This window comes from Bubalus bubalis, chromosome 3, assembly GCF_019923935.1.
Source record: "Bubalus bubalis isolate 160015118507 breed Murrah chromosome 3, NDDB_SH_1, whole genome shotgun sequence".
In the NCBI taxonomy this organism is placed as follows: domain Eukaryota; kingdom Metazoa; phylum Chordata; class Mammalia; order Artiodactyla; family Bovidae; genus Bubalus; species Bubalus bubalis.
In genome coordinates this window covers 13,616,110-14,192,825 of record NC_059159.1, presented here as the reverse complement: position 1 = coordinate 14,192,825, position 576,716 = coordinate 13,616,110, and the positions used below count along the sequence as shown (strand labels likewise).

General features: G+C 42.0%; 6 protein-coding genes, 3 non-coding genes and 2 pseudogenes across 28 annotated transcripts; 5 read left to right on the top strand and 6 right to left on the bottom strand.

The window, feature by feature from the left end:
• Nucleotides 1-34,235: 34,235 nt before the first annotated feature.
• Nucleotides 34,236-44,067, bottom strand: KPNA2 (karyopherin subunit alpha 2). The gene is made up of 11 exons (XM_006049447.4): nt 43,910-44,067; nt 42,206-42,303; nt 41,930-42,067; nt 40,190-40,278; nt 38,783-39,051; nt 38,525-38,619; nt 38,165-38,428; nt 37,743-37,976; nt 37,324-37,506; nt 36,069-36,218; nt 34,236-34,587 (listed from the first exon to the last, which is right to left on the bottom strand). The coding sequence occupies exons 2-11, from the start codon at nt 42,278-42,280 to the stop codon at nt 34,495-34,497; spliced, it is 1,590 nt and encodes a 529-aa protein (XP_006049509.1). The 5' UTR covers nt 42,281-42,303; nt 43,910-44,067; the 3' UTR covers nt 34,236-34,494.
• Nucleotides 44,068-50,109: 6,042 nt separating this feature from the next.
• On the top strand, nt 50,110-50,182 carry TRNAR-CCG. The gene has a single exon. It is a non-coding gene; the product is annotated as a tRNA-Arg (tRNA).
• A 20,820-nt stretch (nt 50,183-71,002) lies between these two features.
• C3H17orf58 (chromosome 3 C17orf58 homolog) lies at nt 71,003-76,212 on the top strand. Its single transcript, XM_006049448.4, has 4 exons — nt 71,003-71,157; nt 73,449-73,985; nt 74,218-74,409; nt 75,075-76,212. The coding sequence occupies exons 1-4, from the start codon at nt 71,082-71,084 to the stop codon at nt 75,263-75,265; spliced, it is 996 nt and encodes a 331-aa protein (XP_006049510.2). The 5' UTR covers nt 71,003-71,081; the 3' UTR covers nt 75,266-76,212.
• Nucleotides 76,213-78,192: 1,980 nt separating this feature from the next.
• On the bottom strand, nt 78,193-213,925 carry BPTF (bromodomain PHD finger transcription factor). 16 transcript variants are annotated; one of them, XM_025279801.3, is made up of 32 exons: nt 213,097-213,923; nt 171,835-172,657; nt 156,969-157,192; nt 150,869-151,078; nt 150,123-150,311; nt 143,586-143,774; nt 139,911-140,098; nt 137,570-137,925; nt 136,297-136,428; nt 128,146-128,275; nt 127,598-127,736; nt 125,687-125,866; nt 122,321-124,631; nt 117,853-117,977; nt 116,971-117,099; nt 114,679-114,829; nt 113,596-113,719; nt 110,168-110,414; nt 109,645-109,806; nt 109,276-109,427; nt 108,290-108,398; nt 103,882-104,099; nt 100,857-101,079; nt 99,191-100,128; nt 97,505-97,587; nt 96,958-97,183; nt 94,423-94,745; nt 91,417-91,590; nt 90,449-90,641; nt 89,426-89,510; nt 86,262-86,448; nt 78,193-81,122 (listed from the first exon to the last, which is right to left on the bottom strand). In XM_025279801.3, the coding sequence occupies exons 1-32, from the start codon at nt 213,713-213,715 to the stop codon at nt 81,086-81,088; spliced, it is 9,576 nt and encodes a 3,191-aa protein (XP_025135586.3). In that variant the 5' UTR covers nt 213,716-213,923; the 3' UTR covers nt 78,193-81,085. The 16 variants fall into 16 exon arrangements, with proteins under 16 accessions (XP_025135586.3, XP_025135587.3, XP_025135590.3 ...); XM_025279802.3 differs by having other exon boundaries at nt 143,586-143,771; XM_025279805.3 differs by having other exon boundaries at nt 113,677-113,719; nt 213,097-213,922.
• Nucleotides 137,882-138,672, bottom strand: LOC102391499 (40S ribosomal protein S15a-like). The gene has a single exon (XM_044938757.1). The coding sequence runs from the start codon at nt 138,629-138,631 to the stop codon at nt 138,239-138,241; it is 393 nt and encodes a 130-aa protein (XP_044794692.1). The 5' UTR covers nt 138,632-138,672; the 3' UTR covers nt 137,882-138,238.
• TRNAE-UUC lies at nt 202,288-202,360 on the top strand. Its single transcript has one exon. It is a non-coding gene; the product is annotated as a tRNA-Glu (tRNA).
• A 47,586-nt stretch (nt 213,926-261,511) lies between the features above and the next one.
• On the bottom strand, nt 261,512-280,125 carry NOL11 (nucleolar protein 11). 3 transcript variants are annotated; one of them, XM_025279799.3, is made up of 19 exons: nt 279,894-280,125; nt 275,677-275,790; nt 275,507-275,563; nt 274,217-274,365; nt 272,486-272,543; nt 272,028-272,172; nt 270,492-270,680; nt 269,063-269,139; nt 267,755-267,878; nt 267,165-267,253; nt 266,615-266,689; nt 265,984-266,168; nt 265,742-265,867; nt 265,249-265,458; nt 264,718-264,799; nt 263,873-263,965; nt 262,151-262,258; nt 261,974-262,006; nt 261,512-261,867 (listed from the first exon to the last, which is right to left on the bottom strand). In XM_025279799.3, the coding sequence occupies exons 1-19, from the start codon at nt 280,032-280,034 to the stop codon at nt 261,802-261,804; spliced, it is 2,121 nt and encodes a 706-aa protein (XP_025135584.2). In that variant the 5' UTR covers nt 280,035-280,125; the 3' UTR covers nt 261,512-261,801. The 3 variants fall into 3 exon arrangements, with proteins under 3 accessions (XP_025135584.2, XP_025135583.2, XP_006043587.2); XM_025279798.3 differs by having other exon boundaries at nt 261,512-262,006; nt 279,894-280,120; XM_006043525.4 differs by having other exon boundaries at nt 261,512-262,006; nt 264,718-264,796; nt 279,894-280,115.
• Nucleotides 280,126-280,842: 717 nt separating this feature from the next.
• TRNAS-AGA lies at nt 280,843-280,924 on the bottom strand. Its single transcript has one exon. It is a non-coding gene; the product is annotated as a tRNA-Ser (tRNA).
• Nucleotides 280,925-302,144: 21,220 nt separating this feature from the next.
• On the bottom strand, nt 302,145-568,400 carry PITPNC1 (phosphatidylinositol transfer protein cytoplasmic 1). 3 transcript variants are annotated; one of them, XM_045164777.1, is made up of 10 exons: nt 567,472-568,386; nt 435,943-436,091; nt 418,042-418,130; nt 416,987-416,994; nt 390,611-390,682; nt 346,765-346,860; nt 323,240-323,395; nt 319,922-319,985; nt 310,407-310,525; nt 306,622-306,764 (listed from the first exon to the last, which is right to left on the bottom strand). In XM_045164777.1, the coding sequence occupies exons 1-10, from the start codon at nt 567,517-567,519 to the stop codon at nt 306,759-306,761; spliced, it is 807 nt and encodes a 268-aa protein (XP_045020712.1). In that variant the 5' UTR covers nt 567,520-568,386; the 3' UTR covers nt 306,622-306,758. The 3 variants fall into 3 exon arrangements, with proteins under 3 accessions (XP_044794689.1, XP_006043588.1, XP_045020712.1); XM_044938754.2 differs by lacking the exon at nt 310,407-310,525 and having other exon boundaries at nt 302,145-306,764; nt 435,943-436,086; nt 567,472-568,400; XM_006043526.4 differs by lacking the exon at nt 310,407-310,525 and having other exon boundaries at nt 302,145-306,764.
• On the top strand, nt 474,538-475,080 carry LOC102395562 (annotated as a pseudogene).
• On the top strand, nt 542,570-542,687 carry LOC112584111 (annotated as a pseudogene).
• Nucleotides 568,401-576,716: the final 8,316 nt, after the last annotated feature.

The following is a 576,716-nucleotide window of genomic DNA, read 5'->3' as shown; positions in this document are numbered from 1 at the left end:
TCTGGAAATGGATAAGTGGTAATGGTTGTACATGTTGTGAATGCAGTTAATGCCAATGAATTGAACGCTTAAAAGTGGTGAAGATGGTCTAAGTGTCATGTTATGCACATTCTACTGCAATTTAAAAAATCTGGGGCTCCCTGGTGGCTCAGTGGTAAAGAATCTGCCTGCCAGTGCAGGAGACATGGGTTTAATCCCTAATCCAGGAAGATCCCACAGGCCACAGAGTAATTGAGCCCATGAACAGCTATTAAGCCCTGTGCTCTCAGAGCCCGGGAGCCACAACTACTGAGCCCAGGGGTGCAAGTATGGAAGCCTGCACTCCCTAGAGCCCGTGCTCCTCAATGGAAGAAGCCGGTGTTCTACAGCTAGAGAGCAGCCCTCGCTCTCCACCATGAGAGAAAAGCCCACACAGCAGCAAAGATCCTGCACAGCCAAAAATAAATACATTTTAAAAATACAAAATCTGAACCCAAAGAAAGAGGATAACCATTCAGGAGCGGTTTGGAGACAAACCCCCTTCCCCCCACATTTATCAAAGACGAGTGACCTTCAAGACGGTGAGGAAAAATCTTCATAAATGCTGTCCAGAAAGCAGACACTGGGGATGAATACGCTTTTACAAGATAATGACATCATATGTCTAAAACTCTCCTCTATTAAGAAAAAATGCCTGTGATGTGGTCTAGAGCAGCACTGTCCAGTAGAAGTACAATGTGAGACATGTGTAATCTTACATTTCTAACAATCATGTTAAAAAAAAAAACTGGGGGGAGGACTTATTTTTTACAAAATATCTGTGTAACCCAGCATATACAAAATACCATCTCAGCTTGTAAATAATATAAAAAATCAGTAATTACATATTGTACTTTCATTACTTTTTCACACTAAGTCAAGAGCTGATGTGTATTTTGCTCTTGCCACGCATCTCAGTGAGAACAAGCCACATTTCAAGGTTCAAGGGCCATGTGTAGAGCTCCAGGCTTCAGTGTGAGGGGCACAATTCTGAACCAGCCCTGAGTCCCTGGTTTCTTGCTCCACCACTAACAATGGGACCTATGGAAAGAGCCTTGTGTGCTAAGTTGCTTCAGTCGTGTATGACTCTTTTCGACCCCATGGACTGTAGCCCGCCAGGCTCCTCTGTCCACAGAATTCTCCAGGCAAGAATACTGGAGTGGGTTGCCATACCCTGCTCCAGGGGATCTTCCTGACCCAGGGACTGAACTTGCATCTCTTATGTCTCCTGCATTGGCAGGTAGGTTCTTTATCACTAGCGCTACCTAGAAACCCCAAGTGCCTGAATAGCTGTGAATCTCAGTCCTGAAAAGTGGAAAGTGTCAGTCGCTCAGTTGTGTCCATCTTTTTTCAACCCCATGAACTTGTAGCCCTCCTGGTTCCTCTGTCCATGGAATTTTCCTGGCTAGAATACTGGAATGGGTTGCCATGCCTTCCTCTAGGGGATCTTCCTGACCCAGGGATGGAACCCCAGGTCTCCTGCACTGGGAACAGATTCTTTACCATCTGAACCACCAGGGAAGCCAGAATTGCAGTCCTAGTCTTGAGAAATTCCTAATAAAATGGAGTTGAGTTGACCTGTCTAGGCCATATGGTTATTGGAAGCCTCCATCAAGACAATACATGACTATAAAGGTTCATACAGCTGTGATGTCTGATTGAATGTATCAATACCAAAATGCAATATCTTAAAATTATAGCCTAAGACTATCATAACCACATGCAAGAGAAATACTTCTGGACAAAAATTCCCTGATGGTCCAGTGGTTGGGACTCTGCTTCCACTGCAGGGGGCACAGGTTCAATTCCTGGTCAGGGAACTAGGATCCCACATGCTGCAGGGTGCAGCCAAAAATAAATAAATAAAATAAAATACTTCTGGACAAATGAACTCAGGGGGAGGCATGCAGGGAGGGTAGCAGGGAGAAGTTCATGGTACCAAGCGTCTGTAGACAACTCCAGACTAGTCTTCTCCAGGAAAAGAAGCCCCAAAGCCACAGTCACTGATTTGTGAATGTATGGCGCCTGAGAGACACATGGTCATAGCTGTTCTGCAAGTGGATTTTCTTCCCGGCTATAAGATGCTATTTCTCAAAGGAAGGAGCTCAGCGCTTCCTTGTTTATGAATTTATTTTTCAGGGGTGGAGTGATTTAAAGAGCTGGGGCTGTTTCCTGACAGTGTACACTGAGCCCGCCTGGAAGCCTCAGGCCCCAGCCAGGCTGACCACGAGCCAGACCCAGAGTAAGCTTCGTCCCACGCTTCCTGTCGGGTCCGGCAGCCTGAGTTTCCTGGTGACCCTTTCCTGCACCCAGCTGATTCAAAGGCCTGGCAAGACCTGGTGCCAGCCAAGAAAATCTGAGGCAGCCAGGTTTGTTATTTCAAATCTCTAACCCAGCAGACCTCTGTGCTTGGCTAGTAAACAGAAAGTTTAAAACAAGGATGCATGTGATAGCTGCGATGTATAAGACAAGTGGGCAAAAATCCTTGCGTGGCCAGCCTTCAAAATGTCAGCCCATTTCAAACTGAACGAATTTAACTAGTGTCATAAAATAATAAAAATGATGAACAGGGGGAAGGTAAAAATGGTAAGGCCATTCTAGGAAATGCTTTGGCAGTTTCTTATAAAGTTAAATATACACTTACCATGAGATTCAGCAATAGCACTCCTGGGAATTTATCCCCGAGAAAGGAAAATGTGTGCTCATACAAAGTCCTCTATACCAATGTTTACAGCAGTTTTATTTGTAATAGTCCTGTATTAGTCAGAATTCTTCAGAGAACCAGAACCAGTAGAGAGAGAGGTTGAGAGAGAGGTTAGGGGAGAGGGAGATTTCTCATAAGGAATTGGCTCACATGATCATGGAGGCTGACAAGGTCAAAGTTTCGGAGTCGGCGACCTGGAGATGGAAGAAAACCAATGATGTAGTTCCTCTGAGTCCGAAGGCCTGAAACCCAGAAAGAGCTTATGTTTCAATTTGAGTGTAAAGGGAAGAAAAACCGATATCTCAGCTCAAGGCAGTCAGGCAGGAGGATTCCCTTTATTTGGGGGAAAATCAGTCTTTTTGTTCTGTTCAGGCCTTCAGCTGATTGAATGAGGACCACCCACACTAAGAAGAGCAATCTGCTTCATTGAGTCTACCAGTTTAATTGTTAAACTCATCTAAAACACCCTCCCGAAACAATCAGAATCAAATTTGACCAAATAGCTGAGCACCATGTGATCCAGTCAAGTTGATACATAAAATTAACCATCACATACACACACAAAATTAACCATCACAAATCAAAAACTGGATACAAGCAAATGTCCTTCAACAGGTGAATGGATAAACAAGTTGTGGGCCAGTTATAGGATGGAATACTGCTCAGCAATCAAAAGGAATGAGCTACTGATACATGAAACCACTTGAGGGCATCTTAGGGCTTTGTGCTGACTGAAAAAAAGCCCATCTCCAAAGTGTACATACTGGAGATGTACAATGCTGGAGATGGCTGTTACGGTTGTCTTGATTGCAGTACTCATAGCGCCTACATATATCACATCATCACAGGCACACCTTAAATACACACAATTGTAATTTGTCGATAATACTTCAATAAAGTTGGAAAAAGAAAAAAGATTAAGCCCTGCCCTTAAGGCTGGCTTTGCTCCTTTTTGCCTGTTATAGATTTATATTCTAAAATAGCTCTTTTCAGGAATTCCCTGGCGGTCCAGTGGTCAGGACTCCACACTTCCACTCCAGGAAGGCACAGGTTTGATCCCTGGTTGGGGAACTAAGATCCTGCAAGCCGTGCAGCATGGCCCCCCACCCCCAAAAAAAAAAAAGTAAGATTGCTGTTTTTAAAGTGTTCATTTCAAAAAAGTTACATATTCTTTGATTCTTGAAGTGGCAAAATTATCGTGACAGGGAATAAATAGATCAGTGGTTGCCAGGGGTTAGGGCTGGGGGGAGGTGTGACCACTAAGGAATAACATGAAAAAGTTTCTTATTAGTGATGGAATAGCTCTGTATTCAGATCTTGATGATAGTTACTTGAATCTGCACAGAAAATGTCATAGAATTATACACTCTCCAAAAAAGGAACGTATGTTTTTTTCCTAAAGATGATGAGTACCCATTCAGCATCATATTCACAGCACTGCTCTTGCAACTTTACATACACTCTGTGCGTGTATGCCTGTGTGTGCGTGCTCAGTCATGCACAGCTCTTTGAGACCCTATAGACTGTAGCCCACAAGGATCCATTGTCCATGAGATTTCCCAGGCAAGAATACTGGAGTGGGTTGCCATTTCCTTCTCCAGAGGATCTTCCCAACCCAGAGTTCGAAGTCACGTCTCCTGTATTGGCAGGAGGATTCTTTACCGCTGAGCAACTTGGGAATCCCTTCCATACATTGAAATGATATTGACAGTAACTTTATGAATAAACACTATTGGTCCATTTTAGACAGGAAGAAACAGATGCTCAGAGAGTGTCAGTAACCACACATAATCACACAGTAGGGAAGTGGCAAAACCAGGGCTTAAACCAAATCTGTCTGACTCCAAGACTTTTGCCCTTTTCCCTGCCTGCCTCAAGTAACCTCCTAATCCATAAAAAACTCCAAAGAAAAGAGCCTCAGTCATTCACACAATAGATCATTCCAGCTCTGATGTCATCTCGCACCACAGCTGAGCATTCTACACGTCCTTCTCACGTGCTCGGAACCCCGCTGAGCTGCAGCCGGGTTCCTAAGGTAAATGCAGAAAATCCTACTCTATAAAGAGGTGATGAGAATTGGGAATTCCCTGGTGGTCCAGTGATTAGGATGCGGTACTCTCACTGCTGGGGCCCAGGTTCAATCCCTGGTTGGGGTACTAAGAGCTCACAAGCCATGGGGTGTGACCAAAAAAGAGAGAAAGAACTAGCAGAGAGATGAAGCCATTGAAGAGTAAGCTACATGACAAGTCCAGATAGGCAGGTGGCTCAGACTAGCTTCAGGGGTCCCAGAGTAAAAGGGGCAGCTTTCCTCCATAAACCTCACTTAGAAAGTGACTGGCTCTTTAAAGGTATGTGTGTCTCCTGCAGTATGCCTCATCAGTTCCCTCCGGGCTGAGTAGGAGCCCCCGCTTCAAAGCTCTCATCAGCAGGGTTTATTGGGGGAGACTAACCATAGCGTTCCAGAATCAGTGTGTGTGCTGATGATCCGGGAGCCTCCAGCAGAACCTGGCCTGAGTAGGAGTAGGAGCTCAGGGAGTATTTGTTGAGTGAATAATTGAACTGTAAGGGGTTGTGGGCTCAAATGTCTTCAGAAGTCAGGCAGGATGGACCTAGAGATTGTCGTACTGAGTGAAGTAAGTCAGACAGAGAAAGACAAATATAGTATGATGTCGCTTATATGTGGAATTTTAAAAAACAATACATGGGTTTCCCTAGTGCTCCAGTGGTCTGCTTCCATGGCAGGGGGCACAGGTGTGATCCCCGGTTGGGGATGTTCACATGTCAGGAGGTACAACCAAAATAAAAGTATAAAAACAGTACAAATGAACCTATTTACAAATCAGAAATAGTCACAGATGTAGAAGACAAACTTATGGTTGCCAAGGGGAAACCAGGGTAGGAGAATAAACTGGGAGACTGGTATTGACATATACGTGAAAGTGAAAGTCGATCAGTTGTGTCTGACTCTTTGCGATACCATTGACTATACAGCCCATGGAATTCTCCAGACCAGAATACTGGAGTGGGTAGCCTTTCCCTTCTCCAGGGGATCTTCCCAACCCAGGGATCGAACCAGGGTCTCCTGCATTGCAGGTGGATTCTTTACCAACTGAGCTATTATATATATAACAGGTAATTAATAAGGACCTACTGTATTTCACAAGGAACTCTATTCAACACTCTGCAATGACCTATATAGGAACAGAAGCTAAAACACATATATGTATAAGTGATTCACGTTGCTGTAGAGTAGAAACTAGAGCAACAGTGTAAACCAACTATAAAATCCAGGCAAATACAAGTACTGAGGTTGAGGGTTGTGAGCAGCAGGGAGTGGTGAGGAGTAGAGTGAAATGGAGTGCGTGCACCACGCTCAGCTCCAGCCACTTGCTGCCAGGGAAGAATGTAGACCGTTTATTGCCTCATCTGATTTTTCAGGAGAAGCCAAAATCCAGACTTTTATGATGAACTCCTGATTTTTTTCATGTTGTGAACTAATTTTAAACTTCTTAAATTAAGTGAGGACCAAACAAAACACATATGCTGGTTGACCACTGCCCAGCAGACATGTTTAGAGCTTCTACTCTGAAACTTCAGATGTTCTGGAGTTTCTGATGCAGTGATAGTGACTTTGGTGATAACTGATAGGCAAAGAGGTCAAGAGTGGGCAAAGGAGAGCCTCCTCTGTAGGCATCCCACAGGGAAAGGCCCAGAGTGCAGGCAGGAAATTTGAAGGGGAACAGAGAGCCTTGTGACTATTAGCTGGTTCGGTTATAGGATTCTTGCATCACTTGAATCCTCATGGAAAATGCATCTTTCTTGAATTATCAGATTATCTGTGCTTCTAGTGCCAGGATGAAAAGACCAGACAGCCTCATTTAATGGGCATGCGACGATCTTGCCATATCTATTTAAAGAGGAGCCCTCATTGCCTCTTGCACCGGACACAGGAAATTTAAGACAAGACTGGACAGGGCTGTGAGGCAGAGACCATGGGTGGTGAATCACCCTGGCTGACGGACCTAATATGGACATGAGGTCTCCCCACATCCCACCCTTCACTTCAACGCTAGAGGCCTCTTTTTATCTCTCTCACTGGCCAGTTCTTCCTCCCCAACAAAGGAAGTGGCACAAAGTTCAGAATGGCTCAGTTTCAAATCCTCCCTCCACCATTTGTTGGCTGTGTGACTTTAGGCAAGAGACAGCTTTGGAATCTCCATCTTTAAAATGATAACTAAAGGGACTTCCCTGGCAGTCCAGTGGTTAAGACTGCTTTCCAATGCAGGGGGTGTGGGTTCAATCTCTGATTGGCAAGCTAAGATCCTATGTCTTGTGGCCAAAGAGCCAAAACATAAAACTGAAGCAATATCGTAACAAATTCAATAAAGACTTAAAAAATAGTCCATATTAAAAAAAAAAAAAAACTTCAAAAAAATGTAACTAGTACAGGTGGATATCACACATCCCAGGATAAGCTATAATCAGAAGGGCACACCACCTCGTAGGTGTTCTTTCCCAAAATCTACATCGCCAATCTTAATCATGAGAAAACATCTAATGAGCCCAAATTGAAGGCAGGAGGATATGGGGATGACAGAGGATGAGATGGCATCACCGACTCGATGGACATGAGTCTGAGCCAGCTCCAGGAGTTGGTGATGGACAGGGAAGCCTGGCATGCTGCAGTCCATGGAGCTTCAAAGAGTCAGACACAACTGAGCGACTGAACTGAACTCCTACAAAATGTCTGAGTGGACTCTTTGAAAGTGTCGAAGACAATGGAAAAGGATAAACTGAGAAACCATCACAAATTGGAGGAGACCAAAATCACAGCAGATGGTGATTGCAGCCATGAAATTAAAAGACGCTTACTCCTTGGAAGGAAAGTTATGACCAACCTAGATAGCATATTCAAAAGCAGAGACATTACTTTGCCAACAAAGGTCCGCCTAGTCAAGGCTATGGTTTTTCCAATGGTCATGTATGGATGTGAGAGTTGGACTGTGAAGAAAGCTGAGCACTGAAGAATTGATGCTTTTGAACTGTGGTGTTGGAGAAGACTCTTGAGAGTCCCTTGGACTGCAAGGAGATCCAACCAGTCCATCCTAAAGGAGATGAGTCCTGGGTGTTCTTTGGAAGGAATGATGCTAAAGCTGAAACTCCAGTACTTTGGCCACCTCATGCGAAGAGTTGACTCATTGGAAAAGACTCTGATGCTGGGAGGGATTGGGGGCAGGAGGAGAGGGGGACGACAGAGGATGAGATGGCTGGATGGCATCACTGACTCGATGGACGTGAGTCTGGGTGAACTCCGGGAGTTGGTGATGGACAGGGAGGCCTGGCGTGCTGTGATTCATGGGGTCGCAAAGAGTCAGACATGACTGAGCGACTGAACTGACCTGAATGAAAGGAGACTTGACAACTCAGGGCAACGTGGTACCTGGTTAGATGCTGGGATGAAAAAAGGCTGTGAGTAGAACTCACAAGACCTGAATAAAGTCTGTAGGTTCGTTTTTAAATCATGGGACTAATAATTCTTCCTCTTCAAATCCCTTTTTCCTTCCTCTTCCTTTCCCAAACAATTCAGTTCTAAAACTTAGTTGGGACAGAGCAAGGTGGGCATCCACCCTGGAAAGAGGTAGGGAGTCATGGTGACTCAGAGTGCATGCCCACATAGGAGGGAATGTGACATATGGAATCAGAGCCCAAGCAGGGTGGGAAGAGTGTCCACCCCAAGTGGCCTGGAATGAGGGGTCAGAGGTCAACAGTGAGAGGAAAGTATGGCTGTTGAAGACAGCGACAACATGGAAGGGAGAAGGCTAGGATGAACCCTGTGATGGTGAATGAGAATCAGACACATCAGGGTGAGCTCATGGCTTTTAGTATATACAGACAGATACACAAATCATTATAGAGATGAGTATTTAATAGGTCGAGTTTCAGTTTTGCAAGATGTGGATGTACGATGGTGATGGTTGGACAACAATGTGAACATACTTTCTTGTTGGTGTTCAGTCACTACGTCGTGTCCAGCTCTTTTGCGACCCCATGGGCTGTAGTCTGCCAGGCTCCTCTGTCCATGAGATTTCCTGGGCAAGAATACTAGAGTGGGTTGCCATTTCCTTCTCCAAGGGCTCTTTCCCACCCAGAGGTCAAACCCAACTCTCCTGCTTGGCAGGCAAATTCTTTACCACTGAGCCACCTGGAAATCCCATGAACGTACTTAGGGCTGCCAAACGGCACCCTTAAAAATGGCTAAGATGGGGACTTCCCTGATGGCCCAGTGTTAGGAGTTCACCCTCCATTGCAGGATAGGATTCAATCCCTGGCTGGGAAACTAAGATCCCACTGCCTCATGGCCAAAAAACCTACGCATAAAACAGAAACTATTCTAACAAACTCAATAAAGACTTTTAAAAAAATAAAATTTATGGAAAAATGGGTAAGATGATAAATGTTATGTTACACGGACTTTACAGGTTTTTTAAAATAATAAATAAATAAAGATACAAATGATTCTCTGTGTATCACATTGTATGTGTGTTCGTACCTACATTCCCTCCCTCTCTCTGCTGAGAGGGACTGGGAGGTCTTGCCCTGGTAGCAGTGAGCACACTCGGCATCCAGATCTTGACTTCTAAATACCATTTCCACTAAAATCAACCACGTTCCTTGGAGAAATAGCTGATTCCAGGGTTGAGACAGGAAAATACAAGATGAGCCTAGTACATCTTGTGCTAGAAAGCTCAAATAACAGGTCATGGCCAAAAGGACATGGTGACTAGCTTGAAAGGGCTCCCACCAGTCAAATCAGGAATGACTTGATTATCAAAATAATTAATGAGAGTCACAAACTGTAACACACTGAATCCACAAGTCCATGTAGACATAAATAAATTACTTGCCCAAGACCATGAGCAGGTAAGGAAGCTCTCAGGCTAGAAGGACACTCAATTTCTTTTCTTGTTTCATTTTTCCTATTAAAAAAAAAAAAATAGCTTTGAGTGGAAAGGATATGACACATAGAGCAAACTAGAGGCCCAGAAAATTCCTAGAGAGACGGTCCAGGACATATGGACTTCTGAGATCTGTCCAATGTCATTTCCTGTTGGTGGGGAGGGAAGATGCAGGGGGTGCCAGGGTAAGGCCTGGGATGTGTGAGTGAGGGGAGCTGGGGAGAGGGGCCGGGGCTGGGTGGCCAGCTGCTCCTTCTGATATGCCCCCTCCCCAGGTGCTGAGGGGTCCCTGGAGTGGCTTCTGCCCTTCAGTGTGAGGAACTCCACATCTGGTTCACATTGAAGGGGAAAAGCAAATGGGTTTCTGAGCTGGAGGAAGCCCAGCGGACTTGGCCGAACCTGGAGCTTGGACACGAGGGCACAGCATCACCTCTTCCGCGGGGCACCGGGCCTGGCCAGCTCCCCAGGGCCTGCTGAGGGGCCGTGGTTGGAATGAGGCTGTCTTCTTCACTTAGAACCCCATTATCCAGGTCCAGCTTTGCCTAATGTACAAAACAGCCTCGTTGTGTGTCCAGAGGGGCTGGTTCTATGACTTGCCGATGACTCATTTCGGGCCCGGAGTGAGGCTGGAGCTGCGCACACACCAAATGTAATCACCTCCACCCACAGGGCTTGTCTCTGCTTCCCAAGGTGCCTCCCTTGGCTGGGAAGGCACAACTGCTTGCCCTGGAATCTTGAGCCCCAGTTAACCTCTCTGAGCCCCAGTTTCCCCATCTGGAAAATGGGAACAATTTTCCTCCTCACCAGGTCACAGTAAGCCTACTAGAGTCTCTGGTTATAAGGCACAGTCAGCCCCAGGAAGCTCTGCATCAGTGTCTATCATTCCTATTGGTCATCTGGTTACCAGTCTTCTCTATTGGATAATAAAATTCTTAGTGGTGGGTGGGGGAGTGGGGAAAGGACTTTCTGTCTCTGGCTTCGTACCCCAGCAATCAGTACCATTCCTGAGAGTATGAGGAGTAGGAAATGGCAACCCGCTCCAGTATTCTTGCCTGGAAAACTCTATGGACAGAGGAGCCTGGCAGGCTACAGTCCATGGGGTCGTAAAGAGTTGGACACGACTGAGCACATGTACACGCACACACCATACGGGACAGAGGACAAAAGACACTTCACTTTCCAGTTTTACTATTCGTTAGCTGCGTGACTCTATGAAGCTTCCCTAACCTTTCTGAGCTTCAGTTTCTTCCTCTGTAAAGGGGGAATCCTTGTCCCTGTGACCCACGTGGTTGCGAGAATTGAGAGAGACCACGCCTGTCAGGGTATAGGTGCTATTTTCCCTCCTAGACTTCTGTTAAAGACTCAAAGAATAGCTGTTGAGCTGAAGAAACGCACATCAGGAGAACATCTCTTAAAACATCCAGTTTTGGCCCTTTCTCTGCCCAGCATTAGTTCTTTCCTCTTCAAAAATTGGCAGCTGCCAGAAGAGAGCTGATTCATTCTGAGGCCCGCATCCCGGCCAGTGCTCTGCGGAGGTCTCAGCTTCCGAGCCTGGTCTCGCCTCCCACGCTGTTGACCTCAGACATATAGAAAGGACATCACCTCTTTTCTGGATGCAATCAGCTTCTCTGGTTGCCCTCCTGGGTGTTCCCTGGGAGCCACTCAGCCTTGATGGGACCCTCATCTGTGGCTAAGAGCTCCGGCCAGGAACCAGGTCTGCAGAGCAAAAGGGTTTCAGTTCTGGGATACCACCTTCCTTGGTCCTCTGGAGAAGAAGGTGAAGCCAGAGAAGCTGCTTACACCTTCACAAACAATTTGCCCACCTTGTGCCTCAGTTCTCGTTCTTGTTGAAAGGGCTCATAGACACTCCCCACCTTACAGAGTGCGGTGAGGCTCCCCGAGAGGTTCCAGCATGTAAAGGGTGTACTTAGTATAGTACCTGGCCCATGGTTGAAGTGCTCACTCAGTGCTTTGATGAGTGTTAGCGCTCATGGAAACCTCTCCAGCCCTAAATAATTCCTCCTGCAGCTCAGAAATTGCAGGGTTCAAGCTCAGCTCTGCTTTACCAAGGAGACTAGGGGAGAGAGAGGCAGTCACTCACTTGGTTTCTCTCTCCCTTTCACAGGTGAGGAATACAGGGGATTCCCTGGTGCTCCAGCGGTTAGGACTCTATGTTTCCACTTCAGGGGGCACAGGTTCAATCCTTGGTTGGGGAACTAAGACCCCATATGCTGAGAGGCATGGCCAACCCCCCTGCCCCGTCCCCCACATACACAGGCACAGAAACAAACAAGTGAGGAATCTGATATTCCATCAACAACTAATCCACTCCTATATATAATCCACTCCAGCCGGACAATCTACAGATGAAACCATAATTCAATCAGGTGATTAAATCTAAATTCAATATACCCACTTAACCCCTCTCCTTCAAAAACTGTACAAGTCTCTCAAACCATCACCCACTTAACGACCAGCCATGATTTAATCACTCCCCTGAAACTTGGACACAGCTCAGTGTCATTAACACACAACATTGAAATCTTTTCCTTTGAGCACTTTCTTCGAAAGCTTGAAACAAGAAAAAGAGCAGAAGAAAGCAGCCTTCCCCCTCTCTGTGAAACCCTAAATTTTAAAAAAAGTTAATAATAAAAACCAAAGATACATTTTACACATAATTTCTAAATATAATAATATACTCCATTCCATAATACAATTGTTATATACTAAGAAAGTAATTCTAGAATATGTATCATTTCGGTGTGTGTGTGTATACACTCAACCAAAGGCTAAGGGAAAGCCTGTCACACTCAAAAGTGAAATGGAACCAATTACACAGCCTCTGCATGACAAGAAAGAGCTAGAAGAATAACACTTGGAGGGCCAAGGTTTCTTTGAAGAAGCTGTTTAAATTTGCCTCATGATTAAAACGGGATGTTATTGTAGGTGAGGATGGGACTAGGCCTTTGAGAAACTGTTTAGATGATTCTGGGGGGGGGTTTCCTTGGTGGCTCAGATGATAATGAATCCACCTGCAATGCAGGAGACCTGGGTTCAATCCCTAGGTTGGAAAGATTCCCCTGGAGAAGGGAATGGCTACCCACCCCAATATTCTTGCCTGGAGAATTCCATGGACAGAGGAGCCTGGTGGGCTACAGTCCATGGGGTCACAAAGAGTCAGACAGACTGAGTGACTAACACTTTCATTTTAGACCATTTTGCACAGCCTTAAATATATTGTGCTCTCAAAAAAAAAAAAAAAAAAAAACAACCTACCTATTCATTTATCTATTTGAAGCTTGCCTCCCTCAACTCCTGTATTTTTAAACAGTAATCAAGAGCTTACTTATTGAGCTGTTTGTCTATTCACTCTTAAAACATCCCTAGGAGTTTGATAGTAGCTTCACCCCCGTTTGGCTGAGTTGGACAGTGAGGCACAGAGCAGGTGAGGAACTCTCTGGAGGTCACACAGCTGCGGCGTCTGCCTGACTTCCGGAGCCCACACTCTTAACCACTAGGCTCTACTGCCTCCCTGTGGTGGCTTCTCCAGTTGGGAGGAAACGACCAGCTTCCATCCCTACCTGGTAACACACAGGACTCAGTGTCTCCCGTGTTGCTTTTCATAACAAACCCCACACCTTGTGTTTACATTTTCAACATGCATAAAATATTAATCCACCAGGAGAAAAAAATACGTTGGTTTGAGGGATTTTTTTAACCAATAACTTCCACTCTCTCTGACTCTAGACCATCATAAGGAAAGCATTTTTTTCTCACCTTCCTACATCAAACCAAAAGAATCTGTCAGCTCTAGATCTGGGGTAGGTTCCACCTCCAGAGTTTTAGGAACGTTTTGTTCTTCACATCGGTGATTCAGATACCTTTGCCTGGTGGAGAGGCAGGTTTATTTTCTTCCTGTTAAAACTTTAAAAATTTACAGTAAAAGTTGTCAGCCACAGAGGCTGGTTTCGTGCTGCCATGGGTGAGGCATGGGGTGACTGGGGAGGAGGGTCCTGGTGGGTGGGGCAGTTTTGATGTATCTGGTGGGATAAGCAGCCCCTTTAATTAGAAGATTAGAACAGAACTGATGGGGTCTGGGTGGGATGGATTGAATTAAAGCTTGACTAGGCATTTGATTCCTTGTTGTTGTTCAGTTGCCAAGTCGTGTCTGACTCTGCGACTCAATGGACCGCAGCCCACTAGGCCTCCTGTCCCTCACCATCTTCCAGAGTTTGCCCAAGTTCTTGTCCATTGAATTGGCAATGCTGTTTGGTTCCTTACTATTTACCAGGTATGTGGAGGGTGACAAAAAAGGAACCCAAGGGCAAATATTAGCCCTGGGGGTCCAGTGGCTAAGACTCCGTGCTCCCAATGCAGGGGGCTCAGATTCAGTCCCTGGTTGGGTAGCTAGATCCCTTATTCCACAACTAAAAAATGATCCTGCATGCCAAAACAAGGATCGAAGACCCTGTAGCACCAGAACTAAGACCCAGCACAAACAAATAGGTCAAATTTTTTTTTTTTTAAGAACAGGGCAAAGAAACGACCCACTGTGGGAGAAATGATCCACTGATGGTCTGATGTGTGAGGCCAAGGGGACGTGAACTTGCAAATAAGTGAAATAAAATATTTAAAAGAATGAAGGTGCTGTGTTTCCTTTGTCTTTTCCAAACCTTCCTGCCTCAGTTAAAGCTCTCAGTGTGAAGTTGGCTGAGAACACGTGGCTGCCCTGGATGGCCAAGGCCACGTCCACTGATGATCACAGCTGAGTCTACTGAGCCCTTAACAATGTGTCACCCCAGTCACTTTACCTGCATTAGGCGATTTAACCTTCACAACAACCCCAAAAGGTGGGGACTATTTTCCACATTAATAGATAAGGAGGGTGAGTTACAAAGAGGTTAAGTAATTTACTCAAGATCACAGTAAGGGACTTCCCTGGTGGTCCAGTAGCTAAGACTCTGTTCTCTCAATGCAGGGGGCTGGGGTGCCATCCCTGGTCAGGGAATTAGATCCCACATGCTGCTAAGAGTTCTCATGCCACAGTGAAGATGCAAGATCCTGCATGCCACAAGTAAGACCCAGCACAGACAGATAAGTAAAAATAAACATTAGGCTCCAAAATCACTGCAGATGGTGACTGCAGCCATGAAATTAAAAGACGCTTACTCCTTGGAAGGAAAGTTATGACCAACCTAGATAGCATATTCAAAAGCAGAGACATTGCTTTGCCAACAAAGGTCCGTCTAGTCAAGGCTATGGTTTTTCCAGTGGTCATATATGGATGTGAGAGTTGGACTGTGAAGAAGGCTGAGCGCCGAAGAATTGATGCTTTTGAACTGTGGTGTTGGAGAAGACTCTTGAGAGTCCCTTGGACTGCAAGGAGATCCAACCAGTCCATTCTGAAGGAGATCAGCCCTGGGATTTCTTTGGAAGTAATGATGCTAAAGCTGAAACTCCAGTACTTTAGCCACCTCATGTGAAGAGCTGACTCATTGGAAAAGACTCTGATGCTGGGAGGGATTGGGGGCAGGAGAAGGGGACGACAGAGGATGAGATGGCTGGATGGCATCACCGACTCGATGGACGTGAGTTTGAGTGAACTCCAGGAGATGGTGATGGACAGGGAGGCCCAGCGTGCTGCGATTCATGGGGTCGCAAAGAGTCAGACACGACTGAGCAACTGGACTGAACTGAACTGAAACACTAAAAAAAAAAAGTAAAAGGATAGTGATTCAGGAAATGGGTGATGTCAGGAAGGCTTTAGGAAGAGGTACCATCTGAGGCAAAACCTAAGATTCCATGCTCCCAATGCAGGGGGCTCAGATTCAATCCCTGGTTGGATAGCTATGTATGTGGGGAGATTACCACAGAAAGAGGGAACAGCACCAGCAAAGGTCCTGCGGCAGCTACAGGGTTAGAGTCTGAGGACTAGAGGGAAGGCCAGGCTAGCTGGCACACAGTGAGCTCAGGAAAGCATAAGAGGCAGACACCGGGGGAGCCAGTTCACAGGCCTTGCAGGCTATAGTGAGTTTCATTCTAAGTGTGATGTGAAGCCACTGGAGACCATGAAGCAGAGGACTGATACACTGTGATTTGTGTTTTCAAAAGACCCCTCTGTGGTCGAAGTCACACTAGTGGTTGTCTCTGGCAGCTGGGGAGTGGGGATGGCGGCTAAGGTTGCAGAGCAGGTGGAGGCGGGGGGGAGATTAGTAGGTGATTGACTAGAGAGGGACCTTAAGGAAACTTCTGGGGTCCTGGAAATGTCCCATACCTTGATCCAGCAATCTTGTGTCCATAGGTAAAAATGCATTGAGTAATATGCTTAAGATTAGAGCATTTACACACATCACTGTGGGTATACTTACCTCAATAAAATCAAATAGGGACAAATGAAGCAACATAAGTGTCCATCGACAGATGAATGGATAAAGAAGATATAGTATGTATATATATACATACTATATACTAGTGTATATATATATACACACAATGGAATACTACATGGCCATAAAAAAAAGAATGAAATAATGCTATTTGCGGCAACATCAACCCTGAATATTCATTGAAAGGACTGATGAAGCTGAAGCTCCAATACTTTGAGTACCTGATGCAAAGAGCCGACTCATTGGAAAAGACCCTGATGCTGGGAAAGATTGAAGGCAGGAAGAGAAGGGACGAGATGGTTGGATGGCATCACCGACTCAGTGGACATGAGTCTGAGCCAGCTCCAGGAGATGGTGAAGGACAGGGAAGCCTAGCATGCTGCAGTCCACGGGGTCACAAAGAGTCGGACACGACTGAGTGACTCAACAACAAGCAGCAACATGGATGAACCCAGAGATTGTCGGACTAAGTGAACGAGGTCAGACAAAGACAAATATGATATCACTTATATGTGGAATCTAAAAAAATGATACAAGGACTTCCCTGGCAGTCCCCAGTGGTTAAGACTCCACACTTCAACTGCAAAGGGTACAAATTTAATCTCTGGTCAGAAAGCTAAAATCCCACATGCCACATGTACAGCCAAAAAAAAAAAATCTTTTAAAATTATACAAATGAACTTATTTATAAAACAGAATCACAGACTCAAGGACAAACTTGCAGTTACCAAAGGGAAAAGTCAGTGAGGGGAGGGATAAATTAAGATGTTGGGATTAACATACACACTACCACATATAAAACAGATAATCAACAAGGACCTACTGTATAGGGAACTCTACTCAATATTCTATAATCACCTACATGAAAGGAGAATCTGAGAAAGAATGGATGTGCGTGTAACTGTGCATCTGAAACTAATGCACCATCTCAAATCAACTACACTCCAATATGAAATAGAAGTCAAAGTTAAAAAAGACAAACGAAAAGGAGCAATCTTGGGGAAACCGTTTTAAGAATGAGCAAGGTTCACCAAAAAATAAACCCCTCTGGCTTCGGCATAGACTGGAGGGGGACTTGCTGCCCTAGTGTTACTCTCTGTTAGGGGGACGGCGGAGAAGGCGATGGCACCCCACTCCAGTACTCTTGCCTGGAGAATCCCATGGACGGGGGATCCTGGTGGGCTGCAGTCCATGGGGTCGCAAAGAGTCGGACACGACTGAAGCGACTTAGCAGCAGCAGCAGCAGCAGGGGGACGGGGAAAAGAAAGGGAGGCATGTTCTTTTTATTGGCACCGGCTTGAGTTTTATCCTTTAAAGACAAATTGGTTTCATGTTTTTCTGTTTCCCAGATTCATCCTCTACTTTCTGCATCCTGGTCCATTGCCTCCCGGCACTACCACCGCCTGCCTCTGTCTAGCAACACAGCATCATCCAACCAGGAGGCCAGATTCAAATGTTTCCAATGGCCTCAATAATCCCTTTAATGTAAATTTCCCCCAGTTAAGGATCCAATCCCAGATGAGGGACAGCATTTAGTTTTGTTATGGGTTGACTTATTTCACACCCCCCAAAAAATGATGTGTTGAAGTTCTAACCCCCAGGACCTCAAAATGTGATTTTATTTGGAAATATGGTCTTATACATAATGCTTCATGGACCATGGCTTTGTCGTGGCAAAGGGGCTTACATAACTCAATGAAGCTATGAGCCAAGTCATGCAGGGCCACCCAAGACGGATGGGTCATAGTCAAGAGTTCTAACAAAACATGGTTCACTGGAGGAGGGAATGGCAAGCCACTCAAGTATGCTTGCCACGAGAACCACATGAAGAGTATAAAAAGGCAAAAAGATATGACACCGGAAGATGAGCCCCGCAGGACAGAAGGTGTCCAGTATGCTACTGGGAAAGAGTGGAGGGCAATTACTAATAGCTCCAGAAAGAATGAAGAGGCAGGGACATAGTGGAAATGATGTTCAGTTGTGAATGTGTCTGATGGTGAAAGTAAAGTCCAATACTGTAAAGAACAATATTGCACAGGAACCTGGAATGTTACGTCATGAATCAAGGTAACCTGGACATGGTCAAACAGGAGATGGCAAGAGTAAACATCGACATCTCAGAATTAGTGAACTAAAATGGGCAGGAATGGGTGAATTTAATTCAGATGACCATCACATCTACTACTGTGGGCAAGAATCCCTTAGAAGAAATGGAGTAGCCCTTTTAGTCAATAAAAGAATCCGAAATGCAGTACTTGGGTGCAATCTCAAACACAACAATGATCTAAGTTTGTTTCCAAGGCAAACCATTCAATATCACAGTAATCCAAGTCTATGCCTCAACCACTAATGCTAAAAGAAGCTGAAGTTGACCAGTTTTATGAAGACCTACAAGATCTTCTAGAACAAACACCAAGAAAGGATATCCTTTTGATCATAGGGAATTGAAATGCAAAAGTAGGAAGTCAAGAGACACCTGGAGAGACAGGCAAGTTTGGCCTTGGAGTACAAAATGAAGCAGGGCAAAGGCTAACAGAGTTTTGTCAAGAGAACACACTGGTCATAGCAAACACCCTCTTCCAACAACACAAGAGAAGACTCTAACATGTGAATATCAACAGATGGTCAATATACAAAATCAGATTGATTGTATTCTTTGCAGTCAAAGATGAAGAAACACAATACAGTCAGCAAAAACAAGACCTGGGGCTGACTGTGGCTCAGATTATGAGCTCCTTATTGCAAAATTCAGGCGTAAATGAAAGAAAACAGGAAAACCACTAGGCCGTTTAGGTATAACCTAAATCAAATCCTTTATACTTACACAGTAGAGATGATGAATAGATTCAAGAGATTAGATATGGTAGACAGGGTGCCTGAAGAACTATGGATGGACATTCACAGTATTATACAGGACGCAGTTACCAAAATCATCCCAAACAAAAAGAAATGGAAGAAGGCAAAGTGGTTGTCTGAGGAGGCTTTACAAATAGCTGAGAAAAGAAGAGAAGCAAAAGGCAAGGTAGAAATGGAAAGATATACCAACTAACCGCAAAGTTCCAGGATAACAAGCAGAGATAAAACCTTCTTAAGTGAACAATGCAGAGAAATAGAGGAAAGCAATAGAATAGGAAAGACTAGAAATCTCTTCAAGAAAATTGGAGATATCAAGGGAATATTTCATGCAAGGATGGGCACGATAAAGGACAGAAATGGCCAGAGACCTAACAGAAGCAGAAGAGATTAAAAAGAGATGGCAAGAATACACAGAAAAACTATACAAGAAAGGTCTCAATGACCTAGATAACCACAATAGTGTGGTCACTCACCTGGAGCCAGACATCCTGGAGGGTGAAGCCAAGTATGCGTTAGGAAGCATTACTACAAACAAAGCTAATGGTGATGATGGAATTCCAGCTGAACTATTTCAAATCCCAAAAGATGATGCTGTGAAAGTGCTGCACTCAATATGCCAGCAAATTTGGAAAACTCAGCAGTGGCCACAGGACTGGAAAAGGTGTTTTCATTCCAATCCCAAAGAAGGGCAATGCCAAAGAATGTTCAAACTACCACACAGTTGCACTCAATTCACATGGTAGCAAGTTTATACTCAAAATCTTTCAAGCTAGGCTTCAGCAGTACACGAACCGAGAACTTCCAGATGTAAAAGCTGGATTTAGAAAAGGCAGAGGAACCAAAGATTAAATTTTCAACATTCGTTGGATCATAGAGAAAGCAAAGGAATTCCAGAGAAGCATCTACTTCTGCTTCATTGGCTATGTTAATGCCTTTGACTGTGTGGATAACAACAAACTGGAAAATTCTTAAAGAGATGGGAATACTAGAGCATCTTATCTGTCTCCTGAGAAACCTGTATGTAAGCGAAGAAATAAAAATTAGAACCAGACATAGAACAATGAACTGGTTGAAAATTGGGAGAGGAGTATGACAAGGCTGTATACTGTTACCCTACTTATTTAACTTATATGCAAAGTACATCAGGGGAAATGTTGGGCTGGATAAATCACAAGCTGGAATGAAGATTGCCGGGAGAAATATCAACAACCTCAGATATGCAGATGATACTACTCTAATGGCAGAATGTGAAGAGGAAAGAAAAAGCTTCTTGATGAGGGTAAAAGAGGAGAGTGAAAAAGCTGACTTAAAACTCAACATTCAAAAAACTAAGATCGTGGCATCCAGTCCCATCATAACATGGCGAATAGAAGGGGAACAAGTGGAAACAGTGACAGATTTTATTTCCTTGGGCTCCAAAATCACTGTGGATGGTGACTGCAGCCATGAAATTAAAAGACACCTTGGAAGGAAAGCAATGACAAAACTAGACAGCGTATTGAAAAGCCGAGATATCGCTTTGCCAACAAAGATCTGTATGTGCTGTGTGCTAAGTCACCTCAGTCGTGTCCAACTCTTGCGACCCTATGGACTATAGCCCTCAAGGCTCCTCTGTTCATCGGATTCTCCATGCAAGAATACTGGAGGGGTTGCCAGGCCCTCCTCTAGGGGATCTTCCCAACCCAGGGATTGAACCCCTGTCTCATTATGTCTCCTGCATTGGCAGGTGGGTTCTTTCCACTAGCGCCACCTGGGAAGCCTGATGATTTTTCCAGTAGTCATGTTTGGATATGAGAGTTGGACCATAAAGAAGGCTGAGCACAGAAAATTGATGCTTTTGAATTGTGGTGCTGGAGAAGACTCTTGACAGTTCTTTGGACTACAGGGAGATCAAACCAGTCAGTTCTAAAGGAAATCTATCTTAAATATTCATTGGAAGGACTGATGCTGAAACTGAAGCTCCTTGGCCACCTGATGCAAAGAGCCTACTCATTGGAAAAGACCCTGATACTGGGAAAGATTGAAGGCAAAAGGAGGAAAGGATGGCAGAGGATGAGATGGTTGGATGGCATCACAACTCAATGGACATGAATCTGAGCAAACTCTGGGAGATGGTGAAGGACAGGGAAGCCTGGCATTCTGCAGTCCATGGGGCCACAAAGATTCAGACACAACTTAGCAACTGGAACAACAACAACAATGGTCTTTACAGAGATAATCAGGTTAAACTGAGGTCATTAAAGTGGGAACTAATCCAATATGAATAGAGTCCTTTTGTTTTTATTGTTATTGTTTATTTATTTTGATCGTACCACGAAGCTTGTGGGATCTTAGTTCCCTAGCCAGGAATTGAACCCAGGCACTTAGCAGTGAAAGCACAGAAACCTAACCACAGGACTACTGGGGGATTCCTGAATGGAGTCCTTTAAAATGGGAAAGTTTGGACCCAGAGACAGACATGCATGGAGGGATGATGACGTGAAGTGACGCAGGCAGAAGATGACCATCCATCTATACTCGAAGGACAGAGGTTTGGTACAGCTCCTTCCCTCACAGTCCTCAGAAGTAACTAACCCACTGACACCTTGACCTCAGACTTGTGGCCATCAGAACTTAAGACAATAAATCTATGTTCTTTAAGTCCCCCAGTTTGTGGTATTTCTTAACCACAGTCCTAGGAAACAGGAAATTAAGACAATTATCAGGTCAGTTCAGTCAGTTCAGTTGCTCAGTCATATCTGACTATTTGCGACCCCATGGACTGCAGCACGCCAGGCCTCCCTGTCCATCACCAACTCTTGGAGTTTACTCAAACTCATGTCCATTGAGTCAGTGATGCCATCCAAACATCTCAATCTCATCCTCTGTCATCCCCTTCTCTTCCCACCTTCAGTCTTTCCCAGCATCAGGGTCTTTCCCAATAAGTCAGTTCTTCCAATCAGGTGGCCAAAGTATTGGAGTTTCAGCTTCAGCATCAGTCCTTCCAATGAATATTCAAGACTGATTTCCTTTAGGATGGACTGGTTGGATCTCCTTGCAGTCCAAGCAACTCTCAAGAGTCTTCCCACCACCACAGTTCAAAAGCATCAATTCTTTGGTGCTCAGCTTTCTATATAGTCCAACCCTCACATCCATACATGACTACTGGAAAAACCATAGCCTTGACTAGATGGACCTTTGTTGACAAAGTAATGTCTCTGCTTTTTAATATGCTGTCTAGGTTGGTCATAACTTTTCTTCCAAGGAGCAAGCGTCTTTTAATTTCACAGCTGCAGTCACCATCTGCAGTGATTTTGGAGCCCCCCAAAATTAAGTCTGTCACTGTTTCCATTGTTTCCCCATCTATTTTCTATGAAGTGAATGGCAATGGGTGAATTTACCTCAGATGACCATCATTTCTACTGCTGTGGGCAAGAATCCCTTAGAAGAAATCGAGTAGCCATCATAGTCATCAAAAGAGTCCAAAATGCAGTACTTGGATGCAATCTCAAAAATGACAGAATGATCTCTGTTTGTTTCCGAGGCAAACCATTCAATATCATGGAAATGCAAGTCTATGCCCCGACCAGTAATGCTGAAGAAGCTGAACAGTTCTATGAAGACCTACAAGACCTTCTAGGATTAACACCCAAAAAAGATGTCCTTTTCATTATAGGGGACTGGAAGGTAAAAGTAGGAAGTCAAGAAATACTGGAGTAACAGGCAAATTTGGCCTTGGAGTATAGAATGAAGCAGGGCAAAGGCTAATAGAGTTTTGCCAAGATAACACACTGGTCATAGCAAATACCCTCCTCCAACAACACAAGAGAAGACTCTACATGGACATCACCAGATGGTCAATATCAAAATCAAATTGATTATATTCTTGGCAGCCAAAGATAGAGAAGCTCTATACAGTCAGCAAAAACAAGACTGGGAGCTGACTGTGGCTCAGATCATGAACTCCTTATTGCCAAATTCAGACTTAAATTGAAGAAAGTAGAGAAAACCACTAGACCATTCAGGTTATCAGGTCAGGTCACTTTTAAAAGCCCTTCTGACCCACCTGACAAAGAGCAGGGCTCACCACGGCCCCTGAAGCCATAGGCTGCCTGGCTTTTGGAGCAAGTGTTCGGACATCCATAGCACCTGATGCTGGGAAAGATCCAAGGCAGGAGGAGAAGGTGGCGACTGAGGATGAAAAGGCTGTTTGGCATCACCCACTCAATGGATGTGAGTTTGGGCAAACTTTGGGAGACAGTGGAGGACAGGGAACCCTGGCATGCTGCAGCCCATGGGGTCAAAAAGACTCGGACGTGACTTAACCTCTGAACAACAACATAGCCCCTATTGTGAGATCTGAGCTGAATCATTAAATGTCTACCTGGAGCTTGGGTGGGCCAGTGTCCAGGACTGGGCCCTAGGGGAACCCAGGGGGCACCACAACTTGGATGCTGCCCTTGGGCTGCCCATGGTAGCAGGATGGAGGACATCTATTCCCCAAGCAATGAGGGAGACACAGCTTGGTGAAGGTATCATCAGGAGGAGGCCAAAGGGGGTGGCAGAGAGGAGGAAGGGATCCCGTGGGGATGTCTAGGGGGGCTCCCTGGGTGAGAGGAACATTTCCAAGGTTTTCTCCATGAAGGAGAGTTTTTAAGTTCTTATTATTGTTTTTAGTTGCCTGACCAGGAATCGAACCCATGCCCTCAGCAGTGAAAATGCAGAGTCCTTACCACTGGACTGCCAGGGAATTCCCAGTTCTTAAGTTTGCAAAAAGAAAGACTGAGGTAAAATTCCCCTTGTCTCTGGCTATTGGCCGAACTTCCCTGTGGTTGTCTCTTGCAGGCCAGACAAACAGCGACAGCCTGGGGCTCCCTGGCAGCTGGGCCTTGAGGAAAGAGAAAAGAAATAGCTGCTTGCTGAATAGGCCCTGTCGGAGAAACAGAATGGCTTATTCACTGCAAGAAAAACAGGACCTCGAAGCCCTGGGGCTCAATCAGAAGTGCAAAAAAAAAAAAAAAAAAGGGGGGGTCCCTTTTCCACAAGGATCGCTTACAAGATTCACAAGGTACCTGATTCCCAGGGTGTGTCTTCAACACCCTATGTTTGGGAGATTGTCATCACTGGCAGGACCAGCCCAGGAATCCAGGATGCTCCCAGAAGCTTAGATCCTAGATCTGAATGGGCTGAAAGGTCCCCACCGTTAAGATGTGGGACTTAACAGAGGACACAAGCCAACACTGAGTCACTTTGAACCTTTAGACTAGGCTTTTAAAACCTCAGCACTACTGACATTTTGGGCAAGATCATTCTTTATTGTGGGAGTCTATTCTGTGAGTTACATACAGTATGTTCACTCGGATCCTAGACCTCTACCTACTTAGTTGCCCATAGCATCCCTCTCCCCAAGAAGTGACACCCCAAATGTTCCATTGGGGTTTGCAAAATCACCTTCGATCCAGCACCATTGCTTTAGATAAAAATGCAACTGGTTAAAAAAATTTTTTTCTCAGTTACCTGAAATCACATTCAAAAGTCTAAATGACACAATTTCAACACCAATACCTGAACCCCACTGAATGCAGCAGAAAGCAAATCAAAGCGGCAATTCATTATGTGCTGCCTCACTCGCTGCTTCCTTGCAGTTTCAGTTGCGTTAGGCGGTTGGCTTTCCGCCCTCTCCACTGTTTGAATTGTTGCTGTGCAGGGCAAACACAGCGGCAGCTCCACCTCAGACAGAGCTGGCCGCATTTCAACAACGGCTGGGAGGACTCTCGTGGGGGCTTTCCAAGCTTAATTAGTTCATATTTGTCAAGTTCCTTAGGAAGCACAGGCCAGGATGCTATGGGAAGTCCAAGTTACTAGGATTCTCGCCACACTCTTTTAAAAAAGAACATTCCCGCATAAAAAGACCAGGGAAGCCAGAAAAGAGCTCCTAGGAGCATGTGTGTGTGAATAGTGAAGGAGTCCCTGGGAAGTGCCTTTGTGACCGTAAAGAAAGAGAGTAATACTTTCCAACTTTCTGGCTCTCCTCCTAGTCTCTAGAGCAGGAAATTATTTAAAGTATTTCCTGAACAGCTGAAGTATGTTAGAAACCTGCTAGCATTCTCTGCGTTATCTCCAGGAAATAGACGCCGAAGAATTTTTCTTCGCCACCAGAAACTATTTGGGCTCTGTTGCTCATTTCCACCTGAATGGGATGAATACTCTCATTCTGGGAATTGGAAATGACAATCTTGTTAGATCATTTTGATGTCATACGAAGTGTCCGAAAGAACGTGCCCTCAAAGAGAACTCTCTTAGCGTGTGTGTGTGTGTGTGTGTGTGTATGTGGAGAGAGAGACAGAGAGAACAACTTTCTTTGCCAGGTAATTTAGCATTGTCAGTAATAACTTGCTAGTTATCTAGTTCTCCCCACTTAATCTTCGGGTGGGATAAGAATGAGGTCAGCCTCTTCTGTGTTGGGCAGAATTCTAGAACACGCAACAAAAGGCAACTGAGTGGCCCCAGCCCACCTCTAGAGATTTGCTCCCTCCAAGGCCTGAGCCCATAAATCTCTCAGGGTGGGGGTCCGCAGGCATCCTGCCCCGCTCGCTGAGTTTAAGCCTCCTGAGCAAATCAATGTTGGGATGTTCATGGGGTCATGGGATGGAGAGCCATCTGGGAGCCAGCTGTCTGACTTTGGCTAGCAAATTCCCCCAACCTCCTAGGAGAAGGGCAGGCATGATGACCACAGCAGAAATACCAGGGGGAAATGGCAGTTGTTAGCTCCAAAGCAAAGCACAAGGCCTAGAAACAATGCCAATTTCTAAAGAGAATGACAGTTCTGATGAAGCTGGTGAAGGCCAGGCGAATTCCCTGCTTCCTTGAAAACAGTTAGGAGCCATCCCTGGCGGTCGAGCCCGGGGATCCAACACTGGGAAGTGTCTGATTTGCCTCTCAGAGACCTGGCTGTCAGCAAGAGGATGGGGAGCCAAACAGTACTTTGTTACCGCCCACCCTCTGGGGCCTGCAGAGAAGCCGAACTTGGGGCCAAAGAGAGAAATGCAAACCCCTGCCATCTTGTCTTTCAGGGGACAAAGGCACCACATTCTTCCTGTGCTTCATCACACTTTTGGAATGAATGTCCTCCAAATGCCATCTTTCAGGGACAGCAGTTAAAACTCCCATTCAACTTGAGTTCTTTAGTCAAATTACAGCTGAATTCTTGGCCTGAGGTCTTAAACAACTGCGTGAAGCTGGCTCCAATGACATTAAAAAAATAAAGTGCACCTCAGCTGTGTAGAAAATAAATTGGAGAGAACTACACCTGAAGTGTGTAATGTTTTGAGGGTGGCTACGCCTTTAAGAACCCAGTTTTCATCAACAGATGAGCCCCTTTCTCAGAAAAGCTCATATTCCTGTATTTAACAGTAAATTTTGCATACAATTTCAGGGGTTCATGGGCCTCTAAAGGCCTATCCTGTATCTCAGGTTATTCCGATTAAAACTTTCTATCTCTACAAAGTATTAATACTATGTATAAAATAAAGAAGTAACAAGATTATGTTGTACAGTACAGGGAATATAGCCAATATTTTATAATAACTATAAATGGAGTATAATCTATAAAAATCTTCAATCACTACTGTACCATTAGTTGTAGAGCTGAAACTAATTTCATAAATCAAAAAAAAATCCAAACTGTTCCTGTGTTTAATCATGCACATGTTACTACTAAGTAAACATCTTGTGGTCATATTTTTCCATATATTCTTTTCTAATAAAATTAAAACTAACTTGAAAAAGAATTCCTATCTATGAAAAAATATACAATCTAATGGTGAGATTTTAGGCTATTTTAATCTTTGTGGTGGTGGGTTTTTAAAATTTTCCAAAATTAGGATTACCTCTGTAATAAGAAAAGGTTATTTTACAAAGTTACCAAGAAGAAACAAGTTTCACATTCACTAAGTTAATGTTTCCTCGATGTGACAGAGAAATTGTTTGAAAAGATGTACAAAAATTGAGAGTGGGGATAGTCACTGGTCATCTAAAAATTTGATTTAAGCCAGTTTTTTATTTTTTTTTTTAATTTTATTTTTAAACTTTACAAATTGTATTAGTTTTGCCAAATACCAAAATGACTCCGCCACAGGTATACATACACGTGTTCCCCATCCTGAACCCTCCTCCCCCTCCCTCCCTAAGCCAGTTTTTAAAGGTCTTCTCATTTCTATGTTTTTCCACATTTCTCCTGTAATCCAACAGTTTTGCTAAAAAATCATGTCTTTCATAACTACAGTTGGAACAGCCTACTAATATTTATGTATTTATATTATCCTTTTTCATTCATTTTGAATGATTCAAAGTTTTCTGAGTCATCCAATTCTTTCTCAAATTCCTTTGTTTTTATGACTAAGCTTCCAATATCTCTCCCTGAGGGCTTCCCTGGTGACTCAGATGGTAAAGAATCTGCCTGCAATGCAGAAGACCTGGGTTCAATCCCTGGGTTGGGAAGATCCCCTGCAGAAGGGAATGGCAACCTACTCCAGTACTCTTGCCTGGAGAATTTCATGGACAGAGGAGCCCGATGGGCTACAGTCCACCGGGTTGCAAGAGTCGGACATGACTGGGAAACTCACACACATACATCCCTACCTGAATCTGTTCAACTTCTAAACATTCAACCTCATTCAGAGTAGAAAACACAGCTTTGTTTGATTGTTTCTCGGTAAAATGTTTGCTCACTTAAGCAGCTTCATATCACAAGTAAAGGCCTATATGTTGTCAGATTTTATTTTCTTGGGCTCCAAAATCACTGCAGATGGTGACTGAAGCCATGAAATTAAAAGACGCTTGCTCCTTGGAAGAAAAGCTACAACCAACCTAGACAGCATATTAAAAAGCTGAGATACCACTTTGTCAGCAAAGGTCCATACAGTTAAAGTCATGGATTTTCCAGTAGTCATGTACAGATGTGAGAGTTGGACCATAAAGAAGGCTGAGTGCCAAAGAACTGATGCTTTTCATCTACTGTGCTGAAGAAGACTCTTGAGAGTCCCTGGACGGCAAGGAAATCAACCCTTAAAATTCATTAGTAGGATTGATGCTGAAGCTGAAGCTCCACTGGTTGGCCACTTGATATGAAGAGCCAACTCACTAGCAAAGACCCTTGATGCTTGGAAAGACTGAAGGCAGGAGAAGGGGATGACAGAGGATGAGATGGTAGGATGACATCACCAACTCAGTGGACATGAGTTTGAGCAAACTCTGGGAGACAGTGAAGCCTAGTGTGCTGCTGTCCATGGGGTTGCAAACAGTCAGACACAACTTAGCAACTGAACAACAGTGGGTTGGCTATACTGACAAGCTTCCAAGCAAACCATCACCAGGTTGGCTTGGGTGGGGCTGTTCTCAGGGCCAGTGAGACGTTAGATGAGAAAGGTGCCCTAAGTAAACTTTCCAATAGAATGAAGAGAAAGGAGAATAAGGGCAGGGTACAGGAACTCGAAGCCCTAACAGGTTTAACTGCAAAGGCCATCCCTGGAAAAACTGGTGGTCCTTGGGCCAGTTTCACTGTTTGGAAAGCTCTGGTAAGCCTGTAACAGGCCTAAAGACCAAGAGAACATCCAACTTTGGAATAGAATCCTACCACTGAGAACAGAAACAAGCCATGTGATATCTTATGATGATGTATAATGGAGACTGATAAGAAAAAAAAAAGTGAGAGTAATAATAAACTTAGCTAGGAGGCGGAAAGTGAAGAGGAACTAAAAAGCCTTTTGATGAAAGTGAAAGAGGAGAGTGAAAAAATTGGCTTAAAGCTCAACATTCAGAAAACTAAGATCATGGCATCTGGTCCCATCACTTCACGGCAAATAGATGGGGAAATAGTGGACTTGGGCTCCAAAATCACTGCAGATGGTGACTGCAGCCATGAAATTAAAAGACGCTTACTCCTTGGAAGCAAAGTTATGACCAACCTAGAAAGCATATTCAAAAGCAGAGACATTACTTTGCCAACAAAGGTCCATCTAGTCAAGGCTATGGTTTTTCCAGTGGTCATGTATGGATGTGAAAGTTGGACTGTGAAGAAAGCTGAGTGCCAAAGAATTGATGCTTTTGAACTGTGGTGTTGGAGAAGACTCTTGAGAGTCCCTTGGACTGCAAGGAGATCCAATCAGTCCATTCTGAAGGAGATGAGTCCTGGGTGTTCTTTGGAAGGAATGATGCTAAAGCTGAAATTCCAGTACTTTGGCCACCTCATGTGAAGAGCTGACTCATTGGAAAAGACCCTGATGCTGGGATGGATTGGGGGCAGGAGGAGAAGGGGACGACAGAGGATGAGATGGCTGGATGGCATCACCGACTTGATGGACATGAGTCTGAGTGAACTCCGGTAGTTGGTGAAGGACAGGGAGGCCTGGCGTGCTGCGATTCATGGGGTTGCAAAGAGTCAGACACGACTGAGACTGAACTGAACTGAGGAGGTAAATATCAAAATAGAGGTCTGTGGAAGAACAGCAAAGAAACCTTTGTTGTTAAAGGTTAGGAATAGGGACTTCGCTGGTAATCCAGTGGTTAAGACTCCATGCTTCTAATGCAGGCAGTGTGGGTTCCATCCCTGGTGAAGGAACCAAGAACCCACATGCTGTGTGGTGCAGCCAAAACAGAAAATTATTACATAAAAAAAAAAGTGGGGAATAGCTGTTCTATGACTACAATATTTACCTAGCATACTGATATTATATGGTAATCAGATATTATATGGTAACCTATTGCAGGGTACAGCCCACCAGGGATTGTGGGCTACACAGACAACCCAAAGGACACTCACTAAAATACAGTAGAGACAGATTTTAACTTAGGCTGATCTGGCTCCTAATTAATAGTCCATTCCATTGCACCACTCTAGGAACTAGGATAGGGAAAGACATTTTTTATTGTGAAAAGCCTGAGAGGAATGCACAAACTGATCAATTTAAGAGGGTTTGCTGTGTACAACTCCTACACAGTGTTATGAAACTGTCCCAAATATTTAGGAGGAACTGGGCGTTTATAGACACCAGAATTCTGCTTTCAAACGATGCCAACAACATGCCATTTAACATACAAATGCTCAAAATTAAATTGCTCTTCTGTCCTCAAAAAATCCTACTTGATAGCTGGAGTGTTTTCTATCATCTTTATTAGCTGAGGTTATTTAAATCGGTGATGTTGCTAAACACTTTTCACGAACACTTTCCCTGCGGGGAGGGGAGCACGGCGTGATTTGGCCAGGTTTTGTTCATCACAAATTAGGTCAACAGCCCAATCTCAAAAGCAAGCACCATTAATGACATATTTCAAGGGCTTTGCAAAATCAGCCAGCTGGGTCTTGGCAAGCTTCAGCAAGGGTGGAGGGAGGGAAGGAGCAGCCAGCTACACTTCCCTCAATGGCCTTCTGAACTTGGGGTCCTGTGGCTCACAAGGTTCCCAACTGCCCATACTAACAAAAACTGCTAGTTAGAATGGAAAGGAACATGCCACTTTGATGAGCACAATTTTGGTTTTAATTGACTTGGTTCTGCAAAGTGCAAAATAAGTAAGAGCTACTGAAGACGCCTAATGCCGAAGCAAAAATCCTATTTAACAAGGATGTACTGTAACAAGAAATTATCCAGAATTTCTTTTCAGGGATGAGGCAGTCACAGAAAGGTTGAGGATGAGGAGAAGAAAAAAACAGCCTTGAGAAAACAAATGTTTATTTCCTCAGTTCAGTTGCTCAGTTGTGTCCAACTGTTTGCAACTCCATGGACTGGGGCACGCCAGGCCTCCCTGTCAATCACGAACCCCCCGAGTTTACGCAAACTCACGTGCATTGAGTTGATGATGTCATCCAACCATCTCATCCTCTGTCATCCCCTTCTCCTCCTGCCTTCAATCTTTCCCAGCATCAGGGTTTTTACAAATGAGTCAGCTCTTTGCATCAGGTGGCCAAAGTTTGTTTCAGCTTCAACATCAGTCCTTCCAGTGAATACTCAGGACTGATTTCCTTTAGGATGGACTGGCTGGATCTCCTTGCAGTCCAAGGGACTCTCAAGAGTCTTCTCCAACACCACAGTTCAAAAGCATCAATTCTTTGTACTCAGCTTTCTTTATAGTCCAAGTCTCACATCCATACGTGACTACTGAAAAAACCATAGCTTTGACTAGACGGACCTTTGTCCGCAAAGTAATGTCTCTGTTTTTTAATATGCTGTCTAGGTTGGTTGTAGCTTTTCTTCCAAGGAGCAAGCGTCTTCTAATTTCATGGCTCCAGTCACCATCTGCGGTGATTCTGGAGCCCCTAAAGTCCATCAGTTTCCACTGTTTCCCCATCTATTTGCCATGAAGTGATAGGACCAGATGCCATGATCTTCGTTTTCTGAATGTTGAATTTTAAGCCAACTTTTTTACTCTCCTCTTTCATTAAGAGGCTCTTTAGTTCTTCTTTGCTTTCAGCCGTAAGGATGGTGTCATGTGCATATCTGAGGTTATTGATATTCCTCCCTGCAATCTTGATTCCAGTTTGTGCTTCATCCAGCCTAGTGTTAATTATGTACTCTGCATATAAGATAAATAAGCAGGGTCACAATATACAGCCTTGATGTACTCCTTTCCCTATTTGGAACCAGTCTGTTGTTCCATGTCCAGTTCTAACTGTTGTTTCCTGACCTGCATACAGATTTCTTAGGAGGCAGGTCAGGTGGTCTAGTATTTTCCACAGTTTGTGGTGATCCACACAATCAAAGGCTTTGGCATAGCCAATAAAGCAGAAATCACATGTTTTTCTGGAACTCTTGCTTTTTCGATGATCCAGAGGATGTTGGCAATTTGATCTCTGGTTCCTCTGCCTTTTCTAAAACCAGCTTGAACATCTGGAAGTTCACGGTTCACGTATTGTTGAAGCCTGGCTTGGAGAATTCTGAGCATTATTTTACTCGCGTGTGAGATAAGAGCAATTTTGTGGTAGTTGAGCATTCTTTGGCATTGCCTTTCTTTGGGATTGGAATGAAAACTGACCTTTTCCAGTCCTGTGGCCACTGTTCAGTTTTCCAAATTTGCTGGCATATTGAGCGCAGCACTTTCACAGCATCATCTCTTGGGATTTGAAATAGCTCAACTGCAGTTCCACCACCTCCACTAGCTTTGCTCGTAGTTTATTTCCTAACTTATTCTAAAAATAGTCAAGTTGCTTGATAGGATTTTAAAGCCAAGATACATTGGCAATTTAAAGAATCAATACTCCAGGAAGTATAGCAGAAACGAACACAACATTGTAAAGCAGCTATACTACAATAAAAAACTAATTTAAAAAACACTCAGGAAATACTTAGCACCGATGTTCAATCTTTTCCTCATGTTAACTTTTTAAAGATTTTCCAACAAGCAAAGTAAGTATCAGCAGTTTACTTTGATATTTGAAATTTTGCTTTCCCATCTTCCTTATGACAATACAAAAATGAAGTCATCATAGGCAGTGATGGTTTATTAAAATCTTAAATGAGATTTAAAACTGCTAGCAGCTTAAAAATGCAGTGTATTAATGCAATTTATACATGCATGCTCACTCAGGTGTGTCCAACCCTGCGACCCCATGGACTGTAGTCCATCAAACACGTCTGCCCATACAGTTTCCCAGGCAAGAATACTGGAGTTGGTTGCCATTTCCCACTCCAGGGTATCTTCCTGACCCAGGGATTGAATGGAGTCTCCTTCATTGGCAGGTGGATTCTTTACCACGGAGCCACCTGGGAAGCCCATAATTTAGAAATTATCATTTAATGCAGGAGGGAAAATTTGGGGGCTGTTTTGTCACTTCTTAAAATCAAGCTGAATATAAAAACTCAAAAGGCGTTCGATTTTATTTAGTTAAGTTCAATAAAAACATACAAATGCCTCTCTGGATTTTCAAGGAAACTAGTATGTTAGGAATTTTATCTAAAACATGAAAATGTATTTTTGGAAAGCAGCTGTCTCCTGTCCATTACTTCACCAAGTCATGCCTTCACGCTAACAAATCCGGGCCTTAGGCTCCTATCCAAGGGTGTTACACTAGCGCCTTTAAAACCGTAAAGCTCCACCTACCTTCCAGTGAAAGCCTTGGCTGTGCAGGCTCACTTCCACATTTTCTCAGGCTAAAGACTTTCGGATGCAGCAACTAAGAAGGGATTCACGTTGGGGGAAGGGGAGGGAAAAGGGGAGTGGAGCAAGACTTAGGCAGGGAAGGGAGGACAGAGCTCCAGTCTGGTTACTTCTGTCCTCCTGCCTGGAAGACTGCACAGAGAAAGCTGAGAAAACACCAGAGCTCCAAACAAGGTGCCCTGCACTTAAGAGGAACACCTGTAACAGGTTTCATGTTCCATGTTAAGAATTCGGCTGTTGGAGGTGCTTTAAATACACATCAGCAGAAGCATTTCTGCTCCCCAACAAGATGACCACCTTTGAGAAGAGAACTTTAAAAAACCCTGTTATCTACAAAAGGCAAAACGTATTAATGTGTATGTCGAACAGGGGAAGGGCTTGGACCCACTGAGAAGTAAATGGCAATTCCTTGCATTATACGACCGACTCGAAGAACTATCTTGTCTTACTGAATACGGTAGCCCTTACTGAACACAGTAGGTCATAAATTGTGCTCAACTTGAGTCTTCCGCTCCATGCCCGCCATCATAGCTTTTATCTTCATGAAGCATTTGCTCATTGTTCCAATAATCCAAAAAGTGGAAACTGACAGTAGTATATTAAAGATGCCTTTTGTTTTCCTAAGACTTCTGGGATATTATAGTTAAAACTCTGCCGGACCCCTTCCTTTTCTGCTAACGTAGTGGCTTTCACAACCCAGACTGCACCTGGGAATTAAAAGGACAAGACTCAATACGTGGACCCCACCCCTTACCAATCAAATTTTCCCAGGTGCAGCCTTGAAATCACTTTCAGCCTTGAATGTTGGGAGGAATGAATTCCACTTGTGACTCCGGGAGAAATTTAAGATTAAATTTAAGATTTTTATCCCAGTGGCCAGTATGACTTAAGAAGACACTGGCTGAGGGATTCTGGGAAATTTTATTTGTTCTTTGGTGAAAAACTTGTCCAGTGAAAAATGTCCCATGACATTCCAAGGGCCATTTCTCACCAACCAAGTGGGGAAGCAGCCTAGAGCAAAGCCAGAATTCAGAAGCAGACAGGAAGCTATCAATTCTGTATCCTTGATGACATGACAGACCTTACATCAAGTGCTGCCTGTCACCAGATACACCCCAGTGCAGTCACATGGGTTCAGTTCAACTCCCTTTCGTTCGCAGCCTGTGAGAAAGTAACACATTGGCATGGTGAAGTAAAGAAAAGGGTGGAATTTAATCTTTATTTACAGGACACTGCAAGATATGAAATTCCACATAGAAACAAGAAACCCATTGAGAGGAGAAGCTTCATACAGTATGTACAGTTTGGAACTGTTCAAGTATAGTTTTGTTGTAAAAAGTGCTACAATAACAAACCACATTTAAAAAGAGTTCTTAGTAGAGAAACAGTGAGACAAACTTATACCAAACATAGTGCACAACGAACAGTGTTAACCTCGGATGCGCATCTAAAAGCTGAAGGTCCCAGCAGAGCCGTCCTGCACTTGGAATGTGTAGCCTTCAGAGGTAGTTTCTGGCACAACGTTTTGGTCTTCCTCTTCCTGCAAGTATTTAAAAACAAAACAATATAATCCCATAAATTTGGCACATTTCTAAGAGGTAGCTGCCTAACAATCTATATTTACACTTTACTCTTTTATCTCAATGTATTTAAGCTGAAAACAAAAACAAAAAAACAGTTTACTCATTTCTCCCACCCTCAACCTCTGGCAACCACCCATCTGTTCTATGAGCTGACGTGTTGTTTTCCCCCCCTCAAACATCCCACATACAGGAGAAATCTTATGGTATGTGTCTTACTCTGTCTGACTCATTTCACTTAGCACAACACCTGTAAGAATTCACTCTTAAGGTCTTCATTTGCATACTTCACTTTTAATCTTGAACCATATTTTAATAACTCAAATAGTGGAGGGAGGGCTACTGAAGTTTGCCTGAGAGGGGAAGGTTCTGATTCGGTTAAGAAATGCTACTGTAACAGGGATGCAACTCGAGGTTATCAAACTAAGTGAAAGAAGTCAGAGCGACATATCACTTATATGTGGAATCTAAAATATAACACAATTGAACCTATCTACCAAACAGAAACATAGTCATGGACATAGAAAACAGACGGGTGGTTGCCAAGTGGGAGGAGATTGGGGGAAGAGATGGCGTAGCAGCTCGAGGTTAGCAATTGTAAATTTTTATATATAGAATGGATTAACAACAAGGTCCTACTGTATAGCAGAGAATTATATTCAATATCCTATGATAAACCATAATGGAAAAGAATATATGTATGTGTAACTGAATCACTTCACTGTATAGCAGTAATTAAACACATTATAAATCAACTATCTTCAATAAAAAATTATGGGACTTCCCTGGTGGTCCAGTGGTTAAGAATCTGCCTGCTAATGCAAGGGACATGGGTTCGATCCCTGGTCGGAGAAGACCCCACGTGCTGTGGGGCAACTAAGCCCATGAGCCACAACTACTGAAGCCCTCAAGGCCTGGAGCCTGTGCTCCCCAACAGGAGGCCACCGCAATGAGAAGCCCGCACACCGCAACTAGAGAGTAGCTTCCTCTCGCTACAACTAGAGAAACTCTTGCATAGCAACAAAGACCCATCACAGACAAAAATAAGTTACTTTTTTAAATGCTACTACAATAACAGAAAAAGAGATTTCCTTAACCTGTCACTTTTCAGTAGTCAAGAGGAAAACAGCCTATTATTAGGCCAGAGGATGGCTGTGGGTTTGGCCCACTTCTCCAACTCCTACACAAACTGACTCTCAAGATATTCTAAGATTCGTGAGGCTATTCATTCCAAAGTAAACTGGTGACTTTTTAATATTTCAAGTTAAAAGATGGTATTATTATCAAGCAAAACATTAGAGGAACAAATATGTATGTTATATGCAATAGCATACTTATGCTGATATTTTACTATGTTTATCAAGACTCATTAAGAAAGTATGAGGAAAAAATATCTTAGGGGCTTAACCTTCCCAGCTATTAATATCACCAGTTTACTCACCTCTACAGAGAAATACTTCTCAATCAAGTTTAATGACGCTTTGTACACAGACTCGTTTTCATGGTTTTGCAGAGCTTCGATTTTGTCCAAACCTCCACATTCTTCAATCATTATACCAAGTTTCTCAGTCTCACCTAGTTTCTCAGCAGCCTGAAAAAAAGTCCATGTTTAGAAGACTCAACTTTGAATGAACTCTTTTAATGAAGAAAACAATGTCTATGTTTGACTATCAATATGTATCAGACAGAAATAAACACTTAGCAGTTCCTTCACAACCCTATGAGATAAAACTCAACTTCACATTTTTTAACAATTCAAAGGAATCAGATCTGTACTCGCTCTTCGCAGCTACTTCTGTAGCTTTCAGCCATGAAGATATTACTATAGTTCTCAACCTTTCCTGTGTATCAAAATCACTCGGGTAACTTAAAAAATAACACTATATCCAGGCCCTCTGGTCTGTGATGGGAATAGAAAATTACTGGTATAAAAGCACCCCAGATAATCCCAAGGTGTATGGAAATCAAGCAAGAGAACCACTGTTCAAGGGTAATAACCTAAGGTATATAAAAAGAAATTCCCCTAACTGGATTATTTGTTGATATCAAGAATCTATTAGGTAGATACACCAATGATTATCATGGCTAGCTATGTTTTAAAGTCCTCAGCTTTCAGGAGAGACATAAATATTTAAAAATGAAATAACTGACTTGCTTCAAAATAAAATAAAAGGGTGAGGAGAAAGAGAGGCCAAATGTTGACAAATTATTTAAGCTAGGTGATATATACATTAGGGATCATTACTATAAACTCAACTTTGATATGTAAAAATTTCCATACTCAGAAGTTTAAAGTTGTTCAGCGGGACCTACCAACCATTAAACATTACGTTCAAGTGCCATGTGCTATCACACTTTGATAACTGGGAATGGAACCAAAAGAAAAATATAATTAACCAGGTCATTCAAATTTAATTTCACCAAAGTTTAGTATGAAATTAGGGGAATTAACGCTTGACAAAATAAATGTGTATGAACAGCGTTCATCTATGTACCTGGCCTCAATTCAGGTCACATCATGCATCTGTCATCTCCTTTCTCTCATAATCCTTTGCCACATCTTTTATCAAGAGTGTGGCCTAAATAAACAGGTTTTCTGATTCTGTGGTGAACTGAGTTCACTCCACTCCATCATCTAAATGGTAAACCAATTATCGAGTCCAAATTCAAACAAATGCCGTCTCGTTAAGCCTTACCCGAAAGATATTTGAAACGGCATCCAGAATAACCAGAACAATTTTGGTATCTTTTGCAGTGAGGAGGTTCATCAACGGCTCTATTATGCCGCAATGAACAAGGTACACGATCTGCTCAACAGTTCCGCCACTTGTATAGTTGTTCACAGCCCATGCGGCTTCCTTTTGTGTCTTAAAGTCTGCCTAATTAACATAAAGAAACAGGTTTATTTCAGAATGGCCATAAAAATAAGATTCCAAAACCACTGTTTTTGAAGAAAGTGATTAAGACTTCCAATTGGTTCTATCCACGCTAAAGTAAAAAGATTACTATTATCTAGCAAAGGACTGTTAAATAGAACCTAGCATTAGTACATTAAGAATCTTAAGAAGTACCACTCTACCAAGTGCCTGCCCATTAAGTCCTAAGGCTATAGTACCTTTGAGAGAAGGCCAACAAGGAATGGGACTAATCCATGATTCACAACTTGTTGTATCTGGTCCTGGCGGCCAGCTGTGATGTTTGACATTGTCCACGTAGCTTCCTTCTGAATATTAGTTTTGGAGTTTGTCAGCAGGCTGGGAAACACGGCAAGCGCTCCTGCATCTATTACAACCTGTGTTTGTTCATCTGTCCCAGTGACAATATTTCCTATGGCTCTGAGCGCAGGAGTCTGAAAGGAAAAAAAAGTTGACGCTGGCAGTTATCTTTTATCTATTCCAGCATTACTCAACATCTCTACACCCTAAAAGTTTTGACAGGTAAGAGGCTCATTATGGCCTAAAATATACAATATGTCAATATTGATATCAACTGATTGTGCTCCTTATACTTTATATTCTCATTTGAAAATCAACTTACCACAATTGGCAATTCAGTAGCTCCTAACAGCTTCACAAGTTGGGGTACAACACCAGTTTTCACAACCATTTCAATCCGTTCATTTGGACCATCAGTAAGGTAGGAAATAGCCCAGCAGGTATCAGCTAATACTTCTGGATCATCGTGATGCAGGAGACGAACTAAAGTAGGAAGAATCTGCTCAATAGCCTCTAAGGGGGGTGCAGGATTCTTGTTGCGACAAAGATTTGAAAGCGTCCAGGTAAGATTACGTAAGTAACCACACTGGGGGGAAAGAAAAACGCAATGAAGTGCTGTTTTTTAAGGGGGGTAGAAAAATGAGAATCAATGAGAAACGCTGACTTATGGTAAGTAACTTACTGCTAGAGATGACATATCAGGGACAGCCAGAAGTGCCAGTAGCGGATCAACTGCACCATACTTGATAACCAAGTCTCGGAAAACTGAACCATCACCTTAAAAAAAAAAGAAGCCGGCTAAGTTAACCATGACTACCTGTCTAGCGCCATTAATTTCAGTTACTGAGTATACCAGTGTCTTGACGCAACAAATACACTAAGACACTTCTGCCAACCCCAGTATGATTGGAGACATTCAGTCAATTTCAAATCCAAGTACCTGCAATGTTTCCTAGAGCCCATACAGCTTGTTCACTGATGTGAGCATGGGGAGATGCCAACAGAGAAATGAATGCTGGGATAGCGCCTCCGTCTACCACAGCCTTGGTCTGTTCTGATGTCCCAGAAGCAATGTTAGTGAGGGCCCAAGCAGATTCGAACTGAATGGGACTACAATCAGTTCTTCCCAAGAAGGACACAAATTTTGGAATCAAACCAGCCCGGATTATGTTGTCAATAGGGGGCTGCTTTTCCCTAGAAAGCAGTTTCCTATGGGTAAGCAAAAAGAGAAACAAAAGTTGAAGGTGATTAACCAAACAAGTTCATATGGGGGAAAAAAAAAACAAACACAACAATTTAAAATGCCAACTCGAGACCAAACAAGTTCATATAAAAAACACAATTTAAAATGCATCTTAATCCAAGAGCTTAGAACTTTAAGTAACCTTTTACAGTGAAGACTAAATGCTGAGATATCCTGGAATTTAAGAGAAACCGAGCAGGCTGTTTGCACGGTGCTACCACAGGTAGTGTCTTAAACTACTTTTTCCAAAACTGAAATATTACCAATGATGCAGAACCCTTCTCTCTGCAGAAATCTATTTTAGATCTTGCCACTTCTTAAACACTTGGCCAGTACGACAGCATCACAGTCCATTAACCTGCATTACTCTGGCCAGCAGTGGGGACACACGTTTCCCTGATCTTCTGCCAATGGGACCTGCTTCTCCCCGCTGTGAGGCTGCAGAGATCATCAACCCTTATATTATGGATGTCACAGATAGTTATGTATGGCGGGTGGGAAGAGTCTAATAAATAGAAGATATTTATTTCCTAAATGGATGAACCATTCTAAATGAGTGTGCTAATCCCCCTTTCCTGACACTGACTTGAAATGCCAGTGACAAAAAAACATTTCTTAAGTACGTCAAAAAGTTATCACTGGAGGTCGATGTAATTTTAGGCAACTACAGAAAATTTTAGATTAGGAAAGATTATAATGAAAACTGGCCTGCTGCTGCTGCTAAGTCGCTTCAGTCATGTCCGACTCTGTGTGACCCCATAGACGGCAGCCCACCAGGCTCCCCCGTCTCTGGGATTCTCCAGGCAAGAACACTGGAGTGGGTTGCCATTTCCTTCTCCGATGCATGAAAGTGAAAAGTGAAAGTGAAGTCGCTCCATCCTGTCCGACTCTTTGCGACCCCATGGACTGCAGCCTACAAGGCTCCTCCATCCATGGGACTTTCCAGGCAAAAGTATTGGAGGGGGGTGCCATTGCCTTCTCCGGAAAATTCGCCTAGGCCTGACTTAACCTTTACTCTATGCACCACCTGCCATTGCTTTCCCATCAAAAAATGTAAAAAGGCTGATTTCTTAGTTTACTCGTGCTACAGAAGACAAGACTTACCTAGCAGCTTGAGTAGCTTGGAGCTGGCTTTCCAAATTGTTGCTATTTATGCCTTTGACAATATCATCAACAGACCAATTTACAGTGCCCTACAAGAACAGGGAAATTAATTTTCAAATTATCATTTTTAAGATTAAATACAATGCAATCCAAACATGAAGACATTTCTATGTTTATAATCAGTTACTAAAAGTTTAGTCCCACATTTAAATTCGACTGTTAAATATTCATTATTTAATATATAGAACAATCCTCAAATTTGGTGTCATGACTAAATGATGTCTTAAGCGATAAAGTATCCCAGCATCTAGTCACTAAAAAAAGTAGCTGTGAATAGGTTAAAAAAATGGACTAGAGCACTGTGAAGGTTATTCCTACATTAGTCTCAATCACTTGTATTCAGGTATGCTTTTAGGGGAAAAGGGATCGAGTCAGAGGCAATGTGCGGGGAATCTGCGGAGCTAAGGCTGTTATCCGTGCATCTCCCCGGTGGTGTAGCACACATAAACATAACAGGCAGTGACTACAGGTTGGAGGTAACTGTCGCGTTTGTCTGAGAACCAAGCTACAGTTAACTCAAAAAGACAGTATCACATTCTCCCTAAAACCTTACAACAAGGAAAATGTAAAATCTAAACAACCATAGAACAAATGATTATATATATAAAACACTGTATACAGCATTATACAGAATTTACTCTCCATTTGTGGTGCAGAACGGGGTGCTACAGGAATTCTGGGAAGGGAGCATTTTTCCTGTTAGGATGACCTAGAAGTGCTATAAAGACAAGATGGAATTTGAGTATAAAACTTGAAAAACAGAACACAGGTGGAATTCAGTGAGGGGAAAAAAAGAACACTGATAAAATGAGGAGAACTGAAGGAAAACATAATGTGGGGGAAAAAAAGCAGGAAATTGCCCAATATTTTTAAAAGATGAAAGATAAATTTAAACATCTAGGATGGGGTTTCCCTGGTGGCTCAGCTGGTAAAGAATCCACCTGCAACGTGGGAGACCTGGGTTCAAACCCTGGGTTGGGAAGATCCCGGGAGAAGAGCATGACTACCGACTTGAGTATTCTGGCTTCCATGGACTGTATAGTCCATGGGGTCGCAAAGAGTTGGACGCGACTGAGTGACTTTCACTCAATCATTCACTCTGATAAAATCATGAAGTCTCCATGAGTAGAACTCTAGGATGGGTCTAATTTCCAAAAAAACCTTTAAAAAAGGATTTAAAATCATAAAGTTTCTAAGATGTTTTAAGCAGTATTTTAAGAAAACTTTTAGGTAAACAGTATGTAGCACAGAAAGAAAATCAAGAGGCAGCTGAGGAAAAAGACCTGAAAAAGGCTGATGACAAGTACAAAAAGAGAGGGAGGGAGGAAGGGAAAGGGAGAAAAAAAAGACAGGGAAAAAAAAAAAGTTGGTTCTGGACATACTAACTTTCACTGAACACTTGAATGGCCAACTCAAAGTAAAAGCTGGCAACTGGAAAAGCAGGGACACTTGAAGGGTAGATCAGAGCTAAAGACAACCTTGGAATCAGCTTCCATAGATTACAGAGGATGGCGGGGGAAAGATAACCCATCAGAATTACTGACCAGGAGCACACAAAAACAGATCTTCACATTTGACACTTAAAACCCACAAAGCTAAGACATGTTATTTACATATCTCAGAAAGGCCTCATTTTGATTTTCTGGGTTTACCATAATTTATAAGCTAAAATTTCCTCACCTGGTTGTTGCGGTTTTCCTGCAGTGGAGAAGTAGCATCATCAGGAAAAGAGCTGACATTTCTCCTTTTCAGCATCTGGTCATCCTTCTTAGCTTTCCTTAGCTCCACATTAACTTCTATTCGGCGCCGCCTCATTTCCTTGAGAAAAGATAACGTATCATCTCACCTATTACATCAGTGTTAAGTTGCCAAGCGAAGACAATTTTTCAAATTCACTCAAAGTTTTGACGCCCTTCCCATTTAAAAAATACTAGGAAAACAACAGAAGTTACTCACTGTACTGTCTTTCCCCTTGTTCTTGAATCTGTTAAGGCGGGGAGCTGGTGAATTAGCATTCTCATTGGTGGACATGATTATGAGACAAAGGGAGAAAGCTGCAAGATGAGGGAGAGAAAAAAATTTCCTTGTTATCACTTTGTTTGGCAATAACATAAACATTAAGGGAATTACCAAATACACGTTCAACTCGTATTTCCATACTCGAGGAGGAGCTTCCTTTTTCAGCACTATGGAAAAGGAGTTTTGGCCAAACTATATTTGGCCCCTCCCCTCTGAAGGGCTGAGGCTTCCAGGAGCAGTACTGTCCACCAGAAATATAATGCAAACTGTATAAATTTAAGCTTCCTAGTAGCCACGATTGTTAAAAGCAAAAAGGAACAAATGAAATTAACTTCAATAATATATTTTATTTACTCCAATATCTATTTCTCATTTCAACACATTACATCAAAAAATTACTGAACTATTTTGCATTCTTTTTTCATACTAATTCTTTGAGATCTTGCAGGTACTTTAAGCTTACAGCATTAACTCAGTTTAGACCAGCCACATGCGTTTGGTGACTACCACACTGCACAGCGTGGCTCTAGACTCTATATAGGTTCCATGAATAGTTAACTGAAGACAACGTAGGGGAAATAAGGTTACAGTTAAAATCTATGTCGTACGGGCCACAAATTCAGATCTTCTGGAGCCTCTGCTGCTGCTGCTGCTAAATCACTTCAGTGGTGTCCTACTCTATGCGACACCACAGACGGCAGCCCACCAGGCTCCCCGATCCCTGGGATTCTCCAGGCAAGAACACTGGAGTGGGTTGCCATTACCTTTTTCAATGCATAAAAGTGAAAGTGAAGTCGCCCAGTCCTGTCCGACTCTTAGCGACCCCATGGACTGCAGCCCACCAGGCTCCTCGGTCCATGGGATTTTCCAGGCAGGAGTACTGGAGTGGGGTGCCATTGCCTTCTCCGAGGCTCTACTGGCTTTAAATGGCCAAAACAGATACATTCTGCACGTTTGAAAATTTTTAAAAATCTGATTCGTCGTTAACATTGTATAAACTTACATAAAATTTCCTGCCCACCCTGAACACCTGCGATGCAGTTCAGCATCTCGCACATTTTCATTTCCAGAAATTCTGAGTGAATGCACTAAATTAGGCTGTATCAGCTGCGTTCCACTCAAACTCACCTACTTAAGAGCAATCTCCCAAAATATCACAAAAGTCCTCCTTCAAAGTGGCTATCTTTAATTCCATTCTGTTCTTTTACGAAATTGTGACACAGCCAACCCAGGGCTTACAAATTAAGAGACTGCACTTCCAACTGCCACCTCCATCTCCAGTCCCCTCCCCTACCCCATTCCCCACCCCCATTTCGGGGAAGCAGCAGCGGGAACCCGCGGAGGAGGAGCCAGAGGCGCCAGGCCCCCTACCGAGGCTTTCGTCCTCGGGCCTGACTCTAATTCTTTCTCAAAGGCGATTGCAGCGGTTCGCAAGGCCTCGGGCACTGAAGCCCATGCACTCGCATCCACAGTGAAACACCCGTTTTGTCAACGAACTACGCCTCCGAAGCCTCATCGACCAGAGAGGCCAAAGCGTGGCCGGGCGTCTACCCCGAGACTCCCCTCCCGCCTCCAGCAATCCGAGAGCGGCCTACAGACAAGCCTTTGCAGCTCCAGCTGCACTGCGACCTCAGTTCGTACCTACACAGCAGGCTCAAGCGTCCACCGGAGGCGGTGCGCGGCGCACAAGCTGCGGGATCTGCTGCCTCTAAACGTCCACCACGGTCAGCCCGAGGACGGTGTGGCTCGTGCAGCCGGCCGGCGCGATTTAAATTTCCCGGTGGCTCCGCATTCCGATTGGCTGGTTCGAGCTTACGCTATACGCCCATTGGTGGATTTGAAAAACACGTTAGCTGGGGAGGGGGTCAGAGGACCCAGAAGAAGATAGGATAGCATCGCGAGATAAGGGAGCGGCCGCGCGATCCCCGAGAGCCTTGCAGTGCGGAGAAGAAAAACTCCAGATCCCGGCATGCAGCGCGCAGGGCCGGTTCCCTGTCCATCTTGGTCGGAGGGTTAGCTCTTTGCATGGGTTTACCGCTGTGTGGTGGCTGGTCGTTTTCCTGAGTGTTTGCCTTAACTGAGTACCACAAATGATTCCCAAAATAATTTTCTTCAAAAATCTTAATAAAGAAATATATTGCTATGCATTTTTCCCGATAGGACTCAGAACTTGGCCGGGGTCTCTGGCCATCATGGAGGGGAGGGGTAAGGCAGATATGTGTTGCATTTTTTAGTTGTTACTGTTATTAACTTGTGTCATAAAAGACTGCATAGAAGGCAGAACTATGTTAACAAAAGATTAATGCCTGCTTCTCCAGTCTTATTTTTAATCATTTCAAATACAAAAGAACTGCAAATCTTTATCCATATTTGTTAAATGTTAATTTATTATTTTGATGTGTATACACATATATGTATATGTATACACACGCGCGCGTGTACCTCTATTTATATATACATGGCTTTTACATATTACTTTTTGAACCATTTGAGAGTAAGTTTGAGAAATCATGTCCGTTTACCCCTAAATATTTCAGCTTGTATTTTAAGAATAAGGACATTCTGTTATATTACCACACCATAATGATCAAATTCAAGACAATTGAGCTTATATGCGATTATTTATTTATAGTCTGTGTTCAAATCATCAATTGTTATAGTTATGATGTATGCTATATTTTATATATTTCAAATAAAATGTTTGCATTTTCTTGTAATTTAAAAAAAGCATCAGTGATAGTTATCAGAACCTCAGGATTATGGTACTTTCTTTTAGCAGCTTTTCTGTATTCTGAGAAGGGTATTTTTAAGAAAAGCTGTATTGGCTTTTTCTTTTTTACTATGAATTCAAACAATGAACTTTGTCCCTCCTGCAGGCATTTTTGCCAGCCTCACTCATTGTGTAGCAGTAATGGCAGTCATGGAGGTTCATTCTACGCCCACATAACCAATCAGCATAATCTTACCCCACTAAATGCACAAGGTGGTAGGATTTCACCTCTAAACCAGTCTCTACAGGGCATTCTCTGGGCTACTGTGAATGGCTCAGGGGCAGTCATGTGACCTAAATTCATCCAGTTGGGAAGCCTATGCCTTTTGTTTAATGATGAGAGGTAGGAAAGCAGGCTCTGTTCTCAACTGAGAGATGCGAATCCTAGAAATCCAGTAAGGCAATTGGAGAGAAATCATGAAAACTTTGATCAATACCCTGCCTTACCTCAAAAGGCTGCAATTATATGACTTTGCAAATACATCATCCAGTACACTTCCTTTGTTGTTTAAGCTAGTTATAGTGGGTCTTCTTTTGCTTACAAATAAATATTGGGTACCATGTGCCCAGAAGTGTTCTAAGTTTTTTATCTTTATAAATACATTTAATCTTCACAACTCTGTGAGGTAGCATTAGTATCTGTTCCATTTCACAGAAGAGAAGAGTGGGTGGTTAAGTAACTTGTCCACATTCACACAGGAAGAAATGGCAGAGACAGGACTCAAACTCAGGCCCTGTCCTTCCAGGATCCATGCTCTCTGACCACTATTCTGTACTTGAACTTGAAAACAACCTGAAAGAGAAGTAAAATGTCAAGTTGCCTTTGACAGATACCTTGCCCTGGGAAAGCATAGACCCCACCCCCTCAAATCTTCCTGTTGTAGTTGGGATGGAGATTCAGGAGAGGGCCTAGTGTGGCCTAAACCAATCCCATTCCATCCCCCAGACACAGGAATTGGTTTGCTGATGAAGATGTAACAGAATACAGTAAAATATTTACTGAGACTTTTGTGAGATATCCCCTCTCTTCCAATGGACTGTGTGCTATAATGATGTGAGCCTGAGAATGACACTGAACCAGAGAAGCAAACTCAAGTGTGGCCAAGTCTGAATAATCATAGTCCGTCAGTCATTCTTTCAAGTAAGAACTGTGTTCCATCGAAAAGGCAACTAGTTTAGCCCGCAACTCAAACACCGCACAAAATGTTTCCTCAAGAGACACTCACTGAATTTTGGTTATCTGGTAGAAGAGATTTATGCATAATTCCCATTTTGTCACATAAAATATTAAAAACATGTATTCAAGGGTTGGGATTTAAATTAATAATTCTTATAGTGTCACCTCTTCCAACAACACAAGAGAAGACTCTACACATGGACATCACCAGATGGTCAACACCAAAATCAGACTGATTATATTCTTTGCAGACAAAGATGGAGAAGCTCTATACAGTCAGCAAAAACAAGACCAGGAGCTGACTGTGGCTCAGATCATGAACTCCTTATTGCCAACTGCTACTACTAAGTCACTTCAGTCATGTCTGACTTTGCGCGACCCTATAGACAGAAGCCCACCAGGCTCCCCCGTCCCTGGGATTCTCCAGGCAAGAACACTGGAGTGGGTTGCCATTTCCTTCTCCAATGCATGAAAGTGAAAAGTGAAAGGGAAGTCGTTCAGTCGTGTCCGACTCTTAGTGACCCCATGGACTACAGCCCACCAGGCTCCTCCGTCCATGGGATTTTCCAGGCAAGAGTACTGGAGTGGGGTGCCATTGCCTTCTCCGCCTTATTGCCAAATTCAGACTTAAATTGAAGAAAGTAGGGAAAACCACTAGACCATTCAGGTATGACCTAAATCAAATCCCTTACAATTGTACAGTGGAAGTGAGAAATAGATTCAGGGGATTAGATCTGATAGGGGATTAAATTAGATCTTCAGAGATTAGCCTGAAGAACTATGGACGAAGGTTCGTGACATTGTACAGAAGGCAGGGATAAAGACCATCCCTAAGAAAAAGAAATGCAAAAAGGCAAAATGGTTGTTTGAGGAGGCCTTACAAATAGCTGTGAAAAGAAGAGAAGCTAAAGGCAAAGGAGAAAAGGAGAGATATACCCATTCGAATACAGAGTTCCAAAGAATAGCAAGGAGAGATAAGAAAGCCTTCCTCAATGATCAGTGTAAAGAAATAGAGGAAAACAATAGAATGGGAAAGACTAGAGATCTGTTCAAGAAAATCAGAGATACCAAGGGAACATTACATGCAAAGATGGGCACAATAAAGGACAGAAATAGTATGGACCTAACAGAAGCAGAAGATATTAAGAAGAGGTGGCAAGAATACACAGAAGAACTATACAAAAAAGATCTTCATGACCCAGATAACCACAATGGTGTGATCACTCACCTAAAGCCAGATACCCTGGAATGTGAAGTCAAGTGGGCCTTAGGAAGCATCACTACGAACAAAGCTAGTGGAGGTGGTGGAACTCCAGTTGAGCTATTTCAAATCCTGAAAGATGATGCTGTGAAAGTGCTGCAAATTTGGAAAACTCAGCAGTGACCACAGGACTGGAAAAGGTCAGTTTTCATTCCAATACCAAAGAATGATCAAATTACCACACAACTGTACTCATCTCACATGCTAGTAAAGTAATGCTCAGAATTCTCCAAGCCAGGCTTCAACAGTACGTGAACCGTGAACTTCCAGATGTTCAAGCTGGATTTAGAAAAGGCAGAGGAACCAGAGATTAAATTGCCAACATCCGTTGGATCATCACAAAAGCAAGAGTTCCAGAAAAACATCTACTTCTGTTTTACTGACTATGCCAAAGCCTTTGACTGTGTGGATCACCACAAATTGTGGAAAATTCTTAAAGAGATGGCAATACCAGACCACCTGACCTGCCTCTTGAGAAATCTGTATGCAGGTCAGGAAGCAACAGTTAGAACTGGACATGGAACAACAGACTGGTACAAAATAGGGAAAGGAGTACAACAAGGCTGTATATTGTCACCATGCTTATTTAACTTACATGCAGAGTACATCATGAGAAACACTGGGCTGGATGAAGCACAAGCTGGAATCAACATTGGTGGGAGAAATATCAAAAACCTCAGGTATCAGATGACACCACTCTTAAGGCAGAAAGCAAGGAAGAACTAAAGAGTCTCTTGATGAAAGTGAAAGAGGAGAGTGAAAAAGTTGGTTTAAAACTCAACATTCAGAAAACTAAGATCATGGCATCTGGTCCCATCACTTCATGGCTGATAGATGGGGAAACAGTAGAAACAGTGACAGACTTTATTTTCTTGGACTTCAAATCACCGCAGATGGTGACTGCAGCCATGAAACTAAAAGACCCTTGCTCCTTGCAAGAAAAGTTATAACCAACCTAGACAACATATTAAAAAGCAGAGACATTACTTTGCCAACAAAGGTCTGTCTAGTCAAAGCTGTTTTTTTCAGTGGTCATGTATGGGTGTGAGAGTTGTGGACTATAAAGAAAGCTGAGCGCAGAAGAATTGATTGTTTTGAACTGTGGTGTTGGAGAAGACTCTTGAGAGTCCCTTGGACTGCAAGGAGATCCAACCAGTCCATTCTAAAGGAAATCAGTCCTGAATGTTCATTGGAAGTACTGATGTTGAAGCTGAAACTCCAATACTTTGGCCACCTGATGAGAAGAACTGACTCATTATAAAAGACCCTGATGCTGGGAAAGATTGAAGGCAGGAGAGGGGGACAACAGAGGAGGAGAAGGTTGGATGGCATCACCGACTCAATGGACATGAGTTTGAGTGACGGACAGGGAGGCTTGGCATTTTGCAGTCCATGGGGTCGCAAAAAGTCACACATGATTGAGCGACTGAACTAAACTGAACTGTCAAGGATGTTCTTAAGTGAAGCTGGCCAACAACCACGCCCCCTCCACTGCACAAAGGTGAAGCATAACTATTATTACTAGCTTAGTCTGACTGCCTGGACTCAATAACGTGGCAGTTCTACTTAGCATCGCGTCTGCACCATCGTTGCTGTGTGATTAGTTATTATTCACAGATAATGTCCTAGTGTCTGTGAAAAGTATTTCCTGGATGACTCAGGATCCACAGGTAGTAAAACTGACATGATACACAGACCCATAAAATTGGAAAAAAACACACCAAAATGTTAACAGTGGTTGACTAGAATTATAGTCAGTTTAAATTTTCTTTGTTTGGCTCACCCCTATTTAAACAATTTTACAGTGAACAGGTATTATGTATCTAAAAAGAAAAAAGTGTATAAAAAAAAGAAAAGCACATTTACGTGCAACAAGCAAAAAGGTATTATGCATGGAACCATAAAATCTCTAAATCTTTATCCAAGATCTAGTTTTAAGATAAAAACAAAATTCGCATTATTTTGTATGTAAGAACCTTGTTGTTTATTTCCTCTTTAATCTGGAGGGATAGAAGAGATGGGGAGAAATATGGATGTAGGTGAGTAGGGGAGCGGGGCAGATTTAAAGAAAAGCCTGTTCACCTTGGAAACCCCCGACAGTTCCCAGCACATAAAAAGTTATCCAATTAACATATATAGAATAAACGCGGCAAAGGAGAAGGGGGAGACTGTTAGGGACGGGAAGGCTGTGGGGACCTCACGCTAGAGGAAGGCAGCAGACATGCCGAAATGCAGAGGCCTGGGCCTGCCCGGGTAAACAGTTAGAACGGGGGTGTGGGAGGCCATGCATTGGAATTTTCTTTAAAGTTCCCCCCAAGGGCGTCTAGTATGCAGTCAAGACTGAGACCCTTCCCGAAAAGAACCTAACGAAAAGTACGCCCCTCCCACAGATACCCAGACCCGCCTGCGTGCCTGCCGAGCAGTACCAGGACAGCGCGGCGAGCCGAGGTAGCTCACGCGCATGCGCCTAGAGGCTAGGGCGGCGGGCCAGGCAGAAGGCGCAGGCGCGTGCTGCAGCCACTGGCGGCTATTCCCAAATCGCATGCAGCCTGACGTGAGGCCACAAAGCGCGGGGGCGGGGCACGATGATGGCATCACGTAAGAGGACGGTGTGAGAACCCGGATCCTGTGGTGACCCAGTGGCCTAATGGATAAGGCATCAGCCTCCGGAGCTGGGGATTGTGGGTTCGAGTCCCATCTGGGTCGCACCAAGATTAGTTTTGGTGGAGAGAAAAGCAATGATGGGCACAAAAGTAGATTTTGAAACGTCGTGATTTCGCTTTCTCTGCCGCGATCTCCACGGCTGTTGTATTTACAAATCGGAAATGCATTCTCCGCTGTAGTGCAATTGAGACCTTGCAAGAGAAAACTAAGATGTGACCCAAAAGAGAAGCATTTACTCTTGCCTAGTTTATATTTATCTTTTAAAGAAAAAAGCCTTAGGAAACACCAAATGCTAGCTGGATAGATGGCATCATCTCTTTTTCTGTCTTTTAAAAATGCATTTCATCATGGGCAGGCACACATGGAAAACTGCCTCCCCATCCTTATCCCAAGGGGTGTGTGAGCAGATCCAATTGTGCTGGCTGCAAACATTTCTAGAACTAAGGAGAATTTATCAGAAATTGTTAAAACATACAAATATAATAAATATAATTTATGCTTTTTGTCCTTAAAGTACAATGAACAGCAACCTGTGGTTGAAACGTAAGGTTTGTGTGTATGTGTATTTGATTTGCAAATTAGTGTAATAAAAGAAATGCAATCAGAGTTTAAGCTTTCCAGACTGGTTCAGCTGACGAACTTGAAAAGTTCAAACTCTTCTTGTAAAACTTGTACAAGAGAAATAGCACAGAGTTAAGTCCTACTTTTGAAAAAACAAATACTAAATGCTATGTGGGGATCCTGGGTTTGAGCCTGAGACAGATAAAGGACGGTAGGGGGAAAACCAGTGGAATCTGAGTACATTCTGCAATTTAGCTACACACAATTATCAGTTCAGTTCAGTCATGTCTGACTCTTTTCGACCCCATGGACTGCAGCACACCAGGCTTCCCTGTCCATCACCAACTCCTGGAGTTTGCTCAAACTCATGTCCATTGAGACAGTAATGCCATCCAACCATCTCATCTTCTGTCGTCCCCTTTTCCTCCTGCCTTCTGTCTTGCCCAGCATCAGGGTCTTTTCTAATGAGTCAGTTCTTCTCATCAGGTGGCCAAAGTATTGGCGCTCCAGTCTCAGCATCAGTCCTTCCAATGAATATTCAGAGTTGATTTCCTTTAGGATGGACTGGTTTGATCTCCTTGCAGTCTAAGGGACTCTCAAGAGTCTTCTCCAACACCACAGTTCAAAAGCATCAATTCTTCAGTGCTCAGCTTTCTTTATAGTCCAACTCTCAGATCCATATGTGACTACTGAAAAACCATAGCTTTGACTAGATGGACCTTTGTTTGCAAAGTAATGTCTCTGCTTTTTAATGTGCTGTCTAGGTTTGTCATAGCTTTTCTTCCAAGGAGCAAGTGTCTTAATTTCATGGCTGTAGTCACCATCTGCAGTGATTTATACCAATGTTGATTTCTTAATTGTGACAAAGGTACATGGTAATATAAAATGGTAGCATTAGGGGAAACTGACTGAAGGGTATATGGGAGCCCTCTTTGCAAGCTTTATGAAATTATTAACATTAAATCTGAAATTATTCCAAAATTAAACATTTATTCAAGAAAAAAAGCTAAACAATCAATGGGAAAATTTAGCTGATACCTTTACCACCACCACCCCCCCACCCCCTTTTAAGATTAGCAAGATGGTGCTAAATTTAAAAGCCAGAACAGACTAACAAATGAATAAGCCCGGGGCATGATTTCCAGCTCCATTCCTGGTGCCTCAGAGTTGGTGGCCACATTAGGTCCTTGCTACAGTAGGTGCTTAAAAAATTAGAATTGCCTTGTCTCCACTTTCCACCTGTGGGCAGCATCTGGGGACAACGGACAGCGACATTGTCTCCCTGGTCCCAAGGCAAGATTGCTCTGATACACAACCCTCAGCCTGAGGGCTGGGCAAGACTAACTCCTCACAGGCTCTCCATGCTTTGGGCTTCTGACTGGCCTGCTCAGGCCTCCAGCGAGCTCACCCGACTCCCCCACCTCCTCCAACCTCTCGTCTCAGCCCCGGGCCTTCTCTCTGGCAGGTGTTTTTGTGACTCACTCATCATAGTTCATCCCAGCTAAAGTCAATGCCTACTGAACACCCTGGATTCAAGTCATTCAATGCAAGTTCCACATTTTTGCCTTCCCTCACCTCCACCATCTACCCCATTTCTTCCCTTTTTTGTCTCACATGGAGAGTATGTTCCTCCTCCAGTCCCAAGCCATTCCTTCCCTCTGATTTTGCTTTGAACCCCCCTCTCCTCAGGAAACTTGTCTGATACTAGAGTGAAAAAAACAAAGCGTGAGTGGGGTCCAAGTCTTTGCGACCCCCATGGACTGTATAGCCCGCCAGGCTCCTCTGTCCACGGAATTCTCCAGGCAAGAGTATTGGTGATGTGAAAATGAAAGTCGCTCAGTTGTGTCCGACTCTTTGCAACCCCATGGACTATACAGTCCATGGAATTCTCCAGGCCAGAGTACTGGAGTGGGTAGCCGTTCCCTTCTCCAGGGGATCTTCCCAACCCAGGTTCAATCCCTGGGTCCCCTGCATGACAAGCAGATTCTTTACCGTCTGAACCACCACACTTAGTAAACATTTAAAAGGTGTAAGCCCATTAAGTTCCACCACCCCCCACCTTGTCTATAACTTTAGTTTCCTTCTTCTGGCTTTCCTTTGAGCCCCCGAACATTCTACAGTTTCTCTATTCCTTAAAAGCTCACCCTTGGTCCTGGGCACCTGGCAGACAGGTGGCACCATGGCACCTCCCTCCACGCAGCCAAGCTGCCTCAGGGCAGCTCCTGCACACCCAGGGTTTCCTTCCTTCCACCTGGCAGGTACTCCTTGCTCCCCTGTCGCTGGACACACTCCTCCCAGATACTGACCTCCGAATTGGCAAGTTTAAGAGATACCTTTCACTCCTTCTCTTGCTTGACTTTGCCCTGAGGTTTGAAACTCTTGGCCAGTTCCTTCCTGAAACAAACCGTTTTTTCACAGGCTTCCAGAAAAATCTTTTCCTCAGTTGTCCAATCAGCTTCTCAGTCTCCTTTGCTAATTCCCTCTTGTTTCTAACAATGAAAACAAACCAGCCCAACGTGAGCAAAGCAAAAGAGAACTCATTGGAAAGCCATGGGGAAGGGGGGTGCTTACTAAACGGGGGTGGGAAAAACTGGAGGACCAGTTGTGGGGGCCAGCAAGAATCAAAGGACACACCAAAGGCCCCCCAAAAGAAAAAGCTGGAAGCACAGTGACTCCCAGGGCCAGCCACCTGCCAAGAGGCCACCACTGCTGCCATCTTGCCACTTGCCATGCAGCTAGACTTGCAAAAGGTGCCTCTGATGGCTTTCATCATCCCAGGGTCACTTGCTCCAGAATCAAGCTTCCCGGGAAAAGCTTACAAGTGGCCCAACTTTCTCCTGTTGATTCATGGGGCCACAGAGGAATCACCCTCCCACCAATTCTTCCCATTAAGGGGAAGAGGTAATTTCTTAAAAAGAGGCTTGCATACCAACTAGCCACACAAAACATCGGCACCTTTCCTCAGCACAAACAATGTACATTTTATTTTGAGTTTTCCATAGTCCATGGTCACTGTTGATTTTAGGTGATGAAGACTGTTGGTGGTTGTTTTTTTTTTTTTTTTTTTCCTCTCATTGAATTTGGTTTTAATGAGTCTCAAAATTCTCTGACAGATTTTTGGTCCAGTTGTTGCCATTTAAAAGATTTTAAGAACTAATAACTTAAAACTGCCACACACAGATACCCAAAAACAAATGGTCCACAAAACACTCTCCTTTCTACCTGAAAGTTTTACGATGCATTGCTTATCATCAACCAGTCTCATTCTATCAAACATAAATGGCCAATTGAGACAGTTCTGAGATGGTTTTTCCATCACTGACTAAGACTGGGGTGGCAGGTATTAGAGCTAATACTCACCTAGCCTTCTGAGGTTCCTTGGCAGACATGGTGACCTTGCCATCTTACAGCACACAGGACAGCCCCATAACAAAGAATGAGCTGGCTCCTCATCTAGGAATTGCCTTAGAGGCTTGACAAAGAGGGACGGTATGACTATATTATTGATATACCTCATGAAAAACATATTAGGGCCTTTCTAATTGTCCCCATTTTAATCATTTTTTTCTTTGTCCCCAAGCAATCTCAGGGGCAAGGGCTTCCCAGGTGGCTCAATGGTAAAGAATCCACCTGTCAATGCAGTAGACACAAGAGATGCAGGTTTGATCCCTGGGTAGGGAAGATTCCCTGGAGTAGGAAATGGCAACCCACTCCGGTAGTCTTGCCTGGAAAACTCTATGGACAGAGGAGCCTGGCGGGCTGCAGTCCATGGGGTCCCAAAGAGTTGGACACAGCTGAGCATTCATGCACACAATTTCAGGCAAAGTGAGGAGTGGGTCAAGCGGTAAATATTAGTATTATATCCAGCCAAATTTTCCAAACTCATATAAGAATGTCAGAAAGTACACCAGGATTAATATTAAAATACAATCCAATAATATTAACATTCGGAATTGTCATATTTTAAAATTTTACCAGATTACAGTACGGTTGCCACTTTTCTCCACTTCTCTCAGAAATCCTACAAAAGCACAAGGGGGATGAGAAACGGAACCACAAACACCTCCATCAGTGAAACCAGGAAGCATCTCAACTCCTCAAATAAAAGGAGAAAGGTTCCTCAAATAAAAGCGTAAGGAACCAAGACTGATAGATGCCAATTACAAGAGGATGCCCGTGGCCGCAGATCTTAGGAAAGGCCAGCAGAGGGCGCTTCTTCAAGGGGAGGGTCGCATCCTGAGAGGCAAAACAATAATCTCTTGTTTGCAGTGAGTCTGGGATGTGCGGACAGCAGCCGGTCCTCACAGGGACAGACACGTGTTCTGGGTCTGGATTTGCCTTCCTTGCCTGCAGGGCTTCTGCTAGCACCACCATTCCTGGACTTAGACATTGCCAGAATGCGCCGGTCCAGGAACTAAGGAGAGGAGGTAGGGGTGGCTTCTCCCACTATGACCGCTAATGATTCACTGGAAGATTTATTTCATTTTTTTTTGCTTTCCTTGCCAGAGGCTCAGTGGGTCCAGAGGTCCTAGTGACCAGTGGAGAGACGTTTAGGCCAGGAGACACTATTATGGCTCCATTCAACTGGAGATGAGGCTGCCCCTTGACCATCTGGGACCCCCAGGCTGCTGAATCAACAGGCGGAGAAGGGGAGGGGGTGTCACTTTTATGAACTGAATATTTATGTTACCCCCAAATCAACTGGTGAAAGTCACAGTGTTACCCTATGGGGAGGTGAGGCTTTCAGATGAGGTCATGAGGGTGGAGCCCCGTGATGGATTAGTGTCCTTATGAGAAGGAGAAGTGTCTGGCGCCCTTTCTACGTCTCTGTTGCGCGCTCTGTCTCGTGTGAGAATACAGCAAGAAGGCAGCCATCTGTGAGCCAGGAAGAGAGCTCTCACCAGAATCCAGCCACACTGACACCCTGATCTCAGAGTTCCAGCCCCAGGACTGTGAGAAACAAATGTTTGTTGTGTAAGCCACTCGGGCTGTGGTACTTGGTTACAGCAGCCCCAGCTTTGACAGTCCCGTGAATGATGTGATTACCAAGGGGCAAATGGCTCTGCTACTTAGTGGAGGAAAGACGAATCCAAGGACTCACGGGAGGTACATCTTAGTGTGCTCTTGTCCCAAAGACTCAGTTAATGGAAAAGTACAGCAATCCAATAATGACAGGACTGCCGAGAACGCAAGTCTTACAGGAATAAAGTTTTGAGTCTCCCTACCAAGCACTGAGCCCTGCCCAACAGAGGGTAGAAGAAGCAGAGAATAAATGATGGAAGAAGGCAGTTATGATGATCCACTTAGACCTCATGGTCATTTGCAGAGGAGGCCTCTAACAGCTGCGTTTATGTTAATTGTATCTTTCCCCTTCTTTTTAATTTCTATGGACTGATAGTAGCTAATGGTTTTGGTATCCATTGATTATTAGCTGTATAACCCCGGGCAGGGTACTTAACTTTTCTCTTATCCCTAATCTGGGATAATAAAAGTAAAAGCTCATATGTTTGTACAAAGACTTATAAAAAATATTTTATACAAAGATTTAATATTTGGAACAGTGTTCAGTAGGTGCAAGCTATTATTAACAATAGATTTTCTTTTACGTTTCATTATAACATTAGACTAGGCAATTCCCACATTAAAAAAGGAAAAGTTCCCCAACTTTATTATCATTCATTTCAGAGATCATTTATTGAACTGCTGCTGCTGCTGCTAAGTCGCTTCAGTCATGTCCAACTCTGTGCGATCCCATAGATGGCAGCCCACCAGGCTCCCCCATCCCTGGGATTCTCCAGGCAAGAACACTGGAGTAGGTTGCCATTTTCTTCTCCAATGCATGAAAGTGAAAAAATAAAGTAAAGTCATTCAGTCGTGTCCGACTCCTAGCGAGTTCATGGACTGCAGCCCACCAGGCTCCTCCATCCATGGGATTTTCCAGGCAAGAGTACTGGAGTGGGTTGCCATTGCCTTCTCCGTTATTGAACTATAAGTGCGTATTTTATGGAATGTAGCAAAACTTAGAATTATAATTTTTTAAACTCCTCAACATTAATTGATGATATCTTTTTACAGTGGCAGCTAACACAGTCATAATAGGAAAAACATTCAGGAGAATGGTAGACACCCCCAGTTCAGCATAAAGATTATCTCTGGAAAGGAAAAGAAATTGGATTAGGGAGGAGCCTAAGGGGCCTTCAACCCTGTATTAGTTACCTACTACTGCAAAATGAATTACCCCAGAATTTAGCAGCTTAAAACAATTAACACTTATTACTCATACTTCCTCTGCCCCAGGAATCTGGGACTGGTTTACCAGATGGTTCAGGTCCCTCAGGAGGAGACCAGTCAAGCTCTGGGCTGGGGCTGCAGTCTTATCTGGAGGCTCAACTGGGAGAGGATCTGACTTCATGTTCACTTACCAGCTGTTGGCAGACCTCAGCTTCTCACTGGCTGTTGGCTGAGGACTTCAGTGGCTTCCTGGCCACGGGCCTCTTTGGACTGTCTGATGACATTACAGCAGCTGGCTTCCCTCAGGGGAAATGATCTAAAAGAAGGGATGAGATTTTGAGAGCGAAGAAGGAGGGGCATGCTAAGAAGAAATAAAATTATGTAATGAAAACAGAAAGAGGTGAGAGTTCAGTCTTTTTGTAACCTAGACTTGGAAGTGTTTATTATCACTTCTTCCATATGCTATGGGCCACTCAGACCAGTCCCAGTACATCTACAGGGGACGTGCAGTGCAGGGGGACTACACAAGGTGTGAACACAGAGAAGCAGGGATCACTAGAGGCCAGTCATCCAGGACACTGGCCACCACCAATGATATCTGTAATTTTTAAGCATTGAAAAAGAAGCAAATATGGAAAAATTATTAAGGTTTGATAAAACTGGGCCATGCTTATGCAGGTATTCATTATATTATTCTCAATAGCTTTCTTTTGGACTTCCCTGGTGGCACAGAGGATGGGAATCTGCTTGCCAATGCAGGGAACACCGCTTCTATCGATGGTCCAAAAGGATTCCACGTGCCGCCTGTGGAGCAACTAACCCTCAGCACTACAACCACAGAGCCCCTACCCTAGAGTCCACAAGCCGCAACTACTGAAGCCCACCTGCCTACAGCCCGTGCGCCCCAGTAAGCGAGGCTTCTGCAATGAGAAGCCTGCACACTGTCATCGAGTAGCACCCGCTTGTCACAACTAGAGAAAGGCTATGTAAAGCAATGAAGACCCAGTGTAGCCAAGAACAAATAAATACATTAAAATTATATATATATAAAAAGAATGGAATGCATTTATTTTTAAAAAATAGCTTTCTTTTTTCTTTCTTTTTTTGGCTGTGCTGCATGGCTTGCAGGATCCTAGTTCCTTAATCAGGGATTAAACCTGGGTCCTGGCAGTGAAAGTGCTGGAATCTGTGGACCAGCAGGGAACTAACTCCTTCTATTAAATTCCCCCTTAAAAATGCTCAGAGGAAGATATACCTCAAATAATGATGACAAAGAATCCCAAAGACAATTTCAAGGAACAGATATTTTTCAAAAAAGTACAAGAAGCAATTGTTCTTGTGAATCAGGAAATTACAAGCAGGGAGTAGACTGGGCTGAAAGAACAACAGGGTGAACAACAGAAAAAGAACCAACTAGGGGACTTCCCTGGCAGTCCAGTATGTAAGACTCTGTGCTTCCACAGCAGGGGGCATGGGTTCGATCCCTAGTCAGAGAACTAAGAAATCATACATTCGAGGCACAGCCAAACATATAGTTGATGTTACTGAAAATGAAATCAGAATGAAAAGGAAAAAGATAAAGAGATAAGGTAAAGTACGTGGAAGACACAATCAGATCAGTAGTATTAAGACAGCAATAAAAGAAGAGGGGTGTCTGTCAGATTTCCAAGCTGAAATAGTGTGGACATCCCTGAACTAACATGAAATTTTATTCATTCGAAAGTGAAATACTTGAGGTGTTCCCTGAAAATGAGAACTACTTATAATGCAAAGATGATGACTATGATTGAGATTATTTAATAGCTTGTGAAGTTCTCATCACTGGTCCCATCACTTCATGGGAAATAGATGGGGAAACAGTGGAAACAGTGTCAGACTTTATTTTTCTGGGCTCCAAAATCACTGCAGATGGTGACTGCAGCCATGAAAATAAAAGATGCTTACTCCTTGGAAGGAAAGTTATGACCAACCTAGAGAGCATGTTCAAAAGCAGAGACATTACTTTGCCAACTAAGGTCCATCTAGTCGAGGCTATGGTTTTTCCAGTGGTCATGTATGGATGTGAGAGTTGGACTGTGAAGAAGGCTGAGCGCCGAAGAATTGATGCTTTTGAACTGTGGTGCTGGAGAAGACTCTTGAGAGTCCCTTGGACTGCAAGGAGATCCAACCAGTCCATTCTGAAGGAGATCAGCCCTGGGATTTCTTTGGAAGGAATGATGTTAAAGCTGAAACTCCAGTACTTTGGCCACCTCATGCGAAGAGTTGACTCATTGGAAAAGACTCTGATGCTGGGAGGGATTGGGAGCAGGAGGAGAAGGGGACGACAGAGGATGAGATGGCTGGATGGCATCACTGACTCAATGGACATGAGTCTGAGTGAACTCCGGGAGTTGGTGATGGACAGGGAGGCCTGGCGTGCTGCGATTCATGGGGTCGCAAAGAGTCAGACATGACTGAGCGACTGAACTGAACTGAACTGAAGTTCTCATCAATGCAATATTAAAGTTTTACAAATATTTGTGAGGAAGAGGCAAAATACCACTACTTCAAAATTTTACAGTTTTCTCCTGAGAAAACCCAAGGGAATCTATGGCAAACAGTTTGAAATATTTTTGTATATATACAAATTGGGACATATGCAATAAATATCAATATATATCAATATATATATATATATATATGATCAGGTATAATCAGTACCCTTTCTATACACCTACCAAAACCAAATTAGAAAATATAAAAAAATATAAAAAACCAAGTTAGAAAATATAAAAGAAAAAAGATCTTTTTATATTACCCAGGAGATGGTTAGCGCTTAGGTGAAGAAAATGATAATATTCTAACAGAGGGAAGAGGTTAAAAAATGAGGAGATATTCGATTTTCATGGCTACAAAGATAATACATGACAGTTGCCAATTCCTTTACAAATCTATGTATTTAGTGGAATTTTAATTTAATGCAAATTGTGTTGGTTATTTTTTTTTTTTGGCCACACTGTGAGTCATGTAGAATCTTAGTTCCCAGATTAGGGATCAAACCTGTGACCTCTGCAGTAGAAACATGGGGTCTTAACTGTTGGATTGCCAGAGAAATCCCAGGGTCATTTTTTTTTTTTCAATTTAGCAGAATAACCTTGAAGTTCACTTGGGAAAAAGAAAAACTATAATAGTCAAAACAATTTTTGAAAATAGAGCTATATTATAAGATCATTATAATAATGTCCCATTGTAGGCACCAAAATAAACAGATGAAATAACAGAGAAGAAAGTCCAGAAAGAGACCTACATTGATTAGAAGGTAATGATCTTTATATGCTGCACTCAATATACCAGCAAATTTGGAAAACTCAGCAGTGACCACAGGACTGGAAAAGGTCAGTTTTCATTCCAACCCCAAAGAAAGGCAAGGCCAAAGAATGTTCAAACCACCACACAATTGCACTCATTTCACACTCTAACAAAGTAATACTCGAAATTCTCCAAGCCAGGCTTCGACAGTATGTGAACCGTGAACTTCCAGATGTTCAAGCTGGTTTTAGAAAAGGCAGAGGAACCAGAAGTCAAATGCCAACATCCATTGGATCATCAAAAAAGCAAGAGAGTTCCAGAAAAACTTTTTCTTTATTGACTATGTCAAAGCCTTTGACTGTGTGGGTCACAACAAGCTGTTAAAAAATTCTTAAAGAGATGGGAATACCAGAGCACCTTACCTGCCTCTTGAGAAATCTATATTCAGGTCAAGAAGCAATGGTTAGAACCTCAATGGACTGGTTTCAAGTCGGGAAAGGAGTACGTCAAAGCTGTATATTGTCACTCTGTTTATTTAACTTTTATGCAGAGTATATCATGCGAAATGCCGGGCTGGATGAAGCACAAGCTGGAATCAAGATTGCCGGGAGAAATATCAATAACCTCAGATATGCAGATGACACCACCCTTATGGCATAAAGCAAAGAACTAAAGAGCCTCTTGGTGAAAGTGAAAGAGAGTGAAAAAGTTGGCTTAAAGTTCAACATTCAGAAAACAAAGATCATGGCATCCAGTCCTATCATTTCATGGCAAATAGATGGGGAAACAATGGAAACAGTGACAGGCTTTATTTTCTTAGGCTCCAAAAATCACTGCAGATGGGGACTGCAGCCATGAAATTAAAAGACACTTGCTCCTTGGAAGAAAAGCTATGACCAACCTAGACCTTATATTAAAAAGCAGAGACATTACTTTGCCGACAAAGGTCCATCTAGAAAAGATCTTCATGACCCAAATACTCACAATGGTGTGATCACTCACCTAGAACCAGACATCCTGGAATGCGAAGTCAAGTCGGCCTTAGGAAGCATCATGATGAACAAAGCTAGTGGACGTGATGGAGTTCCAGTTGAGTTATTTCAAATCCTAAAAGACAATGCTGTGAAAGTGCTGCACTCAATATGCCAGCAAATTTGGAAAACTCAGCAGTGACCATGGGACTGGAAAAGGTCAGTTTTCATTCCAACCCCAAAGAAAGGCAATGCCAAACAATGCTCAAACTACCACACAATCGCACTCATCTCACACACTAGCAAAGTAATGCTCAAAATTCTCCAAGCCAGGCTTCAACAATACGTGAACTGTGAACTTCCAGATGCTCAAGCTGGTTTTAGAAAAGGCAGAGGAACCAGAGATCAAATTGCCAACATCTGCTGGATCACTGGAAAAGCAAGAGAGTTACAGAAAAACATCTACTTTTTCTTTATTGACTATGTCAAAGCCTTTGACTGTGTGGATCACAACAGACTGTGGAAAATTCCTCAAGAGATGGGAATACCAGACCACCTGACCTGCCTCCTGAGAAATCTGTTTGCAGGTCAAGAAGCAACAGTTAGAACTGGACATGGAAAGACAGACTGGTACAAAATAGGGAAAGGAGTATGTCAAGACTGTATACTGTCACCGTGCTTATTTAACTTATATGCAGAGTACATCATGAGAAACGCTGCGCTGGTTGAAGCACAAGCTGGAATCAAGATTGCTGGGAGTAATATCAATAACCTCAGATATGCAGATGACACTTTCGGCCTTATGGCAGAAAGTGAAGAAGAACTAAAGAGTCTCTTGATGAAAGTGAAAGAGAGTGAAGTTGGCTTGAAACTCAACATGCACAAAAGGAAGATCATGGCATCTGGTCCCAATCACTTCATGGCAAATAGATGGGGAAACAGTGGAAACAGTGACAGACTTTATATTTTGGGGCTCCAAAATCACTGCAGATGGTGACTGCAGCCATGAAAGTAAAAGACGCTTACTCCTTGGAAGGAAAGTTGTAACCAACCTAGACAGCATATTAAAAAGCAGAGATATTACTTTGCCGACAAAGTTCCATCTAGTCAAAGCTATGGTTTTTCCAGTAGTCAGGTATGGATGTGAGAGTTGGACTATAAAGAAAGCTGAGTGCCGAAGAATTGATAGTTTTGAACTGTGGTGTTGGAGAAGACTCTTGAGAGCCCCTTGGACTGCAAGGAGATCCAACCAGTCCATCCTAAAGGAAATCAGTCCTATTGGAAGGACTGATGTTGAAGCTGAAACTCCAATACTTTGACCACGTGATGCGAAGAGCTGACTCATTTGTAAAAACCCTGATGCTGGGAAAGATTGAAGGCAGGAGGAGAAGGGGATGACAAAGGATGAGATGGTTGGATGGCATCACTGACTCAATGAACATCAGTTTGAGTAAACTCCAGGGGTTAGTGATCGACACGGAAGCCTGGTGTGCTGCAGTCCATGGGGTCGCAAAGCGTTGGACACGGCTGAGTGACTGAACTGAACTGAACTGAACTAAAATATATATATAATTTTGATTTAAAGAAAGCCTTTCTGAGCAAGATCCAAAAAGACACCAGGGAAATTTAAACAAAAGATTGATGGATTTTACTACAGAAAATTTAAAAGTTCTATGGTAAAAAAAATCAGTGAAAAGCTTAAAATCAAACAAAATTGTGTGAGGAGATATTTACAATATATATAATGAACAAAGGGTTAAAATTCTGAAGCTATGAACAGTTCTTTAAATCATAAATAAAAGTCTGATCATTCCAATACATAGACAAAGAATATGAACAGGTCATTAACAAAAGAAATCCAAATAGCGAATAAATCTATGAAAAAAAATATGCAATATCACTAACAAAAAAAATTGTAAACTTTTTTAAAAAGAGAAATCTTAACAAACTGTTCAGAACAGCAAAGATATCAAATAATGATGATTTGGTAAAAAATAATGATAACTGGATATCTCCAATGTGGAGAAATATTATTACAGAGCTACACTGTGGATGGTGAGTGTAAACTGATACATATCTGGGGAATAATTCAGCAATATGTAGCAAAAATATTGAAATTATCATAATTTTTGACTCAGCAATATAATAGTCTAGGAATTCAGTCATTAAAAATGATCATGGAGGGACAGCTCAGGTCATCCAATAAATAAGACCCTGAGCTTCCAATTTAGGAGGTTCGGGTTTGATCCTTGATTGGGGAACAAGATCCCACATGCCTTGGGGCATGGCTAAGGAAAAATAAAATAAATGATTATGGAATCTTATATTTATTGAAATGAAAAGACCTTACCATATCATTAAAAAATTTTAAATCATGTCATAAAATATATACATACCATGACCCCATTTTTATAGAAAGAAATCTTTACATGTGCACATATATGTAGGAAAAACATCTGGAAATTGACCCATAAAAATATTTAAAAGAAAAAATATATATATTTAGAGTAGTTTTTTCTAGGCAACAGGACTATAGTTGATTTTTTCTCTTTTTATCTGTTATAGCTATTCTGCTATGAATATGTACTAATCATATACAATAACCTCAGACATGCAGATGACATAATCCTTATGGCAGAAAGCGAAGAGGAACTAAAGAGCTTCTTGATGAAAGTGAAAGAGGAGAGTGAAAAAGCTGGCTTAAAACTCAACATGCACAAAACGAAGATCATGGCATCTGGTCCCATCACTTCATGGCAAATAGATGGGGAAACAATAGAAACAGTGATAGGCTTTATTTTCTTGGGCTCCAAAATCACTAGAGATGATGACAGCAGCCATGAAACTAAAAGACGCTTGCTCCTTGGAAGAAAAGCTATGACCTACCTAGACAGCATATTTAAAGCAGAGACATTACTTAGCCAACAAATGTCCGTCTAGTCAAGGCTATGGTTTTTCCAGTAGTCATGTATGGATGTGATAGCTGGACTATAAAGAAAGCTGAGTGCCTGAGTGCCGAAGAATTGATGCTTTTGAACTGTGGTGCTGGAGAAGACTCTTGAGAGTCCCTTGGACTGCAAGGAGATCCAACCAGTCCATCCTAAAGGAAATCAGTCCTGAATATTCATTGGAAGGACTGATGCTGAAGCTGAAGCCCCAATACTTTGGCCACGTGATGCAAAAAGCCAACTCATTGGAAAAGACCCTGATTTCTGGGAAACATTGAAGGCAGGAGGAGAAGGGAATGACAGAGGATAAGAAGGTTGGATGGCATCACCAACTCGATAGACATGAGTCTGAGCAAGCTCTGGGAGATGGTGAAGGACAGGGAAGCCTGACATACTGCAGTCCACGGGATCGCAAAGAGTTGGACACGACTGAGTGACTGAACAGCAATAATATAGATTTTAAAGACTTTTATAAAGGGATGGAAGGCATAACAAAAAAATAACCAATAGATTCTACTATACAAACAGTAATATTTGTCATTTAAGATATGAGAAATTAATAGATAAAACTTCAACACCAAAGAATTCATCCCCTCACCCACTCAGATATTCTTTCTAGTCATTACCTATCCCCAGGATAAGCACAGCCTGACTTTTAACACCATAAATGAACTTTGTCTATTTGTGAGTGTAGAGAAATTAAATGAAATTACACCATAAAGAGGTTTTTTTTTGGCCATGCATCTTGGCATGTAGCATCTCAGTTCCCCAATCAGAGATGAAACCCAAGCCCCCTGCACTGGAAGCATAGAGTCTCCACCACTGGGCCACCAGGGAAGTCCTTAGCATATAGCCTTTTGTGTCAGACTCCTTTTATATGATACCACGTTTATGAGATTCATCTATATTTTGCTTTTGTAGTTGTAGCTCATTTATTTTCATTGCTGTCTAGCACTGAATATGGTTTACAATTCTGTCTCCAAGAGACATCTGGCAATGTCTGGAGACAGTTTAGGTTGTCACAACTGGAGGTTGGGGGGCACTATTGATATTCAGTAGATAAAGCCAGAGATATTGGCGAAGAATGTACAACAAAGAATTATCTTGCTCAATATGTCAAAAGTGGCAGGTGGAGAAATGCTGCTCTACAGTATTTCAGTGGAGAAGGCAATGGCACCCCACTCCAGTACTTTTGCCTAGAAAATCCCATGGACGGAGGAGCCTGGTGGGCTGCTGTCTATGGGGTCCCACAGAGTCGGACATGCCTGAAGCGACTTAGCAGCAGCAGTAGCAGCAGCAGTATTTCAGTATGTCTCAATACATTCATTCCTTTGTTAATGGGGCATGGAACGTTTTACAACAGCAAAAATTAAAAACAGTCTAAAATGTACAAGTGATGATTTGCCTAAGTGAGAACATATTATGCATTGAGGAGATTTCAAATCTACAAAGAGTGTGTAATATATTTTAATTTGTAAAAAAAACATATCTGGTTATGCTGTGCATGTGAGATCTTAGTACCCCAACCTGGGATCAAACTTACAGCCTCCGTCTTGGAAGGGCCAGTCTTAACCACTGGACCACCAGGGAAGTCCCAATAATATTTTAATTTTCATCAGATAAAAGCTAAATACAAAGTTGTATACACAACAGGTGAAATAGGAACGTGCCCTTGTCATGGTGTCATGTGAACAACATAGGATCCAAAATAGTGTTCGTCCACTGAAGGCATCTGTGTGAAAACGGTATCTGAGAAAGAGCCTGGAAGGAAAACATGGGATTATTGCAGTGGTTGTTGAGGGTGATGGTAGTAATTCTTGTGTCTACTCTTTATTTTCCAAATTTTTCATTACAATAATGGACAGTGATAGGAAAACAAAATAAAGATTTAAAAGCAGCTATTTAGGGAATTCCCTGGCGGTCCAGTGGATAGGACTGGGTGCTTTCACTGCCATAGCCCAGGTTCGATCCCTGGTCAGGGAACTAAGATCCCACGTGCACAGCAGCAGCCAAAAACTAAAATTAAATACATAAAGCAGCTAGTTACCATTGTCTGAGGAATGTTCATCTATAGTCATCAAGATTCTCAACAACGTCCCCCATCAGGGCTCCCTCCTAAGAAGCTGCCATGCTTTGGGGCCTGGGTAGACTCACATGCCGGAGAAGGTAATGGCAACCCACTCCAGTACTCTTGCCTGGAAAATCCCATGGGCAGAGGAGCCTGGTAGGCTGCAGTCCATGGGCTCGCTAAGAGTTGGACACGACTGAGTGACTTCACTTTCACTTTTCACTTTCATGCATTGGAGAAGGAAATGGCAGCCCACTCCAGTGTTCTTGCCTGGAGAATCCCAGGGACGGCAGAGCCTGGTGGGCTGCCGTCTATGGGGTCACACAGAGTCGGACACGACTGAAGTGACTTAGCAGCAGCAGCAGCAGACTCACATGCTCTCTTGTACCCCCATGCCTTTACTTGTGCTGTGGTTTCAGCCTGCAATGCCTGCCCTCCTGGATCTATCTGGTGAAAAGTGTTAGGTGCTCATTATGTCTCTTTTTGACCACATGGCTCCTTTGTCCATGAGGATTCTCCAGGAAGGAATACTGGAGTGGGTTGCCATTCCCTTCTCCAGGGGATCTTCCCAACCCAGGGATCAAATCCAGGTCACCGGCATTGCAGGCAGATTCTGAGCCACCAGGGAAGCCCTTACCAAATGGGAACCAAAGCAATAGTACTATATTCTTTTTGAAAAATGATGATGGTGGTGGGTATTTCTGGCTTCTAAAACGCCTGGAACATAGTGGGTTTTTTTTTCTTGGCCGTGCCATAAGGCTTGGGGGTTCTCAGCTCCCCAACCAGGGATTGAACCTGGCTCCCAGCAGTGAAAGCACCAAATCCTAACCAATGGATGGCCAGGGAATTCCCGTGGCACACGGTGTTTGAAAACCAAGTGGTGGGCTGCCATTCAGGTCTGACAGAAACCATCCAGAGTTAGTGCAGACCTCATTAGTTAAAGGGCAGATGATCCAGAACAAAACTGCCCTTATTTCAGACAGATGGGTACAAACCTAGGGGGTTCCCATGATTCCTCTCAGATTTGATAATTCTCTATAATAACTCAGGAAAGTGCTATAACTTATGATCAGTTTCATTAGAGAGAATACAGAGCAGTACCAATCAAATGAAGAGACACATAGGGCAAGATCTAGGAGGGTCCCAAATGCATAGCTTTGGGGTTGCCTCTCCATGGTGCAGACTGTGCTGCTCCCTAGCACGTCAGCGTGGTCATTGACCAAGAAGCCCCACTGAGTTGTCACTGCATTCAGCAGGCATGATGGATTAAAACACTGACCATCCGATTGAACCCAATCTCCAGCCTCTGCTCCCTGGAGGTCAGGCTGGCTTAAAGTCCCAACCCTCTAATTGCATGGTTGGTGTTTCTGATGGCCAGATTCCAGCCCTAAGTTATCAAGGGGCCCTTCAAGAGTCCACTCATTAGCATAAACTCAGGTGTGATCCAGGAAGCTCATGGATAAAGACGTTTCCTTCACTTGGGAAATTCCAAGAGTTAGAAGTCCCATACCAGGAACCTGGCACAAATTCTTTATTATTCAACACACAGTAGATGCTCAACAAATATTTGCAAAGTGGAAAGATACACTCAAAATGCCAGAGATTGGCAGGGGAGAGGAAGGCAATTAGGGTTTTAGATTCTTTCATCTGACACATGGAAGATGGGCATGGAGAGATGGACATTATACACTGTGAGAAACCAATACCTTTAAACATTCCAATCATATAACGAAATCCTTGTACCCTGGTTTATATTACCAACCACCCTGATGATAATTGGGCTTCCCAGGTGACTTGTTTATAGAAAGAGAATGCTAGCCAGGCTGACACGAGACTGCAGGTCTGCCTGAGTCATCTTAATAAAGTGGCATTCTGGCTTACATAGTTCGGTCTCTTGGAGCTCTTTGCGCTTTCCACCATGAATATGGCTTCTGTGCCTGCAAGTGGTATGCTGCCCAAGACCCAGCTTTGGACCCTGGCAAGTTCTTCCAGGCTGGTGCCACCCCAGGAGCCTCCAGGAGACTTCTGGTCAGCTCTCTGCCTCTACATTTCAGGGTGTGGGCTTCAGGGCATTCATTCACAACATTCCTGAAACAGAAGAGTTTCGGGAACACCCCAAATTGGATCTGGGTGACTTGAACATAATCTCAGGCAACTATGTCTGAGATGTGGTTGTAACTGAGAAAGCTTAAGCCTAATTAATTTTATTCCACTTAACTTAAAGAAAGAGTGTGTGGAAGAAAGAAATCTAATGACATCTATAAATTATAACCCCCAGGAACTTCTCTGGTGGTCCAGTGGCTAAGACTCCAAGCTCCAAATTCAGGGGACTTGGGTTCAATCCCTGGTTGGGAACTAGAGCCCAGATGCTGCAACTAGATATCACACATGCAACTAAAAGATTCCAGATGCCACAATGAAGATGGGAGATTCCGCACGCTACAACTAAGACCTGGGGCACCTGCCCCCTCCCCACCCCCAAAATTGCAAACCCAAAGCACAAAGTTCACAGTGTTTTTTTGATCTTGGCCAGAATCTGGAGACACTGACTCTGATGTACATAAGACTTGTAGTAATTGAAGAGATATACTCTTTTGGAGGAAACAGAGAATTTGCTCCTCTAAAAACTTGAATGAGGAAAGATGAGCCCATCTTCAACTGCAGTTTGATTTAGTTCTCAACAGGGAAACTTCTGATTAATAATTAGACCTCTGACTCACCTTTGCTATATCCTCCCTATTACAAAACAATAAGCGATATTCTGGTTTATACATCTGCTTTTTATGAGTTTGGTTAACATGAGTTGGTTCCACAAATCTGATCTGTTGACAAAAGTGAGTTTCAAACTGAGGAAATTTGAGGACCAGTCTTCAGATACAGTGACCCCCTCCAACACATTGTCAGCCTGTGACCAGACAGGCAACTCCTCCCTAGAGCTCATTTATCTACTCTACCCCTCAATCCACAACACACCTAATCTAGGAACCTGTTCTACAGTATCCCTGAATCATGTTCTCTTTGGACATCCCCAGTGGCCAGGACCTCATTGTTAAAACCCTTGAAAGCAGCCCTTTATTGGAGATCTCAGTTGTTAGAATATTCTTTCTTAAACTGAAATTAAACCTGTCACTTCATAACTTCTACCTACTAGTTCTTTCCCCAAATATAAAAAGTGTTTTTGTTTGCCTACCCTGCCTATCCTCAGTTCTTCCCAAAGAACTTGACCATGATGGAGTCCAGCCCTCTTAGCACCCTACTGTTTCCCTTCTAGCTGTCCATGTCTTTCTTGAAAACATGATATCCACCCCACCCTGCACCAGTGAATCTGACATTCATTAGCACTATTATTTTTGAGACATAAGATATTAATGCAGCAAAACTTTTTAAGCAGCTGCATCTCACTGTTGGCTCACGTGCTTAAGATAAAAATGCCTTCATCTCAACATACTTCCCCTTCCTCTTGGATGTGAAGCTGTTGAAATGAGATACACATCGGGAAAGTTGTGGGTTTACTACAGTGAGCTTACTTCCCTCTTTAGTGAATGCTGTTTCAGTTCAATCTGAGGGATAGGGTTCTTAGCTCAGGATGAATTTACAGAGCCATTCAAGAATTCAGACCCAATGGGACTTCCCTGGTGGTCCAGTAGCTAGGACTCTGAGCTCCCAATACAGGGGCCCCAGGTTCCATTCCTGGTCGGGAAACTAGATCCCACATGCCTCAACTCAAAGAGAACCCGCATGTCACAACGAAGATCAAAAGATCCTGTATGCTGCAACTAGATTCAGTGTAGCTAAATAAATATTAAAAAAAAAAAAAGAAAGAATTCAGACCAAGTAGTGAGTGAGTTTTTCTTAGAAAGAAAAAAACACAAAACCCACCTTTCTTGAGGAGGTGAGCCATCATCAGAGAGCTGGGGAGGATTTTTCACTGTCCCTGGTGGCTGAGAGGTAAAGACTCCACCTGCAATGCAGGAGACATGGATTTGAGATGCGGGTTCCATCCCTGGGTTGGGAACACCCCCTGAAGAAGGAAATGGCAACCCACTCCAACCCACTCCAGTATTCTTGCCTGGGAAATCCCATGGACACAGGAGCCTGGTGGGCTATATAGTCCATGGGGTTGCAAGAGTCAGGCACGACTTAGTGACTAAACCACCACCAACACCATCCTCTAGCACCTGGTGGCTAAAAGACTCGATGACTCTAGCCAACTAGATACCAATTTCAATTAGGGGAAGGAGGAGAGAGAGAGAAGAAAAGCTATTAATATTTTATGAGGACGTTTGGGCCTTTCTGATTCTAGAATATAAATATTACATATATAATGTAATCAAACCCAGGATGTAGTGACTTAGTTCATCTCAGAATCCATGACACATTCTGGGATGAATTTTCTGTCACCTGGAATCTCCTCCCTTCCACAAGTCCAAACTGTCTTAGGCTCCAATTTGCCTATTTGTTGTTGGCTTAATCTAGAAAAATCTCCTTATCACTCATTCTCCCACACCCAGTCCCTCAGTCCCTCAACACCCTTTTTTGGTGTTGCCGCCCTACACGCTCCTCCACCCAGCCCCAGCCCGCAAGCCCACACGGGTTTAAAGTGTCGGATTTGATGTTCTCATTGCCCGCAGATCGCAGGACAGACGTTCCCAGGGACAACTTTGAGAGGCCACGTGCTCTTCCCCCTTAGGAGGTGGGAGAAATCCTTGCAGCTCGGTTTTGTTCCAATGGTCTGTTCAGTGAGTGATTCCCGTTTCCCCAAAGGCTGCCCCTCATTAGCATGAACGGGGGTGGGGGTGTGGAGAAGGGGTGGGGGGAGAGAAAGAGCAAAAGCCCAGGCTCAGTTTTAGAGCCTGGGAACCGTGTCTACAAACATGACAGCTAGAGCTTTCTGGCTCCTCTGTTTGATCGTTGGATCTTCTCCCGAAGCCCCAGTGGCGGAGAGAAAAGGTAAGATCGATGAAACGCTGAGCCCTGGGAGAGGGGCTGGAATCCGGGGGCGAGGTGCGGAGAGCGCGCGACGAAGGGAGGGACGAGAAAGGGGTCAGGGCTGACCAGAGACTCCAGGTCCGTGTTCGTGTTTGAAAGGAGCAAAATGTGTCCCCAAGATTGTGTGTGTCTTGGCAGCCTTTTCGGAATGAAGCCAGTTGTTCAGCTACTGAAATGATCTCGAGCGAGCCTGGCAGGCTGGAGAAAACTTTGCATGTTAAGTAGTTGCTCCATCACAGAGGAGAGAAAGTGTCAAAAGGGGTCGTGGCGCGCCTTTCGGAAGCCTTGCGGGCCGGGCTCGCGGGACGCGGCGGGCGGCGGGCGCCCCAGGAGCTCGGGGTCCGCCCTGCGCCCGGGTCCGCGTCCCGCCGGCGATCGCAGGCGCTGGGTGCGCCCCGCCGCGGCTGGGGGCGGAGGGAGCCGAAATCGGACCTCTCTTCCCTCTCCTTGCAGCCCCAACCAATTGCCTTGGGACACCTGAGTCTTTAAAACACACAAAACATATACACACAGTTTCATGCATGAGATGGAAAATTCTGAGAATGAAGAAACAAGAGGTTCTCTGCGGAGAGGTGTTTTTGTTTGGCTTTTATTTAGATGTTCTGTTCCATTCACTATCTCCGGGAAAAATAGCTTCCGCACCTCGCAGGGCAATTTACTTTGGGTTATTTTTCCACATGGAAATTGAATTACTTCAGTGGCATTTAACCCAAATATCAGACAATCTTTCCCATGACAACAGATGGTGATATCAATGGGGAAGCAGTTGTGAGGTCAACAGTTGACAGTCAGGAATTGGATATCCACCAGAACTTTATTCAGCTGTGTATGGGCAACGTTGAACATAATGAGTCAGAATCAACCTCTCTGCAAAAACATGAACTGTAACCGGCGATTATTGCTGGCTGAAAGCTGATTTTAAGGGAGATTGTCAATTTGGCAAGATAAATCACTTGAAATGAAGATTGTCAATTTGGCAAGATAAATCACTTTAAATCAAGTGTTGCAAGAACTGCAAAGGGGGCAGGCCAAGCATTTCGATGCCAGAGGAGAGAAATACTGAAAACCAGCCGTTAAAACAATAGAAAAAATAAAGACAGGCTCTTGTGCCCGCTTGGAGGGCACTGGGACCCAGGCAAAAGGGGGAGGTGATATTGTGTAACTGGGCATGGAAAGTTGCCCAGCTTCTAAGCTGGCTGAAGTTTGCTCACCAACCTGCCTGCAGAGCTGGGGAAAAATCACTAATAATTTCAAAAATTTGTTTTCATGCCATGCCATTTAGGAGCTTTTTCTCTACCACGAAAATGATGCGGGGCGGGGGGAGGGGGGCATGTAAGGGATGTGTGTCACACTTAACCGGGGGCTTCTGCCTCCCAGCCACGCTTTAAACGTCTTTCTAAGCTGTGGTTTACTAATAAGTGGTGTCCAAGAAGCCAGATAAAAATCCACTCACAAATGCTCGATTCTGCGGAGACCAAGATGACAGTGTAAACACGGATGGGAAAACCAAATAGTTCTGTTGTCAGGGGCGCTTAAACAATTAGGAGAACCTGTAATATGAGACCTTTCCCCCTGGGGTTTGCTCTCGGTACTTTCTCAACAAACTGTACATAGCAGAAAGGCGGATGTTTATATATATATTAAAGAAAGGGCAAAAAGAGTTTGTTATTTAACCAGAGTTGTCAGTTGTGTTTAGTCCTAGAACAAATAGGTTGTTGTAATTTTAAAAGCTATTGATTTAGACAGGGTCCTTAACAAAATGAAATTTTCCCATGTGGTGAAAAAAATGTTCTTAGTTGTCCTCATTCTCACAGGGCGAGACCCTCATCTGGGTCTTCCTGTGAGGCCTAGGAAACCCGTGCTCATCAGAAGCTGGGGCGTCTTTCCTCTCCTAATTGGGGGGCGCCTTCCTCTCCCCCTCCGGTTCTCTTCGCTTCATTTCCAGGTCCCCGCTCGCAGGTGTATGGCTCTGTTAACACTGTCCATCTCCTCCCTCCCCCGCCCCACGTCAGCCTCTCCTCCGCAGCCTCATCTCCTTCCTCAGTCTCCCCGGCCTCACCTCGCTTCCCCTCCTCTCGGCCTCTCTCCCTTCTTCTCGGCCTCTCCCCTTCCCTCCTCCCCTTCCCTCCCCTCACAGTCTCCTCTTTGCCCCCCTCCTCTCGACCAGCCCCCTCCACTGCCCTCTCCTCTCAGCCTCCCCGGCCTCTCCTCCTCTAATGGCCTCCCCGGCCTCTCCTCTTCTCTCCCTACAGCCTCGCCGCCACACAGCCGGAAGCCCGACCCCGGCGGAGGCCCGAGTGCGGAGATGCCTGGGCCCCGGGCGCTGCCAGTCCCCGAGGCCCCGCGGCGGCCGCGCACGGCCGAAGCCGCTCCCCGTGCCTGGTCAGACCTGAGGCGCCGGAAGCCCCCGCCGCCCGCGGAGAACCGGGCGGGCTTCCGGGAAGCCGCGCGCGCACCCGCCGGCCCGCCGAGCCCGCGCCTGGCGCAAGCGGAGAACCGCGCGTCACCGCGCCGCCAGCCGGCACTGGGGGATTCCCCGCGGCGCGCGCGCGCCCGGGCCCCGCGCCTCCCGGCAGTGCGGCCTTCCGCGCGCGCCGCCGAGATCCCCGCCGGCCCCGCCCACCCCAACCGGCCGCGCGCCGCCGCGCCGCCCCCGGAACCCGCGCCCGCGCCGCCGCCGCACCTCGGCGCGCTGCAGGGGGAGGACGCCGAGCCCGGCGCCGAGCCCTGTGCGCGCGCCTGCAGGGCGGACTTGGACGAGCGCGAGTCCTACTGCGCCAGCGAGTTCGGTGAGTCCCGCTCGCAGCTCCTCCCGGGCCCGGGCGACCGAGCTCAGGCCACGGGGCGAGCCTTTCCGAGCCGAGAGCGCCGGGCTGTGGCCCGGGGCCCCTAAACCAAACCCTAGAGAAACCCACCCACTCGGTCTTTCAAGACCCAGAGATTTGTAAAAAACGCACTGGGGGGAGAGAAGAGGATGTGAGCGCTATGCATTTCTCCAAACTCTTTGTTTTTTGAAAGCAGCATTGAACGGAATCGTGCATGATGTAGACGTCCTCGGCACAGGGATCCGGCTGGTGACTCTCCTGGTGGACCGAGACGGGCTGTACAAGATGAACCGCCTGTACATCACTCCGGACGGGTTTTTCTTCCGAGTCCACATACTAGCCCTAGACTCCTCTAGTTGCAATAAGCCATGTCCAGAGTTTAAGCCAGGTATTGAAACTGACCGAAGGGACCATTTTGAATATGCACTTTATGCCACTTTGTAACTTGTATATGCCACAGTTCGGTCCCTATCGGTCATCTCAGTACCATTTTTTGGGGTGGGGGGGGAAGGGTATTCTAAAATGAATAGAATTTAGACAAGTATCACTTCGGCCACTCTGTGATTTAAATTCCATCAGCGAACACCCCCTCCCGGCTCCTCTGGTTAAGGATGGGAACTGCGCGCGTTGGCACAAAGCAAGTCACTATTTGTTGACAAGTGGAGTGAATGATCGAACACAGTTGCCAGAAGGCATGCCTAAGGGGCTGTTTAAACTGTTTATAGTCGTCTTTGCGGGGGCGGGGGGCGAGTAATGCCTACTCCTACGTCTTTCTAGAAACGTGCTCTGTAAAATCTTGCTGGTACTGTTGTGATTAGAACCTTTGTTCCTAGTGTTGGCTACTAACAGCCTGAGAATCTGATTGTAAAGGTCACTCAGCTGTTTCCACCTGTTGTCTGAGATCTGAATGTCTGAGATTCAGCAAGTGCAGCAAGATCGTAGATTCAAGCTATAGGCATGTCTTAAAGGTGTTACGTTTTCTTATTGTTACATGGCACTTGAAAGATAACTATACCTTTATATTTTGGCTTTTTTTTTTTTTTTTCCCTTCAGGCAGCAGATATATTGTGATGGGCCACATCTACCATAAGAGAAGGCAGCTTCCTACAGCTCTGCTTCAGATCCTGAGAGGGCGCCTTCGCCCAGGAGATGGACTACTCAGGAGCAGCAGCAGCTACGTGAAAAGATTTAACCGAAAAAGGGATGGACAGGTGCAAGGGGCAATTCACGCCCAGTGCATCTGAAACACACCAGCTGGGCATTTCTGGATCTGAAATTTAAATTCTGCAACAAGACAGGAAAGGCCTTATCATCATATAATGGGATTTTCCTTTAGAAAGGGCACATAGTCCCTTTAGGAACTATTTGAAAGTCCCAACTCTCATCTTGAAGTCACTGTCTTATTTACAAAAGGCTTCTTAAATGGTTATGCTTCTGAGCTCCATGGCGGGGTTATTCAACGGGTGTGCCAGTTCTTCACACAAGCTCAGCTCACTGACCTGTCCAGTTAACAGATCACTGCTTCATGTTGTTTATTTTTAATTATTTTAATTTAAATACATTCTTCAGTAGAAATAGTTCACAAAAACATTTGCTTGATCTTAAATATACAATTCCAAGTAGTTTATATCATGTATCAAACCAGATTTTATACTAAAACCGTCACATTTTAAATTCTGTACATAACAGTAAGTGCACTAGTCAGACGTATGAAATGTCATTTAGATCACATTTAGATCAAACACTAAAGTTGGAGCCCAAGACAAGTATTGAAGTTTTCCACTTAAGAGTACCGAAGGTCTTATGTCAAGCAAACAGGTGTTCCTGATGTACCAAAATACAAGATACAGTTTATTTTCACGCCTCCCAGGTTCTAAAATCCTGTGTTTTGTGCCATACTGGCAGCTATCCCAATGCCAAACATATTCTGGGTGTATCTGATGTCATTTTTCTATTAAGACCAAGTATCATGTTTGTGTTTGTAAAGCAGTAAATCTTGCTGTGAAATCAGATCTTGGATGCACCTGGTTTTTTTAGCCTCACTGAGCCCCAGAAGGTTTGGGAAAAAAGCATTTCTCAAACTCACTCTTACTCCCCAAACCCTGGAACCAGTATTTAATGATGGCTTGCAAGCATGTGAATCTTAAACGTTTTCCAGCTAGCTTGAAAAATAATCACGAACTGAATTTATTATTGATTTTATATCTGAGCCCACAAAGACATTAACTGTTTGTTTTTTCCCCCAGAAGACCAAGCTGTGCTTTAGTTAATCTGAAATTGTGAACAGAGACACTGATAATCCTTGAAGGTGACTGCCTTAAGAAAAGTAACTGCACTGAAGAGAAAAACAGCACATTTGGTTTCCAAGGAGATGCACTGGAGTTCAAGCTCTGTCAGTTTGTAATGGCCTCAAAGCAGCATCATGTACACACAGGATGTCAGGACAGCACAGTGACTATACAGCCTAAAACATCTCTGCCTGTGATAAGATACTGTTACCTTATTTGTCCCAAATGAGGCAAAAAGTCAAGAGGCTCTGACTATTCTGTGGTAAAGCATTAACTAAAGGATTTTTAGAGAGTTTGCTGAGAATGAGTTTTGCCCAAGCTTATTAAAAATTATCCTAGAATTGCCTCTTGGGAATCCACTGCATTATTACATGAACCATTGACAGATTATAGTATGCAGTGAATGAAGAGCTTCTGGATTAGTTTTCTTTAGGACAGAAATTAAGACAGAAGTAGCACCAGTCACAAAAACCAAAGCTAAACTTGTAAATGTCAAATGGCTAAGTGGTGATCCCAAGTAACATGGTGGGGAAGATTACAATGTGACCAAATAAATGATTAGTTGGATGGTCAGATGTTAGAGTATAAAGGGAAGTATTATAAATAGCTCTGGTTTAAAAGAGAGGTGGAAAAAATCACTTTTATGTAAGACTGAGGGTTAGGGTTTGATTAGATTGTTAATAGTTTGAGGCGTTTTGAAATCACACACCAGTCACTTAGAGGTCACATGGTTAATGTGGCAAACACAAGCATGTCAACTTTTTAGAAACTGCCTTGTTAAAACTAAGGCAATCATTCAAGACCAAGTTTGCAGTGAAAGACAAGTGAGGCTCAGGTGAGGTCAAAAAGTGGTCTGTGTGGGGATATGAACGGGAGGCAGTGAAGAACAGACTGGTAATTCCAGGTTAGGCAAAAAAGTTTACAAAGAATCTCAATATCAGTCAGTACTTTGGACACAATCTTTGAATTTTATGGAAAATTTTAACTTGCAAATTTACTGTAGTTCTGAACCCTTCTGTCCTGTTGATAAGATTTTTCTTAGTATATTGGTTTGTGCTCCAGAGACTAAAGGATCTTGGGCACCATACTCTGTTGCCTTCAAGAGGAACTCAAAACATTCCTCCTTCAATTAAACTGTTGGAGCTCAAGCAGAAAAAAAGTGTTTTGATAGCGAAAGGTTCATAAAACATAACACACTTTAGTACTAGCTTTTAACTCTTAAAGACATCACTTGGTACTATTTATGTTTTTCTCAAAATAATTTTTAAGGTTCATCAAACACAGGTATTTGCAAACACCTAAAAACTGACCTGGCCCTTCCCAGGTGGCTCAGTGGTAAAGAATCCACCTGCCAAGCAGACGTGGGTTCAATCCCTGGGTTGGGAAGATTCCCTGGAGAAGGAAATGGCAACCCCTCCTAGGATTCTTGCCTAAGATATCCCATGGACAGGGGAGCATGGGCAGGCATGGGTTCCATGGGGTTGCAAAGTGGTGGACAACCACCACTACCAAAACCTGACTCACTGCCTACAATGGTAACTTCAATTTCAGGTGGACTTTATCATTTTAAAACTATAGCCCTTATTTCTTTAGTTGAATCTGGTCCAAATCGGATCAAGAGGGGTGTGATCTAAGAAATGTCTTGTGGTCTCTTATTCCAAGTATCCAAAAGTACTTTGTGTTCATTTCACTAAAAACCTTTCCCCAAGTACTTGTAAGATGTTACTTTGTTCCTGAGAGGCCACCATTTTCATTTTAAGGATGAAATCTGACCCTCATGGGTAATGGCCTCAGTCATGAGGCTAAGTGTGTAGATTTAAGAGGTCATCACACTGGCTCTGTAGTATCAGAAACACAAAGATGTAGGGAGTTTGCCTAACAAATGAACAGAAACAGGGAAAGAACTTTTTATTTGCAGATTCCAGGAAGGTAGATTACAAACAGCAGCAAATTTCAGCATCTCTTCAATAACACTCTAGGCCACTTGAAATATAAAAAATTGTTTTACTTTAGAAAATATCTCTGAAAGTTCACTTTTTAACTACCACAGGACATTAACTAAAATACAAATCCTGCAGAGTTTGGGTAGGAGAAAAAAAAACCTTACCAATATTATGAAAATACTTTTTATGAAATGGTTTCAAGGATTGTGAACTTGGCAGATGAAATATAACAAGCATTGAAAATACTTCTAGCCAAGGAAATTGTTGATGCAAAGTAAACATATGTCTATATGTATATACACACACAAGTCCAAAGGCTGGGTAGAAAAACCCTAACAGTATAACAAATGTGCATTCTAGCACTTGGATTATTGAAAGCAAAATAGTTGTATTATGTATACTTTATTGAGTAGCAGAAGCTTATCAAATACTCATAGAAAAGCAGCTTTTGAAACTCATTATGTGTATATAAGAAGGCGTGTTTTCCCAAAAATTACTTTTCAAAGACTAAAGCTCTGTAGTTGATAAAACTATAAAATGTCTATGTATTTATATGGTGATAGAAATCACAAGAGGCTTTATACTATTAAATACACTTATGAAATTAACATCTTCCTGGTCCAAGGATTCCCACAAAATTTACCATTTTTGTACAATTTGGCAATGTCAACATCTACAGAAAATATATTAACCAACCAACCAACCACTGTTTCATTAGGAACTGCACCAAATCCAACGTCAAAAACATTACTTTATTTTTCTAGGATGAAATGTCCTATTACGTACAAAAAGAATTGCCGTTTAAATTTGCCACAATCTGTTAAAAACATAGCAATCTATTGCCTACAGATAGGAAAGTTCTTGCCGCAACGTTTTAAGTGATTAAGCCCATATATATCTATATATATATGAATAAATAGTACAGAAATACTGTGACGTGATGAGATGCAAAATAATTTCATAATTCATTAAAATGTAGGATTCTTGCATCAGCACAGTGCATACAATATGTAACATTTTTTTGAAAAGCAAAAGGACAAAATAACCTATGTTTGACTACTTCCATGTTAATATTTTAAGCAAAAACTTTGTTTCCATGTTTTCAATGTTGAACAATTAGTCTCTTTAGTTTGTAAGTAAAAGTGACATTTTTATGTACAAAAAGGAATGGGCTTCATTAGATAACATTAACCCAGAATAACTTGTACACCTGAGCCTGTAATAAGAAATAATTGGGAACTGTAGTAACGTCTTTCTTTTAAGAAACTAAGGTCTGGGAAGGTTTTGCATAGCAGGGTGATATTAAACAGAGGAAACTTAAAAAACAACAATTAGATAAAATTCCAGAACCTGGTAGGACAAAGCTAATATGAATTAGTGCAAAATCTAGTAAAATTTTTGCAAAGCTGCATAAACCAACTATGGCAGATCTCACAGAAGCGATTTTGACAATGTAGAAATACGACATGTAAGATTAAAACACAAAGGAAAAACATGCAAACTACACCTTCCTCTGAGGTTTCCCTTTTCCCCCTACTGCTTACACTACTTTTTCTTACGTGGGAAAAAACCCCAAACAACTCAACCAACCAACAAATACAGAGAGGATGAAGTCATTAAAAAAAAAAATGCCCTTCATAAAGTATCAGTAGCAGTCTTGTAAAGGGTAATCTGCCTGGTATCGTAAAACGTACAGACGAAGGCAACATGTATTTTGTCACATTATCTTTTTTTTTTAATCAGTCTGATCAATTGATGCAACAGGATTAGCACCGTTGAATATTTTTCTTTGACATGATGACAGTGGGCTGGGAATTGTAAAATTTAGGAGCACTACTGCCCTGGAGAAATCCAGGTACAATCAGATCCTTCGGCCTTTTTATTTTTCTACCTTGTAGCCCTCCCTTTCCCCTCAAAAGGCTTACGGAGAATCATTAGCGCACATTCAAAGACACCATCTGTGGGAGAAAAATGATCTCCATTTATTTTGTTTCATATACATCCATAGTTGAATTTTAATACAAAAAGAAAAAAAATTAGAATCTGACAAATGTTTACAAACAAGATACCTTCAAATAGATTTTACTCATTTTAGCCTGGTGCAGAGTAAATGACAAATTGTTCTGTTATATTCAAGGCAACAGAGTCTGTAGTCCAGGACCACTTAGCCCAACCTTTATGCAAGCTTAATTTTTATCTACTATGAACAATAAACTCATTGTTGATTCCCAGTTGTGTGTGTGTGTGTGTGCACATGTGTACATAGCAGCTCCTTTCATAGAAAGAAAAGACATCTAGAGGTCGTCTTGTACTTTTACCTACAGGAATCATGATAAGATACAGAATGGATTACATGTAACCGGGGCTGGATTTTATAAGAAAAAATAATTAGCTGACAAATGAGGGCAGCAATAAAAAAGCGTCTTTTTTGCAACAATAAATAAATACAGTTGAAAGTTTTCTGCGAGACTCTAAACCAGCTTCTTCACTGAAGAGCAGACGTGGCATTTCCATGGAGTTACACTTGACCCCATATTATCTTTTTTTTTTTTCTTGCTTTCTTTTTTTTCAATAAACAAAGTTTTCCCGCTTCTGCCACAATAGTAAAACCATTTGATCTTGACAAGATAATGGTGTCGTTGACTTTGCTTTTCCCTTGTCCGTTGGACAAAATTGGCCAAGAATATAATTGGACTGTTATGACCAATAAAAACGAAGTTTAGGTCAAGTCTTGTCAGGATAACCTGACTAAAAACATCTGGCTCCTTAATTTTAAAATAGTTCAGACAACCAGATTCTTGCTGTGTTTTATGTTAGGTTAACACGCTGAACTTTAAGAAGCTGTAGACTGCAGTTTGTTGTTATGAGACCTACAGAATACAGAAAAAAGGGAACAATTAAGCACCCTTCATTTTTTAAAACAATGATGCTTTATGTGGATGCCAAGGTCAGTCTGTCTGGGGAAAGCAGCCATGTTCTTTCATTCACCCTTGGCAAGCAAATATATGAAAACAAGTAAGAAATTAAACAAGTAACCTATAATATTAAAATTTTTCATGGTACACTAAACATGATAATTCACTGGAAAAAGCCAATATTTTTGAAAAAGGAATATATATATAATATATGTATATATTTGTCCAATACAACATTTTTAGCCAAAGGGACAAATAGAAACATTTACAAAAGCATTACCATTGTGGTAAAAGATGTGGATACCTACGTGTGTGTGTGCTTATTTACATTGAGTTGGGAAGTATGAAGGAAAATAATACTAAAAGGAGAGAAATAACAGTATTAAAATCACAGTTTTTTCTATTAAAGTTCAGAAAGTCTCCTTTCTAGTTTCACAGTTTTATTAACAACTTCTGTTAGTAAACCAAATTACTGCACAGTTATCAAGTATGTACTACTGCGATAGTGTATATAAATACAGTCTTCCAGGAGTTTACAATTCTTAAATACATTGTTCAACATGGCTGCTAGAATAAAGTGTTTACTACTATACATCTTTTTTTTTTTAAACATTAAAAAATTATATTAACTAATCTGAACTCTGGGGGGCAATTTTGAATTAGGTAATCACATGGTACAATAAAAGAAAGAGTGACCCCAACATCCAGTTCTGATTCCAGTTAAAAATTCAGACTAAAGATATCACAATCTGTAAGAAAAGAAAGAACACGGATGATAAAAATGATGAATTGTAACAGAGAACAGTTACGAAAATAATGCTGGAGATTGCAAATTAAAAATGGGGAAAATATGGCAAAGGAAACACTGGAAATCCATAAATATATAAAATTTCAAAGATTGGCTACATATATGTTTCATTCTGCCCTAAACTCAACAAAAGTTCCCTAATATCACTTCACATTTTTTTTTTTAACATAAGCAAGACTTGGGCAGAGTCCTCAGTTGACTTCTGTGTTCTTCAATAAAGATCATATAAGCTAGAATATAATTAAATAGCTATAGAAAGTACTCGGGGGCAAGCTCTCCTGAGTGGTCCCTTCACTGTGAAGACCCAGCCTTTATGTCTCCTTTCCTTCCCCCAATTCTCTACTTTTGTAGCAGGCCCACCTCAGCAGCAGCTGCTGCCACCCCTACTCGGCTGGGATTCAAATCCCCCAGCTTCCACCAAAGGGTAAACTAAATAAAGCCTTTTCAATTAAAAAAAAAAAAAAAAAGCAGTTTCAGAAATTCAGCTGGAGTATAAACTACCTAAGGTAGGAAGCACAAAGCACAGAGGGCTTATAGTAAGTTTCAACCTAAAGTCTGGGCTGCCTGAGAATTCCTTGGAACTTTCAGTTCTTGGGTAGGGAGATTTCTTACACTGCTATTTCTTACTTTATCAACTTTGCATTGTTTAAATTGTTATGGCAAATGGGAACTGGGCTTATGTAACCATTTTCCCTTCTCCCTTCTTGAGTACAAGTTTTATTTCTCAGTAATTTAAATCTTTCCATGCTTTGTCTGCAGACTGATTATAAAAGTTGAAAATCAATGTGCCATTTACATTATTGTGACTATATAAATATTTTTCTCTGTAGCACCTACTCTTTCCCTAAGAGGGCATTCTTAGTAACCTATACAACTTTTTTCCTTTCATGGAGTTTCTGATTGCCTTTCATCACCCCCCACCCCACTTACATTCTTAAGTTATCTAATGTATGAATCATTTTTTCCCTCCAGACACATCCCTCCTTGGGAGTGCTCCATTCTCCTGCTTCAATTTGCAGTGCCAGCTGCATGGGCCTGCTGTACAAATGCCACTCTGGGTCAGAGTCATTCTCTTAGCTTTCCTGAAATCCAAGGTCTTTCGTTTTTTTGATTTGCTTCTTCTTTTTTTGTTAATGCACATCTTAAAATAACTTGCTAAGAAAGGATGCAAGGGAAAGAAGCTCTTTCTGAGTCCTTATATGACCTGAAAACATACTTATTCCGCCTCCACGTGTGACTGTTTGGCTGGACACAGGTTTCATTTTCCCTCAAACTTTTTGATTATATTCTTCCATTTCTCTCTAGAGTTCTGTGTTGTTAGAGAAAAGTCTGATACCAGTCTAATTGCTATTACTTTACAGGAATTTTAACCTCTTTAGAAGCTTTCAGATAGAGCTTCTTCTATCCCTGGCGTCTGGAGATTTCAGTTATGGGTATGTGTGGAATGGACTAGTTACGGAAACGTGGAATGGACCTTTCCCCACTTGTCTGGCTGGCTTACACGTTTACCAGCCATTCTCATCCCTCCACAGCTCCCACCCAGCTGCACCTCCCTGCCCCACAGAACAGGAGCTCCATGGCAAGCCGCCATATTCAACATCTGATGCACAGCAGTGGCTCAACAGCCACTCGCTGAACGAACGGTTCTGCTTACATACAAAGCTGTCTGCATCTCACCAGCTCAGGGAATTTTTCTTAGTAGTCCTCTGGTAATTTCCTCTCCTCTGTCTTCTCTGTTATTTCTGAAATTTCCATTAAGTGAATACTGGATATTCCATAACACTTTTTTCTTCATATTTTTCACCTCCTTGTCTTTTTGTTCTTTACATTGAGAGTGTCTTGATTCAATGTGTGCAGTAAGTTTGTAAAATTTCTAGTTACTGTTTTTTCTTTCAGATTATTCTTTATTTCTAATATCCTGTTCACCATTTTACAGATGCAGTATCTTCTAAAATTTCGCTTGGGACATGATTTAGAGGCTTGCTTTGTTTTTTAAGGTTCTCCTTTGACTTCTCTGGAATCTTTTTTTTTTGTTGTTACACCCTAACCTTTCACCTTGGCACTGCAGGCTTTCCTCACATATCTGGCTATCCGTAACTGTCTGTTCCCGCTTAAGAGTAAGTTCACAAACTTGATGGGTGCCTGGAGAACCCTGTGCATATGTATGCAGCTTACTAACTGGCGGGCTTTGCTTTAGATCAGAGTTTTCAATCTCAACACCACTGACATTCTGGAGCTGGGTAATTCTTTGCTGTAAAGGCTGCAATGTCCGGTCCAAGTGTGGGATGTTCAGTAGCATCTCCAGCCTCTACCTATTAGATGTCAGCACCACTTACCACCTCCAAGTGTGACAAACAGCAGTGTCTCTAGGTATTGCTAACTATCCCTTGTAGGCTGAGGGTGAGCAAATTACCCTGTTGAGAGCCCCAGTGTTAGAATAAGGGGAGCCAATCCTTCAGGGATCAGGGGATTTTACTCTGGGTCCCATTCTCTTCTGTCTACTCTAGCTCTCTGCCGATGGTTTATTCTGTTTCTTTGGAGAAAAATCCAGTGTTCTTCCAGTTTTTCAGGCCTCCTACAAGGTCTGCACACAGGGGTCAATGAGGGTGACTAGCCTGGATACATTGGAGAAGGAAATGGCAACCCGCTCCAGTGTTCTTGCCTGGAGAATCCCAGGGACAGGGGAGCCTGGTGGGCTGCCGTCTATGGGGTCACACAGGGTCAGACATGACTGAAGTGACTTAGCAACAGCAGCAGCAGCCTGGATACAGATCTTCAGCTAACGCTTCTCTCTTCCTACTCTCTCGCCTTCGATCCTGTTTCAGACTCTGTGTGTTGAAGGCTGCTGGGGTCCTACCAGTCAGCAGGCTGTCGCGTCTGCCGAGGAGCCTGCTGCAGGAGTCTGGCTGTGGCCTGCTTGCCTCCATCAGTCAGTGGCCTTCTGTCTGCTGTATTTCATGATTTGCTGAAATCTCATCAGCTGACTGACTTCTCCCATACTCTTTTCACCACTCTGAATTTATCTCTTTTTCTTCCTTTATTATTATTTTCCTGGGGACTCTGTCATATTCAGTAAGTCCTCTTCCACTTAAGTTTTCCAGCTAATGGGTTCACAGGCAACAGTAAAAGCGGGAAGGTTTTAGAGATTCTGTAACTCTCTTGGTTCATGGTCCACAAAGCCTCCCTACTGCTTTCCATCCTGCCTTGCCTAAAGTTTGTGAGTCTTTTGTTGAGAAGGTGACTGGGTTGTGCCTATCCTTAACTTTAAATAGATTGACTAAAGTACAGGTCTCAATCTACCTTGTTACAGGAGAAGGAGAGAAACAAAACACCCAGAAGATTCTCCTAAGAGAAAAATGACTAGAGATTCTTACACTTGGGTATGCAGAGTCCCTTGGAGTTCACTAGATAATACAGGTGCCCAGGCCCAGCCTAGCCAAGAGTTACCCAGGGAAGGTAGATTCTCTGACTACTTAGGAAGGATCAAACTAGTGGGCTGGTGGATGGGAGACAGTGAACAATGAATCCCAGGACTAGACTGGTGGCCGCTCTCAAAGAAAAGGAAAATGGGCCTCTGTTGGGAAGAAGAAAGTCATGGGCTTGGAAGGAGCAGGTACTGAAGGTCAGAAACAGAAGGCATGAGGTCAAAGCACCTGAATACCATACGAAGCTGTTCAATGCTTTTTATATGTTACTATAGATTCAAAGGGGCTTTCCTGGTGGCTCGGCTGGTAAAGAATGACCTGCAGTGTGGGAGACCTGGATTCGATCTCTGGGTTGGGAAGACCCCCTGGAGAAGGGAACAGCTACCCACTCCAGTATTCTGGTCTGGAGAATTCCATGGACTGTATAATCCATGGGGTTGCAAAGCGTCGTTGGACATGACTGAGCGACTTTCACAGGTTCGAAGAAAAAGTCTGTGGAATTAAAGTCTAGTTTTGCCCAAGGAAAAAAAATCCAGAAAAATAAAATTATTCATGATTTCAAAGACATCACAAACATAAATTAAGGAGAATGTGCTAAGATCCCCTCTTTATGGTCTTCCTCTTACTCTATCCTACAGAACAGTTATTTTTATACTTCTGTAAACTTAGTGAGAGCAAGAACTCTTACTGCTATCTTTGTATGTGGCCCGTGGCATTTAAGACATCTTACATTCTTTAAGCATTTGAAAAATGTTTTTTGAATTTTAGAAAGTGGCTCTAATTTTAAGTAGATCATACACAAATCTAGCCATTTCTCATTAGGAGTTGAATTGATTCAGAGCACTGAACACCCCTGCTTACCTGCTAGCCTTGAATCCTTTCAATTTCTGTACAAAGAATGATTCAAGAACTTCTGCACACTGGTAAAAAGGAGAGTCACTTGGATTGTAGTAACGACAATTATCAAAAATTTTGGTCATATCTGCTACAAATTCCGTCAGCTTTTCATAATATCTTCTTTGTACTCTTTCTTCCATGGTGGCAAGGTCTTAAAAACACAAAATGTAAAAGATTTTCAAAACCTTAAGGTCATTCCAATGTGAATACTGCCTGCAGTTCTGACAGACAAGAATAGGACTGACAGATAAACACAATTTCAAAACTAAATCTCAATAATTATTTCAGAATTGAGAAAATAATTTTGAAGTTCATTCAAAAAATAAAAGCTCAAGAGTATCTAAGAAATATTTGAACAATAAAAGTAATGGGAGAAGACAATCTATGAGAATTTAAAAAATCATAAAACTGTGATAATGAAAAGTGTGGCACTGTCCAAGATGATACAAACATTAATGGAACTGAATTTGAAACAGGAACAGACCTGACTGTATTCAGCATATGAATTTTACATATGCTGAGGATGTCATTTCAAGTAAGCAGAGAAAGGAAGAATTCATTAATAAATTGGGTTGGAGCAACTGCCTACCTATATTTGAAGAAAAATTCTATCTCATACTATATGCCAAAGTAACCTAGGTGGATTAAAATTTAAGGACAAAAATGAATGTAGTCAATCACTGAAGCATGCATATAAAAGTAGTTAAAATGGCAAGTTTACATTATACATATATTTTAATACACACACATACACATCTTTGATAGTTTAGGCGTATGCAGGTAGGGGAAAAAGTATAAACAGGAACAACTGTAAAAAAGGAGCCAGTCTGATAAAATTCCAAACAAAATTTGGGCACATCATTTTGTGCAGGTTATGTAAGCTAAACAGGAAGAGTGAATGCTTAACACAGCCCCCAGGACAGCGCCACAGTCCGAGTGCTTTAGAGTTCCAGGCAATCACTGATGGAGCAGCTGTAACAAAGTATGTGAGTAGGGTTTGGACATTTTATGATTTCATTTAATTTGATATTCCTTTAAAAAAGTATTGGGATAATATATAGGTAAGTCTTTACATATCTGGGGTAGGGGAAAAGGCTGAAAATACAACTCTAAAAGTAGAATTCATAATGATTAATAGATTTGAATTAAAAAATGTTAAAAACTATCTATGACCAAAAATTACCATAAAACTTTAAATATCCTTACAATATAACTACCCCTTAAATAACACTGACAAGAGTATGAATATCTCCAGAACAAAATGGCAAAATATATAAATAGGAAGCTCACAGAGAAAAAGTTCAAACAGTAAGAACATCACTAGTTACTGAAGACAGGCAAAAACAGAGAGTCCTTCTTTCGTCCAAATTAGCAGAAACTAAAAGTCATAATATCAGACTATTAACACAGGCTACGTTTAAAGGAGGATGAGAGTGGTGGTAATTTACATTTCACTCCCTACATTTCTGTAACATCTGCGTTTGCACCTCAAACCTATCATTTTGAAATAAATATATGCAAAGAAAAAATGTTCTCAAGAGTGATAATGCTCAGTGTCTTCAGGGGTGCAGAGAAAAGGATACAGATATATGCCATCAGTGGAAAATGGTTCAACCTGCTGAGGCATAATTTGAACACACTTATCAGAAGCCTAAAAAGTATACATACCCTCTGACAGAGAAATTCTGATTCTAGAAATTTTTACCAAGAAAGCAAACAAGAACAGCACAGATGCACAAAGATGTTTTACAGAAGTGTCATTTATAATAGCAAAAATTGCATACAACCAAAAAAAAATCCATTTTGGGGGAGGTGATTAAATAAATTATCTTAACTTCATACAATTAAAAACAATCTGGGGTCTATACCACAGCTGATGTGACAAAGCTACTGACTGACAAGTTTATAAAGTATGTTATAAAACATGATGATCCATATATATAACTCCATTTAAGAAAATAAAAGCTGCTGACCTTGTTGGCTCCTTCATACCCCTAGAAGAAACTATTTTCAAATTAGTCAATGTTTGTCCAGACATTTTCTATGCACCTTTAAATACATGTACATATCCTGAGAAAACACACTTGCTTACGGCTTAAAACCTAGCAATTACTCTGTAACTTTCATTTTTCTTTCAACAGTATATTTGGGAGACCTGTATTATCTTTATGTACGTACCTACATAAAATGCTATTTATCTGGCTGGCATGAAAAAAAAGGAAAACGTTCTAGCTCTTCAAGAGAAGAACTGTGGTTAAATAAGTTAAGGCATAATCAATTTACAGACTATATAAAGCCATTAAAATTGTTACTGAAGATTAATGAAGATATATGAAGATTAATGACAGGAAGATGAATGCCAGACACATTTACTACATGATCTCAATTTTTTCCTTTTAAATATATATGATTTCAATTTACACACACACACACACAAAGAACATACCAAAATGTGAGAAAAAAGTGCATGCATCGAAAAGGCTTAGCTGCTATTGGAATATTTTCATCAGCTAGAATGAATCTTTTGGCAGTTCTGGAAGCTTTTATGTATGTTCTAACTTCTATAACTTCTTTTGCAGATAAACTATTTTTAATATAATCATCACCTGTAGCTGTTCATCTTAATACAGTCACTTGCAGCTGTTCCTTATTACTATTTTCATTTTCTGGGCAATGAAGCCATATTTTCTTGGATTTCTATCTTTGTTCTCCTTCAGGAAAAGATGAGGAAGAGGAGACAGGAAAGATGAGAGGTTCAAAAAGACCTCAATCTATTCAAGGATTTCACTCCTTATACAGCTACAGAGTATTCTGCTCATCCTTTAATTTGGCTACTCCTCTCCTGATGGTCATTTATTTCATTTTCAGTACTTTTGCAATTATAAACACTGCTGGGATGAACAACATGTGTGCATATATAAATCCTAAGGGATGAAACTGCTGGGTCCAAAGCTATATAGCCTTGAACTATAACATGTACTCCCCATTTATCCTACTACTGACTATACCAGTTTAGACTCCCACCAGTCCTGCTCAACACAGCCTCATGATGTATCGGTTGCATGGATGAAAAATGAAATAGCTGCTCAGACTTCTGAAAAAACTTCAAGTTCAACTCAAGCACTTACCCATAGGTTCCTTAATAACACCGTAATAATCTGGTGCGTCGTTAGGATCCACTGGTTCAAGGAAAGGCCAGGCCATCTTATGGGCCTATATTGATGAGAAAAAAGGCATCATTACTGTCAGGTAGAAATAAAAATCTCACCTAAGCTTCCCATCTGAGTTACTGTATCAGTCAGCCTTTAAACTTGGAGAGTCAGTTTTAAACTTGATGGATGAAATTACTTATACTTGGGACGACTTTTGCTCCAGTTACAAATGATCTCAGATGAACATGCTCTGTAATAATGGTGCTCAGAGGCCTGGGACCTTGCCCTGAGGGGGGCTGGTGGAGCACCAGCTTAGAAGTCAAGGAATCTGCCCTCTGGTCCCTACCTGATGACCTGCCCACTCAGCGATGCTGCCACTGCGATCACATCTGTTAAGTGGAGTGGGAGGGGTTCTAAGTGGGGAATGGTTACCTCTGCGGGCGAAGGATGTGGCAGAGGGATGAAGTTAAATAAGACGCAACCACATGATGAGACTACTGTTGCTTCAGTTCTTTCAATGTTTCTGATTATAACAACACAGGAGACAGTGTTGATCTAGCACTATGTCTGGAATACATCTCTAACACTTGCCAATTGTATAAGGCACCCCCACCTCCTTTTTATTTTTAATAAGAGAGGGCAGGCTTTGCCTCAAAGCTTTAGATAAGCATTTATATCTCACTAGAATTTAATCAAACTGCTTTTCAATCGATGGTATTAACAGTAAGGTAGTTTTCTTTAAAAATAAAATTTAGGCTAAAAAAAAAAAATCAGTCATTTTAAACATGAGCATTAGCTAAACAACAGCTGAGCTAGCCTGTGGATCTGGTAAACCTCATGACAATGGCATGTGGAGGACTGAGTTCTGTGGAGCACTTCAGTGGGGAGTTGGTACATAATTAGGTCCTTGAAGATTGGAAAGGTCAAACCCCAGAAGTGTTTCCTAGGTCATGCTGGTTGACTTCATCTTTAAATGCTGCACAGAGAGTGGCTTCTCACCTGCAAAGAACGCAGCACCCTCTTCAGGCCCTCATAATCTTTCTCTGTGAGCGGCGTGAGCACCGTCATGGCATCCTCCGTTGACTGGCACTGTGGACAGACGTACTCGTCAATGAGCTCTGCCTCACTCTGCAAGATGCCAACGCAGCGCCCATGGTACCAATTCTGACACCGGTCACAGCCGATATAAAATCTGCAAGATCCGAAATGGAAATGTGAGTTCAAAACAGATGGGATGACATGACTTATAATTTACTTAAAAAAAATAATAATAAAACATGCATCTGAAAATATTCTAACCCTGGGATATAAAATAGTTTCAGTATTATAATTATTTTAATACTTTTGAAGATTGACATTCCAATGTGTTAATTTAGTATTTCCAATGTTAAGAACAAGCATTAAAGGTTTAAGAACACTGTCAAAATTGGAGAACCAATATGATAAAAAAAAAAAAAAAAAGTAGAACATTTAATTGACTTTAAAGCTCAAAACAAAATAAAGACAAAAATCTTTCAACTAATACCGTATCAAATGGGAAGCTGGTACTGGCCACCCAACTGGGAGTTCAAAATCCTAAAAGCTAATAACAGAGTCTCAGAGCTTATTCCCAAATTAGTGTTTTACTAACCTGCAATAAAGCACCATTTCAAAACACTGATAAAAGTCCAAACAAGTCAGGCTATTTTAATCTCATTAATTTCTGCGTTACATATTGAAGAATCAAGTCTACCGTTAAACCACATTTTCCCCAATGCATCTCAAACATTCACTATGAAGCAGCATAAAGTTTGAAGGGGAGGTAAAGAGGGAAGAAGAGAAAAAAAAAATTGGAAAGGAATTTGTAATGTAAGTGTATCATATATGCAGAAAAGTATCTTGCTTTTTATTTTAAAATAAAATAAGTAACCAGTCAGAGCAGTTTGGCTTCCTAAATTATTAAATATGATGCTCTTATCAGAACTCACTGTGACTCATCATAAGGTGTTCTGCAGATACAGTACAATTCCTCACTGTTGCCCTCTTGTGCCCGTTTACAATCATTACAGATGTACACATCCATTTTCTTAGCCTCCTTTTCTGTGATGCCAACACATTCTCCATGATACCAGTTAGTACAAAGATCACAGCCAATATAGAACCTAAAAGCATTCACAATGAAAATGACAATGTAGTTGTCATTTTGAGCTGCATGGTACGTAAATCTGTCTTCCCTGTCCTGATTCACGTTCTTACAGGGTAACTTTCTGCAATGAGTCAGCTAAACATCCTGAATCCAGCCATTCTAACCCTGACAAACTGCAGCATTTGACGCTGTATCAAGTGTGGAAACATAAAAGTCGCTCACATCCATTTCAACAAATACACTGTTGAGTGAAATGCGGGTCTTTAAAAAAAACACACTGGGATTTGAAAAAATAAACAACACACCGATGGTGATGTCTCCCTCTTAATGAACGTGTGTAAAACCGTCACAGGCACAAAAACCAAAGCCAAAGAATCAAAGACTTACATCTGTCAAACCTATGCCACAGAAGCCATTTCAAAGTCAGGGCTATTTCTTAGATAGGTTTGAAAATGTATCTCACGATTTAAATTTGAAAACAAAGCAAAGCGCAAACACCGAGGAGAAGGTACACTACAAGGAACATGCAGGAGTTCAGCCAGGGGCAGAAGATAAAATGGTCAAAATGTGATATGAAGAAGAAAATTAAAAAAAGGTACATGTAGGAAGTCTACCAAGTTTTCTAAATAAATATTGGAATTTATCTGTAGTAAGATTATGACATGGGCCAGTTTTTCAGTTAGTAGAATGTGTGTGACAATGTGGAGAGCAGCCAGGTTAATTAGCTGGTGAGAAACTACTTCAGTTCAAAACCAGGGATACGCTGTGTGGAGAGTGATATACGGACTGTTAATCTAAAAACAAAAGGGTCTACAAGATGGGGCCATATGAGTGTGTCACCGTGGGTAACCACAGTTAGTCAACCTCGAGGCCTTTGTCGTGTAAGATCCCAAACAGCATAGTGGAGACTATCTCTATGACAAACACAGTGTATCTTCAGTGCTGACGGGTGCTCTGGAGGAATGCCTGGTCAGAGTCACGGCAAGGATGAGTGTGAACTGCAGGGAATGAGACTGGCCTTGCTGATACCCCTGGTTCTACCCAATGTATTTCTTGGCAGATTCACCTAGAGGAATCGAAATAGTCCTCAAGCTTCCAACGAACCTGCTTTAGAACATCAGGGAGTAATAGACAGTTGTGTGGTGGCTCCTCTTACCACCACCTTTTTCCTTCTGAATTACAACCCTCGCATGACTTTCACTGCCGCAGGTGGAGGCCCTGGGGTGCTTCTGTATGCTGCCTTCACCAGGCGGTGTGCTGCGTGTTCTGGAAGTAAGCTCAGGACTTGAATTTCAGGTTTTAGTCTTTCTCACTAGATTCCCAAACCAGTCTAGTTTGGTATAAGAGCTCACAGAATACTCCTTAAAAAACTCTCCCCAGCTAGAACAGGGAATGAATGAACCTGGTATGCTGAAATGTTAATAATGAAAGAAAGTAAAAAATATGAAATATCCACAAAATAACGATTTCAATACAATGAACATATGTACGTGTGCCGCATTTTATGCAGTTTAAAAGTTGTGTGTGAAATGAATTTCTATGATCTGATTATTTCAAATAGGCCAAAGTGTCTTGTTATTTAAGGAAAATCCATAAGCAGAGCTTTTTGTAAAGAAACTAAATCATGTTGTTTTGTTCTATAAATCATTTAGTATAATTTGCCTAAAGGGAGGCACAACGTGTATTGAACCATGGGGAAAATCAGTTAATAGGGTTCTACTTTTTATATCACATCTAATTTCTCATAAAGTAAGACAATGAAAAGTGAAGATGCCTATACTGATTTGCGTTTAATTCAACACACAGCTAAAGTTACCAACAAAAAGTTTTGATTTAGCACTTCCAAACAGATTATAATTTAAACAGCATCACTAAAATAGTTCCACTGTTACAACTTAAACATCACTAAAGAGACAATTTTATTTTATAAATGGATTAGGCACCTACTTACTGTAGACATTAAGCATTCCTAATTCTAAATGATCACACTTTTTAGCATAATCAAACTTTTGGGTGTTATAAAATTAATACTGCTGTTAATTTTGGTTTTAAAACGTTGGCCTGCATATGAATGTTGAAAATGGAAGCTAAATACCTAGTTGAGTGATAAAAATGATAGGAAAAAAAAGTGTAATCACATTTATGAATTAATGTCTCTAAAATCTTGTATATATAACCAAATACAAGTCACAACTATCAAAAACAGCTTCCAGTTGCCGTGCTTATCAAATTTTTGAGTGTCATACTTGAGGAATGAGTGAAAGAACTCCTTTTTGTATTTTTCTGACTTCTGTCCCCAGTAAGAAAGTGGGAACTTGGACAAAAATATTAGGTTACAGTATTCTATTGCAAAAAGATAGAATTACTTGCAATTAAATGATAAAAATCCCAAACCATTCCAACTCAAAGCCCTTTCCACCATTTGAATCTAGGTTGTCTCTAGGGTTGGATGTAATCATGGGGTTGTGAAGATTCCAGAAAGGATGATGTCAACTTTGGGCGGTGATAGTAACACACTCTTTCTTCAGACAGCATTACTGACTGATCTGGAATTGATCCAGAGAGAAAAGGAGACAGCAAAGGAGCAACAGAAAGCTTATTTTTGACAGAAAAGAATATGATGAAGGACAAACATGAATCATGAACACGTGGGGGAAAAAAAACCCATAAAATTTTATTCTAGTGTCAAGGTTAAGAATATCAGATGCAAGACCACAAATGAAGTATCATTACCCTTATGTTTAACTATTTTCATTTACACTGCTACTGATATCCTCATTTTCTTCAAAACTGGACACTTAGCTACACTTTTAAGAGAATAAACTAGAGCTCAGAAAGATCTACTCACTTAGATTCATCGTAAGGCGTTTTACAGATACAGTAAAGCTTTGTGTCCTTCTTAGTTTCCTTTGAGGTAGTAGAGATCATTTTCTTCTTCTTGGACTTGGAGCTGGAGTCTCTCTCCTCTTCCCGCTTCCTTTTCTGGGAAGCCACAGGCAGCGTGGTCGTGGCCGTGGCCAGAGGGCCCGGGTGCTGTGGGGGAGGCGGAGGTGGAGGCGAAGGCGGAGGGGCTGGAGGTGCGGGCGGCGCTGCAGGGCAGGTGGCAGCTACTGCTGTGGCCTGCACCATGTCTTTTTCCTTCTTAATTTTCAGGTCCCTCTTGAGCTCTTCCTGTCGTCAATTAAAGAAAATACCAGACCATCAACCGATTTACATAACGCCCTGGCCAGAGGACCTTACTTCCCCTCCCTTGTCCGAGGAGTTCCCTAGTTCAGTCTAAGGCGAGGGAGTCTTGCTAACTCCAGACAAGAGGGTTCTTACTTTACCTTAAACCCAAAAGACAGCTAGAAACAGAAAATGATAATTACACAACAATTAGAAAGCTGCGAGTTATCTTCAAAAGAGGTTGGACAGGAAGATGAGCATGTGTATAAAAGAACGGTCCTTCTGACACGCCAGGGTCCTGCCCTGGTCGCTGCAGTCGTTGCTCAGGACGCGGTTTCAAGTGTCCACACACGCTGGCTGCTTTCTCGGCTGGTCTCCTTCCGTCCCCTTAGAGTGAGACCGGACATACTGGACATGAACGGGATGTGACCCTCCAGACGTGGCCTGACCAGCAGAGTATGAGACACATGCGCCTTATGTACTGTGCTTCTATGTCTAGAATTTAAGACTTGAAGGAGAGCTATTTTCTCAAAAGAAATTTTGCATAAATTACAATCTTCACTTTTTCCCATGTGAAATATTTTATAGACACACCTGTGGTATACTAAGCACTACAACTTCTTAGAAATGATGATTAAAAAAGTTTCATTTTCCTAAATAATATGACGTGTTTATAACATAACGTTTATAAACATAATTTTAGGAAAATTAAGATTGTCAAGACAGTATAAAGGGTACTCACTTTGACCACCCCTTCAAGAACATTCCTATGACAGCATTAACATATGAGAAGTGTCTGCTTTCTGCATAGTTTCTATGTAAATTTAAAACTGTTCTTAAAAATGAAGTCTATTTGTTTCAAAGAAGGCAATCATAAATGATATAAGAACAGGTAGATATAAAGGACCAACTGCATATCTTCACAATAAGAATAACAGCCTAAAAATAATTTTTAAAATATACTAGTACACATAAATTTGAAAGCTGTTCTTCAAAGGAAACCATCCTAGCAATAAATTCTGTTAGTTAAAATAATGCTGAATATTTTAAGTACAATTTTTCTCCCTCATTAGATTAGCAATACACTGTCAGAAACAACACCATAACTGTACCCTAGGGTATGTGCAGTAGAAACAGCATTTTTAAATGGCGGCATAGTATGGAGAACGCAGGAAAATGTTCAGTATATGCTGTTTACAGTGTGATTCTGATTAAAATGGGTTTTATGTAAACACCTATATTACAAATAATATATATAAGATATATCCTAAAATTATTTTAAAATGGTAATCTTTGAGGGGGGATCACCACAGATTATTGGCTCTTTTATTCTTGTTTCCTCTGACAATGGTTGTGACACCTGAATATTCATCTAGTAGTGACTGCCTTACTGAACTCGCTCTTCAATTCTAATAATTCTTCTTTGGGGTTTCAATATAATCATACCATACACAATAACAAATTTTATCTTCTGTTTTGCCTTTTTTTTTTTTTTGCTTAACATGTTAGCTAGAATTTCCAGAGGTGCTGAGTAATGATGGTGATTCTGGGAATTACCACCAGTTTCTGACTCAGTGCAAAGATCTCTAATGTCTCAGAGTTACGTGCAATGCTCATTAGTAGGATGACCTACTAATTTAATACATTTAATATTTCTCACTTTTCAAAATGTACAAGACATTTTTAGAGATGCTTTAGATAGCCTACTTCTCTTTTAAAAAACTGTTTAAATATGTATGAGTAATCTTTCATTTTTCAACAAATTCTCTAAGTATACAGAGGACTAGCCATGCCTGCAGGATCAGTTACAAGTCAAGGAAGAAATCTGGCCTTATTTAATGAACACACTTAATTTTTCCTCTAACATTATTTCACCGTTTCTCTGTCTACTCTTCTCATGAAACCTGGCAACTTTTGGCAAGACTATGTTGCAGACAATAAGAACTACAGCCAAGAGGATCCTCAAATGTTTTTATCAAAAGTCTAATCAAACCTCTCCAAGTGTCTAGTTTAGAGATTACAATATACATGTATACATAAACATCTATCTTATTTTAAAAGACATATGTTCCACTGATTACTACTTATTCTAGGAACAAAAATGTAAATTCTAGAAAACAAACTCAGATTTTAAGTTTAATCACAATTTCAAAGGGAAAAAAAGAGTAAAATCTGATGCTGAACACTGGACACAGGAGGATAGAAAATACTTTCTTACCTGCACTTCAATTTGTAGATCTTTGTCGAGCAGTGCTCTCTTTTTCAGTATTTCAGCTTTGAGTTGCTCTTTGTGCTTGAAGAGCAGTGCAGAGAGCTTGCTGGCATTCTGTTTGCTACGTTTCTGTTCCACACTCTCTTCTCGCTTCCGTTTTTTTGCTGCTTGTTTTTCTTCTTTATCTATCTTATCCAAAATATACTTCATCACCTGGTTACAGACAATCATTCTAGAGAGAAATACACAACCTATGTAATCCTGGGCATTTTATTCTGAAAGGCTTAAGACATAATTTTTCTATGTCTCTATAGTTGATACTAACTTTCTGGGACTGGAGAGCTTCAAAGAGTGCTTCAAACCAGTCACAAGAATCTATTAGTACTGAGTGTTCTGATTTAATAAACTCCAATCAGGATAAAACACAAACTCAGAACTCCCGTGCATGTGTGTGTGTGTGTGTGTGTGTGTGTTCGTTCATGAGCACACTTTGAGAGAAGAGACTGATGTACAGTGAGAGCCCGTGTAATGGGTTATAAACATTTCTCCCTACCTTTGATTCTCTTCTCTTTCTGCTGGAGTCATGGTCTTTTTCTGTTTTAAATGTTCTATTACAGCATTATGCTTCATCACCACCTTCAGGACAGAATAAAATCCAAAAATGCGTATTTTATAATGACTACAAGTTAGCTACTACAAGGGGTAACAACAGTAGAAATCTGAGCGTGTATATGTGTTTCCCAAAGAAACTAAGAATTTTATATCATAGTCCAAATAAAATTAGAGCTACAGTATGCCCCAGGTGCTTACCATGTACTGGTACTGCACTGAGAGAAGCACTTGCCATTACCTCGTTCATTCACTGTAACAATGCCGAATGGTAGGGACATTTTTATAAATGAGATACTGAGATACAAAGAATTTACTAACTTGTCTGAGAGTAAAGAATGAATACAGTTGTAATTTTAACCCAGCTATCATCCTCCAATGATCATGTTTTGAATGTTATGTTCTCCTTCCCAGGCATTAAAGATCACCCCATTCCAGCCCATCCCCACCTTATACAGAAGTTAGCGTAAAGAGAGACATTATAATTCTCAGTTCATGGCCCATACACTACTGAAAGCTGGAAAATAATGCACTTTAAAATACTGCAGATGACATTAATTTTATAAGAATATTACCATACATCTTCAAAATCCCTCTGCTGCTTAACGAGAGCTTCTAACAACAGTATTACAATCATCAAAGTTGCTAAGAGACTAGATCTTAAATTATTCCAATCACCAAAAAGAAATGAAATTATGACATGACAGAGGAGTTAATTATTGCCATGATGACAATCATAAGATACAATCTGTGTCAAATAAGTGACACACCTTAAATTTATACAATGCTACATGTCAAATATATTTTAATAAAAAATAAAAAGTGCTTCTACATACATGACCTAGTTTAATCATTACAATAGCCTTGCATGGCTGGAAAGGGAGTTTTAAGGAGGATAAAGCTCAGGGAAGGTGAGTGAGCTTCATGGACTGTAAATGGGAGACCCAGGAACTGGGTTCTCATGAGTTGGGAACATTTGAAATCCACACAAACTCCTGAAAAGTGCAGAGTACTGCAAGCTGTAGATGCAAAGAAAGCTTTCTCCAGTAATGTTGGATATTATTTATTATACATGAAACTTCATTTCAAGTAGAATAACTCTAATTCATCTAAATTGCCTTACTTCACTACGAGGCTACTGCACAAGGTTGCTTTTTATTTCTGCTATGGAGTAATGGGACTTAACACTTCTTTTTTTAAAACAAAGGTATGACTGCAAATACAAATGAGTTTAATCTGTCTGTAAAATCTGCTTAGTCTACACACAAACTAAGGAAGGACAACTGCGAATACCTTCAAACAAATCGCCATGATGCCTCAAGTGGCTTCAAAACTTAGTCAAACCTTCAAGTTTCAAAGATACTTAAACTTCCTATGTCCATTCTTCCCATCTTAGTTCTCCCAAAATACAGGTAGTTTTCACCGGTAAGTACTGGCTGTTTATACACAACAGAGTTCCAAACCGTAAGTCATGTGATACGTTTTGGTCAATGCAGTGCTGCTTCTAACTTGAAGCGACAATGACTTCCGTGTCTCGTTCACAGAAAGCTAACACAACCAAACACTACGTCTAATGCACAGCACAATCATTCAAGCTACTGAACATGCTGCTTTTACTTAGTAACTTTACCTGTTTCTGAATGATTTCACTTTGATTAGAAGCTTGGAGGGTGTGTTCCCGCTTAATTTCTATCTGTTGCTGCTTCTTCTTTTGCTGCTGATCCCTGAGTTGCTGAACCCTCTGCAACTGCTCTTGCACACTGGCTGCCTGCACTGCAACCACATTCTGAATGTGGTGAGTCTGCACAGGGCTGCTCTGCTGAATCTGAACGGGTAACTGGAGTTTGATCTGCTGGGGCACACCACCTTGCTGAGCCTGTATCTGAGCCACAACCTGCGGCTGGATCTGGGAGAGAACCTGGACTTGTGGCGGCAGCTGCGGCACAGCCAGGACTTGGGGCTGAGGCTGCGGTACTTGGAGCGGAGGACGGGGCGGGGATGAAACAGTAACTTGACTTAACGCTTGTCCTGGTGAAAGAGTTTGAGTTGAAGACTGTACCTGGGGTTGTGACTGTGGCTGGCCCTGGGAAGGTGTCGGAAGAGATGTATGTGGCTGGATTGGAATCGGTTGGGAGGCTGGAGTCTGACCCTGGGCCTGCTGTCCGGGAGACACTTGGGATGGCGTCGATGGACGTACTCGAGTCTGTGGTGGGCTCTGGACGCGAGCAGGAGACTGTCCTTGGACATTACTCTGAGGCGGACACTGTCCTGCAACCTGGGGTTTGGAGGACTGTGCTTGGGTGGGCTGTGCTTCAGGAGGGACATGGGAGGCCACGGTTGTTTGGGTCTGAACTTCAGGCTGAGTCTGAGTTTCAGGCTGAGCTGGGGATGGGGGCTGGGTTTGGGGCTGGGGCTGAGCTGAAGGCTGAGCAGAAGGCTGAGCGGGCTGCGCAGGCTGAGGCTGGGCTTCTGGAGGACTCACGCTCGACGGCGGAGCTGGAGGCAGGCTTTTGGCTGGCTGCACCTGTGTCGGGGATGATAATTTACTCTGTCTTTGTTCACTTGTACCTGTGAAAAGGCAAGAGCAAATACTTATGACTCTAGAACGTAAGACTGTGGTTTAAGAAGAATTTGAAGGGGATTTTCTAAAGGTGAGAATTCTGTATTTCAGGATGGAGGACTGAGGCTTAGAAATGCTCCATCCAGAAATACTTTGGTCAGGACTCGCCTAAATCGAGGAACCCTCCCCATGTTCACGGCTGCCCACCACACATTTTGCGAAATCTCCAGAGGGCTGGCTTCCAAAGCAAAGCGCAGTCTCTGGACATCAGTCCGGTCTTGTGGCCCAGACTAAGCTACCCATATCCCTCTTCTATGGCATGGGGTCAGTGAATGACAGCAGCTTGCAGGGGAGGCTCACAGAGTGCTCTGGTTTTGGAGCTCTCAGTCCTAGCTTATGAGCTGGACAGACCATCTGCCTGGCGAGCACGTCCGTGATTCACTCAGCAACTACAGGTCTGGGGCAGAGCAGGAGGGGGAACAGTCACCACGGCACGTTACTACTGTGCGCCACCCCCTGCTTTCCTCATTTCCTAAAGGGGTGGAGGGGTGGCGACAGGGAGTCTGTCCGGGCAAGAGATCTGGTCGAGCTCTTGTGAGGCTGACCAGTCAGCTGTGGACGCTCATCGGCTTGGGGCACATCCTCCCAAGGTAAAGCCCCCGTCCTCTTGCCTCCTTTGTCACCCGGCAACTTGTGACACCAACGAGCAGCACTCCTGACAACTCCCAGGTTCTACCTGCTGCTGTAGTAGAGACGGTGGTGGTGGTGCTGCTGGTGGTGGCAGCTGTGGTTGCCAGTGGGGTGAAGAGGAATCGCTGAACGGTACCATTTGGCATTGCAGCTTGCATCAGCTGCTGTCCTGGGCCTGGAAGTACAGTCACCCCTTGAGGAATCAACTGCAGCTGCCCAGTAGTCTGGCCTTGTCCTTGAATCACCACTGTCAAACCCTGATTGCCGCCCTGCAGAGAAAACACCTAACATGTAAAGAGCGTTCACAAAGCGTCAATCTGGAAGTATGCTGTTTTTATGTTGAAAAGATCCTTTAAAATAATGAAATTATGTATTTGAATGTCTATGGAACAGTACCAAGATAAATACAGGTAAGCTAAAAGAACAGTATTTATTTTAAAAGACTGGTGGTGATTAGTGGAAAAAACATGAATTAACAGTCCAGAGTTCCAGTCCGAGTTCTACACATGGACAGCCAGGAATTTGTCTATGAGTAACACCACTTACCTGGATCTAAGTCTCCCAGTCTCTAAAATAAGAGCATTGAAGTGACTAAGGTCTCCACAAAATTCTGAGTTTAAATAACCTTATTTATATTCATATTATTTTATAACGTTCAAAGCATCTTCATACGTACTTTAGACATGCCTCACTTGATTCTCACAATAGACTTGTGACTTTGTGGAGTAAGGAGAGAAAATATTACTACACCCTTCCTACCAATTAGGAAACTCAAGTTAGTAAGTTCAAGTCCCTTGCCTACAATTAGAGAGCAAGTCCAAGGTGAGACACAGTGAGAAGCCCAGGTCTCCTAGTTTCAGTTTTTACACTATGTACCAAACGATCTATGGAGTGTGTGTGTGCTGAAGCACAGAGAGCTTAGGGTTCTACACATGGGATGCAAACACCACGTGAGGAAGGTCACTAATGTCCGAGTTATCACCAAAATGGGGACCAGGAACTAAAAACTCCATGTGTACTGCCACTTCTGTCCAGAACTTAGTAATCCTCAACCACCAGGAGCATAAAGGAGAATTAGAAAGCAAACGTGTTGACCAATCCACCCCAAATCTCCCAGTCAAAACTGACACTACAAAGTTCACTTATTAAGCTCCATGCACTTTTACTCAGGAGCCCCGTACTCACTCTTGCTTTTCTAAAATACTTTTGTGTGCACAGTCAAAACTACATAAAACACAAAGCATAAACATAAAGCATAGTTTAAAGAATTATGAAGTGAAGATCTATAAACCCAGCATTCAGGTCATCATCGCCAGTACCCAAGAAGCTCTGCATGGGACCTGCTTTGATCTTAATCTCCTTCCTTTTGCCCTAGAGGGAAGCACTGACTTCACGGATACATTATCTGCATTTCATCGTGTTGTGACCACTGAGGTGCAGACAGATACGGGGGCCACAGGCTCATGACTTCAGCAGCACCATTATTTACAAAGAATATGAAGGGTGCCCTTTGGTGCCCCTCCAGGAAGGCAATGCAGCAGCCCCCTAACTCTGCACAATGTAGCTAGTTTTGCCTGTTTCTGAATCTTAGGTAAGTAGATCATAATGTATGTTTGTTTGTTACTTGCTTCTTTATTTAGCTCAACAATGTAGTTCTACATTGCCATAGTTTGTTCATTTCAGCTGCTGTAGGAAGGCATCACCACTTTACTGATCTAATCGATGGCTGCTGTGTATATTCATGTCCATTATTCTGGAGCTCAGATGAACAAGAACTTTTCGAGAGAACATACCTAGGAGGGCACCTACTGTGACCTGGGGCATGCTGAGTCTTCAACTTTGCGAGAAAGTATTAAGGAGTTTTCCAAGGTGGCCAAACCAATTTACATTATTATCAGTTGTATAATGAGAGTTCATTCTACTCCATGTTTTTGCTTTTCTTGATTTTGTCTGACATTTTACTTTATACCAATCTCTTAATATATGGTTTTAATACACATTTCCCTCATTACTAACAAAGTTCAGCAGTTTTTGGGATTGGTGGACTTTTAAGAGTTCCTCTATTCTCATCAAGTGTGTCTATATTCTTATTTTTTACTAAGTTATCTGGATCTTTTCCCATCTTAATCTGTAGTAGTAACTCTTCATTTCTGGAGAACAATCCTTGGCTGGCTATATGTATACCTTCCCCTCACTCTTTTCACTCTTTCATGTTTGATGGACTCAAGTTCTTACTTCTAATGTTGTTGAATTTATAAATCTTTTCCTTTATGGTGAGTATTTTCTGTCTTTAAGAAAGCCTTTCCTACCTTCTGAAAAGTACTAGAGTCTTATCTTTCACAGCTAAGACTTTAATCTTCCTGCGGCTGAGTTTATGAGTGAGGTTGTGGTCCAAGCCAGGACCTTTTATTGAAAAGTCTGTCCTTTTAATGATTCACACTGCCATCCAGGTCATATATCAAGTGTCCACATATACATTTGGGTCCTCTTCCACTGTTCTGTACCAACTGATCTACCTATCCTTGTGTCTGAACCTTACTGTATTAATTAGTGAAGGACTATAATTTAAAGTCTTTATATCAGGTTACTACATAGGGCAAATCCTCCTTTTCTTCAAAAGTATTAGAGTTATTCTGGATCCTTTGAACTTCCATATAAATTTTTTAAAAATCAGCTTGTCAAACTTTAAAACCTCTCTCTTAGGATTTTGATGGCAACCACATTCACTCTATGGATCACTATTGGAAGAACTGATAGTAACACTAGGTGTTGCAAGAAAACGGCTTAATGTACTCAAATTTTATTTTTCCCAAGCAAATTAGTTAACTAATAAATTTTGGTGGTTCAATGTGTTATCCACCTTGCTATTATAGAACACAATCTCAGCATTCTGGACAGTTGAGGGGTATCGCATCCTGCCTTTAAGAAGTTCTTTTCTTTGACTTTAGGAAGCAGCCATTTCTTAAAACAAGTACATTTTTAAACCTCTGAAAATAAGTCCATGTTTTAAAACCTACAGCAGATGTAAATAACATCACTTCTAAAGTGAAAAGGGAAGTCATATTACTTACGTGGCCCTGTGTTAACTGAGTGAGCTGAGCCATGGTAAGTTTCACCTGTCCTTGCTGGGGACGAGGGGGCTGTGAGGTTGAAGGCTGCAGATTCGCAGTGGATGTTCCTGAAGGCAACCCTTTCTGTGCAGGTGTGGAGGAAACGGTACTAGGGGCAGAGATCGCAGTGGAGACCGGCTGCCCTCTGATGATCTGTGTCACCACCTGCTGAGGAGCACCTATGTAAACAGGGAAACATTAGAGTGCTTTTGTGCCCGGAGTGGTCCTCTGAGATGAGATTTATCTTTCAACACTTCGCATGAATGTATTTTCTCAATTTTCAAAAAGACTTATGGGATGCCGACAGACAGATACCTTTAGTCATATACCCATACCCAAAGGACCCACCCGGTTGTCAATGAGTCTGTTTTCACTCAGCTCACTGACAACCTCTCTCCCATTCCTGCTCTCCATAGAAGAGTTCAAAAAACAAACAAGCAAACAAACAATGCTCTTCCTGTGACTCTAAAGCCAAAATGATAATAGGGAAGATGGAGGAGAATATGTAAAAAATGCCATTAGGCAGTCTTTCCTTAGGAATACAAATTAAAAATAACAACACATAACTAATGTAATTTTTAAATAAAACACATATAATCTGGAATATTCTGGGCCAGTTATATTTATAAATGAGCTTTTCTTACATCTATCTGCCAGTTTGGGAGAACCAAGAGGGCAAGGACCCCTATATCCTCAATATTAGAGCAATGTGCTTAACTAATGCTTTCATATTTACTGTTCAATAACTATCTATAGAATGAATGGAGTTTAATTGAAATAGCTCTATCATCTTCTTTAAAAACTGTTTCTCGTTTAACCTGATAAAACTGGGAAAAAAAATCAGATAGTAATTATTTGGTAGCTAGTTTTATACTTACAAAGTCTGAATTCATTATTCATTAGTAAATAACATCATATTTCTGAAGTTTTATGTTCGCATCCTGTTTGTCCTTTTGTGTCTACATATATATTTCTGTGTATATTTCTTTTAATGACTTGTGGTTAATATTACTGCATTATATATAAAATTAAATCTATTTTGACCCTTAGAACACTTTCCCCTTTTCTTTTTTTAAATAACACCATGGTGAAATCCCTGCTTATACATTTTTTTGTGTTTCTAATTATTTCCTTAGAATGAACTCCTCCCAAAGATTCTGTGTTCACAGTATGCACACAATACTAAATTGAATTTTAGAAAGGTTATACTCACTCATACTCCCCCCACCACTGGGTACTCATTTCACTGAACCATTGCCAGCCCCGTCACTACAGTGACATATTCCAGCCATCAGAAACAGTATGACAGCATCGCAGTGCCTGCGATTCTTCAGCTGGGCTAGTTTTCTCTGGTAGCATGCTCCTGAATTCTGGTGGCTTGTAAATATGCTTTAAAAATTGGCAGGATAAGTTTTCTTTCTTTTCTGTTTCTTCTAAACTGTTCTTGGTTACTGTCATCCATTTATTCATAAAGATGAACTGAAAAATAGTATAGTGTATGTAGACAAGTGCCTGAATTTACGAACTTCTGGACCCCAACACTATGTTCTTGTTCTGAAGTTCAAGGAACAGTTCATGGAAAGTTACTTCATCATCTTGTATTGGTACAATGTCGTCATAATCACAGATGAATAAAAGGGTTCGGACTGACTGGTTATATGATGTAATTCAGATGATCCCCAATATGTACATGCTAATTTATTTTTAGATTATCATCGAAATGCAAATTCAAAAATTAAAACACTTTTTATTCCATCTTGGGAATGTACGACTTTGGGAAAGGCTAGCGAGCGTGGTGGTAGAATAGGGATACGCTGACCAGTACACAGTCAGACACAGACACACACACACTGCACACATCCACTCTCCCTCCATCTCCCTGACCACAGGGATATGCCGACCTGCACATACTCAGACACACACACACAACACACATCCACTCTCCCTCCATCTCTCTGACCACAACTCCAAAGAGTCTTCACTGGGCCCCCAGGCCCACTAGCCACCTTGCTTTTCAAACAACACACCAGACACACTCATATATATTCACATATGCAAGTCTATTATCACTTATCATCTATAAACTTTTCTTCTTCTTTACATATGAGTTTTATGATCCCTTTAAGTTAACTGCCTGACAGCTATTTTTAAACACAAATAGATATTAAATTTCATCAATTGTCATTGTAGTATTAACTGAAATAACAAACCATACTTTCTTCTCGGGGATAAATTTTGCTTAAGCATTAGGGGATTGCTGTTTCAAAAAAATACCAAGCCATGTTTTATACTACAATTATGCTAAATCTGTAAAATGAATGGGGAAAAAAAACAATCAATCCCACCCCCTGCTCTTATGCCCTGAAACTATGTCTTATAAGAAAGACATTGTTTTCCAACCATTTCAGAGCATTTTACCTATAAACCCATGAGGTCTAGAATTCTTTTTTGTAGGTAATAGTATGGCAACTTTTTAAATTTCTTTCCTTGATATGAGTCATTAAGACTTGAAATTTAGGGGACTTCCCTGGTGGTCCAGTGGCTTCCAATGCTTCCACTGCAGGAAGGCGTGGGTTTGATCCCTGGTCAGGAGACTAAGATCCCACATACCATGTGGCATGGCCAAAACAATTTTTTAAAAAAGACTAGGAATTTATAAACATAGTATATAACTATGCCTTGTTATTCAAAAAGATTTAGTTCACCCTATTGTTACGGCACTTTCTCATTCCTACTTTTAGTAAACGAGCATTTTGTTTCCTTTTGTCAAGATCAGACTTGCAAAGGAAAAGAGTTTAATATTTGCCTCTTTGCCTTATAATCATTATTACTTGTATTTATTTTACTTCCTATTTTCCTTTTAGACTTGTTTAATATCTTTTTCTAACTTCTGATTAAGATTTAATATGGGTTTTTGAGTCTGTTTTGTTTACCAACATGTTTCAACTGCCTAGAGTAGGTGCTCAAATATTTGTTGAATGAATGAATTTGCAGCCTGGCTTAATTGCTATTTGATAATCTGTTTGTTGGAGAAGGCAATGGCACCCCACTCCAGTACTCTTGCCTGGAAAATCCCATGGACGGAGGAGCCTGGTGGGCTGCAGTCCATGGGGTCGCTAGGAGTCGGACACAACTGAGCGACTTCACGTTCACTTTTCACTTTCATGCATTGGAGAAGGAAATGGCTAACCCACTCCAGTATTCTTGCCTGGAGAATCCCAGGGACGGGGGAGCCTGGTGGGCTGCCGTCTATGGGGTCGCACAGAGTCGGACACGACTGAAGCGACTTAGCAGCAGTAGCAGCAGCAATCTGTTTGTAATGACACATTTTCTTTAACATAAAAGTTCCTTTTGAAAACATATGTTTTTAAATTCCAAGTAAATAAAAGTTATTAGTATAATACCTTAGTATTAATTTCTAGATTCACTACAAAAAATGTAGCCTATACATATTCTACTTTTCATCAAGGTTTTACCTATGGCTCATTTTAAGACCATTTTCATAGGAACAGCTCATAAATATTTGCAACTAATGAGTATTCCTAAAGGTACAAAATTGATATAGTCTGGTTCTGGTCTACTATGCTTCTGCTAATCCTTCCTTGATTTCAAATAGCTTTTGCTTTATATACTTCAATGACATCTTATTTAAAGATACAAGATTACATCTTCACTGCAATCTTTAGCTTTAAGCCAAAATAAAGAAAATAACCCTCTGTGTCCTGGTTGTTTTTTTTTTTTTTAAATTTTGAATTTGACTTTGTTCAGTATTAATAGGATTATCGATGTCTTCTCTCTACCCCTTGTTTTTTTTTGTTTTTTTTTTTTGTCCTTTATTTCATGTATCCTTAACCATCTTTTTTTTTTTTTAAACCTTTTGTGGTAATCTGCTTTTAGGTACATTCTCATAAAGGTTTTTCCACTAAGTCTTTATTGGCTTCAACTTTTAATATGGGAGCTTTAACATTTACATTAAAAACAGCAGGGATTGCCTTTGTAATTTTGTCTCATGCTTTCCATTTAAATGCTTCTTAGCCACTTCCTTGATTTTACCTATCCTTTACCACACAGACTGATTTCTTTGCTCATTCTCTTTACGCCAGTGATTTCAATGTATATATCCAATTAACTAGAGGTCTGAAGAACATTTTAACCAAGCAATACTTGAATCTGCTTTTCTCTTATTGACAATGCCAGAAATGAAATAAAATCGATGGGGACATCCCATGATAAATCAGAAATTTAGTATGCTTTGAAATCTTAATTCATATTGGTATTTTCTAATATGTGGAATGCCAAATATAGAATATTATAGATTTCCTACACTGGCTATTTAGATGCAAATGATAATGCTGGGGTGGATGAATACCTGGCTGTACCATCACAGGTGCTCGAATAATTGCCTTTCCTAGTGTTGACTGCTGGAGTGGAGTTCTAATCACCGTCATACCAGGGCGGATCTGAGGCCCTGTGATGACCTACAAATGACACAAAGGACAAGGAATTAAATGTTTTTAAAAGACTAGAGCATGACGGACTCAGGAACAGAGATCTTTAAACGTTCTATATTGATAAACATGTCTATAGAAATGACAGAGACTCTTGGACATTACATACTAAATTCTATGAAGCATCAGAATACAGACAGACTTTTGAGGGGAGAAAATAGAATTCAAATCAGATCATACAACACTCCTCATCACTGATACCAAGAACAGCCTACAGACTAAAAGAAAAGAACAAGACCCAGGAAAGCTTGCTCTAAAACCACCACAGTTGGTCATAGGAAAATGAGGAGTCCTATTTTTCCTGAGCTCCAATCTTTATCTGTAACCCAGAGAACACAGGAGCAAGATTGGAAGCCAAAAGCTCTTTCATACGGAGCATATTACTTTCAGTGTTAGGTTTAGAACATTCTCAAGTCTGCAAAACATTAAGCCTTTTTCATAATACTAGTGCCAAAGAAATGATGTATCTAATATGTGTGTGTCTCAGCTGATAGACTAGTTTCAGGGCTGTGGAGTGTCTTTTTCACTCTACTTCTTAGTTGTACTGAACATTCTCCTTGGGTGATCCAGTGTTCCCCACTGTTTTCAATTAAGAAATATTTTTGTAAAATCCTGGAAAAGCAATCTTTATGATTCATAAACTGTTCTAATGTGGTATTAACAAAATGTTAAAAATGAACAATTCACTAGAAATATAACTAACAGATTTTTTAAAAAACCAATACTTTGTCACAGATAAAGTAAAAGGCAAAGAACAATTAGGAGCTGGATTAATCCCAGAGGAGGCCATTCTAAACTCCAACCAATGTGGTTATTAACAGCAAATCAACCTGTAAAGGACTCTTACCTGGGAAGTGGTTGTGCTTCCTCCAGAGCCTGAGGTATTGGGCCTAATGGTGACTGTCGCTGTCCTGGGCTGGAATGAAGTAAAGGTTTGCTGACTTGTACCTGTACTCGATGGAATGATACCCAAGACTTTCTGCTGTACTTGAACAACGCCTTGAAAAAAGAGATGAAGAAGTCATTAACAACTGCTTCTTTAGTAACACCTCAGGTACTGCTTGGTTTTTGAGGAGAAACTAGGTGTGGCGGGGGGTTTTAGTGGGCTACATAAAATGTGAGAGCCGAAGACTGAAATCAGTGAAAAGGAAATGAAAAATAATGGCAACAGTATGATCTGGCAAATGTGAATTAAAACTCTCCACATTTCCCTTACCTCCTTGTGTTGCTGGCACATTTACAGCGACAATCTTGCTGTTTGCAGGAAGTGGAAGTTTGGTAATTACTTTTCCTGCCATAGTGACTGGATTGCCTGTAATTTGGAACGTCTGACCTGTGCTGGCAATGGTTGTAGCAGATGTGGCAGCTGTGCTGGTGGCTAATGGGGCATAAGACATTCGATAAGCTTCAGATTTAAAATAACCAGCAACGCAGCGACTTCTAGGAAGGCACCAATGCATGAGATGTGGCTCATTTTTGTATTTTTAAGAAAAGCATTCCACTCCACTCAAAGTAAGTGAACCATGTAAATGTTGAAAGTGAAATAATGTAAGAGAGGAGTTTCGCTAATGTAATATTAGGAACATTATCTGTAACAAACCTACTGTTACAGTTGGTTTGCTCAACCGGCTGCAGAAGAAAAAGAATTTTCTAAAGAAAAGTTTCATTTCAGTAGGTAAAGGACGGATATTTCTTTTTCTTGAATGAAAGCAATCTTTTATTTAATCACAGGTGTGTACCTGAATTTGACTGGCCTTGCTTAACCCAGGTGGCAAAGGTTTGATGAAAGTTCTTGTTCTGCTGGAATGTTACTGTAGCGGGAGACCCGACTTTAGTAGTTAGTACCATTTTGGTTCCAGTTGTAACCGGGCCACTGATGGGGGCCACCATGACTTTCTGTGCTGGAGAGATGGTACTAGTCGTGCTGTTTGTCGGGGAAGTAGTAGAAGCTGCAATCACTGTAGGCTTCTGTTGTTCCAATCGTTTCTAGAAAAGTCAGGGAGAGAAATCATGAACAAAAGTCATTTCAAATAAAAACGCCATTCTGTAAAAAGTCCAGTCACAATTCCTTCTAATCTAAGAAACTGCACCAAACTTCTAAAAATATTCTACTTCTAAAAATGGGCTCATATAAACTCACACCTGAATTTAATTTGTTGAGGAAGGCAATACTTTTATAACTCTAAATTACATATACTTTATTAAAAGTAGCTTTTCACAACAAAAATTTGAAATGATCATGTTTTCCCAGTCTGTGCAAAGGTCCAAGCTTTCAGACTGAAAACACAAGAGACATGAGTGATCTTACTAGACACAAGGATATCGTGCGACTCAGTGGTGGAGTTTAGAATAGACAGCAAATGATGGGCCTGTAAAAGGATTTAATTTCATCATGATGATCATTTATCCAATAATAAAGAATGAGTCAATTTTTTTGGGGGGGTGGGGGGGCTTTTCCATGTGACATGCAGAATCTTAATTCCCTGACCAGGGATCAAACCCAAGTCCCCTGCAGTGGAAGAGTGGAGTCTTAAACACTGAACCATTAGGGAAGTCCCCAAGAACAGGTCAATATTTAAATATCACTATTCAAGTTGGCAAACCTGTAATCAAGCAAGCTGAAAATTATAAATGATTTTTCTAGACTTATAATCTTCAGTTCAAGTATTTTTACATAAAAATCCTTAAGGGTATTTTATACAGAATGGTATAATCTGATCTTTCAGACTATAGGGTTATCAAAGACAATGTTTCTTTCCCCATAGATTGCTGCCTTTTCCTGACAGCATACTGACATGACAGCTTATGTTTACACATGTGAAAACTACAGATAGCATGGACTACAAACCTGGTGGGAGACCCTTTACCTTCATTACCCTATTTAATGCCTGGATCTTTAAATTATGATTTAAAGATGAGGAAACTGAGACTCAGTTCGTAAAACTAGTCTAAGGTCACAGAGCTAGTACATGGTGGAGCTCACTTGCATGCAAAGATCAAATTTCAATGAAGTATTTCCTGCCATCAAAAACAGCTCAGCAAAGATAGTGCACCCAGTCTTTTTACTGTTACTTTTGCACATGTCCTGTATGCCTGAAAATAAAGGGAGGTATTTTATATAATTTCTCATTTCTCAGAAGAAAAGGAGTTTAGTTTTGGATTCCGGGAAATCTCATCTGACTAAATTAGTTTTTTGTTTTTTTTTTAAAAAGGAGACCAAACACCTCCCCCTAAACACATAGCTATTTTCTGGGTCTATGCCTTTAAATATTGGAAATGTACACTCTGGGAAATATAGCCAATATTTTGTAATAACTGTAAATGAAGTATAACCTTTTAAAATTACATAAAAAATTACAAGGGTAAAAGAAATCATAGATTTGATATGTCCACAGAATCTGCTGGGTTTGTACACATATTCAAAAAGGCAAGTCTGTCATTAAATTCTAGTTGTCATTATTGCCTAAATTTTGCATGAAAGAAAAAAAGTTAAGATCATCTTCACTGCTAAATTTGAAAAGCATATTAAAATGAGGACTGGCCTGTTTCAAGAAAGATTCTGAATAAGGATTTTGAAGTAGTGTATAAATTAATTATATCCTGCTCTGTTCAACTAAGCTATATCCAGGATGTATGTCCATCACCTCAGAAGCTGACACACATGGGAAAAACAGAGACAACAATGTTCCTGGGGGACTTACAGGGGAAATAAATCAAGTTCAGGTTCTGACTTTCAATTGCCAGAGAAAAGTTCATTATCAAATGATAGAAATTGACTCCCTGCCCACCCCCACCACCAAAGCAAAACCTCAGGTTACATTGTAGAGATGACAAAAGACATCCATAAAAGGGAAAACAAAACAGTTAGCCTGTCTTTCCATAAGTGGACAGACAGACATGACAAGATCCATGTGTTGTTATCTCAAACTGTGATCTAAGTAAAGATGACCCATAGTAAGCCACAGTAAAAGATATATAAGAACTTGAAAAATGTTATATAAAATATGAGGGACAAGGTAAAATGTAAGGAAATGAAGAATCTGATTTTGTATGTAATTTTTAACTTAGTTTTGTGTCACTAAGTTAATGGTATGTATTTTATCTATATCTTGAAAATTTATATATTCAAGTTTGGCTAAAAGCTTTATAGTATCTTCTTAACAATAATTCAGAGAAGGCAGTGGCACTCCACTCCAGTACTCTTGCCTGGAAAATCCCATGGACGGAGGAGCCTGGTGGGCTGCAATCCATGGTGTCGCTAAGAGTCGGACACGACTGAGAGACTTCACTTTCACTTTTCACTTTCATGCATTGGAGAAGGAAATGACAACCCACTCCACTATTCTTGCCTGGAGAATCCCAGAGATGGCGGAGCCTGGTGGGCTGCCGTCTATGGGGTCTGACACAGAGTCGGACACGACTGAAGTGACTTAGCAGTAGCAGTAGTAACAATAATTATCAACAATAATTAACAACAATCTTCCTAACAGTAATTATCTTTTACACGGGTCCCTAAGTTGTCAGGCACAATTTGCTTTTTCATAGGCTACAGAGATTTTATAGATCAAAATTTTGCAGGGAAAAATTGTCCTTAGAAGCTACTCATCAGGACTTTTCTAATGGTCCAGTGGTTAAGGCTCTGTGCTTCCACATGGAACTCTGCTCAATGTTATGTGGCAGCCTGGATGGGAGAGGGATTTGGGGGAGAATGGAAACCTGTATATGTACAGCTGAGTCCCTTCGATGTTCACCTGAAACTACCACAAAATTGTTTGTCAATCGGGCATACCCCAATACAAAATAAAAAGTTAAAAAAAAAAAAAAAGACTCTGCTTCCACTGAAAGAGGTGAGGGTTCAACCCCTGGTTGGAAAACTAAGATCCTGTCACATGACACGACACAGCCAGGAAAAAAAAAAAGAAACTACTCATTGAAATATAACAAAGAAGAGCTTAGACTTCAGTGTTCTTCAAATATGTACACTTTTTGCAAAAGCACAGCTTGGTATATCCACAGAATTACTTTCAAGTACTGAAATTAAGATACATGTGTGAGATACACGTAAAAACAAAACCACACAAACATATAATTACTGTGCTTTTAGCGTGCATGAATTTGGCTAAAAATGTCAATTCGTTGCCAGGTGGGACAGTACCAACTCCCCCACCTGCTGGGCAGCCAATCGCTGCTGTTTGAGGTGAGCCTCCATTTGGGCCTTGAAGTCCTCTGCCTTCTTCTGTTCACTAACCTTAGCCTGTTGCTCAACTGCTTGTGCCTTTTCTTTCTCCACTCTGCAGGGAAAGAAAGGAGGAATTTGTCAGAAACTACAGGCATACCTCAGAGATATTGTGGGTTTGGTTCCAGACCACCGCAATTACATAAATATAGCAGTAAAGTGAATCACATGAATTTTTTTGATTTCCCAGTGCATATAAGTGATACTTACACTATTACTGTAGCCTCTTAAGTGTGCAAAAGCATTATGTCTAAAAAAATGTACATACCTTAATTTAAAAAATACTTTGTTGTTAAAAAATACTAATAATCACCTGAGCCTTCGTTGAGTACAGTGGTAACATCCAAGATCACTGATGGGGAGTGGGGACAGGGGTGGGAGTCAGGCTCAGGAGAGGGGAAATGTATGTATGCTTATGGCTGATTCGTGCTGTGGTAGGGCAGAAACCAACACAACGCTGTAAAGCAATTATCCTTCAATTAAAAATAAAGATCACCGATCACAGATTATTATAAGAAATCATATAATAGTAAAAAATTTCGAAATATTGTTAAGAATTACCAAAATGTGACACAGAGACACAAAGTAAACAAATGGTGTCAGGGAAATGGTGCCAACAGACCTGCTCAAGGGAGGGTGGCTACAAACCTTCAGTATGTAAAAATAAAAAACAAACAAAAAAAGCAGTTATCTGCAAAGTGCAAGAAAATGAGCAAGCCTGTATCCTATCAGGCATCTGGAATCTAATATTAGGTGAAACCTGGCTAAATGTCATAAAAGTATAAAATTATCTCAATTTAAAAATAAAACATTAAATCAAGGTAATTTGCAACTGACAAGTGGATGGTAACTCATAAAAACCAGGAAGAGGCCCTTAATAAACTACACACAGCTAGAGAATCAAAATGTGGATCAAAATTAGGACATACTGAATAAACTATTTAAGAAGTAATTCTTGAATTCTGAAGTGACAGAAATCTTCAATATCTGATCACATGTAAGCCATTTCCTTACCTTTCAGCAAATGCCCTGATCTCCCATAATTCCAACTCTTCCTCTGCCACCCAGGTTTCGATAATAACAGGGCCAGTTTGCTTGGGCGTTTCTGGTCTCTTTGGCCGCAGCGCACTTGATCGAAGGCCTTTCCTCTGAGGTGTAGGTGTTTCTTTGGAAAAGAAACCAGAGTATTCTAAGCAATATAGCTTCTAAAATTATAGTACTTCTGGCATCTTCTCTTATATGAAAAGCAAGGATTGGCAAAGTTTTCTTAAAGGGACAGATGGTAAATACTTTAGACTATGCAGGCCAGATGGTCTCTGTTACAACTTCTCAATACTGCCTTTGTATCATAAAAAGAGCCAAAAACAACATACATGTAAGTGAGTAAGTGTGGCTGTGTTCCAATCAAACTTTACTAACAAAAGCAGATGGTGGGTCAAAGCTTATGGGCCGTCGTTTGCTGGCCGCTGATATAAAAGTCCTATGAGCCTTTACCCAGCCTGTTCCCTCTGCCTGGACACTATTCCTAGCTCCCTTCATCCTCCTTTGACTGCTGCTTAATCATCCTTCAGACCACAGCATGGATACCAACTTCCTTCAAGAAGCATGGCATTCTCCTCCCAGGTGGGCTGTGGGGGTCTCTGACATGTGCAGCCCTGGCAATCTGTATTTCCCTATCACGGCACCGAGAAGAGGGACTGGAGAGTTGCTAATGGAAAGGAGGGATTGGAAACTATTAAGAACAGATATAATTTCCAATGATAAAGATTTTAAAAATAAAAAGTAAGGACAGACAAGCACTGAACTGTCCCATATGTTCAGGAAAAAGAGAAGCAGCAGAATCACAGGCAAGCAACAGAAGGAAACTGAAACAGCAGCAGGAGCTGGGCTGTAGGAAGTGATAAAGAAGAGTGATCTCAGAAGACTGGCAGTGGTTTGCGTGGACGGCTGAGGTCGAGACTGGCCAGGAGCACGTTCTTCCATCTGTGTACCTCTGCCCATCAGTGCTCCAGGACAGCCCTGCTTTAATTCTACTAGTATTCCATCATCTTCTAGGACAGGAACCCTTCTTGTTGGTACTCTTTTCAAAAAAGTCATTCCTATTTATTCCCTAAGATGAGCTTTTGAGTTAATTCAATCAAGCTTCAAAAAATTAAATTTATACATTTGGGGACAATTAACTTCTATAAAATAGTAAGCTTCTATCTACAGACAGCATTTTCTTTTTACACATTTCTTAACAGATTTTTCCCTAAGCACTTTTACTATATATATAAAATAAAATTATTGACTTTTGTCTAATTATAGATCTTGAATCTGGACACCTTACTGCACTCTTTTTAGTATTAATAGTTTTGATTTTCAAGTATAGTACTATCATACCTTTTGCTTCCTTGAGAATAGGGCTGGATCCCATTCTTCTATATAATTGCCACCTAGTACCTATCATGTAGCTGTCCGTGTTTCTTTAGTAACTCTTTACGCCTGTTAGGTTATTTCTATACTGAGCACTTACGTATGACACAAGAGCTTGAACCCTTGAGTCAACACATCTTCACTGATCACTTACATGTCAGATCCTGCAGCAGGCTTCAGGACTACAACCAGACAGACTCGAAGGCCTGAGTCTTGGAGCTGATGGTCTGGTGTCAACCACTGCCCCACATCTTAATTGTTAAGAGCTATTTGTACCTTCCTCTGCTGGGCACTGTTGATTGTGGGCATCACAGTGCCCAGGGGAATCTTGCTATGTTTATTACTTAAACATCTTTTTAAAAATGAAACTGTCCGTGATGAAAAAGTATTGCTTTCAAAAGTTGAATGAAGAGTTAAACCGACACTGCAGGGCAGAAACGGAGACTCTGACATAGAGAACAGAATTATGGACACAGTTGGGGACGGAGAGGGTGGGATGAACTGAGAGAGTTGCACTGAAATATTTACACTATCATGTGTAAAACAGACAGCTAATGGCAAGTTGCTGTGTAGCACAGGGAGCTCAGCCTGATGCTTTGTGATAACCTAGAGGGGTGAGATGGAGTGGGAAGGAGGGTCAAGAGGGAGGGGATGTGTGTATACCTATGTCTGATTCATGCTGACATACAGCAGAAACCAACACAACACTGTAAAGCAATCATTCTCCAACTAAAAATAAATTTTTGTTAAAAAGGCATTTTAAGGTGCCTCCCACAAGTACCTACGGACGATGAACTATTAAACAGTTAAAGAAATAATTATAATCAAATTTCAATTCATAAAAGGTAAGGATAACAGGTGAATAATAATAGAATTCTTTCTACTCCTTACCTTTTGGTGCTTCTGGAACTCCAATGGGGCAAATGATTTTCCTGATACAATATTCAGATCGAATGCCATAAGGACCAACATCTCGCCTCTTAATTATTTCTGTCGTTGTGATTTCAGTTTCTGATGTTTCTATGGCAATTTGATTCACACAGTATTAATAACCACCCAAAATATTCAAAGAATAAAAAAGTACAACATCTGGTGCTTTAAAAAAGACACACATGGACTAAACCTCTGGAAACATTTGCTTAATGAAGAGCTGCAGCGCCATCACCAGAGTGTCCTCCTCAATGAAAATTTCTAAACTGAGCAAAATGCTGTTTGGGGACAGCTTCGTTCCTGGAGGTAAAATTCAGCCAAGATAATAAAAACCCTAGGAAAGCAGCAGCAAGCACAGGGTTCCAGGTGTCCCAGTGTATGGTATAAGAAATAACTTCTAAAACTTCACAATGGTTCACACATTAGTGATTCATCTTATAATCCAAACCCTTCCCCTACCCCCAAGATTTTATAGCATATGCTGCCAAACTTTACCAAAGCTGTGTTTTTAAAATGGGCTTCCCAGGTGGCTCAGGGGTAAAGTGCTGGCCAATGCAAGAGATGCAGGCTTGATCCCTGGGTTGGGAATATACCCTAGAGAAGGAAATGGCAACCCACTCCAGTATTCTTGCCTGGGAAATCCCATGGAGAGGGGAGCCTTGTGGGCTATCGTCCATGGGGTCACAAAGAGCTGGACACTGAGCAAACTGAGCACATTTTTAAAATACTAGCACTATCTTTTAATAAATAACAGATACGCTTACAAGGAACTATCAAGCGATTTTCTCTTTTAAACTAGATTTTCTCTTTTAAACTTAAGTTAGAAAATAAAAAACCCCTTACCTGTCCGTGTGGTCCCTCCTCCTGGAGGAGCCTTAGCTGCCATGTCATCCCATCTCAGACTTGCCCACAGTAACCGCAACATAAGACTCACTCCAGCTAAGGACTTCACAGTCTGAAGTCTATACCTGAAAGAAAAACCCAGAAAAACCATGTATGTATATAAACACACACACACATACACACACTGTATTAAACTGAAGGACTGCTTTTTGTCCTCATTGTGACTTCAATATTTATAATATGGCTTTGTAAATGCTTTGGTTATTATGTGTCCCTTAAGAAAAGAACTTTTTTATTCCCAGGCATAGCACGCATCTAACAATTTAAAAAGGGGCTGCAGTCACCTTAGATGCCATATAAATTTGTAAAACAAGAACATTTCATTGTAAGATTGATATGGAAATAATTTATACAGATTTTATAAATTTAGCCTAGTTCTAAAATATGTGTTAGAAAAATTATGAGAGAAAATAAATATGAAGAAATAAATAATGTCAACAGTGTGATAAGTGATCTGAAGGATAAAATCTTAACTGATTTTTGCTGAAACAAATATGAAAATGTTTAATTTTCTCAAAAAGCAAAACAAAAACAAAAAAGACATCATAAATTCAACAAGAGCTTTCCAGATGGACCAAAATTTTGTATTCAAATGGTGGTTCTTCAAAACATGGAACTACTGAATGGTAAATACTGCTAAAACTAATATCACTTTAGCAACATTGGTATAGTTTTGGAATTCTTTGATACAATGAATAATAAAAAAAAGGACATTACTGTATTAATTACTAGTCAGGAGACAAGGGAATCTCTGTGTTCAGGTTTCTCCTAAGCACTATATACAAAGTTATCAAACATTTTAGATATTATTTTAAAAATAATATTAAAAATGCATTCCAGAATGAATTCACAACTGCAATGAGTATCATGTCTTAAAAATAGTACATTTTAAAGCAGCTCTATCAAAATGAATCCGCCACAGGTATAAAAAAAAATAAAAAAAAAAAAAAAAAAATAAAGCAGCTCTAGGCTGTCAATTCCCTATTAGCGGTTTTGTATCATTAAGTATTTAACTGACATTTCCATATACTGAAATGAATACACTGATTGTACTGTAGAGAAGAACTATGACACGAAATTAATTTCCTCCTCTAATGGAGGTACAGGTAAATCTTAAAACAATTTGTATTTGAAAAGCAATGCTTTCCATTCTTAATGTTAAGTTAGAAAAATGAACAATGTGAGGAAAAAAAGCTCTAGCCAAAGAGTTGCTGCCACTTCTTAACTTCCCTTTTCCACCTATACTACTATTATTTTCTTCCCTGTACTACCAGCGTGTGAACCCTCTGACTTGTACAGACAGTTCTTAAATTAGAGGGCAAATGTTAAGTTGCACAGGGTAGGCGAGGGGGAGTGTGTCACTTTCAGACCACACCCCCTACAGAGATGCCTAGGGAACTTCGGACTCATGGGAGCAATCAAATATTTATTTGGAGGTTTTTCTCTTTCTCTCTCTTCTTCCTCCGCTCACTCGCAACAAACAACTTGAAAGTATCTCTGGTTTTACAATGGCAACACTACCAGGTGGGGAACACATCCATGCATTAGAGCCTGTTCATTCATTTATTCATCCAAACAGCACTTGAGTGTCATCTATGTGTTCAACTAAGTAAAAGGAGCTGGGGACACAGATGAATTTTAATCTCTTCCTACATCCTCAGGAGCTGTTAACAGAGGAAAGCACAAGGAAGCGGTTATCGGATTTGGTTCAGGGATGGGGATGAGAGCTTTGCTAGAGTCTCAAAGACAAGGGTGTGAGGGCAGCTGACCAAAGGCAAGGGGGCACACACGTGCTTAGGAGGAAGGTGCATGAGGGCTCACACTTCTTCCTAGAAACCACATCTGGTGTGCTAGGACTGGAGGGAAGGGGTGTGGAGGTGTAGCAAGAGATGGAGCTGGCATGAGAGAAGAAGGAGGAAGCCAGAATGTGCTACACCAAACAGAAGAATTAAAGGACATCAGAGACCATCTATAAGGAGATCTCTAAAACGTACACAGCTCTGCACAGGTGGTAAAAGGGAGTACAGGTGACACACACTCTCCCCTCCCAGCCCTGCAGTAGTTAACACGTCCTCTTGATTTTTATTTTAAAAGCTTTTTGGCCGCACTGTGCAGCATGTGGGATCTTAGTTCCCTGACCAGGGATGGAACCGGTGTCCCCTGCACTGCAAATGAGGAGTCTTAACCACTGACCCACCAGGAAGTCCCAATACACCTGCCTGCTCAGCTTAGTCAGAATAATCACAGGATAGATCTGTATTTTAGAAGGATCCTTCTAATAGCACTATGAGTTCAAAGTGATCATGATACACAGAATCAGGGCTTGGGGAAAAGAGAGTACGGGAATGGACAGTGTAGAGGGAAAAAAAAAGGCCCTTATGAGTCAATGAGACAAGTTTCACTTTTTGAATATTGCTCAGCCTTAACATTAAATTTAATAAAGACCAAACATGTGTGCCTTTGGCATTCTTAGCTCCTACTCTAAGCATCAGACATATTTTTATTCAAGTGTGAGTAGAAAAATGCGTTTCACATACATGGCTTTTATAGCAATATATATATTTTTTTAAATGCATTCTGAAGTCAAAAATAATTACATTTTTACCCATGCCTCTGTTAGGTAGAGGGGATTATGGTTCTCTCAACCTCAGCAAATTAAGACATTAGCATATATCTGAAGGCAATACCTGTTTCAAATGTATAGGAAGGTATTTCCATCTCATTTCTCATTGAAAAATGAGAAATGAACTAAACAGATACAAACTGTGCCCCCAGTGCATATTAAAACATAACAGTACAAGGCTTCTGACACCCAGCCGTGCCCAGAGAAGGGCCCTGGGCAACATGGGAGCAGAACTGGCTCAGAGAACAGTGCTTCCCAGTCAAGCCTACCTTCCATTTCAGAATAGAAAGGAGCAGAAAGGTCGGCCTCCACAAGTGCCAGGTCACTTTAATTAAAGTATTTTACACAGTAACTTTTCCAGTGGGAAAGAAGTTACCTGCAGGACAGTCAAGGATACATTTGGGGACCGCTCTCAATGAAGAAAGCAGAAAAGTGCAGAGTAATCCTACAAATCCATGAACTGTAATGAAGAGTTCCTTGATTCCCTGCAGGATTCTGCAAATCCTTCATTGCAGGCCCTGCAGAGAAATTGTACTTTTCAGCTGTCTCTATTGAATGTGTAATGGAGTGATATTTAATTCAAATCAAAAGATGAGTTATTAAAAAACTTGGTCAAACCAACTATGGTCATATTAATTCCTTCATACTGAGTATTCATTACAGTCTTTTTTTTTTAATGCTAACTGTAATATAAAGAAAACCGAAAAAGTATGATTTCAACTTAAAGAAACCATATTAAAGACACAAAGACATGAAGCCTAAAGTGAAATGGCGTCTGCTCAGGAACTTGCTGACGTCATGAACTTCAGGATCTCAGGCGAAAACTAACTGCAAATAAGGCCGTTCCTGGCTTCTGCGCCTGTCCCACAGAACTCCTTGTTTTTAATGTTCATGTTCCATCCTTTTCAGATGTACAGGTGAAGAGATAAAAAGACGAGGCCATGGAAAAGGACAAAGCAAGGGGCAAATATGTGAAATGCGATACAGCAGATAAAGGACTGGACTGAGATTCAGGAAAACCAGGCACTGCTCCTAACTTCCCCTGTGGCCAGAGGCAAGTTACTATGCGCTGAAAAAAGATAACGAATTTCTAAGCTCCTTCCCCAATTTAAAACTACATGATTTTACAACTGCCAACTCTTTGTACTTATGACTCATCCCCAAAGCTTAATGCCCAGAAAATTTTAAATTAAGACTATTTCTGGGTTTAAAGAAACTCTCTAAGGAATCTCAGATTACCTTTCCTCACAAAAATAACAGAGAACTCCAAAACAAATGTTTACATTGCAAATAAGTTACATTCAGGAAGATTTCTACATTATGATGAACCTTGTGTGAGTCATAGGCATGTCTCCTATGTCTTCTGTTTTTATGAATTATCTAATAGAAATATTCAATAAAATACAAACATTCCAGAAGGTTGATGAGTATCTAATTCTGTGATTACTTCATTCCCAAAGCAAACACATGGCAATATCTGGAAGGTCAGACCACAAAAACAACTATGTTTGACACATTTCTTGTGTCTTATGACAAGTGAAGTTGAGTTTCATGTTAAAAGATTCCCTTACATTTTCAGTCTTTCAACATTTTGTTTTCCCTAAGCAAGCTTTAGTACCTACCAGCTGGCCGAGTTAAAAACTCTGTATCTTATTTCCATTACTAACATGCCTATTAAATATATATTTCCCTGTTTTGTTTCTATTATCTCATAAATGAGATATTCTTATTAGACAATTTTTCAAAAACTTTCTCCCTCCCTCAAATGCATTTGAAAGTACATACCTCCAAGTGATACCAAAGGTTGGTCTAGGAGAAGGATATGGCCATATATCCAACGCAGGTTTTGCATTGTAATTAAAATAAGGGACTTCTCGGATTCCTCCTTTTCTGGCCAATTTTTTTAGGTCATCATTGGGCAAAACAAATATGCTCTTCTTGCTGCTCTTGGTGATAAACTTTCTGTACGATGGCAGAGCTGTACCTGAACGAGTCTTTTTAGGTCTTGAAAACTTCATGAGTTTCACTTTGTCTCTTGTGGAATATTCTTTGCTCACGGTCATAGATGTTACCAGAGTGCCTCCTGCGGTGGTCAGCGAGTCTGTCACTGTCGTGGTGACCACGGTTTTGCTCTGCTCCTTCACAGAGATGATGTCCACGTCACTGCCTGCAGAGGGCGTGGAAAGCTTGGTTACTGTTGTAGTGGTGGTTGTGACAGTGGACTTGGCACAATTTTCCGTGGAAGAGACCACGGTCTGCTTATCGCCCTTTGCTACCTTAATTACGGTTTTTGATTCTGTGGCCACTGTGGATGTCATAGTGGTGACTTCTGTGATGACTGTTTTTCTTTTAGGTTCTCCATTGACATTTTCATCTTTGTTGGTGGGCAGGCCATTTTCATCAATAAAATCATTACTGAGGTTAGATTCCTCTCCAGAAGTAACAGGGGACGAAGTAACTTTCTTAACTTTGGAGGTGTCAACTTCCATATCTTCTACCTGATCGGATGAACTGCCTTCTGGACAAGACGGCAGAGGCATGGCGGCCTGGGCACTCTCAGACTCTTTGGTTGATGGCAGTGTCTCCAGGCTATCATGGTAGTCACCTTCAGCATCCGAAGACCTCAGTAAACATGATTTTGTTTCCAAGCTGTTTTTTTCATTAAAATCTTCCATGATGACATCACCATTCATGAATGGCTTTACAGTAGATTCTTTAACAGTCAAAGGCTTGATATCATTTTCAGGAATAATTTTATTTATATTATTAACCTTTGGTTCAATGTCACCACTTCCTATTTTACTCTCAGAGATGTCTCTCAAGCATTCACCTTTCAAATATACTTTAGCTTTATTATCTTTTCCATTTATTTGAAAGGTACTTGCTTTCTGTCCTTTCTTTTCAGACTCTCGGTTTTCATTATTCTTTTTATCGGTGACACTTTTCAGACTGTTTTGATCGATACATTTATTAAGTGGTCTCTCCTCTAGTTTCTGATCTTGACTTGGCTTTCTACCATTTGCATCATTTACCTTACCCTGCAGCCTGTCATCACAGCTTCCAGTAGTCTTATCTGAAACAAATGCACGTTTCAGCGGTTCAAAGCCTTCACTACCTTGTTCTTGAGTTATTAACTGTTCAGAAATACTTTCATTGCTATTTTGAACAATCATATCTTCTTCACTGCTGTCCTGAACAGACATAGTATCAGAACTATTTTCCAAAGTGCTATTGTATTCAGAGTCACATCCCAGTTTTCCTTCAAAGTCTATTGCTTTTGACAGAGACGGGATATCTCTATCATCAGTACTTTTAGGTACTGACGGAAGCAAAGGGCTCTGGGAGGGACACACAGAGGTGTCATTATCTTCCTGTATGAATGGTTTTCTGTTCTTATAGATCAAAGTGCCAATTTCATCTGCGCTGGCTAGTTTAGGGTCATCAATGAGAAAATCAGCTCCTTTTGTTTTCATCTTACTGGGCTCCTGGCCTTCACCGGCAGGGTCAGAGAGACCCTCGTCCATGTCATTTCGAACAGAATTTCGTTTTTGACAGTGTGTCTCTGCACTCTGAATGGAGACATCCTCTAACATTTGATCTTTTGAATAAAGTTTGTTTGCTGTATGATCAGGGTCAGTGATTCCAAGAATTGAGGAATCACTCTGTGAACATCCCCGAGTTGAATCTTCGGATTTATCGTTACTTGTGTTAGAGCTCTGTTCTTGTGTAAGCAAGTCACTCTGACATCCTTCTTTTACTTTCGTTATGACTGGTGACTCAGACAGACTTTTCACAGAACTTGTAGGGGTCTTTCCCGAACCTTTAATCCCACCCTCCAACTTCATTTTTTCGTGGCGTTGTTTTTCTTCCAGTGTAAACTGTTTAATTCTCCTTTCCAGAAGTCCATCTAGTTTGGATGATTTGATTTTCTTTTTATAACTAGTCCTTAGATGAAAACCCTCACTGACATTGACCACATCTACTTGAGAGCTTTCCTGACAATTTACATGGGACTCTGTTTTCACATCATCATCTATTTCCATCGGTTCTTCTTTAAAGGATTTATCATTGTCAGAATCTAAAACTTCTTTTACATCTGTGAAACAAAGACATTGATATAAATGTAGCTTTTAGTTTGAAATGTGGAATTCATGATAATATTTTTATTTAAAAAAAATACCAGTTTTTCTTACTTTTATTCAAAATCTTAACTATAAATAGCTATATATTTAAAAGTTCCTGATATGATTAAAATAGGTCAATGGACAGGGCTAAACTTTATAAAAGGTTAAAAACCACATACATACCAAATATTTAAATATTCTGATTCTCAGTATCTAAAAATGATGGAATGTCACAATAAAAAATTAGTACATGATATCTATTGCATACACCAGTACCTTCACGTAAGATTTCATTTATTTTAGGCTTATAAAACATCTTAAGGCTTATGCATTATCTAACTCATTTAGTTTTTAAAAAACAATTGTTCACAAAAGACAAGTTCCTCAAAAGGCTGAACACAGAGTTATCTTTGATTCAGCATTCCATCCCTACATATTTACCCAAGAGAAATGAAAACATTTGTCCACATAAGAACTTCTATACAAATGTTCTTATTACCATTATTCTTAACAGCCAAAAAGAAACAACCCAGATGTTCATCAACTGATGAATGGATAAACAAAACATGATGTATTCATACAATAGAATATTAGGTGTAAATAAAAAGGAACGAACTACTGATATTAATATATGCCACAACATGGAAGAACTCTGAAAATATGCAAAGTGAAAGAAGCCAGACACAAAGGACCACATGCTACCTGATTCCATTTATACGGAATGTCCAAAACAGGCAAATCCATAAAGACAGAAAGTAGATTGGGATTTAGGGGAAGATAGAGGACCAACTGCTAGTGGATATGAGGTTTTTGTTTGGGGTGATGAGAACGCTCTAAATTGAGCGTGGTGACTGCCGAACAATTCTGTGAACTGTACACTCTAAGCGGATGAATTATATGGCATATGAATCATGTTTCAATAATGCTGTTATCAAAAAGAGACAAAGCAGTACCTTTCCTGCTGTGCCAACTAGATCCAGTGCTTTCTTATCACCCCCAGGTGCCCTCCACACTTGACTCTCCTTACCTTGATCCTTCTTCTCAGTAACCTTTGAAATGTCCATTTCACTTTGGTCTGCTCCTTTTGCAGCATCAGAGTCTTTTACCTCGCCTTTCTCAGAATCAGGCTCTGTTTTTATCTTTTTTGGGCTTCGTGGACTTTTCCTTCTATCCGATTCATCCATATTTTCATCCATGTTATTTTTAACTAAAAAGAACCAAGTACATAGTAATTACAAGTATGTCAAATATTAGCAATTTACTTTAATGCACCTAGTTTAGTGGAAATTATGAAGTATAGTCCAGCAATTTATACCTTATTTTTAATTGACAAAATGAAAATTGAATATACTACATACTTTCTTATATGCTCAGCTGACTTAAACCATAGAAGTAAAGACTACACTTTAGATGCACTTCAGGAATCTTCACACAGGACACTATTTCACCCTCTTCACTGACCCCAGAAAGTCTGCATCAGTGGTTTCTAACATAGTTTGTATTACAGAACCATATTAGAACTGGATAAAGCTATGATTCCCTATCTAGGAAAAAAGTACATACAGAAGCTTTTGTTAATAAATTTCAATGGATTCTTAGATAGAATTGAAGTTTATCTATGGACTCCCAGGTTAAGAATATTTAAGTCTGTGTCACTGAAAAGAGAAAAAACCAAATGCAAAGTGTGGCCTTGTTTGGATCTGATTTACTACAAGTTTTTTCCCCTGCTGACAACTGATTAGGGAGGAAAAGACTCAAAAGATGCTCCAAGACCAATGTGGCACCTGCCGGATAAAGGCCCACCATTAAGACAATAGAAAACCCCATGCTAAGGAAATTGGATACAAAATAAATTTGCAAAAGCCTAAATTTTTTGTATATCAATAATCTGGATTTTATTACATAGGACAAGGCAGGTCAGACACAATTAAAAGCTCTCCATAATTCTAAGTGCTACACAGTAACTAGAGCAATGAAATGATAATAAAAAATCTTTTGGAATTTATTATAATGGACATTTAACGTGAATATAATCAGATAAGTAAGTGAATACTTAATATTTCTATTTAGCAAATAGTTATTGAGCATCTACTAAAGGTAGTTCAATGACAACTTTAATAGTTTCAAAAATCTACCAGTCTAGGTTTCACAAGAACCATTCACAAATAAGCCAAATCAGTTAGCTAAGTGTGTACTTATTTGGCCTACAACACAGGTTTCCCAACAAAGACCATACCACACCATAAATCAGCAAATTGTACTTCAGAGTGAACAGAACTGCTTTTGAAAATCACTTAGGTAACAAAGGAGACTTGACAAGGTAGAGTGCAGAAAGGGGAACGGAAGCCAGGAGACACAGGTTTTAGCCAGGATTCGATTACTCTTCATCTGTGTGAGCGTCAGTACGTCCCTTAACATCTTCATGAAATAATTTGTTCATGTAACATGAGTTTCAAAATACATGGTCTCCTGAAAGGACAGTTTACCTCTAGAGTTCTGTGATTCTAAATTCTGAAGTCATCAGCCAGTGGCATAAACTGAATTAATATCTCCTTTACGTGACAGTGTTATGGAAGCCTCTACTGCTTTCTTTCTGGTTTGGTTCTATGTTACAATGCTGAAGTCACCAGATATTTGATTCCTCAAGAAGTTAAGTAGTATTGAATTTAAGATTTTAGAAAGACAATTAAGTAGCTGAGGTCTTCTTTCTTTCAACAAGTTCTATTCTCTCACCTTTTTAAGCTAGAATCCTAAGTATCAAAATCCTGTGAATAAAGGTAATTTTAAAAATGAGAGCTTGTTAAACTACATTAGTAATTTTACACATTCTAGAAAGAATTTCAGAAAAATTTTTATCCAAAATATTGTCAATATACTACAAATCTGTAAGAATATGGATCAGAAACAATTATGCAGGAAAACAGCTTCAGTTACTTACCTCCTTCTACTGACTTTCTGTAATGCACATTGGTATTGCCTGGCAATTTAGGAACAAACCTATAAACATGAGTTTTACTAATCCAGCTCCAACCACCGTATCCTGTTACTCGGTATTCCTCTCCTTTTTGTTTCCAAACCTGGTGTAAATAAAAACATGCTGATTAAACAAGAATGAAAATGTTTTATAAAGCACATGTGGTTTTACATATTTTTACCAAATAAAATCAACAGTCAGGCAAATTAATTTGCCATTTTATTTTCACCCAGAATCAAAGATTTCTGAAGAAACTTAAATATTCCTGTCTGATACAAAAAAATGTAAAAAACAATTTTACATTTTATAACAATTTCTACAAATTGGTCTGATGACTCACATATATTTTACTAAGAAAAACCTATGCTTATGAAATTGCTAGAAAGATTTACTTCATTCAAACTATGTTAGAGTGTATCAAAAGTAAAATAAAATTACTAAGTATTCAAAGTTGCAGAATCAAAGTCTCAGAAATGGCTAACACTTTTAAATAAGATCATACTAAAAATTACCTGATGTTTAACTGGAAATGTGTATTTTACCCATGTAGCTTGTTGCATTGTTTCTTCCTCTTCTTGTTTTTTCTCCTTTTTTTTGACTTTCTCCTTTTCTTCTCTTTCAATTGATGTCATTCTATGTAACCTAAGAATATATGAATAGAAAGATAAAATTACATTTAAAAAGTAAAAAGATAAAAATACAGTACTGAAGATTAGGAAGGTAAAAGCAAAGAATGATTAACTATAATTCCACAACCCAGAAAACTGAAAAGTCACAAAAATAAGCAGATATACAATTATGTAATAGTAGAAAATCAAACAGTACAAAAAGGCAAAAATAAGACTTACTGTCCTTCCCATATGCCTCTCCATAAGAAATAACTCATTTATGACTTATTTCATGCATATACCAACATTATAATCACACAAAGGATGTTATATCACAAATACAATTACACAGTTTTTAATCAATGGAAAACTGCACTAGATCTTTCCAAACCCTAAGATACATTATCTTCTTGCCTCCCCCCAAAAAGATCAACAAGCCCCAAAACTTTTATCAACCAACATTTCTATTTAGCATTTGGGGCTGTAGCACCTTCACAGAGTCCACTAACATAGAATTTAGGCTTCCTACTAGCAGAGAGACAGTGACCCTGCTTTTGGGTGACTGGAAGGGTTGGGCAGGAAGGACCACATTAATCAGGCAATAATCATTAGGCATACAGCATAGACCAAGCTCTTTTTTTCAGGCAGGAAATCAGATACCACTGCACCTATCTGTAAGGAGATGGATGAGTCTGTGGTGAGGTTTTAAGTTGATTACACTAGATTTCTGTGAATGGGAGTATTTCCCATAAAAAAGAACATTAACCAAAATCTACAAAGGAGCTCCTGTCTCTAAAAGCCCTAGTGGTAGAAGAATTGCTTTTATCATACCCTACCCAGAAGTAGATAATTTCAAATGCACAACTATATGGAAAGAAGAAAGAGCTCTTTTGTTAACTGGGGGAGCAGTAGGTGCTACAAAGATGTGAGAGGGGATTTAATTCTTTTTTATTTCTCCATCCTTCCACCAAAACCCTTCTATCTCCACTTTGAAACAAGTTTCATGTCCCTATAACTACAGGACCCTAGAATCTGTTAACTGCACACAACTAGTATATCAAAGGTTCTTCATTCTCTCACAAATGACAGGAGAAAAGGAAAGGGAGGAAATTCTCACCATGGACTAACTTAGTCTCAAATACCATAGATTTGCAGCCACTCCTGGAACCAGGGAGTGGGGCAAGCTCTGTAGGCACAGCTTGGTGGAAAACCAGACAGCCTCAGCTCTCCAGACTACAGGAGTGACTGAGCCACAAGCAAGCAGCATTTCTCAACTGGGATTTTGTGGGCTCAGCTTTAAACTCCTGTGAAAGACCAGGTCTGGCACAGCAACTGAGCCATCTTCACGGATGGCGGCCAAAGAGGAAGCACTGTGTGGGAGAACACCGGCGCACTACCACTCTGGGAGCACGCAGCTAAGCCCGGCACTCAGCCTGTGGTCTTGGTGTTCATGCGAGGAACAGGTCCATCTTCATCACCAAACACAAACGCTTTTCTTTGCTGGGGATGCCAGGCCAGTGAGGTAGTGTTGTAGCTAACCTCCTATTTCCCTCTACCAGAGCAGATTCTATTGTTCTCAACACCTCTGAGACAATCCTTATGGGAAAAAGCAGCAAGAAAGGTGAGCTATGAAGGGGTTCACTTCCGCGTGGCTGGGCAGAAATCCTGGCTACCTGCTGGCAGCCTGGTGGCCCCAGGAATCAAACTCCTGGAGGCTGGTAGTCTGAGCCTCCACAGGCTGCTCCACACTGGAGGGCACAATGGGGACAGGGGCTTCCTCCATACGTCCTCGGTTCACAGAGACCCCGGCCCACCAAGTGCAGAATGAGCCTCCACTCTATTCCCCGTGTCCATGGGGCTTTGCTGTGTCTGTCTTCCTATTTCTTAGTAAACACGTTTCCCACTGGTAGGGTGGCTGAGTCCAAAGAGCATTGTATTTAAAATGCTGACAGTGACCAATTGCTCTGCAGAATTACACACTTCACATCGCCATCAACTCTAGTCACCCTGCTTTCCCATACCTTCACTCAAGTCAGCACCAAATTTCTAAATTATTAGCCCAATGGAGAGAGAAGAAATCCTGTCCCATTGTTTTTTATTTACATTTAATTATGAGAGAAGTAACTGCTTTTTTTTAAAATGTTTACTGGCCTTTCATATTTATTTTGCTGCCAAATGCCTGTTCAAATCCTATGTCTTGTCGGTAATGGATATTTCATTTATAAAAAAGGTCTTTTTCATTTTAAAGGAAAGTTTCCATTTGTGGTGCAAATATTTTTCCTCAGTGTCTCAGCTGTCTTTTGAGTTTGATTATATTATTTTTCCACTGAGAATTTTAAATACATATATCCACTTTTCTCATCTATGGCATCTGGGTTTTATATCTGTTTGAAAAGAAAGTATCACAACAAAAATACAAATTAATCCATGCTCTCTTTTTAAGCTTTCTGTTACTGTTTTTAACAGTATGTTGTTTTTCTTTTTAATCCTCATTTGTCTGATGAATGTTTTTGCTGAAGCAGGAATTTGGATGATATTTTCCCCACACACGCCCTCCTTCCTTGTCTGACAGGAAAAGTTATCACAGTAGATTTCCATGTGTGTTTCGGTTTATTTTTGGATTCTCTGTTTGATTCCATTGCTCTACTTTTTCTCTAGGACAAAGTATTTTGACTATTGTAGCTTCAAAACACATTCTAAATATCTAATCCCTTTTCTGTAACACCTGTTTTCCTTTTCTTACACATTAAGTTTTCTAGAGGAAATACTAGTATCATTTTGGTCAAGTCTCCCTCACCCTTCAAAAGGAAAACTATTCACATTGCAAATGAAAATTAATTTTGATAGATTAAATTGGCATAATTAGCATACTGCATGGAAGCATATGATGTTTCTTTCCATTTACTCAAATTATATCCTTTATATCTTTTCTTTCTGGCAGGGGAGGCGCTGAGGGGAGGGGGTGCTGCCGCTGTGTGGCATGTGGATCCCAGTTCCCAACCAGGGACTGAACCCACCATGGAAGTGTGAAGTCCTAACTGCTGGACTGCTGAGGAAGTCCCAAGGTAGCCTATATATATATATATATATAAATGATTTCTTCACATGCCCTGAATTAAATTTATTCCTGGTTTGAGGTATTGTGTTATTGCTGGATATTTTCTTCATTATAATCTTTAAAAACACGGAAACTGTAACCAGGTTAAGAAACATACCCTTGTCAACAACAACTACATCCTAAGCTAGAATGTCCTACCCCAGGCAGGCATTATGCTGACTTCTGTGCTGTGCTATCATTTCCTTGTTTTTCTTCATAGTTTCACAAGTACCTACATGTGTATCCTGAAAACCCAGTAGCAAGAATAAAACCAGCTGCATGAGCAAGAGCAATATTTTCACTATTTAAAAAAGCACCCCAGGAAAAAATAATCTTGTCTCTGGGTCACACTTCACAAGTTAAGAGCTTCTTGTGGTGCAATCACAGGGTGGGGCCATCAGCAAGGGCTAGAAGACTCTCCACACTCAGGGAACCCGGCAGGACCGGGTATAAACAGCTGCACTGCCCAGAAAGAATCCCAGATTGCTCTGCACTTGCTGCTTCTGTGCCTTTCAAGGGTTCTGTGGTGTGACTGGTGAAAATTCTCAGTTCTCCCCCACTGACTTGGGATCTGCCTTTCTTGGTTAGGGTACCCCTTGTTCACCTGCAATATTGCTTCCACAGCTACACGGCACTGCATTCTCTGTGGTTTCCCTTGTCCCTACTGATTTATGCTTTGAAAAAAAATCCCTTTGCCATAGCTATGGTGGAGTTCAGTAGGCAACAAAACTAAATGTACTTTTTAATTTGTTATTTTAACTCAGAACTCCCACTGTATTTTTCTCATGGTTACTATTCGTATATATAAATCCTATTGTACAGTATAGGGGCCACCTTATTTAATTTTCATATTGTTTTACAGTTTTTCAGTCAATTAGGTATATAATTAAACCAACTTAAATAACTATCCCTACATTTACCTATATATGTTTTACTTCTCTTGGCAAACTGCATTAACTAATACTTTTAGGAAAAGTTAACAGTAACAGTGGGGATTCTCTTGTTTTGTTCCACCTAAATATTAATGGGAAAACTTCAAGAGTTCCATAAAAAAACATGATGGTTTGGTTTGAAATGTATCTTTACAACAAAGCAGGGTGGGTGGGGGTAATTACTCATCTATTTCTATTTACTTGAGTATTTTTTAATACTTAACACAAGAATTAATAATGAACACATATCTTCTTAATAAACAAGTACCCTCCTGACATCTAAAGAGAAAATAAAAGTTTTCTCTGACTTCTTAAGATAGCATGGTATTAATAATCTCCTAAAAACAGACAAACATTCCATGCCTACAGGAAGTCAATTTTGTCATGATTTATTATTCTTTTAATTTACTCCTGAGTATATTTCCTAATGCTTTAAGATTTCCTGCATATACTTCTATTTGCTATTAATTATTAATCAATGGTAAATATTAATAAATGAGACAGGATCTTACTTTTCCATTTAACTATTTGCCTATTTATCAAGTTATAATACTGACAGAACTAATGCACAAGATTTCCTTTTTTCCATATGGAACAATTTAAATAGAATTACCTGTTTTCTTAAAATCTGAAAAACTTTCTTATGAAATCATCTGGTCCTGCCCAAATCCTTACTCTGATAGGCACAGTGATATCCCTCAAACTGAACCAGAAATTCTTTTCGTGCCTAAAAGCATGGCCTCTGCCCTACGTCCAATGGCTGAGACCTGTGGGACTCCTCCTTTCCAACCCTTTTCCCACCCAAAACAAGGCGTTCAACAGGATGCTTTCTCTACAGGTGTAGGAAGCCTGAGTGCTATGTCAGTGGACTCTGAAGGTTTGAAATCACCAGTATCAGCGACAGAGAATCAGAAATATTCTTGATATTGGTTATTTGTCCTTTGACCTCTCCCTTTTTTTTTTATTCCTGATAATCTCATAGAGATTAGTAAACTGTAATAGTATCTAAGTTATTTTTAATCCTAGGAAGAATTTAAGTCCATTCCATTTGTGTAAGCTTACATCAGGAGCAGCAATTACTTTCAAAATAGGAGGGAGAAAGGAGAGAGGGAAAAAAGTATCCGTAAGATTATAGGTTGGCGGGGGAGGAGTGGGGAAGACTACAGAAAACTTACAGCAACCTTTGACAGATAAAAAATATTTAGCAGGCATACTTACTTTTCTTTAAAATTTTTCATTATAAGGGAAAACACAGCTGTAAAAAGCAACACAAAATATATTTTTTTTAAAGTATAGCATTATACCTTTGGAGTGGGCCCAAAGGGGCAGGGAAGGCAGGAGGAGTCTTTAGTTCAGTCAGTGGTGTCTCTCTGTGACCCCATGGACTGGAGCATGCCAGGCTTCCCTGTCCATTACCAACTCCCAGAGATTGCTCAAACTCATGTCCATCGAGTCGGTGATGCCATCCAACCAACTCATCCTCTCTCATCCCCTTCTCCTCCCGCCTTCAATCTTTCCCAGCATCAGGGTCTTTTCCAATGAGTCAGTTCTTCGCATCAAGTGGCCAAAGTATTGGAGCTCCAGCTCCAGCATCAGTCCATCAGTGAATATTCAGGACTGATTGCCTTTAGGATGGACGGGTTGGATTGCCTTGCAGTCCAGGAGACTCTTCAAGAGTCTTCTCCAACACCACAGCTGAAAAGTATCAATTCTTCGTACTCAGCTTTCTTTATAGTTCAACTCTCACATCCATACATGACTACTGGAAAAATCACACCTTTGACTAGATGGACCTTTGTTGGCAAAGTAATGTCTCTGCTTTTTAATATGCTGTCTAGGTTGGTTATAACTTTTCCTCTAAGGATCAAGCGTCTTTTAATTTCATGGCTGCAGTCACCATCTGCAGTGATTTTGGAGCCAAGAAAATAAAATCTGTCACTGTTTCCCCATCTATTTGCCATGAAGTGATGGGACCAGAGGCCATGATCTTAGTTTTCTGAATGTTGAGTTTTAAACCAACTTTTTAACTGTCCTCTCTTACTTTCATTAAGAGGCTCTTTAATTCTTCCTCGCTTTCTGCTATAAGGGTGGTGTCATCTGCATATCTGAGGTTATTGATATCTCTTCCAGCAATCTTGATTCCAGCTTGTGCTTCATCCAGTCTGGCATTTCTCATGATGTACTCTGTATATAAGTTAAATAAGCAGGGTGACAATATAGCCTTGACGTACTCCTTTCTCAATTTGGAACCAGTCTGTTCTTCCATGTCTAGTTCTAACTGTTGCTTCCTGACTTGCATACAGATTTCTCAGGAGCCAGGTAAGGTGGTCTGGTATTCCCATCTCTTGAGGAATTTTCCACAGTTTATTGTGATCCACACAGTCAAAGGCTTTGACATAGTCAACAAAGCAGAAATAGATGTTTTTCTGGAACTCTCTTGCTTTTTCCATGATCCAGCGGATGTTGGCAATTTGATCTCTGGTTCCTCTGCCTTTTCTAAAACCAGCTTGAACATACGGAAGTTCACGGTTCACGTATTGCTGAAGCCTGGCTTGGAGAATTTTAAGCATTACTTTGCTAGCGTGTGAGATGAGTGCAATTGTGCGGTAGTTTGAGCATTCTTTGGCATTGCCTTTCTTTGGGATTGGAATGAAAACTGACCTTTTCCAGTCCTGTGGCCACTGCTGAGTTCTCCAGATTTGCTAGCATACTGAGTGCAGCACTTTCACAGCATCATCTTTCAGGATTTGAAATAGCTCAACTGGAATTTCATCACCTCCATTAGCTTTGTTCGTAGTGATGCTTCCTAAGGCCCACGTGACTTCACATTCCAGGATGTCTGGCTTTAGGTGAGTGATCACACCATCATGGTTATCTGAGTCATTAAGATCTCTTTTGTATAGTTCTTCTGTGTATTCTTGCCATCTCTTCTTAATATCTTCTGCTTCTGTTAAATCCATACCATTTCTGTACTTTATTGTGTCCATCTGGGCATGAAATGTTCCCTTGGTATCCCTAATTTTCTTGAAGAGATCTCTAGTCTTTCCCATTCTATTGTTTTACTCTATTTCTTTGCACTGATCCATGAGGAAGGCTTTCTCATCTCTCCTTGCTATTCTTTGGAACTCTGCATTCAAATGGGTTTATCTTTCCTTTTCTCCTTTGCCTTTCAATTCTCTTCTTCTCACAGCTATTTGTAAAGCCTCCTCAGACAACCATTTTGCCCTTTTGCATTTCTTTTTCTTTGGGATGGTCTTGATTAGTGACTCCTGTACAATGTCACGAACCTCTATCCATAGTTCTTCAGAAGGAGTCTTACTTATCACATTAAATAATAATTTATGGTTTTCACTGTAAGCTTATATTATTTTTATAAGAACTTTAAAAAATTAAAGTTATAAAATAAATCCATTCGAGCTAAAAAGTAGAGTCACGTCACAATAGTTATTCTTTTTGTTAACCAGGTGCTAAAGTCACGTAACTCTTGGACTACTTAGGAGCTACATCATGTTGGGCCAGATACTCGTTTCTAAATATATCAGATCTCCAGCACATTCCAGAATAAATATTCAAAAAACATAAGCACTCTTCCTATTCAATAAAAATGCTTTCACTTGATGTTGCTTTTTTAGTTTCTTTTTTGTTTTGGCCGTGCCTTACAGTATGCAGGATCTTAATTCCCTGCAGGGGAAGCACAGTCTTAAACCACTGGCCCACCAGGAAAGTCCCTAAAGATTTTTTTTTTACTTTAGAAAATATTTTTCATTTGTATATACCTGATCTCTTCTGATCTTCATTACAATCCTATATCATAAATAAGAACTAATATTCATTCAGGGTTATACCTTAGAGAGGAGGAAAATGAGGTCAAGGTTGTTCAGTCACTCAGTTGTGTTCGACTCTTTGCGGTCAAGATTAGTTAAATCTTTCATATGGCTTTTTAAAGACATTAACTTTCATTATTAATAGACTAATACTCCAAAAGGGGGTCTAACACATTATTCATAAGGCTCAGGATTCACTTACCTGGTATGTCCTAAAGATTCCCGCCATATTGGCAGCATCACAACTGGCTTAACTGCACACTCCAAAATAGCTAAAGCCAATGCAAATTCTCTGGGTTTGCTACACATCTGAACAGCCTTGATCCAATTTGCCCTATATTTCATAAGTGGGGTAAAAAAAGGAAAAAACAAAATTTCATCTTGTTGATCTTAAATTAAAAGCACCAGAGCTGTAATTTATGACAACTTTATCTTATAAGGCATGTCAAAGTGTTAGTCGCTCAGTCATGTCCAAGTCTTTGTGACTCCATGGACTGTAGCCTTCCAGGCTCCTTTGTCCATGGGCTTATCCAGGGGAGCCCCTGGTGGCTCAGCCAGTAAACAATCTGCCTGCAATGCAGGAGACTTGGGTTCAATGCCTGGTTGGGAAGATCCTCTGGAGAAGGGAGTGACTAACCCTCCAGTATTTTCGCCTGGGAAATCCCATGGACAGAGAAGACTGGCAGACTACAGTCCATGGGGCCGCAGAGAGTCAGACATGACTGAGTGACTAAGCACATATATGAGGCGTATGTCTCTAGGCTAATCAAGTACAAAACACACTGCTATCGGAGTTTCTACCTCACAGAATCACAGATTTTGAACACTGGAGGAATCTCAGAGGCCAATTAGTCCTCTGAATCCTTATACCTTCTATGATGTCCCAACTTTGTTGGGACTCCATTTGGTTCCAGGAATAAAGACTGCTTTCCAGAAATCTTCCAAATGTCAGTGTTGGTTCATTAACTTTATATTTTAAATTAATCAATCAATTAATCAATTTATTGGTCATACCGCACAGCATGCAGGATAGATCCCTGACCAGGGACTGAACCCATGCCCTTAGAAGCATGGAGTCTTAACCAGTGGACTGCCAGGGAAGTCTCGGTTCAGTAACTATAGAAGTACACTCATATTCCTAACATCCTCAGTGTTTTGCTGACTAAACTGATGTCATTCAATTCACTAATACTGACAGTTTAGGGATTTCCCTAGTGGTCCAGCAGCCAAGACTCTATGCTCGCAATCCAAGGGGCCTGAGTTCCATCTCTGGTCAGGGAACTAGACCCTACATGCCACGACTAAAGATGCTGCATGCCGCAGTAAAGACCTGGAGCAGCCAAATTTTTTAATATTTATTTTAAATTTTAATATAAACATATTTTAAAATGACAGTTTAAAGTGTGCAACTGCAATAATCATTTTATAAATACTTACTATATTCACAGCAATAAACAAACCTTAGTTTCCTTTACCTGTGCGAAGCCCAATTGGGATGAAGAAAGGAGGAAGGGATATTGTTTTCCAACTGGGTGATAGTCAGTCTCAGAGTAGATATAGTAAGAACTTTGGACCCATGGACAGAACCATTCCATTTGAACTCTCCAGCTGGAGTCAGGCAGAATTTATGTGCAAGATGTCTTCTCTTATCATGGTCTTCTCTGTGCTGATGCTTATTCAAAGCAAATGAATTGGTGGAGTACTGATTGTGGTAGACGCGATACTTCCCCTCTTGACCCAACTTAAAATAATTGTTGATGTTTCCCTTCATGACCACTTCCTTTTTGGTGCTCAACCGTGAAATTTCTCCTTGAGAGTTAACTACCAGTACCTGGCCAAGAAAATAAAAAAAGACTCCATTATTTGTGTCTAATGTATAATAAATCTGATCAATTGTCTTTCAACAGTTTTTAATTTATCATTCAAAGTAAGTTAAAATACATCTTATGACTGCACTTTTGAAGTTCAAAGCTCAGTTATAAGCTAAAGCTAATTATTTATCATTAAACAACCAAGATGTGCCTGCAAAAAGAAAAAAAATTAAGCTTTATTAAAGTGCCTGTTATATGTTGGACATTAGTAAGTGCTTTTATTTATTTATTTATTTTCCCCTCTGAGGCATTTTATTTGTATGTATTACATCCCTAGAGAAAGAATCCAAGGATTTTCGCTCCCATATGTTTTCGTCTTGCTTCTTCATGGTCCATGATGCCAGCTGAGGTTGTCAGTACAATGAAACCAAACTGACGGGATGGGAGCAGGTTATTCTGCCATTTTTCTAGATCTTTGAGTTGAACATCAAATCTAGGGCTGATCACTCCACACTTATTTAGCCTGCCTGTGAGGTTCACATCAATTTTCCCAGCCCTGTGATCATCAATGATTTCAAATTCGCCAATGTAACCATGCTTCATCATCACTGTTAGAAACCTGACGATGACTTTGGAGCACGGCCTAATAAGGACCTGGCGTCTGCCTCTCTTTTCGGCATTGTTGATACTCTTGAGAGCATCAGCCAGGACATTCATGCGCACCATTCTGGCGGCACTGAAAGATGGCGGAAAGAGTAAGTGCTTTTATATATCTCAAATATACACCTGAAACCCAATGTGTGATATAGAAATCATTCAACAGTCATTATCTCAAGCTTACAATATACAGGGGTTAGGCTTAAGCATGAGGGCATTACATGTACTATTCCCCTCCAAAATACACTCCTAAAAATGTATTTATTCTGTTCCTTTTATCATTCCAGCTTTAGATAAGAGCCCATAGATATATGAAAACAGTGTTTCAAATAGTTGATTCCAATCCTTTAGTGGCCTGTGAAATCAATAGTGGGCCTTATCCAGCTTTAAAAAAAATGAACTATAATACAATAGACTAGAAAAGAAAATACTAGAGCGCTTCCCACACAGTAAGGTAAAATACTATTTCAGGAAACTTTTAAATATATGTACTGGGTTGCTAAGGGCTTCCCCAGTGGCTCAGCGGTAAAGAACCTACCTGCAATGCAGGAGACACAGGTTCAATCCCTAAAGGAGGAGGAAATGGCAACCCACTCTAGTATTCTTCCCAGAACAAACCCACTGATAGAGGGGCCTGGTGGGCTACAGTCCATGGTGTCGTAAAGAGCTGGACACAACTGAGCATGTACGTGCACACTGGGCTATGAAAAATGTCCTACTGAGGGTCAGAGTGAAAAAGTAGCCTGAAAACCTCTGCTTTAAAGCCTTCTCTATGATGTTAAAAACACTGCATATTCTTGCAAATATCTACCCTGCAAATAATTCTCAAATCTGAAAGACACAACTGTGACCCTTATTCAATCACCATGGCTGGCTGGGGGACAGAAATACTGAGTCTTAGCTCCAATTTTTTTATTCAAAATCAGGGTTAAGATGATGTTCTACACACTACTGTCTGCTGTCAAGAGGTTAAGTCCCATCCTTTAGTGGCAGGTTCACCTAAAGTGACTCCAGTCAGATCTGAGCATCAGACCTTTAATAAAGCCCACACAAGAGCCTACTTGTTCCCACATGTGAAAAAGAAGCCTCTATCTCTTTAGAATTGCACACAATAAAACTAACCATATATAAGAAAGTATACTATCCATGTCCAGCATTTTTAGGCATGGATTGAAACTGTGGTGTACATTTATCATAATATAAACCTAACACTTTTAATCTTCCTACACACTACACTCTCAAAGTGAGGAAAATACAGTTCAAAAATATATGTCTACAAACATCCTGCTTCTATTTTAATAATTATTTCACATTTCAGAGATGTTTGTTTTAAGCAGAAAGAACACACCTCTTTCCCCTCCTTAAATAATTTATTTGCTTCATGGGCTGCAGCGGCCACCTGTTGGCTCTTCAGCTGACTCAGTTTGCTGTCTGGGTTCCGTAACCTGGTGATAATCCGAGTTGAACCAGATGCTCCTCTTCCTCCTCCAGGAGACTCACTTATTTCCCCATTAGACTTCTCTGATTTGAAATCACCTGTTATCAAACAAAAAGCCCAAAGTAATTGCTAATAGTAAGTAGACTATATGTAACAAGTAATAATACTTTACTAATCCAAATATTCTATCTGGTAGACAACTAAGATCCAGAAAACAAACAGAAAAAGTCCTTGAATACCCAAAGCAAATGGATTAGTTCTTCAAAGTTTTACTCCAAAGAAAGTATGTCAGAACTTCACTGTGAGTCATTATTTTACAGAAAATTCAAATATGCCAGGTCATCTGTTGTAAAGGTCATCTACCAGAAAAGGGGAAGGGCTGCTACAGGTTAACAAGGAACAAACATAACTCGAAATGCAAACTGATAAAATATTGCCTTATATATTCAACGTGGATTTCTGTATTAAAAGGATATAACTAATTTTAGAAAGATTTCCACTGAAAGTCTGTTCAAATACCTAACCGTTTAAAGCTTATAAACATAAAGTGCATGTTCTCCTAAGGAATCTAGGTAATTATCTGTGTTTGCAGACAATGTACATGTGAAAATCAACTGCATTAATTTTTTTTTAATATAGTAAAGGCCTCTCATATTTTCATAACATCAATTTTTTAAAGTAATGGATTTAACTGCCAAGGAGCAACTTCTGCTTTTCCATGAATCTCACTTCAGCTGAAAATTCCTATATATTCTAAAACTATTGCATCACTATCCAATTTCCATTGGCCAGACAGTTAAACAAGACCTCATTTTCCTTTTTCAGTTTTTAAAAACGAAGTGTGGCAATTGCAAATGAAAAACCAAGCAGACAATAATGCCACTGACTAAATCAAGACGCGGTCATGTTGAGCTCTAGAGGCTACTTCTTGGGACCATCACTGAAGTTCTCCAATAAAGACATTTTAAACTTCACTTAATCAAGCCCAGACTTCCTAAAAGCAGAAAGGGAACAGCGTGGCACTTTTTAAACTGAAGCCACTCAATTTACATCCAAGGATCCAATAGGCAAGAGTCCATTTGTTGCAACTTGCTAAATTTAGTGCAAATAAGGGCAAGGAGGCAGAAAATTCACCCCTGGGGGAAACACTTGAAGGAACAGAGAAAGGGAACAAGGCTAAGAGTGGAGGTCATTATCTACTACGCCCTGCAAAAAGGTGTATTCTCCCTGTTACAAAGGAGGGAATCACAGTGATGCAGCCTGCAGGCAGAGTCCAGAGCTGCTGGACCCTAGTCTCCCTAACTCCTTGTTTAATGATGTCAAGAGGCAGGAGCTATACAGACTTTGCTCACCTGAGGGCTAGGGCAGACAAACTGGGTAAGTAGAGGGGGTTCACCTTCAGGTACCCCGAGCCAAGTTTCTGGGCGTTAGGCACGAGCTGGGGGTCCAAGCAATCTACAAGGGGTACAACTGCCAGAAAAAACTCCAAACCTGTCAAACAGGATGTATAATTATTCAAACCTACAGCAATTTCCAGCAGGCCATCCCTGACAGGTGGACCTAGGCTGGTAAAGCAGGATGGCCTCCAGCAGGGGGATCTTGCCATGTTCTTCTCACATCTTGTCCATATCCATCCTCCCGGAGAATGTCCCAGAAAATGCCAGCCAGGTTTATCGGAGAATACCGTTCACCATCAGGATAATGAGTGTTACAGGTAGTTAAAACTCATAACCTGGCTCATGGATTGTAAGATCAAGGTAAGCCACGTCCAGATGTAATCAAAATAGTACACACAATACACAGAAATCCTAGATACAACGTTATCAGATGTAATTTGGGGAGAGAAGTTTTTGAAACAATTTTCAGTTGTGGGTGAGACCTTTGCATTATGTTAGGCAGAAGCGCTTCTGAGTTTGGATACACACGCTTGTCCTGAGCTAGGGTGGAACTGTGGATATTTACTGTTTCCTGACTTCACATCTCTCTTTATTTGGAAAACCATTCCTACCCCACTCCAATCATATACTTTTGCTGGAGCCATCAATCATAATACCTTGCCTGCCCTGGCCACAGGGGTGGGAACAATATGTCCAATAGGCCACTCAAATTCCTTCCTCAAGCACTTTTGATTTGGAGCAGAAGTAGGGGCCTTGCCTTTGGGTCACAGACCATGGAAACTTATGAATACAAACCGCTGAGGCCATCTTCCCTGCCACTTGGGAAAAGCCTGTCTGTATTAGGAGAGAACGAGGTTAACACACAAACATATGCAGATCCAAAAAGTTGAGACAGAAAGAGGAAAAGGGAAAGAGTTTTGATACCTGGGGGTCCAGTTATGCCTGATGATGGCTTGGACTTCCCAATTACATGAGCTAATTAAATTCCCTTTTCACTTAAGCTAGTTTAAGCTGGTTTGGTCACTTGCAATTGAAAAGGTTTTAATTAAAATAGATTTCCATCTCATACACAAAATTACACACCAGCAGGATTAAAGACAAAGTTATAAAGTATTAGGCGAAATTACTGTAAAATATATGTATGTTCTTGGGATAGAGATGGTCTTCCTTACTTAGCAAGACACAAAATCCAGAGAAATCCTAAAGAAAAAGATAGATTTAAATGCATAAAAAAACGTAAAAACTTTCTGTACAAAACAAGCAATGCCTATTTAAGTATAGAGGTAAAATAAAAAATTAATACCCAAAATACATAAAGCGTTCCTAAAACTCATTGGGGAATATCAAAAGTCAAGAGGAAAAACTGAGCAAAAGACATGAATAAGCAATTCACAGAAAGTTCAGCAAACACATGAAAAGAAATTCAACCACATTAGTAAGCAGAGATATGCAAATTTTTTCATGAAATACCACTGGCCAAAATGTAAAAGGTGAAAATGTGAAGAAATACATATATATGTAAATTATTAGTATACATTTCTTTTAATGTACAATTAAGCAATAGCCATCACTATTTTAAAAATGTACCTACCATATGATCCAGCAATTCCACTTACTGTATCTACACTGTCAGAAATACTTACATAAGTAGACAAAGATACATGTTGAGGATGTTAAAAAGCACCACTAGTTGTAATAAGGAGAAAACTGTTAACAGCCTAGATGTCCATTAATAGAGAAACAGTAAATGAATTATGGTTCATCTGTACTGTGGCATATCATGCAGCAGTTAAAAAGAATAAATTCAATTTATTACATGAAAAGAACCCCTACATGTATTACTGAGTGAAAAAAGCAAGATGCAGACAATACGTGCAGAATGATTCCGCTTATCTATTAAAAAAAGTGTTTTTTCTAAGCATACATACATAAATGTAACTACATGGAGAAAGATACAATTCCAATTAATGGTGGTTACCTTTGGGGAGGGGGTGTGAAATAGATGAATTTTTTTCCCTATATGTTTGTTTTTTAAAAACAAAAGCACTGAGTCCAAGTGTTACTTATGCTTTAAAAAAAAAAAAAAGAAAGAAAATCCAAATCTTCCCACCCCCATCAAACTTGTATTTTAAAAAATTAAAAATTAAAAAAAAAAAAGTTCCTTTCGCTGTATGAAGTGTATCCTTACCTATCTCTTCCTGAATAGAGACAGGTGTATGGGACTCTCTCTCTCCATTTTCAGGGTCATCGGCTGCCTTGGCAGGCTCGCTCTGGGAAGAGCTGAGCTCACTGCTGCTGTGACTGTGCTCCAGGTTAGGCTGGATGGAGGCAGTGGTGGCACTAGGGTTACTGCTGTCACATGTCTTGTTAGGTTCTTCTAGAAAAATAGAATATCTGATTTTTAAATTGGAAATCACATCAAAAATAACTAATTGTCAGAAAAGACATTTAATTGTTTTAGGGTTGCATTACAAAGCCAGATTTTAAAAAGAAAAAGCTGCTCATGTATGAATAATGCAATGTATGAAAAGAAATTTGTAAATAACACCCTGTGAACTGTCTTTTAAGTCTCTCAGCATTAACTCAATACACAGTACAAAGACCATCTGTCAGAGTCAAGTGATATAACTATCTCACAGAATTTATGTTATGATGTGCCAGATACTGCAGAAGTAATTTAGTGGAGAAAATCCCTTAAAATCAGAAATTTATATTCTTACTTTTCAAAAAGCCTTCAAACAGTATTCTAAATGGAATTAAACAGGATTACTTATCTCTAAGGTTTTCCTGCCTGAATTCTATACCCCCAAATTTAACTACAAGGTGATACTTAAGTGATTGTTAATTTTAAGAATCTAACAGTATCAGTAAGAGTATAGTTGCTGAAAGACCAAAATGAACACTACCATGAACTGAAAGCCTTGAACTCAAATGTCGTTTTCCCTGGTAGTTCAAAAATCTAGAGCCTCCTTGTGTATTTCATTTTGCCACTATTAAGGTAGCTTTTATATCAATCACCTAAATTAAAAGTGATTGACAGCGTATCACAAAGACTATCTGTAATATATTATGAATTCCTAAACTTTGTCTTGAAGGAAAAAACCAACAACCTAATAGAAAAATGGGAAAACTATATGAACAGTGACAAAAGAAATGAAAACGGCCTTTAAACATGGAAATAGGCTCATTTAATTAAAACTAAAAGAAATGCAAAATAAAACTGTATGGAGAAACTACCTCCCAGCTACCAGATGGGCCAAAAATCCAAGTTTCATGCTATTCTCAGGTAGAGAGGCAGGAGCTTAAGAGGTACTGCCACACACTGCTGTGGGAGTGGCAAAAGGGTGCCAAGTGGATAGAAGGGAACTGACGATACCCAGAAAAATTATAGTTGCAACTACTCTTAACTTAGCAATCCCACGTCTATAAATCTATCCCAAAATTCACGGGCAGAAATACTACACTGCTTATTTGCAGAGGTATTCACTGTAGCACTATAATAGCCAAAGACCAGAAAAAGAAAATGCCCATCAAAACGGTACTGGCTGAATAAAAGATGGAACATACAGTAAAATACCATGTACCATAACAAGAACTGAGGGGATCATTATATCCACATACAAACTGATCTCAAGATTAAATGTATAAAGAAATATGCAGAAGAGCACTTAGAGTATGTCAACATTATGTAAGAAAAGGAGAAAAATATGAATTTATGGATATATTATTCCTTTCTATACCAAAAAAAAAATCACTAACGAAAAATTAAAAAAAATGGCTACCTATAAGGGAAAGGAAGGACATGGTTACCTACAGAGCGAAGGGATGAAAGTGAAAATTCTCTGAACAGATATAGTTACACACAGCTGGACTTTGGAATCGCGTAAATGTTTTGTATTTAGTTAGAAATGCACCCCCTAAAAAGTGAAAACCAATGGGAACAAAAAAAAGTCTAACTGCGCATCAAGTTGTTGGCATAACTGCACAGAGAAAAAAATTATTTCAAGTGACTTTGGAACACAGAATTTTGACTATACAGTCTTACTGGAAATATGGTACAAAGATGAAAAGCTGAAAAAACCTTAAATGCCATTAGGACATCTTACTGTGAGCAGTAACATTGGTATTATAAAATTCTATGCTGTTTAAAACATTTCTTTGTATTACTGTTATAAATGCATATCAGTATATTGATAATTATAATGTAATAATAATATATAATTATTAATTAACATCTGAATCAGGATAAAGCAAATATATAATTAAGCTACTGTTGTTAGGAACTAAGCCATTCAGTATAAAGAAAAAGATACAAATGTTAAAAAAAAAAAAAACTATGCAATCGTCAATCTGAATTTGAAATGTCAACATGAATTGGTCTTTTTCTTTTCTGAAATATGTGTTTCCTAACACTACCCACCAAAAAATCCTACAGAGAGTGTACATCATAAAAGAATAGGCAATCAATCCTATCCCCAGATATTTTGATCCTGAAAAGACTGAGCTCAGAATTTATCTGTTTAAACTTTCAAGGTGCTAATGAGCTGAGGATTCCTGTAACTCATAACACACAGCATTTTTGTTAACTTGTCCCAAGTTAATTTGCCTTAGGCTCTCCTCCATTTCAGTTTAGAATTCTGACTTTGTTTTTCAATTGTTCTAGAACTCTTGACCACTTTACTTCATTAGGCTATAAGATTAAAGAAATCTCAAGCATTTGCTTTAAAACACCACAAAGAAGGTTTATTACCCACCAATTGTCCTCTCAGTTCAACCACACTAGAAACTAAAACCAAACATAAAAAAAAAAAAAAAAAGAAACAAAAGAGTAACATTTTGCTGCAGAACCTCCAAAAGCTATTATTAATCAACTCAAGGAGTAAACCCGTAATACATAAGTTCAGCATCCAGTATCAGCAGCCTCTTCTATCCACTAATTTCCTGATAATAAAATGAAAACCTAAAGCAAAGTACTATCTTTATCCCAAAAGTTAAGAAACAGATTAAATAAAATGTTATTATTATTCAACTTTATAGTTGGTAGGTTTCCAATATGTCTATGGAAACATTTTCAAAGCAGCTTAAATAGTTATGGATATAAAGCCAGTTTTATCTATTGCTACTATCTTTTTAGTCCCAGGCATTAAATCTAGAGGCATAACTTAAATAAAAACAAATGCTGTCTGCATTATAGGTTTGAATACAAATTCTCTGTAGTACATTTGAGGTTAAGATACTAGAAAGACATGCCCCCCTCTTCTCTTATAAACTGAAAAAATTGACACTCTGGTATAAAAAGTTTCTAATCTAAAATCCAGAACAAAAGTATAACTCTGAAATTGAGCTTTTTGTTAACTACAAAGGAGTTATGCTGAATAATAAACAGTATACTTGCTATAAGGCATCATTTTTGGCAACATAACCATTTTCATGAGCTGAAGTGAAGTGTTTGGAGTAGAGATGCAGGGCGGAGGGTGGGGGCAGGGTGGTGGTGGGAGGATCTGAGGAATAGATATTCAGAGACTAACTTTTTAAAGTGATGTCTACAAACCTCTCTCAAAATACAGCCCAAACCTCAGATTAAACTTCAGTCTCAGCTACATAAAATCTTTCTAATCACTGATCATACCCAACTTGAAATCATGAAATCTGTCCATTTTTCTTATGTTTTCATTCCTTTAGAATTTTAGATCACAGATTTGTAATTCTTCCTTTGCATAATGTCATCCAGCGTAAGACAATGACAGTGCTGTCTGACAAGACTTGGCAAAATACAGCTTGAAATAAATAAATATACATACGCATATATGTATATGTTTATGTGTATGTATATATTTCTAAAAAATTCTAAAGTAGATGTATTTAAAAAGAGTTTCTCAGGTTATTTTTAAGTATCTTTCTATTCTAGAAAAGATATCCAATACAAATGCTAATCAAAAGAAAGCTACTGTATTTAGTAACATTATTAACAATAAAGGGTATTTCACAAAGATAAAGTTAATTCAACAATAAAAATTATGTGCACCTAATAACACAGGCTCAAACTATATAATGCAAAACTAAAAACATTTGAAAGATAAAAAGGCAACACATTAAAAAAAGTAACTTACAAGTATCTTGCAGAGAGGGAGGGAAATAGCAAAAACATAGACATGAACAACACAATTGAAAACCCTGACCTAACTGTTCTGTACAGTACCCCAAAACTAAAAATATATGTCTCAAGTGCATATTGGAGGAGGAAATGGCAACCCGCTCCAGCATTCTTGCCTGGAGAACCGTGGACAGAGGAGCCTGGCGGGCTACAGTCCAGGGTGTTGCAAAGAGCCTGAGTGACACGACCGCGTGTCTAACACCTGACTAAGTGATTAACACTTTCTTTCAAGTGTATATGAGATAGTTTATCAATATTAACCAAATGTCGGGAGACAAAACAAGCCTCAGCAAATCTTAAATCATGCACAGAATGTTCTCTGACGCCGGTTTGTCAAACCAGACATCAATGACAAAAATATACCTAGCAAATCTCTAAATGTTTGGGTGCTAAACAACAGATTTCTAAATAAGCAATGGATTAAAAATATATATATAACAGAAATCAGAAAGTATTTTAAACTGAATAATAAAGACAAAATAACATATTAAAGTTAGTGAAGTGAAGCTACAGCAGTATACAGAGGAAAATGTATAGCCTTGATGACAGCAAGTTATGAAAGCATCCATTAAGTGAGAAGAAGAAATTTTAATAGAGTGTATGAGAAACTTTTGGAGGTGACAGATGTTTATGCCACAGGTTACAGTGATGGTTTCACAGGTACATCTTTATCTCCAAACTCATCAAGTTGTATATGTTAAATATGTACAGCTTTTTGTGTATCAATTATAACTCAATAGAGTGGTTAAGGGGGAAAAGAGGCAGGGAGGAATAACTCACAAGAATGAAAAGAAATTAAAAGGAATCCCAAAGTTATTTTTTTAAAAGACTCATAAAAATTAATAGTCTCATGAAATGATTTAACCAATGTCTGGATTGAAAAAAGGGAACATCACTACAGATGCTATAGACACTTAAAAACAGTTATCATGTCAGTAAAATTTAAAATTTAAATGAAATGGTATATTCTTAGAAAAATAAAACTTAAGAAAATTGACACAAGAAATCAACAGAAAACATGAATACTTCACTATCTGCCAAAGAAATGAAATCTACAATAACTTTCCCACAATGAAAACTCCAGGACCAAAAGACTTTAGCAAACATTTAAGGAATAAACAACACCCACCCACAGAAACTCTTGCAGACAAAAGGAAAAGTGGGAAATTGTAAAATAAAAACTCATTTTATAAGCCCAACGTAATCTAGGCATCAAATCCTGACACAGACATTATCAGAAAAGGAGAAAGTGAAAGTGAAAGAGAAGTCGCTCAGTCGTGTCTGACTCTTAGCGACCCCATGGACTGCAGCCTACCAGGCTCCTCCATCCATGGGATTTTCCAGGCAAGAGTACTGGAGTGGGGTGCCATTGCCTTCAGTTCAGAGAAGGAGAACTACATGTCAATTTCATTCATGAAAGCTGATGCAAAAATTCTAAAATAGTAAAAATGGAATGCAACAATATTTAAGAACAAAAATATGTCACAACAAAGTTGTATTTATTCCAGGAATATGAGATTGGGTTAACATTATTTAAAAAATCAATGCAGAAACTTTTGCTTCCAGTCAGGATAGAGAAGAGGGACTGAACCTAGCCCAGTCTATGCAACAACCAGACAAAAAAAGAAATCACGTAATAGAAAATGAACAAAAGAACTGACAGGCACTTCAAAACAGAAGGTATCCAAATGACACACACACACAGAAGCACGTGTGCACACAGTCGCACGTACATGCACACACACACTAAAGGTGTTCAACATCCTTAGTCACCAGGGAACTGCAAGTTCAAATCACAATAAGCTATCCCTACATTTCTACCAGAAGGACTAAAAAAGAACTCTTTCAGGGTTTCCATCACAGTATTAACTACAATTACTGACCTTCCATAGGATCACCAGTATTTTCTTATTTTGCTTATCTAATTTTCTAATTTGCCTTCTTAAAAAAATACATTAAAAAAAATACATCAAGCTCCTATGATAAAATTTTTTCTTTTTTAAAAAAGGCAAAAGGAAAGGCATAACAACATTCTTGATGTGATATAACTTACTCTGAGTATTAATTTTAATAAGCTTAAAGTATTACTGGTTAACTCACATTTTCATATCAAAATGCATGACAATGGTTTTCTATTACAGTATTATGGTTTGAAATGTTGTTAAAAAGGAACTTACATGACCACATGCAAACATAAAATTAATCTGTTAGTACGTACAGAACTGGAACGGTCAAATCATTCAACACTGAGCCATTAGCACGTGAGTACTTAAAACCAAAATATCTGCCACTATGGTCTGGTGATAAAATATACAAATAAGTCTATTAAACAAAAACAGCTAAATGAACTTTAAAAAAGCATGAAGATTATGATGAGTTTCAAGCACTAAATGCAGGAACATCTGTCAAACTCCCAATGTTAGGTGACAATTTAGCGGTCAGGGATGGCACTGATGTAAGCAAGCAGCATGATGAACACATACTTTAAGGTTTTAGGTGACATTCAGCTCTCACTACTCAAGGGAAGGACTTCCCCCCATTACAGAGGCATTGATACACTGCCCTCTGTACCTGGCACGTCCTGGGGGAGCTCAGATGCCACCTTCTTCTCTGCCATGTTGCTGCTATCGTGGGTTTCTGAGACACACCCCATGGGACTCCTCCCTTCAGAGGGAACAGTCTCTTCGGAAGAAGCATTTGTTGTGTTGTCGCCAAGATTTGCTGACACAGAGTTACCTTTATCCCCAACTTCTGTTGGCTCTACAGTAAAATGCACAACAAAACTTTAACGATACCCTTTAAAATTGCTAGAGGACAAATGGCCACATTCAGTCATCTACTGAAAATGAATGAGCACCAAAAAACCTGGCTTCTATTCAATGGCCATACTGAAGCAATTAGATTCTGGGATATTTTTGCAGCAGGTAATCCAAAGGGTATTTAAGAATATTTGGTATTATTAAGAATGTTTAAGTAGTCAACATAAGAAGGAACATTTTTTATCACCCAAAAGTGTATATTCTGATAGAAAAACAGTGATTTTTCACCAACAAATCTCATAGGGAAATCGTACCTTATTAAGAAGTATAGAGATATGGATATAAAATCATAGCAAATCCACCAATATATAAAACTCATTACAATGGTTATACATAAGGAGGAAAGATACACTAATCTCTTTAGAAATGTAAAATTAAATAGTTGTTTGTAATAAAAAAAAAAAAAACAAAAACCTCATTTTCATTTTGCAAGTAAAATTGGAGATTTCCTAAATAAAACTGATGAAATATTTCTTTTTAACCAAGTAATGTCTTTACCCTCAGATCTTCCTTGCTCGGGATCGACGTCATCTGGTGTTTTGTCATCACTGTCTTTTTCAACAATCTGGTCTTCAAACTCCTCTCTGCTTTTCTCAGCATCTTTGGAGTTACTAGTCTCAGTCTCATTCTTGTCCTTGTCTATTTCTTCTGGGCTTTTAACAATATCAATGTCTCCCTTTTTGGCTCTTATGGATTCCAAAATTTCTTCTATAATAAAACAAATAAAAAATTGTGTTTCCATATTACCAAGTATAAGGTACTACAAGTGTTACCTAAGAGTTTCAATACAAGCTATTAAAAGATAAATTTGTTAAACGCATTAAGAACTCTGAAACAAGGATCAAGATTACCAGTAACAGTTTGATACCTAAGAGAACTTGACCAATTTGGTTATCTTCACAGCTAGAAAACAGTCTTTTAAAATTGAGATTGCTACAGATAACTGTAATATCCTCTGCCATATAAGAAAAACTGTAAGCTGACACAGACCCACAGTCTGCGCAGTGTGGTACAGTGACAAAAACCTAGAGACCCATGACCTAGTACAGATCTGCCTTAACTGTGTGAGCTGGGCAGGCTACTTAACCTTTGGTCCTCCACCGTAAAATAAGAAAATGAAAGCCCATTAAACATTTCTATCTGAAATCCCATAGCTTTCTGAAAGTCACTAACGTCTAATGGCTCTAATTTCCTCTCAACCTCGGTGCAGTGAGACCATAACATGGGTGCAGACCACAAGGTACAGCAACACAGATCCCTGGATACTGACGTTCTTTACATCATAATACAATACTATCGTGTTTTACTTTGTTGCTCAAACTGGTCCAGCTTTTGGCCACTGGGAGCTTTTCCAGGGGAGTCCTGTATCCTTTAAACACACTTCCCCTCCCTCCTTCCTTACTTTCCAACACTACAAGATGCTCCAGGCTCACCTTGGGTGTTCTCTGCCCCAGCCCTAGAATATACCATCTCTCAAGGAATCTTAACTTTTTTTTTAATTGGAGAAAGAGATTTAGAAGTCGTGATCTAGGCATTATGTGTTCTTCTTACTAGTGGGGTGTCACTGCTTCTCTCATCACCACAGACCCAGGGAATGTATATACGTATATTAACCTACGTATCTATACATCTTTATTATTTCTGTATCTATCTGTGTTTGTGTAGCGGGGAGTAGGTGTGTGGTTCATTCAAGCATGGCTCTGTTGTTTTTTTGTAAGTTCACTGTCTGACAGAAGTCGCTTTCATTACAATGTATCTATTTATTTGGTTAACCCTATTATTCACAGTAAACCAGTTTCAGAATTGCTAAACTGTACTCCCATAAGAAAGTGTTTGTGAACAAGAAGAAACATTAACGCCAAAGCTGGGCACCCATGGTACCTCTTTTGGGATTTTTTAATTTCTTTGTTTACATTTCCTTTCTTTAAATGTTCTCTACCCTCATTTTCATCAGTGTTTCCTAAATTGTAGGTTTCCTAGGATTAGAAAAACCTTGTCAAGTCATCAGTGAAAAACACTGACCTCTCTGCTTAAAAGATTATCTTTGAGATGGCTGGAGTTAATTCCTTACTTTCTTTCTCTCACCTTAGCTGCTCCTAAATCCTATAAGAATTCTAAGTCAGTGATTATAGAAACATCTAAGTCAGCTATAGGACAATTTCAAACAGAAGGAATTCTAATACATATATTTTCTGTCTTCACCATCACCCCAGGATCCTTTTTTTACATCATTTCCTTATATCCTTTTACCTATCTATACATCTACACTGCTTTCAGTTCCTATTAACCCTAATGCATTTACTCTTGCTATATACACTAAATCAATGGAAGTATCTCAATTACTGTGAAAAGAATTTTTTATTTGGAAAAAGAAAATTTATTCACCAATTACCTGCTTTTCTTAGAGCCATATTATTTCTTACTTTAAAATATAGCTCCATCCTGATCAAAGTGTTACACATTCAACCAACTTCCACCCTGCCACATAATGAGGATAGAGTTAAAAAAAAAACAACTATAAATCAGATCACCTAAATTAGGTAGAAAGCACAGGTAGGATGACCAAAGGTCTCTGATTTTCTATAAAGGTTCTAATTTTAATAGTCTATCCTGTTATCCACTCTATCAAGTATACAAATAATTATCAGTGTATATGTCTGTATTTTCAGCTCAAGACCTACAGTACTCACAGCCTTAAGAGAAACACACCAAAAAAGTGGGAGGGGAAAAAAAAAACATTAAGGGGGTGACAGAAGAAATAATTGGTCTAGGTTGTATCTGATCTGTAATAAATATGCATCCTCTATAAACATGTATAGTAGTCTATACTTTGCAGGAATATTTCAAAATTAAATAGAATTAACCTACCAAATATTAAAAATCATCTCCTCTCAGAAAAAAAATTTATTCCAAAAATAAACTTCTTTCAAACAAGCAGAATAAAGCATTACAAAACACAATCACCAAAAGGGTATATGATAAAAAAAACTATTTACAGTTACAAATATATAATAAATTTTAGAATCTAGATGGTAGGCTTATGTACTGGGTAATTCTTTTAACTTTCTGTATATTTGACAATTTCAAAAATATTAGGGGAAAAAAACAGAAAAAATATTCAGAAAAAAAAAAAAAAAACCCACCAAAAAAATGAATTAAACTCTCCTGAAGTGGACATATATGTATATAACAACCAGAGAGCTGAAAATGTGAAAGTATTTATGCTATTTGTGAGGTTAAAAAAGAAAAGTCATAAGGATAAGCTGGGATTCTGAGATCATTAATAAGATACTGTAAATTATTCTTGGCTATTTCAGGAGCCCAGTAGTCTGTTTTTTTTAATCTCATAAAACCCCCAATTAAAGAACACCACTAGATATTATTTTAGGTATTTACCTGGACTGGATGCTCCTAAACTATTATAGCCAAGATTTTGGTTCCCAGAGAGAGCAAATAAAGATAATGGTGGCAGACCGCTGTTTTAATAGGAAATTCTTCTATCTGAATGTTTAATTCATTGCCAATACATTCCTTAGAAAGTTGCTGAGAGGATTAAAGGCTTGTGTAACATCTAGATGAACACCTGGCCCACAGTAGGTACTCAAAAATGTTAGTTTCCCCTTCTCTTCCCCATCAATTTTCAATTCTTGTGAATCCCTCCACCTTTAGTACCAGGTTGGTTGTACCTTAGCAAAAAAAAGGGGAAGGGGGGAGAAAAAAGAGAAGAAAAATGTCACTTGTTGTCTAGATCTCACCAATAAATTCAAGGTACACTTTACCTTATTTAAATTAACTTCAGTTGTACTAAGAGGGTAGCTGTCCACAGGCTGTGGCCACATATCTCTAAGAATATATTGCGCCCTAATGCTCAAAGCTCTATTTCTGATTATTACAAAAGGTTTAACTAATTTTTAAAAGTACATCACAGGCTGAATTACATGAAATATAACATGCTTATTGTAGGAAATTTGAAAAATATAAAACAGAAAGTAACTATAATCCTACTATGCTAATTAGTTATTTTTTAGTGATAAAAACTGATTATTCACCCAGTTGATTATTCAGAGGAAGAGAATTTAAGTACCTCAATAACCCAGGTACTGTTTTGGCATGGTACCTCATGCATTCTCCAATGTGTAGTGCTCCATCACACGGTAATTCAAATGAAATTAACCAATGCCTCCACAAATTCATTTTCAGTTTGACATTCCCCCCAGTCAGACCACTAAACATTTTAATTATCCATTTCTATACTGGCTTTGTTCTTTACTTAAGATGATGAAGTGTTACTTGCTCAGTCGTGTCCGACTCTTTGCGACCCTGTGGACTGCAGCTGCCAGGCTCCTCTGTCCATGGAATTCTCCAGGCAAGAATACTGGAGTGGGTAGCTATTCCCTTCTCCAGGGGATTCTTCCTGACCCAGGGATTGAACCTGGGTCTCCTGCACTGCAGGAGTATTCTTCACCGACTGAGCCACCAGGGAAGCCCATGATTAAGATGATACTACTATATATATAATTTTGTACACAGATGAGTTCACTCTAGAAAATATTTCTAATTCAACACCTGATAAAAACACATTCTACATTGCTTTTTAGGGGACAGCATGGCTCATTATTACTATACTAAAAGCTGAGACTGCAAGAGAGTAAAAAGGGATTTGTCAATTGCAATGCTGGGATCCATAAAAGGAAATTAAGAGGGGAAGTAATCCTCTTAATTATATTAGTACAATTATCAACCTCCCCAAAGAATTCTGATGAGTAAAACTTATCTGATGGAAAAAAATACACATTAAAAAAACCCAGATCTAATGATAAAAGATACTTTCAACTACCAGATATGAATAAATATAACTCTTGTTAACTAAATCTACTAGTTTTTGAAGAAGTACAGGGAAGTCCGTTTACTATTTACTTTTTTAAAATGTCATATAATTCATTATTTGTTACAAAGCAGGGAATAAAAATAAAAACACTAAGCAGCAAAATAAATAAGGTAGTAATCAAAATAGGAGAAGGCAATGGCATCCCACTCCAGTACTCTTGCCTGGAAATCCCATGGATGGAGGAGCCTGGTAGGCTGCAGTCCATGGGGTTGCAAAGAGTCGGACACGACTGAGTGACTTCACCTTCACTTTTCACTTTCATGCATTGGAGAAGGAAAAGGCAACCCACTCCAGTGTTCTTGCCTGGAGAATCCCAGGGACGAGGGAGCCTGGTGGGCTGCCGTCTCTGGGGTCGCACAGAGTCAGAAATGACTGAAGCGACTTAGCAGCAGCAGCAGCAGTAATCAAAATATAACGCAAAGTGTAAAATATATATCCATGAGTCCTGATATACATGACTGAATAAATAAATAAGAATACACAGATCTGTGCAGGAATCCAAATAACGTATGTAGATCAATGCTCCCTCAAGGAGGTGGACTGTGACTCCCGATGGCCTAAGCGGGCTATGCACAGTGACTCTCTCCCCCAAACCATAGTATGGGTGGGAGGAGTAATTTTACAATAGACAAACCAGACAAATACTGCCTCAATCAGATGACCCAAGTTAACATCACTGGTGATAAATCATGCTGATGGCAGGTACTCTGGATAAGATGACGAGGAGGGCACTTCATCTTTGTGGTCTTCCTCCCCAAAATCCACAACACAAGGCTAACTCGAAGAAGAACACGAGACAAATCCATGTTGAGGGCGTTCTTTTAAGTCCCTGGCCAGCAATCCTCAAAACCTGTCCAGGTCATCAATAATAAGGAAAATCTGAAAACCTGTGACATCCTAGAGAGACAGGATGACTAAATAGAGTGTGGTGTCCCGGAAGGGATCATGAGACAGAAAAAGGACATTAGATAAGAACTGAGGAAATCTGAATGAAGTATAGATATAAGTTATTAAATATATCAAGACTGGTTCATTAGTGATGACAAACACACCACACTAATGTGAAAGTCGCTCAGTCGTGTCTGACTCTTTGCGATCCCGTGACCTATATATATAGTCCATGGAATTTCCCAGGCCAGAATACTGGAGTGGGTAGCCTTTCCCTTCTCCAGGGGATCTTCCCAACCCAGGGATCAAACCCAGGTCTCCTGCATCGCAGGCAGATTCTTTACCAGCTGAGCCAGGATGTAAGACGCTGATAATAAGGGAAGTCTACTGCAGGGTATGCAAAAAACCCTCCATGCTATCTTAGCAACTTTTCTGTAACTCTAAAATTATTCTAAAATAGAAAGTAAAAAAAAAAAAAAAAGAAGGCAAAGAGTAAATTTTAAAGGAACACCATTTCTCATAATTAAAAACAGGACTCCCTAAAAGGTTTATTAATAAAATTTGTGAATTAAAAAACAAATATAATTTGTGGAATATCAGTAACGAGTACGACAAGGTACCAAACACTAAAATGTATAGGGTCCCTAATTTAAATTAGGATGAACAAGGTTCTATTGGGAAAATATTATAAAGAATTAAAGTAAAATAGTCATACTTGAAAATTTTAATACATTTTTAAATTTTGTAGTTATTTCACACCTACAGTTTATCTCAAAAAGTAAAATCTAAGAAAAAGTAAAATGAGAAGAATTTCCCACTCACCATTAGCTGCCGCCAGAAAGGATTTGTTACTGCCCCGAGCTTTATTGGTCAGGTCTTCAGTTATGTCCATGTGCCGGTGGATTTCTTCACGCATTTCTTCTAGAATTTTGCAGAGTTCTGCCTCCCAGTAATCTTTGTCTAGACAGTCAATTAATTCTGCAAGTTGGACCTTTGTGCTGTAGTACCAAATTTTCTTTTCATTTTCATTTTCTGTATCTTCTTCTCTGTTTAAGAAAAAGCACAAAAACACTTTATATGTTAGACATAATGGCACTTATCTGACAATTTTATCTATCCAGTGAAAGTTAAAATACATAACACAAAGACTGCACACTAAAGTTCAATTTATTAACACTTATTCACAAGAGATCGTCAAGTTTCATTCAAATTCAAGGTACTCATTTTACTTGAACTTCTATTTTGATTTCCTAGCCCAACATAGACAGCATATTAAAAAGCAGAGACACTCCTTTGCCAACAAAGGTCCATTTAGTCAAAGGTATGGTTTTTTCAGTGGTCATGTATGGATGTGACAGTTGGACTATAAAGAAAGCCGAGCACCGAAGAATTGATGCTTTTGAACTGTGGTGTTGGAGAACTCTTTTGAGAGTCCCCTGGACTGCAAGGAGATCCAATCAGCCCATCCTAAAGGAAATCGGTCCTGAATATTCATTGGAAGGACTGATGCTGAAGCTGAAGCTCCAATACTTTGGCCACCTGATGTGAAGAACTGACTCACTGGAAAAGACCCTGATGCTGGGAGGGATTGGGGGCAGGAGGAGAAGGGGACGACAAAGGATGAGACGGCTGGATGGCATCACCGACTCAATGGACATGAGTTTGAGTAAATTCCGGGAGCTGGTGATGGACAGGGAGGTCCATGGGGTCACAAAGAGTTGGACATGATTGACCAACTGAACTGAACTGAACCGAACCTAGCCCACAACAGCTTAGGATAAAATATAGTAAATGTAGATAAATGTAGCTTGTCATAGTGGGAAGAGAAGAAGAGAGCAACAAAGAAAGATTTCTAAAAACATGACACTCAGAAATAGGACCTTAAAACTCGGAGTGTGTGAGTACTTGGTGGAGGATGGTCTTGGTGACACTTCAGTCAACATTAAGACCACCACTGTAACAACAGCATGCACAGAACTTTAGCCAGAAATATTTAAACTCTGTTCAGTACCTGACAGGTACAGAGCAGGGTCATGTTATACTACAGTTTAGAAACATTTCCACCAAAATGGTGCAAATGCTTTGTTAAATTTTGGTCCTTGAAGGAATCATCTTAATTGAGTGACAATATCTCATCGTTTTCCTTGCCTGTGGACAATCCAAGCCCAAACTGGAAAAGAGCAGAGCAGCTTCCTGTCCTGCTTACATCTTTCTAAAGATGCCATTCACTTGCAATGGAGGCAGACACTTGCACATGAATAGTCACTGATTAAAACCACAAGGCAAATTAATGTCTAGCGCCAGACTTTAAGAAACACATGTGATGGTAGTTCTTCTCTCATTCAAAAGAATTCAGGATTCCATAGGCATGCATTAATATACAATACTTGTCTTTCTCTTTCTGACTTATTTACTCTGTATAATAGGCTCTAGGTTCATCCACCTCATTAGGACTGACTCAAATGTGCTCCTTTTTTATAGCTGAGCAATATTCCATTGTATATACGTACCACAATTTCTGTATAAGTTCATGGAGGGTGGGACGAATTGAGAGAATAGCATGGAAACACGTAATTACCATATGCAAAACAGACAGCAAGTGGGAATCTGCTGTGTCACACAGGGAGCTCAACTCAGTGCTGTGACAGCCTACAGGGGTGGGATGGAGAGGGAGATGGGAGCGGGGTTCAGGAGGGAGGGGACACGTACACTCGTGGCTGATTCACGTTGATGTACGCAGAAACCAACACAATACTGTAAAGCAATCATGCTTCAATTAAAAAAAATTTTTTTTTAATCAGGAATATGTATGAAGTAGCTGACAAGAACAAGTCTAACTTTCCTACTTGCTCAAAGGCAAACTGATGGAGCTGAAAGAAGAGGACTTGAAGAAAGATCTGGCTTTAAATGGGCTCAGTCGCTTATGATATGTGAACGTGGACAAGACACAACCTCTCTGAGTGTCTGAGCTGTTTTATTCACCTCACTGGCACATGGGGATAACAGGACCTGTCTTGAGGGTCACTGTGAGATATTATAAAGCAAATAAAGGTATTCTGATAAGGCATCTTATTAGAGTTAAGTGTTATAGTGCCTGGAACATCATTGACAAGTGCAAAGTGTTAGTGGCTCAGTCGTGTCCGACTCTTTGCAACCCCATGGACTGTACACCGCCAGGCTCCTCCATCCATGGGATTTTCCAGGCAAGAATACTTGAGTAGATTGCCATTTCCTACTTCAGGGGATCTTCCCGACCCAGGAATCAAATCCAAGTCTCTTGTGTCTTCTGCACTGCAGACAGATTCTTTATTGTCTGAGCCATAATGACCAATAAATAGAAAATATTATTGTTACTAGTAAGGTAGTAAATAAATTAAAATGTAGAACTCCAGGAATGAGACATTCAATAATTTTGAAGAAAGGATATATTAAATCATGGATAAATAAAAGGATATCAAACTTAACAAAAATTTTTAAGAAAAAAGGTTTAATAAAGGGTCCCCATCATCTAGCTTTGCTTTTTCAAATAGGCATCTCCCGACATAGGATCTATATCTCTGATAGAGGCTTTTCACAAAAATTTATGAAAATCATTTTTTTAAGCTACTCTGGATTTTACTTTACAATAGGTATTTTTACTGACTTCTTATGGCTGAATGACAACAATGGTCTACAGCAATTTAAAATGCTAAAGATGTCAGAATCCTCTAATGAAAAGATTAACAGGGAATGCCCTGGCGGTCCAGTCACTAGGACCCTCTGCTTCCACTGCTGAGGACCCAGGCTGAATCCCTGGCTGGGGAACTAAGTGCACACAAGCCATGGGACGTAGCCAAAAATAAATAAATAAAAAGCTTTCCAAAGGCAATACCATAACAAAAACATTCTCAGGGGGCTCAGTGGTAAGAATTCACCTGCCAAAGCAGGAGACACAGGAGATGCAGGAGACACAGGTGATGCAGGTTCAATCCCTGGGTCAGGAAGAGCCTGTGGAGTAGGAAATGGTTACCTCCTGCTCCAGTATTTTTGCCTGGGAAATCCCATGGACAGAGGAGCCTAGTGGCTTACAGTCCATGGGGTTGCAGAGAGTCAGACTTGAATGAGTGACTTAGCACGCACACACATCAAATCAGGAAGGACACAGTGAGCTCTGACCAAGCACAAGCGTGACAGGACAACCTAATCATTTTCTAAGATACCTACCGATCTTAAGGAGTTTTCCTCTGTTATAAATTTTATTTCTCTGTTATCAAATTTTTTTCTTACCTGTTTGCTTTTTTCTCGATACAGAAATATCTACAAATTTCAATGGAACAAGAAAAATAGTCTACATAAAAACATTTTGGGGGTAGAAATACAATTTACGAGCATAAGAATGAGACGTTAAGAGAGCAAACTTAAGCAACTCACAAGCTACTCAAAGGGTCCCTATCAGATGACTAAATTAGCCCATGCCGGCATTTGCAGAATTTCCATCTTAACAGAGAAGACTTAATTTTCATCTTAAGAGAAAATTCACAACTTCATAACAGTGGCAGTCCATTCTAGATTGAAACTGCTCTATTAGTTTTTACCCTTTTAAGAGAAGATACACATACCTAGTATTTCCATCAATCCATCCTGCTAGAATTCTCTGAAATGAATCTAACACCTCCTCCACACAGTCCTTCAACTCTTTCACATCTATAATTTTACCACTTTTTTCTTTTCTTTGTATCTTAAATGATAAAATACTTTAATCATTTCTCACACAGCACGTTTTCCAGTTTTCACTACACTGATATTCTTCCCCTAAATGTACAGTTTGTCAATGTCCTGCTAAAAATAGCCCTATTTTTTATTCTGCTCATCAAAGATAATACTCAACACTATTTTTTTTCTTCTTGAGGCTGTAGGGAGGATAAATTCATCAAAAGCATCAAGTAGTAAAACTGAGTGAACAATAATGGCAAATGCTTTCAAAGAAAAGTTGTTTTAATACTGATGTACTTGGGCACATTTACACAATTTAAATAACCAAGATTATTTCTTCTAATTGTAAAGGTGACAACAGCTTTCCTGTAGGAATATACATCAATTTGTAGGTGTATCTGTTTATGGGGTTATAATCTGTTTTCTACAGAAGCTCTGTCTCTGCAGTGCTCCTTCTGCACCCCTAAACTGGCCCAGCTTCCGTGAAGTCACTGATCAGCTCAAGGAGCTCACAGGCTGGCGGGGAAGGACAGGCTGGAATGAAAATATTTGCCAAAAACGCAATTAAGCGCAAGTTTCCAGATTCTATGCCTATGTTTTAAAGTCTGTTTGGCTTCTACTTAGGCAAGATAAGAAGTTAATGACTAACAGTTAAATTTTGAGTTTCATTTCTAAACAAACCCACAGAAACTAAGAGTAAGGAACGCTAGCGTGGTGGGTTGACTAGTACCCCACAGAAATGCATGTCCACCTGAGACCACAGAACGTGACCTTATTTGGAAATACAGTCTTTGCACCTGTAATTATCTAGAGATCTTGAGATGAAATCATTCTGGATTTGGGTGAGCCCTAAATCAAATGACTGCTATCCTTGTAAGAGGAGAAGATTCGAAGAGACACATGGAGAAGGTGATGTGAAGACAGAGGCAGAAATCTGAGTGATGTGCCAGTCTGTAAGCTGGGAAATGCCAAGGGCAGCCAGCAACCACCCAGAAGCTAGGAGAGAGGCGAAAGAAACAATCCTGCTGATGTGGATTTCAAACTCTCAGCCCCAGAATCATGACAGAATAAATTCCTGTTGCTTTAAACAACTGAACTTATGTCAATAGGTTACGGTAGCCCTAGGGAACCAAAACAGATCTGGATACTGGGAAATCAAAGTCCTGCTGTAACAAATACCTAAAAATGTGGAAGCAGCTTAGGAACTGGGTAATGGGAAAAGGCTGGAAGAATCTTGGGCCACTTGACAGAAAAAGCCTATCTTAAAAACGCAGAGGTTGGCAGAAACTGGAATTGTGCTACCATAAGCCAAGGAACACCTCAGGTACCAGAAGATGGAAAAGGCAAACAAAGGATTCCTTCCTAGCGCCTCTGGAGGGAGCACAGCCCCACAGACACCTTGATTTTAGGCTTCTAGCCTCCACAACGATTAGAATGTGGATTTCTCACTATACTTTGTTACAGCAGTCCGAGCAAACTAATGCAGCTCAAGATTCAGAGACCAAAGGCGGCCCAAGCAGGTGAAGAGCACACATTCTGGGTTAGAATGCCTGGGACTGAATTCTGATTCTGCCACTTGCTAGAAGTATCATACCGGATAAATTTTAATTTTAATTAAATTTTAATTTAATAAATCATAATAATCAAATCAAATAATCAATATAATATCAATAAATAAATCAATAAAAATCAATAAATAAATCAATAAAAATCAATAATAAATCAAAAATAATAATCATTTTAATACTGATGTACTTGGGCACATTTACACAATTTAAATAACCAAGATTATTTCTTCTAATTGTAAAGGTGACAACAGCTTTCCTGTAGGAATATACATCAATTTGTAGGTGTATCTGTTTATGGGGTTATAATCTGTTTTCTACAGAAGCTCTGTCTCTGCAATGCTCCTTCTGCACCCCTAAACTGGCCCAGCTTCCGTGAAGTCACTGACCTTGCGATGCCTCAACTTCTCCATCTGTAAAATGGGAGTGATAGTATTTATATATCAAAATGCTGCTGTGAGGATTAAACAAATTAAAAATGTAAAGTGCTTCAAACACTGACAGCATATAGGAGGCGCAGTATGCAGGGTTGCTACTATTTTGCTCATCTTATCAAGTATATGATACTACCTTAAAATAAATAATCAAAGTGGAGTGTGGGTTTTTTTGTTGGTTTTTTTTTTTAAGTTGTCTCAGGGTGGAAGTGGGAGAGAATTTCAGGGGGAAAGCTCTAGGAAATGGCATATATAGGCTGACCTGAAAGATAAGTTAGTAGAAAGGCTTTGAGTTTTTTTTGTTTCCCTAGGTGCTTTTATTTATTTTGTTTTGGGTGGTGGGAAGCAAGAGAATAGGGCTTCCCTGGTGGCTCACTGGTAAAGAATCTGCAATGTAGGAGGTGCAGGTTCAATCCCTGGGTCAGAAGATTCCCTACAGAAGGAAATGGGAACCCACTCCAGTATTCTTGCCTGGAGAATTCCATGAACAGAGGAGCCTGGCGGGAAGCAGCCCATGGGGTCGCAAGAGAGTCAGACAGGACTTAGTGACTGAACAAAAAGAAAGTTAGAGAATACACAAAAGTAGAGATCTACAAACTTTTTGTTAAGGGCAAATGAAAGCATGTAATTGAAAAGTTTTTCAACTTGGGGGTAAAGGAGACCTGACCAGAGGGGCTGTTTTAAAAACAGTCCAACTATGGAACACAAAACGCAACTGGGAAATGGGGAGTCACACATGGACCGGTTTGGAGACAACTCAACTAATGTAATTGAGATGATGTTGACAGTGAGAATGCAGAGAAAGAGATCCAATATTGAAGAGATAATTACAAGGTATAAAAAAACAACACAAGACAGGAAACCATTTCCAGGTTTCTAGCTTGAGCAGCAGGCAGGATGGTGATCCATCACTAAGACTGTAACACTGAGTGAAAGGCAGCTAATGCGGGCAAGTGATGCATCAGCTTCAGACATGGTGCATCTGAGGCGCCTGCTATGTGGACTTTTCCAGGAGGCTGCTGGATACGCAGAACTGGACATGGGCAGAAGGGTTACACGTGTTAGGTCTGATGGCAACTGAGTCAGCCGGTAAATAGGCAGCTTATGGCTGGAATGGGGAGGTACAGGTAGAAAGCTGTACAGGTTAAAAAGGATAAATTAGTTCTGGAAAGTGAAAAAATGCAGAGCTTTAAAATGCTATGTTCAAGGTAATTTTATCCAGAACAGACAGTGAGAGGAAAAGGTGCTAATCTAATCTGGTACTTCCTGCTTTATTAAAAGCCTCAATTTCAGAGCAAAGGATTGGTAGAATGAAAACAATATTTAAGAAAGATTGGCCCTCTTAAATATCAGACTGGAACTGATCTCTAAATTGTTTGCTCAATATCTTGGTTCTTCAAGTAGACTATAAACTCATGTGTAAGAACTTTTATTCACTAACCTATCCAAAGAACATTTTAAATGACTATTAAATAAAAGCAATAATAGGAAAACTTAATGCCTATAAAATACTAGCATTACAATAAAAAAGTGTTCACTGGGACTTCCTTGGTGGTCCAGAGGTTAAGACTGTGCTTCCACTGCAGGGGGCAAGGGTTCACTTCAGGGTGGGGAAACTGAGATCCCGCAAGCCTCAGCCAAAAAAAAAAACAAAAAAGTGATTACTGCCCCAGACTTTGTTTCAGACATAACCCCTTGGACAACAGGTTCACTGATTCATCATTTTAAGCTTCTGGACTTTCCCAGAAAGCATACACCAAATCTCTACATAACCTGAGCAATTTACATTGTTTCAAAACTTTTCATCAGGAGTCCACATATAATCTACCACAAGGGGGCGCTTAAATGGAAATTGTTTTGATCTAATTTTGAAAAAGATGTAAAATCTTTCACATTTACTCAAATTATTGACAAAGAATGACTCTCATTAACAATGATATTGAGATCTTTGTATCAGACTTTACAAAGAAAATAGTCAAAATGTCATAACACATGAAAAAAGATACTATCCTAATTCATCTGAAATCGTCCATTAAATTTTGTGTACTTTATTATCATTAAGAAAGGAAATTTGAGAGACTATGATTAAAGCTTTTAAAACAAATAAATGTAAGTGAATAGTTTCAATGCCAAATATGTAATTATTAATTTATTATTATTACATATTACACTGGGACTTCCCTGGTGGTCAGGTAGTTAATAATCTGCCTTCCAATGCAGGGTACGAGGGTTTGATCACTCTTTAGGGAACTAGATCCCACATGCTGCAGGGAAACTAAGTCCATGCACCAAAGCTAGAGAGAAACCCTCAAGCCGCACAATAAAGAGCCTGCAGCTAAGACCCAATGCAGCCAAACATACATATGGAAGAATTTTACTGTCCAATTTAGAAAAGCAGGTTATTTCATCTCATTGACATATCACAAATCCACCCACAGGAACCTTCTTGAGTCCTTTGACTCCTGTAATTTCAAAGGTTTGCAATTTAACCACATTCAATGAGTCTTCTCTTCTCCTTGTCTGAGTGTTGCTGGTGGCTCAGAGAATAGAGAGAGCAATGTAGGAGACCCGGGTTCGATCTCTGGGTTGGGAAGATCCCCTGGAAAAGGAAATGGCAACCCACTCCAGTATTCTCGTCTGGAGAATCCCATAGACAGAGGAGCCTGGCGGGCTACAGTCCAAGGGGCCGCAAAGAGTTGGACACGACTGAGCAACTTCACTTCACTTCACTTTACATATAGATGCTGATTTATCAAGAAACAACTTTTTTGGAACACCACTTAGCTTATGTTATATTTTCTAAAAATGCTTTTGTTTCAAATTTATAAGATCTCAGAAAAATCCAGTCTCAACAGAGCCAAAACCATTACACAATTTTTCTTTAAGCACCGCTTTTAACAACTAAAACAATGCAAGTTGCAGACTTCTCAAGATGAGGGCTTAGAAACTAGACTGCAGTATAAAGTTAGTTATTGAAAATATTCTTGGGAGTTCCCTGGCGGTCCAGTGGTTAGGATTCTCACTGCCATAGCCCGGATTCAATCCCTGGTCAGGGAATTAAGATCCTGCAAACCACATGGTATGGCCAAAAAAAAAAAAAAAAAAAAGAAACAAGAAAAAAGACGATTCTTAAAAATAGGTCCTGGAAAAAAAAAAATTTTTTTTTAAGGTCCTACTTCCTAATAGCCACAGAGTCTTGGGCAAGTCCAAGAGCAACTTACTTCACTTCTCTTGAGTTTTAGTTTTTCATCTATGAAATGCAGACAAGAACAGTACCTACATTATTGGATTGTTGTGAGGATTAATTTTAAAAATGTATTTGTAAAATGCTTATTAGAAAACTGAACGCACACATTCTTCTAAGTGGAAGAACTGAGAAGAAAAACATCATTATATATTTTTTATATGAAATGTTCAGAAAAGGCGAATTTATACAAACAGCAGAGGAGTGATTTTCTTAAGGCTGAGGATGGGCGTGAGATTAACTGTAGACAGATACAAGAAAACTTTCATTCAAGATGACTGAAATGTAGAGTGACCAACCACGTGGATTTGTCTCAGAAGGAAATGTTTCCTGGGATGTGTGGCTTTCAGTGTTAATTAACTAAAATTATTGAATTGTACAGCTATACCAACAGAATTTTATAATATATAAATTAATAACCAGCCCAGGGAATCCCCTGCTGGTCCAATGGTTAGGATTCCGAGCTTCTGCTGTAAGGCGCAAGGGTTCCCCCTGGGTCAGAAAACTAAAATCCCACATGCCACGTGGAGTGACGGAAACAAACAACAAGGGCAGGATGGGCAAGACAACAGAGGAACGGGAGAAGACGAGCACAGGAGAAGCACCCCTTACTTCCTTCCTGACTTGCTCACAGCACTCCTGAGGACCCTGAGCCCTATGGGAAGGCACAGGAGACTGGGGGAATGGGGCCCGTTAACTGCTGTGCTGCCTGCTGTCTAGAGGGTACAAGCACCAGGCTCCCTGAAAGGCACTCACTGACTCTCCATTTAGAGTGAAAGACCGCATTAAACCTCACACCAGAATGTGGTTACAGTTACTTCTCCATGTGTAATGACCTCGCCGACACAAGCTTCCATGCTACCATTTCCATAGCATAATGTGAGAAAGATGGAACAATAAACACCACAACCAGATACGTGGGAGGTACGGGGGCAAAAAAATAAAATTATGTAAAAATTTAATATAACTGATAGAACCCAAAAAACACAAAATAACATTTAAAAACATAATACACTGTGTCTCACATCAGTGTCTGGATTAAGGGACAGACTGAATCCGCAGGTCTCATCCTCTGTGCCTTGAAACCCTCTTGCTGTGTGCTGTGCTAAGCCGCTCGGTCGTGTCTCTTTGTGACCCCATGGACTGTAGTCCACCAGGCGCCTTGGTCCAAGGGATTCTCCAGGCAAGAACACTGGAGGGGGTTGCCATGCTGAGCTCCAGGGGATCTTCCCAACCCAGGGATTGAACCCAGGTCTCCTGCGTTGCAGGCAGATTCTTACCATCTGAGCCACCAGGGAAGGCCCTTGAAACCCTCTTAAAACTGCTAAAGAAATATTTTTAAAGACGTACACTTAGAGTACTTCCCTGGTGGCTCAGTGTAAAGAACTGGCTTGCTAGTGTAGGAGACACAGGTTCGATCCTTGGTCCAGGAGGATCTTACATGCCTCAAAGTAACTAAATGCATGGGCCACAATGATTGAGCCTGTGATCTAGAGCCTGGGAACAGCAGCTACTGAAGCCCATGCACTCACAACAAAAGAAGCCACCGCAATGAGAAGCCCGCACACGGCAACTAGAGAGTAACCCCTGCTTGCTGCACCTAGAGAAAAGCCCATACCACCAACGAAGACCCAGCACAGCCAAATAAATAAATAAAATTATAAAGTATGTCTGCATTTTTTAAAAAAGATCTAAACATAAAAGAATAAAGAAACTAGATAATCATAATTCAAAAAGATACATGCACCCTCGTGTTCACCGCAGCACTAAACTGCCAGGACAAAAGAAGTAATCTAGATGCCCATTCACAGAAGAATGGATACAGAAGATGTGGTACATACATACAGTGGAATATTACTCAGCCATTAAAAAAAAAAAAATGAAGTAAGGACTTCCCTGGTGGTCCAGTGGTTAAGAATCTCTCTTGCAATGCAGAGGATGTGGGTTCAATCCCTGGTCAGGGAACTAAAATCCCACATGCCTCAGAGCTACTGAGCCTATGGGCCACAACAAAAGACCCCACGTGATGTAATGAAGATCCCAACTGCTGCAACTAAGACCTGACACAACCAAATAAATAAATATTTTTCTAAAAAGAACGAAATATGCCATTTTGCAGCAACATGGATGCAACTAGAGACTCTTAAACTAAGTGAAGTAAGTCAGAGAACAACATACACCATGATATCGCTTACATATGGAATCTAAATAAAGGGTACAAATGAACTGGTCTATGAAACAGAAACAGCATTACAGATGGAGAAAACAAATGCATGGCTACCAGAGGGTAACAGTGAGGAGGGACAAACTGGGAGACTGGGACTGACATATATACACTACTATACACAGCAGATAATGAAGAAGGACCCACGGTATAGCAAAGGGAACTCAACTCAATACTCTGTAATGGCATATATGGGAAATGAATTTTTAAAAAAGTAGGTATCTGTATGCGTGTAACTGATTCACTTTGTGGTACACCTGAAACTAACATAAAATTGTTAATCAACTATACTCCAAAAAAAATTTTTAAAACAAAAGATTAGAGAAAATAAAAATAACAACAACAAAAACTGGAAGCAGGAAAGCAAATGGACAAGTGATAACTGCCTTTAACAGAGCCAAGAAAGTGCAACCTGAAATATAAAGGGTGGAGCTGAGACCCAGCAATCATAATCCTCAGAAGACACTGAAATGTGGAGTATCGACAGCAGAGAAGGGCTTGACAGTTGCTTCAGGAGCAGATCTAGAGACCACTTACCTACCCACTTTAAGCCACTAAAGGTTTAATTACTACAGGAGGTAAAAGTTAGGTTCTCCGGACCGGGGGACACCGGGAACAAAGATACCATACAGAAAACCAAGGAACCAAGTGGCTGTGCACACAGTATGGAGAAGTCCCTTGGGAGTCCCTTGAGAGTCCCTTGGGCTGCAAGGAGATCCAACCAGTCAATCCTAAAGGAAATCAACCTGGAATATTCATTGGAAGGACTGATGCTAAAGCTCCAATACTTTGGCCACCTGATGCAAAGAGCCAACTCACTGGAAAAAGACCCTGATGCTGGGAATGATTGAGGGCAGGAGGAAAAGGGGGCAACAGAGGATGATGGTTGGATGGCATCATCAACTTAATGGACATGAGTCTGAGCAAACTCCAGGAGACAGTGAAGGACAGGGACGCCTGGCATGCTGCAGTCCACGGGGTCGCAAAGAATCAGACACAGCTGAGCGGCTGAACAAAAAGCAAAGCACACAGTAAAAGTGCCGTGCGTGGTAAATGCAGCCCATGTCTCCACCCGCCAGCCAGACCCTCACGCTCCACTCCACGCAGGACACACGCAAAGGCCCCTCTGGGCCACCTGACAAGCTGTGCCGTGCATGGTAAATGCAGCCCACGTCTCCACCCAGCCAGCCAGACCCTCACGCTCCACTCCACGCAGGACACATGCAAAGGCCCCTCTGGGCCACCTGACAAGCTGTGCAGTGTGTGGTAAATGCAGCCCATGTCTCCACCCGCCAGCCAGACCCTCACGCTCCACTCCACGCAGGACACACGCAAAGGCCCCTCTGGGCCACCTGACAAGCTGTGCCGTGCATGGTAAATGCAGCCCACGTCTCCACCCAGCCAGCCAGACCCTCACGCTCCACTCCACGCAGGATACGCGAAAAGGCCCCTCTGGGCCACCTGACAAGCTCAAGAGGAGGGCTAAAGATAGTGAGTGACACTGGGGATCACCAAGAACAAAGATTAAGAAAAATCACCTAAAGGTTAAGCTCAAAATTGACATAGCCTACCCACTTGCTCAGAACTTCTAATCAGCTGTAGAATCCCACAATGTTAATCAATCAAGAGCAAAAAACTAAAGATTAACAGACATCTAAGGATAGAAGAAACAAACAAACAAACAGCAGGGAGAAGCAGACTAGAAGAAACAGAGACCACACACAGAGTGGAAAAATATATGAAGAACGACCAAAAATATCTTCAAAAGTAAAAGAAATTTTTATTTCCAGAAAATAAAAGACCAGGATTTTATGTTATTTTAAAAAACGAGGATGATTTTAAGAACAAAAGAGCTCTTAAGAAATAAAAATGATAGGAAAGGAAAAATAAATACTAGGGCTTGAAGACCAATCTTCAGAAAAATCTTCCAGAAAAACTGAGCAACACATACGCACACCGAGCAACACGCATGCGTACACACACACACACACACACACACACACACACACTGCAAAGAAGACAAAGAGGAAAACTGGAGAGAAAAGATAAAATCAGAAGACCAAAACAGGAAGTCCAACATTCAATAAAACAACAGTTCAAGAAAAATGAAACAGGGAATAGGAGAGGAGGAAGTCCTCAAGGGAAGCTCTCTGAACTGACTCCACCGTCAGCCTGAAAGTGCCCACCACACACAATGGACAAAAACAGACCCACATGAGGCCGCGTCACTCTGCAACTGCAGGAGACACCAAGGCAAAGAGAAGGGTCATTAAGCTTCCAGGTAAGTCCAAACTGGTTAGATACAAAGAATCAATGAATGGGTTCAGATTTCTCAGCAGCAACACCGCAAGACAACAACGGCACAGAACTCTGAAATTCGCTCTTTACTCTGCACCGCTTTTAAAAACTAAGGGTGGGCCTGGCTAAGCTCCTCCTTTCTACCTGGCCCGGTCTGGCCGTATGCTGATGAAGTTTCCTCTCTCCTCTCCTCTCTTTCATTTCATCCCACGACAAATTTTCTGCTTTGACCTAGTTCTGAGAGCTTGAAGAAGGCTCTGAAAACTTTAGAAGCTGAAACTACAAAGCAGCCCACTCTCCCTGACCATACCTCTACAGGCTGTCCAAAACCAAGTCCACACTGCAACCCTGTCCATCACCCTCACTGAGCTCAACCCTCTGCTTCCCCAGACTTTCTCCCACTCTTCCCCCCGCCCTGCCTGGAAGCAATCTCTTGAAAACCCTCGGGAAAGCACAAGCCAAGACTATGAGCATGAGTTTGCTGGGTTTATCTTCTGGGAGGTTGCAATCAGTGTGTCAGCACCGATCTTTCCTGAGACAGCCGGTTTGTTCTTGCTGCTCCATTTCATGTACAGATACAGCAAAACTAAAAAGAGAAGCAAGAAAATCCTAACACCAAAGTGAGGATGGAGCCTATCCCGGGGGGCGGTGCAGGGAATCCCCCACTGTGGGGGAAGGGCCCACAGTGGCATGTGGCCTTCCACCTAGTAATTAATGTCTTTAAGTAATTTTAAGTAACTAATTTTTCCATCCTAGGTATTGAATACAATGGTGTACACTTTGCTTTTTCTCATCTACCCTTCTGTCCTTACAATTGTAAAAACTTGTTTTAATGCACATATTGCTTCAAGTTAGTAGTTATTAAACTATACAACTCACTGGGCTTCCCAGATGGTGCTAGTGGTAAAGAATCAACCTGCCAATACAGGAGACGCAGGACACACAGGTTTGATCCCTGGGTGGAGAAGATCCCCTGGAGAAGGACATGGCAATCCACTCCAGTATTCTTGCCTGGAGAATCCCATGGACAGAGGATCCTGGCAGGCTACAGTCCACTGGGTTGCAAAAATAGGACAACACTGAAGCGACTTAGCACACACGCATACAACTCCTTATTAAATCACAAAACTCTGTATCACGTCGGCAGCACAGCTCTGCTACATCAATCATGAAGGAAGCTGGCTTAATTTTAAATACACACACAAAAAAATCTAAGACCAGATTTACTCACATTATGAGTCTCCGGTTTAAGAACCAGTATTTCCTCCGACTTCTGTCATATCCGATAGGTTCATGTCGAATATAGGGTTTGTTTTTTTGGATTTCAGCAACGCAGTCAGTCACACCAGGCACCTTATGTGCTACACAGACTTCACACTGCCACTCATCCTCCGGCACCTCCTCGAGCGGCGGCTTCACGCATTCCAAATGGTACACCGCCGAGCAGGTCTCGCAGCAAAGCAAATCCCCGAGTTTGTGACAGACCCGACAGTGGTCGTCGTACTGGATCACCCCTTCAGACATCAACTCCTCACGGGCGATGTTTGTGGTGAGAAACTGATCGACTAAGAACTGCAGAACTTTGATTTTGTTCTCTACTGGTCCGTAAGGGTAGTCCTCTGCTTCTTGGTAAGGAAGAACGTGATGGTACTCCTTGTCACTCTCACAGTACACCCGCAGCACCTCTGGCCACGTCATGCCATCAATGAAATACAGCGTGGAATTCACGCTGTCTTTCAGATCGGCGGGTCCAAAGGTAGTATTGGAAGTGTCTTCTTCACGCAAGACTGCTTTCAAAAGCACGACGTGCATCTCTGCCATAAGCGTGCACTGCTCTTGACTCACCAGAGCCGCACAGAAGTCCTCGAAGCGAAACGGAGACAACCTCAGAACCGTGCCAAAGTTCCGCAGTACCTCATAAATGGCGATAACATTCATTATATGCTCGTTAGGCACCATTAAATCCTCAGAGGACTTGGGAAATTCAAGGGGCGGGATGTCTTTTTCTTCCAATATTGGAGAACGAGGCCGATGTACTCTTGGTTTTCGCCTACCTGTAAAGAAAGAAATGGTATAGTTACAAATCAATACCTCAACCTCTACCAACTACGGGTTTTCCCGTTTTTCCTGTTTGGATGTACATCCCCGAAAAGAGATATGTCATACTTCTATTTTTCTAATAACTGCCAAGTTCAAAGAACACCAAGATGCAATGATTTAGCTCTGATCTTTAAGTCTGTGGAATTTCTAAATGCAAAGTTTTCCCATTATATCCCAAACTAGAAGTACAAAAATATATTGCAATTATATTCAGTTCTCAATTACCTAGAGGGGTTAACTGGTTTACAAGCAACCATGATAAAAAAAAGTTAACAGTGTATTTGTGAAAGACCTGACGAGAATATAAGTGAAAAAAAGATATCTCCAAGAGAACAGGCGCAACACGGTGCCCCACTGCACTAAGAAACGGCTCTCAGCAACCAGACAGGAAGTCCACTGGTGCCGCAGCCCTTTCCTTGGCCAGAAGTTCTTTCTGAGTGCCACAGTGATGCTCAAGGTTAGGGCTGAGACAGAAAGAAGAAGGAAGAGAGAAGACAAGCAAGGTTCCAATACTGGGAGAAAATGAGGTCGGGGGTTCTCCTAAGAAACAGACAACAGACTCTAATTTTTCAGCATAAATTCATCAACAGCAGGTGCCTGTTTGCCAACTGATGAGCTGCAAGGTCCAGCCTAGGAATACTCATGGATGTAAATAAATATACCGATATATATCATTTGGGAGCTTAGTTTATAACAAGCATGCATATTTATTCAATCCTCTGAAAAAGTCTATGAAGTATTTTAATAAGAAAATTTGTGGGAAGAAACAAGTTTCTCTTAAAATGCTATGCCTGCATTACTATTATTACACTTTCCAATGATGTTTACAGAACAAGAAATGTATTTTTAAATATAAGGATTAATTTTATCAAGATCAGTTAACACTGAATTCATTTTTCACAATTAAGCTTTATGGTAACCATGGCTTTGGGTTGCTGGTCACCTCTTGATTGCCTCTTCTGTCCCCCATTTCTAAGCTCTCCTCAGGTCCAGCTAACTCTCATTAGGTACAAACTAAAAGGGCACAGGACACCAGGAGAAGAAAGTACACTAAAGGATATAAAAGGTCAAGAGCTTTTATACAAAGCACTACTCCCCATATTCATTCACTGGAAAGATTTTCCAAATAAGACTATATCCATTACTTTCTGTAGAAAAAGGTTCAAGGGATCATCACCCTAGGCCAGACTTCACAGGTGAGCCTACATAGTAAGGGGTTTCCCTGGTGGCTCAGTGGTAAAGAATCCACCTGCAAAGTAGAAGATGCAGGTTCGATCCCTGGGTCGGGAAGATCCCCTGGAGGAGGAAATGGCAACCCACTCCAGTATTCTTGCCTGGGAAATCCCATGGACAGAGGAGCCTGACAGGCTACAGTTCACGGGGTCGCAAAGAGTTAGACACAACTTTTAGTGACTGAGCACCCACCCTACGTAGTAAGGAAAGAAACCTCCTTCATCTCAGCAAATTTTCATCTACTACAAAGATGCAATTTTCACAGATTCAACTAAATCACAGAATCATCATATTAGTGATAAGCATCATGATGGTAATCCAGTCCATTTCACTGTCTTCTGGAAATTATTTGGTTCTCAGCTGCATAAGTATAAATAAGAGAAAGCCGAAAGGGATTAAAGCGAAGACTGAGCCTAGAGGAATCCCTCAAATCCAAGAGAAGAAACACAAGTCAAACCTGCTTACAGAGATAGTGCCTGTGTTCCTCTCAGCTGTTTATGCAAAATGCTGTCAAACAGAGTCCAAGCAAAGGATTGCAGAAGCAAAGGTTGGAAAAGTAGTTCAAGGACCAGAACACAGGGATCCTTAAATGTTAGGTGTAGGCATTTGCACAGCACTTTATTCGGGCAGTAATGAAGGTTGTTACAGGCTTTCTGAGCAGGTCAGGGACATGAGAAGAGTGTTCTAGAAAGTCTTCTCTGGCTTCAGTGTGTACAATGAAAAGGACAAGGGGAACAGATCAGAGACAGGGCATCTGCAACTACCGAGAAAATAAAGACTTGGATTCAGAGTCTGGCTGTGAGAACAAAGAAAAAGATGGATAAAAGTGACCTTATGAAGCAAGAAATCAAGTGGTGTGGAATATAACATGGCAACCGTAACATTTGACTCTGGTACCATTTCCTGCAAAAGACTAATTCCCCCAAACTCTTCTGAATTCTTGTCGCCTTCTCTGAGCCGTTTGTTACCTTATAATTTACCTGTTCATGGTATCTATTCCACCTCTGCAGCTGAACACCCACCTCTTAGACCTAAGAAAGATTTGGCATGCTTCTTTTACTGGCAGCGTTTGCCAGCATCACTCTCTTTAGAGAATTACCTCCCCCTACACCACCTGATTCTGATGGGGTCCCCACACACAGTATTCCATCTCCCGGTTGTTGGCACTGTGGGCCAGCTCGAGTCCTGCCTGAAGTTTTATATTCAGATGCTGAGTGAGAAGTGCTCTGAAGCTCATTCTTTCCAAGATGGTGGCCAGAGGTGGTCTGGGGCCAACCCACCTTTACCTCCCTTGTGGAAGAAGGGAATAAAGACAAGAAAACAGAAGAAACAGGAGTGGGAGAAAAGTACCGGCAGAAGCTGTCATTCAAATTTCCCAGTCACACAAACTAAGTGTGACTTGAAGCAAGTCGCTTGCTTAAAGTGAACATGTTGGTTTTCTGTCACTTGCAAAAAAAAGGCAACTGATTAAAACAGTATTTAACACAGTATATCAATCTTTTATAATGAGAAACTCAGAAAATTGCTATTTAAAGACTATCAATGAGAGCAGTTAATGTTTTTTCCTAAAAAAGACTGTTGATAGTACTCTTCTGTAGTAAATTAGACAGTAACAGAAACACTGTCCAACATCTAATTTTGAGGGATCAGCTTTCACAGATTCTACAAGATTTTGGATAACCACTGTATTCTGATTTAACAGTTCATTTAGCTTTATCTTAAGCTAAAGTATGTCTGCTTTCTATTAGGTTTAGAGGTAAGAGGAAGAAAGGCAAAAAAAGGCTCACAAATTCTACACTCCAGTATCTAGCTAGAAACCACAAAATAGGGTCTATTCAAACTACGACTATATACATACTGAACAATGTGAGCACTTTTCAAAGTTAACATTAAATACTGGTCAGTTCATTCTGAAGTATTATTGGGACAGTTTAAATAAGTTCAATTGTTAAGAAGGCAATTTGGCAAAAATCTATCTGAAGGCATAGCCCTTTGACCCAGCAATTCTACCTCCTACAAGTTATTCTACAGATAAACAGACACATGCACTTAAGTAATTACAAAATACTTAACGCAACAGTTTGTGTGTATTTTGTGGGTTTTTTCGTTTAACCTAAATATACATCAATAGTTAAATCATAAATTACAATGCATGTAGATAATAGCATCCAATATAGCAGTTGAAAAGAATAAGGTAATATTCATATGGGTTGAAATAAAAAATCTTGAAGATATGTTATTAAGTAGAAGAAAAAGCCAGCTACAAAATAATGAGAGAATGTCATTTGAGAAAAGAAATTAGAAACAAACAAAAAAAGGGAGGGAAGAGCAATATAGTATATCCATCCAAGAGGTCATATAAGGCTCTTTTTCATAGTTGCTCCTGGGGAGGAGAAATGGAGAAAAGGAAGGAAGAAAGGCCAGTTTTTTTTATCCTTTTATAGTCTTCAACATCACATGCATATATTTTTACTATAATATTTTAAGAAAAATACTGGACAGGTATCTATGCAACTATATAAAAATATTAATATTCAAATCAATAAAACGATGCTAATAATAATGGCTACTGATGGTCTTGTATGAATACAAATATAAGGTCATTATGCCAAATTCAAAGATTCAGGTTTAAGCATAGAATATAGTGTATTAAGAGAAAACTCGTAAAATTAAACCACTTACGCACCTCAACTGTCAATCACTAGTTTTAGCAAGTCAAGTCATTTCCACTCTTCAGGGAAATGTATTTATAATATACCACTGAAGATTATCCTCATTACCATTGCAACACTGATATAATATCTAGCAGATAAATTATATTAATTTTCCGGTATTAAAGAAAAAAGTGATTAACGTCAACCTCACTAGCTATCTGGAAAAGGCAGAGTAAAACCACAATGGGATACTGTTTCATACTTATCAACAGACAAAAATTTTAAAGTCCATCCAAACAAACTTTTGAGAAGAACAGGCAACAACAGAAACACTGATAGATCATCTTCAGGACCCTAAAGTGGCACCACCACTTTGGGGAGCAAGTCAGTACCAGTCAGGTTAAGGTTATACACATAACCTTGAGAGGGCAGTCTGCAAACTTTTTGTCCATGACCCAAAGTAAGAATACATTTTATATCTCAATCTAGTATATAGCCCAAAAGTAAAGTCTTTTAAGCACTACTCTTAGCTTTCCTCAAAGCTCAGATGGTAAAGGATCCACCTGCAATGCAGGAGACCCTGGTTTGATTCCTGGGTCAGGAAGATCCACTGGAGAAGGGATAGGCTACCCACTCCAGTATTCTTGGGCTTCCCTTGTGGCTCAACTGGTAAAGAATCCACTTGAAATGTGGGAGACCTGGGTTCAATATCTGGGTTGGGAAGATCCCCTGGAGAAGGGAACAGCTACCCACTCCAACATTCTGGCCTGGAGAATTCCATGGACTGTACAGTCCATGGGGTCACAAAGAGTTGGACATGACTGAGTGACTTTCACTTTCTTTCACTTTCTCTTAGACTAATATCTTCTCTTCCATCCCATTTTAATACCTTCTATTCCATTCTTTTCTGCTTTTAAAACATGCTGCATGCAGCCCACAATCTGAAAAACACTTCTCAGGAATTTCCTGGCATCCAGTGGTTAGGACTCTGCACTTCCACGGAGTGGGGCACTGGTTCCATCCCTAGTTGGATCCTGCCAGCCTCACAGGGGCTTCCCTGGTGGCTCAGTGGTAAAGAATCCACCTGCCAAGACAGGAGACGCAGGAGATGTGGATTCAATCCCTAGGTCAGGAAGATCTCCTGGAGGAGGAAATGGCAACCAACTCCAGTATTCTTGCCTGAGAAATCCCATGGATAGAGGACCTGGCAGCCTACAGTCCCCAGCCACAAAGACTCTGACACAACTGAGCACAGCACAGCATGCTGTCCAGAGTGGCCAAAATATAAAGTTTGAGATGCTGCCTTGAAACTATCCATCCTAAAACTAGAAGTGCAGCAAAATCACATGGTACACTGTTAAAGAAAGCACAGGAGAACTGTACAAAAAAGATCTTAAAGACCCAGATAACCATGACAGTGTGATCACTCACCTAGAGCCAGACATCCTGGAGTGCGAAATCAAGTGGGCCTTAGGAAGCATGACTTTGAATGAAACTAGAAGAGGTGATGGAATTCCAGTTGAGCTGTTTCAAATTCTAAAAGATGATGCTGCGAAAGTGCTGCACTCAATATGCCAGCAAATTCGGAAAACTCGGCAGTGGTCACAGGACTGGAAAAGGTCAGTTTTCATTCCAATCCCAAAGAAAGGCAATGCCAAAGAATATTCAAACTATTGCACAATTGCACTCATCTCACACGCTAGCAAAGTAATGCTCAAAATTCTCCAAGCTAGGTTTCAATAGTACTGAGTGAACTGAGCGAGAACTTCCAGATATTCAAGCTAGATTTAGAAAAGGCAGACGAACCAGAGATCAAATTGCCAACATCCGCTGGATCATCAAAAAAGCAAGCGAGTTCCAGAAAAACATCTACTTCTGCTTCATTGACTATGCCAAAGCCTTTGACTGTGTGGACCACAACAAACTGTGGAAAATTCTGAAAGAGATGGGAATACCAGACCACCTTACCTGGCTCCTGAGAAATCTGTATGCAAGTCAGGAAGCAACAGTTAGAATCAGACATGGAACAACGGACTGGTTCCAAACTGGGATAAGAGTACGTCAAGGCTGTATATTGTCACCTTGCTTACTTAACTTCTATGCAGAGTACATCATGCAAAATGCTAGGCTGGATGAAGCACAAGCTGGAATCAAGATTGCTGGGAGAAATACCAACAACCTCAGATATGCAGATGACCCCATCCTTGTGGCAGAAAGCGAAGAGGAACTAAAGAGCCTCTTGATGAAAGTGAAAGAAGAGGGTGAAAAAGCTGGCTTAAAACTAAACATTCAAAAAACTAAGATCATGGCATCCAGTCCCATCACTTCATGGCAAATAGATGGGGAAACAATGGAAACAGTGACAGACTTTATTTTGGGGGACTCCAAAATCACTGCAGAGGGTGCTGCAGCCACAAAATTAAAAGACACTTGCTCCTTGGAAGAAAAGCTATGACAAACCTAGGCAGCATATTTAAAAGCGGAGATATTACTTTAACAACAAAGTCCTTATAGTCAAAGCTATGGTTTTTCCAGTGAGGTGAAGGTGAAGGTGAAGTCGCTCAGTCGTGTCCGACTCTTTGCGAAGGTGACTCTTATGGTTTTTCCAGTAGTCATGTACAGATGTGAGTGTTGGACCATATAGAAAGCTGAGTGCCGAAGAATTGATGCTTTTGAACTGCGGTGTTGGAGAAGACTCTTGAGAGTCCGTTGGACTGCAAGGAGATCAAACCAGTCAATCCTAAAGGAAATCAGTCCTGAATATTCATCGGAAGGACTGATACTTAAAGTTCCAATACTCTGGCCCCCTGAAGAGAAGAACTGACTCATTGGAAAAGACCCTGATGCTGGGAAAGACTGAAGGCAGGAGAAGGGAATGACAGAGGATGAGAAGGTTGGATGGCCTCACCAAATTGACGGACAAGAGTTTGAGCAAACTCTGGGAGTTGGTGATGGGCAGGGAAGCCTGGTGTGCTGCCAGCCATGGGGTCGCAAAGAGTTGCACACAACTGAGTGAATGAACGGAACTGAACCGAAACTGTTAAAAGTAGAGTATCAAAATGCAACTCAAATTTACAGAACCCCAGGTGAAGCTCAGTAATCTGTAGTTTTAATCTTTCTCCCCAGATAATTCCCATGTGCAGTAAAGTTGGAAAATTAGGGCTTTACTGAAATTGGATATTCCCCCTACCAAACAAAAAGTAGAGCTTTGGTGGAAACTCAAGGTAAGAAAGCTAAGAGGCCGCCTCAAGGCACGATTAGAAGAGGACTGGTGTGAAAGGAAACTGAAGCCTAATCAAAGACATTAATAAGACCACAAAGAGAATATGCTAAGGATGGAAAGTGGTCTGCATGGGGAGTCGGGGTGGAGTGGGGAGGGGAACCAAAGACCAGAAATTTGCCAATGTATTTCCAACACAGACTGGCTTAAGGGAGAGTTTCTTGACTGAACAACAAGGATTCTGGCCCATGTGACAGATTATTACCTTAACAGAAGAATTATGTTTTTATGTACACTATTTAAATAACCTGGCAGTTGCTGAGGCAACACTTTCCACTCCTCTGAATTCCATAATAGAAGTTTACTTAATAGGGTCTATGGGGACACCTCTTCTCTGAGCTCTCTGGAAGAACTGGTCAATAACACTAAGTGTTAACTGTTGCTTGGGGTCCTTTTCTACACGCCTGGGTTTTTTAAATATACACTTTTGGCACAATCTGTATTTGTTAATTTCCTATTGTTTTCATTTAAAAACTTGTCTATACATTTTAAGTAGATATTGCCTTCATTTGCTGAAGCTGCGAGAAATCCTAGACCTTTTTCAAGGCCCTGATAAGATGTTACCTTTCCGTCTTCTTCTGGGCCTCTGGGCCCGGTGCTTCTCTGACACTTTGTACAGCTCTCTGTTATAGCGTGAGCACGTTTATACTACAGGCAATTACTCATGGGTCCTCAGCTCATCTGTTAACTTCTTGAGAGCACAGACCATGTTTTACTGTAATAACTAAAATTAAAAAAGTGTTCAACAAATGATACCCAGAAGCAAAACTACCTACAAAGGGCAGAGATCCAGGGGTGCAGTCAGGCCAAGATTAAAATCCAGATGCCACTGCAGATGTTTCAGTTTGGCTTACACATTTTTACTGTTTTAATACTAAGAAGGATATTTACAGTATTTTCAGACTTTTCGACCCTATAACTCTATATATATGTGTTTCTATGGAAAAAAATGTTAATATTGTCTCCCTATTTCTAACTGCTATCTGAGGGAAGAAAGTATTGGTGTACAGGGTGAGTGAAGTTTGTTTCCAACAGAAGTTAATATTCAGTATCTAATCAAGTCTCATTCTTTAATCTAATGTTACACATAAACCATGAATGGCATAACAAAATAAATCATCTGTAATATGTTTACTGGGCTTCCCAGGTGGCTCAGTGGTAGATAAGTCACCAGCCAATACAGGAGACTGGGGTTCAGTCCCTGGGTCAGGAAAATTCCCTGGAGAAGGAAACTGCAACTCACTCCAGTATTCTTGCCTGGGAAATCCCATGGACAGAGGAGCCTGGTGGGCTATATATAGCCCATGAGGTCGCAAAGAGTCAGACACAACTTAGCAACTGAACAACAATCTATTTACTAGTCATCTTCTTAAAATTGGGCTCCCGTGGTGGCTCAGGCAGTAAAGAATCTTGCCTGCAATGCAGGAGACCCAGGTTCAATCTCTGGGTCGGTAAGATCCCCTGGAGAAGGTAATGGCTAATCACTCCAGTATTTGTGCCTGGAGAACTCCATCAACAGAGGAGCTTGGCAGGTTACTGTCCATGGGGTTGCGAAGAGTTAGATGCCACTGAGCAACTAACACACACTGTTTTTTAAATTATGAAACTAATTTGTCCAAAGTAACAAGGATATCTCCCTTTGATCTGGAAGAGTGTCCCAATCTAGCTTTAAGGTTATTACTCACAAGTTTGTGCTCTTCCGGTGAATCTCCTTTGTCTCCATTCCCTATCCTCCCATTTTAGTAATAACAGGAAAAATAGTAGCAGCTAGCTTTCACAAGGGCTTCCTATACGCCAGAGAGAGGAACTGTGCTAATAAACACATTTAAATGCATTATCTCCACATCAACTCCATGAACTAGGTATTATTATTATCATCTCCTTTTAAAGATGCATGTAGAAAGGCTGAATGACTGGTCCAAGGTAACAGTCAGTGCCACTAAGAGTTACAGTAAAGGAGAAGTCCACCTGTCTCGTAAGCTTATGCTCTTTACTGCATTAGACTTTCTCCCCTATTGTTAAAAAACCACTGGAGTCAACCTCTCAGGTAAAAGGGATTTGAGAAATAAGAAGAGTCCTTTGTGCAGGTGGCAGAAATAGCAGCTAAAGGAGATCAATGACACAGTTAGAAAGTTTGGACATCTAAAGCAAAAATTTTAACGAGGCATCATTTCAAGTGCTTAATGGCCATGTATGGTTAGTGGCTTACCAGACTGGACAGTACATATACAGAACATTTCCATCACCACAGAAAGTTCTTTGGAGAACCCTGGTCTAGAAATGTATCTAGGGACTACTCCACAACCCTAGCCCCCTGGGTTAACAACACAAGGCTAAAATGCATTTCAGTAGTCTCTCCCTTTAAAACAACTGCAAAATACAAAAAGCATTCTCTGTGAAATTCCAGCAAAATAAGGAGTCTATCAAAACTGAAATAAAGATGTAAGCCTCAGATAAAGAAACCCATATAAATATATACACCTACATACAGATTTAAGAATTGATAAGAGTACACAATACGCGCTCTAAAGAAGCACCCCCAAAATTGGAAATAACCTAAATGTTTATCAGGAGGAAATGGATAAATATAATGGAATACTACATAGTATTTAAAAACAAATGAACTAGGTGTATCAACACGAACAATGAATACTTTTTAAAAAGTGAAACAAGCAAGTTAATTAAACACCCAAAGACCATCTACGTAAAAATTTTAAACATAAAACAATAATGGCATACAAACATATGTAAGTGAAAGTGAAAGTTGCTCAGTCGTGTCCGACTGTTCGCAACCCCATGGACTGTAAACTGCCAGGCTCCCCTGTCCATGGAATTCTCCAGGCAAGAATACTGGAGTTCCTTCTCCAGGGGATCTTCCCAACCCAGGGATCAAACCCAGGTCTCCCGCATTGAAGGCAGACTCTTTACCGTCTGAGCCACCAGGGAAGTCCATAAACATATATAGGACAAGTATAAAACACACCAACTTCAGGAGAATAAATACCTCTGGAGGAGCAAGGAAGGGAAAAGGAGAGAGAATGTTAACCTCTAATATTCTCTTAAAATAGACAGAACTGGAACAAATACGGAGAAAATGTCAGTATTTACTAAATCTAGCTAGGGTGTTAAAGAGTGTACATTATCTTATTTTTCAAACTTTTTTGAATGCCTGAAATATTTTCTAGTTATTTTCAGAGGAAAGTTTCTTTCTTTTTTTTTTTTAAATACAAAGTTTTTCTTTTATTTTGAACAATCATATGCATTTTTATGAAATTAAGAGGGAAAACTAGCCTTATGTTTATTTAACATCATTACCATTTCCAGTCTTCTCCATTTTATGCATTTTCATACCTGTTACATTTCCCTTCATCCTGCTGCTGCTAAGTCGCTTCAGTCGTGTCCGACTCTGTGCGACCCCATAGACGGCAGCTCACCAGGCTCCCCCGTCCCTGGGATTCTCAAGGCAAGAATACTGGAGTGGGTTGCCATTTCCTTCTCCAATGCATGAAAGTGAAAAGTGAAAGTGAAGTCGCTCAGTCGTGTCCGACTCTTAGCAACCCCATGGACTGCAGCCTACCAGGCTCCTCCATCCATGGGATTTTCCAGGCAAGAGTACTGGAGTGGGGTGCCACTGCCTTCTCCCGAAAGTTTCTTATATTTGACAAGTTTACTTCCATAGTACGCTTAATTGTTGTGTCCAGCTCTTTGTGACTCCATGGATAGTAGCCCACCAGGCTCCTCTGTCCATGGGATTCTCCAGACAAGAATATTGGAGTGGGCAGCCATTCTCTTCTCCAGGGGATCTCACCCACCCAGGGATCTAACCCAGGTCTCTGCATTGCAGGCGGATTCTGTACCATCTGAGCCACCAAGGAAGCCCCTGAAAATTAGCACCACTATGAGCTCAGTTGGGTCCAACTCTGCAACCCCATGGACTGTAGCCCACCAGGCTCCTCTGCCCATGGATACTGGAGTGGGACTTACCACTGAACTCAATGGTTCTTCAACCATTTCTGAATATGCTACTTTCTGTATAGTCAAGAAATTTCACTATAGTAGAAAAGGTGAAATTCTGGCTTCAACAAAAGTTGAAGAATTCATTTACTAATTTCTTTTAGCCTTTGAAAAATAAAAATTTTACATAGTATTATACCTCTTTAGTTTCTTCTCCAAATAAAACGTTTCTAGAACAGTTTAGAAACATTGTAAGTAACATTACCAAAGAATCTTGCTTCTTAAATATCTGGCACAAAAACTATTACGACATAAAAATCTCTTAAGTTTTCACAATGAATTAAAAAAGAATCTATCAGTCCACAGTAACACTCAAAAGGAAGGAAGGGAGAGCTCTTCAAATGCTAATATATGAAAGAATGAAAAATCAGAAAAAAATCATTATGCAATCACGAGTGTAATAACCGATTCAGGCAAGGCCTGAATGAATGCTAAAACCACTGGGTGAGAGCCTGATGGGCAATGGGATATTCTCACCATAATATCACCTCATAAATTACCTATTCCTAAAAGGCAGACTCAACCTTTACAAAGTGATCAAACTTATTGTCAATAATGGGACAAACTGATGCCATGCCTTCTGCTGAGATGCGCAAAGGAAGACACAACATCTCTTACACAGAATTCCCACCAAAAACATCTAAACTGAGTCTATAAAGAGCAATCAGATAAACCCAAACAGTGAGACGCTCTGAAGACAACTGGCCTAGACAATTAAGAAATGTCATTGTTGGGGATTCCCCAGTGACCCAGTGGTTAGGACTCCATGCTTCCACTGCTGAGCGGCTGGGTTTGATTCCTGGTCAGGGAACTAAGATCCTACAAGCTGAACGATGTGGCCAAAAAAAACAAAAAGTCATTGTCACAAAAGAACCTTTCCCTCTCCAAAAGTGACAGGACAGCTCTAGATTAAAGGAACAAAAGAAATGTCAGCTAAAAGCAACACATGACCCTTGAATGAATCCTGGATAAACAAAAAGACAAAACAGCAGTAAAGAGCAATTAGAAAAATTTGAAATGGAATATTATATTATATCTGTGTTAAATTAAATGTCTTGAGTATGCTGCAGAATCTAGAAGTGAAATGTCATGATGCCTGCAATTTACTGTCAAACAGTTCAGCAAAAAGAAAAATTTAAAAGACTGAGAAAGTAAATATAGCGAAAATGTTTTTTAAAAAATTGGTGAATTCAAGAGAAAGGTATACTGGGTGTTCACTGTACTATTCTTTCAGCTTTTCTGCATATTTGAAATTATGTAGTGTTTAGAAAATATGTTCTACAGTTTCTTACTTTTAACTGCTTCAATGATTTGTTTTAATTTTTTCAATATATAAGCTAACAGGAAGTATCATGTTATAGTCTAAATATAGACTAAGATTAAATAAGATTATTAAATTAACTGCAAACTCAACATCAACTGATAGGTGAGACAGAAAGTGCTACAACGTTATCACCTGTTTTATCCAGCCTGTCTCTGAAAACATCTGACATATTTGGCCACAACACCCTTCTAAACTTCCTTCTGCCAAACGACTCATTCTCCCTGACTGGTGTTCCTCTGCCATACATCTCTCTTAATTCCCCAAAGTTTAGTCCTAAACAGATTCTCCTGCTTTCCCTTAATTATCAGTGGACTCGATTACCACCCAAATATCAATGACTTCTAAATGCATTTCTCTACCCAGACCTCTCTTCATAACCCCAGAGACATTATTTCCAACCAACCCCCACTAGCTATTTTCAACAGGATGCCCCAGGTAGGAAATGAAAACAAAAAGGGTTCATAAAAGTTTCAGGTCAGTTCAGTCGCTCAGTCGTGTCCGACTCTTCGAGACCCCATGAATCACAGCACGCCAGGCCTCCCTGTCCATCACCAACTCCCGGAGTTCACCTAGACTCACGTCCATCGAGTCAGTGACGCCATCCAGCCACCTCATCCTCTGTCGTCCCCTTCTCCTCCTGCCCCCAATCCCTCCCAGCATCAGCCGTTTCCAATGAGTCAACTCTTTGCATGAGGTAGCCAAAGTACTGGAGTTTCAGCTTTAGCATCATTCCTTCCAAAGAACACCCAGGACTGATCTCCTTTAGAATGGACTAGCTGGATCTCCTTGCAGTCCAAGGGACTCTCAAGAGTCTTCTCCAACACCACAGTTCAAAAGCATCAATTCTTTGGCACTCAGCTTTCTTCACAGTCCAACTCTCACATCCATACGTGACTACTGGAAAAACCATAGCCTTGACTAGACAGACCTTTGTTGGCAAAGTCTCTGCTTTTGAATATGCTATCTAGGTTGGTCATAACTTTCCTTCCAAGGAGTAAGCGTCTTTTAATTTCATGGCTGCAATCACCATCTGCAGTGATTTTGGAGCCCAAAAATATAAAGTCTGACACTGTTTCCACTCTTTCCCCATCTATTTCCCATGAAGTGATGGGACCAGATGCCATGATCTTTGTTTTCTGAATGTTGAGCTTTTGGCCAACTTTTCCACTCTCCTCTTTCACTTTCATCAAGAGGCTTTTGAGTTCCTCTTCACTTTCTGCCATAAGGGTGGTGTCATCTGCATATCTGAGGTTATTGATACTTCTCCCAGCAATCTTGATTCCAGCTTGTGCTTCTTCCAGTCCAGCCTTTCTCATGATGTACTCTGCATAGAAGTTAAATAAGCAGAGTGACAATATACAGCCTTGGCGTACTCCTTTTCCTATTTGGAACCAGTCTGTTGTCCCATGTCCAGCTCTAACTGTTGCTTCCTGACCTGCATATAGGTTTCTCAAGAGGCAGGTCAGGTGGTCTGGTATTCCCATCTCTTTCAGAATTTTCCACAGTTTATTGTGATCCACACAATCAAAGGCTTTGGCATAGTCAATAAAGCAGAAATAGATGTTCTTTTGGAACTCTCTTGCTTTTTCCATGATCCAGCGGATGTTTACAATTTGATCTCTGGTTCCTCTGCCTTTTCTAAAACCTGCTTGAACATCTGGAAGTTCACGGTTCACGTATTGCTGAAGCATGGTTTGGAGAATTTTGAGCATTACTTTACAAGCGTGTGAGATGAGGGCAATTGTGGGATAGTTTGAGCATTCTTTGGCATTGCCTTTCTTTGGGATTGGAATGAAAACTGACCTTTTCCAGTCCTGTGGCCACTGCTGAGTTTTCCAAATTTGCTGGCAAATTGAGCGCAGCACTTTTATAGCATCATCTTTCAGGATTTGAAATAGCTCAACTGGAATTCCATCACCTCCACTAGCTTTGTTCATAGTAAGCAAATTTTTAAATCCCTAAATTAAACAAACATTTTGTAATGATAAAGAATGCAGTCTACAATGAAGATACAGAAGTTATGAACAACTTAATAAAAAGCAAATATGACTGGACTGTGTCAGTCCTCAACTTTCAGCCTTTCAGTGGTCCCCACCGTACTTGGATTACAATCCAAACTCCTTCCTGAGACCCACAAGGACCCCCGTGAGGTGGGCCCTGCCGACTGCTCCAACCTCAGCCACCCTCCCTTCCTTTCTGCTTCAGTAACACTGGACTCCTGGACCTCGCAAAGCTTTCTGCCTCCCCACAGCTGTTCTCTCTGTCTAGGATACTCCCTCCCACTCCTTCAAGCAGCCAGTTCCTCATTCATTCAAATCTTTTCGCTCATAGTATTTTATCACATTTTCAACTCTTAAGAGTTTCATTCAATTAACATATGCCTCCACTAGACTGAAACCTCCACAATGGCCAGGACAATTTTTGTTGGACTTGTCAGGCCTAGTACTTATGACAGTGCTTGGCCCGTGGTAGATTCCTGAATTAGCTGCTGCATGAATTAATAAACAAATAAACTGGCATCACACAATCAAACAACATAAAGCACAACTATAAAAACTTCAAGGAGAACCGGACAGAAACAGAGTAGTAGCAAGAGCCTTTAAGACACTTCTTTTTTGAACCTTAACGGATGTAGGAGACTGAAAGGTGAACGCAGGTCATAAATTCAAGTGTCCATAAAGAGGAAGTGGAACAGTGAAGTGAACAGTCAGAGGCAATCTACAGGGCCCAACCAGAACTAACCTCATCAAAAAACGGTGGGAACTATGACCCAGCAATCCCACTACTGGGCATATACCTGAGAAAACCATAACTGGAAAAGACACGTGCGCCAGTGTTCACAGCAGCACGCTTCCAACAGCAGGACATGGAGGCAACCTGGATGCGCATCAACAGGTGAACGGACAGGGAAGATATGCTACATACGTACAGGGGAACACTGCTCGGTCATAACAAAGAACGAACAATCTGAGTCAGTTCTAGTGAGGCGGATGAATTTAGAGCCTCTTATACAGAGTGAAGTAAGTCAGAAAGAGAAAAATAAACACAGTATACTAACACATATACATGGAACCTAGAAAAGTGGTATTGATGAGCCTAAATGCAGGGAAGGAACGGAGATGCAGATAGAGCGAATGGACTTCTGGACACAGTGAGGGAAGAAAAGAGCGGGACGAAAGAAGAAGGTAGCATAAATACACCACCCTGTGTAAAACAGATGGCTGGTGAGACGGTATGGGACTACGCAGGGAGCCCAGCCTGGTGCTCTGTGATGACAACCTAGAGTCGTGGGGTGGGAGGAAGGGAGGGAGGGGATGTATGTATAATCATGGCCGATCTGTGTCATTGTACGGCAGAAACCAACACATTTAAAGCAATTTTCTTCCAATTAAAAAAATTTTTTAAAGGTGGGACTGAGTACAATAAATAAAATTGGTGATGATATATGAGAACCACCACAGGTACAGAAGCTATTAAAATAATGCTAATGAAGTCTAAACCCTGAGTGCAAGGACAACTGTTAAAGAATTACTGAACACCAAAACTAAATGAAAAATAGGGAAAAAAAAATAAACAAAACAAAACAGAAAACAAACCAATAATGATAGGAGAAACTGAGGAAGATGTCAGTGGGCTCTTATCCGTAGAACAGCTCAGATGGTTTTCAATATATTTCAGAGGGCAGAAAAGGAAAATATTTTAAAAGTCCTTTTTAAAAAAGCCAGGATAACAGTGTCACCAAAACCTAACAAAGAGAAGCACCTTCCCTTCCACAAAAGAAATGATGGGCCAATCATAGTTATTAAACTAAAATTTAAAATACATTTTAAAAATGGCAAATAAGGTCTTCCCTGATGGTCCAGTGGTTAAGAATCCACCTTACAATGCAGGGGACACTGGTTCAATCCCTGGTCCAGGAAGATCCCACATTCCGTGGAGCAACTAAGCCCCCTGGGCCACAACTCCTGAGCCCACACGTCGCAACTACTGAAGACCCCACACCTACAGCCTGTGCTCTGCAACAACAGAGGCCACCACTATGAGACACCCACACGCTGCAATGAAGAGAAGCCCCCCACGCACTGCAACAAAGAGAAGCCCCCCACTCACTGCAACTAGAGAAAGCTCATGAGCATCAGCAAAGACCCAGTGCAGCTAAAAATGAAAATATATCCTTTTTTAAAATGGCAAATAAAATCCAGAAGCATACTATGTTTAAGTACCTATGAAAAATTACAGAATAATACATACTTTTTAATCCAGCAATTCCCTTTCTAAGAATTCACCATATAACATATGCACATATACATTCATTTTGGTACTGTTTGCAACAGCCAGAAGCTGTAAATAATTTAAACATCCACCAATAAGGAACTGACTAAAATAAAAAGACTATTATATTGTACTTCCGCACAAGGGAAAACCATGCAGCTCCTAAGAAGAATGTGGCCCAAAGCCAAGTCAAGATGGCGTAAGCTCACTCGAGCCAAGGGCTCCACCAAGCTGCAACTAAAACCTCTGGACAGAGTACAGAAGAAGCAACCAGCAAAGCACTGGGGGGCTGGGGGTGGGGTGGGGGGTGGCAAAAGCACAAGGACTGGCTAGGAGAGTCGAAACTTAGAGGAAGCAACAACCAACAACAAGCAGAGGCTTGTTTCCCTATTTTTTCTCCTGGAATAGAAGAAGCTCACAGTGGATCTGTGGCAAGAAACATGAACAGAAAAAAACGCAGAGAAACCCTGTCTTTCAGGCAGAAGACTGACGAAAGGGTCCCCTGGAGCTGAAGAGTACGAGGGAAATACCAGGTTTGTGATTTTACTCCCTCCACCCTTTCTGGCCCCTGCCTCAAGGGAGGCTCCAATTACAGAAACCACAAGGAAATCACATCTTTCTGGACAGTAGATAAAGCAAAGGGGGCCCCTGCAAGCCAGAGTATGGAAGGATCCCAGAACATACAGCTGAGGGAAAACCTACAAACAGCAATAGAAAACAACAATACTCACGAGAGAACAATAATTCAAATAACTGCAAAGGGTGGAAAGCCTTAAAGTGCTTACAGAAGTATCAACCCAGAATTCTATAACCTTCAAAAATACCCTTCAACAATTCAGGAAAAATTAAAACATTTCAGATGAAGAAAAACTACAAGAATTTGATGCCTGAAATCCTGCTTTAAAACAAATGGTAAAAATAGTAAAATAAACAGAAATAATACCAGAGTGAAAACTGGACTTTCAGGAACAAAGGAAGAGCAACAAATTAAAGAACAAACAAAAAAAGGCAGCTTCAACTCTTAAGCAATTTGAAATACGTATAATGGTTGAGAGCGAAAAATTGTCACAACGTCCAATGGGGCTTTCAGTGTAAATAGAGGTTGATACAGAAGGCCAACTGTACTGCGCCACTTTATCAGGGGACTTGACATCTGGAGATGCTGATTACCTGCAGGGGTCCTGGGAATCAGTCCCCCATAAATAAAAAGGGACAACTATAGACATATATGTGACAGCATTGGGGAGGGGACTAGGATAAGTGAACCTTTATGGTTCTGACACTTTAAAATTTTACCTAAAGAAATAAAAAACTAAGTAGGTAAGTATTTTGCAATTCCTAGAGGAACCACTAAAAAAGTAGCACAGATATAACCAAAAAGCTAATAAATTAAAATAGGACAATATTCAACTAATGCAAAAAGCAGGCAGGAAAGAGAGGAAACAGAGGAACCAAAAGAAAAAGAAAAAAGATGGGAATTCCCTGGAGGGCCACAGTCCAATGGTTAGGACTACAGCCCTTTCACTGCCGAGGGCCAGTGTTCAATTCCTGGTTGGGGAACTAAGATCCCATAAGCCTTGCAGTGCAGCCAAAAAGAAAAAAATAAATACATTTAATGTAAATAACCTAAATTCACTGTCATAAGACTGGATTAAAAAACAAACAAGGAACCCCTTTAAAATATGACATAGTAAGTAGACTTAAAAGTACAAGGGTGGAAAAAGGTATACCATGCTAATTCTCTACTCAAAAAGAGAGAAACTGAATTTGTTATATTAATATCAAACAGTAGATTTTAAGCAAAGACTATTACCGGAGTAAAGAAGGTCATTTCATAATGATAAAGAGGTCAAATAATCAAGAAGGCAAACCACCATAAATGTTTATGAATCTAATAACAGAATCACAAAATACATGAAGTATAAACATACAAAACTGAAAGGAGACAGAGAACAAATCTGTGACAATGCTTGTAAATTTCAACACTCCTCTCTTAGTAATCAACAGAACAAGTAGATGGAAAATCCACAAGGATATAGAAGACTTTAACAACAGTATCAACACACTTGACCTAACTGACATTTAAGGAACACTCTACCCAACAGCAGCAGAATCTTCCTTCCTTGTACATATGGAACAGTCACCTAAACAGACAATATTCTGAGTCATAAAACAAATCTCAAATGATTTCATTTTTTAAACATTTAGTCATACTCTGACATATGAAGTTAAATAGAAGCCAATTTTTATAGTAGCAAAGACTTAAGCAACTTAAACGGCCACCAAGAGATGAATGGATAAAGATGTGGTAATATATACACAACAGAGTATTCTTACTCAGCCATTAAAAAAAAAGAAAAGAAACAATGCCATTTGAAGCAACATAGATGAACCTAGAGATTTATCAGACTAAGTGAAATAAGTCAGACAAAGACAAATATTATAAAACACCACTTCTATGTGGAATCTAAAAAAATAATACAAATTAACTTGTTTACCAAACAGAAACAGACTAACAGACATACAAAACAAACGTAAGCTGACCAAAGGGGAAAGGGGGCAGAGATAAATGGGAGAATGGGATTAACAGATACACACCATCATACAGAAAATAAACAAGGAAAAGGGGAAAGGGGGCAGAGACAAATGGGAGTATGGGATTAACAGATACACACCATCATACAGAAAATAAACAAGGATTTACTGTATAGCAGAGGGAACTGCATTCAATATCTTGTAATAAACTATAATGGAAAAGAATAAAAAAGAAAAGAAATAGATATACTGAATATACTGGTATACTGAATCACTTTGCTACACACCTGAAACTAACACAATATTGTACATCAATTATACTTCAATTAAAAAAAAGAAAATTCAGCTTGGAAAAGGAGACATAAAACCATCTCTATTTGCCAGACAACATGATTACCTATGTAGAAAATCCCAAGAAAACCGCCACCCCGGCAAAAATCTACCAGACTAGCAATTGAGTTTAACAAGGTCACAAAGATCAATACACAAAAATCAATTATATTTTTATTATAACAATTAATAACTGGAAATTCAAATTCTTTTTCTTCTGGTCGTACCATGAGGCATGTGGCATCTTAGTTTTCCAATCAGGGATCAAATCCTGCCCTCTGCATTGGACTGGACGCACAGAGTCCTAACTACTGAACCACCAGGGAAGTCCCCAAGTTCAAATTAAAAAAAAATAAGTACCAGATATAATAGCACCAAAAATCATGAAAGATTTAGGTACAACGTAATAATATGAACAGGACCAGTATGATTAAAACAACAACAACAACAAAAAACAGTGATGAAAGAGAACAAAGACTTGAATTAATGGAGAGACAAAATGTGCTCATGGATTAGACAGTTAAAAGAAAGAAACACCAGCCACAGACCAGAAGAAACTGCAAGCACATTACACAAGCAACAATGCACTTAAATTCAAAACCAAAATGAAATATCCCTATATGCTTACTAGGACAGCAAAAGACAAAAAAGTCATAGCACAACAATTAGTGAAATATTAGCATCAGTCTCATTGAATTTAGAAAGAACACGAAGATGCTTCTCATTTCAACTAGTATTTAACATCGCTTTGGAGATGGTAGGTAATGCAATTTGAAAAGAAAAAAAAAAAGGAGAAATAAACATAAGAATAGCAGATGTATGCACATGATTCACGTTTGAAAATGATGCCACTTTATTCCTGGAAAATCCAACCCAACAAATAAGCTATTAGAAACAATCAGAAAAGAGAAGAGGTGGCTAAATACAAAACTGATCTTTAAAATCCATGACTCCATGAGAGCAGACATTTTCATAGACACATTATTTAAAGACATACTAAGATCTCATGGGATAAGGGAAAAGATTTACAAAACTAATTATGCATTATCTAATTTTTTTAAAAAAAAGGTACATTTCCATGCACAAATAAGTATTCCTCATATAAATACACACACATCCACACAAAGCTGGTTATGTAAGGAGTGACCAAACTATTAATGCTATCTTCTGAGTTTTCTAAGTTTTCTGTAGTTCTTTCCTGATAAAGAGAAAAGTGAAAGTGAAAGTGAAGTCGCTCAGTAGTGTCCGACTCTTTGCGACCCCATGGACTGTAGCCTATCAGGCTCTTCCGTCCATGGGATTTTCCAGGCAAGAGTGCTAGAGTGAATTGCCATTTCCTTCTCCAGGGGATCTTCCCAACCCAGGAATCGAACCCGGGTCTCCCGCATTGCAGGCAGACGCTTTACCGTCTGAGCCACCAGGGAAGCCCCATAATATAAAGAGAAAAAGTAAAAATTAAAAACTGAAGTTCTTACTAGACTTTTAAGTGGTATTTTAAAAATTCAAAGGTCTTTTCCTAACCTAGTTATCCAAATCACAGATGAATGAAGCTCAAGAGCTCAGAAAGGGGTTGGCAAACTGGCCAGCCAAAGGCTGTTTTTATAAATAAAGTTTTATTCAAACACAGCCATGCTCGTCTTTACCTGTTGTCTCCAGTTGGTATCATGCTACAATGGCAGAGTTGAGTAGTTACAGCAGAGACAGTCTAGCCCACAAAGACCACAATATTTACTATCCAGCACTTTATAAGAGAAAGTTTGCCAATTCCTTGCCCACTAGGATCATCTAGTCACAGAGGAATGGCTTCTACAAGGTCAAATTCAAGCTAAGGAGCAATAAAGAATTTCATTCCCACTTGGTCAGATAACCGTCAGAGACATAGTTCAGGAGCTAAACCTCAGGCTTTCATATTACAAGTAAGTATATTTACCAATAAATTGATGAGGAAAGGACTTTGGGCCTAGTCTATATCCAAGAACACCTGCTAAAGATCTGAGTAAACGTCTGTAAGTTCCAGAAAAAATCCATTTAAAAGCCACATAAACACAGATTGGGGAAGGTCTAAAAACAAATAGGTAATAAGAGTATAACCTGGTTCAGCCTATTAAATGCAGCCCAACAATCTTATCTTAGGAATCTACCTTATAGAAACACCAGTCTGGGTGACTAAAGATACATCTCTAGCACATTTAGAACAGCACTGTCTGTAAAAGCAAAAAGGGACTAAAATTCCAATAGGGCTAGCTTTTCAAGGCAAATAAACTTTAACACCAATTGTAAATTGGTGTTAAATTGCAATTATGTACTATTAGTAAAGGGGAAAAAAAGGCCACCTCACATCTTTAATTCACTTGGACTCTGCAGTATTCAAGTTTGTGACCCCTGCCATACACAATCTCCCATGGTTAGGTTTCTCCTAAAACGCAGGGAGGATTTATAACTCAAGTTATTTATAATTAAGGACAATAATATATCTGGATAAAGGCAATCTTCCAAGTTTACAGAGAATCAGAAATCTGAGGAATTTCACCCAGATAATTCAAACTAAAAAGCTCAAATATGTATCTGAAATTACAGTAAAATCATTTTTTAATTTTTTTATTATTTGAATAATACTTTGAAAGCAGATTATGGTCTTAAGTTGGAGAAAAGGGTAATTTATTAAGACTTCAAGGAGTGTGTGAAAGAATTCTGATGTCTAGAAGAACAGGGAAAACTGCACTGATAGGAAAGTTTAACATTTTATTAGCTATTTTAAATGCTAGACTATTTCCTCAGACAAGTCTTGATATAGCTATGTAAGGATTAGAAGGCAAAAGGACAAGATGAGAAATTCCTCACAGATTAATGTGTGCATTTCTGAAATGCTTTTTAAGTTCCATAAATAGGATATACTATAAACAGACCTCAAAGGGGGCAATGTTAGCATACTGAAATCAAGGAGGAAGCCATGACAGTAAAATGTAGAAAGTGCACCTACTGAACACAGTCATTCAGCATGAATCACTCGGCCAGGCAGTCTCCCAAGTGAATGAAATCTAGAACACATCCATGAGGAGAGAAGAGTCTAAGCATCAGGTTTCTTGGCAAATGTGCTGAGGCTCCATATTGCAATTTAACATCACTTTAATAACAAAAGAATCCCACCCCAAAAGTGATGTCTTTTCCTTGAAAACTATTAAAGTAGTTAAGTCATTTGTCCAGAGACTCCTGAGAAAGAGGTTTTATACAGAATTCAGACAACTGAAGGCAATGGCACCCTACTCCAGCACTCTTGCCTGGAAAATCCCATGGACGGAGCCTGGTGGCCTGCAGTCCATGGGGTCGCTAAGAGTCGGACATGACTGAAGCGACTTAGCAGCAGCAGCAGACAACTGAGATGACCTATCGGTACCTATCGGTACTCATTTCACAAACCAACTTTCAGACTTTTACAATACGGAATTCTCTTAGTTGTCAAACTAAATGTCTCATCTAAAAATCTCTGAAGAATTTTAATTCTTTTTTCCCTTCTGTCTTACATCTATGACTTCACTTAATTTTCTCAGGACCATGACAGATTTTTTTTAAAACTAAAGGTTAGCTGACTGCCTCTCCTCTTTCCCTACCAGAAAGAACAACAAATGATGCCATCTTCCCAAAGATGAGTCCAAATCTCACTCCAGAAATTCAACACCATCACATCGACAAATAATGCTTTGCTGACAGGCTTAACAGAGAAGAACCACAGTCAGAGTGCGGGGGCTAATGCAGGATTCAGAGCAAATACAAAGCCAGAGGAAAAGGGATAAACTCCCACAGTCTAGCAGAAGCAGACCGACTACAACAAACCACTCGGCCCAAGGGAACTTTCTGTGATGATAAGAAATGACCCAAATGTTCTACATCCCGTGCTCCTGGGCACGGGAAATGTAGCTAGTGCCAATGAAGAACTGAAGTCTGAATTTTACTTAATTTAAATAGCCCCACATGGCTAGTGGCTGCCATACTGGACAGGGCAAAACTAAGAGTGAAAAGAATCTAGGTTTGTTTTTTTTTTTAACACGCAATTCAACAATTACTGGTGCTGCCTACTGCATACTAGAGATAGAGGCGGCGCTAAGAGGCAAGAGATGAATGAGAACCTCCCTGCTCTAAGGCAGGTTCTAACCAAGGAGACAGCCACATAATTACAGTCCATTTCAGCAGAACGTCTTAACAAATATAGATAAAATGATGGGGACTTCCCTGGTCATCCAGTGGCTAAGCTCTGTGCTCCTAATGCAGGGGGCCTGGGTTCAATCCCTGTCAGGAAACTGGATCCCACATGTCCCAACTAAGAGTTGTCATGCTGCAACTAAGACCTCGTGTAGCCAAATAAATAAATACTTAAAAAAAAAGAAGATATAATGATGAAGGGATTGAATAATCCTCCCTAAATGTTTATGGACTTAATAACAGAACCTCAAACTATTAATACGTGAAAACTTAACAGAATTCCAGAGAGAAATAGGCAAATCTGTGACAGTAATTGTAGACTTCAACATTCCTCTCTTGATAATCAACAGAACAGACCGGTGGAAAACTAGCAAGGATGCAGAAGACCTTTACACTGCAACCAACCTAACCTGACTCTTCAGGAACACTCTACCAACCAGCAGAAGAATGCACCTTCTTTCTAAGTACACTTGGAACATTCACCTAGACAAACAACATTTGGGGGCACAAAACAAACCTTTAAAGATGCTTTACAAAATTACAGACATATGAACACAATGAAATTAAGTTAGAAATAAGTAACAGAAAGACATCTTTGAAAACCCTCAAATATTTGGAAACAACAATATATAAATGCATACAGTCCTGGGGGGCTAGGGGAGAGATAAAAGAACTTAGTTTCGCCTAAGGACAAGGGAATGGTGACTAGAGAAGGCAAGCTGGACAGGATACGGATGGCTGACTAGGAGTGAATCATCACAGCAGTGAGTAACTGGAAGGTGTGTGAGGGGAGGGTTTCCTGGGTGGTGCAATGGTAAAGAATCGGCCTGCTAATGCAGAAGACACAAGAGATGAGAGTTCAATTCCCAGGTCAGGAAGATCCCCTGGAGTAGGAAATGGCAATCCACTCCAGTATTCTTGCCTGGAAAATTCCACAGACTGAGGAGCCTGGTGGGCTACAGTCCACGGGGTCACAAAGAGTCAGACATACTGAGCAACTGAGCACAGCACAGAAGCACAGCGTGAGGGGAACTTTTACAGAGAAATTCAGTACTGCTTGACAGTCAAATTTAAGGTGAAGAGAAATAAGTTGTGAACAAAAAAACAAAGGAGATTTAGAAGTCAAGTCAACTTTGACCATACCCCACGTCTATCACTGAGATGTGTCATTCTAAGTCCTAAATTACCAGGTTGGCCAAAAAGTTCGTCTGGGTCTTTCTGTACGATGTTATGAAAAAAACCAAATGAACTTTTTGGCCAACCGAGTATTTTTTTAATATTTCTCTTCAAGGTACAAAATCTATCACCTGCTTTATTTCAGCTGCCTAATTTCCTTGATTAATTCTTACCCCACTCCAATTCATCCTCTAGCCTATAGCCAGAGGTGGGGAAAAAAAACAACACTCATCTGATCACATCACTCTGATCCTTCATGGTTTTCCCTCCAGTCTATTTCATGCAATGATCGTATGGCCTAGAGTCCTCTTTCCCTTCCCCTACCCCAGCTGCTTCAATTCTGAACTCAACTGTCACCTCTTTAAGGAGGCTTTTTGTGACAGCCCCCCATACACACACACCACAAAGTCACTGTTACTCGCCCCCTCTGGAAGCACTTCTCTCACTGATACACTGGCTACCTTCCCCTGTGGATTCAGGGCAGGGGCCACATCTGCTTTGTTTGCGGCTTTATCTCACAGAATGCTTGGAACACAGCAGGTTCTCAACAGGTATTTTTTAAATAAATGAACAATTCAGCAAAGCAACAGAACATGAGGCCGGCAGAGGAAGCAAAAGTCAAGTCAGAACTATCCACATACACTAACACACATACTCATTTTCCCACAGAAGATTTATAAGAAAGGGGATAACATGGTCAGCTTTGTCTCAGAGCAGAGCAGTATGTACATGGAAGATGGAAACAAGAGATGAATGGAAAAAAGGAGACCAGGCAGGCAGGCTGGTTCCTCGAGAGACCAAGTACAGGATAAAGAAGGCCTGATTCAGGTTACCATTAGCATGGATGGACAAGAGAACTGAAAGATATTTAAAAGAGACATAAGATGTAAACTGAACAAGACCTGGTGACAAGCCTGCAAATGGAGGGTGAGGCACAGGGAGGAATCTGTCACTTCCTCACTTCTGACTTGGGCAATTCAGTGGGCAGTGCCATTATTAACTGAGAAGGAAATGGGAGGTCGGGAGCGGTCATTAAAGCATGAACTCTATTTGGAACATGTGGAATTAGATGTGCCTATAGGACTTCCAAGAGGGGTTCAAGAAGGAGTCACTCATCCATGAGTTAAAACACAGGAAGGAAACCATGACTTCAGAGATGTGGGTGTTAGAGGCCACGGAGGTATTAGATTTTATGAGTAATCTAAAAAAAAAAAAATGCAAATGAGAGCTTTTAACCCACTGAATGCAAAGCTGGTTTATAAATAACCAGTGCTGGTGAAATAGACACTTTCATACACTGCCAGTGAAAATGCATTTTTTTATTATAAAGTATCTATATATGTTATATATAAATGAGGCTTCCCAGGTGGCTTAGTGGTAAAGAACCTGCCTGAATAATGCAGGAGACGCGGAATCAATCCCCGGGTCGGAAAGATCCCTTGGAGTAGGAAATGGCAACCCACTCCAGTACTTCTGCCTGGAAAATTCCATGATCAGAGGAGTCTGGTGGGCTACAGTCCATGGGACTGCAAAGAATCGGACATGACTGAGCGACTGAGCACGCACGCATGTTATATAATATTTATAATACATCAGGAATACATAGTAAAGCCTTAAAAAAAAATCAGGAATGTGAACTAAGATTAGTCTAAAGGTTTAGTCACTACAAGTAATCACAGCAAACACACTCAACCCTCCATATCCAGGAGTTCGGCATCGGAGGACTGGAGTCTTGGGCACCAGCAGACTTCAGTATCATGGTGAGGGGTCAGTCCTAGAGCCGACCACCCACAGATACTAAGGAATGACTGTACAGTAGAGCTTAACTATTTGGTAAAGCCTTAGGACAGAACCTTATTTTATATCAGCCCCCTCCTGTTCCCCAAAAATTTTATACACCAAAGCCAGATTACTTTTTCAAAAAGCTCAGCTTTATCATGACACATCCCAGCTTTAAAACATTCAATGACTCCCCACTGCCTACTAAGTACAATTTCCTCAAACTGGCATTTATTGAAGTTGGACCAAAATATAAACTCCACTTATCTGCAGTCTTGTCTGAATGTGCACATTCCTCTCATCTGGTACCTTTCAGCTCCCTTTTCTCTTCCTGTTCCATCTCCACCTGGAGAAATCCTACCCAACTTTCGAGACACATCTCAAATTTAACCTTGCTCTTGACCCCATTTCTGACCTCCCAAATAGAATATGACTTCTCTCCCTAATTTGTTTTTCTTACAGCATTTACCATGGCCTGCCCTATGTTATTTTATATTTATGTACTGTGTTATTATTCACTCTTGAGAACTCCTGGGAATAGGGACCGATTTATCCATCAATGGGTGTCATGAAGGTTTTTAACACACTACCTTGCACTCTGAGTAAGTATTAGGTTAAGCTATTTTTAAACTTTTTTGTAGAGAAATACTTAATGTGACTTCACTTTACACACAATTAATATGTAACATGAACTAATATCCTTTTCTTCTCAACACTTGGTAAATTGACAACAAAGAAGTACAAAAGATAAAAACATACCAGAACAAAGAGAAAAGAACCACAGCGAGACATCACCTCACACCTGTCGTTATGGCTATTATCAAAAAGATAAGAAGTAACAAGTGTTGGTAAGGATGTGGTAAAAAGGAAACCCTTGTCCACTGCTGGTGGGAATATAACTTGGTGAGGCCACTATGGAAAACAGTATGAAAGTTCCTCAAAAAATTAAAAGTAAAATTACCATATGATCCAGCAGTTCCACTTCTGAGTATACATCCCAAGAAAAAGAAATCACTGTCTCAAAAAGATATCTACACCTCCATGTTCACTGCAACACTATTCATTAGCTATAAGTAAACGTTTACAGCAGTTTTATTTATAATCAAGACATGAAATAGCTTTTATGTCCATTGATGGATGGACACAGAAAATGTGGTGTACACACACACAATATGGAATATTATTCAGGCATAAAAAAGAAGGAAATCCTGCCATTTGTGACAACATGGACAGACCCTGAAGACATTATGCTACGTGAAATGAGTGAGACAGAAAAAGACAAATACAGTATGATCTCACTTATATGTGGAAACTAAAAAACAAGCCAACAAACAAGCTCATAGATACAGAGAACAGACTGATGGTTACCAGAGGCAGGGGATAGTGGGTGGGCAAAATGGGTGAAGATGAGTCAAAAGACACAAGCTTGCAGTTACAAATAAGTCACAGACGTGTATGGTACAACGTGGTAACTATGCTTAAGAAAGCATATGTATCGTATGTATTGTATATTTAAAAGCTGCTAACAGAGTAGATAGGAGAAGGCAATGGCACCCCACTCCAGTACTCTTGCCTGGAAAATCCCATGGGTGGAGGAGCCTAGTAGGCTGCAGTCCATGGGGTCGCTAAGAGTCGGACTCGACTGAGCGACTTCACTTTCACTTTTCACTTTCATGCATTGCAGAAGGAAATGGCAACCCACTCCAGTGTTCTTGCCTGGAGAATCCCAGGGACAGGGGAGCCTGGTGGGCTGCCGTCTATGGGGTCGCACAGAGTTGGACACGACTGAAGTGACTTAGCAGCAGCAGCAACAGAGTAGATCTCAAAATTTCTCATCACAAGAGAAAAACATGTTTTGTAACTATGTATTGATATGTTGACAGATGTTAACTAGACTTACTGTGGCGATCATTTGGCAATATATAGAAATACCAAATCATTACATTGTATACCTGCAACTAAAATTAAGTTATATATCAATTATGGGCATGTGTATGCTCAGTCCACCAGGCTCCTCTGCCCATGGAATGTTTCAGGCAACTGGAGTGGGTTGCCACTTCCTACTCCAGGGGATCTTCCTGACCTAGGGACCCAACCTGCATCTCCTGCATTGGCAGGCAGATTCTTTACCACTGTACCACTTGGGAAGCCCTTATATCAATTATACCACAATTTAAACAAAAGATTGCTCAGGTTTTTAACAGGGAAATTTAGTGAAGGGTGCCTACTCTAACCGTGAACTCTAGCCACCTGACCCCCAGCTTCACAGGGTACTTGGCACTCACCCTCGGACCCCTACTTCCAGATCCCAGTAAAACATGGAAGAAACCTTCCCTTAAGAAACCAAATAGAGGACTTTGCTTGCAATCCAGTTGTTAAAACTCGTCGCTTCCAATGCAGGGGGCACAGGCTCGATCCCTGTTCAGGGAACTAGGATCATACATGCTTCGTAACACAGGCAAAAAAGGAAAAAAAAGAAAAAAAAAAAACAAACAGATTCATATGAGAATAACAGAAGTGTGAAAGAGAAAACAAATACACAAAAACAAAAACATTGATATCTGGGATCCCAGCGCCCCATTACTTCACAGTGAAACCCACCAACTGTCAAGCCATGGGCACCCACCAAGTGTGTACCCAGCGCTTCACTCCTAAATGTGAACAGCTGAGGGTCAAGAGGCTTTTGAAAAGAAGCCTCCAATGTCAAAGAGGAAAAAACTAAAACATAAGAACGGAGTCTGATGAAACAAAAGAAACAAAGTGGAAAAAAAAAATCCTATAATAGAGAATTCCCTGGTGGTCCAGGGGTTAAGACTTGGCACTTTCACTGCCACAGGCCCAGGTTCGATCCCTGGTTGGGAAACTAATACCCTACAACTCACGAAGTGCAGTTGACCTCCACCCAACACAAAAAAAAACTATAATAAATGTCCTTAGTTGCATCCACGAAGAAAATGCTCTGAAAAAAGGAACAGAGCTTCGGGAAACTATATAGCATAAGTAATTATTATGTTAGCTGAACTTTCAAAATTTAGTAACAAGAAAACCACTTAGTGAAAAACGGCAAAATATTTCAGCAGACACTTCACCAATGATTTTCTTCACAGCAAAGAAGCACATGAAAAGATGCTCAGCATTACCATTAGGGAAATGCAAATTAAAACCATAATGAAATATAACTCTGTGACCCCATGGACTGTAGCCCATCAGGCTCCTCTGTCCATGGGGATTTTCCAGGCAAGAATACTGAAGTGGGTTGCCATGCCCTCCTCCAGCGGATCTTCACAACCAAGGGATTTAACTCAGGTCTCCCGCACTGCAGGCGGATTCTTTACCGTCTGAGCCACCAGGGAAGCCCTGAAACGTACCACTATACACCTATTAGAATGGCTAGAACCCTCATCCATTGCTGGTGAGGATGCAAAATGTTTAACTGGAAATGCTTAACTAGAAAAGAGTTTGGGGCTTCCCTGGTAGCTAAGTGGTCAAGAGTCTGCCTGCCATTGCTGGGGACATGGGTTCAATTCCTGACCTGGGAGGATCCCACATGCCACAGGGCAGCTAGGTCTACGCACCACAACTTCCTGAGCCTGCGCTCTAGACTTCAAGAGCTGCAGCTACTGAGCCCGAGTGCCGCAACGACTGAAGTCTGAGCTAGAGCCTATGCTCCAGCCCACTCACCGCGACTGGAGGAAAAGCTAGAGCAGTAACGAAGGCCCAGCACTGTCAAAAATAAATAAATAAAAATTATTTTTAAAAAAAGAAAACAGTTTGGCAGTTTCTTAGGAAGTTAAAATATGCTTAGCATACAACCCTGTGTTTCCACTCCTCTTTACCTGTGAAAAAGGAAACCTTAACGTTTACACAAAAACCTCTACGTGAATGTTTAGAGCAGTTTTATTTATAATCTCCAAAACCTAAAAACAACTCAGTTCAGTTCAGTCGCTCAGTCGTGTCCGACTCTCTGCGACCCCATGAATCGCAGCACGCCAGGCCTCCCTGTCCATCACCATCTCCCAGAGTTTACTCAGACTCACATCCATCAAGTCGGTGATGCCATCCAGCCATCTCATCCTCTGTCGTCCCCTTCTCCTCCTGCCCCCAATCCCTCCCAGCATCAGAGTCTTTTCCAATGAGTCAACTCTTCACATGAGGTGGCCAAAGTACTGGAGTTTCAGCTTTAGCATCAGTCCTTCCAAAGAACACCCAGGGCTGATCTCCTTTAACAACTCAAATGTTCTTAAATGGGTGAATGGATAAACCAACTGTGGTATATTCATATAATGAAATACCTAGTTGGCAACAAAAAGGAATGACCAAGACACAAGCCGTATCTTGGATAAATCTCAAATGCATTATACTCGGTAAAAGAAGCCAGACTCAGAAAGCTACATAGGTCGTAATCCCATTTATATGATATTCAGGGAAAGGCAAAACTGCAGGGACAGAAAATAGATCAGTGTGGCCTGGGGTGAGGGAGAGGAGTTGACTACTGGAGCATAGTTTAGGTGAGGTGATGGAACTGTTCTGTACTTCATGGTAGTGGTGGTTACATGACTGTATGTATTTGCTAAAACCTAAAGAGTCAAAACTGTACACTAAAAACGGTGAATTTACCATATATAAGTTGCACTTTAGTATTTTTTTTAAATTATCAATAATGAGAAACAAAAGATACTGTGTAAACAAACAGGATGCAAAGGAACACAGAACACAGTTTTTAGAAATTAAACATCTGACAGCTGAAATAAAAACTGATTTAATAGAAAGCTCGGAAGAGAAAATCTCCCAGAAAGCAGACCAAATTGACAACCAGATAAAAAGAATTGAAAAAGATAAGAAATTTTACATGAACAGTCTAAAATTCCTAACATCTAACTAAAGAGAAGTTCAACAAAAGAACAGATCAAATTTTGGGGAAAATTAGCAAATAATAAAGACATTTTCTCAGAACTAAAGAGTATGAGTCTGCAGATTAAAAGGGCCCACCAAGTACCCGGGCAGAATGAGTGAAAAAGAGCCACATCAAGGGATATGCAGTCCCTTTAAAACTTCAGAGTACTGGGGACCATGAAAAGAGCCTAAAAGCTTTGTTGCTGTTCGGTCACTTAAGTTTTGTCTGACTCTTTGCAACCCCACAGACTGCAGCACGCCAGGCTTCCCTGTCCTTCACTATCTCCTGGAGTTTGCTCAAACTCGTATCTATTGAGTTGGTGATGCCATCCAACCATCTCATCCTGTCGCCCCCTTCTCCTCCTGCCTTCAATCTTTCCCAGCATCAGGGTCTTTTCAAATGAGTCAGCTCACCGCATCAGGTGGCCAAAGTATTGGAGCTTCAGCTCCAGCATCAGTACTTCCAATGAGTATTCAGGGTCGATTTCCTTTAGGATTGACTGGTTTGATCTCCTTGCTGTCCAAGGGACTCTCAAGAGTCTTCTCCAGCACCACAATTCAAAAGTATTAATTCTTCAGTGCTCAGCCTTCTTTATGGTCCAACTCTTATATCCGTACATAAACTACTGAAAAAATCATAGCTTTGACTATACAGAACTCGGTCGGCAAAGTGATGTCTCTGCTTTTTAATACACTGTCTACGTCTGTCATAACTTTTCTTCCAAGGAGCAAGCGTCTTTTAATTTTGTGGCTCCAGTCACCGTCCACAGTGATTTTGGAGGGATAAAAACAGGTCAGACATGAGGTAATCAGGATGGCCCTTCACCTCACAACAGCAATCCTCGATGCTGGAGCACACCAAAGCAAACCTTTCAGTGAAAGTGCTTTTTTAAATTTAGAACCCTACCCCCTGCCAAATTCTCTACCAAGGATTACAACTGAAAAGGGCATTTTCAAACACATAATGATTAAAAAAAAAAAAAACAAGTTTATTTATCATGCACCCACTCCTAGGAAGCAACTAGAGATTGTGCTGAAACAGACAAGTAAACCAAGGGGGCGGTAGGACCCAAGAAACAGAATCAACAGAGAAAGCAGCACAAAGAAGTTTCAGGAAACTCCCCGGCAGTGCAGCAGGCTAGTGTTCACTGCTGGGACCAGGTCCATTCCCTAGTCAGGGACTATGATCCCACAGACTGACTGTGTGGCATGGCTAAAAAGAAAAAAAGAAACCAAGATATGGGAAAAGTCTGCTGTATATCAAGGGAAAACAATCAGTTTATTTCATCTTAGTCATAACTTCTAAAAAATATTACTAAGAACATGTTGCAGTAAATGGAATTAAACATGCACACACACACGTCCAATGGGTATCTTTGGTGGTGGGATTATAGATAATTTTCATTTTCATCTTTATATTATGTTTTTTTCCCAAAGGAGTAAAACTGCACTGTTTTTCAATTTTTCACTGCAATTTTTAAAAACAACTTGAGAACAGATGAGATCTCAGGGGAAGGAGGGACATAGTGAGAGGGCCAGGGGCTGGTTTGAAAACCTAGAAAACTGGGGTTTAAGGAAAAGGCAGAGGAAGATGTCTTGGAGAAGGAACTACCAGAGAGCTGATATTATCAAGAGCACTTTTTCTATTTTAACGGTAAATAACAGAAGCCAATGTATTTTTTATTATAGTTCTAGAATAAATCAGATGTTAGGTAAACTAAATGTTCTGAATGGGGAAGTTAAACATTTAATAACCTTTTTAAAGGAGGGGGGGAATAAAGCTCTAGTTTAATGTGCACTTTTACTTAAATGTGGTCTTCAAAATATTTTCCTAAAAAAAAAAAAAAAAAAAAAATTTTTCTACCCTGTGAGTCAACTGACAGTTTTCCTACAGAATAAAATACTACCTTGCTACATTGTAGGTAAGGTTCCTATATTTTCACAGAATCTCAGCTTACAGTTCAGGAACAAATCAACAGACAAGAATAGCTACTATTTATTGAATCTTTACCCAGTACCAGGCACCGTTCTAGGCGTTTCACACACATTAAGCCATTCGGCCCTCACAACACACTGAATCCAGTACTACGATATTTTACAAAAGAGGAAAGTGAGGTACAAAGACTTGAGCAAAATGCCCATCATCACAGAGCCCGGATTCATAGATTCATTCATTCATCCATGAGGACGGGTTCCAGGTCCTTCATGCTTTAATCTCTATGCTACATGCTACCCCTCTAGATCCTTGACATTCATAAAAGATTTACCTAGAATCCTGAGATTCTCATGTATCATGATAGCCTAAGACTTCGTAGTGAGTTTATTTACACACGTGGGTGCCTCCAGAGCCTGCCACACGTGCTCACACTGACTGTGTGAAAATATGACTCCATTTACACTGCTCCTTCTCTGACAAACCTGGAATAAATTCTCCAAGCTGACCAAAAGCAATGCAAAAATCATAGATATTTTGGAAGACTTGCAAACTAGCTCTCATTCATCCTAAGAGAACTGTTTCAAAACAATTCCAAACAAAAAAAGTAAGTCTGGTTAAAGTGATTCTATTAAAATTGTATTTGTATTAAAAAAAAGTATTTGTAATTAATCCAGCTATAACATTCCTAGGATATACCCAAGAGAAATGAACACATCTTGTCCAGACAAAAACCTATACATGAACATTAGCAGCAGTGTTACTCACTATAGCCAAAAAGTGGAAACAATTCAGATGCCCATGGAGTGATGAATGGATGAACAAAAAGTGGTATATCCATATAAAGGCATATTATTTAAATATAGTACTGTTACATGCGCCAAGATCCATGCACCTTGAAACCATTAATCTAAATGAAAGAAGTTATATATTGTATGATTTTTTTTTTTTTCATAAGAAATTTCCATGAGAGACAAACCAACAGAAAATGAAAGTAGTGGCTGCCAGGAGATGGAGCAGGGGAGGCAGAGAACAAGGACTGACTGCTGTGACTGTCACTGTTTCTTGCTGGGGTGATAAAAATATTCTGGAATTAGGTAGGGGTGATACATTCACAACTCCGTGAACACATTAAAAACCACTGAATAATACCTTTTTTTTAAAGGGTGAATTTTATGCTATGTATTCTGTATCTCAATACAACTGCTATTTTAAAAATGCAACTTTTAGGGATTCCCCTGGTGGTCCAGTGGTTAAGAGTCTGCCTTGGAATGCAGGAGAGAGAGGTTCAATCCCTGATCAGGGGTCCAAGATCAAACATGCCTTGGAGCGACTAAGCCACAGCCACAGAAGTCTATATGCTGCAGCTAAGACTCGTGGCAGCCAAATGAAGAAAATCAAAATTAAAAAAATAAAAGTGCAACTTTTAAAATGTTTTTGTATTTTTAAATGCAACCTTTATTCAATATGACTTGAAAATAATTCAGCAATTCAGATGTCCAATAAATGTTAGCTCTTACTGTTACTATTTTTAAAAACCATTCAGCAATCAAAAAATATTTGAGTAATGTAACTTAGTATCTAGAAAAATACATGAAAGAATTTGACATATACCAGTAGACAAAACAATTAAAACATTATATTTAGCTATATGCACTTTAATTCCATCTGTATGATTTTACTTTCAATCTTTTCAAGTGCATTCTGTAAGTTTTTTCCTTTTAAGAAATGTTCTAAAAAAAAAAAAAAGAAAAAAAATGTTCTACCTCCTGAGGGTTATCATTTTAAAGGACTGAAAGCATGAAAAAAAAAAAAGAAAAATAAGGGTCAGTGCTAAGCTAGTGCTAAATTATGAAGATGAGGCTCTAAGTGCCACAAGCAGGCATTCAAAGAGGAGAGAGATCAAGGTGATCATCAGTACTCTGGCAGGACTTCTAGGAAGAGATCCTCAGAGTGCGCTAAGGAGCAGGGAATGAGGGATCTACCCAGTGCAAAGACGGTATCTGCTAGGATCTGCTCCTGTCTTTGTTACCCAGACTACTGGTCTCCCATCACCCCCACCACCTTCTCACCCCCCTACATCCCCACTCCAAGAATCTGCAGTCACAGGGAGGACGCAGTGTGCTGAAGAGGAAGAAAAGGTGGACCTGAGGAAAGAAACCAGAGCTCCTGGCCTTAGTATCCCCAGTCCTGTTGCACACACACATTTCAATACCCAGCTGCACTTCCACTCATACCCCAGCAGAGTTCTGGGCCTGGGTGGTACACAAGACCATCTATCCCTGCATACCTTGGACATACCTCTCTACCACTCACAGATCACGTCGTCCAACTTTGTAATAACTCTCTGGGGCCCTCATTTTCTTTAATTCTCATGTTTAACCTCTTCAAGTACTGATACCTGAAAACAGATATTATTAATTCCTCTTATAATCCTGAATACCTGTTGCTATTGAAAACGCTGCCATTCTTACAGAGGCCTATCTGACGAAGTCCTCTGTCTACACTTCTGATGCTGTCCAGGATTGGAGAATTCTGAAGTACCTCCTGGACTGATGTTTCCATCCAGGGCTATAAAACCCATCCACATCCCCACCAGTTATCTGTCTTCTTTCAATCAGAACGGAAGCAACGCTAAATTTCCTGACGTCCCACTGAAATCATATCCACTTGTTTCCAGATCTTCTGACTGATCCCCAATACCCACAAGTGAAATAGATCTGAAATAGACTGGAGAGAAAGGAAAGGGCTTCAGATGTCACCTCTCCATTAATTTTCTCAATTTGCAGAGGGGGAAGAGCTGGCTAAATCAGCGATTTAATAGTATCCGTGATTTAATGTGCTTTTGTTTCACGCTCCTTGCATAGTGCTGATAGGAATATAGCACATCCCTCGGGTGGTCCAGAAATGAAAAATGACTGAGGACCACTGATCTAGCCCGATCCTTACCCAACAGATGAGGGAGAGAGGAAAAATGCTGTAGCCTGGTTCTCTAACTACCGCCCAACAGTTTCTTATTCATATACTCAGGTTCTTGCTAGAGGAGGTTACTTAAGACTGCCCACACTTGAAAGTCAGTGCCCTGGTTTATGCTACTCCCTCCCTGCCTCTGTCCATCCTCACTAGCTACATGTCCATCCACGCTGGCCACATCCCCATCCACACTAGCCACATGCCCATCCCGGAAGCAGACATCCGTACCAGCTCCCCCATATAGCTTATGAGCCCGCCCTCCTTTAACTCTTCACAGTACTTTGTATCTATCTCACTTGTAGCAATCAGGAATCCCAAGCATACTGAAAAGATATTTGCTTGAAACTGGTGGGAATAAATATTGTCAAACGAGTAACAAATTCTTCTTCAGATAAATCGACAGTGCATTCATGGCACCTGTGCCACCCATCTCAACTGTCACAATCTTAGAGGACATAAATCACTAATTCTCCCAGGACAACACCAGGGCTTCTATTTTCCGAAGTCACCAGAAGTTCCGAATTTCAAAATAACAGCTAAGTATTCTCATAAGTCCCGCACAAGTTAAATGCAAGAATGGCTCTGTTTTAAAGTCTGACTTAACTTTTTTGAATTAGCAAACACTTGATTTCAAGGTGCTGTCAGAATTTTACCAAATGCCTATGCAAAACATTTTCTATACAATTCTTCTCAATGTACCTCAAAAGTATGTCATAAAACCTACTGTCTGAAATAATTCTAACTTTTAACAATAAAAATACTAAAAGCCTTATGCAACCAAATGCTTTGAACTTAAGCAAAACTAGATGATTTCAAATTTTTATTAACAAGTTGCCATCCCTATAGTAATATCTGTCATGTGAGGACCTTACATACCCATTTAAATTTTTTCTTCATTAAGAAGAAAACATCTCACCACCACTGAAAACTTTTTTAAATCTATGGTTTTAGAAAACTAATCTAGCAACATCAACCAATGTCCTTGCATCAACAGGTATATTACCTACGAAGTACTCAATATACGAACAGATGAATGAGTAATTTCTTATACTAAGTATATATCAAGTATAATTTCTTATTCTTATGTTAGTACTTAAGCCAACATTCTAGTTTACAAGACTTAATCAACTTATTCTAAATTACCAGGGAAGTATATTCCTCTTCTGAGTCTTGACAACATAGGTGGATTCTAATCCACCAAATGTATTTATTTATGAACTTCTGGGATATCTTAAACCAGTTCTAGACCATTTTTCCTTCCAAAGCATATACACATATATACACATTTATCTGGAAGTACACCCAACAAAACAAATGAAACAAGGGCTTAGCCTAAACAACTCACAACCATGAATTGTTATTCCAGGCAAGTGGACATATTCTGAAAGTTCAGGATGTAAAATGTATCATCTCTTTCACCATAGTCTTGAGAAATAATGTTTCAAAAGTTAAACATCTAACAAGTTAACACCACATCTAATAAAGAAAGGAAAATGCCTGGCAAGCAATATGAAACAGCGGCTCAAAACACACTAACTCTGCTACTATAAACTGGTCAAACTATCAAAATCTAATTAGGCCAATTTTTTAGCTTCCCACATCCAAAATATTTAGGAATTATGGTACCCACTGGAGAATCAGCACAACTTCATCTATTACAAGTTCTCACCTGCTAACAATCATTTGTCCAACCAACCTTCGATGAGCACCTGTAGTGTGCTCGAGGCACTGCACTAGGGACTACAGGGGCTGTAAGATTAGTATAAGGATATATAACCCTTAATTTCACACCAAGGTGAAGCATACACAAGGTAGACTATGAATGTCATTGGAAAAAACAAAATATCATGGAAGTACTTAAAGATATAAGGATCTTTTTAAAAAAGGAAACCTAACCACAAAATTGTAATTTAGCAGCATTTACACCGCTCTCAACCCTAAATATTACTTGCTAAGCCTTCAAAGAGGAGTTAAAGTTAGCTGAACCACCCTGCCAAAACGCCTTAGCTCTGTCTAATCTGAGAAAACTTCCTCCAATAGTATAATTTACTCTCCGCAAGTCTTTCAGTTCTGGGCTCCTGGTAGAAAAGACCACATGTGATTTCGTAAGGTAGAAATCATTACTATAAAAGATGCACTAAAAGTAAGTTGGCAAGAATGGTGTATAGTCCTTTCCACATACAAGACATACACACTTGACATTTGATTCATTCTCTTCATTCTCCTGCCAGCTCTCCCTCACTCCACCCCAAAGACAGGCAGATATTACTGTCAGGCAAAAGAAATTACCTTTTTCCTTTGCTGGGAGGACAAGCTAAATGGGCTTACATCTGACTTAATACTCATACTCCTCCAATGAGTATTTAAGCATTTATTAAAAAAAAAAAAAAAAAAAGGCACATTTACATTTAACCACTTCTCCTATTCCAGTCTCTCTCTCTCTTTTGTTTTTTTTTGTCTTCATTGTAGAAGTTTTTATTTGAGGGCTGGTCCAGTCTCTTTTAAAAACAAGTGACACATCTTAATCACTGTAAGGCTCTATTCCTTCATGAACTTTAATTCGGAAATGCTCTGAAAACTGGATTCTAATTTAGTTCAGATTAAAAAAAATACAAAGGAAAAGATCTTGTAGGTTACTGCTATAAATTATGATTTTTTTTTCACAATTCAGTAAACTGCAACTACGAATTTAAAACACAGCAGCCATTGTGTATATGTGTGTTTTTTAAATAAACAAAATGTATCTCAGCACCAGCCTAGAGAAGCTCTCTGAGAAAACAGGAGTCACCATGGAGAAGTTCATTGTAGATCAGGCAGGACTTATTACCCTCAGAAACAGAATGAAAAGAAAAAGTCATTTTGCATTAAATTTCCCTATACTTCTGTTGTGTGACTTGGAAGTTGGTCCAAAAGTTCATCTTCAGCAATTACGTCTGCATGATCAACCATACGTCTCTGCAACAGGTGACAGGAAACTGCATTTCTCAGGCAAAGGGATCATATTAGTTAAGACGCAAGTTCCTGCGGTCTCTTATTTTGCATTTTACCAAAATGATATTGGAATCAGATAAAATAGCAAATTTGTTTTGGTTTTCTTTGGTTTTTCTTCTTTGCTTTTTAATCAGACATTCACCAGCAACTGTTGCACGAGCCCATCAGCACTCAAGAATAAAAACACACACACAGGACCAGATAAGGCTCCCCTACTAACCCAACTGATCCATTTCCTTAAGACAGTTTTAAAACCACACAGCTCGGGGTGTGAAGAGAAGCATGTTGTGTGTGTGTGTGTTTGTATGGCACAATCTGTCTGAATCCTCCATTCCCTTTTTTTAGGAACCGATTATAGACGAAAAACCTAAAAGAAACCACATTAGAAATGCAAAGAGGTTTGCAAAACAAGAAGCTTCTTTCATTCCAAAAAACCAAACCAAAACAAGGGGAGAAAAATGAATGCAATGGATATGTGTGTGCCAAAGTTTCAACTATGCCCGGTGGAGACACTGCACTGGCACACATTTTTAAGAGGAAAAAGAGGGGGTTGAGGGGAGAGAGCGAGCAAGAGAGCGAGCGAGCGTGTGGCCTGAGAACTGCAACAATGCAATCTCCATTTTGAACAATGCGCCTCTTTCCTCTTGTAAATCTAGTTTTTTGCCACTTGATGGGCCGTCGCATTTCCCCTCCGTTTGGGGGCTGGGGGGAGGTGGGGGTGGGGGGAGACCAGAGAGGGAGTGAGCCACGGAGGAGGGAGGGGGGAGGAGGTGGGGAAGAAGTCTGCAGCAACCGGGCTGGGTGGGTACCTGGAGTGCTGCTATAGGTGCTATGGCTCCTGAAGCTGCTTTCCGTGCAGTAACTGGCGTCGTCGTCGTCGTCGTCTTCCATCTCCTCCGGATAGTCGGAGTCATCGTCGTCCTCCTCCATCTCATCCTCCTCCTCGTCCTCGGAATCCTGGGTCTCCTCGGCGTCGCCGTCCTCCTCCTCCTCCTCCTCCTCCTCCGAGACCATGTCCTCCTCCTCCTCCTCCTCTTCGCTCTCGTGGTCATCGTACACCACTTTGTTGACGGCCCTCCGGGCCGGGGTGGTCCGGGCCAGGTGGCCGCCGCCGCCCCCGCCCCCTGTCCTGCCGCCCCCGCCTCCTCGCCCCCCCCGGCCCGGGGCGCTGGTGCTGGGGGGGGCCGGCGGCGGCGGCGGCGGCGGCTTCCTCCGGCTACTGCTGCCCCCCCTGGGCGAGCTCAGCCGCGTCTTGGGCGCCACCTCAGCCTGGGCGGCGGCCCACCTGCCCCGGCTGCTGCCGCGGTGCCGCGAGCGGAGCCCCCCGATGGGTCCGGACGTGGGCGGCGGCGGCGGCGGGGCCGGGGCGCAGCGCTCCGCAGCGGGAGCCGCGGGCTGCTTGGGCGGCCTGCCCCGCCGGCCCCTCATGTCGGAGCTGAGGCGGGGGGGAGAAGGGAAAGCGGAGGGGGGAGGGGCGGGCGGAGGGGTGGCGGTGGGGGGCGCCGGGGCCGGGTGGGGAGGCCCGCGGGGCCGGGCGGGAGGGGCCCGGCCGGCGGAAGCGGGTGGAGGGAGAAGGCTCAATCCGAATTGCTGGGGCCCCACTCCGGATCGCCTTCAGCCGCCATCTTGTTTCTTCCCTCTCGCTCGGTGACTGGGGGAACCGACAGCGGCCGCAGGCCCGGAGCGCGGTCACGTGAGCTGCGCCGCCGACGAGCCTGGGACGGAGCGAGGCCGCGCGGCGGCCGCTAGGGGGAGTGCGGGAGCGCCGGGTCGGGGGCGGAGAGCCCGGGGCGCCTCCGCGCGGCTTGGCTAGACCGCGGCCGCCGGCGGCTGTGAGGAGAGGGCGCTCCCTGGCGAAGTGCCCCGTGTCGAAGGCCCCGGGAGTCTAAACTCACGGGGCCTCCTTCCCGTGTGTCCTCTTTCCCGGCTAGGAGACGAGGGCAGGGAAGCCCCCAAATTTGTCCCCGTCTTGTCCCCTTGGGGAAAATGATGCTAAGAGAGCCGGAGGGTATCGCGCCGCGGCGGGGCGGGGCGAGGGGCTGTGCAACTCCAGCGACAGAAGGGACAAGGTGAGCGCCAGCAACGGAGGGAAGTTACCTGGGGACTGTGAGACGAGCCCCCAGAACTGTGAAACCCCGAACGCTTGGCTTGTGAGGGTCCAGGAATTGATTCCAATGACAGCTGCTGGGATTGGGAGGGGTTGGAGGGGGCGCTGTGCTAGAAGCCCCGCCCTAAGCTGCCAGACCCTGAGGGAGGGTCGCTCTGAGACTCGGGATAAAATCCCCTCCCAAAAAGCCTTCGATAAACTTCAGAAAGCAACTATATTCCAGCCTCCTCCACCTTTGCCAGTGTCCCAGCTAGAAACTCGACCACCTCAGAAAGAGCTTTCTAATTTCTTCCTTGCTGTAGAAAGGATAACTTCTGTCCTTATACCTACTTTAAAATGTTGGATGTTTGAGTTATAGAGAGATAATTTTAATCTCTACCTGACAAGTAACAAAGTCTCGGCTAAACCCAGGGGACGAATCATGAGGATGAAATTTTAGGCATCCCGGGACCAAGCTGGGCTTCTCTCGTAGCTCCGTTGGTAAAGACGGCCCACAATGCAGGAGACCCGGGTTTGATCCCTGTGTCGGGAAGACTCCCCTGGAGAAGGAAATGGCAACCCACTCCAGTATTCTTGCCTGGAGAAACCCATGGACAGAGGAGCCGGGCAGGCTACAGGCCATGGGCTCACAAAGAGCCTGACACGACTTAGCGACTAAAACCACCAACCACCAAGGACCAAAACAGGGAGACAACTCGCAGTGGTCTGGGGCTAAGACCCAGACTGTATTTTATAATGTATTAATATTTATTGAAACATGTGACCACAAAGAAGTGATTTGTGTTAACAGGATTTGTGTTAACAGTTAACAGGATTTTGTCCACCAAGTGAATTATTAAAGTGGAGTTAGAAGGATAGAATGCATACGTGAAATGAAAATGAACATACAAACATTAATGGCCAAATTCACTTATTCAATATATTAATAGTTCCATTGAGCGACAAGGGTGGCAAACTTATATGCCTTCAGGAACCAGGTAATTAATGAAAGTAAATCAAGTAAGCAAGGTGTGGACTTTTCACAGATGGAAGTGCCTTTGTTTGAAGAGGGCAGCTTTGGGAATGTGGCCTGAAATGGTCAGATCTTCAGATTTTTTTAAGAGAAGCTACACATGTGCATTGCACATGAATCTTTTGGTTTTTAAATGTTGGCAACTGTCAATGAAAAAAATATACTTCAGATTAATCAAAATGAATGCAGTTCATCTATAGCCCAGAACCTACAAGTCTGCAACCTGTATCCTGCACTATTTAAAGTACAGTGCTAGGACTAGAGAAACCCCACAGGAAAGCAAGGAAGATTCAGCACAATCAAAAATAAAGACTACATTTGTAAAATAAATAAGTACAGTGCTAGGGACTTTCCCGGTGGTACAGTGGATAAGAATCCCCCTGCTAATGCAGAGGACATGGGTTCAATCCCTGGTCTAGGAAGATTCTAGAAGCCACGGTACAGCTAAGCCCATGCACCAAAACTGCTGAGCCCACATGCTGCAATTAATGAAGCCCCTCTGCCTAGCTCCACAAGAGAAGCCACTGTAATGAGAAGCCTGTGAGCTGAAATGAAGAGTAGCCCCCACTTACCGCAGCTAGAGAATGCCAAAATAAATTATTTAAAAAAAAATGCAGGGGACACAGTTCTATGGCTGGTCCAGGAAGATATGCCTTGGGGCTCCTAAGCCCATGCACCACAACTACTGAAGGCCGGGCACCCTAGGGCCCGTGCTCTGCAACAAGAGAAGTCACCACGATGAGAAGCCCACACACCACAACTGGAGAGAAGCCCCCGCTCTTACAGCAACCAAGACCCAGCACAGCCAAAAATAAATATTTTTTTAAGTACAATGCTAGGTACTTAAATACAAAGATATTTAAAATGGTGACAGCCTTCAGAGTCTACAATGTAATTGCAGAGGAAACCTATTTTAAAATAGATTCTCATTATTATAAGTGATCTAGAGATGATGTAAAGTATATGGGAGAAGGTGTGTCAGTTATATGAAATACTGTGCCATTTTATATAAAGACTTGAGCATGCTTGGATTTTGTTATTTGGGGGTGGGAGGGTGTGGGAAGAGCTGTCCTAGAACCAATTCCCTGAGGATACCCAGGGACTATTGTAAATAGAATCCTAGCTCTCAGACTCTTAGCTTCCAGCTGGTTCAGTAGGCATGCATTCTCTGTCATTCCACTGTTTCCTAAAGTCAGATGCTTCTGGTTGTTGGGGTTCATAGTGGGGTCAGTGAATCTGATCAGACAGCCAGTTTCTTACTTCACTGTAAAGTTAGTTCCTTAGTCAGATGCTGTTATGGACTAAATGTCTGTGTCTCCACAAAATTCGCAAGGTGAAATCCTCCCCGCGAGTGTGATATATTAGGATATGGTGTCTTTGAGAGGTAATTGGGATTAGGCGAGACTGTGAGGGTGGAGCCTTCATGAATGGGAATATTGCCCTCATAAGATTATGAGAGAGCCTGCTTCCCATCTCTGCTCTGTGTGTGAGCAGAGCATCTCACACACCATCTCTGCGTGTGAGGATATAATGAGAAACAGGTAGTCTGCAGATTGGAAGGGGGCTCTCGCTAGAACCCAAACACACTGGCATCCTGATCCCAGACTTCCTGCTTCCAGATAGTGAGAAATAGATTTCTGTGGTTAATAAGCCACCCAGCCTATGGTAATTTGTGATAACAGTCTGAACTAAGACAGATGCCATAATGTATAAGATACCATGGTGGTGAATAAGGTATTCAGTAAACCCATTTAAGACGAGGATGGTAAAAGCATAGCTGGTAGGGGGGAATAAAAGAAATTCAGTGTAGACCCCTTTCCGATGAGGTTGATTCACTGTACCTACCATGATAGAATTAATACATGATAGTGATTCCTTCTATTAATAAAACGGGCATTCTGCAGTGGCAACAGTCAGATACTCCTTGTCGAGGAGAAGCATGTGATGAGCTCGTGACTCCAATAAGCAGGCTAGGGTTGACTAGGAAAGAGCTTCATCCACCTGATCAGTCATCTTGTTCACTAATTTATTAAGGCTTCTTTAGCAGTGGAGACATTTTGATAAATATTCATATAGGATGCAATTACTCTCACTTCCTAAGTCTATTTTGAAAGGTTCATCTATGTCTATATCCTCTCTCCCAGACTGCCTTGTCACCAGCCTAAGTCCCAACCAACCAGGCCCATGAATTGGTGTAGTCTTTCTCAAGGGAAAGAGAACCCAAGAGTACAGCTCACAGCTTATGCCACTTCCAGGACCATTTTCAAGACCACCTCCAACTGCAGCTAGAACACTTTAGCAGTCCACTCCAAGCTGATACCATCTGTTACACCAAGTTCAAATGTCTTGCTTAGTCACCTAGTCACGGGAGTTTCCATAAAGCCATGGATGTGACTTGAGAGAGGAGCCGTGGTAAAATGGGAATAAACAGACAGGAATATCTCATTTTATCATGCTTCGCTTTACCATGCTTTGCAGTATAGATACTGTTTTTACAAATTGAAGGCCAATGTGGCAAGTAGCTGGTATGTCAGCTCCCACAAAGTTGAGGGCTGATTCGATCTGAGAGGGACTGTAGGTTGCATGAGATACGACACAGAGAGAGAAGTGAACGTGCTTTAACTTGGACTTGGGTAACTTGGAGAATGATGTATTACAGACCTGCAGTTAAGACTCAGAAAGTCAGCCCAGGAGCTGATTTAGGAAGGAAGAGATTAGCTCTGTGACCTTAGACAAGTCACCCTGACTGGGCCCCAGTTTCCTCATATACAAGTTAAGGGAGCTGGATTAGATCTGTACTTTACAACCCTTTCACATTACAGCACCCACTGAAAATTAGAGGGGCTTAATGAGTGTGATAAAATATTATAATGAAAATTGAAAATATAGCATTAACAAGTGAAAGTCGCTCAGTTGTGTCCGACTCTTTTCGACCCCATTTACTATACAGTCCATGGAATTCTCCAGGCCAGAATACTGGAGTGGGGAGCCTTTCCCTTCTCCAGGGGATCTTCCCAACCCAGGGATCAAACCCAAGTCTCCCGCATTGCAGGTGGATTCTTTACAAGCTACGCCACAAGGGAAGCCCAAGAATACTGGAGAAAACAATAAATAGAGAATTTGTTAACACTTTACAAAAAAATATTTTTGTTAAATGAGAAGCTTGAATCCTGGTATCTAATTTCATATTCTCAGCTTTGTGTTTTAAATAGCTCATTCCTGGTTGAGACTCTTGAACAGTGATCTCATTAAATGACAAGAAATTGCAGCAGTAGGTGATACAAAGAAATTTAAACCATCTCTATAACCACTCATTTCCAACAGTAGAAATTATATTGAAGTTATGTTTAATGCTCTCCCTTTTCTTTCATTGACAAACGTGCTTATAAAATTTCTTGTGGATTTTCGATCCAATCAGACTTGTTCATTTCAAGTATTTCAAAACAACGATGAAGCCCCCACTTACAGGACACAGACACTTTTACAATAGTCACTTCACAGTTTGGACATCATTTGTGGCACATCAGCCACAAATAGACAAAATTATCCAACATTAAAGTATGCGAAGATGGAGTTTCTGAGCTGTGAGCACCAGAATCCCCACCACACACACTCACTTATTCACAACTTCCTACCTGCCAGATTGCTTCTTGGGGACCTGGGACACGAACTCCTCCAGCATCTCTATCTAGGTAATGATGTGCCCTGCATCTGGCCGTCAATGATGACCTCTTGCTCAGTCTCAGAAACAACCCCCACCCCCACCCACCAGCCCCATGTAACACCATCAGAGGATGAGGCTGTAGTGAACAGGAGTCCAGAGGCTCCAGTCACTGTAGGGACTGGGAGGATGAACATCCCCATCCCCCACCATCCAGACCTCATTCACTGCGCACTGGTGTGTGTCATAGCTCCCTGGTTCAGCAGGTCTGGATTAGACTGTCTCTATGGTTCTTTCCAATGCTAGCATCTATGATTATGATCCTGTGATGCTTCTTATTTAGGAGGCTGGATTTGGCTTACTGGTGGGAAAATGAGGTGGAAATATCTCGGAGACAGTTTGAAATGTGGACCCAAGCTCTCGCAAGGTTAAAACTGGAGGTATAATTTGGGAGCCAGCCTCACTGAGATGAAAACAGCTGCCCCAAGGATAAATTAAACTATGAAAGACAGGGCAGAAAAAAAAAAAGAACACCTCATATAGACCTTGGAAAATCATTTGCATTTCAGAGATGGAAGAGAAGTCTATTCGATGATGTAGCAAATGTTCAGTCAATACCAGCTTTGGAGTGAGGCATAGCCAAATGGAAGCTAAGTGCTGATTGAGGACTGTGTCCCAGACCTGCAAACCTCAAATCTAACTTTTACTTGACCGCATTGACCACTCTCCTCGGTTTCTTTTGTGGACTCATCTCCCTCCACCTCCTGGCTCCAGTGGCATTATCCTCAGGCTTCTGTCCTACTTACACATTGCCTGGACACTCTCTCCGACTTCTGTGACTTCAGTCGCCACCCAAGAAGCTCATGTTTTCCAAGCCATCATCTCTTGTCCAAACTTGTGCTCTGATCACCTCAAGCAATCATTTGATTAGTTTACTTACTTCCCTAGTACCAGAGATAAAAATCCTCTGAATTTAAACACAAATATTCTGCTCACCATCAGTCCTCATTTAGGGAGGAACGCAGCCTGGCTCCAGCTGAGAAAACAAATGTCATTTGGGCACCTAAATAAAATGCTTGCACCTTTAGAAGTATTCTGGGCATTGAGTTGGGGTCACCAAAGTGGGATTACCAACAAGATGGGGTCACAAACTTATCCCAATTTGCCAAGGACTTTCCCAAGTTTAACACTTAAGAGTCTTGCATCCCAGGAAATCTCTCAGGTCCAGGCAAACCTGGTGGTTGGTACCCCCACCCCACCATGGAGGTATGCCCACTGTAAACAGAGAAGGTCTGGAAAGAATGACTGGGTCTATAAGTATAGACGTCTTATGAATACTGGAGTGGCTGGGGAAAGCAGACCTGGTCTAGCTACTCCCTAGGGCCCCTAGAACATTTGCAAAGGTCTGCAGGAGCAGGTGGGGGCAATGAGGCAGAGAAATTTGGGTACGAGTTAAACCCACAAGTTGGAGATGCCAGGGGACTTTTGGAATATAATTACATAGCCAAGATGACACCACATACACAATTTTGTCTTTTTTTTTTTTTTTTTTTTTTGCCATGCAACTTGTGGGATCTTGGCTCCCTGACCAAGGGATCAAACCTGTGCCCCCTGAAGGGGAGGCACAGAGTTTTAACCACTGGGCCTCCAGGGAAGTCCCTGTCTAGGGCTTTTGTATCTGTAATTCTACAGTACACTCTCACAGTTTAATGGCTTCGTAATAGTCCAAGAGGATTCTGAATTTTCTTCAATTTTTTTCCTATTACAAATAACACTTCATGAATGTCTTTGTGCTAAAAGAGTTTTCTGTATTAAAATGTTTTTCAATAGTAACAAAATTATCATTGATGGAGCATATACATTTTGAGATAATTGTCTCATTTAATCCTCTATATTAAAGCACCTCTGTGGAGCAGATATTATTTTCCTTAGGTAGAAACTGGAGCCCAGAGGCTATGTCATTTGCCCACAGCCAGTGCATGACGAAGCCAGGACGCGAAGCCAGCACCACTCTACATCTTTTTAAATATGCTGATAATGAATTTTGATTAGTTCAGGGCCACACTGTTGCTTGCCTAGGTATGCTGCACTGAGCCTCCTGAGCCTTGCGTATTTATCTCTTTATTTCTGGTTGTATGCATTGCCCAAGTCATCACGTGTGTCTCTCCTTTGCATTTCTCCCACTGTGTTGATTTAATATTTACTTGTTTACACATTTGTTCCACCTGCAAGTGGGGGAAGCACACCCCGAGGGTAGAAATGCACTTATGTATCTCCTCCCAACATACCCAAGCAGAATGGAGTAGAGACAAGAGATTTGTTGTTGAATGTGCAGAAGGAGAATCAGTTGTAGTTTAAGTGAAGGATTATTACAGGATTGAAGGGACTGGAACATCTTAATGGGTGAGGACTGGTGGTCTTGTTTGTGCTCAGAGAAGGTGACGTCTCAGGGGCTGGGAGGGAGGGAGGAAGGATTTGATCCAGACAGACTAGCTAACTGGACTCCGGGAACAAGGAAAGCAAATCTAGGGATGTGAGAAGGTCCATGGATGCCTTAACTTAGTATTTACAGAGCACCTACTGTATGCCTGAAGTATACGCAGTACTACTTTGGGTGGGGTGGAAAAGGCTCCTGTGGGGAGGCAACATTTTAGTTCTAATCTGAACACTAAAGAAGCCATCTGCTGAAGATCCGAAGAATGTTCTGGACAGAGTCTACCCAGCATGTTGGAGAAACAGTAACAAGACTAAGTGTGTAGGGGCAACTCTGTAATCTGGGGCAGGTTTCTTGACCTCTATTTGTCATAGGTAAAATGGGGATGATAACCCCACTGTACCCATCTCAGGGTGGTTATGAGTATTAAATAAAAGAATGCACACGAGGAGCCCAGTACAGTGCCTACAACTCAGCAAACAATGAAGCTTAGGAATAATAGTAATCGTTATGATCCTACAATTATTTATTATTCTATTAATAGAAGAACACTGAGAAGTGCATGCAAAGTCACGCAGAATCGTCCAGTGTTAATACTCAGGAGTCTGTCGGGCCTGGATTCAGCCCTGGGGCCACGATATAACAGTGTAATTTGCATTTTCTTTTACTTCTCTAAGCTGTAGTTTTCTCAGCTGTGAAACAAAAGTAAAAATAGTACTTATTGCATAGGATGGTTTAAGGACCAAATTAAAAAAATACACACAAAGCATTTAATACAGGGCCTGGTCACATGAGTTCCCAGAAAGTCTGTTTTTGATTATTATCATTGAAGTACACGGAGGTTGACTCTCTACCATCCCATCGTCTCCCAAGGAAGAACTGTAGTTTACATCAGCCCTGAGCCCTTCTCTGACTTTTAGCTAAGTGAATAATCTCCTGTTTGCAGTAACAATGCCTTAGATAGGTTTTGTTCTTTACATTCAATGCACTTATTTTGTTAAATAGTTATTTTATTAGCTATACAAGAAAAGAATTAATATGTTCTGATCAAATCAGCAATCCTAAAGAAATCAACCCTGAATATTCATTGGAAGGACTGTTGCTGAAGCTGAAGCTCTAGTACTTTGACCACCTGATGCAAAGAGCTGACTCATTAGAAAAGACCCTGATGCTGGGAAAAGATAGAAGGCAGGAGGAGAAGTGGGTGGCAGAGGATGAGATGGTTAGATAGTATCACCAACTCAGTGGACATGAATCTGAGCAAACACTGGGAGATGGTAGAGGACAGAGGAGCCCGGTGGGTACAGTCCATGGGGCTGCAGGGTCAGGCACGACTTAGCGACTGAACAACCACAACACAACCTGATTTAAACAAAACATTATAAAATTCAAATCTAAATCACAATGAGATCCACTAGGATAGCTGAAATTTTTATTTAAAAAAAAAGGAAAACAACAAGTATTGGTGGATGTGGGAAAATTAGAACCCTTATATATTGTTGGTGAGAGTGTAAAAAGGTGCAGCCTTGTGAAAAGACATTGGCAGCTCCTCAGAAGGTTAAACGTGAATTGCCATATGACCCGGCAATTTGACCCCTAGGTATATAGCCAAGAGAACTGAAAACATGTTCATGCAAAAACTTGTACACAGATGTTTGTAGTCAAACATAATTGTCCAAAAGTAAAAATAACCCAATGTCCATCGGCTAACGAATGGATATATCCATACAATGGAACATTAGTCAGTCTTTTAAAGGAAGGAAATGCTGACAAATGCTGCAACATGGATGAACTTTGAAGACGTGCCAAGTGAAATAAGCCAGACACAAAAGGATAACTGCTATTCAGTTCTCTAGAACAGTCGGATCCGTAGAGACAGAAAGTGGTATGGTGATTGTCAGGGGCTATAGGAGGAGGAAAATTGAGAGTTAGTGTCTCCTGGGGACAGAACCCCAGTTTGTAACGATAATAAAGCTCTAGAGAGAGACGGGGATGATGATCGCACACTGTGTGAATGTACTTAATGCCAATGAACTCCTCACTTGAAAGATGGTTAAAATGGTTGGGGACTTCCCTGGTAATCCAGTGGCTAAGACTCTATGCTCCCAATGCCGGGGGCCCAGGTTCAATCTCTGGTTGGAGATTAAGATCCCACATGCTGCATAATTCAGCCAAAAAAAATTAAAAAAAAAATTTTTTTTTAATGATTTATTTTTGGCTCTGCTGGGTCTTAGTTGCTGCAAGGGTTTTTCTCGAGTCGCAGCGAGCAGGGGCTACTCTCTAGTTGCGGTGCATGGGCTTCTCATTGAGGTGGCTTCTCTTGTTGTGGAGCACGGGCCCTAGGGTGCGTGGGCTTCAGAAGCTGCGGCTCCCCGGCTCTAGAGCACAGGCTCAGTAGTTGTGGCTCGTGGGCTTAGCTGCTCTGAGGCGTGTGGGATCTGCCTGAATCAGGGATCAAACCTGTGTCTCAGGCACTGGCATGCAGATTCCTTCCCACTGAGCCACCAGGGAAGCCTCTGTAAATTTTTTTAAAGTAAATAATTGGTACAAGGAATGGGAAAAAATATGTATAGATAATGCTTTGTCTTCTTTAATTAGCTCTCCTTACCCTTTCAGCAACAAAGTTACTCTCAATGGATACTATTATTATCAATTAGTAAGGTTTCTAGTCCCTTTTCTAACATTTACCTATGTACAGCTCCAGAGAAAATATGCAAGGTTAATTTTTATACTCTTTAAATTTTTTCTTTTAGTGTGTCTGTGGTTCCACAACTTCCTTTTTTCCCTCCCCTCTATGGACTTTCCTTCTGCCTCATTTGGACTCTGCTTAAATTGACCTAGTTTCCTCTTTAATCAAATCTTCAGGAACCAATTCATTACCATTAAAAATGATCTAACAAGCTTTATTTCGATCATTGCTAAAAATTCTTTTTTATTTTTGGATAACGCAATCACAAAGAATGTTACTTGACCAGTAAAAGACAACGCTTCTGAATAAAATTTGAAAAACATATGCCAGCAGGCTTACCTGATGATAAAGATGATTGCAGCTGAAAGCTGCATCTGCCAGACAATGGTTTTAGATTTTCCGTGCTCCCTGAAAGCCGTGAAAAATGTATCACCCGGCCTCTTGATAAAGAAATCAATTACCTACCTCATTCTGAAGGAAGAGAAAGAGAGGATTAAAAAACAACAACAACCCAAAATGGTAAGAATAAAACAAACTGGGAAGAGACATATGTTTCAAGGTAGCATTGCATTTCCTGAAAATAGCTTTTATGCATTCAGACATTCAGGGTGATTTTTATTCCTTTATTCCTGAGTCCTCGGAAGTCACTGGAAACATTTATCCTCGAAGCAGCTAGCTACCAACCTTCAACCACACCCAATGTCATTTTTCTTAGCTTGTCAGGACAGTTACCCAGAGTTGCCTCTGCCCTTCCCCACCACAGGCATCCCATTCAAGAATTCACAGCCCCTGCTGGCCTGGCAGTAGAAAATGAATTTAGTTTGCAGGAGAAAGCTACACATGATTTTTTTTTTTTTCCTGAACTGGGTTTCTATCATAGGAGTTACTCCTTTTGCCCCTCACTGCTCCCTGAACAGCCCTGGTAAATAGAAAGTGAAAAAAAAGCACAGATTTTTCAAAGCTCCATTTAGTCTTCTTAACAGGTCATTTTCAGCAAGCAACACAGGGATGGAAAATTTTTATTTCCTGATCAATTACAAGTTACCCTCAGTAATTTCAGCCATTTCATTATCTTCTCGCCCTCACAAATGCCGCCTTCCCGGCCAGGAGGCTATAAAGCCAATGTCTTCGGAGATTCAGAATTTTATTAAACATTTATTTGCTTTACTCAAAAGTGAATGTATGTTAGCTTGATCGTAAAACAAATTACCTTTTTTGGGGGGCGGGAAGGAACGTGGTAAATGAAACATGGGACTCATTTGCCAGCTGATGCTGAGGGCATGAAATAAATAAGAGGCTGGTGGTGGGGAAGCCTCTCACACCTTGGCTAGGAGAGTGCATCCATGGATTGAGAACTGAGGCTGGAAGGAGAGGATTTGCTTTGCCCTGCTCTGGGAAAACACACACACACACACACACACACACACACACACACACTAACTGGATTGATCTCAAGGGTAGCCATGGCCAGAATGCACCTAATTTCAGAGGCTCTGCCCTCAGCCAGGGCTACTGTAGTTTTAAAGTTGCCGCCATCCAGGACAGAACCTTGCTTTACTGATTCTCTACCTTCTACCATGTTTAGAAAACTAGACCCAGGTCACAGAAGGAGAGAATAAAAGCTAGTCTTACAGACATGCCTCAACTCATTTGTATAGACTGAGTCCCCTGACTAGGACTGTGGCCCCAAAATGAATGAACAGAACCTGGAATGTAGCAAGGGGTCTCAAACCACCTGTATTTCTGTCTTCTACCTGATCCCTCCACTGGGGGACTGGTAATAGTAGCAGTGTTAGTTGCTCGGCTGTGTCTGACTCTTTGCAACCCTGTGGACTATAGTCTGCCAGGTTCCTCTGTACATGGAATTCTCCAGGCAAGAATACTGGAGTGGGTAGCCATGCCCTTCTCCAGGGGGTCTTCTTGACCCTGGGATTAAACCTGGGTCTCCTGCATTGCAGGCATACTCTCCACAATCTGAGCCACAAGGGGACTGGGGCTCAACATAACTGAGGAGGGGGCTAGCCAGGCTCCTGGGCACGGGGTGACCAAAGTACCACTGGCTACTCAACCTGGTCCCACTTGCAACGCTTCCCTTAGTAGAGGTCAGATGTGTCTTTGCCCTGGAAACACCTAAAACGCATTTTGACCAGAAGAATGTTTCAGATGTGTCATGGAAGGATTTGAGGGAAAGCTACGTTCAAACGTTTATGAAGAAACTGGAGTGTAGTACTTAAAGTCTATATCATTCTGGATTTGAGGGAATGGGAGTTAGATTTCAAGCTAAGTCTTGAGCAGTTTGAAGACACGGCAGTGGACTTAGGCTTGGGCAATGCCCCTGCTCTCTTCAGGAGGTGATGAAAAGGTCCAGCCTAGGTTTCTGGGCATCCTCTTCTGTTGCGTGGCATCCTCATTCTTTTTTTTTTTTTTTTTTAGCTGCACTGAGTAGCATATGAAATCTTACTTCTCCAACCAGGGATCGAACCTATACGCCCTACAGTGGAAGCTCAAACTCCTAACCACTGGACCACCAGGGAATTCCTGACATCATCCTTTGGCCAGACCTGCAGAAGCCTTGGTCCAGCAGTTCCAGACCAACAGCAAGGGCGCCACCTCCAGGCCAATCTCCAGAACTGAGGTGCTGTGACTCGGACTGATATTCCGGGTCACGTTCATTCTGGGCAGTGTATCCTGGGCAAAGGATCCCGGCTTCTGGGTTGGGGACATCCTCCCCCATACAGTTCTAGAATCTAGGGTTTCTTGGGACTCAAGAATCTAAGTGGTTCATCCATACTTTGCCACCTTGTTTGACCTCTAAAAAGAGAGGAGTTTCCTCAGGTACCAGCCTCGCTGTGTATTTGGTTTCAAGGATTAACAACTTTTTGTTTTTAACTTTACTTTGGCCTTCCTGAAATTACCCTGGCCTGACATCCTCAAAGCCAACCATTCTGGCCTGTTTCAAGGACTCCCCAGCCCAAGTGACTTCCTCCCTTGTGACCCCATGTCAAGAAATCCATGATGGCTAACATCAGTGACCTTGTGGGGAAGATGGAACTGCTAGGCAACCATGTGGCCTCCAAGGAGGGGTGTCCTTCACCTGACAGCCAGGCGTGCCTGAGACACACTCGGCTCTTCTCACGCCTCATCACAGTCTTCAAAGGCTTGGATTCTCACATTGGCCAGCTGAATAAAACTGTTTAGCAGATATCCTGTCGCAAGAGCTGGGGAAGGCAGGGAAGTCCCATGCCCACAGCCCCACGGCCTGAGAACTTTGCAGCCACTCCAGGTTTGCTGCTGGTGGTCTAAACAATTCTGTAAGACCACCACACAGCCGGCTGAGATCCTAGTCTCCCCAAAGGTAAGGCAAGAGATGCACAGGGTCCTCTTCCACTTGAATCGCCATCAGTGCCCAGGCAGCCGGAACCTGCTGGGATCAGATGCGACACTACTCAGCATGCCGCTGATGGTCATTCACAATCCTGCACATGGTCCAGAAGAGCTTTTGGTGGGGCTTCCCTGGTGGCTCAGAGATAGCGTCCGCCTGCAGTGCAGGAGACACGGGCTCGATCCCTGATCCGGGAGGATCCCACATGCCTCGGACAACTGACCCCATGTGCCACAACTACTGAGCCTGTGCTCTAGAGCCGGGAGCCACAACAAGGGAAACCACTGCAATGAGAAGCCCAAGCACTGCAACTAGAGAAAAGCCCGCATGCACAGCAACAAAGACCCAGCACAGCCTAAATAAATAAATAAAATTAATTTTTTAAAAAAGGAGTTGGTTTAAAAGAAAAAAAAGAACTTTTGGTGGCCCTGCGGTCTGGAAACTGTCCCTGAAACCCTGAACTCTTGAGGTCACAGGTACTGTGGCTAGGGATAGATAGCAACGGTCCTGAGGGCTAATATACCCTCTGCAGGCCCTTTAATGCCCATGGGCATCACATCGTCGTGGTGGACGAAGGGGATACCCTGACTACGTGGGTGACTTCGCCCTCTACATTGGACCCTTCTTCTGGATTTATGGTGGAATACATCAGTCAAGCTCTAGAGAACTCTCCCTGCTCCCTGCCCACAGGGAAACATGACTGTACCACCCACCTTCACTGTAAAATCTGCAGACAGTTCAGCACATTCTTAGGTCCAGAGTACACAGGCACACACCTACCATGGCTTCCATTTCTTGAACCTTCTAAATAACCAATCATCTCACCAGCAAATGCTTAGGACCCCAAGGGCTTGCACCCTAGGGATGTATGTCAGAGTCACCGGAAAAGCTTTAGAAAAAAACAGAATTCCTGCCACAAATAGACATGTATGTGGTTATTTGATTTTCAACAAAAACACCAAAACAATCCTGTGGGGAAATGAAAATGTTTCCAACAAATGTTACTGGAAAACTGGACATCCATTCCAGGTGAGAAAACAAGCAAACCACTACCCCTTATCTCGTGTGGATATAGTCGCTCAGTTGTGTTTGACTATCCTGCAACCCTATGGACTGTAGCCCGTCAGGCTCCTCTGTCCATGGGATTTCCCAGGCAAGGATACTGGGGTGGGTTACCATTTCCTACTCCCAGGGATCTTCCCAACCCAGGGATTGAACCCACGTCTCTTGAGTCTCCTGCATTGGCAAGCAATTCTTTACCATTGAGCCACCTGGGAAGCAACCCCCCCACCACCTGCTCCCCACCACTTACCTCACTCCATACACAAAAATCACTCAAGAAGAACCCTAAACTTAAATATGAAAGCTAAAACTATAAAGCTTCTAGAAGAAAACAGGAAAATATTTTCATCAATTGAGTGTAGGCAAAAGTTTCTTAGGACACAGAAAGCAATAACCATAAAAGAGAGACAAATTAGACTGATCCAAATTTAAAACTTTTGCTCATCAAAATACATCAATAAGAAAATGAATAGATGAGCCACAGACTGAGTGAAAATTATTCTCAAAATATATATCTGACAGAGGAAGTATCTTGAACATTCAAAGAACTCTTAAAACTCAATAATAGGGCTTCCCTGGTGGCTCACTAGTGAGAAAAAAAATCTGTCTGCCAATTCAGGAGACATGGGTTTGGCATGCCCTGGAGCAATTAAGCTGGTGCGGCACAACTATCGAGCCTGTGTTCTAGAGCCCGGGATCTGCACCCACTGAGCCCACATACCTCAGCTACTGAAACCTGAGAGCCCTAGAGCCTGTACTACACAAGAGAAGCCACCACGATGAGAAGCCTTTGCACTGTAACTGGAGAGTAGCCCCCACTTGCCACAACTAGAGAAAAGCCCACACAGTGATGAAGACCCAGCACAGCCAAAAATAAATAAATTATATATTTTTTAATTCAATTTTTAAAATAGGCAAAGGATTTTAAAAGACATTCAACAGAGGAAAACATATGAATGGCCCAAACGTACATGAAAAAGTACTCTCCAACATTTAGTCATCTGGGAAATACATGTTAAAATCACAATGAGATACATCTATACTCCCACCAGAATGGCTAAAATTCAAGACTGAAAACACCAAATGTTGAAGAAGTTAGTAGAGTAACCAGAGCTCTCATACATTTTTTTTTCCCTCCAGTATATTTTTGGTGAGAGTTTAAAACAGCGCAACGATGTTGGGGAAATGTGTGACAGATTCTCGTAAGATTAAACACATACCTGACCTCAAACCCAGAGAATTTATTCCTATGTATTTACCCAAGACAAGTGAAAACACGTGACCACACACAGACAGACAGTTGTACAAAAACATTTATGGAAGCTTTCATTGCAATAGCCAAAAACTGAAAATATTAATAGTTCAGGTGTCCAGGAGACTGACTTTAAAAAACTGGTGGATTTTCTTGTTTAGTAATCCAAACAATGGATTACTATTTACAGTAAAAAGGGACAACTGCTGATCCATGTAACAATATAAACAAATCCCCAAAATATTAAGTTAAGCAAAGGAAACCAGATACAAAAGACACGCCATTTCACTGAAATTTTGTTAAGTTCTAGGGCAGATAAATCTATGGTAAGAAAAAATAATCACAATAGATTTTTACCTCTGGGGAGATAAGGAAGGGACTGAATGGAAAAGGGACTGAGTGGTGATATTCTGCATTTCCAGAGCAGTTTGGGTTATATGGGTACATGCTTTGTTAAGCTCATCAAAGGGTATATTTAATATTCATGCATTCTACTGTGTATGTTTGAGCTAAAATTTTAAATGTAAAATTCATAAGCAAACACACGACATATATGATGAAGTATATGGATGTTTGTAACACTTGACATGCATAAAAAATAAGATGGGTTGATGAATGAATAGACAGGTGGGGAGATGGATAGATACGTGATCAGACAGATATAGAATCTTAGGTATATTGGTAATTATTGCACATTTTTTTTTCAATTTGGGAGGGGTGGTAGGAACGATAAACTGAATATGGTGATTTCTGTTTCTTCAGTGGTAAATGTACATGGGGGCTTCCCTGGTGGCTCAGCTGGTAAAGAATCCACCTGCAATGCAGGAGACTGGGGTTTGATCGCTGGGTTGGGAAGATCCCCTGGAGAAGGGAACGGCTACCCACTCCAGTATGTGCATGGCTGTTTGTTAGACTTTTGTCATATTTTTGTTCTCAGAATGTTCCATAATTACAAATTAACAAACACATACATTAGAGTTACCATGTGGTTCTGACACTCACTCCTGGCTGGGAACCGCTGTGCTCTGAGCACACAGAGGTCTTTGTGTGCAATGTGCTGAGGAGCCACACAGCACTCTCCTGGGGGGAAGAGATGAACTTCCTATTGCTGCAGCAACACCATAGATTCGATGGCTTAAAACAAATTTATTGGGAATTCCTTGGTGATCCAGTGGTTAGGATGCCTCTTTTCACTGCTGGGACCTGAGTTCGATCCCGGTTTGGGGACCTAAGATCCTGAAAGCTATGCAGCCAAAAAGAAAGCAACCCCAAAATTCTGCAATAAACATTCTTATTTAAATTACTTTAGTTTGCTCTTGGATTTCTAGGGACAAATTCCCAAATGTGAGATAACTGGGTTGAGGTGCTCATCTATTCCTGTTTTTGTCTGACATTCCTCCTTCTCCACCGGGAGCATGCCCTCCTCCACTCTATAGTTGTTGTGTGCTTTTAAGCAAAAGTCCCCACCTGTCCTGTCCCAGGGGTGGGTGTTTGAGCCAATTTGCTCATAGAAGATTGGTAACAACAAAACACAAATCTCAAGTGGTTTAGCACAGTCAGCTTTTATTTTTTGGTGATAGAACTCTAATGGCAGAAAGTGAAGAGAAATTAAAGATCTTTTGATGTGGGTGAAAGAAGACAGTGAAAAAGCTGGCTTAAAACTCAACATTCAAAAAACGAAGATTATGGCATCTGGTCCCATCACTTCATGACAAATAGAAGTGGAAAAATGAACGAAGTCATGGATTTTATGCTCTTGGGCTCCAAAATCACTGTGGACAGTGACTACAGCCATGAAATTAAAAGCTGCTTGTTTCTTGGAAGGAAAGCTATGATAAACCTGGACAGTGTATTAAAAAGCAGAGACATCACTTTGCCAACAAAGGTCTATATCATCAAAGCTATGGATTTTCCAATAGTCATATACAGATGTTAGTCACATACAGATGTGAAAGTTGGACCATGAAGAAAGAAGGCTGAGCACTAAAGAATTGATGCTTTCAAACTGTGGTGCTGGAGAAGATTCTTGAGAGTCCCTTGGACTGCAAGGAGATCAAACAGTCAATCCTAAAGGAAATCAGTCCTGAATATTCATTGGAAGGACTGATGCTGAAGCTAAAGCTCCAATACTCTGGCCACCTCATACAAAGAGCTGATTCATTGGAAAAGACTCTGATGCTGGGAAAAATTGAAGTCAAAGCAGAAGGGGTCAGCCGAGAATGAGATGGCTAGGTAGCATTACCAACTCAACGGACATGAATTTGAGCAAACTCTGGAAGATAGTGAAAGAGAAATGTAGTCTTCTCCTGTGTCTGAGAAGAAATGAACCAGTCCGGTCACCACATAACATGCTGCTGCTGCTGCTGCTAAGTCGCTTCAGTCGTGTCCGACTCTGTGCGACCCCAGAGAGGGCAGCCCACCAGGCTCCCCCGTCCCTGGGATTCTCCAGGCAAGAACACTGGAGTGGGTTGCCATTTCCTTCTCCAATGCATGAAAGTGAAAAGTGAACGTGAAGTCGCTCAGTTGTGTCCGACTCTGAGCGACCCCATGGATTGCAGCCCACCAGGCTCCTCCGCACACGGGATTTTCCAGGCAAGAGTACTGGAGTGGGGTGCCATTGCCTTCTCCACCACATAGCATAGTTTTTGTCAATTAGAATATCCCAAACCTGAACGTATGTTCACGGATGGACTGACGCTGAAGCTCCAATATTTGGCTATCTGACGCAAAGAGCCAACTCATTGGCAATGACCCTGATGCTGGGAAAGATTGAGGGCAGGAGGAGAAGGGGGCGGTAGAGGATGAGATGGTTGGATGGCATCACGGACTCAATGGACATGAGTTTGAGCAAACTCCAGGAGATAGTGAAGGATAGGGAACTCTGGCATGCTGCACTTCATTGGGTCTCAAAGAGTTGGACACGACCTAGCAACTGAACAATACCCGAACGTTAGGCTTCTCAGCGATGGGCATATGACCTAGGCAGACTGATTAGTGTCCTTCTAGGGAATTGTTGTGGATAATGGGAGTCTCGTAGGACTAGAGATATGCATAGCACTGGCAAGGCTTCTCCAGGAGAGGGAAGGGAGGAAGGCTACCAGAGAACAAAGGCAGAGTCAGGGACGGTCAAGGAGCTCAGATCCCTAGGGCCCTGCTTTGAACTTCTGGATCCAGAATCAGCTCCTTTGGATAAATTCCTTTTGCTTCAGCCAGTCTGTGTTGGATTTCTGTCACTGGCCACTAAAGAAGTCCTGACTGATAATGCATAGCCCAAGGGATAAAAAGTTTTACTAAAAGTGTTTGAAACATCTTTTCTAGATTGCTCTCTAAAATAACCTAGTCGTGTAGGGCATTTCTATTTTCCCAATTAAAAAAAAAATTATTGTTTTTGGCTGCACCTCACAACTTGCCGGATCTCAGTTCCCCAACCAGGGGTTTGAACCCAGGCCGTGGCACTGAAAGCACCGAGTCCTAACCACTGGATCACCGGAGAACTCCTTGTTGTCCCAGCCTTTGTTTTTCATAACTTATATGTACTTCTTTCTTCTCAATTCCTATGTATTTTACTTTTCCTTCTTAGAAAATTGTGGCAAGTGTTTCTACTATAGCGAGCACTAAATTAAGTTACATTAATTAAACTATACTATGTTAGGACATTTTCGTTTTACACTTTAAGAAATTTCAACATGTTTGAAAATTCTAAGCTTGCAGATAAAAGTGAAGTGAAAAGTAAAATCTTTCCTCCTTACCACCTCCCCCTCTCCCAAAAGGCAAACAGCTTTTTGGGCTTTCGTCCAGAAAAAAAACAATAATTGTATATGCAAGAATGTGATTAATGTATGTGTGTGTATGTGTGTGTGTTTGCAAGCTCTTGATTATATATCTTTTTATAGCGGTTTTTAGGTATGATGATTCTAAGTGAAGATTCCAGGTGTGAGAGGCAATCCTTAAGCCCTTAAGCCATGAACAGATGGGAGAGAATGCATTCACTCCTCCAGAAGAGAGGCAGGGTGCAGGGGGTGGGCCTGGGGGTATCTCCCAGGAGGAGCCCTGCTTGAGAGTTGAGCAGAAGGACATTTTAATGGATTGACACCACTGATTCACGGTTATTTTGCAAGAATTCTGCTTTCTTTGCAGCCCATTATCCCTGAGTTAGGAAGATTCCCTAGAGGAGAGCATGGGCACCCTACACCAGTATTCTTGCCTGAGAAATCCCATGGATAGAGGAGCCTGGTGGGGTACTGTCGATGCGGTTACAAAGAGTCGGACACGACTGAAGCGACCAGCTGTGCACAGCATGCTGGTTTTAGGTCCTCCTTAGCATTTGCCATTTTGTCATAAACTGCTTTCTCGATGGTTGCATAGCCCCTCTTATCACCATTATTTCTTCTCTGATTAAAAATACGTATTGGCAGGACTTCCCTGGTGGTCCTGTGGTTAGGACTCCATGCTGCCAATGCGGAGAACCCTGGTTTACTCCCTTGTCGGGGAACTAGATCCTACATGCCACAACTAAGACCCAACACAGTTGAATAAATATAGAAACTTAAAAAAAAAAAAAAACAGCTTATTGGCTAAGGGACTTCCCTACTGGTTCAGTGGCTAAGACTTGGAGTTCTCGTTACAGGGGACTTCTATTCAATTCCTGGCCAGGAAACTAGATCCCACACGCCACAATTAAGAGTTCAGAGGCTGCAACTACAGACCCCGCCTGCCGCAACTAAGACCCAGCCAAACAAATAAATATTTACAGAAAAACTCATTGGCTAACACGTGTTCTGGAGAAGGCAATGGCACCCCATTCCAGTACTTTTGCCTAGAAAATCCCATGGACGGAGGAGCCTGGTAGGCTGCAGTCCATGGGGTCGCTCAGAGTCGGACACGACTGAGCGACTTCACTTTCACTTTTCACTTTCATGCATTGGAGAAGGAAATGGCAACCCACTCCAGTGTTCTTGCCTGGAGAATCCCAGGGATGGAGGAGCCTGGTGGGCTGCCATCTTTGGGGTCGCACAGAGTCGGACATGACTGAAGCGACTTAGCAGCAGCAGCAGCAGCAACGCTTGTTCACAAGTCTTGCCTTTTCTGTTATATTTTCATTTGGAGTTCCTTTCCAGCTTTCTTTCCCCTTTGTGGTGGGTGCCCTGGGAGCTTGGAATGCAGGGATGCCAGGGCGTGTACATCTGCCTGGAGTCTCATTGCCGGAGTTATCTCCTGGGAAAGAATGACTCCTGGAGGACAACAGCTTCAGGCAGACAAACCTGGCACCTGAATGAGCTTCAGGTGGTAGGGTGTGTCGGTGATGCTTGTCACACTTACCCGTGTAGTCCCTGACCAAGCCACCTGGAACCCAGAATCCCTGGCTTGAACTGTCTCAGTCTTTAGGCTCCATATGAAGAAATCTAGCAGAGCTTTTTCCAGTACAAAGTGTATAAGACATAGGACCGGATGCAATCATGTTCCTTCTCATCATGTCCATGTGACAAAGCATGTTGGTGAAGTATGGAGAGTGGCCTTGCTCCCCACGTCTGTGTGCACTTATCATGGAAGACAGCATGCTTCGGCCTGCTGAATTTGTCAGAGAACATGAGGTAGCTTTGGCCTTCTGCTCATCAATGGTGGTGGTATTCATTGTTGTCGTTTGGTTGCTCAGTTGTGTCTGACTTTGCCATCTCACGGACTGTAGCCCCACCAGGCTCCTCTGTCCATGGGATTTCCCAGGCAAAAATACTGGAGTGGGTTGCCATTTCCTTCTGCAGGGGATCTTCCTGATCCAGGGATTGAACCTGAGTCTCCTGTGCTGCAGGCAGATTCTTGACCGCTGAGCCACTGGGAAGTCCTGGTGGTATTCTTGCATGATGGTTATTTCCACCTATCATCCTGGCTAAGCTGTAGTACCCAGTTATTTAGTCAAACACTCATCTAGGTGCTCCTGTAAAGGTATTTTGTAGATGTGATTATTGAGTTTAAGTAATTGAGATTATCCTTGATTATCTGGGTGGGCCGCATTTAATCAGTTGAAAGCCCCTAAGGACAGAAACTTGTCTGTGGATTGTAACAGCAGCTCCTGCTCCTTAGCAGAGCTAAGCTGATTCCTGGCAGTAGATTTCTTTATACACCTTTCCTACTGGTTCTGCTTCTCTGGTAGAAACCCGATAGGTATACCATGGGAGGGGTGGTGCCAAGGGGAGGCTGTGGTTGGGGCATTTTGTGGAGTTGGAGGGGCCCATCTTGACTGTGGGTATCAGACAGCATGGCAAGAAGAGACTCCACACCTTTATCACTGGGGGTGGGTGTCAGTAAAAACAGGGTGGAGAAAAGAGCAGACTCCTTGAGGAAGCAGATAGCACTTGCTGCTGAGCGTGGGCGCACACACACACAGTCTGGGGGTGCTCGGAAAGACCCCCGTGAGACGGAAACGGCTGGAGGCCCTTCCTCCTCAGCAGTGGTAAATGCGGAACCCAAACGAATGTTAATCTTCTTGTGACCCCATTTGTAGCTTGAGGATGGGGTGGTGCCAAGAAACACAGTGCTTGAGAGTACAGGAAGCAGGTGGCACGCTCAAATTAGCACCGTGCAAGAAGGTCTGACAAACTGTCTACTCGAGGCTGGGCGGGATGTAGGGATACCACGAGCAGCAGCCCAGTACTCCCGGCCTGGAAAGAGTCCAGCTGTTACTTCCTCTGGGCTGATGGGAGGAGATGAAAGATGCCCGGAAGCTGGAAGCACAATTGTGTACAGAAAGTTGTCCTGTGAGGAACCTTCCCTGGAGGGACAGCCAGAGCAAGGCAAGCTCTTAGGGAGGGAGCCGAGGAAATAAATGACTCTGATCTTCCTATTTCTGGGTCTTCACTGGCTGTCCAGTGGTTAAGACTCTGAGCTTCCACTGCCGGGGGCAAAGGTCAATCCCTGGTAGGGGAACTAAAATCCCACATACCTTGCAGTGTGGCTGAAAAAAGAAGAAAAACAACAAAAAAGACGACCTTAATCTTTTTCCTCCCCTGGTCTCTTGTCCAGGGCTCTCCCGACCAGTAGCCAGGGTCCTAGAAGCCCATCTGTTTGGTCCATGTAGGTCAGCCTCGAGGCAGAGAGCAGGATGGAGAATGATGAAGAATGATCTGGAAGGGCAGAGAAATGCTGTCTGGCCCACACAAATTACCCTGGAATACTGAACCTGAGGGGATCTTTCCTGCCTTGGGAAAGGTGTTTTTTTTTTTTTTAAACATTATGTTACATTTATAGTTTCTCTTTGTTCTGGTGATTCTCAAGCAGGGACGGCAGGGCTCCCCTGGAGGGTAATGGAAAGGTGTGTGGGCAGTTTCTTTTTTCTCTGCTTGTCTCAATGACTTGGGGGCACAGTTGGCATTTTCTGGGTGGAGGCCAGGAACACTAAGTGCTTTGCTGTGCTAAGGGAGAGTCCTGAAGAATGAAGAACTTGTTGAAAGCCCTGGAGAATAGGTTGGGCTCAACCAGGGGAAGGAACCAGAAAGCATGGTGGCTTGAACTGGAGCATCCAAAAGAAAGCTGGCTATGCCTAAGGGTAAGATCTTGGGTGACTTATAGCTACATGGGCAGCTGGAGGCGCCGCCATGTATGAAAGAGATAGGTTGGAGGTCAGGAGCTGGGACTGACTCACACTGCCCAATGGAGACAAGATCCATGGGTTCAACAAGCAAGACACTGGGAGCCTAGAGTCAGGCTAGTAGATGCATCAGGGACATCTGTGGGCAGGGTTGGCCTGTGGGTTTATACCATAACGCGAAGGTCAAATCCAGAGTAAGGAGGGCACTCTAGGTCCATATGGTGCCAGCATGGATGGATGCTGTCCTGGGCTCAGATGGAGACGGGCTTCCCTGGTGGCTCAGATGGTAAAGAATCTGCCCGCAACATGGGAGACCTAGGTTTGATCCCTGGGTGGGGGAGATCCCCTGGAGAAGAAAATGGCAACCGACTCCAGTATTCTTGCCTGGAGAATTCCATGGACAAGAAGAGCCTGGCGGGCTATAGTCCAGGGGGTCGCAAAGAGTCAGACGCGATTGAGCGACTAACACACACACAGATGCGGACACCAGCTGTTTGTCTTCTCTGCCGTCCCCGTGGGGTTGTCTCCTTCTCGTCAGGTGGGTTCAGGTAAGATGAGCTTTAGAATCTGACAAGACGGGAGGTGACAAGGAGGGTCAGGGGCTGGAGATCCCGCCCCCTTTATTTCTGTGTCCTTGAGTTGGGGACAGAGCGGTGGCTCTAGAAACGGAGGCAGCGTGAAATATGCAGGTGGAGGCAGCAGGGGGCGCTACTGGGCCTTCTAGAGGTGGGAAATTGGCGAAGTCAAAAGGGTTGGTTTTATATAAAGTATATTGAGTATAAGATACATCTCAACTTCAGAGATAATATAAGAAAAAAAGAATGTCTTAGAATTGACAAAATACACAGTCCTTTTACTTGATTCTCTCGGTAACCTTAAGAAATGAACAGGGGAAGCCTGGAGTGCTGCAGTCCATGGCGTCACAAAGAGTGGGACATAACTGAGTGAACTGAAATGGATATCTCCATTTTATCAATGGAAAAACTGACGGTCAGAGAGAGTGGGTAACTCCCCAGGTATAGGGCTTTAGTCCAACAGGAACTTATGTCTCCTAGAATCCCTGGAGCCAGTGACGCTCTGAAATTTCTATTTAGCAGGGATGTGGGCACAGCAAGTGGGTTGGAAGGAGCCGGGAGCCAGCTTGTCTTGAGAGCTACCTGGGAAAAATTACACTTCTTGCGTGGCTTTTTGGAGGACAAATGGACATTATGGTTGTTGTTCTGTCGGTCAGTCGTGTCTGACTCTTTGTGACCCCATGGACTGCAGCACGTCAGGCTCTGGCGTCCTTCACTATCTCCCAGTGTTGGCTCAAACTCATGTCCATTGAGTCGATGATGCCATCCAGCCATCTCATCCTCTGTCGCCCCCTTTTCCTCCTGCCCTCAGTCTTTCCCAGCATCAGGGTCTTTTCCAGAGAGTCGGCTCACTGGAGATTATGGTGAGCATGCAAATCCCCCAAGCCACTCCCTCCAGCTGTCAGTGCTTAGAGCTGTGAGCAGTACTGCCAAGGTTTGTCTTGTCTCTAGACACCATCAGCCGTGGATGGGGACTTGCCCCTTACCTGACCCTCGCAGCGGACCCCAGCTTGTCTGATGCCACTGTGCCCCCCAGCTTCACTGGAACCAGGTCCCAGATACCTCAGGGCTGTCTCGGAAATGCTGAGGGCTTGTGAGGACGCCACAGAACCCACACAGCCCAGCCAGTGCCTGCTCTCTGCCTGGGGCCACTCAGAGATCCCGGGCAGGCCCCACGCCTCCACGAGGCCACTCAGTCTCCTCTGTAGCCGAGTTTAAAGTGTCTAAGTCAAGAAGCCAGGACCCTGGGCCTGGTCCCCACAGGCCCCAGTATGTCTGCTCAGAAGGAATTAGAGCTCCAGGCTCTGTTCTTTTGTCTTTAAGCTTTTTTTTTTTTTTTTTTTTTTAAATGTGGGCCATTTTTAAAGTTTTCTTGAATTTGTTACAGTACTGCTTCTGTTTGACATTTTGGTTTTGTGCCCATAAGGCGTGTGGGATCTTAGTTTCCTGACCAGGAAACGAACCCTCACCCCCCGCATTGGAAGGCGAAGTATTAGCCGCTGGACCTCCAGGGATGTCCCAGGCTTTTGTTCTGGCCTCGTGTGTCACAGAAGTGTCTGCTTGGATAGATAGATCTGAGAGAAAATCAAGGTCCAAGCAGGTCTCTCAACACAGATGCCTGTGCTTCTGACAAGGCTGCATGGGGCATCTTTTTCTTGTACAAAGAAAGTGTTTAGCCTCCATGGCTTATTTCCAGCTAAGAATCTAATTTAATCTAGTTTCAGAGACTAACATTTATTTAAAAAATATTTTTAAAATTTACTTATTTCTTAGGTTGTGCCCAGTCTTAGTTTCTGCATCCGGGCTCTTCACTCTTGTTGTGGCCTGTGGTATCTTTAGTTGCAGCATGCGAACTCTTAGTTGAGGCAGGCAGAATCTAGGGAATTCAGGGAATGAACCTGGGCCTTCTGCATTGGGAGCACAGAGTTTTAGCCACTGGACCACCAGAGAAGTCCCTCAGAGACTAATATTTAAGGAGACCTAATAAATTGGCCACCTAAACCATAAACTCCTAGGTCCGTGCTAAGTCGCTTCAGTCATGTCCAACTCTTTGCCACCCCATGGACTGTAGCCCACCAGGCTTTTCTGCCCATGGGATTCTCCAGGCAAGAATACTGGAGTGGGTTGCCATGTTTTCCTCTAGAGGATCATCTCGACCCAAGGATCAAACCCTCAAACACATGCATTTATGGTTTAGGTTTCTTTATGGTTTTGGAGGAGAAGGCAATGGCACCCCACTCCAGTACTCTTGCCTGGAAAATCCCATGGGCAAAGGAGCCTGGTAGGCTGCAGTCCATGGGGTCAAGAAGAGTTGGATACAACTGAGCGACGTAACTTTCACTTTTCACTTTCATGCATTGGAGAAGGAAATGGCAACCCACTCCAGTGTTCTTGCCTGGAGAATCCCTATGGGGTCACACAGAGTCGGACACGACTGAAGCGACTTAGCAGCAGCAGTAGCAGCAGCAGCGGAAGGGCTGGCCACCTTGCCAGTTCATCTGGACCATAAAGAAGGCAGAGCACTGAAGAATTGATGCTTTCAAATTGCGGTGCTGAAGAAGGCTCTTCAGAGTCCCTTGGACAGCAAATAGATCAAACCAGTTAATCTTAAAGGAAATCAACCCTGAATACTTGTTGGAAGGACAGATGCTGAAGCTAAAGCTCCAATACTTTGGCCACCTGATGTGAACAGCCTACTCATTGGAAAAGACCCTGATGTGGGGAAGGATTGAGGGAAGGAGGAGAAGAGGACAACAGAGGATGAGATGGCTGGATGGCAACACCGATTCAATGGACATGAATTTGGGAAAACTCTGGGAGATGGTGAGGGACAGGGAAGCCTGGCATGTTGCAGTCCATGGAGTTGCAAAGAGTCAGACACGACTTGGTAACTGAACAACAAAAACAAAGCTCCCAAAGGCAACCTGAGGTTAGAGGAAGCCCAGTGGGCTTGGGTCTGGCACTGGAGAAAAGACCTGGAGCCCTGTGAGGGTCCTGATTAACAGCAAACATCTGTTGAATTACTGGTGTTCAAGATAGGCAGCCAGAGTCAGGTCTGAGTTTTAAGAGAAACTATTCCCTGATAGGTCTGGAGGCCAGAAATGTAAAATCAAGGTGTTGGCAGGCCTGTGCTGAAAAGCTCTAGGGGAGGACCCTTCCATGCCTCTTTCAGCATCTAGAGGTTGCTGGCAATCCTAGACATTGCTTGGCTTGTAGACGCACCACTCCATACACACCTAATCTTCACACGGCCTCCTCCATGCGTATCTGTGTCTCTTCTTGTATGGACACTTGTGATTGAATTTAGGGCCCATCCAGTATGACCTCACCTTAACCTCATATACCTACAAAGACTTGTATTCCAAATCATGTTCAGGGTACTAGAGGTTAAGGTGTCAACAAGTCAGCCCCCAACATGACAGTATCCAAACAATGTCAGGAAATTGACAACCATCCAAAGGAAACATGTTCTCATTTTCTTTTGTTTCCCAGGTCAATGGAATAGTTTTCCTTGTCATACATTGTACTCCTTCCCTTTGCCTTTATTTTTTTTTAAAGAGAATAGTGCTTTTCTTCATTATTCGGTTGGCCAAAAAGTTTGTTCGTGTTTTTCCATCGCATCTTATGGCAGGCCATAACTGTTCATTGCAGAATATTTAGAAAACAGAAGCGCACAAAGATAATCCTTAATTGGGAAAAGAATCTAAAAAAGAGTGGATTAAAAAAAACAGAGTGGAGATAGATATATATATATACACACACACATATAACTGATTCACCTTGCTGTATGACAGAAACTAATACAACACTGTGAATCAACTATACTCCAATAAAAGTTTAAAATAAAAAAACAAAAGAGAGATAATCAAGTATTTTTCCATGTATAGTTTTTCTTTGGATAAACAGTATCACATTACATAAATTGTTTTGAAGCCTGTTTATTTTTACTCAATGTATCGTATGTATTTTCCTAGCCAAATAGGAAAATATTTGGATATTATACAACATGATTTTTAATGGGTCCATAGAATGTCTTCTTATGAATTATTACTCCATTATTGGCTGTTAGCTTGTGTGTGTGTGTGTGTGTGTGTGTGTGTGTGTGTTTTGCTACTGTAAGTAACGCTATGATGACCATCCTTTTCACATAGGTCTTTGTACATGTATCTGATAAGTTCTTAGAAATGCAACTGTTAAAGATCTCCACAGGTTAAGGTTTTGGGTGCATATTGATAAACCATCCTCCAGAGAGATCATACAACAACAGCATATGAAAACGCCAATGTTAAATCACATAGGGTCTCCCTGAAGAAACCTGTCCACTATATTTTGAGAGTCTTGTTAAAAATGCAGATTCTGAGTCTGAATACAGGTCAGGAGAGAAGTGAGGACTACAGTTCTCCATTTCCAACTCCCTAGGGGTGCTGCCACTGACAACCTGCTGACTATGCCTTGAACAGGATTTAGAGGACTTCCAAATCATACAAGTAGATTAAATGAGAAATGGCCTCTCAGTGCCAGCAGATCCCGGGAATTCCTTGGTGGTCCTGCAGTTAAGACGCTGCGCTTTCACTGCCAAGGGCCCAGGTTCGATCCATCATGGGAGAGCTAAGATCCTGCAAGCCCAAGAAGAAAACTCTCTTAAAAAAACACCAGAAGATTCCAATCAACAGGCACTTGACTTCTTCACCTGAATAGAAGACAGGTAAGGCACCAAGGTTCTCAAGGCAAGAATACTGAAGTGGTTTGCCATTCCCTTTTCCAGTGGACCACATTTTGTCAGAACTCTCCATGACCCGTCCATCTTGGGTGGCCCTACATGGTGGCTCATAGTTTCATTGAGTTAGACAAGCCTGTGGTCCGTGTGATCAGTTTGGTTAGTTTTCTGTGACTGTGGTTTTCATTTGTCTGTCCTCTGATGGAAAAGGACAAGAGGCTTATGGAAGCTTCCTGATGGGAAGGACTGACTGGGGGAAACTGGGTCTTGTTCTGATGGGTGGGGCCATGCACAGTAAATCTTTAATCCAATTTTCCATTGATGGGAGGGGCTGTGCCTGTTGTTTGGCCTGAGGCCAAATTGACCCACTTAGACTCCTGGACATTCACTGGCAAGTCCGGCTCAGTCTCCCACTAGCCTCCAGTCAAGTTCCCTGGAGGGTTCTCTGTCTGCTGGATCCCCAGGTTGGGAAATCTGTTGTGGGTCCTAGAACTTTCTTAACAATGCGAGAATTTCTTTGGTATAATTGTTCTGCAGTTTGTGGGTCGTCTGCTCAGCGGCTCTATGGTGGGGCAACCTCCTCTAAGAGGGCTTATGCCACACACTGGGTGACCCAGGTCTGCTGCAGCCAGAGCCCCTGTCCCCATGACAGGCCACTGCTGACCCGTGCTCCCGCAGGAGACACTCAAACACTCAAAGGCAGGTCTGGCTCAGTCTGAAGCTGAAGTTGAACAGTTCTAGGATGACCTACAAGACCTTCTAGAACTAACACCAAAAAAAGATGTCCTTTTCATCATAGGGGACTGGAATGCAAAAGTAGGAAGTCAAGAGATACCTGGAGTAATAGGCAAGTTTGGCCTTGGAGTACAGAATGAAGCAGGACAAAGGCTAACAGAGTTTTGCCAAGAGAATGCACTGGTCATAGCAAACACTCTCTTCCAACAACACAAGAGAAGACTCTACACATGGACATCACCAGATGGTCAACACTGAAATCAGATTGACTATGTTCTTTGTAGCTGAAGATGGAGAAGTGCTATACTGTCAGCAAAAACAAGACTGGGAGCTGACTGTGGCTCAGATCAGTTCAGTTTAGTTCAGTCAGTTACTCAGTCATGTCCAACTCCTTGCAACCTCATGAATCACAGCACTCCAGGCCTCCCTGTCCATCACCAACTTCCAGAGTTTATGAACTCCTTATTGCCAAATTCAAACTTAAACTGAAGAAAGTAGGGAAAACCACTAGACCATTCAGGTATGACCTAAATCAAATCCCTTACGATTATACAGTGGAAGTGAAAAATAGATTCAAGGGATTAGATCTGATAGAGTGCCTGAAGAACTATGGAGGGAGGTTCCTGACATTGTACAGGAGGCAGTGATCAAGACCATCCCCAAGAAAAAGAAATGCAAAAGGCAAAATGGTTGTCTGAGGAGGCCTTACAAATAGCTGAGAAAAGAAGAGAAGCTAAAGGCAAAGGAGAAAAGAAAAGATATACCCATCTGAATGCAGAGTTTCGAAGAACAGAAAGGAGAGATAAGAAAGCCTTCCTCAGTGATCAATGCAAAGAAGTCAGTTCAGTTCAGTCACTCAGTCATGTCTGACTCTTTGAGACCCCAGGGACTGCAGCATGCCAGGCTTCCCTGTCCATCACCAACTCCCGGACCTTACTCAAACTCATGTCCATCAAGTTGATGATGCCATCCAACGATCTCATCCTCTGTCGTCCCCTTCTCCTCCTGCCTTCAATCTTGACCAGCATCAGGGTCTTTTCCAATGAGTCAGTTCTTTGCATCAGGTGGTCAAAGTATTAGAATTTCAGCTTCAGCATCAGTCCTTCCAATGAATATTCAGCACTGATTTCCTTTAGGATTGACTGGTTTGATCTCCTTGCAGTCCAAGAGACTCTCAAGAGTCTTCTCCAACACCATAGTTCAAAAGCATCAATTCTTTGGCGCTCAGCTTTCTCTATAGTCCAACTCTCAAATCCATACATGACCACTGAAAAAACCATAGCTTTAACTAGATGGACTTTTGTTGGCAAAGTAATGTCTCTGATTTTTAATATGCTGTCTATGTTGGTCATAGCATTGTAGGATATCTGGCTCCAGGTGAGTGATCACACCATCGTGGTTATCTGGGCCATTAAGATCTTTTTTGTATAGTTCTTCTATGTATTCTTGCCAGCTCTTTTTAATATCTTCTGCTTCTGTTAGGTCCATACCGTTTCTGTTCTTTATTGTCCCCATTTTTCATGAAATGTTCCCTTGGTATCTCTAAGGTTCTTGAAGAGCTCTCTAGTCCTTCCCATTCTATTGTTTTCCTCTATTTCTTTGCATTCCAAATCAGGAATTTCTTTGGTTCCAAATCAGGAAAGGAGAGTATTAAGGCTGTATATTATCACTCTGCTTATTTAACTTATATGCAGAGTACATCATGAGAAATGCCAGGCTGGATGAAGCAGAAGCTGGAATCAAGACTGCCGGGAGAAATATCAATAACGTCAGATATCAGATGCTGCTGCTAAGTCGCTTCAGTCGTGTACGACTCTGTGTGACCCCATAGACGGCAGCCCACTAGGCTCCTCTGTCCCTGGGATTCTCCAGGCAAGAATACTGGAGTGGGTTGCCATTTCCTTCTCCAATAGATATCAGATGACACCACCCTTATGGCAGAAAGCGAAGAAGAACTAAAGAGCCTCTTGATGAAAGTCAAAGAATAGAGTGAAAAAGCTGGCTTAAAAGTCAATATTCAAATAACTAAGATCATGGCATCTGGTCCCATCACTTTATGACTAATAGATGAGGAAACAATGGAAACAGTGAGAGACTTTATTTTCTTGGGCTCCCAAATCACTGCAGATGGTGACTGCAGCCATGAAATTAAAAGACGCTTGCTCCTTGGAAGAAAAGCTATGACCAACCTAGACAGCATATTAAAAAGCAGAGACATTACTTTGCCAACAAAGGTCCGTCTAGTCAAAGTATAGTTTTTTCAGTAGTCATGTATGGATGTGAGAGTTGACTATAAAGAAAGCTAAGCGCCAAAGAATTGATGCTTTTGAACTATGGTGTTGGAGAAGACTCTTGAGAGTCTCTTGGACTGCAAGGAGATCAAACCAGTCAATCCTAAAGGAAATCAGTGCTGAATATTCATTGGAAGGACTGATGCTGAAGCTGAAACTCCAATACTTTGACCACCTGATGCAAAGAACTGACGCATTGGAAAAGACCCTAATGCTGGTCAAGATTGAAGGCAGGAGGAGAAGGGGATGACAGAGGATGAGATGGTTGGATGGCATCATCAACTTGATGGACATGAGTTTGAGCAAGCTCCAGGAGTTGGTGATGGACAGAGAAGCATGGCGTGGTGCAGTCCATGGGGTCTCAAAAATCAGACACGGCTAAGTGATTGAACTGAACTGAAGGCACCAGGGGAGACATCGTAAGGTGAAGATGGTGGAGTAATCCCAGATCCATTCGTACTTTTGATGCAATTTATCTTCTGTGGTTCCTTCTTTCTTGCAGCTAACTCCACATTAGTCCTCACCTCCAACACCTAGGCCAGTTCCCTGGTATCAGTCACAAACTCCATGAACACAAAACTGTTTCTTCCTAATGGAGTCACAATGGTCTTGATCCCATTTCTGTTGAGCCCTTGGCCCAGCCCAGCACCCTCATGTCGGGGTCCTCAGAGCATCTATCCTGGACCTGCCTTTATTGCATCAGCAATGCCTGTAGGTTCTCTCCCCTGGCCCAACCTCCAGCTATTCCTAGCTCAGTGAGAAGGAAATTTGTTGGCAATGAAAGAAAAAGGTACTCCTATGAGAAAAGGAATTTCAGCAAAGAAATTCACAGCTTGAAGCCTTTGAGTTTCCTCTATCTGTGTTCCATGACTCCTTCCAGCCTAAGGGCCTGGGGTGAATGCCCACTGGAAGAGTCCTCCATGCAGAACACCTTGGAACCATTTGATCCTCAGTCCCACCAGCAGTTTGCCAAGGCTGTCCTTGGTGAATTCAGAGAGGGCCTGTAGCATTAAGGTGGGCACCCCTAGGGCACTGCGGCACAGATGACCCCTTTGTGACAAAGCTGAAACCATTTATGACATTGCCAATCATCCTCTGAATCCTGCCGATGGCAGGAATGACGCCTAGCAAAGTTCCAAGGACAGTCCTATTCCAGTGATGTTCCAAAGACATACTGAGCACAGTGGTTCAAGGGACCAGAGCTGTCTCTTAACCCTGGAAACCTGTGAGATGTGGCTTGATCGTCACCCTACAGATACATTCTTTTGCTGACATTTACTTCATTCTCTCAGAGTCCCCTCTGAGACTCTGAGAGCTTCAGTCTCTCAGAGTACCCGTCTCATGGGGTGGGCTCCATGGAGGCAGCCCGGCCCCATGCAGCCCTGGAGTTGGGTTAGTTACCCTGGACAAGTCACTTGACTCATCCTGCGTGCTTCTTCATTGAGTTTTTTAGTGTCTACATTCCTCAAGGTGATAGGGACAGAGTAGGTGCTTAAACAGTTAATACCACTAGGGGATTATAAGTAGAAAAAGTACAGGAGACTCCTGTAAGTTAATGATTACTTAAGAAAGCAGGTTTGCTTAACCATAAAACCAACAGGCTTGCTTAGCAACAAAACCATACAGCAGAAATGTGAAACAGACCCCCAAACGATAAAAGAATGCTGGGATGAGACCCACATCCTGCAGAATGAGCTCGGTAAGTTTATGATCTTTAGCACATGTGATCCCTAGGACACATCAATGAAGACCATTGCAGCCAAGAATAAAAAAAAAAATTTAAAAATTTAAAAAGTAAGTCCTTTTATTTTTAAGTATCGAATCAGAAATCAACCTTCTGTTTCATAACGTCATATATTGTCTAGGTTTGTTTGTTTAAATTGATACACCTTTTATGTCTCTCAGTTTATAGGTTACACTTCCCTCTATTATTTTTAATTTTTTAAAATATTTATTTCTATTTATTTATTTGGCTGTGCCGGGTCTTAATGGAGGCATGTGGGATCTAGTTCCCCAACCAGGAAACGAATCCAGGTCCCCTGCGCTGGGAGTGTGAAGTCTTAGGCATTGGACCACCAGGGAAGTGCCCCCCTCTTTATTACACCCTTGCAATGTATTTGGTAGTGAAAACCTAAATTATATTTTTAAACATGCTGAATTAAAATTATCTTGAGATCGTATGTTGGTCTTAAAGCAAAACAGTATCAGTCAGGAGGGGGCAATCATCCATACTTTCACTCACTTTTGTAATTAAACACTGATTCCTTTACAAGGGAATATTCAGTAAGAAGACAGTGTTACGTTGTAAATTCAGGTGCATGATGGGAATACCTCTTGAAAATTTAAAAAATTTTGTGAACCAGTTTTTAAGCAATCTAAACGCTACAGAGTTACTCTCTTCACTGGAGATTTCCAAAGGGAAAAATAAAATCACTGAGTCCATTTTCTGTGAAAGAACAGGGTACACAGTAACTGCGAGGAGCAGCACCCAGGGCACAGGGCAGAGAGTGTTCTGCAGGGATAAGAGCATGCAAGTGCATAAAGATCAGCTGCTCTTTATTAAGCGGCTCAAGGCTTTGGGGAACATGAAAGTTTATAAAGATACCTGGTTGTTGTGGCTGCACAAGGTAGAGAACAGAGACAATTCTCATTCACCTACAATGAGGAGGAGGGTTTGAGGGGCTGCTTACATCTCCAGAATTGCTTTAATTTTCCATTATCGTTGCAGTTTCCGTCTCCAGCCTTGGCTGAAGTTCTGAGGTCCCAGGGGCTCATCTTGAGGGGCAGGGGGTGGGGGCGTGGGGGGGCCAGGGAGAGGGCTTTCTTTTTTCCTCTCTTCTCTGGGCCCTTTCACCCCCTGCCCTTTGAGTCTTGCCAAGACACACCCTGCCCTGAGAGAGGGTGGTTCCTGGAGAAGAGCTGAGCGGCCGGGTGGTTGGTCAGAGGTGACTGGGTGTGGACTCTGGTGTGGATGACACCCGGGACCTTCTGGCCCTGGGAACGGAGCCAACCTGAATTAGTTTTCTGGCTATTGCGGGTCTCAGTATACATTCCCTTCTCTAGTCCAAGTTGAAAATTCCGTTGTACTGAGCATGTGTATGTGTGTGAGCACGCGTGTGGTATGAAGAGCATGTAAGGAGAGGCTGGAAGGACCCGTGTTCGTGGCTTCCACGTAGATGGGATACCAGCCCTCATCTCCAGGGGCCAGGTCTCCGGACTTTCAGGAAAATTGGCTGTAGAGCAGAGAGAAGGGGCCCTCACTCCCCTCCAGGCCACCTGGAAAGGGCAGTATCATCTGACATTAAGTGGAAAAAATCACAATGATAGCAAACCTGATTAAAGGCTTATGACCATAGCTGGGCATTTTCTATGCATTAATCATTTCATTTAATTTGCACAGCAATCCCACAGGTAGATGGGATTGGATTGGAACAAAGCAAGCAAAGGGAGCTTCGTGAGGCTGAATAACTTGCTCTAAGTTAAACAGAGTATGAAGATGTTTGGCTTAGTGCTTCAGCTAAGCTGCGACTCTAGGCCAAGTCATCTGGCCTCTCTGAATCTCAGTTTCCTCATCTGCAAAGTGGGAACACCCACCTGGGGAAGTTAATTAAAAGGAAAAATGAGCTAATGCATGGAAAACCACAGGGTGAACTAGAGCATAATGTGAAGATATGGTAAGAATGTGAGAAAGCTGCTTGCTCAGCACAGACCCAGTTGTTTTCCTAGCAATAAGGCACACTTTCTTTGATGAAATTCTTCTAGTTAATAAACTAGGTTACCTCATTGTAAGAATATCTTGTCTCCTCATAGCATTCAGTACAGCTCATGTCATCTAGACTGAGAGCAGAAAAAAATGAAGCCTGTAAACACTTGTATTTTTCCTGAATAAGCCTTTGTGCTGAACGAGGGGAGCTCGCTGCTGAAGTGGTGCACTCCTCAGAGGCAGGCCAAGTTTTACATTCTGTCACTAGCAGCTTTTAGCCAAGTCCTAAACACAAGTTAGTCTCCTGAGAAACACCTGCTTGACGTGTACATACTTTCTCCAGCTCCTGCCCATATGACCTTACGTAGGTAGTATGCACGTTTTCCTCTATTACAAAGTTCAAAGAGAGGGTCCTGTATTCTTAACATTCAGAGCTTCATTCATTCATTTATTCTACACTCAAAATTTAGTTGCTGTTTTTTTTTTTTTCACTCATTCTGTAATTTTTGAGATTGCAGTAACCAGGCGCTGTGTAGATTCTGGAAATACAGGACAGACTTGGTCCTGTTCTCATGAACTCACATAGTTTAATGGGGGAAACAGAAAAACAAGCAAACAAGTAGATACTGCTGTGATCAGTGTGAGGAAGGAAGCAAAGAGCTGATGCAGAGATGGGGTGGGCAGGAAAGGGCCCTCCACGGTGGAGAAGCCAGTCCCGTGGTGGAGCTGGCGACAGAGCACCGGTGGAGGGAGCAGCCTGAGCAGAGGGTGGAGGCAGGCATGGCAAGGCTGCGCGGAGCAGGCCTGCGGGTAAGGCTCACAATGTGAGCCTGGGCAGTCAGGGGTCACCATGCAGGGCTTTGTGGACTATGGTAAGGAGTTTGATTTTAAAGACTGCACTAAGAAGCCATTGTCAGTTTGTTTGTTTTTTTTTAATTGTGGTAAAATTCATTTAACATTGTAATTTGAATTTCTATTCCTCCCTCTACCCACCCCACCCCCACCTCTGGCCACTGCTAATCTGCTTTCTGTCCGTATGGATTTGCCAATTCTGGCCCTGGGCTGGGAAGATCTCTTGGAGAAGAGAAAGGCTACCCACTCCAGTATTCTGGCCTGGAGAATTCCATGGATTGTATAGGCCATGGAGTCACAGAGAGTCAGACACGACTGAGCGACTTTCACTTCCATACATTAAGTGGTGGCACGTTTTCTAGGTGCATCCATGTCTGCCCTTTGTAAAGGGCAGTGTGAACCCATCTGACTTAGTTGTAGGATCACCTTCACTGCCATGGAGAGGATGGATAGAAGGCAGAGGGCAAGTGGGCAGATAACCTGCAATGGGGAGGGTGAGAGGAAATGGAGATGCGGAAAGATGGCTGCAGTGGAAATGGAGGGAGGGGGCAATTCCAAGACCCCAGGAGGTCCAGGAAGGGGGAGCAGATGTAGAGGGAAACCAAGAGTTCCATTTGGAATATCTTAAACTTGAGGTATCTGAGATGTTAATTAGGCGATGAAAATGTGACTCTGGGAATTAGTAGAAAAGTCAGAGCTGGATGCAGATAGAATTTGAGGGTCATCAGCCAGGAGATTGAGGCTAAATCCAGGGGAATATGTGTTAAATTATGTGCATAATAACAAAGAGATTTCCACCCCCAAGGGTGACCAAGAATAAGGTCTGTAAATCAAATACTTCTCAGGTCCTAGCTAAAAGTGGAATAGTCTGCATCTGAATGAGTGCTCAGCATTTGCAAAGACAGAAGATGGCATCCTCCGGTCTGAATTCAGAGGATTTTGCATCTCTATTGCCTCTGCACTCAGTCAGCCCCAACAACCAGTAACTCCTATTAAGGGTGTTAAGTGAGAGGATACTTGCCTTTCAATTAAGAAATCCAACCAAGGGGCTTCCCTGGCGGCCCATTGGTTAAGACTCCATGCTTCCACTGCAGGGGGTGTGGGTTCAATCCCTGGTCAGGGAACTACGATCCCATAAGCTGTGTGGTGCGGCCAGGAAAAAAAAAATGAAAGAAACCCAACTAAGTGGGATGTCTTGGCACAAGTTAAAAATGAATGCTTTGATCACTGAGGTCACTTAGATAGAAGAAATCAAAGTTGTTTTTCTCAAATTTTTGTCTTAATTGAAGGGAAACACATATATTCATGTTTTTACATTGTTATGTTTTTAAGTATTTGACCTTCTCTGGACAACCTGTACTGTTTGGTGGAGGATTTTCCTAATTGCTAACAAAAACTCTCTGGGAGGAATCCTGGAACCTACCAAGTACTGGACCACTTTTGCTCAAACAGGTGGGGAGGGGGGACGAGGTGTGTTTCCAAAAACTGTCCGTCCTTTGCTGCCCACACCTGTTCATTTCCATGACTGTAAAACAGAGATACCCTGTGACTGTTAGCACAGGTCTGAGGTGAATTAAGAAAAATTAGGGCAACATAACAAGTACTTCTTAAAGGTTAATTAGCAGAAAAAACTGCCAACAAAGGTCCATCTAGTCAAGGCTATGGTTTTTTACAGTAGTCATGTATGGATGTGAGAGTTGGACTATAAAGAAAGCTGAGCACCAAAGAATTGATGCTTTTGAACTGTGGTGCTGGAGAAGACTCTTGAGAGTCCCTTAGACTGCAAGATCAGACCAGGCAATCTTAAAGGAAATCAGTCCTGAATATTCACTGGAAGTGTTCCAAGGAGGGGGACCCCCTGCCAGGGCCCGAAACTGGGCTCTTGTCTAACACTTGGAAATGAATTGTCTGAGGAGACACATGTGCTGACAAAGCGAGAGATTTTACTGGGAAAGGGCACCCGGGTGGAGAGCAGTAGGGTGAGGGAACCCAGGAGAACAGCTCTGCCTTGTGGCTTGCAGTCTTAGGTTTTATGGTGATGGGATCAGTTTCCGGGTTGTCTTTAGCCAATCATTCTGACTCAGAGTCCTTCCTGGTGCTGCCTTGTTCAGCCAAGATGGATGCCAGCGAGGATTCTGGGAGATGGTCAGACATGTGGCGTCTCCTTTTGACCTTTCCTGAACTCTTCCGGTTGATGGCTTATTAGTTCCGTTTTCGTTACCAAGACCTCCTGTTGTAAAACAACTCATGCAAATGGTTACTATGGTGCCTGGCCAGGGTGGGCGGTTCCAGTCAGTGTGCTTCCCCTAACAGAAGGACTGATGCTGAAGCTGAAACTCCAATACTTTGACCACCTGATGTGAAGAACTGACTCATTGGAAATGACCCTGATACTGGGAAAGATTGAAGGCAGGAAGAGAAGGGGACAACAGAGGATGAGACGGTTGGATGGCATCACCGACTCAATGGACATGAGCTTGAGTAAGCTTCGGGAGTTGGTGATGGACAGGGAAGCCTGGCGTGCTGCAGTCCATGGGGTCGCAAAGAGTCGGACACAACTAAAGTGAACTGAGCAGAAAAAAAAACCTTGGCAACCTTATGTCAGATCCCAAAATCTTTTGGAAATTTTACTGATTCATCAAGGCCAAAGTTTGGACTGTAGACTTCTTGGTTAGAACTCCAGAAACACTGCTGGTCAGTATCACTCACACAGCCTTCAGGGGAACTCATATTGTAATCTGCTTTTGCTTTGAGGTCTCTCCCGCTTCATAGTAAACACATTTAATGCAGGATTTTTTTCTTTCACATTTTGTATTCCCCTTGCAGGTGCTCAATAAATATTTGTGGACATAAAGGCAACATCTCTCCCCACTTTTCTGACTAAAAAAAGCAACTCCTCTGCCTTTTATGTTTAATAATTCCCTAAAAAAGTCTTAATTAAGAGTTGCGGGGTTTCAATACAGCCTGTTTGCTCATGATGCCTGTGGGGAAAGGAGATGGGCTGAGCCTCTCCTCTAGATGGATGTTGGCTTTCCCACCTGCAGGGAGATCAGGTGAGGAATCTCCTCTCAGGTAAAGTTCCTTGTATCTCCCCTAGGCTCCCAGAGACTTCAAGCTTCTTTGTCTAACCAATGAATGCCTTGGTTCCTTACTGAGAATCTGGTTTCGAGGGAACTTTTCTTTCATCCTGTAGATATTTCTCACTCAAACTGTCTTCTCCAATCCTTCAATAATCATTTAATGAGCATGTCCTCTGTGTCATCTTCCTATTTCATCTGCTAACAGCTCCTAGCTCAGGTCGATCCTGTGTCTCTTCCTGAACAATAATCCAATTTGCCCTGGCACCAGGGCTCAGCAAGGAAGGCCTAAGCCCTTTAGCCAGAACCTAAGGTCCTAACTGTTTTCCCCAGGGTTTCAGTATATTTGCACAAAACTTAAAGATCTAAAGGTTCCCTGTGGTCTTCCATCTTTATATTAAGAAAAACTACAGAATTAGAGAAAAAAAAAAAAAAAAGAAAAGCAGAGATTTGAAGCAAAAGTGACTAAAAAAATCTATAAAAGAGACCAGGTAAAAAATCTGTAATAGGAGATCAGGTAAGAAAACAAACATTTCAGAGACATTCCACCCTATAGCAGATGCAATCAGGCATTGCCAACAGAAACTATGTTAGAGAAATAAATACACAGCATCAAGAATACAACAGGAAACAGTACCATTTATTAAATGTGTAGGTATAGACAAAATTTCCTTTGAAATCGTAGGGAATATAGTTTTTGAACACATCAATTTAAACATACTTACCTGTCATATAAGTAAACTTATATTAATTTATAATTATGGTATCCTGAAATGGTTCAATAGCTTATTTAAAATTATACACTGGGACTTCCCTGGCAGTCCAGTGGTTGAGACTCTGCTCTTCCACTGCAAGGGGGCATGGGTTCAAATCCTTGGTGGGGATCTAAGATCTCACATGCTGCAGGGTGCAGTCAAAACAATTCAAAGGAACCAGAGTCTCATAAAGTTTTTATATCCAAATACCAATTTAGAGGAAATATGAATTCAGAAGAAAATGTGAAAAATGATACTATGAGGAAATAACCAACACAAGCCAGACAGGAAATTCTATAGGACAAATGACCTAATTTCACAAGAAAGAAAAAAACGAGAGATAGTAAGAAAATCTACAGATTGAAAGTCATGAGACATCAATCACAAATATGCAAACATTGCTTTCCTGATTCAAATAACTTATAAAATAAATTAATAACTGAAATAGTCAGAGATGAAAGTATTTGATGGCTGGGATGAGAAGGGGAAGTAACTAGAGGCACAGATGAAACAAGACTGGGAAAATATTGATAAATGTTGAAGCTGGGTGATATACGATGGGACTCAATTATACAGCTTGGTCTACTTTCGTATGTGTGAAATTCTCCACAATACAAAGAAAGAAAGAAAAAGAGGAGGAACTTACAAAGTAAAAGCTTAAAACTTATAATCAGGTAGTTTTGTGAGCTTAAATTAAAAATTCCTTGACTTTTCCAGTTGTCGTATTTGTACCCACCTTTCCTGGGCGCAATTTTGTATTTCTATTATACTTGCTTGTTCATTTCTCTTTGAGAGGCAATGTATAAATAAAAACCTTTACACCAAAATTACAGAAATCTTAAGCCTCTTGATTTCAAGAGAATCATGCACCAATCAAACTGATGAAGTGAAAGTGAAAGTTGCTCAGTTGTGTCCGACTCTTTGCGACCCCGTGGACTATACAAGTCCATGGAATTCTCTAGGCCAGAACATGAGAGTGAGTAGCCTTTCTCTTCTCCAGGGGATATTCCCAACCTAGGGATCGAATCCAGGTCTCCCGCATTGCAGGCGCATTCTTTACCAGCTGAGTCACAAAGGAAACCCAAGAATACTATGGTGGGTAGCCTGTCCCTTCTCCAGCGCATCTTCCAGACCCAGGAATCGAACCAGGGTCTCCTGCATTGCAGGCAGATTCTTTACCAACTGAGCTATTAGGGAAGACCTCAAACTGAGGGAAATGATACAAATTTCATTTGTGGAGTGTAAACTATTGCCTTTTATATGCTGCTGCCCAACCTAGTAATGAAACAGGGATGGTGCATATGGTCTGTGCAAAACCAAAAGGATTTCGTTGAGTATGTGGGCTAACCAGGTGGCTTAGACGGTAAAGAATCTGCTTGCAGTGCAGGAGACCTGGTTTCAATCCGAGTCAGGAAGATTCCCCTGGAGAAGGGAATGGCAACCCACTGCAGTATTCTTGCCTGGAGAATTCCATGGATAGAGGCTACAGTCCATGGCGTCGCAAAGGGACAGACATGACTGAGTGTCTTCTCATCAAGTATGTACTTGGAAGTACTTGGGATCCAAGTTCATTTTAAAGTAAAATAAAACATCAAACTTAACTGATGTACAGCGTAAAACATAAGACATTTAACAATAAGGCAATAAAATATCCAAATGAACCAGAAGGAATAAATATTGTAAGCCCTGTGGTCTGAATATATCCTAACAAGGCATAACAAATTTGGCGCTGACAACTCAAATCAAACAAGTTCATCCAGAAATGAAAAGTAGCCAAGGATAATTAGGTTAACATGAAATTACAGCTTTAGAGAAGAATTTCAATTTGTTAATTTATGAGGATTCTAGGAAACTCATCACTTCTCATATCAAGTTGTTTCTAGGAAAGCAAATCAATGTCATTTGCTAGCTAAGTATAGAATTAGAGAGGGAAAATACTTGAAAAATTTCTTTTTGGAACAATGTGCACCTCTCATAGCCTCCCTTCTCTCCCTCCAGGGCAGTATGGTTTTTGGTTTTCCACTTAACAAGTTGTCCAAGTTCTCTAACTTTTCCTGTATAAACACCACTACATTTTTATTCTCTGACTCAAATCACTCTTTTCATCCTTAGACTAATGGAACTTTACTGGTCTGTGCCTCAATTTCCCCAACAGTAAATCCTACTTCATGGGACTGATGAGCTTAGGACTATTATCAATTAATATTTCTAACGCTTTTAGAACAATGGGTGGCACACAGTAAGTGCTATATAATCAAATATATAGTAGCTTATATGTTATCTATCATAAATTTAAATGGTAAGTATACAAATGTATGTTATTACTAAGTTAAAATACAAATAAAAAACTTATATTCTAAAACTGAGCATAGAATGTCACAGCAACGGGGATGTGAAATGCATTAATATTATATATACACTAAACATCTAATACACAAAAGTCACAATTCTAATTATTGGCTGTGCTAATCTAGGTAATAGTATGTGACCTGAAACTGAAAGGAGAACCTAATGAGACAGTTATTACACTGCTTTCTTAGGGATGAAAAGGCTCTGGGGAGGTTCTTTTAAATAACGCCAGTCTCTTCAAAAAAGCTGTTCAGAATTTTGAGTAGTTTTCTCCTTAAGAAATTTGTCTGTAGCAAATGAAAGCAATTCCCAAAATTCCACTGATGTGGGTATGTGCTTTAAAACGCATCCCAAATTATTCTGATGATGATTAAAAGAAGTGCAAGAGTATAATCTAAAATCACATTTCAGCTTTGCTAAAATAAAGATGTGGGAACTGGCTAAGACACTTAATGTTTACGACTAAATTTACTGGTGAGCCTTCTCAGCTCTAGTTTTTTGAGACTGAAACTTAAATGAATCAAAACATGTTACCTATGTAAAAACATGTTTTTATGAAAATATTAAGTGAAAAAAGTAATCACACACTGTATACTCAAGTGTGATTATATATTCCAATCTGTGGAATATTTCCATCCATTTTTATCTGCTCATCCATCTACATATTTAGAAAGTAGACTGAAGAGAGAAGAATGGTGGTTACATGGCACACAGCATTCCACTTCAGATTGATGCCAAAACAATTTTTACATTTGCAACCATAACCACCACCAAAATAATAATTGATTCCAGCAAAAATTACCCACGGATTTAAAAGCATCATTGGGGAAGAATAATATTCCAGAACAGGATTAAATACTTAGGTTACAAGAGTAAGACAAGCTGGAAAACCCTACCTTAACTAAGTGGTCCAATTTAGCATCACCAGTGATACGATAACCCACACCAGTGCCTCCTGAAGCTGGGCCTTCTCTGTAGCATTCTTGTCAGAAACGCCTAATCTGAATCTAATCATGTGGAACCAAGACAAATTGAGGGACATTCTACAAAATAACTGGCCTAGATTCTTCAGAAATGTAATTATCTAGGAACTGTTCTAGATTAAAGGAAATTAAAGAAACATGGAGACCAGATGCAATGCATGACCCTCAAGTGGATTTTAGGGAGGAGAAAGTCCAATTACAAGACATTACTGGGACAATTGTGGAAATCTGGAGGAGGGCTGTAATCATTCTAAATAGTACTATATTACCATTAATTTCCTGAATTTGGTATTGCATTGTGGTTATGTAAAATTAATGCTCTTGTTTTACAGGATTAAGCTTAAGTATTTATTGGATTAAATTATGAGATTGAACTGTTCAGAAATAACCCTCAAATGAATGAGGAAAAAAGGAAAAAATATATAGTATAAAACTATTAATAACATGGCAAAATGTTACCAAAAGGCAAATTCAGGCTAAGGATACAGGAGTACTCATTGTTTTTCTTGCAATTATTTTAGAATTAAATTGTTTAGAAGAGGTGGGGCAAAAAAGTCCATCTTTGTTTTAAAATTCTACATGATCCAGGATGGACTCCACTATAGTTTACAGTCACCTGATACTTACTAAGAAGGCTAAAGAGGCAAAAAATCAAACAAACATCTACTTTTGCGTAGTAATGATAACCTATTAGCTCACAGTCCCCTCAAAAACTAGTAAGTTACAGCAGAAAACTATTTCCTAGATGGAGAACTTAAGTTTAAAGAATGATTCTTGGGAATTCCCTGGCAGGACAGTGGTTAGGACTCAGTGCTTTCACGGCTGGGGCTGGGGTTCAATCCCTGGTCAGGGAACTAAGATTCCATAAGCTGCCCAATGTGGCAAGAAACAATTACACAGATGTACTATATATAATCTGAAACAAATCCAAGGCAAAGTTTAGTTATAAAAAAATCAAAGTCTAGGGGCAGAAGATACACTGCCTATATGTGAACATAGAGGATTTACTTGCCAGAAAAAGGAAATATTGCAAACCCTCAGAACCTATTATTCAGTAACTTTATTCAATAACCATTACTGAACACTGACTATGTGCCAGTGGTCCTCTGCTGAGGTGCATAAAGAGTAAGACATAGTCCCTACCTTGAAGAACTCAGCCTCTAAGAGTCTCCTGTCAATTATACCTCAATTAAAAAAAAAATCTTTATAAAATCCTTAATTTCTAAACTTAGTCTTAAGACTAGTCGACCTAAAGATAATTTGCAACTAGTATTTAAAAGCCATTAAAATGTTCTACTTATTTTAAAAAATGGTTATTTGCTTCCATAATATTGACAACCCAAATTATTTATAATAAAGGCTTTATAAGGACCCTATACAGAAGCCCCTTCCAAACAGACCCAAGTTTGAGGGCAGAGGAAATCTTTCACTCAAAGGCCTCTACTTGTTTGAACCCTGACCAGGCAAGTAAGGTTTCACTGCAGAACCTGTTTTCAAGTACAATTAACTCAGGAGACATGAAGAATATACCACCTATGAATTTCGGTTGTATTCTCTGACTGAAAGAATTCTCAGTTAACTCGAGATTCATCTGTTATGGGTTCTTGTAAGTTAAATCATAAATAACTCAGAATCTAAAAACTGAATATCCTGAATAATCTTACCCCACCATAAAACGATCTCTAAATCATAATGGATGTGCTATTCTAAAGCTCAAAGTTTTCTTTTTTTGTTATTTTTAAAAATTTATTTATTTTTTACTTGAAGGATGATTGCTTTACAGGTTGTGTTGGTTTCTGCCAAACATCAACATGAATCAGTAAGTAAAGTTCAGGAACCCACAATTTTATGTCTCAGCTCAGTTCAGTTCAGTCACTCAGTCGTGTCCGACTCTTTGCGACCCCATGAATCGCAGCACGCCAGGCCTCCCTGTCCATCACCAACTCCCAGAGTTCACTCAGACTCACGTCCATCGAGTCAGTGATGCCATCCAGCCATCTCATCCTCTGTCGTCCCCTTCTCCTGCCCCCAATCCCTCCCAGCATCAGTCTTTTCCAATGAGTCAACTCTTCGCATGAGGTGGCCAAAGTACTGGAGTTTCAGCTTTAGCATCATTCCTTCCAAAGAAATCCTAGGTTTGACCTCCTTCAGAATGGACTGGTTGGATCTCCTTGCAGTCCAAGGGACTCTCAAGAGTCTTCTCCAACGCCACAGTTCAAAGGCATCAATTCTTCAGCGCTCAGCTTTCTTCACAGTCTAACTCTTACATCCATACATGACCACTGGAAAAACCATAGCCTTGACTAGACGGACCTTTGTTGGCAAAGTAATGTCTCTGCTTTTCAATATGCTGTCTAGGTTGGTCATTAACTTTTCTTCCAAGGAGTAAGCGTCTTTTAATTTCATGGCTGCAGTCACCATCTGCAGTGATTTTGGAGCCCAAGAAAATAAAGTCTGACACTGTTTCCACTGTTTCCCCATCTATTTCCCATGAAGTGATGGGACTGGATGCCATGATCTTCGTTTTCTGAATGTTGAGTTTTAAGCCAACTTTTTCACTCTCCTCTTTCACCTTCATCAAGAGGCTTTTTAGTTCCTCTTCACTTTCTGCCATAAGGGTGGTGTCATCTGCATATCTGAGGTTATTGATATTTCTCCCCGCAATTTTGATTCCAGTTTGTGCTTCTTCTAGCCCAGCATTTCTCATGATGTACTCTGCATAGAAGTTAAATAAGCAGGGTGACAATATACAGCCTTGACATACTCCTTTGATGTCTGTATTCTTAAATGGTTCATAAAAAAGAGGATGAATATTTTGGAGACTTGGATTTTTCATTTCTGCTGAGAAGTTCTGTATCACTTAAACTGTCAGAGCAAAAGGTCCCACTATGTTAAATGAGCATAACTGCTAATATATGCTGTTATTTTTGGTACTGCTTTTCCCTCAGGATTCAAATAGAAATTAAGAATGACTAAGGAATTAACACAACATTGTAAATCAACCAGACTTCAAAAAAAAAAAGAAAAGACTAGGGAGACCCTGTTTGTTCAACTTCAATAGTTGTAACTAAACTTTATATAGAGTGCCTGACCTAAAACGAAGCCCTTATCTAATGAAAATTAAGTTAAGCCATCAGGATGCTGGAAATATGGGCTCAAGAACCACACGTGAACTTATATTTATGCATTAGAATTTACAGGTATTAAAAAATACACACATACATTGCAATTCTTCAGTTTAAAACAGGTTTTAAAATGATTTACTCAATAATAAGAGACTTTCATAGCTCAGAAATGTTTTTGGGAAACTTAGTCCATCATCTAAAAAAGTGATTTCACTTTTAAGAAAAATAAATTTGAGCTTATTTTTAAGAAACAAAACTTTCTATTTCTTCTATATAAAATCTTTTGTTTCTCCTAAACTCAATGAGTTAAAACAGGAAATTCTATGGTCAACCAAACTATAAAACTTTTTCAGAAGAGACTATTTTTACTACTTAGAAATATTCAATACATATACTTAATTAACTAATTTTATCTTGGTTGTGTTAGGTCTTTGTTGCTGTGCACAGGCTTTCTCTCTAGTTCTAGAGTGTGGGCTTCTGCTTGCTGTGGAGCGTGGGCTCTAGGGCGCATGGGCTTCAGCAGTTGTGGCATGAGCCTGTGGCTCACAGGCTCTAGAGCGTGGGCTCAGTAGCTTTTGTACACCAGCTTAGGTGCTCTGTGGCACGTGGGATCTTCCTGGACCAGGGATCAAACCCATGTCCCCTGCATTGTATCACCAGGGAAGTCCAAAATATTCAATATAACCAAAATCAGCATCTAATCACAGAGGTAATGTGAGGGATAACGTTCAAGTCCTAGATACGTAAGGTGGTACAACTAGGTAAAGAACTGGAGAAGATGGCAAGAGATAAGTGCATGTGTGTACAAGGCCCCTCCCCAGCCTGCCCACGGAACTGCCTTCTTCTCTCCACCATGAATGCAGATGAGGCGAGACAGCTTCTGACTCTGATAAAACTGTATTTTTCCTAGAATTACTGTTTCTCCAATGGTGATTTTTTTTATTAAAAGAACTATTCAAACAGGTGGTAAGAAATTAAACTTTTATCAATACACAAATAAGTTTACTTAAAAGCAGCTCAGTTCCGTATTTTAAAAAGTTTCAGGATCTCACCCCGCCAATGTCCATAACCTAGAAGAGGCTCTCGTGAAACCTGAAGCCCCGCCTAAGAGCATCAGCCAGTGATGGTCTAGGTGCTTTCACATGCATCTGTCTTGTCATCGAAGAGAGAGTCAAAAAAACACATCTCTTGCCTGGCTGAGGAGGAAGAATCCACAAAAAAGAGCTTCATAAAACGTCTATGAAGGGAAACGAGTAACATCAGAAGAGTTCCAGCACTTCAATTGAGTATAATTCTCTATTATTCTTTTCTTGATTTAATTTCTGTAGCTCACGAAAACTTACTTCAATCTTGTTGAGCTCGGAACAAATGCTTATCTAAAGAAAAAAATTCCAAAATAAATTTTTACCATAACTTGACAAATAAACCCTCCACAATTACTTAGAGCTATTCCAAGAAAAACTAATAATAATGCTTCTTGGTTACAAACAGAATTCAGTATATATAAAATAATTACATACCTGGGATTTCACAAATTTGTAAAGACTTAACAGTAGCCTTTTTGCTTCTGGTATCATTACCACAACAGTAAAATTAGCATCCAGAAGTAGACATATCCAATCCATAATCTGAAGATAAACAGTTAAAAGGGAAGTTAAGATTTTACAAAGTCTATGATTATATCAAGCAGTTATAAGAAAAATAAGCTTTCTTTACAGAAGTCTGAACCTTTTAGTTTAGAGATGAAGGAATTTCTAAGCAATCTAAAAAGGCTCTTTTCTGCTTTCATATTTACCATTTTATAAGCATAATTGTGTCTTTTTCATCAGATAAGTCAGTAAAAAGAAAGCCACAGTGATATTTAATCCTAGGGAGAGTGAGCATATTTTATTTAAAAAATTTTTTTGATTTAACTACTGGCAGCTATAAAAAAAGAACCCATTCATCTCCTATTCTGAAATATACTACATACATTATGACGCAAAAACAGGGTGTCATGTATTATAGACGAATGGCCAAGAACTAAAATAAAATTACTTTATACTTACTTAAGTATCCTACATCCTCAAATGGTGGTGTTAACATGAAAATATCTTTCATGAAAAAGCATTAAGGACATCAATTATCCATTTGCGGGAGGGGGGAAAGCAGATCCCTATATACCCTCTACATCAAAATAAATTTTATATGTATCAAAGAGTTAAACACAGAAAAAGAAAATAAATGTATTACAGAAAAACACACGGTGGCTATTTTTATACTCAGAGTAGGTAGGGCCTTAAACATGACACGGCCAAAAAGAAGCCACAAAGGAAAAGCTTAACAACTTTAACGGCATGAAAATTAAAAACTCATCTACGGTAGAAATGACATTAAAGAAAGTAAAAAGACAGTGATAGGAAATGTGTATTTGTAATACTTTGACAGAAACAGATGAGTATCTCAATATACAATAAATAACTTACAAGTTAAAATAAAAAGAAAATGCAATGGAAAAATGGACAAAGAATCTGATTAGGCAGTGCACAAAAAGAAGTATAAATGGGCAAGAACTGATGGTCTATCTTTCTCATTACCAAAGAAATGCAAATTAAAACACCCATCTGTTACCTACTGATTGGCCAAGAGTAAGGTCTCGGACCTTTGTGGCCATAGTACCTCTTGTCACAACACTTTGGAAAGGCAGCCTGGCATGCTCAAAACTAAAAATACACGTACCCTTTATCCAGTAATTTCACTAATGAGAATCAACCCAATAGGTGTTCTCTCATAATACGCAAGAATATCTGTATAAATATGCTCACTGAAGGTTCATTTACAATAGCAAAAAACTGTTAACAATTTAAACGCTGATCAACAGGGGACTAACAAATTAAGATTTTCTATAAAATCAAATGGTGTGCAGGTATATATCTTGATCCACAAGATACACAAAGCGTAGTACTGAATGAAAAACCCAAACTGCTGAACAGCTTGCACCTTATGATCTAATTTACGTCAGAAAGATACAAGAAAGATAAGTTCGTGTAAAGACAGAAAATTTCTAGACTAAAAGCAACTCTGAGTATTACTTCTCTTTAAGAGGGACTAGGAATAGATTATTCAGAGGATACTTATTATCACCCTCTCCCAATGAAGGTGAGGAAATGCTTGAAAAGGGTCACAATAAAGAACCAGAAATTGAAGTTCTAAAGATCTATCATTCTTCCCAGCACCAGATCAAAGTAAAAAGATTATCTCACCTGGCTCAAGGTTGGAGGATGTGTTCCAGGAAGAGTCATTGTAGCATTTTCACTACACTTCAGATAAAGGAAATACAAATACTGGAGAAACAGCTGGGCAGACGGAAGAGGACAATCACTTTCATAGAAAAATTTTCTCTATAAAAAGCTAACAAAGAGACTGCAAAGAATTTTAAGAGGCTACTGAAATTAACTGTACATCAAACAAATATGCTATAGACATCAAGGACACAAAAAACAAATCGAACACACTTTCTGCCATCAAAGAGGAGTTCATTTGGTTTGGGAGAGGTGGGTGAAGAGCTTATTTTGTTTGCAAATAATAAGCAGAGAAGAGAGACTCCTTCTCTGGGCAATTCCTTTTAGTTTCTGTGCTGTGCTTGCTGTGCTTAGTCGCTCAGTTGTGTGCGACTCTTTGCAACCCCACAGACTGTAGCCCGCCAGGCTCCTCTGTCCATAGGGATTCTGCAGGCAAGAATACTGGAGTGGATTGCCATTCCCTTCTCCAGGCGATCTTTCCAACCCTGGAATCGAACCCAGGTCTTCCATATTCCAGGCGTATTCTTTACTATCTGGGCCACCAGGGAAGTCCTTTTAGTTTCTACTCAACTGTAACTTAGATGGATGAACCTGGACTTCCAGTTTGGCACCCGGATCACGTCAAACTCTGCCTCTTCCAGATCACTCTAGTCTCCTAGGCACAATTTTTCACCTTGAGGGCTGGGAAACCTCTTACTCAGATGAAAAAACTCTACAACCTTTTGAATGCTCTAAAAGCTGGGTACTGTTAAGCAGCAACATTTAAAACAGAAATAAAATCCTGTATGATCTGTAAGAACACTCACAGTGCTGTGCTGTGCTGGGATGTCCTTCAAATGAGGCAGAAGAAACGTCTCACTGTATGCTGAGTGAAGAACTGCATTTCTACTTAGCAATAAAGGAAAATCTTCAACAAATAAAGGCTTTTCAACTGAAATTACGAGTAACTCTCTTCCCCACTGACATTTTTTCTAAATGGATACAAAAGTTCTACTTTTCCAGAAGAGCTCTATCACGGAACATTCTCATCACTAGAGATCATCTCGTATGCTTCGCTATTATAAATAACTGGTATTTATTCAGTATGATAATTTTTAGAACTGACAAAGCTTCTATCTTAGTACAGCTTCTTAAATAAGAAGGTTTAAGTAAGTTGTTTAAACACAACATTGAATGGAATCCATTTTCAAGCAGAATCTGAAAAAAAAAAAAAAAAGAAAAAGAAAGAAAGAAAAAAAACCCCACCTTAAACTATCTAATTAGCCCTTAGTTTTTGCTTGGTATTGATTCCATTCCTGGGAAAAAGACGATACAAGGGAAAGCGTTTCAAAGGATACAGCAGCGCTGCTCTTCTCGGGGTAACGGGGCACGAGGCGCCCTCGCCTGCGCTGGCCTGAGCACAGCTGTCACGGCCACCTTCCTCAGGACTGAGGCCGTTCTGAAGACATGCAGTCTGTTCTTCCACTTCCCCACCTTGCACAGGATCCACACAGTCAGAAACTGACTCCATATTGATATCTGTGTCTTGAAGAGTGTCATCACCAATGCTATCACGTTAATTGAAAGCAGGAAATAAGTTTTATAAATACTTGAATTTACTGGCAAAATTTTCATTGTCAAAGTTTTAGAAGTCAAAAAATACAATAGACTGGAAAAGCAGTGAAAGGGAATTCTGCAGGGACCCCGTGGTTAGGATGCCATGCTTCCGCTGCAGGAGGCATGGATTCCATCCCTGGTTGGTGAACTAAGATCCCTCACGCCACGTGGTGCGGCTAAAAAATAAGGGGGGGGTGGGCAGTGAAAGAAAAGGAGCATCAGCTTCTAACTTACCTCAAGAAAACTTTTAAGCAAGCGCAGGTGACTGACTCAGGGATGTCAGGGAACTGCTGTAGGCAGAGTTGTAGGATCTGCACGTCGGTCTTTTCTAAGGCAAACTCCATCAAGCCAGGGCACAGGCTAGGACCAAAAACATGAATTACTTTTACATATTAAGGAACTCTCAACTGCAAATAATTTACAAGGCTTTTTCAGAGTATGAAAATCAGAACTGTAAAAACCACAGAAATATTTACCTGTAAGAAAGCACGTGCGTTTGGACAAGCTGCATCAGACAGTTGCGGGGATAAAATGTTGGCTCCGCTTTACATCTTCCCAGAAGTCCTACTATCACATCCCCAATAATGGTATGCAAGTCAGGGGTCCGCGTAGTAGCCAAAAACTTACGTAGTTCTACTTCGATATGTTTTTCTGAATCTTTCTGGAAGGGCAAAAGTAAACAGTTTAATATGGTACCAATTAATAAATGTCACCCTGTACTTGAAAGTTCCTAGCTCAGCATTTTCTTAAATCACTAACAGCATTCATGTATTCTTGTGAAACTGGAGTTGATACGACAATTTACTGCACAAAGACAAAATGCAAAGAAAAAAATAAAAACCACAAGGATTTAGACATCAAAACTTCTAAAAAACTAAATCACAAACATTCAATGCAAAAGTGAATGAGATACAAGGCCACCACCATCACATTAAACTCACAAAATGCTTGGTGCGAGTCCAAGTATCACTTTGACAACCTCAACATACCAGACAAATATTAGCCATAGCTCTAAAAATGATCACAAAAGGAAGACAGATAAAAAGTACATGGCATTTCTTTTAACCATGAATTGATTTTCCATATTTCTAATATTTTAAAATTTACCTGTATGGTTGCTAAGAGTTGTGTGGAGGCAGGAACCTCTGGCTGTACACTCACTTCAACTTTTCTTCTCCTTAACTGGAATTCAGTAAATTGATTAGGATCTCAAAAATGATACTAAAGATCCAATAGACATTTAGAAGAAAATAAATGTCCCAGAGACTGGGACACTTTTGCTCTAATCACAAACTTTTTTAGGGTTTAGTTTTCTTAAAGTGAAAAGTGGGTCTATTTCAAATTTTAACTTAAATATCTTGAATAGTTTAACGTTTTCATTTTTTAATAAATAAAATAAAATCAGTATGCTCAGGAAGGTATTATTACTAATTGCAAATTGGTCTGTTTTTACAGTTGGGTCTTATATACATGCCTAAAAAACTACTAGATGACATGTCATTTTTTAATAAGGGCTGTTAGGGTTCAAGCTTCAAATCACCCCATCATTAAGAGCAAGCTGTAAGAAACTAGTACAGATATCAATTATTAAAATAATTCAGCCTTTTCTGGTTTTTAACATTTGTACTAAGATTTCTATTTAAACTACCAAACTTACAATTCTCTTTGACTGCTCTGAGTTCTGAGATCCAAGTCCACATCCCTGTGATGTTTCCCAGTTTACAAAATGAGGTGTGGCATGAGTGCCTAAGAAAATACAAAACACAATTTCTGGAATTTTTTGACCTATTGATATTTATTCAGCCAATCAATCAAAGAACACTGAAAAAACAACCACTCCGGCACAATCCAAGAGAGGCTTTATAGTCCATTTCATTCTACCAATAACAGATCAGTAAATGGTAATATCCTAAAGGCCATGTGCCCACCGACATTAAGCCGACAGATGAGGCTACTGATAAACCAGGGAGGAAAAGGCATCACTGATTTTGTCTGCAGGACTTTCCCATTACCCCTAAAGTCAGAACACTGCTGTTTAAAACACAGTGTAGCTCTTTCGCCTGCAGCATATCTGCAACGTGGACTGTTCGCAAGGTAGCTTCCTAGACCAATGACATCTGAATGAACAGTGGCAACTTTCAACATTAAGAACAGATTATGCAAACTGATAGCTGTGAAAACCTACATATCAAACTATGAGTTTATACGATGGTCTTTAGTTAATAAAACAAACATTTAAGTTCCTACCTGGATCTTGACTATGTTTGAGTTTTCCAAGAGCACCTGCTAATGATGACACTTCACACTTGAATGGAATTACAGTTAGAAATTTTCCATGTAGCATGAACAGATTTTCCCCATAATACCAGAGCTACAAAAAAAGAAGTTATCAAAAATATAAGAAACCCTTTTTCTAAGATCTGATTCAACAGAGCCATATAACGTAAAACAGTAACTTGTGGTGTAAGGAATCTTAATATGACAGAAAAGGATAAGGCAAAGGTAAGCAACTTTCTAGAATAATCTCACACGTTCAATTCATTAATTAAGGTAGGTTTACAAAGCTCTTATTTTTGCCCATGTGTGAATAGAGCATAATTTAGAGAATATTTTCTTTCAACTCATAAAAATCTGATTAATACATATATTTAAAACAAATCAATTGTTTAAAATAAATATTGTCACTACTACACATCTGTTAACATGAAACTCACAAAGGCTACTATAACATAAGCAAACTGTTTTGATGTACTAAAAAGAAAAAAGTAGAATTTAATATTATTTCTATCTCATGATCTCAATTATAAAATTGTAAAAATGAGATAGGTATAAGAATAAAAAGCTCACATGAAATCAAAAGTGAAGTCTGGAAAAAAAAAGTGAAGTCTGTTAAAACAGCAGAAGTGTGAAGTGTTAATTCTGTTTAAATATAAATTAGCATTCTTTGCTGAGAAATCTAGTCTCCTTATCCTCTAATTACAATCAACAATGTCCTATATCTTGATTTTCATATATCTTATATCTTGATTTGAGTGAATATCCATTCACTGGGCAACCGGTACTTATTGAGCACCTGTTAGGCACTGGAGATATGATGAAGAACAAGAAAGACAGGGACCCTTGCCTCAGATAATTTAGTCTGGTCAGCTTAAGCTTTAATTCTTTTAAGTATTCTTATGTAATTCCATGATACGTTTAACATGTAATTTAAAAGACTAATTTATTAGGCAAAGTAACAGCCCTTAGATATAGTTCAAAATATGAAAGCAAAAGATCAAACAAAAGTGAGATTAAAAAGTTTTATTAACTAGGTAATTCTTCTCTCCTGATCTAAAATTAGCTTCTAATTTATCTTTTGAAAGTGACAAATGTAAGGAAAATGTTAAAACAATAGCCAAATTAAGTATAATCTTGTAGGTAGAAAATAAAATATTTCTTATTTTAATCAAAAACTGACAAATATTTAGATCTGTAGAGGTCTCTTCCCTTACAATATATTTAGCAAACACAAAAATAATTATATTAAAAAAAAAAGCCAAGGTGAAAAAAACTTACTTGTCCGCTGGTCCCTTGTGGTAACTCTTTTGAAGTCTGCAGCGTTTGAAATTTTGTATTCCATACAGAGAGGCATTCTATAAGGTAAGACATACAAATTCCAAAGTTTTCCAAGTATAAGTATATGATGCTGGGTGGGGGGTGGGGTTGGTGGGGAAGGCGGAAAGTTATAGTTAAACACAAAAGTCTTACTTTAGTAAGTATAAAAACGAGTAATGAAGATAGAAAATCAAAGATGTGAGATCTCATGGTAAGAAGTGGACACGTGCAGGGAGGGGGTATATGGGAATCTGTGTATCCTTCCTTCAATTTTGCTGTGAGCATTAAACTGCTCTAAGAAAAAAATTTTTTTAATTAATTTTCTAGTGAAGTATACTTGCTGTACAATATTATATGAGTTACAGGTGTACAATATAGTGATTCACTATTTAGTTATTATAAAACACTGGCTATATTCCCATGTTGTACAACACATTCTTGTAGGTTATGTTACACATAGTACTTTGTACCTCTTACTCCCCTACCCTGTTTTGCCTGCTCCCCCTTTCCCCACAGGCAACCACTAGTTTGTTCTCTATCTGTGACTCTGCTTCCTTTATCTTCACTAGTTTGTTGTACTTCTTAGATTTCACATTAAGTGATGTCATACAGTATTTGTCTGACTTATTTCATTAATGCCCTCCCATTCCATCCACGTTGCTGTGAATGGCAAAATTTTCATTCTTTTTAATGGCTGAGTAGTATTTCATTGTGTGTATATATGCATATGTATATACACATATGTGTATATGTATATACACACACATATCACTTCTTTATCTACTCACCTGTTGACAGACACTTAGGTTGCTTTCATATCTTGGCAACTGTAAATAATGCTTCTATGAACATTTGGGTCCAAGTTTTTTTCTGAACTAGTTTTTGCTTTTTTTGGATATATACCTAGGAGTGGAACTGCTGGGTCATATGGTAGTTCTACTTTTAGCTTTTTTGAGAAATTCCGTACTGTTTTCCACAGGGGCTGCATCAATTTACATTCTTACCAACAGAGTACGAGGCTTCCCTTTTCTCCACATCCCTGCTAACATGTGTTATCTGATGACAGGTCTGAGGTGGTATCTCACTGCGATTTTGGTTTGCATTTCCTGATGATAGCAATGCTGAGCATCTTTTCATGTGCATACTGGCTATCTGCATTTTTTTCTTTGGAAAAATGTCTATTCAGGTAGTGAGTGATATGAGGAAATGTTTTAGAGAAATTGCTCAAGGTAGGATGAAGTCAAAGACCTATTTAAGAATTAAGAGGCTACAGTGGGAAAGAGAATGATTTTGGGTGGTAATAAATAAATGAAAAAGAAAGAGGAGACTAAAAGGTACACTTTGATGGAAAAAATCCAAAGGACTTCTTAACTGATTGAATTTCAGTTACCCTTAGAAGCTGGAAGTGGTGCTCCCAAGACTGCTATGTGATCTTGATCCAGGATGGTGAGTGCAACACCATTTCGAGCACTGCCGGACACCACAGACTTGAGCAACTGTGACTGAACTAACCTCTGATTTTTTTCTGGTTCATTCGGATGTATTGGTATCAAGGTTTCATATACACATCCATCAGAGCCTGTTGAAAACAAGTATTTATTGCTCATTATTGGATAAGGATAGTTCTATACCTATTATAGCTAAATGTACTAAGTTGTTTATAAGATTTTACCAATTTGATAGAGGATTTAACCAGAAAAATAAACAAATGTAACAATGCATTACTCTATAGTTTCCTATAAAGATTATACTACAAACTTAAAGTTTAGGAAGAAGAAATATTAAAAATCTCAGTAAGAAATGGCATAATACCCTGAAATGAAAATTTTAAGTATCTGTAATAACTTAAAATGAGGACACAGCCACAAATATAGACAATCTAGTCAATAAATGGCTACATCTCTTATAAGAAATTAATTAGCATTCTGAAATAACATTACATTTCTTATTACTCCATCACTCTGAAAACCCTATAAAATTGGCTGGGTTTTGCAGGTCAGCTGTTGGCGATTTCCCATGGTTCTAGCTATGTTATATGAAGATTTTATGACCCTTTGGTTCAGACTCCTTTACTTCAATGTTCAAAAGCTGAAACATAAGTCACAAACTTTTGTTCAACAATAAATATGTCCTATAAGCCAAAGTTTAGGAAAACTTGTCCCTCTTAAGCAAAGGTAGTAAGCAGATTCCAACGATCCTCTAGACATGACAAATGATAGGAGCCTTTTTCTTAACAGCCAATGTAAAAATCTGCACATTGAAAAATTTCACGAAGATTTGAAATTGTGATAATAGGAAATGCTTCCTAAAAACTGCTCTTGTTTCTTCCCCCCCTTAACCTTCTCAAAACAACTTCAAAAGAAGCCATAAAGGATGCGGATGGAGAGAATTATTGCAAAGGCATTTTCCCCCCTAGATACAAGACTGAGATTAAACTTTAGAGGATTAGGTAAAGGTAAATTCCAAAGCAATAAAAAAAACAACAACAGAAACTGTAAAATGCAGGCTGATCCAATACTGCTGTTAGTGCCCTTTTGTCTCTATCACTGTTCAAAGACAGGCACACTATACCGTAAGGCTGGAAAAGAGAAAATGGGAGTACCAACCTTAGGTACTAATTACAATATATCAAAACACCTGGACTTACCATAAAACGTGATTTACCCTTTTTTATTGGTGTTTTATTATTACTTATTGCTTATGATAAGACATAAAAATTACCTGCAGAGAACTACTGACTTGCAGAGAACTATGACTACACGTGGCAAACTGCAAAAAGCGAGGGCATAAATGCTTGTTAAAAAGCATGGAAAGGCAAGTACTGCAATAGAAAACTGTAAAATCCGATGACTCTAACTTAAAAGGAAAATATTATCCTGCAATATACTTTTATTTATAAACTCTGAAAGTTTAAAGAAATACTTACTTAATGACATTAGAGAGATGAATTTCCGACCTACAGATGTACTAAAACTCTGTATAACACATTTTTCTTCTTGACCAAGTAAAAGTGTGTATTTGCTTAGGATACGTGAGTTAAACTTTTGTACATAAACAAAGTAGTTTCCATGCTGCAAAAAAAAAAAAAAAGAGGTTATTTTATTTTAAAAATATTCCCATTTTTACCAACTACATTTAAATGTTGAGACCAGTTGTTGTCCCACTGTAATTACTTTAATGAATGCTTAAAATCCTCTTCTCCAACTAAATCTTAGACATTATAAAAATGTTTAATTCAGGCATAGAAATAATGATCACTATAGGCTTTTTAGTATTTTAAAGATATCAAAGTCTTCTGAAAGAAATACCGAAGTCCAATTTTAGTTTTAAAACTCATACTCTGAAATGTCACAAAATGGGCTGGGAATGAAAGATATCACTTACTTTTTCTGTAATGAAAATTAGCACAGGATGCCTAAATACCATGAAAAACTTTGTCCACCTAAAAAAAAGAAAAATTATAAAATGCCAAATCACCAGTTGAGAGAAACACATCTTCATCTAAATTTAAGAGTTTTTTTTTTTTTTTTATTAAATAGTTTCCAGAGCCAGAGAGAGAGCAGAATACATTTAATTCGGTGTTTCAAAATATCTACCACAGGAACCCAGGAGGCATTCCTCTGTTAATCATCCCTGGATTAAATCCAGTTGCCAATGCTCCCAGAGCTTTAAAGATAATAGCATGAATTAAAGGTGTATGAGACCAGATGCAATGTTTTCTCAAACTTTTCTGACCTGTCTCGTTTTTTCAGGGTCATTTTGAAGACTGGTGTTATCAGGAAAATATTAGCATCTCACCTGTCTTTTTCAAGTGACGTTGGGAACTGAAGCACAGGGAGGGTAACAGCCTGAAACCAAAGTTGCACAACCATCTTCTGGCAAAGTGGGGATTAGAACCCAGATTCTCTACCTGTATCTTTTTTTTTTTTATGGGGGGTGGGTGCGGGTAGGCCTGTGCTGCAAGCCTTGTGGGATCTTAGTTTTCCCACCAAGGATTGAACCTGGGCCCACAGCAGTGAAAGCATGGAGTCCTAACCACTGGACCGCCATATAATTCCTTTTACCTGTATCTTTTCCCCTAAAGATTTCCTCCAAATACAGTTGCTGACACTTCAGAGACATTCATTAGCTCTAAGATTCCCTGATAGCTCAGTTGGTAAAGAATCTGCTTGCAATGCAGGAGACCCTGGTTTGATCCCTGGGTCAGGAAGATCCACTGGAAAGGGGATAGGCTACCCACTCCAGTATTCTTGGGCTTCCCTTGTGGCTCAGCTGGTAAAGAATCTGCCCGCAATGCGGGAGACCTGGGTTCGATCCCTGGGTTGGGAAGATCCCCTGGAGAAGAGAAAGGCTACTCACTCCAGTATGCTGGCCTAGAGAATTCCATGGACAGTCCATGGGGTCACAAAGAGTCGGACATGACTGAACGACTTAAAAAAAAAAAAAAAAAGATATAACTGGTCAGGATCCACACCGTTCACTGACTACATACAAGTCTTTGCTTGGAGTTTTAGATATTTAGTTTGTATCAGGTGTACCTGGAGGGGCAGCAAGTTAATAAAACAAGAAATGTGATGAAAGAATGGGGATTGGAAAGATATGAAATCAGGACATTTCCTTCTATCATTTGAGTGAGTAATTTTCCCAGTTTTATCCCAGAATTGGGACAAGAGGAGGTTCCAAAGCACTATTGTGATTCCACTAACAACAAGCTGCCCATTTCTTCAAGGGAATGGGCTGACCTTGCAGTCAGGGCTATATGACGTTAGATTCCAATCTTGCAGGATTACTCACTTCAAGTTCAAATAACTGACTGACCAGTTGTGTCATTAGGACAGGACTCATTTGGCCCGAGATTCCTCAATCGCTATCACACCAAAGGCTTTCGGAGGATGTCATTCTGGCTAAGGTTCTACAGATGGTTTTTGGCAAGTTTTTTTTGTTGTTGGTTTTTTTTTTTTTAATTTAAAAAAAATTTTGGCTGTGCCCCAAGGTTTGTGGGATCTTAGTTCCCCAACCAGTGATCGAACTCTTGCCTCCTGCATTGGAAGCTGTGAGTCTGGAATCCCCAGTGTGCATTTTCTTTTGGTAAAAATTATAAGTATTGGAACGTACTTAATCACTTCTTCATCAGAGATAACAGTTTCAATTTTCTGCTGGGGCTCTGCAAGCAAAGCTTCTAAACCACGAACTGCACCTTCCTTGAACAGCACCAAGGGTTCTGTTCCCTGTATTGAATGTATTCTATACACCTCAGCCGACAACTAGAAGAACATAAAAACATTTAAATTTTTATTACAATGCAATTGCCACCTAAGAGAATAAGGACAGTTAGAGAAGGCTTATCTTTAAGGTACTGATTTATTCTCATTTTGATTCACTTTTGTTTATGGTTCCAAAGTCAAATCTACAACATACAGTACATTTAGAAGTCTAACTTTTGCTCCCATACTCTCTATTCTCTCCCCTGCTCCCCCCATAAGTAATCACTTGTATTCATTTTTGGTTTATCTTTCCATTATAAATACTGGAGGTTAGGCCACAAGCTGGGTCTCTCAAAATTGGAGGCGAAGAGAAGTACAAACCAAATCATTAATGTAGAGTTATAAGTGGTTCTGGTGTTAGAAAAAGACAGATGCCATACATAAATACATGCACGATGTAAAAAACTGACCTGTAAGCCCAAAATACCATATGGGGGATTAAAAAAAAAAAAAAAAAGTTGTGTAAAATTCAGGGTCATGTTACTGCAGGGTAAACAAAAAGACTGGCGCCAGCAGGCAGCACACGTAGCTAGCTAGAAGTTTCAAGGGTCCAGGTGACAACTGCCATTTTAACGGTATCAGCTCCATTGTGAACCATTTCTAAAATGTGCCAATTATATTGAGAATTAGACACTTAAAACCAGAATGAGCTTTTGAGATTAACATAGTTAAAGATCGTCATTTTATAAGAAAAAGTTAATTAACATACTGAAGGGTCATTTGGAGAAAAGGCACAGTTAGTTGATCATGGTGCTTTTTCATTCGATTATGTGCCACTCTTAAAATGTATAACTGCATGAAACTTGCAGAGTCTGTTCTACCTATTTCAAGAAAGGGATCAAGTTCATTTGTTCTTGCAAGGGACACACCACAAACATTTAAGTGCATGGAAATAACTATAAATGTGTCATTCGTTAATTATTTAAATTACTTCAGTATCATATGAAAATAACACATAACATTTTCTAACATACTCAAATTGAGACATTTTACCAAGATATACTGTACCATAAATAGAATGAAAAATTGATTATAACATTCATGTCATGTTCACAGACCCTTTAAGATTAATAACTGCCACATTACAAATAATTCCATCTCACCAATAAACTAAATAAGTATGTTGGATCCAAAGACTTACTGTTGCTTTAAATACTTTATCCAGGTTGACGTCTTCATTATTCCATATTCTCAAGACCTTAAATTAAAACATACAATTTAAAAAAGCATTCCAATATCCACTTACATACAACATGAACAGTTAATAAATCAACATTTGATTTGTTTATATATATAGTTTTGAAAACTCACCTTATTATCATGTACAACAATATACTCGCCAGTTTGAAAGTTGCACACAGCTGGACATGTTATAATCTGCCCTTGTTTCACTGACCAGCTCCCCAAGGGTTTCTGATCAGAAACCTAATGAAATGAACATACGATATTTAAAAAGTCAGCTTCAGATTTTAAAGCAATTAAATTTACAATAGAAACAAAAGAAAAAATCATTAGAATGATAGCATTTAATAAAGCTCCTAAATTAAAAAATAAGAAGACAAATACTATATGGATTCCACTTAAACAGAAAGTAGAATGATGGTTGTCTGGGGTTGGCAGAATTGGAAATTTAATGGGAGTTTAATGGGTATAGAGTTTCAGTTGTCAGATGAAAAGAGTTCTGAAGACGGATGGTAATGACAATTGTACAATGAGAATGCATAACCTGAACTGTACACTTGTAGTCATTAGGTTATTAAATTTTGTTATGTGTATTTTACCACACTTTAAAAAGTACTTAAATTGAAAATATTAGTTTCCAAAATGCAAAATTAGTAACAACACACTTTGATAATGAACAATATTAGTACATTAAAAAAAAATTGATTCCATTGTGTTCTTGGAACAGAGGCATGAGAAACAAAGTAAGGATAGCTGGAATAATGCCAATTCCAATCAGCCACTCCACTCCTATGCAAAGCTACAAAAGGTCCCCTTGACAGCCAGGCAAAAACCAATGGTATCAACAGAAGCATCAAAAAAACAGTATAGGGAACTGTTGGCAACCTGTTCCCCAAACTTCAAAGCAGGCAGCTAGCTTTCTTTTTAAATTGAGGTAAAATTGCTGCACAATATTATATAAGTTACAGGTATACAATATAGTAATTAGCAATTTAAAGGCTGTACTCCACTTAACAGTTATTATAAAACACTGGCTGTATTTCCCACGTTGTACAATCTATCCCTGCAGTTTATTTTATACAGAACAGTTTTCTCTCTTACCCCCCCCACCCCTATTGGCCCTCCTCCCTTCCCTCTCCCCGCTGGTCACCTCTCGTTTGTTCTCTGCATCTGTGTCTGCTTCTTTTGTTATCATCACTAGTTTGTTGTAGTTTTCAGAACCTAGTGCTATCAGATTGCATTTGCCTTTCTCTGTCTCATTTATTTCACTTAATAAAATGCCCCCAAGTCCATCCACGTTGCTATGTGCTGGGCTTCCCAAGTGGGGCTAGTGGGTAAAGAATCCACCTGCCAAGGTAGGAGACGTAAGAGACACAGATTCCCCCTTGGGTTGGGATGATTCCCTGAAGGAGGGCACACAACCCACTTTAGTATTCTTGCCTGGAGAATCCTATGGACAGAGGAGCCTGTTTTTTGGCTACAAATGGCAAAATACTGTTTTTTATAACTGAACATTATTCCATTGTGTTTGTGTATGTATGTATAAACACACTTCTTTATCCATTCATCTGTTTATGGATCCTGAGGATGTTTCCTTACTTTGGCAATTGTAAAAATGCTGCTGCTATATACACCGGGGTGCATGTATCTTTTTGTATTAGTGTTTTTGGGGTTTTTTAGATAAATAGCCAGGGGTGAAACTGCTGGGTCATATACCTATTCTATTTTTCAGTTTTTTGAGAAATCTCCATACTGTTTTTTTGAGAAATTTCCAGCAAATTTGGAAAAAACAGCAGTGGCCACAGGACTGGAAAAGGTTTTCATTCCAATCCCAAAGAAGGGCAATGCCAAAAAATGTCCAAACTACCACACAATTGCACTCATTTCACATGCTAGCAAGGTAATGCTCAAACTTCTCCAAGCTAGGCTTCAACAGTACATGAACTGAGAGCAACCAGATTCAAACTGGATTTAGAAAAGGCAGAGGTACCAGAGACCAAACTGCCAATATCTGCTGGATCATCGAAAAAAGCAAGAGAGTTCCAGAAAAACACCTACTTCTGCTTCATTGACTACATCAAAGCCTTTCACTGTGGACCACAACAAACTGGAAAATTCTTAAAGAGATGGGAATACCGGACCACCTTACCTGCCTCCTGAGAAACCTGTATGCCAGTCAAGAAGCAACAGTTAGAACTAGACATGGAACAACAGACTGGTTCCAAATTGGGAAAGGAGCACGTCAAGGCTGTATATTGTCACCCTGGTTATTTAACTTCTATGCAGAGTACATCATGAGAAACACTGGGCTGGAAGAAGCACAAGCTGGAATTAAGATTGTCGGGAGAAATATCAATAACCTCAGATATGCAGATGACACCACTCTTATGGCAGAAAGTGAAGAGGAACTAAAAAGCCTCTTGATGAAAGTGAAAGAGGAGGGTGGAAAAGCTGGCTTAAAGCTCAACATTCAGAAAACGAAGATCATGGCATCCAGTCTCATCACTTCATGGCAAATAGATGGGAAACAATGGAAACGGTGACAGATTTTATTTTCTTGGGCTTCAAAATCACTGCAGAGGGTGACTGCAGCCGTGAAATTAAAAGATACTTGCTCCTTTGAAGAAAAGTTATGACCAACCTAGACAGTATATTAAAAAGCAAAAACAATATTTTGCTGACAAAGTTCATATGGTCAAAGCTATGGTTTTTCCAGCAGTTACGTATGGATGTGAGAATTGGGCCATCAAGACGGCTGAGCTCAGAAGAATTGATGCTTTTGAACTGTGATGTTGGAGAGAGCTTTTGAGAGTCCCTTGGACTACAAGGAGATCAAACCAGTCAATCCTAAAGGAAATCAACCCTGAATATTCATTGGAAGGACTGATGCTGAAATTCCAATACCTTGGCCACCTGATGCTAAGAGCCAACTCATCAGAAAAGACCTTGATGCTGGAAAAGATTGAAGGCAGGAGGAGAAGGGGATGACAGAGGATGGGGTGGCTGAATGGCATCACTGACTCAATGGACATGAGTCTGAGCAAGCTCCAGGAGATGGCGAAGGACGGGGAAGCCTGGCGTGCTGCAGTCCATGGGGTCGCAAAGAATCAGACATGACTGAGCGAATGAATGACAACAAAACTTTCAGTTTTATGAGAACTCTCCATACTGTTTGTGTCAATTTACATTTCTCGGATACACGGGTTCTTTTTTCTCCACATCCTCGCCAACATTTACTGTGTTCTTTTTGATGACGACCATTCTGACAGATGCGAGGTGATATCTCATTGTGGTTTTGGTTCACCTTTCTCTGATACTCAGCAATGTTGAGATAGCAAGCTTCTTAAAGACAGAGAAAACTATGTTCAGAAGCTCACATAAACACACTTTCTACACGACCACTAAAAGCAAAGTTTAGGTGTGCTTTAGTAACCTAGGCGAGCACTTTCCAGCCTTTTTGGCATCAGGGACTGGTTTCATGAAAGATGGTTATTCCACGGACTGGGGTGGGGGATAGTTTCGGGATGATTCTCATCAAGAGGGTGCAACCAGATCCCTGGCATGCACAGTTCAAGCTCCTTTGACAATCTAATGCCACCACTGATGTGACAGTAAGCAGAGCTCAGGCAGGAATGCCAGTGATGGGAAGCAGCTGTAAATACAGATGAAGCTTTGCCTGCTGGCTCACCTCCTGCTATGGAATCTGGTTCTCAACAGGCCACCAACCAGTCTGTGGCCCAGGGGTCGAGGACTGCCTGGGCTAGGCTGAAAAGGGGGCGGAGAGTGTAGCCTTCAAGGAAAGTAACCCAGAATTCACAGGGTGAACCATAGGTGGCAACCGACATGTCCCTCACAATCAGGATTCCCACTAAGCTGCCCCCAAAGCAAAAAACCAAAACAAAACACCGACAACACTTTCCTCCCTCATGAGCGGGTAAGAAGTGTAGTGATACACTGCTAAACCATTATTCTGGCAGTGACATCTCCCAACCAACCAATCTCCGTTCAACCCTTCAGCGGGCACCTGGGGTGACAGAGACCCCAGAAAGGGATACTTAGCAAGGCTATCTCCGGGAGATTCGAAGCGAAAATACAGGTTTCCTTTCCGAGTCTAGCCCACGTGCACGTAAACGCTCTGCCGCCTGCAACTCGGAAACACGCCTCTCTCTAAGGGAAAACAACCCAGTCAAGTTCTAGACCTCATTCAGCGTCCCGAAGAGGCCACGCCGGCTCTCCGACGAGTCCGCTGCACGAGCTCTTTCTGAAGTTGTGAGAAATGCGAGGTTCGGGCTCCGAACTCAAGGGACGAGACGGGAGCGGGGGCACTCCGATCCTAACGCTCTCACCTTATAGAGGATGACTGTCCTGCCGCTGTCCGTCACTAGAAACTGGTCGGTTTTGTCGCTCTGCTCCACTCCGAGGGGTCCGTCAGGCCCGGAACCCAGGGGTACCGCAGTCAACGTGAACCCTTCCTCCAGATCTGCCATTTTGGCCCAACTTACGGACGGCCTAGCGTTCCTCCCGGCAGGCTTCGCGCTTTCTCTCGCGAGAACTAGGAGGCCGGCTGGATCTAGCACTCGGAAACTGGGATACCTGTTCGCAGAGCCTGCGACCTCTGCCGGGCAGAGATCGCTAGCGGTGCTGAAAAAGGCGTCGGGTAGGCGGGGCCTGGAGTTTGGGTGAGGGCTCCGCCTCCCAGGCCACTCCACCGAGTCCCGGATGTACCGCTCTAAAAGGGAAACGCTGGGCGGGACGGGGAGGTCTTACCTGTTAGGAGCTTAATCCGCCGATCCATGTGCTTGAGGGACTGAAGGGTAGGGTAGGCGTGGCAAGTGGCAGAATATAAATAAAGTAAATCTTTTTAGTGGAAGTGAACTCTCTAGGAATTCCTACCACGGCTTCATGGAACGGTGTCTGCAAAGAAAAATATTTTTCTGTGCAGATTAACTATGGCTAACGTGCCGTGGGGTCGTGCTCAGTGTATCTCACTTTTCTGCGACCCAGGCTCCTGAACGTGGAATATTCCAGACAAGAATTCTGGAGTGGGTTGCCATTTCCTCCTCCAGGGGAATCTTCCTGACCCAGGGATCAAACCCGTGCCTCTATTCCACTCCTGTATTGGCAAGCAAGTTCTTTACCACTGCGCCACCTGGGAATCCCTGAAATAAAGAGCGCAATCGGTGCTCCTGGAGGCTTTCAACATCAAATATAAAGAGCCAGGCTGGAGAACAATCCAGTTTGTTTAAGGCAACAGCATTCTTCCTCAACTGACTATGTCTCAATAGAGAAACGTGCCGTAGTCGGCAGGATTCGAACCTGCGCGGGGAAACCCCAATGGATTTCTAGTCCATCGCCTTAACCACTCGGCCACGACTACATACTGTACCTAGCTGAAAAAAATGCTTAAGTCCCGCTACTTCTCAGAAAAGGTCGAGTTTCTGCAGCCTTTTGGGCCTCCTGGGTTGACAGACAATGTTGACAGACAAACGGGGAAGACACAATGTCTCCCCTGTTTCGAGCACCCATGTAGAAATCTCTCCAGCTTATAAGAAATTCAAACTTGTCTGATGAAGCAGGTGATGTGAAAGGTTCCCCTGGGCAGTTTTTGGGGAAAAAGACCATTTCCAGGAGAGATTTTTAAGATAAACATGACTGATTCAGTCAATAATGTATCACAAAAACTCAGAAAAGAGAAAGTGTGTATGTTCTTAGGGAGAAAGCATCTAAACAGGCAATTATTGAAATATGTTTCATGTGCTCCAAGACAGGGCAAAATGCCTCCACATCAATTTAGGTTAAGCATCCACAGAGATCATCCCTTGTGTGTGTTTGCTTATGGTCACAGCATTACAACATAGGAGAAAGGAGACTATGCAGCTCTCAAAAAAAAAAAAAAAAAAAAAAAAAAAGAAGTGAAAATCGCTCGGTAGTGTCCAACTCTTTGCGATCCCATGGACTGTCCATGGAATTCTCAGGTCAGAATACTGGAGTGGGTAACCTCTCTCTTCTCCAGGGGATCTTCCCAACCCAAGGATCAAACCTAGGTCTTCCGCATTGCAGCGGATTCTTCACTAGCTGAGCCACAAGGGAAGCTCAAGAATACTGAAGTGGGTTTACCTTCTCCAGAGGATCTTCCTGAACCGGGGTCTCCTGCACTTCAAGCAGATTCTTTACCAACTGAGCTATCAGGGAAGCCCAATGCAGCTATCATGAAAGAATTAAATACATACTGTGAATTTTTTTTTTTTTTTTGGCTGTGCTTGTGGGATCTCAGTTCCCCCACCAGAGATCCAACCTGGGCCATTGCAGTGAAAGCCCAAAATCTAACCACTAGGCAACCAGGGAACTCCCCTACTGTAAATCCTTTCTGTTGCTGAGCCAAACAAAAGTAGAAAGTCAAGAAATACCTGGAGTAACAGGCAAATTTGGCCTTGGAGTACAGAATGAAACAGGGCAAAGGCTAATAGAGTTTTGGCAAGAGAATGCACTGGTCATAGCAAACACCCTCTTCCACAACACAAGAGAAGACTCTACACATGGACATCACCAGATGGTCAGTACTGAAATCAGATTGATTATATTCTTTGCAACCAAAGGTGAAGAAGCTCTATACAGTCAGCAAAAACAAGACTGGGAGCTGACTATGTCTCATATCATGAACTCCTTATTGCCAAATTCAGACTTAAATTGAAGAAACTAGGGAAAACCACTAGCCCATTCAGGTATGACCTAAATAAAATCCCTTTGATTATGAGTGAGAAATAGATTCAAGGGATTAGATCTGATAGATAGAGTGCCTGAAGAACTATGGACTGAGGTTCCTGACATTATACAGGAGGCAGGTATCAAGACCACCCCCAGGAAAAAGAAATGCAAAAAGGCAAAATGGTTGTCTGAGGAGCCTTACAGATAGCTGTGAAGAGAAGCGAAAGGCAAAGGAGAAAAGGAAAGATGTACCCATTTGAATGCAGAGTTCCAAAGAATAGCAAGGAGAGATAAGAAAGCCTTCCTCAGGGATCAGTGCAAAGAAATAGAGAAAAATAATTGAATGAGAAAGACTAGAGATCTCTTCAAGAAAATCAGAGATACCAAGGGAACATTTCATGCAAAGATGGGCTCAATAAAGGACAGAAATGGTATGGACCTAACAGAAGCAGAAGATACTAAGAAGAGGTTGCAAGAATACACAGAAGAACTGTATAGAAAAGAACTCATGACCCAGGTGTGATCACTTTAGGTGTGATCACTCACCTAAAGCCAGATATCCTGCAATGCGAAGTCAAGTGGGCCTTAGGAAGCATCACTATGAACAAAGCTAGTGGAGGTGATGGAATTCCAGTAGAGCTATTTTAAATCCTAAAAGATGATGCTGTGAAAGTGCTGCACTCAATATGCCAGCAAATTTGGAAAACTCGGCAGTGGCCACAGGACTGGAAAAGGTCAGTTTTCATTCCAATCCCAAAGAAAGAATGTTCAAACTACCACACAATTGCACTCATCTCACATGCTAGCAAAGTAATGCTCAAAGTTCTCCAAGCCAGGCTTCAACAGTATGTGAACCGTGAACTTCCAGATGTTCAAGCTGGATTTAGAAAAGGCAGAGGAACCCGAGGTCAAATTGCCAACATCCATTGGATCATCGAAAAAGCAAGAGAGTTCCAGAAAAACATCAACTTCTGCTTTATTGACTATGTCAAAGCCTTTGACTGTGTGGATCACAACAGGAAAATTCTTCAAGAGATGGGAATACCAGACCACCTGACCTGCCTCCTGTCAAATCTGTATGCAGGTCAAGAAGCAACAGTTAGAACAGGACATGGGACAACAGACTGGTTCCAAATCAGGAAAGGAGTACATCAAGGCTGTATATTGTCACCCTGCTTATTTAACTTCTATGCAGAGTACATCATGAGAAATGCTGGACTGGATGAAGCACAAGCTGGAATCAAGATTGCTGGGAGAGATAACCTCAGATATGCAGATGACACCACCCTTATGGCAAAAAGGGAAGAAAGACTAAAGAGACTCTTGATGAAAGTGAAAGAGGAGAGTGAAAAAGTTGGCTTAAAACTCAACATTCAGAAAACTATGATCATGGCATCCGGTTCAATCACTTCATGGCAAATAGATAGGGAAACAGTGACAGACTATTTTCTTGGGCTCCAAAATCACTGCAGATGGTGACTGCAGCCATGAAATTAAAAGACATTTGCTTCTTGGAAGAAAAGTATGACCAACCTAGATAGCATATTAAAAAGCAGAGACATTACTTTGCTACCTGAGGTCCATCTAGTCAAAGCTATGGTTTTTCCAATAGTCATGTGTGAATATAAGAGTTGGACTATTAAGAAAGCTGGGTGCAGAAGAATTGATGCTTTTGAACTGTGGTGTTGGAGAAGACTCTTGAGAGTCCCTTGGACTGCAAGGAGATCCAACCAGTCCATCCTAAAGGAAATCAGTGCTGAATATTCATCAGAAGGACTGATGCTGAAGCTGAAACTCCAATACTTTGACCACCTGATGTGAAGAACTGACTCATCTGAAAAGCCTCTTGCTGGGAAAGATTGAAAGTGGGAAGAGAAGGGGATGACAGAGGATGAGACGGTTGGATGGCATCACTGACTCAATGGACATGAGTTTCAGTAAACTCTGGGAGTTAGTGATGGAAAGGGAGGCCTGGTGTGCTGCAGTCCATGGAGTCTCAAAGAGTCAGACACGGCTGAGCGACTGAACTGAACTGAACTGTTGAGCCATGAAGCATTTGGGGTCTTAGTTCCCCAACCTGGGATCAAACCCATGCCCTGCATTGGGAGTCCTAACCACTGGACCAGCAGGGAATTCCTTATTGTAAAAAAAATTTTTTAAGGTGAAGGCGGCAACAGAGGATGAGAAGGCTTGCCAGGCTCTTCTGTCCATGGAACTTCCAAGGCAAGAATACTGGAGTGGGTTGCCATTTCCTTCACCAGGGTGTAAATTCTTAATAAGATTAATAGGTCTTTTATGTTTCAAAATGACTAATGTGGTTGACATTGGATTTGTGGCCCCTTTGTTATTTGGAAAAGAAATACAGTAAGATTCAGCATAGATATCCTGGCCTCTCTGAAACCTTTCTTTTCCTCCAAGCCTCTTTCAGCTTCCTTGGTGGCTCAGTGGTAAAGAATCTGCCTCACAAATAGGAGACTCAGGTTCGATCCCTGGGTTGGGAAGATCCCCTGGAGAAAGAAATGGCAACCCACTCCAGTATATCTCGAAAGAGTTGGACACGACTTAGCTACTAAGCAAAAACAACAAAATCAGTCTCTCTACTGAACTGTGTTTTGCACCTACTACCCATGTTTGAGATGCCAGCCTAGACACCTCCTCCTCCAGGAAGTCTTCTCTGACTCTCCAAGACTGGATTAAATGTCTGATTCAGGACACCAGTGTGACTGAAATGTTCAGAACGGGGATGTGCCAGTGACTTCTATATTTCCCCCATTATATGTATTTCTTTGAAGGGACTCTAGATCTGTCACTAGTGTCTGGCGTAGCGCCTGTCCCATAAATATTCGTGGGACTAATGAATTAAGAGTGCAGGTTTACTCATTCTTTTGTATTTGTGCTTTCCCTCATCTTTAGCTTGAAGGCTTTAAAACAGGGATTCTCAAACTTTGTGATTTCAGGATTCCCTCTACACTCCTAGAAATGACTGAGGATTACAAAAAACTTCTAGTTTATGGGGTATATATATTGATATTTACTATATTAGAAGTTAAAGGTGAGGAATTATGAAATATGTATTCATTTTTGTGTGTGTGAAAGTCATCCAGTCCTGTCCGACTCTTTGCGACCCCATGAACTATACAGTCCATGGAATTCTCCAGGCCAGAATACTGGAGTGGGTAGCTGTTCTGTTCTCCAGGGGATCTTCCCAACCCAGGGATTGAACCCAGGTCTCCTGAATTGCAGGCAGATTCTTTACCATCTGAGCCACCAGGTAAATAATAATCAACCCATTACATGTTAACATAAGTAATATTTTTATGAAAAATAATTTGAAAAAAAACAATTCAGTGAGAAGAGGGACATTGTTTTACCCTTTTGCAAATCTCTTTAATGTCTGGCTTAATAAAAGATGGGTTTCCCTGGTGGCTCGGGTGGTAAAGTGTCTGCCTGCAATGTGGGAGACCTGGGTTTGATTCCTGGCTCAGGAAGATCCCCTGGAGAAGGAAATGGGAACCCACTCCAGTACTCTTTCCTGGAAAATTCCATACATGGAGGAGCCTGGTGGGCTACAGTGCATGGGGTCGCAAAGAGTTGGACATGACTGAGTGACTTCACTTTCACTTTAATAAAAGATAACTGGATCTCATATCTGCTTCTGTATTCAGTCCCTCATGGAATCATGTGTCATACCACACCAAAAGAGCTCCATAGTGTCCCCACCAAAGGAAAATAACATCTGGACAGTTTGTGTTCCTGAACTCCCTGAAAGGGCCTCAGGACTTCCAAGGGTTATACCTTGACTTGTACTTGAGGACCAAGCATAGAGATCAAGTTTACCTGCCTGGAAAGGGTGAGATCAAAGTTCCTGGCTCAAGAAAAGAGCAATAGAGCAACCTTTCCTGAGTTCTGGAGTCTGAAATGGGTATAAAGACCCCGAGGGAGTCAAAATAAGAAGAAAATATGGGAGGGCTTTCACCTCGGAAGTGAAAACTAAGCCCCACCTTCCTGATGCCCAAGAGATCTTAGGATAAGTAACAGAACAGCTGCACTAGGAAGGCTACTGAACTCTTACAGATGCTAGAATTGGAACAACTTCTGACTCATTTTTAGCCCTAGAAATGATTATAAGACTGGAGATGTGCTAAGTTGTTTCAGTCATGTCCAACTCTTTGCGATCCTATGGACTGTAGTCTGCCTGGCTCCACTGTCCATGGGATTCTCCTGGCAAGAATACTGGAGTGAGTTGCCATGCCCTCCTCCAGGGGATCTTGCTGACACAGGGATCAAACGCACGTCTCCTGGGTCTCCTGCATTGCAGGTGGATTCTTTACCCCTATCGACACTTGGAAAGCCTGGAGATAGATTTAAAAATTTTCTTTGTTTCTTTCTTTTTTTTTGGATAGATGTCATTGGGCTGAATTGTCCATCCTCCACCCCCCACAATTCAATTTATCTGTTTCCTTTTTTATCACAGTTTTTACCTATTTTAGTAATTTGTGGTGTTGGAGAAGACTCTTGAGAGTCCCTTGGACTTCAAAGAGATCAAACAAGTCCATCTGAAAGGAAATCAGTCCTGAATATTCATTGGAAGGACTGATGCTGAAGCTGAAGCTCCTATACTTTGGCCACCTGATGTGAAGAACTGACTCCTTGGAAAAGACCTGATGCTGGGAAAGATTGAAGGTAGGAGGAGAAGGGGATGACAGAAGATGAGATGGTTGGATGACATCATCAACTCGATGGACATGAGTTTGAACAAGCTCTGGGAGTTGGTGATGGACAGGGAAGCCTAGTGTGCTGCAGTCCATGGGGTGGCAAAGAGTCGGACAGGACTGAGCACCTGAACTGAACTTACCTATTTTATCTGTTTGCTCACTCACCTAAGCTTTCCCACTGTATCATAAGTTTCTTGAGAGTAGAGGGGCCCTGCCTGTCCTATTTCCTTATGCATCCCCATTTCCTAGCACTTTGTAGACAATCAGTAAAAATGTGCCATTTGATGGAAATGAATGACTTTACATCTTTGTATTCATAGCACCAGCAATTGTGTCTGATCCATATAAAGAGTTTCATATATGCTTGTTGAATAAATCACACTTACATGGCAAGCTGTTGTAATAAATGGGACGTGCACTTGACCCGTTAGGATAAAGGAAGACTTAACAGATTGAGAAACCCAGAACTGCCCTGGCATGTTTGTCCATAAATTTGAGTCTAAGTTTGGTAAGCAGTTAAAGGAGATCGTGGTCCTTTTTGGAAGGACACCAGCTGTAATGAATGAACTAGGAGTCTTTTGCAACCTAGCTTAAGATAAGAACGGGTCAAAGCATTCCTCTTCCAAGATGAATCAATCAAAGTCAATGAGCAAGAACAAGGCAGGTTATCCATCTCTGGTTAGAGATGTTTAAGAGTTGGTCTTCAAAGGCAGCTGTGACCCTGTACATTTTTATGTGAGCTGTGGATGTTCATTCTGTCTGGATTGCTTGTCATGTTTATGCTGCTTGGCTGCCTAGCTATGAAGGCTGGGGGAAAATATCGCCTCTCACATTCGATTCCTAGAATAGAATCAGGTGATAAATATACAATGAATAAGTCTAATTATACAGTAGGGATGCCTGCCCATATTCAAAAGGGAGGATGTTACCCATTATAGATTTTTCATGGAAGGTTGACAGTTGATGACTTGTGCATTGCATGAGTGGGATATAGTAAGTGCTTTGCCAAAGGAACATTTCTAGAAGCGCCATTCTGGGAGCAGGAAGGATGGTAATAGATATATTCTACCAAATCTCCAATGTTATATGGAAGCTGTAATGGTTCTTAAATAAAGGTCTAAGCTATCCTGAGATCTGTTTTCCAGTTTTAGAATCTCAGAATGCCTCTGCGGTAAATGTCAAGACCACAGACGGGAGCTGGACAATATGACTGGCACTCAGGCAGGCACCTCTGAAGATGTTTCCCACAGCAAATATCAGAGATAAAGGAAGAATCTAAACTCTTCTGTCATAATCTGTGTACATTTCAATTTCATGCTAGCGCCCTCCCTGTGAATGCCAAACTCCCAATGGGTGTGTTTGGAATTTGGGGTCAAGCCAGCACTTGTGATTTAACTGTAACAGGATACGGAAGTGGGAGAGAAGACCTGGGTTGAGGGGTTTCAGATAGGTGAACAGAGTCAAGTGTTCACAGAGCCCAACAATCTTCAGGAAGAGTTTGGGCAACTTGTCATCTCCAGGGGTCCAAGCTGAAGTCTGAGAAGCCCTGAGCAGTGACCAGAGCTCTGGAAAAGGGAGTACTGGCAGGTGAATGAATAAACAACCCAAGAAAGGTCTGGTCACCGGAAGTAGTTTCCAGGCACTGGGCTGGGGATGAGGGTGAAGCAGGAGCAGGACAGAGCTTCAGATCTGGCTGGATACCACTGATACTTCTTATCCCTCGTCTCGAAGATCCAAACGGCTCCAGTGCATTTATTTATTTCCCGAGTGCTGATGAGTGCCTGAGTGCCTGCCTGCTCAGTCGCTTCAGTTGTGTCCAACTCTTTGCAGCCCTGAGTGCCTGCCTGCTCAGTCGCTTCAGTTGTGTCCAACTCTTTGCAGCCCTGTGGACTGTAGCCAGCTGAGCTCCTCTGTCCATGGGATTCTTCAGGCAAGAATACTGGAGTGGGTTGCCATGCCCACTTCTAGGGGATTGACCCAGAGATCGAACCCATGTCTCCAGTGTCTCCTGCATTGCAGGCAGATTCTTTACCCAGTGAGCCACCTGGGAAGACTGATGATGTCTAGGAACTGTGTATTTTGCAGTGAAGGAGACAGGGGAAGTTCCTGTTCTCAGAAAGCTCGCAATCTAGCGATAGGAGACAATCTGCTCAAGAAAAGTCTCCTGAAAGACGAGACCTTTCCAGGGACTTCCCTGGTGGCCCAGTGGTTAAGAATCCACCTTGCAATGCAGAGGACACAGGTCAATCCCTGGTCAGGGAACTGCCACAGGGCAAATAAGCCCACTCTCCTTAACTACAGAGCCCATGTGCCACAACTAACCCCTGACACAGCCAAATAATTTTTTTTTAAGTCTCCCTAAAGATGAGATCTTTCCAGTGAGATTTGATAGACAAGAAGGGGTCAGGTGAGGGAAAGAATGAAAGACGATGAGGCTGAGAAAGGCAGGGACCTTTGATCTTGTGGGGCTGTCTGTAGGCTAGAAGAGGAGTTGGTATATTCTAAATGTAATAAGAAGTCACTGAAGGGTTTTAACCTAAGGTCTGACTCTGTTTTGAAAAGATCATCCTTGCTCCCAAGAGGAGAATGGTTTAGAGGTGAATAAAAGTAGAAAGAGAAATAGCAGTTTTGAGGCTCTGCAGTCTTCTAGATGCAATAGATGGTGGTTTGTGGTGGGTGGTAACGGTGGAGAGAGAAAAAAATGGACCAGTTCAGAATGGGATTTAATGGGTAGAGTCAACAGGATGGAGGATGGATTGAGTGAGAGGAGAAGAGGAATTAAGGGCGTGTTTGCCTTGAAGGACCAGGTGAATTGTGGTGTTCTTTACTGACATGGGGGAGGGTGGGCAGGGGAGATGGTTTCACAGGGAGGCAGAGCCAGAGTTCTATTTTGACTGTGTTCAGTAGGAGATGCCAAATAAGTTGGTAGCCCATCTGAGCCTGGAATTCCTGGCAGACGCTCAGGTTGGAGATGTGGATTTGGGCCTCATTCGCACTTGGAAGGTGTCTAAAGCAGTGGGACCTGAGTAGATCCCAAGTGCTACTGACTTTATCTTCTAAAAATCACTGCAGGGACTTTCCTGGTGGTCTAGTGGCTAAGGCTTTGCCCTCCCAATACAGAGCCCCAGGTTTGATCCTTGGTCAGGGAACTAGATTCCATATGTCAAAACTAAAGATCCTGCGTTCTGCAACCAAGACCTGGCACAGCCAAATAAATAAATACACATTTTAAAAACAATAACAAAATAATGACCACATTTGAAATTAAAACTAAGAAATTAAAAAAAATTCCTCCAATTGCCCACCTCTCTCCTCCACCACCACTCAAGTCCAAGTCCCCCTTACTTGGCCACTGTAACTGCTTGCTTGTCACCTGCTTCTCCACTTGCCCCCTTCCAATCTGTAGCCAGTATGATCCATTCAAAATTTGAATCCGATTATGCCACTCCCTGCTTAACATCCTTTAATATTTTAATACCTTGGTCTCAGGATGAACCAGATCAAATCCTTACCTGACCCACAAGTAGGGTTGCCAAATAAGACACAGGATGCCCAGTTAAATTTGAATTTCAGATAACACATTTTTTTTAATGTAAATGTATCCCATGCAATTATTCATTGCTTATATAAAATTAAATTCAACCTGGCATCCTGTATTTTTATTCACTAAATCTGGCAACCCTACCCACAAGGGCTTTGTAAGATCTGACTTTGGGCATCATCTCTCATTAAATGTCCCTTGTTCTCTGACTCAAGCTACATTGTTTTGGAACAGGCTATGCCCTTTCCCGAGGTTCCCTTGTGGCTGAGTGGTAAAGAATCTGCCTGACAATGCAGGAGATGTGGGAGGCGTGGGTTGGATCCCTGGGTCAGGAAGATCCCCTGGAGGAGGACAGGGCAACCCACTCCAGTATTCTTGCCTGGAAAATCTCACAGGACAGAGGAGCCTGGTGGGCTACAGTCCATAGGATTGCAAAGAGCTGAACACAATTGAGCATGCATGCATGCATGCCCTCTCTCACCTCAGGGGCTTTGTACATACTCTTTCTTTTGCTGGGAATGCTTTTAGCTCCTCCTAAATCAACTAACTGCCACTCACCTTTCACATCTCAGTCTCCACATCTCAGTCCTCTTTCCTGAATTCTCTGCTCTTCTAGAATGATGTAACTCTCCTTCACTGACCCTGTATCGAGTAGCAATGACACATTTATTTGTGTGAATTGTAAGTACTATATATCTTTTCCACTAAACTATTAGGTGAGAGATCAGGTTTATTTTTGCTCCCCTTTGTGTCCCCTGTGCTCTCCTAGTGTCTGCCATGTTAACAGGCACCGTGAAAGGAGAGAAGGAACGAAAAGGGAGGAAAAGGATGAAAGACTGTATTAGATTATAGAATAAATTCTATCAGGATCAGAATGAGGACCAAAGAGACTGGCTCTATGACCCAGTTCACAGGGAGGGCTGGGAGGGGATGCAAGCGGAAGATAAAGCACTCAGGTCAGCCTAGGAAGAGGTTAACTTAATAGTTTGTGCTGATACATTGAGGGGGTGCGGCTGAGGAAGAGGTTTGAGGCTGCTTAAACCTTTTGAACTGTGGTGTTGGAGAAGACTCTTGAGAGTCTCTTGGACTGCAAGGAGATCAAATAGTCCATCCTAAAGGAAATCAGTCCTGAATATTCATTGGAAGGACTGATGCTGAAGCTGAAGCTTCTATACTTTGGCCACCTGATGTGAAGAACTGACTCATTTGAAAAGACCTGATGCTGGGAAAGATTGAAGGTGGGAGGAGAAGGGGACGACAGAGGATGAGATGGTTGGATGGCATCACCGACTCAATGGATGTGAGTTTGAGTAGACTGTGGGAGTGGGTGATGGACAGGGAAGCCTGGCGTGCTGCAGTCCCTGGGGTTGCAAAGAGTCAGACACGACTGAGTAACTGGACTGAACTGACTGAAACCTTTTCTACCCCAATCTGTATTTGGTCTGGCAAATCGGGCAGCCTGGGGGCAGTACTGATGAACTTCTTTGTAGAATTGCTGCTAAGGAAAAGGCCAAATGGGTCTGGACTAGGGCCCTGTTCAGCTGTCTGGGAATTGTTCCCCTCCATGCCATGTTCCATGAGTAAGTATGAGGGTGTGTTTGGATTAAAGAAAAGCAATGTGATGCAATTAGAGACAAACAATGCAATAAACCCCTCCTTCTCAACCAGCCCTCCAAAATAATTTCATTTAAAAAAAATTTTTTTTTTGGGGGGGTCACATGGTGCAGTACATAGGATCTTAGTTTCCCAATCAGGGATCAAACCCAGGCCCCCTGTGTTGGGAGCACAGAGTCTTAACTAGTGAACTGCCAGGGAAGTCCCAATTTCATCATTTTACTCAACCTAAACTTTTAGTTGACTACCTTTTTTTGGTATAAAGATAGATTTATAAATTGCTTAAGTTTTGTCTTAATGACAAATGAAGTAATGAAGTCAATAGGAAGGAAGCAAGAGAGTTGGTGCTCTTGACAAACATTTCCATTTTTCTGCTAAACATTATTTTGGGGGCTGTCTTCATGGCAAACGTTAGCTATACCTAGCTCTTTTTTCTTTTTGTCATCTAAATTTTGATAACTGGAGATAAAATGGCTTAGAATTTTGCAGTTTACATAGTGTTTTCATACCAGGAAATTATTTTTTATGGAATTAAATGAGATTAAATTCCGGTAAAATTAAATTCATTATCTCAATTAGTAGATGACTTCTTCCCTGAATTACATCGAATTAGTATCTATAAATGTTGTTACAAATACACATATACACAAGGAATCTCCAAACTCTGGAAGAGCTGTGTTCTCAAAGGAAAAATTACTTTACAATGTTACAAAATAATAACTTTACAACTTTGAGGGTTGGTTGTTCAGAACGTGGTCCAAATTTCCTCATGCTCTTTAGGGAAACCAGGCCAATCTCAGTGCAGCTGAAGGACCAGCAATATCACTTTTATGTTAGTGTTCAAAACCCTAGTGACCGTGGTTCAGTAGGAAAATGTTTTAAGAGTTTGGGATGTCAGAGAGACATCTTTATCTGCTAGCGTTTAGACAAGGGTGGCGGTTTCCATTGTCTTGGGGGTTTGGGGGGTGGGGAGATGGGTTTGAGGGAAGGTCTTGGAGACCCAGTGGCCAGCATTACAGCAGGTGGGACTAGGATTAGAGAACCATTATGTGTATCGGTCATGAATAGGCCAGATGTTTGGGCTGGAGAGGAAAGTAAAATAGCAAAAGCCTTGGAATGGGCGAGAAGAGAATACCATACGAAATCTTAGGGGTCCCTTTACGGGTTTCAGCGCTTTCACTGGGAAGAAAGACTCTAAGATTGTCCACTCAGAAGATAGCGAGATGGTCTGCTTTTTAACGCACCTTTCCTTGGTTTTCTTTTTTTAAAAAAATCTTTATTTTTGGCTATGCTGGGTCTTCAGTGCTGTGCAAGGGCTTTCTCTGGTTGTAGCGCTCGGACTACTCACTGCCATGGCTTCTCTTGCTGTGGGGCACTGGCTCTAGGGGCCTGGGCTTCAGGAGTTGTGGCTCGCGGGCTCCAGAGCGCAGGCTCAGTTGCCCCTCAGCATGTGGGATCTTCCTGGACCAGGAATGGAACCAGGATCCCTTGCATTGCAAGGTGGATTCTTAACCACTGGACCACCAGGAAAGCCCAATATTTATTTGGCTGTACCTGGTCTTAGTGGCGGCATGTGGAATCTTTAGTCATGGCATGTAGGATCTAGTTCCCTGACAAGGGATGGAACTTGGGGCCCTCCCCCCCCGCATTGGGAGCTTGGAGTCTTAGTCCCTGGACCACCAGGAAAGTCCTTGTTCTTCCTTTGAAGAATCAAGAAAGAGGCAGAGAGGAGGGAAGGAAAGGAACTCAACCAAAGCAATGAAAATAGTTGATTCCTATGTGGATTCAGATTTGAAGATTCATTTTTAAGCTATGAATGCTTCTTTGGGTACTTTTGGTTCAATTTTATTTAAAAGGAATCACTGAAGAGTTTTAGCTGAGGTGCTGGTATTCAGCAAAACCAATTAAAGTCTTGGCCTTTCTTGGTTGAGTTTTTCTGTGTATTAATCAGATCTGACTTAAAAGTTGTTCATCAGGTTGGGGAGGGTCTCATTATGCTAAGAAGCTTTTTCATCTAGATCTAAATTACACCTGCAAATCAGGAAAAAGGGAACTTTTGGATATTTTTATATTCTGAACAGAAAACATATTGCTCAAAAGAATGTGAATACAACACGGTGTTAACCCACCGGATACATGAGTCAGTCTGCCGCTGCTGTTATTTAAGAAAACCAAGCGCCCTTTGTATTTAAAGTGGATAACCAACCAGGACATACTGTAGAGCACAGGGAAGTCTGCTCAATGTTATGTGTCAGCCTGGATGGGAGGGGGTTTCGGGGAGAATGGATACATGTATATGTACGGCTGAGTTCCTTCACTGTTCGCCCAAAGTTACCACAACACTGTTAACCGGCAATATCCTAGTACAAAATAAAAAGTTTAAAGTTTGGGGAAAAAAATCCACATACCCTCATTTAACCCTCTTTACTTGAGTAAAACAATTATTTTACAACTTGCATGCATGAAAATGAAGCAGGTTTTGCAGGTCCGGCTTCATCTGTATAGTTTTTTTTTTTTTGAAGCAGAAATGTCTTTCACCTTATTCTTGAAACATTTTCACTTGGGATGTTTTTAATGTTTGTTGAAGTCCTAGAAAGGAAACACAAATTTGCATTTCTTCCATTTGTTTCCTTTGGCAAACTTGTGTCTATAAAGGACATTTCAACCTACTTCCCAACTGCTTTTAGTTACCTCCTGTGGTTGAAAGGAAGAGACTCACTCAAAATAGACTCGAAATGAAAGGAGCTTCGCATAATGATGGAGCTCTAGGGAATGGCCAACGTCTCTTTCTCATGAGCTACCTGATCTTTCGCATGGGGCTTTTGTTCGAACTTGTTTGTACCCTCTCTTTTTCTCATGGTTCTTCAGCAGCAGCTTCCACAACCACGTGGCAATCTTATTTCTGCATACTTGCCATTGAGCTATAAAATATGGCGCTTATTGTTACCCTTAAAGAAAGGAAGCCTGGGCGGCCCTGGTGGCTCAGTGGTAAAGAATCCACTTGCCAGTGCAGGAGACACGAATTCAATCCCTGATGCAGGAAGAGCCCACACGCCGTGGAGTGACTAAGCCCGTGCACCACAACTATTGAGCCTGTGCTCCCCTGGGAACCGTAAGTACTGAGCCCACGTGCTGCAGCTACTGAAGCCTGCATGTCTAGAGTCTGTGCTCTGCAATGAGAAGCCAGAGCACCGAAACTGGAGAGCAGCCCTGACTCGCTGCAACTGGAGAAAAAGCCCTTGCGGCAATGAAGATGCAGCATAGCCAAAAATAAACTATTTTTTAAAAAAGAAATGAAGGCTCAGAAAGATGAAGTGATTTACACAACATCACACAGCTTTAGAAAACTTCAGTTAAAAAAAATGGAACACATGGGAAGGTGTGTTTATCAGCCTATCAGATATATTTCCAATAAAACAATCCTTTTAAAATGTCTGACACATGCTTTAAAATGAATGGAACTTGAAAACATTTTGCAAAGTGATATAAGCCAAATATTGTATGATTCCATTTATAGCAAACATCCAGAACAGGCAAATTTATAGGGACAGGAAGTAGAATAGAGGTTATCAGGAGCTGGAGGGAGGAAGGATAGAGAGAGAGTTACTGTTTATCTACAGAGTTTCTGTTTGGGATGATGAAAAATTTCTGGAAATGAGTGCTGGTGATGCTCACCCAGCATTGTGAATATACTTAGTGCCACTGAACTATACACTTAAAATAGTTAAAGGGATAAATCTTATGTGGTGTATGCTGCTGCTGCTGCTAAGTTGCTTCAGTCGTGTCCGACTCCGTGTGACCCCATAGACGGTAGCCCACCAGGCTCCCCTGTCCATGGGGTTCTCCAGGCAAGACCGCTGGAGTGGGTTGCCATTTCCTTCTCCAATGCATGAAAGTGAAAAGTGAAAGTGAAGTTACTCAGTTGTGTCCAACTCTTCGCGACCCCATGGCCTGCAGCCCACCAGGCTCCTCCATCCATGGGGTTTTCCAGGTAAGAGTACTGGAGTGGGGTGCCATTGACCACAATTGAAAAATAGCCTAATAGAAGTTTGAGAGTTGTAATGAGCGTGTAATAATAGAAAGAAAAATTGATACGGCTATTTCCCCCAGTGAAATATTTTCTTTGTTTTTAAAAGTTTTGTAGGGGCAGGGTGAGGGGGGTGGCGTGGGGAGATGGGGCTTGGTTATAAAGCGACAGTATAGGGACTTCCCTGGCGGTCCTGTGGTTAAGACTCTGCGAGTCCAGTGTAGGTAGTACGGGTTGATCCCTGGCTGGTGAACTAAGATCCTACATGCCACTTGCTGAGACCTAAAATAAATAAATAAAGGGACAGAATGAGGGAGTTCTATAGTGATGGAGTAGTTCTGTGTACTGAATGTGACAATAGTTACATGAAGGTACACAAGTGATAAAATTGCATAGAATCATACACACACACTTGCACACACATCAACGAGTGTGTGTAAGACTGGTGAAATCTGCATCAGCTTTATGGATTGTATCCCTGTCAGTTTCCTGGTTGTGACATGGTATGGTAGTTATACAAGCTGTTATCCCAGGGGGAAGTTTTAGACCATCCGTGTACCTTTCTTTGTAACGTCTTTTGAATCTATAATTCTTTCAAAATAGAAAGCTGACATCAACACACAACACTGACAGCAAAAAAAGGAAAGACTGCAGTCAGGTTCCAAACTAACCCGAGGCCTAATTTTATACCTTGTCCTTGTTATGAGTGAGAAACGGCCATCCTCCTTGAGAAGAGATTCTGTCCCTCCAGAAGGACTCTCACGTGGCTCACGAGAGGGGATGCACTGTTACCTTCCTTTTTTGGAGCACACGTGTAATCCATCATCACATTCTTTCCAAGAAGTTAAACAAGAGACTTTGAAAGGACTCTGTTCTGTCCTTTAGCCAGGTTCTGTTAGAATCAGGAAATCACTAATTCTAAAGGAAAAATTTCATGTTTTTACTCCCTTGGTTAAACAAACAAACAAAAAAAGCAAAAAAACTGGACGGCACATATATGGTGGTTTCCAGGAAATCCTCAAGTAAAAAAGTGCATTCAGTGTTTGTCATCAGTGAAAAATGAAAACAAAATGGCTTTACATTTATGTTTGTTCAGAAACACAGTCACAGACTTTGGAAACAAACTTATGGTTACCAAAGAGGAAAGGTTGGGCCGAGAGATGAACATACAGACACTGCTGTAATATAGGCTCGATAACCAACTAGGACCTCCTGTGTAGCACAGGGAACTCTACTCAGCACTTTGTAATGACCTATATTGGAAAAGAGTCTGAGAAAGAATGAACACAGGTATTTGTATAACTCAGTTGGGCTTCCCTGGTGGCTCAGTGGTTAAAGAATCCACCTGCCAATGCAGGAGGTGAAGGTTCCATCTTTTCTGGGTTGGAAAGATCCCCTGGAGAAGCAACTGGCAACCCACTCCAGTTATTCTTGCCTAGGAAATCCCATGGGCAGAGGAGCCTGGTGGGTTATAGTGTATGGGGTCACAAAAGAGTTGGACACGACTTAGGGACTAGATAACAGCAACAAGTAATCAAATCACTCTGCTGTTCATCTGAAAACTTCTACAACATTGTAAATCGACTATGAAAGAAAGCAAGCAGCAGGGTGAAAATGCCCGTCGCTCAGTCGTGTCCGACTCTCTGTGACTCCATGAACTGTAGCCCACCAGGCTCCTCTGTCCACGGAGTTCTGCAGGAAAGGATACTGGAGTGGGTTTCCATTTCCTTCTCCAGGAGAATCTTCTCGACCCAGGGACTGAACCCGGGTCTCTGGCACCGCAGGCAGATTCTTTACCTCCTGAGCCACCAATGTATGTATATTATGCTCCAGTATAAAATCAAAAATAAATTTAAAAATTGATGTGTTTATTCAGTTAAATGCAATTCCTTATGCTTTTGTTTCTATAGCAGACAATGTTTCTAAGATAGGGAAGCCACCGAATATCTAAATAAATCAGAGGATTTCTTTGTCTAGGTTTGTCCTTCCTCACAGGAACACCCAGAAAGAGAGTATTAAAGATATTAAATGAACAAAGGACTTACGTGGGGAATGGATGCTTGCCACTGCTTGGCGAGTTGAGAATTGCGAATTTTTAAAACTGCAAATACTTGTTTAAAAAGACACATGTTCTCACTCATATATTGTCAGTGGAATTGTAAATTGGTAGAATTTTTCTATGGAGGAGATACTGGCAGAAAATACTCAAAGTCATAAAAATATTTATATCCTTTGACCCAGTATTCAATTTCTGGGAACTTATCCAAAACAAATAATTAAAAAGAAGACATAACCTATATTACAAAGATGTTCTCAACAACCCTATATATAATAACAAAATCCAGAAAATAATCTATATGCCAAATAATAAGGAACTATTTAAATGATAGATTTCCAACCAAAGTGGAATATTACATAGCCATGAAAATGACGACCATGCTATACACCAAATGTAGTTTACAAAATAATTCAAAATTCTTCTTGAAGTGTTTGGTAGAAAGATATGCATCTATGAGTTACCTTCCACAGCAGGGCAAATTCCAAAGTACTTAATGAAGGTGAAAAGAAAATTCACAATCTGGGTCAAAATGCAAAGAAATAGAATAACGCCAAGATAGGAGTGGGAAAATTCAGACTTGTAGACATACTTCTAAATTTTCAAATTGTGCTCTGGGAAGAAGCACAGCACACATTAATACTGATGACTGGCTTGAAGAACAGACTGGACAGAGAGAAGCAAGCTATCTTTGGACTGCTCTGAATATAATCCCCCTGTGTGCTGAAGATCACAGAACGATTCCCAAGGGGTGCTGAAGCCCGGCAAACTGCCAGCAGCTTGCATGCAGAATCCCTTGGGAGCAGGAAAGTTATTTCAGAATATGACTTTTTCAAAATCACAAAGGTCCAGATCTGGCTGTCCTTGAACACCCTTAAGTGACAGATGACCAAATCTTTCTATAAATTAAAAGAGGGGAAGTGAGGACTCCTGGTCCTTTGTGCCTGCCTTTAGTGCAGACGATTGTGCTTCTAGTTAAACAGAAGTATCCCCTAAATTCCGGGTGTATGATTCAGTGGTTTAATGTTGCTGTACCGAATGGCTGGACTCTCGTAGAACCTGAGGCCATGTCCAGTTTCTTTGGCTACTTATTAGCTCAAGTCCTCCATGCTGGGACCAGGGCAAGAACATTAAGGCAAAGTTCCAAGCTGTTTCTCCTTTTCCCAGGTGAAGGAGTAGTTAAATGTTTGGATTTGAATGAAACACCCTACTAGGTTGGATGCTGTAGAAAAGGGAGAATTTATGGGAGTGTGGAATAGCAGAGGGCTAATAATTACGCAGAGAAAGTCAATACAATAAACTGGAAAACAGCTTGCCTGGGTCAGCCACACAAGTTACAGGCTCACACACACACACACACACACACACACGAACATACATGTACACAAGGTTGATTGTTGTTTCAAAGCCATCAGAACTTCGGGTTTGACGCTAACATTTTTCTAAAGGGATATTTCAGATTAGGGCTGGAGAAACGACACATGATTTATCTTAAACTCAAAAGGGCAAGGTACAGTTGGAAGCTGGAGGCAAAAAATTCCAAGTGAATGTAGTGAAGTAAACAGGAAGTTTTAGAAAAGAACTTGGGTGTTCAGAAATCTAAGAGTAACACTCAAATGAGATAATGTCATGATTAAAAGCTGACCAGGAGAACTGGGGGTGTGATAAACATCTACACATTCAGCATCAGGCATCCAAATATTTACTCACCTACAGAGTTTGTGTGTGTGTGTGTTAGTCACTCAGTTGTGTCCGACTCTTTGCGGCCCCACGAAGTATAGCCTGCCAGGCTTCTCTGTCCCTGGAATTCTCCAGGCAAGAATACTGGAGCCAGGCTTCTCTGTCCCTGGAATTCTCCAGGCAAGAATACTGGAGTGGACTGCTTTGGCCCCAGGAATAAACAGCTAGCCTGCCTGTACCAAGTTGGCTTTCAGCCAGCAACTACGTGTGGGAAGTTTATGTGCTTTGAAGAATGAATTAAGAGGCAGGGCAGGAGTGGTAAGTAACTCAATTAGTGTTACATAATTTGGGGAAAACTAGTCAATCCTACCAGAGAAGGCAATGGCACCCCACTCCAGTACTCTTGCCTGGAGAATCCCATGGATGGAGGAGCCCAGTAGGCTGCAGTCCATGGGGTTGCATAGAGTCAGACACGACTGAGCGACTTTACTTTCACTTTTCACTTTCATGACTTGGAGAAGGAAATGGCAACCCACTCCAGTGTTCTTGCCTGGAGAGTCCCAGGGATGGCGGAGTCTGGTGGGCTGCCGTCTATGGGGTCGCACAGAGTCGGACACGACTGAAGCGACTTAGCAGCAGCTGCAGTCAATCCTACAGGAAATCAACCCTGCATATTTACTGGAAGGACTGATGCTAAAGCTCCAATACTTTGGCCACCTGATGCGAAGAACCAACTCATTGGAAAAGACCCTGATGCTGGGAAAGATTGAAGGCAAAAGGAGAAAGGGCGACAAAGGATGAGACGGTTAGACAGCATCGACTCAACGCACATGAATCTACGCAAACAATGAGAGATAGTGGAGGACAGAGGAGCCTGCGTGCTGCAGTCCATGGAGTCCCAAACAGTCGGACATGACTTAGCGACTGAAGAACAGTCACAAATTTGGGGAAAATCCTCAGTGTAGTTGTGGTGTACTGTTAGAGGAAGCTGTGGCCTGATACGATGCAGAGATCAATGCACATAATGTGGATGTTCCTGAGATATGCCCAGAGAAAACCATAATTCAGAAAGATACACGCACATCTATGTTCATGGCAACACTATTTACAATAGCCAAAACAACCTGTGTCCATTGACAGATGAATGGGTAAAGAAGACATGGTGCTTACACGCAAAGGAATATCACTCGATCGTTAAAAAGAATGAAATAATACCACTTGCAGCAAATGGACAGACCTAGATTATCATCCTAAGTGACTTAAGTCAGAGAGACAAATACCATAACCAATATCACTTACATGTGGACTCGAAAATGTGACACAAACGAACATATGTACAGATAGAACTCACAGATATAGAGAACAGAATTGTGGTTGCCAAGGGGGCGGGGGGATGGCGGGACAGAGGACTGGGAGTCGGGGATTAGCAGATGCAAACTATTATACTAATATATGGATGGCTGAACAACAAGGTCCTACTATAGCACAGGGAACTCTATTCAGTGTCTTGTGACAAATCATAAGAATATGGAAAACTGGAAAATATGAAATATGGAAAATAATATGAAAAAGAATATATATAATGGAATTGCTTTGCTGCACAGCAGACATTAACAACATTGTAAATCAACTATACTTCAACAAAATAAATACGGACGTTGACATTTGTTACAGGGTTGAATAGAAGAGGAGGGAGAGCTCTGGCTAAGCTCCGAGGCGGCTATGGAACAAGGAGGGTAAAGCATTTCTGTGCTCACTCTTCCATCCCCAGAGGACCCTTCTGTGAACAACAGGAGCGACTTGAGTTGGAGAAACTCTCATCTGATCAGAGTGATTTCAGCTCAACTCAAACTGGCTTGCTCTGCTGTGGAGAGAATCTGGTGTTCCCCTGGGGTGGTGTTCCTACAGATTACCTTGGGGGGATTTTTCTTGGTTATCACTCAAGACTGTCGCCTCACATTTGATGAGTGGAACCAAGGATCTGTTGGGTGGATCCCACTAGGTTACAGACTCACTGTGGCGATTTTTTTAGCTGGATAGAACTGACACCCAGGCATTTCCTACCAAGGGCTGAGCCCAGAAGATACCTATTAGACACTTCTTTGCATACAAGTCGCCTAGAACTGGGTCTAAGAACCAGCCATTGGCTTGTTCTTTCTCCCTTGATAGCTTCTTTCCCCATCAACCCACAAATTCCCAATTTGTCAATATTCCCTTGGAAAGAGCTGAGAAAGAGAGAGAGGAAGATACACTTGGAAAGAAGATTGGTTTGTACTTTATTTACAACAGAATGTAAGAAAAAGTAAGTTATTATCAATAATAAATAACTGGGAAAAAAACACAAAACGGCTGCAAAATGACATAGGAGGATGGCTTCCTGGCACAGTTAAGATGTGTGAAGATCAACTTCTGTTGGCTTTGCTGTCTATCACACTGTGCATTCCAGAACTTGGTCCTTCAGCTGCGGCAGTGGTGTATCGACCATGTAACTAATCAAGATCCCAGTTCACAATGTAAACACTAAAATTGACACTTGAAGCTACATGTAAGCAGCACAGGTACAACATCAGCTCAAACAGCCCCTCTTGGAGACACACAGAAACTGAGGGGAGAGTTGCAACTCGACAGACAGGCTTTTGAGTTTAAGCAAAAACACCGAGAGAGGCTTATCCTAAAGTGTTTGTTAACAACAAAAGGATAATTAATAACAGCATCTGGAAAGGTCTCAACATATTCACATTCTCTTATTGCACTAACTCCTAAAAAGCTTAAACACTTACATTTCAAATGAAACAGACTGATTTGAAGGTAGAACACAGGAGAACCCAGTATGCGTTGCCTCCATAAGCCATTGCTGTGCTCTTCTGTAACATTTCATTTTCAGCAGGAAAGAATAGTTTTAAACAGTCTATTTATGATCAATTGCAGTTGCTGGACAGATTTTTTTTTTTTAATTTTAAGATTTATGGCTCAGATGGCATATTGTCACCCAGCCTACTGAAACCAGATGATCAGAAAGAGACTAAAACTATTTAAACAATCCTTCTGTGTTGGGAGTATCTGAATACGCATCACATATGGAGTAAAATTATACTCTGGCCCTTCTGAAAAGTATAATTGTTGTTGACCTATGCAAGCCAGTGACAAGTCGTCTTTGGGCCGTGAAGAGGAGCTAAGGCGAGTAGGATTTAAAAGTACACATAAATTCATTAGCCATGAAATTTTCATGGAAAAACGACTTCTCGAGAAGTGTCAGAATCTACTCTTAGGTCACTGTTTATTATACTGTCTTGGAAGAAAACCATATAATAATACTTGGGAGTCCTGTTGTGTTTTTTAAGAGTCTACATAAGACATGCACAATTGCGCTAGTTAGAGATTTATTTTCACAACCAAAAATGTGGCTAATGCCTTCAAATAAATTAAAGCCATTTTCCCCACACCCAAATGCAAAGCCAAAACAGAAGGGTTTATAAATTAGTTCATGAATAAACGCATATTGTTTCAGTTATAATGTGGTAACTGAAGAAGGTCACGGACTCCTCTGTTATGCTTTTTTCTTTGCTTTGCCTTATTCTAGCTCAAAAGTAGGAAAATGAAAGGTCTTCAGAGCTGACTTCTGACAAAGTTTATGCAGTAAAAACACTGAGGCCTTCTTGTCCTGGAAAAGCACAGCTAAAGCAATGATCTGTTCGACAGCCAATGAAAAGCACAGGGGTATTTTCTAATTTGAAGTCCATCCAAAGTAATGAAATTTATGTTCATTTTGATGGTCTCCACTAACATGAGAGACAAAGATGGGGTGAACATAAATGTTATTCTGTGGATTATTTTAATTTGGCTACTAGAGACTTAAAACTGATGGTGTTGGACTTGCCATACTATATTTATATATATACAGGTATAATACAATTTTGGTGAACAAAGTTGAAGGTTTCCACATTGCAGACAGAGGCACTGAGTTAAGATTCTATTTTTTCCCCAAAACATGCTTAATTAATTCAAGTTTCTGGTTTTTTTCTTCTAAGTTTCCATCATGCAGCCATTTAATTTCCATCCTTATAGGAATTAGTAATGTTCTATATACACATTCATTGCAGGCTTGTACCCCACAAAAAACAAATCCATGTATGAAGACTGTGAAATGACACTTGAAAATCAAGATAGATAAAATATTGAAGCCATTTATGCCTTGTGATGACTGGATTAAATATTCGAAGCAGCTAAAAGAATATTTGCACCCCTCCCCGCTTTGAAAATGCACGGGAACCACATGTAGACAGAAAAACTGAACATACTCTAAGACCACACATATTTGTTGGCTAAGAATCACACTATCTGTGGTAGTTTTGCGAGTAATGTCTGTGGTATTATACTGGCTATAGGAGAAAGAAAATTCACAGTAGGAAACCAGGAATTAGCTTTCTAAAGCATATAGAATTGTTGACTTTGATAGAGGAAAAGCTACTTTACAAAAATGGAAAATGAGCAATGGCATCGACAGAAAAACTAGGTGCCAGATGTGTTAACAACGTGCTCAAAACAAATCCATTCCATGCGAATATCATGATCCCACCCCATCCTGATTTCAGCTTGCAAATGTTAAGCAAATACATACGCTATGCAAGTGTCTTCTGAAAGGAGAATTTTGCTTCCTGAAGCCAGACATTCTTGTTAAGTACTACTGTGTTGAAAGGGAGCCATGGAGAAGTCCAGGAGCTCTGGATAAAACATCGAGTTTCCCCACAAGCAAAAATCATGCTACCGTACCATGCAAAGAGGGCGCCTTACTGTGGCACTATCCTTAGGGAAGAGATGCACTGTTGATCTAAGCTAGTTGCAATGGGTTTCCTTTGAGTTCTGGGTTTATTTATATATTTATTAAGCTACATGTCAACCTACAGGTTACGAAATGATCTTGACAACCTGACATACGACTTAGAACGCTTGGTGCTGGGCTCCTGGGGCCAGCACTTGCACCTTGGGAGAGTTTGTAACTTGAAGGACACTACGCAGAGTGCTGGGCACGAGAGAGAGAAGCAGGCAGGGCCCCCTGGCTGAGAGCCTGTGTAAGAGGAAGAGGATGCGCTCCTTGGTCTATGTGGTTTCCTTTGGAATCTGCGTTTGGGGAAAGTCCCTTTCCTGAGGTCGGAGGTTATGGTCAGGAAGGCTAGCTGGGGCCTTGGAGTTGCCCAATTACCTTGTTCTCTTCCTCCCTTGGAGGACAAATGCTAGATTCTGTGTACTCTTCCTTTTGTGTTTAAAGGCAGTGAGGTGCAAAGGTGGCAGATTTTTCTCTTTAGATCAAAAAAGAGTTCTCTTTCTGCCACTTTGGTGAATGATCTTGTCTCCCGTCAACCTTGAGTCTAATCCTGCATTACTTAGACCCTCAGAAAAGAAAGCTGGCCAGAGGGGCATCTTTTATAACTTCTTTTCACTCTATTAATAAGAGTTAGCCGTTCTGCTCACTTTCTCCTCCCACCTGATGGTGTTGACTCAACTTTTGCGATCTTCCTGATATTTGGATTTCAAGTAAGGAACAAGAGAATGACAATCTTTTCTAAGGTCCAGTGATGGGCAATGTATTCCAGGGAGGTCCAGATATTATTAAGAATATCCCTGTCCCATTAAAGGGATGGAGACAAGTCTGACAGTGTTAAAGTCCAGGCAGCTTACTCTACCCTGAACTTCTCTGAATAATCAGAGTCAGTGAATTCTACTCAATTAACTGCAAATTCTGAGAAGCTTAACAAATGACGTAAGGCTCGTTGATACCTGTAGGGAAAAAAAAAAGACATTTGCCTCACTTGGGTCTCTTGGTTCCTAAACCAAACCATTCAATATCAGTCTGTTATGGTCATATTTATCCATGTAATTCTTAAAGATTTCTGAGGCCACAAGGGCACAAAGGGGAAGTTATTAAAAGACAGAAACAAGTGGCATTTTTATTAAATTCTATGAAAGGTATCAATAAGTTATTGTTAATTGCACTTGGAGCCTCTACAAGTTGATAATTAAAATTTCCAAAAAATTTAAAGAGTTAATTAGGCCCCAAAATCCTGAGTCAGACTAACCAAAATAGGAATCTTAGTAACTTCTGGTATTCAAGTATTGGTAAGGAGCAGTTCATAATTTACCAATTAGGTGTGTTATGCCTGAGAAAATTTTTGAGAATTCCACGTTTGATGGGAGGAAACTTAACTTCATTATTTTACTATACCTTGTAACACAGTGGTGTAAAGTTTTCATTTATTTACCCTTGAAGTCCATGCCAACCTCATCAAATGCCCAATAAACAAGGCTTCCTCCCTGGCGACCAGCTGCAGCCACAGATCTCTTCTGTCCTTCGCAAGTCTTGCATTTTACATCTAACGTGACACCCTGTGGCAGACTTAGGCAGTCATATTCTATGTGAAATTACTTAACCACATGCACACTCAAGAGATCAAAGGGACATGTCTGAGTGACAAAGCAGTCTTTTTCTATATCAGAAGATCCTTAAAAACAAACAAACAAGACCCAAAACCGAAAATATAAAACCCCATGAAATATTCATGTCAAGTTACTCTGATTTGGGCCGACATGGCTTATCTGAAGAGTGGATGCCAGGTAAATTCAGGGTGGCTTTTTTCTCAGGGTCTGGAAGTGTGAGAGTTTCTGGGGCAGACTTTTTCCGGGGCCGATCTCTGGGAACTGACAGGAATTCTGGTGCGTCAGTGGAGAGAGGAGTGGATGGAGCGCTCGAAGGGGCACTGCGGACTGAAGACGGCAGCAGGGGGATGCTGGAGATAGAAATGGCAGGTGGGAAAACGCCAATTTTCTTGTTGGTGGCTTCCTGAGTGGCTCGTTCAAATTCTCGGACTTCATCCATTGTCATGTCTTAAAGGCAAAAAATAGAAAGAAAAAAAAAAATGAGCAAGTATTTGGAAGAGACACAAATGGATTCATCTCTCTGCCTTTTTAAAGGAGCTATTAAAATCCTATGATTAAGGGGGCTCTCCAGATTATTAGCCCAAATTAGCATTGAAATGCTAAACCCTGAATTTTTCCTTTTTACTGAGGCTGACCTCTGAAACAATATTCCTTTATGAATATCCATCCAAGATTTTCCAAAGCACTTTCAATGAGTACTTTAAGTATTCCGAAGACGAGTTTATCAGGCGAGCACAAAACCACACCAAGTTGTATGTGTCTGTACATCCGTGTGCTGTGGATAAGGTGTGGTATATGGAGCTATTATTAGACCTGGCCATCTTTTCTACAAAAGGAAGGTAATTAAAGCAATCAGTGGCCCCAAATGATACATATTAACAACTACTTTAGATCATGAAAAGACAAGTTTACCTTTACAGGGTAAACAGAGTATCAGAATTTCTCAACATGTTATCCTCTTGTTCAATAAATATACTTTTTGCATTCTAGGACTTACTTGTTTCCTAACTATGCATCCATCCTGAGATCTTTTCAGATGAAAAAACAAGTAAGATGGGACAGCAACAACAAACTTTTCTAATTATCCCCAAACCAAGGAAACAAAACAATTTCTCAAGGAAACATACAACGAAAAAGAGCAGAGAAGAAAAAGAGAGAACACAAAATCAGTGCGAATTTCATTTAAAAGAAAAAAAACGTTATCTGGCATCCAAGAAATAAATTCAGTGACGCCTTATTTAACGGGCATTGTCAGATGATACAGACTTGCCAAATGTCTGAAATGTTCTTATGTGAGAAAGTTAAAAAAAAATTCTTTCAAAGGCAAAGCCTTCCCTAATGTAAATACATTAAATAATGTATTACACACACTTACTACCAATGAGACATAATATCTGGAAAGAATATCACTGTGCTCCAGAACAGCGGTGACTCACTTCTTAGGACTGATTTGCTTTATATAGTGTGGCCTTTCTTCTCTCATTCTCAGGAACTCTATTATTACTCTCAGTCTGGCTATCCCTGGTATCCTTTGCCAATTTTGTTACTGGTAACTGGGAAAATAGGTAACTGGTCTTATTAAAAAAGCTCTGAGTGAAGGCCGACAAGCTTGTCCTGGTGTAAAAGGTGAAACCTGCTGACCATGGGCTTCTGTACCTGTTTTATCTTCCCAGAGACCCATGTTTTCCCTTGTGTCCTTTCCCATGAACTTAGCTGGTGAGCCTTCATTGGATGACACTACATAAACCAGTATGAAACATACAGGCACTTTGGAAATATTAACTATGGAGTGAATATTCATAACATAGTATTAGTCATTAAGATAAATGATCTCTAGTCATATCATAACATAAAGCAAAGCAGAAATATGTTTAAAAAAATCCTTAAGAGTATTTATTGGGGACAGTTATTAAAATCTTCTGGAAGGGAAAAGTTTTTACAAAGGAAATAAAAAAATTATGCCCATGTTGATAGAATATAAAATTCAGAATATAGCAAGAACTGTACCTGTAAACTTACCACTTAGAACACTAAGCCTATTAGATAAGCTAAGAAATAAGATTAAGTTCTTTAAAGAGAGGTATTTCAAAATAAAACTGAGACTCAGAAAAGTTCCAGTGAATTTCAGCAAAGTTTATCTTTGAAAAATCAGGTTTTCTTTACAAGTGGCTGAATGGTGCGCTACTCCACACATCCAGCAGGGGGCAGAAATCCCCCAAAGTACAGAATCTTGATTCTACACTCCTGTTCAGTCTCTTAGAAGTTCTCTCCCTTGAAATGTGTTGAAACTGCTCAGTTGAAAAGGAGACTGTTATTTCCTTATTGCTGGGGCCATGGATGTTCATTTTGCCCAGTTTCAATATAGTTTGTCTCTGCTCAGGAAGTACATCTAAATTTATTGAGCACCCATGTAATTTTGTGATGGACAGCAGCCTCTTGATTTCAACTTTTTCATTATGATAGAGAAGAAAAATATGGAAAAATCAATGACCCTTCCCAATTTAATGGAATTTCAAAGAATAAGGCAAGTGTGGTATGCATTTAAAGATAACCACATTGTGTAACTTCTGAGGAGACAGGCATTTCTGACACTGAAGTTATGGGAAGGGTTCTGAGTTGCAGCCAGAGAATGCACCGGCTTTCCCATGGGGAGACCCATTCCAGGTATCACCGTCTAAACGGTAAACTGACTTTCCAACAGTAATAATCAGAGTAAAATGGAAAGAAAACCAAATTAAGAGTCTTAAGCTGTAAGAACAGACTGAGGAAAGCGCTGTGTAGTATCCTTCGCTATGTGGCATCTTCCCCCTTCCTCTGGTTTCCTTTGTCTTGTCATGCTTATATAGGGAGCAGCTTTCAGACAGCGGCTGAGGGGGGACAGGTATCAACATTCCTGAAGAAAAGGTAACTGAGAGTGATGGAAATTTAAGGACGGTTTCCTTACGAGCACTTCTAACTTTAGAACGGGGAGAGAGAAAGGGGGAAGCCCTATAGAACTGGCCAGCGTCTCCATTGGAACACTTCAGTTAAGTCTGATCCAAACAGCTTCTGCAAATCCAATCACGGCATGCAAGAAGAGTTAGGGCCATTTCAGCCTCAAGGGCTGCCACATGCAGCCCATAGCAGCACATAATGCCTGACAGGGCACATTCCCAAGACATGCTCTCAGTTCACTCGACATTCCCAAGGTGCAACCAGAGGTCTTCACAAATCTAAAGCATTCACAACAAGAGCCAGCTCTCAATTTTCTGAAACTACCCTGTCAATTTCTTACATAGCTAATATGCATTATTCTGGGACTGACAGACAAGTGGGCTCAAGCTGGCACCCAAAGAGACCACAGCTCTAGCCAAAGATACATGAAAATGACTTGGTGATTACATTTTCTTTGTTATCTGTAATTCTTTCTCATAAGCGCGGATGACTGATGGAACTATATTTAAGATGCTGGCATGTAGACAGCACACTGTCGGCTCCCAGTCACCAAGGTGCCATTAAATAACCTTGGGCTCTCCGAGGCTTAGGTCCCAGCTAGACCTAGCTCACCCCACCTCAGTGCTCAGCCAGTGTGTATGCGTGGGCAGCAGCCCCATCTGGGCAGGAACCTAAGTAAAAAGGAACCAAGGGTAAGACAGCCATAAAGAGCCATGGAAAGCATTTCAAAGCAAATGCAAAGAAACTGAAAATACCAGATGAGCCAATAGCCCTCCCTGAAACGAATGACTGAACGTTAACGATGTCTTTAAAAGTTACTGGCGCTGATGTTCTAGCTTTCGTGTGACATCCGTTTCTAGCCCTCTGTTCTTCTGTGGCGCAGGCCACAAAATGTTTCCATTCTCTATGCTCTTGGTTTTATGACCAAGACAACGTAACCTCTGAGTCAAGCGGCTTTAAAGAACAGAAATGTCTGGAAGCAAGAGGTAACATCGTCCAGTTAAGACCCAGCTCAGGTTCTTCACCGACAGCCTCTGGGCTACAACGCTTTTTTTGTGGAAGTTTGAGAACTGATGCGTTTGAAGTCATTTCAAAGATCGGTTTATGGGTACGTTTGGTAAAGAGTGGGCAACATGTTTTAAAAATTCTACATACACTTGTTTGGGCCTGGCTCTCTATGTCATCCACAGTGGAGGAATGCTGATTGCAAACTTTTATGTTGGTTTGTTCATGCATGTTTTTCTCGTATTCCCGAACATCATCCATTGTCATATCTGAAAGAAGGTCAAGACGTTGGCAACTTCCGTTATTAAAGGCGAACTTTCAATGGGGAAGACTTTAGGGGACGATGGCAGCTTAGCAGAAGCCAAAGAGAGGAGTAAAAAAGCGGGGAACTCACTAACTTTATGAAGAGTTAATCATAAAGTTAGCTAAACCAGCCAAAGGCGGAGTGAATACAAGGGAGTTAAGTCAAAACAGTCTTAGAGCTGAGAAGAATGGAGATTATTTAGGGGTGATTCTTGTACAGTGAGTTAGGTGGGTAGGAAGTATTAGCTAGGGTTATAGCCTGAGATCTCCTAAAAGCATGGTTAGAAGATCCCTGTAAGGGACAGGGTCAAGTCTGTGTGGTTTAATACTTACCTTTCATATACCTTTCAAAATAGATCTGGAGATTCTTTACAGCAATGCATTCAACAACAGAAAGGACACTTTCATTGCTATTGTAAGAGACATGGCATTAAGGGCAGAGAAACGATGCCCACTGCTCCTGGTGAGATTTGGGTGCAGTGCTCACACAGAGATGTATTTTTGCACAGAACACATGGTGCCAGAGAGTGCAGATCTACCCCGAACTTCAAGTCTAGCCTAACAGCATGAAGAGGGCTGCCACTACTTCCACCCACACAGTTCTATAAATAAAATGGCACATGACATTATGACTTTTTGGCCTGATTCTGCAGATTTTTTCAGGATTTCAGAATAATAATTTCGTAAATCCTGTGGTTCTAAACAGGGGACAGTTCTGGTTGTCACGACAGAGGTGGAGGTGCTACGGGCACGTCCGGGAGGTGCCAGGGATGTGGTAGCACAGGCCTCCTCCCTCCCCGACCAAGAGTTATCTGGCCCAGAATGTCCGTGGTGCCGAGAAGGTTGAGAAACCTTGTCTAAATCCAAGGGATAAAAAACTTCAACAAAGAACCTGTTATCTTCGGTATGTGCAATGCATAAAAATAATAATTAGTCTCACTTTAAATGTTTCTGTTGCTTTATCCTGCACTCCCCACTCCACTCCTTGGATATTTTACAACGATTCATTAGCAGTTTCCCCAGATGGGGATTCCTCTGCCACTCTCCTGGAAGAATTTAACTTCATGCCTCTTTACAATGAATGGTACATGCTCAACAATTGGTTAATCAAGCTACCACCTTGATCACTAATTAGCTTGGTGGGGATTTAGAGCGAGTATTTACAGCTGGAATTTTTCCATTAGTATCTTCTGCATCATGTGGTCTGCTGTCTTTTTATATCAGTCCTTGTGTGTCACGTGAGAGTCTCTTCAATTCCAAAGGGCAGACTTGTGAGAAGTTTATGAATTAATTCAGTGTGGTCTGGGGCCAAGATGGAGGGCAGCTCTAAATCCAGACCTGGGTGATATTATTTAGCTGGTGACACCCCCACACCCTGAAACCGTTAATCAAAAATGCCATCCATAAGCAATGTAGGTATCAAGAATGCTAAGCAACAGTCTGGCCAAGCGAAGAGCATGCTTTTCTTTTAGAAAATCAAGGTAACTGCAAAGCAGTAAAGAGATGCTGCTTTGTGAATAGAACAAAAGCATCTTTGTTAACAATAATAACATCCTTTCAATACAACCACTTTAATTTCAATGCCCAGTTATCAAAAGTTCTTAAACCCAAATATACCTGGAATGAATACTGAGATCATTTTAAATTAAGAGTTTAAAATTAAAGAAATTTCTTCATACATACGTTCATTACACACTTTATTTCCCCCCTCACTGGCATGCTAGTAATTTTAAAAACAGAAACAAAGGAGGCTTCATTTCTTTGTTCTAGCGAATCTCAACGGAAATCATTCTTTATCTTTAATTAGCTCAATGTTAACAGGGGCTTAAACTGTGTGACTAGGGGCTTTCAAAGATTTTTATGGATGTGAAGAAAGATTTAATAATGAAGATACTCATTATTAGCTTGTTCATAATAGTGAAAAATTGAAAACAACTCTGGGGCCTGATAGTATTATGCAGCAATTAAAAATGATGCATAAGAATATTGAACAATATAAAAAAATAGCTTTGGTATATTGTTAAATAAAATATTGGAGGTAAAAGAAATCATTTTTGCCAGAAAAAAACAAAAGGATACACTTCTAAATGTTAACAGTGATTGTTTTGAGGAGTTGAAATTTTAATTTTCTCCTTTTGCTTATCTATATTTTCTAAATTTTCTACATCAAATCTGAATTATTTCTGTAAGAAAGAAAGAGAATGTTATTTCAAAATCAATTATTTGGGGTCATTAGAAGATGGATACCATCAATTTGCACTTGTATAAGAAGATATACTTTAGAAAAGAGTATTTGCTGATTTTAGAATCATGATCCCCCCCCCCCTTTTTTAAATGAAGAGTTAAGAAACAGTTGCAGAAAACTTCATCTTAAAGAAAAAAAATCTCTCAATTAGACCACATAATAATGAACATTTCTAGGGAGTTTCCTGGTGATCTACTGGTTAGGATTCAGTGTTTTCACTGCCATGAACAGACAAAAAACAGAAAAAAGAATGAACCTCCTAGTACAGGGGGTTCTCTAAAAGATAATGATAATTTGGTCCCAGCCAATGCTGAAGGAAAATGTTTGTCTAAATCGTGAACTATCCTCTCATACCATGCATGCTTATGGAAATGATGTCAATATTCCTCAGTAATTTATGGAAAGCCTAATCAAGTGAAAATGTTCTTATTCAGGTTATCTGATAGAATGCACTACATCCTGCTTCAGCAAAGTGTATTACCTTGAAATCTATAAATGAGTCAATTTTTTAGTAAATTCAATTACACATGCCCGATGATGGATTATACTTTTGGAGTGGATTCATCTTCATTACTAATTGATTTTCAAGGATCAGAGCGACTTCTCACAGTTTAGGTTCAGATCTCTTTGTCCCCAGCAAAACAGTGCTTATGTATATCAGATAAACTCTTAAAGGAATCCTATGTCAATTATTTTGCAAATAACTGAATTTAATTATCCCTTAATTTACAGATCTGAAAGGTCATAATTTACTTTTTTCAAGTAGAGTTTCTTAAATGAAGTCTTCTTAAACATATAATACTTGCTTAATGGCCTGATTTAAGAGACTACTGGACCTAGTTCCAAAGTTCTTCTGATAAGGAAGCTGTATCCCAGTATCTTTGACACTTAGCCATTAGAGGGTGACTGATCATCTGGCGGCATAAATATTCTCTTTGTTGCAAGATTTCCTGTCTTTGTCCTCTTGCAAGATCGTTTCTGTCCTTCTTTTTCTCACCCTCTTTCAGGTGAGAGAGTAAGCAGACCCCAGTCTTCTATTCCAGCATGTGAAAGTGAAAGTGAAGTCGCTCAGTCGTGTCCGACTCTTTGCGACCCCGTGGATTGTAGCCCACCAGGCTCCTCCGTCCGTGGGATTCTCCAGGCAAGAGTACTGGAGTGGGTTGTGAAGGTCACACCAAATTGGCCTGGGTAGAACTCTCTCCTCTACCACCAGCCCAGCCTTATTAAAGAAGCTCTGGACTCAGAGGATTTGTTAAGAAGTTCCTTCAATTTCCTAAACCATGAACTAAGCAAAATATACCTCTGTATGAGTCTTGGTCTGCTTCAACTATTTTCTGCTTTGTTATAAAATGTGGATTTCAATTATTATTTACTTATTGAATCACTCAACTAATGTGTGAATTATGTTCCATAGAAATAATTCAAATAGTACTGGATTATATAGAGAAAAGAGTTTGATTTAACTTCCCGTATCAATCCTATTCCTTCTGGAGATAACCACTGACAGGTTTTTTCCTATGAATTTGCATGTGTTACACATGCACATTACACACACACATACAGTCTCATTTATTTTCACATTTATGGAATCATACTATAGTCTACTATATGATACAAGTTGCTCTGGCTTACTTTTTCCACTAATGGAAAATGAACATATTTCCATACCAGTACATATAGAACTACCTTATTCTTTTTAACACACAATATTTATCATATGAGTGGTATCATAATTTACTTGACCATATTTCTGTTGAAGGACATTTACATGGAGACTAGATTTTAGCTCTTATCAGCAACACTACACTGAATAGCTTTGTATTTATATTCAGGAACACGTATGTGTATTCCTTAAGAATGAGTATCTAGAGCTGGGATTACTGGGCCACAGATTATTTGTATTTCCCATCATCAGTTTTTATAGAAACTGTTAGTGTGTTCTCCCACCTATCCAAAACTGGATTATTGTCACTCGTTTTAAATTTTGCTATCAGATGGGCACATGTCATATCTTCTTGCCGTTTTCATTTCATTTCTTGTGATTAGTAGAGAAGACACTGGTTATTTGCATTTCTTCTTCCATGGCTTACCTATTCAGGTTGTTTACCTTTTTTCTAGTGAGTGCTGGATTTTTGATTTATAGGACCTCTTTGTATATTGTGGGTATTAGTCCTCTGTTGGCTACATATATTGCAAATAGCTTCTCTTAATCTTTCAGTTTTGCTTATGGTGGCAATTTTCTTTCAATCATTTTATTAAAGATTTATTAAAGAATTTATTAAATGGAAGTGGAGGCAAGATTGTATATCTGAAAGGCCTTTAGGGTAGAAGTCAGCTGAATGTACAGAGACACTCCAAATGCCACCAAACAAAATGTCTGCAGTCAGGAATTTTCCTTCATTACAGTTTTAATAGAGAGTCAGATTCATGTTGATGCATGGCAAAACCAATACAATATTGTAATTAACCTCCAATTAAAATAAATAAATTTATATTTTAAAAAAATTTAAAAAATTATATAACTTTCAAAAAAAAGAGTCATATAGCTTAATTCAGTAACCTAGCCAATGGCATATTATATTTTATTTCCTTCTACAAATATTTTCTCTCCATTTCCAGGCCTGTCAGCCTAAACAGAAGTAACTTTTTCTTTTGTTGTTGTTCTAAGACAAAATGGAAGTCTTAAACAAGTGGCTGGGTTAGAGGAAGCTCCAGCAATCAAGAATTATGTCTGATACCCCTTTGACTTCAACAAAATGGTGGCCCATCCTTTGGGAAGTGCTTTTTTTTTTTTTTTTTTAAAAAGGCTATAAATTCAACAGGTGCTTATTACAAATAGTTTACTTTTTTTTTTTCCTGTAGTGAAAGTAGCTAATCCTCAAGGCTTGGTGTATACCCTTTCCTTGTAATTCAGATCACAAGATCTAGAATTGTAATCTACAGTTATGATTTTTCTACAGTTCTTAATCTGGGGAGGTGGAGAGCAGAGTCACAGATCCCTTTGAAAATGTGATGGAGTGCAATGGGTTCTTTCCAGAAAAATGAATGTAAGCAGATACACATAAAATGCTGCCTAAGAGACATGGGACTTAAATTCATGATTCAGGAAACGTGCAACCATTAAAAAATGCTGGCTTGGTGAAATTAACCGGCTAATGCTAGCCTTTGAGTCAGCTTCTTTCTCCAACTTCAGCTTGATTCTTTCACTGTTAGATTGCTCTTGGGACTCCAGAATGATCTCTAAGTCATTTTTGTGAGGGAGTTTCATCTGTACTAGCCAGAACAACCCCCTATTTTTTGGGAGGGTCAGGATTCATGAAATTCCACTCAATCACAGCCTCCCTTGGGCAACCCTCTGTGTTCCTCTCAAAATACTGTCAGATTTGTGAAGCAAAACCAAGCTTTGGTGAGGCTGGGCTGCCTATTTTTATTCACCTCTTCTTTTACCCCATCTTCTAAAATATGCAGTTGTTTTTTTCTGATTAGTGTTCCAGTCATGCAGGAGACACCCAAGGCTCACGGATAAAGACCAATCAAGGCTTTGAAAACCAAACTCAACTACTCCAACAGTAGAAACGGTTGTACTTTAGGACAAATAAGAGCAGAATAAAATCTGTTTAGGGAAATAGTTATTGGGACAGTCAAATGCTAAAATTCAGGAAGGATACAAAATTAATCCTTGGGCAAGAAATGATTACTGTCATTTATAGTGTCCTTTTTTAAAAAAAAAAAAAAAAAAAATACAACTCAGTTAAGCACATGCATTGGAGAAGGAAATGGCAACCCACTCCAGTATTCTTGCCTGGAGAATCCCAGGGACGGGGGAGCCTGGTGGGCTGCTGTCTATGGGGTCGCACAGAGTCAGACACAACTGAAGAGACTTAGCAGCAGCAGCAGCAAGCACTGGAGGTGGTGAGTCTAATTAGGGAGAAAGACATCATACAGGGCTGCCAGTGTATAAAGGTATATAGTTTGGGCACTGTAGGAGCACAGCCCAGGGTCAACAGAACTAAAATTCAGCGCTCAGCCGACAGCACCTGCTGAATCTGCTTGGAAGGGGTGCCTTTTTGTAACTCTTACAAGGCACCAGAGTTTAGCAGTTGGCCCTGAAGACATCTACCATTTTCTAGTCTAATTAAATTTGGACTGAATTAATTAAACTGTCCTTTCAATCTGATTTAAAGTTGTTCTTAAAACTTTTGGGACCTCCCTGGCGGTCCAGTGGTTAAGACTCTGCATTTCCAATGCAGGGGGCTGGGGCTCGGGCTCAATGCCTGATTGGAGAACTAGCACCGTGGCCAAAAGATGAAAACAAAAACCAAAAACCAAAAAACCTTTAGGATTCACCTGGAGGGCTTGTTAAAACACAAGGGGGTGTGCCAGGTTACACCCCCAGAGTATCTGATTCAGCAGGTTTGGGGTGGAGTCTGAGCATTTGAAACAAGTACTCCAGGGATGCTGAGGTTGCAGGCCCAGGACCTCACTGGGAGCATAAGTGCCATAAGCTATAGGAAAGGGTTTCTTTACTTTGAACCCTTTCCATGTTTACTAGTGAAAGCCTCACTGAGCCTATATAGACCAAAGAAAAATAAACAACTTCAGGTACCCAAAACTGAAGGGCTGTGCTGGTGGGCGATGACACACCCGTCTACCTGAAAGGCTTGCAGTACACAGCGTTACCTTGAATAAGGAAGGGGTTGTGGGCAGGGTTCTTAGCGTTTAGTTGATTGAGTATCTGCATCTGTGTAATGAAGGAGCCACCACTTTCCTGGCAAGCCGCTCAGCTGGGGACAACGATGCCAGTAATTTACATGAAATTGATGGGGTAGGTCTCAGACCCTTTGCGGAGTGAAAAGGCTGCTTGTTTTCGTTGGGGCTAGGACTGTATATACAGCGGGTGGAGGCCTTCTCCGGGGAGTACACGGTGCCCTGATGATCTACGTCCACTAAACCACATGCTGTTTTTCTGCACTCAGATACAGAAAGGGCTTTTTGTCAGTAGGCTCCTTGAGTTAATTCCTGTCTCCACCTCTCCATCTTAAGTAGGTGTTCTCTTTTTAAAGGCCTTCCTTTGATGCGTTATTCTAGCTTTGGGCCCTTGTAATAGTCTGAGATTTTTTTTTTGGACTAAAAGTCTTTAAGTCTCTTGGTTGCTGAGGGCTTGGTTGAGATGGAAAAAAAATCGGCCCTTGTCCTCTGCACCCCAGCCATTCCTTTACTAGAGGCCTGCCCACATTTTCTGGTCCTTTATCCTGCCTCTACTCAGACTCTCTTTTCTGGTCACAGGCTTGCAGTGTTGTGTCTTCTTAGTTAGGGTGCAGCTACCCTTTTTCACACTGCCTTTTCTGAAAAGTCCTCGAAGGCCTCATGGTATTCCAGAGAAATCTATTACGTTGCCCTGTCTCCTGGTCTTGAAGATGGTCGAGGTTTGGCTCTTCAGGCTTCAGTTCACTGACCAAACTTCTCACCAGTTTGAGCCTATTATTCTTTGACTATCCTTTTGAAATTCCCTTAGGACACCAAGAGCGTGGAGGAGTGCAAGTTGGGGGAGACCAGCAGTTGTTAACCTTTGGGGTGTCCCTCTAAGAATCTGTGAAAAGCTCCCCAGAAAAAACAACCAGAAAGATCTGTTTAGTGATCTGGGGAAGTAATCACAGGAGACTCTCCCTCCTCCCGTCTCACAACAGACAACCACAAAGAAGTGCCGGGGAGACTTGCGACGTGCGGCCAGTCGGGGTAGTGCTGCCTGTGAACAGCATCCCAGGTCCTGGGCGGCTGTGATTATTGTTCTCTGGTTGCTGAGTTGTCCAGCTCTTTGTGACCCTATGGACTGTAGCCCGCCAGGCTCCTCTGTCCATAGGATTTCCAAGGAAGAATACTGGAGGGGGTTGCCGTTTCCTTCTCCAGGGGATCTTTCCAACCCAGGAATCGAACCCAAGTCTCCTGGATTGGCAGGCGGATTCTTTACCACTGAGTCATTAGGGAAGCCCAGGGGCGTGTGATTAAGAGAACGCAAATGGTGATCTTTCAAAAGCATCTCTTCTAGAGGTCTGCATTTGGGCAAACCAAGGAAGAGGCAAAGATGTATTTGCTTTTCAGAAGATGTGGATCTGGGAAAACTGTGCAAAAAAAGAAAAAGAAAAAAAAAAAAGCATACTCATAGCCTACAAAACCCTATTTTGAAAAATATGGTTCAGAAACAGCTAACAGTCACTGTCTTTGTCTGTTCAGTCCACTGTAACTTTTCACTTTAAATTTGATGCCTTCAGCTAAGAAGAGAGAGGGCATTGGTGAAACAATGATACAAAGGCACCAAAATGCAATCGAGGTTATGCTGAGAACGAATTCAATGTGACTTAGGAAAAGGCCAAAGAGAAGAGCATTTTCATTAGGCAATCAGATCTGACCCAAGTCACCAACTGGGTGTGTTTGTTTCTTTTTATAGTCAAGGACTCAAGCCTCTGATGACTGATTCTGGGAATGTAGGGGATTCACGTGGACAAAATGATAGCACTGCAGATATGGGAAGTGTGGTTCATCCATCACGGGATGAAACAAACCTTGTTTCTTTTCACTTACTGGAAATATACAGAACTGGTTTAATTCTTCTCAGATCATTTTTTAAAAAGCTAGAACAACAGTCTCAGTTAGAATTAAGGGGTCAGCAATTTCTTTGCCCTCGAATCCCTCCAGAGTCCTTATATTTTTGGTGAGGGAGTGTTTCAAAGGACTCAAGTCAAAGGACTGCTTTCACCTGATATGATGCTTAACGACAAGATCAAGGCAGCATTGATCTTGAGGTCTGGGATAAATTAGAGGGGTTTGAAGCCAATCCAACAGAGGATTATAGAACCCTGCACTATCAAGCATGCAGGCATCAAACATATTGAGGTCCTACTTAGTCAATAATTAAGTGCTGTGGTTATTTTAGACCAAGCTTCTATCATTACATTCTTCTTCATTATGTCCCACGGACAATGCTATTTTCAATACAGGAAGCAATAGCTCTGCCTTTGTTGTTGAATTTCTAGGTAGCAGTTGAAGCCAGATGGACTGAAAGTCCAAGCCAATGTGTTATGAAGTTGTTCTATAACTGATTTTGGGGGAGTTGACTTACCATACCACTCATCAACCCAAGCAAAAGCCTGTCTATGTCCAATCAGAAGAATATCTCGAACCACCTAAAAAAGCAAAAGAAGGAAGTTGACAGAATACCAGGTTTGATTAAAACGATCTGGAAAAGGAATGGTTTCCAATTCTAGGAAATCTGACAGTTACAAATTTCTGCATCCCTCTGTCCATATGGGATGACAATTAGAGGAAGACATACTTACTCTCAGCCCTTTCCCATGGCGTACACATACACTTGCTGTAAATTAATCTCTTTATCTTATTTGAAAGTTGGGCTGGAAGCTGTTCAAAATAATGACAACCACTTGGCAGTCACACAACAGTGACTGGAACGAGTCTCCAGGGCTGATCACCCTAGGATTTTTCTCTTCATTTATCTTTACCTAAAACAGGTTCTACTTTCCATTTGTGGAAGGGTGCATCTCACAGGCGCCAGGAGGTCATAAATGCTGGAAATCAAGTGCATTTGTTTGGATAGAAAATCACTTCCAAGACCAAAGCACTTAGAACTCTCTCTTCTCTAGTGAAGTATCCTATATATTGGTAATTTTTTTTTTTAAGTAATTGAAGGTGTGGGATTCAAGATAAGTAAATATCTTTCTAAGCTTGGCTTTCATGTATTAGAAGTCATGGGAGGGAGCAGTTTAGTCAGCTATTATGTTAACTATTATTGAAAGTCATGAAATAAGAGACCTGAACCAGAGTAGAACCTAATGAGAATGATGAACTTGATTGGAGATGAAAGGAATGAAATTATTTCTTATGGTGGCACATAATGGCAATAGAAGATTAAGAAAAATAACTGTAAAGAGTTTGTGTGTTATACCATTTATGTGCTTTTATTTCATGGCATTCTTTTTTCGGCCTTCTATGGCTATAAATACAGCATGCCTTTTTACCTTTCTTAAATACTCAGTACTGTCCTTCCAACATTTCCTTCCTCCTGACAAACAAATCTAGCAATTGTCAAAAACCTCTTGTAGAAGGTTCGAGCATGTTTCAAGACATGAAGGATTTTAATTCAGTGAATTTGCAGAAACAAGGGAAGCCTTCAGAATGAAGTGTTTATTATTCCAGGCCTATGGATATCTAGTGAGGCTTTTATGATTTGGAAGGAGGAAACATATAATGAAACTAAGAAAGAACATGAAGCCATGCACACTTGAGTGCTGAGTGTGTCAAATTCATGGGAATTAAAAGAACAGCATTGAGGCGTCAGTAAATACGCCCTATTGCATTAAGCACAACACAGCTGTCTGCTGGAAACAAGAATCCAATGATGTGTTAATGGCTCGCTTTCGAACATTTTTTCCCCCGTTAACTGTGAATAGATTCTTCAAAAACAAAAGGTGTTCCGAGAAAGGCATCCCTGGCACTTGAAACCCACGCAAATACGAGCCTCATTAGTGGCTCGTGTGCCACAGCAGGTGTGTTTTGGGGGTGTCGATGACACTTCATTATATTTGGAAATGGGCAATGGGAATGCCTATTGCTAGAGCGTAATTCTTACGGGTATTTTAAAGAAACGGATTCTCAAAACTAGAAACACAATGACCCCTGCGGCAATCTAAATATGCTTTGTGAGAAGATGAGATAATGAAACATACTATGGTAGTGGCCCCAGTAAGAGGAGATCTTTTGGGGTTTTTTTAAAAAAAGGTGGGATGTTGTAGGAAGTCAAGAATATACTGCCAGAGACAGACGCAGAGCTGAGGCTGGAAAATATTTACTCTGGGAGTCTGGACTTTCTTTCTTCTTAATAACTGGGACACAGCAGGAAAACAGCAGGTCCCAGAACTTGATTTCTATGCGTGCCACTTGGCCCTCACCCCTGGCTGGGCAAAAACGGATTCTGGAGCTCAGCAGATTAGTACATTTCTCTGTCTCAAATTTGCTCCAGGCCCTGCTATTATCAGGAAAGCAAGTTCAATCTATTTCTTGGACCCAAATTCAAGATTTACACATTTTACTATCAATTGGCTCCCTAAGCTCAGTAGACAAATCCATCTAAGTAACAAACAGCTCAGTGCATTAAGGTTAAATTCCAGTGCCCCCAAAAGAATTTCAGAAAGCCATTCTTTATCAGTTTTTAAATGGAAAAATAAACAGATATCCAGCCTATCTGGAATGTAGAGACAACTTGGATAGTACTTATTCTCATGAAAATAGGAGTTACAAAGGGCAATGCTCAGCACTGCATTTCCAATTAATTTCCATGAGGATAAGAGTTCTGTTCAGTTCAGTTCAGTGCAGTCGCTCAGTCATGTCCGACTCTGCGACCCCATGAACCGCAGCACGCCAGGCCTCCCTGTCCATCACCAACTCCTGGAGTTTACCCAAACTCATGTCCACAGAGTCAGTGATGCCATTCAACCATCTCATCCTCTGTCATCCCCTTTTCCTCCTGCCCTCAATCTTTCCCAGCATCAGGGTCTTTTCTAATGAGTCAGCTCTTCCCATCAGGTGGCCAAAGTATTGGAGTTTCAGCTTCAACATCAGTCCTTCCAAAGAACACCCAGGACTGATCTCCTTTAGAATGGACTGGTTGGATCTCCTTGCAGTCCAAGGGACTCTCAAGAGTCTTCTCCAACACCACAGTTCAAAAGCATCAATTCTTCTACGCTCAGCTTTCTTTATAGTCCAACTCTCACATCCATACATGACTACTGGAAGAGTTATGTTAGAAGCACCCAATAAACTTAAATCATCGCTAAATGGGTTCCTGCTACAAAATTAACATGTTTAGCCAAAGGAGGTATACAACTAAAACCTGTGTTTTGAGCTTGCCAATAATTCTTTGGTAACAGAGTTATTAAAAGGGCAGAAATGCTGGGGTACATCATCTAATGGGACCACTGGGGTTTCTTCTGTCTCTTGGGGCATCTTTTACTTCAGGTGTCTACATTTGCAGGATCTTTTGAGTGACGGCTATCCTTGGGGGGGACAGTGCACACAGATAAACCCTGTGCCTCTGCCTGGAACCTGAGTGCCCAAATACCAAGTACAAGAACCTCTCTTTGAAACTAGGTTAGCCCAAGAGAACCATACTTTGAGAGCCCAACTTCCTGAGCATACTCACCCAGTAGACATGGAAGTCACAAAATGAGGATGAAGTGTAAGATATCTGTTAGTAGAAGAAAGTTAAACAGTAGGCAAAATTCACTTTTATGGAAACAGGGTTTTCTAGATGCAGGTAACTTGTGTTGGTTCAGTGCCTATACATCTGTTGGGCACGGGGCACTCAGGCACACAACAAAGACAGTTACTTTGCCCACAGCCTGGGAACTGCCAACCATTCACTTACCTTGTGTACAAATTGTTCCACTCTGGTTTGAAGCCCCCAGACCTCGAACTTCACGGTCACCAGCTTGTAGGAACACATGATGGGCTGATGACTATCTCTCCAGCCTTCCCTTAACTGTCCCCGTCCTGTCTTCTCTGACTTGAAGTGTTTAGGATCCTGGAGGAAAAAATATATCAAAGAAATGAAAACTTAAAAGTTCAACCATCATTTTTATGAAATAAATGAATACAAAAAGCTAAGTGAAAGAAACCAGTCACCATAGTAATTATCTCAAGGAAATGAGTACTTCTGGGGAGGAAAGGGGTGGTGATCTCGAGTGTGGCTATGTAGCCATTTTTGAATCTTCAGTACCAACTATGCCATGCTATCACCTGAACCAACCCAGGAACTGCCATTGAAATTATAGGTATAGACCTGGGAAGATTACGAGGATAATGTTATATATGAAAAAGGCATAAGCATAGAGTTTGGTCCATAGCAAGTGCTCAACTGATGTTGGCGATTATTGTACTTCCCAAGGCAGTCAGTGAAGCCTCTGATGCTCAGCCCTACAGTCCAGGGAAGAGACAGCAATGCCTTTCCAAAGCACCCTGGAATTGCTGGTAAAAGATCTGATGTTTAAGACGATGGGACTGTTTCCTGCCTGACTTGTGTTCTTACACCACAAAATGCCAGCAGGAACAAAGAGAGGAGACCAATAAATCAAAAGAATACCACGAGATTATAGGAGATAATCTCTAAAGATGGCCCCCACTCACTCCCTCCCTCACTGTGCCTGCGTGTTGTTCCTCTCACCAAGTTGTGGAGGGTACTTCCTCTCCTCATGAATCTAGACTGGTCTGTGACTTGCTTTGACCAAAAGAGTGTGGCAGAAGACACTGTGTCAGTTTGGGTCTTTAAGAGAAGCTGGAAACCAGAAGTCTGCCACTTGAAATTATAGGTATATAATGCAAAATGTCTTGTTTGATTATCCTGAGACCATGATGGAGTGAGGAAGCCCAAGCCAAGCTTGCCACATGGAGGGCCACGTGGAGAGAGGCTCACTCATTCTGGCTGAGAAGCCACGCACATGAGCGATAAAGCCATCTTTAATATTTTAGCTCAAGCCTATACCATGAGGAACAGGAGCTCCTGTCCAGCTAAGCCCAGTTGAGATGGCAGAATTGTGAGAACTACCACACTGTTGTTTTAAATCACTAAATTCTGTTTTCCTAAATGGCTAGTCAGTCATCCTATTACTGGCTTATATATTCCTTCTTTTATTTTTTTCCACACCACGCCGCTTGTGAGATCTTAATTCCCCAACCAGAGATTGAACCCAGGCAGTGAAAGCACGGAGGCCTAACCACTGGACCGCCAGGGAATTCCCATAAGCCGCTAAATTCTGGGATGAACTGTTACTTAGCAAGAGAACAAAACAGAAACATCACGTGGATTCCAAGCAGATGCAATAACTGGATCTCCAAAGACAAAAGGGAAGGAATGCTGCTTTGTTCTTTCCCAGCACTCTCCAAAAGTTCCTACCGTTAGCTACATCCACAAAAACTATACACAAGGAAATGCACACCTGCCAAGCCATTCCTGCAACTTAAAACACAAAAGCTGGAGTTAAACAGGGGAAGCTGGTTTCGCTCCCCATCTGCCCTTTGACTTTCCCACAAGAGGGACATGATGGTGAATAATGAGCTCACCAACAACTATCTTGCGGCTCAAAAGACATGGCTGCCACATGGTGGCCGATCAGAATATACAAAGGCAAACCCTCATGAACCTGAGTGACGGTTGTCCTACTCCAGTTAGCAAGTGGGTAAACAAAGGATAGCTGCAGAGCCAGCAAGCAGTTGGAAGCCAGAGGCCAAAGCGCCTGGCAACCCAGACATGTAAGGGACAAAGGACCCAGCAAACAAAGCAAGTGCGGCTGTGGCCTGAGCTGCCTTCATTTGTCTCGGGTCCTGTGCAGTGGGCCTGAGAAAGGCCTGCAGATGGAGGCCTCTGGGTCAGCTGGGTGCACCCCCACACTCGCCTTCCCAACACTAGTACCTGATTTGTGGACTGGCCCCAGCTTTTCCTTCAGCTGACCACTGCGGAACTTGAAACGATACCTATTGTGGAATCTTCGTGTAGATTCCAGACATCTCAAGAATAAAATAAGACTCTGCTGTATTAAATGTGAAACACTGGTAGAGTGCATTTCCAAAGTCGTTAAAACTTGTGGGGCCTCACAGCAAACTTTGGATCTGAGAAAGACCAGAAAAGTACTGCCTGCAGCGTGAACACTATGGAGACGCTTAAATTTGTGTGTGGTTCCTTTTCCTCGTGGAACTACAAAAGTGCACAATGATTATCAGGCTATCATGAAATAAAGCTTCGGGCAAAGGTTAGAAGAGTGTATTGTGTTTTCAAGATGCAGAATGGAATTTTTCAGTTGGAAGTGGTAATTTGACTTCATACCCTTGGTTTTATGGATAAGGATACTGAGGCCTCAAAGAAAGAAATGTTTTTTGTCCTCAAACCATAGGCGCTTGGTAACAGGTTTGGGACAAGAATACTAGCCTCCCCTAGTTCTAGCCCAATGTTCTTTCCACTACATTTAGTTTTAATATTAAACAGAAAAAGGGTGTTTTTGTTACAGCCAGATGCCAAAGAAGCAATTAACAATTGGGCTTTTTATGGCAACAGTGTGCTGATTTTTTGAGAGTCTGGTGTCACATCCACAGCCGCTGATTTCATCTAGTAAATCTCAAACATGGCCTATAATTAGGGATTCACTTTCAAAGAGCTGGAGGGAAGTAAGGGAGAAGGATTTACCAGAGGACTCCATTAATTCATAACTCAAGATCAGAAATGAACATCCAGCTGAATGCCTCTGGATGACAATAAGCAAAATAAATAAATATACAAATAAAAAATTTTAAAATCCAACCCAACCACTAGGTACTTGAAGTATTCTGGTCACTGCAAATGTCCCCCTTTACACAGTCTACCCCGCCCCCTCTATTCATTTTTCCTACCTTTTCCCCAAGTACTCATTTCTCTTGAAATCATTACCTTCGAATCTCATTCTCTCACTTGGGTTTGTGAACATAAATACCTAAACTGTCCCACTCATACAGCAGTTGACCTTTCTTACAACTTAAAAAATTTTTTTATTTTTAAAATTTCTAGTTTGTTTCTTTCCATGGCTATAGTATTTTGTATTCTGATTGTATTTCGTATCATATAGTATAGTATTTCGTATAGTATTTTGATTCTGATTCAAGCTCAGTTATATCATTTATTTTTAATAAAATAACTGGATTGTTTTATGTTTTAAACTTTCATTTCCAGGTTTTTTTTAAATAAAATTTATAAACCTCCAACTTCATTTTGATGCTGAAAAGTTGGCCTCTGTGCAACGGTGCTGAATCAAATCTTGCAGATAGTTTTGGGTGAAGTAGAAAAGAACAGCTTTATTGCTTTGCCAGGCAGAGGGGAGCAAAGTGGGCTTGTGCCTCAAAAATTGTGAGTTTTCAACCTGGGAGGATTTGGTGAGGAGTTTTATAGCAATGCTTTAAAGGTGGAGTTGCAATAAGGATGGGGTGTATGCAGAGCCCATAGACCTCTAATCTGACCTTAGATAGTCTCCTGATGAGTTTCTTCAGTTCCTTTAATCTGGCCTCAGGTGGTCTCCTCCCTTGTTTCTGCATCCCCTCCCTTCCCTGACTGCTGTTGTTCAGTCGCTCAGTCGTGTCCGACTCTTTGCGACCCCATGGTCTGCAGCACTCCAGGCTTCCCTGTCCGTCACCATCTCCTGGAGCTTGCTCAAATTCATGTTCATTGAATCGGTGATGTGACCCAACCATCTCGTCCACTGTCGTCTCCCTCTCCTCCTGCCTTCAATCTTGCCCAGGATCAGGGTCTTTTCCAGTGAGTCGGCTCTTCACATCAGGTGGCCAAAATGTATTGAGCTTCAGCTTCAGCATTAGTCCTTCCAATGAATATTCAGGGTTGATTTCCTTTAGGATTGACTGCTTCCCCATCTATTGGCCATGAATGATAGGACTAGATGCTATCATCTTAGTTTTTTTGAATGATTTGCAATGGTTAGAATCTGCCTTTTGGGACTCAGGGAAGGTCATGGAGGTTGGAGTCTATTCCTTACACACAAGAAAAGGGGACAGAAGAAGGCCCCTCAAACCACTGAACTCCTGGAGCCAAGAGAAGCTAGAAGAGGCAAGAGGATTTTCCCCTAGAGCCCCACTGTCACTAAGAACTTCTGTTGTCCAGAACTGTGAGAGAAACCTCGGAGGATGAGGAGTAAGGTTAAATCCCCATTGCCTCTGATCAAATTTGTCTTGGGTGGGGTCTCTGCATCCAGCATTTCAGAAGCTTCCCAGGTGCCGAGTTTAACCACTACTCTAAGGTACAAATGTCATCTCTGTGCTCCAAACGAGGAGCCTGAAATTCAGAGATAACAGCTGACGTATCCACAGTCTAGGACTTAAGCTCAGGTCAAATCGACTCCCAGACCTGGGCTCCCTGCACCTAGACTATGAAGATTCTCATCTGAAATTCTGGCACAATCTGTCAGAGGGGAGCTTCAGTCTCCTCGTCTGCATGAAGGTGTTAATACTAACTCCGCTGTGGGACTACTGCAGGGCTTAAGCTGGATAATGTCAGGAAGTCCACAGCCCAATACCCAACAGGTGACGCATGAGACACAGGAGATGTCCCAGAGTGATAAGAAGCATAGGATACTGAAACATCCTTGAGAAATACCACAATTCAATTTCCTCAAATCTCATGAAGCTCCTCAGAAGAAAGGAAACAGGAATATCTTAAGTGCTGTATGATTACTTCATTGTTATCCTGTGGTTGAGTGTATAGAAAAATGATTGCCAAAAAGTATGGCTGTCCACCATCATGCTGGTGTCTTTGTGCCAGTGAGAGGCAGTTGGGCATTTCCATTTTCTGGAAGCTGTTGCCCATCAGTGTCCATAACGATGGTGGTGGAAGAAATCCCAAGAAAAGGGTTTTTGCTTATTGAATGCTTATGACTAGGTTCTGGGCCAAGTACAAATGACAGTCTTCAATAGTAGAATCCATTTCTTTCCCTCTTTCTCTTATGTTTCAGGAACAAAGTTGACAAAGCAGACAGCAAGGGAGATTGCCCCACTGTAGGCTGCTCCCTTAGAGGAAGGGATTGTACGGATGGCACCAGGTTCTGAAACTACATGAGGGCACACACAGAAGATGGTCTATCCAAGCTGGGAGCTTCCCTGGCAGGTGGACACCCTCAGCGGCTATCTCCCCATGTCGGGATGGGCCAGCCTTGCATCAGACAATCTGAGCATCCTCAGGGTTATTAATAGCTTTCCTCCTGAAGAGCTGAGAGCTACACAGAGATAAATGCAATCCTTTCCTTTCAGTAATCTTCCCAGCTAGGGTGGAGCTTGTTTCCCTAATGGGGAACCCAGCTGTATGTAAGTTTGCTAAGGTGGCCGTTCAAAGTACCACAAACGGGCTGGCTTGAACAGCAGAAATGTACTGTCTCAGGATTCTGGAGGCCAGAGGTCTGAGATCAAGGTGTTGGTGAGGTCGGTTCCCACCGGGGGCTGTGAAGAGGAATCTGTCCTGCCCCTGTGCGCTAGCTAGCTCTGGTGGTTTGGTTTGCTGAGAATTTTGGTGTCTCTTGACTTGCAGATGTATACTCTGGTCACATGGTGTTCACTCTGTGTGTCTCCACATCATCTTCCTTCTGTGCACACCTGTCTCTGCATCTAAACTGGCCCCTTTCCTAAGGACACAGTCGTATTGGATTAGGCACAGCGAACCTCACTTTCACTTGATTATCTCTGTAAAGACCCTATTTCCACATAAGGTCACACTCTCAGGTATTGAGGGTCAGGACTTCAACATATCTTTGTCGGGGGGCACCCAGGTCAATCTCTAACACTAAGTCAGAGAGGTTTTCACAAGGGAAATCTAGGTTCCCCTCTGACTCCTCCGTAGCGTGTTCATCCACTTGGTCAATGCTCTTGCTTTGAGGGCTCTGCCCTGCAGTTGGCTAGCTGGGAATGTGCCAGTCTGCAAGTTCCTCTGGGTGGGGGCTTCTAAATTCATCCACAGCAAGAGCCCTGGCTCTGAATCTCATCGGTGCTCCCTAGGCCTGGCAGATGGCAAATTGGACGCTTGTTGTTAAAGCCCATCTGTATGGAGGGAGCTGAGCTGGTGCCAGGGCTTCTCCCCGGGGCCAGATGGACCATACTGGCCACGTTTCCTTTGGCGCGGGTGCATCTTCTTTAGAAGGCTTCCTCCTTCCTCACCCCGGAGGTCAGTCACACCTTCAGGTTTCATCTATCTCGCACTTGGACAAAGCAGAACAAAGATGACGCTAAGGGCTTTGATTAGTGCAGCCAACATGAAACTGTGTCCCTGCATTTGTGAGGATCTGTCTCATACCTGGGAGGTGCAAGGAGAAACCCGCAGGAGGTCTCAGCCTGGATGGACCACAGCTTGCATCTCCAAGGCAATATTATTGGCCGACATTCACTGAGATATAAAGTCTCTGTGATTAATTACTCTTTCAATCTGAACCACAAAGGACTATAGCCAACAGGGGCTTGCCCTGTTAATTGAAATTAGAAGTCTTTGATAAATGTTAAATGAAAAAGGGCTAAGCAGTCACTGGCTAGGAAATGCTACATTATGTAACTACAATGCTCAGCCCTCAAGTAAGGAGGAACTAACCCATCTGAAAGACATCAGATTTTTTTCCTGCATTTGGGAATTTTTCTTGAAGACTCCAAGGTGGTGTTATTTTCATTCCCCTTTAATGAATGGCCCTTTCGATCAGGTTAAGATTTAGCCCCTAATTTGGACCAACATTTTTTTTTGCACAGCTTGCAGGATCTTAGTTCCCCCACCAGGGGCTGAACCCCGGGCTCTTGGTAGTGAAAGTGTGGAGTTCTAACCACTGGACTGCCAGGGGATTCCCTGGACCAACATTTCTTGAATTTGAATCCTAAAAGGGATGCACAGAAAAATCAAAGAGCTTTCAAAGAAGTTAGTCCCCAAAGACCACATATTAAAGGATTTTATTCATATGAAGTGTCCAGAACAGGGAAATCCAGAGACAGGAAAATTCGTGACTGCCTAGGGCTGGGTTGGGATTGAGGCTAAAAGAGTAGGGGGTGTGACAGCTAAAGCGTACAGGGTTTCTTTATTGGGCTGGTGAACATGTTTACAATTTGATTGTGATGATGGTTGCCCACATCTGTGAATATGCTAAAATCCACTGAATTCTATACTTTACATGGGTGAATTGTATGGTACATGCGCTGGATCTCATAAGGTATTTAAAAGAAAAAAAAAACCCAACAGAACTAAGAAACTTTCAGTGCACTTGAGAATTAACCAAAAACTTTACTGAAAGGTCACCTGCTATGCATCAGTTAAAAAAAATAAAACCCTAAATGCAAATTGTGGCCAGAAGCAGCCACTTCTTGCTTTGTTAGCAGTTAATACCTAAAGTGCTATTTTTAAAGCATTTGCTCTTGGCACTGGCGCGTACAGCACACACAGAGGGATCTGTGCTAGTCCTCTGCAGAGCGACTCTCTTAAAGGAACTTGACTCAGAAGGTGTGTCTGACATGCAGAAAGGCAGAGAAAAAGGTGGCTGTGGTGGTGGGGGGAGTGTTTTGGTGGGTGTTGTGAGCCCTTCTCGGTTCTAATTCAGGGCCAGAAAAACTCAAGACTCTCTACTTGAAGCAGAGGAAGAGTGAGAATGGAAAATTTGAGCAAACCACAAAACCATGGAGTAGTCAAAGGCCTCTAGTCTTGAGGGTGATGCCTTTTAGGGGCTATAGAAAAGATGAAGGCAAAAGAGAACCCTGAGAGAGGTGGTCAGGAGAAAGTGGAGGATGGAAGGAGGGAAAAGTCATGAAACTAGTTAATGCTCATCAAATACTTGCTGGGAACCAGAGTCTGGATCCAGCACTTTGGGTACACTCTCTTATTTAATCTTTGTGATAGAAGAAATACATGTGAGGTGATTCAGGGTGCGGTCCCTAGATGGCCTCAGGATAGGGCTGGATCTCAGAAAGATTGTTTAGTCGGCTGTCCTCTGGGGTGGGGAGAAGAGAGAGGCTGGCGACTGAAATATACAAATGCTTGACAATGAGATCTGGAGAGCTTCCGGGTTGGTGAACACATCTCTGTGCTGGGGCTGCGGGTGGCGGGGCGCATGCCTGGAGAGGGCATGCAAGCTTGTACCTCCCTCCCTTATACTTGCTTGCCCTATGCATTTTATCCACGTGGCTGCTCCTGAACTGTAGTCTTTCTGAAAAAACGAGTAAACGTAAATCAACTGTTTTCCTGAGTTCTGTGAGCCTTCCCAGCAAATTCTCGAATGTGAGGATGATGCTGTGGGAGGAAGGGAAAAATAACCATAATGTGGTGGCCCTGGGCTTGTGATTGGCATCTAAAGTGCAAGTGGTCTTGCAGGACTGAGTCCTTGAACTTGTGCTACATGATGCTAAAGCCAGGAAGTGTCAGAACTGAACTGAATTATTGACACCTGGTTGGTATCAGAGAATTGGAGAATTTGTGGGTCTCAGAGCAAACAGAAATTCCCTCACTACAAAACCTCTAAAGTAGTATGCTATTATCTTCATTTTGTATAATGTCCAAAAGAATGCCCATTCCTATTTCCAGACTCACTCTCCACAGCTCTGTCTCAGCGTCCTTGCCACAGGCTCCTTCCACAAGCCTCCTCCTTCAGAAATCTCCTGATGGGAAGCAGGCCTCAATCAGTCTCTACGTTCCCCTACAAACTTCTAGGGCCACTTTGCAGCCTTGCCCCAGACTCATGAGATGGCAGAGTTGCGTGTGGATCTGCAGGTCCCCAGCTTGGCAAATAGCCCTTTTTTTTTTTCCCCACCAGATACTCCATGGGGTTGCAAAGAGTCGAACATGACTGAGTGACTTTCACTTTCACTCCAATTTCTGTAATTAATTCTCTTGGAATACTCCCTTCACATGGCTTTAGGGTTAGGCAAGGATGCCCCAAATGACTCTGAGAATGCCCCTCCCCCATCTCCAAATACGGACTGGGAACGGGGGAGAGATGGAAGACAGGCGCTATGGCAAGAGGGCCAGCTGAGCCACCTGGGCCAGTCCTGGGTACCTGACCTCAGTGACAAGCAGCTGCTGGGGAATGTGGAATTAAAACTTCTCCTTGTCCCCAGCTTTGGGCCTGGTTCCCAATTCCAGAGCAACAAGAGATGGCTCCCTATTATCCTGTTACACAAAGCTAATCTGCTCCTTTAGGCAGAGATGACTTTTATGTATAAGATCACCTCTAAGCAAAACCAGTAAAGTTATTCTAGGGCCCACCGGGAGAGGATCCCCTGCCTCACTACATGTGATGGTGAGAGGCCAGGCACCAGCTCTCCTAAGAGCTGGAAGCCAAGCTCTTCCCAGAAAGGGGTGCCGTTAGGACCTGGCTCTGTTTGCAGACTGAGCTGGGACTGCATGTGGTGGACTGTCCACGCTCACTCTGATCTTAGCTGTGCTCTTTGGACACACGGTATGAAACATAACTCACCGTATCATCTATTCATACTGAGGATACACAATTTGGCCCACAGATAGCATAAGTTCCTGAAATCAAAAGCTGATAATAGACTAACAAATATTCTTGATGAGTTGCAACATGGCAACAGTGATCAGCACTGGATTAACTGTCCCTGAATCTAAGCTTGCGCCTCATACACGGTATTATTTTGGGAAACCTGGACCTCCAACTTGTTGAACAGAAACTGGGGTAGAGATAGTGAATAAGCTCTGTATTTGGAGGCAATAAAAGATCCCCATTTTTAAAGCTGGAACAGATTTCAAACTTATTTTAGCTTTGGAACTCATTTTGTTTTTCAAAATATATTATTTAGGGGACTGCCCTAGTGGTCCAGGGGTTAAGTATATGCCTTCCAATGCAGGGGATGTGGGTTCAATCCCTGGTTGGGGAACTAATTTCCCGCATGTTGTGGGGCAGCTAAGCTCATACCCTGCAACTACAGAGCCCATGGGGTCTGGAGCCCACACACGACAATTAGTGAGATGCCCATATGCTGCAACCACGACTGGAGGCAACCGAAACTAATTAACTAACTAAACAAAAAGCTACAAGCTACAGCTTATACAAAACACTATTTGGAATCCCAATATATCAAGCAGGTAAAAATGAAGAGTGGATTCCTTGTACTATTTCAACCTTCATTATTTGAATTCCCTGGCGGCTCAGATGGTAAAGAATCTGCCTGGAACGCAGGAGATCCAGATTCGATCCCTGGGTCGGGAAGATCCCCAGGAGAAGGGAATGGCAGCCCACTCCAGTATTCTTGCCTGGAGAATCCCATGGACAGAGGAGCCTGGCGGGCTACAGTCCAGGAGGTCGCAGAGTTGGGCACGACTGCGTGCCCACCACTTTCACTTTCATGGCATTGTTTCCTGGGCTCAAGAAGCCCCTTGTGGGGCCCTAGGTTCTGTGGAGCAGAACTGAATGGGGGACCAGAAGAGCTGTGGAATGAGACACCCATGGGGGAATTTCTGATTCAGCAACTACTACCTGGGTGAACCTGGGCAAATTATTTAACTACAGGACTGCTGTGGGATGATAAAAATAAGAAGAGGAATGCTGCCCAAACTGGAAGTTGGTGGGTGTTTTCTTGAGGGGCTATGACTTTTATTTTGTCTTTAATGGGCTCCTGTATTATTCAACTGTGGCATGGCCAGGTTTTGTTTTTTTTCCGACAAGGTTTGCTTTAATCACTATTATTTACCTTTAAGATGGGAAGTCAACTTTCATGAGATCATTAAAGCTAAGGAGGGGGACTTCTCTGGTGGTCCAGTGGCTAAGACTCCATGCTCCATGTGCAGGGGGCCCAGATTTGACCCCTCGTCAGGGAAATTGATCCCATATGCCACAACTAAAGATCCCGAGTGATGCAACCAAGACCCTGCATAGCCAAAATAAATAAATAAATATTAAAAAAAAAAAGTTAAAGAGGATAACCAAGGGACTGGAAAGGCCCTTCCTCTTACTTTGTCTTTCCCAGCGATTCCCTACTTACTGGGTCGTTGAGATTTGGGGTTAGTGAATTACATTTCAGAAGGAAACAAATATCTAGAGTGTTTTTTTGGTTTTTTTTTTGAGTGTTTTTTAAAGACAGACAACAGTGTCTGTACCTTCAGCTTTGCCTGAAGGAGCCAGCTTGGTGGGGCAGGAGGAGCACAATCTTTGACATTTGAATCAAGGCTTCCTGAAACATTGGCAAACTACTGAGACTTTCTGAGCCTCAGTTTCCCTATCTGTAAAATGGAAACAATATCTATTCTATTTTGTAGTTAGCATTAAAAGATATAATTGAATAAAACAACTTAACAAGGACTTTTCTTTTTCTCGAAAGTTAGTTCCTGTCCCTCTGAAGTCGGGTTTAGCAATTTGGTGAGAAATCTCTTAAAACTTCTAAAGCCCAAGTTAATGAGCTGGTAATTGTATGTCTTTCTTTGGGTCCCTTAACAATAAAAGATGAAGACAAGCAACTTAATAGCACCTATTCTTTCCTGGATATTTTTGGAGCAGAAGCTGAACAGTTGTACTTGGAGTCTGCAAAAAAATTAGAAGAAGTGGAGGAGGCAATCACTGGGTCAGGTCTTATTTCTCAAGGGAAAAAAATACCACTTCCATCATCCCAGTCACAGCTCTCGATTCTTAGAGCTAGTTGGGAAATGGCTTGGGCTAGACCTAGCCAGAGGATCTGATGGACACTGACTGTTGTTTTTAATTAAAGAAAATAAATTTGGATGATCCGAAGACGGCCCCCAACTCAGAAGCAACTTAGGAGAAAACTGCACAAATGTATATTATAAAAACACTATTGGCTGGCAAGGAAGGCGTTGAGTATGACTCTACAGATGACAGATGGGATCAGATTCTCAACAGATGGAATGAAATTCAAAGGTACTGACCCCTCCCTCGGTAGGGGAATGCGCAGTCTTCCAGGCTTACGTTGCTGTTTCCTTTTGCCTCTACAAAATTAAGTAACAATAAAATGCTTTTAAAATGTGAGCATGGTAAAGGCATCTCTTCTAGGCAGAATTTCCTTACCTTGAATGGATAATAGATGTGACAAGGTACTGGTTCCCTTGGTCCCTGGGTGAGAAGACTGGGCTTCCTGACCCTGCGGGTGGTCCTCTGTGATGAGGAGCTCCCGACATGCCAGTCAAAACCGATCATTTTCTATGTGCATCATGCCATGAAAAAGGCTGGGATGCTCTGCTCGGAGGGTTTCTTCCCCCCTAAACCTGGTGCATTTATCCTTGTTTCCCATCTTACTGCTTCTGGTTAGGTAGGTCCAGAGAGGGTTCTGGGGATCTACATTTTTTGGAAGCTCCTAAGGGGATTCTAATCTGATTTGGGAACTCTGCTCTAAGGGTCAAGAAGTTCTGGTGTTTTAATAAGACAAAAAAATAGCAGGGGCTGATGCAGGTGACCCCAGTTCTGAGCAAGGTGTGGATTTAACATCTGCTTTCTTGAAAGACTTCCCTGGTGGCTCAGACGATAAAGCGTCTGTCTACAATGCTGGAGACCTGGGTTCAATCCCTGGGTCTGGAAGACCTCTGGAGAAGGAAATGGCAACCCACTCCAGTACTCTTGCCTGGAAAATCCCATGGATGGAGGAGCATAGTAGGCTCCTACAGCCCATGGGGTTGCAAAGAGCTGGACACGACTGAGTGACTTCGGTCTTCTTGAAAGTATACAGGCAGGTTCTCCATGAGATGGGACTGTGGAAGAGCTTGGTTGCATCTGTTCACTTTTGGTTGAAAGCCTTGGGCTCTTTGGACCCTGCTTCCTTCTTTTAAAGTCTTAACTCTTATTCTTCTAAAATAAACTTGGGGACTTCCCTGGTGGTTCAGTGGTTAAGAATCCACCTGCCAATGTAGGTTTGATCTCTGGTCCAGGAAGATTCCACATGCCACAACTACTGAAGACTTCACACCCTAAAGTCCATGCTCTGCAACAAGAGAAGCCACCACAATGAGAAGCCCATGTACTGCAACTAGAGAGAGTAGCCCCTGCTCGTTGCAACTAGAGAAAGCTCACGTGCAGCAACAAAGACCCAGTGCAGCCATAATTAATTAATTTTAAAAAATTAAGTAAAATACACCTGGTAAAAAGCTTATGGAAATCAGTTGATAAAATGTTCAAACTGCCTTGGGAAGCATCCTGGACCCCAGGGCCACAAAGTGTCCTAATTTGGCACAACAAACAGTAAATGTAAACTCTAAAGTTTCTTAGGGGGTGAACTATCAGAGCCACATGGCAGTCTGAATTCAGGTTAAACAATAACAGAAGTAATAATAACACATTTAAAAAACAGTCTCAGCTGTACAAATGGCTCTATTTCCTGAAGGATCTTGCTATACATGCAGCAAACTCTGTCATCTTGTGAACTGGAGTGACTGCCATCAACTCTCTGTTTCTTTTCTCCATTCACGCCAACAGGTAAAAAGCAACATGCAAACTGATGTCCACAGCCCCACTCACGGCAGCCACTTTCCAAAGACACTTGATTTCTGCTGAGCAACCACACCAGCAACACATCCGCAGATCTCAACGCCAGCGTCAAAACAGGGAGAAGGGAACACATTTATTAAATGTTAACTATGTGCCGGGACTGGGCATGTTAATGCCTTGCCTTTCACATCATCTCACTGCATCTCATCTCATCTCTCCATCCACCCACTCATTTGAATGGAAGAAGAGATTCAAAATGGTGAATCTGCGGTCCTGATGAAGCCCAGTGGCTGTGATCACCTGGGAGGCCTCCCTAAGTGCATACCCACTGATACAACAATTTCACTTTTAGAAAGTATTCTACAGAAATATTAATACCAAAAAAAAATAGCATGAGGATGTTGCTGCAGTACTGTAACAGCGAAAGAATGGAAATACTCTGAATGTCCGTCAAACAGAGCGTGGCATAATTGTATACTGGTACATTATACAGTTGTTACAAAGCCTGCCAGAGAGATGTGTGCTGCCCCAGAAAGACAGAAAGCTTATATCATTATTGAGAAAATGAACATTGCAAAGTTGCATCCTATGAGCTCAATTTTATAAAACAGTGTTATGTTTAAGTATGAACACCACAAATACCAACTTCAACAACATCTAACTCTGTGATTAGGACACAGGACATTTGCTTTTCTGATGTTACACATTTATGTCATGTTGGGCTTTTTTTTTTTTGGCCACACCCTGCAACTTGTGGGATTTTAGTTCCCCGACCAGGGATTGAACCTGTGCCCCCTGCACTGGAAGCACAGCATCTTAACTGGACTGTCAAGGAAATCCTGGACTTTTTTTTTTTTTAAACAAGGATCATGAATTATTTTGTGAACAGATAAACGATAAAAGTAGACATTGTTTAAAGGCCCAGTTCATTACTCCTATAAAGTCCCTCTTGACCACTTCTGTTTATGGGACTGCCCCCTTCTTGATTCACGCAGTGATGGCAGAGCAGAGGAATTTTCAGGGCGTGAATCCCACATGGTGAGAAGGCCTTTCTCCTGCTGCCTGAGGCTAGGCTGTCATTTAGCCTCTTCAGCCTTTATCCTCCCAACCAGATCACGGGCTTCTTAAAGGTGAGGGTGTCCTACTTTTCATTGATTGTGTCAACACCCAAGGTCTCACATTGCGTCTTCACAGAGGATATGTTCTCGAAGATCATGGGAATGGCAGACTTCTCTGCAGCCTTGCTGGGACCAAGTCTTCCTGGCTAAGGTGATGGGATCGCCACTCCCACACACAAAGGGAGCCACTCAAATATCATCGAAGCCCATTGCTTTTCCAGTGCCATCCACCTGGATTAATGAGCAGGACATCATCCAACTTGCAAAAGGGAGGGCAGGGGGAAGGAAAGGCAGTTGCCCAGGAGACGACTCACGTCTGCACGGTCAGGAGGGCCTTTGTAATGACAACATGGTCAACACGTTGTTCTCCTCCTGGGACCGCTGGAGGCATTTGTGTTGTCACCCAGGCTTCGGAGGAAGCAGGTTAAAAGAAGCTCCACTGAAGAATGTTCTTTTTCCCAGGGCTTTCCTTCTCATCTACTGCTCTGGCCACTTTCAGAGGCCTCCACAAGCTTCCATCTCTAATGGAACTGGCCTTATGGAGACCCTGTGATGCAGCAGCTCTGGGCGACCCTTACCCCCACCCTTTCCTTGCAGACTTCCTGCCCCAGCATTGGTGGCTGGCATCAGGGAGCACTTTGGTGGCAGGGGCTTTGCCCCACACCAGCGAGGGCAGCCAGCTCTTATTCTCCCAGAGGCACCCAGCACTGGTAAATTGGAGCCCATCACCAAACAGCTGTGTTATATTCTCAGAAAGAAACAGATGAACGGAGGGAAAAGGGAAAAAATGATAATAACGATACAACAACAAACTGAGCTGCACCATGCACCCCAGCGGGAGGCAGCTGTGTTAAATCTGGCCATATAGAGATAACTGAAAATTCTGACCACCTTCAACCGCCAAGATGCAGACTGACATGAAAGTATTTTTAATTTGAGGGAGCAGAGTTATTCGAAAGAAGCACTTTGTACTGAAGGGTACAGCTATGTATGACAGTATTTGCTCATTTCATCTCTTTGTTCCCTTCTGGGGGCCCGTTGTACTCAGCAAAAAGCATTTAATCTTTCACCCTGGACAGTTATTGGAAAAGTTAGACACATCTCTGTTCCCTTCTCTCTCCATTAAGAGACAACCCAGCAGATATTTACATCCGTGAGACCAATGAGCTGGCTGCCAAGGATTTCTTAGTTCAGAAAAACTCTAACCCAGGGGCCTGGAGGCTGAGTTCCAAAGAGTCCTCCAGTTAACCAACTCAAAGGGAAAGCTCTAAATCAAATCCTGCCTAAGACTCCCTGTAGCCTCCTACCTCCAATTATACCAGGGCTGCTTGCTTCTCAGACAGTCTCACATTCTCCTTCACTGATACCCAAGTTTAAAACACTGTGAGTTCCTTTAATTTCTCCATTAGAATTATGGTGCTCTTTATCACTGGTAAAATGGAGACTTTTTTCACATCTTCCAAAAGGAAGAAGAAATTTCCTTTTTCTATTAAAAAAAAGGAAGATCAAATTCAAACGGTGGTGGAGACTGGTGAGATTATGGCCTTTGTAGTCTCAGTGCCTAGCACAGAGCCTGGCACACAGTAAGCACTTAATAAATGCAAACGAGGGACTTCCCTGATGGTCCAGTGGTTAGGACTCTGCACTCCCAATGCAGGGGGCTTGGATTTGACCTCCGGTTGGGGGAAACTAAGATTCCTGCATGCCATGGGACAAGGCCAAAAAAATAAAAAATCAAATCAAATCAAAGTAAAAACGATTGCAGTGAATTGAGGAGAAAGAGGGTTGGATTTGAGCCAACACAAAAGCCTCTGAGTCAGAGCTCCCTAAGCCTGACTTTTGGAGATTGTCTAGGCTCAACCCATCCTGGAGGCTGGTTGTCGAGATCTGCTCCCTCATCCCAAACGGCCAGCTCAGCTTAGCAGGTGTGGGCTCACTGCCCATGTCCTCTGAGCGCGTGCTATGACTTATCGTCTCCAGTTCCTCCTTCCTGGGCTGGGATCTTCACCTTGAAATCTTGGCAGAGCATCAAAGGGATGGACATCTTGGCAGAGGAAAGAACCCACGTGTCAACCACATAACAAGTACTACCTGCTCAGATGTTGGCTTCACTTCGTCTTTGCTGCTTGGGTGTGCGGAAGTGACTTGATCCAAAGAGTTTTATGATTCTAATGGGCTCAGGGCCTGGGCGGGGCTGCGTGGAGACTCATGGAGGTGCCCTCTCTGCCTGAGAAATCACACTGATTTTTTAACAATGCAGTGCTGCCCTGCAAAGTCCTGCTACATGTAGGAGAGCAAAAAACTTGAGATTGAGAGGCTCTTGGGAGCTGCAGTTCAGGCCCCTGATGTGGCTGGGAGACAGTGGCAAAATGATAATAAAGACAGTGCTGGGCTGGGCTCTCAGCGGATTCTGAGTCTCGAGTTCTGCTAAAACTCTGGTCAGTGGGGGCTCTTATGCCACCAGACAGAAGGCACCCTGTGGAAAATTTCCAGCTCCGGTCACCTTAATGAGACGCGCATTCTTGCCTCTCATGTGGTTTGGAGGTTTCCAGGGACAAATGGAAAAAGAAAAGAAAATACTTCAATCCTCTGCTTAGTCCTGGGTGGCACTGTGTATGTGTGTGAGAGAGAGAGGGACACACGGGAGCTGAGTGGTGACCCAGATAACCCTGGTCTGAATGGATAAACCTCAAAAATCTCAGAACAGATTGAGTCCACCAGCATTTCAGCCTTTTCTGCAGAAAATGTGTTTCCTATTTATGATACTGACATAGTCAACTTATAAAGATGGGTTGGAAGAAAAAGCTCATAAAGCTGTAGACTTCAGATTAAAAAAAATATATATATGGAACTGATGCACAACTGTTAGTTAATGGCTACACATGCATTTTCTTTGATAGCACTCATTCTGAGATTGTCACTGCTAGAAGAAAAAAAAATAAAGCCCATGGTTTTCACTCATTCATTCAACAACTGTTCTGTGAGCAGCTGCTGTGCGCTGGTGCTCTCCTATCTGCTGGGGTACAGTGATAAAGAAGACAGCCCTTGTTTTTGTGGAGTTAGCATTATCCAGAAACCACAGACCAAAACTCTTGCTCCAATCGGTAGGGAGTGGGGTGCCCAGGAAGCCCATAGAGTAGAAGTCACGTTCGACAGAACTCTAAACACTAATGACTAGAAGATTTCCGATTGAGAGGCACAAAGGTGGTGAGGGTCAGAAAGGGGAGAAGGCAGAGGTCCATACTAAGGGATGGAGCTTTTAAGCAGAAAATGACAAGGTTTGATTTCATTTTAGAAGCAAACTCTTGTGGCGGGGAGAAGGATGTTAATTATTTACAGTGTATAGAGGAGAAATTTGTTTGGATATGGTTTGACTTCTAAACCAGTTGTTTCCCTCATTCTCAGTTCAGTTCAGTCACTCAGTCATGTCCGACTCTTTGCGACCCCATGGACTGCAGCACGCCAGGGTTCCCTGTCCATCACCAACTCCCGGAGGTGGTTCAAACTCACGTCCTTTGAGTCGGTAATGCCATCCAACCACCTCATCCCTGTCGTCTCCTTCTCCTCCTGACTTCAATCTTTCCCAGCATCAGGGTCTATTCCAATCAGTCAGTTCTTTGCATCAGGTAGCCAAAGTATTGGAGTTTCAGCTTCAGCATCAGTCCTTCCAATGAATATTCAGGGCTGATTTCCTTTAGGATTGACTGGTATGATCTCCTTGCAGTCCAAGGGACTCTCAAGAGTCTTCTCCAACATCACAGTCCAAAAGCATCAATTCTTCAGTGCTCAGCTTTCCTTATAGTCCCACTCTCACATCCATACATGACTACTGGGAAAACGATAGCTTTGACTAGACGGACCTTTGTCAGCAAAGTAATGTCTCCGCTTTTAAATATGCTGTCTAGGATGGTCACAGCTTTTCTTCCAAGGAGAAAGCATCTTTTAATGTCATGGTTGCAGTCACCATCTGCAGTGATTTTGAAGCCCAAGAAAATAAAGTCTGTCACTGTTTCCATTGTTTCCCCATCTATTCGCCAGAAGTGATGGGACTGGATGCCATGATCTTAGTTTTCTGAATGTTGAGTTTTAAGCCAACTTTCACTTTCATCAAGAAGCTCTTTAGTTCTTCTTCGCTTTCTGCCATAAGGGTTGTGTCATCTGCATATCTGAGGTTATTGATATTTCTCCTGGCAATCTTGATTCCAGCTTGTGCTTCTTCCAGCCCGGCATTTCACATGATGCATTCTGCATAGAAGTTAAATAAGTATGGTGATAATATACAGCCTTGACGTGCTCCTTTCCCAATTTGGAACCAGTCTGTTGTTCATTTCCAGTTCTAACTGTTGCTTCCTGACCTGCATACAGATTTCTCAGGAGGCAGGTAATGTGGTCTGGTATTCCCATCTCTTTCAGAATTTTCCACAGTTTGTTGTGATCCACACAGTCAAAGGCTTTGGTATAGTCAAAAAAGAAGAAATATATCTTTTTCTGGAACTCTCTTGCTTTTTTCATGATCCAATGGATGTTGGCAATTTAATCTCTGGTTCCTCTGCCTTTTCTAAATCCAGCTTGAACATCTGGAAATTCTTGGTTCATGTACTATTGAAGTCTCGCTTGGAGAATTTTGAGCATTACTTTGCTAGCATGTGAGATGAATCCAATTGTGCGGTAGTTTGAGCATTCTTTGGCATTGCCTTTCTTTGGGACTGGAATAAAAACTAACCTTTTCCAGTCCTGTGGCCACTGCTGAGTTTTCCAAATTTGTTGGCATATTGAGTGCATCACTTCAACAGCATCATCTTTTAGGATTTTAAATAGCTCAACTGGAATTCTATCACCTCCACTAGTTTTATTTGTAGTGATGCTTCCTAAGGCCAACTTGACTTTGCATTCCAGGATGTCTGGCTCTGGGTGAGTGATCACACCACTGTAGTTATCTGGGTCATGAAGATCATTTTTGTATAGTTCTTCTGTGTATTCTTGCCACCTCTTCTTAATATCTTCTGCTTCTATTAGGTCCATGCCATTTCTGTGTTTTATTGTGTCCACCTTTGCATGAAATGTTCCCTTGGTATCTCTATCCCTCATTCTCAGTCCCTGGCTAATGACACACAACCCAACAGCCTTGGAACTCACTCTCCCCCTTCTGGTTGGTTCATACAGCAATCTGGATTCTAGAAGTCGAATGCTGGTGGGTTTGGGTTGCAAGGGAATCCCACAGAACACACTTTTCCTATAGTTTTATTGCAGTTCCCAATTATGCTCTTTCTTTTGTGGTCTAACTGCCAGAGAGAGTGAGAAGAAATTCTACATGTAATATAGGTTGGTGACTGTTTGGGAAGCAGTGCTTGATAGAATGTGCAGGGTCGAGCCTTCTGGGGCCCCTTTTCTCCCACATCCATTAAGTAACCCTAAGATTCCAGGACAGGCAGGGGTGGCTCTGGGTGTGAGAGCAAAATCCAGATCACCAATGAATGAATGAATGAGCGAAATCCAGACCTCCAATGAATGAAATCCAATTCATCTCCAATGACCTTTACTCTCAGGGCAGGATTTTCCAGCCTTGGCATACTGAGGGTTGGGATTCTCTGGTGGCTCAGAGGTAAAGAATCTGGTTGCCTGCAGTGCAGGAGACTCGGGTTCGATCCTTGGGTTGGGAGGATCCCCTGTAGAAGGAAATGGCAACCTATTCCAGTATTCTTGCCTGGAAAATTCCATGGACAGAGGAGCCTGGCGGGCTACAGACCATGGGGTCAAAAAAGAGTTGGACACAAGTTGGCGACTAAACAACAACTCTTGTGGGGGCTGTCCTGTTCATTCTAGAATGTGGTTAGTGGTTGGTAGCACTCCCAAGTTGTGACAACCAAAAACGTCTCCAGACATTGTAAGCATCCTTGTGGGGTAAGGATGCTCTCAGTTTAGAGCCACTGCTCTTGGAGACAGTTTTCCATTCTTATCTTATTTGATTTCTCAGCAGCACTAAGCATAACCATTCTCTCTCTTCTCTTGAAACTTGCATTCCTTGGTGCTCTCTTCTTGTTTTCCGTCTAATTCTCTGCCCAGTTCTTTCCAGATTCCTGGGGCCTCTCCATCCTCTCCCTGATCTCCAAACACTACTGTCCTAATGTGATTCCAGGTTCTGAACTCCCTTCCCATTTTACTTTATGCTTGTTCACTCTCATTCATCCTTAGGACTCTAAATTCTTCTATTTCCAAAATACTCCCCAATTTGTCTCCAGCCCAGATCTCTTATCTAAGCTCATTTCTGTTTGTTCTAGATGTCTCACTGGCATCACAATATCCATTTGTCTTTCTCCAAAACCCATTCCTTTTCTTCTCTCACCCCCATCTATCTGTTGTCCACGCAGTAAACCTTAAGGTCATCCTGCCTCTTCCTTTTCTCTTATCTTCATACCCAGTTTATGACCAATCCCTGTCAATTCTATCTTCAATAGATTCCTCAGAACCCTCTGTTCCCAGCCCTCCAGCTCAAGTTACCATATAACCTAAATAACCAACAAAGTAGATAATTCTGATGACCTCAGTGGTTTCCTGACTTCCACTCTGCTCCTGGACAGTCCATTCTCTGCCCAGAGCACACTTGAAAAAGCATAAATCAGAGCACATGATGCCCCAGCTTTAATTTCTTCAGAGGCATTCTACTGCAGGCGAATAAAATCTAAGCATCTTAACGTGGCCTCATCCTCTTTCCCAACCTCCCGTCCTTCCCTTCTTCCTTCTGTAGCTGCTGCCACACTGGTCTCCTTTGCTCCCTCACAGGTGTCACAGTGGGACTCCCATGCACGCTGTCACCTCCTCCTGGAGCACTGACCCCAGCTCTTTTCTTCCTGCAGGTCACGTCTTCCCAAGCATCTTTCCTGATCCCATCATCTTATGTTCAGTTTCCTTATCATGGTCTCTCCCTGCAAACTTCCTTATCTCCACATGTTTATTATGGAATTAGTTCTTTATTGTCTGGCTCCTGTCCTAGACTGGAAGTGTTGTAAGGGAAGAGACCCTCTGTGTCTCTTCTGTTCATTCATTGCCATGTCCCCATCTAAATATTGTCTGTGACACTCAGTGAGTACTCAGTACATATTTACTGGATGAATGACTATTCCTCTCTCATTTCCTTGGTCAAACTGTATCTTGAAAAGAATACTTTATGGCCTGGGAAAATGAATGACAATGAAGCCTGAAAAAAAATGTTCCTCGAATATCTGTGTCAATGAGGAAAAGCTTTCCAGTGGTGGTTCTTGGGAGCACAAAGCACAGGGAGATGAGTCAGGCACTGGCTGACTAGAAATGAGTCTTGCTGATTTTGTCATTAGTATTCTGTATCTGTGCTAAGACTTTCCACTGAATCAGGGGATCCCTGATGCCAGGCAGGACCACACTGAAGCCATCTAAGAGGAAGAGCTGAAATCAGTTCAGTGTTCTGGCAACACTGCCTTTCTAGAAGGCTTGAGCTACCAAAGGGACCAGGATGTTCAGGTAAGACAACAGCCCCCCAGGCTCAGGAAGCCACAGAGGCAACAAGGCAGTGGCTTCACCCAGCGCACTGCCTGATGCTTTCCCCGTCACTGAAGCCCCGTGAGTACTGGTGGCCTTGAGATGAAACCACAGAAAAGGAAGACAAGGGGAGGCCAAATTCCTCTTCTTGAGCAGGTCAACAGTTAGGCAGAGAGCATTTTTCTTTGTTTTTCTGAAATTTCATGAGTGTGGCTGGCTGCAATGTATAATGTAAATGGATGACGTTCAAAGGCTCCGCCTTTGAGCCCCACCAAGAGTCATTCCCATCAGCCTCTCTCAAGATTTGAAGGGACAGCAGCTGCAGAGCACATGCCTGCAATTAAGCAGCTAAGCATTCGCTAAGACTGGGTTAGACTCTGACATCCAAATGAATCCCAAAAGGTGGAGGCAAAAAAAATCTGAACCACACTCAGAGCCCAGCATCTGTCACGGTGGAATTCATTCTTACCGGGTTTATTTATTACATCTTAAATCAGCCTTAATGAAGCCGAGGAAAGAGTTTCAAGGTCCATGTGTTACAGATCAAGGACGAGAAGAGGGCCACGAGTCCAAACATACTGTGATTGGCTGCATGTTGCTAAACAACAAAAATAGCCCAGCATCTGTTGTTGCAGGGCTGGGACGTTATTTACAAGGGGGTCACCCAAGTTCCATCAGCAGCCATTAATAAAAATACTAACAGGCCGTAAGTGGGGACATATACTAACAGGATAAAAGTTTGCACCGAGGCAAACAGTGGATTCAGGTAGGTGGAAATCATATAGAAAGATATTCTCTTAAATTTATTCTCAGTCAAGATTAAAAAAAGGAGAGGGCTTTATGCAGGTCCTTTCAGTTTTGAGACAAAGCTTCTATGCAGACACAAGCTGCCCAAGTTTCAAAATTCACTCAGGGATGACTCATTGAGCCTTATCTTTGTGTTAGACCCCAAAGATATAAATAAAACACAGCCCCTGCAGAGGGGAAGACAGGCTAGCCCCAGGCCTGGCCAAACAGGAAGCCAGAGGTGGCCGCTGTGTTTTATAGGCCAGTTATCGGTTGGGTGGCTCAGCCTTGTGAGTTATTTTGCTGCCCAGAATGATGGCAGAGGTGGGGAGACAGAAGACTTCACTGAAACTGAGTGGCAGCTGGGGTTAATGATGGGCTCCAAGAAGTAGGAACTCCACTCTGAGACTCGCAGTAATGAATTCAGTAAGAGGTAACAGCAAATTGAATCAACAGGAAGACCGATGGACGTGCCCTGGGTCAGGGTGGACTTAGTAAAAGTTTGTTGAAAGAATAACTGTCTTCCACCTGACACCCCGTCTATTGCTCACCTCAGATTCTTTGTAGTAACGTTCTGGAATTTCATCACAGGCAATATCGATAAAGCAAACTTCTCTCTCCAGATCTTTGGCTTCGTTGTCAAAAATCTGAAAGAGTAGAGCAACAAATCAAAGGTTAGTGACAGTGGGTGAGATCCTCAAGGTGCCCGCAAGTTGGCCCAATGGTGCGTGAGGCAGAATAACTCTCCGCAGAGCATCTTCACATGGCTCAATGCCCCTGGTGAGAGCTTTCCGCTGCCTCAGAATGTGCAAGAATCATGCGAAGCTTTTATTCATCGCTTACACTTTGTCACATCAGAGGCAGGTGTAGCATCAATCACTGCTTGGTGAGGGGAAGAAGATAAAACAAGCTGTTTTTAGAAGTTCAAGAGTGAAGAAATAAATCTCTTCCAAAAGTCTCTTCCAAAAAGGAAGTCTGCTGATTTTTGGCAGTTAATCTAAACAGGGAGAGGGAAGAGGCTAAAAAGGTTCTGGGTAGATAGGAGACAAAAAGCAGTGATACAGCCTGAGATTTAGAGAAGAAAAATAAGGTTTTTTTTTTCCATTAAAGTGTTTACATATATTTAATTTTGGAAATAACATACCCTCATTGCAGAAAATACAGATAAACAAAAAGAAGAAAATAAAGACTGTCCACAATCCCATTACCCAGTGTATTATTCTTGATCATTTAAAAGCACGATTTCGTTGGTACACACAGGGGTATGAAGGTGGAGCTTGAAAAAGTATTGAGATGCCTTCTTGTCAATCTAGGCTTGGTTCTACTGGCCCAGAATGCCCAACACTTGCAAAGAAATAGGTAAGAGAGCCACGTATACAGATATACACTCTGGTGGGAAGACTAAGTTCCTCTACTTTTCCCCACTGCCATTTTTTTCTGACTTTACAGGGATATCTTCTCATCACTTCTGAAAGATAGTAAAAAGTTCGCAAATCACTTCATCCTTGGAGAAAGTCTTAACCGTATCCCAATCTCACTGTTTAGCTAATTCCTACAAGGGAATCATCTGCTAACACTAATTAAATCTGACTCTCCAGAAGAGAACGAAATATTTTGGAAGAAGAGGGTGGTTGATGCCTAAGAACATTGTCTTGACACAAATTTGGAGCCTATTAATAACACGTTCTCCCCCAGGATAGCATCTGGCGGGCTCTTTACAAGTTGAAACTGCTAGTCCTTTCCAAATGCTTTCTGAATAATATTTGTGCTGGTAATTATCTGCCCAGGCCGCTGTTTGCTCTGCCAGCAGTTTCCTTCTGTAATGGTCAGATACTGGACTCTTCAGATCTGGTCAAGGAGACTGACTCTCCGGTCTGAACTGAGGAGGCCACTGCATTTTCCTAAAGGCAGAGGAAGACTGGTTCCTGGATCAGCTCTGATTCCGACCACGGCCCAGTGAAGTCAAGTGCTTGGAGACACTCCCAAAGTGTTTGGGAGGGATAGGTAGATTGCTTTGAAATGAAACAGAGACAGGGTGGGAAAATAAGTTCGAGCGGAGAAATGAAACACGAAATGAAACACCGGGTCTCAGGGTGTTTGTGTGTTTCACTCTCTCTCTTTTCGCTTGAGTCTCTTAAGTGTGTGCCTCATTAAGAAAACAAAACAGAACGGAACACCCCAGAGGCAAATGAGCTGCCAGAGAGTAAATTACAAGAGAAATTAGAGAGCTTTGACATTTATTGGTGGTAAAATTTATGGGACTGAAAGAAGGGGAAATGAACAGGGGTTAAGGGAGTTATTGACAGATTAGGTGGCTTTTCCTAATTTAATTCACATAGTTTTGGATCACCCATTATCACATTATTACATTATTGCCCTTCTGCTCCAAATTCACCCTTTAGTCTCTGCTCTACCAGACCAGACCCTGTAAGCACTTCTTGACAGTGAGGATGACACTAAGCCCGTGTATTAGAGGAATCCTGCAGGAAGAAGGGGGCTTCTCTTCCTGGCGTGAATCTTATTCCTGCTATACAATCTGTTGGGGGGAGAGAGGAATGAAGTGCTGCTCTGTCCCAGTTGCATGTCCAGAGTGCACAGCTGCTTGGCGACTTTGGAGTCCTGGCCTTCACTGTGGCCCTTCTGATGTAGGCACCCCTCTGCTCCAGACGCACAGCCAATGGTGCTCTGACTCTACATTCTTGCCCACCAGTCTCATCTCTTGTACCCAGAGGGAACTTTTCTGCCGCCCAGCAACTGTGGACCACCTCTGGTCCAGGAAACACAGCAAACTTCTCTGCCATCCAGTGGGCTATGATCACAATCTCTGCAAGGAGGTCAAGCTCCAGCCATGGAGATGGGCCCTTTCTGAGTTTGTTCTTCCTAGTGTCCACTTCCTCAGCCTTAGGTATGCTTTAGACTTCTCTTTACATCTTTATAATTACTCTTATCAAAGTTTTGGTTCAGTTCAGTTCAGTCGTTCAGTCGTGTCCGACTCTTTGCGACCCCATGGACTGCAACACACCAGACCTCCCTGTCAATCATCAACTCCTGGAGTTTACTAAAACTCATATCCATCTCATCAGTGATACCATCCAACCATCTCATCCTCTGTCATCCCCTTCTCCTCCTGACTTCAATCTTTCCCAGCATGAGGGTCTTTTCCAATCAGTCAGTTCTTCGCATCAGGTGGCCAAAGTATTGGAGTTTCAGCTTTAGCATCAGTCCTTCCAATGAATATTCAGGACTGATTTCCTTTAGGATTGACTGGTTTGATTGCCTTGCAGTCCAAGGGACTCTCAAGAGTCTTCCTCAACACCACAGTTCAGAAGCATCAATTCTTGGGCACTCAGCTTTCCTTATAGTCCAACTCTCACATCCATACGAGACTACTGGAAAAAACCATAGCTTTGACTAGACGGACCTTTGTTGGCAAAGTAATGTCTCTGATTTTTAATATGCTGTCTAGGTTGGTCATAACTTTTCTTCCAAGGAGAAAGCATCTTTTAATGTCATGGCTGCAGTCACCATCTGCAGTGATTTTGAAGCCCAAGAAAATAGTCTGTCAGTGTTTCCATTGCTTTCCCATCTATTTGCCATGAAGTGATGAGACTGGATGCCATGATCTTAGCTTTCTGAATGTTGAGTTTTAAGCCAATTTTTTCACTCTCCTCTTTCATGTTCATCAAGAGGCTCTTTAGTTCTTCTTTGCTTTCTGCCATAAGGGTGGTGTCATCTGCATGTGTGAGGTTATTGATATTTCTCCCAGCAATCTTGATTCCAGCTTGTGCTTCCTCCAGCCCAGCGTTTCTCATGATGTACTCTGCATATAAGTTAAATAAGCAGGGTGACAATAAACAGGCTTGATGTACTCCTTTCCCAATTTGGAACCAGTCTGTTGTTCCATGTCCAGTTCTAACTGTTGCTTCCTGACCTGCCTACAGATTTCTCAAGAGGCAGGTAAGGTGGTCTGGTATTCCCATCTCTTTCAGAATTTTCCACAGTTTGTTGTGATCCACACAGTCAAAGGCTTTGGCGTAGACAGTAAAGCAGAAGTAGTTTTTCTGGAACTCTCTTGCTTTTTCGATGATCCAACAGATGTTAGCAATTTGATCTTTGGTTCCTCTGCCTTTTCTGAAACCAGCTTGAACATCTGGAAGTTCACGGTTGATGTACTGTTGAAGCCTCACTTGGATAATTTTGAGCATTACTTTGCTAGCATGTGAGATGAGTGCAATTGTGTGGTAGTTTGAACATTCTTTGGCATTGCCTTTCTTTGGGAATGGGATGAAAACTGACCTTTTCAGGTCCTGTGGCCACTGCTGAGTTTTCCAAATTTGCTGGCATATTGAGTGCAGCCCTTTAACAGCATCATCTTTCAGGATTTGAAATAGCTCAGCTGGAATTCCATCACCTCCACTAGCTTTGTTCATAGTGATGCTTCCTAAGGCCCACTTGACTTCACATTCCAGGATGTCTGGCTCTAGGTGAGTGATCACACCAATGTGATTATCTGCATTGTGAAGATCTTTTTTGTATAGTTCTTCTGTGTATTCTTGCCACCTCTTCTTAATATCTTCTGCTTCTGTTTAGGTCCATACCATGTCTGTCCTTTATTGTGCCCATCTTTGCATGAAATGTTCCCTTGGTATCTCTGATTTTATTGAAGAGAACTCCAGTCTTTCTCATTCTACTGTTTTCCTCTATTTCTTTGCATTGATCCCTGAGGAAGGCTTTCTTATCTCTCCTTGCTGTTCTTTGGAACTCTGCATTCAAATGGGTATATCTTTCCTTTTCTCCTTTGCCTTTCACTTCTCTTCACAGCTATTTGTAAGGCCTCCTCAGACAACCATTTTGCCTTTTTGCATTTCTTTTTCTTGGGGATGGTCTTGATCCCTGCCTCCTGTACAGTGTCACAAACCTCTGTCCATAGTTCTTCAGGCACTCTTGTCTATCAGATCTAATCCCTTGAATCTATTTCTCACTTCCACTGTATAGTCATAAGGGATTTGATTTAGGTCATACCTGAATGGTCTAGTGGTTTTCTGCTTTCTTCAATTTAAGTCTGAATTTGGCAATAAGGAGTTCATGATCTGAGCCACAGTCAGCTCCCAGTTTTGTTTTTGCTGACTGTATAGAGCTTCTCCATCTTTGGACACAAAGAATATAATCAATCTGATTTTGGTATCGACCATCTGGTGATGTCCATGTGTAGAGTCTTCTCTTGTGTTGCTATGACCAGTGCTATGGCCATGCTCAGTAAACCTTTAATCCAATTTTCTGCTGATGGGTGGGGCCCGATTCCCTCCCTGTTATTTACCTGGGGCCAAACTATGGTAGAGGTAATGAAGATGATGGCAACCTCCTTCAAAAGGTCCCATGCATGCACTGCTACCTTCAGTGCCCCCAACCCTACTGGAGGCCACCACCGACCCAGACCTCTGCCGGAGACTCTGGACACTCACGGGCAAGTCTGGGTCTGTCTCTTGTGGGGTCACTGCTCCTTTCTCCTGAGTCCTGGTGTGCACAAGGTTCTGTTTGTGCCCTCTAAGAGTCTGTTTCCCCAGTCCTGTGTAAGTCTGGTGGCTCTATGGTGGGGTTAATGACGACCTCCTCCAAGAGGGCTCATGCCATACCCAGGTCAGCTGCACCCAGAGCCCCTGCCCCTGCGGCAGTCCACTGCTGACCCCTCCACAGGAGACACTCAAACACAGCTCGGTCTCAGTCTCTGTGGGGTCTCTGGGTCCTGGTGCGCACAAGGTTTGTTTGAGCCCTCTGAGCGTCTCTGGCGGGTACGGGGTATGATTCTACACATGATTTTGTCCTTCCTACCATCTTACTGGGGCTTCTCCTTTGCCCTTGGACATGTCCTCAAAGTCACTCCAGCACTGCACAGCTGCTGCTGCTCCAGTGCCCATCAAATAATTCTAATTAATAATTAGAATAAATTAATAATTCCTTATATTACACTCTTCCTGTTCAAATTTTTTGTGGTGTAGGCCTCCTAATGAGGCCCTGATTTATACACTCAATTGCATATGAAATACTGCCCTTGGCTTTGAGGGCTGCAAAGATAAGGGTTGAGTTCCTATTCTTCACAAGTTATCATGTAGTGAGAGAGACAGACTCGGAAGCTATTCCCCAAAATACAAGGTGAATTAAATATTCGTTACAAAAGAAAGAACAGACTGTCAGGCCAGAAGAGTCCTTTATGTTGACTGCACAACTGCATGGTCAGGATAGTATTATTATTTCCACTTTTCAGATGAGAAAACTAAGGCTCAGGAGACGCAGGAGATGTGGGTTCGATCCCTGGGTTGGGAAGATCCCCTGGAGGAGGAAATGGCAACCCATTCCAGTACTCTTGCCTGGAGAATCCCATGGGCAGAGGAGACTAGCGGACTACAGTCCATAGGGTCACAAAGAGTTGGACACGTCTGAATGACTGAGCACGCACGCACAGGAAGTAAAGTGCCTTGCCCGAGGTCACAATGCCTGTTGGCAGAGAAGCTCAGAGTTAGGGCAAGCCTCCAGGCTTCCTGATCAGACTCCTCCAGTGATAAAAAGGCTGCCTCTTGGCACCCAACTGAGAAGATAAATATCAATCAAAAGTGCTTCCTATTTCTTTCCAGAAAGATGAAACTAGAATCTGGTTCTCCTCCTGCTACTGAAAAATGTATGTCCTGAGTAACTGTTATTGGGAACTTCCCAATGACTTAGAGCTTTTCTGTTGAGACTGCAGTAGAATCTACTTAGGTGGTTTTTAAGTTCTAACTCTGGACTCTTTCTTTAATATGACACTTATTCTCACACCCAAGTCCATGAAACAACAAGCACTTCTGAAGTCAATGTTTCAGGGTGGGGTTCTCACCACCTGAACAAAGCTACAAAAAAATCACTTTGAGGACCTCAACATTCTCTTCAGGCTTGAGATTACAAAGTATCTTAATTTCCAATAAATAATTAATCTCCCAATGATTAGAGCTTTTAGAAGATGCTCATAGGTGCTCAATACATGCTGCTGAATGACTGATTGTAAGACATTAGCTTCTATCTTCCAGAGAATAATCTATGGCAGGAATATTGCTTAGTAATTGATGTTAGGTTCTTTTTATGAGTCCCAGTTCTATCTGCTGGTAAGCACCCTAACTTTCCATAATTCCCAATATAGACCTCAATGGAGAGTGGAAACCTCATAGTATTGGCTGACAGGTCCCACAGGGGAAATCAGGAGAGCTGAGTCTGAATTGAGTTATCTCCTCTGTGTGACCCCAGGCAAGACCCTGCATCTCCTTCGACTAGATGGATGGGTATCAGGGAATTGTGAAATATCCTGGAGCTGTACCCAACATCTGGGGAGATGCTTTCTTTCTGGCAACAGAGTTTGACCACTTTCACCTGATTTCAGAGAGATCTGTGGCTCTAATGAGGTTGAGAGCAAGTGACCTAGATGACCACTAGAGTTCTTTGCAGTTAACATGTCAGTGATATTGAGTGACTTCCGGGTTTTGTTAGGCTCCTACATCCTGTTCTTTGCTCCTTCACCCCATATCCAGCTGATTTGGGTGGTGCACAGAGGGGAAGCAGGAAGTGGCCATGACATAATGTAATCAGAGGCCATGGCAGGGGTGAAACACTCTCATCTTCATGCTTAGCTTAGGGCACCATCCAGAATTAAGCCAACGCTGTTGCAAACAGAGGCTTAGCAAGGCCTCAAAGGAAAACAGCAGGAGTAACTATTCACTGGGGCTTCCTCAGTGGCAGCCGCCACAGCAGAAGCTGTCAGAACTCTGGTCCAACCACCAGCTCTTTGAGGTGGAATAAGAGCTCTGCTGAGACAGCTTACGACCGAGACTCATCCTCAGGATGGTGTGCATGTGTGCTAAGTCGCTTCAGTTATGTCCGAGTCTTTGTGACCCAATGAATGTGGCCGCCAGGATCCTCTGTCCATGGATTCTCCAGGTGAGAATACTGGAGTGGGTTGCCATGCCCTCCTCCAGCGGATCTTTCTGACGCAGGGATGGAACCCGCATCTCTGAGGTCTCCTGTACTGGTGGGTGGGTTCCTTACCACTAGCACCAACTGGGAAGAAGCCCCTTAATGTTGGCACATTAAGCCAAAGCTCCACCAGGCTGTCACCTGACACTGGTACTAAGCGCCTTCATGTCTTTGGGAGCTTCTTGGGCAGCATTTGTCCCTTTCTGAGATGGGAGTTGGGTTTGGGACTCAAATGTGGTACCTTCTCTATACTTCCAATAATAATGCTCCCTTCTGTGCTTACTTATCAGACATATCCACCCACAACTCATCTGTAGCGGGTTTCAGTGCCAATCTGACTGATTCTTCTGACCTCTGCCCCCTTCCTCCCCCAACTAGGCAATGAACACTCAGTAAACTCCTTCTTTTAATCTGAACTAAGCAATATTATACCCAGAAGGCAAATTTCCTGAGTAAATACTATCTTATAGATTCCAAAATGAAAAGGGGGTAATTTTCTCTTTTTTTGTAAAGCCTTATGAACATTAAATATCAAGTATTTTTAAAGTCTTCACATACTTTGATCTGGTAAACTTAAGCTTTGAGAATTCATCTTAAGGCTCTTAAATAAATGAAAAGCTTAACGCACAAAGATTTTCATTGCAACATTAATGTAATGGCAAGAAAAAACAGAGGGAAAGAGGGAGAAAAAAAAGCCAACAGCCAAATTATTCCAGTATGGGAGAATGGCCAAGGAAATGATGATAAATCCATTCAATGAACCATTATGTGGCCGTTAATAACTCCATTCTTAAAAAAGATTTTCCCAGGAGGGTAAACATGGGCATGGGTGGGATGGAGAAGGGGAGATGCCCCATATTTAATACGGACAGATGCTGAGTCACGTGGTCATAACTCACACAACTCAGAAGGGAAAGGTACACTGATATATGTGGAATGTGTTTTAAGGACGCACTAGATTTCTTCCTTGAACTGCAGTCTCTTTCTAGATTTATTTATTTCCCATTTTGCTTTTAGGCATTTCTAGATTTTGTGGTCTCTCTTGTGATTGTCCAGTCAGGGAGAGCACTGTGTACAGCAGCTTTTCAGAAATCCATGGTCCTGAGGATCATGGGTTTGTAGCCCCTTTTAGCCCCTTTCTCTATAACAGTAAGTTCTGTGGTTTATGATCCAAGTTTAGATGGGAACTGTCTGTACTTTCTGCACAATTTTTCCATAAACTTAAAACTGCTTTAAAAAATAAAGTCTAATATTAAAAAAAAAATTGAGGTGGGGGGGGCAATCCAAGCTTCTTCCTGCCATCTGTTTGAGCTACCAAGGATGCAAGGTAGGGGTGGCTGATCAGTCATCCTGTTTTATGCTTCACATATGATTTAAGGGATGAAGAATCCCAGTTAAGCCACTGTTCTCTTTTTTCGATACACTTGGGAGGTTTCAGGGGGAGGCAATTGACTAAGACACACTAACAAAGAATAGGTTCAGTAAGAAGGAACACTGGAAGCAGAATTATTGTTTTAACATTGCTTTCATTTCAGTGCTCTGGATTTGCAAAGTGGCCAGCTGGTTTGGTGCAGAGGATGTGGGTCCCTGGTTAATACGTTAGGCATATGGGGCTAGAGTTGGTTCATGGGTTTTTTTATTGATTATTCTCTAATGGCAGCATACCTGTAGGGAGAGCCTGAAAAACACTTATGGCCAGGAAAAAAAATAGTCCCAGTTATTGATGAAGACAACCATCATTTCATTACCCCATCTCTACTCATATTCCTACTAAGAACATTTTCATGCCCATGCAATTCAGTGGTGACCATTTCATGAATGTGTAAGCTAGATGATCCAACCTCAGAATATGCAATTTGTCTTCCCCATTGCCATTAACATAGAGATTAAAAAAAAGGATGGTTTTCTTCCATCTCTTTAAAAACATTTCTGCTTCTTTCCAACTCCCAGAATAAAGAGCTGTTGTTTATTCTATTTTGTTATAGTGGAAAAAATAATTGCTGAAGGTGGACATACTTAACAACAGTTCTCTGAAGAGAAGAGACTAGGCTTCAGCAATCAATAAATCAGCAAATAATTATTAAGCATCTGCTATGTGGTCAACAGGGCTTCCCTGGTGGTCCAGAGGGTAAAGAATCTGTCTGCAATTCAGTAGACTTGGGTTTGATTCCTGGGTTGGGAAGATCCCCGGAGAAGGAAATGGCAACCCACTCCAGTATTCTTGTCTGGAAAATTCCATGGACAGAGAAGCCTGGCAGGCTACAGTCCATGGGGTTGCAAAGAGTCAGACATGACTGAGCAACTAACACACACGTGGTCAACACTGTGCCTCTTAATGTATGAGATAAGGTCCACTCTCAAGGAGGCTTATGATTTTGCAGCAAAGACTTGATTCTCTGCAAGATTTAATTAACAGCATCATGAAAGTGAAAGAAAAAGTGAAAGTGAAGTCGCTCACTAGTGTCCAACTCTTTGAGACCCCCTGGACTGTAGCCTACCATGCTCTTCCGTCCATGGGATTTTCCAGGCAAGAGTACTGGAGTGGGTTGCCATTTCCTTTTCCAGAGGATCTTCCCGACCCAGGGATCAAACCAGGGTCTCCTACGTTGTAGGCAGACGCTTTACCATCTGAGCCACCAGGGAAGCCTTAACAGCATCATATAAGATACTATATCTGTTACTAAGTAATAAGTACTAAAAGCTACGTATTATCAGACAAGAAGTACTTCACTCCGAATCCAGCAAGGGAGAATATATGTATATATATGTGTGTGTGTGTGTGCATGACATTCTTTTTCAGATTCTTTTTCATTATAGGTTGTTACAGGATATTAGATATACACTGTTCCCTGTGCTATGTAGCAGGTCCTTGTCGGTTATCTATTTTATATATAGTAGTGTGTATATGTTAATCCCAAACTCCCAATTTATCCCTCTCTTCCCCTTTCCCTCTGGTAACCGTAAGTGTTTTTCTCTATGAGGAGAGACAAAATTTTAAAAATAAACTTTATAGAAAAGCTAGAGCTTCCCTGGTGGTTCTGACAGTAAAGAATCTGCCTGGAATGTGGGAGACCCGGGTTCAATCTCTGGGTTGGGAAGATTTACCTGGAGAAGGGAATGGCAACCCACACCAGTATTCTTGCCTGGAGAATCCTATGCATAGAGGAGCTTGGCAGGCTACAGTCCATGGGATCACAGAAAATCAGAATATGACTGAGCAACTAACATTTCATTTCATTTAGGGCCATCTCGTCATTCACACACACAGATACACACACACAAAGACAACTCAGCACCTTTAGTAAGATGTTGATCCTTGTTTTTTCAGACTCCCTGGCCCTGAAACAATCTTTTTTTAAATTGATTTCTGGGGGAATGTATAGTTATATGAATTTTAACACATGTATAGATTCTTGCAACCACCACTCCAATTAAGACTCAGATCAAGACCCAAGAAACTAATTTTTCATCACAATCTCCCTACACCCCAACTCCAGGCAACCACTCCTATGTTCTCTAACCCTACAGTTTTTGTCTTTTCAAGAATGTCACACAAATGGAATCATGAAGGTTTTAACCCTGTGAGACTAGGTCTTTTTACTCAGGACAGTGCCTTTGAGATTTATCCTATGGTTGTGGAAATCAAAGTGCATTCCTTTTTCTTGCTAAGTAGTATTCCACTGTATGAATGTATAGCAATTTGTTTATTCCCCTGTTTAAAGTTTGGGACAATTATGAAGAGAGCTGTTAAAAGTATTTGTGGATACATTTTTGTGTAAATACAAGTTTTCACTTCTTTAGGGTACATATTCAGGAGTGGGATGGCTGGGTTATAGGATGTTATGTTAATTTTTCTTTACGAGCAGATGAATCAATACTCCCGAAACGAATTGACTAGTATCTCCCCCAAATTCCTGCCCACCCCAAACCTCAGACTGTGACCTTATTTGGAAATAGGTTCTTTGCAGATGTTGTTAGTTAAAGATTGGTATGGACTTAATGTTTGTATCTCCCTGTCCCAAATCCGTTGAAAACTAATGTCCAGTGTGACAGTGTCAAGAGATGCAGCCTTTGGGAGAATGAGGGTAGAGCTCTCATAATGGGATTAGCACTCTGTAAAAAAGATCCCTCAGAAAAAAAAACTCCATAGAGGTCCCCAGTGGAGAAGGAAATCGCAACTTACTCCAGGTATTCTTGCCTGGGAAATCCCATGGACAGAGGAGGCTGGCGGGCTACAGTCCATGGGGTCGAAAAGAGTGGGACACGACTGAGCGACTGAGCAGCAGTAGCACGGAAGTACCTAGATCCTTCTTCCATGTGAGGACAGAGGGAGAAGTTGCAGTCTGCAACCCAGAACCCAACCATGCCAGCACCCTGAAGTCAGCCTGTCTTCACCAAGTGTCATGAACAACTGTTTTTTTAACATCGACCAGTGGTGGAGATTTGTCCTTTTCCTTTCTCCACCCACCTCAAAGGTTGCAGAAAATTCAAAAACAACAGGCAGAAATCTGACGACAACAGTGGAAATGAAGGAAAGGGTAATGTAGGGCGTTGCTCATCAGTGAAGTTCAAAGCCAAAAGCTGCTGATAAACACACCTGAGGCTGAGAACACACAGAGATGTAAGAGGAAAGGGTGCCTGGGGAAGGGGCAGGGCAGAAACCTAAGGGTCAAAGGACATAACACAGTGGACAGGAACTCACAGTGTGCTCCCTTTGAATACAAGAACACTTCTTTCTGTCCTAGGACATGCATCTAGAAACAGCGCCAGCAAAACTAGTAGAGAGTTGAGAGCCATTTGGTGCTGTGACCTGAAGTCCCACACAGGAAACAATGGTGACCCCTGGTTCATCTGGGTGAGACAAAGGATGAAGACAGTTCAAGAGACAGTAAAAAGTGACACGGTGACTGCTGAGAAAAAGGCTCGGACTGGCAAAACAGTGTTCTCATAAGGTGCTCTGATCACAGTAACTAATTAAGAAAGGAACAAAAAAGTACATTAAAACAACCCAGAAGGGTCACAAACGCTATGACTCAATTCATTTACTGAAAAGGCTTTAACGGCACAGAAACGCTTCTAAGTTACGGTTCCCAGGGCAGCTGTAACAAGGCTCTTTTTATAAGCTCCGTCTGATTTCAGCACAGAATAGGCTCAACCTGAATTCTTTCTGTGGCCACAGCCCCCTTTGGACCCATAGGCTGTGTCATGAGATCAAACCAGTACTTCACACGGGCACACATGGATGCTGGCTCCTGGCACCTGAGCACACACACGGGTTCCCTGCAGTATGATCAATAATGCTTCCTAAAATAAGCCCCAGAAGCCGAGCTTAAAATAGTTTCAATTTCTCCTTGTTCCTTCCGATTTTAATTCACAGGGTGGTCTCCGGGAACTAGAACTGCTGGTTTTCCCACAAGTTGAAGTATGGCTATTTCATCTGGAAACACTCAGCTCAAGATGGGCCAGCCCTCACTAGCCTCAGTGTTTGTCAAGGTGATGTTGATTCTGTCCTTCTTGAAACCTTTCTGAGCCAAACAAAGAATCCTTTGCACAGAGAGGTAACATTCCTGACACGCAAAAACCACCTGTACTTCTTTTTTTTCACTGAGAAGCTACTAACTCAGCCTGGAGGGAAGGGACTGAAATGCTGAGGTAGATGGCTTGCTGAGGCCTGTGCCTGGTCTGGCAGCCATACCCGGAAGTCAAAAAACAATGCCGAGAGTCCCAAGAAGGCTGCCAGCACTCTTACTCTCTAGAGGCCACAGTTTCCTTCTCTTGTTCCCAAAATGAGCGTTCTGAGGTACTTCAGGACCTTGTGTCTCTTTCTAGCTCATTCCTGGCATGCCTTCTGGAGGCACAATGAAATGGGCACCAGCCCAAATGCACTGAGGAATCCTGATAGATCGCATCTACTGTCAGAAAAAACAAAATCAAGGAACAAACGGTTGCATTTTCCTGGTAGGTTGTGTTGTTTGGTTTTTCCTTTTGCCTGGACTGGTGTTAAATACCTCCCCCAAGGCAAAGTCGGGGTACGAGGCAAGGCTTCTGGCTGAGCTCCACAGACTTGCCCTTGGGCGGCTGACCGGAAGGCTCCAGAAGGAGCTCAGGAGGCGTGGGTAAGGCAGACAGGGGCCAGCAGAGTGGAGGGGGCTGCTTCCTGAGCGCTGTTCCAGCTCATGGCATAATTAGACCAGAGGCCCTCGGCAGGGCCTGTTGTTCCTGTGTACTCCTTTATTATGGAATACAGAATCAGAAAATTGTGACGAGAGAAAATACAATGCAGTGGTGATGAGCCCAGACTCCAGAGTCGGCGGACTGGGCTCCGTGGCTCGGCTGGGCGACCTGGGGTCGCTGCTGAGGGTAACCTGACCTTCCTCTCCTCAACTGTGAAGGAAGGGCAGTGTTGGCTCCTGCCTCACCCGGCTGCAGCGAGGACACGATGACATACAGCAGTGATGACAAATGGAAATTAAAATGGAATAACTGCAGTTTAGGCGGAAAAAATGGAGCCCGGTGGCCATGGAGAATCCGGTCTCAGACATGTCTCTGCACCACTGAGAACCTGAACTTTCTTTGAACTGTACCTGGCCCAAGGACACTGCCAGCCATACTCAAAACAACACCTGCCAGCTGCAACCTTATGGTCTCAAGGTCTCCCTTTCCACCCATGCAACAATTCAGATCTCAACCAATCTGTCCTTACCAAACATGCTTACTCCTTGCCGGCTCCAATTACAATTCTTGAGAAACAATTCATGTAAACTCACTGTAACCTTGCAGCTTTTTGCTTTCATAAGCCTTCCCCATTTTGTAGTCTGGAGGAATACAATTCAAATACTTCTTTGAATCCGTGACTCCCAGGCTGAACTCCAATACATACCTTTTTATTTCAATCAGGTCTCTATTTCTGGAATTTTGGTTAATGGCAGGTAATACCGACTTTATCTTGACCTGGTGGTAAGTACCCTGGTGGTGTTAGATGTTAGTATCACTAAGAGGGGGAAAAAAAAATCACAAGGCTAGTACTCATTTTTAAGGTATGAATCACTTTTCACTATGCAGGTGTGGCATAAATGAACCACTCTTTCCACTATTAAGTGTTTAAGACGTTCCCTTTTTTGTCTTTTCTCTTTTTTTTCACACTGTTTATATTACAGTAAACACTTCTAATAAAATGTTAACCTTTGATTGCTAACGACCTAACAAATCTCTTGTATACCCCAGACACTATTCCTGAATTCCAGACCTTTGGTATCAACTGACTATTGGGTACCAGTCTCTGGTTTTACTCAAAATTAATATATTCAAAATTATGAACTTATGGTTACCAAAACTCCAGGAGATAGTTCAGGAGAGAGAAGCATGGTGTGCTGCAGTCCGCAAGGTCACAAAGAGGCAGACATGACTTAGTGACTAAACAACAATGGTTACCAAAGACGAAGTGTGTGTGTGTGTGTGTGTGTGTGTGTGTGTGTGTGTAGGGTAAATCAGGAACTTGGGGTGAACACGCACATGCTGCTATCACTACTATATATAAGACTGACAACCAACAAGGACTTACTATGTAGCACAGGGAATTCAACTCAACATTTTGGGATAACCTATATGAGAGAAGAATCTAAAAAAGAATGAATATATATATATATATATATATATATATATATATATATATATATAAATAAAACTGAATCACTTTGCTGTATACCTGAAACTAACCACATTGTAAATCGACCACATGCCAATAAAATTAAAATTACCAAAAAATTAATGCATTCAAAGTTACACTTATTGTCTTCATCACTACCCCCTTGGCTCCAAGATTTGAATCTGCCCTTCCTCTCTTCCTCTTATGGTCCTTGACTCATCCAAGGTAAAAACCTGGGTGCCATCCTAGGCTCTTCTTTCTTTCATATTCTTGCATCTAGTCAGGTAGTACGTGCTCGGAATTCTTCTATATCTGCCTCCATATCTCACCAATCCATCTCCCTGACAGACCTTTGTTCTCTGTCTCACCTGGACAACTGCAGAATCCCTAATATCCTTTCTCTTGAGATTCAGGTTTCCATCATCCATCCATCTATGTATATCTACCCTTGAGTTTTCTTCCCACTATGCTAGCATGGTTTCTTTGTTGCCCCTGGAACATATCAGTTTATTGTGGGAAGGGCAGACCCTAAGAATCAAAATATCTGGGTCTAATCCTGGTTTCATGAGTTGTGTCAGCCCAGAAGCTCCTTCAGACCTCCATTTCGTCATTCAGAAGTGAGCTCTCTCTGTGTCCTGCCCCTTCACTGAGCAGTCAGCACCAGTTAAGAGAAACAGGCATGAAAGTACTTTGCAAACTCCAAAATGTTACACAAATGTACGGAGCTGGTATACCTGCCTCAACCTGTCAACTCATGTTGTCTGGTGTTCCTCCTTTCTCTCATCTTTGGTCCAGGCGTGCCCCACTCACCCCTGAGTGTCAAACTTGCTAACAACTCACTATTTCAACTTTCCACACCCTGGCTTTCGCACATCTTTTTGCCCTAAAGGCTCTTCCCCACCCTATCTGCCTGACTCACATCAACTCATCTTTCAAGGTCGTGCCAAGCCATACCAAGCCTTTCTTGATAATATTTTAGTAAAGCAATCACATGTATAATTCACTATTCTGCATAACATTTGGTTATGGTTAAATTCTAGGGCTCCCAGAAATCACGATGCATATCTCCCTGACGGACCTGTCAGGGGAAACACTACTTCTAGTAAGTGGTTTGTCTCAGCTGTTACTACTTTGGTTAAATTAGAAGCTCATAAGTCATTAACACTCAGGGTTGAACAATTAACTTTCAGCTCCTGGCTTTTGAAATCTCTCCAAGGAAAGCGAAATCAAGCAAGCGGCAACAGACTCACTGTGATTTTTGTTTAAAAAAAAAAAACCATTAAATTGGAGAATCCAGAGGAATGTCCTGGCTGCACTGTTTTAGATAGCTGTCTGGACATGGAAGATAAAATAAACTTGACAGGTGACAGCAAAAGGCTTTTATTTCACTGAATTCTACAAATAAGGATAGGTAGCACTCCAAAGACTCTAGTCCCTCTAACTGTCCCAGCACTATGAGCCTATGTGGTCCCCAAGTAGGCAAAAGGCTACAGCAAATTGTATCTCATTCATCAGTGCATCCCTCAATCTTTCAAGGTCTCATATATAATCAAAGCTCAACAGTTAAGTTTTTTCTTATTATTTTCTCCTGTTGTGGAACTGAACTGTTGGTCTAAATACCACGAACGTTGAGTTTTAACATTAGCATTTGTTTGCTGGTAGTTGGTTCATATTGCTGACTGCTAGCAGATCACATCCAGAGAAGGCAATGGCACCCCACTCCAGTACTCTTGCCTGGAAAATCCCATGGACGGAGGAGCCTGGTAGGCTGCAGTCCATGGGGTCGCTAAGAGTCGGACACGACTGAGCGACTTCATTTTCACTTTTCACTTTCATGCATTGGAGAAGGAAATGGCAACCCACTCCAGTGTTCTTGCCTGGAGAATCCCAGGGACGGGGGAGCCTGGTGGGCTGCCGTCTATGGGGTCACACAGAGTTGGACACGACTGAAGTGACTTAGCAGCAGCAGCAGCAGCAGATCACATCATTTTAGCCAACAAGTAGTAGCAGGTGTCAAAGTTTAGAAAAAGAAAATTGTGTAAGGAAAAAGAAAAATTGAGAAAAAGCCCATCCATGAAATTTCCTTCTTTCTTGCAAATTGGAAAAAATAATTGCAAAATTTAATTTTAGACACTGAATCCCTTGATGAAAGAACAGTTTGAGACTCATGCCTCAAAACCAACAACAGCAAGAGCCTGAGGGGCAACGTAAGATCTTTCCAGCATATTCTAAATAGCATTTCCTGATGTGCATGTAAATTACGCAGGGAAACTTGCTAAAATGCAGGTCTGGTTCAGAAGGTCTGGGGTAGGGCCTGAGGTTCTAACAAACTCCCAGGTGATGCTGAAGATTCTATTAAACATCTGATACTTGGGAAATAGTTTGAGGCAGGGAGTATGAAATTAAGAAACCATAGTGGTGAGATGGAATTCCATCCTGGCAATGGAGGCCACTGTGACATGATCACATTTGGGGTCTAAATGGATCTTCCCTCAGGCAGCTTTGTGGGAGATGGCTTTAGTGAAGAGACTGTTCTAGAAAGAGGCAAGAAGCTAAACTAGGGTTCAGTTCAGTTTAGTCACTCAGTCGTGTCCGACTCTTTGTGACCCCATGAATCGCAGCACGCCAGGCCTCCCCGTCCATCACCAACTCCCGGAGTTCACTCAGATTCACGTCCATTGAGTCAGTGATGTCTCCTTCTAGGGTAACAGCAGGTAAAAAGGAGAAGATAGGGTGAACATACTATTTAGGAAGAAAAGCATCCAAATGGAATTCTCCAGCTCAGCAGCTTGGGTACAAAAGACAAATGGAGGGAAAGAATTTGGCCTCTGTTCCCTCAAATCCCATCATATCCACTTCTGCTCTGAAGGAGCCTGTTAGGGCTTCATCAGCAGTTTGCAGAAGTTAGAGGTCAGCTCAGAAGTCCATTGCTGCCCCTGTTTTGGGATTTTTCCTGCTCTCTCTCTCGGGTCAGGCAGCCACAATTTCTTCTCCAGTCCTAGAAGACATTAGCCTGAGCCTCGGCCAATGAAGACCCCACACAGTGGCCCCCCAACTCCAGCTCCCTGATAAATACAGCCTGGAAAACTGAAAGAGGCCACAGTCTCCTCAAAGGCCAGAAAATAAAACAGGAAAATCACACATGTCAGGGAAGGACATTTTGAAAGTTCACCAAGACCCAACGTTGCTTCTGTAGAATTTCCAAAAATGCAAGTCCGAATTTAATCATGAGACCACAACTAGGAAAACCCAAGAAAGAAGGACATCCCCTAAAATGGCCTGTGTTTTTTCAAGATGCCAGTGTCATGAAAGACAAAGAAAAGTAGAGAAATTGCTCCAGATTAAAGAAGTCCAAAGAAAATAACAACTAAATGTAATGGGTGTGCTTGGATGAAAACACAAATCACGAAGGTTTTCTATGGTTGTTCATTATGAAACACATGACCAGGGCAATTGGCAGAATTGATGCTTTTGAGCTGTGGTGTTGGGAGTCCCTTGGACTGCAAGGAGATCAAACCAGTCAATCCTAAAGGAAATAAATCCTGAATATTCATTAGAAGGACTGATGCTGAAGCTGAAGCTCCAATACTTTGCTCACCTGATGCAAAGAGCCAACTCATTAGAAAAGACCTTGATGTTGGGAAAGACTGAAGGCAGGAGAGGAAGGGGACAACAGAGGATGAGATGGTTGGATGGCATCACTGACTCAATGGACATGAGTTTGAACAAGCTCTGGGAGATGGTGAAGGACAGGGAAGCCTGGTGTGCTACAGTCCACGGGGTTGCAAAGAGTCAGACACAAGTGAGCAACTGAACAACAACAAAAATATGACTCAATATCAGATAATAGTATTGCATCAATGCTAAATTTCCAGAATTTACTGCAGAGTGACCATGTAAGAGAAAGCCCCTGTTCTTAGGACATGCACACTGAAGTCCTTAAAGGTGAGTGACGTTTGCAACTTAATCTCAGAGAATTCTGGAAAAAAATAATAATAATGTGTTAATATTTAGGGAGAGAGACAAAGTAGATGTAGAAAAGCTTAACCATGGGTGAATATCTAGAATCGTTGTGCTATTCTTGCAACTTCTCTGCAGATCTGACATTTTTTAAAATAAAAAGTTTAAAAGAAAGTCATAACCAATCAATCATTTTGCTAGTTTGAAGAAAGCTGCAAAATGCCAGAAGCAACTGCCAACAGGAAAACTGAGAACAGCACCCACTCTCAAGAGTTACTGTACTTGCAAAAGAGAACATCGGCCTGCCTGTCCGCATGCCCTGGATGGGGCTGGCCAGCCAGTCTCATGGATCTCTTAGAAAACGCTACCTCAACTCTGCGGCATCATGAAACCCCAGGGCTGGCTCCATCTCCTAAAATCTCAAAAGGCAGCACCCCACAGGAAGCAGCTTGTTAGGAAAAAAGCTGTCTTACAAGAGATCTTACTGGGCCCCATGATTGAGGCTCACCCTTCTGGGGAGTCGCTTCCATCTCCTTCACAATTTCTTACTTAGAGCTCTGCAGGGCAAGAAGGTAGCAACTCTGAATTTTTGCTCAAATGGAGCTTCCTCCAGCTCCAAGTGGAAAGTGGCCCTTGCTGACCACTACTTCCCTCTGTTGAAGATAACATACCCCATCCTGCACACGGGCCAACCGAGGACAGCCAAGGGGGGCTGGTTGGAAGGGTTTCCGCCAAGACCATTTTAAGGTCAAGCAACTGCCAAGTTTTCAAACAAGATAGCGGTTTGTTTTTATGCTTATCTGGATACTGCAGGAGAACCACCTGAGAAAGGATTGCTAAATAAGAATTCTCCTGTATCCTTCCTCTTTTTTTTTTTTTGGTTCTTTTTCTTTTTATTATTATTTGTTTAATGAAAAAAAAAATAAAACAAAACCTCTCCTGGCCCAGAGCCTAAAATCTCTTACTTGTGATGCTAATCTCTCCTCCCTGGCTCCAAGCCACTGCTGCTGGCTCGGTGCCTGTTTAATATCGTGGTTGCTGATAGCAGGTCGTGTCAGCGTTTCCATTATGAAGCTCAGCTTCAAAAATATTTCTGAAATGGACATATAGTCTTCCAGGCAAAGGGTCCTTATTCTACACCTGGTCTCCAAGTGTGGGCCAGGCACCTCCAGCCTGCATTTACATCCCTTTTCTCTTCATGGCCACTTGGCAAAGGATAAGGGTGCTTCGTTGAGCTTTTTAGAAAAGATGGTTTTCAATGCAATGCTTCATTCTTTAAACATCTCTTTGAAGGTATTTAAATTTGGTTATAAAAGGGTCACTTGTCTTAGCAATTAGAAAAGGAGAGAGAGAAATACCAAGTTGGGTGTTTGAGGAAAGAGTGTTTTTCTCCAAGGCTTGATAAAGAAAACATTTTTATCTCTTTACTCTCTTCTCTCATTTCTCTCAACCCCATTTTTCATGACTTACGTAAGATCTGTTTACATATTGAAGACTTTTTTAACCAACTACTGAATAATTCCCTCATTTATCCCCCATCGTCCATTGTTCCATTAATTCAGAGGAGCCTGGTTAGAGCAGAAAGCTTCCATCTGATGCTTTCCCACTGAGGTCCACTCTGGCCCTAGGATCTGCTTCTTGGCAGCTGAGGTGGAGTGTGGAAAGAGCAAAGAACACACAATCAAAAGACTTGGGGGGGACCTCAGTTTTGTCGGTTATTAATTGTGTGGCCTTGAGCAATTTATTTAAACTTCTCTCGGCAGCAGTGCCCTCATCTGCAAACTGATTATAACCATACCTACCCTTGAGATGTTGTGAATGTTCACTGAGATAATACCCTTTAAATGTCAGGTACCATGCCTGGGTGCTGGTACCTAATAGGAGCCCTATGAATGCCAACTGAACTCACTTGATTTCCTGGTAACTGCCAAAGCCATTTTTCTGTCTAGTGCTGGAGGAGTTTTCCGACCTGGTTTTAAGAGCTGTTTTCCTGCCCATTACTTATTGTTTTATTGTCCATTATGACTCCCAGGCACAGCCCAAAACAAACACAAGGACTTACTGTACTACCTTCATAACCATTAACTTAATAGAGAAGGAATGACAGAAATACATGAGCCCACTAATGCAATTTCTCCTAACTAAAATCTTCATTAAGAAAAGACTGGGAGGTTTTCAGGATGAATATGCAAAACAGGGGAAAGTCACAATAAACCCATTGAAGACTCTCCAGCCTGGAGGGCAAGGTCTGTCCCCAGGCTGGATGGTGGCTGCCAGTTGGCAGGCAGCATATATCTAAAGTATCACACAGACTATGGAAAATCCATAAACAATTCAGGACAAAGGCTTTTGCAGAGCAGTCTGTCTCTCCATGTGGTGAGATATGCTGAGTAGGTTTGGCTGTGGGTATTTTGAGATGTCCTTTGGCACTTGATCTCAGCTGAGAAAGGCACGTGACTAAGGTAGGGACAATAAATTGTTCAGACACTGGGCTCTAGGAATAGAGTTCTTGGTTCAACTGTGCTCCTTCAAGGAGCCCTTGGGTTTATCTTGAACTGATTTCCTTTGCCTTTGTCTCTAGGGCCGGTCTCTTTCCCAGCTAGATCTTCTTTTTCTCAGAATCTAGTCATTTTTATCCCTTCTGTATGTGCCACCAGCATCCTTCTACCGGCTGAACATCCTGACCTTCTAATCCCAATGTAACTGATTGGCATGGCCCCTTCACAAGAAGGACATGCAAATTACTGAAGCATTCCATAATTATTTTGGAGAAGGAAATGGCAACTCACTCTAGTATTCTTGCTGGGAAAATCCCATGGACAGAAAAACCTGGTAGGCTACAATCTGTGGGGTTACAGAGTCGGACATGACTGAGCATGCATGCACATCTGACTGGAGCCAGATTCGAGATGACCCAGCTCTGTCCCACCACTCATATTAGAAGATATTTTATACAAAAACTGAAGATAGGGTTGGAACGCAATCTCTCTGACTATCCCAGCTGATAAACATGCCTTATTAGGCTCTAAACCTCTGAGAAAATTCCTACTAATAGAGTTTTTTAAAAAACTGAGATGACAAAGGATATCATTAACATGACAATTCCTTTCAGGAAAATCTACTGTTCTGAAAAACTTGGAAAGAGAAAAAAAGTTGTTTTTGGACACTGCTTCTGTAACATGGGAAGGACTATTTCCCTTTCCTCACAGTGAAAATTTAAACCTTTAACCAGGCTTTAAAAACTCAGGGAGCAGATTCTACACACACAGTCTCAAAACTCTTATTTTTAGAGCCAAAGAGAGTATATTCATTATATGAGAGCTTTGAGACCAAACCAACCTAGAATCAAGTTCCAGGTCTGACATTTCCTAGCTCTTATCGTGTGCAGACCACTTGCTCTTGCAAAGCCTAAGTTCTCAGCTGTAAAATGGGGATAATAACACTTCTGAGGATTTAATAAGATCATGGGAGGTGTCCCAGGTGGCTCAGTGGTAAAGAATCTGCTTGCCAATGCAGGACACACAGGTGATGTGGTTTTGATCCCTGATTTGGGAAGGAGGAAATGGCAACCCACCCTAGTATTCTTGCCTGGAAAATCCCAGGGATGAAGGAGCCTGGAGCGTTGAAGTCCATGTGGTCACAAAGTCGGACATGACTGAGCACACACACAGGCGTCAGGACTCCTGGTCCAGTGCTCCCTTGACAGTAGACCCTCTGCCTGAAGAATCTGCCTGAAGAACTGTGGATGGAGGACTGTGCTATTGTACAGGAGGCAGTAATCAAGACCACCCCCAAGAAACGCAAAAAGGCAAAATGGTTGTCTGAGGAGACCTTACAAATAGCTGCGAAAAGAAGAGAAGCTAAAGGCAAAGGAGAAAAGGAAAGACATACCCACTTTAATGCAGAATTTCAAAGAATAACAAGGAGAGATAAGAAAGGTTTCCTAAGTGATCAATGCAAAGAAATAGAGGAAAACAATAGAATGGGAAAGACTAGCGATTTCTTCAAGAAAGTTAGAGATACCAAGGGAACATTTCATGCAAAGATGGGCTCGATAAAGGACAGAAATGGTAGGGACCTAACAGAAGCAGAAGATATTAAGAAGAGGTGGCAAGAATACACAGAAGAACTGTACAAAAAAGAACTTCACGACCCAGATAATCACAATGGTGTGATCACTCACCTAGAGCCAGACATCCTGGAGTCCAAAGTCAAATGGGCCTTAGGAAGCATCACTATGAACAAAGTTAGTGAAGTTAGAAATTCCAGCTAAGCTATTTCAAGACCTAAAAGATGATGCTGTGAAAGTGCTGCACTCAATATGCCAGCAAATTTGGAAAACTCAGCAGTGGCCACAGGACTGGAAAAGGTCAGTTTTCATTCCAATCCCAAAGAAAGGCAATGCCAAAGAATATTCAAAGTACCACAATTGCATCTCACATGCGAGCAAAGTAATGCTCAAAATTCTCCAAGCAAGGCTTCAACAGTACTTAAACTGAGAACTTCCATATGTTCAAGATGGATTTAGAAAAGGCAGAGGAACCAGAGATCAAATTGCTAACATCCATTGGATCATAGAAAAAGCAAGAGAGTTCCAGAAAAAAATCTACTTCTGCTTTATTGACTATGCCAAAGCCTTTATGTGGATCACAATAAAATGTGGAAAATTCTTCAAGAGATGGGAATACCAGACCACCTTACCTGCCTCCTGAGAAATTTGTATGCAGGTTAAGAAGCAACAGTTAGAACCAGACCAGGAACAATAGACTGGTTCCAAATTGGGAAAGGAGTACGCCAAGGCTATATATTGTCACCCTGTTATTTAACTTATATGCAGAGTACCTCACGCGAAATGCCGGGCTGGATGAAGCACAAGCTGTATCAAGACTGCTGGGAGAAATATCAATAACCTCAGACATGCAGATGATACCACCGTTATGGCAAGAAAGTGAAGAAGAACTAAAGAGCCTCTTGATGAAGGTGAAAGAGGAGAGTGAAAAAGCTGGCTTAAAACTCTACATTGAAAAAACTAAGATCATGGCACCCAGTCCCATCACTTCATGGCAAATAGATGGGCAAACAATGGAAATAGTGACAGGCTTTATTTTCTTAGGCTCCAAAATCACTGCAGATGGTGACTGCAGCCATGAAATAAAAGATGCTTGCTCCTTGGAAGAAAAGCTATGATCAACCTAGACAGAATATTAAAAAGCAGAGACATTATTTTGCCGACAAAGGTCCGTCTAGGCAAAGCTATGGTTTTCCCAGTAGTCACGTATGGACGTGAGAGCTGGACCATGAAGAAAGCTGAGCGCAGAAGAATTGATGCTTTTGAACTGTGGTGTTGGAGAAGACACTTGAGAGTCCCTTGGACTGCAAGGAGATCAAACCAGTCAATGCTAAAGGAAACAGTCCTGAATATTCATTGGAAAGACTGATGCTGAAGCTGAAGCTCCAATACTTTGGCCACCTGATGCGAAGAACTGACTCACTGGAAAAGACCCTGACGCTGGGCAAGACTGAAGGCAGGAGGAGAAGGGGACAACAGAGGATGAGATGGTTGGACGGCATCACTGACTTGATGGACATGAGTTTGAACAAGCTCTGGGAGTTGGTGATGGACAGGGAAGCCTGGCGTGCTGTAATCCATGGGGTCACAAAGAGTCGGACATGACTGAACGACTGAACAGAACTGAAGAAGATCATGGTTATAACAGGTTAGCAGGATGCTAGGTTCATGCTCAGTAATATTCCTGAGAATATCCACAGAACTATCATCATCATCATCATCATCATCACTAGCCATTATCCACATGACTTACCTCACGATGATGAAGGTGACAACGATTACTATTACCACGACAGCCATTCATTCTTGAAGAAGCTATTTCCTAGTTGGGGTCTGCTGGTTAACCCTCCACCGTCTTTGCCTTCCTTTTGCTGGGCAAAGGGGCATCAAAGAGCTGCTTTGTTCCACCTGTACTTTGCAAACGGGCCATTAGGTGGGGCCCTCCCATCACCCCCCAAGTCAGCAAGTGGCTCTGATTCTAGACTTTGGAGCCTGAGGAAAAGGTCAAGAGGGCTACTGAATTCTGTGATTATTGCTTAGATTGGCCAAAGGAACCCACAGGCTCTGGTGGCTCAGACGGTAAAGAATCAGCCCGCAATATAGGAGATCTGGGTTCACTCAGTCCCTGGGTTGGGAAGAGCCCCTGGAGGAGGGCATGGCAACCCACTCCAGTATTATTGCCTGGAGAATCCCCATGGACAGAGGAGCCTGGTGGGCTACAGTCCATGGGGTCTCAAAGAGTCAGACATGGCTGAGCGACTAAGCACAGCACAACACGGGATCTGTCACCCAGCAAACACCACAGCCCCTGTGGGCTGGCACATGTCTGTAATAAGCTGGGTCACCAGCCTGAAGTACAAGAGATGTGCTCCCTCAGGATACAGAGCTCAGTATTGAAGAGGCAGTGTATTTAGAATCGCTAATAGTCACTTTCAGAAGATGCTTGAGAGAAAAGTCAAAAGCACATTAAAATTTCTAGAGATTATAGTGGTCACTTGTAGAATGATTGGTGCGCTGTGTGTGTGGGTCCCCTCCTCCTTTCTAGCCTCATGCTTTCTAGCCACATGGTCCTGCTGACCGGTATTAGTTACAGATCACTGATCTGAACACCCCAGGCCCCTCACATCAGAGAACATCATGGACCACATTCCAGGTTCTGCTTTATCCCAACTCATGCCCACATCTCTGATCTCAGCGTCCACATGGACAACCCATGCAACACCACAGGCTCAGCCTCCTAATTCCTCTTCCGCTTCTCCTCCAATGACCTTTACCTCCGTTCGATCTCCTCCCCCACTTCCTCTCCCTCCCCAAGTCCCACTCTGGACTTGAATCTTCTGGAATTAGTCCACTTCTGAAATCTGAAAACTCTAGGTACCGCTTTCTTAAACTCAGACTCAATCTTTTCATTCCCAGGACCCTTCCTTCTTGACCTGGTTTAGTTCTCTGATCCCCGAGAGCCTCCACTGGACTCACGGCTCACAATGACCTTCACTTTCTCACTCCACTTTTCCATACCCTGCTGAACCCTCCCTGAAAGCAAACCTTGAGTCAATTTCACCATTTCCTCTGCCCTGACATGCAGGCTGCAAAGCACAGCTGGGAAAATAATACCAATACTTAGGCTGATGGCACAGCTTACTCAGAATTTCCTAGATCACCAGACTGCCAAACTTTCAAGTGATCCTTTTTCTCTTCTGGAGTTGGCTCCTTTATCCATGTCCCTTTCAGGTTATCTTTGACCTTCATCCTCTTCCCCGAGTCCTTTTCCCTGTCTCCTTCCCGTTCGGTAGATGACCTTTCTTCTCACATTACTGGAAACTGGAGTCCATCAACTATGAGGCCAGTGACTTTCCCTTCCCTGTAGACATAGCCTTACGTGCTCTTTACCTGCCCTGCTCTCTACCCTCTGTTTTTTATTTTCTTTTTAGGGGCTCATGAAGACCATCCACCCTCTGACTTCTGGGAACAGGCCCTTCCTCTTCTACTTCTAAACTCTTATTCACCTTCTGGCTCCTTCCTCTCAGTATTTCACAGTCACGAGTTAATTTATAATATTTTACCAATATTGTTCTCCATAGTGATTGCACTATTCGCTATTTATTTTTTAGAACTCTTTAATGTTTCTGTGCTATAAAGTAGGTTGTATTCCTAAATACCATCTTCCAATTTATACTAATTATGTCTTTAGTTGTGTCTAGAGTTTATGTTATCTATAGAGCCTTTCATTTCAGTAATTGAGTTCCTAAATTTCTAATTGCTTCTTTTTCAAATCTTCATTTCTTTTTTGGTAAGTTTTGTTTCTTAATTTCTCTTTTATTTTTGTTTTTGGCCACAACATGGATTGCTTGTGGGATCTTAGTTCCCCAACCAGGGGTTGAACCCAGGCCCTCGGCAGTGAATGCAGAGTTCTACCCATTGAACTGCCAGGGAATTCCCTCATCCTTTTAAAATGGACATCTAATTCCTTATTTTCTTCTTTGAGCAGCACAAACATATTATTTTAATCAGAGCCATCTAGAAAGTTTTAAAATTTGCACTCAATTCGTGTTTTGATTATTGATTATAGTGGCTATCTTACTTTAAAAAAAATATATAGATGCATATTTCTTAAAAAAAAAAATTTTATTTGGCTTCGCTGGGTCTTCATTGTGGCGTGCAGGATCTTGGAGTCTTTAATTGTGCTTTAATAGCACACGGGATCTGGTTCCCTGAAGAGGGATTGAACCTGAGCCTCCAGCATTAGGATCCCAGAGTCTTAGCCACTGGACCAACAGGGAAGTCTCTGGCTATCTTTCTTAACAGTTGGTTTGGGGGTCTTTTTGAGTGGGAAGCTTCTTTTCTTCTTCTTTTTTTTTGGTTGGTGCTACTATCTTTCTCCGTCTCCAACTCATCTCCCACTCTTCACATCAGTTGTTAGGTTTTACCATTGCCTTTTAAGCTGTGGCCCAGGAAGCAATCATAGAAGATGCTTTCAGCCTCCCTTTTACCAAGAGAGATGCTTTCAGCCTCTTCAAACACTGAATCTGGCTCTCATCCCTTGTTTGTATGAAGTACTTTTCATCCCACTGTCTTAGAAGACCCACAAACATCTGCCCCCAGACTCACAGTCCAGCCACTCCATGCATTCTAACCCTCCTGAATCTCTGTCCTGTTTCCATGACTTAAGTGTTTAGAACAGAGGAGAGGCATTTGAACATGAACATGACTTTCCACCAAGATGGGAAGTCTTCCATAGGCTTCTCCCCTCAATCCTGAGTCTCATTCTGATTCAATTTCTTTTCTTCTTTCCACAGCCAACCATTTCAGAATTCCTCTTTGGTACAATGCAAGCTGGGTTCCGCTCTGCCATTTCACTCATTTTCATAAAGGTCACTAATGACTGTCTTATTTCGCAATCTCAAAGGGCCTTTAAATTCTATCTTCCTGAACTCTGCTGCTACTATCATTGATGACACTTTCTTTCTTGACTGTCTCTTTCCTGGGCCTTTGTGACTTCCTGGCATCCCAATTCTCCTCCTACATCTCAGGGACCCCTCTTCTTACCCATCTTTATGGGATGCTCTTCCACTTCCTTCCCCTTACATGTCAATATTCCCACAAGCTCCATCCTTTCCCTTCACATATCCTTTGGGTAATATTCTCTATTTCTATGGTTTTGAACTACCTCTGCTTTATGACTTTCAAATCTATATCTCTCTGGATTTATAGGTTCAATTTCTTTTTCTATATATATATATATTCCCCCCCCCCCCCGCTGCTCTGGGTCTTCGTTGCTGCCCTTGGGCTTTCTCTAGTTGTGGTGAGTGGGGACTACTCTCTAGTTGCAGTGCTCGGGCTTCTGACCGTGGTGGCTTCACTTGATGCGGAGCATGGGCTCTGAGCATGTGGGCTTCAGGAGCTGCAGCACATGGGCTCAGTAAATGCAGCTCTTGGGCTTAGTTGCCCCAAAGCATGTGGAATCTTCCCAAACCAGGGATTGAACCTGTGTCCCCTACACATTGGCAGGCAGATTCCTAACCACTGAACCATTAGGGAAGCCCTAGGTCCAATTTCTTGTTATTTTCAAATTTTCCATAAGCACTTTAGACTCAACTGGACCAAAACTGAATTCACCAACCTCTCCCAAACCACTTAAAACAATTCCTTGTCTTAGTTGGCGACACCACCACTGATCCATGACAAAACCTTGAATCGCCAGACCCCAAAGCCAGCTGTCCCCAACCCATTCCCATTCCCTCTTCCTCTTCCTAATTAATCCTCTCCTATTTCTTCTCCCTCTTCCTAATTAATCCTCTCCTATTTCTTCTGTCAGTGCTTTAAATTTTGAGCTGCATTCTCTCTCATCTGACCTATTGCAAATCTCCTGTTTTCTCAACGAGTCCCTCCTGGCACGACAATCCTGCCTTTCTTTTCAGTCTCATCCTCCACCCTGTGTTCTCTGGAGCACCTATCACATCACACTGCTATGACAGTATTTGTCTCCCCAAACTGACAACTCCTGGTACAAAATAGATGCTCGATAAATGTTTCTTGTATGATGAATTAATGCGCTATTGAGATCATCCTCTCCTTTCAATGCAAAATAAAGGTCGTCTCGGGTTCCAGCTGGGAGGTTATGATGAAAGGACGGAGGAAGAGAATTGGTATTTACTAAACATCTATTACCTGGAGGAACTGGGATAGGTGGCTTATATCAAGTATTTGGTTCAGAACATTCATTGTCTTTCTTAAAACTGTTCCAAGGGAATAAGGAAAAGCCAAGGGCAAGAATCTTTAAAACATAAGAATTTACTAGACCTCTAGGGAATAAGGAACACCCAAGGGAACAGTCTTTAAACCAGAAGACTACACATCCTTGTCAGTTTAGAATAATGACTGGGAACAACAAGAGTAAATCTAGATCTGTTGAAAACAGCCACAGCTCCTCTGTCTCTCAAGGCTGTTGCTGATTGTCCCTGAGACTCTTCAAGTTCATTACCCCACCTGTGCAGCAGGAAAAACCTGTTGAAGTCTCTGAATGTTTTGACCCAAGAATCACTTTTTGACTTTGTCCAGTGTTACTCAACAACTGTTATCTGTAGGGCAATGGCTTGGTACAAGATAAAGCAAACAGATGGAAATGTGCTTTATGCTGGACATTCCTTTTTGTACACTGAGTAACGATACGTGGCACCCATTATACATTCTGCCCCTCAACACCCCATGGTGCAAACTCACAAAGTGGGTACTAGAAGGCTGTCTTCAGGGCAGCTAGAGAACAAATCCGGCATAAAAACATAACTCTCAAAAATCTATACCCAAAAGGAGTCACTAATTAATTTTTATCCTTAATTGAACGAGAGAGTATTTTTCCCAATAGTAAAGATTTTTTTGAATAAAATGTTAGAAACTTTAGAAACAAGAAGCAATGGAATGATATGAACTCTTAGCCAAAACAGAATATTGAAGTTATCCTAGATATCACATGAAACTACTTTTTTTTTTTTTTAGAAAAGCAGTGTTTTCTATTTCAAACTATTACAAAAAGTCTCAACAAAAGCACCATGTATGCAACCGGTGTAGCTGGTTTAACATCATCTATTTCAAGAGACCCAGATGGTTCTAAACAAATTTAGCTGGGTGCTTAAAACAAGGCTTCACCCATAGATCAAAATTAAGTTACTAGAAAAATCAATCTTTCCCATGTCCTTCATTGCTGAGGTCCTTCCCTAATATGTTTCATATTTCATTTCCATATTTCACTCTGGTTTTGACATGCCAACCAAGGTGAAGTTGAATTAATAACAAACTCAAACTCATGACAGATTTCTGATCTCCTCTGAACTTAGGTATACCTGAGTGACAATAAAAGATTTCAGCACCAAAAAGTCAATTATTTGGTTCCACTCCCGAGTATCCACCCCATGATGTGGCATTTAGTTGATGCTTTGCAACATCTACTTAATAATCTGATGGGCATAGCCAAAGAAAATTAAAATTACTCCGTTTAATGGTCTGCATATTCCAAAGGTATTTATGACTGTCTCCTTAAAGGGCTGGAAATAAGATGAAAGATTTTCAGATGCAGCTCCATGAAGTTTTTATTTACTAAGTTTATGTCCCAAATGGCTGTAAAGCCTGATGGACTATAAACAAGTCTTCAATAGGTATTAGTGGGGAAATGTGATTTAAATTTAATTTAACAGCTTAGTAGTGTTCAGACAGAAGTACTATCAGTCTCAGAAGATCAAGTACAGAATTTGGTGGGCAACAGCTGACACACTGCTTGATTCAAATACAGAGTCTGTGTACACGCAGAGGGGCAGATGGAAGCAATGCTTCTGCTGCATCAAAAGGAAAAAATTGCTTTGAAATCATGTCCATTGGAAATCATTAACTTCTTTTCTATAAGGTCAGCTCCTATCATCATCCCCTTGCAACACTTTTTTCCCCTAAAGGCTAAAATACTAGTGGAGAATTAGTTCTAGAAGGTATTTATCAGATAGATGACATCCAGGGATTTTAGAGAGAAATCTGTTTTATAAAGATGATGGCTCTGAACCTAAAAGTGGGAAGATTTAAGTGCTCCTTTTTTGGATCTCTATCAAGTCCTTTGCATCATAAGGAAGCAGATCGGTGCCCTGGAAAAAGTCAACAAACAACCTTCCAGGCCTGGATGACTGAAGAGCTTATTTATTCAATGACTTTTCTTTGGCAGAATCTGGTACTGTGTTCACACTTTACATGCAAACACTCTTCATGGCTTAACTTCGCTCACCAGACATCTCAACATCCTGTGCAAGAGGAGGTCTCACGCTGAATTCATTGATTCTAAGACACAACCAGTTACATTTTCAAAAAAGAAAACTGCTGCCGCTGATCATTGTATGATGCCATTGACTGTTACACGTTTCATTTTTAGAGTTGTTAAAACATAAAAAATAATGGCCACCTCGGAGTTGATGAAATATGGCAATATCAGTTAACAATAACACAGTGAGTAGGACTGGGTGGACTAAAGCAGTGTTTTGAGTGCTTTTGAAGATTAATACATTCAATCTTCACAAGTACCCAATGAGTAAGGACTATTTTTAAATCCATTTACAGGGGCACGAAGAGCTGAGGAACATGCTGAACTAGCTGCTAAGTGGCTGGCCCAGGAATCAAACCCAACTAGTCTGACTCCAGTGCCTGCAGCCTTCATCTCTTCACCATTGTGCCTCTATCCTGATGGAAACACTGATGACCACCGTGAAACAACAGGACAGGTGGCGGTCACCTCTAGGGGTCAAGATGTGCCCATCAGGGTTCCTTTAGGTGAGTGAGAGCCAAGGAAGGATGGTTTCTGAAATCAGAACTTCCAGGCAGGAGGCTAACTGGTGGAGGGTCCAGAGCTCCAGCCAGTGATGGCCCCTCCAAAGTGAACTCAAAAGCTCCCAGAAACATGTGCCTTCCCAACTTATGTCTGAGGATGCCCCATTCCTGGATGATGGAAAAGGAGTAGAAACTACAGGCTTTGGAAATGAGAACGTAGCACCTTCCTTCCAAAAGAACTCCCCTGATTAACCTGCCCCCTTGCAGATCTTGCACTTGCAAGCATCTAACTCTTAAGTAGTCTCCACAAAGCATAACCGAAGTTAAAGAGAAGAAAAGAACGACTGTTATGGAGTATTTGACATGCACCATCTCAATGAATTCTCCCAATCATCCACTGAATGGGCATTGTTCTCCGTTTCACTGTCGGGAGGGAGTTCAGAACAATGAAGTCTGTGTACAGACTTATCATTGAATTCCCAAGTTCTGCTTTGAACCCTGTTTGGTCTGAGGCTGGTGAGTTCTCTGAATCTAGTACAGCATCCTGCTAAATGGGCCTGGCCAGATGCAAGCTTCTGGCAGGTTCCTAAGGTGTCCTCATTCAAATGGCTCCAAGATCCAAAGGTTGTTGGTCATCATCTGTTGTGAGCAACCCATTCTCTGAGGTACCAAAAGTGGGCTCAACAAATGTCAACACAAAACTCTAGGTAAATAAATAGGAAAGCTGTGCCTTTTTTTTTTTTTAAAGTGAAGTACACGGTTTTCCCACAGTAATTAGGTATCTTATGAGGGGGAAGAAAAGCCAAACATTTAGGAAACAATTGCAAAGTGACGTGAACTGAGGATGGATTACAAAAAGAGGTTTGAGTCTCATAGAATAGAAGAGTTGGATGATATAAACCATAATGTAAAAGAATATGAAAAAGAATATACATGTATACATATAACTGAATCAACTTGTTGTACAGCAGAAATTAACACAACATTGTAAATGTATCCTGGGCTCTAACCCTTTGGAGGGTTGTGCACTTAGAAATCTAGTCTGAATCATGTCCACCTGCCTTTTCAAAACTTCACAACACAACCTAGAGTGTGAAATTACAAGAGAGAAACTAGGGTTTCTGCAATTCAAAAAGTCCCCTCTTTATAAACATCTTTTGGGTGAATGGACTCAGTGTTGATGCTGACATGGTGACAATATTTATGACTGGGCTAAGTATTTTGCTATTTCACTAATGAAATCGGGATACTACCAAAAAAGAGAGAGAAGACTGAAAGCTTCTGCTTCATGACTACAAAACAACAACAACAACACACAACTCATTGTGTAACTTTGAAGTAACTTATTTGACATTTCATTGCAACATGTGAATAGTTTCTTAATTTTATAAGATTTTTTTAAAGAAGGAAAAACATACACATATAAATGTCTTTTTTGGCTGAACCATATGAGAGTTAGAGTATATTGCATGGTACTTCATTCATAAATATGTCAGCATGCATCTCCTAAAAACAAGGAGATTCTCCTACATATCTGCAATATAATGATCGCAGGCAGGACATTCAATACTGACTCAATACTACACTGCAGTAGTATCGAATGTATGGTCCAGACTAAAACATCCCCAGTTGTCCTATCTTTTCTGTGTCCTGCACAAACCTACCCCTTTCCTTAATCCAGAATCTAAGCAAGGATTAGGTGTTAAATGTACTTGTCAAATTACTTTAGTCTCCTTTAATCTAGCACAGTCCCCCAGGTTTTTGTTTTGTTTTGGTCTTTGGTGACATTCTTCTTTGAAGAATTCTGGCTAGTTGCTTTGTGGAGTGTCCCTCGATTTGGATTTGTCTGATTGCTTTCTTCCCTGGTGTCTCAGACGGTAAAGCATCTGCCTGTAATGCAGGAGACCGGGGTTCAATCCCTGGGTCGGGACGATCCCCTGGAGAAGGAAATGGCAACCCACTCCAGTACTCTTGCCTGGAAAATCCCATGGATGGAGGAGCCTGGTGGGCTACAGTCCATGGGGTCGCAAAGAGTCATCAGACACGACTAAATGACTTCACTTTCTTTTCTCCTGATTGGATTCAGGTTAAATATTTTTGGCAAGGATGATCCATATCATGATTTGTGATGTTGCATCCTCAGTATGTCACAAAGGGAAGCACATGATATCATTTGTAAAACTTTCTACTGCTTGTAATTAATACATAATCTCTGTAGTGACACTTTGAGGCAGTGTGAATTCCTGTTCCCTAATATTGTTTCACACTGAATGGTTTGGCATCCACTGACGACTCCTGCTTGAATGAACTGTTACTCAGGTAGCTATGAAATGGTCATTTAGATCTTGATACTTGGTACTGCTTTTCTGGCTCTGCCCACTGGTTTCTTAACCATGGGATTCAGCCTTGTCCCTTTGATTATGCTGCTTTTGACCAGTTTGGTTAACTGTCTTCCGAAACCATTAGTACCAATAGGTCAGCACAGCCTGGCTGTTTTTAGATATACCACAGCACCAATGAGCCAGGCCTAGACAGAAAGTAAATACTACTTTAAGCTATATCTATTAATAATAATGATTATTACCAATTAGCTCTAGCTATCCAGAATGTAGAGATAACCTGCATTGTGACTCTCCTCACTGAAAGCTAGTCCTCATGCTGGATAGATGCTCTTCTTACCCACTTTCCCCCACTACATCCAACTCTCAGATGGCAAACAGTACTACAAAGAGCAAAGACAATATCTTAAGGAATCAAATATGATCTGTTTTCCATTGTCCTCAAAATGATACCATTAGACACAGACTGAGTAAGGACACTGAATTTCCATTTCATGGACCATCATGGATAATAATCCTTTAAAACTGCAAATGGGGGTGTTTTGTGCAAACTTCTTAGCATTACCGACTACTTATTAGAGAAAATTGCAGATTTTGTAGGTGGCTGGTTGTAACAATCTTAAGGTTAAAAACAGAACAGTACATCAGACATGTCTAAAAATAAAGCAAATGCTTTTTTCTTTTTATAATCCTCAATTAGAAACCATTTAAAGAAAGGATAATCAGCTTGAGAGGCTTGTAAATATGGATTCTACAGTTCTCACTGGCACCCCTGCTTTACAAATTAATTTTAGAACATTTTAAAATGTGTAAATAAATTATTTTATCCTACATCTACCCATATTGCCCTCTTGATGTTCAAAATACTAATACCGCTAATGAAACGAACTTCATGAAGACTATAGCAATAACAAATCCTCAATAAATAGAGCTCTCCTTAGATGGTAAAATTCCCTCTTTGTTGGTTATCGGTTGGTAACATCCAGCAGGAACTATTTGTGGTCAGGAGAAGAACTCTTGGCCATGTCTCCAAGGCAATGCAAGTTGAGACAAGTCAAAATACTGAAATTTTTACTCAATTCATTCAAAGAAGGCACCTATCCAGGGGAAGAAACTCAGTTTCTCAGGTGGACCTATGTAGTTGACTAAATGATATAATCTAACTCCCTAAAACCAAGCACAACTCAGTGATTGAAAGTGACTTGGTCTTAATCAAGGTGATAAGAAAATAATCAGAAGCTAGATTGAAAGCCATGGGAAGGTCCTTCTCAGGACCAGGGTGCTCTCCATCCTGGAGCAACCAGAAGTTTCTTTTCTCTGTCATTCCTCTTCTTAGATAACCTCACTTATTTCCATCTCTGAACCATGACTTTACACCTCTCCCTGAACTCCATATTCATATATCCAACTCCTTACCTACCATCTGCTTGGAAGTCTCCCTGGTACCTCAAACTGACTGTGCCCTAACGGGGCTCTTGACTTCTTGCTTCTCCTGCACTATTCCCCACTCCCCACTAGGGTCCACGGACAAATCTAGAAAGCCTGCTGCTCCCTGCTAATTTGCTTCAGTCATGTCCAACTCTTTGCACCTCTATGGACTATGGCCTGCTGGGTTCCTCTTTCCATGGAATTCTCCAGGCAAGAATTCTGGAGTGGGTTGCCATGCCCTCCTGCAGGGGATCTTCCTGATCCAGGGATCATCTGGATGCATCTCTTACATCTCCTGCATTTGCAGGCGGGTTCTTTACCACTAGCACCACCGAGGAAGCCCAGAAATCCTGAGGTCATCCTTACTTTGCTCCCATCTAATGCATCAATACCTAGTCAGTCTGCTTCCAAAACACACTGATCTTTATCCATTGCCCTCTCTCCAGATGAAGCCACATCATCTGTGAACTGGATTCTTGCCCTTGCTGCCGGCTGGAATACCTGCTTCTATTCCTTCTGTCCTCCCATCACTCTTGACAGAGTGGCCAGAGCAAACACTGAAAAACATAAATCACCCAGTGTGATATGGTATCCTAAACTGGACACTGGGGGACTTCTCTTCCCAGTCCAGTGCCTGGGACTCTGTGCTCTCAGTGAAGGGGGCCTGGGTTTGATCCCTGCTCAGGGAACTAGATCTCATATGCTGCAACTAAAGATCCCACATGCCACGATGAAGATGGAAGGTCCCTGTGTGCCACAACTAAGACCTGGCACAAATAAAAAAAAATTTTTTTAAGTGGTAAACTGAATGCTGGAACAGAAAAAGGATTTTGGTCATCCTCATGTGGTTTGTTCTCTGTGCGTGCACATCCCTAGTTTTGGGTATTCAAGTTTTCTCTTCTTTGAAGGATACCAATCAGCTTAGATTTGGCCCCAGCTTCACAGCCTCCTTGTACCTTGGCAGTTTAGTTGCTAATCATGTCTGACTCTTGCAACCCCACAGACTGTAGCCCACCAGGCTCCTTTGTCCATGGGATTCTCCAGGCAAGAATACTGGAATGGGTTGCCATTTCCTTCTCAAGGGGATCTTCCCCACCCAGGAATTGAACCCTGGTCTCCTGCATTGCAGGAAGATTCTTTACCCATGAAGCTACAAGAGATTCCCCTTTTAACTTAATCACCTCTTTAAAAGCCTTATCTTCAAATATAGTTATAGTCTTAGGTACTCCAACATATGAATTTGGGGGGATACAACTAAGCTTACAACAGTCCCCTTGCCTGGACAACCCTTCAGAGGGTCGGCTCCTTCCCAGCCTCAGGTCTCACCAGATTTGTCACCTCTTGTGAGAGGCCTTCCTGATCATATGGCTTCTAGCTGAGCTCTCCTCCACCCTATTTATTGCTTTTTCAGCACTTCCCACAGTTGGAATTCCTTGTTTTCTTTCTTATTATGTGATTTTCCCCATTCCATGAGTAGTGGAGACTTGTCTATCTGATTGCTGCATCCTCATTGCCTCTTGCAATGCCTGACACATAGTAGGTACTCAAAATTTGCTGACAAGAAATGATTCATTGACAATTCAGACAAAAGGAGAGTCTCATTAGAAAATCCTCCATAATGCAGTTAATCCCAAGGTAGGACCGTAACTGAAGCAAAACCTACAATTTGTATAGCACTTACAGTTTATGAAGTGCTTCCAGGTTATGAATTAACCTGGATGAATCCTCCACACTGGGATGCAGACATTATTTAGTCTGTTTTCTTGATACAGAAGCCAAGACTCCATTGCTTAAGTCATAGAGCTGGAGATTCAATATGAATCTTTTCATTTCACAAAGAACAACTCTGTGCTTTCCCATTATAACATAACTAAACTAGAAACTAAATAAATTATCAATACTTCTTCGAGGCAACTTCGAAGGAGAGTTCTGTGAAGAACAGAGTCTCGCTCTTCCAGGAAATAAACTGGACATTCTTTCCATCTGATCAGAGAAGTTTTGTTGCTGAGGAATAATGGCTAATGAGAAGAAATATGGTTCCCTCAGGCCCCTTCATTGTGTGTGTGGGGTGGTGGTGGTGGTTATAAATATGCTTTTTTGTGAACTTTTATGTTTTCAGGGGTATGAAGAAATGAAGAAATTTGGAGAACCTGATTTCCTAAGGGTTCACTTTGTTAGGTAGGCAGAATAGGGAAAAGGAGTCCAAAATGGCGGTGGCTAAAAGACAAAGAAGAGAAAAACCTGCGAAAATAGAACAAAAGAAGGTCCTCGGACTGAAGTGAGGACCTCAGGCAAAACAAACAACACTCCTGGCTGGCCCAATTTACATAGGACAGGCCCAGGGAGAGATAAACATATAAAAAGAGGAGCCAAGGCTAGCTCGCTGGCTCTCTCTTCCCCGCGTGCGCTGAGGCGCTCTTCTCTTTGCATCTTTGGATCAACGTGCCCTCACGCCTCAGAGGTGGATTTTCCTGCTATCTTCTAAATAAAATAGAGCTGTAACACTGATTTGTCTAAGAGCTATAACATGGTCCTTTCGAGACCCGAGAGCTGCGACACGCCGAGGGGGCTTTAACGTCCGTCACTCCAGATCTTTGTTGTGACGAGACAAAGAACCGAGGAACATACACTCGCGTGACAACTTGGTTTGGTTTTACATAGCACTTCATATGACGAAGGCAATGGCACCCCACTCCAGTACTCTTGCCTGGAAAATCCCATGGATGGAGGAGCCTGGTAGGCTGCAGTCCATGGGGTCGCTAAGAGTCGGACACGACTGAGCAACTTCACTTTCACTTTTCACTTTCATGCATTGGAGAAGGAAATGGCAACCCACTCCAGTGTTCTTGCCTGGAGAATCCCAGGGACGGGGGAGCCTGGTGGGCTGCCGTCTATGGGGTCACACAGAGTCAGACACGACTGAAGCGATTTAGCAGCAGCACTTCATATTTTCTTTAAATCTGTAGTTCTCAGCCTTAATGGCTCTTAGGTTACCCTGAGGAAGTGCAACAAATCCCAGTGACTGGACCCCCATCCCAGATAAATGAAATCAGAATCCCGGGGAGTGGGAGAGTGGCATCAGTGAATCTAAAGCTTCCCAGGTAACTTTACTCTGCAGGCAGGACTGAGAACCAGTGGCCTAGATCCTCAAGTTGGGTGGGGATGGCCTATCTTATACCCTCCAAAGAGAATGAATCAGGTTTGACCAGAGGGTAGACCCTACAAGTCCACACACTTGCGACTGGCAAACTCTGTATTCCTAGAGACACAGCGTAGGAAGCACTGCCCTAGACCAGTCTGCACCCAGGACAAATTAAATCAGAATCCCAGGGTGGGCAGAAACCAGGCAGGAGCTAGGGTTAGAGTTTCTGAGTCCAAGATGCAGCCAAGGCTGAGCACCACTGCTTTAAGTGGTACCTGCTTTGTTTGGAGGAGGAAGTGAAGGCAGGTCTGCCCCCCGTTAACTGCATGGAGTGACAGTAACCTGGCAGCGGCCAACACTTGAATGATAAGCACTGACTCTCCCAGATCTAGATTTATGGCCTTGGACAAACAACAGAGCCTTACTTTGGCATGGTGCCGTCCTCCCAGCACTAATTAAGGCCTAAATAGTTCTCATCAGCGTGTGCATAAAATAAATGGGCCTCAATTTAAGACAACTTCCCCATTGTGTCCTGGTTAATGTAAGCATGGTTTATAGGTTTTCACATTCATAAATATACTATCTTTATTTTAACAAGGAGAAAATATTTAAAACTAGATATACCGATTTCTTTTTTTTTTTTACATGAGGTATTGGGTCACGTAAAAAGATGACATAGGTGGTGATTGATAAGAGGATAACAACATGGACTCTATTCAATCAGTAATCAATATGATTATCAGTAGTGTTTTCAATTTAATTATTGCTTCTTATCGTCATCCATTTCATTAAAGTTCTGGCAGGTAGGGAGAGAAACAGGATGCAGATAGCAGTATGAAGGATGGTAGCTGAATGATAAGACTATACACCCAGAAAATGCAAAGAAATGGCCTGAGTTTATTAAATAATTTGGCAAAGCAGTGAGACAAGAGAAACATCCACCACTGCACTGCTTTCTTTAGCAATTCTGCCTCCCACCAGAAACTCTATACTCATCCCTGGACAGAAAAGAGCATGCCAGCACATGCCATCTGCTTAAGGCTCTAGTTTTGAACCCCTGGACAAAGCGATCTTTTAATAAAGTATTATTACATAAATACATATTCCTCATGTTCTGATTTGGAAACATTAACAAGTGTGAATGAAAACCAATGAAGTCTTCCTTTTCTGCCTCCAGGGACCAAGCTTGAACCAGCTGGGTGACCAACAGCTGCTGCTGAATATGGAAATTAGAAGGCGGCAAACTGGCAAAGAAGTCTAATTGAGCTGGAGCTGGCTTGTTTGGTCCAATAGCTCAGAAGCGAGACCTGGGGATATATGGATCAGAGCCAGGCCGAAGCTGGGCAAAAACACTTAGTGAACTTGGACTTGGGCAAGGTGGGTGCCATGACAGAGATACAGAGCTGGCTGCATGGGCAGTCTCAGAGCCAGCAAGCTGGGGAGAAGGAGGCAACACAGGGTGCAACAGCTGGCATTTCTCCCAGAGGAAGCAAACTGTGCTGACAAGGACTGCTCCCAAGTGCTCCGGGGCTCATTGCTTTTCTTGCAGGCTGGCCTAAGTCTCAGAGAGAATTGGGCTTTGGCTTGGGTAGAGAATGCTGGCTCTAGGCGTAGCTCCTGACTTTAGGATGGCTCACTTGGTATTTTAAATTCCTAGGAGAGTAGTGACAAAGCTAAATTCCTAGGAGAGTAGTAAAAAAAAGACCTTAGCGCCTGCCAAAAATGGGACACAAGACAATAAATGATAACCATGTGATTTTTTTTTTTTAGATTAGACTTGAGCAGAGGATAAACCAGAAGATCACACTGGTCCTACCAACCTATCAGGCTCATGGTGGGGCCACACATCCATTCCAAACCTCTACAAAGGGAGTGGGTTATAACTATCTGTGAAGACAGGGCAGCACCATAGAGAAAAAGAGAAAGCAAGACAATCTGTCTAGAAAGACTAAAAGATGTTTTAACCCCTATTGCTTCCCTCAACCCCATGTTTTTTAGATTGTGCCAAGAAAAGCAATTAAGGCATGTTTGATCTCTATCATCTTTTTCTTGATGGTCTATGCTGCTGCTGCTGCTGCTGCTAAGTCACTTCAGTCGTGTCTGACTCTGTGCGACCCCATAGACGGCAGCCCACCAGGCTCCCCCGTCCCTGGGATTCTCCAGGCAAGAACATTGGAGTGGGTTGCCATTTCCTTCTCCAATGCATGAAAGTGAAAAGTGAAAGTGAAGTTGCTCAGTCGTGTCCGACTTTTAGCAACCCCATGGACTGCAGCCCACCAGGCTCCTCCGTCCATGGGATTTTCCAGGCAAGAGTACTGGAGTGGGGTGCCATATGGTCTGTGCTGCTGCTGCTGCTGCTGCTAAGTCACTTCAGTTGTGTCTGACTCTATGCGACCCCATTGATGGCAGCCAACCAGGCTCCTGCGTCCCTGATATTCTCCAGGCAAGAACAGAGTGGGTTGCCATTTCCTGCTCCAATGCGTGAAAGTGAAAAGTGAAAGTCAGGTCGCTCGGTCGTGTCCGACTCTTCGTGACCCCATGGACTGCAGCCCACCAGGCTCCTCCGCCCATGGGATTTTCCAGGCAAGAGTACTGGAGTGGGGTGCCACTGCCTTCTCCGGATATGGTCTATAGATACATCAAAATGGTCATACCCACTCCCATATTCAGTGACTGGCAATTGTTTAAAGAAATACTTTTAAGTAGGGAATGCAGGGTAGCTATTAAAAATTACTGGGAAGGATATTTTGTGACATGTTAAAAACAGGATGTTGTAAGATTCAATTTTAGTGAAATTGGTTGAAAAGTAAATTCATTAATATTTTGCAGGATGAACCAAAATGCTAACAGCAGTCATCTCTGAAGCATGAGATTACTACTGGTTTTGCTTTACTTCTTTCTTTTTTTCCAAGTTTTAAGAATCATGTGTTAATTTTCCAATCAGAAAGAGTCATTACTTTACAAGAGTTCAAGTTACACTGTGCAACACTACTTTAGACCACAAGACTTTGCTGGAGTTGGCACCAGTGAAAGTGAAAATCGCTCAGTTGTGTCTGACTCTTTGCGACCCCATAGTCCATGGAATTCTCCAGGCTAGAATCCTGGAGTGGGTAACCTTTTCCTTCTCCAGGGGATCTTCCCAACCCAGGGATCAAACCCAGGTCTCCCGCATTGCAGGCGGATTCTTTACCAGCTGAGCCACAAGGGAAGCCCAAGAATACTGGAGTGGGTAGCCTATTCCTTCTCCAGGGGATCTTCCAGACCCAGGAATTGAACTGGGTCTCCTGCATTGCAGGTGGATTCTTTACCAACTGAGCTATCAGGGAAGCTTGATTTCAGGCTATAGACAAGGAGATGGGACTAAACGTTTCCTCTGGTCACCCATCACCAGAGGATGCTACCCACTGACGCTCCTGAACTCATGGGGGGACAAGCACCCTTGAGGGTAGCAGTCTTTTCTTCTCTGGATAGTTTCAGGAACTCTGGAGTTCGCATTCACCTGGGACAGATCTATCAAGTGGTCAAATTTGGAGACCCGGTGGGTGCTGTTCTGATCTGAGTCTCTCTAACCAGGCAGGGGTTAGAAAACTTTTTTTCTGTAAAGGGCCAAGTAGTAAATACTCTAGGCTTTGTGAAGCACATGAGTTCTGTTTTAAGTACTCATTCTGCCACAGACGAATGAATGGAGCTGTGTTCCAAAATACTGAGTGAATGAACCAGTGTCCTCTTTCCCACGCTGGTGTGAATTGTATCAATAGTTGTCAGGTGACCCCTCCTGGGAACCACTCAAGCTCTGGTCCAGCAGACTCCACCTTGATTGGGACCATCTGAGTGCTGCACAAATGCATCCATGTCTTCTAGAAGAATCTGTTCTTGCCAAGGGGAGGAGCCTTCTGGAAGGTGTTTCTAGAAGCTGTTAACATGATGAAACACAAAGTAGGCCTGGCCAAAGCTGTAAACTGACAATGTTTATGTCAGACACGACTGAGCAACTTCACTTTCACTTTTCACTTCCATGCGTTGGAGAAGGAAATGGCAACCCACTCCAGTGTTCTTGCCTGGAGAATCCCAGGGACGGGGGAGCCTGGTGGGCTGCCGTCTATGGGCTCGCACAGAGTCAGACATGACTGAAGTGACTTAGCATAGGATAGCATAGCATGAGCCCTTAGATACTTCTCTCTGGCACTTAGGCACCTCCAAAACCTCCTGCATCTTGTTTTGTATTTCCTTAGCTCAGTGAAGGCACCAAAGGGGTCACTTTGTCTGGAGACTCTCTCTCGTTCATTTCGATACAGCCTCAATTTTCATTCACTCTCCACAAATGCAAAACATGTAATTGAGGCAGAAATAAACAGGTGAAGCCTTGCAGCTTCTAGATACAGAGTCTTCCCTCATGGGTCCTGACTGAACCCACAGCTCAAGGTCAGGGTGAGGTTGTTGTAGATCACATTATCCACTCATAAAGGGAAGGGAATTTAGAAATGTATTGCTCTGACAGAAAGAGGTGGGGTAAAAGCTAGGTCAGAAGTGAAGTTTAAGCAATACTAATAAACAAAGTTCTTGACTGAAATTTAGCAACAGTCAGAATGCTTCATGAGGAAAACATCTTGCAGGACAGTTACACTGATTTTTAAGGTGGAATTCGTGGGCATGTCTGAGTGTGTGTATGTGAACATATGCATAGCCCAGAAAATATGTACAGTATGCACACACACATCTGATCACATTCATCCTTCTAAGTAAATGTCAATTGTCATGGAGAAAATGTGTGTTCAATCCAATGGCCAGAAATCAAATTCTAGACTCTGAGGTCCCCCTCATCCCTCTTGATCCCCGACAACAATCACTCCAGGTGACAGAGATTTCTGCATAGAGGCCCAGAGAAAGTACATAAAAATGAGAAGAAAAGCCAGAGGTTCTCTGAGGTCCTAGGCACAGATGGTGGGGCTGGCTCTGTCCAGGAGGGGAGAACACAGTGTGGACTGGGGCGGGGGCGGGTGAGGAGAGCAAGGGGGCTACTCACGCTGTCATTGCTTCCTTTGTTGTCCTCATACTTCGTTTCTATGTGAATGGAGAATTTCGGCAGAAAGGAGCACTATGGGAAAAGAGAAAGGTTTCATCAGCATACCAGTTTTTTCTCTCTTCACATCTTCAGCTTAGCCTCTGCACAACTCTCCTGGCCTTCTGGTTATGACCACTGTCCAAAACCAGAGATGTTAAGACACTAAGTCCATATCCAAATGTAAGCAAAGCTACTTTTGGCGACGTGAACACAATTTCACCCAGGAGTCAGGCCAGAGAGAATAACTAGGCAATGAGATAAGTTGGTTGGAGAAGGCAATGGCACCCCACTCCAGTACTCTTGCCTGGAAAATCCCATGGACAGAGGAGCCTGGTGGGCTGCAGTCCATGGGGTTGCGAAGAGTTGGACTCGACTGAGAGACTTCACTTTTCACTTTCATGCACTGGAGAAGAAAAATGCAACCCACTCCAGTGTTCTTGCCTGGAGAATCCCAGGGACAGGGGAGCCTGGTGGGCTGCCGTCTATGGAGTCACACAGAGTCAGACACGACTGAAGTGACTTAGCAGCAGCAGCAAGAGAAGTTGGCAAAGAGGACATTTCCCAAAGGAGTATATTCTGTGAGTCCGACCACAGGCTTTATAGAAAACCAACCCCCTGAAACAGAGATAGTCCCAGTTCTAGGGTGCTTCCCTTTAGGGAGCAGCTACCACAGCTAGATACCTGGGAGCCAGCCTTAACCATTATATAAATATTCATAATAAGCTTGAGGTGGTAGAGTAGAGCTTTACGGTTATAAATTATTCAAGTCAGACAGACCTGGCTTTTAGTTTGGGGTTTATCACTTGATAGCCATGTGACTTTGGACAAGTCATTGAACTTATCTGAACCCCAGCAATATTGAAACAGAGACAGCAATGATTACTTAACAGTGACATTGTGAGGGTTAAATGAAACCATGTGCGTAAAACGTATCAGTTCTGCGTATCGAGCAAACATTTAACAAATCAGTATAAGGCTGCATGTGAACTTGACATGAAAGACAGTCTGTCTTTCTGCTGGCACGGGGGAGAAAAACCCCAAATGCACATCACCCTGACACCCGCATCTCACTGAGCCCATTCCACGTATTCAGTAGATGAAGGGTTAGCATAGCTTGAGAGGAGGATTTTGATGGAGGTCGATGTGGCATTCCTCCTGCTGGCGTTGGCCCTGAGCTGGGCATTAACCTTCCTGACTTCCAGAGATAGGATCGCAGACTACAGGCTAAAAGGACCCAGCAACCCCAATGGGAGCTGCAGGTATTGGAGGAGTGAGGCTCGGGTCCACATGCTCCCAGTTCCAAGAAGCTGCCTCTTTTACTTATCCAGTGTTCATAGACCTGGCACTGGTCTCAGTGCTTCCAAGTTCTAATTCATTTATTCCTTCTAACTATCCCATGAAATAGGAACTATTATCATTATCTTTTTTTTTAAAAATTGGAATATAATTGCTTTGCAATGTTGTTTTGGTTTCTGCTGTACAACAATGCAAGTCAGCCATAATTATTTGGATAGCCCCTCCTTCCAGAACCTCCCTCAGCCCTCCCATCCCACCCCTCTAGGCCATCATCACAGAGCACCAAGCTGAGCTCCTCGTGCCATACAGTAGCTTCCTGCTAGCTCTCGATTTTACACGTGGTAGGATATAGACGTTAATGCGACTCTCAATTCAATCTCGCGACTATGTCCCCAAGTCTGTTCTCCATGTTTGCACCTTTATTCCTGCCCTGCAAACAGGTTCATCAATGCCATTTTAATAGATTTCATATATGTTTTAATATACATTTGTTTTGCTCTTTCTGAATTACTTCACTCCGTATTGACAGGCTCAACTTTCATCCACCTCACTACAACTGACTCAACTTCATTCTTTTTATGGCTGAGTAATAGTCCATTGTATATATGTGCCACCTCTTCTTTATCCATTCTTCTGCCAATGGACATCTAGGTTGCTTCTATGTCCTGGCTACTGGTTAAGTACATGGCCCACGACCACACAGCTAGTAAAAAGTAAAGTCGTGATCCAAAGTCTGTGGCCTGTTCAGTGTCCATGCTCTTGATGAAGACCTCACTGGTTTTCAGGATGAGACTGCTGAACCTGTAGCAGCAGCACCCTGGAACTTCTAAGAAAGGCAGATTTCTGGGCGCAGTGCCAGACCCACTGAATCAGAAACTCAGGGGATGGGGCTCAAGCATTTTTCTTTGTCAAGCCTTGCAGCATGCTACTGCAGGTATAAGCTGGAAAACCACCCCACTATACCATGTATGGGAAGGAAAGAGAGAAGATGCAGTATCTAAAATCCCGTGGTCCACCATACACACCCTTGCCCCACTTGGTCATCTCATGGTGGCCGTGATCCCCTTTCAGCTCCACTGAGTTCCCCCAAGTGGCATCTGTGCAAGAAAGCAGAGGCCTTCGATGTACCATTGATAATTCTCCTGACATCACATGTCTGTGTGCATTCAGCGTTCATCTGTCTTAATCCGAGTGAAACAAGCAAGCTGAACCGTGACTAAGGAAACATGGAAACAATCAATCCCAGTAATTGCCTTTATGGAGAACGAAGCCATGCGATCATTCATTAACACCTTCTTTGCTGTCTCCTCTCAAACCTCTCGCTGCACAACTGTTGCCCTCACATCCAGACCCAGGGTTCTAAGGAGGGGCCGCCTGTCATGAACCAAGAGCCCCACCACAGAGCTCTCAATAGCCTTGTGAACTTGAGAACGTGAACCTGCAGAGACTTTTCAAAATAACAAGCTTCAGGTGAACCGATTTGTCCTTTTTTAACCCATCATTTGGCTTCTCCGGTGGCTCAGCCAGGGAAAGAATCCGCCTGCAACACAGGAGCCACAGGTGACATGGGTTTGATCCCTGGGTCAGGAAGATTTCCTGGAGGAGAGCATGGCAGTTCACTCTAGTATTCTTGCATGGAGAATCCCACAGGCAGAAGAGCCTGGCAGGCTACAGTCTGTAGGATCCCAAAGAGTTGGACACGACTGAAGTGACTTAGCATGTCTGCAACCCAAAATTCATGAGGCTCAATCCAATGTGTGCACAGTACCAAGCAGCCAAAGAACGGAGCTGTCCAGGGTGGGAGGTGGGTCTAGGTGAGTCAGAGTGGAACCCGTAAAGAGTTTTTAATCAGCTGAATCTCTAAACCACTTAACTAAGGTCAAACAAGTGAATTTTAGCATTCAAAATTCAAACAAGTGAATTTTGGATATTAAACCCAAAATATGAAATGCAAAACTCTTATGCAAATTAACAGATGTTATTATTTTTGAGTCAAGGGACTTAGGTTATTTTCATGTCAGAATGGCAACCCTGCAAGAGGCTTGAAGGGTACTTGGTTTTGGCAAGGCAATGGGAAGACACGGACAGGCCAGCCCCAGGCTGCTCAGCTCTATCTCCTTCAGCAGTGGTTTGGGACTGATAATCCCCTTAGGATATCAACGGCTGATTCTCAGAGCCCTGTAGTATACATTGCTTCGTGTTAAAATCTGAAGCGTCTCTGGCTTGGGGCATTTTTGACACTATCACTAAAATCTTTCCAACTAGATGTCCATCTTGAGATCAACTCCTGCTTCTCCCAAGTAGGTTAGCTTCCCTAAAAATCCTAATCCTCAGTCAGTTCAGTCGCTTAAGTCACGTCCAGCTCTTTGCGACCTCATGGACTGTAGCATGCCAGGCTTCCCTGTCCATCACCAACTCCCGGAGCTTGCTCAAACTCATGTCCATTAAGTCGGTGATGCCATCCGACCATCTCATCCTCTGTCATCCCCTTCTCCTCCTGCTTTCAATCTTGCCCAGCATCAGGGTCTTTTCCAATCAGTCAGTTCTTTGCATCAGGTAGCCAAAGTATTGGACTTTCAACTTCAGCATCAGTCCTTCCAATGACTATTAAGGGTTGATTTCCTTTAGGATGGACTGATTGGATCTCCTTGCAGTCTTCGGGACTCTCAAAAGTCTTCTCCAACACCACAGTTCAAAAGCATCGATTCTTTGGCACTCAGCTGTCTTTATAGTCCAACTCTCACATCCACACATGACTACTGGAAAAACCATAGCTTTGACTAGACAGACCTTTGTCAGCAAAGTAATGTCTCTGCTTTTTAATTCACTATCTAGGTTGGTCATAGCTTTTCTTCCAAGGAGCAAGTGTCTTTTAATTTCATGGCTGCAGTCCCCATCCACAGTGATTTTGGAGACCTCCCAAAATAAGTCTTTCATTGTTTCCATTGTTTCCCCATCTATTTACCATGAAGTGATGGGACTGGATGCCATGATCTTAGTTTTCTGAATGTTGAGTTTTAAGCCAATTTTTTCACTCTTCACTTTCACTTTCATCAAGAGGCTCTTTAGTTCTTCGCTTTCTGCCATAAGGGTGGTGTCATCTGCATATCTGAGGTTATTAATATTTCTCCCAGCAATCTTGATTCCAGCTTGTGCTTCATCCAGCCTGGCATTTCGCATGATGTGCTCTGAATATAAGTTAAATAAGCAGGGTGACAATATACAGCCTTGACATATTCCTTTCCTGATTTGGAACCAGTCTGTTGTTCCTCTAATCCTAATCGAGTTTAAACCATTGAGTAAGGCTTTTTTTCCTTTCTCCCTAGCTGGCTCCCTATTGCATGTCACCACTGAGGTTATCTTAAACCCCTTCCCTTCTCAAGACCCGTGCTTGGGTTCACTCTTCCTTCCTTGCAGTTGATAATTTTGGTTCATAGTTGAACAATGACACAGATCAAGTGACAGGAACACCTACTTTTTCCCTCTCCTCCATTGTTGCAAATCTGCTTCTTTATGCTGCTTCCTATTCTTTGTGAATCAGAGAAAGATGCTGCCTTCTTTATCCCAATGGGGAAAAAAAATAATATAATGATCAGAACTGAGACACAGAGGAGTCATCAGACCTGAGATGTATAGACTTGGGCAAATTATTTTCCCATCCCCAGCAGGGATAATTTTTTTCTACTCTGTAGGCGTGCTGAGAAGATCAGTGAGGATCATTCAGGTAAACCCAGCACAGTACCTGGCACAGAGTAGGTGCATGGTTAAATATATTTGTAAGTTTCTTCTCTGGAAACTTGTTTCATTGATTATTTGCATCCTCTCCCTGCCTAAAAATATAATGAAAAGGGTCATACTCTTAAAAAACAAACAAGCATCAAATAACCTCAGTTATGTTTCTTCTGATCTAAAACCAATGCCACTCCTCCTTGTCTTCACAACCAAACTCTATTAAAAGAATAGTTGATGCTTGCTGGCTCTATTTTTCCACCTCCTATCTTTTTTCTCAAGCAGCGCAATATGGTATGGAAGGACTGATTATCAGAGCATTTGCAAAGCAGCACTGCTTCTCCATCTACACCCCGTAGGCCTCCCTAAACTGTTTTCTGTGTGTGTGTGTGTGTGTGTGTGTGTGTTAAGTTGTTTCAGTCATGTCTGACTCTTCGCGACTCCATGGACTATAGCACTTCAGGCTCCTCTGTCCACAGGATTCTCCAGGCAAGAATACTGGATTGCCATTTCCTCCACCAGGGGGTCTTCTGACCCAGGGAACGACTTCGTGTTTCTTGTGTCTCCTGCGCTGGCAGGCAGGTTCTTTACCACCAGTGCTGCCTGAGAAGCCCACACTGTTTAATACGACTAAGCAACTCCTTCAGCGACAGCAGCTCTCTTCCCTCCTCTGGTCCTTCAACGAAAGTGGTCCCTCAGGTTCTGCCCTCCACCCTATTTACTTGCTCCAACTGAGCTCATCTGTTTCTGAATTTTCCATGACTCATTTTTATGAATCCTCCGTAATTGACATGTCTCACCCGGCTGCCCTTCTCACAGGTCCAGATGCCCACTGGCTGTCCCCGACAAGGGTCCTCTAGGCACATCAAACTTGAAACATCCATACTGAATCTGAATGTTCTGCACTGTACGAGTTTCCCAGAGCTGTCAAATTACCATGAATCTGGCGGCTTAAAACAACAGAAATGTATCTTCTCATGATCCTAGAGTCCAGAAGTCTGAAATCAAGATGTTGGCAATGTTGTGCTCCCTCTGAAGGCTCTAGGCTTCCAGTGGCCTAGCTTCTCCCACCTCTCCCAGCTTCCAGTGGCCCCAGGGGCTCCTTGGTCTGTGGCTGCAACTCCAATCTCTGCCTCTGTCTCCACATCACCTTCTTCCCTCCATATGTCCCTCTGTCCTCTTCTTATAAGACAACAGTTATTGGATTTATCCTATCTTAAATCTAGTGTGATTTTATCTCTCATCTCAAGGTGCTTAACTAATAACACCTGCAAAGATTCAACTTCCATATAAAGTCACACTTGAGGTTTTGGTGGACATGAATATTAAGGGGGACGTTATTCCACCTACTATTTGATACACTCACTCATCACAAACAGTGAACTTCTGGGTCCTGCTGACTCAGTTTCTCTCCTTGAGGGGAAGACCTGGAGTCTTCTGCTTCTGACCTGAATCTTCTTTTCTGGCTTTGCCTGGTATTCATCCCATAGCCCATCACAGAAGATCACTTCCCATTTCATTAAACACTCTGGCTGCCATGTTTTTTGCCCACAATGCCCTTAGCTTGATATTTCTTTCCTAAATCTTACCATTTCAAACACCACTTCAGAATGATTATCTGGTGTATACAGGTAGCATCCTGTTTGTATTTTTGTCACAGCATTTATCTCCTTTTCCATCATCACATTGAGCTGTCTGTCCGGCTCACCAACCAAATGACAAGCTCCAATGCCATTCCAGTAGAAGGATCCCTCCCCTACAACCCGCTGCCATTAGGAATGGTGGGAGTCCCTGTCTCCTCAGTTATTCAGGCATCAAAGCATCTATTTTACCTCCAGGTTGCCTGAATCTGCTTTCTGTGACAAAGGGCTTTGCTTCAGCTGGGAAGATACCACCTAACCTAGTCATTCTCAAATATCTAGGGGGTGGGGAAGGGAGCACCCCATCTTCCAACCATGGACTTTCTCAAAATACATGCTATCCCCTAGGGATTTGGACACATTTCCTAGAGAGGGGGATTCCATATCACTGAGGGAACTGTCATAAGTGTGGGAGTGGGAAAAAAGTTGGGAATCCTGACATAACCAAACTTGCATGATGCAAGAAGAGAGGTTATTAGGAGTGTCACTCATTGGCTAAAACTGTCTATCAGATCAGATCAGATCAGATCAGTTGCTCAGTCGTGTCCGACTCTTCGCGACCCCATGAATCGCAGCACGCCAGGCCTCCCTGTCCATCACCAACTCCCGGAGTTCACTCAGACTCACGTCCATCGAGTCAGTGATGCCATCCAGCCCTCTGTCATCCCCTTCTCCTCCTGCCCCCAGTCCCTCCCAGCATCAGAGTCTTTTCCAATGAGTCAACTCTTTGCATAAGGTGGCCAAAGTATTGGAGTTTCAGCTTTAGTATCATTCCTTCCAAAGAAATCCCAGGGCTGATCTCCTTCAGGATGGACTGGTTGGATCTCCTTGCAGTCCAAGGGACTCTCAAGAGTCTTCTCCAACACCACAGTTCAAAAGCATCAAAAACTGTCTAAGGGATTCAGAATACTCCTATGTTCTCCATGTCACTTGGTTGGCCCATAGCAACATGGTGGTTGTTGTTCAGCTGCTAAGTCATGTCTGACTCTTTATGACTCCATGGACTTCATGTAGCACACCAGGCTTCCCTGTCCTTCACTATCTTCCAGAGTTTGCTCAGATTCACGTCCAATGAGTTGGTGATGCTATGGAACCATCTCATCCTCTGTCACCCGATTCTCCTTTCACCTTCAATCTTTCCTAGCATTGTGGAGGAAAGACTAAAATACTCATGGTAGACAGAGTTCTAAGATGGTCTCCAAGATTCCCAGCCCCTGGTATAATTCCTGGTATAACTGCACATCTTGCATAATCCCTCCCCTTAAGTATAGATGAGACCTATGAATAAAGACTTCCCTGGTGGCTCAGACAGTAAAGAATCTGCCTCCAACAGGGGAGATCTGGGTTTGATCCCTTGGTCAGGAAGATCCCCTGGAGAAGGGCATGGCAACCCACTCCAGTATTCTTGCCTGGAGAATTCCATGGATGGGGTAGGCTGGCTGATTCCAGTCCACTGGATCCCAAAGAGGTGGACATGACTGAGTGACTAACACTTTCACTTTCACTACTCTTCTGAATAGATTACCATGGGGATCAAATAAGTGTGGAGTGGAAGTCGCTCAGTCGTGTCTGACTCTTTGCGACCCCCTGGACTATAGAGTCCATGGAATTCTCCAGGCCAGAATGCTGGAGTGGGTAGCCATTCCCTTCTTCAGGGGATTTTCCAAACCCAGGGATCGAACCCAGGTCTCCCACAATGCAGGCAAGATTCTTTACCAGCTGAGCCATCAGGGAAGCCCCCTGGGGATCAGATAATGTTGCATTATATAAGACTTCATTTTTTCTTTTATTCCTTTTTGCTATGCTGGGTCTTCACTGCTGTGCATGGCTTTCCCTAGTTGAGGCGAGTGGGGGTTACTCTTCATTGTGGTGTGCGGTCTTATCTTGTGGAGCATCGGCTCTAGGGCATTCGAGCTTCAGTAGATGCAGCTCACAGGTTTAGTTGCTCCACAGCATGTGGAATCTTCTTGGACCAGGCATCGAACCCACATTCTCTGCATTGGCAGGTGGACTCTTATCCACTGTACCACCAGGGAAATCCAAAGCAGGTTGGTTTTGAGGAAGTAAGCTGCTATGTCCTAGAGTGCCATGTGGCTAGAACCTGAGGGAAGTGTCTAAGAGCCAAGAGTGACGCCTGGAGGCCAGCCAACTAGAAAATCAGACTTCAGTCCTACAACCACAAGAAATGGAATTCTGCCGAAAACCAGTAAGCTTGGAAGAGGACCTTGAGAGTCAGATGACATTGCAACTATGGCTGAGATTTTGATTTCGGCCTGATGAGACTCTGAACCAAGGACTCAGTTAACCTGAGCCCCAGTGGAAACGCTGAGAAAATAAATTTGTGAAGTTTTAAGTCACCACATCTGTGAGGCATTTATTATACAGCAATAGAAAACCAATATAACACACAACCTCAAGAATACAACCACTGCTTCCCTTCCTAATCACTCATTTGGCTCTCATCTGAGTAAAGTGTCACGGACTTTGAGATTTGAACATATCTAGGAAAACGGGATGGGGAATTTGTACTCTTTCTAACTTAGTTCCCTCTGTAATGTCATCCCTTCTGTCAATGGCCACTGCTAACTGCCCAGGGTGATATTTGCTAGAAACTGATGCCATGAAACTTGCCACTGATTGTTGTCCAGATGCAGCAGTGTGCACCCAGCCCACAGGGAGCAAGTGTGGTTGCTCAGTAGAAAGAATACAGGTTTTGGAGTGAAACAACATTTAATTCAAACTCCGGCTTCTTTTCTGAAGAAACTGAGACCTTCGGCGAATTCCTTAATCACTCTGAGCTTAAGTTTTCTCGTCTGTAAAATGGATACGATACCAATCTCTTAGCTGTGGAGTGAGATAATAAATGTCCAAGGCCAGGCCAAGGTCTGGCTGAACAGATACCACAGAAACGTTGGTGTGCCTCATTGTACTCCTCTGCATGAAATCCCACAGCCCAGATGGGGACTAAATAGAGATGGCATGTGTGTAGGGAGACTCCTCCACTGTGTGTGTGTGTAAGGATGCCTTAGGAGGCTGTGAATTTGTTGAAGTGGCAGCAACAGTGTTCACCTGATCAGTCCTTCCTGTGACATGGATGGCAGCAGCTAATCATGGAGCAGGCTTCCGTCCTTCCAGCCTTGCTCTGACCCCTAACTTGTTGTATTTTGAGGACACATCAACACATCTTCCAGGTCCATCCTCTTTACTGTCTTCCTTTTCCTAAAGCAGCTCCTCTTTCTACACAGGGGCCCTTTCCTTTCACCTCGTCTCAGATTTCCTTGACCCCTTTGCCAATTTCACACAGGGAAACAAGAATACTACCAGAATTTTCATGAGTTACTAGATCTTAAAGCTTTATGCCTGCTGGTTCACTTAGCCTTATTTTAAAAAACCGAGGCTGAGAGAAGCTAAGAAATAGCATCAAAAGACAGCATTTGGGAGCCCCAGAGGGTCCCATGAGATGAGCCTGCTTACAGGCAGAGGGTTGGGGCAGTGACTGCAGAGCAGCACAATGAAGCAGAGAGAGGGCCATGAAATAGCCCCATCCCTCAGAGTCTAGGGGACATTAATGAGTTCATTTCAGCCCCTCCTCTGCCCTCTTCCTCCCCTGGACCCATTCAAGATCTAGAACCTTCTCCCTCATGAAAAATCTCTTTCTTTCTCTTGTTGACTAGAAAAGCAGCTTGGCCAGAGGATCATTAACAAATATTCCCTTTATTAGATCCAGGGTTTATTTTGCCTCTGCTGCTGCTGCTGCTAAGTCGCTTCAGTCATGTCTGACTCTGTGCAACCTCACAGATGGCAGCCCAACAGGCAACTCTGTCCCTGGGATTCTCCAGGCAAGAATACTGGAGTGGGTTGCCATTTCCTTCTCCATTGCATGTAAGTGAAAAGCGAAAGTGAAGTTGCTCAGTCGTGTCCGACTCTTAGCGACCCCATGGACTGTAGCCTACCAGGCTCCTTTGTCCATGGGCCCCTAAAAATAACACAGGTATCATGGAGAAATCGGGGAAAGGAGGAAAAAAAACCTCTTGTCATCTCCTCTTTGATTTGCTAGCTTAGATCCTCCTAAGCTAGAAGAATCTTACTAGTGTTGCTCTCATCTGCTCCCCACCAGGACTAACTTCCTTTGTACCCAGCATCTGAGCATCCTTAATCTGCCTTCCAAACACAATGTGATCCACTGGAATGAATCTCTTATTGGAAAGTGATCATCAGGTAGCTGTGAAATCTCCAGCATCTGAAACCGAATGTGCAGGAAAGTGATGTTTCCTGTTAACACTAAAAACATGTACTTGTATCTCTTGGAAGTGATAGAGGGAAATCTGCAGTCACGAAGAAGAAATCCAGGAAAGATGAGTGAAGTACCTGGGCTCCTTGCAAGAATAATTTCCAGACACAGACACACCTCAGTTCAGTGTCAGGAAAAGGAAAGCAGCATATGCAAAATGCACGGCAGAGCTCAATTTTCTATTCACTACAGACATGCTTTGGAAAAAAAAAAACGAAAGAGCTATTTTTAGTCCAGTGATTGATTAGGGTTGCTATGGCAATAAGAATCACTTACAAGAAGGAAAGTGAATGTAAGCGAGTCTTAAAGTGAAAGAGGCAAGTGCACTGGAAATTTTATAGTCGGTTTCTGGGTGGTGCTGGGAGCCTGGCTGCATTGTCTATACCTGCGGAGGGAGAGAAGGGATGGTGGCTGCAGAGAACAGGCCAGGGAGACAAGTCTGAGGCTCTCTGGGGGCTCCATACTTCAAAAACACGCAGAGGTGAAACTTCTGGAAGACCTGCATTATCCACTTTGAGATCATCATTATTGTCATACTATTCCCCCCACATTGCCCAGTGCATGGTGGAAACTGCAAGCTAAAGGGTACTAATCCCTCCCATACCAGTGAAGCAAAAATCGTATTCTAAAAGTATGTTTCTAAAACTTAACCTCATCTGGTGGGGTTGTTAAAAACAGATTCAAGACTCCTTTCCTAATGACTTGCTTTCAGAAAGTTGGGAGTCCCAGAGCCCAGACCTGAACCTAGAACTTGATTTTTTTTTTTAAAAATAGCTTTATTCACTCCCATATTATTCTCTCATTTCAAGTGTACAGATGGGTGGTTCTTAGTCTATTCATTGAGGTGTGCAACCATAACTACAATCTAATCTTATACTACTTCTTCACCCTAAATAGAAGCCCTGTACCCATTAGCAGTCACTCCAACCTCCTCCCCTACCTCACGCCTGAAGCAACCACTAATCTATTTTCTGTCTCCGATTTGTCTATTCTGGACATTTAATATAAATGGAATAACATAGTATGTGGTCTTTTGTGTTTGGATTCTCTCAGCGTCCTTTTTATGGCAGAATAATATTCCATTGTATGGATATACCATTTTAAATGTTGATCAGTTGACGTGTACTTGTGTCCACTCTTTGGTTATTATGAATAATGCTTCCACGGACATTCTTGTAGATGCTTTGTGTGAACATGTCTTTTTGTTTCTCTTGGGTATATACTTAGAGTGGAACTGTTCATCATAGGGTTATGTTTAACTTTTTGAGGACCTGCCAGATGCCATGGCTGCACCATTTTGAATTCCCACCAGTCGTGTCCGAGAGCGCCAGGCTCTCCATAACCTTGTCAGCACTTGTAATTGCCCAGTGTTTCTCAACCCCAGGAAGTTCTGGAATAACTTTGGGTCAAAATGATGATCTGAGGTAACCATTCCTCAGTCCAATCAGAGACACACAGACAAGACTCAACACTGAGGTAATAATGACAAAACTATGGATACTGTACTATCATCAGGCACTGTCTCAAGTATTTGGTGTATAATAATTCATTTATTCACTCCTTAACCCTCTCATACAACTCTGTGAGGGTCATTTTATAGACAAGAAAACAAAGGCAGGGAAAGGTTGAATAGTATGCCCCAAATCATACATTTACATGATGGCTCTGGAATGGACTAACTCAGGCTGTCTGGCTCTGAGTTCAAGCTCATGACTCCACATCCTGCTGCCTGTTGAGTATTAGGAAGGCAAATGAGTGTTTCCATTGGAGTTTAGGTGCTCAGCTGCGGGTAAGGGTGGTTAAGGTCCCTCAGTATGTCCTGTGGCCAATGACAGCAGATAAAACGTGTGTGTGTGCATCCATCTAATGATCAGTTCAGTTCAGTTGCACAGTCATTCTGACTCTTTGTGATCCAGTGCAGCATGCCAGGCTTCCCTGCCCATTACCAACTCGCGGAGCTAGCTCAAACTCATGTCCATCGAGCCAGTGATGCCATCTAACTGTCTAATGATAGATGTGCCTACTTTAAATAAGCCCAAAGAGGCTTATTCAAATAGGAGGCACCCAAAAGATATATTGGGGGAATAATTAATAATTTAAGAAATTTACAGTGGTACTCCTTTAAAATGCCAAAATATCCTAGTACCTTTAAAATACAATCATTTTCAAAAATTCAAATGTCAATATGATGACTTAAGATAACTCCTACTGTGGAAGTGCTCTTATTTAAAAAAATTCTTTTTTGGCCATGTGGCTTGCAGGATCTTAGTTCCCTGACCAGGGACTGAACCCAGGCCTTGACAGTGAACAGACCAAGTCCTAACCACTGGACCTCCAGGGAACTCCCCTGGAAGTACTTCAAAAGTACTTGCCCAGAACCAGGAAGGGCATGAATTCTCAGGTGTGAAAAAAATATTACAAGTGAACAAATGTTCGTTACTGCACTGTTGGTCCTATAAAGGACAGGCAAACAACCCCAGAGTCCACCAGTAGAATGTTGGTTAAGTACATTGTCGTGAACTCTAAAGGTTTTTAAAAAGCAAAGAGCAAAACAGAACAACCTCATTTTTGCAAAAAGAGGGGGAAAAAAGCATGTTAGCATTTGCACAGAAAAAACAGAGGAATAGATATCAAAATATTTTCATAGAGGAGAAAAGTTAAATTATGGGGCCCTTTAATTTTCTGTGATACAGTTTCTTGTAGGACTTGAATTTTATAATAAATATTTACTTTTTCAGTAAGCAGAAAAAATTCAAATCCAATTTAAAAAGTACATAAACACATCCATGATATCCCAAAGTGACGATATTATATCTAACGGAAGTCACAAGATGACTAAAAATTTTCACTGTTTCAAGTGGTTCCTGTATCACACTTTTATGGAGTCTTAGAACGAGATGGATCTGAGAGGTGATACAGTTCAGTAGTTCAAACCACTTTTTAAATGGCATCAAGTTCTTTCTTCAAATAATATGTTAGGTAAGTATCTGGTGGCTAGTGAGGCATGTTCATGGAACTTCCTGGACCAAAAGAAGAAAAGTTTGAAAATTGCTGACTGAGCCCAGTAATACAATGCTTTATTTCTGGTTACCAGCCGAAATTCTTCCATGTCTGAGAGCCAGCATTTTACAAGGAGGCTTGGAGTCAAGAAAATTAAATGTAAGAGTTGAGACTCTGGCTTGGGGCAGATAAAGTACTTATAGGCTTTTAAAAGATCATTTCCTTTTAGCGTTTATCTGGAATTCAATGCATTCCTCTCTGACCATCTTGCTCTGAAACTCTATCAGACTTGATCTTCTCTCTAATGGAACCCCCATGAAGACATTGATTCGCTGGTACTATATTCTGTATTATCATATTAAATATACTCCAAAGCCATAAAGGGAATTTCAGCTTGAGAAGGGATCATTCAAAAAACTGAACTTGCAAATGCCTCGTCCTTTCAATAGCAGGAGACTTACGTTCATATTGTTCCAGTGAACCTAGTGAAATAAGTCTAATGGTTAAGATTTATTATCTTCTAGGAATTCAGAGCTGGAGCCTGTGCTATTTGTAAAACAGCAGACTGTGGGTGGTGAATCTGTATGTAGAGGCAGTAGACAACTTAGATTTTAAAGTACCTTTCAACTTTTAAAATTCTTCATTGGGAAATTTTTACCCTTCCATTTTGACTGAAGATTTGTCCCATAGTTGGAAGGTAATATAAACTCTTTTGTGCATAGAAAATCTTTAATAGACACAACAGTTTCAAGAAGGTGTATGTCTGGCTGTCCCACATCTATTCAGAATCTCAGTCATCCTGCACGGACTGGTATAAATAAAATAAGGGAGATATTTGAGCTTTCTTGGCTGTTCTGGGTTCCCAGGGTCATGTATGACTATACAATCTAGGTGGGTGGCCCTAATGACAGAGTAGTTAGAAAAAAAAAACTGCAAAGAAGATACGTCCAGAAAAATGAGAAGGGGAACCCAAGTGGAGAAAAAAGTAGAAGAATTTTAAAGCAAAGAGAAGGCAAAAAGGAATAGTATGTAAGTAAGACAGATGAGGATGAATTGGAGAATGGTTTCCCCAATATAGGCTGCATCAGAAGAAAAATGTGGCCAAGAGGAGCAGTGGGACCTGAAAGAGAAGTGGGGGAGGGTGAGAGAGAAAGGGGGTGTGTGGAAGGCAGAGCATGGAAGTACAGCAGGAAAACAGCTGTTTGTATTCCAGCCCACAGTGAGGAAACGAACACCAGCCTCTCCGCGGCTTTTCACTAGCCTGCACCCTACACTGAGGCTTCTGTTCATTCATTAGTTCCTCCATTGATGGGGCCCCTTCCCTCTTCTGATATGCTGAGTAACAGCCACTCACTGGAGAAGCAAGGCCAAGAAGGAGAGGGAGCAAATGCATGAATGAAAGCAAGTTTTCTCAATGGGGAATGGTTTGCTGCTGGCGCGTCTATGAAATTGAGGAGGGAAACTAAATTCAGGCTCATTCAATCTACAGTTGGACCTGCCAAGGCAGAAATAAGCAGAGGATGATGGTGAATACCAACAGCTACACATGATAAAGGCAGGACAAGGAGTTAAGGAGCAGGTGGAAAGAAACTGCATGTAAATAAGAGATTGGAACAATTCCATGACTCCCCATATACAGGCTGGCATATGGCCAGGTAGGAAACTTTCATATTACAAGCCTTCCCAGTTAAAAATGGTTAACAATCACCCGCTCTTAACCAGCTGGGCACATTCCTCACCTAAATACACACTGTCGTGTAGTTCAGGGTATCTTAGTGATTAGAAAAGCTGAAAGATGTGGGGACAATTTTGATTCACTTTATTTAATCACTGAAATGTACTATTTCAGTGTATCCATACTTATATGTGTTTAATTTTATTTTTGCAGAAAGAAATCTGCCCACAAAATCTTCCCGGCTGTATTATTCTGATCGCACCAACTTGAACTGAACACAACTCCATAGACATCAATAAACTGTATTAGAAGAGAAATCTGATTTTCAGTACAAGTAGAAAATAGAAAAGAAGGAAAAGAGTATTTCTTAGGGAAGTCTTCTTTGGAAAATGCCTTTCAACAAATATTTTTTCCTTTGGTGACTGTCCTCTGTTAAGTCATTCTTCTGGACCTAGAGATTACCATACTAAGTAAAGTAAGTCAGAGAAAGATAAATATCATATGATACCGCTTACATGTATAATCTAAAACAAACAAACAAAAAAAATTTATTTGCAAAACAGACTCACAGACACAGAAAACAAAATTATGAGGACTTCCCTGGTGGTGCGGTGGATAACAATACGCCTGCCAATGCAGAGGACACTGGTTCAATCCCCGGTCTGGGGAGATCCCACATGCCGAGGAGCAGCTAACCCTGTGTGCCAAACTACTGGGCCTCCGCTCTAGAGTTCGTGAGCCCCAACTACCGAGTCTGCGGGATGCAACTGCTGAAGCCTGAGAGCCTAGAGCCTGTGCCCTGCAACAAGAGAAGCCACCAAAATGAGAAGCCCATGAGCCGCAATGAAAAGTAGCCTCCATTCACCATTTCTTTTAGAGAAAGCCCACACAAAAGCAACGAAGACCCAGAGCACTCAAAAGTAAAATAATAAATAAAAATTAAAAAAGAAAATAAAATTATGCTCACCAAAGGGGAAAGGGGGAGATAAATTAGAAGTCTGGAATTAACAGATATACAGTAGTATATGTAAAATAGATTAACAACAAGGTTCTACTGTATAGCACAGGGAACTATATTCAATACCTTGTAATAACCTATAATGGAAAAGAATCTGAAAAAAGAATATATATATATATATACACATATATATCTGAATCATTTTGCTGTACACCTGGAAGTAACACAACATTGTAAATGAACTATACTTCAATTTTTTAAAAATGCAAATAACTTTAAACACTACCTTATGGTAAAGAAGCATATTTTAGCTTCTGCTCTCCCCCCACCACCCCACACCCAAAAGTAGCTGAATCAATTTTTGTACAAAGAAGAGACTGGGAGAGCTAGAGTAAATGGAAATGGGATAAATTGGACAAACAACACTGGTTGTTCCAATGTGCCTGCTTCCCCAGGCACCAACTGATTGGGTTGCTGAGATGTGGAGACAAGTATGAACCCTGAGCAAGGACTGTAGCACATCTGCGAATAAAGCTGGTTTGTAACGGGGTCACTCGTACAACCAGCTCATTTTCTAAATTGAAATAAATCAGAATGCATAAACTCACTGTCATCCCCACGTACTGCTGCCTTGGCTGTTAGGTCTAACAGAACTGATTTTTCTTGAAAAGGAAACTTGCAGGTTCTGTGTTGCTTGATTCTTCAAATATCCATTACAGTTGGGAGCTCTTAAAAAAACTATGGTGTTTTAGTCACAGTAATCTTTAGACAACATATTAACCCACTAAAATTTAAGAGAAAAGTAACATTTACTGAAATAGAATTAATCCACTAGTCTATTTCAGTTCAGTTCAGTCACTCAGTCGTGTCTGACTCTTTGAGACTAGGCTATTTAGTGGGCACGTAATAGCTCTGACCCTGAGGGAAGCTTCTGGAGCATCTCTAAGTTTTAGAAGACTGGCTTTGCAAAATCCAAGGTCCTATGGACAAATAAGTGTGGGAAGTATTATATACTATGGCTTCCTTTTGGAGATTCACAATGTAGCTATTCTGCAATGACAAGATCTATTAAAATCTGTATAACCAGGTGTTTCCCTTATTTAACTGGCTATGAACCATCTTAGTGGCGGTTATGAATGGTTCTAGACTGTATCCAGCTAAGCTGAAGCTCCAATACTTTGGCCACCTGATGTGAAGACCCGACTCATTGGAAAAGTACCTGATGCTGGGAATATTGAAGGCAAAAGGAGAAAGGGGTGGCAGAGGATGAAATGGTTAGACAGCATCACTGATTGAATGGACATGAATTTAAGCAAACTCTGGGAGATAGTGAAGGATAGAGGAGCCTGGCATGCTGCAGTCCAAGAGGTCACAGAGTCGGACATGACTTGGCGACTGAACAACAATAACATTGTATCTTAGCTTACATAGTAGCTTAGACGGCCAGATTGTCTTCTAACTGCCTTCCAAACAAGACCAATCCCAGGGTTCAGGTATAATAATGTACCTTCCTTAGACTTGTAACTATTTCCTAGTTATGTAATTTTGGGGTTTCTACTACCCTTGGCTTGGACTCAGTGAAAGGTGGGGGAGGAGAAGCTTAAGATGGATGAGAGGACTTGAGAGGAATGTACACACAGCACCCATCAGTTCTTTCATTTACTGGAGAAACTGATGAGGTCAAGATAGAAAGTGAAACTCCTATCCAAGACAGTTTGCTGCTTTCAGAAAAATACCTCAGTCTCCCTAGTGCTACACCTGGGAAGATAACCTGAGTTCATCCTGGGTGACTGATGACTCAATTATGAATAGCCCAACTCTCTTCCCTGGCTGGACTAACCCAAACCTGAACAACTCTATCTCTCATTGTGGCTCAGTACTATTGGAGGTTCTCATGCAACAGTCATTTCCTACTCCCTGGTCTGTTATAGTTGACTTTTTCTACCTCTTCAACTAAATAAGTAAAATGTTGGGTAGCACCGGACAGCCCATTATTGTCTTTGGGGAACAGTCAGCCCTTCCAACTAAGAGAAAAGGTGCTTTCCATTTGCCATCACCTCTTCTTCAGATTCTTATTAAAAGATGTTTTGGTGGAGTGGGTGGTCACAGTAGCAAAATATATACAGCAACTGTATATTCTAGGTCACGGCTATTGACTTACTATAGGCTTAAGTTTTCAATTTCTTACAAATGAGAAGAAAATCCTTTTTTCCCCCCTGCTTCATTACTACCAAGGTTGAATTGATGCTGCTGAGCTATGTTCATACTCTAGAGTGGCCTTTTTTTAGCCCTAGAAAAACAAAATCGGCCACTTTGGAGAGCAGCCAGTCTCCTCGGGCACCTTCCTCTGTGACTTTATAAACTTCAGAAGAACCGGCAGGTTTTGAAGAACTGGTTAGATGATCTGTCCTCTGGAAAATTGTCGTCATGTCATTCTTTGTTTACTGTATAATTAAGATTTCTTTTTCCTATAACTGAGCTAAAGATATTTTTTTCCACTTCCTGTGCAAACGGCATTTTCACATAATCCTAAACACACACAGTCACTCATAGTGATGAAAAAGCTTTTACGTCTTAATAACCGTGATAATACTGAGGCCCGAGATGACCCTAAAGAGAAAGTTCTCTTGGCTGGATTTCTCACAAATGAGGGCAGCGTGAGCTCTCAATAATAGGTTGGACAGTCAGAAATAAGACCCAGGGGATCCTAGGAATAGACATACACTGCTCTGGACTAATCCTATGAGGAAAGACACCTGTCCGGAGTATTATCAAGAGCCCCTCTGCCTCCCTGAGCAAGGGTGGAGTGTGGTGACCCCAGTTGGGAGTTTGGCTTTGGGGTAGCTTTGCTTTTGGGCACAGACAGGAAATATGGGTCTTGGAATGACATCAAGAAAAGATAATCAGGATTAAAAGATCAGGGGATAAAGAGCCCACTGAAAACGCATTTAAAACAGGGGAAAAGATGAAGACAACTGAAAGCATCTGTCCTAAATCCTGGGAGCAGACCCTGTCGTTAGAACAGTGGGCTCTTCCTCCCAGGCAGAGAGCGTGAGAACATGGCTGAGTCTTAGTCAGGAGGAGGGAGGCAGCTTCAAAATCAGAACTGCGGGCCTAAAAGTATGCACCTGCAGCCAGAGAGGAAAAAAGCCAGAGATCCTCACTGGGGAGATGGAAAGAAAAGCTGTGCTATATTTGGGATGGAAAATAAAAGTGGACTAGCCGGGAACAATGTTGCTTCCCTATGGAGAACTAAACCCAGACCTTGCCCTGAGACTCAAAGCTATCATGACCTGCCCTCCATGTGTCTGGGCAGCCAGGATCTAGAAAGATCACTTGCCCACTGAGCCTGGAAAGACCAGGTGGTGAACTGAATGTTTGTGCCTTCCCTATATATGTTGAAGCCCTAATCCCCAAATGTTATGGTGTTTGGAGGTGGGGCCTTTGGGAGGTAATGGGATTTAGATGAGGTCATAAGGGTGGGGCCCTAACGATGGGATTAGTGTCCTTCTAAGAAGGGACCAAAGAGCTTGCTTTCACTCTCTCTCTGCCATATGAGGACACAGCAAGATGCCTGTCAGCAAATCAGGAAGAAAACTCTCATCAGGAAATGAACCAGCTGATATCTTGAAAATGAACTTCCCAGACTCCAGATCTATGTAAAATAAAAATCTTTTGTTTAAGCCACCCAGTATACAGTGTTCTGTGATGCAGCCCAGGCAGACTAAGAGCAGGTGTCTGCAGGTGGGAGTTCCACTCTCCCCATGGTGCAGCTCAAAGTGCACCTGCTCCAAGAAATCTTCCCACCTTTCTCCCAGGCAGAATTTCTCTCTTTTTTGCACAACTCTCTGTTTGCACTTTGACTCTGACACTTAGCCCTAGTCTTCCTTGAAATACTGACAGCTATGTATTAATTTGCTCTCACCTTATTTTCCCCTGCTCAAGTCGCTTCAGTTGTGTCTGACTCTTTGTGACCCCATGGACTGCAGCCTGGCAGGCTCCTCTGACAACGGGATTTTCCAGGCAACAACACTGGAGTGGGTTGCCATTTCCTTCTCCAGGGGATCTTTCTGACTCAGGGATCGAACCTGTGCCTCCTGCAGCTCCTACTCTGCACCATTCTGTCCATTTCACTCCCTGAGCCCATCCTAACTGAGGCAGGAAGTACTAACGTTGTCCTGATGTGTCACTTGATTGGCCCTAACATGAACGTGGCCTGTTAGCTGCAGGACAGCTTCCGGGTTTCAGAATTCTCTCTCCTCTCTTTTCCTTGGTTTACCAGTGTGCCCCTGTTCTTATAACCTGATTTTTGTATATTAGTTTCTGAGACTACTTCTGCCCCACTGTCAGCCCCTCCCCATAACAGGTCTGCCAGATAAAATATGAGATGAGCCCTCTTTTAGTATAAGTATAGCCCATGAATATTTGAGACATACCAAAAATTTACTTGCTGTTAATCTGAAAATTCAAACAACTGGACGTTCTATATTTTTCCTTGCTAAGCCAGTAACTTTCTCACCCTAGCAGCTCATGACCAAGTAACCTATGTAAGAGGGGAATGTTGTCTTCTTGCCTGTACATCTTGAGGACCACAGTCCTGTCTATGAAGCTTATGGCCCCACTCCAGGAGCCAGGACTCTCCTTTTCACTCTGTAGTTGCTTGTCTGGCTGGATCCCAGTGCCATTCATTCTGCCTGTTGGTCTGAACCTCTGCTGTGAGCCCAGTTCAGAGCTCATCCAGGTCTGAGCGTCAGCCTGTCCTCTGAGCTGTTGCAATGGCCTGTCCCATTTTGCCCTCAGAAAACTCCATGACTTGCAGATGATTCTCAGGATTTAACTGGAATATCTAACTATTTCCCACCAGACTGTGACTCCCCAACAGGGCAGGGATTACTGTTTAATGAAACCTAGCATATAGCATGATGCTTTACACATTGTTGGTACTTCATGATACATTACTGTTAATCTAAAGTTAAAAGATGGTGTTATAGGTTAAATTGTGTCCCCCCCTAAATATATGTTGAATTCCTAACCCCAGTTCCTCAAAATGTGATCTTATTGGGAATTAGAGTTGTAGCAGATGTAACTAGTGAAGATGAGGTCAAACTGGCATAAGGCAGGTCCTTAATCCAATATGACTGATTCCAAAGAAGAAAGACTCCCCTGGTGGTACAGAAGATAGGAGTCCATCTGTCAATGCAGCGAACACAGGTTCGATCCCTGGTCCAGGAAGATTCCACATGTCACAGAGCAACTAACCCCATGGGCCACAACTACTGAGCCCGTGCACCTAGAGCCTGTGCTCTTCAACAAGAGAAACCACCACCACGAGAAGCCAGCACACTGCACCAAAGAGTCGCCCCCGCCCGCTTCCACTAGACAAAGTCCACACACAGCAACACAGACCCAGTGCAACCAACAGTGAAGAAATCCAGTTATACAGGATGCTCGGGGCTGGTGCACTGGGATGACCCAGAGGGATGGTATGGGGAGGGAGGTGGGAGGGGGGTTCAGGATGGGGAACACGCGTACACCCATGGAGGATTCATGTTGATGTATGACAAAACCAATACAATATTGTAAAGTAAGTAGCCTCTAATTAAAATAAATAAATTTAAATTAAAAAAATAAAACAACCTAAGTTAATAATAATAACAAATACAATTATAAAAAAGAAGAGAGACACACAGCCAAGAGGATGCTAGCGAAGACACGGTCACACAGAGGGAAGACAGCTATGTGAAAATGGAGGCAGAGATTGGAGTGGTGCTTCCACAAGCCGAGCAATGCCAGAGGCCACCAGAAGTTAATAAGAGACAAAGAAGGACTCCTTCCCTACAGGTGGGAGAGGGAGCACTGCCTTGCTGACAACTTGATTTAGACTTCTAGTCTTCAGAACTGTTATAAATTTCTGTTGTTTTAAGTGACCCAATTTGTGATACTTTGCTACGACAGCTCTAGGGAACTACCTTAAGGATTACATTATGGACCCAAAAAATGAGAGTCTAGAAGAAATCAAATAATACTAGAGAGTTAGAAGGGGCTGACTATGAGATTATACAACTATAACTTCTCTATGCGTTGTCTCCAAATTTCCTCAAACAGAAACATCATAATTTGTGTTCCTTTAAAAATCTGAACCATATGATTAGAACTGCATGAGTACTGTGGGTCAGAGGTTGGGCAGAAGTAAAGGCTATGAGTCCCTCAGAAATCCTCCGTGGTCTGCACAGAGGTGGGCACAAGAGACCAAGATCCACAGTGAGAGAAACTGGCAAGAAAGGTTTGGGAGGTATATCCCTGTGGGGTGGCTTTGTCAGGAACCACGGTTTCCATTCTGTTGCCTTCTGTTTTCAGAACCTCAGTACTTTAATATACACACTTAAAAAATGAAGACAATATCACTAAACATTTTTCAGACTTCATTTCTTTGTTAATTATTCCCACATTTCATTAGCAGTGTCATGAGTTTACGAAGAATAAGTGCTACTGGTTGGGTCAAGCCAGAGGGACTGGTTGGGTCAAGCCAGAGTGACCAAATTCTAAGGCAGCAAATAACTATCTCTGTGTAGTTATAGGGACAAGAATTCTCTTGGCCATGCAACTATGGATTACATTTCAAATGAGAAGTCCATGCACAGGCTTTTGGAGATGTAGGAAGTGGAATAACACCAGCTACCAGTCAAATCAAATCAAATCTTGGACAATCCTAATGAGCCCAGTCTGCACTGAGACACACCAAGATATAGTCCAATTTATTTGTCCAGAGAACTTCCATGGAACTTTCATTCTAGCACTGTATGATATATGATAATTTGTGCATCTTCAGTCATGTCCAACTCTTTGCAACCCTATAAACTACAGCCTGCCAGGCTCCTCTGTCCATGGGATTCTCTAGGCAAGAATACTGAAATGGGTTATAATTTCCTGCTCCAAGGGATCTTCCTGACCCAGGGATAGAACCCACGTCTCCTGCATTGGTAGGCAGGTTATTTACCACTGCGTCACCTGGGAAGCCCCATGCTACATAATAATAATGATGTTTATGGCATCCCACTCCAGTACTCTTGCCTGGAAACTCCCATGGATGGAGGAGCCTGGTAGGCTGCAGTCCATGGGGTTGCGAAGAGTCAGACACAACTGAGCGACTTCACTTTTACTTTTCACTTTCATGCATTGGAGAAGGAAATGGCAACCCACTCCAGCGTTCTTGCCTGGAGAATCCCAAGGATGGAGGAGCCTGGTAGGCTGCCGTCTACGGGGTCGCACAGAGTCGGACACGACTGAAGCGACTTAGCAGCAGCAGCAGCACTGAGTAGTCACCATGCACCAAGGACTAGGCTGAGAGTTTATATGGATTATTTGATAAAATCTTCCTATCACCCTCATGAGACAGGAAATAGAGACTTAAAAGGAATTAATCTGCACAACTGTTAAAAGGAGGCAGGATTCAAAAGTTTCCAAAGTCTTCCTCTTGAAGACCGTACAACTGAAGGCGCTGGGAGTCCTGCTGGCGGGGAACCATTTAATTTCCTGCTCTTTACAGGCAATATGCTAACAGTCTTCCATCTGCTAGATCAGGGGTGATAAACTATAGCCTGGGGACCAAATGTAGCCTGCTGCCTGGGCAAATATGCCCATGCCTATATCTCTACATATAGTCTCTGGCTGCTTTCTCAAGGACAGAGACTGTTCAGCCCACAGACAGAAAGCATTTACTATATGACTCTTTACAGAAAAAGTCTTCTGATCACTGTGTTAGATCATTGAATCATTTTATTAATACTAACAGATCTATTAAAAAGGGGTTATCTCAGTTTTAGAGATGAAGAAACTTAGGTTCACAGAAGTTAAGCTTTTGTTCTAGAACAGTGTTTCTCTGATTTCCAAAATATAAAAGTTGTATTTTGCCACAGAATTGCCTTTTGTCTGCCAAAGATTGGAGATGGTGCCAAATGTATATTCCTCCATTTCATGAAAGAAAAGACATTTTAATATCCAAGAATGAGCGTTCTAATTACCAACAGTTCTTTTAGTGGAATAAATTTAATTTTATGAAAAGCTTTTTCTCACTCCATTTTGTAAAGGGTGGGTGAAAGTGCAGTCATGGACCAGCATGAGTTCAAGAACTGGCAATTGAGGGTCAGAAATTCATCTAGTAAGTGGCAGAGCCAGAGGCCTCAAAACATGTGACACTTTCGTATCCGTTGGGACTGTCCATCTATCTCTGACCCATGCATTTCTTCCGTCGTTCACTAGAGCAGGGAACCATGCTCACACCAAGGGAGTCATGCGTCATTTTTCTCCATGTCTTTCTTACCATCTCTCTTTCTTCTGGCTGCTTTTTGTTTGCTTTTGTTTTTGGCTATACTACACAGCATGTAAGATCTTAGTCCCCCATCCAGGGATGTGTGGACGTGTAGGGTCTTAACCATTGGTTTGTCAGGGAAATCTCAACCTTTGGCTGTTTTGATTAAAACTAAACACTCAGGACTTCCTTGGTGGTCTAGTGGTTAAGAATCCTCCTGCCACTGCAAGGGACATGGACTTGATCCCTGGTCCGGGAAGATTCCCACATGCCTTGGGGCAACTAAGCCCCTGTGCCACAACTACCAAAGCCTTTGCTCTCGAGCCCGTGCTCCACGACAAGAGAAGCCACCGCAGTGAGAAGCCTGTGCACCGCAACTAGAGAGCAGCCCTCACTCTCCACAACTAGAGAACGCCTGCAAGCAGCCAGTGAAGACCCAGCACAGCCAAAAATAAGATAAATAAGAAAAAATGAATCTTTAAAAAAGACTCAGTCTTTTAAAAATTAAAGTAAAAAATACTCAGTCTTTTTTCTTTAATAACAAATAAAAAATAACCCCCTGTTTATTTTTTATCTTGCTTTCCCCCACTTTTTCAACTTTTTATTTTATATTGAGGTATAACCGATTAACAATGTTACAGTTTCAGGTGAACAGTGAAGGGACTCAGCCCTACATACACATGGATCCGTTCTCGCCTAATCTCCCATCCCATCCAGGCTGCCACGTAACATTGAGGAGAGCTCCATGTGCTATACAGGAGGTCCTTGTTGGTTATCCATTTTAAATATAGCAGTGTGAACACTCTTAAACCTGACTGAGCTCAGTTAACCATTTTCTTCTTATGACGGTTTGATCTGTTTGCCATTGAGGAAAATGATCCATATGAAAATACCAACACAATGACATTACAGACTTCTTTTTTAGTGTAAGCCGCTCTGCTAGAGGCTCTTAGGACAGGAAGAAATTAAATGACTTTATCAAGCCACTGAGACTGTCCAATCTGAGGAAAATAGTTTGAATGTGTGTCTTTCTAGTTTCAAGGTCTTTCTGTAAGGGATCAGATCACAGACTGTAAGGAAAAGCCTCGCCCTCCATCGATAATGACCATCATCTCTTTAATACCACATTGCTGGAAATTGTTCTATTATAGTGAACTACCACAGGTAGAACACTCAAGCTATTTAAAAATACAAGCAAAAGTTAATAATGTAAAGTGACTATGAAGGCATTTTAAATTATATTCATATTCTTGAACAAATGAGAACATTCAAATTATTGCACTGTATATAACTATATAATGGCATATATTTAAATATTTCTGATTCTGAATTATTCCTCTATTTTTTAAATTACATTAATAAGATGAGAAGTACAAGGGAAGTTCCAATTACTCCTCTGATCTTAGGCTGAATATTTTTAAATGATTAAATGAAACTTACTGTGTATTCTGGTCCCAGATGTTCATTTGGGCAAGATGGAAAAGAAAAAAGAGAAAATGATGATTAAGACCACACTTATATGCAATATAAAGCCACAGAACTAACAAATATTGCTGAATTATAATTATTAAAAATGTGGCAAAGAAACCTTCTGAGAATTAAACTTTCATAAATACTAAGTGTCTCCATGTTTGCTCTTGAAACTCTTTCATATGATACTTCTGCGGTTGGGTAGATAAGGAGTGTAAGATAAGATTCAATTAGCCTATAGGTTTGTGGCTAATTAAAAACTAAAGAGTTGGCCTTAGAAAAGCAGAATTAAAGACTAATAATTCCAGTAGAGCGTTTCATTAACCACAAAGGAAATCTTTTAAGTGGAAAAGCAGCTTTTAAAACCAATAAAAAGAGCTTGTTAGGCTGATATTCAAATGGGACCTTGAATTTTCATGTGTTTGAGGTCAGGAACCAAACCTTTTAAATTCTTTGGCCAGTTTTTAGCTCAGTATCAACATTTTGAGTGTCGTTATTACTCCACTACAAGTTGAGGAGGAAACTGATTTTCATATTATCTGATTGCAAAGGAAGTGGTTTGGAGCAAAGGGACCCAACAGAACCTTTTATATAAATTATAAAAATAGTCAAGTTTTGTTCTGTGGGTGTGGTGGGGGAGGGTGTCTGTAAAGCAAAGAAGTCAAAATAAACAACTTGATTACGAACAAATCACACCTTAAAATGACTTAGGGATTATTAAGAAAAGAAGGAGAAATAAGGATAACAAAACCTCTAGAAATGTCACTAAGTAGAGCTTCCTTTTTCTTCTCTATATGCTATTTACAATGATCACTTCAAGAAGGAAGATAGAATAGTTTAGCTTAACCCCTACAACCTCCTGCTAGGAAGAGTGTTGACTTAAAAGTATGGAGACAAAGGGTCAGGGAGGTGTCACAGGGCTCCTGTGAGTCCCTGCTGGGATAATCCATGCTCAGTCAGTGAATCTGAATCCCCCTATGTCCTTGCATGGATGCTTGTGACATATTGGGTGTACAAGGACTTACCCGTAATTGTGTAGGGATAATAGTTCCACGCCTTCTCTGTTACATAAAATATTTTGGGAACAACAGCTCTAGCCCAACTAGGCAGTTTGCTAGGAGGAAAGAAAGAAAACAACAATTAGAGTCTGTCCAGTGCCTCACCCTGCTACCATATCTTTCCAGAGAAACTGACTGCTAGAGAAATCAGAGGACTTCTATTTCTGCTCTTCTCTCCACAACAACTTGGTCCCTATCTCCCTGTCTTCATCACTGTTAACCTGTCCTCTGTTGGTATTACTATTTAGGACACGTAGGATGACCATAGACAATAGAAGGCAGGAAAGACGTTCAGAACAGATTGGTTCCCCAGAAGGAACCAACACTGCCAATACCTTGATTTCAGACTTCTGACCTCCATCCTGGGAGAGGATTAACGTGTGTTGTCTTAAAGCCATCCAGCTCACTGCATTTGTTACTGCAGCCCCAGGAAACTAAGGAAACGACAGAGCCATTTCTCTGGAACAGGGACCCGGGCAGCCATTTGCAAAAAACATTCTCAAAACAAGGAAAACCCAAGGGCACAGGTCCCAAGACCATTAGTAACCGAGGACTAATTAAGTTTTGCTTTGCTTCATTCTGTTTTCCTTCTGAGGCAAACTTCACAGCTTTCTGCAGGCCCAGAAAATTCCTTATATATTCCTGTAATATGTTTGCATGATTTCACTCCCCCCAACACTCTACTCTGGGGCTTTCTGTTTTTCCGGTTGCTAATATCTGGTTTCTCTCCTGTGCTGGTGCCCACAGCTAAGTGTCTGGGACACCAACATCTAGCAGTACATCAGACCCAGAGAGAGGACGCAGACTCTCGGCAGCTGGCAATAAAAAACATCAAGAAGCAGTTGTGAATTGCAAGCTGATCTAGCTAAGAGAGTGGGGACACCAAGGTAACAAACCCCATATCCCCTTCTTGGACATGGGGTTTAAATGACATCCAGAGCCAGTAAAATACTGTGCACCTTGTATGTCTTCCCAGATTGCTTCTCTTCTTTCTGACAGTACCCAGGACCTGCTTTTTAAAAAACAAATACGTATTTTTGATGCTTGGCCAGACCTAACTCAAAGGAAGCTCTGGGCTATTTATCATGGTTAAAATAAATGGGGAAATCAGAGTCCCCCCCTGAAGCCAGGTGGGCATCAGTTGAAGGACACTGTTCATAGGTGCGCTGTGAGAGGCGTGCAGAGCAGTATTATAATTCACAGACGAGTTCTTTTTGCTGCTGTAATGCACAATGTCTCACTCTCATAAAATCGTTTCTGCAGTAAATGCTCATTTACCTTCCCTTTGCTCCACTAGGAAGGAAGAGGCTTGCTTCCCAAAAGAGGATTTTATAGCTTTCGCCTAGGATTTATTCTTTCAGTCACTGAAGCCGGAGGGTAACCAGGATTGACGTTGAGAGTGGGAAAGTAGCACTGGGCTGGCTTGTGGGAAGTGGGCACGATCACCAGGTCCCCTGGGTCCCCTCCTGCTTGCCTCCACACGCCAGTGTGATATGCCATTGTGTCAATCAAGGAGATGTTGATTCTACTCATAGGCAAATTGGTTTCTCGTGCTTTCAATGGATTGAAATGGGATTGCAGAAGCTCCCCAAGGTAAGCTAGGCATTGTTCAGCTTAGACCAAGTACTTTTGTCTCCCTTCAAGGGTTAGAAACCATTTTCCACTGTTCCGTCTACACTGCACACCCCCCACACCCCGGACTCATCAGCCTCTTGATAGTACTTTGGGGTCCAAGTCTTCCTCCCTTCATAACTCATTCCCTGTATCATTTAAAAAGCCTCCCAGCAGAACCATATTCCTAAGCAACAATCATTTTCTGGAAGGAAGATGACAAACACCAGTCATTTTCCATTCATGTCGAGACTTGTCCTATTTGTAAATGATCAGGCCTACAGGCTGTAGAATCTTTATCTTAGTTGTCTCATCTGCCAACGTATGCAGAATATGCCACACTATCATCAAATACCCTTTCTAAGGCACCCTAAAACAACATTTAGCCAAGATGGCTGATATGATTTTATGTGACTCTTCTACATAGTCTGGGAAGCAGGCCCTTCTGGAATAAGCCATTTATTAGGGCAGGCACAGGAGGCATTGGAACAAATTCCACGATATGCCATTTAAATATTTTTAAGCCTACTACAGACCTTCTCTTAGCCCCTGACTTCCCCAGAGCACATCATTACTCAAATCGTTTTTGTCTGAGAAAGTAAAATTCATTTTTCCCTGCAGCAATGATTTATCAGGGCTGCAAAGGAAATGGAATTAAATTAGACTCCACTGCCGCTGTCACTTTTATGATGTATACCGCCACACAGCCTACAATTCCAAGGAGAAGCCTGTCACTCAAACTTGCTACCTGGCGTCAAACAAGAATCTCTCTGCTGGAAAGCCGGCATGACTTGAATCACGTTCTCTTCGTCTACTGGCAGAGATCAAACCTCCCAAAATCATCTCACCATGGCTCAGGCTTGAGACACTGAGTAAAAAGACAAAACTCTAAAATACTGCGTTTCTCTAAAACCTTTGTCCATGTCTCCCAAGGATAGACTTTTTATATTGTTTCATTTCTTATATCTTTATTTTGTATGAAATAGAACATATCAATGACAGCCAAGTGGTCAACTCGCCCCGGGTTACACGGGACTGTCCTGGTTTTAGCAGTGAAAGGTCCTACATGCCAAATTCCTTGATCATGAGCAAAATGGGAAGCTGGTCATTCTAGAGCAGTGGTTCTCATTTCAACAGGAAAGAGGTGAGGGAATTTCCCCCGCCAGGGGCTATTTGGCAAAGTCTGGAGACATCTTCAGTCGTGAGAGCTGGGGGGTGGGGATGGGGAGCGATGCTGGTCTGGCATCTAGTAGGAAGAGGCCAAGGATGCCCCAAGGCAGGCATAATCTGAATTTGCCTCAGGTTAAGAATGTTTATCTACTTCATCAAGAGTTTTTGGAACTGAATCCTAAACCATCTCTCCCTTCTATGGCTTTACAATCCAGATTATCACCAAATTCTCCAGCATATCTAACCTCATTTTGCAATTTATGTTCATTTGGGAATATTTTTTGGCTTCAGGGGTTTTTGAACATCATCAGGCCAAATGTGGTCCAAATGGAGTCTAATTTCATTTTCTCAACAGGGGTCAGAATTATGACAGTCTCAACTAGACACTTTGAACTTAAACATTCTGGGCAGGGAGTCCTTCTGAGTTCACAAAATAACAGTGCTTTGGGAAGAATTTCCTGGGGTCCAGTGGTTGGGATTCGGCATGTTCACTGCCAGGCCTGGGTTCAATCCCTGGTTGGAGAACTAAGATCTTGAAAGTCATGTAATGCGGCCAAAACCCCCACCCCAAAACCAACCAACACACAAACAAAAAAACTGTGCGTCACACAAGATTTTCTGCCAAACTGCATATCTGAAACTAGCCACTATCTATGCTAAGATTAGACTCAAAGAACTGCAGTTCATTTAAGTGACTTTTAAAAAATACTTTATTTATTTATGGTTGCACTGGGTCTTCATTGCTGCGTGCGGGCTTTCTCTAGTTGCAGTGAGCCAGGGCTACTCTTCATTGTGGCTTCTCTTGTGGTGGAGCACAGGCTCTAGGCTCGTTGCTTCAGTAGCTGTGATGCACCAGCTTAGTTGTTCTGCAACATGTGGATTCTTCCTGGACCAGCGATAGAACCCATGACCCCTGCATTGGCACGTGGATTCTTATCCACTCTACCATCAGGGAAGTCCCATTTAAGTGTTTCTTAAAAGGTCTTAGCTACCTTCATACCTCCATTTCCCACTGGTCCAAGACGGATATTCTGATCTTTTCTTTTTTGTGCTCAAATCTGACATTTGACAATCGTTTGATAATAATCAATTGTCCCTCTCCAGTTGTGTATACAGTGATTTCTGAGGTCTTTAAATTTCTTTTCCGCTGCTATGACTTACTCATTTACTCGTTAATGCATTGGTTTCTGGCTGGTCTTTTCGTTCTGATCTTAATGTAATTCTTTAGACTGCAGCAAAGAGATGAACAGAGTTTCTGGACTACAGCCATTACCTGTGGGAGATAAGGCTGCAGGGGCATCACCCACAGAAGGTCCTTGAACTTGGACACTGCTGCCACTCTTCCTATAAAAGGACGGTATGTTCTGGATTCTGGGAAAAGAAGCCTACCTTGTGTCAGTTCTTGGAAGGCTCCATGTGTGAACAGTGGGGGGCTGATGTGGCAGGGGTGCTGGGGAGCACCTAGGGGAGTCGACCACATGTGTCGGCATCACTGGGTAGGAGCGTGGCAGAATCACATTGGAAACTGCTTGACAGAATGACCTTGAAGACCCCAACCAGGCCGAGACATCCCGCTTCTGTGGCTTTTCCATGGGCGTAATCAAAGGGACAGAAGGCATGGGGCCCGGCAGCATGAGAATGCCTGATGTGTTCTTAAGGATTGAGATGGGGACCAAATGAAGAGCATGGACTGAAAGGTACGTCTGAAAGAGGGCCCTTACGTGTTCTATTTTTTTCTAATATATATTAAAAATACTATGAATTTATTTAATATTATATTCAATAGACATGAATTGAATATTTATTTAGGATATATGACTAAACCTTCTAAAATATATAATGTTCTTATATAGATGGCTATTGTGTACTGCCTGTTACCCATAACTAGAATGCAAGTCACACCAGGGTACAGATCTTTGTCCTCTTCACTGCTGCTCCCCCAGCCAGCACCTAAAATGATGACTGGCACACAGCAGGTGCTTAATAAATATTTTCTGAATTAATGAAGATCATCTTTGGATATTCAGAAATCAATAATAACCACGAGGAGTCTTTCAAAATAGCGTGGAAATAAGCCCTTAGGTCAGAATCTCTGGCTCCAACACTTCTTCTATGACCTGTTGCTGGGCAGTGGGCTCTCCCACTGCCACATGAACTGCGGCTCTAGGCTCTTACTTTGGGGGAAGATCTGGGAGGACAGGAAGAAAAAATGAGAAAGAAAGACCCAAGCCACAGCATCAAGGCTCTACCAATGAGCTGGTAGGTAAAGTGACCATCTGGTGGCTTTGCTTATCCAGTTAAACAAGATTCATGGCTTAGGGAAGCTGTCCCCTTTTCTACCCAGAGCCACTAGAAGCCAGGAGAGGTTGCCCTGGAAGGCAAGAGCCATGTAGTGGGAGAAAGGTCTTCGCCATGCAAATCATTTCAGGCATTAGGCGGAATCACCGTTAGAAGCTGGCAACCCTCCCTGACTGGCAGCTGCCAGCACAGCCTAATTAATCCAGCAGCCATAGTGGAGAAGAACATGACACTTCATGACTGATAAACAAGCCTAAAAATAGGCTCCATCTTTTCTCCAATTCCCCTCCGCCCCCATCTGCTTCTCTCATGAGTTTCAGTGAGAGGAGACTGGAGTGAAGCTAGGAATGAGGTGAAAATGAAAGGGGACAAAAGAAAAGCTCCATCCTCGTACCATTCTGGATGACAGGTTTTATTTAGAATCACTATTCCAGATTTGTATCTTGACTCTTTTCCCCAGATGCCAGCTGAAATCAGGATTTTTGCAGACAAGCCAAGAAACACCACTTATTTGGTTGACTGAACTGGACTGAAGGCCCAAGGACAACCACCAAAGGTACTGATGTATTAGTACTAATGTAATGTTCTAAATGCATTAGGGCAGCCACCCAAATGTACTGCACGCAACAGCGTATCAGACACTATAGGAAGGGCCAGAGAATGGAGTAACCCCACAATCCAGGGAGCTAAGCGACAAGAACTAAAAGGATAAATGGCATTTGAAAAAGACACTATACTCAATTTAAAAATGGGCAAAGGATTTCAATAGATGTGTCTTCGAGGAAGACATATAAATGGCTAATGAGCACATGAAAAGATGCTCAATATCATTAGTCATTAGGAAAATGCCAATCAAAACCCAAACAAGATACCACTTCAAACCCACTAGGATGGCTGTAATCAAAAAGACAAACAATAACAAGTGTTGGTGATTATGCAGAGAAATTGGAACCCTCATACATTGCTGGAGGGAGTGTAAAATAGTACAGTCACTTTGGAAAAGAGTCTGGAAGTCCCTCTCCCCACTCACTAGCAGCCAGGCTTGACCTGGGAACTCAATGGGATGTTTATGCCTGGAATTTTATTACATTTGGCCATACTGTGCATCTTGTCGGAGAAGGCAATGGCACCCCACTCCAGTATTCTTGCCTGGAGAATCCCAGGGATGGGGGAGCCTGGTGGGCTGCTGTCTATGGGGTCACACAGGGTCAGACACGACTGACATGACTTAGCAGCAGCCGCAGTGCATCTTGTGGGATCTCAGTTTACCAACCAGGGACTGAACCTGGTCCATGGCAGTGGAAGCCTAGAATCCTAACCACTAGACCACCAGAGTTATTCCCTATGTTTGGTATTTTAGAACAAAGGCTAAAAAGAAAGAATGGACAGTTCAGGCCTACCCACGGCAACCATGATGATAATGGCAAAATGAAAAGGTCAGTTGCACTGAAGATGGTTCATCATTGTTGTTCTTGGCTTCTTGGAGCTGCCCTGACCTGATAGCTATCCAATCTCAAGCTTCCAGATAATTCTGTGGACCACTAACATCCTTCCATGAAATGTCCTTTCTGATCAACAAAGACCTGGGGAGGAGGCCCTGATGACACAGACATTGAGTACTTCCAGTGCTCCAGATAGTTGCTCTGGGTAATAAATCAATAAAGCAGTTTCTGAATGTGATTTGTCTTGCCATACAAATTGATGTAAAGAAGGGAATCCATTCCTTTTGCCAGATCATGAATTCAGGTCCATAGGACATTGATATTTCTGAGCACTGGAACAACTTAGTAACTTCCAGTCCAACTTTTAGAACCTACTTACCTGTGGTCAGTGAGGGGGTCCACAACATGCTACAATGACATCAGGATTATTTTGAGCTGAAGACATTTGAGAATCCAACCGTCGCAGGAAGACATTTTTTCTGAATTCTGCTTATCCTCATAAAAACAGAGCCTCCCAAAAGAATTCAACTGTTATAAATCCCCTCTCCACGAGTTTTGCAACCAGAGAAGATTGACTCCTATCACCAGAGACAAGAAGTAAGCACCAGGACAAGAAAGCACCAAAATAGACATTGTCACAAAGCTATCTTCTCTCTCCTGTTCTCCTGAGGCCCCATTTATTTTTCATACAAGACACTTCTTTTCCCATAAGTCCCTTTTCTCTCCCTCCCCTATTAAAATGGTATATAAGCCCCAAATTCTAACCACTCCTTTGAGTCATATTTTTCTGGATGCTCTTGCCTATGTACATGGATAAAAACGTGTCTTTTCTCCTGTTAATCTATCAGTTTCAGTTTAATTTGCAGGACCCGAAGCATCAATACGAAATGGATTACAAACAGCTGAGAAAAGAGAATTGAAAGGCAAAGGAGAAATTCCCATTTGAATGCAGAGTTCCAAAGAGTAGCATCTCTCCAAAGGAGAGATAAGAAAGCCTTTCTAAGTGAACAATGCAAAGAAACAGAGGAAAACAACAGAATGGGAACGACTAGAGATCTCTTCAAGAAAATTAGAGATACCAAGGGAACATTTCATGAAAAGATAGGCACAATAAAAGAAAGAAAACAGTTTGGACCTAACAGAAGCAGAAGATATTAAGAAGAGGTGGCAAGAATAAACAGAAGAACTGTACAAAAAAAGGTCTTAATGACCCAGATAATCATGATGGTGTGATCACTCACTGAGAGTCAGACATCCTGGAATGCATCCTGGAAGTCAAGTGGGCCTTAGGAAGCATCACTATGAACAAAGCTAGCAGAGGTGATGGGATTCCAGCTGAGCTATTTCAAATCATAAAAGACGATGCTGTTAAAGTGCTGTAGAAGGGAAGGGCAATCCACTCCAGTGTTCTTGCCTGGAGAATCCCACAGATGGAGGGGCCTGGAGGGCTACTGTCCATAGGGTCGCACACAGTTGGACACAACTGAAGTGACCTAGCACAATATGCCAGCAAATCTGGAAAACTCAGTAGTGGCCACAGGATTGGGAAAGGTCAGTTTTCATTCCAATGCCAAAGAATGTTCAAACTACCGCACAATTGTACTCATTTCAAGTGCTAGCAAGGTCATGCTCAAAATCCTACAAGCTACGTTTCAACAGTACGTGAACTGAGAACCTCCAGATGTACAACCTGGATTTAGAAAAGGCAGAGGAACCAGAGATCAAATTGCCAACATCCACTGGATCATAGAAAAAGCAAGAGAATTCCAGAAAAATATCTACTTTTGCTTCATTGACTATGCTAAAGCCTTTGACTGTGTGGATCACAACAAACTGCGGCAAATTCTTAAAGAGATGGGAATACCATACCACCTTACCTGCCTCCTGAGAAATCTGTATGCAGGTCAAGAAGCATCAGTTAGAACCAGACATGGAACAACAGATTGGTTCAAAATTGGGAAAGGAGTGCATCAAGGCTGTGTATTGTCACCCTGTTTATTTAACTTATATGCAGAGTACATCAAGCAAAATGCCAGGCTGGATGAAGCAAAAGCTGGAATCAAGACTGCTGGGAGAAATATCAATAACCTCAGATATGCAGATGACACCACCCTTATGGCAGAAAGTGAAGAGGAAATAAAAAGCCTCTTGAGGAAGGTGAAATAGGAGAGTGAAAAAGTTGGCTTAAAACTCAACATTTAAAAACTAAGATCAAGGAATCTGCTCTCATCACTTCAGGGCATATAGATGGGGAAACAATGCAAACAGTGACAGATTTTATTTTCTTGGGCTCCAAAATCACTGTGGATGGTGACTGCAGCCATGAAATTAAAAGACGCTTGCTCCTTGGAAGAAAAGCTATGACAGACCTATACAGCGTATTAAAAAGCAGAGACATTACTTTGCTGACAAAGGTTCGTCTGGTCAAAGCTATGGTTTTTCCAATAGCCATGTATGGATGTGAGAGTTGGACCATAAAGTAAGCTTAGCGTCCAAGAACTGATGCCTTCAAACTGTGGTGTTGGAAAAGGCTCTTGAGTACCTTGGACTGCAAGGAGATTGAACCAGTCAATCCTAAAGAAATCAACCCTTAATATTCATTGGAAGGACTGATGCTGAAGCTGAAGCTCCAATACTTTGGCCACCTGATTCGAAGAACTGACTCACTGGAAAAGACACTGATGCTGGGAAAGACTGAAGGCAGGAGGAGAAGGGGATGACAGTGGATGAGATGTTTGGATGGCACCAAACATTACCAACTCAATGTCCATCACCAACTCAACGGACATGAGTTTGAGCAAGTTCCAGGAGACAGTGAAGAACACGGAAGCCTGGTGTGCTGCAGTCCATGGGGTCGCAAGGAGTCAAGACGTGACTGAGCAACTGAACAACAAAAAGTGGATGGAAGAAAAGTTTTTCCTCCTTGACACCACTCATAAGATGGACAGCTGGACTTACAAATAATGAAATCAGTTGACCTAGGCCCTACTTTGATCGGAATACAAGGACCATGTCTTACTTATTAAGAGATTCTTAATACCTGAACAATTTGTTACACATTGTCAATTTCAATAAATATTCAATTAATGAATTACAATTATAAAGCAGCCTCACCATAATAAGAGTCCCAAGATCTCTGCATGCAGGATATGTGTTAGCCTGAGGTGGGTTAACTCTAGTTTGTAACTACAAAGTAGTGAAAAGTGTTCGTTGCTCAGTCATGTCCTATTCTTTGAGACCCCGTGGACTGTAGCCCGCCAGGCTCCTCTGTCCATGGGATTTCTCAGGCAAGAATACTGGAGTGGGTTGCCATTTCCTCCTCCAGGGGATCTTCCCGACCCAGGGATTGAACTTGGCTCTCCTCCATTGCACATGGATTCTTTACAGTCTGAGCTACCAGGGAAGACAGTTTACTTTTATGATTATGAAAATAGGTATTTTATAGTTATGTCACATATCAATTTTTTTTTCTTTTTGTTCCTAAACCATAATCTTCCTGGTTCTGAGATAAAATAACGGACTTACTTAGATTTGTGCAAAAGGAGCTAAAAGTACTCTTTTTCCTGTGCCTTGTTGGTTACTCACTTATGTATGCTGGAGGAGAGGTGGAGTAATGTCTGAAACATACTTCAAGCGTAGAAAATTAGGATTCAAAAGGATCTGAAACGCTATTTTAACCACCTACTTGATGTCTGAATCTGCCTGAGAAGTGAGTGTTCTACCTATGCTCAAACACTCCCAGCAACAGCACAATGTACTATATAAATCACCCTACTATGTTTTCTGATGGCTTGAATACTTAGATTTCTTCCTTAAACTGAGCCTAAATCTTTCTCCTGGCATTCTCACCCACTGGTCTTAGTCTAATTGGTCCTCTTGAGGTCATACAGAATACATGGGCCTAATTCTTCTTCCACCTGATCACACCATTATATGCCCTAATATAGCTTGTCCAGGTTAAATGTCCTTGGCTTCGTCCAGTATTCTTCACATCACTGGGGTTTCTAATCCTAAGATTTCATATGAAGAATTTTGGAAAAGTTCAGTAAGTAGGAGAGACTTACCCTACCAGACATCAAGACTATTTATAAAGCTATAGTAACTGGGAATTTTAGGATTATATCCTTAAATTCTATCTAAAAACAACCTTGTTGGCATTTTAATTAGATCTACATTAAATTTATAATGGACCTGAAAATTGATTGGAAGTTTATAATGCAGCATGTACCATTCATGAATACTCTCATTTGTGCAGGTTTTTAAAAAATGTCCTCTGTTAATTGTTCATATTTTCTCCAAAAAGATTTTGTGTATCTGTAGATTTTTTTTACTGGGTATCTTAAGTTTCCTTTTCTCTTATAAATGGAATTTTTAAAACTTATTTTTTCCATTTATTGCTCCCATTGTATAATAATGCTATTGATTTTTCTATTACGAATTTTATACCCAGCAATCTTGTCAAATTCTCATATTAATGAACAAAATCTGATCAAGTCATGAATTATTATTACTATTATGCTGCTAAGGCGCTTCAGTCGTGTCCAACTCTGTCCCATAGACGGCAGCCCACCAGGCTCTGCCCTCCCTGGGATTCTCCAGGCAAGAACACTGGAGTGGGTTGCCATTTCCTTCCCCAATGCATGAAAGTGAAAAGTGAAAGTGAAGTCGCTCAGTCCTGTCCGACTCTATGTGACCCCATAGACAGCAGCCTACCAGGTTCCTCGTCCATGGGATTTTCCAGGCAAGAGTACTATACTCTGAAGTATTTGATTAGCTAAAGTTTCATGTAGGATTTTCATGTCTACATTCTTAATTGAAATTGATCTGTAAGTTTCTCTTTGTAATGTTATTGCTCAGTTTTGTTATCAAGATTCATGTAGTAGGCACTATTTGTTGCCTTCTCAGCCATCACCATGTGTTTCTCATCCCCTTTCTTAGAAACACCTTGAATATCTTACCCTTTTTAATCATGGAGGAAAATCTCACATCTCATTGGCTGGAACTAGGTTACATGTCATCCCTAGCTGCAAAGGTGGCTGGGAAATTAAGTATCTTATCTGACATTTTCAACCCATTAAATGCTTAGAAACGTTTATATTTCTATATGTTGTGGGAGTTCACTTATTGTTTTTAGTTCAGTTCAGTCGCTCAGTCGTGTCCGACTCTTTGAGACCCTATGAACCGCAGCACACCAGGCCTCCCTGTCCATCACCAACTCCCAGAGTCCACCCAAACTCATGTCCATCGAGTTGATGATGCCATCCAATCATCTCATCCTCTGTCGTCCCCTTCTTCTCCTGCCCTCAATCTTTCCCAGCATCAGGGGCTTTTCCAATGAGTCAGCTCTTTCCATCAGGTGGCCAAAGTACTGGAGTTTCAGCTTCAATATCAGTCCTTCCAGTGAACACCCAGGACTGATCTTTAGAATGGACTGGTTGGATCTCCTTGCAGTCCAAGGGACTCTCAAGAGTCTTCTCCAACACCACAGTTCAAAAGCATCAATTCTTTGGCGCTCAGCTTTCTTTATAGTCCAACTCTCACATCCATACCTGACCACTGGTAAAACCATAGCCTTGACTAGATGGACCTCTGTTGGCAAAGTTATGTCTCTGTTTTTTAATATGCTGTCTAGGTTGGTCATAACTTTCCTTCTAAGGAGTAAGCATCCTTTAATTTCAATGCTGCAATCACCATCTGCAGTAATTTTGGAGCCCCCCAAAATAAAGTCAGCCACTGTTTCCGCATCTATCTGCCACGAAGTGATGGGACAGGATGCCATGATCTTAGTTTTCTTAATGTTGAGCTTTAAGCCAACTTTGTCACTCTCCTCTTTCACTTTCATCAAGAGGCTTTTCAGTTCTTCTTCACTTTCTGCCATAAGGGTGGTGTCATCTGCATATCTGAGGTTATTGATATTTCTCCCAGCAATCTTGATTCTAGCTTGTGCTTCCTCCAGCCCAGCGTTCCTCATGATGTACTCTGCATATAAATTAAATAAGCAGGGTGACAATATACAGCCTTTTCCTATTTGGAACCAGTCTGTTGTTCCATGTCCAATTCTAACTGTTGCTTCCTGACCTGCATACAGGTTTCTCAAGAGGCAGGTCAGGTGGCCTGGTATTCCCATCTCTTTCAGAATTTTCCACAGTTTATTGTGATCCACACAGTCAAAGGCTTTGGCATAGTCAATAAAGCAGAAATAGATGTTTTTCTGGAATTCTCTTGTTTTTGATGATCCATTGGATGTTGGCAATTTGATCTCTGGTTCCTCTGCCATTTCTAAAACCAGCTTGAACATCTGGAAGTTCACAGTTCACGTATTGCTGATGCCTGGCTTGGTGAGATGAGTGCAATTGTGCGGTAGTTTGAGCATTCTTTGGCATTGCCTTTCTTTGGGATTGGAATGAAAACTGACCTTTTCCGGTCCTGTGGCCACTGCTGAGTTTTCCATATTTGCTGGCATATTGAGTGCAGCACTTTCACAGCATCATCTTTCAAGATTTGAAATAGCTCAGCTGGAATTCTGTCACCTCCATTAGCTTTGTTTGTTGTGATGCTTCCTAAGGCCCACTTGACTTCACATTCCAGGATGTCTGGCTCTAGGTGAGTGATCACACCATCGTGATTATCTGGGTCGTGAAGTTCTTTTTTGTACAGTTCTTCTGTGTGTTCTTGCCACCTCTTCTTAATATCTTCTGCTTCTGTTAGGTCCCTACCATTTCTGTCCTTTACTGAGCCCATCTTTGCATGAAATGTTCCCTTGGTATCTCTAATTTTCTTGAAGAGATTGCTAGTCTTTCCCATTCTATTGTTTTCCTCTGTTTCTTTGCATTGATCGCTGAGGAAGGCTTTTTTATCTCTCCTTGCTATTCTTCAGAACTGTGCATTCAAATGGGTATATCTTTCCTTTTCTCCTTTGCTTTTTGCTTCTCTTCTTTTCACAGCTATTTGTAAGGCCTCCTCAGACAGCCATGTTGCTTTTTTGCATTTCTTTTTCTTAGGGATGGTCTTGATTGCTGTCTCCTGTACAATGTCACGAACCTCTATCCATAGTTCATCAGGCACTCTGTCTGTCAGATCTAGTCCCTTAAATCTATTACTCACTTCCACTGTATAGTCATAAGGGGTTTGATTTAGGTCATACACTTATTGTTTTAGCAATTTCTTATTGTTATGCTTTGAAATCAGCCAATAGCACCTACATGATGTCAATTTTCTAGTATTTGAGACTGGTTTCTGGCCTACTGTGTATTCAGTTTTTATATACTTTCATGTGTGTTTGACAGGCATGTTGGTTCCATGGTCTATTAATATCCACTAGGTCAAGCTTGTAATTCAGTTGTTTATATCTTCTTTATGCTTGTTATTAATAAGCTGTCTACTTGCTCTATCAGTTTATTAAAGAAGTAGGTTAAAATCTCCCATTATAACTTCAGGGCACTTGTGATTTTGTCAGTGTTGCCATATCTTTGTTGAGCTAGGTTCAGGTTTAGGATTTAACACATTATTGTGATTAGTGATATATTTTGATTTATCATCTGACAAACACAGCTTATGTTTTCTATTTACCATATGTTTTTGTAGACTTCTCTTTGTTCTTCCTCTGCCTTCTATTGGATTGATCATGCTTTCCAAAACTGTGCATGACCAAAACATATTATTTTACTATTCTTTTAGAGGTTACTTTTACATTTTGAATAGGCATGTTTGCTTTACATTTTTAAAATTAATAAGCATGTCTTTCCTCTTTCTAGATAATATTAGCAACTTACAGCATTTCGTTTTTACTATCCCTACTGACTCAACCGACATGAGTTTGGGTAAACTCCAGGAGCTGGTTATGGACAGGGAGGCCTGGCATACTGCAGTCCATGGGGTTGCAAAGAGTCGGACACGACTGAGCAACTGAACTGAACTGAACTGAACATCTCCTGTTATTGTTATCTGAATTATTTAAATTTCATGAGTATATTTCCAATTACTCGTTATTCATATATTTGCAACATTCTATGCTGATTCAGATTTGTCCAGATATTTACTATCTCTTCTAGATTCCCTCCTCATTCTTCTTGGTTTCAACTTCCTCTTACTTAAAAATACAGCCTTCATTAGTACTTTTTGTGGCTACACTGGGTCTTCACTGCTGCGTTCAGGCTTTCTCTAGTTGTAGCAAGCAGGCGCTACTCTTCACTGTGGTGCATGGGCTTCCCATTGCAGTGGCTTCTCCTGCTGTAGAGCACAGGCCCTAGGACACACCAGCTCACCAGTTGCAGCTTGAGGGCTCAGTAGTGGCAACTCGCTGGCTCTAGAGCACAGATGGGCTCAGTAGTTGTGGTGCACGGGCTTAGTTGCTCCACAGCATGCGGAATCTTCATGGACCAGAGATTGAACCTGTGTCCCCTGCATTGGAAGGCTGATTCTTATCCACTGTATCACCAGGGAAGTCCAGTAGTACTTTCAATTACTTAATTATTTGGTTTCAGTATGCAGAATCTTTGATCTTCATTGAAGCATGTGGGATCTAGTTTTCTGACCAGAAATTGAACCCGGGCCCCCTGCACTGGGGGAGAAGGTGGTGGCACCCCACTCCAGTACTCTTGCCTGGAGGGTCCCATGGATGGAGGAGCCTGGTGGGCTGCAGTCCATGGGGTTGTGAAGAGTCGGACACGACTGAGCAACTTCACTTTCACTTTTCACTTTCATGCATTGGAGAAGGAAATGGCAACCCACTCCAGTGTTCTTGCCTGGAGAATCCCAGGGACGGGGGAGCCAGGTGGGCTGCTGTCTATGGGGTCACACAGAGTCAGACACGACTGAAGTGACTTAGCAGCAGCAGCCCCTGCACTGGGAGCAGAGACTCAGGCACTGGACCACCAGGGAAGTCCTAGTACTTCTTTCAGGGTGCATCTCTGAGTAGTAAGTTTTCTCAGTCTTTGTCAAAAACTTTTTTCTTTTGCATGGTTCTTAATCACAATGCCCCATTTACAGGCACTAAGGCCTCACTTCCTGTCCCTTTATGGGAGGTAAAGGATCTGCCTGCAATGTGGGAGACCCGGGTTGAATCCTTGGGTTCAACCCTTGGGTCGGGAAGATCCCCAGAGAAGGGAATGGCTACCACTCTACTATTCTTGCTTGGGAAATCCTATGGACAGAGGAGCCTGGTGGGCTACAGTCCATGGGGTCACAAAGAGTTAGATAAGACTAAGCAACTAACACTATGAGCATTACACCCCCGACCCCTAGATGGCAGGGCCCACACTCAGTTCTGACATCCCCCAGCTTCCCTAGCATTAGCTCATCTGCTTTCCACTCCTGTTAGAGTCTCTTTATTTGTAGTATCTGAGGATTTCCCTTTCTTTGGTTTGAAATCAGTTTTATGTGGTTATATTTCACCCTGTGTTTGTCATACGAGGTGCAGGGGGAAGGTCTATATTAATCTTTTTAGTTATTATTACTGGAAGTCCAGATATTCTATTTATAACAAGTTTCTCTCCTACTAATGGTTATGATTCTCCTTTAAAATAAATGTCATATATTTTGATAGAGAAAACACACATGACAGAGACAGCTGGACACCTCTTGTTCTGTTTCAGGAAAAGTTATAAAGTTTTCTAATTTCTTAAATTTGGTACATAGGGAACATTCCCCAGGCAATAACTTGGGAAAATGCAATTGTCTGGTGAGAAATGGAATTTTCTGTAGGTTTCTATCTATTTTCTCGCACTCTCCTCACTTCTCTTTGCTCTACAGAGGTGAGTGATGCTCAATATTTTATTTACACCCTTAGCACTAAGAATGTCAAAGCAGCATATTGAGAAACCTCTCTGTGAAGGAAGCCATCCTCAGACTAGACTTGGAGCTCAGCTACTCCTGCAAATCAACGGCTGATTGCAGGCTGAACTGGTTCCAAAACCTGGGAACTCACAGCTACTAATAGGTGAACAGGATAGATCTCATTTGCATTTCATCATGACTCAGGAATTCCCTGGTACTGCATCCTTGGGCTGATTAAAATGTGTTGGTTAATCAGCCCAAGGCCTTCAGTGTCAGGATATTGGCCTGAGAGATTTCCAAACACACTATTGACAGAACACAAACACTCCTGTCAAGAAGACATAGTCCCCTTCAGCCTGTTGGAGGGTGGAGGTCATGCAAGAAGGAGAGACTCCAAATATGACTCTCTCAGGAACATCTGTTTGTGGTCAGAGCACTGAGAATGGAGAAATATTCACAAGTGTCAGTGGATAAAATGGGGACACAGTCCAACTATTATGTTGGTAGTGCTTTCTGAATAATGAGAAATGGGCCAATAGGGAGGCCACAGATGGTAGTAGAGTATTCATGGAGAGGATAGCAAAGACCGGAATGGTCACACACTGGTTCACTAACATAGACTGTTAGTTTTAAGAAAATATACCCCATATGGCATGTGACTACAAATGTTCTGACCCAGTCAAGTAAAAGGAAGAAAATGACCTAGAAGGGAGTGTAAGGTAGGGAGAAGATCAGACAAGCCCCAGTGATCAGTTATGTCATTAGTGATGAGAAAACAGAAAAGATTACAAAATGTATTTTGCAAAACAGAAATGGCAGTCCTGATCAGTGCTGGTTGATCAGCCTTGAATTTTTACCCTTCCCAAGGAGAGATGACATCCTTCACCTTGGGAAGAATGGAATTATTACTGAAAGTCCAGATATCCTATTAATAACAAATTTCCCTCTTACTCACGTTTATTACTCTCCATTAAGATACATATGAATATTTTGATAGAGAAAACAGACATGACTGAGACAGCTGGCCACTTCTAATTCTGCTGCAGGAAAAGTTATAGAGTTTCTCAAGTGGTTGAGAGATAGAAACCACCCACACACTGTATCTCACTTTGGTCACAGGTGACTGTTAGTTTTGTCAATTCCCTTTGGGGACACTTCCACCCAACAGGAAGTGGAAATCTTACTGAGTTAAGACCCCATTGGTACACGACTATCTTCAGCACTTCTCTACAACTTACAGGCAAAGCTGCCTCTTTCCTTCTGCTAATCCCAGAACCAAGGGAGAAGACAATCCTTTAATCCTTAAGATCAGATTTCATCCTAATATGTGGTGGAAGGGTTGCAAATGGTAAGAGGAAAGCTTCTCCTGATGAAAATGCATTTGAGGACTATTTTGCAGAATGCAGGGGGAAGCAACTAGACTGGTGGTTTTGGAGGGCGGATATGAAGACTTTCTAACTCACCTTTTCATCCCAGACAGTCACAGCCTCTACTGAGTGCCATGAGGCCAGATGGGAGGGATTCCTGGGCAGGGAGGGTGCCTGGAGGTGGAGCGCCAGCTGCCAGGACTTACCTGTTGAGATATACTCGCTTCTCTGTGAACTGTCCATTGCCATGGTGAGGGTCCTCGAAGGGTTCATTCTGGACGACCTCCACCCCTTCTCCTCGGTCACTCTGTTCGTGGCTGTGCTTGCTGATCATGTACAGCTGTCCGATTCTGTACTACAAAACACACCGATGCAGACAGGTCAGCCCCACTACTCACTTTTAAAGACAACCCCTCCCAACGACGGTGCCGCAAGCAACTCATGGCATCAGCACTTTGTGTTGAGAAAAGCAAGCAAGCACGTGGGCCTGATGTTACTTTTCCTCAGGCATAAGGAGGAGAACTAATTGTGAGTAGAATGCAGAAACGGCTTGTTCCTGTGAACATTCTGCATCACCTTGGCGAATGTTCGCCAGGGGACTGACGGTCTTCAAGGTTTGGCAGCCAATCAACCAACCACAGTTAGTAGCAGGGAGGTGGGCACGCTGGAATCTCTTTTCACACTGGCCTTACAGGGTTAGGTGGAGCTAAATTCCTATTTTGCTTGGCACAAGACAGACCAGGGTGTGTTATTTCTGTCCATTCTTTCTGCCTAATTAACTGCATTGCTGGGCACAGAGGATTAGATGTCACCTGTTTCTTTCGCTGCCTCTCTCAAAGTGTTAAAACTCTCCTGGAGGTCTCTGTCCTCTAGAATAGTGGTTCTCAAAGTTGGATGGACATTAGAATGACCTGGAAGCTTAAAAAAAAAACTCCAGATGCCCAGACTGCCCCTTGAGTGGAAACTGTGAACCCACCATTAGGCTGGTCCACAAGGGAGAAAATCTATACAGTATAAATCCTTTTCAACTAATTCCACTAACAGTGTGTGGCCTTCTAGCCTGAGGGCCCTGAAGCCACATGTGCATACATGAAAATGATAAAATAGAACAACACATAATGTGAATATTTTCCATGCTGTCTGCTGTTTTGAGCTGTTCCAGTCTCTTTCTTGCCTCTCTGAAAACCCTGGAGCCAGCATGCATCTCTTCACCCAGGGAACTTCCGAGGTGACAAAAGCTAATTTAATGGAGGGGAAAAGAAGAGAAAGAGAGAGAGGCGAAGGAGGGAGTAAAACAACTTTTGCATGAAGTCTGTTCAGAATCAGAAGGCAGGGTGATGAGACCCTGCTGTGGTCCTTCCTGCAGATTCGGTGTGAAACAACACAGTGTCAGCATCATCGAAGCCCATGGGATGGGGGGAAGGGACCTGAGTCTGCAGCTAGCTAATGATGGCTCTGGGTTATCCCCAAAGAGCCAAGGTCAGCAGGGATGCAGGTCTCCTGTCTATGTGCGTAAGAGAAATAGATTTTAAATTAAGAGGGAAAGGTGAAATGTACAAACCAACAGTGCAGTCAGTTCTAAAGCTGAGAGGACTCACATGTCTGAAGGTCCCTGTTTTATTCTGAGGCAGGTGCAGGGAGGGGAGTGTGAAGAGAATGGGAAAGACTCTGGTGTGAGGTCAGCCCAAGGGACCAGGCCCAGTCACCATGACAATGGAAAGAGCAGTCAGTCTGGCTCTTCTCAAAGGGCAGAGCTTCCTGTGCCACGCTCCTCCCCAGAAGGGTCTGCATTTAAAATGCTTTTAATGTATCTATGTCTGTGCTGAGGATGAAGGGAGTGAGAGGAGAAAGGAAATCAAAGATAAAATTTATTTTTAAACACATTTTGGGATTAGAAGCTTGTCTTGGCTTCCCCTTAGTAAGTCCTCTTTCCTTTGCTCATAAAGACTAACTAACCCTCTTTCCAGGAGGAAGACAGTGAGAAAAAGGTTACAGGCTGGAGATCTGTGAGATACACCTGTGAGATCAACACTCCACCTTATGTGGATAGGCACACAAGCCTAGGACAGAATGCCCAGCTGCCCGGGGGATGGAGATTTCACTAGAAGTTGCTTTGTACTTGGTGTTCAAAGAAAATATGTTTACTTTCAAAGGAATATTACTCTGCCATAAAAAGGAAGGAAGTACTGATACTGCTTCATGGGTGTTAATCAGTTGAATAGTGTTTCCCAAAAGTCAAATGTAAGTCCCAGTACTTCAGAATATGACCTTATTTGGAGACAGGCTCCTCACAGAGGCAATCAAATTAAAATGAGGTCACTGGGATGGGCACCAATCCAACAAGGCTGGTTTCCTTATGTGCGTGCTAAGTTGCTTTGGTCGTGTCTGACTCTTTGTGACCCTATGGGCTGTAGCCTGGCAGGCTCTGCTGTCCATGGGATTCTCCAGACAAAGAGTACTGGAGTGGGCTGTTATTTCCTCCTTCAGGGGATCTTCCTGACCCAGGGATTGAACCCAGGTCTCTTATGTTTCCTGCATTGGCAGATGGGTTCTTTACCACTAGTGCCACTTAGGAAGACCCCAAGGGGCAAGATGGACATAGAGACCCTCAGGGAAGAAGATGTGGTGAAGTGATGCAGGAGGATGGCCATTTTCAAGCCAAGGATTGACCCAGAAGAGATCCTTCCCTCCCAGCTTTCCCAGAGGGAACCGGCCCTGACTACTGACACTTGATCTTTGATTTCCACCATCCACAACTGTCAGCCCTTACAATGCTGGTTGGTTAAGCCACCCATCCTGTGGTGTTTGCTATGGCAGCCCGAGCCAACCAATTCAGTGAGTACGAGGTTTCCACCTGGGGTGATGAAAGGTCTGGATCTGGTTAGAGGTGGTGGTCGTACAACGTGGTGAATGTACTAGATGCTGCTGAATTGACTTTAAAACGGTTAATTCTGTGTTATCTGATTTCCACCTTGTGGAAAGAGAACGTTGCTGCCCTTACAGTAAACAAAGAATATTTGCCTGCCATCATGCCATCAGCCACTGTAGCCTCTTGACTCCAACCCACAACAAGCCTCAGTGTTGAGCCCTGAGCAGAATTCAGGATGGAGAAAAACAGGTAACAGTCTGTGCTTTGGACACTGGGCCTGATGCATACCTAAGGAAACATTTCAGAGAACCTAGACTCATGCACGTTCCCATTCATGAAAAAAAAAAAAAGAAAAAACAAGCACTAAAATCATTACCTTGAGGTGTATGGTGTTTTTTTTTTTTTTTTTTTTTTGTGATTAGCATATCTTTTACTGCTACATGGTACTTTTTTTTTTTTTTTTTTTTAACTGTTTGACTATGTGGTGTTTTTTTCCCCAGCCAAAACTCCTATATATCCTGGCTCATCCCTTCTCAGAGCTCTCTCTAGTTCTCAGTAAGCTCCGCTAATACAATTTAACACATCTTTTAGGTTGCGAATTTTTCTTGAGTTGACAACTTCAATGTTTTTTTAAAGTGTTGACCCCACTTCTGAAGCGGATACCCTTAAACCAAAATGCTGTCCAGGGCTTTAGTCAGGGGCGGGGATGCAGAAGGGATATCTATTCCTGGACCATCTCCAGGAGCTCCAACCCACTCATGCATGGAAATGCATGGGACCAAGGACAATGCATGACACAGAAAAGCCATTAGCCAGACTCGAGTCAGCCTGGCTGCGCTCAGCTCAAGTGCTTCCTGCTCTGTGTTGAAAGCAAAGGGCCAAGGCAGCCAGAGGCTGATTCACCAGCAGCCGGAGGAGGGCCTGGCTGCCCAGCCTCATTGATCATTCCAGCGGCTCCTGAATGAGCCATCGCAGGGCAGACACCAGAGTTAGCTCACTAAGATAGCGTCAGCCTGTGGGCGACCGACAGACGCTGGATTCAGTCACGTGGGTGACAGTGCTGGGGGGGGGGGGGGGGGGCGGGACGCTCAAGCCCAGACACCGAGATGATCAAGGGCTCTGCAGCTGTCGCTTTCTTTGCTCTCAAGCAAATCAGGACTGTTCTGCTTGTTGTGGCCATCTGAGAAGAGCCATCCAGAAGTAGAGGTTTTAAAACACAAATTCACTCAAAGATACATGCATCCAAAAGTTTCTCAACTGGAGGGGACAGGACAAAACAGAGAGTCTTTGAACCATGTCTCAGAATCACCAGAGATGCTCCTAAAAATGCTAAATCCTGGGTCAATTCCAGCCCATGTTACACTCGCACTGTGACATACAGAGAGTTTGGGATCTTACTCAAACACAAGCTAAAAGCTGAGAACCACTTCAGCAGAGAGTGAGGAAGGTATTCATTCACTTGCTCAGTACCAGATGGAGCCAAGACCAGAATGTTCCATCTTTAGAGGGCCTGTTTCTTCTTTCCTCTTTAACACTGCTGCTGCTGCTAAGTCGCTTCTGTCGTGTCCAACTCTGTGCAATCCCACAGACAGCAGCCCACTGGGCTCCACCATCCCTGCGATTCTCCAGGCAAGAACACTGGAGTGGGTTGCCATTTCCTTCTCCAATGCATGGAAGTGAAAAGTGAAAGGGAAGTCGCTCAGTCATGTCCGACCCTCAGCGACCCCATGGACTGCAGCCTACCAGGCTCCTCTGTCCATGGGATTTTCCAGGCAAGAGTACTGGAGTGGGGTGCCATTGCCTTCTCCGTCTTTAACACTAATTTCTCATAAAGCTTCATCCTTAAGTTAGATGAAGACCACCAGCTTCAAACTAACTTTTATGTAAAGTGAAGGCTGCAAAATCCATAGACTCAGAAGGATTATGAAAATGTTAAAGCCAGAGAATCAATAACAGGATTGATGATGGTGGTGAAGGTGATGACAATGTTGGTGGTGGTGAAAACGCTTCACTGATTGCCTATCGGTGTGAGGCCCCAATTAGGTGCTTTATATTCATTTCTAAGACTCATAATGATTCAGCCAGGTAGGTGTTTAAGGGATCTGAGTCTCTGAGAGGCTAGAGACTTTCTCCTGCCATGTGGCTTCCAGGTGGCAGAACTGGGATCTGAGCACCACAAGCCTGTACTCTTTCTTCTCCACCCAAGTTCAGCCCTTATTTCTCTAACAGGTGAACTGCTTTAATAAACCTGACCCATGAAGAGCAAAGAGGGATGGTTTGGAGCTACTGCCTTTGAACTTCACTATTTCAGAAGATGAAGAACAAAAGTCTGATATCATTCAAAAGATCAAAGATGTTTAAACTGTGTTCACATATGGAATGGCGGAGTAATTATGCTCTAACTTTGTAAAATCTATTGTTATAATTCCAGAGTTTGGGGTAATCATCATTACAGGCAATCATGATTAGAGACAGCTCTGCGCTGCAGGGCTGAGCCTCTGTGTGAGCCATCATCAGAACAGCTACCCCAAATAATTATCTCTGTAGTCAAAAAAAAAAAAAAAAAACCATCGTGGGGATGCAGATCTTTCCCACTTGCTCGAAGCACTGAACATTTAATAGAGCTGCAGAACTTGAGGGAAGGCAGAGTTGCATAATGTGCCTGGAAAAACCAAGCAGTTTCATCACCTTGTACTTTGCAAATGTGACCACTCATGATCAAGATACTTAATTCAGTTCAGCCTCAAACCCTGATTTCAGAAAAGGTAACCCCCAAGTCAAAACTCCTGATTATGTTAAGGGATTATTAAATGACCACCACCAACACCTGAACATCATTCTTGCCGGAGAAAGTTTTGGACCTGAAGAGGTAGGTTCAACAGAACCCCAAACTATGACTGATTTTCACTTAACTGCCCCTTCCCTCAGTTGCTGAGCTTCAGAGATCCCTGCAAGGCCAGACTCCTGTATTTCCCCCTCCCTAAAGAACCATGGGGTGTTATCTTTCTTCTAATCCCTCCCTTCCTGTCTCCTTTCTCTTCTCCATTAGTACCGATATCATTTTCAAACATCATGATGTGAAAGGTGGGGACCATTGCTTTGCAATAAATATTACCTAGTCTGGATGGATTTATTCCCTGATGATATGACTACTTCTGCCTTTAACATCAAAATGAATGCATGCCACATAATATCATAACCATGGAGAAATATCTGTCCCTCTGATTTAACATGATTGTTGTGTATGTTTCCACCTGTGAAGTGGGCATGATTCCTGCCTCTCTCTGGCTGTGTGGAGACAGCATAGATGGTGGTATACCCTGGTGTTCCTGGGAGTTTCACACATTATTCACATCACCCATAATGCTTTTATTGGCTTTTTTTTACCCCAAGTTGTCTCCATTGTCAATACACAGACCTCAAAGCACTGTGAAGCAATTGCCTCCCTATGCACAAGGCGCCCCCCGAAAAGTGTGTCTCAAAGATGAAACATCACCCAGGACTCCGGTGCATTGCAGTCTTCACACCAAGTGATGCCAAAATTGTAATTACACACTGGAAAGGGGATACAATGGGGCCAGGTTTTAACAACCTCATCTCAGAAAACTAGAGGCTAGAGCAAGCTGTGTTCTAGACTCTCACAGCATGGGTGAAGCAGCAGAACAAATGCTTTAGTCCAGCAGTGGGCAAACTATGTGGCCTGGGGCTTGTTTTGTAAAATAAAATTTTATTGGAACAGTCATACTCATTCACTCTGTGGCTGCTCTCATGATATCAGAGTAGAATTGGGTAGTTTCAACAGACACCATGTGGTTTGCAGAGGTGAAAATATTTGCTATCTGGCCTATTAGGGAAAAGGTTGCTGACCCCTGTCTAGTCCAGTGCTGCTGGGTCCAGTCTGGGGCAGCCTTAGCTGCTCACCTAACCAGGGCTGTCCAGTGTGGTGGCCACTCGCCACATGTAGCTTATGAGCATTTGAAATGTGGCCTGTGCAATGGAGGGACTGAATTTTAAATTTTCCTTCTTTTTAATTAAATTTTAAAACTGATACTCAATTCAGCTATAAGAAAACTTTTCCATATATGTGAGACACCTTCAGCTACATCAATCTACTGTTTTAACTGGAAGTTTTTATGAAATCTCAATTCACATCAGATACCTCTGATAAAATTTTAGCATCTGGCTTGAGATTGCTTAAAAGTGTAAAATGGGTACTTAGTAACAACAACAAAAAACTTGACAATAACAAAAAAGTAATATAGCTCATTAATTTTTAAACTGATTGCATATTGAAATAATTTGAAGATATGAGGTTAACTAAAATGCATTTTTTTTTGGCTGCACCCCATGGCATGTAGAATCTTTGTTCCCCAACTAGGGATTGAATCCAAACCCACTACTGCATTGGAAGTGTGGGGTCTTAACCCACCAGACTGCCAGGGAAGTCCCTAAAATGTATTCTTAAGTAACTTCACCTGTTTCTTTTACATATGTGGCTTGCATTTGTGGCTCACATATTTCTACTGGACAGTGCTGGACTAAGCCCTAAACTTGGCCATCAGTGACAGAGAGTCAGGCCTTCAGTCCACACCAAGACTTTGGAGGCTGGTTTGTCAGGTCAAGGGTTTCCATGTGTTTGCAAGCTAGTGAGGGAGAGCATGGACAGTCAGGGATACATTTGGAGGAGCCTTTCTTTTCTGAGGGCTGGCATTGTGTGGACCTCCAGAGAGGTGATAATTGTGCACAGTGTGTTATGGTGGAAGGCACTGCACTTTTAAAATTGAAAACTGGCGGCCAAAGTCCCGATTCTGCTGTTGATGAGTTTTGTAGCCCTAGACAATTTGAACTGAGCCACAGTTTCTCATCATTAAAATGGGACTAAGCAAATACCTCATAGGACAGTGAGAATCAAGTGAGAAAAAAACTTACAAATTAATATGCTTCATTAAAATGTAAAACTACACTAAGTAGTTATAGCTCCTGTTTGGCAACACATCTGACTGGGAGGTAAAGATCTGTTTCATTTGTTTCCATTTGGCTATAGTTCTATGAAGGCTAAAGAACAAGGCATCCGCCATACACACCGCTATGATGCAAAATAGTGGAAAACCTGACAATCAGGAAAACTGTTTGTGACAATCAGCCCAAGACCATCGTTTCCTCCTGTAAAAGTTTTCTTAGATGAAAGTCAGATCAAACATTTCCCAAAATATTATAAAAAGCTTGGGAACATCCACTTATATGACATCCCTAGTCAAATTCACAGAGACCGAAAGTAGAATGGTGGTTGCCAGGGGTGGGGAGTTAGCGCTCAGCAGGACAGAGTTTCCCTTTGGGATGATGAAAAAGTTCTGGGGATGGATGGATGGTGTTGATGGTTGCGTAACAATGTGAATGCACTCAATGCCACTGAACAGTACACTTAAAAGTGGTTAGAATGGTAAATTTTATGTGATGTATATTTCATCACAATTCTTTAAAAAACCTGGAACATGTCATTTTGTCCCTGAGTGTGGCTTACTTCACACCTCAAGGTGGCCATCTATCAGTGATTCTATTTTTATGATTATGCAAAAGTTTTTTCTTTCTTTCTTTTTTTTTTTTTTTTAAGGCCAGGGACTTTTATATTTGCTGGATCTTTGGTTTAGAAGCTTATTTGAAGGTGTTAAGCCCAGGGGACAGAATTATAAAATGACTTCCTCCAGAGACAATGCTCTGCAAGATGCCTGATTTCTGCCACGCAGGAAGAGATGTCTGGCTCGCTCTGCCCTAAACTTAAATGTCTTTAACATTAGCATTCTGGAGGATTCTTGTTGCTGATGTTCCCAAGCAACACAGTACTGACAAAGACCCTGATAGAAGGGCAAGAGTGATTAACTGAATACAAACTCACTCTAATCCTGCCGACCTTAACGCAGGTCACTGAGGACACCAGCTTCTTATTGAACAGGACTGTCACAGTTCAGAGCCCAACTCCTCCATTTGCCTGGGAGCGACTCTGCAACAAGCCCAATTGCAATTCCTTTTTTCCATTGGGAAGGTGAGGTGTGTATTTTTACTTCTGAGGGCTGAATCTGATTTGGGCTCTGCAAAGACATGAGTGGCTAGCCCCATCAGTCTTTCTGGCTCTGTGATTCAATGTTCAGATTTCTCCATGTAGACAGAGAGGTTTAAAAGAAAAAAGGTGTAAAGTTCTTCGGTGTTTCGTCAGCTCTCTCCCTGCCAGGTCAATAAAGCACGAAAACCAATATCCGATGCCACGAAGAAAATACAAACCTGCAGCTCATATTTCAGGATATCAGTGCATCATCACATATTTATCTTTTCTCCCGGATCTTTATAAGCAGCCCTCAGAGGTGCCATGTTTACGTAATACCTGTGTCATTATGCCAGGGTGCAGGAATGAAAAAGCTGATAAAAAGATTTAAGAAGGAGCTGGGTTATCGACATTTAATTCAAAAATCCCCTTTTCATGACAAACTAATATAAACAGCATCATATGCTGGTGCTTAACCCGTCCTAAGTTTTGGACTGAACTGGATAGAAATAGAGCAACTTAATGCCAGGGGAAGGGCTCAGGGTATGCTTTGTGCTGGTACAAGCAAGCAGAACTCTATGCTTATAACTGTGCAAAACTGCAAATAGTTTCCAGTACACTGGGAGGTCCAGGAGCATAATCCACTTGACTGAGTACAGGAGAGTATAGTATATGAAAAATAAGAGCGCATACTTAAATGCTCCTTCCAACACAGACTTATCCTTGGGGGAGGTATTCTAGCCTTGAGAACTCACTTAATGCACAGATTTAAAAGCCAAAATGATAACTATCAGCACATAGAGGCTACTTTATAAGCATTAGCTGAAGTGAGAGGTGTCATTCCCCAGTATTGATAAATGAGAAGCTGAACACATTAGCTTTTAGAGAGCAGCATGTGAAACCACAGAGAGCAAAGACAGGAACTGCCAGGACTCAGTTCAAAACCACAAGGGTAGTGTGCCCTTGGGGCTGAACATGGGATTTCTCCAGGCATGGGTTGGGGGACACTCTGGGTGTAGAGTCTAGTTCCTTCTGGTTCATGCATCGAACTAACAGAGTACACTAGGCCCTGTAGACACTGGAGGTAGAGCTATAAACAAGGTTGACCTGGTCTCCACCAAAGAGGAGCGTTTCCTGAGTTCCATCTCAAAGATACAAGGCCTATAAGCCCAAGAAACTTGAGGCTGACATCATAACCATTGAACCATTTTTCAACAAACGTGAAATCAAATGCAACTCAAGTAAATGAAGAGGTTTGGTGACAGGGCTGACCTTTACAAAGCAATCAAGTCTCTTTGTTTACTACCAAGCAGAAACCCAGAGCCAATCACAAGACCAAAAAGGGAGAAAACTAAGATAGTACTTCCCTGGGAAATGTATCCTGTGCCATCTTCTTGCCACACCCGCTGTGTCACTGCTCACCTCCTTAACCTTGGCCTCTCCAGAAGTGATTCTAGGACAGAGGTCTATCCTTATGGAGGTAACAGGCTCTTTCCAGAATTGGAAAAGCCCCTGTTTCTGAAGCCTATTGCACCCACCCAGTGGCATCAAAGGATGCTATTGTTTTGGTTAAAGCTAGAAATACTTGTAGGAATGACAGCAATTAGTTTCAGTGTCTTTGAGACCTTCTGAGAACAGAAGGGCACTCTGAATGCAAAGAGTAGCCCTTATTGCTTCATGTACAACTGAACAATGAACAACTTAATGTTTTGAAAGAATTATTCAAGCCACTTCAAGCCTAGAACAACACGATCTCAGTAATATTTGAAGGTCACTGAACCTCTTTGCTTGCTTAAGTGCTAGCTGGCACAGCAAGTGGTTTCAGCACTCTGCTAACTATCTAGCAATGAGGAGAGAGAGTTATGACCAAATTAGATATGTGGATCAAAGTTGGGAAAATTCTAGCATCCGTCTTCACCCCACTTTGGGGGACTGGCCCCAGGTTTCACTTGCCTGCAATGGCGCCTGTAGCCCATAGATGCTCATAGGGTATGTGGTTGGCTGCAGGGAAGGTACCATTTTCCTAAGCAATCGCATCCTATAGGTGTTTCCTCCTTGGTAAAAGGAAGCAGATGACTGATGGAGAAAAGTATATGGTCGTTAACTCCTGCTCTCCAGAGACAGTTAATGAAGAGAGGCAAAACAGAGTACATTGGGTATATTTCCAGAAATTACTACATTTAAAAATCTATCATTCTGAGATACACACACCCCAATGTTCACAGCATCACTATTCACAATAGCCAAGACACAGAAGCAACCTAAATGCCCACCAACAGATGACTGGATAATGATACGGTATACACACAGACACACACACAAATACTACTCAGCCATAAAGACTGCTGGGAGAAATATCAATAACCTCAGATATGCAGATGACACCACCCTTATGGCAGAAAGTGAAGACGAACTAAAGAGACTCTTGATGAAGGTGAAAGAGTAGAGTGAAAAAGCTGGCTTAAAACTCAACATTCAAAAAATTAAGATCATGACGTCCAGTCCCATCACTTCATGGCATATAGATGGGGAAACAGTGGAAACAATGACAGACTTTATTTTCTTGGGCTCCAAAATCACTGCAGATGATGACTGCAGCCATGAAATTAAAAGACGCTTGCTCCTTGGAAGAAAAGCTATGACAAACCTAGACAGCATATTAAAAAGCACAGACATTACTTTGCTGACAAAGGTCCATCTAGTCAAAGCTATGGTTTCTCCAGTAGTCATGTATGGATGTGAGAGTTGGACCATAAAGAAGGCTGAATGCTAAAGAATTGATGCTTTTGAGCTGTGGTGTTGGAGAAGACTCTTGAGAGTCCCTTGGACTGCAAGGAGATTAAACCAGTCAATCCTAAAGGAAATCAACCCCGAATATTCATTGGAAGGACTGATGCTGAAGCTGAAGCTCCAATACTTTGGCCACCTGATGCGAAGAGCCGACTCATTGGAAAAGACCCTGGGAAAGATTGAAGGCAGGAGGAGAAGGGGACGACAGAGGAATGAGATGGTTGGATGGCATCACTGACTTGATGGACATGAGTCTGAGCAAGCTCCAGGAGATGGTGAAGGACAGGGAACCCTGGTGTGCTGCAGTCCATGGGGTTGCAAAGAGTCAGACATGACTGAGTGACTAGACGACAACAACAAATAAAGACTGAAATGATGCCATCTGCAGCAACATGGGTGGACCAGGAGATGATCATACTAAGTGAAGTAAGTCAGAAAGAGAAAGACTTTAAAGAGAAAGACTGTATTTGCCTTTCTCAAACATATATCGCTTATGAGATCTATGAAACTAAAACAGACTCATGGATGGAGAACAGACTTGTGGTTGCCAACGGGGGACGGTGGTAGAGGAGGGATGGATTGGGAGTTCGGGATCAGCCATTGCAAACTCTTATATTTAAAATGGATTAAAAAAACAAGGCCCTACTGTATAGCAAAGGGAACTATATTCAATATCCTGTAATAAACTGTAATGGAAAAGAATATGAAAAAAATATGTATGTGTGTAGCTGAATTACTTTGCTGTACAGCAGAAACTAACAGAACATTATAAATCAACTACACTGCAATAAAATTATAAATAAATAAATAACTTTCTGACACATCTCAGGCTTATTCTAGTGACCTGGAGAGAGATTCTATCAACTGGTATTTTAAGGCCGAGTGGTGGCCCTGCTCTTGCTCTCTAAGCAGTTGGTAATCCTTTCGTCTCTCTGCACATCCTGCTAAGGGAGGCAATGCCACGATAAAATATAGTTCACCGTGTATTCAAAGAGTGGGGAGAAAAAAGGACGTAGAGACAAAATGATGAACCAGAATGTTGTTCTTCACAGGATTCTTCTTTTCATCTTTTTAAATTGTGGTATATAAATATACTTAACAAAATTTACCATTTTAGCAATTTTTATATGTACAATTCAGGGGCAGTAAGTGCATTCACAATGTTTGTGCAACCGTCACTACCGTCCATTTCTGAACTTTTTCATCATTTCAAAAAGAAACTCCATCCCTATTAGAATAGCCATTTTCATCCTCCACCCAGTTCCTAGTAACCTCTAATCTACTTCCTGTCTATGAATGTGTCTATTCTAGACACCTCATATAAATGAAATCATACAATGGGTGTCCTTTTTTGCCTGGTTTACTTCACTTTAGCATCATGTTTTCAAGGTTCATCTATGCTGTAGCATGTGTCAGAATGTTACTCATTTTTAAGGCTGAAAAACTTTCCATTGTACGTGTATACCATGGATGCTTCTTCATTCATCTACTGATGGGTATTTGGGTTGCTTCCACCCTCTGGCTATTATGGTCACTAATGCTGCTATGAACAGTGCTGTACAAGTATCTGAGTCCCCGCTTTCAATTCTTTTGAGTTCACACCTATACGGGGAATTGCTGGATCACATGAAAAGTTGGCGTAAAGCTCAACATTCAGAAAACGAAGATCATGGCATCTGGTCCCATCACTTGATGGGAAATAGATGGGGAAACAGTGGAAACAGTGTCAGACTTTATTTTTCTGGGCTCCAAAATCACTGCAGATGGTGACTGCAGCCATGAAATTAAAAGACGCTTACTCCTTGGAAGGAAAGTTATGACCAACCTAGATAGCATATTCAAAAGCAGAGACATTACTTGGCCAACAAAGGTCCATCTAGTCAAGGCTATGGTTTTTCTTGTGGCCATGTATGGATGTGAGAGTTGGACTGTGAAGAAGGCTGAGCGCCGAAGAATTGATGCTTTTGAACTGTGGTGTTGGAGAAGACTCTTGAGAGTCCCTTGGACTGCAAGGAGATCCAACCAGTCCATTCTGAAGGAGATCAGCCGTGGGATTTCTTTGGAAGGAATGAGGCTAAAGCTGAAACTCCAGTACTTTGGCCACCTCATGCGAAGAGTTGACTCATTGGAAAAGACTCTGTTGCTGGGAGGGATTGGGGGCAAAAGGAGAAGGGGACGACAGAGGATGAGATGGCTGGATGGCATCACTGACACGATGGACGTGAGTCTGGGTGAACTCCGGGAGTTGGTGATGGACAGGGAGGCCTGGCGTGCTGCGATTCATGGGGTCGCAAAGAGTCGGACACGACTGATCTGATCTGATCTGATGATAATTCTATGTTTAACTTTTTAAGGAACCACAAAACTGTTTTACACAGCAGCTGCACCATTTTATTTCCAGCAGCAATGCACAAGGCTTCCAATTTCTCTGCATCCTTGCCAACACTGGTCACTTTCTGGTTTTTGTTTGTTTGTTTTTCAATAATAGCCATCCTAATGGGTGTGATGTGGTCACATGACATTTTAAAGTCAATGCTCATTTCTTTCTTGGATCTCACTCTTGAAAGGTTCATTTTAAGTGGTGCTTGGGCATGTCAAATCGGTCTTCCAAAAAAAGTACTGAGCCAGCCCTGGGAGAGATTTCAACTCTACCATTTATTTAAGTCAGAAGACCTTTCTGATAAAGCACTGATGAACTGAGATGGTTACTTTTCAGGGGGTTGGAGGGTGTCCCTTTGAAATGCTCTGTCTGCAAACAGAAGACGAAAATGCAACAAATCCCTTTAAGTCAAAAAGGCCCCAACATATTCACAATAGTTACATCACTCTATAAGGGCACCACAGAGAAGCAGCTATGAATTATTAGCTTAGGGAGTCTGGGTGTGGGGGGTGGTGGGCATGACCTGAAAAGGCACGTCTATTTCTGTTATAGAAGCTGCATACAGCATTATTTACATGGCCCAGCCAGGAATGCAGCAAATTACAGAATCACAGTGTAGAAGGCAGCAAACAGTCCTGTAGAACTTACTTACGAATCAGATGTGTATGACTTATAGTCAAAGATTTGAGGCAAGAAAAAAGCCATTTTTGGTAATTTGCCTTTTTTGTGTTTTTCTTACAGTTTAAGTCACTCTTTATTTTATTTTAGGTGACAGCTACTCTTGAAAAAGTAATCTTGGAAATGACTTTAAACTCTGCAGTAGATTTAAGTAGTTTTGCGTACTTGCTAGTTGTTTTTTTAAAGTACACAATTCGGTAGTTTTTCGTTTATTCACAAGGTTGTGCAACCGTTGCCACTATCTCATTCCAGAATATTTTCATCATCCCCAAAAGAAACTCCACACCCATTACTGCTAACTCCCCATCCTCCCCTCCTCCCAGCTCCCGCAACCACTAATCTACTTTCGGTCACTACAGATGTGTCCATTCTGGACAGTTCATATAAATGGAATCGTACAATATGTGTGACCTTTGGTGACTGACTTCTTTCACTTAGCGTACTCTTTCTTTCTAAATTGAAGGATAGTTGATTTGGGCTTCCCCTGTGGCTCAGCGGTAAAGAATCCACCTGCAATGCAGGAGACACAGGTAACAGTGGGTTCGATCCTTTGGTCAGGAAGATTCCCTGGAAGAGGGTATGGCAACCCCCTCCAGCATTCTTGCCTAGAGAATCCCATGGACAGAGGAGCCTGGTGGGCTACAGTCCGTAGGGTTGCAAAGAGTCGGATACAACTGAAGCAACTGAGTACACACAAGCACACAGCTGAGTTACAGTGCTGTGTCAATTTCTGGTGTACAGCAAAGTGATTCAATTACACATATATTAATATATTCTTTTTCATATACTTTCCTTTATGGTTTATCACAGGATATTGAATATAGTTCCCTGTGCTATACAGTCAGACCTTGTTGCTTATCCATTCTATACACAATAGATTGCATCTGCTAATCCCAAACTCCCAATCCACCCTTCCTTCACCTTCCTGCCTCCACAACCACAAGTCTGTTCTCTCTGTCTGCCAGTTGATTTGCTTCGTGGATATTTTGTGCTGTATTTTAGATTCCGCATGTAAGTGGTATCATATGCTATTTGCCTTTCTCTTTCTGACTTACACATTTGGTATGATAATCTCTAGGTCTGTCCATGTTGCTGCAAATGGCATCATTTCATTCCTTTTTATGGCTGAGTAGTATTCCATGTAACACATCTGCTTTATCCAGTCATCTGTAAATGGGCATTGAGGTTGTTTCCATGTCTCGGCTATTGTAAACAGTGCTGGCATAATGCTTTTGCGATTCATCCATGTTGTAGCATGTATCAGTATTTCCTTCCTTTTTAACTACCAAATAATATTCCACATGTGTTCATTTATCACTTGACAGACATTTGGGTTATTTCCACTTTTGGGCTATTAACGAGTAATGCTGCAATGAATATATGTGTACGAGTCTTCGTGTGGACTTGTTTCCATGTCTTGGGAAGATACCTAGGGGTGGACTTGCTTGGCCATATCTATGTTTAACCTTTTGAGGAACTGCCAGACGTCCAAAGCAGGTGCACCATTTTACATTCTCACCAATAATGTCTCATACTTAACGTTAGATAATTTTAAGTTACTTGTGGAAATAAGAAAATCAATCAATTGACTTCAAAAGCCAAGAGTAAATTATGGGACAAGTGTGGCTTTGCTTGCTCATGTCACCACATTTGACACCTGGGCACGTTCAATCAACAGATACCCTGGGAAACTCTCCAGCCTGATGGTGTCTTTTCATTACTCTGGTGGGACAACAAAGAGCCAAACACGACACTACAGATGATTAGGAGCTAAGATAGCAGATCAAAGCACTAATTATATGACACATGTGGAAAGCGTGTGAGGGTCAGAAAGGGAGTGGCATGGGCTATAGATATCCAGGAGGGCGTCACATAGAAAATGGGGTTTGGCCTGTATGTGGAGAGACATTAGCCTGTTAAGAAGGAAGCAGGAGGAAGTCACAGCCTGCAAATAAATTCTGGACATTTACTTGCTCACAGCAAAACTTCACTATGTTCCAGGACCTTTGAAGACATACCACAGAAAATTAAATCTAATTCAAAAAGATACATGCACCCCTATTTTCATAGTAGCACTATTTATAATAGCCAAGACATGGAAGCAACCTAACTGTCCATTAACTGATGAATGGATAAAGATGTGGTGTGTACACACACACACACACACACACACACACACACACACAGGAATACTACTCAGCCATGAAAAAGAATGAAATGCCATTCGTAGCAACATGAATGAACCTAGAGATTATCATACTAAGTGAAGTAAATCAGACAAAGACAAATATCATACAATATATGTGGAATCTAAAAAAATGATACAAATGAACTTATTGATGAAACAGAAATAAACTCACATAGAAAACACACTTGTGGTTACCAAAGGGGAAAGGTGGGGGATAAATTAGGAGTTTGGGATTAACAGATACACAGGTAATACATATAAGATAACTAAGCAATAAGGATTTACTAGCGTAGCACAGGGAACTATATATTCAATATCATGTAATAACCTGTAAGAAAGAATCGGAAAAAACTCAATCACAGAAATGAACACAACATTGCAAATCAATTAAAAAGGTGGTTGTTTGGGAAAAAAAAGAAAGAAAAAAAAAATGCTGCTACACAGTGCTAACTAAGGCTGGGTAAAAGGACCCTGGGAAGTAAAGTGACTTTCCTCACTCCTCCATGCTGCTGACAGTTTTAGGTAGATGTTAGTTTTTTGTTTTGTTTTTTTTTTTCCCCAAAGATGTGGGAGATAGCAGTCTCAACAAGAGCAAGCAGAGACGAACGAGGTCACAGGGGAAGCTACCAGGGGGTACAAAATTAGAAGCTAAGAGCACAATGGTTCTCACTCTACTCCTGGAAACTCTCCCTCCTACACAAATTCTGACACATGGCAATTAAAGGAAGCACACACACCGGTACAAGTCCTTGAGATTTTAAAGTAAAAATTAATGAGTCCATCTAATTTGGACTCAGAAAACACGTGGGTGGAAGAAATTCCTGCGGCTGACATGTGACAGTTATTTCATGAAAAGGAAAAGAACTTCCCTGCCTGCCTTGGATCTGAATGTTTCCAAAAGTGATTCTAAACCTTAGCCTGAAACGATACACAGGACAGGCGCTGATTATAGATATTCTGTGGAGAAAATCCCTTCAGCTTCCCCAGTGAAGATGATGTGAGGGAAAAGGAGATGAAATATCCCCTTCTCTTCAACCTTCTTGAGAGCCCAAGAAAAGCAGCAGGCTCCTTCTCTGCTCAGGCACTCTTATCAATTGAAATCAGACTTCTAAAGGCATTGTGGAAAATAAGAATCGCATACTGAAAGGTTTCATTAAGCTACTGCAATTATCTGAATCTAAATACACTAAAGTAATAAATGCTACCCTACTTTGTTGGCTCCCTCCCTGCCCAAGAAATGCAAAATCTACGACCTCCACATATATCCCCTAGTGGACTACCTTAAAGGACAACATAAGGCAAACCACAAACTCCTGTGCTCCCTCCTAGAGTGAGGTGGACTGTAACATTGAAAAATTGCATCTTTTCTGGTTTTCCTCCTCTCTGGCGAACCTCCTCTCCATTCCCAGAGGAAGACATTTCCAGAACTGCTGACAACCCCCAGAGGAGGAAGGCCTTCCTTCCTCCTCTTGGGCAGATGGTATTTGCATACTGACATATTGTAAATCTAGTCACCCAGGTAACCGGCTCCGGTTAGCAACAGCGCAATGAAGGTCAGCTTGATTCCTTCTAAAATTAGAAGTCAGACCAATTGGATTTTTAACTGTTCAAGGTAGGATGCCCAGTTAGATGGCAAATCCGATTCTGAAAGTGAATTTTTCAGTTGGGAGATTCAGCACTAGTTAATAAAGGTAAGTTGGGGGAGGGAGGGGGATAAAAAGGCAAGTTGGAGCATTTCAACATGATAATAACATAGGTTTGACATGTAGAAGATTTCAGTTCTGTGATTTTGCTGTTTCTGTGAATAATTCTTCTGACTCCAGACTCTGTTAGTAGAGCTGTTCGTGGCCTTGGCTCTCCCTTAACCGTCATAGGCAATTGGTCATTAAGGACTGGTAATTCCATGCCTGCCCTCTCAGGCCTTCTACAGTTGGCTGCCCCCAACTGTCCTTCCTTCAAAGTCAAACAAACCCTTTTTTCCCAATCTCTTTTTTTTTCTGCCCACATGGATCCCTCCTAGCTGGGATTTGCTCCCTTCTCTTCTTGTGCTCCCTTCTCTTCAACAATATGTGAACCGAGAACTTCCAGATGTTCAAGCTGGATTTAGAAAAGGCAGAGGAACCAGAGATAAATTTCCAACATCCACTGGATCATTGAAAAAGCAAGAGAGTTCCAGAAAAACATCTACTTCTTTGTTGACTATGCCAAAGCCTTTGACTGTGTGGATCACAAAAAAGTGTGGAAAATTCTTCAAGAGATGGGAATACCAGACTACCTTACCTGCCTCCTGAGAAATCTGTATGCGGGTCAAGAAGCAACAGTTAGAACCTAACATGGAACAACGGACTGGTTCCAAATTGGGAAAGGAGTACATCAAGGCTGTATATTGTCACCCTGCTTACTTAACATCTATGCAGAGTAAATCATGCGAAATACCGGGCTGAATGAAGCAAAGCTGGAATCAAGATTGCTTGGAGAAATATCAGTAACCTCAGATATGCTGATGACACCACCCTTAGGGCAGAAAGCAAAGAAGAACTGAAGAGTCTCTTGATGAAAGTGAAAGAGGAGAGTGAAAAAGTTGGCTTAAAACTCAACATTCAAAAAACTAAGATCATGGCATCTGGTCCCATCTCTTCATGGCAAATAGATGGGGAAACAATGCAAACAGTGAGACTTTATTTTTTTCTTTTTTTTAATTTTATTTTATTTTTAAACTTTACATAACTGTATTAGTTTTGCCAAATGAGACTTTATTTTTTGGGCTCCAAAATCATTGCAGATGGTGACTGCAGCCATGAAACTAAAAGACACTTGCTCCTTGGAAGAAAAGCTATGACAACCTAGACAGAGTATTAATAAGCAGAGACATTACTTTTCCAACAAAGATCCATCTAGTCAAAGCTATGGTTTCTCCAGTAGTCATGTATGGATGTGAGAGTTGGACCATAAAGAAAGCTGAGTGCTGAAGAATTGATGCTTTTGAACTGTGGTGTTGGAGAAGACTCTTGAGAGTCCCTTGGACTGCAAGGAGATTAAACCAGTCAATCCTAAAGGAAATCAACCCTGAATATTCATTGGAAGGACTGATGCTGAAGCTGAAGCTCCAATACTTCGGACACCTGATGGGAAGAACTGACTCATTGGAAAAGATCCTGATGCTAGGAAAGATCGAAGGCAGGAAGAGAAGGGGACAACAGAGGATGAGATGGTTGGATGGCATCACCAACTTGATGGACAAGAGTTTGAGCAAGCTCTGGGAGTTGGTGACGGACAGGGAGGTCTGGTATGCTGCAGCCCATGGGGTCGCAAAGAGTTGGACATCACTGAGCAACTGAACCGAACTAACCATGGAGAGGGATGCTGGATGGGCTTCAAGGAATGCATGAAGTGTGCACAATTTTCCCCACCCCTCACTGTTAACTTCGCAAAAGATCCACATCTCCTAAAATGTTAAGAGTCACTAGCTATCTAATTACAGATGGTGGGAATTCCCTGGTCGTCCAGGGGTTAAGACTTTGCACTTCTACGTGCAAGGGGGTACAAATTCAATCCCAGGTCAGGGAAGTAAGATCCAACATTCTGTGTGGCGAGGCCAAAAAAATAGTAATAATAATTACAGATGGTATCTACATCAGTATTTCCCAGAATGACTTCAAGGAATGTCAGTTCCATAGGATGCTAAACAGTGGGGAGAAAAAGAGTTTCACACTCACATAAGCTTGGGAAATACTAGGCCAAGCAAAGTCGAACAGGTGTTTCTAACACGGGCTTTCTTTGCACCTTAGCTGTACTGATGTGTACTGTGAACCACTGATTTCATAGGAAACTCTTTCTCAGCAGACACTTCTCAATGCCCGCTTGGCGGACCCCAGGAAACCTGGGCTTTTCTTCTAATCACAACTACCAAGTCATGCACTGCTTTGTGTTGGTTCTTTCATTACTCTTTTGAGCTATTTATTTTTTATTCCATGTTTTTAACAATCTTTAGAAATCCTATCACTGTACTTATCACCTTATGCTGTACTCACTTTATATCATTTTATATCCATCTCTCCTTAACTGAAAGCCACCTACGAGTGGAGTACACACCTGGATGTCATATCCCCAATGCTAAGCTCCAGACTTAGACACTCACTATATGCAAATGACTGACGATGAATGAATAACTGATTGAGCTTATCTGCCCAACTGGATAACAAGCTCCTTCAGAATATAAGCTACACTTTAGACCTCCCTGTGTTGCATTTAGAAAACAACTTTTCATATGGCAAAAGAGTCAATAAAATTATGAAAATTTAAATCCATTCGAGAATATTTATCAAACTTATGCCCTGGGCACCAAGGATATTAAAGTGATAAAGTACAGCCCCTGCAATCAAGGTGTTTACATTCTGGTAAGGGAAATAGATATATAAACAAAAAAATGGTGATAAAATATAAATACTCAAAAAGGAAGTGCAAGCTGCCTGGAACACAGGATGGAGCCCTCAGATACACGTCTGCCTGTGGGAAGCTGGGAGGGGTCAGCACTGTGATGAGGAATCTGTCATCCGGGCCTGACCACCCAGGTCCTTGTCTGGTCATTTTGGGGGGAAATTGGCCAAGAGGCTGCTCAAGCTGAGGTAGTGTTCACCCTAGCTATGGTCTCAAGTACAAGAGGGGTTCCAACTCGCCTGCTCAATTGAAACTGGTGGGCCCTGTTGCCCAGGGGGAGCTGTACGAGAGCCAGGCAGGCAGTCTGCCTCCACTGTCCGCAACTCCACAGTCCATCAGGGTCTTTTCCAATGAGCTGGCTTTTTGCATCAGGTGGCCAAAGTACTAGAGCTTCAGCTTCAGCATCAGTCCTTCTCATGAATATTCAGAGTTGATTTCCTTTAGGATTGACTGGTTTGATCTCCTTGCAGTTCAAGGGACTCTCAAGGGTCCTCTCTAGCATCATAGCTTGAAACCATCAGTTCTTCAGCACTCAGCCTTCTTTATGTCCCAACTCTCACATCCGTACACGACTACTGGAAAAACCAGAGCTTTGACTATATGGACTTTTGTCGGCTTTTTAATACGCTGTCCAGGTATGTCACAGTTTTCCTTCCAAGGAGCAAGCGTCTTTTAATTCCATGGCTACAGTCACTGTCTGCACTGATTTTGGAGCCCAAGAAAATAAAATCTGTCACTGTTTCTACTTTTTCCTCTTCTATTTGCCATAAAGTGATGGGACTGGATGCCATGATCTTAGTTTTAATGCTGAGTTTAAGCCAGCCTTTTCATTCTCTCTTTCATCCTCATAAGAGGTTTTCTAGCTCTTCTTCACTTTCTGTCACTAGAGAGGTACTATCTGCATATCTGAGATTGTTGCTATTTCTCTAAGTAATCTTGACTCCAGCTTGTGATTCATCCAGCCCAGCATTTCACATGATGTACTCTGCATGTAAGTTAAATAAGCAGGGTGACAATGTACAGCCTTGATGTACTCCTTTGCCCATTTGGAACCAGTCCATTGTTTGATGCCCAGTTCTGTTGATTCTTGACCTGCATACAGGTTTCTCAGGTGACAGGTAAGGTGGCCTGGTATTCTTATCTCTTTAAGAATTTTCCACAGTTTGTTGTAATCCACACAGTCAAAGACCATGGACTGCAGTCCACCAGACTCGCCTGTTCATGGAATTCTTCAGGCAAGAATACTGGAGTGGGTAGCCATTCCTTTCTCCAAGGAATCTGCCAGACCCAGGGATAGAACCTGGGTCTCCCGTACTGTAGGCAGATTCTGTACCGTATGAGTCACCAGGGAGGCCCAGATGCCTGTTAACATTTCCATTACTCAAGAAAAGCTGGAAATCTGGATTTTTATATTAACATCCTAACTTCTAAATGCTGGCTGAAATAAACAACAACAACAACCTACAACACTCTATAAATATGAGAAATTGAAATATTTATCCACATTAGGTTGTAACCTCTGATTATGGGTAACTCAGTTACAATAAAGAGAGAAAACAGATGTGCACAGAATACTATTGGAAAGTGTTATCTTCAGAGCCAAGCTGTCTCATTCATGTCTGAGTCCCAGGACAATTATGGCAATAGAGAAGGTATAAGAACACAGTAAATGTTTTAGCATAGCTCCATTTTCAAAGGCTTTCTTCATATCCTTCACCATCTCAGTAGTGATACTGGCCAGAAAGCACAAATCAGAAAACAATGAGTACACTTTATTAGAGCAATAATAATACTAGTGTTTCCTGAATGTTTAGACTAAGAGCTTTACATAACAACTATACCATTTAATCCTGAAGGCAACCCTTTGTTGTAGACAAATTTACCATCTCAGTTTTCAAATGAGGAATCTGGGGCATAGAGAAGTTAGAAAAATTATCAGAGGTCACACAAATACGTGGAGCAATTGGGAGTCACCCCAGGTCTTTTCCACCAAGAGTCCTGGGCTGGGCATCACTCTAACTCTGAGGCAGGAAGTGGTGGTCAGCAGAGGGTCTGAAGTGAAGCAACAGATTTTCCACCCTGGCAGGTAGAGCTCAGAAATGAGGAATTAAAGTGCACAACCAAGTAGAAGCCTGGGAAAGAATTCAAAGAAATACATACGGCTGATAAACAAGTGAAAAATGTTCAACTGCAAGTATTCGGTATGACTCCAGAATTTTGCAATGGGAAGACAGGTAAAAAAATTTTTTTTCACACAAACTAATACATTTCACCTATTAGATTAGTAAAGATGAAAAAGGCTTGCCAGTGTTGGTGAGGCGGAGGGGACAGATCCTTGACCACAGTAGTGGGAGAGCAAAGGGAGAAGATGATTTTGTCTGTTAAATTTTAAGATGTTTGTTATCATTTGACCTAGTTACTCTATCTAGGAATATATCCTAGAGAAACTCTTTTGCATTTGTGCAAAGATTTACATGCTTCAGATTATTCATTGCTCCATTTATGCAATAGCACAAAGCTGGAAAAACTCCAACTGTCTATCAATGGGACCAGTTAGATAAATCAAGGTAGATCCAAATAGTGAAATACAATACAGCCATTAAATCATGAAACAGATTTCTATTTGCCAAAATGGAAAGAGGCCCCAGATGCATACTTAAGTGAAGAAAAAAACAAAGTGAGCTGCAAACAGTAGGTAAAGCAGAAGTTTCAGTAAAATGAACGTGCATGTACTAGTATATGAATTGGTAAGAAAAATTTTAAAAATTATCTGTCAGTTGTTAATGATAATTACCCAACAGGGGATTGTGGGAAATGTACTTCTGGTAAGGTTTGAAGTTTTTATAAAAAGCATGTCTTTTTCAATTAAAGAAAGAAGTTAGTATGGAAAGGGTGACCCTATGTTCAAATTTTGAGGCAGGATTCCAATTCCTGGGGTGGACAAGAGAAAAAGGAAGCGACTTGAGGGTGTTTCTGGGAAAGGGCAGCTGCACAGGTTGTGTACTGCACAAGAACACCCTCTTGAGTTGTACAGGGCTTGGGGCTTTAGATAGGCTCTTAGTGGCTCAGATGGTAAGGAGTCTGCCTGCAATGCAGGAGACCCGAGTTCAATCTCTGTGTGAGGAATATCCTCTGGAGAAGGGAATGGCAACCCACTCCAGTATTCTTGCCTGGAGAATTCCATGGACAGAGAAGCCTGGCGGGCTACACTCCATGGGGTCGCAAAGAGTCAGACATGACTGAGCAACTAACTGTTAACCGAAACAAGAACTCAGAAAGGTAACCAAAGCAAAAGTCTTGATATCTATGCAGGACACGTTATTAAAAGGCGGCCCAGAGAAGAGAGGCTACGTAGAAGTTACCCAAAATAGGCAGAACCTCCTATCTTTTCAAAGTAATTTGCAAAGCTCTGCATAAAGTGTGATTGTGTCTTATTGAAGTAAATCTGCCTTCGATTTGAGTGGATTGGGTTCTAGAATTTCCTTTTCAGGTTAAAGTGTTTTAAAGCTGCCACAGAAATAATGTCACTAGGTCAGGCTGGGGAAGACTAACTGATCCATAATTTTCCTAAATAAAAGCCCAACCACCATTCTAATAATGTTTTTTAAGAAATGTACTGAGTTCCAACAGGGTGTGAGGAAATGAGGAACTTAATTCCTCTTCCCTGCCTCCAGGTAAGTGTGAATGTTCCCCAAAGTATGTTCTTCTTACAACTAAAGGATGTGAATATATGTTCTACTTTAAAATATTTTTTCTTTTGATCAGAGAGAGCTCCATAATCAAACAAGTCTGGGAAAAATTGGTTCAAGCCAAGTTGAATAGGTTTTATTTACTTTTTTTAGTTTTTAATTGAGGTAAAATATTCATCACAGAAATGCATTTCCTGCATTGGCAGGCGGATTCTTTAACCAACGCGCCACCCGGGAAGCCCACGTGTCATTCTTTCTGTGTATCTGCCTATTGATATTTTGCCCTCCATCCAAGGCCCTGCTTCCATTCCACCTTTTCTGGGAGGTGAAAATAGATCCCTGAAATGGGGATGATTGGGCCCATCCCCTAGTATCCTACAGAGCTGGGCTATATCCTTAAAAAAACAACAAAATCATATTGTCATCTAGCTATTAAGTTGATTAGTTTTCCCTATAGAAAAATTAGAATATGTAAAAGTTTTTTTTTTCTTAACTCATCTAGAAGTAAACAATATTAACATTTAGGGACATATTCTTTTTAGTCTTTTGAAATCTTTTTAAGCTAAATTAAAATTAAATTGAATATATCACTTTGTAAAGTGCTTTTCCTAACTTAATATATTATTGTCAGCATTTCCTATATCTTTAAATATTCTTCAAAATATTTTTGGAGAAGGAAACGGCAACCCACTCCAGTATTCTTGCCTGGAAAATCCCAGGCAGGCTACAGTCCACAGGCTCACAAAAACACAACTGAGCACAGCATGCATTCTCCAAAAATTATTAATGGCTGCATAAGGTAGCCCCTTGTATGGACATAATTTAATGAATTCCCAACTACCAAAAAAGAATTTAAAATTTGTTTACTCCAGCGCATTACACATAGTAAGTATTCAGAAGATATTTGTTGAATTGAATTTTATTATCAATAGCAATAGCCAATTCCTCTGAATTTACTCCAGCATTCAAATAGCAAATAAATTATTTATTTATTGGCCACAATGTGAAAGCTTGTAGTCCTAACCACTGGGCCACCAGGGAATTCCTGAAAATAAATTAGTTAAGTGGAAAAAAAGTTGTTTTCAGCTTCTTTGATAACATGGACTCACAGAATTTATAAACTTTAGTCTGAAAAGCAAATTAGAACTGAAGAAAGCACTGCTTTCCCCAGCCCACGATGGCCACCACATCTTCTTCCAAAGACTGAAACCCATAAGTAAGGCAGTGATGTGAATAAAACCAACAATATCGTAAATCTACAGAGAGACGGCATGTTCAGAAAACGTCTATAGATCTTCAGTGTCGCCTAATCTAGAAATTTGTGAAAATCCTACTTCATCTTTTTTCATTTATCCTTTCTTCAGTATATCTCATCACATTAAAATATACTGACTTTTTCCAGTTGGTAAAAGCTAGTTAAATTGCATTTATGTACTTGCTCACAATCAAGTGAACTTTCAGTACCACTAATTAATCCACCTGTCACTTAGTTGTATCTCCCAAGCACAATGATTTAAGGAAGGAAGGAGAGGAAATGGAAAGGAACTGAATGGGACTGAGATCAGCCCAGTGCCCATGAAGGCAGGAAAGGGGCTTCAAGGATGGGATAACAACAGAGGGCCAACGACTGGGCAAGGCAAAGGGCCAAACAAGCCTTGAGGGACGCCCCAGTGCTAATTAGGCAAAGAAGTCGCGTTGCTGGCCAGAATACAAAGAAACAACAGCAAATAAATTTGGGAAGAAATGTTATTCCACAAGTTTACACATGGCCCAGCTGACATTTGTGTGAAAAGGTACATATGCAGAGGTTCAACCATATCCTTTTCTTCAACTACTATTTGAAGATCTCCTCTAGAAGTCTAAGAAGCACCAAAATTAAGAGCTCAAATAGGATAAATCAAGGTAGAAAAGATCTAATGGTGTACATGGAAACCAGCAAAATAGTTATGTCTAAATAACGGAAGTACAAAATACTGACTGAAAATAAAAATTGTAGTAGACAATGCCAAAAATACTAATAATTTTCTGAGTGCTACATATTATAGTAGGTGACAGTGGCTTGAAAAAACATAAATGAAGAAGGGGAGGAAGAAAAAACGTACTGCTCCACGTACTGATTACATTGACTTTGGTAATCAGAAAAAGCAAAGGTTGAGAATGCTTTTGCAAAATTTAAAGGCAGAATTAAAACAGGATGTGAATTTTCAAGTCACCAGAGAAAATATAGTGTATAGAGCAAATAGCCAATGTTAAAGGAAAAGTAAAAATAAAATAAGATGAAATAAGATCATACTATTAAGAAGATACTATACTTCCATATTTAAAGAAAATAACTTTCATACCGGGCTGAAAAAATACAATCCAGTGACACTTTGCTTATAAGAGACAGGACTAAAACAAAATGAGACAGAAATGGTCACAGTAAGAGGATGATCCAAGATTTGGCAGACAACGAACAAAATGAACTGACTTCGATTCATGATAACAGAGGCTGTATTTTCTTTTTATGTGCTCATGGAACATTTATAAAAAACTAACCATATAGTAAACCACAATAAAACGTAAATAAATTCCAAATGGAACTATATTGGGCTCACTGTCACACCTTCCCTCATCCTCTAAAAAACTCACTTAAAACAGCAGCAGTCTAAATCAAAACCGTAATTCTTGGAAACTTAACAAAATCCTTTTTGATAAACTTTCGGTTATGGTAGAAATCAAAACTACAGCTACGAGCAATTAAAAAATGGAAAATAACAACGAGAGCACTACATATTAAATATTAGGTGATACAGGAAAAGTTGTTATCAGAGGCAAGATAAGCCGATGGGAACATGACTATTATCTCTTAGGTTGCTTAAAGCAACCTAAATCCAAATTCAGATGCCATTTAAATACTGTATGTATTCACTGTGTATACATACAAACATATACACATTAGTGAGAGAGGGGAAGGAAGGGAGGAAGGGAGGGAGGAGGAAGAAAAGACTCTCCAAAATATTGAGTGAAAAAAAATTTAAAGAGTAGCATCTCTGGGTTGTGGAATTTCTTTGTTTCTGAGTTTCCTAAATATTCTCAATGAGAATGTATCACTTTTATAATCAGAACAAAATTAAACAAAAGCACAACAGAACATAATTTAGTCATTGGAGGGTAGGAACAAAACAAAACATCTTGCCAAAATAATCAAGGCACTTAAAATTATCTCCTTTTCTTTGACTTTTAAGCACTAGCCTGTTGATGGTTATTACTAGCCTGGTTTTATTGTTTCAGCACAATTCCATCCTCCAGTCTTGTGCCTGAACCTGTATGGTGTGCACAGGTTGACAACTCCTAACCACCGCTGCCTATTTAAGGGAAGTCAAGCGTTCAGAAAAGTGGGAAACCAGACAGTCCACTGACTGCTATGTTTCAAGGTTAACAGTGTGACAGGACAGCACCTGCATTACAGAACTGATGGGAAAAAAATAAACGGCTGAAGAGAATTTCCTCTTTTGTTGTGTGTTGTTTTGGGGTTTTTCGGTTGCTTGTTTGTTTTTAAAAAACAAATAGATGGGAGTTAATGTAAATGACACTTCAAGTATCAGAAGCGACCCCAGGCAGCAATTCAAATCCACATAAAAAAAAGTGTCGGTAAAGGTAATAATGTAATTTAAAAAATAGTACAAACACATATTTTTTCTTTCTTAACTGATTTAGTGCAGGATATAGATACAGATATAGATATAGGTATAGTTATAGATATCTTCTCGGGTGGCAGAGCGGTATAGAATCTGCCTGCCAATGCAGGAGACACAAGAGACACAGGTTTGATCCCTGGCTGGAGAAGATCCCCTGAAAAAGGCAATGGCAACCCACTCTAGTACTCTTGTCTGGAAAATTCCATGGACAGAGGAAACTGGTGGGCTACAGTCCTTGGGGTCTCAAAGAGATGCACACAACTGAGCAAGCACTCATGCATAGAGATATACATACAGATAGACAGACAGACAGATAAAAGATAGATGTGTGTGAGCTCAGAAGTATCGAACCCACTGCAACCCTCTGGACTGTAGCCTGCTAGGCTCCTCTGTCCTTAGGATTTTCCTGGCAAGAATCCTGGAGTGGGTTGCCATTCCTTCTTCCAGGGGATCCTCCCAACCCAGGGGTCAAACCCACATCTCCTGTGCCGGGGTCTAGCCCCAGCTGATCCAGGGTATTCGAAGGAGAGATGGCGTAGGCGAGGGTCAGGAAACAACTGCTTAATTAAATGTTAATTAAGGATATAAAGAGTAATAGAATGAGGATAGCTCAGTAGGCAAATTCAGTGGAGAAAAGAGGCTGAGTAGCTTGGTTTACGCAGGAGACCAATAGAACTTCAAGACAAGAAGTTTGCACCACTTACGCAGGTCGCAGGCGTCCTTCCGTTCTCCCTAAGGAGAGGAGACACTGAGGCCTCCCCGGTCGGATCTTAGAAGCCCAGGCATAATTAGCAAGCATGGCGGGTTCCGCGCTCCAGATGGAGACTCAGCCAGAATTTGAGAGAGAGAGTGACATGGGGAGACCAAGTTTCAGTGAACAAGGCCCGCACTTTATTTTCCAAAGTAGTTTTTATACCTTAAGTTGTGCATAGAGGATAATGGGGGAAGGGGTGGAGTCATGCAAGGACAGCAGTTCCTGGTCCTAATCGAAACCAGGCTTTCAAACTTATCATATGCAAAAGTTCAGGTGAATTACATCATCTTCTGGCCAGGAGGCTTGTTAACATTTTAAGAAACTTATTTTTCTCTAAAGGTGATTATTCCAAAGTCAGGCACCAGCCTCCAAAAAAGCATTGGACAAAGCTGCATTTTACATTTCTATACACCCATTATATCAATCAATACACCGCCAAGGACACAGTAGGTAAGGAGTATGGAGACTTAGCAGCAAACATTGGCTCAATAAGTGAAAAACCCTTCACCAATACAATTTCTAATCAATCTTTTAACTACTCAAAAGAATCTGTGTTTAGGCAGTTTAGAACATCTCCTGCCTCTCACAGTTGGGAGGCTCTGAACAATCACATGTGGCCCGAAAAACCTATTCAGGCAGGCTAGAGGATTTCCAAAGGAGTTTGTAGGTTAAACACTGTCACACCAAGGAATTATTAACTGGAGCTGTAAGCTAATTCTTTTTTCAGAGAGAGGTAGTGGGGGACAGCCCCCCGTAAAGTCAGAGGTGTAGGTGAAAGCACAAAGCAGAAAGTAGGCAGACTCTGGTTTTGGGGGTAGATGCTCGAGAATTTCCAGGGGACTCCTGAGGCTCGATCCCGCCTTTGCGTATGCCGAGCCTCCTTCCTCATGACCTTTGCCATGGGCGGAGCTCCTGCTCCCGGCAGTGATAGAATTCCAGTTGAGCTATTCCAGATCCTGAAAGATGATGCTGTGGAAAGTGCTGCACTCAATATGCAATATGCACTCAATATGCAATATGCCGGCTCCCGGCACTCCTGCATCTCCTGCATTGCAGGCCGATTCTTTACCACTGAGCCACCAGGGAAGCCGTGTGTGTGTGTGTGTATACTTCACTTTGCTGTATACCTGAAACTAATACAACATTGTAAATCAACTACACCTCAATAAATTTTTTTCAGAGAAAAGCAGTAGTATAAAACAGTATGTCTAGAAGTGTACTATGTTGGGTCTATAACAGAAATGTAGTATATTTGACAATAAGTGCACAGAGGAGATGAGTATGAACAAAGCTATATGAGAGTAAGGAAATGGTACCAGATGGTAACTCATATCCAAGACACCAATGAAGAGAGCCAGAAACAGTAAATAAGTAGGCTACTATCAGATCAGCTCAGTCGTGTCCGACTCTTTGCGACCCCATGAATTGCAGCACGCCAGGCCTCCCTGTCCATCACCAACTCCCAGAGTTCACTCAGACTCACATCCATCGAGTCAGTGATGCCATCCAGCCATCTCATCCTCTGTTGTCCCCTTCTCCTGCCCCCAATCCCTCCCAGCATCAGAGTCTTTTCCAATGAGTCAACTCTTCACATGAGGTGGCCAAAGTACTGGAGTTTCAGCTTTAGCATCATTCTTTCCAAAGAAATCCCACAGCTGATCTCCTTCAGAATGGACTGGTTGGATCTCCTTGCAGTCCAAGGGACTCTCAAGAGTCTTCTCCAACACCACAGTTCAAAAACATCAATTCTCTGGTGCTCAGCCTTCTTCACAGTCCAACTCTCACATCCATACATGACCACAGGAAAAACCATAGCCTTGACTAGACGAACATTTGTTGGCAAAGTAATGTTTCTGCTTTTGAATATGCTATCTAGGTTGGTCATAACTTTCCTTTAAAAACGTTTTTATTGAAGAATGGTTTATCTACAATATTGTATTAGTTTCTGCTGTACAACAAAGTGAATCAGTTATACATATTTATATATCCATTCTTTTTTTTAAGATTTTTTCCCATATAGGTCATTACAGAGTATTGAGTAGAGTTCCCTGGCTATACAGTAGGTTCTCCTTTTATACGTCAATTTTATATAGTAGTATGCATATGTCAATCCCAATCTCCCAATTTATCCTTCCCCACATTTCCCCCAATAACCATGCTTGTCTTCTACATCTGTGACTCTATTTCTGCTTTGTTGTAAGTTCATTTGTATCATTTTTTACATTTCACATATAAACGATATCATCTGATATTTGTCTTTGTCAGAATTACTTCACTTATATGATCATCTCTGTGTTCATCCATGTTGCTGCCAATGGCATTATTTCAATCTTTTTTATGGCTGAGTAACATTCCATCATATATAAGTACCATATCTTTATCCATTCATCTGTCAATGGACATTTTGGTTACTTGCACATTTTGCTTATTGTAAATAGTGCTGCTATGAATACTGGAGTGCATGTATCTTTTCGAATTAAAGTTTTTTCCACTTATATGCCCAGGAGTGGGATTGCTGGATCATATATGGCAGTTCTAGTTATAGTTTTTTTAAAGGAACCTCCATACAATTACCCATAATGATTGCACCAATTTACATTCCCACCAACAGTGTAAGAGGCCCTTTTCTCCACACAAAGAGGGGCAATTTATAATGAGAAAAGGGCCAACTTCTCAGGAACATACAATTATAAATATGTATGCACCTAAAAGAGCTCTGAAATACATAAAGCAAAAATTAATGGGAGAAATAGATTAATATTTGGAGACTTCGAAACTCCATCTCAATAATGGACAGAATCGTTAGGCAGAAGTTCAGCAAGGAAACAAAAGACTTGAACACCAAAAATCTACCAGACTTAACATAACCACAGAACATTCCACCCAACACAGCAGAATACATTCTTTTCAGTGCAGAAGGAACAGTCTCCAGAAAAGACCAAATGGTAGACCACAAAACAAGCTTCAATACATTTAAAAGGACTGAATTCATTCAAAGCATGTTATCTGACAACAATGGAATGAAATTAGAAATTTGAGAAATTCACAAATAGGTATGAATAAAACAACTCACTCTTAAGCAACCAATGGGTCAAAGAAGAAATCACAAGGGAAATTAGAAATAAAAATTAAGACAAAACATATCAAAAAGTATAAGATGTAGTTAAAACAGAGAAAAGCAGCAGAGAAAAATCAATGAATCCAAAAGTCGGTGCTTTGAAAAGATCAACAAAATTGACACTCTTTTAGCTAGATTGACCCAGAAAATAGATGACTTAAATTACGAATATCATTAAACTCTGCTTTGCTAGAATATGTTTTCCAGGTCCTTTTGCCCCAGGGTGGAGAATGAGTTCTAGAAAGATTTTTAACTATTTCCTTATAACTTTTTAGCAGAGGCTTAAAATTGTGTTCTTCAATAGTTTTGCACATGTAGCTGCCAGTTCCTGGAACAGCAAAACAATTATTACCTCTGTGCCTTTTTAGTTGCTTTAGAAAAGACCTGTTTGGCACTAATCTCAGAAAACAGGAAGAGACAAGTGACTTTTTGTGTTTTGTTTATACGGTGTTGTCATGTTTTCATTTCTGTAAACTTCCAGGCAGATACAAAGTAAAATAAAAACAACTTAGGTTGAATAGAGTGGTCAAGTGGTCCTATTCCTCTGGGGACAGATGCTCCACAGACTCCTAGGTTGAAGAAAATACCAGGGTTGTAAAAAAGTTACCCAGAAACCCTTTTCCTTTCAAATCAGAGTCCATTCCCTTTGCTAAGCTTTCGTACACTCATGAGTGAGAGGAAGTGGTTCAATGTATGATAATTTCTCCCAGTTCCTGCCACCTTCTGTCCAGTTCTACAAATGGGAAAGCCAAGGTGTCATCTTTTATGCCTCCCTACTCCCCAGCATATCCCAGAGATTTATTTCTCAGTAACTCTCACCTCCACTGATTCTCTTCATCCCACAGCTGTCGCCCTGGTCAAAGATACAACCATTTCTGGACCCCATAATAGCTTCCAGAAAGGAGTGCTTGAATCCACTCCTGTCCCTCTCCATTTCTTTCTCTTCACTATAAATCTGTTTCTTTTTTTTTAATTTTTATTTATTTTAATTGGAGGCTAATTACTTTACAATATTGTAGTGGTTTTTGCCATACATTGACATGAATCAGCCATGGGTGTACATGTGTTCCCCACCCTGAACCTCCCACCCACCTCCCTCCCCATCCCATCCCTCAGGGTCATCCCAGGGTTGCTTCCCAAGACTAAACCCTTCAACTGCTCTTGGAATCAATCCCCAGGCTTCAGCATGGCCCATGACAGATGCCCACCCTGATGGACTGGATACCTCCTCTAACTGGAGCCTGTACCCTCCTCTCCTTTATAGTTTTGTGTTTGATACACTGGCTTACTCCCCTCCTCCTAGGAGCTTCTGAATGCGTGGTTCTCTCAATCTCCTTCCCTTTGCATAGTTAACAGTATCTGACTGAGCTCACCAAACTTCTCCCTGAGTGCCTAAGACTAGATCCATTCTCCCAGTCACAGCCTCCTTATAACCTACTGTCCCTTCCTTCTTGAGAAAAGGTTAAGGTGGGACCAGGATTGACAAATGCACCAGCTCTCCAGTGGCAGACATCACTTACTGGTCAACAGCCTAACTGCCCCCAGAATCCTCTTCAATGGCCCCTAAAGATTGACCAGCCTGATGGTTTTATGTTTTAGTGCTTTTGTACCTGAGCCAATCTACTCCCTAAATATTCAACGTCCTAAATTTTTCAAACTGCTTAAGTAGTTTGCATTGTTACTCTCTCAAACTACTTTCATACATTTAAACCAAATTTGCATTACAATTTAAAGCCAGTTCCTGGAAAAGATTGTACTTTACTAAATTCCAGAGAGCTGAGAACGGCCTAGTGACTCTTAAAAAAAAAAAAAAAGCACAAATAAATCCTACAACACTGATTATGAGTTCATAAAAAAAAAGAGAAGAAAAACACTAAGGAATAAATATTAATAATTCATAAGCCTATGATGCAGCTATGGTAATAGGATTATTTACTTAATCACACAAACTTTCATCTTATTACTTTTTGTTAGTCCATACAGTGTTTTCAGAGTGCTGAATGCTATGGTTCATCTAAGGGCTTCAATTACAACATTAAGGGCTAATGTTTACTGAACAAATTTCTTAATGTGCCAAAGACTGTCTAACAGCTTTCTGCACACTAATTCATTTAATCCTCCTTAATAACTCTGAGACAGGTGCAATTATGATCACCCCTACTGCACAGATGAGAGAACTGAGGCACAGGCAAAGCAGAAGACCAAAATTAGGATATTTTTAGACATGCTGGGATTCAAAAAGTTTCTCTCTTTTACACATTTTCTTATGAGGAACTTCCAAGAGGATATACCTGTTAGGGGAAGCACACTGACTGAAAGTGCCTACCCTGGCCAGGCACCATAGTAATCAGTGCATGAGTTGTTCTACAACAGGAGGTCCTGGTAAGGAACACGAAACTAATAAGCCACCACCAACCGGAAGAGTTCAGGAAAGGTCAAAAGGAGGCGCCACATGTCCAACCACCTCCCAGAATCCTTCTCTCTGGCATCCATCTTGGCTGAACAAGGCGTGCACCACCAGGAAGGACTCTGAGTCAGAATGGTTGGCTAAAGACAACCCGAAAACTAATCCCATCACCATAAAACCCAAGACTGTGAGCCACGTGGCAGAGCTATTCTTCTCGGTTCCCTTACCCTGTTGCTCTCCACCCCGGTGCCCTTTCCCAATAAAATCTCTTGCTTTGTCAGCACATGTGTGTCTCAGACAATTCATTTCTGAGTGTTAGACAAGAGCCCAGTTTTGGGCCCTGGAAGCAGTCCCCCTTCCTGCAACATACCCATTCAAGAAGCTACAAAATAAGGGAATAGAACAAAAAGAGGACAAGAAATTCAATAAAATGATGAGCCAAGGCAGTGAAATGATAAGGACACTGACTAGTGACTTGGGACAAAATGATGAGGACTCTGGGAAGTAAGGGGATGTCCTTTAATCACATTATGTGATGGAAATACATTATTTTTTGCCCACATGAAAAAGAAAGATAAGTAGAAACTCCAGGAAAACAAAAAAGCTGTAGTGGATAGTACAGAAAAGAGAATTCATTTGGACCCTGATACATGAATACTGATTTTTTTAGGTGGTCAATGCGTTGTGGTTTTACTGACATAGAGAAAATAATATAGCCCTTGTGCCTGGATCTGCAGTGAAAATGTTTACACAGAAATAATCATATAAATGTTACTTACTGGTGTTCAAGTTTTAGAAGCAACCTAAAGCTATTAGGATTAGAATGGCATGTAACTCTTAAGAGTTCTTTAATTGAGACAGAATTCACAGATCATAAAATAACTCTGCTCCCTCCCGCCTCCAGCTTGAGGGATCTTAGTTCCCTGACCAGGGACTGAACTCAGGAACCTTGACAGTGAAAGTGCAGTATCCTAACCACTGGACCACCAGGGAATTCCCAAAACTAACTCTTTTAAAATATGAATTTCACTAGTTTTGAATACACATACACAATGTTGTATAACCATGACCCCTGTCTAATTTCAGAACATTCTCATCACTCCCAAAAGAAGTCCCACACCCATGAGCACTTAATTCCCACTCTCCCTAGCCTATGGAAACCAGTAATCAGTCTCTGTCTCTTTGGATGTGCCTGTTTTAGACATTTCATATAAATAGAATCACACAGTGTGTGACCTTTTTTTTTTAAACATGTGGCCTTTTGGGTCTGTTTTCTTACACTCAGCATGATATTTTCAAGTTTTTCCCATCTTGGAGCATGTATCAGTACTTCATATGTTTTCATGGCCAAATAATATTCCACTGTATGGATATGCCATATTTATCCAGAATGTCAGCAGGTAAAAATGAGAGAAAAGGTACTCAACATTATTAACCATCAGGAAAATGAAAATCAAAATCACAATGAGACATCATCTCAAACCCTTAGGATGGTTACTATCAAAAACACAAAAAGTGACAAGTATCACAAGAATGTGAAGAAACTGGAATCCTTGTGGTGGGAATGTAAAATGGTACAGCTGCTATGGGAAACAGTATAGAAGAGAGGTTCCTCAAAAAATTAAAACGGCCATATTCAAAAGCAATCTCATTTCTAGGTATATATCTAAAAGAACTGAAAATACAATCTCAAAGAAAAAAAAAATTATTTTGGCTGTGCTGTGTGGCTTGCGGGATATTAGTTCCCCAATCAGGGGTCAAACCTGGGCCCCCTGTGGTAGAAGTGCAGAGCCTTAAACACTGGACTGCTAGGGACTTCCTTCAAAGAAATATCTTACACCGTGTTCACTGAAGCATTATTCACAACAGTCAAGACATGGAAGCATCCATCCAGCAATCCATGGATGAAGAAAATGTGTGAACATACAAGGGAGTTCTATTCAGCCTTAAACAAGAAATTTTGCCATATGCTATAATATGGATGAATCTGAGGACATTATGTTAAGTTAAATAAACCAATCACAAACTAGATAAATACTGCATAATTCCACTTAAATAAGGTATGTGAAGTAATCAAACTCACAGAAGCAGAAAGTAGAATGGTGGACACCAGGGCTACCAGAAAATTAGTTGTCGTTTAGTAGCGCAGTCATGTCCGACTCTTTTGTGACCCATAGACTGTAGCCTGCCAGGTTCTGCTGTCCACGGGATTTCCCATGGATCTTCTCTAAGGGATCTTCCCGACCCGGGGATCAAACCTATATCTCCAACATTGGCAGGTAGATTCTTTACCACTGAACCAACCACCAGGAAAGCCCACCCAAGAATGAGTACAGAGTTTTAACCATGCAAGATAAAAAAGTTCTAGAATTGTTGTACAACAATGTGCATAAAGTTAGTAATAGTACGCTGCTGCTGCTAAGTCGCTTCAGTCGTGTCCAACTCTGTGCGACCCCATAGACAGCAGCCCACTAGGCTCCTCTGTCCCTGGGATTCTCCAGGCAAGAGTACTGGAGTGGGTTGCCATTGCCTTCTCCATAGTAATAGTATACTATATACTTAAAAAAAAAACCAAAAACCCTTTTTAAGAGGGTAAATTCAGGTTGTGTGCTTTTTTACCACAATTAAAAAAAAAAAGCTGACAGAGGGGAGGACATATAGGGCTGAAGCAGGCATGGCTGTTAGTGGTGGGGAAATGGGCCTAGTGCTCAGCAGGGGGTCAGATCTTGAAGGAAAGGGAGAGATTAGGATCTTGTCAAAAGGATCCTTCTGGCAGCAGTAAGGAAAACAGAGTTTCCCAACAGTCTTTCTCAATTACTAGAAGGTAAGTTCCTTGAGGAGCAAGTGAGGTCTTGTCTCTGGTATTAGCTAAGCTGGAGTTGTCAGGTTCAATGAAGAAAACTACAGGACATCCAATTAAATCTGAGTTTCAGACAAACAACACAAATTAGTTTAGAATCAGTACCTCCCATGCAACACTTGGGGCATATTTTTACTAAAAAAAATTATTTTTTCTCTGTAATTCAAATTTAACTGGGCATCCTATGTTTCATCTGACAAATCGATGGATAGCCAGTACATAGGGCAAATTAAAGAGAAGGAAACAGAAACAACTGGGAAAAAACAGCTCATGGAACACTGCTGGTAGGACTATGAGGTGATTAAAGTCTTCTGGGAAGGCACGAAGGCAGTGTCTCCCCAAACTGAAGATATGCATATTATGGAACAGCAATTCCACTTTAGGAATCCATCCTGGGAAAATGTTCACAACTGCACCAAAGACATAAAGAAACACACAAATGAGTTTATGGAAATAGAGATTTATCTTATTTGCAATAAGCAAAAAACTGAAACTTCTAAAATGTTCATCATTAAGGGATGAGTTACATTTTGTCATCTACTTGATGAACTGCTGCAAAAAATAAAGTGGCAGATAAAGATACCTGCAAAAAGACTTCCATTATAAATAAAGTTTAAAAAAAAATGAGTTTATCACAATGTGTCTTGTGTGGACATTCACGTTAAAAAACAAAACAAAACAAACCTAGGTTAAGTCTTTACTCCCAAGTTTGTAAATGCACAGAATAAAGTCTGAAAGGATAAACAGCACGTTTTTGATGTCGATAAACTCTGCAGAGAGGGACAGAATTGGTAAGGTTGAAAGAAGACTTTGAATATACATGGGAGCTCCCAACTTCCGCTCTCGCTCTTCGCAGAATCCGCCAGGGTCTCCGAGTCTCCCGCCTGTCGACGTCGCTTGGCAGTGCAGTCAAGATGCCTCATGGAAGCTGAAGCCGCACTTCCCGCGTGGCCCCTCCTGCCAGCCGCGCGCCTCAGATGAGAGCAGCGCCCAGGCCGGCGCCCGCAGCTCAGCCGCCAGCAACGGCTCCACCATCCGTCGGCTCCCCTGCTGCTGCTCCGCAGCAGCCAGGTCTGATGGCCCAGATGGCAACCACTGCTGCTGGTGTGGCTGTGGGTTCTGCCATCGGCCACACTCTGGGTCAGGCCATCACTGGGGGCTTCAGTGGAGGAAGCAGTGCTGAACCGTCAAGGCTTGACATCACTTACCAGGAGCCTCAGGGAACCCAGCCGGCACAACTGCAGCAGAATGGCCCCTGCTTCTATGAGGTCAAACAGTTTTTGGAGTGTGCTCAGAGCCAGGGTGACCTTAAACTTTGGGGTTTCAGCGAGGTGCTGAAACAGTGCAGACTGGCCAACGGATTAGCTTAATCAAGAAGTTCCAGTTGAAGACATGAAAAATCACCTCTCGTGACCATGTTGATTTAGCATTTAAAGTATAATTAGTAGTGAAGATGTGAGACCACCGGTTAAACCTCTCCTTAATCATTAATAGCTTTTGTGCTTCACGATCGCAGTGGAAGAGGGCATTGTCACTATATAGAAGTTCACTGAGATGGTATTGAGTTTGGGATTGGGCAGAAGAGGCGGTTGTGGCCTCTTAAGTATGCTTTTCTGATGTTATTGTTTGTGAATTGATTGATTAGAATAAAATGATTTTCTTTCTAAAAAATAAATAAATAAATATACATGGGCTATTTGTGTTTCACTTTCAAATTAAAAAAAAAAATACCCACTCATCCACTTCTGATATTATCACCCTCAACCTTCTCTTCTTTGTTCTAAACAGAAATAATTCTGCTAATCTCCTATGAGTCTGGGTTAAAATCACTCGAGAAGTCTAACAGAAGTGAAAACTTTTTTTTCCTGGAATCAATTGCACCTAACACTTTCAGGAGGGCTCAACCAGAGGGGAACAGTGAGCATTTTCCAAGTATCTTAGTGAACTGGAATTCAAAGACTGACTCAGAAATTCCACAGTAAACTGGGGGAGATTAAGGCTCAATTTTGGGGTAAGACTAGTCACGAATGGACCCAATCTATCTTGGTTTTTGCAAAAACAAGCAATAACCTTTATATGACTCAACTCAAAGCAAGCAAGGAATGGGACTTAGATGCCTCATGGAACTAGTTAAAAACCGACATATTTGATTATGTAGTTAGAGGACTGAAAATATTTTTTTGTATAATTTTCATGGGGAAATTACCACATGCAAAAATCTGTAGTTCAATAGTAGGAGGAAATAGAGAAGAAAAATAACAGGGAAGGGGAAAGGTCTCCCTCAGAAAAGTATCTGTTAGAGGGGTGGTATTTTGAAAATTTGTTCTTTTTTTCCTCCCCCAATTTAGGTTGTGCTCTTTGGTATTTTTTTCTCTATGCTTGGCAGGACTCCAAAAACGCTGTCTATAATTCCTGCAATGTTTTCTTCTCAGAATTCAACTCCCCCACAACACCAACAACTCATTTGTATTTCAGAATTTCCAAATCTGAAGCATAATAATTAAATGAAAGATGGTCAATACACCAACAATTCATTTGTATTTCAGAATTTCCAAATCTGAAGCATAATAATTAAATGAAAGATGGTTGATACACCAACAGGCATATGAAAAGATGCTCAATCATTAATTATTAGCGAAATGCAAATCAAAAATACAATGAAGTACCATCTCATAACGGTTAAAATGACCATCAGTTAAAAAGTCTACAAATAATGAATGCTGGAGATGATGTGGAGAAAAGGGAACCCTCCTATGGTGTTGGTGGGTCTGTAAATTGGTGTAGCCCCTATGGACAGTAGTATAGAAGTTCCTCAAAAAAACTAAAAGTAGAGTTGCCATATGATTCAGCAATCCCACTTCTAGGCGTATATCTAGAAAAGACAAAAACCCTAACTTGAAAAGACACGTGCACCCCAACATTCATAGCAGCACTGTTTACAAAAGCCAAGACATGGAATCCATCAACAGATGAATGGATGGAGAAGATGTGGTATATGTACTCAATAGAATACTACTCAACTGTAAAAAAGAGTGAAATAATGTCATTTGCAGCAACGTTGATGGGCCTAGAGATTATCATACTAAGTGAAGCAAGTCAGACAGAGGAAGACAAATACTGTGTGTATCAGTTGCATGTGGAATCTAAAATATGACACACATGAACTTACTGATGAAACAGAAACAGACTCATGGACATAGAAAACAAACTTATGGTCACTAAAGAGGTAAGCGGGTGGGGGAAGGACAAATTAGGAGTTTGGGATTAGCAGATACAAATTACTACATAAAAAATAGATAAATCACAAGGTCCTATTGTATAGCACAGGAAACTATATTCAATATTCTGTAATAAATCATAACAGAGAATAATATGTATATACATGTAAACTTCAATTAAAAAAAAAAGATGGCTGATACAGAAAAAACTATCCCATATCCAAAGACATTCATTTCTAAATGCTGATTATATGTGTCCAGTTTTTTAAAATACCAACAAAAACTCTACATCAATGTCACTTTGACAACATAATAGAATTAGCTAGAAGGGCTCTCCCTGAAGGTTGCTGTATGTTATACCTATAGCTGCATCAGTCAGGGTTGGTTTGTAACTTGACTAACCAACAGTCAGGGTTGTCTGTAACCCTGTGGTAACAAAGAATCCTAGGATCTCCATGGCTCAAAACAGCCGACGTTTACTTCTTGCTCAAGAAGGTCAACAAGGCTGCTCTGATCCTCCTCATCACCAGGACAGAGCAGTCACCTCCTTGAACTTTGCTGGTGACCATACAAAAGGGAAACAGAAAATTCTTCAAGCGCCCACACCAGTAAGGAAACATGGAATGTGACACTATGTCGCTCTTGTTACAGCTCATTGTCCAGAACGAGTCACATCGCCTCACTCAGCCACAAAAGACCAGGAACACGGTTCTCTTGTATGTCCAGAAAGAGAGTACTAGAAATATTTGAAGAATAGCAACAAACAATATGGAGAAGGCGATGGCACCCCACTCCAGAACTTTTGCCTGGAAAATCCCATGGACGGAGGAGCCTGGTAGGCTGCAGTCCATGGGGCTGCTAGAGTCGGACACGACTGAGCGACTTCACTTTCCCTTTTCACTTTCATGCATTGGAGAAGGAAATGGCAACCCACTCCAGTGTTCTTGCCTCGAGAATCCCAGGGACGATGGAGCCTGGTGGGCTGCCGTCTATGGGGTCACACAGAGTCGGACACGACTGAAGTGACTTAGCAGCAGCAGCAGCAGCAACAAACAATAACTGACAGCTTTTCAAAAACACTAGAAATAAGACTATAAAATAGGCTTGGATTTTTTTTTTGTCTTTTTGTTTAATGTAATTGTGTTATCAAAGTGGATGTAATGGTCTGGAATTCCATTTGGGTGACAATACCAAGATGTCAGCCTCTAGGCTGAGAAAGCTTTATCCCCCATCAAGGTTGTCTTTACAAGTTCAGGTTTGCAGCCCAGCTCCATATATCATTCTATCTTTTGTAAGCATTTCTTGAGGCCTAATAAGTAAAAGAAATAAACTTTCACTATTTGATTTTTGATCGAGGTTTGCTTTTTAAGAAGGAAATGTGACTAATTATTAGGATCTGCTGCATTAGTAGTAGTACCAACCTTTTCCTCTTTTATCTCATTATTTTGGCATAACAGGATATCAAGCCAGAGAAATGTCTAGCTTTTCAGGTTATCTCCAACAATCTGAGCTAAAATCCAGATGCATTTAGCCATTAATTTTTTTTAAATCAGAAATGTGATTTGCCAGTTCAATCAAATGTCTAAATGGAAAGCAGGCAGCTGTTGCCTGCTGTTATCTAAGATATCATTCTTGCTTTCTTAAGACAGAGTTTATGTTGATTAATATATAGTTACAAACTTCTAACTCACATTTAATTACATATCAGTGTATGCAATGTACAGTTCCCCAAGTCATTGGTCAAGACAGTCACTAAAAACAGGTCACATCATTCTAGTCTTGAGTTCCCTCATGTTGGAAGAATTCTATAGATAGATGTCAGTAGATTGTCTTCTCTTTTTTCATTTGTCTTGATCAGCTAAATGACAGGACCAGTCATCTATCTGAGTAATCACTATGAGTAAAAGTCAAGGTCATAGCCTTGATTCTGACATGGGCTAGTGCTTAACATGTGTTCTCCCCAGTAGTGGATGATGAAATAAGAACTCGAGTGCAAGCAATTTATTTGGGAGGTGAAAAGAATGGAAAACTGATATATGGAAGGGAAGATATAAGATGAATGGTGTGTTTCAAGCCAATTACCACCCTGGGCAATTGAGCTGAACCTCACTAGCAGAACCTGCAAAAACTATGTAGATGCACACCTTAGACTCACCCACTCCAGAGGTGAGGGAGCTGGGGTATTTATATACCAGTCCCTGTCCGTCATTGTCTGGGCTGCTCCTGGGAAGCAAGTATTGCTTCAGGGGCAAGGCCAGAAAAATCCTCAGGCCAAGAAATGCAAGTTCTGTAATTCAGAAGTCAGGCCAATGAGCATTGAAGTGGTAAAGATGAAAGAATATGGACCGGGTACCAATCACATCTGCTATAGGACAGTATTAACCCATCAGGCAATGGCCACCAGCTCTGAGTCTAACTCCAGGCAAATTCCTTGTTATTGGTCACTAGAAGCATCAGTATTGAGTCATACACGCCTGCATTTCCAAAGGTCAACTTGTAATGTTAAAATAGTGGCAGTCCAAGATGAAGATATTTTTAATACACTTTGTAGTAATAAAATTAATGGTGAACCATCAAGAAGGGCTTCCCAGGTGGCTCAGCAGTAAAGGATCCAAATGCCAATGTAGGAGATCCCTGGGTCAGGAAGATCGCCTGGAGAAGGAAATGGCAACCCACTCCAGTATTCTTGCCTGGGAAATCCCATGAACAGAGGAGCCTGGTAGGCTATAGTACATGGGTTCGCAAAAGAGTCTGACACAACTTTGCAACTAAACAACAACAGCAAGAAAGAGTTAAAATGCACAAAGATCAAATTGCCAACATCCGCTGGATCATCGAAAAAGCAAGAGAGTTCCAGAAAAACATCTATTTCTGCTTTATTGACTATGCCAAAGCCTTTGACTGTGTGGATCACAATAAACTGTGGGAAATTCTGAAAGAGATGGGAATACCAGACCACCTGACCTGCCTCTTGAGAAATCTGTATGCAGGTCAGGAAGCAACAGTTAGAACTGGACATGGAACAACAGACTGGTTCCAAATAGGAAAAGGAGTACGTCCAGGCTGTATATAGTCACCCTGCTTATTTAACTTATATGCAGAGTACATCATGAGAAACGCTGGACTGGAAGAAGCACAAGCTGGAATCAAGATTGCTGGGAGAAATATCAATCACCTCAGATATGCAGATGACACCACCCTTATGGCAGAAAGTGAAGAGGAACTCAAAAGCCTCTTGATGAAAGTGAAAGTGGAGAGTGAAAAAGTTGGCTTAAAGCTCAACATTCAGAAAACGAAGATCATGGCATCCGGTCCCATCACTTCATGGGAAATAGATGGGGAAACAGTGGAAACAGTGTCAGACTTAATTTTGGGGGGCTCCAAAATCACTGCAGATGGTGACTGCAGCCATTAAATTAAAATACGCTTACTGCTTGGAAGGAAAGTTATGTCCAACCTATATAGCATATTCAAAAGCAGAGACATTACTTTGCCAACAAAGGTTCATCTAGTCAAGACTATGGTTTTTCCTGTGGTCACGTATGGATGTGAGAGTTGGACTGTGAGGAAGGCTGAGTGCCGAAGAATTGATGCTTTTGAACTGTGGTGTTGGAGAAGACTCTTGAGAGACTCTTGAGAGTCCCTTGGACTGCAAGGAGATCCAACCAGTCCATTCTGAAGATCAGCCCTGGGATTTCTTTGGAAGGAATGATGCTAAAGCTGAAACTCCAGTACTTTGGCCACCTCATGCGAAGAGTTGACTCATTGGAAAAGACTCTGATGCTGGGAGGGATTGGGGGCAGGAGGAGAAGGGGACGACAGAGGATGAGATGGCTGGATGGCATCACTGACTTGATGGACGTGAGTCTGGGTGAACTCTGGGAGTTGGTGATGGACAGGGAGGCCTGGCGTGCTGCAATTCATGGGGTCACAAAGAATCGGACACGACTGAGCGACTGAACTGAACTGAGCTGTTTTATATCAAAAGCAACATTTCCCAAAGTGAAAACACTCAAACCCCACTCTATCACATCATCTTGTTTTACTATCTTTTCAGCTTTTATCACTATCAGAAATTACTTACTCATTTATTTCATGTGTGGATTTACTTGTTTGCAGTTGTTTCAACCACTTAGATGTGAAAAGAGAGACCTTGTCTGTCCTGTTCACTAGTGTAATCCCAGTATCAACCAGCACGTGTATGTAAATGTGTGTTAGTCGCTCAGTCGTGTTCAACTCTTTGCAACTTCAGCCCGCCAGGCTTCTCTGTTCATGGAATTCTCCAGGCAAGAAAACTTGAGTGGGTAGTCATTCCCTTCTCCAGGGGATTTTCCTGACCCAGGAAATTGAACCTGGGTCTCCTGCATTGCAGGCAGATTCTTTACCTTCTGAGCCACCAGGGAAGCCCTGGACGCTCAATAAACAGTAGTTAAATGAATAAAAGATTGCCTTTCCAGAGAGATCCCAAAGCCCACAGGCATAGCATAGGCTCTGAAAAGTTCTTTATCATAGGACATAGTTATTTAACCTAGCACATCTCAAATTTATTTAACTATGGAACTTTTTATTTTTTTGGCCGCACTGCACAACTTGTGGGACCTTTAGTTCCCTGACCGTGGATTGAACTTATGCCTTCACAGTGAAAGTGCAGAATCTTAACCACCGGACCACCAATTCCCAACCATGGAACTCTTTTATCCTGGAAATTAATTTTCCCTGGGAATAATGATAAATGCTAGTCAAGAGATGACAAAGCCAGCAAGACTTAGAATAACTTTAGTGAGTGTGACATGGTTAATAAACTGAGGATACACTAGAAATATTCACTGCAGGAAATTCAAGAGACTGAAGGAAGTAAAGGCCACTCCTTAAGAAACAGAAAAAATTCACAATATATGGAAATCAAATTATTATACTATTCACCTTAAATTTACACAGTGTTGTATGTCAATTACAGCTCAATCAAATTGGAAAAACAAATAAATAAGCAAGAGTCTGGTCTTCCATCAAAAAAATAAAATATCCCACGTGGCTACCAATGGGGGCTTCCCTGGTAGCTCAGCTGGTAAAGAATCCGCCCGCAATTCAGAAGACCCAGTTCAATTCCTGGGTCAGGAAGATCTGCTGGAGAAGGGATAGGCTACCCACTCCAGTATTCTTGGACTTCCCTGGTGGCTCAGACAGTAAAGAATACCAATGGCTAGACATTTCTAGACGATGCCGAAGTACAAATTCCATAATAAAAGGTGCTCAGGTAAATTTCGGAGAAGGCAATGGCACCCCACTCCAGTACTCCTGCCTGGAAAATCCCATGGACAGAGGAGCCTGGTAGGTTGCAGTCCATGGGGTCGCTGAGGGTCGGACACGACTGAGTGACTTCACTTTCACTTTTCACTTTCATGCATTGGAGAAGGAAATGGCAACCCACTCCAGTATTCTTGCCTGGAGAATCCCAGGGACGGGGGAGCCTGGTGGGCTGCCATCTATGGGGTTGCACAGAGTCGGACACGAATGAAGCGACTTAGCAGCAGAAGCAGCAGCAGGTAAATTTCATCCAGTGGTAACTCTTGCTCTGACAAAGGCTCTTTTATGTTTCAAATTTTCATTTTCTATGATTTGATTTGTTCCAAAGCAAATTGGGGGTTTCCCAGGTGCTACACGTGGTAAAAAATCTGCCTGCCAATGCAGGAGATGCAAGAGATGCAGGTTCAATCCCTCGGTTGGGAAGATGCCTTAGAGAAGGAAATGGCAAGCCACTCCAGTATTACTTGCATGGAAAATTACATGGATGGAGGAGTCTGGCGGGCTACAGTCCACGGGGTTGCAAAAGAGTTGGACACGACTGAGCATGCACACACACAAAGCAAACTGAGCCTAGAGACAGGGCAGGCTGACTGACTACTGATAACAGCAGACTTCTCACCGGCAGACGTTTAGTTTGGGTTTTTTTCAGTGATAAATCTACAGAAGTTATACAGAATATCTGATACCGCAGAAAGAGGTTAAAAGTATAGTTTAGTGGGAGAAAGCAGCTGATAATAAATGTGTGCCATATGATCTCATTTTAGTATTTAGTATTGTATATATAATCTTCCTGGAATGTCAGCTCCATGCAGACAGGGGCTTTTGTCTGTTTATGCTCTATCCCTAGGGATGGCACATGGCAGGCATTCAATAAATATTTGTTAACTTCAGAAATAGATGTTTGCATAGAATGGAAGGTTTATACACGCAGTGTATATGCAAATATATTCAACAGTGGTTAACTCTGGGTATCAAGTCTGTGGGTACTTTCTGGGAGACCTGTATTTTTCTCATTCTTACAAGGAAGATACATTGCTTTTGGAGTCAGAAAACAAAGACATTTTTTACAGTGATGGCTCGGCTGCTGCTACCACATCTTCCTCCCCTTTTCAAGCCCCATTTCAGTACTTTAAGGTCACGCTCACCCTCTCCTATCTCCACAGAGTCTAGAAGCATCAGGCAAATGAGAAGCTGCCTCCACTTCAGATGGGTGTGGACCTGCATTTTAATCTAGCTTATTCCACTACACCAGTACTCACTCTACAGACTTATCAAAGCAGGATATTTTGGAATTCTGCATATCATTTGATCACTCTCTAAGTTACAGAGCACAGAACTACACTTGAAAGCTGTAAAGGTGACTTAAAACTAGGGCTCTTATGAGACTGCACATTCGCTGCTGGGACTCAAGGGGAAGGCACTGACGTTGCGCCATTCGTCTTTCCAGTGACAGGTGAAGACTATTTAGAATTCACAGTCGGTAGCTTTGCACCTTCTCTGATTCTCAAAAACTTGGGCTTTAATACTTGCCTCCTTGTGATGGGGTCTTCTGACACATGGAGTATTCTTCATTGAGAATGCAGAGCTCCCACCTAAGGAAGAGGGTCCTTGTTCCTAGAAAATCCTATGTCCAACCCTTGGATCTTACAAAACATCCACATTAAAGAACAGCTATTGAATTCCCCACTGGGTTCTCTTTTTAACAAAAGGATTCCAAATATGATTGGATATTTTAAAATGAACTGTAAAACTGGCAATATCTACTAAAGCTGAATATACAACATTTCAACTCCTGAGAATATCACCAACAAAATACACAATATGTTCCCTAAAGGCACTACTTGTAATAACTCCAAACAGGAAGCTACTCCAAGTCCCCAGAAGAAGAATAAATAAATTGTGGCATCTTCACACCATGAAAGACTACAGAGCAATGGGAATGATCAAACATACAACAACAGGACACGTCTCCCCAAGACAGTGCTGAGTGGAAGAAGCCCACTACAGAAGATCACGTACACATGATTCCATTTAATTAGGTTCTCAGGGCATAAATTCTATCTACAGTGTTGGATGTCAGGACAGTGGTTATCCTGGGGTGATGAGAAGACAGGAATGAGGCATGAGGATCCTACTTCTTGAGCTGGGTGTTGGCTATCGTTTTAGTTCCCATATCGAATTGCTACAAACTTGGTCGCTTAACCCAACACAGATTTATTCTCTCAGTTCTGGAAGCCAGAAGTCAGAAATCAAGATGTCTACAGGGTCAGGCTGCCTCTGAAGGCTCTTTGGGACCATCTGTTCCTTGCCTTTTCTAGCTTCTGGTGACTCCAGCTGTTCCTTGTGGCTGTATCTTTCAAATCTCTATCTCTATCATCACGTGGTCTTCTCTCCTGTGGCCTCTTCTCCTCTTCTGTCTCTTGTAAGGACACTGGTAATTGGATTTAGGGGCCACCCAGGATGATCTCAAGAGCCTTAATTTAATCTCAAAGACCCTTTTCCAAATAAGATCACATTCACAGGTTCAGGAGGACATCTCTTCCTGGGAGCCATCATTCAACCACTACAGTTACTTGGGTGTGAAATTTTACCCAGTGATGTATATATGCACTTTTCTGATTGTATGTTATATACTCACATGAAGACAGCTTTTAAAGACAGCTTACAACTTCTCAGAAATACATTTGTTATTCACCATGAGGCATCCTGCACACATCTAAGGAAAAAGAAGACCACAATCCCTAGCATTTCATTGGCCACAATGCCCGCAGAATTTTTGGCTTTTTACAACCTCGCATCCCACTTCTGGTTCTTAGCAGAATTTACAGAGACCTCACAGCAACTTCCACGTATGTTTTTATTAACTGACTTCCCCCCATCCTCCACTACCCAGAGTGGTGAAATCTTTTAACAAATTATAAGCCAGGGGCCATCAGAAGGTCTGGGTTCTGCACTGTGTCATGTCAGGGAACCAGGCTGTCATTTTAGACATGTTCATAAACTTGGGGATTCCTGGTGTGTGGACTTGGGTGCCTCCAACCCCAGATGGCAGGGGAAGCAGCCAGTGTTCCCTGCCCAGATGACCCAGAAAACGTTCTTAATGAACCGTCCAGCGTGACTCACACTGGCTCCCACATCTGGCAGATCTGGGTTACATCACTCTTAGTCCTCAGTGTCCTACGGGTTCCTGGGAACGCACTGCCCAGAGTCAAGTGCGCCAGCTGCAGCAGCTGGCTGCATTCACACGCCTCTCTGCGTCATCCTGACGGCCACACACTATGGGGCTGGCTCCAGCTCCCTGTTCCAGAGGCTGAGTCGGCTGCCCCCCAGGAGGCCGCCTCCTCTCACTTTCCCATGGGCCTAAGAAGTCACCATGGAAGTAAAATTCCATGCCAGAGGTGTCCAGGGGAGGACTACATTCTCTGCTTTTCTACACTAATAGCTCCTGGCACTATAATTCAACATTAGCTGTGTTAATCTGGAGAGAGGAAAAAACCAAACATAAAAAACCAAGCCATTCACATTTCTCAAATAGGATTAGAGGAGAGAAGTAAGTATAAACTTTGAAAGAATTTCCAAGAAGAAATACTGACTTAAACAGCTTGTAGCACAAGGTGGATATTGGCAAAGAGGTGACAATTTTCATGGAGACGGGGGCTTCTGAGTCCTGCTACGTTCTCTCCATCATTTAAAAAGCCCCAAGACTCTCTCACAGTCTACCTAGCAAGACATTCCTGCTTTCTGATTAACTACAGAGCTTTTGAGATCTTTATTTTGTATCCTTTTAGTAACCGATCAGAACTGCCCTGAGGCTGCTTCTGGGACAGAACTCACAGCAGCACTGTGTGGGGAGGTTCTTTACCCTCTTGCACATTATGGCTAGAATATGATGTAATTCACACTTATGGAACTACAGTCCAAGCCTGTCTCACTCCCCATCAATTCCACCTATTTATTTAGAGTCATGGCATGTTAGAGCTAGAGAGGACTTTTTTTAAACAAAATCTTTAATTTCATTCTTCTAACTGGTTTGCCAAGCCATATTCTAATTTTAAAGCCAAAACACAAGAAACCTGTGATCCTGACAAGTAATTCATCAGCCCTGTTTAGATAAAGTCAAACACAATGTACGACCCAGGTCTCCTCACTGCTGGTTTCAAAATTACATCATGAGGCCTCATTAATGGGAAAAAAAAAGTCTATTAAAAGACTCAAATTTGGGTTGAAAGTTACAAATCTGCAGATGTGTTCTAAAGAAATAACTAAGAAGAAGACAGAAAGAAAAGGATGGAGAAAATATTCATTTATAATCAGTCATTTACCTGATGCTTCAGAATCCTGGCTGCCCAGTAGACTCACCTGGGGGCTTTCCCAAACCCCCATGCCCAGGTCAGGCTTCAAACGAATTAAATCAGAATCTCTGGAATATGGGGTTTGGATGGCAGTAGCAACCAGGTGACTCCAATGTATGGCCAATTTGGGGTGCCACTGATTTACTGGAGGTTAGACCAAGTATCGGAGAAGGCAATGGCACCCCACTCCAGTACTCTTGCCTGGAAAATCCCATGGATGGAGGAGCCTGGTGGGCTGCAGTCCATGGGGTTGCTGAGAGTTAGACACGACTCAGTGACTTAACTTTCACTTTTCACTTTCATGCATTGGAGAAGGAAATGGCAATCCACTCCAGTGTTCTTGCCTGGAGAATCCCAGGGACGGCAGAGCCTGGTGGGCTGCTGTCTATGGGGTCGCACAGAGTTGGACACGACTGAAGCGACTTAGCAGCAGCAGCAGCAGCAGCAGATCAAGTATGGATGTGAGAGTTGAACTATAAAGAAAGTTGAGCACTGAAGAATTGATGCTTTTGAACTGTGGTGTTGGAGAAGATTCTTAAGAGTCCCTTGGACTGCAGGAGATCAAACCAGTCAATCCTAAAGGAAATCAGTCCTGAATATTCACTGGAAGGACTGATGCTGAAGCTGAAACTCCAATACTTTGGCCATCTGATGCGAAGAACCGACTCACTGGAAAAGACCCTGATGCTGGGAAAGATTGAAGGCGGGAGGAGAAGGGGACAACAGAGGATGAGATGGTTGGATGGCATCACCGATGCAATGGACATGAGTTTGAGTAGGCTCCAGGAGTTGGTGATGGACAGGGAAGCCTGGCATGCTGCAGTCCATGAGGTCGCAAAGAGTCGGACATGACTGAGCAACTGAACTGAAACGAACTGAGACCAAAACAGCTACGTAGAGACCAAAATCATAAAATCATAGTTTTCAAAAGAAGAAAGAGGAAAGAAAAGAAAAAGGAAAGGAGGAGGGAGGAGTCATTTATATGATATGATCTTCAATTTACTTTGTCATCCTCTGTGCTTCAGAAGGCTAACTGGATGTGTGGTCAAACCGAGAAGATTTACATTGGTGATCTCAGCCTGGGACAAGGTCACCTTTCCCCACCATGCCTGTGACTATAGAAGCATGCAGGCTACAACTGGAGAAAAGGGATACATAGCAAGCAATCAGGTCCTGTACGCCTCACAGGTTCTCATGATACTTCTCCTCTTTAAAAAGGCCACCTATTACCATATGATCCAGCAATTCCACACTTTGATATATATCTAAAAGACTAAAGTGCAGGGAATCAAACAAATGTCTGTACACTCAAGTTCACAGCAGCCAAAAGGCAGAAGCAATCCATCCATCTATCAACAGAGGAACGGATGAAGAAAATGTGTTCTATACAGATAATGGAACATTACTGAACCTGAAAAAGGAAGGGGCATTCTGACGTAGGCTACAACATGGATGAACCTTGAGGACGTTACACCAGGTGAAATAAACCAGTCACAGTACAAATACTGTATGATCCCGCTTATATGAAGCCCTAAGAATAGTCAAATCATAGAGACAGAAAGTTGAATGATGGTTGCGGGGGGTAGGGAGGACATGGAGTATTATTGTTTAACTGGCACAGAGTGCCCGTTTTGCAAGATGAAAGCTTGCAGGGATGGCGGTGATAGTAGCAGAACAATGCGACTGTGCTCCAGGCCGCTGAATTGGTTAGAATGCTTAAGATGGTATATGTTTCAGCAGGTGGGGGGGCACCCAATGAGTGCCTCTCCTTTACTTCTCTCAGGTGTTGGCCAAGGTTATTGAGGACAAAATCACAAAGGTAGATGTGTCCTCTATAAAACGGTGGAGTCTCAGGTTCATGCCCAACATACCCCAGGCCGCTGAAATCTGTCTGGCAGGACTGACTGACTCAAGAAAGAGTTAGAGAGCCTCGTGACTCCTCCGGGGACACACTGAGGGCCAGCTGGCAGGCCTTGCGTTTCATCTTATATAATCACTAAGTTGCCAGTTTCCAAACAAGACGAGGTGAATTCTGATGTGCTCTGTGTCTATGAGGTGTCAACTGATGACTAATTCCCAAATAACTTTATCAAGGAGCCTTTTTCTAATTCCCAAAGGCAGTAATGCCATTTATTTGTTAGTTGAGAAATCTCTTGTTTCCTCTTTGGCGGGTTGACTCAAATGTATTGTGAAAGAGGGACTTATTTTTCATCTTTTCCTTCCTTTTGGCTTGGTATTCTAGGGGCAAAGAACATATTCAACAAGGAGAAAATTCCGTCACCAATGGCTCTTTTTGAGCTGCTCTGTAATCCACAGATTTCAAGTGAGTAAGCTTTCTCCTTGACTAACATCTCTGCGGCAGACAGAGAAGGAAAAATTGTGCAGCTTTTTTCTGATCAATGGTCCTAACCCTTTCCTTCAGCCTGTGATGATTCTATACAGGGGAAGACCTGTGAAGACGTTTTCTAGGGGAAGTCACCTGGGCCCTAGAGGCTGGTCCCCAAGCCAATGTGTTTGAGCTTTGGCCAGGCATCTGAAAAAGCCTGTCATGCTTCCCTAGCCTCGGACCGGCAGCCCCAGAGCACCACTCACACTTGACCCAGAAAGTCTGTCCCAGTGATTCATCAGGAAGCCCAAAGTTTGGCAGCTGGAAAAATGTAAACTTTCTGCTTTAAGAATTTGCAAATTAACAGTTCTACCAGAAGTCAATCACTCAACAGGAGTTGGATTAAGTACTTGGACATCCTTCTACTGAGCTCAAGACACAGTGAAACACTGACTTGTTTCTTTGGCATAAGGTTTTGCAAGACAAAATAAATTTCCCTACATCTGAGCAGTAACAGAAAAGGGGAGAGGTTCTTGTCCATGGAGGGAAAAGGAAATCTAACTTAAAAAATATGACTTATTTGTGATAAGTTCTAACCAGTGTCCATATTTTTATGGGTTCTTTTCATATTGATATTTACGAATCAGTTCCACAATACTCCATAATATAAGACATGCCACCCTGGGGACTCCGGGAGACAGCCTGAAGAGCAAAAGGGAAGCCGCTTTATGAGGTGTTCCTAATGGCTACCACCTACTCAGAATGCATAGACATTTTTCAACTATATTCCTCATTACACATCTGAATTCAGACATATAAACGTAACCTTCCTGCCACCCCCACTCCCACCTCAGGTTTGCCCCATGAATGGAAGGGAGAAGATCCCCCTTGCTTAGACAGAAAGAAAAAGACTCCCTTGCTTATAACTGCCATGGGTGCTTCATGATTTCCACAAGGCTCTCTGGAGTCGACAGAACTCTGGAACTATGAAGTGGTCCATGGAGTATGTGGACAGCAGCATCCCAGCCATACATACCACCCCAGATCAATGTCATCTTCTTAGGTCTCTATGTGCAGACATAAGGCTAGCAAAACTATTACACATATTGACATGGGAGGAGGAAGAAAAGGTGTATTTTTCTACCGTTACTCCTTAAAAAGCGCCCTAAGCACTGTATGTTAACTTAACAGCCGATTCCTTTCTTTGCCCATACGACAGAATTCAGCTCATGAAATACCACCATCAACTGATATTGAGCGTTCATTATACATACAGTCCAACAGTGAGATAATATACTGTGTTCCAAAATACTGTTAAGGCTCTCAGTACATTCTTGGGCTCACTGAAATAGTGGAATGACCATAAATCGTATAAAAGGAGAAATTTCTTTGTACATTCCAGAATAATTAAAATAAAACCTCTACCAGCAAAATTTAGTGCTTAATAACTCACATACTGAAGTTTCCGTTTAATCAACTGTGACTTTTGTTATTTTATTTAATATATCTAGAAAGAATCACCAAAAGAGGAATTTTAATATCGCTTCTAACTTCAATTAGAATGGTTACGTTTTTATGGTAGAGTAACATTCACAGGGCCATTCTTTAATACACAAGTTATTAAATCCCACAGTCCCTTAATCCACACTGCAGACTAATCTAATACATTTAAGCTGTCCTTGAGAAGCCATCTCACAGCACAGGGCTCGCAGAGTGTGATCGCTTTCGCTTTTCTGACCCGAGAAGTAATTTTTTTCCCCTCTTGACATCTTACGAGTCATCTTTAATGATGTTTTTTCTGTAGTTCTAATGTCTCTCAACTCCTGACATGCCAGACTGACTTGGCAAGTCTGTTCTTCTCCCCCAGAAACATCCATCAACTGCAGCTATTGCTGACTCCCAGGCACATGGTCTGGCAGATACCCTATTATGAAATAAACCCACAAATCCAGATGAAAAGCCAGATGCTTTCTGGCATGCTCCACACACTTCCCCCGTGCCTGTGACAGATGCTCTCAGTAGCCTGAGGACAAGGAAACTCACATACACACAGAATCTGGCCAAGTGGGTGGAAGTAGGTAAGTCCCCGTGTCTCTCTGGGCCTCTCTTCTTCCCCTATTTATAAGATGGGACTACTGATTTTATCTACCTTCGTTAACGCAATGACCAAGAATCAAAAGACACTCTGGTACTTAGGGTGGCATGTGAAGTTTTTATTAAAATCTTTAGTCTGATTTCTTAGGGAACTGGACTAATTTTTACAAGTCCAGACAAATAGGCAAAGCAAGCACCAGCAAGTTCTAAATCAGGGTTCTACTGCTTTAAATATTTTTTTCAGAACAAGGTCGGATGTAAATTAATAATGACAGCAGCCCCTAGAGGATTAAGCCAGTTTATCTGGTAACTGAACTAAAGATGAATTCTTTAATACAAAGTCAAAATGGTCCCAATTTAGAATGACAAGATAGTTCAACAAAGGCTTACGTTTTTAATCTGGAAAAAGTTGACTATAAATGATCTCAAGCTTAACAGAAATCAAATTAGGCGAAGCTGGACAGTGAGAACTAACACAAGCATCTACCACACATGCACTTTCTGAGCTAGGTATTATGCCCATGTTTCAAGCAAGGAAACTGAATAAAGAAAAGGGTTAATAGGGATAAAGGGAGAATGGCTATTTTATGACAATCAACAATGTTGGCTACATTATATTACTCTTCCGTTATTCAGACAGCTATATTTTGAAAATTAAGATCTATATGCTATTCAAGTAGAAAAATCAAAGTATAAAGTACTAAGTCTGCACAGGTTACCCACCAATTCAAGCTGTTGGTACTTCCCTGCAAACTTTCCATTCTGCCCTCAGACGGGTAGGTAGGTGATGGACAGATGGACAGATGACAGACGGATTTATGGTCTTTGAAATCAAATCTATAGGTCATAAAACATTTTCCATAACATTTGTACCAATTAAACCAGAATCACACCCCTAAAGACACAATTCATCTTAATATTGATCAAAAAAGAAAAAGAAAATTATTTTTAAAGATGGAATAGCTTTTTAGCTCTTTGACCACTTTACAACAAGAAGAAAATCTTTTATTTTCATAGTCACTGTGAGATTTTAACTCTCAGTGCTCAACTTTCAAATTTTTTATGTGTTGGGCAATGAAACTTCTTTTTAGAAAAGCTATAATTTGAATGAACTCTTAACAATAATTTATCATTTAAAAAATAAACTTTAAAAAATAGAGTTTTAAAGTTTTAAAATATGGTTATCTGGAGTAGGGTATTTCTAGACTTCTGTGGAAATACACTATAGATAAAGAGGGCTTTTTTTCTCCTTTGGATCTATGTGTTGGCAATGAAACTTCTTACAAAATTGGCTGAAAGTCTGATTTCTGCCCCAAATGTGTTCACTTAATACTATGAATCCAATATATCTCTGCAGATGTTCAGTAGACAAAGCATCAAGAAAGGGGCAGGGAGAGCTGGGGTATAAACATGGTGCCTTCACGCCCACTTCATCCTGATGCCAATCCATCAGTCCCATGGGTCAGGAGCTGTAAAATTATTGCTCTCTCTTCATTGCAGTTTCTATCTGAGGCTCTTGTCACTGGTGGAAAGCAAGCTGGCAATCCACAGAGGCATAAGATAGAGAGACATGGCGTGGTGTGGGACACGGTGACTTGAGGACAGAAAGTCCAAGCCATGGTTCTGAATTTTGCCATAAATGAATGATGTGACCTCAGTAAGTGACTTGACCTGTTTGCATCTCAGTTCCTCATCTGCAAAATAAGGCAAGTGGATCATCCAATTTTTAAAATTCTTTCCAACTGTAGAAATCTTTATTACAAGGATAAGTACAATTTACAAAACAGCAATTTTCAAATCTGGGCCTCATTTGCAACAATTCTTGCCTATGGGGCTTCTGCAACCTGAATTTCCTGAAGCCAAACAAAACAAAAAACCCCAAAGCACCAAATGATTCTTAATGTCTTCCTTCAAACATTTTGTTGCATCTCGTGAACTCCGAGGGAAGTATTAATGCCAAGTCACAGGCATTTGGATTCCAGTATGTCTTAAGGGGCCATATTTGGGGTGGATTAAAGAAGAGACTAACAGTAAGGAGCTACTATATAGCACAGGCAACTATATTCAGTATCTTGTAATATGCCAAAATGTGAATATAAATCACTCTGCTGTACACCTGAAACTAACACCACATTAAAATCATCTATACTTTAAAAAAGAAAAAAAGAGACTAAAACCCACCATTTGACTTTCGGAAGTTTAATATGTAAAACCAGAACATTTTTTCAGCTTTGTTAGCCTAAATGAAACAGACTTGAAAAATGTGATGCTAGGTAAAAGATATGCAAAATCTGATCCTGTTGTAAAGGAGGTAATGTATCTTTGATGACTAAAAATAAAGATAGAAAAATTTCAAACCAAAGGAGAAAAAAAAAACTTATAGTATACTTCTAATTTGCCTTCCACACAAGTCTAGAAATATTCTACTCCAGATAACCATATTTTAAAACTTTAAAACTATTTTTTTATGGCGAAGGAAATGGCAACCCACTCCAGTATTCTTGCCTGGGAAATCCCATGGGCAGAGAGAGAAGCCTGGTAGGCTACAGTCCATGGGGTCGCAAAGAGTTGGACACGGCTAAGCAACTTCATTTCACTTCACTTCACTTCACCCACTCCTGTATTCCTGCCTGGAGAATTCCATGGACAGAAAAGCCTGGTGAGCTTCAGTTCATGGGATTGCAAGGAGTCCAACACGACTGAGGGACTAACACAATTTTTTTTTTTTGTCCTGAACGGATTATTGGGAATACTGAGAAATTGAGGACGGTGATGGGAGGATGCACTGGGTGTGGTGGAGTAATGGAGGAGCACTGGAAGGGTGTTAGGAAGTAAGACAAGAGTTCATTTAGTCACAATTACCCTTGTCATTGGAGAAGGCAATGGCAACCCACTCCAGTACTCTTGCCTGGAAAATCCCATGGGCGGAGGAGCCTGGTAGGCTGCAGTCCATGGGGTCGCTAAGAGTAGAAAACCACTGACTGACTTCACCTTCACTTTTCACTTTCATGCATTGGAGAAGGAAATGGCAACCCACTCCAGTGTTCTTGCCTGGAGAATCCCAGGGACGGGGGAGCCTGGTGGGCTGCCGTCTATGGGGTCGCACAGAGTCGGACACAACTGAAGCGACTTAGCAAAACAAAAACAAGCTATTTTTTAATTTATTTTTAAAATAACTGATAAATTATTGCTGAGTTCTGTTCAAATTGTAGCCCTTCTAAGATATTCTATGTTAAAGATCACTACAGATTTAACAAAGACTTAAACAACAGCTAACTGATGGTCAATCAGTACCTTATTGTTCGGTCAGTAGGAAATGATTCAGATCCTCTAAGGTGTAAAGGGGGAATCACAGCACTGTAAAATGTCACAAAACACAAATAGTTTTACTTCTTCCAAAGGTACAAGTAATCCTTGTAGTTCAATGAAGCAGAATTGCAAACTTTTCAATTCACCCTAAGCCTTATTCCAAGATCCTAGCCAATTTTCTCCTCTGCATTGATGTGGCTCCTCTTTTGGCCCTTTGCATATAAGTCTTTGAATTGTTATTGGCCTAGTTACTCTATAGAATTGTAAATCCCTTGAAGGCGGTATCCAAATTTTACACTTCCTTGGTAAAGTTTAACTCCTAAATGAACTGCCCTCTGAAGACACCCAATTCAAAGTTTTATCCCTTTAGGAAAAAATTATATTTTCTTATACAGGTAATATCTTTAGCAGAGACTGAAAACTTTTCAGCAAAAATTCATTTTCTCCTTCCTCCATAGATTAGCACTGTCACTGGCCACTTACATGCCTATCAGGATTTTGTTCCCTGCCTGCCTTGTGGTTGGCAGTTAGGAGTAGCTGTGTGACTGTTTCTCTGGTAAGGGGTGTGGGAGCAGAGTCTCTTCCACTCCCCTTCTTCCTTCTTGTGACAGCACCCAGCCTTGACCATGTACAAGAGGACAAGGCCCTGGGGAAAGGAGGAGACACAGGATAGAAGGAACCCAAGTCTGTGAATATCTGAATGGAACAGAACTCCCTTACATATCTGGAATACCTATGTCAAACTGCTAAATGAGAGAAATTCACTGTATCCATATTGTGGATTTCTTAGCAGTCTGGATTTTTACTCTAACTAATACATGTCAAAGATGGAGAAGCTCTATACAGTCAGCAAAAACAAGACTGGGAGCTGACTGTGGCTCAGATCATGAACTCCTTATTGCCAAATTCAGACTTAAATTAAAGAAAGTAGGGAAAACCACTAGATCATTCAGGTATGACCTAAATCAAATCCCTTACGATTATACAGTGGAAGTGACAATAGACTCAAGGTATTAGATCTGATAGAGTCCCTGAAGAACTTTGGACAGAGGTTCGTGACATTGTAGAGGAGGCAGTGATCAAGACCATCCCCCAAAAAAAGAAATGCAAAAAGGCAAAATGGTTGTCTGAGTAGGCCTTACAAATAGCTGAGAAAAGAAGATAAGCTAAAGGCAAAGGAGAAAAGGAATGATATATCCATTTGAATGCAGAGTTCCAAAGAAAAGCAATGAGAGATAAGAGAGACTTCTTAGTGATCAGTGCAAAAAGTAGGGGAAAACAACATAATGGGAAAGACTAGAGATCTCTTCAAGAAAATTAGAAATACCAAGGGGACATTTCATGCAAAGATGGGCTCGATAAAGGACAGAAATGCTATGGACCTAACAGAAGCAGAAGATATTAAGAAGAGGTGGCAAGAATACACAGAAGAACTGTACAAAAAAGATCTTCATGACCCAGATAACCATGATGGTGTGATCACTCACCTAGAGCCAGACATCCTGGAATGCGAAGTCTAGTGGGCCTTTGGAAGCATCGCTATGAACAAAGCTAGTGGAGGTGATGGAATTTCAGTTGAGTTATTTCAAATCCTAAAAGAAGATGCTGTTAAAGTGCTGTACTCAACATGCCAGCAAATTTGGAAAACTCAGCAGTGGCCACAGGACTGGAAAAGGTCAGTTTTCATTCCAATCCCAAAGAAAGGCAATGCCAAAGAATGTTCAAACTACTGCACAATTGTACTCATCTCCCAGGCTAGCAATGTAATGCTCAAGATTCTCCAAGCCAGGCTTCAATAGTATGTGAACCATGAACTTCCAGATGTTCAAGCTGGATTTAGCAAAGGCAGAGGAACCAGAGATCAAATTGTCAACATCCACTGGGTCACTGAAAAAGCAAGAGAGTTCCAGAAAAATATCTACTTCTGCTTTACTGACTATGCCAAAGCCTTTGACTTTGTGGATCACAACAAACTGTGGAACTGTGGAAAATTCTGCAAGAGATGGGAAGACCAGACCACCTTATCTGCCTCTAGAGAAATCTGTATGCAGGTCAGGAAGCAACAGTTAGAAGTGGACATGGAACAACAGACTGGTTCCAAATAGGGAAAGGAGTACGTCAAGCCTGTATATTGTCACCCTGCTTATTTAATGTCTATGCAGAGTACATCATGCGAAATGCCGGGCTGGATGAAGCAAAAGCTGGAATCAAGATTGCTGGGAGAAATATCAATAACCTCAGACATGCAGATGACACCACCCTTATGGCAGAAAGCAAAGAAGAACTAAAGAGCCTCTTGATGAAAGTGAAAGAGGAGAGTGATAAAGTTGGCTTAAAACTCAACATTCAAAAAAAAAAAACACACAACATTCAGAAAACTAAGATCATGGCATCTGGCCCCATCACTTCATGGCAAATAGGTGGGGAAACAATGCAAACAGTGAGAGACTTTATTTTTTTGGGCTCCAAAATCACTGCAGATGGTGACTGGAGCCATGAAATTAAAAGACGCTTGGTCCTTGGAAGAAAAGCTATGACAAACCTAGACGGCATATTAAAAACCAGAGACATGACTTTGCCAACAAAGGTCTGTCTAATCAAAGCAATGGTTTTTCCAATAGTCATGTATGGATGTGAGAGTTGGACTATAAAGAAAGCTGAGCGCCAAAGAGTTGATGCTTTTGAACTGTGATGTTGGAGAAGACTCTTGAGAGTCCCCTGGACTGCAAGGAGATCCAACCAGTCAATCCTAAAGGAAATCAATCCTCAATATTCATTGGAAGGACTGATGCTGAAGCTGAAACTCCAATACTTTGACCACCCGATGCAAAGAACTAATTCATTGGAAAAGACCCTGATGCTGGGAAAGATTGAGGGCAGGAGAGAAGGGGACAACAGAGGATGAGATGGTTGGATAGCATTACCGACTCAATGGACATGAGTTTGAGCAAGCTCCGGGAGTGGATAAAGGACAGAGAAGCCTGTTGTACTACAGTCTATGGGGTCGCAAAGAGTCGGACACGACAGAGCAACTGAACTGAACTGAACACATGTGTATTTAGAGTGGAAAGGATGAGAAAATACGAGAAGCAGGAGAAAAGCCACCTGGACCCTACGCCACCTAATACTTATTAACCTCTTGACTTCTCTGTATCTACACAAGAACCACATACATGTATTTTTCTACAGAAATACAGCCTCTCGTACTTTATATCATCTTCTATTAATATTTTTCTTTCTTGTTTTTGGCTGCGCCTTGCAGCTTGCAGGATCTTAGCTCCCTGACCAGGGATTGAACCCAGGGCCCCAGCAATGAAAGTGCGAATCCTAACCACTGAACCACCAGGGAATTTCCTAATATTTTTCAGTATAAAAAATATATACATTTAATCGTTTTTAAAAAAACTTATTTTGTATTGGGGTATATAGCCAATTAACAAACAATGTGATAGTTTCAGGCAAACAGCGGAAAGACTCAGCCATACATACACAAGTATCCATTCTCCCCCAAACTCCCCTCCCATCCAATTGAGCAGACTCCCACGTGCTATACGGTAGGTCCTTTTTGGTTATCCATTTTAAATATAGCACAACATACATTTAATCTTAATGGCTATATAATATTCTACTGCTTGGATTTATCAAAATAAACTCAGCTAACTTTTCATTGTTGGCCATTTGCATTTTTTCCTCTTAAAAATTCTGTTATAAACAACACTGCAGAGAACATTTTTGCACACAAACCTTTACATATCCATCAGGTTTTTCCCCCACTAGGTCTCTCTATTCTCAGCATAAATCTTCAAGGATGTTCCCTCTTTCTCAGGGCCTGCATTAAATCATATGTCTGATAAGTATAAGGCTGCCTTCATTCATTATATTTTTGAAAAAATTCCTATTTATGTTTTGTCAACCAGAAAAACCAAACAAGGTCCAGCTCCCGCTCGGCACCTGGAATGAATAATTGACTCTGTGCACGTATAAGACAAACTCTCCCTGTACAATGTAGTCCTGGCTAGTAACATGCACGAAAAGGAAAGCAGTAGTAGACCCTGTTTCCTGCGACAAACCTTGATCTACATCTGTGTTGCCAATTACTTGTTCAACAAACCTGTTACTTTTTTGGAAATAATAAATAATTCAGAGAAAGTCGTTTTGAATCCTCTGACATCTGTTGCTTGTATGACTCTGAATTATTCATCAGTGAGCATAAACAGCATTAATTAAAGAAAAGGACTGAGGCAAACCATGGAAATAGAAAAACGAACACTGCAGAAGAAAATGCCTTTACTCAACCCATGCTTCACTTGTCACTGACAAATATCCAAAGAGCCCGCCAGTCCTTGTAATTTAAAGGAACTGGTACACTTAAGACATCAGAAGGCAGGATCTAAATGAGGAACACTATTTCATGTTTCATGCTTTTTTCCCTCCTTCAGAAAAAATCACCTTCTTTGATTTGGTCTCTTTCAGCACTCTGCCTGCTCATTCTCTGGGTCTGAAAGAGTGCTGTGGTATTCAAAGGGAAAGGAAATTTACTAATTGAGGTGCAAAAGAATTGCAAGAAGGGTCCCAGATCAAGTCATCCTATTCTCATTTGTACACTGAGATTCAGAAATATTAATGGTAGAGGTCCCCCAAATTAAGAGCGGCTCGATTCATCTGGCTGCCACCACCTGATCATTTATTTCCATGACGACACTGGCACTTCCTCTCAACAAAGCACTTTCTTGTGGTGAAGAGCAAAAGAAAACCCTACAGCCTGGCTGCCTATTCTACCCGGGTGGCCCTGGGCTAATTCTTCCCCTAGTCTGTCTCTCTGCATCAGGAGAGTGATATTAGATTCAGTAACATCCTCCACTGTAGAAAAGCCTACGGACTCTGTGTGTGGAGGGAATGTGTGAGCAGACAAGAAACGTGTCAGAGAGTTTACGCAGCACTGTTGGTCAACATACGCCTCCAGAGCTGGGGCCCTGGGTGTCTCGGTAACTGGTTTCTCGGGGACCAGAAGAAACAGGCCTCTCTGGAAATGCAAGGTGGCGGTTGGGGGGAGCTGCAGAGGCTGGTTTCAGTCAGAAATTTTCAGAGAAACCTATTCCTTTGTCTGGCTCTGGTGACTTGCTCAGTGAGGATTTCTTGACTCCGAGGTAACCTGGCCTCCTGCTCCCCTCGCTCTGGTACCAACTGCTGGGGCTGTGGTGGGCAACAGAGGAGAAACACTGAGCAGAGAACAGAGCGGCCGGAGAAGGAAGCGGGAGGAAAAAAAAAACTAGACTGAAAAAGTCACAAGCCCTGTTTAGGGTCTTTTCAAAACCCCTGAATTCAGAGGCATGACAAGCAATTGGCAAGGTCTTCTTGGTGGTAGCCACTAATGAATGGCTTCTGTGCAGAAATGACCACTCCAGTCTCTCCAGATTGGGTGCAGAGAGACCTCCCAAGGCTTCCAGAAAAAGAGACACAGAAACCCTCTACACACTTTTGAATCCTCTTTCAGTAACACCCTTTCAAAGGATGTCACAAATGGGGACAAACCTCCCTTGTTTTTTCCCAGTTTAGTTTGTTGTTGTTTTGTTCCTGCGAGAAGGAAGGTTGGAAGAGGGAAAGGAGATGGTGGGGGGAGTGTAGAAGAGGGGAGAAACTGCTGGCTCTGCCTGGCTCGGAATGGCCCTTCATCAAAGGGGGCTTGTTCTTAAAAACGGCAGCGGATGGGTGGAAAAGAAGCCAAGATGCTCAGTTTCCCAAAAAGACTTTGAACAGGGACTTCTGTGTCTCTTTCAGGCACTACCCAAAATGCAACTACAGATTTAGAAAAGATCACTTATATAGCACTGGATTTGAAGAAATGAACTAAAAAAAGATCTCTTTTAGAAAGACAATAGATGGATTTGTTGGGTAAGAGGTCCTTCCACCGAAATCTAAAATCCAGTTAGGATGGATGAAGCCTGTTTGTAATGTCAAAAAGTTTCCCAGATGCCCACACAGGCTTTATTTCATTCAAATATTCAAAAAACAAACGCTGACCCAGAGTACTTTCTCTTTTGGAAGGGGGAAAAAAAAAGGGCGCTACCTCCTCCTTTCTAATCCAAGCAGGCTTTAAGCTAGAGGTAAAGTGAGAGTCCTAGGGATGAATACAAGGTGATGGTTTCATCACAGCTGGATGCCATAGCTCTTAACAGGAAGAGCCTGGAGGCACCCAGACTGGAGTCTTGGTTTGGTGACGATACTATGATGCACCTCGAAATTGGGAGCTGTCAAAACACTCTACATGCAAGTGCTGAGAAAGATTTTAAGGGGGAGGAGGGGAGCACCAGGGTTCTCAATCTAGGAGAACCCACAGGGCAGAGGGAAGCCAGGTCACCCAATCCTTGAATGCTATCTGAATGGTAAAAATAACACCTGGAGTCACCAGTGGCGATACCAATGGGCAGCTCAGGAAACCTTGCCTCAGAGGCAAAACCCAGTGTTTCTAAACTTTACCTGGGCATCTTGTTACATTGTGGGTTGTGACTCAGAAGTTCTGGGATTGGGCCTGAGATTCTGCATTTCTAACAAGCTTCCAAATGCTGCTCTGCTGCTGGTCTACAGACACACTCTGAGTTGTAACAGTTCAACCCAGGCAACACGTTAGAATCACTGTAATTCCGAAAGAGAAACCCCTGACCCAGTCCTTCCCATGACCAATTAAATCAGTATATGTGGCAGTGAGGCCAACCACTGAAGTTTCCCAGGTGAGTTTTATATGCAAGCAGGGTTAGGGACCCACTAGCTGGACTATTCTGACTCTCCTTATCAACTACGTATGTGGACCCAGGAAACTTAATCTCTAGGAATCTCAGTTTGATATCAGAAAAAGGGGATATGCTGGCTGAAATGGATTGGTATAGAAACAAGTGTTTCTGAAAGCACTTTGAAAGAAGATAAAATGTAATACTTTATTCGAGTTCTTAATTTCCTTGATTGGAATGAGTTCATAGTCCCTGACTAATCAGATTTCACAAATATCAGCTGCATGCTAATTCTATGGAATAGAATGGTTTTTAGCTGAGATCTCCCTGTTGTTCTGTTAATGCCACAAAGCCCAGTGCATTGGGATTCCTTCTTAAATGACAATCCCGAGCTCCCTGGGTGCAAGAAAGGTCTTCTGCTGCCAATTTTGGACTTTCTGTGCAATAAACAAAGCATTGAAGGGCATCAGTTCTGCCAGCCACCAACAGATGGCATCAGTGGTCGTGCAAGGTCCTTTCAGCTTCGGCCTTGGCCTTGTTCCTTAATCTCTGTCCCGTTTGCTGTCTATGAAATGCAGTGTCTTGTTAAAAACTAACTGAAAGTTAGAAAAGAAAGAAGAAAAAGAGTCAAAATGCAAGTGTCTTTGGATAATAACACAAGAGTTATAAAGGAGTAAGAGACCTCGACATCACTAACTCACTAAGAAAACAATTTTACCAGCAACAGGTACCCAAGCTAAGGCTAATGTCATGTTGGATTTAGAACAAACAGGCTTGCAGAACCCCATTAGTGAGAAGAGCCTCTTGTCCCTCGCTGTTATCACACTGAAGTTGCTTCTCAAATCCACACAGAAAACACAACAACCCACCACCATAAGGCAAGGCTATAACCTCAGCAACACTCAGCAGAACAAAGACCCTCTGAGAACCAGAGCTCCGTTTCCTCTGTGAGCTGAGAATACCATCAGCTGTTCCTAAGAACCTCCCACCCCTTATCAACCGTGGGCACACTGATGTCCACATCAGGGCAGCTGAGTTCTCTGTGCAGGAACTAGAATGAATGCCATCGTCTTTCAAAAGTAACACTCAGGAACCCTGTGCATGGCCAGAATGGTGTATGTTATTTAAGATCCGTGGTTCTCAGCCAAGGGTGATTTTATTCTCCAGGGGACATCTGGTGGCACTGCTTCCGCTTGATGGCACAGGAGACATTCTGGGGGTCACACCGGGGAAAGAAGGGAGGATGCTACTGGCATGCAGTGGGTGGAGGCCAAGGATGCTGCTCAGCCTCCACAAAGGACAGGGCAGCCCCTCACAGTGAGCTAGTGCCAATGGTGCTGTGGTCCAAGAGAGCCTCCTCTAGAGGCAGGAATTTCAGCCAAGGAAATTGAAATTCCAAAAGTCAATTTCCTACTATCGTCACCAAAAAACATCCTGACTGGGAAGACAAAAGCTAATTAATGGGAACTCCCTCCTGGAGACAAAAATCAACCCTCCCAAGCTTTCTTTGTCCCTGTTTTTAAGTACAGAGTGTTCCTTGTTTTTGCCAACCTCCCCCCCTTCTGGACCTCATTCTCACTGGTCTTCTCAGGAACTATGCTCCCTCCACCATGACCTATTCCTGAGCATCTACACTCTCCCTCACCACCTCCCTCTATCTGGTTCAGAGAGGCTGTTTCTCCCTCTTACCTAGAGAATAAAATAAACAGGACTCAAATACCTGTTGAGCCCATACTGATATAAACAAGTAATTGGATAAATAAATAAATGGAAGAGAAGGAACAAAACATCCTCACAGAAGAATTCCAAGTAATAAATATAGAAAAGAATGAAAAAAAATAGAAAACCACTAGCAGAGCACAGTGGTAATAACGACTGCTGGTGAGATCCACGGGTTAAAGTTCAGTTTTTAAAGGAGAAACAAGATACTTGCACAGCCTCAAAGTATCTCTCCAAAAGCATTTATCAATCACTTTGGGGCTTTTAGCACCTGTGAACAACCTTGTTTTCATACTCCTCTCTCTATTGGATACAGCTTTCATTACCTTCCCCTTGAATACAGGCTGGATTCAGTGACTCACTACTACTGAATGGAGTAGGTCCCAGGGACAGCTTTCTAGAATTTACAACGACTTCTGGCAGATCTTAGAGATCATTGAGATATCTTGACACAATATCCAAATGCATCACACACCTGGGTGTGGCTGGCAGGTGGCTTTGTTGCACAGATAGCATAGCATTCACCCTGAGTGACATTAATCTGCAGAGCAAATCTGGCTGGGGCATAGGCAAAGCAAACCTTATAACATGCCTAAAGTGACAGGTTGGTGTAGCAGAAGAACAATAGCTGGTTCCCAAATTCAGAATTTTTTTAACAGGCATTCACTTACTGACCACAACCATTTCAAAAGCCTTGGTGACAACATCCATTAAATTAATACCCCAGTCACTCTGCAGCAGAGTAAATATGAAACAGGTACAACTGAAACCTCTCCCACCAGTCCACACCTCCCTCCCCCATCTTGTATCTGGAAATCTGAGGTCAGGGGAAAAAACTGGATGCCTCAGAGTTCTTTTCAGGTAAAATGTAAACAAGAGCAGGTTCGAGAAGCAATCAAATGAACCTTAGCACAAGAATGCCAGCTTGTTATTTTGCAAACAGTAGGGTCAAGGCCCTGTTAATAGGAGGAAAATTATTGGGGGCAGAAAATTAATATTCACTGCTGAGTCCTAGTTGCCATGAGTTGACTCTGGAAGCAAGCATTTGAAAGATGGATCAGGATGAAAGATTTATCATCTCCCATCCTACCAACACCAGGGGCCACCACTCCTCCCAGAGCCAGGGAACCCCCAGTGGGGTCCAACTAAAGACACAGCTACCAGAAGGCACAGGCATCTGATTCGTCTTTCTGGTGTCCAGGAGTAGGTTTTCCAAGGGAGCAGGCTGAGGACACTGTATTTGGAAGGTCAAAGGGGTGCTTTGAAGAGGGACACTTGGAAGAGTGGTGAATTGTGTTAAAGAGTACGAGTAAGAAAAGGCGGATGCCTGGCCCTATTCTCTGCTGAGTAAGGCCAGAGTGCCCTACATGTGTGCCTTTACTGGGTAAGGGTTGCTGTAAGTGCTGACTGCTAATGGGTCCCATCTGGTCCCCTAGTCTGTAAAACGGCCTTTGGCCTACAGGAGTATCTCCACCTGGAAGGTTATACCTACCCTGAGGGAGGCCCAGAACCAATCAATGGCTGACCTGGGAGAGGGGAGCAAAAAGCTGACCCTTGGGCAAGGGGAGACAGAGCGCCTCAACAACCCAGCTAAAACTCACCTTTCCCCCACTGCCCCGCCACTCTGTGCAGGGCTTAGTTGCTCAGTCATGTCCAACTCTTTGCAACCCCATGGACTGAAACCCGCCAGGCTCTCTGTCCATGGGGATTCTCCAGGCAAGAATATTGAAATGGGCTGCCTTGCCCTCCTCCAGGGAATCTTCCCAGCCAAGAGATCAAACCCAGTTTTCCGGTATTGCAGACGGATTCTTTACTGTCTGAGCCACCAGGGAAGCCCCACCCTGCCACTCTGCCCACCCCCAATCCCTAGGCTAACACATCATCTCCATGCAAATCCCGTGACTTCTAAAGAACCTGACCCAAGATACTGGGAATTAAGCTTCCTTGAAGTTTTGGGGCGGGGGGTAGGTTTAGTAGATCCTGGGAAGAGAATTTCCAGTTCAAGGACTCCAGCTCTCCCTTGAGGACAACTAGGCAGAGAAGACTAAGACCCAAGCCCACTGATGCCCCAAACACTAGAGAGAAAGCTTGTATCCTGGTGCTTCCTTATTGCAATTGGACAAAGGATATCAGAAGGAGATGCATCCCCCATATCTGGGTGACAGAGCCATGTCCTAAAAAGATCCTACAACAAAAGGCTGATTTTGCTAGTTACTGGACACCATGTACCCAAGCTGGGAAAAACTAAATACTGGCAAATCCAATCTCACAGATCACTTATAAGGCAAAAAAGAGTTATGTCAGCTATCAAGTCTTTTTCAACAAGGTATTTAAAATGAGATTTCACACTGGTGCTAGAATTGCAGCACAGATGATCTTTCCTTGGTGTTTTCCAAGGCTGTTTTCTCTTTACAGGATCAGCAGGGAACTTTCCTTTACATATACATACACTCCCCACTGCCTTCCCTCCTTCACCTTTCTTCCTGCCCTGTGCTCCTCTTGGGGCTTCCTAGGATTACCTCCCCAGTTCTCACCTTAGGGCCGACCTCTGGGGACCACTCTAGGACAGTGTACATCCAGCAATGTAAAATCTTAAAATCTTAAATAGTTCCAGAGCTCATATTCTAAGTGAACAGCCCAAGAATGTAACCTAACTAGTTGTAACTTGTAAAGTACTTGATTCTTGGGCAAAGTAGTTAAAAGCCAGAGAGTTGTAAAGAGTGGTCTGAAACAACCTAAGAATTTTTTACAACTCATAACAATGTGCTTCTTTGGTGCAATTTTAAATTAGCTTTTAAAATTAGCTTTCATAAATCTTGCCTGCTCCAATATATTTCAGATGTTGAATTCAGGATAGTGTTCAAAGATTTTTATGGGGCCAGTTCATGGTTCCAATTCCAATTTACCATTAATCCTTTACTGACTTCCTTTTGGAGTTCTCCAGCATATGGGTCCTTAAGGACTAAAGAAACCAATGGTTTAATCAAAGAGAAAATGTTCTGTTTCCTCCATTTAGAAATTCATTGAAATAAAGATGAAGTCCATCCTGAACAGCAGGAAGTTCTGAGAAAGCCATCAGTCTAAATGCCTTTATGAATAACTATTATGTTAGAAACTCAAAAGATCTTACATCTCAGCCAGATGAATAATCAGGCCACTAGGGAACACAGGGAAGAAAATTAATATAACGCGGGTCTACACATTTTTTTTCTCTGCTTGTCTGAACACATGAAATATCTCTTCACTTTTACTACCAAATACATATTCAAGCAGCTTCTCTTGCTATCAGTGATGCTTCTCAACTCTAAGTTAAGGACTTCTGGAGGCTGAATTTGCTTCTTCTGACCTCCAAAGCACTATGAGCATGCGTGTGTGCTAAGTCGCTTCAGTTATGTCAGACTGTGCGACCCTATGGACAGTAGCTCGCCAGGTTCCTCCGTCCATGGGATTCTCCAAGCAAAAATATTGGAGTGGGTTGTCACACCCTCCTCCAGGGGAGCTTTCTGACCCAGGGGTCAAACCTGAGTCTCTTATGTCTCCTGTATTGGCAGGTGTGTTGTGTGTTCTTTACCACTAGCACCCTCTGGGAAGCCCCCAAAGCACTCTATGAAGTACAAAATTATTATAGCATGAATACAACAACATCCTGCTTAACTTGTAAGAACTGATGGTATGGGCTCAGGGAAAGCTGAATCGATATTGCCATAAATGCACATTCAGGAAATACATGCCACAAATTCAATTAAGAAAGTGATTAAACAGTATTGTAACTAAGTATTGAAAAAAAACAAAATTAACCCAAATCCAGCTTTCAGTTCTCTCTCTCTACCTGTTAATCAGAGGTACAAAGAGAAAAATAGATGAGTGTTTATCTCTCTTTAGCTACTATAAACTGGCACTTGCTATGCAAAGGCATTTATAAGTCCAAATTACTATCGTCATAAAAAACACAAATGCTAAATACAAGTAGTATATTACGTTATATACGTGTGTGTGTGTACATATATATATATATATATATATATATAACTACAATCTATGTATTTGACTATAATTATTTAGTGACAGGGAAGCCTGGCGTGCTGCAGTCCATGGGGTCACAAAGAGTTGGACCCGACTGAGTGACTGAACTGAACCGACAGATTAGGTGATCCAACTAGTGTTTTTTTCCCTGTAACATGCTATTTAGAATACACTATTACATCATGTAAATAATTTCCCTGGCTCCACCCCAATTGCATAAAAGCAGTCAATGGCAACCCACTCCAGTATTCATACCGGAAAAATCCCATGGACAGAGGAGCCTGGCAGGCTACAGTCCAAAGCGTTGCAAAGAGTCGGACACACCTGAGCAACTAAAGCACAGCACACAGCAGTCTCTTTTCCAGCACAATGTGGGTTTGGAAAGTGCCTGCTATGTGGTGTTCTTGTCTACATCACCACATTTAAGCATGCAACAGAAAAAAAGGAAAAAGCAAAATTGTAGCTAAGCTCCCTCCTCCCAACTCATAATCAACAAAACACTTTCTTGTGAAAGGACCAAACACATGAACTTCAACGATGAGAGCTGACAGCAACACAGTGATCTTTAAATTCAAGCAGTACACTGTGAAAGCACATGGAATGTTACCCAGTGAGACGTGGAAGAGAAACTCCCCAGGGACAGCGATGGGCAGGAAATCCAAGGACCAGGTTGAGTGTTGACTGTGTAACTGACTAGTTCTGTGATGATGAGCAAGTTATAACATACTTTGTGGCTTCATATTCTTCATCTACAGCTAAAACACTTGATTAAATGGTCTAAGGTCCATGCCAGTTCAAAATTCTAAGATTTTTAAGGCTATTTCTTCAATACCTGCTGCTGCTGCTGCTAAGTCGCTTCAGTCGTGTCCGACTCTGTGCGACTCCATAGACGGCAGCCTACCAGGCTGCCCCATCCCTCTTCAATACCTAGGCATGGCTAAGGCTCCATGACACTGATCCTGACGCCCAAGGCTGCACTGTGATTGCTGGAGAGATTTTGCTTGTCACTCTCCAACACAATGGGATAGGTTTGGAGAAAGACAGGAAAGACATGTCCTGAATGACATGTGTGTGGTCCCCTTAAGTGAAAAAAATTACCTATTTCATGTGTTCCCAAAGGGTATGGAGTATCTTTCTTCTAAGACAGACCAGACTAACTCAGGCACTGCCCTGATAGCTGCATACTATCCTGTGTTATTCTACTGACACCTTTTATCTATTTGACTCAAGTAGGAAAATTTTAGAAGCATTTTCAAAATGAGAATACAGAATGTGTTTTACTTCTAATTTGAGTAATTTGAGGTATCCATGGGATTTGCTCTTATACACACAGTTTTAGGCAAGAGAACGAAAGAGTTCTGAGCCCTAGAACACAAATAAAGGCTAACCCCTGCAGCAGGGTGCTGAGGCTGGAAAATACCCTGGCACCTTAAACTCCTTACTCACCTCTAACAAACAATGGCAATCCAGAGGCTGACAGAGAAAGTATGGAAAATCAACAAGTACTAACTTTGACAGACAATTCTGGGGGCAGAATACCTGCCACAGGTAATAAATCACTTCATTTAAGTTTATCTTTTTAGTAGTGCACATTGGATTATACCCATACATCACTTTGGCCTCTCTTTTCTGCCCTGTTGACAAAGGACAAATTGAGAAGGATGGTGGGAAAACTGGGAGAAAAAAGGGAGGAAAACAGAAGAGCTCTGTCCCTTGGCCTGTACAGTTTAAGAAATGATGATGATGATGATGGTGATGTGCAGTGCCACTGTTTTCTAAGTATCAGCTCCATCTGTAAACTCTTACAGCACTTTCTGGATGTACCAATAAAGTGACTATGGGTTGGAAAATAAAGTTAGCCTTCTTCCCAAATCCCTTAGCACACACTATATTATCTACAGTCTCAACAGGATCACAAGCACTTGGCTTTTCTAACAATGGGTGAGTTTATGGGTTTCAGCAATGATACTGTTTAGAAACTGGTATCCTGAGAAGCACTGCAGCACAGAACTGAATATGGTAATGGGGACTTTCTGGTGCAGCGTTACGGTGGCGAATTAAGACAATGTAGAAAAAAAAATTTCTCACTACAAATATTTAAGAACTGGGTAAAATATGAAAAAGGAAAAAGCCAAGTGAGAGCATATGAGTGGATCCTGAGACTGCTTTGGTAACTTACAGACTTGAATTTTAAAACCCAAGTGGATAAAGGAGTAAAGCCATGAGCTGCCATGAGGCAGAGAGTTGAAACTAAAACCCTTTAGGAGAGGCAGGATCCCTAACGGTGGCTTCCTCAGTGAAGACTGGGGGAAAGCTCACCCCCCAGGAAAGGGATCCAACAGGACAAGCCTGTGTGTCCCTGAACTCTGAGTGAAAAAGAAAAACCAAAAAACCCCTCTCCTCTGAAATACAGATATCCAGACCTGAGCCTTGAACAAAATAATCCAGAAAGTTCCAAACTAAAAAATTAGCAGAAACATTGGCCCCAAACCAGGCATATTCCTGAGAACTTTAGAATAAGCGATGTAAATTGTTCTGGAGGGGCTCTGTTATCAGGCCACATGAGATTCCCACACAGAAAAAGTAATCCCCACTCAAGATCAGTTTATAAGAAAAATGTAAAATTACAGTATACCATAAGCAGAAAACAGCAACCACAACAAACAAAATTGTTAGAATGCCAGAACTTGGGACCATAAAACTCAAATCTGAAAAAGAGAATACAAAATACAAAATAAGTATGTCTAAAACTATAAAAGACATAAAAGTAGGGAATAAAACCCTGGAGGGAAAAAATATGAAGAACATTCAGATGTAAAAATAAGCCAAACAGAGCTTCTAGAAATAAATATTATAATCACTGAAAGTAAAGTCAACAGATTAGGTTAAACAGATTAGACACAAATAAAGAGAAAATTAAGTAAAATGGAAGACAGATTTGAGGAAATTGCCAAGGTGGATCACAGAAATAAAAGAGGCATGAAAGAATAGCTTGATTCCAAAAGCATTTAATGCAAGATTCAGATGATGCAAATAGACTGTGTCAGTTTGGACCCTCTAATAAGCAGATGCCAAGAAAAGATGTTGGGAAGAGAGGGATAGGCAAAGAGAAGCCTCAGACCATGATGAAGGGGAGAACCTGTGAAAGGAAAGGGAGAAAGGAGGAGTGCTGGAGAGGATGAGACACAGAGTAAAGCTCAGTTCTAAGAAAATTCTGGTCATGCAGTGGAGAGACCTTGAGCCAAAGTCATGCATTAGGAGAGTCCTACATCCTGACGGAATGGCCCAGCACTAGTACCCACGTCTTACTAAGCCAGCAACTGGGGACAGCCCGGGGCAAGCGTGGCTTTTGAGTAAATCTTGAGACACGGCATCTGGGGTCTCTCAACTATGCTTCCCAAAGCAGAAGACCTGGAAGGCATATTTCCATGGTTGCCAAAATGAAGGGGAGCAATATTTTAAGAGATAATAGTTAAGGATTTTGCAGAATTGTAAAAACCATATATCCTCCATGTAGAGAATAATAGCAAGTTCCGAGCAGAATAAATCAAAGCAAATCTACACGTGCGATAGTTAAATGGTAGAATATCAAAGGCTATAAAATGCCAAAAACAAGGAGAAATTTGAACTAAATGAAAAGAAAAGAAATTGGTAGGTAGGATAATTGGAGTTAATTTCAGACTGCTTTCTAAGAACACAAATTTAAGGATAACAAATCCAGCAGAAGGAAAACGGGAGGAATTGATAAAACTCAATTCAGTAAGAGACAGGAAAGGAGAAAAAGAAAGCAAAGGAAAACTATGGCAAATAGAGAACATGAAGTAAGAGAAATAATTTAAAATATCTAGTTACTATAAATGCAAACAGATTAAAATAGCTGGTTAAAATTTAGCCACATGCTATTTATAAGAGGTTCTTATAAATAAAAACCTCTTACTTACTTTACCACTAAGTAAAACCAATTACTGGTTCTTACACAAGACTTATTGATCTCATCAATGAGATGAGATCCTATTCTCATCTGTAAAATGGTATGATAATGATAGACTTATTTTTGAGTCTATAATACACTTTTCTTAAAATAACACAAAGCAGTGAAATGAAAATGTTAATTACTCAGTCATGTCTGACTCTGTGCAACCCCATGGACTGTAGTCCACTGTAGCCCCCAAGGCTCCTCTGTCCATTGAATTCTCCAGGCAAGAATCCTGGAGTAGGTTACCATTCCCTTCTCCAGGGAATCTTCCCAACACAGGGATTGAACCTAGGTCTCTTGCATTGCAGGCAGATTCTTTACCATCCAAGCCACCAGCAACACAGCAAAATGTTAACATTTGTGTAATCTTTCTGGTGGGTACACAGGGGCAAGTTTTATTATTGTCTGTATATTTTAATCTATTTGAATTGTTTCAAAAATAAGTGTTGGCAGTCCAGTGGCTCCCATTGCAGGAGGCACAGGTTCAAGTGCTGCTGGGGGAACTAAAATTCTGCATGCCATGCGGCATGGCCAAAAAAGAAAAAAATTTTTAACTGTTTAAATCTATTAAGTCCAATAATCAAGTAAAAATATAAGACCACAGTAAATGACAATGTTCTTATACACCATTTGGGAGGGTATGAACTATACACCTTTCCTAGAAAACAACTTAAAAATGTAGATACTCTTTAGCCCAGTGATTCTTGTAATTTATCCCAAGGAATTAATCAGAGATGTGTACAAAACATGTATGTATTAGTTTATATCTGAGTTACACATAATGGTGAAAAATTCAAACAACTTTTATGTTGTTGGGAAGTGCTTCCCTAAACTGTAATGCATCTGTATAACAGAACAGGATGCAATCATTAAAATTCAGGTTAAGGTTATAAAAGATTGCTAATGACAAGTATATATTAATAAGTGAAAAAAGAAACAAAGCATTATGCATAGAATGAGCTTGTTTTAATTAAAAAAACAGATGTGTATATACATAAACAGACAGAGGACCACCAGTGAAGCACTTCTGGATGGTAGAGATTCTGAATGACTTTCTTCATTGTGCTTTCCTCTGTTTTCCAAATTGTCTGCAGTGAGCATATGGTGCTTTGCAGTTAGTAGGGAGTGGTGGGGGGGGAGGGTAGTAATCATTATTTCTAAAGTAACGCAATAATTCCAGTTTTTACTCTAATGCAGGGATCCACAAACTATATCCTGCAGGCCGAATCCAGCCTGCCACCCTGCCTGTGAGTTAAGAATGGTTTTACATTTTTAAATTCTTGAAAAAGATAAAAAGCAGAATAATATTTATAATCTGTCATTCTAATATTTGTATTCAATCTTTACAACAACACTGTGAAGTTGGTACTATAGCCTGTTTTATAGATCAAGAAACAGAAGCTCCAAGACTGGTCAGGTAAGTAGTCAAAGATCTCATAGTTAGCAAGTCTTTGTGGAAATTCAAACCCAAGGAGTCTTACCCCAGACTTTACCTAACCTGCTTCCTCCATGTGAAAAATCCTCCACCACTGTGAGGGCAGATCTGCATAGGTGAATCTCAGGGTGGAAGAGCACCGTGTTTCAGGGAAGCTTCATTTGAGAATGGGCCCTGTTTCTACCATGATAATGTGCTGTGCTCAGTTGCTTCCTTCGTGTCCAACTCTTTGTGATGCTATGGACTGTAGCCCGCCAGGCTCCTCTGTCCATGGGATTCTCCAGGCAAGAATACTGGAGTGGGTTGCCATGTCCTTCTCCAGGGAATCTTCCTGACCCTGGGATTGAATTCATGTCTCTTATATCTATTGCACTGGCAGGCGGGGGTTCTTTACCACTAATGCCACCTGGAAAGCTCATGATGATAGGAAACACAAACTCTGAATTTCAATTAACCAAAATGTCATCCTCCTCAAAAGAATTCCAGGGTAAAAAAAGAGAATTCAAGCACTTCTCTGGTGGCCGAATGTTAAAAAAACACCTGCCAATGCAGGGTACACGGGTTTAATCCCTGATCCAGGAAGATCCCACACGCTATGGAGCAGTTAAGCCCACGCACCACAACTACTGAGCCCGCATTCCTAGAGCCTGCGCTCTGCAACGAGAGAAGCTACCACAGTAAGAAGCCTGCTTACTGCAACGGAGAGGAACCCCCGCTTACCACAACTAGAGAAAACCCCCATGCAGCATTGGGGTCTCCCAATGGGTCAATGAAGACCCACCGCAGACAAAACATGAAATAAACTAAAAAAATTTTTTTCCATTTTTTCATAACTAGACCTGCATTACAGAAAATTGTACCCTTTCATTATTATTATTCTGTTTTCAATTTCATCAATAAAAAGTTGTGGAAGTTTATTCACACCTGGAACCACAGAGTAACCAAGAACCCTAATGGTTCTCTCTTTCAAGCTATTCTACAGCTCCTTCTACTGCTATGTCTCTCTCTCTATATTTATCCATTACCTCCCATCAAAGGGTGCACTAAAAAAAGAAAGTAAAACTTAGTCCAGTCAAGGTTATTGCTTCTAGCAAAAATTTGTTCAAGGGAAGAGATTGACTTTTATGTCATTTCTGAAGTTAACTTATCCGAGTTTTTTTGTTACCAAAATAACTGAGAATTTGGCCCATCCTGGGTTTGTTCATTCATTCACTTAACAAACCTTAGCATAGCTTACAGATCAGAAGATATATATCAATACAACAAAACACATTTTATAATAGAAAGCAGTTTTAAATGACTACAGGAAATACAAATTAAAACCACAGTGAGACACCACCACACCCATTAAAGTATCTATAATCAAAAGGACAGACAGTACTAAGCATCAGCAAGGATGTGGAGAAAGCAAAACCCTCATACAGTGCTAGTTATAACGTAAAACATAAAATGCAACGGTCACTTTGGAAAATGGCCCAGAGGTTTCTTTGCAAAGTTAAACATAATGACTGAAAAATTCAACTCCTAAGTATCTATCCAAGAGGAATGGAAACAGGCATCCATACCAAGATGGGTAAACAGATGATCGGAGCAGTATTTCATAATAGTTCCAAACTGGAAAGAACTCAAATGTCCATCAACTGGTAACTGGATAAACAAAACGCGGTTTATCACTTGGATAAATGGAACACAATGGAACACTACTTAGCAATAAAAAAGGACCAACTGTGATACACTCAACAACATGGATGAACTCAAAAACAGCATGCTGAGGGAGAGAAGCAAGTCTCAAAAGACTGTATACTGTATGTTTTTAAAAGGCATTTCTAGAAAAGACAAACTATAGAGACAGAAGCAAATCAGTGGTTACCCAGGATTGGGGTGAGAGCAAGGACTATCTATAAACAGGCAAAAGGGAACTTTGCAGGGTGATGGAAAGTTCTACAACTGAATTGAGGTTGTGATTGCAAACATGTATGGATTTACCAAAATTCATCAGTACACTTATGGGTGGACTATGGCATGCAAATGAGGCTTCAATAAAGCCGTTTAAAACAAAACCACAGGAGCAAAGGGGCAGCTATCTGCTTGAACTGGAAGAAAATGTAGGAAAGCTTCAGAAGAGAGAAATTTTGAGGTAATATTCTGATAATGGACATTTAACTGAAACAGGGATTTAACAGTGTGCAGAGGCTGGAACTGGATGGCATGAAAACTTAAGTAGGATTTAGGGAAAGAAAAGAAAGAGGTGATACTAAAAGTTAGGCTAAACTTAGGTAAGTGAGAAAATAGAAAGGTGGTAAGAAGTTGGTACTTCATCTCACAGGTCACAGGAAGTCATTAAGGAATTTCAGGTCGGGGGTGAGTGACTTATCACACCTGAGTTTTAGAAAGCTAACTCTGAAGGAAATGTAAAAGGAAAAAAAGCAACAGGCAATGTCCAGGTTAAAGACAGAACCAACTACTTAGTTTCCAATGAGGTGCTGGGAAAGACGACAATTTCTAGGTGTCACTAAAACCAATAAGGATGAGTGCTGAGTGCTCGGTCACCTCAGTCATGTCCAACTCTTTGTGACCCCATGGACTGTAGCTCGCCAGGCTCCTCTGTCCATGAGATTCTCCAGGCAAGAATACTGGAGTGGGTTGCCATGCCCTCCTCCAGGGGATCTTCCCAACCCAGGGATCAAACCTGTGTCTAGGTGCATCTCCTGCATTACAGGTGGAATGTTTACCACTGAACCACCAGAGAAGCCCATGATAGGAGCAAAAGCAGGTTTGGGGGAAAGAGGTGACATAAATATTGTCTTAGGTTAATTGTGCGATGCTGTCAAGATATTCAAGTACAAATATCCAGCATACAAACATGCAGAAATGGAAAGACTGGAGGTGATGCTGTGGCTTGGAGAAACCTTAGCAAAGAAATAGTCACGGAAACCACTGAACTAAGATTCCTACAGACTCAGACAAACAGCAAGAAGTTATGGCTCAAAATCAAAAAGGCTAATTACAGAGAACTCCTTGGTGGTCCAGTGGTTAGGACTCCACACTTTCACCTTTGGCGGCCTGGGTTTGATACCTGGTGGGGGAACTAAGATCCTCACAAGCATGAGGGCCAAAAAAAGGCTAATTATAGCGTCTACTCTGTTCTCCTTGCAAAGACATTAAGAAAATGCTTTTCCTTCTCCTGTTATTTTTTTTTAAGGGTTAGAAACATTTATTTGTCAAAATATCTTTTAGAAATATGGGAAGAGTGGAGTAAAACAAGGCTAAGTTTCAGCTAATGCTATACCAGGACCATAGGTCAGACATAACACAACAACCCAAATCCCAATGGTCCTAGTAATTTCAGAAGATTAGCTTCAATGTTAGAGTCCAGAGCTAACAGAGCAAAGTAAAAGGCTGCTTGCCCTCTCACAGTCATTTTAAAAGGAAAGGAGAGGAGTTCCCTGGTGGTCCCCTTGGTTAGGACTAGGTAGGTTAGGACTCTGCTTTCAATGCTGGGGGTCAGGTTCCATCCCTGGTCAGGGAACTACGATTCCTGCATGCCATGCGCAGGAGCTGAATGAAAAAAATTTTTTTCATTTCAAATTTTAAATAAATAAAAATAAAGGACATGTTACAGGTAGACAGGGAGGAGAGTTCAACTCCTAAGGAGAGTAAGATAAGAGGGATTCCACTGCACAGGAAAAAAGGGATGGCCGCCGTCATCCTTACCTAGGGCAGCTCAGTGGCTGAGAATATACTGAATGGATCGCTGGTGCGATGTGAACGTCTCATGCGCCAACTCACGTATGCGCATGCGCCAGTGCGCACTGGCGCCCCTCACCCTTGCAGGAGCCGTGTTGCTGTTCTTCAGTTTACACCTAGCGGACCGCCAACCGATTCTTGCAGTTAGAGATCACAAAACGAACAAAGCCAAAGATGATGCCCCAACTGAGGGCAGATATATAGATTGGAGAGCAGAATGCTGAACATATCAGAGGCAATCTGGACCATATAGAATCTGCTATCTAGAAAGCAACGTGCATGCTCTAGTTGTCTTTGAAACTCTCTTACTGTGACTATGAGTACTAATCTGCTCTTTCAAGTTAGGGGTAGGTGGGTCAGTCCATCTATTGCCCTAAGCTCATCTACACCAACCAAATGCACATCAGTTCTACTCTCTTGTCAATATATTGTGCAGGTTGGTACCTTGGAGATCTAGTTGAACTTCCCAATGCTCCCAAATGGCTAACACATGGAGGGGACAAAAAATTTCAGAGATTGTTGAATACAGGGTTCTAGGAAATACAGACAAAAGAACAGTAGGCTAAATGCCAGAAGATCCAGATTCTATATTCTTCCACCATGGACAAGTTAATTATATTCTTTTTTATGTACAAGTGGCAATAGGATGCACAGATCAAATTTTGAAGATGTGTTTCATAATACATGGTAATACTGCTTGCAAGTTAGTCATTACCACACACAACCTCCTGTCTATTTAGGGGGCAAAGGAGTTAAAGTTGCACTCTATTATTTTAGGAGAGAGGTGTCTTTGATGATAAAACTTGAAAATAATTTACAAGAAGTCATGCCTAGAGGTGGACTACTGTAATATATAACAGATTCTCCTTCTACACATGACCTTTAATTCTGCTCACATATATTTCTAGCCTTTTGGGTAAGAGAATTTAGAATATGGCCTAGAGGACTTCATTCCTCAGGCCCCCACCCACAGTGGATGTGGCCCTTCTCCAGCACTGAGTCACCCTCTTCCCCATGCCTTCTGCTTGGGTGGCAGCCCACCAAGCCTGAAACGTAGTTTCATGGTCTGTCTTCCTGGCCAGACAAAAAGTTCTCTGCATGCAGGGTAGAGCTCATTTGTCCCTGTCTTCTCAGCACATGGCATCATGTAGGGTTCAAAAAATGATCCCCAAGTGAAAGAATAGCAGGAAATTAGGAGAAAAGATGCCAAATGGCACATATTAAAAATAATTTTTATACTATCCTATTTTTTAAAGTAAAAATTGTATACACTTGGGAATTCCCTGGCAGTCCAATGGACAGGACTCTGTGCTTCCACTGTAGGGACCCAGGTTCAATCCCTGGTTAGGGAATTCATAACTCACATATACACACACACACAAACTTAGGGTGTATGAGGTGATGCTTTGGGATACATATACATAGTGAAATGATTACTACAGTCAAGCTCATCAACATATTTCCTCTCGTGGTTACCTTTTTGTGTTTGTGTGTGATGAAAGGAAAAATTAAATTTTAAAAGGCTCCTGTGCATTAAGCCACAGAGAAGTAGATACACAGCATGTGGTACCTACATACAATGAAATATTATCCAGCCTTCTAAAGGAAGGAAATTCTGACAGATGCTAGCACATGGATGAAACTAGGAAGCATTACGCTTGGTGAAATAATCCAGACAAATTATTCCACTTATACAAGCAGCTTGAATAGTCAAATTCTAGAAACAGAAAACAGAACGGTGGTGCGAGGGGATATGGGGTGTTAGTGTTTAAGGGGTACAGAGCTTCTGTTTGGGTTGACAAAAAAGTTCTGGAGATAAGTAGTGGTGATGGTTACACAGCATTATGAATGTACTTAATGCCACTGAACTATACACTTAAAAAAGGTTAAAATGCAGATTTTATGACACATCGGAGAAGGCGATGGCACCCCACTCCAGTACTCTTGCCTGGAAAATCCCATGGATGGAAGAGCCTGGTAGGCTGCAGTCCAGGGGGTCGCTAAGAGTCAGACACAACTGAGCGACTTCCCTTTCACTTTTCACTTTCATGCATTGGAGAAGGAAATGGCAGCCCACTCCAGTGTTCCTGCCTGGAGAATCCCAGGGACAGGGGAGCCTGGTGGGCTGCCGTCTATGGGGTCACACAGAGTCGGACACGACTGAAGTGACTTAGCAGCATGACACATATAACCACAATATTTTTAAGACTCCTATGCAGTATTCTAAGGAAGGATACAGGACTGTGGCCTCTGGCCATTTTTAGATGGCTATTTCTTCGTAAGTTGCATTCTTAAATATCTAATTGATAGCAAAGGGAAGAAAACACATTAGGCATTCACACACCTCAGTGTCCAAAGGTCCAAAGTCATTAATCTGGAAAACTACCACAAAATTCGTGAAACTGATTCAAAATTTACTTCTAAACCGTGAGAGCAAAAAAAGAAGTGTGATTTTAATTCGGTTTTCTGGGCATGCAAGTGTTATCTTGGTTGACTTGTTATTTTAATTGTTGGTAATCACTGGCTACCAGTAATAACCTCACTGCCAGAAAGATAAACATTTAAGCAATTAAAACATTCAAAACCTGAACTAGCAGAGAAAAAAAGTTTATGTTTCTAACACTTTCCTTTTAGCATCAATTGTGATTCATATATCAAAAGACTAACCTTTTAAAAGGAGATGAATTGGCTTTCATATTTGACTATTTTGGTAACCAGCTGTATAGAAAACTATTTCATCATCCCCCTTTCCCCACCCCCAGACAGAGAAATTTGTTGAGCTTGAGATTTCTAGATTATAATACTAAAGTTCTTGATGTTAGATGTCTTGTCAAGGTAAAAACAGGAAGATTTTTTCCTTTGATATCTGTCAAGAAAATATAAAGGTATAGTTATTACTTTCTTTAAAAAGTTCTTTTCCCTTTAAAGAAAAGTGTGTTTATTCCAATCGTGGTTTAACAAATAATCACATGTCCTCAGCAAGCCTTCAAAATGAGTGATCAGAATGTAAGAAGCTGACAGATTCCAAATTAAATCGACACTACCCAATCTAAGGCATCAAAAGGTGTGTATCAGCATCGTCCAAAGCAAGTCTTTGGGGGTCACTTTTAACTTCTTCCAAACACCAAGTCTTTCCAAAATCAAACTGGTGGCGGAGAAAAGGCAAGAGAAGAGGCTTTGCTATGTCAATGTGGACATTCCTTAGGAGGTCAGTGCAAATCAAAGAAATACAACCAAATGGTTTTAATCGTGTGGGTGACAAGGCACAGGTGACAGGTGGGAAAGAGCGAAGAGATAAAAGTGTTTAGCGCTTAAAAGAGGTGATGCACCCACCTTTGCAGTACAGTAAACACAGACTAATGGTAATTTTTGTCTTTGGGTGGTGAGACAGGACTGCACCAGAAGATCTTATCCCTTGGGAAGGACGAGAATCACAGAGTCACAAAAAAGGGCAGAATGACCCTGCAGCTCTAGACAGATCCAGTGGAAGGGAGAAATAGAGGTAACATGAAGATGTGAGTAAAGCATGCAGGAAGCACCTACAAAGGGCAGCTTCCTGGGTCCTGGAGAAGCCTGGTACCCTCTTATGCATGTTGGGATAGCCGCCCCGCCCATACTGGAAGCATCTGGTTCTGGAAGAGAAAATGACTTCAATCTGGGTGGAAGAACCACAGACAGACACATAGTCAGGGACACACAAAGACCAAGGTGATAAAAAGAAAATACCCAGGTTAAGCCCATAAATCATTTTCAATAAACCTTTCCAGAAAAACATTGTGGTGAGACAGTAAGTCCTGGGGATGTGACATACTGGCATGGAGAGTGTGGGTAACAATATGCTATTGTATTTGAAAGTTGCTAAAACAGTAGATCTTAAAAGTTCTCATAAGAAACAAACAAACAAACAAACCTAAAAAAAACAAAAATAGCCATGTATTTTCAGATCCCAGGTGAAAATTTCAGAAAATAGACACCTTCAAAAAAAAATGAGACTTCTCTCTGTGGTTTTGAAGACAGAGTTTCACAACCACTACTCCAAAGACCCAGAAAGGCTAATTGTGCTGAGCAACTGGGGTGTGCAAGCTTTGAGACTTACACAAATAATCAAGTCTCCTTTAGAGATCCTGAAGTATCTTTTTAAGAGATTCTATACTTCTATTTCTCCTAATTTTTTTTTTTTAATCTTAATCGGAAACAAACTTTTCTTTACCAAAGACTCCAATTCTGTGTGATATCCTGTTTAAGCTTGCTCATTTTTTCTCTATTCTATTTTTTGGAACTCGGAAGAATTTCCTCCTTCTCTAAGCTGAAAAGCCTCCAGAAAAGGGGTTGGTTGTGCCCTAGTTTTAGAAAGTGATGAAAAGGCAAGTCGTTAAAGCAACATGGAGAAAACTACGACTTGTGGACTCAGGGAGGAAAGATAAAAAAAAAAATAGAATCAGTCAAAGATACCTGAAGTCTGATTGGAAATTCTGGGGCAATCTAAGCCTCATCTCCAAATGCCTAAACAATAGCCTCTATTTGTGCACAGTTCAAAGGGACTCATTGCATCAGAAGGCACCTTGCGAATAAGAGTGCAGCTAATTCTCCCAGCAGTAGAAATCCACTCCCATGAATAACAAAGCTTCGCTCTGTTATTCATAATAAGGATTAAGCTCAGTGGGATAAAATACACAGTTGCCAGGTCATCTTTGCCTAGGGCTGAGTGTGGAAAACCAAGTTCCCATTTCTTCTCCACTCAAGCCTGGTGGGTGGTACAGGAACCAGTTCTTTAAATGTTCTGTGACAATTTCTTTCGCTGTTTAAGGAGAAATCAGTTAACAAAGAAAGTGCTTTGAGAGACAACTGAAGGGCACTAAGCCAATATTACTACTGTCCTCAGCCCCGTGTCACAACGTGAGCACAGACCTCCAAAGGAACGCACTGCTACCTAAAACAAAAAGATCCCCACACCTGCAGGGCTACCTCTAAAGCATCAAGGGCCTGGTCCCCTATCTGTTCCACACCTAGGTTTTCCTTCTTGTTCCCGCTCTCTGCCCTGACCCCTGTTTCAGCAAAACTATATGCTGACACCTTGTGCACACATGACTTACAGCTTCCCACTTAACAACTTTCTTTGCCAAAATCTATATTCATCCTTCAAGGCTTGCTTTAAAAGGGCTTTCCCATGACCCCAACCCACTGGCAGCTCTTCCTTGCATGTTGATGATACTGAGTTTGCACTCAATTGAAAGTTTAATGTTCTTATTGAAGTAATTCTATATGGAATAAATAATATGTGATCTGGGATTTGCTTCTAAAAAAAAAATCCAAGAATAGGAGTGGAGGGTGGGGTATTACAAGATACTAGATTAGCTATAAGCTGACTGCTGTAGGTGCGGGGTGGGCCCATGTGGGTTCATCAGAGGGGTCTCTCTACTTTTGTTTCTGTTTGAAAGTTTCCCTAGTAAAATATGAAAATATTTAGTGTCACAAAGCTAGCTAATGACAACCGACATTCGAAACACAGGATCGCCTGACGTTAAGGGCTGCTAAGAGCAGAGCCTCTTGACTGTGCTATTGTTTTTCATGAATTATTTCATAGTTGCTGTTACTGCTTTTGTTACTGCTTTCACTGTATCCAATTGTATTCATTATTCATTTGACATGAAAAGCCCGGCTGCTCTCCTCAAGGAGAGCTGGCAGTGTAACCCGGGACACAGGTAAACAGATAAATCACAGTGGAATCGTACGTGAAACAGCCAGGACAGAAATCGAGTGGAAACAAACGGGTTTCTAGGGGAAAACAGAGCAAGTAAGCCTCCTTTAGGGAGCTCAAAAAGGCAGTGCAGCCAGGAGGTGGAACTCAAGAGCTAAGCAGGGATGTCCAAGGTGAATGAGTCTGGGGCCAGGAGTACAACTCTGACAGAAGATATGGCCTGGACAAAGACGTAGTTCTGAAGCCGAGTGGTGAGGAAGGAAAAGGGTCAGATGCAGAAGATGCCCTGGCAGGGTAAGTGGGGACCCAGACTGTGAAGACTTCCCTGGTGACTCAGATGATAAAGAATTTGCCTGCAGTGTAGGAGACGTGGGTTTGATCCCTGGGTGGGGAAGATCCCCTGGGGGAGGGCATGGCAACCCACTCCAGTATTCTTGCCTGGAGGATCCCATGGACAGAGGAGCCTGGCGGGCTACAGTCCACCGGGTGGCAAAGAGTCGGACACGACTGAGCATGCATGCAGACCAGAAGGGGCTTGTAGCCAAGCCAATGGGGCCAGATTTCACCTCTTAGACAATCAGGAACAAATGCGGAAGTAACATGATCGTTGTTGGTCTATTGGGAAGGTCACTGTCAGCTGTGTGCCTAACAGGTTGGCATAGGCTTTTGCAGCAGACCAGAGCCAGGCTTAGGGTGATCGAGTGAGGTACAAAATTTACAGGGACACCAAAGAATTCAACGATCCGGATGAATATTATTTTAATGCAATTTTCTTTTTCAGAAATCAAAATTAAAGCCAAAAAAAATCCACGAGGGAAAACAAAATCCAAATTGTAGGTAAAGACAGAATGTTGCTGTTTGTTTTACCACCCTGCCTTATTTGTAATGGAAAACACCACCCCACCTCCACAAGCCCCACCCTCCACCATGCTGGGTGGGTTTACAAAGGTGGACAATGATACAGGAACAGACTGGAGAGATATATATATATATATATATATATAAAATATATAATATAGCTGGTTTTTTTTTTGTCATTGTTGTGGAGCTTTTTATTAACTTTTCCTGCTCGGTTCTCAATATGGGAGGATATTTTGATAAGTGGACATGGGGCGCACAGTTTCTTTGTCTGAAGGCGCCTGTAAGAGCTTGGCAGGGCTCTGCCATAGACTGGGTAGTAAATGAGGACGAGCAGCCCGGAAGCAAGAGCAAACGCCCAGAGGGTGAAAGAGGAAGAGGCCGGATTCAGGCAACGTTTCTAGGGCAGAAATGAGAGAATGTACAAACACAGTAGGAATATAAGCCTAAAGGCTCAGCTGGAGTATAATTTATTCTCCCCAACTGCATCATAGACACTTCAGGGGCAAAAATTCCATTCTCCTAGCTTTTTGTATCATATTGTGCCCAACTCAATAAATCCCTATTAACCAATTAAGTGGAAAAGAAGAGCTTAAGTCCAAAGCACACAAACTGCCTCTCGCTGAAGAGCAGGGTGTAGTGATGAATCCCCATTCATGATAACTAAGACCCCCAAAGTCTGATAAGCTTTTTGAGTGACACTCTCCTGTCATTCTCCCATCTCATTTTGTATCCTTAGGACTAAGGAGGAGAGTAACTGAAATGAGGGCTCTGCTTTGTTATCTCTGCAGCTACGATCAGATTAGAAGAAAGGCTGAAAAAATGGTTGCTTACACCTGGCTGGGACAATGGGAGAGAATGGATGGGGGGAGGGAGCTTTACAGTTTTATATCAGATAGTAACCAGATTCCCACTCCAACCCTCCTGCCCATGTGATTTCCACTTGCCCCATATTAGCTTCAGTCCTATGTTATGGAATATAGCCTCTTCTCTGTGGAGCAAATCAGAGGCCGTTCAGGATCATGGATACGTTATCCAGATAAATCACTAGGCGTGGAAATGGGCTCAAGAGAGACTCAATGATGGAGGAGGTTTTAATAAATAGAAAGCTGCTATGAGACTTTCCTGGTGGTCCAGTGGTTAAGACTCTGTACTTCCACACCTGAGCGAGTGGCTTTGATCCCTGGTGGAAGAATCACACAGGCCCAGAGCAGCCAGAAAAAAAGCTGCTATCAAATCTAACTTCTGGATGGTTTTGGAAGGCTATCTTGCTGTGAGAGGGAGGTACAGACATACCAACTTGCTGCCCATGTCCCAGCCCAGGCAAAGAGCTATGACTAAACAGGAAACTGGTTACTTAGCTGTTGAACGGATGTATGAGCGTTCAAAGTGCAGGCACCGGGCTACACTCTGAGACATCCTATAAAGGGCTACACTCTGAGACATCCTATAAAGTGAAAGCACAGCTGTGTTAACCCTGACAGATGTGTAAAAGACTCGTGTAAGAGGCAGGACCTGCTTGGGTCACCTGAAGAACTGAATTCTCTGTGAGTAACTATGAATTATTTCAAGCCATGGTTTAATGGCCATCTACCATGCACCCAGTAACCTCACAAGTATAACTTTAAGCCATGCCAAAGTCCTGCAAAGGAAAGCGCTATCTTTTTTCTACAAAAGGAAGCTCTGAGAGGTTGAGTCCTGAGCTTGAGGTCACAGAGCTGGTCCTAAAGGAACTAGAATTTAAACCCAGAGCAAAGCCGGGCTTAGAGCAAGGAGAAACTTTTCCTTTTGGGCTCTCAGTAACTTATTTTCGGTTAGTGGGAGGTGAATAAGTTTGAGTTCACCAGTGCAGGGTCAGGTCCTGCACTCAACATTTGGATATTTTATTCAGCATAGGATATTTTATATTAATGATGTTTTTATAATATATCAGATTAAAAATATTATTCATCATGATTATTGAGTTTGGGGGGTTCCCCCTCAATTTGGGGTCCCAGGGGCATGTCTCACTGGCCTCACCCTAGCTTTGGCTGCCGTCCAGGCTACGGGTGACCTGTGATAACCTGAACACAGCCTACAGATGGCTCTCAGTTTAAGCAGACATATCCCTCTTCTCCAGCCTGCCGGATAAGTTTTACATTCAAAGGTATTGCCTACTGTGAAAGAGGTTTTCAGTGCTGTGTGTGTGTGTGTGTTTTTTTACTTACTTGTTTGTTTCGTTTTTTCCCTGTTCATTTTACTTCTTCCCTTTATCTTCTTTCTCTATTCACCATTGACACTGACTGGGATACTTACAACCAAGAAATGTGGCAAAAGGTGATAAACTGGATAACAGGATGTAAAAAATTCTACACAACCCATGAACATATTCAAATGTACTCAAAAGGGAAGCATCTTAGAATAATGGTCTGTCCAAGGCCTCTGCTGCTGCTGCTGCTAAGTCGCTTCAGTCGTGTCCGACTCTGGGCGACCCCATAGACGGCAGCCCACCAGGCTCCCCCATCCCTGGGATTCTCCAGGCAAGAATACTGGAGTGGGTTGCCATTTCCTCTCCAATGCATGAAAGTGAAAAGAGAAAGTGAAGTCACTCAGTCGTGTCCAACTCTTAGCAACCCCATGGACTGCAGCCTACCAGGCTCCTCCATCCATGGGATTTTCCAGGCAAGAGTACTGGAGTGGGGTGCCATTGCCTTCTCCGTCCAAGGCCTCGGAGTATATTTATTTCTACAAGAAATTAGCTTCCATAAGGATCAGCTCTTCACACATCTGCCTCACAGAATTGTCTCTGAGCCCTATTACCAGACACAAAATTAAATAAATATTATGAGCTGAGGCTGTGGGTTGTACTGGTAACTGGAGAGAGAAAAGTCATCCTTATTCTTTCTAAACTTTTGTTTCCACAATGCAGTACTGTTGTGACATAACACAAATATGAGGAGGATAAAGGCCACGCCAACAGCAAACACAGCTGTTTTGAATCCTAGTCTGTATTTTTTTAATTAACTAAATACAGTGCTTGTTTTTTTTTTTTTTAAATCAACATTAGGAAGCTCATCAATTACACAGAAGAGAAACTGACATAGAAACCGACACTGTCCAGGTATTCATGCCTAACCAGTTTTGCATTTCAGCCCCGGTTTAAGTTAACGAAGCACTCATTCAGGACCTGCTGTGTGTTCAGACAGGACCAGGAATTTGTATCACAAAGACAAAGGGCCAGGTTTCCTGGGAGAGGCTGATGCTCGGGCCAGGGCATCACTACTTGGATCCGTGTTTTATGGAAGAGAGGCCAGTCCATTAGTTTAATTAAGAAAAAAAAAAAGTTTGATTGATGTCCATGTACACTTTCTACAGGACCGGGCAAGAGAAATTTATAGGAGCAGAGGGGATAGGCCTCTGGCAGGATTACAATAAAATCAAATGTTTGTGTCCTGGAGTTTCCTCTCCTTTTTCAGCACTTTTAACCTCTGAACAAAACAAAACAAAAACAAATAGTAGCAATAAACCATCAGCGCAACTGCTTTTTGTTGCTGGGGTAGAGGATTATACTCCTGGATTGCTTCTCCAGTTCTCCCAACTTGACCCAGCTAATAAACATTTAAAAGGAAGGAAGGGAAAATACCTCTCAGCTCAGAAAATCAATGTTAAGGGTCCAGATTCTAAAATCCACACAGTCTATGCATTAGAGAGGTACTTAGGCCCTCACTCAGGAACTCGGTCCTCCCCATCCATATTCTAACACAGATTTTTAATTAATCTGGTATTTCAACCTGCAGGAGCTTAGAAGGTACATAGCAAAGGAGCGCCCACACACTGTCCATGGCTGCTTATAATTATCACGACTGGGGCTATTTAATTACCTCCAGGGCAGACAAGGCCCTATTCGTTCACAGACAGACCTATTCATTCACTCACTTTCATTCATTGATTCAACCAGCCCTGCCTCCTCAGGGCTACTAATGCTCACTCTAGTTCTTGGTAATACCACCCTCCCTGACGTTAAGGGAGGTTTACAGAGCTGCCGATGTTCCTGTAAGACTCCCACTCTCTACCCCAGTGAAACCTCCTAAGAGATCAAAGATTCTTAGGAACCGAGTTAGTTTCCTGTAGCAGCAATGAGACAGTACTACCAACCATGTCACTTCAAGCAATAGAAACGTTACTCTCTCACGGCTCTTGCTTCCCTTGTGGCTCAGCTGGTAAAGAATCCGCCTGCAATGCGGGAGACCTGGGTTGGGAAGATCCCCTGCAGAAGGGAAAGGCTCCCTTTCTGGCCTGGAGTATTCTGGCCTGGAGAATTCCATGGACTGTATAGTCCATGGGGTCGCAAAGAGTTGGACACAAGTGAGCGACTTCCACTTTCACTTTCTTTCACGACTCTGCAGGTAGAAGTCCAAAATCAAGGTGTCAGCAGGACTACACTCCCCCTGAAGGCCCCAGGAAAGAATTCTTCCTGCCTCTTCCAGCTTCCAGTGGCCCCAGGAGATCCCTGTGGCTTCATATCCCCAATTTCTGCCTCCACTTTCACAAGGCCATCTTTGTGTCTGTGTCCTCTTTTCTTATAAGGAACCCGGTCATTCTATATCCAGAATGATTTCATCTCAAGGTTCTTAACTTCTTAACTGACTACATCTGCAAAACCCCTATTTCCAAATAAGGTCATATTCTGAGGATCCAGACAAACATGAATCTTGAGGAGACTACTGGACCCCCACAGAAGGCTATCACTAAACTGATAACTGAGTATCCCACCTCCCTCGAAAGGCCATCAGCATGAATTCCTGAACCTCAACATCCCTGAAGTCCAAGGATCCCTGGTTCCCTTTTATCCCCACTCCTCCTCTTGCCTTGACTTTCCACATATCAGAAAAGTGTTAGTTGCTTAGTCGTGTCCGACTCTTTGCAACCCCGTGGACTGTAGCCCACCAGGCTCCTAGGTCCGTGGAATTCTCCAAGTAAGAATATTGGAGTGGGTAGCCATTCCCTTCTCCAGGGCATTTTCCCAACCCAGGGACTGAACCCAGGTCTCCTGCATTATAGACAGATTCTTTACCACTGAGCCACCAGGGAAGCCCTCCACACATCAGAGACAGAAATCAAATCATGTTACTCCCCTGTTTATAACTCTCAGTGGCTCCCACAGCAAGAAGGCAACATCCCAAACTCCTGGCCAGACCCCCAAAGCCCTATATGGTCTGCCCTCTGCCTTGGTCTGCTCCATCTCCTCGGAGAACCAGGTTCTGTTCTGAGCCCCAAAAGCAGTGCCACCTGTGGTCTTGGCCCCTCTGCCCCACGTTGACAACACCCACGCCCAGCCTGTGCTGTTCTGCTGGCCATCAGACTCCTCTTTGGGAGCATCTTCTCCCGCAGCTAGGTGGTCCCACTGCCCAGGGCCGGCTGGCCCTCTGATGATGCATCTGCCTGCAAGCTTGGTGGATCATAGCAGCCACCACACTCTCCCATGTGATGTCACCCATGTGTCCAGATCTGCTTCCGCAGCTGGAGTTAAGTCCTTTGCCTTCCCTATTGCACACTTGCCGTTCTGTCTCCTCTCTAGATCTGGCTTCCGTTGGTCTGGCTCAAGCAAGGAGGAGACAGGAAGACTATAAAAAGCAGGAGAGGGAGAACCATTTAGTGCAGAAGCAACTGGCTCTTTTGCCAAATATCAGCGAGGCTTCTTCCCGTGATTCATGCAGGTCTCTGCTCAGATATCTCATCAAAGGCCTTCCCCATCACTTTTCCCATCCCCACTCCCTGCTTCTTTATCCTGCCTTTTTAAAGTCTCTACCTGACATTATATTTGTATGTTTATACATTATCATCCAAAGAGCCGACTCATTGGAACAGGCCCTGATGCTGGGAAAGTTTGAAGGCAAAAGGAGAAGGGGGCGGCAGAGGATGAGATGGTTGGTTAGATAGCGTCACCGATTCAACGGACATGAATCAGAGCAAACTCCAGGAGATCGTGGAAGACAGAGGAGCCTGGCGTGCTGTAGTCCACGGGGTCGCAAAAAGTCGGACACAACTTAGCAACTGAACAACAACAACATTATTATCTGGGTCCTCCCATGCAGAAGGCAGGAAGTTTCTAGTGGTGCCAGGCATTCCCTGACTTGTGGTTGCACATCCCTAGTGCCCAGAGCGGTATCTGACATATAATAACTACTCAGTAAATAGTGGTAAGCTAAATGAGAACAATAGTAAGGCAGAACTGATCCATAGGATACACTGTAACTGCTGACCTTTACAACAGATCTCTCAAGCAATCAAGGCAGAAAAGTATTTATTTTTTTCTTCGGATTAAATGAAATGTTCTGGAAGCCTTTAACAAAGTTTCTAGAACATAGCAAGCCCAGCAAAATGTTAGCTATTATGATAGAAAATATTCTAGAAAAACGTACATGATTTTGTTAAACCTTCCTTATCAGGCACACCCAGCTTGTTTCCTGAGAGTTTCAGACAGCTAGAACTTTCCTGGAGGGTTAATCCATTGGGGAAATACAGGGGTGTGGTTGGTACCACTTAGAAACTGAAAATATCTGAGCCAAACAGAGGACATTTTAAATATAGGTATTGCTGATGAAATAAACATACAGCCCCTTGTCCAAAAAAAGTCACCACTTTAAAAGATAAATGAAGAAGAGGTTTCAGACTGATTCACGTGGGGCCTTTGAAGACATAAAATGTGTGAAAATGTGTGAATTATGCATTTCTCGGGATATATGCTTTTAAGATTAGTAAGGGACAAATCTACATTAGTATTCAAGGCCACAGAAACCAGTCTGTTTTACAAATTACCATGTAATTAAACAGAAGGCTCACAAGATCTATTTTAAGCACATCCTTCCCTTAGTCTTAGTATTCTGCTCACCATCTAAGTCCCCTCTAGCCAAAACCACAACTTAAAAACTGCAAGCTCATGGCACTGTCAAGGAATATTTTCTGTCCCCTAAAACTGCCAGACGAGCCGTGTTCCCGTCATGAATAAGGGTATCAAGAGGTTGACAGGAGGTTAAAAGATGGGAAAAAATATAGCAAGAAGGGTAAAGCTTGAGGGTGAGACAAGACAGGAAACATTAAAAAAAAAAAGTGTTATTTATATTAATGATAGTTAAAGGGGCAGTTCATCATAAAGTAGAAACATCTAATGAACATCTTTAAACCTTCCAAGTTTTTTTATAGTACAGAGCAGCAGAAAGAGTTAATGGTTCTGAGATGTTACCATTTATAAACTCCCCTGCATCTGAAACTGTCTTAAACTCTATATAAATCATATCTTTACACCTGTGAAAGGTACTCCTTTTACAGGTGAGCAGAATGGGGTTCAGATCAGAAAAGTTAAGTGATTTGCTCCCAAGTAGTGGGGATGCAGAGCTGCAACTGTGTTCCAAAGTGGGACTCTTTTGGCTGCACTGATAATTCCTCCATGATTCTCAAGTGCTCTTGCGTCACCAACTTTGCACAGGTTCAATGCCAAACGGAAAAAAACAAAGCCAGTGTAGTCTGTTCTCATAAGGCTAAATTTACTCACTGTTTAAATCCTGAAATCGTTTCATGTTCAAACATACTTCCATAAAATAAAGGATATTTCAACATGAAAATTTCCCCCAATCACAAAAAACAAATTTTAACATGAAAAATTAATGAAAAGAATAGTAGAAGTTTTTTAAATAGCCTTACTCTGCAACATAAAAAGTTGATCTTGCATCAAGTGCCAAAATTTCTTTTGAAATTTTACTGACCCATGAAATAAAAGACTGGCACTGTTGCACAATAGTCAGTATTTTTCAATTTACCCATCAGGGGTTTATGAGGTCATTTTAGCTGGTCAGTGCCTGCACTCTTTCTTTCTATGTCAATAGAATAGAGTAAAAAATTGAAAACACCAGGAAATAAGGACAGGTAGCACAAAGGTTAATGAATGCTTCATGAAATGCTTGTTTTAATTGTATACATAAATGCATGCTTGTACTGAGTTAGGATGTAAATTTTACTTCTTACTGGGGGTCACAGTCAAAAAAACTTTGAAAGCCTTTGTACTGTTTTCCTTAGAGTAATGCATATTTTTTATTGAACATTTGTAAAACAGAAAAATTGCATAAGAAGGAAGTTTAAAATCATCTATAATTCCATCACTCACAAATGACTATAATTAATAGCTTTATCTCCTAAGCATGTTTTTATATTACACAAACACTCTAGACACACAAACAGTAAATATTCCTAAGTCCTCTAACATGGCACCATGATTTAAATAGAAGCCTGATCCTCAGTGGCTTTGTGCCACAAATGAGGGAGAACACACATTTTTTGTTTTTATCTTGGCTGCAACATGTGACTTGTGGGATCTTAAGTTCCCCAACCAGGGATTGAACTAGGGCCCATGGCAGTTAAAGCAGCCAGTCCTAACCACTGGAGCACCAGGGAATTCTGGGGAGAGAGGAAATACTCTTAAACAAGATGAACTGGTGTGATTTTGGATGCTGAGGCTGAGGCATCTATCAGTCTCTGTGATTACATCAATTGATAAGGGGGAATTGATTTCTATCTACCTGCTCACAGAAGGAATGCAATCTTCCACCTTAAGTGAAAGTCACTCAGTTGTGTCTGACTCTGCGACCCCATGGAGACTCTCCAGGCCAGAATACTGGAGTGGGTAGCCATTCCCTTCCCCAGGGGATCTTCCCAACCCAGGGATCAAACCCAGGTCTCCGGCATTGCAGGAGGATTCTTTACCATCTGAGCCACCAGGGAAGCCCAAGAATACTGGAATGGGTAGCCTATCCCTTCTCCAGTGGATCTTCCGGACCCAGGAATCGAACTGGGGTCTCCTGCATTGCAGGCAGATTCTTTACCAACTGAGCTATCAGGGGTAATCTTCCACCTTAAAAGTCAGCATTTGACTCCACCATGAACATTTTCAAACAAGGAGTCAATCAAAGCAGATTATATATTTGCTTGGAATTTGGCTTCCAAGTGTTAAATATGGTATATTTTTAGCCTTGGGAGTGATGGGATTTGTGTTAACAGGTCGTGGTGAGAATAATCAGTTCACAGCCAAGCTCCGGGTGCAGCCAGTGTTCACGCGCAATAGAGGATGACTTTGAAACTCTGGCAAACATGGCTCACACGCTCTTGTGAGAGAAAGCGGAGGTTTTAATAGTGAGAGACTGTAAATTGCGGGAAAGCAGTAACGTAGCCAGGATCTCACAGTGCCACAAAGCCTTACGTATTAACATGAACTATGACCAGAAGAATTTCTCCCCGTGGGAATCGAGACTAGGAGAGTGGTCCGGTATGGCACCTCCAGAGTGGACCCCATGCTTATATTTGCTACAAAGAAGAGACACCGGAACAGGGTGCTGAAAACGTCACTGGCAAGTAAAAGTGAATTTCACCAGGAATAGGAATTCCAACATTATCAATTAATTTGTTTCCTATCAAACATGGGTGTCCTTACCAAGCAATGAAAATGAGGAATCCAATTTTGAGGCAATAAATGTGGAAGGTTTAAATAAAAACTAAGTAAGTTGTAAGAAAACATTGTGATACATCAACAAGGAAACTCTAAACACAAATTTATATTCAAATGAGTTTTTTACTCCAAAGTGTAATTTTCACACCCACAAGGTTACAGGAAGCTTATGATGACCTATGCAGATGTCAGCGAATCAGGGGTGGCAGGCCAATGGCCTATTTGGTAAATAAAGTTTAATTAAAACACAGTCACACTCATCCCTCTCACCTACTGTTTATGGCTACTTTTGAGCTATGACAGCAGCATTGAAGGATTGTGCCAGAGACCTTGTGGCCTGCAAAGCCAAAAAAAAAAGTTATTCGCTGGCCCTTTAAGAAGAAGTTTGCCTAATGTCAGAAATTCTGGTGAAGCAATGCAGGTTTTGAATAAGCTGTGGCCAGTTGAGGGCTTGATCCTCCTGAACAATGAACTAGTGATCCTTCTTTCTCTCCAGAGGTCATTTATTAAAGGCCATATAAATAGCTGTAAAACATAACATGAACACCAGTGGGGTTTGGATTGGTGTTAAAACCAATTTCAGAGAAGTGTGACTTTCAGGGTTGCAAGGAACCTACTCAAAACCTCTTCTGTGAAACTGATCCGGATGTTTCAGCCCACAGTCCAAATAAGGACCAAGACACTCAAGAAGGAACATTGCGACTCTCTGCATGTGAGACTCTGACAATATCTTCCTTCCAGGCTGGAGGATACCAATCTGGAGCCTGCTTTTGAAGGTACTATGGAAACATTCTTCGTTTCTTTAACAACTTTCTTTCATTTGTCCTTAATCCCAGAACCACAGGATGAAAACCCACAGAGATACAGTCGCGCACACATTCACCTTGTTCAATGCAGGTAAACCACATAACCCTCTAAGTTGAAAGTACTAGTGACCATATTTCACCAGCTCTCTATATCAAACCCATATCCTCACCTTTAGAAAAGAAAGCTGTGCCTGCTGATTGGGGTCAGGGTGCTCCAGGGGAATATTACCCCCCGCCCCCAGGCAAAGCCCTACAAGATGATGGAGAGTATTTCCGCAATCCATCATGGTTCTTCAATCTGTCAGAAGAAAGACCTTTATTCAACTTGTATTGCTTGATTTGAAAGCCAAACTCAAAATCTCAATGCCGTCCTGACAATATTTCTATTAAATAAAATCCTCCCATGTTATTGGGGGCTTTTAAATCAATCTGCCACAAAAAGCTTCTGAACAAGTTAATAACACAGATGCTGACTCACACTCTCCAGCAGGCTCTCCTCCACGAAGAATCAATGGACTTTGTTCAATCTTTCAAAACAGTTAGCAGTTGAGCAATAAAACAATTAAAACGCAGCTCTTCTTTGTATTCTTTCTCATTTGAAAAAAAAAAGGCAAGGATGCTGAAGTCTTGGGAGCAACAGAATTAAGACAGCTGCTGAGTTCAAATCAGAGCTTCATTCCTTAGAGCAGAGCTCACATTTTACTAAGTGCTCAGGACACAGAAGGCATTGAGGCGCATCCACACGACCACTCTTTCTCAGTCCACTTTTTAATTTATATTTATTTATTTGTGTTTATTATGGAAGCAGAGTTGATTTACAGTGTTTAGGTGTTAATTACAGGTGCACAGAAAAGTGATTCCATTATATATACATATATATATATACACACACATATTCTTTTATAGATATATATTCTTTTTCAGATTTTTTTCCATTATAGATTATTACAAGATAACGAATACAGTTCCTTGTCTCAGCCCACCTTTTTGAAATTTCTTTTTAATTTTTAAAAAATTTAATTGAAGTATAGTTGATTTACAATGTTGTGTTAGTTTCAAGTGTACAGCGAAGTGAATCAGTTATACATGTATCAACTCTTTCTAAGATTATTTTCTCATATAAGTCATTAAAGAGTATCAAGTAAAGTTCCCTGTGCCCACTTTTAAAGATGAGCACACTGAAGCTCAGAGGGTTGAAGTGACTTGTCCAAGGTCAAGCACCTAGTAAGAAGTGGCAGAATTGGGATTTAAACTCAGTCTATATCTGAAGCCTTATTTTTTGTTTTGTTTGTTTGTTTGTTTTGGCCTCACCACATGGAGCACAGGCTCTTAGTTCCCCGACCAGGGATAGAACCCTCACTCTCTCTACTGGAAGTGTGGATGCTTAACCATTGGACCTCCAGAGAAATCCCCTTATTTTGTTTTCTCCTCCCAACTCTATGTAATGGTAGCTGGACAATGTCAAAGGTCTATGAGCTCCTCTCTTCCCAGGACAGGCCAGGGGACATGCCGTTTTGCTTTTTTCTCTGCCTTTCGAAGCGTTATCGGTACAGCCTTTCTTCAGATGATTTTCTTTAAGCCTTCTTCATTACATTTACAAGTGAGTCATACTTCCTGCAAGTTACACCAGCTCACCTTTCTGGGTTCCAAGTGTTCACAGATATTAAGCTCATCTCTTATCCTGTGAATCTTAACTACAATTTGAGGTCATTTCCTGTTGGCCTCGTGTATCATCGATATGTGGAATTCACCACTCAATATTATCTCTGAAAGGTCTCTAATTGCCTTGGCCCTACTAGACTATGATTCCCATCAAGGAAAAATTTGCTGGCTCACTCACCTCTGTATTTCCAGACCTTGATAAATACTGACTAGATCAATGGACAGTGTAACTTTGCCACATTTCAAGGCAGTAGAGAAACTAAGGCACAGGAAGATTAAGATAGCTTCTCTAAGGTCACAAAAAGACTGGGACTTCACTTATGGCGATTTAAGAACTGCCATAACCTGGATGAGGTGTCATCTGTTACAGCAAGCTGGTTTTTCCCCTAATATCACACTACACAAAGAGGTTAGGAATAACATAAACGGATTTTGAAAGCTACCATCCTCTTTTCCCAAGTCTTTGGCACCAAGATAAAAAGGCTTTCGATCCTATATACAGGCTGTATGTGTGACTGTATCCAACACAGGGGAAAAACTAACAGTTCTTTTGCCACCTGCCAAGTCTGCACAGTGCCATAAAGAAGAAAGCCCACGCTCAACCCGCCTGGAAGGGGAGAAGCCAAGGAGCGGTGTGCAGAGGTCTCCCAAAGTGCCGTCTTTCCCTTTGTATCCAGAAAGACCTTAAAAGAGCCCCAGCCAAAGAGACTGGAGCTGAGTATGTTCTAGTTAACATCATGGATAATGCATTATTCATGGATGATAAAATTCTCATCATTGGGATAAGAATGGGCACCCACATGAGGCAGTTCTGATCTTCCTTCAACTACATACAGACTATATAAGTGAAGGATTACTGATTTTTTTCCCCACAGGCATGTGTGATCCTAGTTCCCCCACCAGGGATTGAACCCATACCCCCTGCATTGGAAGCAGAGTCTTAACCACTGGACTAACAGGGAACTCCCGAGGACTATTGATTTGATTAGAAGAAATATTGGAAAATATGTCTGAATATTAAGGCACTAAATGCTTCTCTGGGGAGAAAATATATTAAATGTCAGGAAATGCAATGGGAATAAAAACACAAGTAGAAAATTGAACGGATTCATGTTGTGTATCTCTAAGAATTTAGAAATCTGGCTACACATTGAGATTTTTTTTTGCTCCATTGCTTCTGGCTGCATTCAGAGGCATGCTGACAGGCCGTGACTTAATAATTCCTGAGAATTTTCCTTTGAAGGTTTTCAAATCGCATTTAAAACAAAGCATGCCATTAAAAAAGACTCACTGATCACTGATCAATAAAATATATTCCTTTCCACGGAGTGCCTTTTTATAGCTCCAATGTGAAAAGCATTGCTTTCCTGCTACACCCTTGGGGATCAAAGGCAGACTGATGTCAAGCGCTCAGAGCACAAAGGGAAAAAAGGTCTCCGATAACTTTGTGCTTTATGTACAGCCAGAGGTGGATCATTCTGGTATAAAAGGATTTTTTTTTTTTTAATGAATCCATTGACTCTGTAATGCAGGAAAAAAGAGGGTCTTCCCTTTCTCAGAATTCTCCTGATCCCATATTTAATGTCAAAACTAGAAAGTATCCCAAATAAGGATGAAAGACTGACTTCACTCTTAGCTCTAAAACATGTACTGAATCCACAAAACTTGAGACAAGGACGCAGAGAAGGATCCACAAGTCTGGCACGGCAACTTGAGATGATGTTTGCTGGATATAAATCTGTCTTTCCTAGGAAATACACCCTATCTACGCTCTAAGAATTAGGAAACTTCTAGAATCTGTGCCAGTGAAGCAGAGCTGACTGACCAAGTCGGAGAAGCGTCTACTTCTCCACCACACATAGCTATCTTCTCCCTCACCCTTTGCACCTGCTGCCTGTCTTTTCCCAACTCCTATTGCCATCTTTCTTTTTAAAAAATATTTATTTTTATTTGTTTATTTGGCTACACCAGATCTTAGTTGTGACATGTGGAATCTTCAGCTGTGCACACAAACTCTCAGTTACGGCATAGGACTTCCCTGACCAGGGATCGAACCCAGGTGCCCTGCACTGGGAGCATGGAGGCTAAGCCACACGGGAAGACCCTGACAACCTTCTTGCTTCCACCTTTTTCCTCTCCTTTTCTCGTTCTCCCTCAAAGCAAGGTTTTACTCGTGGTTACAAGCCACAGTCAAGTCTCTGCTTAAATTCACTGACTTATCAATCTAGTGTTAATCTGGGCAAAGAGGGTGCTGTCCTCTGCTCCTTACCGATCAGCTGGCATAAAAAGAACGGGTTACTCAGTAATGCCAAGCTAGAGCCAAGTAGCATGAAGTTCCCACAGGCTGATAGACCGCCGAACACAACCCAGGGCATCAGTCATGCCTGTTTTCTCTGGTCAAAGACATTCATTTTCATCATGCTTATATTAAGCAGAGTCCCCAAAACGACTGCCATCCCCAGTTGCTAATGTCTTTCATTTTTGCTTCCTCCTCCTCCAGCAAGACTTTTTCACGGAACATGCAGAAATCTGCCTACCTAGCCAAAGAATGAAAAATGTGATGCTCTAGTGATAGGAACTTTTTTCATGAAACACTGAAATCCCATTTCCCTGCATGGTAATTTCTAGGTCATTACTTACTAGGCAAAGTTAGAATATTCCATTTAAATGTAAAATTGTCTTCTCCTAGGAACAGCACAGCAGCGCTGCCATAAACAAACCAATTGAACAAGTTAGAAATTTAGTCTCTAATAAAAATAGATATGGGCTTCCCTTGGTGGCTCAGACAGTAAAGAATCCGCCTGCAATGCTGGAGACCTGGGTTAGATCCCTGGGTTGGGAAGATCCCTGGAGAAGGGAATGGCTACCCACTCCAGTATTGGAGAATTCCATGGACAGAGGAGCCTGACAGGCTACAGTCCATGAGGGTGCAAAATAGGTATGGAGGGCTTTATAACTGTCTACAAGGTAATCAGTTCAGTTCAGTTCAGTCGCTCAGTCGTGTCCGACTCTTCGCGACCCCATGAATTGCAGCACGCCAGGCCTCCCTGTCCACCACCAACTCCCGGAGTTCACCCAGACTCACGTCCATCGAGTCAGTGATGCCATCCAGCCATCTCATCCTCTGCCGTCCCCTTCTCCTCCTGCCCCCAATCCCTCCCAGCATCAGAGTCTTTTCCAATGAGTCAGCTCTTCACATGAGGTGGCCAAAGTACTGGAGTTTCAGCTTTAGCATCATTCCTTCCAAAGAAATCCCAGGGCTGATCTCCTTCAGAATGGACTGATTGGATCTCCTTGCAGATCTTAATCTACTACCCAATCATCTCCTGATAATGAGGTTATGTGCTTGGTAGCCTTAAGATTCAAATCATCTCTTGGTGAGATTTATCATACGCACTTCCCAAGGGAAGAATACCCTAATATGTTGCCTCTTTCCATTGACTAAGCTGTTGGAACCTCCATGTCTACAGGAAACCAGAGAGAACTTTTCACAATACCGAGTACAAAAGTACGCTCTCAGCAGGACAGTTGATGAGAAGTTATTTTGAAAGTGTACAAATGGGTTTCCCTAGTGGTTCAGTGGTTAAGAATCCACCCTGCAAAGCAGGGGACACAGGTTCAATCCCTGGTCCAGGAAGATCTCACATGCTGCAGAACAACTAAGCCTGTGACCACAACTGCTAAGCCAGTGCTTTAGAGCCAGTGAGCTGAAACTCCTGAGCCCATGTGCCACAGCTACTGAAGCCTGAGTGCCCTAGAGCTCGCGCTCTGCAACAAGAGACGCCACCTCCGTGAGAAGCCTGCGCACCGCAACTGGAGAGTAGCCCCCACTCACCGCAACTAGAGGAAGCTCATGCAGCAATGAAGACCCAGCACAGCCATAAATAATTAAAATTTTAAAAGAGTGTGGTGCAGCAAAAACTGAACTTTTCACATATTCATGCTCATGTTAGTCGCTCAGTCCTGTCTGACTCTCTGCGACCCCCTGGACTGTAGCCCACAAGGCTCCTCTGTCCATGGAATTCTCCAGGCAAGAATGCTGGAGTGGGTAGCCATGCCTTTCTCCAGGGGATATTCCTGATTCAGGGATCAAACCCAGGTGTCCTGCATTGCGGGCAGATTCTTCACTAGCTAAGCCATTTTCAAATATGGTAGGACCCCATCCAGGTATATCAGCATCTCAGTACCAAGAGGCAGGGGGCTGAAGAATCTAGACAGAAATATACTGTTATCTCGCCCAGCTCCCCATGACTATTTTGTTTTCCCTAGGTTTAAGTTATCTATAGCTGCAACCATAGGTTCTTAATCTGACAGTGACTGAAATTATACAAAATTTCACTGTAAATAAAATAGCATTCATATGAACAATGAAAAGGGGTGCACACTTACACACAGAAAAGGGCAAAGCATTATTTGGAAAGTTAAATGAGTTTTTTAGAGTTAGTACCTGTGTTCCTAAGAGTCCAGTCACTGTCATGCTATTTCACATATTAAACATACATGACGCTGATATTGGCGTGCCTTCAATTCTGCAATCATTCTTCAACACGCAACTGAGAGCAAAGAATTGCAGTACATTTTTACACATGAGTATAAAAAACATTCAGGCTTGTTTTTCAAGGCAAGAGTCATTTTTAAAAGTCAGTGTTTTCCTTCCAGAAGACGTGACTATTGCGTATTTATCCTATCTAAGTTGGGACTTTATCATTTTCAACCAAAGTTCCTGGCAAATCATTCAGAAGAAAGAAGAGGACAACATGATCTTCAAAAAATGTTATAAATCTTCAAAGAGAATAAAGTTTGAATGAGTTTCTGGATTCGAAAAGATGTAACATTTCAGATTTCATTTATTAAGGGCCTTGTAAGGCCATTACATAACCATGTTCATAGAACTGTAATAGCCAACATTTCATTAGCTCTGATTTTTCAAGAGAGCCAAGGCAATAAAAAGAAGATATATTAAAAGTTAGCTACATAGTACATTGGGGGACCATAATTAGTTTGATTTGGTCAAAGGATAGGACAGGGGCAAAAGATGAGGCTGGGAGAAGTCTGCCCTGGAGGACTTTAAATGTCAGGCAAAAAGGCTTAAACTCACTGTAAAAGAGGGTGTGTTGACCGTAGGGATTTGTAGAAGAATGAGACATGAGTCTTGGTATTAAGAAACTTCATATTTAATGGAAGTGACACCCAGAGAGGTTCCTGAGCTAAAGAAAAGCAAGAGATGGAAATCCCCTGGTGGTCCAGTGGTTAAGACTCCGCACCTCCAATACAAGGCCTGTAGGTGCAACCCCTGGTCAGGGAATTAAGATTCCCAGGTTCCCAGCAGCCAAAGAAACAGAAAGGCAGGAGAGAAATAAATTATGGCTGAGGAGACAGGAAACCTTCTTTGAGAATGTGGCATCCCATCTGACCCCTGAGGGGCAGGTAAAATCTTGATACCAGTGGATAGCAACAAAAGAGCATAGTAGATGGGGAGGCCAGGCAAAGACTGGGAGTCAGAAACACATAGAGGAGAACTAGAAAACAATGAGAATTTCAATTCAGCTGTACATGAAGATGCACGGGGAGCACCCTACAGAAAGAGGTTCCCCTGCGGTTCTTTATGGCAGGGCATTCCTGCGGTTCTTTATGGCACAGCATTCCTCGTGACCATGTCATTATTCCTGGCCATTTGTGTTTCTTTTCTGTGGTTTTCTGCCTGTTTCTAACTCCAGGCCAGGGAGTGATAAACTTAAAGAGCAAGATAGCAAATATTTTAGCATGCAGACGCTGTCATGACTATCATACTCTGCCATTGTAGTAAGAAAGTGGCTATAGACAGTGTGCTAGGGAAGCAATGAGACTGTGTTCCCATAAAACTTTATTGATAAAAAAAACTGAGTGTAGTTTGCAGACCTCTGCTCTCAATTGCAGGGCAACTGACAAGGGCTGGGGCAGCCTATATACACAGCCTGGTGTGGCAGCCAAGGAATGTCTGAATGCAGAAGACAACATAGGGCTGTAAAGTTGAGTTGAGAGTCCATCCTACAAGGATATGTGCTAGGGAGTTGGATTTATTATTCAAAGTAGTGGGACAACCTTCAAAGGTGGTCTGGGTTTATTTATTTGGCTGTGCCGGGTCTTAGTTGTAGCATGTGGGATCTAGTTCCCTGAACAGGGATTGAATCCAGGCCCCCTGCATTGAGAGCTTGGAGTCTGAGCCACTGGATCAACAGGGAAGTCCCTGGGGGTCTCTTTTATAAGCATGCTAATCCCATTCATGACACAAATCTACCCTCACGACCTAATCACCTCTCATAAACCCCATTTCTAAATACCATCACATTAGGGATTAGGTTTCAACATACAAATTTGGGAGGGACATAATCATTCAGTCTATGACACTAGGCATAACATCAACTTCTTCCTGAGATCAAGTTGCCTCCTTGTATTAGAGTTTCAGTTTCTGGAATACAAGGTCTGATGAGCTACTCGAGTGCCCCTAGTGTTGGGGCATCTTACCAATCTCCTCTTCCCTCACTCCTGCTTTGTAACTGACATCCTCTCCCTGAGTCCCACTCTGACTTGGAGCACTTTCCCACATGTTTCTCTGATGCTGCCAGGTCAGCTGCCTGCATCTCCCATCTGTCTGCCTTCCAAAAGCCTTTCTTCTTCACCTTCTACATGGCCATCCCTGTTGACACCCGTCTACCTGGACCACACTGGTGGTCCAGTATAGAGCCTGTTGTGTTTTGCAGGTGTAACTCCCTGTAATCACAAGCAGAGAACACTTTCATCTCCTTCAAGGTTCTAGGTACCACCTACTCAACTTTGTCAGTCAACTTTCGCATAACGCTATAGGATGAGACAGGGTAAGTTTCTCATCACCATGGACACAGTTTGGTCTTAGCATAGCTATTCTGCACTAATATGCAGGCTCCAAGATAGGGAAGCCTCCCTCCTCTACTCTTGGTGCCCTGATTCTGCCACAACTGCTACACTGCAGTCGCTCCAGACCCTACATAAGAGAGTAATAATAGGTTAGTGTGATGTTGCTTTAATGAACAAACACACACCCTTATTTACTACTAGCAAAAGCTTCATTATCTCAACCAGATAAAGATCTGTTTAAGCCTCACACTAATATTTACAAATTTATAGAGATACTAATTGGATACTCAGTTCTCCAGCTCTTGGCCTTTTGCTTGTTTAGAACAATTCTTGCTAATAAAATATCAGAAGCCTAAGAGGCACATTCCACTTGCAAATTTTACTACTTCTTTCCTTTAGGTAATGACTTTTCAAAGAGACACTAAACAAATAGAATATTTAAAAACTGAATTTTCCCAAATGTAAACTCTTCTACATTGCTCATAGGAACATAAATATTACAATTACTTTGGGGAAACATGTGCATAACTCTACACTCCTAAGCATATTCCCCAGAAAGACTCTCACACGTGGGAAGAAAAACACATGCTCAAGTATGTTACCAGCCATAGCGTTCAGAAAAGCAAAACTCTGGAAACAACCCACTGTGCATGGATAGAAGAATGAATTAAATACATTACGGCAGATTCATATGAAGGATACTATACAGCCATAAGGAGAAGGCAATGGCACCCCACTCCAGTACTCTTGCCTGGAAAATCCCATGGATGGAGGAGCCTGGTAGGCTGCAGTCCATGGGGTCGCTAAGAGTTGGACACGACTCAGTGACTTCACTTTCACTTTTCACTTTCATGCACTGGAGAAGGAAATGGCAACCCACTCCAGTGTTCTTGCCTGGAGAATCCCAGGACGGCAGAGCCTGGTGGGCTGCCGTTTATGGGGTCGCACAGAGTCGGACACGACTGAAGCGATTTAGCAGCAGCAGCAGCAGACAGCCGTAAGGGCTTAGCTTCCCAGGTGACTCAGTGGTAAAGAATCCACCTGCCAGTGCAGGTGACATGGGTTTGATCCTTGGGTCAGGAAGATCCCTGGGAGATGGAAATGGCAAACCACTCCAGTATTCTTGCCTGGAGAATCCCATGCGCAGAGGAGCCTGGCAGGCTACGGTCCATAGGGTCGTAGAGTCAGACACAATTTAGCGAGTAAACAGCAGCAGCAGCAGCATACAGCCATAAAAATGAACGAATCAGGGCCATGTGTTTCAATCTCAGGATCAAAATGTTGAGTAAAATAGATTGAGTTCTGCAATATAAGGGGGAAAATAGTCTTTTCAAAAATGATGCTGAGTCTATGGCCATACCACCCTGAATACACCCAATCTCATCTGATCTTGGAAGTGAAGCAGGATCAGGCCTGGGAAGTACTTGGATGGGAGACCACCTGGGAATACTCGTGCTGTAGGCTTTTAAAAAATGATGCTGGGACAAAATGGGTATCCACATGCAAAAGGATGAATTTAGATCACTACTCTATATCACATTCAAAAATCTGGCTCAGACGGTAAAGAGTCTGCCCGCAATGCAGGAGACCCAGGTTTGACCCATGAGTCAGGAAAACCCCCTGGAGAAGAGAATGACTACCCTCTCCAGTATTCTTGCCTGGAGAATTCCATGGACAGAGGAGCCTGGTGGGCTACGTCCATGGATTCACAAAGAGTGGGACACAACTGAGTGACTAACACTTTCACTTCACTTCATATTCAAAATCCACTCAAAATGGACCAAAGACCTGAATGTAAGAGCTTAAATGATAAAACTCTTAGAAGAAAACATAAGTATAAATCTTCGTGACGTTGGATTAGGGAATGATTTCTTAAATATTACACCAAAAGCACAAGAAATCAAAGAGAAAATAGATACCTTGAACTTAATAAAAATTTAAAACTGTTGCACTTCAAAGGACATTATCAAGAAAGTGAAAAAGCAACCCACAGAATGTGAGAATATTTTTGCAAATCATGTTACCTGATAAGGGTCTAACATCCAGAATACAGAAAGAACTCTTAGAACCCAACAATAAAAGGACAATGTAACCCGAATAGAAATTTCTCCAAAGATTCGCAAATAGCCAATAGGCCCAAGAAAAGATGTCCAGTATTACTCGTCATTCAGTTCAGTTCAGTCGCTCAGTCGTGTCCGACTCTTTGCGACCCCATGAATCATAGCACGCCAGGCCTCCCTGTCCATCACCAACTCCTGGAGTTCACTCAAACTCATGTCCATTGAGTTGGTGATGCCATCCAGCCATCTCATCCTCTGTCGTCCCCTTCGCCTCCTGCCCCCAATCCCTCCCAGCATCAAAGTCTTTTCCAATTAGTCAACTCTTTGCACGAGGTGGCCAAAGTGTTGGAGTTTCAGTTTCAGCATCAGTCCTTCCAATGAGCACCCAGGACTGATTTCCTTCAGAATGGACTGGTTGGATCTCCTTGCAGTCCAAGGGACTCTCAAGAGTCTTCTCCAACACCACAGTTCAAAAGCATCAATTCTTCAGCGCTCAGCTTTCTTCACAGTCCAACTCTCACATCCATACATGACCACTGGAAAAACCATAGCCTTGACTAGACAGATTACTTGTTATTGCAGCTGCTGCTGCTGCTGCTGAGTCACTTCAGTCGTGTCCGACTCTGTGCCACCCCAAAGACGGCAGCCCACCAGGCTCCTCCGTCCCTGGGATTCTCCAGGCAAGAACACTGGAGTGGGTTGCCATTTCCTTCTCCAGTGCACGAAAGTGAAAGTGAAGTCGCTCAGTTGTGTCTGACTCCTAGCGACCCCCATGGACTACAGCCTACCAGGCTCCTCCATCCATGGGATTTTACAGGCAAGAGTACTGGAGTGGGGTGCCATTGCCTTCTCCGTACTCGTCATTAAGGAAATGCAAATCAAAACCAAGCTGAGCTCCGACTGCACACACACTAAGGATGGCTAGAATAAAAAAGACAGAAAGTAGGACCTTCCCTAGTGGTCCAGTGGTTAAGAATTCGCCTTGCAATGCAGGGGACATGGGTTCCATCGCCGTTTGAGGAAATAAGATCCTATTTCCATGGAGCAGCTAAGCCTCTATGGTGCAACTACCGAGCCGGAGCACCACAACTAAAGTTCCCACATGCAGCAAGCAAGACCCCACACAGCCAAATACATAAATATTTTTTAAAATTATTTTTTAAAAAAGAAAGTAACAAGTGTTGGCTAGGATTCAGAGAATCTAGAACACTCATACACCACTGGTGGGAATATAAGTTCAGTTCAGTTTAGTCGCTCAGTCGTGTCCGACTCTTTGAGACCCCATGAATCGCAGCACGCCAGGCCTCCCTGTCCATCACCAACTGCCGGAGTTCACTCAGACTCACGTCCATCGAGTCAGTGATGCCATCCAGCCATCTCATCCTCTGCCGTCCCCTTCTCCTCCTGCCCCCAATCCCTCCCAGCATCAGAGTCTTTTCCAATGAGTCAACTCTTCGCATGAGGTGGCCAAAGGACTGGAGTTTCAGCTTCAGCATCATTCCTTCCAAAGAAATCCCAGGGCTGATCTCCTTCAGAATGGACTGGTTGGATCTCCTTGCAGTCCAAGGGACTCTCAAGAGTCTTCTCCAACACCACAGTTCAAAAGCATCAATTCTTCAGCACTCAGCCTTCTTCACAGTCCAACTCTCACATCCATACATGACCACAGGAAAAACCATAGCCTTGACTAGACAGACCTTTGTTGGCCAAGTAATGTCTCTGCTTTTGAATATGCTGTCTAGGTTGGACATAACTTTCCTTCCAAGGAGTAAGCGTCTTTTAATTTCATGGCTGCAGTCACCATCTGCAGTGATTTTGGAGCCCAGAAAAATAAAGTCTGACACTGCCTCCAACAGTGCATCAACTGTGGAAAAGACTCTGGTTCCTCAGTAAGTTAAACAGACTTTCCATAAGACCCAGCATTTCACCTCGAGGTGTATCTATCCCGCAGAACTGAAACCGTGGAAACAATCCAAAGGCCCATCAACTGATAACTGTAAAAACAAAATGTGATATATCCCTACAATAGAGTAATATTCAGCTACAAAAAAGAATGAAGTACTGACTCACATGACATGAAGGAATCATGAAAACGCCATGCTAAGGCAAAGACGCTGACACAGAGAGCCATGTATTGCATGATTCCATCTATATGAAATGTCTGAAACATGCACATCTGTAAAGATAGAAAGTAGATCAGTGGTTGCCAAGGGCTGGGGAGTGATTACCAGTGGGTACAGGGTTGCTTTTTGAGTGGTAGAAATGTTCTGGAATAAGAGTGGTGATGCTACACAATTTTGTGAATACACTAAAACTGCTGATCTGTACACTTACTGTAAGAGTGAAGTCTATGTTATATCAATTGTATTTCAAGACAAAAAGTTAATAGAGAAAAGCCCCAGCAAGCTGTTAAAGACTACCTCCTCTGGGATGCCACGTATATAGAGAGCCTGGGATCAGCTGGGGGCATACAGGGGGCTAAATGAACTTGTTATCATTCTACTTATTAAACTGGGCAAATGAGTGGATGGCTGTATTGCTTCATAACTATTCAATAAAAAACAAAACATTTAAAAGAGCAATTAATATACCCTTTTCCTGTTTTTCAGACCACAATCAACACAAAAATTGGATCTGAATTTATTTTATTTTTTAACTGGTGGATAATTGCTTTACAATATTGTGTTGGCTTCTGCCATACAACAACATGAATCGGCCATAGGTATACACACGTCCCCTCTCTCTTGAACCTCCTTCCCCGCTCCCAGTCCATCCCATCCCTCTAGGTTGTCACAGAGCACCGGATTTGAGCTCCCTGCATCATACAACAAATTCCCACTGGTTATCCATTTTACGTATGGTAAAGTATATGTTTAAATGCTACTCTCCCAATTCATCCCACCATCAGCAGATGAATGGATAAAGAAGCTGTGGTACATACATCCACTGGAATATTACTCAGCCATAAAAAGGAACACATTTGAATCAGTTCTAACGAGGTGGATGATTCCAGAGCCTATTATACAGAGTGAAGTAAGAAACAGAAAAGCAAATATCCTATTAACACATATATATGGAATCTAGAAGGGTCATACTGATGAGCCTATTTGCAGGGCAGCAATGAAGATGCTTCCCCAGTGGCTCAGATGGTAAAGAATCCGCCTGCAGTGTGGAAGACCTGGGTTCTATCACTGGGTTGGGAAGATCCCCTGGAGGAGGTGCATGGCAACCCCCTCCAGTATTCTTGCCTGGAGAATCCCCATGGACAGAGGAGCCTGGTGGACTACGTCCATGGGGTCGCACAGAGTCGGACATGACTGAGCAACTAAGAACACACAATGGAGATACAGACATAGAGAACAGACTTGTGATTTGAATTTAAATGACCATAAATTCATAGTCAACCTTAACTAAGAAACCACAGTGTGCAAAACACCATTAAAAAAAAAGAAAAAGAGGGAGAGTTTTTTAGAAAGAGGCATGACAATCACCATCCTCCAAAGAGCTTATAATCTAAAGCCACCAGCTCCAGGGAGCCAAAAAACCAGCTTTCTCATGGAAAAACTTCAGCAAGGGTTTTGTCATTCCCAGCACCAGCTATAATTATAGAATCAATTTCATACAATTAAAATATCAATACTTTTAGAGTTTCAAATTTTTATCCTGAGAAGTTGTTTCATCTCCCTTTTATAAATCTGCTTTTAAGGACTCAGGCTAAGGAATTAAGAGCAAATGTAATTGTAAAGAACTTGTTTCCAAGACTTGTTTTTCACTTGAAGTAATGTATTTTTAAGCCCCAACGTAAATGATATCTATAGATTATCACATATTTTTATCTAGATTCTATTAGTTTCTGAATATTCATATAATGACATCTTGAAATGCCTTTTTTACAAGGTACAGTCTAGATAAACACAGAAGCTTTCTAAAAAAAATTAAGGCTTCCCTCAAGATTTATATCACTGTAAGGTTATCAAAAATTGAATCTAGTTTCCAGTTTTACCTAAGATCAGCGAATGCAAGTAGTTACAACTTGAACATACTCTTTCCACTAAGGAGGTGAATATTTTTATTTTATATCATAGTTTCTACAGATATATACTCCAGAAATATATCATTCCAGTAACAAATTCAGGAACATATATCCCTTTTAGGATCAACTATCTAAATTAACACAAATAACTTGATAAAGAATGAGGGGCAACCTCTCTTTGGCTGTGGAAAGCAAATGGAAATTTGTAGCCAAAGTGCTGTGCATCAGAAGCCAGCTCCACCACTGATTCTCTGGGTGACTTTGGCAAATCCAGTGAGCCTCAGTTTCAACATCTATAAAATGTAGATAAAAGGATCCACTTTGAAGGATCTTGGAGAAGGAAATGGCAACCCACTCCAGTATTCTTCCCTGGAGAATTCCATGGACAGAGGAGCCTGGCGGGCTGCAGTCCATGAGGTAAAAAGAGCCGGACATGACCGAGCGACTAATGCTTTGAAGGATGACTGCAAAGATGAAATGTGGTAATAAACACAGTGGTCCTGGCATACTAGAAAGTTCCATAAATGTTGGTCCTCTCTGTTTTCCTTTCTCCTGTGAAAAAGCAAAGCCTTGCTAAGTAAATGTCCCCATAGACAGATATATGATTTTATTATTTTTTTTATATATATATTTATTTATTTGGTTGCACTGTCTTAGTTGAGGCATGTGGGATCTAGTTCCCTGACCAGGGATCGAACCTGGGCCCCCTGCATTGGGAGCCCAGAGTTTTAGCCACTGGACTACCAGGGAAGTCCCAGATATATGATTTTAATTAAACGTTTGTACACTAAAAAAAAAAAAAAAAAAAAATAGGCTTCACCATTTACTAAATTTTCTCCTCTGCATGGTAAATTATAATCGTGGTTAAACTGTTTCAGAAAATATCTCATTAGAACCTTATTTAAAAAAATTAAAACTAATGAGGAAGTAGCGAATAATCCATTCTTAATCTTATTAATATAATTGAAGGCTTCATCTCTATACCCAAGTGCTTACTGGTTTCTTCAACCAAGGTAAGTAGTGATGACCTATATTTTAGGATTTGGATGTGACTGAAAAATCGCTGTGCTGTTGGATCAAGACAGAAAGCCATGCTTATCACATCTGGCACTAAGTTAAGAGAACTAGCTAACACAGTAAATAACAGAAGCATGAACCAAAAACATTTTGTCAAACTTGAAATCAGCAGATGCTGTTCATCACATTTACATTTCAAAGTCCTACGATAATGGTTGTTGTTGCTATCAGGCTGCTTGTTTTTGTAGATTTCAAACAAAAATCTGGATGCAGAGACAGCTTTGCCAGGAGGTCACGTGGGTAAGACCAGGATGAACCGATCACCTTGTCGGTCAAAACTGATGCCGCTTCCAAAACTGACGATGCTAATACTCAAGCATCAACAGAGCACAAGGTGATGAAGTGACTACTTTCCATATTTTCAACACTGCTCCTCCAATATCTTGAGCCCAAGCCAGCCCACACCTGTTGGTGTTGTTTAATATTTATTATTTATTTATTTAGCTGCACTGGGTCTTGGCTGCAGCATGTGGGATCTATTTTTTTTTTTCACCTGTGGCATGTGGGATCTACTTCCCCAACCAGGGACTGAACCTGGGGCCCCTTGCATTGGGAGCACAGGGTCTTAACCACTGGACCACTAGGGAAGACACCCAACACTGTTTTTATATGACCCATGAGCTATGCATGGGGTGAAAAAAAGCAAGAGAAAAATATTTCATGACATGTGAAAATTACATGAAATTCAGATTTCAGGGTCCATAAATAAAATTTTACCAGAACACAGCCATACCCATTTACGTACTATCTCTGCCTGCTTTCATGTTGCAGGGTCAGAGTTTAATTGTTGCAACCTTATAGCCTGAAACTCTAAAATATTTCTATCTGGCCTCTTACAGAAAAAGTTTACTGACCCTTGCTCTAGAGTACCGTGTTCAGTATTTTTGAAAGGTCAGTAACAGAGGAAGTCCAAAGGATTGGGGAGGAAGTCTGTGTATACAAATATATGTGTATATATGTGTGTGTGTGTGTGTGTGTATGTATTAACACATATATATATATCAATCGCATATTAAACAGAGGTTTATTTAAATAAAGAGCACATCAGCTATAAAAAGAATCAGATTTAAAAAAAGAAGGATTATTTTTAGGAGGGTTCCAATTACACAAAATAAGGAAGGGACAGCCACGGCTAAATAAAATGAGCTGAAATCTTGCCTTGTGTTACTACAGGAAATCAGCTTGGTGCTGCTTGATAAAGGGGAAAGGTTATACATAAAACGGAAAGAGGAAGAATGTGTTACGACAAAAAAAAAAAAAAAAGAATGTTCTAAAATACAAAATACGGTAAAGGGCACGGTTGTGTGATTTACTCTCATTGGACTTCATAAAATAGTTTTACAAACAACATCACAAAGCGCAGCCACCTGTTAAGCTGTTATTTTGGCCCATCTATTTCCAATGACAATCTTGACACCCAAGCAAGAGACACACCACCATAGCAACACAAACATCACGATGTTGGAGAATAAAAATTTAGGAAGCAATTTATAGCCTCTGCAGGGCTGGAAATAAACTAATCCTTAAGCATTTGTTACTATGACATAACGTTTCCACAGGACAAACTTGGGTCCCCCTGGACACCTCAGGATTCTTTCCCACGGGCTATTTGGAAAGTACAGACTCCAAAAGTGAATATTGTACTAGATGGATTTCTAAAATAAAGGTATTTAAAGGTAATGAGACCATGTCATTTCATGCACAGCTCAGGGAATGAATGATCACCAGGTGTTCAGATAGCACCCGCACAGGGACAATGATTATTGTCTCTTACATTTGCCAGATGGGCTTATATTTCATGTGATCAGACCCTCGTGGAGGCAAAAAGACGAGTATGGGAATACTATTGAGCCCTAAAAAAGAACAAAATCGTGCCATCTGCAGCAATGTAGATGGACTTGGGGGGCATTATGCTAAGTGAAATAAGTCAGAGAAAGACAAATACTGCATGATATTGCTCACGTGTGGAATCTATAAAATACAACAAACTGGTGAACAAAAAAAGAAGCAGACTCACAGATACAGAGAACAAACTAGTGGTTACCAGTGGGGAGGGGCAACATAGCAGTGGGGAAGAGGGAGGTACAAACTAGGGGGTAAGAGTTAGGCTTAAGGACATACTGTACAACGGGGTATATAACCAATACTTTGTAATAATCATAAAGAACTGTAACCTTTAAAATCATATGAGAACGAAAAAATTTTAAAAGAGGGGTATTGAGAATTGAGGAAACTGAGGCACAAAAAAAATCCAGTCTTCTTAAATCAATTCATGACAATCAAACAGCAAAGCCTCAACTAGTCCTTCTAACTCCATGCCATACCACAACACCCTAAGCCAGAAACCCCAACTTAGGGCAACAGAAGGACTCTGGCTCCAGGAGATAAATGCAAAGCGAAGGGTAGCAGAAAATGAAAGAAAAATCACGTTTGAAAGTGATGCCTCATTTTAGCAATGTTACCCATTGTGAGAGGCGGCACAATTACCAGGACTTAAAACATGAACTTTGTAAGGTGTGGCTGGGCTGCCTTTAGGAAAGACCCAACCACAGGGAGAGAAAGCTGATCTTCCAGTTTGAAGACGAGACACACCCAAAAGGTGCGTCATGGGGCTCAGGGTGGCAGCAAAGTGCATCTCCATCAGGGTGAACAGGTTCTACCCCAGCCTGGAGATCTGAGAGACACCCAAGGTGGACGCTGAACCCAGTGATCAAAACACTGGCCTGGCTTCCATCCTGGAACCACAATCCATTAGCCCTGGCCACCACTCCTAACTCTTTTTTTCCTTTGCTCTTAAGCATTCTCAAAGAAAGATGCCTGCAAGGTGCATGGGCCGTGCCTTCTCCAGATCCACAGAAGAGACTGTCCAGAGGCCCGGACGACACTGGATGTCGCCGTTCTGCAGATGAAAAATAGATGACTCTGGGATGAACTTCTGTGAAGCTAGGGATCTGGCTGCTTTTGACATAAGAACCATTCCTGAACCCCTTTGGGGGCTTCCCAGGTGGTGCTAGCGGCAAAGAACCTGCCTGCCAATGCAGGAGATGTAAGAGATGCAGGTTTGATCCCTGGGTCAGGAAGATCCCCTGGAGGAGGGCACGGCAACCCACTCCAGTATTCTTGCCTGGAGAATCCCATGGACAGGGGAGCCTGGCGGGCTACAGTCCATAGGATTGAAAAGAGCTGGACATGACTGAAGCAACTTAGCACGCATGTACCTGAATCCCTTTAAAATATAAGACGGTTTCTGACAGACATAACCAACATTAAAAAAAAAAAAAAAAAAAAAAAAGCTGATTAAAAGAGCTTAGGCAGAAGGCTGAACACTATGTAAATAACGGCTGGTTTTTAAATATACTTGACCCTTTTGGAAGTGTGTTTCTTGAAAAGGCTTAAGGGGGATTATTCCATTTGGACAACTAATAGCCTAATTACTATTTTTTAAGAAAACAACAACCAAACTCCTTTTCAGCCAATCTTGGCAAGAAATCTCTAGGAAACACCCATCTCCGCAGTACCATAAGTCATACTGCTGAAAAACATAATTACACTTAGCTGCATCCAAGTTTCCATCAGACGCAGTCCAAAAGAGGTGAACTATTGAATCCTGAATCTAAAGGTTTTTCATTTTGGGCACGATGCCTTTTTAAGAGCAGGAAAAACTTAACATCAAAAAAAGGTATTCATCATAACCTTCAATAGTCCAAGATTTGGGTCTCCAGCGTACACAGTACACTCTGTACCCCATTGACTAAATACAATTCTAGTTACCAAACTCTTTGCACTTGGGGGGATTAAATAACTCTATTTCATATCTTTAAACGTGTTGAGCAAAAGTACGGTCTATTTTCACAGCACTTTTCAGGTATTGAGAACACCACTTTTATCCCCCATGTCACTTTTATGGAGGCTGAAATAGTCGGGAATGATGATAAATGTTAGGTGACATGAATGGCTTTGTCTTTTCAGCTCCAGCATCATCATCATCATTATTTTAGACCAGGGTAAGCTCAGCAAAATGTTCCTGATGTAGCACAAGTCACAAGGTTACACACCATAGGGCACTTAACACGTTTCAGAAGACATGCCCAGGGGGCTCAAGTACAAACTCTAGACTTCAGTGATAACCCCTGTTCCCGGAACTACCTGTCCACATAAGCAGGTCATTACAAGTCTTGTTTTCTCAAGCATCTATCATGTTTTTTCTTATTTGGTTAAACTGCTAATTACTACTTTAACAAGAGTTATTTTCTGGGTTTTCAGTGCATTAGAGATTAAACAGACATCTGTAAGGTGTCCCAGGCACACTGCAAAATTCTCAGACTGAAGACCAAAATTTTTATACCCACCATTACTTTATTTTTTTGAAAAAAAGTTTTGGTCACACCTCATGGCATGGAGGATTGTAGTTCCCTGACCAGGGCTTGAACCTTCACCCACTGCAGCGGAAATACGGAGTCCTAACCACAGGACCACCAGGGAAGTTCCAACGTCCCACTCCTTTCTTGGACAGTCCAACACACCAACTGCTCCTTGAGAGTAGCAGGACCATAATCTTATAAAATCGAATGAAATCCAGGTTGTTGGCTAGTGATTTTGACATCACTAAATGGATCAACAACAATGAAAATGTTATAAAGGTAACTTACTGATAAGCTGTCATAATGACAATTTTTTTTTCTCCTGAATTAAACATCATCTTTTTTTAAAAAGAAGCTAACATTTTAACTATACTTCTTTATTTAGAAAAAGTGTCCAATTCAGGTCTGTTTCCACCTGGTATAGGAATAAAGCATTATTATTAGTCAACTATTCTATCTTCTATTTTAATAGAATACTTGTCAGTGCCAACTCTGTTGCAAATACTTCTAGAATATGCCGGTACTTTTTTCTTCCATAGCAAGTATTTCAAACAAAAAATGTGATTTCTCTGTTAAGTTACAGTATAGGAGGACTCCTGAATTAAAACTGTCAAGCCCTTCAGATGTCGATGCAAAGGTATAGGTCACTAATCAAGTCATTAATGCCACCCCAAATATGGACACAGGTCCATCTTGTCATTTTCCTCCTTTCCTCCTTAGAAAGCAGAATTCCAAAAAAAATTCCAGTTAGCTTCCGTTAATTCAAGTTTTATTGAGTTTGTTTCAGGAAATGATATGTGAGTTTAATGACAAAGTAATATAACCAATGCTTTAAAGGAAAGAAAAAAAAAAATGCTGACCAAATCCCTGGAGTAGTGAGCACATAAACAGAAAGAAGAAAGGTGGTTGCCATGGGCTGGGGAGAGGTGGATGGAGAGTTATTGTTTATAGGTACACAGTGTCAGTTTCACAAGATGAACAGTTCTGAAGATGAATGGTGGTGATGGTTGGGCTACAGGGTGACTGCACTTAATGCCGTCATACTCTACACTTAAATAAAATGGTCAAAGATGGCAAATTTTATGTAATGCATGTTATATCATAATTTAAACAAAATTATTTTAAAAAGATTGACCTGAGTGTACACATCCAGTTAAGTGGTGCTGTGCTGTGCTGAGTCACTGAGTTGTGTCCGACTCTTTGTGACCCCATGGACCATAGCCTGCCAGGCTCCTCTGTCCATGGGGGTTCTCCAGGCAAGAATACTGGAGTGGGTTGCCATGCCCTCCTCTAGGGGATCTTCCCAACCCAGGGATCGAACCCAGGTCTCCTGCATTGCAGGTGGATTCTTTACCATCTGAGCCATTAGGGAAGCCCAACAATACTGGAGTGGGTAGCCTATCCCTTCTCCATGGGATTTTCGCAAACTGGGGTCTCCTACATTGCAGGCGGATTCTTAACCTGCTGACCTACCAGGGAAGCCCCCAATTAAGTGGGGTCCCCTTCAAATGGTTCATTTTAGGGCATTCCATGTTTATTTCCCTGGTGTCGATATAGAGTGAAACATGCTTGAATCTCTGCTGTGGAACATAGGTCTGTTTGCATTTTTTTTTTCCATTATTTTGATGATGGTAAGTGTCTCTGGAGGACAATTTTTAATTTTGAAAAGAATATTTTAGAGCTCCATTGTCAAAAAAAACAATCTTCTCAAGTTAGAAAATTCATTTGAGCCCCCACAGGAGGTGTGACACTAGAGTAACAACATGAATTTGTGTGTGTGGTTTGTAAACTGCCTCCGAGGCAATGTTGGCAAAGGCAAGACACAAGTGTCCAAGGAGCAGCCATCTCAGCAGGCAGGGAAAGTATACCAAACAACACATTTCGATCATTTTTCATAGTCCCTGATTTGGTTACCTCCATGTGAAGGGTTTTAGGTGTTCAATGAAATGTGCCAAAAGCATGGTGGCTCTTGTCTGTTCCCACTGTTATTTCCAGACACTAATTTTGAGAAACCCACAGGAGCCCATCAGTGAACATCTCTGCTGCTGATGTCTATGAAAAGCCAAAGGTTGCCACTGCCATTAAAAGGAATAATTTCTGAAAGTGTAGGGGTGGTTCTCTTTTTAGAGCATGAACTATAAAAGTTATTTTCAAAGAGGAGTGTGATTCATTTATCAAAGTTAAACTGGAGAACGTTGCTTGGTTTAATACTTGGGTAAAGTTGATTGTTCAGTAGGAGATAAAACTTACGGATCACTCTGTTAGCTCATCTGGAACAAGAAAACTACCTTACCCCAATTATTTCCTTTGTTAATCCCGAACAAGTTATTTAATCTTTAAGAAATGTGTTTATGTGTGTGTGTGTGTGCGCTTATTGGGATAGAACTAAATAACCTCCAATGCTCCTTCCAGCTTTAGGATTCTGGAGAAGGCAGAACTGGGAAAGCAAAGACTCTGGGCTCTGCATGTCTGACCAGCGTAGGCTTGGATCCAGGTCTGCCACTGACTAGCCATGCAAGCATCCATAATCCACATCTGTAAAATGGGATGATAATATCCAACTCACAGGACCATTACAAGGACTAAAGCAAGAAAGCACTTGATAAATGTAATTTCTCTCTTTGCCTCCTTTGCATGTGGAATGTGACTGTGAGCAATCCAAGCATACAAAACTGAAACTGACTTTTTAAACCTCTTACTTTCCACATGAAAGGTTTCAAGGGCTATGCATTGCCAAGGCACAGAGTGCTATTTTATTACGTACGTAAAAGCAAGGTGACTGCCAGGCCACATTCAGCCAAGATCTTGTGACACAGAGTGACTGCCCAGCTCCTCACTGCTGCGATTGAGAGGTCAGGACAAGCAACTTTCACAATCTATCTAAGATATGAAGACGGAGATGGCTCAGATAGGCAAAGTGAACAGTGCAATTCTGCACTTTCTAGGGACTCTTCAGTCCTCCATGATACTTTTCAGGAAGCATAAGCACAATATTCATTAAGAGGCCCTACCACCATCCTATAAACCGTCTACACCAGTTGGAAACACTCTCGTAAGAGTCAAAAGATAAGTGAAACTTGGCCACTTTAAGAATAAGTAAGTATTATTAAATCCCATCATGATGATTAAAACTAGAAAATATTGGAGAGCTTTGGAGAACTCTAGATAATCCAGCAAATAAGACCCCAAAGCATTTGAAGGCTTCAATAACTTAATTACGCGTCTGTGCTAAGTCGCTTCAGTCGTGTCTGACTCTTTGCGACCCTATGGACTGTAGCTCACCATTCTCCTCTGTCCATGGAATTCTCCAGGCAAGAATACTGGAATGGGTTGCCATCCTCTCGTCCAAAGAATCTCCCCATTCCAGGGATTGAACCTGAGTCTCCTACATCGACAGGCCGATTCTTTACCACCAATGCCACCTGGGAAGCCCCACCTTAATTATATTAGCATACAAGTTCATGGTGACTTCTCTTTCCCTAGTTGGTACATTTACTTCTGAATAAATACACAGATCAGTTAATTGGAGTGTAAAAATACACAAACTAATGCTCAGAAACACCTGGATCTGACCTTAATACAGCAAGTATAATCAGACCTAAACTCTGTGTGTGTGCATGTGTGTGTGTGCACGTGTGCATGTGTAGGTGACATGGGGTGGGGAGCAGCCTTTGGAGATTAATTGCTGAAATTAAGTGCTTAAACAGCATTCTTACAGGTTGTCATCAAATTACATTTGTTTGGCCAATCTTACTTCTCTAGATGATTCATTCTGGGAAAGAAACAACACCCTGAAGATTGTCAGATTAATTCTAAAGAAATTAAAGGATGATGATGTTTTCTCTTTGCTCAGGAGCAACAGGAATTCTAGAAGGCCATGCTTCACCCAAACTTAAAAGAAGCAAAAAAGAAAAAAAAAATTATTTTTTTAAAGTGAAGAACTCTTAGGTAAATCTGATCAAGAACTTATGTTAGCTAACTTGTTGAGATGGATGAGTCGACTTCCACTAAAGTCTAAAAAGGAGTTTTAAGAGCTGGCGCCTTTTGTCAGCGTGCTGGGAAATGAAAAAATGACTCACTTTATACTTGATGTCAAAATCTTGGTGAGCTCCGGCTTTCGTGTTTCTGAATCAACAAACAGTACTGTATAATGTTGCTCAGGCCATAAGCCAGGAAGTGGCTGGTGACCCTCGACTTCTTTCTCTGTCATGGGTAAAGCTAGTGTGTCTTGGGCAGAAAGGGGTTCCTTCTAACTCTCTGTCATCTTGAAAGACTTGCCCAGCCTCACGTGGCACGACAGAGACTACGGACACATAGTTTAAACAACCATTTAGCCTGTTTTATAATGAAGCCCAGGATGGAAAGTCTTAAGGACATCTGCCAGAGATGAATAAAGCAGAGGACTCAACTCCCATCTAGAACCATCTCCTCCAGAATGCATGGTCCGGGATTCATTCTGCCAACACGCCATTTTCCACCCAACGTGCAGAGAAAGTAGAGGAACGCACTTGGAGCCACAGCCCAAGAGGCCACCTGGTACTTACTGTTCCTTCCGTTCATGATGGCCGATGCCAGCCTCTGTCCCCCCTTTAGGGGCAGAGTGGCTGTTCCTGAAGATCATGAAGTATGTCGATGATTAGCCCTTGGTACCCTAAAGACCTGCTGCTACTCAAGTCGTGATTACTATTTTTTCCCATAAGAATAAAATTCTGACCTAAATTGTGGTCATTCTAGTCCACACCTGGCAGGTTTCCCCCGACCCTGCTGCAGAAGAGAACAGTCTCCTTTGGAAAGGTATCTAAATTTAGGATAACCAGAGTCATCGTGTGGACAGGGACCATAACTTTTCACTGTACACATTCATAATTCAATTTCCATGCTATCAATGTCTCTCTCTCTCTCTGAACATAGACGTCTATTCTGCTGGAAAAATCCATAGATATCTCTTTTAAAAAATGGCTTCATTGAGATGTATTTTATGTATCAACTCAATGGTTTTTAATGTATTTAATATTCACACAGAGTTGTGCAACCATCACCAATATCTATTTTAAGATGGCAAGGAAACCTCTCCAATGTTCTCTGGACCATAAGCTCTAAGAGGGTAGGGATCGTGTCTGCTTTGCTTGCTCCTCTATCCTGGGCACCTGGTCTGACATCTGGCCAAGCACCTGGCAGAGCAGGAGTTCAGTAAGTGTTTGTGATAGCAACACTTCTATGCGGCCCCAGTGCCAACCTGAACCTTCCAGATTTCTAAGTTTCCCAGGTATGAAAAATGGCTACTTTCCTCCAACAGAAACTATTTTTTAAATTTTTTATTTCATATTGGAGTATTGGAGTATGACTGATGAAGGGCTTCCCTGGTGGCTCAACGGTATAGAATCCGCCTGCAAAGAGGAGCCGCAGGAGACGCAGATTTGATCCCTGGGTCAGGAAGATCCCGTGGAGAAGGGTGTGGCAATCCACTCCAGTAATCCTGCCCCGAGAATCCCATGGACAGAGGAGCCTAGTGCGCTACAGTCCATAGGTCGTAGAGTCGGACACGACTGAAGAGACATAACACGCATGCATGGCTGATTAACAATGCTGTTTCAGGTGGACAGCAAAGGAATTCAGCCATACATATGCATGTATCCATTCTCTTCCAAACTCCTGTCCCATCCAGGCTGCCAAATAACATTGAGTAGAGTTCCCTGTGTATACAAGAGGTCCTTGTTGGTTATCCATTTAAAAAATACCAGTGTGTACCTGTCCATCCCAAACTCCCTAACTATCCCTTATGCCAATCCTTCCCCCGACTCTAGCAAGCATAAATTCATTCTCTAAGTCTGTGAATCTGCCAACAGAAACTTTTAATTCAGCTCATTTCCCTATGGTAGGCAGAATGGTCCCTAAGGTTCCTATTCCTTGGTGTATACACCCTGTATATGCACAATTCCTTCCCCCTTGAATGGGGGTGGGTCTGACCTTATTGGGACAGTCTTTCTAAAAAAGAGTAGATGTCAGAGACAAGAAGTCAGAGATTCAAAGTTGCAGTAAATACTCTTCTGTTGGCCTTGAAGGGGCAGACACCCACAATGTGGAGGGGGTCCCATGTCAGGAAATAGCAGGTGGCCTTTAAGAGCTGGCTCCTAGCTGATGGGCAGCAAGAAAGCGAGGACTTAGTCTTGCAGTCACAAGGAACTGAATTCTGCCAACTACCATGTGACCTTGGAAGAGTACTCCAGGTTCCAGGAGAAAACGCAGCTTGATATCAACCCTGTGAGACCCTCAGCAGAGAATCCAGTCACACGGTCTTATGACCCACAAAGACTGTGAGATAATAAGTGGACATTGTTCGAAGCCACAGAGTTTGTGAAAATTTGTTGCACAGCAATAGATACTGAGTATACACTCCTCCAAGAATTAGGAGGAAGGCAGACAGATTACATTAACTCCCAGGAATGACCAGCCTCAAATTTCTAAGAGGCATTGCTGTGGAATTTTAAAATGAGGAGGTTTTTTAATAAAAAGGAATCTCTAGTTTGCAACATTTCAAGAGGTATAAAACTGAAGTGGGAAAAAAAAAAAAGTGCGAAGGTAAACATCGAGGGTCAGATTTCCTAAAAGGTTCCTATTTTTCTCAGCTTCCTTCATCTATGCATGCAGCAAGCATTTGCTGTGTGCCAGACCCAAGGTTTAAGCACCAACGTTGCCCTATCCAATATGCCAGCCACACGCCATATATGGCCTTTGAGCGCTGTAAAGTGGCTAGTGCGGACTGAAATGTGCTGCTAATGGAAAACACACACCAGATTTCAAAGACTTTACATGAAAGAAAAATAAGGGATTTCCCTGGTGGTCCAGTGGCTAAGACTCTGCACTCCCAAAGCAGGGGGCCTGAGTTCAATCCCTGGTCAGGGAACTAGATCCCACCTGCTGCAACTAAAGATTCCGCATGCCACAACAAAGATCGAAGATCCCAAGTGTTGCAACTAAGAGCCAGCACAGCCAAATAAATAAAATAATCAAATATTTTTAAAATTAAAAGAAAAATAAGTTAAAAGATCTTGTCAGTATTTTCTTCTGTGGATCATATGTTGAAAAGACAGTGATGGAGATGGATGACAAAGAAGTAAAGAAATAAGTACAGATTAAGATAAATGCAAAAGCAAAAAGATAAACACTACAAAGGAAATATGTGTGAAGATAGCGAATGAGAGGGGAGAACTATTTTATATGGAGTGGACAGGAAAGACATCTCTAAGGAGGTAACATGCCCACTTGTAAACCTGCAAGACCACCATAACCTCTCAAGTGTTAACACGGGACGGCAACAGGGTCTGAGGAGTCTGAGAGGACTAACAAAGGGAGTTGGTCAGTTGCAGGGCCATCACATTGCACTATACCCATTAGGTTCCATGGAAAGTGCGCCCCCTGGAGGTGTGCGCCCCTGAGCTCCTGTTTGTATAAATTGTTAATAAGTTTTTGTCAGGCTTCCCTGGTGGCTCAGATGGCAAAGAATCCGCCTGCAATGCAAGAAACCTGGGTTCAGTCCCTGGGTTGGGAAGATCCCCTGCAGAAGGGAACAGCTACCCACTGCAGTATTCTGGCCTGGAGAATTCCATGGACAGAGGAGCCTGGCAGGCTACAGTCCATGGGGTTGCAAACAGTCAGACACGACTGAGCGGCTTTCTTTTCAAGTTTTTCTAAGTTGGAGGGTGTGTATGTGCTCAGTCGCTTAGTTGTGTCCAACTCTTTGTGAACCCATGGACTGTATCCCTCCAGGCTCCTCTGTCCATGGGATTATCCAGGCAAGAATACTGGACTGGGTTGCCATTTCCTCCTCCAGGGGATCTTCCCTACTCAGGGATCAAACTCAAATCTCCAGGGGTTCCCGCATTAGCAGGTGGATTCTTTACCACCGAACCACCTGGGAAGCCTAAGTTGGAGGGTGGACAGTATTAAAAATCAAACTTCCAAGATAATTTTTTCAAACTTTACGTTTTCCAGATACAAACTGTCTTCCAGTTTTAATACCTACAGCATACTTGGACTCCGTCTGCCCTGTAGCCTACAAAAAATCTCCACTTAGGAATACAATATAATTCCTGATTTCAAGCACAAGACACAAAGGCCAGACAGTTGGCCATCTGCAATCTGAAATTCTTTTTTTTTCATCTCCCAGTGAGCTGAATTTGCTAAAGATTTGTAAAACCTTCCGGACTTCCTGCTACGAATCAGCTGTTTTCTGTATCTGTCTTTTTCTCTGAACAGAGGCAGAAGTGTTAGATAGTTTTCAAAAAAATGTTCTGAGTTACTTGACTACACAGACCTCCAGGCAACAGAAAGCAGGGCAGAGCCCAGAAAGGCTAGCCAGGACACCTGTGTCCTTACTCAGGCACCTAAAGCAATGAAGCTCGACGTACTTTTCCAGTAATTGCCACCCCTGAAAAACACATTTACTGCCTGTCACTGTGCACACACTTTTATATTTTTTTAAAAAACCATCTTTGTGAGCCCTCCACCCTACACACACACACACACACACACACACACACACACACACGTGTACACATACACACGTGTACACATACACACGTGTACATAAACACTTCCCTGATTGACACTCTGGAGCAAGGAAGTATTGAAAATAGACTATTTTTTTAAAAAAAATACTTATAAAAAATAGTATTCTCCATTCACCTGAAATGAGAGGCTTCTGAAATGAAGATGCCTCCCTTTCTCTTAATATCAGTTATACTCAATCAGACACAGGGTTCTGAAGTTGATTTTTAAGAGCCTTCGGAATTCGCCCCATGCCTTTGTAATGAACAGTAAAAGTTAATTACTACCCACTTTTAAATAGGGTTTTGTTAACAATAGCATGCTATTTTTTTTTCTTTCAAGGCCCAGAATCTGTTTCATAGGAGGCATTCACACTCAAATCACAGGGAAAATGCAGGGTTCTTTCTCCAGAAAATCACTTTCACTGACCAACCAGGAAGACAGCATCTGCTCCAGTCGCCTGTTCCATTAGTGGTGAAAAAGGTTTGCACTGATCCATTAACCACCTCCCCCCCACTTCCTGGGTGACCCTCACAACCAAGAAGGGAGCTTCAGGAGACAGCTGGGCCGCCATGGTAGCTCAGACAGTAAAGAATCTGCCTGCTAATGCAGGAGATGGGTTTGATCCCAGGGTAGGGAAGATCCCCTGGAGAAGGAAATGGCTAGCCACTCCAGTATTCTTGTCTGTAGAATCCCATGGACAGAGGAGGAGCCTGGTGGGTTACAGTCTGTGGGGTCGCAAACAGTCAGACACAACTGAGCGACTAGGTATGCACCCACGGGAAGCCACTAGCAACACGATTCCCGAACTGTGAATCAGGCAAGAGAAGCTACCAAGATAGCCCAGAAATCGACCCTGGCCTGGGTCCCTCCCAATGAAGCTAACAGGGGGGAAAAAAAAGTCAAAATAGTGCTCATTCTTAAAAAATATTTTTTTCCAAAATTATGTTTATGAGGAACCTTGGAGAAGGTCTATGAGATTAATCCAGGGGGTCTTTCTCCTTTACACTTCAGGGTACCACCTTGTATAGAAGACAAAGTGTCGATGAAAATATCGCACTTAAAACCTCTTTTCTTAAAGAATTTCTGCCCCAATAGGTTTGCAGATGCATTTCACAAAAATCCTTTAAAACGGAGCGAAAGGAGCACTGCTGGTCATTTTGGCATCTTCATTTATGTCATTCCAGAGACGGCACCACCCGGATCCCAAATCTGTTCTCAGAAATGTGCGCAAGAAGATTCTCCAGGGACTTGGGGGAGCCTGGATAAAGTGCACTGGCTCCCTGCCAGGACAAAGAACACAATGATATTCTGTTAAAAAGCTGAGTGCTTTTCTCCCCCCTCTCTCTGTCTCTCTTTCTTCTTTCTTGGAGGGTTTGTTGTTGTTCAGTCTCGCTAAGTCGTGTCCCGGAGAAGGCAATGGCACCCCACTCCAGTACTCTTGCCTGGAAAACCCCATGGACGGAGGAGCCTGGTGGGCTACAGTCCATGGGGTTGCTAAGAGTCGGACACGACTGAGCGACTTCACTTTCACTTTTCACTTTCACGCATTGGAGAAGGAAATGGCAACCCACTCCATGTTCTTGCCTGGAGAATCCCAGGGACGGGGGAGCCTGGTGGGCTGCCGTCTATGGGGTCACACAGAGTCGGACACGACTGAAGTCACTTAGCAGCAGCTTAGCAGCAAGTCGTGTCCTACTCTTTGTGACCCCAGGGACTGCAACACGCCAGGCTTCCCTGTCCTCCACTATCTCCCAGAGTTTGCTCAAATTCATGGAGGGGGAGTTTTTCATTGCGCATCAAATCCCTGAAGACCACAAATGAATCCCAGACATTAATGCTGATGCAGTCAGAACAGGAAGTGTTAACACCAACATGAGCAATGAACTTGAAAAGATTCCCGCTTTAGATCATACTGGGATGTGCTTAGCTCTTGGAAAATGCTTATCTTACTGATAAGGACCTGTCAGGGAGGAGTGATCAGACTGTGTTCCATGGAGTCCTGAAGATGGGGATCCATGTCAGATGCTGGGATCAGTGGCAGCATCCAGGAGTGGCTTCGGAGGGAAGGCCTTGAACTCCACCGTAATCTCCATCAAGTCACACATTCAAATAAAAATGCAATCTAAGGAAAACCAGTGGGCTTATGATACAAAAGCAGCTTCAAAGAGAGCCGCTGGACCCTTTTCCAGGCAGCTGACAAACTCCTAAAATTCCCCTAATGAGACAACGTCTGAGTCTCCAACCCACCTTTCCCACTACAGACTGATTCACGCATCCAGTTTAGGGATATTTCCTTCCAACAAGGAATCCCAGAGGGGGAAGTGAGAGAATCCCTGGCTTGTAACAAAAAGAGCTTTGCTCCGAGTTCTGGCCTGGACCTTGACCTTGGCTATGAGATGGGCAACTGACTGACTGCACCTTCTAAAGCGCCAGTCTTCTTTTCCACAAAATGAAATGGGTCAACTCTAGACCATCTGTAACAGCCTTTCCAAGTCTAAAATTCTACAATCTCTATCACCAAATGTTTCAAATAAACACAAAGACAACTGTCTCTTTACAGGCAACTATTGGCCCCTAGGGACCTCTGCTGTTTAGAACTTTCCAACAGGCTTATATTTAGTTCAGAGACAACAACACTGAACATAAATGAGGAGAATATTCCAATGAAGTGGGTTTTTTAAGTTAAAATGAATCTATGGGATGTTACTTCTTATAGTTCTTTACTCTGAATATGAATGTCTAAAAAACAAAACACCAACACTCTGAGCTAGACTGTAATTCAGCTTTATTTGCTTGATCTCTTAGAGCTATTCTTCTTTCCTGGAACTAGGGAACATTTTATGAGTCAAAATAAGGTGAGTGAAACAGTAGAAACCAGTATTCTCTATACTTGTTCAAAAGGCCTTTGGTTTTTCATTTAGTTCAAAGTGCTAATTTTCAAGAAATTTTTGTTTTCTTTTTGCTGGATTAAATATGAGTAGCAGACAAAAAGCTGAGTAAGGAGAAACAAATACTAATGGTTTGTTTTTTTTTTTTTAAACCATGGTCTGGTTTTAGCTTGGCTAGTAACTAGCTGTGTGGCCTGGCACACATTACTTAGCCTTTCTGAACCCTGGTTCACTCATCTGTAAAATGTGGGCAACACACCAGTCCACCTTCCGCTCCCTTCTACCAGAAGTTAAATGAGATAAGGCCAGGGAAAAAGAACAGACATATAGTGTTGGTTCTTCTGATGACTTTCCAAAACAGGGGCATTTGCCTAATTTTTTAAAGTATGGACATTGCTACTAATTAACTGTGGTGGTTAGAACAGAGACAAGTCCTAAAACATAGGCTGAATCGGCCCAAAGCAAATCAAGAGTTGTAGCAAGGGGACTTCCCTGGCAGTCCAATGGTTAAGATTCCCCCGTCTGATGCAAAGGGCACAGGTTCAATTCCTGGTCAGGGAACAAAGGTCCCAGGGCATGTGAGATGAGGTCAAAAATTGTTTTTTAAAAAGAAAAGAGTTGTAGCAAAAGTGAGGCTTCCAAAAGTCTATTAAGTTGGTGGCAATTTTCTTCTTTTATTTTTTTTAATATATTTACTCATTTATTTTTGGCTGCACTAGGTCCTCATTGCTGCAGGTGGGCTTTCTCTAATTGCGGAGAGTGGGGGCTACTCTTTCCTGAGGTGCGTGGGCTTCTCATTGTGATGGCTTCTCTTGTAAAACACTGGCTCTAGGCAAGCCAGCTTCAGTAGTTGAGGCCTGTAGGCTCTAGAGTGCTGACTCAGTAGTTGTGGCACGTGGGCTTAGATGCTCTGTAGCATGTGGGATCTTCCCGGACCAGGGATTGAACCTGTATCCCCTGCACTGGCAGGTGGATGCTTCACCACTGGACCACCAGGGAAACCCCAACAATTGTCTTCTTTGAAGACACGTCAGTTGCTTCCCCAGTTTTCAGTGTTAAGGTTAGGAAGACATAGTGCTAAGGTGGATGGTGGAGATTGTGGGGTTCATTACAGGTCAGACCTTAGGGGTCTAACCTCTGGTAAGCTGGGCCTCCTGTCCTCACGCATCATGATTTGGTTAATCTGAATCCTTCCACTTGGAACCCTCTCTCAACCTAAACCACCCTCCTGTTTCTCTAACAAAGAAGAAAACTACTTTGGAATATGACCTTTCAGATACTGAATCATGCTTTGGTCCAAATGGATGATACATTAAGTAAGCTATAATTATACATTATGTTACAGGCCTAGCCTCAAATCATTTGCCCATTAAGAAAAGAAGGGCCTCCACCTATACCACTCAAATAAGATTACTTCACACCAAAACTGTAGTTATTTCAGTACAAAAAAAAAAAAAAGTGTACAAAGAGTGGTGGTGCCTGAGGATTCAAGAAAGTCTGAAAAGGGAACCAACCAGAATAAAGAGACGTTGCAGGTGGTATAGATGATTCTAGAGTTGGTTACTTTCTTGACTATCACCTGCCTTGCTGGGCATTTCATGCCATACCAGCATTGCCCGGAGATCCCAAACTCCTCTCAATAAATAAAGTCATTAGGAGGAGATGGAGTGGAAGCAGACACACCTCCAAGCTGAACTACTCCAGCCTAGCGACTCATGGGTGGGAAGATCTCAACAATTCCTAAAATTGCTTTGGTTAACCAGTTTCATTCATTTGCTGCCCCATTGTCCACAGAGCCGGGTGCTGCTTCTCCACAGAATTTACACGGTCTGCCTACCCACATGGCATCCATCCTTCAAGGACCTTGCTTAAATGCTGTCTCCTCCAAAGTTACAGAACCGCGTTGCTCGGGTGTTCACTGGATGGGGGGGCTGATCTCTTTTTGGCAGTCAGCCTCCCTCGGATACATTTTGCAAACGCGGAGCTACTTTGATCTTGCCTTGGATTGTACTGTGGGTCTTAACACTTGCTCCAGATGACACATGCAGACAAGTCCCTTGGGAGCACAACCACGTTCTTAGTTAAAAATCTTTTTCTCTCCCAAAGCACCTTGCCCCTTCCCCAAAGCAGTGGCTCAAGAACATATCGGAGAGATTAAGGGCACTGTATTTAAACATAAATACGGTTTGGGTCGCCGGTATCACGTGTGTTGTCACACCAAACCACACTAGTTAAGTTTCAAATTGCCCTGATTGGCTTCAAACTCCCTCGCAGTCCCTGGACAGGCGCTAAGCAATTGTGAAATCACCAAAAAGGTAGGGAGGCAGAGGGGGAATAAAGGGAAGCCGGGCCTGAATAATCCTCACTGAGTCATCGTTTCCTGAATGATAGAGCTTGCCGCTTGGCGAGGACGAGGGGTGCGGATCCGGAGAAAGCAACCTGAGCGGCCGGTGGAGGACGAGCCCAAGAAGAGTCCCCCGCCCCTCGCCCTACAGCTGGGGGACCCGAGAGCCAGGGGGCCCGGCCGGCACCCGCGTGCTACAGCGCCCCTCTGTGGCCGCGCCGCAGTCCCCGCCGCTCCCGGCTCGCCCGCAGACCGCTTTCCCCGCGGCCCAAGAAACAAGACACGCACAAAGTTTCCGAGCCAGGCGGTTAGAGAAAGGTCGAGGCCAGGTTCCCGAGCCTCGAAGCACGGGCGTGGCTGGAGCGGTGCCCAGGCTGGCGGCGATGGCAAGGGGTCTGAGTCCAAATGGACTTCCCCGCTCCCCAAGGATTCCGAGATGCCCCCAAGCGGGACCCGGGCCCTCCAAATCCCGAGGGCGAAGGACTGCTCCCTTACCCCAACCTTCTAGCGGCGGGCGGGAAGGGAACCCGGGTCCACGAAGGGAACGGGATGCCCACCCTCCAGGGTTGCGCTACCAGGGTGTGCTTGGAGCTCTTGGGTTTGCTTTTTTCATTTTCTTAATTGGAGGAAGGGGACGACCAACTCCCTTTGGCGCATTCAGATCCTCAGCGATCCGAATTCTGGATGCCCCCAAAGAACCCCACCTGCAGTCCACCGCCCCACCCAACGTTACTCTCCTTGCTGGGGTGACAAGTGGAAGCAGCAACTCCCCTCCTCCTCCTCCCCCTCCAGCCTCCCGGTTTGGGAGGCAATGTTCCACCAGGGTTTTCCCCGCCGTCCGCAGTGGACCCGCTGGCGAGAGGCGGTGGCGGGGAAGCGGCGCCTCGGAGCCTAGGACCCGGAGCTGGCGAGGCCCGGCCCGGCGCGGCGCTTACCTCGTCCACGGTGAGTGGCATGCAGATCCGGTACTCCTTCAGCAGCATGGTCCTGCCGGCCACGGACCTCCGAGGCGGGAAGCGGGCGGGGCAGGGGTGGGGGCTCCCCCAGATCAACAAGGCTGCCGCCCAGGCGCAGAGCTGAGCGCCGGGAGCCCCGTGCTTGGAGCCGGTCGGCGAAGCAGCCCCCCGGGCGGTGCGCTCAGTTCCTGGCTTCCTCCTCTCCGCCCGAGAGCATGTCAAGGTTTGGGTCCGGGTGTTCGCTGCTCCCCCGCCTCCTTCCTCGCCGAGGTCGATCCGCCTGGAACGCGGTGTTGCAAAGTCAGGGAGGGAGGGAGACCCACTGGAAACCAATCTGATCGGCAGCCCGGGGCAGCAGGAGCGGAAGCCAGATCAGGACATGCCCGTCGGCGGGCGAGGGAGGGGAAAAAAAAAAAAAACAAAACCCACGAGGTTTCCAAAAATTACACGGAATACACAAAAGTCACCCTCTCGATCCGCCTCTGAAACCAGATCTTAACCTGGCTACTCCCCCCCCACCCCCTTTTCCGGCCGGTCTGCCCAAGGCGAATGTCACCGAGCACACATTGCAGCCAGAGCCAGAGATGCTGACTTTTCAGACAAAGGCTCGAACGGCTGTGCTCCCCGGCGGTAAACAAGATTTCCTTCTCTTTTTAGGGCCGGTCGCCGAGGCGCTCCAGGGTCTCGCTGGGTGAGAAAAGGGAAGCCTCCACCGCCGCGGCCGCTCGGCTTCTGCGGGGCTGGGGCCCCGGGTTCCTCCGACCTCGGCTCGCGCCTGAGAGGGGCGGGCGGGCGGGAGGAAGCTGGCGCCTTCCGCGCGCGTCCCCTCCCCCGAGTCCGGATCCCCGAGCGCCGTGCGTGCCCGCGAGTTTGCAGCCACCTCGCCGGGGCCGGAGAGTCGGCGCCGAGCTGCGGTGTGCCTCGGGCCGGGGAGGTGGGTGCGGGAGGAGCGAGCGCAGCTGACATCAGCAGCCGTCGCGGCGGGGAGGGTAGCCCCATCCGGCCAATGGGGAAATGGCAAAGAATGTGGAGGATTTAAACAAAACAGCATGTCTCTCCCGGGCTGCTGCCAGACGGCGGGGCTGCCCCGGAGAGCATAGGCCGGCCGGCGCTGGGGAGGTTCGGAAAAGAGGGGGCTCCCGTCGGCTCCTTGAAACCCTTTGAGTCTTGTTCTCAGATGTACCCCGGGTGCCATGGTGCTCTGTCTAGCCACTATGGGTAGCTTCTGGGTCCAAGGTACAGGAGTGTGTCCCTTGACCTTTAGAAACGGTTTTTGTGGGTTGTTTTTTTTTAAACAAATGCCCACCCGAGAGCGTTTTCACTTTGGTCCAGTAAACAAGTCCAGCGCTGGAGAGGCAACGGGATTTGGGCGCAAAAGAGCAAACCCGTGCCTGGTTTCCTAACTGGTTTCAGAGCAGGAATGCAGAAACTGCAAAGTGCAACACGGTAAATGAAAATGAAATCCACACGGAAAGACACACACAACCAGGGGGAACGTGAACCGGGACATAGCCTTTTCCCTCTCCTGGCCCTGCTCTGCAGTCTGACTGCAGGCTTCGCAGAGCAGCAAGAATAGGTTTTCCTGTCAGCACTCCCAAGTTCAAAAAGTCACAATGAAATGTCAATGAAAATGCCTGGAGTGTTGGTATTTCATCCATATTAAACAGATCCCTCATTTTAACCACAAGAGGCACATTCTTCAGTTACTCAGGAAGCTGCATGTAACTGCTGAAGTCTGCTTTTCATTTGTCTGGTATTTTTAAGCTTGTTTTTCTGAAAAGTGCTGGATGAAAAATGCATCAGTTGCCTCTTTGCAGAATAACCTGCAAGCATCATCTTTTCTTGGAAAAGAAAAAAATACTCGTGTTCTAAGATCCTGCAGCTCCTCACAGGGCTTTGGATGGCAATGCAGATGGCTTCCATATTACAGTATTTAAAATTATGAGCAATAAGTAATTAATTGCTATGGTGGGCTGTGGCTAAAATCATCCAGATGGCTGAAGAGAATTTCTATGTGAACATGATAACAAAGGCTGATAGAAAAATGACATCCTCTATCCAGCTTATATTCTAGGGAAAAACTATTTTCTAGATAAATGCTTCCCAGTATTGGCTCAGAAAGATTCACAGCAACTAATTAAAGCTAAACCAAATTCCTCGAGGTGGAAAAATCTAAATCTGATGCTGTACTGCTGAATAATAACACATGAAAGCCTGCGATACGCAGAGGAAGCTCAAGCTGTTATTCTTTTTCCTGCTTCTTACTAAAACAAGTGTAGTGGCTTCACTTATAGCACCTAAAACTCTTCCCGGAGGCAGCTAGGGGATGCAGTGGCTAGCCACATACACATACTCACACAGGACATCAGCATACGTGGACATATTCCTGGCTTCCCAGCCGTTCCTGACACCAATTCTATAACTAAGTATTTCACTGATGAATATTATGGTTGAAGAATTACTTCTCTGCATCTGTTGTTGTTCAGTCACTCAGCGGTGTCTGACTCTGGGGTGTTGGTGGACTGCAGCACACCAGGGTTCCCTGTCCTTCACCATCTCCCGGAGTTTGCTCAAACTCATGTCCATTGAGTCGGTGATGCCATCCAACCATCTCATCCTCTGTGGCCCCCTTCTCCTCCTGCTCTCAATCTTTCCCAGCATCAGGGTCTTTTCCAGTGAGTCGGCTCTTTGCATCAGGTGGCCAAAGTATTGGAGCTTCAGCATCAGTCCTTCCAATGAATATTCAGGGTTGATTTCCTTTAGGATTGACTGGTTGGATCTCCTTGCAGACCAAGGGACTCTCAAGAGTCTTCTCCAGCACCTGGCAAACTGTAAATAACCACAGATATGCTTCTGCCCTTTCCTTCTCTGTTAAGCTGCCTTCTCCCCTGAACTCTTCCTTTTCACTCAGTTCGCATGCCTGGTCACATTACCCTTGTTCAAACACAGCTGTAATCCTGCCACCATCAAAACCTTAGTGACTCTCTGTGGTCTAACTGAGCAAGCTGAAATTCCTTGGCGGAAGGATCAAGGCTCTGAATCTATCATTCCTATGGAGCCACACCATCCTTTTCCAGCCCTACTCCAGCCAAATGAAAAACATCTCTTGTCTGGAGAAGGGCTCCACTTACCTGGATCCGTCTGCTCCTGCCACTGCCTTCACAGAGCCTCTCCTACCCGCTCCCTCAGGACCCCAGCAGGCAGCAGGGCACTGACAATGTGTGTTTTTGGAAAGTGACTCTGATGGTAGTGTGTTGAATGGCTTAGAACAGGATACTAGACAGAGGCCAGAGGTTATTGCATTACTGTAATTCTAAAGCAGACAAATGGAGAGAGCCTGAATTAGCGAATGAAGAAGAAAAGATGATGGATTTAAAAGATTCAGGCAGTACTTGGGAACCGAAGGGTTTTCGCTCCAACGGCGCTTGGGGGAGGGGAGGGCAACGGGAGCGCCTATTCATTCATAACTCACTCACACAAAAGGAGAAGGGCGCCATCTACTGGTCACCTTGCAGCAACAGTCTGGCGAGAACTGTCTGTTTCAACCAATGGAGTCTGCAAGGTTCATTTCCAAAGAACCTTGAAGGTGTTGCTACCATCACTAAGGATGGTAGCGATGTTCCACTAACAACGTACACTCTACAGTTTACGGGATTATCATATATTAAAACGTGTGGATGGGGATTCCCTGGTGGTCCAGTGGTTAGGACCCTGTGCTCCTAATGCAGGGGGCCCAGGTTCAATCTCGGGTAGAACTAGATTCCACATGCTGCAACTAAGACCCAGCGCAGCCAAATAAAAAAAAAAAAAATTATAATTTTTTTTTAAAGTGTGGACGGGGTGCAAAGGACAAAAAGAGGAACCGAGAGTAAAGTTACCAGTGGTGAATGATACTACCAAAAGGAAAAAAATATAAGCCTACACATGTCTATGACAGCATACAGTCTCAGGCGGTGACACCCTTTGAAGACAGGGGATTTCAGATGCGAGATGGGGGAGGTGTGCATCTCAGGCATCTGAGGAGCTATTCAATCCTCTGCCTTCACCAGAATTCTGTTGACTCACACCTCCCGGACACTGAAACCTCTTATCAGTTCAGTTCAGTTCAGTCGCTCAGTCGTGTATGACTCTTTGTGACCCCATGGACTGCAGCATGCCAGGCCTCCCCGTCCATGGGATTCTCCAGGCAAGAATACTGGAGTGGATTGCCATGCCCTCCTCCAGGGGATCTTCCTGACCCAGGGATCAAACCCGAGTCTCTTATGTCTCCTGGATTGTTTACTCAAACTCATGTCCATTGAGTCAGTGATGCCATCCAACTATCTCATCCTCTGTGGCCCCCTTCTCCTCTTGCCCTTAATCTTTCCCAGCATCAGGGTCTTTTCAAATGAGTCAGTTCTTCACGTCAGGTGGCCAGAGTATTGGAGTTTCAGCTTCAGTATCAGTCCTTCCAATGAATATTCAGGACTGATTTCCTTTAGTTTCCTTATCAGTTCATGTGAGAAAAAAAAAAATCTGTAGGGTTCTGATCCACATCTGTAAATAGGATCTGAAAGAAGAGTGTATCAACAGACTTTGTGACTCTTTATGTTTTATTCCAAGAATATCCCTGGTACTTCTAAAGTAAAATGTTGTGGTTCTTTCCACCTTCCTACTCACTAGATCTAAGGTCTGTGGCTGCCTTAAGGTCCTGTCTCCTAGACAGCCATTCTAGACTCTTTATAGACAACCCTGGACTATTCACTTTCATTCTTGTTTGTTTGCCAGGGTGGCCTTTCCATACAAAATATCATCTTCTGTAACTGAAGTGCTTCCCTTGTTCTCCAATTCCCTAACACAATGATGAGATTCCTGAGGACACAGACCATGTCCTGTTGTGTCCTCCAGAAAGTGTAGCCTGGTGTGAGGGATCTTGTGGGTACCCAACAGTAAACTAGCAGATGTATGCATATGAGTTCAGAGTTCTTGACCTTGGCACTACCCACATCTGGTGGCAGATCATTCCTTACGGGGGGCAATCACTGTAGGACTTAGCAGCATCCCTGGTCTTTACACACTGATTATCAGTGGCAACCCCACACACGCACCCACCCACACACATTGCCAAATATGGAGATGGGCCTGGAGGGGGAAACTCCTCCAGTGGAGAATGACTGTATTAGTGTAATACTCATTGTGCTTGTGTGCTTGTGATTGTGCTAAGTCACTTCAGTTATGTCTGACTCTTTGCAACCCCATGGATGGTAGCCTGCCAGGGTCCTCTGTCCATGGGGTTCTCCAGCCAAGAATACTGGAGTGGGTTGCTGTGCCCTCCTCCAGGGGATCTCCCAACCCAGGGGTTGAACTCGTTATCTCTCAGGTCTCCTGCATTGGCAGGCAGGTTCTTTACCACTAACGTCACCTGGGAAGCCCCATAGTATTCATTAATCTTATCTAAATGTGTAGATACTCCAAAGAAGCTTTTGAAGAGATGGACTTTCAATTTGTTTTAAAGCTCAGGAGAGAAGGAATAGAACAAAACTTTTCCATCATGGTGCTATAAAGCTGTCCCCTTCTCATCCCCATGCTCTGATTTCTATTAGCCAAGTGGCCCTTGGTAAAGGCCTTGACTTTCACCTTGATCATTTGATTAAGGTGATGTCAGCCAAGTTTCTCCGTTGTAAAGTGACTAGTTTTTTTTCTTTCCATACTCCATGGACAAAGGAGCCTGGCAGGCTACAGTCCATGGGGTCGCAAAGAGTCCAACAGGACTGAGCACGCACGCACACACACACAGACACACACACATTCAAGGGAGCAGAGCTGAGCCCCACCTCCTCGAGGGAAGGGTACTGTGGCAACCTGCAAGATGCGTCCTTTGCCCCTCATTTGTGTGTTCATTCAAGTATTTATCCATATCTGTGTGGACTCGAGAATATTCCTTCCCTTCTTTGTAATTCAGTACGTTATTTTTGTTGTTCAGACTGTTCCCGCTTTGGCCATTGGTAGCTCTTGCAGGATCATTCTTGTGTCCTTTTGACGTACTCTCCTCCCCTTTAAGGGCAATTTTTGAAAATCAAAGTTATACTTTGCGATTAATTTTTGTTTTACTAAACATTATTTAATTCCAGCTAAAGCTATGTCTATATATTCTTCTTTATGCGTCTGTGTGCATGGGTCTGTGTGTGTGTGTCCGTGTGTGTGTGAGTCTGTGTATGTGTGTGCGTTTTAAACACTTGTATGCTGATCTTGTTAGGTCCTAAGCAAATGTTAAATTCATTCTCAATAAAACTACATAAAGCAAGTCCCAGAGCAATTCTTATGTGTAGACCCATTTATCAGGCCTCTATTAAATACGGAAAATGCCTTTGATGTGGGATTGCTTACAGCCATGCAGTAAATGCTCATAAAATAAAAATTAATTGAGAGTGATGTGGTACAAATTTCTTCACATAGGGAAAAAACCTGGAGGTTCCATGGCCAAACGTATGACTTTATCTTTTTTAAAAATATTCATTTATTCGGCTGCTTTGGCGGCACACGGGATGTTTTAGTTGTGGCATGTAGGATCCAGTTCCTGGACCAGGGATAGAACCTGGGCGCCCTGAATTGGGAGCATGCAGTCTTAGCCACTGACCAGCAGGGAAGTCCCTATCATTTTTTTTAATAAATAAGCTAGTAATAAATTTGATGAAGTTTTCATTTTTTATTGCATTACCTGTTTTTACAGCAGTTGGCAAAACACTGGAATATTTTGAGATGAATTATGAGAGGATCTGTAACCTAAACTCGATGGAGAGAAATTTTAGTGATGAAAGAAGATGCTGTCCTTGATCCTGAGTGTCCTTTAAAAGGAGGTAAATGCAACCATAACTTATGGGAGCTCTCTAATGCCAAAGTATACTTGACCTAGTATCATCAGATGATGTCAACACAGATCCAGAAATAGGATTTCTTAGCTATGTGGTGCCACAGAGACGTCATGGAATTTGACTTTTTGTGGAACATTTTAAATATCCCCAGAGAGAAGAAGGAATTGTGGTTGCTATTAAGAGTATGTAATCATTTATATCAAAACCTCAGTTTAGAAATTGCTTAGGTGACTATTGGAGAAGGAAATGGCAACCCACTCCAGGATTCTTGCCTGGAGAATCCCATGGACCGAGGAGCCTGGCAGGCCACAGTCCATGAGGTCGCAGAGAGTCAGACACGACTGAGGGACTAAGGATAGGTGACCATAGTGAGGCCGAGTAATGGCCCCCAAAGATATTAGGTCCTAAGCCCCAGAGCCTGAAAATGTCACCACATTGGAAAAAAGGGTCTTGGCAGGTTTGATTAAGTTAAGGACTTTGAGATGAGACTATCCTGGATTATCTGGGTGTTCCTAAATATAGTCACAACTATCTATATAAGATACTCATATTTGGGGTATTTCAGATACTTATATACCCTGAATATTCATTGGAAGGACTGATGCTGAAGCTGAAGCTCCAGTATTTTGGCCATCTGATGCGATGAGCTGACTCACTGGAAAAGACCCTGATTCTGGGAAAGATTGAAGGCAGGAGGAGAAGGGGATACAGAGGATGAGATGGTTGGATGGCATCACTGATTCAATGGACATGAGTTTGAACAAACTCCGGGAGATGGTGAACGACATGGAAGCCTGGCGTGCTGCAGTCTGTGGAGTAGCAAAGAGTTGGATACAACTGAGTAACTGAACAACAACAACATCTGTATAAGAGGGGCTTCCCAGGTGGTACTAGTGGTAAGGAATTCTCCTGACAATCCAGGAGACATAAGAGACTCGGGTTTGATCCCTGGGTCAGGAAGATCCCCTGGAGGAGGGCATGGCAATCCACTCCAGTATTCTTGCCTGGAGAATCCCATGGACAGAGGAGCTTGCCAGGCTACAGTCCATGGGGTTGAAAAGAGTAGGACACGACTGAAGTGACTTAGCACGCATGCATCTATATAAGAGAAAGCCAGGTGACCATGGAAGCAGAGATTGGAGAGATGAGACCACAAGCCTACGCATGCCCACAGCCACCAGACGAGGCAAGGAACCACTGGGCGAGGCAAGGAACAGAGCCTCCAGGGAGAGCATGGCCCTGCCATACCATGATTTCAGCCCACAATGACACTGATTTCAGACTCCAGATTGTAAGAGCATTAATTGCTTTTGTTTTAAACCACCAGATTCATGGTTATTTGTTACAGCAGCAAGAGTAAATGAATACAGTGACTTAGGTATGCCTTTCCTCACCTGATATAAATGCACTTGACAGGAAGTAATTCTAACCCAGGACCAAGAGATTTACTCAAAAGATAAAACACAGCATATTTTCCTTGATCAAGTGCTTCACAACAGACTTGAAAACATCAAGTTCTCCCATTGTCTTTCTTTCTTTCTTTTTGACATAGGACAGCATATGGGATCTTAGTTCCCTGACCAGGTACCAAATCTTCAACCCCTGCAATGGAAGTGTGGAGGACCACACTGGACTACTATGGAAGCCCCTCCCATTGTCTTTAAAATAAGCAATTTATAAAAACAAATATTGGGGGAATTCCCTGGCAGTCCAGTGGTTAGGACTGGGTGCTTTCACTGCCAGGCCAGGGTTCAATCCATGGTCAAAAAATAAATAAATAAAAACAAATATTTTACACACAGGTCAGGAAGTGTTTTATAAACTAAGCCCCATGACCTTCAACACCATCAGTATGTTATTGCCTCCTAACTTAAATCTCTAGCCCTAATGACTCCCTTTAATTTACACTTGAATATCCATTTGCCTTCTCATCGTGACTTGGATATCCAACAGGCACCTCAAACGTTAACATATCCAAAAGTGACGCCTGTCCTTTTTCCTCTGACTTGCTTGCCCCTAGTCTGCTCCATCTTGGTAAGTGGCAACTCCATCCTTTCAGAGCTTGATGCAGACATACTTCACCCTCCCCCCAACAACCAACTACCTTGGCTGTGTTTTCAGATTATATCCAGGATCAAACCACTTCTTACCACTTCTACAGCCTTCACCCTCATTTTTCTCCCAGATTATTGCTGAAATTTTCTAACTAGTCCCCCAGCTTCTGCCCAACAGAAGACAACTTCTGCCCCACAGGAAACAGAGTGGTTCTTTAATTATACTATGTAAATTAACACTTGCCATTCTGTTGCCCCAAATTCCATTGGCTTCCCATTTTACACAAATTAAAAATCAAATCCTGAGACTTCCCCAGCA

Excerpts from the sequence above, each read along its gene's own strand:
- PITPNC1 (XM_006043526.4), bottom strand. The coding sequence starts at position 567,519 with ATGCTGCTGAAGGAGTACCGGATCTGCATGCCACTCACCGTGGACGAG. Across the intron at positions 418,131-435,942 it reads AAGCGAGTATATCTCAACAG|CAAACTGCCTAGTTGGGCTA; the intron begins GTAAGTCCTGGC and ends CTTTCCTCCTAG. Across the intron at positions 319,986-323,239 it reads TGGAACAATTTGTACACAAG|GTGGTTCGAGATATTCTTCT; the intron begins GTAAGTGAATGG and ends TTGCTTTTTTAG.
- KPNA2 (XM_006049447.4), bottom strand. The coding sequence starts at position 42,280 with ATGTCCACCAATGAGAATGCTAATTCACCAGCTCCCCGCCTTAACAGA. Across the intron at positions 42,068-42,205 it reads ACAAGGGGAAAGACAGTACA|GAAATGAGGCGGCGCCGAAT; the intron begins GTGAGTAACTTC and ends TCTTTTCTCAAG. Across the intron at positions 37,977-38,164 it reads CTACTGAATTGCCAATTGTG|ACTCCTGCGCTCAGAGCCAT; the intron begins GTAAGTTGATTT and ends TTTTCCTTTCAG.
- NOL11 (XM_025279798.3), bottom strand. The coding sequence starts at position 280,034 with ATGGCAGATCTGGAGGAAGGGTTCACGTTGACTGCGGTACCCCTGGGT. Across the intron at positions 275,564-275,676 it reads TTGTTGTACATGATAATAAG|GTCTTGAGAATATGGAATAA; the intron begins GTGAGTTTTCAA and ends TTTTAATTTAAG. Across the intron at positions 266,169-266,614 it reads AACTCTTAGCAACCATACAG|AAAGATTCAGAAAAACATAT; the intron begins GTAAATTTTAAA and ends TTGCCCTTCCAG.
- C3H17orf58 (XM_006049448.4), top strand. The coding sequence starts at position 71,082 with ATGACAGCTAGAGCTTTCTGGCTCCTCTGTTTGATCGTTGGATCTTCT. Across the intron at positions 71,158-73,448 it reads CCCAGTGGCGGAGAGAAAAG|CCTCGCCGCCACACAGCCGG; the intron begins GTAAGATCGATG and ends CTCTCCCTACAG. Across the intron at positions 73,986-74,217 it reads CTACTGCGCCAGCGAGTTCG|CATTGAACGGAATCGTGCAT; the intron begins GTGAGTCCCGCT and ends TTTTGAAAGCAG.
- LOC102391499 (XM_044938757.1), bottom strand. The coding sequence starts at position 138,631 with ATGGTGCGCATGAATGTCCTGGCTGATGCTCTCAAGAGTATCAACAAT.
- BPTF (XM_025279801.3), bottom strand. The coding sequence starts at position 213,715 with ATGAGGGGCCGGCGGGGCAGGCCGCCCAAGCAGCCCGCGGCTCCCGCT. Across the intron at positions 172,658-213,096 it reads CACCTATAGCAGCACTCCAG|GTAGGCGAAAACCAAGAGTA; the intron begins GTACCCACCCAG and ends CTTTCTTTACAG. Across the intron at positions 124,632-125,686 it reads TACTGAGAAGAAGGATCAAG|ATGTAAAAGAAGTTTTAGAT; the intron begins GTAAGGAGAGTC and ends TTTGTTTCACAG.